Source organism: Falco biarmicus, chromosome Z (genome assembly GCF_023638135.1).
Source record: "Falco biarmicus isolate bFalBia1 chromosome Z, bFalBia1.pri, whole genome shotgun sequence".
In the NCBI taxonomy this organism is placed as follows: domain Eukaryota; kingdom Metazoa; phylum Chordata; class Aves; order Falconiformes; family Falconidae; genus Falco; species Falco biarmicus.
In genome coordinates, this window is record NC_079311.1 from 54,315,169 (window position 1) to 54,824,162 (window position 508,994).

The window sequence follows — 508,994 nt, forward strand, 5'->3', positions numbered from 1 at the left end:
GATACAGAGAAATGTGAGACTCAAGTGATTTATTGCAATGGAATTCAAAATATAAATTGCATAAAACCCAAGGAAATTTTCTATACTATGATAATCACCACATCCCAAGGAATGCCTGGGGTTCCTAGCTTTTGTTATATTCCAGTGTCTATGGAAACAACATTTGAAATTATCTGTAGAAATTGGTATTACACTGACAAACAAGGAAACTCGGGACCTCAAGGCTTTGTTTGATGTGTGAGATCTTTATACCGTGTCCATAAACAGTGGAGATAACAGTGCCCAAACGTATCTCAAAAGCACTGTGAGCATCTCAAAGCACTGTGCTAAATAAAGTCATCTACTTCAGTGAACCCTAACACTGACAGGATGAGAGAACACAAGACAAATTTTGTCTCCTGAGGATACCTGAAAGAAATTATAGAGTGTGAAAATACTTGCTCAGGAGGTAGAGTTGAGTTACCATTTTATCAAGCACACTCTTGCACAGGTTAATAAGAGTTCCTGACACAGACTTAGCTAAAAAATAGAATCATAGAATCATTTAGGTTGGAAAAGACCTTTCAGACCATCAAGTCCAACTGTTAACCCAGGACTGCCAAGTCCACCACTAAACTGTGTCCTTAAGTGCCACATCTACACCTTTTTTTAACATTTCCAGGGATGGTGACTCAATCACCATCCTGGGAAGCCTGTTCCAATGCTTGACCACCCTTTCAGTGAGAAAATATCCAATCTAAATCTCCCCTGGTGTAGCTAGAGGCTGTATCATTTTGTCTTGTTGCTTCTTATCTGGCAGAAGAGACCTACCCCATCTGCCTACAACCTCCTTTCAAGTAGCTGTAGAAAGCAATAAATTCCCCCTGAGCCTCTTTTACTCCAGACTAAACGACGCCAATTCCATCAGCTGCTCCTCATAAGACTTGTGCTCGAGATCCTTCACCAGCTTCATTGCCCTTCTCCGGACACACTCCAGCACCTCAACGTCCTTCCTGAAGTGAGGGGCCCAAACCTGAACACCATGTTCAAGGATGTTGTTGGCCTTCTTCTCTACCTGGGCACACTGCTGGATCATGTTTATCAAGCTGTCAACCAGCACCACCAGGTCCTTTATGGACATACAATCTATGTGCTATATGAACATAGAAATGTGGCTTTACTCATTTTCTGCCATATTCTGAAACAAAAGTAAGACTTCAACTAGTGTAGACAAATTATAATTTAATTTCATCCCTGTGACTGAAAATCAATTTTTAATTTCCATTTTTCAATGACGTATAGAATTTACGCATGTAAATAGTGCTAATGAACATTGCTAAACAGCCTTTCAATGCCTGGTTCCCCTGTTCATCAGGGACACATATATTCTGTTTGAGGAAAGTAAAATATAGTTCATTTCTGTATTATCATTATTAGATAGCAGTATGGGGTATATATTTTGAACCTGGACTAATAATTTCTGTTATGGCTTACATTCATTGTTTTCCAAAAGGTAAATTCAATCTGTTGATTTTAGAAACTTATGCACACCACCTGAGTAGAGAAGGATGCATACAAATTCAAAATACTCAGTATAGCACAGTGAAATCCTTCTCCTATTTCTAAATAGTCCAGTCAGAGGTCACCACTATGTTACAGACAAGGTTCCTGCAGAAGACTCCTGTGGCATTCAGAACAGGGTGTAGATAAACTACAAGGGTCCCCAAGAGATGGTCTTATGGTTTATTATTTTTAAATGAAAAAAACCATAATTTTAGTAAAATTGCATAATATTTTTTAATCAGAAGGCCGTGTAACACAAATTAAAGTCCCATCCCCTGAATGAGGAATCAAATCTGCAGAAATAAATGTTCCATTGCTCTGATGATGTACTATTTAGCAACTTTGAAACAGCTAGCAGAAATAAGCTTTGGTGAGATGAACCTGTGAGATACCAAGGACATGTACGTTTCGTTAGTTTCAGGTCTTAGAATCAAGAACTTGCAAAACAAATATAAATTTCTTATTAACAAAATAGATTTCCTGATTACTTGAGAGAAAATTCTTCATCTTAGTATTTTCAGATTCTGGTGATTCTTTTGGATGAATGCTAGGTTTCTGTTTGAGGATGTTCCTGGAGACATCAAAGTTTGAAGAAAAAGATTAATGTGGAGTTTATGCTGTGTGCTGTTGAATTCCTTTGCATTCCTGTAGGAGTTTATTGTGGTGTTACAGAAAGTAATTGTTTGGAAATTATTCAGATGGAATATCGGTAAATCTTCTGCACTTTGCTAGACAAATATTCTTTGAAGGTTACTTCTTGGCAGTGTAATGTTAAAAGCTAGAAAAATCTACCAATATAAGGCAGGGCCAGGAAAAGATATTGAGATACCGAGGAAAAGATACTGAGATACCAAGGAAAAGTTAATATTTATTACTTAGCCATGTAAATGTGCATGGTGTTTAAAAAGTTTAAATTCATGCTCTCTGGGCTGGGAACTCCATACAACATTGAGTTTCCTATTGCTTAACATGATGTTAGGCATTGTTTAGTCTATAGATTTGACCACATAGGTCAGGTAATACTAATATAAATGACAGCATGGCTGGACTAGACTCTTCTTGTCTTCTTATGCAACATTCTTAAATGTGGGAGAAATTAGTTTAACACATCAGGGAATTCAAAAAGTAAGTTTTCCAGTGCACAGTGGACTTTATGCACAGGTTGTTCAGAACCATACCAGTTCCTTGCAGTGTTAACCACAAATGAGCCTTATTTACAATCTAAAGGTTATAATTCAACTCCAATGTCAATGAGACCTTTATTTCTTTCACCAAAATATTGTGATTCCCTTGACATTTGAGTCAAGTATTTTCTCAGAGAAGCAGCAACTGTAAATACAGCATATCTCCTAACTTATGTATTCTGGCTGACTAATGTTTTTCCTCTCCTTTTACCATACAAACACGCAGCAAAGGTTGTACTGCCTTTTCAGTTAAGAGAGAGGCTTGCCATGGTTCTGCTATATTGACTTGCAGTAGGGATATTTTATAGGATAGAATCATTCAAGTTGGAACAGACCTTTAAGATCAAATCTAATGATTAACCCAGGACTACCAAGTCTACCACTGAACCGTGTCCCTAAGCACCACATCTGAATGTCTTTTAAACACCTCTAGGGTTGGTGATTCCACCACCTCCCTGCTCGATCACACTTTCAGTGAAGTTTTTCCTAATTTCCAGTATAAACCTGCCGTGGTGCAACTTCAGGCCATTTCTTCTCATCCTATCACTTATTACCTTGGAGAAGAGACCTGCCTCCACCTGACTACAGCCTCCTTTCAGGTAACTGTAGAAAGCCATAAAGTGCCCCACCCCCACCCCCCACCCTGAATTTTGTCTCCAGGCTAAACAACCCCAGTTCCCTCAGCTGCTCCTCAGAAGACTTGTGCTCCAGACCCTTCCCCAGCCCCTTGCCCTTCCCTGGACACGCTGCAGCCCCTCTACGTCCCTCCTGCAGTGAGGGGCCCAAACCTGAACACAGGGTTCGAGGTGCAGCCTCACCAGTGCCCAGTGCAGGGGGACAGTCCCTTCCCTTGCCCTGCTGGCCACACTGCTCCTGACACAAGCCAGGGTGCTGCTGGCCTCCTTGGCCACCTGGGCACACTGCTGGCTCATGCCCAGCCGGCTGCCGACCAGCACCCCCAGGCCCTTTCCCACCAGGCACTTTCCAGCTGCTCTGCCCCAGCCTGTAGCGCTGTGTGGGGCTGGTGTGACCCAGGTGCAGGACCCGGCACTGGGCCTGTTGAACCTCATCCAGCTGGCCTCAGCTCATCAATACAGCCCATCTAGATCTCTCTGAGCAGCCTTCCTAACATCAAACAGATCAACACTGCCACCCAACTTGGTGTCATCTGCAAACTTACTGAGGGCACACTCAATCCTTTTGTCCAGATCGTCAATAAAGATATTAAACAGGGCTGGCCCCAGCACTGAGCCCTCGGGAACACCACTTGTGACCAGTCACCAGCTGGATGTAACTCCTTTCACCACCACTCTTTGGGCTCAGCCATCCAGCCAGCTTTTTACCCAGCACAGAGTACACTAAGGCATGAGCATCCAGTTTCCCCAGGAGGATGCTGTGGGAGATGGTGTCAAAGGCTTTGCTAAGGTCCAGGTAGACAACATCCACAGCCTTTCCCACATCCACTAGGCAAGTCATCTTGTCATAAAAGGAGACCAGGTTCATCAAACAGGACCTGCTTTCCATAGACCTATACTGGCTGGACCCAGTGCCTTGGTTGCCCTGCATGTGCTGTGTGATCTCGCTCAGGATGACCTGCTCCATAACTTTCCCTGGCACTGTGGTCAGGCTGGTTTTTGTTGTTGCCATTCTTGATTCCTATTGTGAAGAACTGTGATAGTTTTTGTTTCATTTCTTTTCATTTTGGCACAGAACTGAAATACACAAACCAGTTACTTTTATTAGCTTAAAACTGATCACTAATAGTTAAATTGAATACACTGTCATTCTTCATATGTAGTGCAGAAAAAATACTGTTAGACAATATACCGATCCATATAGAGGCTGAAAGAGAATTCTACCATATCTGTTTCCCTCAAGTGTAACTAGTTTAGCAGCAAAGACTTTTTTGACATATCAAAACAGAGCATGATTTCTCAAAATTATTCCAGATCTTGGTCTTCCAAACCCAGGAAAGGTATCACCTGACAATAAATTCAATGTACATGTAGTCCAAGAACCTCAAAGTTATTATTAAAAGTAAATAGATTTGTTATTTATTAACTAAGGACAACAGAGAAAAGAATCTAGACCTAAGAAATCTGACATGATTTCTTTCTATCACAACTATACATTTCGAATAATTTTTGGGTTTTTATTTCCCAACTTGATATATATTTTGTTCTTATGAAAAAACAGACTAACTAAGTGAAGATTGTATTTGAAAACATAATGTAGTATTTTAGGTGTTCATATTTATTCATGGAACTGACATTTTTTGAAGAGTTGTGATACTTAGCTTTCCAAATACATAAAACTTTTGCAATAGCCATGAGGAATCACAAGTATTGGAACTCAGAACCGTTTCTAGACCATGACTGTTTTGTCCAACCTTAGTGCAGTCCAGTGTAATTTTGATGCAGAAAAGAAAACATTATTTCAGGAATTTTATTTAAAGAGTTACAGCTGTTTGAGGATACTTAGGAGCTTAGAATGTCAAAACAAATCCTATGAGAGCTGAATTAGTCAGCAGAGGACAGGTTAAGAAGTCCAAGGTACATGATGAATACACAATTTGGTATGGTTCTGAAATTTCTTACATGGATTTTACACCTGGACACGTGCTGTCTACTTGTACATGTAGAATGTATTTTTAGGCAGTGAACACTTGATTTATCTTCCATGAGGTTTTAATATCCAAGTTATCTTACTCTGCTCCAGCTGTGAATACATCACATGCCACTTTTTTGATACATTTTTAGTAGTCACCTTGATGACAAGCATCTACTATATTCTTGTAAAATGAATGTTTTATAATGACCTAATCAATAGAAAATCACTGCACAGATTAAGATATTGTTGAATTAATCTTTTAATGTATGCTTTTTGAAGTTTTATGTAGCTTTTATACATACATTCGTACTTTGAAGAATGAAGCAGGAAGAAAGGGACACAATATTATTGTCAGTCAATATTCCATTGAAAAGAATCTGTATTGAAGCTTTTCTAACTGCAGAATCACTACCTTATTTTATACTATACAAATTTCACAAGGTAGCCCTGTGAAATCCAAGATAAGCATATGCACATATATGCTGCTTCTGTGACATATGAACTACAGCTGGAAGAATTTATTGAGTAAAAAACTGAGATAATGAGGAAATATGCATGAATTTTACCATACTGTGTTTGGTGAACTGGGTGACACTCACTAAAGCCATTAAAGATTATGTTGAGAATGTGTAAAGACTGAAAAGTCTGAAGTCTGAAGACAAAAAAAATATGGTTCCTATCTTTCAATAAAAGGGTAAACAGAAATTATGAAACTACAGATTAATCATTCCAAGTTCAGAACACAGAAAAATATGGGGGGATATTAAGAAAAAAATTATAAATGCTTGAAAGATAACAACAGATTATCAGTGGCATATACAGATTCACCAGAACCATGGGCTTTCCAAAACTGCTGAAGTTTCTTAAAGTGTAGCAGGCCCGTTGGTAAGAAATGTCTTGACTTCAGTAAGATTTTTGTAGCTGTATCTTCCTTGGCATTTTTTTATACACCTTCAGAACGCTTGGCCTGTATATATATATTGTCATATGTTTGATAATGTGCCTGGAAAATCACAAAAATGTCAAAATTAAAAGATACACTGTATGGGTTACCTGTCCTGGCTGTGGAGCTATTCAGTATTTTATGAATGGCATGAGTGGTGTAATAGTAAAGAAATGCTTATTTAATTCTGTGTTGGGTTGAGCCTGGGTGGACATCAGGTGCCGACCGAGCCACTCTATCACTCCCCTCCTCATCTGGACAGGGAGAGAAAAATGCAATGACAGGCTTGTGGGTCAGGATAAGGACAGATCATTCACCAGTTATCATCATGGGCAAAACAGACTCAACTTGGTGAAATTAGTTTAATTTATTGCAAATCAAATCAGAGTAGGATAATGAGAAATAAACCCAAATTTTAAAACACCTTCCCCCCACCCCTCCTGTCTTCATAGGCTCAGCTTCAGTCTTGAGTTTCTCCACTTCCTTCCCAACAAGCAGTTGGGCAAGGAATAGAATTGTGGTCAGTTCATCACACCTTGTCTCTCTGGTCACACTTTTCTTCTGCTCTAGTGTGGGGTCCTACCCATGGGAGAAAGTCCTCCATGAACTTCTCCAATATGAGTCCTTCCCATGGACTTCAAAAACTTCTCCAGTGTGGGTCTTTTCCATGTAGTACAGTCCCTGCAGGGTCACAAGTCCTACCAGCAAACCTGCTCCAGTGTGGTCTTCTCCTTCCACAGGGTTGCAGGTCCTGCCAAGAGCCTGCTCCAGTGTGGGCTGCCCAGAGAGTCACAGCCTCCTTTGGGTGCATCCACCTGCTCCAGCATGCGGTCCTCCATGGGCTGCAGGTGTACAGCCTGCCTCACCATGGTCTTTATAGTACCTGATGCACCCCATCTTTATTCACCGACCTTGGTGTCTGAAGAGTTTGTTGTGACATATTCTCATGCCCTGCTTCCAGCTGTTGTTGTAGAGCAGTTTTTTCCCTTTCTTGAATATGTTATCCCAGAGACACTACCACTGTCACTGATGGTCTCAGCCTTGGCCAGCAGCAGATTCATCTTGGAGTTGTCTGGCACTGGCTCTGTTGGTCACAGGGCAAGCTTCTAGCAGCTTCTTACAGAAACCACCCCTGTTGCCCTCTCACCACCAAACCTTGCCACAGAAAACCAATACAAATTCACAGATAACAGTACAGATATGCTGGAGAACAGAATTTAAACATAAAGCAATCCTGAACAATTTGAGAGCTAATCTGGAAAACCAGAATCAAATTCATGAAGCTATTCATAATGAATTCATTCAGAGTAACTTAATGAATTGCATAGTCTTAATGATTCATTAAGTTAACTACCTGGCACAGACTTAGGCAGGATCTGCAATAAGTAATTAGATAGTATGGAGAAAATGATTTAAAAACAACAGTGGATCAGAAGTTGCATACTGGTAAGCCAGGCCAAAGTGCTTCAGCAAAAGCATATATTATCCTGGGATGCTTTTGCAAGAACATATGTTGTTATGTAAAGAATTGCCTTCAGTGTACTCAGACAAGCCTCTGCTGGCACTCTGTTTGAATGGTGTTAAGATCTACATGACAACTGCAGAATAAAGCAGATAGACATAGAAGAGCTATAGAAAGCATGCAAAAAAATAATACATTAAGTAAGTTTGTGTAGCTCTAAATAAAGCATGGAAGGTTCCTATATTTGCAAGAACAGTGAATTATTAGAATAAGTTGTCCTGGGAGGTTGTCAAGTCTCTGGCTCCAGCAATCTTTAAAAACAGGCTCGACAAATGTCTGTTAGGAATGACATCGATCTAGGTTTATTCAGCAAGATTAAGTAGGTGAAACACATGATCTCCTCAAGATCCTCTCCCATACTTGATTCTTTGACACAACAATACCTTCTGCATGTCTTCTGAGAGCAAGATCGAAGCTTTGTTGGCATAACTATCAGAAGGCAAAATCTGAAGAGTCATGCAGCCAGAGTTAAATGCTAATAATGCAATTCCTCTGTCGCTATCTGTGCTGCTTTTAAAATATTGTATTGTGCTAGAATAAAAGAAAGAAAAATTCAATCAGTGGCAAATAAATAGTCCTAGCTGTGGGTGTGGATATTTAATGCTTCTTGTCGAAGTTTGGTTCCCTGTTCAGATCAGCTGTGGGTAACTTGGGTAATTTCACTGAGATCTTCACAGAAGTAACACATAACTAAAATTAAATGCTCAAGTGTCACTTAAAACGAACATCTTAAAATTTGAAGAATCAAAATTTATTCAGAGGCAACTTGTGAACAGAATTTTTAAGACTGGAAGTTTTGAGACTGAATTTTGTCTACAGATGAGAAGTTCTTTTTCCCAAACTCCATTTGCAAGCACAGAGCTCATCACAAAACATACTCTTTTGATTATAATAATGAGAAATAGCTGTGAGCCAGATCTTGAAATCTCTTCTGCAGTCAATACAGCATCTGATTGAGTATAATTGGTAAAGGTTTCAAGATAATTGCAAGGTATGAAGGAGAAGCAGAATCAACTACCATATGTATTTTCAGAAAGAACAGAATATAAACTTGGATATCACAGAAGTTCAAAGAGGGTTTAAAATTATACTTCTGCTAGAATGCTCATTGGATATTCTGGGAATGTGAGCCAAGCACCAATCAGAAATTCATTACAACCAGCACCTTGTTCAGATTATCAGATCAAACTGAAGTTATATTGAAATTCAATGTGCTTAACAGTTGCACTAACACAAGTCTAAGAGGCTGTTATTAAAAAATAGTCTATTTCATTTCAGGGTGTTATAAAAACATTGTCAGCAATCACCTGAGTTTTTAAGTTTATGACTGATCAACCTTTTTAAAGTAGATCAAAGATTAATAACAAAGCTCATCAGAAGGCTAGATTCAGCCATGAAAACTGTAGCTAGATAATGGTAACAATTAGCAATTACATAGGGCATCATGTTTATCAGCTGTGATAAGGCAGAATGTTTTATGAACACCGTTAGTACTCAGATATTTTGCTTGGGAAACTGGAGAAATCACTGGACATGCTTAAAGCCATGTAAAAATAAACATTCACCAAACAGGTAATATAATCTGCAATCTCAGTCCCACCCTGGAACTCTCATGTTCCCACAAAACATGCAGCATAGATATACGTGGAATGCATATGCTCATAGTTCAGTATGCACTACCCTATGAATGTACCTTTCTTGTTTAAATTAAACAGCTCAATGGTTTGGAAAGCATTTCAGTAGACTTAGTGTTGTACATTAGTCAGTGAGGTTTCACACCTAACAAGAAAGAACGTGCACTATCTCATTTTTTTCAAGGACGGCACTATTGCCACTTCTGTTAGCACAGAAGAAAAAAAACCCCACCAACATATTTCCTTTTGGGAACTTTATAAAGGAGCAAATAAACAGAAATTGTCCCTCTGAATAAGATGGGAATAAACTTTCTCATCATTTACAGCACATTAATAAACTGCAATGAATTATAATTAACAAATTAAGTATTGTCTTCTAATTTCTTTCTAATGGACAGGTTAGAAGCCAAGCAACAGAAACAACTGATCAACCTGTTTGGCCAGTGAGCACTGGAAGGTTTTACCTTAATAAAGTCTGCACATATACACAGGCATGCTTGCACACCCTCCCACATAGGCATCAAATGCATGGCCAGGTTCTATTTCCTGAGATAAGCACTCAGAAATCAGAGTTAGATATACCTGTTTAAGGTCAGTTGGCTCACAAGATTGAAAACACTGGAGTACACAGTTTACACTGAATGGATTTGGTTTCAGTTTTCACATTTGTCTACAGATACTTTGTGGAATCCCAGGAACTGCTCTACTGAAAGCTAAAAAAAAAATTACATTTCAGATCATTCTTTTCAGCTCTATGTTATTTTTGAAAATAAGCGAGAAAATCCATCTCTTTCCTATCCCTGAAAAATGTTTATTTTGAATCTGTTTCTCAGTTTTGGTGCAAAGGAGAGATGACATTGGATCTAGTGTCACGAGATACCGTTTTTTATGTCCCAGTGCATGTTATGTGGATCCTAGCTGCTTCTCTGGAAGGACGCAAATCCCTTCTAGGCCGTGTGATACATCTGCTTATGCAGACATCTGCACAGTCTACTTTTAAAAGTTTAAAACTATTCTGGTGTTAATTCTCAGAGAGGACAAGAATAGCTAACATGCTGAAAAGATTCCCTTTATAGTTACAGTTTCTGTTCACTTGCCCATCCAAAAGTGATGGTGACTTCCCTAGATATTCTGGGAAGAACAAAGAATCAGAGGAGCTCATTATTTTTCCAATAACCTCTTTTGAACTCTCCAGCTTCCCAGCAAGAGCTGAGTCACCATCTTGCTACACACTATACAAGTCAGTCATACCAAATCTACTCTCCTAACAATCTGACTTTTTTAATGGTATGTTGTTCCTAAACATGAACAGACACTCACAAGGGTTTGATTAATTGAGAAAAGGCTATTAACATATATGTGATGTATCAAAACACCCTTCTTAAGCACAAAAAATACGCTATGAGCTTTGAAAGAGCAGTATAGTATCTTCAAACACACATTATTCATATCTTACATTATTGATAAACACATACATAACTGCAATTCCATAGCGATTTATAATTAAATTAACATCTGCTGCAAAAATTTGGAAGAGTTGAATCATTATTGACCAGCTTCAGTTTTTAATACTTCTTTAAAATCATAACTCAAGATAGCTTCTTGTTTATAAAAGAGTAATAGACAATAGGCCTGATATATTTGAAGACTAAAAGCTAGAGAAAGTGTTTGTTCAGATAAAGATATGGTGATCAATGGGTTAAAAAACTGTTTCCCTCAGGTTTTCCTCATTATACTGAAGTACTTAAGTAAATATATATAAATTTAGAGGTAAGAAAGATCAATGTGCAAACACACAAAAGTGTTTGTCAGATTGCTCAAAGGGAATAAAAGGGTTTAAAAACTTTGATTTTGAGTGCCGTTATCTGTCCTTCTATTCTAATTTCTGCCCTCAGTGCTTTCTTCCCTTGCTTCTCAGTCCTCTCTTCCTCCATGCTCCTCCCCCAAACTGAGGCACCAAGATGAGTTTCCACAAATAGTCAGATAGCCTCCTTCCTGTCGAAAGAGAGATTAAAAAGAATAAGTGTCTACACTTGTGCATGCTTGTTGTTCTGGGAACACGAGTATTGCCAATATATATAGGAATGAATGGAAAGACTGAGTGAATAACATTATAGGAAATACTAGTCTTCTCTTGTTGCACACATTTAAAAACGGATGACTTTTCCATTATTTCATAGCTGTATCTGAACAGCTTCTTGTCACCCCATGTCTTTAATGTTTGTCCAGTTTTTTTTTTCTATTTTCAGCAAAAAATAAGAGAAGCAGAAGCCACATGTTTGTTACTGGCAAACACTTCTGTCACTTACACCTTAAGTGTAAGAAACAGCCAGGCCAGATGGCATGGTTTTTAAAGGTGCTGAGCTTGGAAGTAGTTTCCATTGACTTCAAAGAGACCTCCAGATATTTAGTTCACTTCACACATTTAGGTCAAGAGCCACGCTCAACAGCTTGAGTATGGAGATTTGCATATTCACAGTATAATCAATGAGACCTTGCAGCAATCACACAAGTCCCTCTCCTCCGGATGGCCAACAGTTGTAAGACCATCAGAGTACATGGATTTTCACACTGTAAGACAATAAACTCAGTGTTTATGTAACAGCCTAAGAGCAGGGAAATACATAACAGGGAAAAAATGTGCAGTTATATATCATTATGCTAACTGTACAGCAATCTGGAGAATACAATTCCATTTCAGTATATCATCCAGTGAGCACTTAGTTTCATCATAGCCTATGAATTTTATTTTCCACCCCAAATTATATGAATTTTGGCAGAAAAAGAGGCATTAACTTCCACCTCAAACTGTCAGAATTTGTTTTTTTAAAAAATCAAATCATTTCCTTCTACAATAAGTCACAAGGGACAAATCTGGAAACACACAAGGCCAAGTCTGAGTTAACTTACACCCTTTTCAACCCCATTAATTTCAGTGGTATTGGCCAGGGTAGTGAGTTAACTTGGAATTTGGGTCATGGAAAGAACTCTGTTTCCAACATGCTTTTCCTTTTTATTTTTAATATGTATTTTACAGCAGTTTTGGACAATATTTCTTTATCTAAGAAATATTTGAAAGGTACAATTTAATTAAGGACATAAAACAGAAATTACCCAATTCATTTTATTTAGATCCTCGGATTCAAAATAATATACATATCTCTAAACATGAGCCAACATTCTCTTTCAAAAATGCCTTTATTAAGTTGCACTACATTAACAAGAGGCGGGCACAAGCAGGAATACTCTCAGACTCAGAAACAGGCTCAGATATGACTTGTTGAGGCACTCTCAAATACAAACAAATTTTTCTCTCTGTGGCAAGCACATGGAGTGAATCCAGCTCCCAACTGAAACCAGGAAGCATGGTGGAAAGCACATACCCAAATTTTCACAAACACCCCTTGACTAAGATGCATAAGCTAACTGTGCCTGTCTCTCTGTGCTGTTCACATGTGCAGTTTCCATAGAATTCCCCAGGAACCACACGTGCCATTTAAACACCATGACATCTGTCTTGTCCTTTAGTTTCTTTGCTGTACCCTGGAGCTGAGGAAGCAACAGCAACAGCCTGAGACAGCGTTGTTCCCCGCAGAACGAGACTTATAACAAAGTATATTATGAATTGTTTTTCACTGCTACTTATAGTAGTATTATTATATAGAACAACAACAAAATTTGTTTCAGTAGGGAGATTTTATGATTATCTCTCAGATTTCAGTAGTGTTTGAAGAACCTCTTTCTGTTTTCACTAATGTATTAATTTCTCTACAAAGTAACCCTTCATCAAACTGAGCTGAAATCCCAACACTCACCTGGTCTTTCAATTTCTCCTCTCCAAAAGTTAATTGAGCTACAGACATAAATTGGTAAAATAATCCTATAGAAACTGAAGAGAATAAGGTCTAAGAAGATTTGTGCAGCTGTTTGCTTTTTTATTTATTAGCAACCTAAGAGATCTTTAAACCTACAACTAACTGTTCTTAACAGTTGCAAAAAGGGACTTTTCAATCCATTGTGGCAGTTACAGTTTAGTTTCTTCTCCTGCTTCCTTGGAGTTGGGCCTACTGTAACTGAGTAAACAGAGTCCCTTCCCCTTTCCCTGAGGGTTTCTCTGAGTTCACAACCCTACTGCGTTCTCTACTGAGCACACTCTTTGGTTTAATCTTTTTACTGTCTCCAGTGGTTTGATGGTTGTGTTGAGAATTTCATTAATGATATATCCCCTAAAAAATACCTACACAAATGACTTTATAATATCATTGAAATTAGCTGAGAGCTAGTAGCATTAGTAGATCAAATGTGGGAATAACTGAAAATATATTTGAGACCTAGGCTTTAGGACTGTTTAAGTCATCTTAGTTACTCAGTACAGAGGTTCTTAAACATTCACTTCTTCCATGTAATTTAATTAGGCACATGTAGTACTTCTTACAGAAGTTTTTCACAGATGCCAGATCTTTGCTCATGATTGCATATACCTCAACAAGTGTGTGAAGAAAGGTACTGTACATTGTACATTTCAAATTATTAGGAGAAACATGCTGTTTCAAACTTCTAATTTGCATCTGCTTCCTGTAGAAATATTTAATGTCACCCAGATGACACGATTTTGAGGAACAGGTATTCAATTCTGTTTCTGAAAATTAACGAGGTATGAAAAGATATGTAAAAACTGCAAATCTTTGTCAATGCTTAAAAATATGACAAGGAGTCTTTTTTTTTTTTTTTAGTTTAGGAGTTACTGGGTTCATAGCTACTCATCAGAGAAGATCTCTTCCTAATTATTTACTTCTTTTCATGTCATCAAAGTGTCTGAATATTTTTCAGAGTTCATAGAACTTAACGTCTAGACTTTTCTACAGTGCTAGATTTAACCAGCCTAAAAAATAGTTTGTTCTATTAGAAAATCTTGAGGCATTTTTTTTTTTTCTCTTTTAGATGTCTTACATGAAGAAAGACCAAAGGAAAAAATGTTATGTGGATGCTGGGCTGAGTAACACAATTTTACCTGAGAAGAATGAGTATGCTGAACAGTCAGAAAATTGTGTAAAAAGTTGTTTGAATATGCTTTTAATTTTAACAGTGGATTAGTAACAAATCTTGCTGGGAAAAGAGATTGTTGTTACTACCCTTAGGCTTGTATAGGAGACTAAGGGAAAACTTCCCTGAAAAGTAGCTTGAGCAAGAGGTCCCATGCTGCATTTTCTTCATATATGAGACACATCATCATTTTAAAGTGTAACGTCAGTAAAAGAAAATTGGATCTATGTCATAAGGTACATCTACACATTTTCAAATTTTCAAAACAAACATGTACTCAAAATAATCAGAATAGAAGTTCCATACCAGTTCCCTGGTAACCTTATTGCTGCTCAGTACTGTGGAAAGACAATCCATTACCTCTCAGATTAGACAACCTGGCTGCAGCACCACGGGATTTCTCAGTGATCTTCAATTTGTACTCCATCAGGAGTCATCTGTCAGCAAGTCCTTTATGACAATGAATTAGAGTAACACCTTTGTGCCAATAAAAGACATACTGGGTTTGAGATGCAAAGACTTGTCTGGGGTGAGAAAAGTAATTCAGACAAACCCATGTGTAGGGAAAAACAGTCTGGTGTAACAAGCCCACACAAGGTCCCACAGTGCATTTAAAACCTCACTTGAATAAAATTTCAATGTGCATTCATCGTGCAGTTGGGGTAGGAACGTATCTGTTATGGTCAAAAGCAAAGTGCAGAGAAGTCAAAGGCCCACTGTCATGGTTTAACCCCGGCTGGCAACCAAGCAGCACGCAGCTGCTTGCTCACTCCCCCCATCACCCCCAGAGGGATAGGGAGGAGAATCGGAAAGGAATGTAAAACTTGAGGGTTAAGACAAGAGCAATTTAATAGGTAAAGCAAAAACCGCGCACGCAAGCAAAGCAAAGCAAGGAATTCATTCACCACTTCCCACGGGCAGGCGGGTGCTCAGCCATCCCCAGGAAAGCCGGGCTCCATCACACGTAACGGTTACTCAGGAAGACAAACGCCATAATGCCAAATGCCACACACACACACACCACACCCACCCACCCTGCTTCTTCTTCCCCCAGTTTATATACTCAGCATGACGTCCCATGGTATGGAATGTCCATTTGGATAGTTTAGGTCAGCTGTCCTGGCTGTGTCCCCTCCCAGTCTCTTGTGCCCCTCCAACCCTTTCGCTGGCAGGGCCCGAGAAACTGAAAAGTCAACTTTTCATAGTAGTATAAACTATGCATTTAAACATAGTATAAACATCACCCAGCAACAACCAAAACCATTCATGCGTTATCAACATTGTTCTCACATCAGAGCCAAACTCCAGCACTGTACTAGCTACTAAGAAGAAAGTTAACTTCATCCGAGCTGAAACCAGGACATCCACACAAAGCAAATGAAAATAAACCAAAAGAAACAAGACTTCTTTCCCTTTCCAGTCTTCCTCCCTTGACATTTCTGAACAGCCATGACAGTTTGGGGAACATGGCTTTGAAGGACATTATTTTAAGCTCAGTAAAAATGTAAAAACAGTTTCATAAAACCAATTAATGATGCAGTAAATGGGCTAAAGAAAACAGCAATATACATAGGACACTGCATATTTGTGCACTAGCATAATATAAAAGTCTATTGTATAATCTATAGTATTTAATATACTACACAGTATAAAATGTATGCAAGAGATGATTATGTGAATGAAGAATGAATAAAGGTAAAAATGAAGAGGTAGATTTAAAAAAAAAAGTATGGATTATTCTAAAGCAACATTAAGAGTCGAATTATTTATTGGGATAAAATTTTACATAACATATCTAAGTTCCATAAGAAAGTTTCGAGAAGACTTTGAGTATCTACAGGTGAGAAACTCTATAAATATATCAAAAAAAAAAAAAAAAAGGGGGAAACAAACACATCCGGGATGCCATATCCATCTCTCATTATCTTCCTTAATAGTGTAAGATATCTCAAGGTACATAAGGTAATTACACATGACCTGCAAGAGGTGTCCAAAAAGACTGTAGAATCTCCTCAGAGATATTTGACAATACATCCTGAGTGACCTGGACATGTTTTAAGTCATATTTGACTTGAACACAGATCTTGATCAGCTAAAGGGTTGGGTTGAAACAGTTGTAGTACATGGGGTAACATCTGGCTAGCCACTAGGGACTAGTGTGATCCCCAGGGCTCAATTTTATGGTCAGTCATCTTCAATGTTTTCATCAATGACCTGGACACAGCAGCTGAGTGCAGAATAAGTAAGGTTGTTGATGATAATAAATTAGGAAGAGCCATTGATTGCCTTGAGGGCAGTGACATCTTACAGAGAGATCTTGAAAGATTAGGGCACTGGGCAATCATCAACTGTATGGCTTTTAACAAAGATAAATGCTGGATTCTGCACCTGCAGTGGGGTAATCCTTGATGTCATATAGACTGAGAGATGCGAGGTCAGAGTACAGCCCTACAGAAAGGGATCTGGAGGTTTTGGTTGATGACAAGCTCAATATGAGTCAACAGTAGGCCCTGGCAGCTACAAAGCCCAGCCATACCCTGGTGTGAATTAAGTACAGTTAGCTAACTGGTCAAGAGAAGTGATTGTCCCATTATACTCAGCAGTGGTAAGGCCCCACCTCGAGTGCTGTGTAGTCTTGGACTCCACAATATGAGAAAGATATAGAAATAGGAGAATGTGTCCAAAGGAGGGCAAAAAAGATGGTGACAGGACTAGAGGACATGACTTATGAGGAGCAGCTGAGGATACTATGTTTGTACAGCTTAGAGAAGAGGAGGCTGAGGAGTTACTTCATTGGTGACTCAACTTCCGCATGAGGATAAGCAGAGAGGGAGGTGCTGATCTCCTCTCTGCTGTCAGGTGATAGGGCATGATGAAATAGCTTGAAGTGTTGCCAAGGAAAGTTCAGATCAGATATTAGCAAAAAGTTCATTGAACAAGTGGTCAGGCACTGGAAGAAGCTCACCAGGGACGTGGTCATGGCCCCAAGCCTGTCAGTGTTCAAGAAACATTTGGGCAATTCTTTTAGATATATGGTTTACCTTTTAGGTTGCCCTGTGCAGAGTCAGGAATTGGACTTGATGATTCTCATGGGTCCCTTCCAACTCAGGGCCTTCTGTGATTCTACGGTTCTATGATTTTGTTCTTTTTTCAAGCTGCTATTTCACAGTGTTTGCCTGTGGAATATTTTGATTCATCTCAGCCTCCCACCTTCACTGCTTTCTGATGTGATAAATCCTATTTACTCTAACCAAGACTAAATTAACTTGAGGACATGTGGCTCAGGTTCTTCTTGTTCAATCTCCAGAGGTTATCAAATAATATTCCCTCGCTTGCATAACACTAAATACAAACCTGAGACCTATCTGAAAAGTGCTGGTATTAAATAATAGCTCTACATTTTGCAAAGGGAAGATGAAGTGTTGGTTCCCAGAAAGGCATTTCACCCCATCACTGTTACACACAAACAGAAAACAGCTTCCATCATTAAATCTCCACCTCCTCACTTGGCTGCAGGGAGCAGGCTTACTCTGAAGGCCAGGTGCAAATCCTGGCTCCCACAGGCTCTGTCTGACCTTCAGACACACATGTTGTTTAAACAAGGCGCTGTCATGAAGCCAAATCTGCAGCCAGACCACACCAGCTCCATCCTTCCTCCCCACAGAGTGGCTTTCCAGAGGCAGAGCTGAGCTTCTCCTGCATGCCATTGTTGGGTTCAAGTCGGGAGCCCACCACTGGAGTCAGATAAGGAAATGCAGAGCTTGGCTTTGGGCAGCTCAGCCTCTCCTCTTTCCTAAAGCCTCCTCAGTCATGCAAGTACCTGGAGGGAGTTTGGCTCAGTGAGTCTCTGGTTCCCAGGGACAGATTGGGTGTCTGTTCAAACAGAAAAGATAAAAACAACCTGATGTTCACTCTTGACTGCTGGACTGTGCACCTGTTCTGACTGACGGATACATAAAACAAGCATTTCAGGGTGCGCTCCAGGAAGTATTCTGCAGCCCTGCCATCAGGGTTTACACAGGGATGTAAAAGCCATGCCAGGGCTCATGACTTGGGTTGTATCACAAGTTTAACACCCCTCCAATTCTGCTCTCTTTCATCCCTTTCTACAATGTCACTGGTCCAACAGCAGGAGTAGAAGTGTCACTTGCTTAGCACAATCTATAAGCTTTATCAGGAAAGTGAGTTTTGTAAGGTAAAATTTTCTCAATTTGAGGTTCACACAGAATTCAGGTATCTTGTTTCTTGTGCATCTTGTTATTGATGCTGAAAACATCTGAAAAGCTTCTGCCTGCTCATGCAGATGTGATGCTGGTCATACCCCTATGACTATATGTACTTATGTATATGTAAATGCTTCATTAATAACTAGGATGTCAATATATGGGGCTCAAGCAGTATTCCTGCCTTTTATAGGACACATATATGTTAGGGCTTGCACTACTAACAGCTCCTTGGAAAAATACTTTTCAAGAAATACTGCACAATGAGACAGCTGCTGTATTTCATAGAATGCTGAAGAGATCACCATGCTACACTACACATAGTACATAGTCCTTTACACTTGTAAAAGTTTGTGGGATTTTCAAGAAGAAAGGAACTACAAAAATAAAACTCAGAACTTTAAGCATGGTACGATCCCTTCAGAAAAAGCTATAACAATTCAAATTGATTTTATCCTTTAGCTGGATCTTACCTTCCTTCATCTGAATCACTGTAACATATATTCTGAATGCTCATAGTCTGCTCCCATGTAAAATAGCCCAGGTTAACCTGAACCAGGCTGTCACAAAGAAAAATATCCCTTTGTTTAGGCTGGAGGTTCAGAATATGAAGACGGAATTTTCCAGTCATTTGTACAAAACCATATATAATTACTGAGGAAAAATGTTTTTCATCCTTGCGGGTAAATTTATGTCACCTTAAGTATACACTAGGGCCCCATTAGTAAAAAAAATAAAAATATGGAGAATTGAAAGGAGGGTTTGAAATTGCTTTCAATAAAATAAAGCCTACTGAAGAGTCACCATCAGCTAATACATTATAATCATGTTACTACGTGCCTAAGATAACGGTATTTAGATAATTTCCATTCTTCATGTTATTTTAGTTAGATTTTAAATCATTCTACATCACTCTTTCAGCCAAATTCTATGTCAACATCCACATTAATGTGTATTGTATATGCACCTTATATTTTTACAGTTACTAGCAGGATCCAGCTACATTGTCAGCTCCGTAAGAAAATATTTAGACATTCAGTTCATATTCTTTCATTGCACTATATGAGTTAACTGGAGGAGTGTAAATATAGTTAAAATATAACTGAGTGTACATAAGTTGAATGGTTTTACAGTGTGAGTTAAAAGAAAATCTTTGTTAGGGGTAAGCCTTAACAACCTCACGGAAATTATATCTTGTATTTTGTGAAACATATAATACTTAGCAAAATGCTATAATCAGAAACTTAAATATCACAATAGGAAAGAATGATGTAAACATTTGATATGTGGTGACTATGATCACCTTCTGTCTTGCATCAGAAAGATGTGTACTTAATAGTTTTAACATAAATACTAGCATATTACAATTTTTTTTATTAAAGCCTTCCTTAAAGGGTTAGATATCTAAACCCACTTACAATTACCTCTAAAGGTTTTAAGCTAGGATATCAATCCAAAGTTCAACATGAATCAGGCAGTGTTGAAACGCAGTGGATATTAATCTAACATAGAAGATCAGGAAACCTGAAAATATTATTTGGGTTCAAAAAATGTTCAGATTTTTAAATTTTATGCTTCTAAACTAATAAAGCTTTTCTTCTTCCCCAAGACTGTTATGCATGTGTTTCTAAGAACACGTTTTGCTTGTCTTAGGATGGTGATGTCAGGACTCAGGCCAGGGCCTTATTAGTGAACCCATCATTTCTCTGCTGCCCAAATCCCCTTAGCAATTAACTCTGTCTTTCATAAGACATCCTGGAGAACCTCCTGAGGCTGTTTTCCCTCCTCTCTTTCCCACAGATAAGCCTGTTCTGCAAAGGCATCTGAAATTTTGACTGAAGAAATGCCAGATGAAAACAAGGGCAAAAGTGCTGTGCAGAGCACGTCCAGTGCATGTGATGCTCCTGGATGTGCTGCACCAGCCTGTATAAACACGCAGTGCATGGGCACGTGCATCCTCCACAGTATAGCACATTTGACACATCCTGGATGCACTGGGCTCACTGAGACTGTGCAAAGGAAGACTGTCCCTCCCATGCCACCCATCCAGCATGCCCTGAAGACAACGTGGTTATCCTGCACACACAGTGAACTCCATAACATTGACCTTGTAAGTTACAGGGAAAGCAATTACACAGGTCATCTTTGTATGTCTATTGGTCATTTGACCAGGCTTCCTAAAGTTACAGCAGCCAGTTTGAGCTATTGCTTTCGCTAGCTGAAATCCAAACATTCTGGAAAATTTCCTCTTTTTTGACAAAAAAAAAACCATTTCCATTGCCTCCTAAACCCCAGATGATTACTACATGCTTAGTGCATGTAGGGCGTTCTTACTGTTAGAACAACGTCTCATCAATCTCTGTAAGCAGCTTTTAATCTATTTCTACTTTCTCTGCTCTTACTCTAATGAAAATAAATGTTGTATAACATTTGCCTTTTGTCTTGCTCTCCACCTTTGCTAAAGTAAAACCCAAGCTCTTAATTTTTTTCAAACTCAGAATGAACTTCCACTCCTGTAATATCTGAATGTGCCTAAATCAAGCACAGGCAGTCTAACACGCAATGCACATGCACATGCACGTGTGCAGACACACACAGCTTTTATCTTGAGGTAGAGGCTGCTTGATGAAATGAATTACAGATCATGACTCTCTTAGTGAGTACCAGTCAAAGAACATTTGGCACTGATGCACACAGGGCTTAATGATGTAGGTATTTTCCAGGAATAATGTCTGGAAGCTTGCTCATGACAAGTTCTTTCTATGCTTATAATAGAATTCGATTCCTCAGGACTGCACATCTGAGTTTTCTCATTAGTTGAAGTTTCATTCTTCAAGTGGTTCTTTCTTAAACCTCAGTGCTGTTTCAGGTACCACTGTTGCCAAAACAGCTGTGGTTATTACACAGGACTGCAATAGAACTTCACATTTTTTATTGCCAACTGGAAGAAATTTTGTGGTATCTTTACATGTAACATTAAAATGATATTTTCTTCCTAACAGCATCCTAGGGTGCATAAGCCGTGCATAATAAAGTCACAACAAATGTCAAAAAATCCCAAGCCATTGCAGGGCCCTGGTTAGAATTCTGTGATCAGTTTTAGGCCCTCTGCTTTGAAAAAAAAAAAAAAAAAAAAAAAAGATGTGAAACTACATATGAATAGATAGATAAATTTATACCCATACATTTACACACACATACACATATACATTTTATATGTGTGTATGTATATATAACTTTCACCCATGATGAAAGTCTAAAGAACAAGGTGAAGAAAGAACAGAAAAGGGCTACTATTTTTATTATCCGAGTACTAAAAATCAAGACTAACTCTAGGGAGACCGATTTTTCTTACAGTAAATATAATGCAGCACTGGAAGACACTGCAACTGGTGATTGTAGATGTCTTCTAGATTCACTGATTGAAAATCTTGAAGGAATGAAAAACATCTCACTGAACTCCCTTGAGCTGGAGAATGGACTAGAACCTTATCTTTTAAATTATTTTATGAAAAAACTGTTAAAGACAACTGTTCCACCAAGAAGATGGAAGTCTCTGAAGTTATTTTTAACTATTTCAATTATTCTTTTTACATCTTTTATTTTCTTACAAATTTTAATTTTTAATTTATTTTTTATTTAATTTATTATTAACTACAATAGATTGTAAGAAATTATTAGCCAAAGAAAGCAATGTGGTCTCATCCTCTGGAGTCCATCAAATGTGGAAGAGCAAATTATATGAATATATTAGCTGTTATTCTTTTCTTTTCAGGCATATCTCTGCAATCCAAAAAAAAAATAATGCCATTAACTCCAAGCTTCAGCAGAATGCTTTTGCTTTGCCACTAGTACAATCACACAAAGTATGTTACTCTTAGTGCAACCTATTTTTTTCTGCATCAGTGAAATCAGGAAGCCCTTGCTTAGCGTATGAAAGAAAAAAGAGACTATCTGTATACATGGAGTGAATTTGTCATTTCCAGAAAAGTGTGCTATACTACCAAAGATCCAAGCAAAGTCCTAGAAGCTGAAGGTGTTGTTTTGTTTTCATTTCTCCTGAGAATTTGTGATTTCATGTTCATTGAAATGTTCCAGGATCATGTATCTCCTTCTTTCAAATAAACTTAAAAAATATATGCACACTTCACCACTATTCATAATCAGGTCTCCAAAGGTTTTTGTGTCTTTTTGTTTTACTTATGAGCATTGAAAATCTGTAACTACAGAGTTTAATTCTCTGCAGCAGTAGGAGAAAGCCATCTGGCTAGGTTTCTACCTAGTAGAATGTACATATTTACTAGTTTGCTACCTTGGGGATTGTGCTGAATAAAAGGATGACATCAAAACTACTGAAGATAAACACCTATTCCACCTACAAGGCATTCATATTAATATTTTCTGGTTCTGTTGGTATTTAGCTAATTTGTTTTCCTGCATCCCTTTCTGATTTCATGACAGCAGTTTTGAATTACTTCTGAAAAATTGATGGATTTTTTAGAGAAATAGTATTTCACAGCTGGTTTTGCTTCCAATCATATTGAATAAGTCTGAAGTTACTATCCCCTCAAAGTATTGGAAGGTGTTCTTTATTAATTTGGCTTATAAAACAGATGACCTTACCTATAACTAACCCTTTTGGAGTTAGTCTTACATAAGTTTCCATAATGTCTTACAGAGATTATTTTTTCTTTCTCAAAAACTTTTTCTGATTTTTTTTTTCTTTATTTGAGGGACAAATCTTTAACCAGCATCTATCAAATTAAAATATGGTGTATCTTTCACATCAGCACTTCTTTTGGTTCACACAAACAAAACATTTTATTGAAATCTGCAGTATGTCTAGTGATCCCTTGCTACTCAGATAAGCATCCCCCATCCTTTTGGATATGACAAGGGAATGCAACATACATTCTGAGGCTTTGAAGAATATCCTGTTGATGATCACTGTGGATTATCACACCTGAGAATAGTAATGTGGTACTAGGGGTATGGCTTAGGAGGGTGCACAGAAGAGTGCATGAACAGACAGAGTTTCTTTACAGTATAATTCACAGTGCCACTTAGACAATATGTTGATTTGTTGCTGCTGTGTTGGCCTTCACTACACCAACTTTTCCTGCCAAATACACAACTTGTGTTGAGAAGGTTCTAGCATTGCTTCATCTTGATGCTCTTTTACTGAAGATTTGCAGTTAGAAGTTCAACACAAACAGTTTTAATTAAGGGTGCCTTTAGAATGTTCCTGAAGAGCATTTTGGGCAACCATGCTTCCCCCTTCTGCACTCCAGTTCTTCCTACCAGAGCAGCTGGGTGCTTTTTATCAGCTCCTTGATGTACTCTAAACCTTTGCCACTGATGGGAATGTCTTGTCATATTATTAAGAGCAGTATGTAAAACTTCTCCTCTGACAGAGGCTGGAAAGTTATTATGTATATTGCACTGAAAGGGGATGATCAGGAAATCTGGTTGGGATTACAAAGTTAATTGTTTTTTCTAGCACTTCCCTCACTGAAGGTGATCAGCAGAATCAGCCATCAATCAGGAAAACACCAACAGATGTTCCTGTCTTGCATACAGCGACTAATTTCTGGGTCACCAATATGAAGATAAGTTCCTGTGTTGATGAGCAGTGATGCAAGCCTGTTCCTTTCCTTCTCATACTCACTACAGCTTTTCACTGAAAAAATGCTACAGCAGCAGCATGCACTGGACATGACAGCAACATATTTCCCTTTGCTTCCATAAGATTAGTACATAAACTCATGGAAGTTGAACCTATGCATGCCACACTGCAATGAATGTGCATTCAAAAATGATGTTTGCCAGTAAACCTGCCACCTCCCAAACCCAGTCCATCAGCCCTGTCTAGTCCAGTGATATTCACCGACCCAGAAAAAATCTTAATCATACAGCATGTAAAAGCAGCAATCCTATCTAGTTTGACTGACATTTGAGTACACAGCAATAAACCTGCCTTTGTTCCTCAAGTTCTGACTTCTGACCCTTGCATCATCTCTGTTCCTTCTGCCTAGACCTGTTAGCCAGCATAGTGCACTGAATTTTATTCAAAGCAACCCTGCCATCAATCTAAACTCAATGATACTAGGCAGCACCTGAGTTTATCCAGGAGACCAGTCATGAATACAGCTCTAACCCTAACTCAGTAAGAGAAGCTGGATAAGGCAATAAATACAGTTCACTGACTACTGCTAGACTAAACTCATACCTTAACCTCAGCCTCAACAAGAGCTCTAATGGTATATGAAAGGTCCTGATTATAACAACATAAACTGGTCAAGTTCAACTCTAAGGAGTCCATGTGTCCTTTCTTGATTGGCAGTATTGCTAGCTCATTGTCTTCTGCTAACCTGAATCCTAAGCTTCTTAACAGCTTTAGCATTGGTTGACTGGGTATCTCAGACCTGCTCCATGTAAAAAAAAAAAAAAAAACAAAAAAAAAAAAAACCAAAAAAACAAACACCAGAATCATTGCCATGGCTGTATCCAATACACATTTTTTGTCTCTGCCTACGTGAGACTAATCTTCCCTACGTGCCACCAGACTTGATTGAGCTCTATAGCCTTCATTAGATCTAGTAATAAACCTACTTACTCATAAGATCTGGACCAAACATAATCTTATTCCCAGCACTAGGCTTAAAGCTACTGAAGAACACTCTCCATATCTTTAAGTTAAACTTAGGCATCCAGTTTCTCTCTAGACAGTCCCTTACTGTCACCTTTATGAAAGAAGCTTACCTCTTTCTTCTCCTCTGTTCTTAGGTTTGTGTGATTCAGCTACCAACAGGAAAAGGAATGGTAAAAGGAGGCATATCTGGAGTGAAAAACAAAAGCTCTCTGTTCATTCTTTGCCAATGTAAACCTCTATGTCTTATACCTCTGAACAGACAGTGTTACCAGCACATGATCAGAAATATCCACAGGGAAATAAACCATCATGATTTATCAAGTTTCTATGGCAGCAAGTTCCAAAATTACAGTAATTCAATGTGATAGTTTTATCCAAACCCTAACGCAGACTCTATTCTTATCCTGAATACACTTCTGGGCTGTACAACAGCTAAACTTGAAAATGAATCATTGCCATTCTAAGCCCACTTTGGGATTTGATTATTAGTGGGACTCTTAGAATCCATTATCTTCAAACTCATGAAATCTTAGCAATAGATTAGTCAAAGTGCAGCAAAACCCAACAGAAGCCCAACTTATGGTCTCATTTAGAGCCTTAATAACTAACATTCTTAATACAATTGGTACAAGGTCAACAGCACTCTCACTATTGTTCCATGTGGTCTGTTTTACTGACCCCTAAACACAAAGCCAGCTCTAACCCTGTGACCACAACTACTGTCGACTGGCAGATATAACCTACAACATAGATTTGAAAGAAAACTTGTGCCCTTCTGGAGAGACAGCTGGAGGCTAAGAAGCAGGACATAAAGTATTGCAGGTGAAGATAGACACCTTTGTTTAGACAACTTAATTGACACAGTGACAAACACATCTACTATGGTAAAGGTGAAGCATGACTACACAATGCATAGTTGTAACAGGCAATAACAGTCTCTGTTTCAACCATGAAAATACTGCCAACTGTTGTGTTATGCTTCCATTTGGGCTCTGGTTTAAACTGTTATTTTTACAGAAAATTTAGACAGTCTACTAAACTCCAGTCTTAACCTCAATATTAAATCAAGTCTATTGGTATTATATGGAACATCACCCCTAATTTTCCCACTGAGAAACCAAATGGTTCCTCTTCTAAATTTATTTTGTGGCATGCATTTTAATTGTGCTGATATTATCACACTGTAGAATATACATCCCCAAAATCTAGCCCTAGGCAAAGGCTTGACTAGGTCAATATACACAGAGCAGCTACAGTCTTAAATTTTTCACTGAGAAACCTAATGATCAACAACACACTGTCAGTCCAGAGTTTCTCATTTACCACTCCTTAACCTAGGCTCACAGAAAGTTGAGTCATACGAAATACATGCCAAGATAGAAATTTAATCACTACCATCTTAAACCTAATTTGAAATCTACTTTCAAATCTTGCATTTATGTCTCTCAGGGTTTTCTCACTTACTAAATTTTCAGATTGTTCTCACTGACACCTTTTGAAAAACCTAGAATCACTGGGTCATACCGGCTGTAGTAGACCATGGCTTTATGTGGCCTCCCACCACTAGCAGGGTTAACAGTGCATTGAGGTCAGGTTGTTCAGAGCTTTGTCTGGGCAGGTCTGGAAACCTCCAGGGACAGAGATTTCAGTCTCTCTGGGCTGCCCATTCCACTGCTTGATTACAGTCATCATGAGTGGTTTTTTCCTTACCTTGTCCTCTCAACTTTTGCCCACTGTCTCTTCCCCACATCATATTCCAAACGTAGTATAACCCAAGTACTGACCAAATGGGAATAATAGCTTTTCTTGATGCGCTGAGTAAGTTCATCTTGAGGTAGGCCAGGGTGCTGTTTGCCTTTGTCACTGACAGGGTTCACTGCAGGCTAAGTGACTTAGTTGACTTCTTTATTAGGATGTGTAGATGTGGCTATTAAGGACATGGTTTAGTGGTGGACCTGGCAATGTTAGATTTATGGTTGGACTTGATGATCTTAAAGGTCTTTTCCAACTGAAATGAAAATTATTCTATGAAAATGATTGTACGACCTGCAGGACCTTCTCTGCAGAGCTTCTGCCAGGGCAGACAGTGTTTACTGTCACAGACATGAAGAAGGACTCTGCATTTGTCCATGCTGAATATCATTACACTCCTGTCAGTCTAGTCCTCCCACCTATGCAGCTCTGTTCTTGAGAGTATTAACTGTACTCCCATCCCTCTGTTGTTCAAACCTTGGTGAAGGTGTATTTCACCTTGCCATCAGGCATTGATAAAGGTGCTGATAAGAAGAGGTTCCAGGATAAACACCTGAAAAGCTCTGTTTTTAACCAGCCTGCATGCAGACTATGACTCACTAACCACTACACTTCAGTTCTGATCATTCAGCTAGTTTTTCACCTAGATAGCAGGCCAGCTGCATAAGTTGTAATATGTCATTTTGATTACAGGTATTGTACAGGAGACTGGGTGAAAACACATGCTAAAGTCAAGGTACAAATCCTACAATGTAGAAAAAGGCTCCTCTCTCATCCACTTACAGGACTTATTCCTGGTAAATTCATGCTGGCTATTTCCAGTCACTCATTTTTTTTTATGCATCCAGAAATGGTTTCCAAGAGTACTTGTATAATTTTCCCAGGCACAAGAGTGAGACTGTCCAGCCTGTAGTTTTCTGGATTGTCCCTCTTGAAAATTTTGAAGATGGTTGCTACTTTTCCTTTTCTCCCATCATAATGGATTTTGTCAGCTTTTCAAAGACGGTCAAGAGCAGCCTCACAACAACATCAGGCAGTTCTTTAAGTATCCTTAGAATAAACCCATTGGGTATGGTAGCTCCTTGATTTCTTGAACCTTGTTCCTAGATGCAAAACCTTCAGAGAGACCTTGTTGGTGAAGTATGAGACAAAGAAGACATTCTGTGCCTTTCCTGTCAGTAAATCATTTGCTCTAGTCAACAGCAAGAGCACATTATTCCTTGCTTGTTCTTTTACTGTTTGTTCAGGGGTAGAATATCTTCATGCTGCATTTCATGTCCATTGACCATTTCAGCTGTAGCTGAGGTTTTGCTTTCCTAAGAATATCTCTGCATGGCCAGGCAATGTTTTCATAAAATATACAAATAAATAGATAAATAAATGTGTGTGTGTGTGTCTGTATATGTATATCTATGTGTTTGTATATATATATATATATATATATATATATATATATATATGAAAGACTATAAATTATTGCCTTTCCTCAATCCCACCTTCTGTATACATCTTTTTGCTTTCCGTTTTAGTCATAATTTCCCTGTTTAGCCACACTAGTCTCCTCATATGTGCAGGTATTGCCCTGAATGTTGGGACAGGCCTATCTTGAACTTGGAGGATGCTGCTCAAAAGAACTGAGCTCTTTTGCCCTTCAGAGCTGTACTCCAGTTTCCTGAAGAGCTAATTTTTTTCTCCTGAGTACAAGAATGTTGGCTTTTCTACTTGCCTTCCTCACTTTTTTCAGGATCTGGAAATCCATTGTTTCATGTTCACTACAGCCAAAGCTGCCACTGATCATAATTTCCACTACCTATTCTCTCATTCATGAGTCACATATCCAGGCCAGTTTCAGGCCAAACTGTCCTGTATAGAACCTGAGTTAAGAGGTACACGCCATACATAATTGCTTTCCCTAAAAATTGTTTTGGGCACTGTCCACCATAGTGGTGATCTACTTTGAACTTTTAATCAGTTTCTCACTGAAAAACCAAATTATTTATTCTGAAGTTTTCTTTCAGCATATTCACAAGTGTGCTAAACTTCTCATTCATATCACAATTGCAAGTTCTCCCTTACCTCCATTATCTTGTGTGCAATAATCCACATCTTGCCTAGCCTTCACCCTTGGTTCATACTTTACCCTTGGGTTCAGCACACAGGGTTCCTCAGATTGTCATTTCTCATTTTATTCCTGAGAAACCTAATGACAACTTTCCACACTTCTTCTGGGATACACTTACAATGCCACTCCTAATCTTGTCCTGATTTTTTCTAGGGGCAGACTTCTGTGGGCAAGTTTTTGTTGCTCCAGGAATTCCATTCTTTCTTACTGCATTGACAGTCTAAATTCTACTCTTCGTTGCAGACTTTCAGCGTCTCACTATATCTGGGCTTCCTTCAGGCACAGAAATACCCTATACCATTTTCCCTTTTTTGTCACTGAGTACTATAACAAGTAAAATCCTGTTTTCTCAAGGTAATCTTTTCAAAAACGTTCTTATTCTCAAGCCTTAATTTTCTTGTTTAATCAGCTTAAATCCTGACTAAACCCTAACTAAATTTCTGCAAGACTCTTTTTAAAGACGCATTTAAATACTTGTTTTCAGCAAGAAATCTAAAAATTATTTTCCGGCGCTTTCTGCTTGTTTTGCTTCACTACTGAGCATTCACTGTCAGTCCAAGGAATTTTATCACTTTGTTACTGAGGTGCCCAATGCCAAATGTCTCAACATATTTTTTGCTATATCTTTTTCTATGACCAGCTAAACTTTTAGTTTATTCAACCTTAAACTGAGTTTAGTGGCACTGCTAGATTTTCACTGAAATATTAAGCCCCTCCACTATTCTGAACTTGTTATTAGCCTTGTCTGAAATTTGTTGTGTTTTTTGTAGATCCTAAGTTTATAAAGTCCTAATCTTAATTCTTGGTTTACAGTGAACTCAGTAACACCCTATAGAATTCTATTCATCATTTTATCTTGGAAAACCTCAGTAATCATGGTCCTAAATGTAGCCTGGGATTGTCTAACAGTATGCTCTCACTGTGTTTCCATAGCTTCAGTTTATCTAAATCATAATCCTTACCATATTGCTAGACAAAATGGTAATCAAATGGCATTCTTAATGTGCAAAACAGAGAACTGAACTGCCACAGAACTTGTGGGGTTCACTTCTTGGAAGTTGATTTTTAGTGTAAAAAGCTTCTAAACACTAAAGGTAAACCATAACCCTTGGTTTCGATGAGCGTCAGTAACACCATCTGGAACATTATTCATCTTTTTCTGACAGAGAATTTCCTTCTGTAATCTGCTTTCCCACAGTACTGTTGCTGTTAGTTCACAGCTTCCACTTTATTAAGCCATAATTCCAGCCGTAGGCTTCCACTAGCTTCAGTGATGTTCTCCAAAGGTCACTGCCAATTTTCACTACTGAGAAAGCCAACAGATAACATTCTAAGTTTCCTCAAGATCTTTTTTAAGATTACTTTGGGATCAGCTTTCAAACAAACATTCTTATTATTTTTATGTAGTTTACTAAGCTCTAGCTTCATGACGTCTGATGGAAAGATGTTCCTTGGTTTGTTCCTAGGGAAGTTCAGTTTGCTGTCTTAAAATAACTTCATATCTCAGTTCTAAGGGCACTTTTAAATCATAACAGATAGGATGGTTACTCAGTCCATGTATCCTAGAACCCAGATTTTAAGTGAGATTAATGAAATCTGATTAATTTCCTTATTTTCTCACTGAGAAACTGTCATGGTTTAACCCCAGCTGGTAATTAAGTACCACACAGCCTCTCACTCTCTCCCCCCTCACCCACAGGGATGGGGAGGAGAATCAGAAAGGAATGTAAAACTCAAGGGTTGAGATAAGACACTTTAATGCTTGAAAATAATAATAATAATGTAAGAAAGAGCAATAATAATAATAACAATAACATTTATAATGAAAAAGAGGGAGAAGGTGAAGGAATAAAAACCAAAGGGAAGGGAGGAAAGAAAACCAGTGACGCACAATACAACTGCTCACCACCTGCTGACCGATGCCCAGCCAGTCCTGGAGCAGCAACTGGCAGGCCTCAGCCAACTCCCCCCAGTTTATATACTCAGCATGACTTCCCATGGTATGGAATATCCCTTTGCCTAGTTTGGATCAGCTGTCCTGGCTGTGTCCCCTCCCAATTCCCTGTGCCCCTCCAGCCCTCTCGCTGGCAGGGCCTAAGAAACTGAAAGGTCCTTGATTTAGTATAAACATCACCCAGCAACAACCAAAACCATCCATGTGTTGCCTACATTGTTCTCACACCAAATCCAAAACACAGCACTGCACAAGCTACTAAGAAGAAAACTAACTCTATCCCGGTTGAAACCGGGACAGAAATCTAATCAGCACTACCTTACAATAACTTTTATTTTATTTTACTTTATATTTATTCATTTATTTACTTACTCCTACACTTTTAGTCTATCAGCTAGGTACTGAACCAAAACTAGGGATCCCTGCACATTCTGGAGAGGGAACCTCCCCAGACACACACACACACACACAAAACTTCTTGATCAATCACTTTTATGACTAAACTCCCATGCCATGCTAAAATTTCTAGTTCATTGATTCCCATGACTGCAAGATCTAAATGCTCTTAAACTATCCATAGTCTCAAGAGAGTAGCCAATACTGGATACATTAAAGATTTAAACAATTATTTGATCAATCTGTTGCCTTGAATTTCAGCACTGAATATGATGCAGAATCCACTGCTACTTAAGTTCTAAATTAACACAAGTGACCTATTAAAAAAACAGAATAGTGATTCTTTTACTGGGAATTCCATGTGGTTTTTTGCTATACACACAGCAAATCCAGAGCTCTATGTGAACAATTCAGGATTGCCTAGAGATGACAGAATTAAAGAAAAAAATTTAAAAAAACAAACAAACAAACAAAAAAAAACAAAAACAGAGACACACATAGGTTTCAAAAATAGAAATAAAATGTTTCTGAAAATAAAAATCATACTTTAGTATTCTGCAACTCCTTCCAGCTTATTCTTTGTTCAGATGAGCTGTGACACTACTAAACCAAACCTTCACTAACACAGAGATCACTGTATCTGACTTCGATGTCCTTGAAAGCAAGTTAGAAGTACATGATAAACCATTTCAGCATTGGAGATATAGTTTACTTATATTTTACTTACATTTTATTTCTTCTTGAGCCTTTCAATACAAAGGTGAGAAATCATTTCCTAGGAGATCTGGGTTTATGATCCCATATCTTTATCTTGAGCTACCTCTATCTTACTCTTTTCAGTGCCTCATTCTATGGATTAAAACCATTCTGATGAGTGACTGATGAAGGTGATCTAACAGTCAGAATTAAGACTCAAAAGAAAATATTCAGCATACTTCATCAATGAATTCTACAATTTAGGAATGTAAGACCATGATGTAGTTATTTTGAACCATTCTCAGACTCTGTATAATTCATCATATATGAGCATGCCTACAGCAAAGAAGAATGATTTAAAACATTCTTGTTTTCAATGAATTGTTTATTACAATCTGCTCTTCCCATCTCCAATTGTCCTTCAGTTTGTGTGCACCCATATTCCTGTGCCACTGTGATGTCATTGTGAGATGATTTAATTACCTGTATGCATGCAAAAGGTGTAACTGAGACATTGTTACATGACTGCAAAGAGTCTGAAGTCCTCAGATGCAAGATTACATTTAATCTTCATATCTTTCGATACTGGTAAATTATACTGAGAAAAAGAAAATTTGCAGCTTTCAAGAGTTACAATTATTATACAACACACACTGATGGAAAAGATCTAAGATCTCAATGAGAAAAACCTGGTTAATATTTAAGGAAGTGCAATATAGTACATAGGCGACATTTGAGATGGGATAGGAATAGTTAGTCTTGTCCCATAAAAAATTACCATTGACATTCAAAAGACAGAGGAAAATTTCATTTTTGTCAAAATACATCTTTTCAAATAAACCATAAGTTTTTTAAAAGAAAAGGAAAAATTTTAGAGGAAAATAAATATTGCATGAAAAAAATAATTTTGTGTATTATCAAATTTCCAATTCCTATACGATCTGTTGTGGCATGGAAGTTGTTGTCCTTTTGTTTATATTTACTTATTTGCCTTACTATAACTTTTTGGAATGAATAAGTCCTCAGACAATGCCTTTTGTACTTTGAGGCACCTGAATAGAGAAGGAGGAAACTGAACTCCATGGCTGGTGCAAGAATGAATGACAGATGGGAATAAGGAGTTTTCCAGACTACAGAAAGAGTTTGCTTTGGAAAGTAAGGGCAGTCAAAAACCTCATCATGCTGCATTCTAAATGCATAGTAACCATGCACTCATACTTCTATTCAGCAGAAGGTTAAAAGGGTGGAGAGGGTTTGCCAGTTGCTAGTCATACTGTTCATTGCATTTCTTAGAGTAGCTCTATGATGAGCCAGCCATCTGAGAAGTAACACTCAACAAATCCAAATACTCTGTTTTATGAAGAAAAGGCTACACTGTATTCTTAAAATGAATCAGGAGAAGTTTTCCTTAATTTTGTTGTTGTTGTTTTCTCACTTTGCACAATGGAAAGAACTTGTATCTTCGCCAGACACAAAATATGGAAAATTCCTTAGAAGACTAATATTACAAACCTGGAACAAGTCCAAGGCCTGTTATGGTTTGCACTACACTTTGAAGTAATGCAATTCAGAAATTAAGTTGTGATTTCTGAAGCCTATTTTACCAGCCTGTGCTAAGATAACTCATTCAGCTTTCTTATATACAGAGCCTTTGTTCAACAAAGATTCAGTTGAAAACAGAAGAGAAATAATCTCTGAAAGTTAACTACTTTTATATTATGTATTTGCAGTTCTACCAAACTGTTAAAAATACACCTTTATTATTCTTTTCTGTGCTGCTGAGGCGAAATCCTGTGATGACATACAGAATCCCTCCTTTCTGCTTCTGCCATTCAGCAAAGTCCCTCTTGTCTCTACATGATCTAATGCCATGAACAAGGAAGCTTCATTGAATTCTTCTGTTGGAGACATGCTTACAGTCTTTTCCTAGCAAACAACTCACAGATGACTGGAAATTGATTTATCATCCATTTGTGTTCTTTTTCATGTGTTTTGTGCTTTTCTAGTTTGAAAAGTTTTTTCCTACTTCCCCTTTGGCTTCATCAGGTCCCTTTAAAATTAGTTACAGAAAAGAACAAAAGAATGCAACTAAGCATAACTACGCTAAATCATCCCACCAGCAGAGCATTCAGAGATGAATTGGTCTCAATTTGTGCCTTGCACATTTCTGTCCTGCCTCAGTGCTCTCTTCCTTTCTTCTCTTTCCAAGTAGAAGTAGAAAAAAATGCATCAGAGAATACTATCACTAGTGATTGTAGTAATTGTTACTACCAATGCATGCCATTTTCATTAAGGGTTCAGCTTTGGCAGAACATGGCTCTACTAACCACACATTCCAAAATAATAGAACTCACATGTAATTAAAATGCATATTTATTGTTAGTCCTGTTATTGCCATTAATTATTGTAAATAAAGCAATAAAGGGAAGTTCTCAACCAGTAGGAGGAAAAAAACAAATAAGAGACTATTCAAAACACTCAGATACTTTGCAGTAACTTCAAGAATATAAGTTTAACCTTAGAAGACTAGAAATGCTTGATTAAACTGATAGAATCACCAGAGAGAAACTCTGAGATCTCCTAGGGAATGAATGAGAAAAACAGGAAGAAGCAAATATGCTGTCTTTCTTTAAAAGGTGACAGAATTTAGATAATTAATTTAATTGGAATACCTGGAAACATTCAAGAATAAATAAGCTATTAGCAGGCAAATGGAACAAACAACATTGAGATATGTTACAGCAGAAGTAGATTTAGTTAAAAAAAAAAAAAAAAAAAAAAAAAGGTACTTTTCTTACACAAGATTCTGAGATAGCTGGGAGTGTTTAGCCTGGGGAAGAAAAGGCTCAGGAGTATCTTAGCGATGTATATCAAAATTTGATGAGGGTGGAGCCAGATTCTTCTCTGTGGTGCCCACTGTCAAGATAAGAGGCAATGGATGCAAGCTGAAACACATGAAATTCTGCTTGAATACGAAAAGACACTTTTACTGTGGAGGCAGTTGAACACTGGCACAGGCTGCCCAGGGAAGTTGTGAGCCTCTGTCCTTGAACACATTCAAACTCACTTGGACATGCCCCTGCACCACCTGCTGTGGCCAACTGCTTTGAGCAAGGGTGGGAGTAGGTGATTTACACAGGCATTGGCCAGCCTTAGCCACATTGTGGTCCTCTGACCGGATAGAAGTACAGTTTTTATGAATTTTGTAAAGGTTTCTGAAGTTATTTCTTGTGACATTCTCATAAACAAATAAAAGCAACAGGAACATGATGAAAATCTTGTAACATGAGAACAGATTCAATACTTTTGCATTCATTGAAAAGTCATTAATGTGTCACTGAAACAATGGATAGGTTTATTTAATGGGATTTTGTGGAGACTTAATTTATGCCTGCACCTACTTCATATCTCAGCAATTAATTGAATATAAGACAAGAGGATGTTCTTGTTACATATGAAAACACACTGTAATATAAATATGGAAATATATTTACATGTAGTAAGTTCTATGTATATATACTTATATTCCATATTCAAAAGAAAAATAAGCAAGGCTGAAAGATTAGCATTTCAATTCCAAAAGATGTTGACAGCTTGGAGAAACAACATAAAAATAAGATTTAATTCATTAGAAGAAGTTTGTGTCGGTCCTTCAGAAAGGAGCACACTGGCTGGGAAGGAATTTTCAGAAAAGAAACTGATATGTTATATATGTCTGTAAGATGAACTCCAGTCAGCAAAGACCTGCTGTCAGGTAATCTAAACATTAAGTTGGAATGCATAAATCGGAGTACAGAATGTAAAATAAATGAATTAATGCATCCACTCTGCTCCGAATTGGTAGCATTTAACCTAAAGCATTACAGCCATTAATTTTGAAGGAAAAAAACAATAGCTTCTCCCTTTAATTTCCATGACACCTTGATTAACAGCATTGTCATGATTATTCACTTTCCTTTGTAATGCAAATACGGAAAGTATGAACTCACCAGTATGGATTTAGTGTTCAAGCAATTCCTTCCTAAAACCTACTGTGATGAAACTGTAAGCCTTTTAATATTGCCTCTAATGTCCATGTTCTAAGCCTCTATAAGAATAATGAATTCTGTAATATAAAATGTATGTCTTTGCCCTTAGAATGATGCTACATGGATGGGACTTCAGAGACTTTATATTCAATAGTCGTTTATTACTAACACCTTTTGCATGCAACCATGATAAATTTTGCAGGAAGAAAAGGCAAAAAGTACTTTCTGGAATGTATTAAAAAAACCCTTTTAATTTAAAAAAGTAAATGTATTTTTAAAGGAATATTTCTAGTTCACAGAAAGGTGTTTTTGACTCATATTTTACACCACAGAAAGCATTTTTCAGATGCTATTAACAGTGGAAATATGAGGAAAAATCAAACCAATTTTATCTTTTTGCATATTCTCCCATTCTAAGCTAAGAAATAAACAACTCTGATGACACGTTGATGCATACACTCTAGAAGGATTTCCCAAGACTACAGCAGAGAGGAAATAATGACAAATACATGATACTGTTGCATATGGTAACAGGGAGTGGCTTCAGTGATATAAGAATTCTTTTTCTACTTTTGTGTTTCTGTGTGTTATATTTGCCACTTGTCCATTCTTTGATTTCCTGCTTAAAACAATGATGAAAAAACTTTGAAGTTTTAACTCTCCATCAAAAAAAAAAAAAAAAAGAAAAAGAAAATCTAATAATCTACTCCAAAATGGAAAAGCAGTTTCTTCCATGTAATTTATCCAAAATTTTAACATTGACTACCAAAGTATTTCACTTTTTCATTATCCTGCTCCTTATTTCCACCAGCATCCAACACTAGATAATTCTGAAACTGGTACAGGTGACCCTGAGAAAGAGTAACTCATTGCTGAGTGGAAAATAGCAGGGTAGCATTAAACTAAACAGTACAGTCATTAGAACCTCTGGATACCAAAACTTCTTCTCTCCCCAGACATTCCACATATTGTTGCCCAACGATGGACCAAATCCAATCCTGATAAGATAGTTCTATGCTGACAAAGCAATATCTTTAGGTTTCCAATAATGAAACTCTTACTGAGGACTTAGGTGACAATTCAAACATAAATGGAGCTTCCCTCAGTGATTTGGACTTGCCTATAGCTCCTTGCCTTTCCAATCATACATTTTCTAATTCTAATTTTCAAATTTCCTCAAGTAGTCTCTTAATTAATGTAAAAAGCAAAATGTACTTGTGACAGGTATATAAGTCCTACAGATATAAATGCCCAACAGCAGAATTTTGAATCCTCAAAGTTCAGGGTCTCACCATCACCTTAACCCACACTCCCCCATATTGTCTACAAGGGGGGTTTGCTCTCTCTAGTGCAGTCTAGTGAAGCTGAAAGTTTCACACACAATAACTTGACTGCAACCACTCTTTCTAAAATAGTAGGCTTCCCAGGTGTGGGACAGTTACTTTAATAAGACTTCAAGCAAAGACTGTGAATATATGAAAAATTCTGATAGTTTAAAAGATTACCTACCACTCCTCCAAGGACAGTAACTAGGGATACTAAGACAGAAAACTCTAACCAGAGCTGATGCATTGACACAAGTGTTTCCAATGCACATATTTGTCTAGACTAAAATTAGGGAAACGCTTACCATGAACTATGCTTGCTGATCTCTATGGTGCACCCTGAATTCCAACAGTCAAAGAAAGAAATCAAAGAGGGGTTTAGGTACTTTTGAAATCTCAAAAAAATAATAATCTTGCTCTACATTTTGATATATTCTTACTTTATATTGTCATATATTAATTGAATTGTGAGGATGCAGAATTCTTGTAAAGAATAATCTAAATATAAAGTATAGTACTATGATTTAGTCTCACAGGTAAGTAAAGAAAGGAACGTGTTCACCTCTCTTTCTTCTCTGAAGACTTACTTGTGGGAACTCAAAATTCACTGATGCACTGTCAATAGAAATTAGAAATTTCTAATAAAGTGGTCTCTGTGAGCACACACCAGCTGCTGGAGGTCTGTAATATAGTCAGTATCAGCAAGGATGTGGAATAAAACAGCTGTGCTTTTCAGTTGTTTTACTCAGCTATTACTGGTAACATCTATAACAGACAAAACAAGCACAGGCACCATCTGAGTTTCTGCAACAAAACTGTTTGCTTGATTCTCTCTTCCCTCCCTCTGAAAGTGCTCTGTGTGTCTCATGGAAAGATGGGGTAGGACACGTTTTCTTCTGTTTCTTCTATTATACACTTAGCTTCCTTCCCCTGTTCCACAGAAACAGAGAAAATATCAATCTTTTTTTTCCTGATAGCAAGGGAGAATGGACCGTTTTGTACTATTCAATCAGTATGTGTGCCTTTCTAAGTCACACAGGGAGCTGTTTTGGATCCCAGAGGCACAGTTCCATCTCAAAGTTAAAATGAGTTACTGAAAAAAGAAAGAAGAATATTGTGATAACTTTACTATAAAAATCCTATCTACAGCTAAACAAACTAGAAACAAATGTTCCATAAACAATAACAGGGAATTTATACTTGAGAAAAAATTCTGGAGAGCCTCTTTGTAAGGACACTAATCATTCCTAGTGATAAAAAGAACCATCTGAGGTAAAGCACTGGAAATGCTCTCCGTGCAATGGTCTTGAATGCTAATGAGCATTGCTTTACGTAGGGGACAGTGCTGAACTTCAGAAATGAAGCAAATGATTCCTCTCCATTGCTGCTGACAAATATTTCAGCCATAAGACCTGATTAAGTACTAATTGCTGCCCGGCAGTGAATGCTTTCTGTGGCATCTTGAAATGAAAATGAGGATGTGTAACCAACCAAGAAATTCACTAGCTTGGCAATGACCTGTTCAAAGAATCTGATGGGCCTTTAGTGATACTTTTAACTGTTTTCATGCTGCAGAATGTTTTAAATTCCCATCATCTGAATGAAAAGATTCTGTAACAGAAGAAACATTCCCTGTCTTTGTTTAGAATTTCCATAGAGTACATGTCATTCTAATTTAGCTTATTGTTTTGAAAGATATTTTGACGTGTAGCATATTATGAATCAATATGACTTGAATAAAAAATATTAATAAACCATTTTTAATATGTATTTATTAAAAATTGCATCAAACAAGAGGACCAAAATAACGTTTAAACTCAAAATATAAGGTCTTCAATGAGTGGGTCAAATTACCTACTATAGATAATTCATCTGGCAAGTGCAATTCACTTCTTTTTTCATAAATCATTCATGAATCCACCCCAATTATATATACAAAAGTTGGGAAAGATTCATGACTGGTTATAAATAGATATTAACCATCCATGGACATATCCTGAACAGATTATGCAAACAAGTTTTGGCTGCTGAGTCATTCACATAATGGTGCCTCCATCTGTTCCAGGAATTTCATTTGGTTACATGGAACATGGGGCTATTGTTTCTGCCTTCCCATATGAGGACAGGAAAATGATACAAGCCAATAAAAGAACACAGAGAACAGCAAATATTTTTGTACATTGCAAAATAATCTGCTTCCACCAAATTTAATATAAGAAACTGTAGTTCTCTGAGTACTTCAGTGTGCATTTCTAAATATAACAGAGCAAAAATGCCTGTATTTAAACATTATGGAAGCATGAGAATGCTTATGCAGAGACTTTTAAAAAATTGAATCCATTCTACACCACAAATAGGCCCATAATCTGTCCAAAACAACAAATTACAATGCACTTAATTTTCATTACATTCTTTTCATCCTTGGTAACAGCTCCAAATTTCCCTGCCTGCTCATCCCTTTCCTTATTGCTGTGAGGAACACTATTTCATGACACTCTGTTAAGTGCCCATGGGTTATAATCCCACCTTTCAGATCTGGAAAAAAATGTACATAGCAAAATATACATGGCTAAAGCAGAGATATCTTTCTGTCTTTAATTTCTCAGGAGAGCATGTAGAAGAGCAGATTTCTGATTTCTCTAAAGCTGATTCTTTTCTGGTTTCTAATATTAATCAGTTTCAATTTTCAGTTCCTATTTTAAATGTTTCTGAAGCTCCAAGGTCTTCCCAGGAAAGTCCTGTGTACGTTGAACTGTGGTGTGACAAAATTTTCCTCCAACCCTGACCTTGGCTTCCTACCTAAAACTTGGACTTCCATTGAGAAAGAAATCAGTTCTGTTTCCTGGAAAGTTAAGAGAGAAAGAAAACCTCCACCACTTCTGTTCAAAATCACTCTGAAAAGGAGATGATGATCATGAAAATTTCCCTGCTGAAGAAAACTCTGACAATTATTTGCCTATCAATGCCAACATTGCAGGTGACCACTTTTATCTAACCTAAACTAGAGAGACTAAACAGAGTGATTACTTTGGTTTTAAAGGGAGTAAGCAGCTACAGAAGACCTAGTCACAAAGGTTTGCCATGGATAACCATTCTGAGTATAAATTCTCAAAATCTAATGGTTTAATTGACACGTAATGTTAAATGCAAGTGTGTATGAAACTAAATAGACAGCCACATATTATTGTAAAATCTTCTTTGTATGTTTTCCAGCCTTGGCCATATAGAGTTGTGACTGACTTGATCTTGGGTGGGCTACAATCCCACCTGCAGAAGGAGGCTGGAGGAGATGACTTGCCAAAGTTCCTCTGTTGTGTTAACCCCTATGTGCTATTACTAACCTCCAGCAATTTCTAACCATCCCTTCAGCTGAGAGACAATAATTCATTGTACAAATTAAAATAGACCCATGTGAAGTGTTGCTAAGAGTGTTTTAAGGAAACGTGTTCCACTTTGCTCTGAAATGGACTAGAAATGCTCGTGTCATCAGATATCAGTCCCCATAGCTGAAGTTCCAACAATTTCAAACATCTGAAGGGTATTAATGAATAGCCATAGGGTAATGACATCTTAAATTGCTACATCTATTTCAAAAATTAATGTATGACTGTGCCCTAAGGTTCTCAATTTCAAAAAGCATAGATTATGAGAAATTAAGAGTACTGGTTAATAAAGACAGCTGTACTGACAAAAGTACAAAAACAATCTAAAATTTATACCCCAGCCAAGGGGAAAAACTTCTGTGGAGGGTTTTCAGACCTAATTAGCTAAATAATCATTTCAAAAAGGATATTAAATGCAAGTAGAATGACCGTAAAGATTGACATAAAGGATTGTACAACAAAGAAGCACTACATTTTAGTCATCAGAAAACACAGACAATAGTGAAAAGTCAAGCTGACGCAGTCTAAGAAGGAGATTAAAACAGAAAAGGATTGTTTACAAAGAAGGCATAGAACCTTCAGGTAAGACGAGGTTAAAATTAACAGTAATTTAGACAAGCTTCAAAAGCTACACTAAAAGTTTGCCTTAGTTTCAGCTAGGATAAGTGCCTGAATGTGGTATGAAAGACAGGAGAACAAAAAAAAAAAAAAAAAAAAAAGAAAAATAACTGGTAAATTATAGAGTGGAAAACCATTTTAGGTAAAATACAGTGCTGCCACATGACCTGAACATGAACAAGGCATTTAAGAATCAGTTCTCTACTAAAGCATAGTGGTAACTACTTAGATACCCTTACTTGTAGGGATATCAGGGATTCAATAACCAACTTCAAGAAGCACAATTTCCCATAATTATTATTATTTATTTTTTTTTTAACTTAAGGATTTTATGGTGTTTGCACAGCTTCTTGTGTTTCTTGTGTATTTGTTAATATTTGTGTAGATAAAACTGTAACTATCCACCCAAAATACAGACTGATCTTCATTTTTAGTTGCGGGTATTTTTTTAATTTTCTTTGCAGAGGATTTAGCTGTGGGAGGAAAAAAAAAGAGGGGGGGAAGTGAAGGGATGAGAGGGGAAGGGAAAAGGGAAGGGGAGGGGCAACTGTATGCAAACACATATTCCCAGAAGATGTGTTAAAGGAACATCTTCACTGAACAATATGAACCTTGACAAACATGTCATACTATTCATAGTTTTATGGGAAAAATGCTTAAACCCAGAAATAATGAATGTCATGTTGAAGGTGTTCCTGTTAACAATCGTTATCCTAACATGTGGATTATGGGAAAAATGCAATATTGTAATTTCTGAAAAATACAACTGCATTACGAAAAGGAATGGTCAAATGAATACTAAAGAATTAGTATCCTGTTACATCCATCAACTCATACACACACATATAGATGTGTATACACATAGCCTGGCAAGTTCTTTTGGGGGATTTTAGTACCATAAATTATCAGGTTTTGTACAATAATGGAGTTTTCTTTCCTTTTAGCATATGCAATCACTTTGACCAATGTAGCTGACATAAATAATGATATACCTTAGTTAGAAAGCAGTTGCACAGAGAGCCCTATACAAGCAAAACCAAGTTCTAATAGAATTCTAATTCAGTATTAATTCTAATTCAATACTAGTTCTAATTCAGTACTGTGTCTAAAATGCCTCACTATATATTTGTGTATAATGTATTTTGACCTAATTAAGAGACAAGACCTGGACAAAAAGGTCTAAATAGGGGTAGTTTCAAATGGAAGTTTAATGGAAAGACTATAAATAAATAAAAAATCCAAACATATTAGCAGAAGCAAGTAGAAAGGGTGTATTTCAGTATAAAATAAAATTAACGCTGGAACTGTGGAAGTTTGTGGATCAGTGAGACAATGAACATTTTCTCCAGCCCTCTCTTCCTACACTGCCATTTTAGAGAAGTTTTATAAATTGATATCTTTTGACTGGAAGTGTTGTATGATTCACATTTAAGAGTCAAACCAGGTTGTCGTGGTTTAACTGCACATACTGTTGATTATTTCTTCAAATAGTGAGTGACTTGGAGGTAGCCAATTAATCATTACACCAATGTCTTCTTAAAAGCAATAGATCAAGTAACTGAGTTTACCTTCCACATCTGTTCTAATCAATATGAAGTTTAAGCAGCAGCAGCACATGCCCATATGTTCTTTGTGCACTAAATCTGAGAAGTATTTTTGCACTTAACACTGTTGACAGGTTCTAGAAGAGTATTTAATTTGTAAATGTTAATACCACTTTGCAAATGTACTGAAGAAATGGAAATAAAAATAGACTGTTATGTCTAAACCAGATTAAAACATTAATGAATATCTGTAACTGATATCATGAACACAAAGCTGATGGGAACAGATAGCTGAAAGGGCTGGAAATGAGTTCATAGCCCTCACTGTGACTACTGGCACTTCAAATCCAACACTAAAAAACAAAATACATTACCATCTGAATATTCTTCAGTAGGCAATATGAAAAGAGCCAGTGGACCTCAGTCTGGTTTTGAATAGCTGTATCACCACTGCAAAAATCTGCAAGGATGAACAACCCTGAAAACTATATAATGCTGTAGTCATAAGAGGAAATGTTTCCATATCAGTGACTGAGACGTGTCTGAATTGGGCATACTCTAGGCCTGGCTGTCCAATTAGTATTTTTTTACTGTGAGTAAATTTATTTTCATGCAAACGGTTCCTGTACCTGCTTATCAAAAGGAGTTTGTTTGCACTCTTGGAGATGACACAGTGGTTTTGCATAATAAAAATGGTATCATAGGTCTCTCAAGCAGAGGTAATACAATTTTTATTTCAGAAATTATGCTAATATTGAGAATAAAGCACTAATTGATATCACCATGCTGTGTTGCATTTCCAACATCTTTAACCAGTTGCTTTCCCTGAAGCCACGCCTCAAGCAAATGAGTCCCACATGACCACAAAGGGTAGTAGGGGTCTTCTATCACAACGCACATAGGAAGATCTTGCTGGAAAATATATGTTACAAAAGGGAAAAGCAGCTCCAAACCCCCGTCCAAACACAAAAGAAAATTAGAAATAAACAGATGAGACAAAACCAGGGAGAACTGAAAAGTCTCTTTCTTCTGTCCTTTACAACTTCATAATGATTGTTGTGTGGGAGCGCATTTGTAATCAGAAGGTTTTGTTAGACTGGAGGATGAGCTAGGGGCACAAGGTTACAGTTTCTAGAGACCAATTGCTAAATTTCTGACTCCGGTCATATAAATAGAGCTATGTTTGTTGACCTCCATGCTAATGGCTATTTGTGCACATCAGAAAACACATCTAGCTGACAGAAATGACAGTCACCGGTCAAGGGAAAATTAGTAACTATACAGGCCAAATCCAAATGGCACAGAAAAGATGAAAGCTTGCACATTAGTAACTCACATTATATCCCTTTCTGTGATGTTAAAACTCATTCAGAGTTATTTGTAAGGAAATTGCATAGAAGCATATAGGTATGGAAGAATTCTTAATATTTCAGAATGAAGTTATATAGAACTGAAGTTTTATGAAGATATACTGAATATTTTGAACACCAAACACTTAGCACATATAAGAAGCCCCACAAGAGTTACATTCTAACTTTTTAAAGGGATAAATATATGTGTCTATGTGTACATGGATGTAAACATGTGAATATCCATGACTGAGAAAGCCTACAGGAATGATATCCCACTGTATACACATGGTTAGGCAAAGACAGCAGGAACATAGGCTTAGCAAAAGGTATGTACTCTAAGGTGTCTGGGACATCCACATTGGTCTGTAAGACAGGGCTTGTCATCTGTGGCAGAACCAAATCATTCTGAAGAGCCAGTTGTAATCAGCAGCACACCCTGATGTATCTGAAATGTCCACAGAGGCCTACATTTAGCCAACTGGATCATGTCCTTTGAGGCAATGACACTTGATGTGGATTTTATGAATATTATAAGCTAAAGTTCTGCCAACAGCCTTTCAGCATGGTTTTGGAAAAATCTCTACCTATGAAAAAACATTGATAAAAGACTGTACCTCACGTGATATTTATAATAGTTGATGTCTTCATCTGCATGAGGTTTTTCAGACTTTCTAAGTAAGGACAATTCCAAAAGCCTAAGAATAAGTCTGTCTGTCTGCAACACTGGAGCTTACAACATAAATAAATGTTTAAACATAATAAAGTACTTTGTAATAATGGTTTCAAAGTAGTTTAATCCTATTCTAAAAGTTAGAATAACTAACCATCTAATTATAGTGGAAACATTCCCATGGAAATGAAGATTTGAATGGTCTGCAAAATAATTATTAAAGTATTTGTGACTAAAGGACAAAATTCATTTTTTAAGACTTTTTTATTTTAAAAGCATTTTGATAAATGTTTGATATTCACAAAGATATTCATGAATGCAGCATAAATCCTCTCTAGAATGTTAGCTTCATTACCACCACTGTTACAGTATCTTTCTGAAGACTGAAAATTCATATTAGAGTATGTTAGAGCTGCAGGCAAGTGAGTAGCCCTTTGATTAGGACCTGACATGAGATTGCACTAACTGAGCAGGGCACCAAAAATTACAGGATGTGACATAAGAAAATGCTGAACATAACAGGTAGCAGTGTAAGAAGCTGATAAAAATTACAGACAGTGGCATGAAAGATGGCAGGATCTCACAGGTGGTTAATAAGAAGTTAACCTGCCAAATTCCAAAAGCATCTGGAGGAAAGCCCTGGGGACTTTCTAGTGGGTACCATCTTGAAAAAACAATGGCACCAGTGTAACTCGTAATAACATATAAAGCTAAGATTGCCTGCATAATGGTATAAACACCAAATCTGGATAAAGATGTATCTGAACTGTGACCAGCTGGGAAGAGTAATTAGGGATTGTTTAACTGGAAGAAGAGTGACGTGGGAAAAGAAGGTACAAGGTAGGTCCAATGAGGTAAAAAAAGAAAAAAAAAGGGGGGGAGAATAAGCTATGCAAATCATGACAGTGGTGCTGCCTGGATTTACCTGTCAGGGTGCCCTGAGCTTTGCCACTGAATCTAGAGTAAGACAATAAACCAAACACACTTCTCTACCCTGAGAATCAATCCACTTCCATGTTCAGGAGAACCAGAGTAGTGATAGTCAGGGTCATTTTCCTGGCCAGCAGAGGAGCACCCAGACAGATAGATCAACAATCCTGGTGGTATTGCCATGTTGATACTCACCTGAGCTCTCACAGCATCATCAGCTCTTCTCCACCACCCATAACAGAGCAACTATTTGCTAGCCCTATATAAAAGACTTCAGTTCTCTAATAGGAAAACCCAAGCAAATGATGTTAGAGGCAAGTTATATAGGTATACTTCATGTGGAGGAAACAGTGAGAAGCCAATGTCACACGTTCACAAAATGAACCTAAAAAATTTATTGCTTACTCAGTGACTTCCTAAAACAAAACAGATTGACTCCTGCAAACTGCGTTATTCCACATGTGACTAATTTTGTTATCATTATTATTTGTAGTGAATATTTAACTCCAGCTGATTAGCATGTAAGCATTACTGTAGGATTCGGGATAGGCAGAACAAACTATCTAGTTGCATGAAAACTTGAACCAGGGTCTACTGGAGCAGAGTTTTACTGCAATTCTTACACAAATATAGGTATTTTACTCCAGACTTACATGCCTGTAAAATGAAAGCTATCTGAAACACAGTGGCCTAATTTTTAAAAGCATAATCTTGCACTTTTCTGCTTCAGCATTACGAAAATAAAAACAATACAGAGGAGCAGTAAACCTTGTATACTACTAAGGAAGTCTGTCCATACTGGAAAAGGATAAAGCTAATGTTCCTCCCCACAAAAAGGCCACAGTGTTCTTTTGAACTGTCAGCATTCATGGAGGGCTGACATCCCCTGCAATTACAAGAAGCTTTGCTAAAATTGTGTTCCATGCTGATTGTAATCTAATTGTCTCTATCTGGAAAAGAAAGGGGATATGTAACTCCAGTGATAATACTGGGATAGAGGAATAGGAAAGGGGAAAAAGTGGTAAATAAATTAGACTGGCATTGAAAATTCACTGTTATTTAGAGGTGAGACAAAGTAATGAGCCCTTGGGGTAAAGAAAGAGACTAGTATTTCATGCCTGCATTCAAATATCTGAGGGAGGTTTCCATTTTCCACCACTCCACCTCCCTCTTTTCCACTTGAAGACCACACTAATGCTTCTTGAGACAGTTGATCTTTTATTTTCTTTCTTTCTTGTTTGTTTTTGTGGGGGTTTTGGCTTTTTTTTTTTTTTTTGGGGGGGGGGGGTGTCTACCGAAACACCACCCTTCACCTTAGAAATCTGCAGGCAGCATTATTGGAAAATGTGGGTCATATCTAACCTTAAGGTATCCCCTGCACAGATCTCAAGGGACAAACTGTAGCAACAGTAACATCAACAAACAAGAGCTACATTTACAGCTTCCAAAGAGAGAAGCAGTGACAGACTCAATAGAGGAAGGATTGCCATGGCTGGAGCTATCTGTGCTTGGTAGAATGCAAAAAAAAAAAAAAAAAAAAAAAAAACCACCAGAAAAAAAGACAAATGTAAAAAAGCCCTACCAGCTGTCCAGAAAGATGATAATCTCCTAGTACAATATTGTGACAAAAGCAGTTGGAAAGTATGGAGAACTGTTTGACTCCACACCTATAATAATAGTATTACTTAGCATTTATATAGTACTTTTCAGCTGCACAGCTAAAGCTCTTTACAAAAGATAGGGATCATTATCCTAATTTTGCATTTGGGAAATAAGAATGTAGAGAGTTTACGCCAGAATTTTAAGAGTTGGCTCATTTGGGGGTTCTGGAAAAAAAACCAAGGGATCTGTTTTTACACAGGCTCCAAGCATCTGCACCTTCAATTAGAATTGCTGGTAGCTGCAGGCACTCATCAACAAGAAAATTGTGTTGCCAATGCAAAGACTTCAGACCCCTATATCCCAAATTAGTGGTTGATTTTGTGAAAGGTAGACTGGCTGGTGTGGCAAAGGTTACTTGTAAAGCTGAATAACAGGAGCAGAATCCAGGTCTCTAGGCTCCCATCCTATATAGTACTATAGATTGGACGACAGTGTCTTCATCAAATAAGCTCACTAAGACTGAAAAAAAAAATTACACAAAAGTCTTCACAAAAATAGCAAATGCAATGGAAACTTATGGAAAGTTTTTTGCTTACTTAATAGTATCAAGAAAAAGGGATCAAGTGTGAAGTGTAAAGGAGACAGAAGGCTTAATTTAGGATTTATAATGAATTTATAATTAAAATAGCATTTATAAATCATAACAGGAAAGATGATAAACTGTAAGAACATAGCAATAGCATGGTCAGAATATCCAGGCAGAATGATTTAGTATAGCTCCCAAGGGCACAACATCTGCACTAGCAGGGCAATACTAGCAAGACCTGAAATGCAGCCTAGCCCAGGTAAAGGAGAAAACCAGTGTGACTATTTTGGCTTCAATGTTCAAGCCAGTTTGATAGGAGTTGGGTGGGATTTGGATTAACATCACACATTGTGGCATATAGGTATTGCTTAATGTTTACAACAATTGTATCACTATCATCAGACAAAGAGAGAAAGAAAAGGCAGCATTTGCTGAAAATTAATGAATATGAGCTCACTAATCCCCTCTCAGATTAGAGACTTCCAAGTATCTAAGGGCTCTGGAAATAAACATGCAATTATTATTTAGAAGGCTGGGTCCCAACAAAATTTCCAACCCCGTCCCTATAGCAATAACTACTAATGCCCTTGCTACAGTTTGCATCTGTTCCAGTGTGCAGCTCACTACAGAAAAAGTTTCCTCTCGAGAACAATCTCATAAGGCAGAAGCAGCTGCTCCTGTTCCTCCTGCTCTCCCTCTTCAATTCTTTGGAGTCATGTCACTAAATTTCAAATGATAAGTTTGCTTTATTACTTTAGCTTTCAGTGGAGTTTAGGGACAAGCTGGTAGCAAGACTCAGACTTCATACTGTAATACATAAGAGGACGCCCCAGAGCCAAGGCCCAGCCCTGATTCCAAACTTAGAGTTGTTTAAATCATAAAATTAATTTGCCTATTTAAAATTTAAAATAAAGACAAGATGTTTTGATTTTTTTCAGTAATCTACATTGTCAAAAATGAAGGGATGTTATTTGTATGCTTATTTGCTGGTGAAAAGCCAAGCTGCAGATAGTTTGGCCTGATGCCAGTCTGAGTGGCTTCATTTCTTCTTTTCCCCAAGCTCAGTAGACAAGATAGCTACTATGCACCAGTGGCTGGGCCAGAAATGTGAAGAACTGGGAGTGTAAGAGAGAAAGGCAAGAAGGGACAGACAGCAAAACAGCCGTCTTGCCAGTTGCTACACCAGCCCTGATTTTGAAAAATGTTGTTAATTCCCTATAGCACCAATCATTGCCATCATTTTTTAAATCTTATGACTTCTGGTTTTTACACCTAGAAACAATTTGCATTTATGCCTGCTACCATTTTTTCCAGCTACTTATCAGCAAGAAATGTGCAGACAATAAATCTATGTGTCCACAAATAGCAAACACACAACAGATTATTCCTGTAACACACCATCAATTCTCAGCTTTACAAATCAATAACTGGACTGAAAAACACAGCATCTATGGCAAAAAAATAACACCACAGCTATAAAGTCCAAATCTGCTTTTCTAGTAGGATATGTTAAAGGTCCCTTCCCCAGATCTTCAGGGTAAACATACCTAGCTGTGGTCTCATGTGAGCTTCTGCAGAGGCTGAAGGGCTTCAAAACCAAAAAGCAAGGATGTATTTGAATAAAAACAAGAAATTTAACTTTATGATAAAGATTACAGGAGAGAGAAAAGGAGTCCTTTCCAGCTCAGTCACTCCAAATTCTTGCAAGTCTTGCATTATGCGTCGGCTGGTCCTACATTTCCTGCACCCCGACTAGCCACTCCTTGCTGCATTTGATAGTTTCTCTGGCTCTGTGTTTGAGTTGCAGGCTTTTAGCCCCTCTGAGACTTCTCATTTCCTTTTGCCTGTTGCATCCAGTGGTCTCCTAAATCTTTTGTTCCTGAAGAGGTTAATTAATTTTTCTTGAGAAGACCCCCTCTTTTCCTTCCATGATCAAGTGTTATTAAAGGAACATAACACAGAAAACTAAAAAAACCCAACAAACAATCAATGCAGGCACCCCCTATCAAAAAAAGGCAAAGCACAAAGGAGAGATATAAGACTTAACAGTTTTAGGTACAGCCTTTGCCCTTTGGCCACGAGTTTTTGTAGGGTGTGCCTACGATTATTGACTGCTGTATGGCACAAGGAGTGAAGGACTCTGTCTTTCAGACATTGAAAGACAGATACCTTGCTGCTGTCTGCAGTGTTTCCAGGACTAAAAGTTTACATAGCCTCTTCACCAGCAATTGTTTGGACCGCTATCCATTTCTCTGTGCATATCATGCAGGTATATGGGCTAACTGCTGGGAAACTTTGCAACAACATTGCAAGAAGGGTCATGAGGTGCCGTGGGCAGTTGTCTGTTTAGTCTTAGTTCCACCAGATAAATAATTTTGATTGTACCAGCAGTGCATAGTTGTATACCATAGTAAAACAGAAAGCAAGTTTTCACCTGAAAAGAACTCCAGCGCTCAAGTTCACTACACACAGCCATCACCCAACAGATGTGGCCATAAAATCACACGTCATAAAAAATTAAGAGAGAGCAAAGTCTCTTTGTCATAACCTTGCCAGTTTCTGGACTACTGGGATACCACACATCAGGAACAAAGATGGTGTGTACTGGGTTTGTGTGGCAAATTTTTCATAGCGGGGAGGCTACAAAGGTGGATTTTTTGAGAATTTGCTAGAAGCTTCCCCCGTGACCAACAGAGCCAATGCCAGCCAGCTCCAAGATGGACCCACGACTGGCCAAGGCTGAGCCCATCAGCAATAGCAGTAGCACCTCTGTGATAGCATATTTAAGAAGGGGAAAAAACTGCTGTGTAACAGCAACCAGAATCAAGGAGTGAGAACATGTGAGAGCAACAGCTCTGCAGACACCAAGGTCTGTGAAGGAGGGCCAGGAGGCACTCCAGGCACCAGAGCAGATACCCCCCTGCAGCCCATGGAGAAGATCATAGTGAAGCAGGTTTTCCCCCTGCAGCCCATGGAGGTCCACAGTGGAGCAGATCTCCACAAGCAGCCCATGGAGGACCCCACATTGGAGCAAGTGGATGCACCCAAAGGAAGCTGTGACCCTCTGAGCACACTGCAGCAGGCTCTTGGCAGGACCTATGACCCTGTGGAAGGAGAAGCCCACACTGGTGCGGGTTTGCTGGTAGGACTTGTGACCCTTTGGGGGACCCACACTGGAGCAGTCTTCCTGAAGGGCTGAAGGACCCACACTGGAGAACTTTTTGAAGAACCGCAACCCATGGGAAGGATTCATATTGGAGAAATTCATGGAGGACTTTCTCCCACGGGTGGGACCCCACACTGAAGCAGGGGGGGAGTGTGAGGAGGAAGGAGCAGCAGAAACAAGGCACGATGAACTGATCACAGCCCCCATTCCCCATCCCCCTGTGCCCCTCTGCGGGAAGAGGTAGAGAATTTGGGAGTGAAGTTGAGCCTGCAAATAAGGGAGGGGTGGGGGAAGGCATTTTAAGATTTGGTTTTATTTATTTTTATCCTTCTCTTATATCTTTGGTAATAAATTAAAAGTCTGGTTTGCCTATGATGGTAAATGCTGAGTGATCCCTCCCTGTCCTTATCTCCACCTTTGAGGCTTTTGTCATGTTTCTTCCCCCTGCCCAGCTGAAGAGGGGAGTGATAGAGCAGCTTTGGTGGGTACCTGGCACCCAGGACAGGTCAACCCACCACAGGATAACAAAAGAGATCATAGTCATATTCTTACGTAGTAATGAACACAATCTGATAGGAAGTCAACAAACAAAGGCGTGTTTTGCGAGTATTAATAGGCCTTTTTACTGTGACAATCCAACTAGATCAGATCCATATTCCATCTGTCCATAATTAAGGTTTGCTCATGTATTTGGGTATAGGTTGCCCATTCCCTTCCTTTGGAGGAGAAAAAGATCCAAGGTACATAAAATACTCCACAGAGCTCTTATGATGCAGCTTCTCAGCAAAATTTCATCCTCAGCACTTTTAGATGTGAGTCTGATTTCCCTGTATAAAACAAAAAATCATTTGTTTGCTCTCTGGAAGGTGATCATGCAAGGCACATTTATCAAACTGTTCCAGATTTTGTTCCAGCAAATCTCAGAGAAGATTTTGAAGAACAAATGGTTCAGCACACTACAGAGAGCAACAGCTGCTCCATGGTGTAGCCTTGCAAGGAAACGGAGAGATTCCAGCCAGCCACGGATGGAAGTTCAGGGTGGGCAAAACAAGGCATCTCAAACAATAATTAAGACACCTATCCCTTAAGCAGAATTAGGATCTTTAATGACTACAAGTTGTTAAGATACTAGCTCTGGACATAAACTAGTACACAAAAGACAACATTTTCAAAAACAGATGTCTCACAAAGCCCTGCTGAGTTAGGTGCAATGTAACAGAGACAGAAGTGGCACAGTTACATTGCAGAGACCAGTCAACCTTCGGAAGCTTTAATACCGCAGCAGCTCTTAACTGTGACCTGACACACTATATATGTGTAATGATGTGTTTGTTACTACATACCGCAAATCACTTACTTGTTCCTTATGTTTCCTAAGAATTACTTATATTTTACCAAGTAACTGCCACCAATATTAATTTTAATTACAGAACCAACATATTTTCAGGGAATAATGTCATCCGTAAGTACAAAACTAAATATATTGCTGAGTACAGGAAACAAAACTGTATTTAATTACCAGCAATTGCTCTAAGTAATTGTCAGGTGCTAACCACTACTACTACAAATCTCATGTAAAATGGCAAAATTCATGTGTTGCTGCTATTAATTTAATTTACCTAAGTTACACTTCTGCACTTGACTTAGAGAAGAGAATCAAATAAACATAATCATCCCCTTACACAGTGGAAGATGGGTGAGTACAATACCTCCAGGCTGCAAAACCAGAATAAATAACACTGCAGCTGAGAATGATAATTCATATAAAGGTTGAATATGTGCAGTTGAAATCAATATAGATCCTTGATCAGTTTCACTGACCATTGAACAGGAAACTCATCCTACAAAAAACATCATAAGCTACTACTTATGATAATAGTAAAAACTGTTACTAGTTCAACAGCAAAAATAACAGCAGCAGCCTTTGATTGCTTTAATTTTGTTGCATCATTTCAGCTAGGACACCAAAAGACTCTTAAGTCTATACAAACTTCTGCCTGATGTTTCTGCTGGGGTTTGAAAAAGTAGTCCTTAAGCTCTATGGGCAAGGTTTCCACCTTCTGTCTTACTAGAAATACTAAATAAACATTTGCCAATCTGTGCCACTGATGTGAGAGATAGGACAGGAGTAATAACCAGGAGGTTTCACTCAATTTCAGAAGTTCAATTATGTATGTGTTCAAAATCCTAGCAGTCAATTACCCCATCAGGTAACACATTACACTGTTATGGGAAGGCCTGTATTTGCATGTCCTTCCAGTCAAACATGCTTATCCATTACATAATGGACAGGAGAAACTGGGTGGAAATGAAAAGATAAAGGGAAGGTTGCTCACCTTATTGTAAATATTATGACACAAAGGCTATCATCTCGAATTTAGGAGAGTGTGAAAGACAGGAACCAGATGGAAAGAGATGATGAAATGTAAGGCACTCCTACCTTTACGTCATTGATTCAAAGGCAGGCATTCATTACCAGTGACTTGTGAAGGTAAAAGCAATGACTCATCTTTATTTATACCATCTCAAGAATGCCTATAAAATTATCTCACATTCTGGATGTCATGACGTAACCCTCTTGGGATTTTCAGACCTCAAAGGGTTCTGGGAACCGTAGGGACCAGACTATTTTCTTCTACAGGTAGCACTTCCAAGGCATCATTGTAGACACCGATCCTATGATATTCATGCACATACATTATATTACATGGTCTTTCCTACAAATGTGCAGTCATTGTCCTTATTTACATGATCTTTTAGACATTCACAAAAGCATTTTTCTAGTTTTCTAGTCTGAGGGAGGTTAATGCATAAACAGACACACAGCATCCATCTAGGTGTTATTGCAAATTCTTTTCCATAGAGTCAAGACAGTTTACAGAACAGAGCCTGAACTTTGAACTTCAGCAGCCCAGTAGTCTTATCTGCACATGTTTTGATCTTGATGACAGAATTTACTATGCATATTCAATATCCAGTTCCTCTAAATACCCAACTAGATCAAAGCAAAACCACTTTTCTTATGTGTAATTACAGAAATATCTGCCTGTTTGGGGCAATTTCCAAACCAAACTGTTGTTTACCAGAATGAACAGCACAGGTGTTTTTTGAAGGAAAAAAACTTTCATAAATTTATATGTCAAATAAATTTCTAGCCTTACCTTGACTGAAATGGAATAATTATTTAAGCTCAAGCAAACAAATAATAGTAATCACCAAGAAGAAGTTAAATAATTGGGAAAAAAATCTGTACAGGCACAACATTTAGGAAAAAGCATAAAAATGAAAGGTTAAAATGGAAACATTGTATGACTTCATTGTGTAATTAACAGCATTTGATGTGGTGGTATAAAGTATTTATTTAAGCCAATCATTGGGCACTCTTTATATATGCTTTGCAGACATGTTTTAGTAGAAGCAGACACAAAACACTTTGTCTCTTTTCTTCTGAGGTGCTGTAAAGTTCAAAAACTGCAGTCATCTTTTCAGACCCTCCTATATCCCTTGCTCTCCTCTTGCAGAGGAGCAAGAGGGGAAAGTACTAGCCTGTTTCCTAAACCAGGCAATCACACTGTACCTTTCTGCTAGCTCCCTCTTCCCCACGAATGTTCAATTCAGAGGCAAATTTCAAGTAAAATTTCCAGAAGCAGAGCTCTCAAAGACATTAAATCCCTGTGAATTTCATGAAAACTGGATAATACAAAAAGAAATACACATATATTTCTGTCATCTAGGGAAAGAGTGCAGCCTGGTTTTTAACCTTTTTCAACATCAAGCAATCTGCTCAGGAGAGCACCACAATGAGTGGTACCTGGTCTCCAATGTGTTTGTATATAGTGGTGGACTGACACTGTGGTCAACATAACTGACAGTTACATTACAACAGGAGCTCAGCTTTGATTAGCCACAGGAGAATCCACAACAGAGAGCACTGCTGAGTATTCCCTGAATGTGGCAAATTCTTCAGTGAGTTTATGCCATTTATCATACACCAGAGAGTATGTGTTCAAGATGTGCTCATGCTGGCAGCACTTATTGTTTTGGAATCTCTAGCATCTAATAAAGTGGCAATGCGGACTGAAGCTCATTTTCCACATTCATAACCTCTCTCATTCTGACACTCTTTCCCTCCTTTCTTCCAGGTGGAGTATCAGATGTTTAATAAAGTATGAGCTCATCTTGCAATCATAGTATACTTGAGTTAAATTTGTCCTTCAGCTAGGAAAGAAATCCACAAGAAACTTTTCCGGTTATGGTTGCTTCCTTAGGGAAGATGTTTTCAGAGACCTGAACATCAAAAATACCAAACCATTAGATATGAAATAATTTATAACACTTGAATTTTTATAATGATTGAAATGTTACACTAAGAAATCAGAAATACCTTTGTATAAAAGCCCAGTGATTTCTAGGCAGATATACACAACACATAATCCCCTGAGTCCTGTGAAGCCGTGAATGGCAGCCATTTCAAGTTCTTTACAGCACCTGATTTTCTCACAGACACCAGGTAAGGAGCTAAAGAGATCTTCTGACATGATATAGCAAGATTTCTGCCGATGGGTATTTTTTTTGTTGTTGTTAATATTTTAGACAGGGGTATCAGTTTTGCTCATTCTGATTTCTGACCTAAAAATCATTGGTCCTATCATATTTCTTGTTAGCAATATGACGAGTGGCAGAACGAATCCATCTTCCTCTGTCATGGTCCTCTGCACCAAGGCTGTGTAGGATTTTTTTTTTTTTTTTTTTAAATTAAATTAACACCCCAGCATTTCTGAGGAATTGTACTTTTCATTCTTAAAATATAGTCTGCAAAAAATTCCACAGTTTACAGGGCATTGTTTATTAACTCTATTAATCACCTTGTAAATTGAAGCCCTTAGACAAGATGGCCTGAATTTCTTTTCACCTCTGCATTTATTTTTATCAGCATAACACCACAGACAACAATGGAATCACCCAGTTAAAATGAGGGGAGAATCAGGTCCATATGTTCCTGTATTGGTTTGATAGAACACATTATTAATCCACTAATAATCTGATTAACAGTTTGAGAATCCTAGGAGTTTTACTATGAATTCAGCTATGTTGACTATAGTCATACTGCTTAAGAAATGTAACTCATTTTTTTCAGTTATGTTTTATGGAATTAATAACTTCCTATCCAAGTATGATGAACATTTATTCTGTTGCCAAGCTAACTCTAACTTCTGATAGATGAAGCAGTTCAAGCAAAACATTCTGAAACTCTGCCAAAATCCTGAATTACAGAGAATTCAGCTTTATGCTTAGAATAATTCTGTTGACTTTTCTGTGGCTTGCTTTTTTCCCCGTTTGTTTTCAACAGCAACTAATAGCAAAAATTATAAAACAAAACAGGTAAGACTATTCTTTGAATATGTTTGACCTAATTTAGAGCTAGAACGCACTTAAAGCCTTCCAAAAATCCTGAAAATTCCCCAGAAGTCTGCTTTGATACGGAAAAGCTAGATATAGATAAAGCTAAAACAAATTTCTGCTTAATTTCAACTCCCACTTGAAAAGCACATAACCTTGCAAAAAAGGAGCAAAAGAGATTTCAGCAATTAGGTGAAGTACTTTAAATATCCTGAAGCAATGTGCAAACTTACATATCTATTACAAGTCACATCTGTCCATCATGAAAGGAAAATACTTGCCAAATATGTCTTCTGTTGTCACTTTTGCAACACAGAGAAATAAATTCACAGGGTAGTGACCTATACTTAGCTCTTCTTTTTTTTCTTTCTGGAAGACTGAAATCAAGAGAATAGTGAAGATTCACTATGTGAAGTTAGTGGCTGTGGAACAAGTAGTTTGGAATTGGGATTTTAAAAAGAATAACAATAATAATAACATTAAAAGAAAATAGCTGAAATTGCAAACAGTTTTCTTAGGCAGCATGTTTCCCACAGGCATTGGTATAACACTCCAGCACAATACTATGTAGTAACTTGTAGTTCTGCTGCCTCCAAGCCGAGGGACTCGGTATTTTGGCACAAGCCACAGAAGTTCACAACTGAAGTCAAAACATTCACAGGCTCAGTCCCTAAAATAAAATTTAGCAGTTCTTCCATCTGTGTGTATCAGTACAAGACACTGCTTAATAATTCTGTACAATTCCTAGCCATGCAATAGCACAAGGGTAGGTTTCACAGAGCATATCTCCTGCAATATCATAAAAATTAAACAGATTTTAAATCAAAAAGCTTTGTCTTCAATTTTGTGTTGGTAATCCAGTATAGAAAGTAAATCCAAGACTCCCTGTCTTTCCTGTGAAATGCTTGGGATAAACAACACATTTCTGAGTAAAAAGTTTTTGTCTCGCAGAAGAAACTTAAGGGATATATCCTTCAACAAAGTATGTTGTTTTAAGCTACAGTACTGGACAGTCAACTCCTGTACTGGGCGTGATAGCATCAAAGGCAGGCAGGAAAAGCAGTAAATTCCTACAGTGTATGTAATCACAGGGTATTATATCAGCCCACCTTTCCTGCCAAATAATGGCAGTCACCTCACATAAGCAAGGGCCAAAGGAGATCCTTTCAAGTCTCCTTGATCTGAAGAGGTCTCAGCTATGATTTTTAAACAGCTCAAACCTAAGAAATTTTTCAAAGAAACCCAGGACACATCTATGTAGCACAGTGAACCAAGGTGAGCTCTTTCCCTCACCCATGCTTTGACCCACTATGTAATAGGACTTAAGCGGCAGCAGATAAAAGTGTCTTAGAGCCCTCTGGACTGCAACAAAGCCCTTCTGCATGGTGGCTCCTGTTATATATTCACCCATAAGATCACTGGGACCAGACCAGGCAAAGAAAGTGTAGGGTCTCCAGTACAAACTTGGTCACCTTTTTGGTCAGGGCAAGTACCAGCCTGATCACCTGGCATGCCCAAAGAATAGCCACACTGCTACATCACGACTACAGAGCCATCTGGGTCAAACAGCTCTCTGTACAGTAATCCCAATGTAAGATATATATCCTGCTCTGAACTAGACTCTTCAGAAGCCTATCTCCTTCCATGCCCAAAACCAAAGGAAACAAGCCTTCAGAGCTTGGTGTCATGTTACAGAAAAATCAGCACACTTCTTGCTAGCCAAAACCACATTTGTAGACGACATCCTTTTCCTTCACCCTTGCTAAAAGAGACCTCTAACCGTGATACCCACAGTTCATACCCAGCAGTATACAAGCACTTTAGTTTCTGGAGACCTTCACTATTTTCCTTTTTCCTGTTTCCTGCTTTTTGCAGATGGTATTCTATGCTGACTGTGTCTGAAGTTTACACAGCCAGACCTATCGAACAATTACATATATGCAAAAGCCTAAGATTAGAAAGGACAGGTTTAGGAGTGTTTACATGTGAATGATCCAAAACTCTCTCTCTACAAAATGAGAACATATACACAATCTAATTCACATAAACTGGACAAATTTCCACCATTACATCTTATATACAGAAAATGACCAGGCTTTCAGCTAATGAGAGCATTCAAATTGAAACATGCTGAAGTCTCCTGATCCATTTTTAATAGGGTGCATCTGCAGAAATGCCGCTCAGTGAAAGTTTTTGTTTCCATTGATGCAAGAAAGATAAAGGAATTCCTTAGACCTGGATGGTGCAGAACTTTCTCGGAAGAATGTGGCTGAATTATTATATGCTGTGATTTTGAAATCAGTAAGTAAATAAGGAATGATTAATCATGCTGGGAAATCACTTGTGTACACTTAATTTCAGGCAAGGTTGCAATGTAAGATAAAACTAAGGACATGTGAAACCATGTATCAGAACTGCTGGCATGGCTTTATGGAACCCATATGAACTTACACTAGCAAGTTTCTTGCTATTATTTGAATATGGATTATAAACAACAAGAAAAAGAAATAGAAGTCATGAATAGATCTCCTAATGTGTTTCCACAGGGTTAATGACTCTTTCCAGTAACAAGAACATCTGCAAGGCTATGCTGCAAAAGAGAAAAATGGGAAATTATGTGCAAAATAGATTTTAATCATTAAAATTCAACAATTTTCATACAATTTTAAAAAACAGCTTGACATACTACATATGGGCTTTTCCCACTCCTGTTTGACAAGCAATTAAAATACACAGATTTTCTAGTGGAAGAGCAACACAAGATTTTTATTTGACCAGTCTACTCTGCCTGACACTACAATCAAATCTTAACTGGAAAAAATAGTAATGCCCATATTTTGCTAAGCTGACATTTACTGAGCTCATTTCTGCTGAAAACTTTTGATATGGTTAAAACTCATTTCATTTTGTAACATACTGTGTGATGGAAATCTTTCAGTTTTAGTTTCTGCTAATAACAAATCTCAGTGCATTTTCTTTTACTGTCCTAGCCTTCCTTTCTTCCTCAAATACTCTGATCCTTGGACTGTATTTTCCAGCAAATGCCTTATATGAGCAGAAATTAAATCAAGCTTTCAAATCTTATGTGGCTTTAGAAATCTCTATGGATTTTTCTTGGTTCCAAAATGATAAAAAGGAATTCATTCTATTCTGAAATAAAAAGGTTTCAGGAAGATTTTGAAAGGAACAACCACAATAACTGACGTAAAAGTTTTATTCAGTTTCAGAGAATAGAATATCAGCTATGGCTCTTGTTTGTTATAGCCTCCAGATAGCTTTTACATGTTATTATTAAGTTACCTTCTACCCATATTGTAGCAATTGTAGCAGCCCTGTAATTTACCATCTTGCCGTGTTTAGCATTTTAAGAAATCGCAAGCTATCATTACAACCAATAGTCTTGAAAGTGCCCTGTATTCGACTGGGCTGTAGCAAGCCCCTGACCAAGATCAGGAATGAATTTAACATCTACTTTTACCCATCTTTATTCCCCATATATGCTCTGGGTTCAAAGGTGGAGGAATACCACAGTGGAAAAAACAGTTCTGCAGGATTTTAACACATCCCTAGATCTCCTAGCCTATGACAATACCGCTCTAAGTAACTGCCTACAGAAAGATGGACAGAAGTAAATTTTACAGTGACTGATAAAGACAAGGCTGGTGTATTTTGCAAAAGCTTTTCATTTTTAATGAGCTATTCCCTTTCTGTAGTCATTTTATTTAATAGCTTAGCCTTCTAACTCTCTCTTCTCTCTGGTAGTGAATTACTTTCCAGAAATAATAGGGAATTTTAAGCATCATCATGTTGCTGGTATTGTCACTTGAAATGTGGGTCACCATCACCTCATCACCCCATCCTGGTTTGCTCATTAGTGGCACTCTGTATGGAAAACCTCTAAAGATCATTACCACTGTAGTCTAAAGCCAATGTGCCAGCATAATGAAAAACAATTCAGCAGTTCCCTATGCTCTGTTAGTTGTGTTTGTCATAAATGAGTTGTGGAGATTTGAAGTGAATGATCCATATCATATTGAACTGTCCTTTTTATCGCTGACAATTGAAGGTGACTGAAAAGCTGGGTCAGTGTCATACGGTATCTAATTGGAAACCTTTCCTCATTAACATTCAATGTTGACTTGTATTAGTTGATGAAATTAGAACCACAGTGGAATGGATTTTATTACGCAGAATGAGCTGGTTGAGCTCTCTTCCATTTCACTGTTTTTTTAACCCCACCCCTGGCTGCTGAGAAAGGAATCCAGAAGCAAGGGAGTTGTGAGTGATGCAGGATTAAGAGGAAATTGAGTAAAAATGTCAGTGCTGCTCAGGAAATTGAAACCATGTGCATATTTATGCCACATTTACTTCAACAGATCTTTTGTGAAAATACTTCCTTATAGATCATCTGGGTTATTTTGTGGGTTTGAATCAGGAGATAGGAGAAGTAGAAGTAGGAGAGAAATGTTTCCCAGGTAAAAGGGAAATGGCAAATTTGGGGGTGGGTGGGGTGGGGAGATGTGGAGAAAGTGCTTGTTTTCTGAAAAGCAAAAATAAGGAAATATTTTTTCATGGTTTAAATAGTTTTGCAATAAAAGAAATGTAGCTATCTCTTTAAAAGTATCCCAAATCCTGAATAACCCATTTCCTTGTTTATCAGCTGCTGTACAAAAGCTGTTAATTGAAGGATACCAAGACAAATCCATAACACTAAAAATGTTAAACACAACTGCAAAAGCCTAGAGAAAAAATGCAGAAGTCATGCTATAAAGACAGATAACATAACATACTACATTTTTTCACAGACATTTCATGACCTTAAAAAAGCAGTAATATCTACAAATTCATTTTAGGAACAAATTGTTGTAGCTAAATTGATCATAGGACAGGCTGATATAGAACCATGATGCCTAGACTGTTAGTTGGCTGTAAATTCTGTCATTACAGAACAGCATGGCAAGGGATGCTTAGAACACAGTTTCTTGATACCACAAACACTCTGTTAAATAATCTTGTCCTCAACCTCACAGGTCAGCTTAACTATAGTCTTTTTTCTTTTTTTTTCCCAGCAGCAATTCATTAAAATTGGATACATAAGGGATATCCTGCTCTCACCTCCTTATAGCAAATCCTTAAAGTCTGTAAGCCGCTGCTAATTATGGACAGAACATCAGAACACACTGAAAATGAGATTTTTAAGATCAGATCTAAAAAGAGCAATGACTTTCTTTCCCAGCCACTTGTATGAATCTGTCAGAGGTTTTTCACTTCCATAAAACCCATGATTCATGACTTTTTGCCCCAGAAATCTTTAAAAAAATCAAAAACATGAGTGGACCCAAAATTTCACTTACTTCAGTGGCTCAAAGGCACGCCAAAACAACCATGCAAATAGCTTCCAGTCTGTGATCTCAGAAATTCTGCTTCCGAAGAAACAGTTCCACAAACTGCTTTCAACTCTCAAAAATTTCTAAGTCTCGTTCAGACAGGAGTCTGAGCTGTTCCATCAGTGTATCCACTTTTTGCATTCACTCAGAGATTGACCCACCCTCACTAGCTCTTGTAGCTATGCTAATTTTTAATCATATGCATGATATTGTAATCATAATTACTGTATTATAAGAAGATACAGAAAACTGGCAGTGTAAATTGATGTATAGAGAAATAAGTCAATAATAGAGCAATAACAAACTTTCTTTTAATGACACCTCAGTAACAGACTATCTTGGTATGCTGTTGAAATGTTTGTTTATCTTGGTCACACTTTCCTTATGTTTATTTTAAAAAAACATAGTGAATAAGTTTTTGGTACATCTTTTAGTACCAAATGTTTACATTTTATAAATGTATGGTCTGAGTTTATAGAATGAAACAAAACTTTTATCAGTGTTATTGGAAAAAAAGTAATAAGCATTTTTCATGTGTCAACTAAGAAGAAAACCAAGAAACTTGCCCAGAATTATGAGACACCCACAATATAAACAAATGAAACAAAACAACAACAACAACAACAACAAAACAACCAAAACAAAAAACAACCAAGAAACCAAACCCTCATGTATTGGAAAGACAGTCTCATAGGTTATGCCTAGCTACCAGTGGACAGAATGGGTTCCACAGATCTTCAATCAGATGCATTTTGCTATACATAATATGATCACTTTCAACTCCTTTTTCTTACCCCTGCATCATGAAAGTAGACTTAATATGACTGGCTACTTTGCTTCTAATTCTGGTGCTGCTGGACTTGAATAGTTTGTTAGATGCATATTCTGATGTCCTAAAATTTTCCTCTGATGTTATAAGAAAGCTTTGTCCCAGCTTATAGGGGACTTCTTTGGATCAACATAAAAAGACAGAATAGATAATCACACAACTTTAATCTATCCCCCCACAACCAACATCTGGAGTTTGATGAGTGTCTTGCAATATCAAGATAGTGCTTGGAAATTGACCTTGTTACAAAGAAATTTTTGTTAATTTCTCAACTTCCACAACCTATTTAAAACAGCTATGGTGGCATTTAAATTCTGATAGAAATCGAGGGGGGTGGAGGGGTGTGCAGGGACGACAAAAAAAATAAAACCAAATGTAACATGAATGTGTGATGGAAAGATCTGAGATTTCCACAAGTAGGTGAAAACAAACTGGCACAAACATAGAAAAAAGAATTCTATGCTTACAAAGTAAGGTGACATCCAAAGCAGAAATACTGGTTTTCCTAAAAACACTGATGTTTAACTAAGTTATTTAAAAGCATTGCTTTGGAAAATGCAGGTATAGACACATCTGTTTTCATTCTTTCGGCCTTCCAAACAATTCTAGCCTTCATTTGGCTATGACTGTATCTGATGTTTACACACATGGGGTGAACATGCTTGTCTTGCTGAAAGCCATGGATAATCTCTACCTGTTTTACCTCCACTGTATTTATGAACATCAGACATGAATACATCAGACAGAAATCTAATGACATCTAAACATGGGCAGTTAGTGGTTAAATTCATATGGCTTTCTTCCCAAACTGTGTTTCAATGACCTTCCTTTTGAGGTTTCAAGCGCTGTTTAAGAAGAGCTACAGACATTTTGTTGGCACCAGACTTGAAATTCATAATGGGCACATTATTTGGCCACATTATAAAATAGCATCATCCATCTAACAAATGAAAAAAATTTAATGGGTGCACTCTTAATTATAATAATTTGGAAGAGAAAGACATCAGCTGAAACTGAAGTGAGAAGGTCGTTCAATGAGATTTGTGACTTTGGAGTCCCTTTTTAAGTTAGTCTAGGTAATTGGACTCAGATCTTAAAGGTCTTTTCCAACCTAAATGACTCAATTATTCTAATTCCTATATACAGTTCCTGTTTTGCTGGGAATTTATGGCAGGTTTTCTTTTTTCTGGTATGTAGGCAAAAGCAAGGACATGACTACCTGACGTTTTGGTTGTGATTAGGTTTTGTTGGCACAACGGTTTCTAATTTTTTACACTTAGAAGGAAACCACCTGTCAGTCACTGAAAATCAGGGAAAAGAAAACAAAACAGATCAAAACCCTAGCAGTAGTTATTTGCACTCACCAAAATGGAAGACAGAATGGACGTGGAGAAAGAACAGAAACTGAAACAACTCCTTCCAATCTCAAAATACCTGTGAGTCAGAAAAATACTTCACATGCAGCTCTACTAAGCTCTTATATTCACAACTCTCTCTATCACACAGATTCCAGTAAAGTTCACAATAAAATGTGTATTGAACCAACACTGTGCTGTTTTCAGTACAAGGTAAAACAAGGTAAACCATTCATGAGCTTTTATTCTTCTCTCCACAGATGTACTTTCTTCCTTTTCTCAGAAACAAGTCTGGTGCCTTCTTTCTGAGAACTGGTTCTTGCCCAGGGACCACCGCACCCAACTGCTGTGCTCTCCCTCCTCTCTGCAAGAGCCCCTAAGTGGCAAGGCAGGAAACAGCAAAAGTGCATATAACAGATATAGCACATCTGTACCACACATGCATGTGTCACGGATAAAAGACATAACTGCCAGGGTGGTGGGACACTAACCACCTTTTTGATTCCTTAAGTTCTTGCACCTCAGGTGTATTCAATAGGCCAGACTTCAGGAAAATGGAAGTAAATGCATCTGTTACCAAGAACATCTTTATATCAAAGCTATTGCCTCTCCCTTTTAATACATAACTTTGATTAAAGTCTTAAGCACAAATCCCATTTTAGCCAGGGAGACTGACCAGCTGTTTGCTGTATGAGAAAGTAGGCAAATGAATATTCTGTCTCAGCAAAGACAGCCTTGTAAGAAAAATAGTCCATTATTAAGAGTATATATGGGTAACCGTAAAACCAAGCTGCCTGCAGGGAAAAGCAGCCCTTTGACACCCAGGAACACCAACAGTGAACGGTGGACAATGGTTGTGAGATCAAAATGTGGTGATAGCATGTTTGTGACTGGGAAACCTTTTGTTCAGTGCAATTAAGTCACAATTTAAACACTAGAGAAAGCGCCCTGAGTTATAACTTCAACAGTAACATTGCTAACAGTATTGGTAACATGCCAACAACAATAACTTACCATTTTTAACTTACCATTTTATCTGGTTCTTTACATAACCCAGTTACCTGGAGCCATCTTACTGAGTAGCCTGACCCACTCTGATGTGATTACAGGGTCTGATGGTTAATACCCAAAAAATATTATAATAATAATGTACCTGTGTTGGAAATTAATAAAAGAAATTCTGCCATTTCTTCTTCTTCTCCTTTTTTTTAACTGAAATATTTATTGGACAAACTTATGCCACTGCGATGATATTGCAACAGAGTGTGACTTTCTGGTATGTTACTCAGAAATACTTGTTATGGCCTCATCTGATTGGCCTAATTAAGAACTCTACCTGTATGGCCCTCTGTGGCACATAAAGATGCAGTTGCTATAAATCAAAGAAATGGTGACATTACAGAAAGCGAGCCATGTATAGCATTTTTCCTGACCTCTTGTAAGACAGTCAAGTCTAGAGTTTAATGAAATGAAATCTCTTTTGAGGGAATCCCAGTGAGACTGCCTCTGCAGCACTGTTCTGGGGAAATTATTTCAGCTGGCCTCTGAGAAGATTTACACCCAGGTCTCCAGTGTCATAAGCTAAGGCAGGCTGCATTCAGTACCTGGAGACCTTCTTATCCTAAAGCCAGGAGCTGTCTCCGAAATTGCTTGAAGTAAAAATGTTTTAGAGACAGAGAAAAGATATAAACAAATCAAATTAGAGTCCAAGATCACTATGACTTTCCTATCAATAAAAATGATAGCCTACCTAGGAATTTTCTGACCATAACAGGGAAAGATACTAAAGTTCTTATTCACTCCAAAAAGACCAAAGGATGCAGTAAGTTATTTTCTTCTTGTTAATGCAAACGATTACTGTTCCTATTATAACAGTTCTTATACTAGACAAAACCTTTTGTCAGAAAACTCTCTTTTGTGTAGTAAACTGAGGTAGCAATTGAAATTTAATTTTCTGACATAGATTTCCTTATGAATTTGGTCATTTTTCTTCAAACTACTCATTCAATTGATAAGAAGAAATTTCAGTAAATAATCTGGTTTTTAGTTAACATCATTCAGTACAAAAATTTACTCAAAATTTACTCTGTTTACAAAAATCTTCTACATTATTCAAGCAACTGAACTATTAAAATTGGTGTTTAAAGGATTTCAGTATAAATAAAGCAATACCATTTCACAAAGAAAAAACAACAGGTTCTTCTGTCAGATCTTAGCAAACGGTAATATTATGGCTAAATTAAATGTTTTGATGTATATACCAATCTGCTTAATGTTAAAGAATCACAACATCACGCATCCGTGTAAACATTTATTTGGTTAGCTGATCTTTAAAATCACACATTTTAACTGTTTGATTGAAGCTGAAAAAAGTATTAACAATTAGGGTATTCAAACTTCTGAATACAGTGATTTAAAAGGAAACTACCAAACCTCCTGATCTCTATTAGATAGAATCACCTATTCTTCTGCAATACTGTAAATGGTCTGAATTCCTCACCAGAGAATACAGGCAGAAAGGTCAACAATTATGCAAAATAAATAATGGGTTTAGAACAATCACCATATCCAGCTGCTGCACAGTAGGCAGACACTCTAAGTCTGCCTGCCAGGTGCAGGTCTGTTTTCCCTGAGGGGATGACCAGGACCTTTCAGAAAACGATGCAGTAAACAATATTGTTAGATACCCGGGGAAAATACCCACAGATATGTTTGAAAACCTAAGGGCCTTAGATGCAGGTAACACAAAAGATCGTTATTTATTTTGGCACATCAATTTTGTTAGCACACAACATATTTATAAAATACATTTGTATGAATACTACAAGACTTATAACCTCAAAATAGCTGAACATTCTCAGTCTTTCTTTTTGTTGGATGAATCACTTGCATTCTGCCCCCGTTTACCTCCACTATTCAAACGCTCTGGTTTCTTGTCACTGTTTGCAAAAAACAAGTTGTATAGTTACAAGTACATGTATTGAGAGAATTAAACTCAAACTATCCTCACATAAGAAATTCTATTGCACTCTTTGGAGGGACCAGTATTTTGTGACTTACGTATTCAATTTCTTTGCATTTTGAATTATCACTTTCACCGAGACATTTTCATACTGCATCTGCTGCTATTAAAATTTGCCAGAAAGCTTGATTAAATACCTTTGAATAACAATATATCCAAAAGGATAGTGGTTCAATTAGGAATTCATGCAAGCAGAAGGTTATTGGTTAAACTCTGTCTCCTATAGCGTCCGTACAGCCAGAGTGAGCCCTAGAGTCTGGACCTACTCTCCCTCCTAACAAAAAACTCTCTGAATAATCTTTCCGTCCCACACTTCATTTTACCTTTCTGTACTCAGGAAAATGAGGAACCATGGGCAGAGCCTAACATATGTTATATGGAGTTCTGCCAGCACTTCTCTTTTCTAATTTGAAATATCCTTCCTGGTGTTTAAATCTTTGGTCAGTCTTAGCAGTCCTCAGTGATCCTTAAGAATCAGCTATAGTGCATTAGGAAATGACTCCTTAAGTACAGTTAAAAGCAATGTAGAAACTCACCAGCTACATTACTTCTATTTACTTATTGATATCAAGAACCTCAAGACAGGAATTACAAAAGGATAAAGCATCCCAAGGCCCTTCTTGAACAAGGATTACAACTTAAACTGTCTATACAGTTCAAGATGCACAGAAATTCAATACCAGGTTTGAAAGGGGAGGTCTTCTCTTTCTGCAGCTGCCAGCCATTATTGGAAATGGGAGGTGAAGCTAGAGCAGAGAGGAAAATGATTAAGAAATATTTTCCTGGTGTTTCATGGCCTCTCCTCTCACTGGCTGCAGGGTGAGCAGTGAATGAAAGACGTGCAGAAAGCCAGACCCATGTATCTGGAATGTCTGAAAATTCAACTTTCCTTGGCATTATGAGACTCAGTTCTTACAGGGCAAAAAGAGGAAGCCTTATCAAAGATGAAATACTGGAGGATCCAGATACATAAAAGCCATAAATAATCACCATATTATCATCCTAAAAATTAAATTAAAAGAAAAATATGAGTGAGAGGGGAAGCAGCACAAGCTTCGGCATTGGTCTGGGGTCTGTGTTGAATCACCATCTAGATGCAAAAAGAAGTAAAAATTACTTCTGTGCAGAAAGTTATATAAACTTCTGAATACAACATTTAGTCACTGAGAAGTCAGTGCTCTTACTTGGTTTGGTTGCAAGCAAAGGCAAGTTTCTGGTGTTTGACCCTGCAGTGTAAGAACTGGTAATACACCAGCATGATAATAGACCATCAGTCAGTCTGTCCTAGCAGCCTAGGACAGTGAGAGCCAGTATGACAGGGAACCACTGGGGCAGATTAAGAGGTGTTGAAGCAGTGTAACAAGGACCTTGCATGGCTTCTTTTGTTGTTAAATACCTCTGTACTAAATCTGTAGCTGTTGTTTGCAGACCAAACTCACTGTCACAGTCACTGAAAGTAGTGGTCTGTAGGATTTCCATGAACCAGGAGGGACAGGCACAACGTTTTCCTGAGCTGAAAGACTAATCAAGGGTAACCCTGGCTTCTCCCCCTTAAAAATCAAAGAACAATAAAAGAATCTGTAGAAATATAATGGAAAAAAAGAAAGCTCTCAGATGATATTTTGGCTGTGTGACTTTCCCCTGGCTTCAGGATGATGAGAACAAGCTTAAATGCAGCCAGGTCTATTTTTCCCCTAGCCAGAAAATAAAGGTCTCGGAGCTAAAATGTCACAAAGCTTCTTATTTTCAATTTTCAGGTTGTAGTCAAAAGCTGAGGCTGACATTTTATCTTGAACTCTCATAGTTGCAAGAAAACCAAGAAAAAGCACAAATGTGTGAGGAATTAAGGACAAAGTATGCCTCAGACTTGCCTCCACAGTTCCTGGATTTTGGTTGCTCATCACCGTTACTGGGACTTGTGCCATTCAAGCCTTTGGAGTATGCATTGCCCATCCTGGCTACAGCCAGTCTCTTCTGCAATGCTGTCCAAGTAAGGAGCACTGTGGGTTCCTGGCCTTTGACCACAAGCACAGATGCCTCTAGCTGCTGTGTCAGCTTCTTCTACTGTGAAAATTAAATTTTCTTCCTATCAGAAAGCACTAACATTTCCCTCCAAGTGTCCCCAAGTTATATACTGGGTGTTCATTAAATTAAATTAAGTGCACCTTAGACACTGTGATTATAATAACTTTCCCCATCAGTTTTAGAATAGTGTACATGCTGAAGATCCTGATTAGACACTGATTCATCTCCCTGAAATAAACAAATAGATGTTAAGAGTTCTTAAACATCTGGTCTGACATTCTCCCTTAGAAAACAATACTGGGACCAATCTTGTCATAAAAAATTACAGTTTTGATCAGTATTTGCTTTTTTATCCTCAGTAGGTTGAATCTTGCTCTACTTTTTTACAGTTCTGTCATTTTCTGATAGTGGGAATGAAGGGAAGAGTTAACTTGTGAATTCAAGTCTCCAGAGCAAGCACAGTGGTAAGTGCCACACTCTTGCTGATAATCCAGGAAGTAAGCGCAAGCAATTTGGAAAGGGTCAAAGGCATTATTCCTTATTGTTAACAGCCTTCACTCTGAAACTGCAGTGAGATGTGACAACTATTCCTATTGCTGATTTACAAATATTTGGGGTAAGGATTTTAAACAAGCCACAAGATTGTAATACTATGGATGTATTATTACTTTAAAATTTATGACGATTATTTGCACTTATGTCACATTTTTTATTTATGATACTGTAATAGACACACAAAAAAAAGTTAGTATGCTTGTAACTGGTTAGGGTCTTTGTGTAGTAGCTCTGACTTTTTTGTACAAGACATCTTTCTGTCCTTTAGACACCATTTAGACCCAGTTGCTGTTATAGGTTGAATAGAAAATCAGGCCCTGAAGTTCGTAAAAGTTTTCTATAAAATAATTTCCAATACCACTTTCCACTTTTTGAAAAGTTTCTTACTTAAAATGCTAGGATTTTTGCTTAGATAGCATGAGAAAGAGGGAAGAAATAGAAGAGAGAAGCTATTAAAGTTCTGATAAATGAAGACATAAGTGGACATAAGAGGATAAACAGGCAGATACAGTGTGCCAGGATATTTGCTCATCATTAAGCAAAGACTTTTCACAAGGATGATTAACTAGCTGTTACCCATATTGCCTGTTCCCAACTGTTTTCCTCCATTTGCTCCCTGCCTCGGTGGAACACACCACATGTGATTTTTCCATTGCTCTTCCTCTTTCTTTCTTTTTCCCAAGGCAGGTTTCCACATCAGGATAGCATCTAAATCTGACTACATAACCTTAGAGCAATACTTAGCACAGAAATGAATGTAGTAAACGTGATGCATGCCACAAGGCAGTCTTCCATCATTTGTTTGCTGTTGTGTTTTGCTATGGAAAAAAAGGGGAGATAAAAAGAAGAAATGGGAAAGTGTTGTCAAGGTCAGCAACATTTCTCTGATGCAGGATTTCCCCAGGTGAAAATATTTTAATTTACAAATTTACAGAGATAAAAAAGGTCCTGCTGTGAAAACCACAATATTCACTGTAGCATGTGGTGCTGATGAGCTCTACCAGATGATAAAGCAAATTGAAATCTCACATTTCTGAGACCTTTTGTTAGTGGGGGGAGAAAATCATGTGAAGAGTTATAATGTAGTTAATGGTATTGCAAGGCTGATCTCACTAATTTTACAATTCTGTTACATGCATAGGTTATCATACTAATTAACTTCATCTGGAATATTAGTCATCTTAATAGAGGGCTTTCATGTTTCCTTTTACTTTAGTTCTAAAGCTTGCAGTTTGATGGTTTCAGACTGCAATAAAACTCAAATCTCACAAAACAGATCAAAACTGGATAATTGGATTTTAAACACACCGCTCTGCTGTAGGCGTGCCACCAAAGGGAAAATAAGTGAACTATTCAGTAATTCTCAAATCAAAGTGAGGTACATCCCAAGAGTCAGAAGAAGATCTAGCATGTGCCAGATACTCCTTTCCATTTTTTTTTCTCAGATTCATTCTGCAAAGTGCTCTAATAGTCTTTATCTCTAAACACATAACCAGAGTTAAACTACAGAATTAAGTTTTACTATGTCATAGCACCAGAAATGTGTGGTTCTGGCAGCAGAAGACAAGCACTAGACTCATTTCTTCTTTTTGGTATCAAGCCATACATGTAGCAACTACTCAACAATGAAAACATGTAACATGTCCACATGTGAAAAACAGAAAATCCACCAAACACACAAGCTACCAACTAAAAAAAAAGACCCCTTTCATATTTTCTAATGACTTTGCTTCTTTTCAGCAGCAAGCAGTTCAAAGAAATCTCACCACTTTAAGAAAATACTGCAAAGGCCATTCTAAAATTCAGAGAGGTTTTATGGTTTACACTTAAATAAAAAATTATGAAACAGAATCTTATGATATGCTTGAGTCCAGTTAGAAGAAAGCTGTCTTGAATATTTACTGTGACCCATTTGTGGATCATCTGGTTCCAAATTAGCTGTGAAAGCAACAAATGACTGTTCCAGAGAGGAGTTATTCTTCTTTTCTAAACACCCTGTCACCACTTGGGAACTCCCTCTTTCTTGAGGTTTCATTTGCTCTTAGCCCAAGGCTTAAAAATTCAAGAACAGAAAGGCAACATTAAATGACAAACACATAAGTGATATTGTTACAGTTATGTAGACTTTACTGACAGGAAGAACAGTTAAATAAAAAAATAGTCCTTACACAGGTAGACAAGTTACATGGTAGTTTTTTATAAAGTCTTTCATTTGATAGAGGTTTATCTTTTGTTTTGATGGCTCCATGTTTCATGGTCTCCAAAGAGTTCAGAAATGCCTTGAGCTGAGCTGAGCTGAGCTGAGCCGAGCTACATTCTTTATTGAAAAAAAACCCACATGAAAATAATTTTGATTTCTTGGGTAAGCAAAAAATACAACAGAAACAGTGATCACAGCCAACAATTTCCAGTTCTGCAGAAGTTTGGAGGGGATCTGGAAAAGTTTCCTCTATTTCCATTTCTTTACTAATGCCATCATTAGATGTCTTTGAGGGCAAAGGACCCCTGAGGTGCTGTAACCTGAGTTATTTTTGTTAAGGCAGATACTTTCTCCTAGTTATTTTTCCAGGACAGGAAATGGTCATTTTTCAAATCTGATTTTTTTTATATATATTTTTCAGAAAAGATGTGACTTTAGGATCAATTTGACTCTTCCAAAAGTGGAGTAATTTATAGAGGCAAGAAGGCAATGCTTTTATGAAAATATACACTTACTGCTTTAAAAATGTTTAAGGAAGTCTCATATAGAAACCTTCTGCAGGTTTATGGCATTTTTTGTAGTCAGTGTCTATCTTTTTTACAGCTATACCAATAGGAAGATAAATATTTTCTCAGCTAGAGAGAACACTGAACGAAACAAAACCTCTCTGGTGAATCCCTGTGATCACTCTTTCAGAACTGAAAGGGGCAAATGCCAAATGAGGGCTAAAAAATATTTTCAGCTATATCACTGTAAAAGAAAGGATGAGACAAGGGAAAAATCATGGGCATTTGTTTTGAACTTCAGAGTATTAAAATCTCTGGAATGGACAGAGAACAGCCAGCCATCTGAAAACAAAATTTCCCAGTTGGACCTACGGTATTCTTCATTGTATGATTTTATACACAGGGAAAAGAATCAAAAATAGTGTTTGGTTTGGCTTGATTTGTCAATGGAGGCTCATAACTGAGCATGCTTGTGCTACTTTTGGAGCCCTCATGCATTCAGTAAGACACTCACTGTTTCAGTTCACTCATAGTAATCATTACATTAAAGGAAAGGCCTGCTGCTGTGTTTCGTATTAAACAGATATGGCTGTTCTCATCAGCAGAAGGTCTCCATAAAAAAACATGCCTGAAGGACACAAAGATATTTAGCTATGCTACTACAAGAGGGTGATTTGAGCTTCTTCCAAAATTGGGAGACCATAAACTTAGTAGTCTCTTCAGAGTAAGGTATTTGGTCATATTTATACCACATGATGAGGTATTATTCCTAAAAACAATGATCCAGAAAGGTGGTTGCTGGAAATTAATAGTTTATTCTGAACATACTGTTTGCCATGTAAAGGACTGGTATTTGTCAGCCGGACTGTGCAAATAAAACTGTGGGCTTTATTCTCTGGAATTGGTATGGAAGCGAGTCAATGAAAACAGGAATAAGGGAGTTAGAAGTAAGAACATGTCAGTGGCAGTTCGCTGTTTAAATGACCTCTGAGTTTTCAGCTATCTATCAACCCCTACTTCAGGAGATTTTGCACAGTTTCCTGTGAACAGAGTGGATAAAAATGTATAGCCCTGGCTTTTGGAAAGCTTTTTGGAAAGAAATATCCTAGGTATTTCTCAGCTCCGTCCAGAGCTGAGAATGCAAAGTTCAGACTTTAAAAAAAAAGAGCTTTGATAAGTTAATAAATCTTTCCCTGTTAAGGTTTGTGAAGGTGAGAATGTGGGAGGCTAAGGATTCAAATATTTTTATGCAGAGTGGGAAAATAGGAATTATTTATAAAAGCTGGACAGTTAATCTTCTTTCTCAACCCTGTGGAAGAAGATTCTGTTTGGGTGATGGGTAAGATATGCTCTGTATAGTCACACTAGTTAAATGTGATCAAGCATGGAAAGATGTCTATCTTTGCAAATGAAAGGAACTGAAAAGTTAGTTTGCTTTTTGTTCAAAAGGCCTAACCTCAAAAGGTACTGAATGTCCTTTACTCTCAAGGGGCTGGCTTAGCACATTGCCATAACAGCCACTAATTGCTTTGTTAGATTATTTAATTAACCCTGAAAAAACTCTCTTAGGGGATACAGCAAGGGACATTTAACCAATCTCCCTCTGCATGAAAACCTTGACTGGTGAAAACTGAGAAGGGAGAAAAAGTGGCCCCACATGAAATTAGACTGATGACATTTTACTGAGTGAGACATACTCAGCATAGTGTTTAACTAGCACCAAATATCATTTCACCCACCTATTTTTAGATTAATTTTAAAAACTTGGGTGTAAAACTTGTTTTCCTTGGGGTCTACTTTGGAAAGTGATATTGCTTTCCTGTCTCTTATTACTCCATCTATTTCTTACACAAGTTGCTGCCAGCAACAGGGATAACAGCTGAAGGAAAGATGACGCTACATTGGTAGCAGGATACAGGTCTGTTTGTTTCAAGTGACTTCTCAGGACAGCAGTAACTAGTGTCAGAAAAGACAGAAATCCATTCAACAATCACTGAAAATATGGTACAAAATAAAGTGGTATGACAATCAAAATTATTCCAGTTCCGATACATAGCAAAGCAAAACAAAGCCCCATTAAAATCTATCATGCATAAGGTATTTTCAGGCTGTGACAAACAACTGCTTTAACTGGAAATAGCAGCAAACACAGCATATACTTAAGTACAGTTCACTACTGAGTCTTAATACAAATTCCCCCCCAAAAAAACTGGTTTAGAATCAAGACTTGGAGAAAAGGGGAAAAAAAAATCCAGGCTAAGAAATGTGGTAGTGTAATTTACCTCATCTGAGCAGCTTCATATTTTGTTGAGGAAAAAGAAAGTGTTCTAAGGTTTTCAGTCTAACCTTTGGTGGTTTTGGCAGGGACTTTGGAAACTGTTTCTTAATTTAAGAATGAATAAAACAAATATGATATCATACTACCCATGAAAGCTACTGCAGGATATTTTATTGAACATGGCTGGTCCAGCTGGGGTGAACAGTTACCAAACACTGATGTCTATGCAAGCCCTGTGTAATCTGAAAGTTTGCACAGCTGCATCTTCTTGGTAGCTCATGACATATCTGCTAAATTGTAATATCCAGCATATGGGCCTTATTTGAACATTTTGATTAAGTTATTAAGTATACCCACAAATGACCAAGGCGACCATACTGTGTACATTTTGAAAACTGAAGTCTTAACACATTTTTACTGCTTCCTTCTCTGGGTTCTCTTTTCCTGCGTATTTTACCACAGAAGCCAAAAATGATGGTGTCCCACAGACACAGCATATACTCACTGTCTTGTGATTTTGAAAAGGATGTTTTCATAACTATTTTTTTAATACTTTTCTAGCACTGTGAATAACATCCTCAACATCTGTTAGCCTGAAAACACTAGGAAATTTAGGGATAAACCTCACATAATTGAAAAAAAAAATCTGCCTTCATTTCATTTCAGAGCTATCAAAAAAAAAACTCGCAAGAAGAAGCATTTTCACAGGTGAATCAACCCAGCCAGTGGCATAGCAAGAAAGCAAATATTTTGGGCAGTACTGAAATGCTAGTTCAAGAGCCCTGACTTTACTGTTGTTTTCTGTTTAAATGGAAAAGATGACAGCCTGAGTACCTCAGTTAACCTCAGTTCTTATGACAGCTCTCATAAAAATCTGATGTTATTTAAAATATAACCACTTCTTTAGGGTTTCAGTGGTCAAAATCACTGTCTTAACTGTCTTCCAAAAATCTGTTGGAAAACAACTTCGCTAACTAGATGGAATCCAACCGAGTGATCTTACCATTGATGAATTGCAAAACATGTTTATCCTTGAATGAAAATCCTCTTACTATTGAACTCCAATGATGCTGCTGCCAACAAGCATGGAAGCGGTTGAACTGTACCTATGCCAATCAGTAGATGGCCAGGCGTTGTGATGAATGGCATTCCCTTGTACATAAAGAAAAGGCAGAAAAATCTAAAAATGGTATTGCAGTTCTTCTGATGTCCAGCCATGGCTACAGTATCAAGTAGGCCACCATAAGAAATGTTTGTGAGGAAATTCGATATGCCAGTTCAGCATCAACCCTGTCTGTATTTTACCAAGGAGCACAAATTAAAGCAGCCTAAAGGTTGCCTTGAATTCTGCTGGCAGACAACCTATGGACACAAAGGCCTTTACGGCCTTCTTATGTTCCCTTTCCCAGCATACATTTGTGCTTTCCAGCCAAACCCTAGTATACAACTTATTAAATGTGGAAATTATGGTGGGTAATGGAAATATTTTTTTTTTGCATTTTGGAATGAGATTTGACAACCTATTCTCCCATTCAAAGATTTTTGGCACACTGCAGTTTACAAGAAAAGTTTGTATTATACAGTAAAACACTGTTGCGGTAATTGACTGTAATGTAAATATAATTTCCTAATGTACTCAATGTTTCTGCCAGCCTTATTTTTCTAGCTGGTCTTGTGCTTTATTGGCCATTAGAATAGAATATGGAAAGTGTCCTTTATTACTTCATGCAGAAAGATATTTCAAATTTTGCAGTATAAATCCTGTGCTATCCCAGTGCTACTTCTCTGCTGCAGCTCAGTCATATGAATAAGAAATGAGCTTATGCTGGTGTTAGGGTTTAACTAGCAATGAATTTCACTTTATTGCAATATTTATGAAAGCTTTTAAAAATGTGGTTAAGCAGAAACTGTCCATGTGGCTTCAGTCAATATTTCTTGAGGAGGAGGACTTGAAAAAGCTGTGGAATCTGATGCTATTTCCTGATACCTCACCTTCCACTGCCTTTCTTTTCTTCAGTTATTTCACTGAGTCCTACCTTAGTGTCACAATGACCATGGAAAGTTGGTTTTCTTAGCTGATCTTTTCAGCAAAGATGCCTCCATGTTGCCTATAAAATAAGCAAGAAGCTTAGAAACTGGGAACAAGAAGACCCAGCCACAATTTCCAGGCCATGGCAAGTATAGCAATTAGTGGTACAATAGGTGTGAGATTTGTTATTTGACCTTACCCAGTTGCAGCTAGAGCTTTTAAGAACCAGTTTGTAAACACTTTCTTTGCTGAGGAATATTTCTTGGGATCAACAGAAAACTGTGGATCTTGAGCAGCTTACCAAACCACCCCCACTTCTTCTTGCAGGGGGAAATTGAGTGTGAGAAGAGGATACAAAACATCAGCATGACAGGAAAATATGCTGTGGTTGATTAATGACCTACAAATGCAGTAGAAGCTGCTGGTTTGGGGCATCTTCTAAGGTGTCTTGCACTGGCTGAGATCTCCTAGAGAAGCCAGTGAGATTCAAACTTGTCTTCCAGGGCAAGATACTCCAAGGTTTAAAGTATTTTTGGATATTAAAAGTTCTGATAATCTAATATCTGAAGAAAAATGAAAATTTAGGCATAGTCTGGATTAAGTAACAGTTTTGTTTTTCCCCAATAGCTCTCCTTATTATAGCCCGCTTAGAAAGCCCTGAAAAACAGGATCTATTTTCCTGATCTCTGTCTGCCAAGGGATTTATTCTCATCACAGGATTTTCCATCCTGCTTACTCTTATCTGCTCTCTCTGTGCCCAGTACATATTGTACTTCTGCCTGCATCTGAAAAGGACTAGAAAGCACCAACCTAGTCTTCCCAGGAGCTGCGCGATTAGGAAACTCCCCAGTGAACTGTGAGCTTTGAATGAGAATCCCTTTGTTCTGAGAAGTATATACAGGATCTCAGTATTTAGCCTATAGAGGGAATAGTTTGCCATCTAGTTTATATGCAGGTATGAAATCCTTCCCTAGTTTTTTTATGAAAATGCAGTGGCTATTCTATTTTGTGCTTATCTTGGCAATTGTACTTTATGAAAGGTGCAACCTGAAGATGCCTATCACAGCAGGACTCCCAGAGGAGTTCATCTTAAGAGACTCCAAACACACAAAATCCCAAGCAGACTTTGTTATGACATGTTAATCTAACCTCTGAGCTTCTGTCGTAAGAAAAGTTGAGGTGCTATACAGTACCTAAGAGCCTCCCAGCCTGCAAGACAGATCACAGGGCAAAGCAGTTGTATCAGCAGGATGTTGTGCACCACTAAATGCACTTTAAATACACTAATGCAGTCCTTTGTTCAAGGAACAAGGTAGTTCCTTGAAACTACCATTTCAAGGAGTGATATCTCTTCATCACACTGTATGCAATGACAAGTCAATCAGTCTCAGCTCAGCTGTCTCTGCACCACATGTTTCACAGTGTCAGATATACCACAACTCTATAGAAGAATTGCTATATTTTTAATTTAGCCACTTCTAAATAGTTCAACAAACTTAAGTTAGCTCTTGATCTTTTTTCACTAGAAGACAACAAAAAACCTAGAAATGTGGTTTTTCAGCTAACATACACTTTCATTGTCCCAAGAATAAATCACAGAAAAATTTAGATTGGAATGGACCTCCAAAGGTCATCTAGACCAACTTCCTGCTAACAACAGGTCTAATGAGAACAGATTGCTCAGAAGTGTGATCAGCCCAGACTGCTGACCATCACTAGAGACAGACTGTATACCACAGAAGCATTTAAATGGGAAAAAAGTTAAACAAAATTTAGAATTTGTTTCATTTTTGCTTACTTATATTTGCAATGCTAGTAAATGTTAAAGGCATGTCATTGCAAGTCATACATAGGTGTAGATATAACTTTGAACTCATGCTATGCACCCAGTCTTTGGAGTGCCTTAGAAAATCTTATACATTTCCAAAAGGAAACATATAAAGTGGTATAACCATGAACTGGTAAGTGCAGAATACAAGACAGGAAAGAATAGTAAGAAAGGATCCACAACAACCAGCAACTCTCTTCTTAGAGAAGACAGACGTTCAAAATGACAGTCATCAAAACAGCTGTAAAACATGAAAACAGCAAGCACAACAACTAAGGATTTCAGTCATGTCAGAAAGGTGAGGTGTCAGGACTAACAATTTTGCAGGAACAACTTGTCCTCCGAGTTGTCTTTTCTAAGCTCAGTCTTCTCCATAAGCATATTGACAAGGCAACTGACACCTCCGTATCAGAGGATTTCACTGCAGGGAGTCAGTAAAGTCGAAGAAATCTTCTCCAATATTATGTAAAAGATACCTGAGCATGCACAACAAGTAATTTTCTGGACTATAAAACAACATGAAACAAATAACAGGACAGCAGCTACCACCAGCTGATTCCTGGCAGCAGACACTGAAACTAAAATGTTGCATACATGCTTTTCTCCCCTGAATCCTCTGGGATGCATTGCAGAAAGATGGAAAAAAAATTGCCTATTTCAATGTTCCCAAAAGAGTGATGATCATATGTATTTTAAAAGCTGCTTTATTCCAATACACTAAAATACATTCCAGTTTTTCCTGCTTTAAGAACACAAATAAAATGCCAGTTACACTGAAAAATAAAACCATCCAAGTGTTCGGCTTGCTTCCACGGTACACATTCATTTTCCAGTGGTTATCAATGGGGTTTGGATTGAGCTCGTTCTCATTCTAAATGCTTCTAAATGGGAGAAATACCCTAGCTGCAAAGTTGAGGAAATCCTTGTAGTATGTATTTAATTTTATATGCATTCTAAAATGTTTGGAAAACAAACGAAACCAGAAATCTCAACTGGAAGTGCAATAAAATGGGACCAAAGGAGATACAGGTACATACTGAGCAGTCAAACTATCCAGAATGCCAGTGGTGGTGCGAGTATTACAGATAACAGTAAAGAATGAAATAATTACATTGCTGAAAAGATAGTTGTTATCTCGTATCATGAGGATATTATAAAGAGAGCTTCTCTCTCTCCTTCTTTCCCAAAGGAACATGCACAGAAAACAGAACTCGTCAGGTTAAGGACCAAATAAAAGCAAGTGCCTCCCTGGTCATTTATAACATCTCCACCTTGTGGTAATCACACTCTTTCTAATCCAGTGGGCAATTACTATTATATCAGAACACCACATACTTCAAAAGAGATCATTTTTCAAGTGATTTTAGTTTAATTCTACTAACAATTCCTAACCATATCCGTGGATCTAGCCCTTTAGTAATGTACTCCTTTCCAAACATGGCTGCAACTTAACTGCAATTGATATTCTCTAGTTTCCTTGCTGTGTTTTTGCTTTAATGAATTATACAATTAGCTCATTTTAAAAAAAAGCAATAGCTAGGGCAAGGCAGGTAGAATAAAATAGTTTCTTATTTAAACACTGCTATCCAAAAATCTGTACCTGCAGGCATTTGCTGTAACATTACAGTACACTGGAGCCTAATTGAAGAGCACCTGTTGATGCCAAGGGCCTCTTAAAACTATTTATTTCTGTATTCCTGACTAAAATATAGTCATAAGCACAAGGAGATTCTAGCTTTTATTTAACTAGCCCATAAAAAGACGCATATCCTGGAAGACAAAAGCACCAATGGATCTCAAGCTGTAACAGCATAAAAGCTTCTGAATGAATACATATTTGTGCACAGACCAGAAGTGAAACTAAGTGTGTGACATATATAGCTAGAAGAAAAAAAAACAAAAAAACAAACCACCACATGTTGATAAAACACCACATGTTGATGCAGAAGGCTCGGACACAACTTATACAACCAATGTGATCAAGTTAGTGCCACTTTATTAAGGGATACACAGCAATTTATACTCTACAGGTGCTATTAATAGATCCACACCAATTTATACCCTCAGCTAAAAACACACATGCTACGCAGGCTTGTTATGTAAAAGGTGACAGGTTAAAACTACTCATTCACACGCTTCCACCTCCCCTATGACTGGTCCCAGTGTGGTGCCCACACACTGCTCCCCCCTTGCGCAGGCATCCTGTTTTTTCTCATCTTTCTGTCCAACTCTCTTATTTCTCTATGAATACAGAGTTTCTTTGTCTCCCTTGGCCTTGCATATGTCCTTCATAACACCTGCAGCTTGTTAGAGCTGGGCCTACTCGACCTGCTGTTACAACAAAGTTACTTGGTCTGGATTGCTCATAATATGTCCGTTGTCTTCCAGCCACTCCACACCCACACACAAAAAAAGAGTTGAAATATGATTTTATAAACGGTATTTCAAAAAATACCATTTTCATGTGCAAGAAAGTTAAGTATTCAACAGGTGTTGGACAAATAATAGGGTGGTAACTTACAGAAGTAGGTTCTACAATACAATAGGCTTAAGGTCTGCAAAACATAATTCTGTAGGATACAGTAGCTTTTTTTTCTGTCTATTGAAAGTAAGAATATCATATTTAAATGCTGAAACAACAAAGATGACTTCTTGATGAAAAACTACCATGGTGAGACAATAAAAACGATATTCTTTAACCTCTTCTCTTATAGAATGGTGGAGGAAGTTAAGTAGTTGTGAAGCTACATTTAAAACAGCTCCCAAAGCTGCACCTAGTCCTCTTGAGTGCTGGATTAGCTCTTCCCACAGGTCAAGGATTGTCTTTTATATTTTTATTTTCTTCATTTTGGTGCCAATCATGAGAACCTTACTGAAAAAGATTACTTATGAAGTGAAACAGATTTCAACAAAACAGCACATTTAATAAATAGTAGGAATGTTTTTTTAAAAAATTCTCCATTTATTTTTTTTTCTATGAGTCAAGGAGAATGAGAATCCTCTTTCCTGCTGGCTAAGTCCCTGATTTTTCACTAGGCAGAAGTATGCTTGTGCTCTAATGAAGAAAAGAGGCTGCCAGAAAAAGGTTTTGTGGCTTTCCAAATCAGACCTACACTGAGAGATGGTAAGTTCAGAAAGGACAACTTCAGAGCTGCAGAGGATCAGGTTTCCAGATCTTTGTTAAACTTCTCCCTCACTGAATGACTCACATTCATGTCCTAGATATGTCATTTATGCTACTGACATTCAGGAATGCTGAAAAGGTAATTACCTTCCTCATATGTGTATCCTCAGAGCATATCCACAAACAAGAGTAGTCTGTGTTGCCTAATTAAAGCATGAGTTGTACTCTTTAATAGTTAGAAAAGCAATCCCAAGCAAATCAAGGAGCTTCTCCTTCAGACACTTGTAGAAGAACAGAGCTGTCCATCGCATGAATGTGGATTAATTACTGGTTTTCATACAGCCTGTTTTATGGTGGACCTTTCCTTTTTTCTTTTTGAATTCAGAAAATTCCTGCATTTCCTCTAATTTTTCCATACATGGATGAACTACTTTTGTCCCAAATCACAAAAGATTTCTTAAGAGTAATTTCTAAATAGCAAGGTTTCACAGCATATTCTCACTACTCCTTAAGTAGAACATACTGCATTTCCAGCTGTCAATTCTAAATACTTTTTCAGAAGGAGGAACTGATGAGATCCCAGTTCTATCTTTGCTCCCAGAAAGCTGGAGATGGCTCTCAATAGTCATCTTCAGTCCTATTTGCTTTTACCAGAAGAGATTTGCTACACAGCTAAAGAAGCTGAGAACACAAGCACACACAGAGGAGAAACAAAAAACATCTCAAGAGCCCTAACACAGAAAACGAAGCTTTCACTTCTGTACATTTCTGCCTTAGCATTTAGTAGTTGATATTGTGTTTTAGGACACCCAAAATATCTACCAAGGCTTAAATGTTCACCAGGGATGCAGAAATGTCTTTTCATCAGCAATAAAATTTCTTGTTTGGGCAGTTTTTCTTATGTCATGTAATCCAGTTATTTTTATGTTGTTTTCATTATTAGGGTTAGCAAGCAAATGATCCTATTAGTTTTTTAGACAATTATTTAATTTTCTGTTTTCTGCTAGTTCTGTTTTTCTGTTAAAAAAAAAAAAAATCAACCTAACATCATGTAGCCATTTAGTCTGCACAATAAAGAATGCCTGAAAAACTGAATGATCTAATTGGCTGGAGTGTAAAACAGCAGAATTCACCACTCAGAGCTTAGCCTGTTCATTTAATTAAGATTATGCAAATTATTTGACAAAAAGTAACACTTTATAATAAAATTACATTCTACTATTCAGACATTCTACTGTTTGAATTGTACTAGAGGATGTTCACTTAGGACAAGCAGCTTTGATCATAAATATGCACTTATTCACGCCCTGCCATGTCTTATTGATTAAACAGGATATTTTCCCTCTTGTAGGAATGAAGTTGCAGTTCAAAGGTTTAAGAAAAACATCCACTATAAGAAATCGGCAAAGCAAGTGTATAGTGCACTAACACCTCCTGAGAACTGTATAGTGCTCCCTCTTCCCAAGCTTCTGTGGGGGTTATTGCTGAGAAAAGGGTGTGGGCAGTATGTGCTGCGGTTGAAATTTAATAAATATTTTTTTTAATAAAAAAAAGTCTGCTAGAAGACAAACATGCATTATGTCAAATGCCATGAAATCAGCAGGCAGGTCTCCATCTGTTTATGTATTTAAACACACTGTGATGTATTTCATCCACAATGTACAGTATGCAAGTGAGAACTTCATCTTGTATCTCCAAATAGGATTACTAACTCTTGCACTATATTATAAAGAAAAGCAATACCAAAATGTAGTAAAAATTACGGAATCCCAGAGAACTGATATATGAAGTAGAAACTGACAGGGTTTGTATATAAATTTCAGAAAGATGTCTGTGGGTTTTTTGCAAAAGTAAAGAATACAAATTTTTTCTCTGTTTAGATAGGAGGATTAAGTTTGGAGCACTCCCAACCGCAAACACACCCCCTATCCCCGCCCTCCACCCCCACACCCCTGCCCTTTTTCTTTTCCCCCTCTTTTTCCTAAAAGCTCTGTGTGATTTGACAGTTCTCTGAAGCTCTCAGTAATAATTCCTCCTATGGCACGTTCCAAAATGGAAACCACATGTCTCCTGAGCCTCAGATAGAATGCACTGAATAGTAAAATAAAACAAGGCTTTGCACTCACACAGCAGTCTCTGAGGGTCTCTAAGCATTTCAAAAATAAATTAATTCTCACAGCACCTTAGCAAGGTGAGTAAGAACAGGAGATGGTAATGGGATTATTATCCCCATTTTGCTAATATACAGATATATATATATATATACCAAGATAGGGAAGTTGAATAACCTGCCAAATTTGTGGTACATACTCAAGAGCAAGTAGATCCCCTGACTCCTCGTTCTAAATATTAATGTAGAGTATTGCCAATGGTTAGCCAAAGTTTGCCAATCTCCAAGCCTTATGAAATCTCTCTAGAGATACCATATAACAACCAGAAAGCTAGGGCATGATCCAAAATGCATTGATGTTAACAGGAATTTTTCTACTAGAGTAAACACACTGAAGTCTGAAGATTTTCCTGAGCTTTAGTCAACCCTAATGCTGCAAAACTGGAACAGGTTTTGCCTCTTCCTGCCATATTGCCAGAAAGTAATCTAATAATTGTCTCTCTTGCACGGTTTTGGAATTACTTTTCTAACAGAGGTTAGAGCAAAATACCAGCGTTCTCAAGAGCTTTCATGTCCTCACGCCTAGCATGGCCAGCTCCTCTCTGGGTGTTGTGGGTACGCAGTTGCTACTCTGGGAGGTTGCAGGCCATGAGAGCTGCACTTTTTTTTCCCTCTGTACTGTCTTTGAATACAAAGAAGAGCATTATTCATATTGTTAGTCACAGATGTATTCATATGTTTTATGCTGGCTTCTTACTTTACAAAATGGTCACTAAGTAACACCTTTCAAGAGCCAAGAGTGTCACAGACAAAGAGAAAACAGCAGCTGATTTCAGAATCGGATCAGCCCTGCTCTACACCATTCAGTTTTTAATATCTACCTCTTTTTTGATGGTGTTCTTTTTGTATTCTCTCTCTCTCTGCATAACAATGTTACATGAGTCCAGCTCAGAGGTAAGAGTGCCACCTATTGAATCCCTGGCAATATTTGTCATAGTCTACAAAGGAAACAAAAGCTTATATAACATTTCTTATGTTGCATCCATATATATGAAAAAGACAAGCAATGTCTTCCCAACTGAACCCAAGATTTTTATGTGTTCAGAGAAAAAAATACATGATAAAGACTGTAAGAAATGGTGTCTCCCTAACAAATACATCATCTTTTTTTTTTCCTTAGAAAAGAACGAAAAGGAAAAAATTAAGATACAGAAGAAGGTCAAGTATTTATGATAAAAAACAGCACCTCTAATAAAAGAGCAGTTTGCTTAAAACAGTTCAGTTATAGTTCAGGGTAAGTTTTGTCTCCTGACTTGACCCAGAGAGAATTTTTTCCCCTCATCATGTTGGCAAGTTGTTATACTAATTAAATACTTTACTAAGCCAGGGTGTGCTAGATGTCACCTTGGAAACACTTCAAACAGTATTGAGTAATATAAAAGCTGAATATAAGGCAGTCACATCACAGGGTTATATTACAGAATGAACTAGCTTTTCTTTTTTGGCAGCAAAATTGCAAAGACAGTGCATATTTTTAAAAATTGCTGGAATCTCTAGAAAGTGAGGAAAAACAAAAAGACTTACAAGAACACTGATGATTTTTCCACTTTATTACACTTGCATATGAATCGCATTTTCCTGGCATACCCAGCAATGATGACATGTGAGAAACATGCATATTTTTAGAAGAGTTGCATTAGTGTCAACTTGGGTGTATACACTGAGTTTAATCAAGAGAAATCCTGCCCATATTACATGCTTCAGTTAATGAGCACTAGTTAGACAAACCAACCATTTCCTGAAATGTGCAGAAAAATAATCAGACGAGAAAATTATCAGAAAGTCCATCAGTACATAAACACTTATCTCCCCAGACCAGGGAATAAATCTGGGTGCTTCTTTTTAACTTTCACTGAAGCAGTCCTTTGTTTCCTTTCCTCTTCCAAGCCATGGTGCAGTATTATTTACTGTTGCTCCAAAGAAGAGTTTGTGAACTGTATCTATGTTGGTGACCCGAGAGAGAGCTTGCATGATTAGGAAATGCAACATGAGGAGAGAAAAAAAACCAAATAAATGCATTCAATTTAGCTGCGAACAGCAGCCTGAACTAACCAGATCCTGATCACTTTTCAGGATCAGTCTCTCTCTAAGAGCAGTGATGTGTGAGAAATGACAGAGGGTGGATTCTGGTAGCAGTATTCTAGTGCCAGTGTGAGCATTGCTTCCATGAAACAAATGCAGGGGGGAAAGAAATGCTCTGAGGAAGCCCAGAAGGAGAGGTGGGAGTAAATGTGCATGTAATTGTTACCCCCAAATGACCGCAGTGATGATTTGATAACCCCACAGTAAGCAGGCAAACATAAACAGCTGTCACAAACACAATCTGAAATACTGTGAAAGAGGGGTGGGTTCTCCTTCAGCATGCAAAATACGTGAGCACAGGGCTGACAGCTACATTTCCTCAATCCAGGGATATATTTTTCTCAGTGTTACTTAAGCTAGTCTGCTAGCATTCCTAGGAGAGCTGCGAATCTGACCAGCAAGCTGTGCAGACAAAAATCCCAAAAGCCCAATCAATAAAACTTGTCTACATATGCTTACTTTATTCCCTACCCTTCAGAATCCAGATTACCCCAAACTCCCTAGCAGTACAAGGAGATATCCCTTTCTTGTGCTGTTTTAAATCCAATGCAGTAATTCCTTCGGTGGATTGATAAGCGAATAAGAAATTTCAATTTCCATAGTCTTATTTACTTCTCAGAAAGGTCTGATACTCCTATACATAGGCTAGAAAATCTGACTTTATAGGAAATGCTGAGATCACTCTGAGGAATCTTTATCTACCAGAGGCATGGTGACTCCTTATAACTCCCACCAGAACGATGTACCTAAAGGCTTGAACCCACAGTGCCTCCATGATGGCCAGATTCTGCCCTTCTACACATTTCTTGTTTCTCTTATCTATCAGTGATGTACCTCTGGATAGTAGATGTACTTGTCACTTTGTACACAACAGAGATGCTTGCTAGCCATCCTTACTTCATGAAATTTATAAACTGGACACTGAAGGTAGCAGAATGCATTGAAGAAAGGTAGGGAATATTTGTTGCACAGGGGCATAAACCACCTGTAATTCTGCTTAATACCTCACTTTCCTCTGACCGAGTTTTGAGCTTGGGTTTTAGCAACAATCACAGCAAGGTAAAAATCACTCCAAGTAAGGATGCAAGAAAAAATAAAATAAAAGAAGAAAGGAAACATGTCAGAAAAAACAAGCTGTTTTATTTTAAAGGGAAGTTCTTTTGAGGTCTTAAGGCCTGAGCCTCTTTAGGACTGCTACACAGTCTGGATGACTGCCAATATATCAGGTTGCAATAGGCCATTAGAAGGGGCTGAATATGGATAATCTTCCCTAAGGGCTGAGCAGAGTCATACTGCCTTGATTACTTTTTTTAATTTAGATTAAAAATCCCTGTAACGGTTGCAGACTAATTGGAAAAAGACTTTAAAGGAGGTTTAGGAAATTAGGTAAGAATAGTTTTTATTGTTGTAGTGCACAGCAATTGCTGAAAACCTCTTCCTCCTAGAGGATGGAGAGTCAATCACAAGAAGCTCTTATCAGAACAGAAAACCAAACCTTGTCTCTTATGGGATTTCATCTTTTGAAAGCTTGTTTTACTGTGACCATTTTATTTCAAGTCAACATCATAAAGCAAAACAACATGTTGGAAAGGCTGGTCTCTCAGCATGCTGCACACTTGCACAGTGTTGTTCAAAGCACAAGTTAGCTCTGCATGTAGGTGACTAGCCACTGTAATCATAGGCCCAATGTTATGATTTACTGAACTTCAACAAAAATGTTAGTACCAGTATTTCATATAAAACAGAGAATGTTTCTGATTTAATTTGAGCATTCTTCCCAGCATTCCTGTCTCTTTATGACTTCTGATTAGTAATCCATGAACCATAGAAATTGCAATGCTGATTTGAGCTCTGGAGCTCAAAGGTCAGGTGTAGTATCTAAAGATCCCAACCATCATCTCATTTCTAGGAAGAAACATAAACATATCTGTCCTGTGCAACAGTAGAAAAATGTTAATTACAAAAAACAGAGTACGAAACTGAAAAGAAATAAGAGGAAATCTCATAATCAAAAATGGTGAAAGACCCAAGTGTAATCAAAATTCATACGTATGAACAATAGATCAAACACTGATACAGAAAGAAAGCTAGCAGAGGTTCCCACCCACTCCTTTCCATGTAAATTTACACATGAGTTTTATGATAGTGATGCCTTTACAATCACTCAGTCTCAAGGAGTCACAGGATTTAGGCTCCAACCTATACTGCTTTCATTCACAACCTCAATGAAAGGTTTGCAGAGGTAGTCACAGCATCTGTGTGATTCATTCAGATATACAATCATATAATTTAATTTTCAAGGAAATACTGTTTGGGGAAACAGATTGATATATTGTCATTTGTATATTGTTGTATTCTTGAGGCAGGTTTTCAAGTTCACAGCTCCCACAGCTGGAGTTGCATTTTGAAAAGTGCTGAGAGATCATTAGCTATATTGTTATTTCTTTGATCAGATTTTTATATAAATGTATACATATGTATTCTGATTACCATTTGCTTTAAGAATCTGGACACAGCTCTGTATGTTCAGTCAGTGAACATGGAATATCACTTCTATCTGTTGCCTAAAGGTTCTCCAGAACTTCCCCTCAACCCAATATGCTCATCCTGTCTTTATTTTTATTGTGTTGTGCAGAAAAACAAAAGCTAACACACTTGTATTCCAAAAGAACATCTAAAGCACCTGGAGCCATATTCTAAGAAGAGAGACTGAGAAAAAACACAGTGCTCCATGTATATATTAAGATTGATTTTGAAATAATATAAAGGATATAAAGGGATTTACTGAGCAAATCAAACAAAGAAGGCAAATTCTTCAGACTTACTAGACTTTTAAAGCAACTTGGTCCGTGACCCAAGATAGCTATTTACAATTCTTGGCCCTTGCTGGAGGTGAATGTGTCTCAGCAAATGCTGCTCAGTGTGTCCCCTATAGCTAAGCATCTGGCTCCACTGTAGATTTGTCTACTAACAAATGAGCAAATCTTCACAAATCTGGAACACATATTCAGACTCCAGCTAGCTTTAAAATTAAGCAACCCTCTCATAATGTATACTGTACATACTCAGGAGGATGCTGTGTTTCATGAGAAATATTGACCATGTCTTTTGACTAAATTCAGCAATGTAATCTCTTTGTATGTTTTAGGTCACTTTTATATCACAGTCCTTTATATCTTGTATCAACAAATATTATTTAACCTATTTTAATAGTAAAATTAAAACAAATTTCTAGATTTTGAGCTTTTCTGCTGTTAGTTAACTCCTTCACAACAAAACAATTTTAAATTGTCATCATTACTGAATATTTAGAATGATAGACAGAAAGATCATTCTATTCTATTTAAATACTGAGCCTGAATACTGACTAGAGATGTTTTCTAAATAAATTTTCCTTTTCTGTTTCTGTCTTACTGTTCATTCATAACATAAGGAAAAGAGTAAAACTGGGGCAAAGTATCAACACATTTTTAGTCTGAAATGCCATAGTAATGATATAACGGGAGAGGTTACTGAAAGGAGTTTTAAACCTACACATTCAAGACAGTCTCACTTAAGTAAAATTAAAATGCTGCATTTCAGGACTTCAGCAAGCCATAAACGTAATTCTTACTTTTACTCTGCTTTGGAAGCAAAAAGCACTATCAAAAAAGACATAAATGAGTATGTATTGATACTAGACACTAGACATTTCTCACCTTTCTGTAGCAGATTTCAATTTTGATGCCTAACTCACAGCCAATTGATTTTAGATATGAAAAGAAAGGTGGATAGAAGCTTAAAAAATGAACAAAAGAGATTACAATATTCCAGAAGCATAAATGTTACAAAAATACAATTGATAGGGATCTATGAATCATAGAGCTTTGTAGTCCAAAATCACTCTCAATGCCTAGCCTCCCTGAGAAGTAAGGAAGGATTAATACATGAAAAATTTTCCTCAAAATCCAGTCACAGCATTCTTCCATGTTGCTCTTCTATAAATACCTCTCCTATAAATACCTTTTCTAAGGGACCAAAAGCCACAGTCTACAAAAAGAAAGGGCAGGAGGCTTCTACCAGTAACAGCTTTTAAGCTGTTAAAACAGCTGTTTTAAGCCTTTGTACTTCTCTGTACAGGTATGAGTTATTGCAAGCAGAAGAATCCAGAAATTCCAGCAGATTATGCCTCTCCATTTCTTTGGTCACAGTGCTGATTAGGAGGAATGGTGTCCCAGGGCAGCCCCACTTCTAAGAGTTTTTGACAGTGTCTGCAAAGCAGCCTCCAGAGTTGGTTAACTTTACTGCCCCATGATCTGACTATTTTAGGCACATTTCTGTCTCCTTCTGTAACCTGTTAACACACCCTACACCCCATGCGCCCCAGTCTCTTCAGTGGTAAAATAGCTTTCAATATTTTTCTTCTTCCTAGTTCCTGCATGAAGAACGAGTATGGTTACCTGAGTTACAGAAACACAAAGTCAGACATAAAATTAGAATTTGTTAGGTTATCGAGGAGAAGAACTATCTTGCATATAAACAGGTTTCTGCACAGAAGTCAAGAACTGCAGAATGACGTGTATCCAGCTAGCTACGTATATAAAACCAGAAACCAGAAGAAAACATATAACTAGCCATGCAGGACCAAATCACAAGGTCACGGTCATAAGTGCATAGGATAGTTCAGATGGCTTGAACCTGCCAGTTCAGCTCGCTGCCTGCCAGGGCCCAGTGCCAGCTCCCCTGAGCTTCTCCCCAGCCCTATTGTCCTAGCCTGCACCCCTGCAGGACTCTGCCTTCCTGGGGCAGAGCTTGGCTTTTGTCCATGCTGAACTTTGTGGTGTGCCTACCAGCTATTTCTCCCCTTGCTCAAGCTCCCTCCAAATGGCAAGGTACTCCTTGAGTGAACCCCTTGGTGCCATCTGCAACCTTGATGCATGTATCCTCCATCCCCTCCTCTGGATCACTGGTAGAGGTGTCAAACAGAACAGCTCCCAGGACAGACCCTGTGGGACCCCAGTTGTTACTCACCTCCACAAAGGGTATGGTCTGATAACCATGACTGATGAGCCCTACCATCCATCTAGGGTTTTTGTGGTTTGACAGGCCCACACAGCACATCACTAGCTGTCCATATGGTGCCAGTTTAGAGGTAGCGCTTGAAGAAAATTAGATTAGGGCAAAAAACCCACAATACTTCCACTAGCATGGTTTCTTAGCTTTCAGCATCTAGAAACGAGGCAGCTTCCATATTTGAAAATAAGAGTGCTTGGTGGAGTTTTATTTTCTGAACATTTTCAGTTACTTTCTGGACACATCTCTCCTGACAATAAATCCTATAGTGCCATTATGTATTATGTGGGGAAGAAGAAAACCTCATTTGTTGTAAACATACTACCAAATAATGTCATTTTCTCCATCTTCATTCTATTGCTGGAAAGTGTGACTAATCAGTCCCTGTTCACTTTCTCCTCATCATTCTTGGATTTATCTAGTACCTCCAGCCATTTTTCCTCCGAGACTAAAGAAGTCTGTTAAATCTATCCTCATGTGGAAACGAATGGAACATCATTGTCATCTTTCTCCCTTTCTAGTCTTATTGTGTCCTTTTTGAGATGCTGTAATGAGAGCTGTGCTTAGTATTAATGATACAAGCACATCTTGGACCTGGGGCATAACAATGTTTTCTGGTTTGCTCTAGTTTTCTTTCATAGTAATTCCTAACAGCTGATTTTCCTTTAGAAGTGTCTCTGGGTATTAAGCTGATGTTTTCATAGAAATAGCCACAATGCCTTTACAATCTTCCTTCTGAATAGTAACAGTCCATTTAGAGCCCATCACTGGATATATATGTACACAATATGTACATACAGATAGTGTTTTTTTTCCCAGATGCATTACTTTCACAGCACTGAATTTATCCTTCACTTCACTGTGAAGTCACTCAGTATTGTGACATCCTCCTGCAGCACTTTGCAGTCAGCTTTTATTTAACTGATCTGAATAATTTTATATTATCAGCAAACATTTTTACCTCTCTATATATCTATCCTCTTTCCCGGGATCTTGGTGAATATGTGTATGAATACACATCTCAAAACAGACACCCAATGAACTCCGCTAGTGAACATTGTAACACCTGACAGTTAGTTCTTTTTGGGTTTTTTTATGATAGCTAGTAATAGCTGTGCTTCCTCTTTTGCCCCATGTCAGTCTAGGATCTCTGTGAGTCTTTGATAAGAGATCATCAAAAGCACTTTGAAAGCCAAAGCATAAAACAGGCACAGGGTCTTTTTCACCTCTATAATCACTGGCACCTGTAAGGAATTCTAATAAACTTTCAGGGCATGACCTCATTCTGCAGAAGCTGAACTGAATGCTTCCCACTATGTCGTACTTATTCACATATATTACTATCGCTGTATTACAGCTTCTGCCAGTTTGTCCAGTACAGAAGTCAAACTTCTGTCAATAATCACCTGCTGCACCCAGACCTGCTATGAGTCCTTTCCTAAGAAGGAGTTTCATATCTGCCAGATTTGCCCCTTCTGGTCTCAGGGTCATTTTAAACAGTCTGTTGTATGCCACAGTTCATAAGTCATAAGCAATTTTGTACCGATTGCCTTTACAACTCTTGGCCAAATATAATCCGATCATGATAATTTGCTGTTTATCAATTGCCTTTATTGAAACTCTTCCTCTGTAGCATGTCATGGTGATTCTGAACCTTTCCTTCACCATGCTTGAAACTTCTCCCAGCTTAGTGTCACTATACACTTTAGACAAATACTGTCTAGCCCATCATCTACTCTTCAGTTGAAAGGTTGGTGAAATGAACAGGCCTGCAACTACAACAGTTCCCTGATGTACCTCACTTTAAAAGGTTTTCTGTATTGATGAGCAGCCATCGATAACCACTCCCACCACCATTATTGTAAGCGGGTATGTATATTCACTCGCTTCAGAAGCATAGCCAGTCATCTTCTCTGGTTTTTAATCTTTAAGGATTTGACAAGGCCTGCTTGGATGGGGCTTCAAGCAATCTGGTCTAGTGGAAGGTATCCCTACCCATGGCAGAGGAGCTGTAACTAGGTAATCTTCAAGGTGCCTTCCTTGTGATCCTTCCATATGATTCTATGATTCTATGACAACAGTAATAAAACATGTCCAAAAGGATATAGTGTATTTTAGCCTGGCTCCTTGCAGGCTCTTGTTACTGAAGGGGAAAGAGCTGGAGGAGCAGAGCACTGCATGTTTGACTGCACTCCGTGACATTTGCTGCATATACACATTTAAGAGAATATCCAGCATAGATTCAGTGCTCTAAATATCTGCCTGTCCTTGTTAGCTCTTCTTTCAGCCTATGTGGTATTCCTGATGCTCAGTAAACGACTGCCTTCAAATGCCTGCCTTGACAACTGAGTTCTATAAACGAACTGCCAGCAAAACTAAAGTTGAATCAAGGGACTGCTTGAATAATTTATGTGAGTGTTACTTTTACAACTTCAACACATTTACAACTAAAACCAATACACATGAACTACTGTGTAACAGTCTATTCATGGCAAATTGGGCCAGAGAGAGCCTACACATTCCTGAGATGAAAAAACCACAAAGCATGAAAGGGCAGCAACTGAATTCCACTGAAGCTGATTATATCTTTTGCACTGATATATAGCTTCCACCAAAAAATTAAACATGTACAAATGGTCTATCAGAACAACAGCAGCACAGATTTGTCCAGGTACAAGCCTGCTTCCATGCAGATATTTTTTTTTTTTTCCGGAATATGAAGTCTACATTCAGAATTACTCAAGTTAAGAATATGTGTTGAGAGATCTGACCTTTTTTTAAGTGGGAATACCAAATATTATGATTACACTGGCGTCAGCAGGTTCCACTTAAACCATTCTCACCTACAAGGAGTTAGGCATACTTTTAGGTTACGTATGTAATTTTCTAGTGTGCACATTCCTTTTATGGCATCCTACTACTTCTAAATAAAATGAACACAATTAAAGTAAATTACTATTGTTTAATTGATCTAATTTTATATATAAAAGGTGAGAATCTGATCTTTTGATTCAATTTACACAGATCCAGCCACATCATAATTAAAATAAAAGTATTTATGCATTCTGTATGCTCTCATGCAATTTTGCTTATGTAACAGACTTTTTAAAAGACAGACTTGCGAACCAGAAGGAAGGGGAGGGGACAGGAGGAGCTAGGTAGAATTGATGAATTGTTTGGGACTAGGCAGAAGGAACCAGGAAAAAGGAACCACAAAGGGAAAGCTGTGGTTTTGGAAAAAAAAAAAAAAAAAAAAAAAAAAAAAAAAAAAAAAAAAGCATTCTGTAGGAAAAGAGCAAAGATATATGCACAAACATAACTTAGTCTATTCTCTGTGTCATCTCAACTGTTTCTCTGAATTTGCTTGCAGAGGAAAGTGTATCCTGGGTATTGGTATGCAATCAAGCAGGACATAATATACCACTTACCTTGCACTTCCCTTATTGTAGCAGCAGCATAAATATGTGAGTGGGGGTTGTCTTTTTACCCATAATTTAAGGTGGTAGGGGTTGGTTAATGTGATAGCTACTTGTGTGATTAAGTGTGGTTACATCTGAACCACAACGTGCAACTATATAATCGAAAGAAAATACTGGTTTTACCATGTAACCCCCCTTACAAGACCACTGAAGACTTGTATCACTTTAAACCTCCTTTCCTTTTCTAGATGAAATGTTGCCATTAGTAACAGGCATACCACCCCTTACTGATTATTTTAATTGCATCAGTAATATTATAGTCAAGAGTATAGTTTGGGTCCTTTACTGTAAACTTTACAGTAACAAAGTCTTATAAGTTTATGAAAGACCAGCCATACCTGCTGAGCAGTCAATGTTAAATCACCATAGCTCCAACAGTAAGAGGAGTTAAGCAATATGCAGCCAAACTGTTCACTGCATTTCCACGTGACCTGAGTGACCTACAGCTTAGGAGCACATCTCAAGTTAGGTATGATGACATGCAGACCCCGAAAGCTACAATATCCACAGGTTCTAGCGTCTGACCAGTCACAGGGCCAACCATCACCAACTGTGGGGTATTTTCATCGCATGTCCTCACTGCACTCAGTCAATGTGGTTTTCAAAGGGGCTTCAACACAGTGCCTAAAACAGAAGCTTTTTACTCTGAGAGCTTGGTCAACATTTTTTTCTGTTCTTGTCCTTGCAACCTTTAAGCAGCACAGGCATCAAAAAATATCCCAAATTAAAGAGGCTAGGGCAACATAGAAGGGATTTGGGAAAGAGAGGCTTTATTAGTGATTTGTTCAGAATCTAGAATGGAGCATAACACAGTTCACAGATATTTTCTCAAGATTTAAGTATTTTTGAAGATAAACAGTGTGTGTAATAGTGCCACCTGCTGACTGAATCATAATAAACACTTAAATTAATGAAATAACTTTAATAACTCAATTAACTATTCATAAATAGGGTCCCAGCATCCCTGGAGTGAGTGTCTTAAAGCTAAACAATATGCAGTCTATTGCCAATGTTTTCAAAGCTTAATTCTACATTTGATAAATGTCAGGATCCAAGCTCTTTCTTAAATCTTGAAATACATGTAATATTCAATAACTTCATGAAGCTGAGGGTACTTAGTATGATCAAGATTTGTCACCTAAGTTAGTAGCAAGATTTTAACTTGTCAGAGTTAGTTTATGGTTGACATGTAAATGTGAAGTATAACTGCTAACATTTGCTCCAGAGTAGACATAGAGTAACACGTTTTCAGACCATAAGGATTGATTTGGACGTGTCCACACTTTAAGTGACAAACCATCTTGTCCACAGTAGGAACAACCATGATTTGCTTCAGTAAAAAAAACGTAGCTTCTTCCAACTCACTGTCCTACTTTAAGTATTGTATTTTCAGTTAAGGAGCTTGGAAGCAACCATCCACCAAAGTCTTACTAATAATTGTTCCTGATTAACACAAGAACATCAATAAAAAAGAGAATTGAACACTTTTTTTTAATTAAAATAATCAAGTCAAGGAAAACAGCCTACGTGACAGATAGCTTGTATAAAAATAATTGACTCATTAATCTTCACCATATGAACATGTTCACATTAGCAGGGTCAGCTGCTAGAAAGGATGCAACCATAGTTATATATTCACAGAGGTATGAAGTTGAAGGTAGCCTAACTGAAGGCACAAAAACTTTCCTTAGGAACTGAATGGAGGCTTTAGAGAAGGTAGCTATCCAGTCCCAAAAGCAGAGAAAGTTTCAGTGGGACTTTCAAATCATAGCATATGGATTATAAATTATTTAGGCAGGGGAATGTCCTTTGCCCATACTAAACAGAGCAGCCAGCACAAAGATGTTTGAATCACTGACTGAGGTCTCTAACAGTATCTACAGAAATACATACTCCAGTGCAAAGGTATCTGTTATAACATTTTCTTGGTTATTAGGCAACTAGACCTTTTGAGCTAAATAGCTTGAGCTGAATTGGGCTAGTGCAAGACAGTTCACATTTGCAGTAGTTGTTGATGCCAGCACACAAGAACACATCGATATACAGGAAGAGTTTTCAGCAACGTGGGTATAGCTGCTGAATGAAATTTTTTGCTCTGTTTTTCACCCTGCACACATTTTACAGGGTAAACCTTTGTAGCCATGTAACCCCATAATTACAGTGTCACCACTGCCCACAACAGGCCACAGGATTTGCCTTAAGCTGACAAGTCAGGGCTCAGTACCTAACAAGTTTTGTCTGAATTTCACTTGGCCTCCCTGGAGATTTGTTTTAGTTTAGCAGTAGCACCAATTGTCTAATGACCAGATAATCATTGTTTTATGCTTTGTTCACATTTGAAAGTAAACTGTGTTTAAAATAGTTATTACAATGCAGAGATGTGCATTCAATAGCTAAAAGCAGTGAAAACAAGTAGTTAGTCTATGTGGAAGTAGTAACTGTGAATTAGAAGGAGAGGTGGCATGGTAAAGCAGAGCAATCACATGTCAGCAGGAGCCTTCAAAGCCTAAGCACAGAGACCCTGGGCTACTGGCTAACTGGCATTACTGGTCGCTGAAGAAGTGCAGCCCTGTGTGTTGGGTGAAACCATTCTTAGTAGTAATAAAGAGAACAAAGAAAAAGCATCCAAACAAGAGCAAAACACACCTTATATAGTGTAACATGGAGTTGCAGACTAGTGAAGGAAGAGCAAGGTGCAAAGCGTGTTGCCAAGCACACTAAAATGGCCACTAAGATATCCTACGTGGAAAAGAAAGAAAACATTAACATCAGCCTCTTCTTTCCCCCCTGCAAATGTCTCAGGATACTGTTGATGGTCTGTACCCCATGGTCCTTGGAGGGAAGCTATCATCGACCTTAGGGCCCAAAGAGGTAGTGCAAGGCTGACCATATCAACAGAGGAAAAGGTAGACTTTATAAGTATGTGTCTATACCTTTTTAAATATAGAAGATTTGATCTTTAAGCATTGGTATCGTGTTAATATCATTGCAACTGGGCTAGTAAAATTCTTCAGTTAAACTGTTAAGATTTTAATTAGACTAACAATAGATTGTTGGCTTTGCATGTTAGGTGTGTGCCTTTTTCCTGTAAAAGTATCTTGAGTGTAACAAGATGGCAGGAGTTAAAACAATCTGTTTTGTAATGTGAGTACAACAGATTGGAGGTACTTTATATTAGTTATGTTATTCAGCAGATAGACTGGCAGAAAAGGATAGTGCGCCTGTCACAAGATGTTACACAGAGCATGTACCATTTCAAAGCACCTTAATTCTTTCACTCCTGGTATTTCAGAAGAGAGCACAGAAGCTGCAGCTAAGCATTTCCAAGTTTCTGCTGACTGGACCATATGTGGGGCATATTTTACTTGACCATGAGATTTCTATACATGAAAGTCAGCTGTTGTGATTGCATTGTCTATAATAATATACTGTAATAAAATGGGATGCAAATAAGTGCTTGGAGCCCAGCCAGCTGCTGTAAATCTCAACTGAGCTGTGGGGACAGCTCCTTGAAACTATCCAAGCTAAAACAATTGATGGCAGTTGAAGATCTGGGTCATCATTTACAGAACAAGGAACTATCTCCACTTTGATTATTTTGAGAATAATTGTTGAGATAAGCTTATTACTTCTCATCTTCTCAAACATCTGCCTTTTCAGTGTCGGTGATTGCCATCTCTTAATTCTCTTCATTTATTTTTTTTTACTTCAGAGAGCATGTTAGCTAATTAAAACCTACATTATTTTCTTAATATACTGCAGAGTTTCTCTTGGAATCAGTATGGGCTATCAGGTAGCGTGCCTTTCATCAGATACTGAAAGTCAAAAGGTGAACCTCAACTATCCAACCACATATCCTCTAAAGCAACGTAAATAGTTACTCTTGTCTTTACAGAAGTACAAATAAAATTGGATTGTAGCTTATGTCTTAATCAATGCAAGATATCAGGTATCTTCATGCTTCCTTGCTGAAAAATTAATATACACATTACAGTGGTGACTAGTGTTTCTATATGACTTAACCATTTCAATATAATAATAAATACAGTTCTTGTTTCTTATTTAGATTAAGTCTTCATAAAAATCCTTTAAATGTGGGCTTTTCAGATAGGGTCTTTTTAAATGCTGATTGGCATAGACTCCATGCCCCAGGCCCAATGCAAAAATCGCAAATATCCAGGCTTTGGGCAGCACAGAATTTAGTCACGCCAATTGACAATGCTGGATTTCAAAAGAATTAACTTGGATCTTTTATTTTTTTTTCTTCCCTCTTTTTCTCATGCCCTCCCCCAAATTAAAAGAATAAATTTAGTTCATAATTTTTAACTATCTATAATCATTAGACAGATTAATTAATCACCTGTAACTTTTTATATGGAAATAAATAAAACTACCTTTTGAGAAATAGTTTGAAGGAAAAGTTAGCCAACAAAGCTTTTTTGTGAGGACAATGGGACAGCCATGGTTCAAACACAACCACCAAACATCACAAAAAAAACCCAAACAAACAAACAAACCAAAGATATTCACTTTTAGCTTATATTCAGAAGGAAGGAAAAAGGTTTCCAACAGAGCTTAGACCAAAAACCAGCACGTTTACCAGTGAATGAGAGATCTATGGGTTGAAAACATCTTATCTGATCCAGAAAGAGGTTTTTAAGGGCTCATTCATTGTGTTGGGCAGTATCTTAATAGTGCAGACTTCAACAACAATAATTCTGTAAGAAAGAAAAACTGTAAATATGGGAGAGACATTTTTGGTATTTGTCTTTTAAGGAAAAGATTAGCAAAGCAAAACAAGCAAATAAACAAAAAAAAAAAAAGGCCAAAAAAATGCATTCTAATTTGAATTACTAATAGTCTTGTTTATCCAGAATTAAGTATTTTTGTAACACTTCAATCACATACACATTTTCCTTCGATTTTTTCACGTTTTAATAAAATTCAATTTTTTTGGTGTGCTGCAGTCATCTTCAGTTTGTTTTTTTTCAAATTCACTGACATCTAAATACAACCAGCGTCCTTTTAAAAAGAAAACAGAGAGCTAGCTAACAGAGAAGGAACTGCAAGGTTGACAAGTGCATTAACCAAATCTGTGAGAAGCTCCTAGAAGATGGAAGTTTTACCTTGAAAACTAAATAGAAAGTTAAAAACAGGTATTCAATATATTGTTTTCTGTGTAGATACAATTGTATTACTAATAAGTGTAAGGTGAATCAAAGTCTGCTGAGGAAGATCTAAAAAGAAGATGGAGGTTTTTGTCTGTCATGGCAACAATGTCTAGGCATCTATTTAAACTTGTCTTTGAGAAGTCCCACTAGGATTTCATTCCCATTCACCAACAGTCCCAAATTTAGAGTTGTAGTAATCAGCTCTAGTAATTTCTTCCAGACTTTTTATTAAAATAAACATTGCTGAGGCTATTTTTCTCCAAAGCTGTTTTTCATTCTTAAGCAAATCAGATTTGCACTCAGCAGAGACTCCAAAACTACTTTGACTTGCCAAGACACAAGCCTAGTGATCCTCATCTGCTCTCCCCTGCCCAGAGCTTACGCTGGGGTGCCTTGCTTCATAGAAATTCTTGAACTGATATGTCATTTCCTTTTATTTTTGCATTCTCTGAGTTCTAGATGCACCAGGTTTTGGCTGCAGCATAGACTTAAAAGAAAAAAACAACAAACAAACACCTGGATCTTCAGTTAATATTTCTCATTTTTGATTACTAAAAGGGATGAGTAAATTAGAATTATTTTCCTTGAACTCCCTATGATATCTGATTCAATCAAACCCCTTCCAGATGTAAGGTATTTTTACAACAAACCCAAAAAACATCATTGTAAACATAATTCATACTACTATATAAATAAATTAACTTTTTTTTTTTAATTCAGGCCAGCCTTTTACTCTTCCTTCCAAATCTGTGTAAAACTGATTCTCACTAAATTCAGAAGAAATAGTAATGAAAACCAAATATATTTGTGCTGAAGTTCTTTTACATTTTGTTTCTGTTACAGTTTTCATGCTGTATCTTTCTCCTAATGCTCAAAAAACCTATATTACGCTCCAGAATAGATGTATCTGGAATCTAAAAAGAAGTAAAAAGAAAGGAAGGAGGGAATGCTCACTATTTGATAAAAGAACTTTTTTTCCTTCTGACTTTTCATGCCACTGTAATATTATGCTATTAAAAAAGGAGCACAAAAATCCAATTCTGTCATTTTTTTATAACCTTGTGGGGTCATCACCACAATAAGAGAGTGTTAACAGGACTTCACAACCAAAGAGCCTTGGTACTCACCACGTGTTTGATTTGTGCATGCATGTAGATAAAACTGATGGTGAGGAAGCTGCATTGGCAAGGGAAAAATTAGAAAGCAAGTCCCCTAGCAATTTCTAAGAATTAAAAAGACATTCATTTCCATATAGTTATGTCTCAGAAGCATTTTCCCTCTATTTTCTAGCTGTTTCATGGAAGTACTATATCTTCTTTCAAGCCTGTGAGATGCTTCATAAACTCATTCAGAAATAAAACATGAGAGGTACTTCATGAAACCGGTAGAAAAGCAGGTCAGAACTGATGAAAGAATGCACTTTTCACAACTAATAGTGAACCTCCAGAACTTGTAGCCAAAAAAAAAGGAGGCAGGGGCAGGTTTAACAGCAGGTTCAGACAGACAGCAAACTCACTGATGGACAACAGGTTTAAGAATAAAGGGAATAAGTAAGCATGTGTCCCACAGCACTTCTGCTGTAGCCATTGAATGTGCTCGGGTAGTACAAGTGACTACTCTATCAGGACTGTGATTTCAGTGAAAACCTTTGTCAAACCTTTCCAGCTTCTCTTCCTCTTACTCCAAACAAAACAAAACAAAACAAAACAAAACAAAACAAAACAAAACAAAACAAAACAAAACAAAACAAAACAAAACAAAACAAAACAAAACAAAACAAAACAAAACAAAACAAAACAAAAACCCCAACAAAATAAAATAAAATAAAAAAGAGACCAGAATTTAGAATGGATGGATAATTCAGGCAACAGCAGACCTGTTGGTCTGACCTCAATGAGGCCAAATATTTAGTCTTTTGAAAAGGATTTCTAGCCATGACAGTAATGAAACAACTCCCCAAAATAGTGGGGAAAGGCTACTTAGCTACTTTGAATGCTTGTTGACCATTTAATAAAGAGGGTCATGCAGCAGGTTTGCCTACAGTGCCAGAAAGCTGGACCTCAGTACCCAGAAAGACAGGGAAAATGGCACTTTTGACTCTTTCCATTGAAAAAGTTACATATTCTAATAAAATATCACAAAATCAAACTACCTGATTTGCCTGTCCTCTTCTCTTTTTTTCTATCCTGGGGACTCTCCTGCTCTTCTAGAATAGAAAATAGACATCTGTATTTGGCAACGTTTATGCAACACATTCAGCATTGAGTAAGTGCTTATTCCCACTGAAGTCAAAATAAACTCTCAGATGGGCATACATATTTTTAGGCTCAAAGCCACAGGGATTGGTTTTCCTTGTATGCAGCTATGTAAATTTCCCTTTCCATTTGTGACGTCTCAGATTACTATTTAAATAAATGCATTAGTAAAAGAAAACTAACAGTTTAGTCTGAAAGTCAACACTTCTACACTGTTCTGAGATTACTTGAGACCTCTGACTTTCAGCAGATTTCAGCAAAGGGGAATGCAAGAACTGATCCTTGCTGTCAACGTATCTGGTAAAGAAGGACTCCTCCCATAAATGCTTGCCCTAACAGAATCACTCTTAATAACACAGTAGGTTACTTCAGAAGCAGAGTAACAGATATTTGCGCTATTATAGGCTGAGTCTGGGCTGATTTGAAAGCATTATTAACCCATGGAAAAAGCAAAGCAAAAAAGAGAATTTACTTACTGCAGATTGTTTACAACTGAAGCCTATGTAACCTTATTAATTGGGTAAACAAAATGCATATTCCCCCACACACACACCTTGGCAAAGTAAAAAAACACAGGCATTTAACAACACATTCTTTAATGTGAATCCCTTTGTACCTATGGAGTTAGATGTGGTGACACCTCCATGTAAAAAAACAAAACAAAAACAAAAAAAAAAAGTTGCATTAACAAGCGCAGACAGCTGCCAAATAGTTCGTTTCTAACTCAAATAAAGTCATTTCAACAGAGCTGTGGCTATGGCTGAGCTCTGATAGCAGGGGGGAAATTCAGCTGCAAAGTGCCAGGCTATATCTATGTCACAAAGACTGAAGCTGTGGCAGGCAAACTCAAACTGGTTCTTAAGCAGAGAGCTTAGGTACTGCCTGCAGCACAGCCATGGCAACGTGGATGCCTGTAGATGCTGCAGAACCCACCTCAGAAGCTGATGAAATGGCATTTACAAGCCAAACACATCAAAAGGCACAGTGCATTTTGTTAAGGGTGGTAAGCTCCAAGGAATAATAATCAGTAAGATCACTGTCCCCAAAACTGAAGGCAGAGTAGTAGCCTTTACTGTTGCTTTTTCTGCTTAGTGCTGAGGGGAGTGTCAACACTGAGCATCACCATGCCCGACAAGAAGGTCTGCACATCTCCTGATCTCCTTCTTAGGGGCCAGACCAAAAGTATCCAGCAAAATGCAACATCTTAACTTTGTCATTAGAAGTATACAGCTCCTGGCCACCAATAACTGGTGGTACTGTATAATACCTTAAATGAAAACCCCTAATTCAATTTTTCAAACCTAGTGCTGGCTTTTTGGAGATGGATGAAGCCTTAAAAATCACTTTTATCATCCCTTAAAGTATTGAATTCAATGAATAGTTTTTGCTACCAGTTTTTTATAGTATAAGGAAGAAATTGTACCTAGGAGGTTTGTAACTGGTTTTAATTCCAACAAGTGCTTAGCTATAGGCATATGAAGAAGCACTAGCAGAGAAAGCTCTTGACATTGTCTGAGAGTGGCTCCTTAAATTCCTAGAAAAGCTGGAAGTTAAACAGCATTGCTTATAATACCTCACATGCACTTAATTCTATGGGTTAGGATGTGCATGATTAAGCCAAAGAAATTGTTATCTTCACTTACATTTGTCATTATAACCTGAAAGGTAAAAAGCAGTCTTCTTTTACATTACATTGGAATGTTTAAATTCAATCTAACTTTAAGGTTAAAGAAAATGGGGGTGGGGAGAGCAATGGCTATTACTTAGCAGCCAGTCATTTGGGAGGATTTCTTAACTGGTCTCTGAAGAGTACTCTCAAAGTGGGAATTAGTTGTTTCACACATTCAGTTGGCAATGAATGCACTAGGCATTGATACCAATGGTAAATAACAACTAATAGTGCATCTCCATTAACATCTTTGCTCAAATCAGGAATGCTTTTGTGAAGTGTCACCAGGTTGTTCCCACTCACCACGATTCATTTGACGTCTCAGAACATCCTCCAAGGACATGAACTAGATTTCTTCTGGATAAAACCAGACTAGAAGATCTCATCTGACATTAATGTGATGATTCATTGTCAAGGAAACTTCATTCCCATTTAATTTTTATCCATACCTTAATTTAAAAAAAAATTGTTTCATGTATTTTGTTTAATAAGACATCAAGCATTTGAAATATATAGTCTGGAAGATTTTTCATCAAATATCAGAGTTCCAAACCTGCAAAAAAAGCGGAGGACATAGGAAATCTGTATCAAATTCATTGAAAAAAAACAGAAAGCTCTCTCACATAATGTATACCAAGGCTAGGTCACTGTTTGTCAGTTTTTGTAGAAAATCTGATATACTTATTACAGTTTTCAAAATGTAATTTCAATTTTCTAAAGCATTTGAAGGTCTTGGCTTCATCACATCAATCTGAAACTGACCAGTGCTTCATAACATGTCCACATTCCTTCCTGTTACTGCCTGATCACAGATACCTGGACATTAATGGGGTCAAGTAATTTTTCTTGCGGTGACCATGTGCCTTGACCTTATTCTAGCTTGGATAAAAACAAGGTCTTTCACAGTCCTAGTCTGCTAGTGTAGGTCTGAGGTTTACGGACAGCTTCCCCTTCTCAAGGCTTCTCTCCCCTGTGTTCATTCGTCCATGGCTGCAGCTCTTTTGTCTCCACCTTGAAATAGTGCAAGGAATGCTTGAAGCCAGTTGGCAGAAGTGTGAGCCCAAAACCGTCTCTTCCTTAAATAGTTAAATTGGGCTTTGATTATTGGAGTACAAGACTTCTTAACTAAAGGGCTGAAGGCTGCAGGACTTCATAGTTTACAGCTCAAAACCCCAGGGTCATCCAAGCAGCAAATCTCCTCAGAGTGGGCTTGGCTCAAGTTAGTTTAATCATAAAGTACGTTACAAAGCAGAGGTGGTCCCAGCTGTCAGCCACTTCCACTGATACTAGAAATCAAGAAAGGACTTTGCCAGAGTTAAGACAGAGTCCTACCTGCAGCCCAATTTCTCCATTTTTTGTATCTTTCTATCCTTGCCCTTTGCTAGCACTTGCAGTGCTGCAAAACACACTTCTGTGCCCAAAACCTATGAGTTCACAGTCCTCAGAAGCCCTTGTCCCACACCAGTCTCTGGTGGCCTTGCGTGCAACCATTTCAGAAGGAGCCACAGCCATGAGCCTGCTTCTGACGGGCGAAGGAGCTGTGCAGCCACCTGGGCCTCCAGTGAGGCTCGAGGTGCAGCTTCAGCAGCAGAGCATGTGAAGGGAGCAGCTGCTTATTCAGTAGCAGCTGCGGAAGCAATAGATACGGAAAGAGCCAGTCAAGCTGCAAAAGAAGCTTCTGTTGTTTCAGCAGAAATCTGTAAGCTGATCTTTTCCTGTTTAGTCAGATACATGAGTAGTGATATGGAAAAATAATGTAGAGGGCATGGGAAAGAAATCACTTGAAAGTCTCAGGATGTATTCCATCTTCTATACGTCTGTGTAATCTAAAAGCTCTGATCTTTTTAAAGCTTATTCCTAAATAAGGAGTACAGATTGTGTTTCCCTTTCTGAACTGAGTAAACTTAATGCTTTACAGTAAGAGTTACACACATCATCCAGAAAGATAAGGCAATTTTAATCATGGCATCTTCAGACTTATTATTCCTCTTCCTAAACCCAAAGACACCCTCGTAAATCCAGAAACGTAAGTAGACTGGAAGGTTTACTGTCTATTTCTGTAGAACAATTGAAGTACTGTTATCCTTCAGTTCCTTGAGACTACATAGATTTGTTTCTAAAAAAACACCAACAAACAACAACAAAAATGGCAGGTTTGGGTTACAAGAAAATTCATCATTCTAAAATATGTTGTAACTTTTTTTCCAGTTTCAGCCCACTTCTTTTAGGAAACAATGTCAAAGCCAGATGACATTAACAGGACATGGATTTTATAAATTTATTTTTCTTTTTTTAGTTAAAAACATAGAACTTTTTCTTCAAGGTCAGTCTTATTAACTAACTTCTGTCCATTGAGACAGATTAATGCATATCCCTTGGTTTAGGGATATTTATCGATTACACTTCAAATCACTAATTTACCCAAACATGCAGTCAAATCAAAATCCACAAAAAATTTCTCCTAATTCCCTCAGTAGCCTAATTATTTTTTCTGTACTTCTTGTTGAGACAATATATTTTCAAAGCCAAAAGATATTTATGTATCAGTCATATTACAATTTGTTCAAGTTAACAAAACATCACAACCTCACATGTCAGTAATTCCAGAGAAAATGAAATCTGTTGGATTCCCAGTGGCAATTCAGAGTATAAGGATCTCATCCAAATTTATCACTGTGACTGGGGAAAAAGCAGATGACCAAGCACAATCAAGATATACCAAGGGTGACATTTTTATATGTTGAAGGGCAATTTAATTTTACTTTCCTTTTTATGAATTGCAAGCATAGATGTATTTGCACAAAAATATGTGGACATTTTAAAGCAATTAATTAATCAGGCAATTTATGTGAAAACAATGTATTGTTGGACATTATCTAGGTATCCAAAATGTGCATGCAATTTCTCTGCCTTCTAATTTGGGGACATCATTTATTTTGATTGTGCAATTAGGAAAGTAGATTAATTAATTTCTGTCTTACTACAAGAAGCAAGGCAAATTCAGCAGCCAAGATGTCAAACCTATCAAGAAAAAGGAAAAGCAGCTCATAATACTGAAAAAAAAAGCTCCAGGCAAACAAAGCTCGTACATACCAAAACAGAGAAAATATGAATCCTGAATTTAGGGAGTAAAAGCCAGGCTAAAATGCATCAATTAAAGTCTCACTGTGGGAGAAAATACAGTTAATGCCAAATCTTAGAAATATGAATGTAAAAATAGTGGGAAAGATCACCTAGCTCAATGCAACATAATGGTCGCACTGGGTCAGACGTGTTTTATGTGATTCTCATTAGAGCCTATTGGAAATTTACACCTAGATGCATTTTCATTAAAATAAGTATTTCACAGAAGCTGGAACATTTTAAAGAGGCATATTGATTTCAATGCAGTTTTCAGCTAAAGAAAAAAAGATTAAAAGGACAACAAAATAGCAGCCACAACTTTTTCAAAAGTCAAAAGATGAACCTTCCAGCACAGCACTCTATAGGAAAAAAAAAAAAAAAAAAAAAAAGTATTGGTTTAGCCCCAGTTCATAAATTAAAACTAACTGGAAGCACTGGAAATTCACTGCAAACAGAATAGTCATCCTTCAACCTGTTCTGATCTCCACCTTGATTCTTTTCCATGCCATGAAAACCATTTGCATTTCAGCTCAGCTGATGAGGCACACAACTACAGCCAACAGCGTTGCTGACAATCTCTCCGTTGTTTTCTTGAAACCCCCTTTTATGGACCTGCTGCAGGATTGTGTCGGTCTCATGACCCATAGGAAAAGATATAATTGCATGAACTCACATTGCACAGTCAGTTTTGGAAGTGCATATCACATTGTCCAAAATATGTAGATGAAGAGTGAGTAAACACAAACTACATGTCCTTGCATCCTAAAACATACGGGTCCTTCAAACAGAAAAGAGTTAGGCAAATGCTTTGACAAGGCTATTCATTTTCCCAAGTTTATGAATATATTTCAGTCCACAGTATACAAACTGTGAACTGTGACAGGTCACAGTTACTCACAACAGTCATAGCTTGTAAAGTCTCAGAGGGGACAATATGGTGTTCTGAAACTCTTGAAGATCTTTAAGAAAATATTCTCTGTAACAATACGGTGTGAGTAGATGATCTCTATATAGACATGTCCTGGAAAAGCTGCACAGAAAACTTCCCGCCTTCCTTTCCAACACCCAGTGCCCTTTTGCCAAAGTGGTTTTCATTCATGCATCCCTGTTAACTCTTCTTTTAGTGCCTCCTGTGTGGTGATCCCTCATAGCCTCTGGAGGCTGTATAACATCCTCTCTTAAACACAAGGATCACTATTTGTACATAAGTGTGTCTGCAGCAGTCCTTACAGCTAGCAAATGTTGTCTCTGAGCCTCAAGTCCAATAGTGCATATTGTTTAAGTTATAACATTGTAACATTATTAACCACTTTTATTAATGACACCATTTGTATCTTGAAAATGTGTTGGCATATAAAAAGCACATCTAAGCCATTTTTACACTGTTTTTAAAAAGGATGGTCTTTTGAGGTGCTTGTTTATTCATGACAAAGACTAAATGCATTGCAGTATATTTTCATTAAAACCCTCATTCAAGTAATCTAAAGAAAAGTTTCCATCTTATTACAGTCTGATAAAAGTACCTAAGACTATAGCTGTAAATAATGGACTTGTTTGGGTTCTTTTTAATAGATGTGGAACATATGACCTTGGGCTAGAAGTCTTCTAGTCCAGTCTCCTGTTCCAAAAACAAACAGTTCATGCAGTGGAAGAAGAGAAGGCTCAGCACTAGCAGCTCTCTGGGTCATACTTTCTTAGACCACAGAGGATGGGAGCATAAACTAGTGCATTAGATTTCTAAACAGACTTTTCCTTGTGAACCTCCTTTCTGTGTGTTCAGTCAGAGTTAAACAAGCTGTGGTAGCCACTGTGTTTCGTGATTTTATCATGTTTGGTAGACAATGTGTTCCATTGCTTTTCTTGGGTCTGTACAACCTGAAAGTTCATGAAAAAAATGTTTCTTTAAAACATTTTGGATGAGTTTGAGAGTGGTGTTTTGTATGTTTTCAAATTGGTAAATTCAGAGATATACATATTTTCAAAGTGCTTACCATGAACATCTGTGCATTTACGTTTAAATCAAGAGTTCTTACAGTTCAATATGGTGACTTTAGCGCATGTAATGGCATAATATTATAAAAGGTAAGATGAAGCAATGAAATGTTTTGTCATAGTAAAGGGTGCTTTCGCTAGATCTGTTATGCTAGAACATGTATTTTAAGTGGCTGGTTTTGACATTAAATGACCTAGCATGGAAAAAAACTCACAAGAAGAATAGAATTTTGCTAATTTGTATTTCATTATGTTTAAATAGAAAAGTATGTATCAGTCTAAAAAAAATTAAAATTTTGCCTATTCATGACTAGACAAACAGTTTGTCTTCTGAAGCACAAAGCAGGAGATAAACAGGTAAATAAAGGTTTTACAGTCATTGGAAGTACCAGGAGCAGACATAGATATATACTGCCGTGGACTGTCTGTACAGGCTTAGGGTATTTAGGAGTACACAGGGAAACCAAGATGGCTCAGAATTCCTCTGCATGCCCCGTCTTTGCTGATCAAATATGAGGCAGCCTGAGTTCAGAAGTGGTATCTCTGCATGAACTTTATACTCTAATCAGACCAATTCATCCTGTTTTGAGCAGGTCTTACTAGCTGCCAAGCAGAGAATTTCTCTAATATAATAATATATATGACTTCCACATCAGAGATGTCTGAGGTGCATCTACTTCAGATCACAGGGAAATGGGTAATGCACCTGCCTGCACCCACCCACACAAGCATAGATTTCTGTAAAGTGATCTGTACACATTTTTCAAATTGGAAGACAGTCCTGTTTTGAATCTGCTTTAGTACAATCACATCTCTTATTGTTATGAGAAATATCACTGGCCTTCAAGTAATCCTGTCAGTGTGGCCATCACTTCAGAAAGTACTAAGAAGACATTAAATTACATGGTCCTCAGCACTGGCACTATTTCTTTTCTGTATGTTTAAAAGAGCTTTTTCTCAGAGCTCACCCTGTATGCTGGCTAATGACTAAAATCCACATTGCTTGGAAAATCTGATCTTTACAGGAAGATTCAACACTTACATTTCATATGAAAACCTAGACATCTGACAATGGACAGACTTTACAAGAGTTGCTTTGTTGTCAGTCTTTGGCTGGATCTTGGCAGGGGTTTAATAGCATACAGAAACCCCATAAATAAAGATACACCCAATATCCACATAAAATTAAAGGTGTAAACTGACAGGCAGAACAGAGTGATTCGAACTGGCATATGCATAAGGTGGTGGCTTTGACATCGCAACACTGAATATTGTCAAGGGATCTTTAATGACTTATTTTAAGAAGGTTTGGGTTTTGTTGCAAGTGTGTCACAATACAGCACTCTCCCATTCCCTGCTCCATGACAATGTTTGAGTTCAGTATTGGCTGAAAGAGTAATTTGCCAATTACCAAATCAAACTCTAAACTACTTCAGCAGTAAGTGAACCGATGTTAGCCCTTTAGGACCATGATGTGAGTTAATTGTCTAATTTGAAATATCTAGGGTAGAGGTGACTCAGAGTCATGCTCTTCTTCCAGAAGTATCTGGTCCTGTGAACTGCATCTAGGCCTGACCCAGTGGGAACTATCAACACAGTTGCTCAGTTCTCTTCTATACTCTTCATCTATCAGTGCAATGAAGATGTGGCTCTGCAAAATAAGCACAGGACAAATAATGCAAAGAAAAAATCAGTCTTCCTTATACTCCTTTCAAATCTTGCACAGTCATCCAGGTGTTCAGAATATAGATCTTATTTTTTAAGGTAAATAAATTGACAGTATTTCAAGTTAATTGCAGCTCCACCCATTTAATCTTATCACTGCTAATGGACCTCAGCTGAAGACCTGGCTAACTACTGATGCCATTCTTGTACATCCTGCTGCCATTATGCCCAACAACAGGAAGCACAACACTCTTCCTTACCATGTGAAACATGTAGGTGTTCCTTACAGACCTATAATACTTGGTGGGACAAGCATCACTTGGCCCAATAAACTTGTAGCTCCCCCAACAGCATGCTGACAAGACTTAGCATTCAGAGTTCACAAAAGCTGGCAAAATACAAACCACTGAAGTTAAAGGAGGATTATTTTTTTAATTTTTTTTTTTTACTATTTTATTTTTTGAGAAAAAAACATTACTGTTTGAACTTCAAAACTGAAATCAAATGCGTGGCCTAGATTAAAACATCAGAGTTGATATTCCAGCTCATACACACAAGTGAGGTAAAAAGATACTGTGGAAGGGCTCACCTGAAAGATACTTACATATTTAGGCAGCCTGTCAACAAAGGAAGCAAATTTCAGTGCAGAGAAAAACTGGCCATGTCTTTCTGCTGAAGTGAAAAAGGAGGAGGAGTGGAGGTGAATAAATATAAGAAGCAGAAAATTTAGCATAGCACAACCATGAAAATTAATGCTGGAAGCAAAAAGAGGGACAAAAAGGATCTGAAGAAATACTGATAAGGCTCAAGAGGAAGAGTTATAATGATGTACATGAAGGAAGAGAAAATGAGGGGAAGAACTATACTATAGAGAATGCTAAGCTGGTAAATCCTACAACTTTTGTATGCCACAGGATCCAGGAAGAGATCATTTAGGATTTCCCCCAACCCTAGCAAAACAATGTCAATCATTGTCATAGCAATGACAATCATTATATTTCACCTAAGAAAAGAGTGATATTAAAAGACACACATGGACAAAACAGTACTCTGTAGGAAACGACATGGGTTTTCAACATGAAAGGAAGTCTTTGTACAAGCTTTTGTACATAAAAAGGGATAATTTCACAAGGGAAAAAAATATTACATGCAAAAATGGTAGATTAAATTGTTCATTTGCTATAAATCTGAAGTTGGTGTGGAAGAAGAATTAATTATGGGTTTGTTCCCCCACAGTATGTTATCTAAGACCTGAATAATGAGACAATTATTTAGAGTTAACATAAAGGAAGACTGCAGAGTGACAAGGAAATGAGGCAACGTGGTTTCTGCCGCTCTAGGAAATGGCAGGGTCTCATTTCTATACCAGCATGGGACCAGTTTGGCTGGCTAGGGTAATGTAGTGCCAGCCATCCCAAGTGAACAAGAAAGATTTCTTACCAAGTCCTCACATTTCCCAAAGTACAGAGATTTCCCTGGCGACCCAAACTATCTACCATCTGTACCTATGCTGAGAAGTTTTACTACCAAAAAAATCATGTATTTGGCATCAAGTGTTGTTGCAAAGCACGTAATATTTTCTTCTACAAATATTTTCTTCACTTCTTCTAAAAATAATCAACTCCTAATGAAATTTATTTACTATTAAGTATAATATTTCTGTGTTTAATTATGTTTAGAAAGACTATTTCCCTGATTCTGAATGAATGGATACCAGTATGCTCAAAGTCAAAACTATTCTGCAGTTGTAGAGATGGATGGTGAAAGTTATAAATCATAGGCAACTGATTGATGACACTGCTTGCTATAGAGAGCGGATAGAAGTAAGCCCTATCTAGAGTCCTTACAATTCAGAGGTAAAAAATCTCAAAAGTCCATTGCTACTGTAATGCAGAAGTGCTATTATCTCAACACAGACTTGACCACTTAGACAACACACTATCTTGTTCAATTGTAAGGAAGAGACCAAGCTCAGTGAGACCTTTTGCAGGTCAGTATTGGAGAACAACTACAAGACAGCAAAAAGGTACTTTATGCCTTCTATACACTTTTACAGAAAAAACTTAACATGAATGCAGGTGGGCCAGAGATAGATGAGAGTGGATGCTGGCCTCAGAAAATGCAGCTTCCTAATCTTACATATTTGTGCAATTTTCTTTTATACGTTTTATTAGACAGGAATAAAATCCAGTTTCCTCATGGTTTCAAATTCATTCAATTCATTAAATCCTGCTGCACTGTATGTATAAAAATAAAAAAAAAACCACCACACTATTTATTTTTTTTTAACATGGAGTAATGGAAATATTAATAGCATCCTGAAAAATACTTAAATTGCTTTTCTACAAGAAAGAGCATAGTTGAACTGATGTAATTTTAATGTATTTATTTATAATATAGTACTGTCAGAATTCAGGCATGGGAATTATGGTTCATTATTGATTATGGATCATTATGAATCAATAACTATTAATGGTACATTTCTGTGTTTAAAGTGGATAGTGCTAGGCACATATATTCAGCTTATAAGTGATGCAGCCCACATACAGTTTTCTATTCAGCCTTTCTTGACTACTTTTCAACACTGCTATTCAGTTTCTTGCATACATTGTCATGCGCATACATGGAAATAGGCTCAGCTGCTTAGAAGGCCCCTAAATATGAACATTTTCAAGCTACCTCAAAATAATAGCATTTTAAACATTACAAAGACAACTGAAAAAGATATATTTATGTTGTTCTTTATTATATATGTTTCCTTTGTGCTTTATGATATGGTATCTCAGCATACTAATGAAAGGCAGTCATGACAGGCTACAGCAATTTAGAACAGAAAAGTGACTTGCAAAAATACTGCAATCCTTAAAAGAAGATTAATTGTTCAATGGTTCCATTATGCTCTTATTTTATAGGTGGGAATCTGAAGCAGAGACAGAAAAAAATAACTTGCCCAAAACTGAACAAGAAGTGTGCGGCAGAACAAAGGACTGAACCCACTGATCATTTCTTCTTCTGCCTCATTGTGTGCTTGTCTTCCTCTACATTGATGTATCCACTAGAAGTAAAAAGCCTGGAAATCATCTGGAAAGGTCTTTGCTACACGGACTAGACTTTTCTCTCCTTCCTCAGTCTAGGATCTTGTATACGCTACTTATTGGATCAGGTCTTTGCTGAAGAAAGTCAAAGATCGGCTTCTTTCTAACAGGAACTTCTTTGAAACCCGGCAATACTTTGATTTTCTTTCACTGTCTCTCTTAATAAGTTATGATGCTTTGGGGTTACGTTCATGAAAACCTATAAAGACTTTCAAGATGAACAAGGCCAAAGTAATATAACTAGTATTTGGGGTTTGGTTGGTGGGTTGGTTGTTGGGTTATTTTGGGGGGGGAGGTGTCATATTTTTGTTTGTACATAAAGTCTCCAATACCTTCTTGGTGTTAGATTCTAAGCAAATGAGTAAGCCCAGATTTTCTTGGTTAATTTCTTGAGAATTCATGACTCATCACTTCCCTAGTAACGTTCACCAGAGATTTCAAGAGAGCAGAACTGGGTTACCTTGGCAGATAGCTAAACAGTGAAACAGGAGAGACAGATCTTAACAGGACTAAGCTGAAGATTAAAGGATATAGTCACACAAAAATGCATTGTTTATTCCTTTTAAACTTAATTGCAGTAGGCAGCCATGATGTAAACTGCAGTAACTGCAACCTGCATACTCAGACATGACATTGTCAAGTAACTAACTGTTACAGTGGCAGGATATTTGTTTCTCCACACTTATCAACAACAACAACAAAAAAAATAAACCACACTGACCTATTCTTATATACCCCAGTTCATCACAGCTACATACAGAAACTTTGCCTTCCCTTCTCCACACTGCCATCCACAATTAAAACAATTTTAAGGAAATCAGCTGAGAAGAAAACTATAAAAGTTTGTCTTTTTCCTTTGCTTTACCTGAAGGACAACCCTTTCCTGAGTGAGAAGAGGAGCTTTTGAGCTGAGTGGACCAATTGCATTTTGAGTACAAATTCTGTCATGAAATACAGACGATGAAAACACTTTAAAAGAAGTCTCCTGGTTTCAGAGTCCTGATAAGAAGTCTTGCCATATGTTTTCTAGGGACATATGAATATTCAGTTTTGACTTCCAAGCTGCTTCATGATGGGAAGAAAGGCAGTGGTGGGGGAACAGCCGAGAAGATCCCTACAGCATTTCATTTTTCCCTTTTTTTTTTTTTTTTAATTACACAATTCATAAGGAATACAGAAATTCAGCCTAGATTAAGATAAAAACTGTATTTGCAAACCTTTTTTTAATTAGCCGGCTGTGCACAGAAGTGAACTAGTTTACTGCATTTAGCCTCATACCACACTGCAAATGTGTTGGTCTTTGCCAACAGGTTTATGTTGTTACAGTGACAGGCGTGGGTAGTGCCATTATACTGAATCTCTGAGGCTAAAGTTTTTTACTTTATTTAGTAAGTGAAGAATAGTATGTTGTGCTTTTATTTGTGATGCTTTGCTCTACTGCAAATTCTTTGCAGGGAAGATCTTTTGCACTAGGGGAGTTTGTTGTCTTCCATCGTTTCTTTGGCCAGTCATTTTGAGCACAGCAACATCCTTGAAGGCAGACACAAATGTTGAGATGATGGCTTTGGAAAGAGCATAATGACTGTTCACTGGTTTCAGCCACTGCTATACCTGAGCAGGTGAGCACACTGCTGAACAAACAAGGTACCTGAAGAAAATAATCTGCTCTGACAGTATTATTCCTTTTCCACTCAACATTTATTTAAATCTATTTATGCTTCTGAAAGACAAGAGAATTTGTCAACTTGGCTTGTTAGATATGAGGTTTAATTTCATTCTATAAATAACATCCTTTTCACCATTAATTCAGTTTTGTTGATCCTAAAAAATATTTGGAACCCCTTCTAAGGTAGAAAACAAGAGAGAATGGTGAGGAAGCCACTGTTTTTTGGTGTATGGCTGGCTCACGGCAGTAACTAGCTTAAACCTCTGCCTGGCAGCATTGCTGTCTTTGATGTCCTCCATAAAATATGTCTAGAAGATGGTTTCCAATTTCCTTTTATTTGAGTCTGTATATCAAAGGCCACACCTGAGTGATTTTTATAATTAAGATCTCTGAAACTCTGATTCATGTTGATCTTTCAGCCTCAGACCTTTCATGCTCCATAATTTCTTCCCTAATATATGGCTCATAGAATTGAACATGTAGGTTCCAGCTATGCTCCCCCTAACGCTCAGCACTGACCAATTTATAATCCCAACTCCTCTGAGTCTCTTTTTACTCCTGCCAAAGATTGTTCAAATAGCTTTGGTATATTATTTATGATTAATCCCATTTCCCAAGGTGATTTTTTTTTCTCTCTCTACAATTCATGCATTTGTTAGGGTCTTTATTTTAAAGCCTACTGGTATAACTTTTTGTTTTCAGTAAAGTTGATGACCCGAATCAGTTCAGATTATCCTTTTTACTGTTTTTCCTATCTTTTTGTAACCAGTCTGATTTTATGCTTAGTATAGAGTACTTCTTTTTCTTCTTCACTTAACTACTCATAAGATTAATTTCCATACTATATATGTTGCATAGGTGTATATCAGCAACGACACTAGTCAGACTCACGCTGCAGAATTTGAAAAAATATATTTTTGTCAAATAAAAGCTTGGTGAAGCTAAAATAAAACATAACTGATACAGGCTTGCTTTAAAGGGAGAAACTGTTTACAAAAGGTGACACTGATAATTGGCCAACAAGGGATCAGTGGCCAAACATCACGTGAAAATCGATATTCAAAAGGTATGAGATTTTAAAGAAAAATTGAAGGCAGATAAATAGCAATTACGTTAGAGGACATTACCTCCACAGAGCTCCCAAAGAAAGCAAGAGAAGAAGGACATGTTGTTTGTTTCAGCAATATCATGAACTGAAACAGCAGAGAATTCCCCTTGATATGTCTTTTACAGTATAGGAAATTAACGTAAAACCAAACAAAAATATACTCATCCAGGCCACTGCTACATATTTCACACTCAGGTAGTAATGGTTTAAAATATGGCTTTAAAAAATTGTGAAACTCATGTAGCTCTTGATCTTAGAAATGGCAAATTGGCCTTGGAAAGGATCACACAAAGTCAAACAAAGGTTGAGGCTGAAGTGGACCTCTGGAGATCATCTGGTCCAAACCCTTCTGCTCAAACAGGGCTGTCTAGAGCCAGTTGCCCAGGACTGTGTCCGGAGCACTTTTGAAGATCTCCAAAGATGGAGACTCCACAGTCTCTCTAGGAAACCTGTGCCAGAGCTCAGTCACTCTCGCAGTGAAAAAGTGCTTCTTGACCAGGAGGAATCTCCTGTGCCTCAGTCTGTGCCCATTACCTGTTGTCCTGGCACTGGGCACCACTGGAAAGAGCCTGGCTCTTCCCTCTTTGCACTCTTCCTTCAGGTATTTATAGACATTAATAAGATCCAGCCTAAGCCTTCTCTCTAGGCTTATCGCTCCCAACTCTCTCAGCCTTTCCTATCAGAGATGTTGCAGTCTCTTAATCACCTGTGCCCTTCACCAGGCTATCTCTAGTATGTCCATGTCTCTCTTGTGCTGGTGAGTCCAGAACTGGGCACAGCTCTCCAGGTATGACCTGGAGTAGTCAGAACAATTCAGAAACAGACTTTTCTGAGTACTTATGCCAGGTATGCTTGACTTTAGACACTCCTAAGACTCATTTCTCTTGGGATCATTACGTTTCTAATATCTCTTAAAGCTTTGCTGGTGCTTATTTAAATTATCTTGACAGCAAACTACAGAGTTCGCTGTTTCTCTGAATAGATCAAAAGACCATATACTATGCAATCTTTATCTCAAAATTATTCAGAGGAGAAAATATCATCTCAATTAAAATCATTAACATGATCTCTTTCACTTTATCACAGCTGTGAGATAAAGACCGGTTGAGATACAGATTTTGGATACAAAGTTAGGGAAAAAAAAGGCAGTTCAAGAATGTTTTGTAAAGAAGTCAATACGAAATCAGTCTTCAAAGAACATGAAGCCTCGGAAGAAGTGAGCAGCTATGTTTCAAAATTTATTCAAGATATTCTTTCCTTTTTTTTTTTTTTTTTTCCCAAAGAGATTAAATTATGTTAATAAGTTAAAATGCAGTTTTATACCAAAAGTACTCAGACCATGTAGTCTGAAATTGTTTAATTACAGGTAATACAAGTACAATTGAGTTTAATTACATTAAGGTCAAAGGCTTTGATTATGCCAAAACACTTCAGACTGCTTCAGTTTTTAGCTGTGTGCCTTAGAATGAAAAGAAGCCAATGTGCCACTTATGTTTGAGGTGTCTGTAAAGGTAGGAACAACAAATATGCCCACATTTCCCAGCTGGTATAGTTCACATCATAGCAGAAGACCATGAACCATAGGTTTGTTACTCTGACTGCAGAAAATCTCACATCAGCATTTAGCGATCCATATGATCTTCAGTGCATGTGTCAGACCCACTCACCAGGTACTTAGCGAATTGTTTCTGGCACATGACAGCACAACAGAGTGAGAACAGTGTGAGAGATCACCCAGGAAATGTGCTGCTTTGCCTCTCTAAAGGGCATTGGTGAGAACACTGTTTCAATACTACACTGTTAAACTCAGTTCACAACTGCAAGAACAATGCAGAAACATTTGGGAGATAACTGTAAGAGAAGCTGAGTAACCACAAATAAGCCTTGGAAGGAAACCCATTCTTTGCACTGTAAACTGTAATTTTACCAGTGAGCATTTACATGAAAGAGTAAGTGGGTATGTAACAACTTCACTAAAACGTCATGAAAACACAACAGTCAGGCACAAAAATGTACAAAACTGTAGTCCCCCTTGACAGTGACTATAGTTAGATTGAGCCATTCTGAAGCAGATCAAAGTTCCTTCTAGTCTGCAATCCTGACTCTGACAACATTGTTAGGAAATGCTTCAAGAAAGACTGGAATAACAGGGGAAGAATACGGTATGCTTCCCCAGAGTACTTTTCCAAGTACCAATGGCTCTGTGCATGACCAGCATTTTTCATGTAAAAAGGATGAATAGGCACTGTTTTATAACTCCATAATGATACATCCATGATATATCCATGATATGTCATGATATATCCATGATATGTCCACTGGGGTATGGAGAATGCTGATGTATAAGCTTAGAGAGAAATTATTGGTTGGAGGAAGTATGAGATTTTGGCAACGTTTATTTAAAAAAAAAAATAAAAGTATTTCTAATTCTGATCTTAGAACACCAGAGGGAATAAATAATGTAGGGGTTTATATGCATAAAATCATTTTTAAGATTTAGGTAGAAGTTGCTGCTTGTTTTTCCCCGCAGAGCACAGCTAGGAATACCACTACACATCATTTTGTAAAGCATGTGAGCATTCAGGTTAACACTTCTTCTGCAGTCCATTTAGAAAATAACACCTGCTTTTTATAAAATGGATTTTTTTTTTTTTTAAATTTGTAAACCAGTCCTGTATACACCCCACTGTGTCAAACCTCAACATATATCAACATATCCTATGATGCAGACCCAATAGTCTATAATAACCTAAGGTAACCTTCTTACTATGGTGCAGCATACATTTGGAGAGAGAAAAGGAGACATGGGTTTGACGTGAACAATATGTCATATGTTTGTTTAAGAAAGTATGGGCTTGTATGTTACACAAAAATGGAGTTACTAGATGATCTGCAATATGTCTCTTGTGCTGTGACACCTTCAGACATGTCAATTCCAATTTATTTAATGCTCATAAATTAGGAGAAGGGTATTACAAAATTTGGAAAGCTTTTACATAAACATTGAATCCAAGTCCACAAACTTCATGGTGTTCATAGATCAGAATTACCTGCTAGCGTACCCAAAGTGTCTGTCAGAAAAACTTACTAGTTTGAGTTTTATTGTACATACAGAAATATAATTTTCTTGAAAAGTTTTTTAAAAGGTGCACAATAGATATAGCAGGGGCACACACAAAACATGCAGAAACACAAACCACCTTATTTTTCCTCAGAGATGTTAGCTCTTATGTTTCCAGTCATTAGACTAATGCTTGTTCTCAGCAGGGGCATAACATTCATCAAGCTCGTGCCCTCCATGTTATCAAAGGGAGAAAATTTCTGAAGGAACAAAACACCTTTTGCTTGGTTTTGGCATGTCCTTCACTGGTACCAACACCGCTGACTTCAGAGAGCTTTTGTTTATATTGGTGTACTCCAGAGGGGAAATTTGCCTTCCAGTTTTATGTTTCATTCCCAAATACGAGACACTGTGGACAAAATCTTAAACAGACAGTTTAAATTTATGTTCCTAAATATAGCACATTAACTTTCAGAGAGCAACCATGCTTCCTGCTGAAGTCAATCAACTTGATTCCATCTCTGACCTGCACAGATTATGTGCCAATGTAACGAGTGGCATTACTCTTGAGCATCTTCAGTGAATAGAAAAGGAAGTCATGTCCATTTGTTTTCAATACTAATTCACTTTTTCTAAAAAAATCTTTTTTTTAGGCACCTCAGCATAGATTTTGGTTCTTAATTCCAGAAAATGAGGAAGATAGATTTCTCTAATTTCCAGGTATTCTTAATGAGTTATTTGTACACAGCAGGACAGGTAATCCTAGGTGCACAGCACAACCTTCTAAGTTTGTGAACAAGGTTTATATATAGCTGTTTCAAAAAGTGCAGGGCTTTAGTTGCATTTTACCAAACCAAAAGGAGACAATGAACAGATCAAACTTTGTAGTTTTATCATTCACTCAACGAGAGAAGGAAGCAAGGAGAGTGGCAGTAAAAACTTGATCTCAATATTGAAGTGGCCTCAGCCACTTAATCTATACCTCTGCCTGAGAGAAAACATCATTTACTGTGTTCTGCAGTTCACACTGAAACTAAATCCTCCTGTAAGGCTTTTCCACATTGAGGAATCTCTTGGCTGCAGAGTTATTTTAAGTTTTATTCACATGATAAATGAATGAGCCCCAATGGAAATACTTTTCTTACATGGCCACTGATATATATAGTATTTTCAAAGGGAAGGGAAGCAAAATTGCAAAATGAAACACAGGGACGTCAGATTCCTTTTTGAAGAACTGTCTCTAATGTACATATATAGAACTGTAAAATTAATTACAGGGTTTATGTTATCTCATATGCTGCTCAAAAAAACTAAAACAAAAACCCAAATGTAAAAAGTAACTGTTATTGATGCATCTGTTGATGCATGCTGGAGTTACTTCCACGAAGCCTTTCAGGCAACTGACTTACTCCCACATCAAATTGAGTACAGGTTCCCTTGCTGATGTTTCAAAAGTACCACCCTAAACTCCTTTAAACACTGTAGATTTTTATATAAATTTCTGCACCTTTCAACAGACACTGATAACAAAGTCTCACTGCATTTTTAACAAGATGCGGGTCTTCAGAATAGGAGGTTTTTAATTTGAATAAGTAACTTTGGAGGTAACAGGTGAAAATCATCACAAATTAATTAAAATGTCTTCCTTTGTTTGGAGTGATTAATAATACATAAGGAAAACCACATTTTACATAATTCATCAATCTGACGCAAGCTGGCACTCTCTAGTTCCACAAAGTGGAAACCCAGCTAGTCTGTGACACTTGAAAAACAGCTCTGAATTGATGCACTGCATCCTTCTGCCACAGGACTTAAAGCCGTATGGATCCAGTTTGTCACATACTAATGAAGTTTCTAGGACTGAGGCAGTAAGAAATAAAAAGAAAAAAAAGCAAAAAAAAAAAAGCTGGATTTAAAACAGGAGGATTTTTCCTTTTTAAGTGCTAAACTGACAAAGCCTAAAAGTAACATACTAGTAATTAAAGATGGAGAAGGACTCGGGTGAGATAATGTAGCCTATGCTCATATGCCTAAAGGATTATTTCCTAAAGACCCTGAAATTCCTAAGTATGTTGTTCACAAGGCAATCTAGAGCCAAGCTTATGTAACAGAAGGCTCGATCTGAAGCAGGAGGGTGGCAACACTGGGTTTGAATCAAAGTGGCAGCAGATCCTTCCCCTTTCCACACATGCATGGTCATAGCAGGCAGCCTTTTCCAGTAAGAGACAGGCAGTGAAATACTTCCTTAGCAGCATTCCTCTTCCCTGCATGAACAGACTTTGCTGGAGAGTCCAAAAGGAACAAGGAAATCTGTACTGAGCTCCCTTCAGTTCTTAGCCTTGATCAAGCTGTGTACTTTTACTTTCTTTAACCTTCTTTCATTACCCTCTTAAACCACTGCCTGATCATGTGGCATTTGTAAATATTTTTTTCCCAAAAAATCTTTCTGAGCACTCCGGTTCTTTCAATTGTTTCCTCTGTGTGAATTAAATTTCTTTGTCTCCCAAGTTCATGTTTTTCCATCTTTTTTCACATTGCAACAGACTATGAGGAAAAGAAGTAACTCCTAAAAATCCATCTCCTCTGCTCAGTGTGTAATGATTGTCCTTCACTTCTGTCAGTGCACAGTACTGCAACACAATCAAAGGCATTTGCAGAAGGCAGAGCTCTGGTACCTGAGGCTGCCTCTGAGCTGTCTGCAGCGACACAAGCACTGCATGCCAGCACCAGCCTGCTCAGCTGCCTGCAGTGGTTTTAGGAGTATACCTTCCTAATTAGCTTTAAATTTCTGCATCATGTATCTCATCTCTAGCACAGATACCAAACACTTTTTTTTAGTTTTCAGTGAAACCTGAATCATGCAGGCCAAACCTAAACCTCTGGCAACATTTCAGCTGATCAGCATTATTTTTGAACTAAATATTTTAAAAGAAGCATAAAAGTAATTGTCAAATACTTAAATCGTGATCAAATTCTTTTTTTACAGTGTATATGGAAAATATATTATATTGATCTCATTTAAATAACTATCTTTAAGCTCACAAATATTTTCTGGTGAGAGGTGTTCTTTATAAAATGCTTGTTACTGAGTGTAATTCAGCTGTCCTCTCTGTTGTGATAAACTTAGTGCTAGTACTACTGCTTATCTTGGAATGTAAATAATTTGATCAATGTTTTTGGAGTAAAGTGCATAACATTTATCTTACTTCCAGTTTTCCAACCAGCCATGTTTTGAGTAAAGACATGCATAAAGTCGGTAATTAATTTTCTTAACATCTTGAACATTTAGAATTCTTGTGTGGTTTTTCCTTTAAGGCAGAGACTTACTTAACATTAATATTATTTATATTTAGGTATTACATCAAAAATCAACAGCAGTTTCTATTTGAGTGTGGTCTAAAGCCCCATCTTTTAAAAAGGAGGCTCCTTGCATGAGCACCTCTTCTTCTTCCTTTATTTAATGATGATCGTTCCACGTAACTGTAGCTGGTTCATTTATTTATGCTCATATATATATATATATATATTCATTCTCTGTGTGGACTTCTGTATGTAATTAGAGTTTAACCAGACCCCTCTTTCTTGCAAAAGACAAATGTTCAGCACCTCATCTGAGTCATCTGTTTAAACTTTCTGTTAATCAGTTGGGGTTTTATTGTGTGGTACAACTTCCCTGAATTTTTTTGTTTGTAAAATTCTTCTTTCATGCACCCTCTCCTAGTCAACAGTTTTTTTCTGGGATGCTAGTCATAACAGAAGTGCTGCTAGGTTACAGAAACCCGTAAAACTGCTAAAACACATGCACTATTCTGCTTCAGGTGCAACCATGAACCAGTGGCCAAGATTTAACTACACATAACCCAAACTCTAAAGAGTTGCTACAACAAAATGCAACGTTATGTCAGGACAGCCAAGAGCTACACTGTTATTAGGGAGAACCCTTGTGCAAACTACATGGAGAGATCCTGGTAATTGTCAGATCTGTTGATGAATGCTCCTTTTTTCCTTTGGTACCTTTGCTTAAAACAGAGAAATAACTTCAAATTCCTGTAGTTATTTTCATCTCACCATATCATTCTTAGAATCATAGAAAGACTTGGATTGGAAGGTACCTTAAAGAACATCTAGATCCAACCCACCTGCAATGGGCAGGGACATCTTCCAGTAGACATATTTCACTAGACCTGATTTCCTTCCACAGAAAATGTAAAAGAATGATTTTGTAAACTCTGGAGCACCTTGCATAAGTTCTTTGTTTCCCAAAGGCCTATTGTTCTGTGTAAAGATTAAAAGCACATAGACCACAGCTATTAATTAACAAATAGATTCATTTTTCAATATTCATCCATATCTTCAGTCCTTAGGTCTAGCAAATTCTTATGCATCCACCTGAAACTGTACTGAAAACAGAAAATAATTTCCAAGTAGACAAGAAAACACAATGGGATAATTTTTCTTCTCTTTTTAAGATAACAGTGTTTGTTCTCAGAGTGTTTAAATTCTAACACATTTTACACATAGTGCCTTCAGCCTCACTATTAAATATCGACTTCTGAAAGCATGTTGTCCATCTTTATTTAAGACTTTTTGCAATAAATAATCAGTATTTGTCTTAAGGATATCCTACGGCAATATCAGAAAAACAAGTTTCCTGTCTCAAACAACCAGAGAATGAAACAAGCTCCCCTGCCCCTTAAATAGATACCCATTACTAGTTTTCCTAGTGCAAAACGAAAATGCTTTATTGAACTCTATTAATGGTAGACAGGAGGTTCATGCATAGACTTGAAGCATTTTTTTTTCTTTCTAAAACAGTTAAAGCATCTCCAATTTATTGCTATCACCTCTCTTCCAGGAGACACTCAAGCCATGCATTATACCTAGTAGCCTAAAAGTCCTCTGAGCAACAAGAGACTCTTAAGAAAACAGGTCAGAAATCAGGGTACATTTTTTTAACAATTTAACTCTTTAATTTTCGTGGATATAGCCCCATACTGGTAATGATTTGTCTTTTTCTGTAAATCCAAGACGGTGAAGTTGAAGAACCTACCAGGGTAAAGGTGTAACCTGATATATAGAAATCTTTAGCAAATTCAGTTGAGATTTACCAAAGTTGAGCACTTTTTCCCTTCTCTGTGATTTTAGTTCCAACAGACAGCATCAGAATACAGAATATGAAGCTTCTCACACTTCTCAGATTGGAGTGGCAGAAACTGCTTCTAACCCTTCATCATCCTCAAATTGACTACTGTCTGACACTGTCAGTGCTGAGCACTGCATGTGCCTGCAAACACTGGAGAATGAAAAAATATTTCATTCTAATCCAAAAGAACAGTAACCAGAACTGCATAGACATTGCTTGTATCTTCTCACAGAGGTGCAAAGAAGGTGAAATTATCTAAAAATCTATACTTGATTGAAAAAGGGGAGATGTCTGGAGAATGTTTTGATGTGCTATACATTTCTGAGCTAATTTTTTATGTGACAAGGCCAGTATAGATATTTTATACTATTGTGCAGTAAAGCTGCATATTTGTTAAACAGGCAGCATCTGCAAATTTGAAGTAAAAAAGATGGGTCCAAGCCAGGACTCTGGATCCAAACAGATGGCAGGTAACAAAGGCTAGTTCAGACAAGAGTGCTGATGGCAAGAAACAAAGACTTTACTGACAGGATGATACATAAAAAAATTTCCAAGCTTATGCTGAGGTTGTATTACAAACTAAGAGATTGTGCCTATCAGCCTCCACTTAAGCTGCCAAATCCTGCCCAAAGGAACTATCCATTGCAGTACATTATTTTATCAACCCTGAGTGCTCACAATTTGCAAAAGAACAAAGCACCAAAACCTCTCTGAAAATGCCACATATCTGGAAAGCCCTTTAAAGCATAGATTCCCCTATCTGATCTACCAGACAATAACCACCTACATTCCCAGTGTTGAATACATTCATCTTTTAAGAAGTTCCTAGAAAACCTAAGCGATGTTGATGCAGGACTTCTTGGATTTAGACTGTGCTCTGACTAACAAAACGCTGCAAATAATTGGTGCTTTTCTGAAAAAGTCAAAATATCCATCAGAAAAGGGACTTTTATGTCCTTCTTCTAGATGCCCTGCTGTCACAAGAGAGTTCAGGAGTGAGGTAGCTGCAAGAACAGAATCACACAAACCTGAGACATAGATTTTATTTTCTAAATAATCTGGGCAACGACAGGTAATCAGTGCTTGTACCTTTACATTAGAAATGACAAGAGGGGGTGAATTAACAGTTGTGTTGTGAAATTGCTCACTGAATAAAAAGAGAAAGCTGACACTTACTGACATTTATTATATGTGCGTCATAGTTTAACCCCAGCTGGCAACTAAATACTATGCAGCTGCTCATTTACTGCTCACCCCCTTGGTAGGATGGGTTGGAGGTTTGGGAAAAAGGTAAAAGCCATGAGCTGAGATAACATTTTAATAGTTCAAGTAAAGAAAAACATACTAATTGTAATGAAAAGACAGATAACAAAAAGAGAGAAAGAAATGAAACTCAAGAAAAACCAAGTGATGCACAATACAATATATCACCACATGCTGACCAATGCCCAGCCAGCTTCTGAGCAGTGACTGGCATCCCACCTGGCCAGCTCCCACCAGTTCATATACTGGCATGACATTCTATGGTACGGAATATCCCTTTGGCTATCTCAGGTCAGCTGTCCTGGCTCAGCTTCCTCCCAGCTCCTTGTGCACCTGCTCACTGGCAAAGCTGTGGAAACTGAAAAGTCCCTGACTTAGGGTAAGCACTTAATAAAGACTAAAACATCAGTGTGTTATCAACATTATTCTCATACAAAATCCAAAACACCCCACTGTACCAGCTGCTAGGAAGAAAATAACTCTATTCCAGCCAAAACCAGGACAAAGTGTTTGTTGCTAGTTTTCAAGGCATTATGTGTTTCAGACATGACAAAACATTAGACTAGAGACTTGTCTAGTAATGCTGTAATTTGCATTGTTCAACAAGATGACTGGAGAAGGAGAAACAATAATGATAATAAATACAGAAAAGACAATGAGAAAGCCCTATCTAGTCCCTCTGAAAAATTCATGTCTAGGCAACAACATATGATGGCTGACATTAGTCCTTTAAATAACCAGCCAATAAATAGTCATTGCTGACTGCACAATTGGTTTCTAAATTATAAAAAAGTTTCTACAGCACTACAGAGTGAGGCTAGTCACAGAATGATTTTCATAGACATCTGCATTTCAGAGTCTTGGGGACGTACCATTCTCTTAATCTCTCATTGCTTGGCAGTCTTTCTGTAGACTTTGGAAAAAGTAGCAAGGGAATTCATGGCGTGTTTCAGACTCAGGAAAAAGATGTAGACTGTAAGGTTCATGGCACTCTGTCACCTCTGAGCCCTGCTTCAGATTTACCCAAGGCTAGTGATGATCCATGAAGTCAGCTGAAATGAGCTAATGGGCTGCTTCTCCAGTAGTTGCTTGCAGATATTACACTACAAATGCTACCCGAACCTCTACTCTCCAGGAAATTGAAGTTCAAAGCAAAAAGGGATTACACTAAGTCTGAGTGAAGAATCCAAATGCCTACAGTCCTTTAAAGGCAGAAAATAATGCCTTTTTTTTTTTTTTTTTTTTCCAGTTTGGGGTTTTGGAGACAAAAGAAATCTTAGTGAACAAATGGCCTCATCAGAACCAAATACACTGCAGCACATGACCATGCTCTGCACTGGAGTCGCTAGGTGATTTCCACTAGGCAGTGAAAAAACTGCCAAACCAATCACGTACAAACAGGAAAAAAAAAAACCAAAACCAAAACAAACAAAAAAACCAACAAAAAAACCCACCACACAAAACACACAAGCAAACAAAAGTCACGACTTTCTTTTCAGCAAATACTAGATTTTGAAAAAGTGACATGACCAATGTTCTCCAAAAGGAGTCATCCTCACTGAAAAATTCATTTATGTTCAATTCTAACATCAACTTTACTGATGCTTTATTGTTTTACCTTTGAATAAGATACACTTAGACAAAACTTGAAGAGTTAATAGTAGCAAAAATTATAAATAAAGTGAAGACCAACTATGTTCTAAATCCATCCCTGGTGTCACTGCAAAGAGATAAATGTTTGACTGACTCTTTTTACTAAAACTGTTTTCTGCTGAAAAAGATATACATTTGATCATTTTCAGGATATGCGTATAGTTTGCTTTGGCAGTTGTTTCACTTATTTATTGAGATATATGGAGATTTTCCACTAACAACATTTGTAGTACAAGAAAGTGGCATGGGGAACCAAAACTAGTAAAGACAAAACTTGTGTCACATATAAATTCTCAGAATCACATTCCATAGGAAAGGCAGAAATCTGCAGGCAGTGCACATAAACATAACATTAAGCTGTCATACTACCATGCCTGAGACTAAGCAGATCCAAAAAGAAGTCTTAGCTACACATTTTTTTCTCTACTAAAATGGCATTTAAAACGTGTGTGAAAAAGATCTCAGGAACATTAAAACACTGTCACATGGGCAAAAGTACTAGGCATGTAATAAACACAATGTGCTTTGCAGTATCACCTATGACACTAGCAAACATGGTCATGGCTTTATACCATGGCGCAAAGGTATATACTAACAGATAAAACTGTCAGGGGGGAAAATGAGTGAATATGTGTCTAATCAGAATTAGTATCTTGATGTGAGATTCCACTTATTCATACTTAATGGACGTTTGAAGTTTAAAAATAAAACACTTTTTACTAGTACCATCAATGAGCTATTGAAGATGGTAATGTAAAGGATGGGTTCAGGGATCAGCAAGTTTAGAGCCTGGACCTCTGAGGCCAGAGGTGCTGGGTTAACAATGCATTTTTCAAGCACTGCTTGCATTTCATTAATCCCATGTGTTTTAACAGTAGGGCACTCTGGAGCAAAGTAAGGGATTTCCCAAGTGTTCTTTGGTGGGGACAGAGAAGGAAATAACAATTTTCTTTTAAAGTGAAAGCCCAAAAGGAGCTTGCTAAGCCTGTTTCCCTTTAGATATATGTTTCTTTCTCTGGAAAAAGACTGCACACACTCAGAAATGTATCTCTCCACACTGTGGCAAACAAGCTAATCTGACATTAGTTATTCATATAAGCATGCCAAATAGTATCACTGAATAACATTAGAATATAGTCTTTAATCACATGGGAAGAGTAGTGTATCCATTAAGAGAGAAGAAACTCATAGACTTCAAAGAATTATGAACATCTGACCTCCTTTCTACTATAGAAACCATAAATGTCATCCAGGAATTCCTGCATCAGCCTCATCATTTCTGCTTCAGTTGCAACATTTGCTTTATAAAGACATCTGAGTCTTGATTTAGAGATGTCTTGAACAGTATCAGAATGCCTGGTAATAAGGACTGAATAGTCAGTGAATTCTCACTAGTGGCTGAGGAAAACCCAAAATAAATGTCCATGGTCTCAACAGTACATCTCCTACAGTCAAAAGAGGAAAAGCTACACAGCAGAATGGCACCTGTTCTCTGGCTGCTTTTAAAGAACACTATATACAAAAAAAGGCCTTTGAAATGCAATATACAAGGTCTTTTTTGATAAAGAATAGATAGCTTTCCTAATCATGGCATTTTAAATTTCTGCCTCTCCTTAAAACAAACACAACAGGAAGTCCCCCACAGTTAGCAGTAACTTGAACTTTTTGGCCTTCTATTGTGTCTTGGATTTTATTAAACCATTTATCAAAAAATTAATAGTTATTCCAGCATAGCCTCCATATTATTTTAAATATCTCAGCTATTCTGCTTGCTAAGACTTAGCAATGGAAGAAATAACACAATGCATTTGATAAAGAATGCCCATACTTTAAACAGGCCTCAGGATACTTTCCATTGAAAGTCAATACACAGTAAACGAAAAGATAATTATAATAAGGGAGAGAAGATATCCACATCAACTATTCTTTTTTATAACCTTTAATCAGTGAAATTCCTTCAAAATATGATGTAGTTCAGGTGCTAGTTAACAACTCCAAAAAGTCAGAACTGTAAGAGACCTCAAGATGTCATATACAGATGGCTGCTCCAGTATACATTAAATTTTCCTCTTTGCTTTGGATGTGAGCTATAGGAAAAGAGGGTCATGGAAAGAACAGTTAAACCAGTCTTTCAGCTTCTATAAGGCTGATTGAAACCAGGGAAGATAAAATAACTTTTAAGAAGAATTGCCTTGTAAAAATCCATAATACTACTGAAGTACCATGGGAGTTACAATACAACAGCTGAAGTGGCTCTTCCATTTCAAGATCCTGCTTTCAAATACTTGTAATTTTGATAGGAGGAGGTAAAAATATGGCTGAAAATTCTGTATGTATATTCAATTTGTATGCAACTTTTTAAGGCTTCTCTTTGTTTTCTGGTCTAAGAACATCTAGTACAAATTAGTCTGTAGTTTAAAATGCCATACATGCAGTTCAAAATGCCATAAACACACTAAAACATATTATATTACAAAAATGTGAGACAACTATTCAAATAATAACAGGTGGAAATAATATCCAGTTTTATTTATCCATTCATAAACCATAATCCCACCAAATGTGCTTACTCAGAAGACAGGAGAGAAGAATTTTTGTGTCTGAAACCAGAAAAAAATCAAAATTTCCCTGAAGCTGCTTGCAAACTGTGACCAGAGTCAAAGCTTTTGTAACAAAGTGAGGAAAACTTTTCATAACTCCAGCTTTAGTTTCATGATTCCCCAGCAGTCTAAATCCTACTGGTCTGAAGAAGTGACCATATGACAGAGGAAAAAGCAGAATGTTTTTCTTCAGGTTTTTAGAAAGATGCAGTGGTTTTATTTGGTTTACATGGCAAGGTTTTAGTAGCAGGGGGGCTACAGAGGTGGCTTCAGTGTGAAGATGCCAGAAGCTTCCCACATGTCAGACAGCTAGTTCCAGCCACCTCCAAAATGGACCTGCTGCTGGCCAAGGCCAAGCCATCAACAACAGTGATAGCACCTCTGTGGTAACACCTTTAAGAAGGGGAAAAAACTGCTGTGCAACAGCAGCCAGAATCAAGGAGTGAGAACATGTAGAACAACAGACCTACAGACACTAAGAAGGAGGGGCAGGAGGTGCTCCAGGTACCAGAGCAGAGATTCGCCTGCAGCCCCTCGTAAAGACCGTGGTGAAGCAGGCAGTCCCCCTGCAGCCATGGAGGTCCACAGTGGAGTAGATCTCCACCTGCAGCCCATGGCGGACCCCCTGCCAGGGCAGATGGATGCCCAAAGGAGACTGTGAACCAATGGAGATCCTGTGCTGATGCAAGCTCCTGGAAGGGCCTCTGGTCCTGTGGAGAGGATCCCACGCTGGAACAGGTTTGCTCACAGGACCTGTGACTCCGGGGGGGACCCGCAGTTTGTTCCTGATGGGTTCCACCTCATGAAAAGGACCTGCACTGGAGAAGTTTGTGAAGAACTGCAGCCCAGGGGAAGGACCCACACTGGAGAAGTTTGTGGAAGACTGTCTCCCATAGGTAGGATCAGGCGCTGGAGCAGTGGAAGAGTATGAGAAGAAAAGAGCGGCAGAGACAGCATGTGACAAGCTGACCACAATGCCCATTCCCCATCTCCCTGTGCCACTCAGGGGGAAGAGGAAGTGAATTTGAAAGTCAAGTTGAGCCTGTGAAGAAGGAAGGGGTGCAGGGAAGAGGGAAGGTGTTTGAAGATTTATGTTAATTTCTTATTTTCCTACTCTGACTTCTCAATGGCAATGAATTAAACTAATTTTCTCAAGTCAAGTCTGTTTTGCCTGTGACGATAATTTCTCAGTGATCCCTCAGTACCGATCTTCACTCACAAGCCTTTTGTTAAGTTTTTTCCTCTTGTCTAGTTGAGAATAGGTGTTACAGAACAGCTTGGTGGGCACCTGGCATCCAGCCAAGATCAACCCACCACAGCACACTGTAGCACTTTTAAAGGATAAGAACCTGTACAGCTGCTGTTCAGCAGTCAAGGGCTATAGCAGTGTGTTCAAGTGATCAATTCTGGGTTGGGCACCAACCTGCCTAAGTGAGACATAGGCTAGTGATGTAAGATGGAAAGTGTCTGTAGCTCCTGATGCATCTCTGTGGCACTGCTGAAGCTCCATAGCCCCATCACTGCTAACGGTAAAGTAAATCTGGGAGCCTGGGAGTTTAAGTCACGAAGTTTCTTTTCATATCCACCTTGAAAATTAGTTTGTAACAACTAATAGTGTGTAGTAGAGAACTAGCTATGAGTAATTATGCTATAAATTCCTATTTTTCATTATTTACTTTACACAATGTTCTTTAGAGGGGATTTAAATATCTACATGAATACTTTGCTCTGTATTTCCCAGCCAAACATCAAAAAGCCTCAAAGCACTCTTGTCCTGGTTTCAGCTGGGTAGAGTTAACTTTATTCTCAGCAGCTAGTACAGTGTGTTTTGGCTCTGATGTGAGAGCAATGTTGACAGCACACTGATGTTCTTAGTTGTCGCTGGGTGATGTTTATAGTAAATCAAGGACTTTTTGGTTCCTTGGGCCCTGCCAGTGAGAGGGCTGGGGGGCACAGGAAATTGGGAGGGGACACGGCCAGGACAGGTGACCTGAACTAGCCAAAGAGGTATTCCATACCATAGAACATCATGCTGAGTGTATATATACACCAGGGGAAGAAGGAAGCGGGGGGACCTCTGGCATTATGGCATTTGTCTTCCTGAGTAACCATTACGTGTGATGGAGCCCGGCTTTCCTGGGGATGGCTGAGCACCCGCCTGCCCGTGGGAAGTGGTGAATGAATTCCTTGCTTTGCTTTGCTGGCATGCAGGGCTTTTGCTTTACCTATTAAATTGCTCTTATCTTAACCCTCAAGTTTTACATTCCTTTCCAATTCTCCTCCCCATCCCTCTGGGGGGGTGTGGGGGAGTGAGCAAGCAGCTGCGTGCTGCTTGGTTGCCGGCCGGGGTTAAACCATGACAACCCTAAGTAACAGTCCACAACTGGGGGGGGGGGGGGGGGGGGGGGAGGGGGAGAATAGCAGTACAGACATTTCACCTGATTTATGTACACATGGTAAAAGTGAAGTAGATTCATTTAGGTTTAAGAGAAGATAAGCACAAGTCTTCACACTCCATACTTGTGCTAGCAGAATTCTCTTTTCTACCTACACAGGGTAAAACTATTTGGATTTTCGCTTCTCTTCCTTCATACCTCATCTAGTCTATTTTAATTAATGTTTTAAGTGACCCAAGCCCTGCAGTGAAGGATGCAAACAGAAATTCACAGAGGGAAAGAGCATGCAAGAGACATGCTGTATTTATAATGTGCATTCACAAATATCACCAAGTAGGTCACCCACCTTTTCCACGGCAATCTAAAAATACACACATGCTTACAAACCTGAGCAAATAAGGACACAGCTAATGTTATTGTTCCTTCCGTTACCCAAGCACTTGTCAGCACAGCAGTCCACAAACTCTAACCATGCCAAAAGCAGTCTCAAATTTCTCTAGTATCTCTCTCTAGCAATAAAACAGAGCTTTACGTGGTTAAACCCACATAAAAAAAAAAAAAAAAAAGAAAGAAATAAAATCATCCCAGATGACTAAATCAGTTTCTGGTGGGTAGCTTAGTAACTGAACTCTATCCCCTGAAGGCCTACTCACACCATTTGTTTCCATTTTCTTGACATCCTGTCAGTGTAACATAACTGGATGTGCTGCTCTGCTTGTTATTTTCCGGGATGAAAATTACTGTCTTTGCTGAGGAATCTTAAGACATAATGAATAATAAGTAGAGGAATAGACCCAGTCATTTGATGTCTCAGGAAAGAGCACTTACCCATAAGCCCACTTACAAACCATGGAAGTCAGTGAAGATTTCAGGAGCTGGGCTGCCCACGTGGGAGGAACTATGACATATTCTCTTTATGCTCCCTAAGCACTGAGATTCATTTGATGAAATTTTAGCACCTTTTTGAGGCTGGTCTTTTCAGAAAGGGTGCTTTGTTTCATACCCAGAATAGCTGCTCAACTGTTAAATGCTTTGCTACTTTTACACTTTCATTCTCTACGCATTGCTAAGGAGGTGGCAGTCATTGTGGCAAAATTACTGACTGCAGGAGAAAGCAGTAATACCTGGGATACTGGTAGTGTAACACTTAAAACATTGTCACCCAGACCTTTCAATTCAGCACAGTGAGCTAGAATTTTTGGCTTAGGAAACAAGTGAACACGGGTTCAATGATCTCACCCTAGCCTCCAGCGGACATTAATCCACATCACAAAACCATCAGGCAATTTTTCAGAGTAGTTATACACTCTTCAAAGGATAATCTGAAACTAGTGAGTTCTGAGAGTGGTGCTGGACAGGAATGGCTGTTTCTTTTCAAATAGAGTTTGCACTGTGTCTGATGTCAGCATCATTTGCTCCAGGAATTGTTACGAGATACTAATTTCCATTCACATCCCTGCCTGTGAAAGTGATGAGAATTTTAAAGGGGAATATTGTGAAACTTATTTACATACTCATCAAACTAGAACTGCTTGTAACAAGGGCAGGAATGCAGCCTGTACCAGCATAATATTAGAGCAACAGATTCCCAGAGACATCATGTGTCTGAGAATCCTGCTGGTAACAAGTTTCTTCTCTGCTTCCTCCTTGTTCTCAGGGGATAGCAAGTTACTGCTGGCCTATGAGTGCTCAATGCCACACTTATACCTTCAACAGTAGAGTTCTACTGCAAGGATCAATAGAAAAGTGGCTGTATATAGAGCATTTCATCATCCATTTTCCAGCCCCTACTCTGGTAAGGGAATAACTGAGTGAAGATCCCAGCTTCCTCCAAAGCAACAAGACCAAATAACTTCTCAAAAAATGAAAGGTGGCTGTCACATCACATTATGCCCTTGACAAGACTGAACAGCTCAAACAAGAGCCTAGGATTTAACCTTTTCCTTCTATGTAGTTCTCACTGATGAGAAAATGGATCGGAAAAAAATCACCCTCTTTACCTGTTCATTTCTAAAAGTATCACTTCTTTTTTTAAAAAAAAATAAAGAAGTACTAATGGGGGAAAATGAAATAAAACAAAGCCAAACACAAACCTGATGGATACTTTATGCACTACTACTTGGCAATTTTATTCCCAAAACCAAATTATTTGTCTCTCAGGAATAATACAGAAAAACCTTTAAACAGGAATGAATACCTATATAATCAGACTTTTGATTAGAATTCTGTTCTTTTACTAGTTTATAATCTATAATTGTACCACGAATTTGGTTTTAGAAAGGCATTTAACCTGAAGAATGTATATACTTAGCTACAGTTATTTTTAAAAGGAACAGTACTATTTCTCTAAGCTCCAAATCCCCATTTTGCATAGCAACCTTTAAAAACACATTTAATAGTTTACTTGTAAGTTTTAGGAGAAAAACCCAAAATTCTTCATTAAATTTTTGTATTTCTTTATCATGCTACAATATCCAACTGATATGACCTACTATCTAGTAATGCCTGCTAGAACATCATAAGGAGTGTAAAATACACACTGATATAGCAGTTATGCTAGTGAACATCCATTGAGACCAACAGGTTAGATTCACAGTCACATCATTAGTCCTACAATTTGTGCATCAGTTTGGATCTGGCTTTTGTTCCAGGCATTCATATCTGCATTGCACCATATCATGGTTTGTGACACAGGACACCCAGACATTAATTTTTCTATTTGCCCCATCAGAGCCAAAGCTCTTCTGTATGTTCTCTGTACTTCACATGTTGGCTTTTGTGAATGTAATGTTGTTTAAATAATGCTGTGTTTACAGTCTTATGGAAAGTTAAACAAGTCCTTTTTTATATGTCATTGTAACTTTGCACTTGTTCACTATCATCCTTTTTTTCTTTTTTTCAAAACATGTCAGGAACTCCTGCCTTCAAATACCACTAACTATACTCACCCTACTAGGTTCATAAGATACACAGTAAAATTATTCACTGCAATGTCTAATCTGAGACTGTCATCATCCTGACAAGCTATCTGTCAGATTTTCCACTACTAGCTTCTTACGCTTATGTTGCTGTCTCAGCACAGGAGACATTAATCTATCTGTCCATCTCTAGATCCCACCACTTCCATGATACCCATAATCTCTTCTACCACAATTAAACAGAGGTTTGCTTTAACAGATGGTTTTTACTTTCTCCATACATGTTTCATTACTATAATCACATTTCATTACCACATATCATCATCACGTATTTCCTTACTGTCTATCATCACAAGATGATACTGTACCAGCACAAGTCTACAGAGCTGGATGGGACCACCCCAGGGTACTGAGGGAGCTGGTGGGGGAGCTCACCAAGCCACTCTCCATCATTTATCAACAGTCCTGACAAACTGGAGAGGTCCCAGTTGACTGGATGTTAGCCAATGTAACACCCATCTATAACAAAGGCAGGAAGGAGTATCCAGGGAACTACAGGGCTGTCAGCCTGACCTTGGTGCTGGAGAAGATTACAGAGCAGATCATTCTGAATGCCATCAAGTGGCATGTGCAGGACAACCAGGGGACCTGACTCAGCCAGCATGGGTTTATAAAAGACAGGTCCTCAAATCTGATCTTCTTCTATGGCAAGTGACCCAGCTACTGGATGAGTGAAAGGCTGTGGATGTTGTCTACCTGGACCTTAGTGAAGTCTTTGACACCATCTCCCACAGCATTCTCCTGAGGAAACTGGCTGCACGTGGCTTGGTGTACTCTATGCTGGGTAAGAAGCTGGCGATACGGCAGACCCCAAGGAGTGGTAGTAAGTAGAGTTACATCCAGCTAGTGGCTGGTCACAAGTGGTGTTCCCCAGGGGTCAGTATTGGGGCCAGTCCTGTTTAACGTCTTTATCCGGATGAGGGGATTGAGTGCACCCTCAGTAGGCTGGTAGAGGACACCAAGTTGGGGGATCAGTGTTGATCTCCTTGAGGGTAGGAACGCTGATCAGAGGGATCTGGACAGGTTGGACTGGTGGGATGGGGCCAATTGCATGAGGTTCAACAAGGGGAAGGGGAGAAGTGTTGGGACCTGCACCTGGGTCACAGCAACCTCATGCAATGCTACAGGCTTGGAAAGATGGCTGGAAAGCTGCCTGTTGGGAAAGGGCCTGGGGGTGCTGGTCGGCAGCCGGCTGGACATGAGCCAGCAGTGTGCCCAGGTGGCCAAGGAGGCCAGCAGCACCCTGGCTTGTGTCAGAAGCAGTGTGGCCAGCAGGACAAGGGAAGGGACTCAGCACTGGTGAGGCTGCACCTCAAATACTATGTTCAGGTTTGTGCCCCTCACCTCAGGAGGGACGTAGAGGGGCTGAAGAGTGTACAGAGAAGGGGAACAATTTTGGTGAAGGGTTGGCTGAGGGAACTGGGGTTGCTTACTCTGGAGAAGAGAAGACTTGGGGGGGATCTTACCAATCTCTACAACTACCTCAAAGGAGGTTGTAGGCAGGTGGGGGTCCGTCTCTTTTCCCAAATAACAAGCAACAGAACAAGAGGAAATGGCCTCAAGTTATGCCAGGGGACATTTAGGTTGGATATTAGGAAAACTTTCTTCACTGAGAGTGTTGTCAAGTATTGCAACAGGCTGGCCAGGGAGGTGGCGGAATCACCATCCCTGGAGGTATTTAAAAAACACAGCAATGTGGTGCTTAGAGGCATGGTATAGTGGTGGACTTGGCAGTCTTGGGTTAACAGTTGGACTTGATGATCTCAAAGGTCTTTTCCAACCTAAATGATTCTATGATTTTATTTCAACCATATGGTGAATTCATCCCACCTGAGGAACAACCTTCTCTTCATTTATGTGCTTCAATGCTTCCACCTATCCAGGAGCATTTTCTGGACCTCTTTGATCACAAATACAAAATAACTGTTGGTCAGTCTGAGTTTTATGCTAAGAACTTATTATGCAATTGTTCTAAGAGTACTCCACCCTTTCGTCCTGGAGAACATATACAGTTCAGGAACTGCTCAGGGTTGTTACAGCCTGAAAGGAGCCAAGCTGTACCCAGTTCCAACAACACAGTTGTGATTGGATAGCTTTTAACATCAAGGAGTTATGAAGTATTATGTGTGCCTGTACAAATAAGGACATCCATAGACCTTTTTAAGCCCAACTGTGTAAAGTCCTAGTAACCTGATACTAAGCCTGTCTTTAGCAATGACCTGTCAGAGACACAGCAAGGGCCCCTGAAAGCATGGGCTAGCAGAGGTCTGGAAGGGCCAGGAACGGAATGGCACAAGGAGCCCCAGGGTCAGTCATACACATGTCCAGTTGCTGACACTGTGTAACAACATAATGAAGCTGCACATAAATGATAGCCCAGGTGGAGCTGCCTTAGAAGCGTATAGATTACAACAAAAACAATCAGTTGTGCTGGTGCCACCCCTCAGAAGTAAATACACAGAGCTAATCACCCTAACACCCTGTACTGCACTGCCACTTTTGTAAGTATTGTCTTTTCATTGTTCAGGTGAAATTATATTTTAGTGTTTGGTTTCATGTGTTGCTGATTCTGCTTAGTAGGTCTGGTACCTATCCTTTTGCACCAGCCTCCATCAGGCCATCTGAGCTTAAGGAAGCACTGTATTTCCAGAAGCAGTGCATGTACACCATTGCAAACACTTGCTACCACCAACAATTACAACCAATGAAGCCTAACACATGTACAAGTTGTTGTTTGATGGGAGGGAGGATGCTGGCAGTTTTCATGGTAGGCACCATGAGGTCTGGTGGGAAGACCCTAATACCCCACCATTCCTGAGAAGGGTGGGGAGCATGGGGGCAGCTCTCAGAAAGACACCTGGATGTCAGTCTTGAAACCATGGAAAGGATGACTGCCACAGGCAAACCAATGTATGGGAAGTACTGCCAAGCAGACAAAGCATCAGTACATAAACATCACTGCAAAAGAAACATTTGAATCAAAACTGGTACAGCTGGGCTAGAATAAAGACAGGTGAAGGTGTCCATGTAACTAGTTACTGGGTGGCATCTTCCATGGTTGTGGTCTATAAAGGTCCTAGGATCATAAATTTTAGACTTTCATGACTTCATCCAAAAAGCTTCCATATTGGTGAACAATACAAAAAAAAAAAAAAAAAAAAAAAAAAGTAGCAGAAAACTGAGAAGGCTGCCAACCTCCTGAAGAGAATGAAAAGTAGCAAGATGACCCCAAACTGAATTAGATTGCTTTAGGAATTAACACACTCAGCAATTTACATACTCAAGTTTTGTTAAAAATAAGAATGTGGCTAGTAGAAAAGAGTGGAAGCTCAGAGATACTGTCCATTAAACTTCAGTAAGAACCTCCTGAGAAATACAATCAGACATTTCAGTTCAAAAGTGCCTTTATTTCAATTATTTAGCCATGGCCAGACAAAGGCAAATCAGCAAGTCAGGTCCTTTAAAGCTTTATGTAAGGCAAACCTTGTGCTTTGCCTAGTGCTTGAGTGAAGCTGTTAAGTGTTAATGCATATAATCTATCTAGCCAGCTAACTAGTTTAATCCATCACACAGTGTGTGAAAACATAAAAGCAACCCAGCTGTGACAAGTTAATAGTAGGGTTAGGCAGTAAATGGTAACAACACACTTTGATTAATGATCCTGGATTGTCCAGCTCTAGCATAGATGGCTTTTGTCTAGGTTTATTTAGTGGCCAATCAATGCAAAATAGATCTGGTAATTTAAAACATTATACCAGATCAGAAGTGTTGCCCCGTACTGATAAAAGCTGGAGAAAATACTACATTTTCATAGGGAGTAAAAGTAACAATTTATATAACTAGACCTGCTTCAGAGGAAGACAAAGGATTAAAATACACCAAAGTCAGGGCTCATTCCAGTAATACCTGCAGTAGAAGGCATGCTATAATTTGAATAAAATAAGAACCATGCCAAACTATTACTCAAAGAGTGAAAACCTTCTCTGACCTCTAAAACATGTGAGGCACTTCACTTTCCTTGTATTTTAGTTTCCATTTCCATAACCATCCATGAGCAGTTTCCAAACAGGGTCAGAAAAATACCCTGATTAAATGTAAGAAAACATGCTCTCTTGGCATTTCTCAAAACTGTGGCAGTTTGGATACTCCATTGAAGTATCACACAGGCACACATACTTCAGGATACATCAGTGCACTAACAGTCAGGATTCCTCCTCCTTTAGTGTATACAGCCTTTCCTGTTAAAAACACCATTGAATGAATACTCAAGACACAGACCCTCTGACCTCTGATCTGGGAAACTTGGGACAGAGCCTCCCAAACTGAGGAATTCAGGCATCTATTACTTCCTAATGGAATGTTGCAAGCATCAAGCTGTAGAGCTTAATTACTTCCTTTTGACATCTTTCCTCCCAAATCACTCTGCAAAATACCTTTAGTAGGGTACAGATTATTCCTTAAGTATTCCTTCCATTAGTAACTGTTTGGAGATCGAACTTTCAACAATGAAAAGGGTAATGAAAGAAGATAATAAACTACCTGTAAGACCTTTTACATTTGCTGAGGAATGTGAATGACCCAAGAAAAAGTCTTCTGTCTACCAGGTAGGTTGGACTGAAAACTAGATCCAGCCTGAAGAAACTGAAAAGATATCTCTTTCTGCACAGCAAAAAACTGCATGGATTCTATCTCTGTATGACAACATAGTGCATGACTTGGGCAAAACTCCTAAGCTGGAAGATCAGATTAACAGTGAAGTCTATCTTTCTTGCTTGTGTATAGTGCCCAATAGAACAGCTTTCAGTCTGAGGTGTTTGGTAATGGTAACCTTTCTGACCTGCATAGCTGGTCAGTGTGGGATTTCTTGAGTGGGTTGCAGTGGAAACTGAAAATGATGAATGCATCTTGCCACTGAGGAGCAATCCAAGTTATCTTCAAAGAACACAACATCCCATTTCCCTGAACACAGAAGGAATCAAGCAAATGGAGCTGGTTACTTCAATCAAAATTCAAATGTCCTGCCAGCCACCACACAGCACACTGAGCATTCCCTTTCCTGTAACGCCATGTGTGGATACTCTGGTTGTTTCTGTCTTGCTGCTCATTCTCTCACCCTGCTTTGCCACTTTCTCCATTTTCTGTCATATAGACCTTTATCCAAACATAATTAAGTCGCATTTTACTCTCCGCTGCTTAAGTTCTGAACACCATTCCTTCTTATCCTTGGTGTGAATTGTGGTGAAGTGTACAATGACCTCATAAAAGGAACCTAACATTTCATAAGCAATCTGATATCTAACACTGACTGGTGCATGAAACAGCTCGAAACAAGTCTGTAACAAAAGAAAATGTATCAATGAATGCATCACTTTTCGCTTCTGACATCAGAGAGTCTAATAGAAACATTACATTGGTCCTACTTCAGTGGCCTGTAACAGGAGTTGTAGGTATATAGACTTGAAATCAGAATTTGTTTCTTGGCTATAGATTTATGGGGTGTTGTTGTTGGTTTTGATGATGGCTTTAAGGTGAACTAATAGCAAAAGTCTGTGTTTAAAGAGTGAAAAATCGAGCTTGGAATATCTGGCAAACTTTTAGCAGAATAGTACCGCAGCTTAATTGTCAATATAGCTACTAGAAACATGGAAAGGCTGTAATGTAAGTAGCACAGCACTCCTGAAGAGAGCTAAATTGGCCTTCCTGTTTATACCTATCCGTGAGAAACTGCCTGCTGTGGTACTGTATCAGTAGCAGCTAATAGCATGATATTTCCATCTATCCCTTTTGAATGGGAAGCATACCTGTTATCTCACCTAACACAAGTAAACATCTAACTACATCTACAAATTAACAAGGGACTTGCTGAGTTAGGAACTGATAGAAAGTTGGAGACACGTTTTCAAAAAGGCTGTGTTATATAAGGATATGACCAATGCAGCATTGGACCTACAGAGAAGGGAAGGGATACTTCATCAGTGGCTATTTCTGATAGCTGATCGTTCAAGACTCCTGCTACCTGACAGTGTATTCTGGGCCAGTTTCAAAGCTGTACACTGAGACACACGTCTGTGATGTCTAAAGGGTAACACTAGCCTACAGGTGCCGCTAACCCTTCAAGAACCTTTTAGAGATAAAAAAGTTCAGTGGGTCAAACTAACCTAGCTAGCTGTCGGCAAACAAACACTCAGAAAGTCCTTTGAGGTGGTCAGATTACAAGCAGTGATTTGGAGCAGGATCTGTGCCAAGTAACTGTAGGTGTTACTGGCAACCTCCAGTTACATGCTGACACAAAATCACAAAATACTGCAACCCTGATGTGATAAACCAGCTTGCAGGCCCATACCTCCCAGCAGAACATTGTTGAATAATCCCACAAACAAAAACACCTAAATGGATGTGACTCAGATTGGCTGTTTATCTGTTTTTTAAAGGTTGGATTTCTATTTCAACAGTTACGTGGAGTGGCCAGTCCTCATGGGACAGGCATGGTTTCCATGACATTCAACAAGGAATTCAAAGTAGCCACAAGGGCTGGGAAGAGGAGGTGCTAGAAAGAATTCTCCATATTTTTGGCAAGATATTTTAGCCTGGGCATGATGCAGGGAACAAGTAACACAACAGTTATGGTAAGGGAAGTCTTGTATATATCTAGCTACCACAGTCCTTTTCAGGCTTTATCTACTAAATAAGAGTCCCCTCCCAGTGAAAGCTCCACAGTAAGGATGGGGCCAGCATCTAAGATATTGATTCAGGTTTTGAGGAGAAGTTGCCACACAGAGTGCCATAAAATGCAATTATAAACCTTAAAGAAGTTCATTCAAAGGGACACATGTCCAAGGGAATTTCAATGATGCTGAAAGCAATGAATGGATTTTGAAAAACATAGGTGTATATTTAGAACAGGAGTGCATTCTAGAAAATATTTGCTTTGATTAGTCCTTTACTTATAAAATTACTCTTTAAATGTGGTGATTAAAAATGTAGAGGAGAAGACTGCTCTCTTTATAGACAAAGCACTAGACAAAAAAACTTGTAGTTTCTATTTTTTCTTTGAGTGAGTGGGATTTGTAGAAAATATGCTAGGAAGTGTGCAGCAGTTGCAAACATCAGCTCTAAAATGTTAAGAAAAAGCCTCGCCTAAAAGAAAGGAAAATTTCATCAAAAAAAACAAAACAAAACAAAACAGGAAAAGGCTATGAGTGAGAGAAAAGAAAAACTTTACGAAAAATAAGGCTTGTTTGGGTTTTGTTTGTTTGTTTGTTTGTTTGTTTTTTCTTTTGTCCTTTCCTGGCACTAAACAGGGGTCTAATGCAGTGGTTTGTCAGAGTAAGGGAAGCTTTGCTGCAGTGAGGATATAACTGCTTAGTGCATAATACCTGTGATGTTATTTTCCTGTTACCAGCATCATTCCTAGTAACCAGAAATGAGCTTTATTAAATATATTGGGTTTATGACAAAGAATACTCTTAACTACAAGCTCTTGTGAAATTCACAAATCTGAAAACAGACATTAGGCATACAATCAGAGAACACTTCTGTGAGTGATTTTTTTATTTTTTCACAGAGAAAGAGAAAGAGTCTAAGCGCTGAGGTGAGGAAAATTGGCATGAAAAGTCTAGAAGCAAGCAAAAAGAACATCTTTACATTTGATCAAGCAATGCAGAAGGGGAAAGGAAAGGGCAAGAAGGGAAAAATAAAGAAACTATACTTAGCTGAGAGAAAGGACTATCACTGTGTTGAGATGTATGATTTTGCATACAAAATTTGCCAAGAAACAACAGATCTCAGGCTGCTATAAATTAAAAGCCTGCTATAAGGGAGGGGGAGAGCATTGGAGACAGAGGAATCAGCAGCTATCAGCTTACTAAAATGGAATGTTTGTATTATGCCTGAGGAATAAGAATTCCATATTACAGTATCTTTCAGTGACTAGGATTGACTGAAGCTTTCAGTCAGTATATTTATTATTTGTGGGCTAGTGGGCAAAGGAGCACAGCCTTTCCCTGCTTTCCAGTTAGAAAACAGCTGATATCCTACTTGTGTCAATGATACCTTACATCTAACATCATAATCTTTCATTCATTTTGTCCTGAATGATCCTTAGTTATAATCCTTAGAACGATCCTTGGTCAGGGATACAGAAGTGAGCTAAATCAGAGATTGGAGACAAGCCTGAGATCAAAACAATGGTCTAACATGTTCTCATTCTTCTTACTGATGACAAGATATATTACAAGTCTAAAATGCTGATCTTGTCCACTTGCCAGAAAGGAAGTAGATATATTGTTCAGAGGAAAGGGGTGAACAGGCAGGTTCAAACTGGTGCCCTGTTTAGGTTCATCTAATACAAAAAATGTATACAGAGCCAAACAGTTCAGTCTAAATAACATTTTATCCAGGAATAGCTTAAATAAACAGAGAGAATTTTCTAAATTCAAAATGAACAAACATGTTAATCTTAGGGCTGTTCAGTACCCCTAAATTACTATAGGCTGCCGTTACGCACTATAATAGCTTGCTGAGCATTTGTTAACTCCAGCAGAGTATGCGTGCAGTTATTTCTAATGAACTTCCCAGCCCCTTAGGAAAAAATAAAAGTCCTTTTGAATCGGTTCTACCTGTTGGCTGCATTAAATTTGGAAACAAAAGCCATACATTTTCAAATCTCCCCATACAACAGGGCTCAGAGCGAGATTGGCATGTTTATTTTCAGAAAATCTCCCAAAGCATTTTAGGCATGGCCAAACTAATACATCTCTCCTTGACAGCTGCAAAACTTTTATTTCCTTAGCTAGAGTGTAACAGATTGCTTGCAGTTTAAGTCTCAATGTTTGGGTTGCACTGCAAAATCTGGCTGCCTGCTGGGGTTGTAAAGAGGTCCCATGCAGAGAGGGGAATTCTGGGAACATCTGTCTACATAAACTTTATGCAACCAAGGAGTGAAGGGAAGGAACAGCCAGTTGTGGGAAGGTGAGAGAAAATAATTTTACCTCACATATCAACAGACTTTCTACCAACACATGAAGCTTTAAAAACTCTGTTCTTGAAATTCTTGATGATTTAGCTGGCAGAGCAATTGAAACAGAAAGATAGGGCCCCATCCTAAAGTAGACACTGCTTTTTGAAGTTTCAGAACATCTCTTATTCATGTGTGTTTTCAGGTTTCCTTTTTTGGCTTTCCTTTATATTGCAGTGTAATTGGGAAAATATAGCTTCACACTAGAGGATTTTCATTTTCATGGCAGATTTACATAAGATTGCCTTTATCTGGGAGATTCTTGATCACCAGTCAAAGCAACAGCTGGTGCACTCTGCTTCAGCTGTATTTGGACATTGGGGAATGTATGTTATCAAAATGTTTTAAGTGAACCCATCAAAGCTGACATAAACTGGAAACTACGACATCAGCCAAGCAGACTGCAGGTTTATTGCATGGTTTCACATCACTCTGCAGAAAGTAAATTGTGCACAGAAAGTGAAACACAGACATTATTCTAATGTTAAACTTATTTCACTTTCAACTTTCTCAAAAAATTGTAACTCAATTTATGTCCCAGATTTTTGTGCTGTTTCTAGAGTTTCAAATGTTTACTGCTAAACGGCCCGTGAATATTTTTCCAAGAACAGCTTTTGAAAAATTCTGAGGGCTTAAACCACTTGTTGGCTCAGTATTTCTTCCACACTCATGAACTAAGGTAAACAAAACACACTTTGAGAGTGCAAGGATTCTGCAAGTGTTAAATGGCACTTTTTACAGAATTTGCCTAAGAATATATCTATCTGCGGATAACAATGAAACCCACATAAAAACCTTTATGTGGTATTAGTTCAAGAACCATTATTGACACAGAGATGTAATCAAATTGTAGCAGTGATCTTTGGTACTTAAAACAAGTTTTTTCCTCATAACGTCTAAATTACACGCGTAGAGTATGCTAGATGCATGGAGTATATCAGCAGTTTTAATAATTTCCAATTGCTTTAGCCAATGTTGAGTTCAATTGTGTTTTTTTTATAATACCCAGATTGACACTATTATTTTCATGACACATTTTTATGTTCCAGAAGAATAAACAATACAAATCACCTAATGGCTTACAATGTATAGGATGTGCACGCACTAAGTATTCTTTTCACAGCGGATTTTCAAAATGCTTTACAACTCCCATTTTGGCACAAAATTAGGCCATAAATTGACTGAATGCAGCTCCCTTAGATTGAGCTAGAGTACTGCAGCCTGAATTTCTGGTTGCCAATGAGGAAGGCAAAAAAAATTTTAAGTGTAAACAGCTCAGGTGTGCAGGAATAGATTATAAGCACCAGGTAGAAAGCAATGAATTCACAGGAATTTGATGTTGCAATAACGAGGATGTTGCTGGGCACCTGCCAACTTATTCCCAAAGAAAGGACGTAGCTAAGCACTTCAGTAACTCAGTGCTCTCAAGCGTATATATTTTCATGAATGTCCATGGTTTGCCTCAGGTACATCCCTCTTTGTCCTCTGTTCTTGGAGCTAGAACAGAAACTTGCAAAGGGGCTTGAAACATACCAATATTGAGCACTAAACAGCAACCTTAAGCTTAATGTGCTCACTTGTGGTTCATACATAGCTTGGTGTAGGTAAAAGAATCCCAGTCTCAGGAAATAAACAGAGAAAGCTGAATTTACTGCTGAGAGTCTTGCGACTTTTTCAAGTACTCTAGAATAGTAATAATTTAGAACTTGTAAACAGAGGTCCCACGTGATGTTTGCTCTAACTTCACTGCATCCTCTGCTACAGCACTCAGCAGGCATGAAAAAAAAATGTACTGAAAGTCATGTGAATACAGTAGAAGTTTGAAATCACACCCTACCTGACAGTATATTCACCCTTGGTAAGCCAAATGAAATAACCTACTGAAATCCTTGGTATGTATGGAGAAGCTCTGTTCCAAAATAAGGTTTCCAGTGTGCACCCATATAATGTTACCGCTGCCTTTCAAGACACACCTAAGGAGAAATTTTCTTTCCTTTTTTCCCCCCCAATTAACATTAAAATCTGTTCTCTCTATTCAGGTATCTTTGATAAGCACATACTGTTAGTACTAAAAGTAAAAGGATTTTCATGTTTTTTACACCCAAATATCTTAGCAACATTTTGCTTATTTTTCAGCTTACTCCAGGCTTTTGTGCACTGCTTTGGAGCAAAAACTCCAAGTTCCTTAGCTGATGCATGGGTGGGCATCAGTTTGCCCATGGGAGGTTGTGAATGATTGCCTTTGCATGACTAGTTTTGTTGTGTTTTCTTTCTCTCTTCTTCCAAATCTCCTGAGCTAATTATACAATTTTTGTCTCAACCCACAAATTTTCATGTTTGTACTCTTCCTCTCCTCTTCCCCCACCCTACTGGTGTTGGGAGGGTGGGGGGAGCGAAGAAGTGGCTGTGTGGTGCTTAGCTGTCTACCATGGCTAACCTAGAACCCTAAGATAATGCACTAAGAATCTTTAAAACACATAATCTATGTCAATAATTAAATAGACTTTTTCAGGGATGTTGGCATCGGTTATGTTTTGCTGAGTCCACTATATATGAATGTAAAATATTCACTTCTAGTGTTACATATCAACTGCCTGTTCCCTTGAAAATAACAGAGACAACAAGCATGTTGTTGAATTTCTTCAAACAGGGTGGCCAGTCACTGGAACAGGCTACCCAGGGAAGTGGTCACAGCACCAAGTCTGTCAGAGTTCAAGCAATGTCAGGACAATGTTCTTAGACATATGGTTTAGTTTTAGGTAGTCCTGTGAGGAACAGGGAGTTGGATGCACTGGCACTTATGAGTCCATTCCAATATAAGGTATTCTATAGTTCTGCAAACTAGCAAATTATTATGTATGAGCATCAGAGCAATATTTATTGAGGGGACTACTAACAGCACATCTCATGGCTCTTCATACTTTGAACAACCCTATTTGTCTGTCCTCTCTGAGCACATGTATGGAACCATGAGAAGAAGCAGAGAAACAATTCAATAGGCAGCATGCAGTATTAACCTGCGCTCACACTGAAGTGTGGCAAGCTTTCCTGTTTCAGCCTACATTTTCCCTTCATTTAGCCAACACAAGTTAGCAAGGGCTCTGCACCAAAGAGCTGATCAGCTCTGCAACATGCATGCTGACTTCACCATTCCCTTGCTTGCACAGAACTGAAGTATGTGTTTCTTAGGCAGTGTTCATGACAAAAGAGTCCGCAGTTTGTCCCTTCACCTCACACAAGGACCAACACCCCTGTCTGATTTACAGCATTACCTGGAGCTGCTGAAACTGAGTAAATTGAAAGATAAAAAGACAGGTAGTCCTTCACATTTACTTCACTGCTACTTATTTTCTTACCCTGGGTGATTGACTTGTAGAATGAAACCACAAAATGTTTCCATGTCCTACAGGTAGCCTTTTAGACCCAACAAAGGTCTTGCTCAAGCCACTGAGCTACCTTGCCCAGTACTATCTCTGCTTTTGACATGCACTCACCTTCTTCACCAAAGCTAACTTGACAGACAGGCTGAAAGCCAAGCCCAGAGGCTGACCCAGGCAAGACCAAACATCTGAGACCTTTTGTCAGGTGGCTTCTGCTTTGGCACTTCAGGGCAAATTTGTTCAAAATCTTTTAGCATAAAAAAAAATTAAAATATTAAAGACACTTTAAAAATGCCTGAAAAACCGAGCTTTGAAATGTGAATCAGTCTTCACTTCTAAAATCATCATGGAAGTACAAAAGGCAGAATTCATGAGGGGAAGGACTTCAGCGCGCAGAAAATCAGGTGTAACATGAAATGTCAAGGGTGAAACAAAGGATATTATTAATTAGGCTTCTCACAGTTAAATTAGGCTTCTCTCTGACACCATTGGGCTGTGCTATTAATGATATTGCTGTTTCTCAAGTCAGACCTAAACTTTTCAGTTTTGGAAAAAGAAAGTCATAATTAAAATCTATGCTCTCTATTAAAATGTTTGTGCTAAATGCAGCCACTGGTACCTAGAAAGGGAAAAAAAAGATACCTTCTTCCACTCCCCTTCTTCCACTTGTACATCATTTGACTCAGTAGCCAATGTGCTAAGATCAACCTTCCCTAAAATTTTATGCCACAATTTAAGAACTGTTTTACCTTCACACCTGTCAAGCCTACGTCTGCCCAGCAGGAAATCAGTTTTGAAGGTACAAAATGCACTGGAGCTAGAGACCAGAGTTGCAGCAAGAACCTCTACACAAAGGAGTAGTGAGCAGCCAACAATTAGCTGATACTATGTTGTCTATGTGAGGCACTTATGTAATACAAATGGAGAAAGGGACATACTGTGAGTGCAAATTAATTGTCCAAAGACACAAAAACAAAAGTTTTGGGTTAGGGTTCAGAAACTTCCTGTTGAGTCCTATGCTGAATTTACTATCCTATCCTGCCATCACTATATACCTCTTAAATTCCAGAATAACTTATTTCCATACTATAAACCACAAAATTTCATGATAATAAGACCATTATGATTGTAAAACGTTAAAAGAACCAAAGTCAAGTAATTTGACTGCATTTGTTACTATACCTGCTTGTCTCAGTAGCATTTTTTTTTCAACTGTAGAGGTCAAAGTAATCTGCAATCCAAGCAACAACAACAGCAGATTCAACTTCCAACTGGTCCTGCTGCATACAGCCAGTTTTGTTCCCTCAGTACTATATTTACAGGGCAGATTATGTTTTCACAATCCAGACTTTTCAGAAGGAAATTAACACTGTAAGAGTAGGTTCATGATGTAAGACTCATAATCTTATACCCATGATGAGCGTCTAGGGTGCTTAAACGATCATCACAATTATGCTGTATGGCTGTTTAAAGGTGCACTGGAGAAGCAGTTTGGGTCTTTAGAGAACTCAGATGAAATGGAATGAATCTGTAATCCACACTGGAACTGTAAAGTGACAGTGACTTAAAAGGAGAAAAATATGGAGATGGCTCCAGATTTTTTTTCTTATTTCTTTCTTGAATAATTGTGTGGCAGTGTTTCTATACCCTAATCTGTTTACAGAAATATTGAGTATGCATTATACATCAAAATAAATAATTCCCCCATATCTTTGTACTCCAAAATTTGCAGTTAATTAAACTAATTTGTCAGTTTTTGTAAGTTGGAAAGTCGTCCTGTCATTCTCTCCAATCACTACTTATTTAAATTTCATCCTTGGCCAGTTTCATGATAATGTTTATCTGCTCCAGAGGATTGGAAATGAGAGTAATACATTGCCATACCATTTAATTTCTTTCTTAAAGCTGGAAAAAGCAAAGCATCAACTGGCCAGTTAGATAACACAATTTCCCATGTAGGTTATTTGCTTATGATAGCTGGGGGCTAATTTAATTCCTGAGCTGCTTATTTAATGGTTCTGAAAGGGAATCCCTACAGTTAAGAATGAACTGTGCATAAAGTTTGTATGAAAATTGTATGAAGATTTTTTTCATATCAGAGCAGATTACATATTACTGCAGCACACATTTAACATATTTCATTATCTGAAAAGAATAATAATTCTCTACTATTTGTATACATTGCCTTTATAGTATTTGTCTTGCAGAATGTAGAGAGAAAAAAGGGATGTTTGATATTTAATGCATATTTTTAAAACTTACAGGGTTTTTTTCAGGTGGCTAACTTTAGCCTTACTTCTAATTTCTTTTTTAACTGCCTCTGAAAAGTCTAGCAAGGAATGAATACAGGTGTCCTGGTTTCAACTGGGGTAGAGTTGATTTTCTTCTTGGTAGCTGGTGCAGTGCTGTGTTCTGGCTTTGGTGTGAGAGCAATGTTGACAGCACACTGATGTTCTTAGCTGTCGCTGGGTGATGTTTATACTAAGTCTTCAGTTTCTCACACCCTGCCAGTAAGAGGGCTGGAGGGGCACAGGAAACTGGAAGGGGACACAGCCAGGACAGGTGACCTGAACTAGCCAAAGAGGTATTCCATACCATAGAACATCATGCTGAGTATATATACACACCAGGGGAAGAAGGAAGCGGGGGGACCTCTGGCATTATGGCATTTGTCTTCCTGAGTAACCATTACACGTGATGGAGCCCGGCTTTCCTGGGGATGGCTGAGCACCCGCCTGCCTGTGGGAAGTGGTGAATGAATTCCTTGCTTTGCTTTGCTTGCGTGTGTGGCTTTTCCTTTATTATTAAACTGTTCTTATCTCGACTCTTATGTTTTACATTTCTTTCCCATTCTCCTCCCCATTCCTGTGGGTGAGGGTGAGTGAGCTAGCAGCTGTGTGCTGCTTGGCTGCCGGCTATGGTTAAACCATGACAACAGGTTAACCTAAGTCGCATAAAGGAATTTTCACATTTACTTTCATGCTCAACATGCTTTATAAACATTTAGTTAAATCCAACACCACTTTTGTTAGAGGGAGAGTGTGTGCTTCTGGTTTTGGCACCCTAGGGAAAATAAGACTTATATATGAAAAAGCCTATAACAAAGTTCTAAACTCTCTCCAGATCAGCGAAAATCTGAAGGAGAATTTGTCTGTAGGCAAAGGAAGGATGTTTGCATGTACCCTGCTTCTGCCTTTGAGAGCCCACTATTCACCCAGAACACTGTACCAGGATTTTTTCAGTGCTGCTTCTTTTGCTACAGTGTTCTCTACTGTGCATCAAAGATATCTTAAATCCAGATGGAAACCATTAAGATGTCCCTCCTGTCTCTTGAGTGTAAGCTTACCACCTTTGCCACCAACAGCAGATATGTGCCAAGCATTTCCATCGTTCCCTTTTTCTTATCATGATTTTTTACTTATATTGGATCTGTTGGGCAAAACAAAGAAAAAAGACTAAGCTCAAGGGAAGGGAGTATCAAGAAGTGTTCCACAGCTTGTAGTGCACACACAACAGGAACTCTTCTTTTCATGATAGGGCAGGAAACAGGAAAGACAGCAGAATATGAAGGATTTCACATACCTAGCAGCAGCAGCAGCTGCTGATCAACAACAGTAATACCACAGCTGGACTGGGAAAGCTGGACTTCCTAGTCTTTGATAGCAGAGGTATGGTTTAATCCCCTTTTGCAGTGTCTTTAGGTCATTACTGTCCCTTTGTCTATAAGAACCTTTACTCTGACTCTGTGTCTTCCTCACTCTCCTCTTTTTCCCCTGAGAAGTTAGGCTGAGATGTTGAAGAACACAAAATAACCAACATAATTTCAGTTCAAGAAGATCTGAGCTACTTCCTCGCTGGGTATTCACCTGAAGATTTCAGTCTTGACTTTGTTTTCACCCAGCAGTTGTATGGTAATAAGCAACAGCTGGTACCACTTTAATAAGAGGCACTGTGCCTTATTGTCACAGGAAGCACTTTTCTTTAGACCTAAACCAAATCTACAACAATGTTATTCTTTTTAAGATTCATGTGGGCACCTTGTAACCAGCTTTCTGGAAATTGTCTAGCTACTATCCTAGTATATAATGTTTCATATTTGTATTTTTTATGTGTCTTCCACTCTTCCACATTGTTTGACTAGGTGCCATCTTTCTATTTGAATGCTGGTGGGCATTCATTAGTGACATCATGTAGTAGAAAACTCACAAATTGTCCATATAGTATTGTGATCCAAACCAAGTAATTAATTTATATTCTCTGAAATCATTAGCAGGGACTGAGTCTGGCTGGGGCGAAGTTGATTTTCTTTGTAGGACTTTTTATGCTGCTGTGTTTTGGGTTTGTGACTAAAATGGTGTTGATAACACACCAGTATTTGCTGCTGAACAGTGCCTGCACAGCATTCCGCTTTTCTCTTTTTTCCACTCTGCCCCCTCCAGTGAGTAGGCTGTGAGTGGGCAAAAAGGTGGGAGCTGAAACAGCCAGGAGAGTTCACCCAAACTGATCAAAGGGACACTTCGTACCATGTGACATCATGGTCAGCAATAAAAGCTGGGGGGAAGGAGCAGGAACTGCAGACATTCATGGTTGTGGCATTGGTTTTCCCCAGTAACCGTTACAGCATGCTAAGACCCTGCTTTCCAGGAAGAAGCTAAACATCTGCCTACCAATGGGGAAAAAAAAAAATAATCTTATCTTGCTTTACTTGCATACTCAGCTTTGCTTCAACTACTAAACCGACTTTCTTTCAAACCACAAGCCTTCTTGCTTTTGCTTTTTCTATTATCTCCCCAATGGCACCAGGGTGGAGGGAGTGAGCAAAAGCTGTGGTGCTTAGCTACTGCACAGGGTCAAGCTGTTGCAAGACTCAAGAGCTTCCAGATGGCTGTAACAAGGGTCATATTACCTGCTGAACTGTGTCCTGTATTATCGTTTTGCCAGTGAGATGTGCAGTATTTTACAACAACATATTAACTTTTGTCAGACACCTTTTCATGGTATTTCTTTGTCACTGACCTCATAGCAACAGTTGACAGTTCAGAAATCAACAGAAAGAAGATAGTGCTTACTTTACTACTAACATTACACAGCAGTTTGTGGTGTAAACACATGACCTTATCACTCTGGGAGACTAGGTAACTATCAAATAGTAACGGTTAATTTAAGTGGTTTCCTTGTGAAAAACAAAAGCTTCTTATCTTCATCCTTTCAACCTCAAAACCCCTGTACTTGTAACAACAGACAACTGGCAGGGTCAGTCAGATGTTAGTATCTGGATTGTCTGAGGGTGAGAATTTGACTGGCTGTTATGAAGAATAACTAAAAGAATTTGAGGATATCACCAATCATGAAATATGGGTTAGCAGATAGTTTTAGATCATCCTGAAGACTCTGATACCATGAATGTTGGACAGCTGTGAGAGATCTTTTCTTTTATATAGATATGCATATATTATGTCTCTATATTACACTGAGCTTTTCCAGTGCATTCACCCTGACCTAAAGAATATTAATTTGCACAGCTTCCCAGCCATGTGTTTAAAAGATTGAATCCCATTGTACCAAGGAGTCATCTAAATAATAGCACAGGATTTGTTTCTACTTAGGGTAAATAGAATAGGGACTTTAAAAGAGTAAATTTGAATTAGCCGTTAAACAACAGTACAATACTTTTTTTTTTCTTCTTAGCATATCACAAGCTCAAAAGCTCTCTATTTTTTTACTGTTATACAAAAAACTTATGCATCTGTAATTTGAGTAAACTATCATCTAATTAAACAATTTAGATTGAATATGCTAATGTAAAGGATCATTTAAAAAGAATAATTACAAAGGGACTTCAGGAGGATAATTACAAATGGAGGATGTTGGATCCAAATAAAATTCTTATATCCTTTAATTACTGAAAACCCATCTAAACAAAGGATTGAGAAGATCTTATTTAAGCATAGTGCACAATGAATGTCTCTTCAGACCCTTGAAAAGTATTAATTTGATCATGTATTTATTTGTTAGATATTACCTAAAAACTTTCAAAGCCTATGAGCTTTTTTTTTTTTTTTTGGGGGGGGGGGGGGGGGGGGGGGAGTCTGGGAGAAAGAATGTAAGATCCAGCAACGTTCTTTTTTTATAGGTATGTTGGTAGAGTGTCAATAGTGTTTCTCATCCCAACAGCAGGGCAGCTCATACCTTTATCAGCATCACATTCCTGAAGTTCTCAGAAAGGGAGTTCCAGTTACCCAAAGTGATTTAACACAGCAGTATTAAGATTCAAGCTGCTTCAAGAGGAAGAAACAAACCCAAAACCATTTACTTCAGCAAACAGATTCACACACACATGTACAGACTGCTGTTCTGTGCACACATCTAACAGTAGCCTCTGTTCCTCTAATATCCCCATTTTATACAATTAGTAGGTTTGAGTAGCACTCACATATTTTGCCTCAAATGCCTACTTTCTCATGCAGTGTGCTGTTTGCCAAGCCAATACATGCAAAGATTATTGCTAGTTTTTCCTTTATACTTCAATATCTAGATTTTGGGAGGTTCCAAAGGTTAGTTGCACAATTCAAGATATTATCACAATCCCACTCACCAGTTAATTTCTTCAATGTCAACAGCAGATTTTAAGAATATTGTCATTCAGCCTTTGGTCAAAAGACAATGATTTGCAAGCTCATATAGTTTAATCACACTAGTATGGAGAGCCATTTATTAGGAGAAATTGCAGTATCAATATTACATGTGTTGCATCCCTATGGTAGTTTCAGATCACATTTACATAAATAGCTCCAGAAAAATTTATTTAAAATGCCAAAAAAAGTACCAAACACAGGGAGAAGAAGCAGTTCATAACCAGACTATCTCCTTGATTCGTATGTGGTATCTTTAACATGACACAAATGTCTAAAAATATTCTAGAAGCATTCAGCTCCATCTTAAAAGGCTGAGAAAGCAGTTGCTTCATTCCTCCAAAGAGATTTTGAAGCAATATGGGGAAAATAGTATTTGTTGTACTATATTTTCAAAGGAATAAATAGAAAATATAATTTACCTCTAAGTTTCTGTTATATCTTTTCATTAGATAGAAAGTATTCATTAGATGGAAAATAAATAAAAAAACAAACCCAAAACATAAAAACAAAACCATAAAACTTTTCCGTTTTATTTTTAAATCCATTTTGGATCACCCTGAAGTACAACTGAACTAAAGGTACATTTCTGACCAATTTCAGCATAAAAGAAACACATAAAGCCAAGAAAGAAAACTTGAAAAATGTCTGTTCATCACATGATCACAATATTCAACCAAATACACAGAGATTACAAAGCACCCAAGTTGAGGCCAACAAGAGCTGGAGGAGTCCAGTCATGGATAATCTTAGATTGCAAAAGAAACTAAAAAACATCTTGAAAATTTAAGAATTTGAATAATGGAACCTGTTCTGTACCCTGGTATGATTTCAGGATATTAAGAACTAAGCTTTTCTTGATACACAGAAACTAAATGAAGATAACTGTATATGTAAATAGGAGAATTTTGCATAAGTGTGCAAGATCTATTGTATTCCAAGGGAAAATATCTTGATTGAGAACAGTTTTGTTTATATTTCCTTTTAATATTTCATTGCATACATGTTATTTCAAACTAATATGTTTCAAGTTTAAGGTGGAGAGTTGGTTGTAGATTCTTGGGTCTCTGAAATAAAACTGCTGAAAGCTAATAGGATTTGTGTAGCCATATGGGAAACGATCAAAGAAATAACAGCTCTAAGTTGACTGCTAAGTAAGATATTCAACCTGTGAACTTCAGGTTGGGATAAGCAGTTTGTCTTGCTGTTGAAATAATTCATTAAAGACACACTGAACAGATCACTGCTTTAGAGAGATTTAAGAGACCATACAATACACAAATGCAATAAACATCTGAATTTCCTGGGTTTAGACGAGGAAGTGAAGTCTATTTTGCACTGTATATTATACTTGTGAAAAATCAAGAGGTGCAAACTTACATAAGCTTCAGTATATGTGTACACAGCCACAAACACACATGCAGCTCTGAAAAAGAGGCACAAAATTAGGGAAAACTTTAGAAATCTCAAACCTACCTGTAACATAATGTGCTGGTTTCAGCTGGGATGGACTTAATTATCTTCTTAGAAGCTAGTGTAGTGTGGCGCTGTGTTTTGGCTTTGACATGAGAATTTCCAGTTCCTCACACCTTGCTAGCAAAAAGACTGGAGGGGCACAAGGAATGGGGGTGGGGGGGTGGGGGGGGGGGGGGAACGGAGACGGACAGACGGACGACAGCCAGGACAGCTGACCCAAACTAGCCAAAGAGGTTTGGCATGGGATGCCATGCCTGGTGTATATATACCTGGGGTGTTGGCTGGGGAGGGCAGGTCATTGCTCAGGGACTGGCTGGGCATCGGCCGGCGGGCGCTGAGCAGTTGCACTGTGCACCACGTGTTCCTTTCTTCCTTTCCCTCTGGATTTTATTCTTTCCCTCCTCCTTTTCATTATAACTGTTATTGTCATCATTGTTATTATTGTTCTTTCATTTTTATTCTTTTTCAATTATTAATTTGTTCTTATATCAATCCTCAAATTTTACATTCCTTTCCAACTCTCCTCCCCATCCCTCAGGGTGAGGAGGGAGTGAGCGAGCAGCTCACTGGTGCTTAATGACCAGCTGAGGTTAAACCATGACAGCTAACTACAGGGAAAAAAAAGGTAGAAAAGATGGGAGATTGCTTTTATGGTCATTTCTCAGCTATCATGATTTGTAGGAACTGAGATAAAAAAAAATGAGAACCTACCACTCACGATTGAGGAGAAGGCCTGTAACCTTCATCTTTAGGAAATAAGCAATCTTACTCAGCTACCTTAAAATTCTCCAGTTCTATTTTACCTTATTTACCTCAACTTAGTATCTGTTAGATACAATATTTTCCCACACAGAGATTCTTTTTTCCCCTTAACAAATGCAGGATTATTGAAAATTGAGCCAATCTTTAAGGCAATTGTGTTATGAAAAGATCCTATGTGAGCTGGTGAACAAAGGCTCAGGATGATTCAAATGTGCCTTCATTTGATGGCACCATACTGTTTTCACCTGCCCAATTATCCAGCACTCAAGGGGAAGGCACTGCAGCTCCCTAATTGGTAGAATTTATGGTAACTTTTTTCTCTTTGAGGACAGTTGCCCTCTGAGACATTGACTGAAACAGACTCAAGAAGCAGCAGTAGCACAACCCAATATAGCCATGTCTCGTTCTAATTTTGCAAACCATAGGTACAATATGTGTTCTTAATAGAATAGACAAATCTAGGAGTTTCAATAACTTACTAAAAAAATATTTTCACTAGGCAGTTGGTAATTTCAGCTACCAGCCTATTCTCTATTCCAAGCACACAGCTGCTTCATGAATCTAGTTTGCCCCAACAGACACAGCTGAACCTACAAAGTTTTCTCAGCACCTTGTGAATGAAGATTTTTCTGCTGTAGTTTTCATGGCAAACTTCACAGAAACTGTCTTTGAAATTAAGAAGCATGAATGTCCATTCTAGCAAACTTAGGAAATATTCAGTGTTAAAATCTTAATTAAATTGCAAGCTCTTTGAACTCTTTGAACCCAATGCCTTCTGCAAAAGTTCATCCTGATCGTTGGCACATAGACCAACTATAACATTAAGGTGTTGAAGAACACTTGAGACATGAATCAAAAGACTACAGCCGGATAAAGAACCGACAGTAGAAGTTCAGTTGACTGAAATAGACAAGTTTTTTGGAACTTAGTTTAAGCAGATTGTTGAACAGGCTTTTTTCAGTCTGGCCTGAAGAAATTAGAATCTGAGGCGACTTTTTGTGGTCTAGCTGAAGTTCATTAAAATAGAGGTTACCTACTTTGTTCTGCAAAGCAGGTCCTGATTTTTCATGATCTTCTTAACATGCAGTGGCTCCTCAAAAAAATTAAGGCATCTAATTCCTTTTGAAGCAAAGCAACCAGATAGCTTTGAAAGTCTATACTCCATCTACACTACTTGTATGGCTAATGATTACTTAATTCGCCACAATTCGGTACGTACTTTTAACTAGTCCTCACCTGAAACAATATAGGCATTTAACCTGAATTCCAAGGAGATAAAAGTATCCTTAGGTGAGGATGCAAACACAGACACACAATCCTCCCCTTCTAGAAGTCCAACTGTGATAAAATTACACTGACTCCAACATAATCACCCCAGCACGAACAGCATACTGCCTACCAGCATCCCTCTGTATATCACTTTCTGGACAGGGACACCTCTTTTACATTCCATGAACACATTCCCTTCCACGTTCACAACCTTATCCAAAACAGATAAAACATAAACTAAGTGACTTGGAGTGTATTCTGATGTCTTGGAAAATAATATTTTACTATAATGAAAGATCAAATTTTGATCTTGGATTAGACAGACTGATTTGGAGAAAAGTAATGTGGGATAGTCATAGTCAAGTTTGCTTTTCAAGAAATGTGACATATTAAAGTTATTAAATTCTTTGATGAGTAACAAATTTTAAAATATTTCCCAAAATCCATGGGGATGTTAAAATCATTAATTTACCCTGACAATATTTGCTGCACAACTTTTGATGCTATAGCTATACTTTGGTGTCTGTACATTTACAGTGGGAAATTAGTTATTTCATGACCTCTGGATTTGCTGAAATTTTGATGCAAGAACACCAAAGATATCTAAGAAAGCATAATAAAGCTGTGCATTTATGGTATGCCAAAATTACGGGCATTTTGTATTTAAGAGTGTTATATTATTGGTATATGAAGTCAAATTGCCATGTGTTCCACTAAGAGTGTGGTTACATTAATTATTTTTACATAGTTATAATACATTAATATAATTACATTATACCTAAATACAAATCGTTGCACCAGAATAAAGAATTTCACAGTTCTGCTTTTGAATGTGTACAGAATTTATTGAACTGAGGAGCTTGAGGTGGCAGGGTACAGCCACAGGACTTTGAGAAAATGTGGCTACCACATGCCCAAATGCACTTGAACTAGCTTCCAGACCAACAGCACATATGTCACAAGTGAAAGGTCTTCAGGATGAGTTTTGCAAAACAGCCTGTGAGTATTGCTATCACCATGCAGCTTTACCACATGCATTAGATAAGATACACCTATAGATGCTATGATCTTGTTCTGCAAATTTATCTAGAAACTAGGCTTTACTTGATTCCCAGATATGCCCAGCTACTTATACCCACTGCCATTCCAATACCCTCAGCTTTTCACCCTAGGTGCATAGGTAAATTGTATAAAGATTGGCAAGCTGGGGCTAAAGTGTCAGTTAATAGAGATTTTACATAAAATATAAAATGGGTATGATTGGTTTTCCATGTGTATGTGCTGAACACCCTATTTGCCCTCTGCTCAGGGAAATACCAACATGCCTTGGACCATTTTTACAGACCGTGTTTACAAAAAGAAAAATTTGAATCTAAACTTCTTCGTCCCTTTTCAAAGGTCCAGCTCTCTCCAAACCACATCCAAATTTTCCTTCTTGACGCTATCCCTTAGTCATGCCCTGTCTTTAACTGCACCTCCCTAGATCTCAAGTTAAGCTCAGCTTTTGATAAAACTACAGAGTTTCATTTCCTCGGGTTCATTTCCATTTTGCTGAGCCTGCTACAGAGATAATGAAACAAATTGCCAACTCTGGCCAAACTGGCCTTTCTAAAAAATAAGTCCTCCCAGTTCTGCTCTCACTGACAGCAAGCACAAATAAGCACCTTCCCTAGGTGGGGCTTTTTCTCCTGTTTCATGCAATCATTTTTTTTTTAATCAGGGTTTCCAGATGCAGTGGGAGCAGGGCTCTTACAGTTTCTCTGAATACAGTCTTGCCAGCATTCAGTATCACACACACATCTCAACTCTGTACAGTCTGCCCCCAGAAACTGTCTTCTGGGCAACAAAGGCCATCAACACTAACAGTAAGGTATAAGTCACATAATCTATGAAACCAGGCCCCAAAATCTTGTTACTCTTTAAACCAAGAGTGGGGGAAGGAGTCAAAGTAAACTCAGTAATGTGTGCTGAGTTAGATCTGAGAAGCCCCCTGCTATTGAGGGCTGGATCTGAGTGCTGATGGGGGAGGCTCCTAACTGAGCAGGCACTATAATAGAGCCTGTATCTCCTGTTCCATTTCAGGGATCCACAGTCTGCTCCGACTCGGATCAGCTGTTGTTTTGCATTTTCTTTAGGCCACCTGCTGTCTATACTAATTTCGTAGCTAGCAAAGCACTCAGAGGATAGGTGGGGGACAAATACTGTACTTTAGTTGGAGTATGAAAAGATCATAGACTAATACAATTATTAAAGTTAGACTGTGTGTACATGACTTTTCTAGGTATTAAGTACAATAAATGGAGAGTTTACAAACCATCAATTTTAATGCACTACAAACAACTAGTAAATATGATCCTCCAGGGAAGATTCCCTCAGTGTCCTTTCCTTCCAAATATTCCGTAAGCTTAGCAGCAAAATTGAGCATCTCTCACCTCATGCTATTCTTCTACTTTCTTAGTAATGCGTGGATGGTTGGTAATGACACTGGAGGAAATCTTGCTCCCAGATTAGCACTGCAGGAGTGCCTATCTGCAATGCAGATCCCTGCTGCTTTCAGTACATGATATCCACAAATGTCAGTAATCTTAGAACAGGGCTGGGGGAGGTGGGGAGGGTGTGCGCGCGTGTGTGTGTGTGAGTGTGTGTGAAGAAAAAACAAGGAAGGGGGGGAGCTTTGCTGATTAGGTGCCACATTTTTATTCATGGATCTCACTTGTTTTAAAAATCTTAACCATCTAATCAGATTATGTGAACATATACATTTTTTGCATCACATGTCGTATTGTGAGAGGGAAAAGTACATTGCACAGAAATACTGTAGCTTGGTTGATGAGTAGTAATTCATTAAAGCATGGTAACTCCTACACTTCTAGGCATTTGCTCATGCCAAGAGCATCTAAAGGCTTAATTCTGCACCTAGTTCTTCTACAAACACTGCCATTTAACTTTAGGCAGGTTACTTCATCTTCTTGGCTTGCTTTATCATTATCCCAGTCCCCAGGGCTTTACCTATCATATCTGTTTAGATTGCAAATATATCAGGGCAGAGGTGGGGTTAAGACTGCAGGCTGTTTTTTAAAGACAGCACAATGAGCCTAGGTATATTTGGAGCTTTTATTACATAAAATATAATTTCATTTTTCTCTTTCTCTAAGACAAGGTACAGAAAGATTAAAATAAAATGAATCTAAGGTAATCCTAGCAGTAAAATTGACTCCTGACTTTCAGTTTTATGTGCTGTCCTTTCATTAATAAGTGCTGAAACCTTTGGTTCGACCTGTGTTTTCCATCTCTAGAGGGATGTAAGTATGCTTGAGGGTAGAGTTGTTCACAGCTAAAGGATAATTGTCCAGAGGGTTATTTATGATTGTTTTCTTAAACTACTGTTGTCTAGAGTTTAATACTGTTTCATGCTAAACAAGGAAATAAAAGTAATAAATCCGTACTGATTTACACACTTCTTCTTTGTCCAGCATTGTTCTGTCCATTCAACAAGCCAAGCCAGGAATGGTACCGAGGTATTTATACTTCCTACCGGCCATGCAGATCACCTACATTACCAGAGGAACTTTGCAACACCGGGAAAAGCTCTCTCTTTTGCTGTTTTCTTCCATGAAGCAAAACAAAATTGGATGTGCATTCACAGTAGAGCTTTTGCCTCTTCTTTCGTTAAAGCTCTGCTCTGCAAAAAATGTAATCTCACTAGATAGCCTGAACTGACTAATTTCAGTACCTCAGGCTTTCCCAGGCTTCCACCTCCACACTCTTTCTTCCAAATGCACCCAAAGACCTCCACTAGCTAGTCATCTGAGGAACAGGTCACCTGGGTAATAATAGCATGTAAGACAAGGCTGTGTTGACACTTGACAGTAACACTACCCAATTATTTTTGTATAATTTGATTTTATATTCATTCTGATTTTCAGCATTTGTGGAAATGGCATGACACCCATCAGAATTGTAGATATATGTGAAATCAATTATAAAGAAATAATTTTACACAAAAATCAGAACATTAATATTCTTGACCTAGATTAATATGCATGCAAACAAGGCAGTAAAATATTCCCCAAGACAATGTATATATTATTCAGTTTGCTATTTTATTAAATTCCATGAAATCAGGTTGTTAGGTTGCGATAAATTATGGATGGGATATATAATGCTACAACATCTGTAACCCAAGCAGGCCACGCAGCAGCAAGACAAGTGGTTGTGGTAGTGGCTAGGCTTCAAAGTACACCACAAGGACATTCACAGGGCAAGGTCTCTTACTGCCAAAGGGAAAGGATGAGGGGAAAAACAGAAGTTTGCCATCTGAAACGTGCAGAGTGACAGAGGTACATTGACCAAGAAGAGGCTAGCAAGAAAACAGAAAACAGGAGGGTAATGGGAACAGGGAAATGAAAGAGTTGGAGATTCACAACAGGCAGATGATCACAGAGCATGCGACCCCTTCAGAAACAAGTTTTCCCTTAGTGCAATTGCTGTTTTGAATAAACAGGCTGGGGGAAGAGAACCACTCAAAAAGACTTGTAGCTTTTTTTTTTTTTTTTTTTTTTTTTTGTGTAGGCTGTTGCCAAATCCATCTGAAGAGAGCACATGGTACATACAGTTTAATCGCTTTCTATTTCTTTCTTAAAATAAAAATGACTTGGGGAAGAAAGTTTGTTCATTGTAGATGCTTCTATCTCCTTCCACCAGGGTCTTCACAGCCCAAGCCAGATTTCTGTGTTGTGAGGCACCATATGAGTCAGGCTCCACCTTATCAGAGACATGCTGTGTTTCATCCATGCCAGATGGAGAATGGCATCCCAGAACAAAATACTGTGCTGATGCTGAAAGGACAAAGGTAGATGACACTAGCTCTGCCATAGGGGCCATAGCTTTCCTCAATTACTTCTAAGCTGATTCCACCTTTTTGCTTTTGACTGTGCTTTGCAGCTGGGGTTTGAACATCTTCCCTGCTTCTTTAGTGGTAGTTTTATATCTATTCTTTTTCAGATATATCCTTGAAAGCACTGCCTTAGCAAATGATGCCAGCACTGCTCCAGGTAGGTGCATGCAAAGTGGATGTGAGTGTGCCCGCTCTCAGGCAGTACCCTACACCATGATGGTTCTGGCTGCAGGAGAATGACTCAGATCTTGCTGCAGCCGAACAGTTGTGCAAGGTGATGACATACAGCAGCCTGGCACAGAAGCAGCTGAGGCACATTGACAAATGGATCAGTTAGTCCTAGCAGGATGCAAAGCACTGTGGGATACCAACTGGAAGTTTGTCCGTTTAATGTGAGATAGAGAAGTTTCCAAGGGAATGCTAGGCCCCATTAACTTAATATGCTGTTAAGTTCACACCCTTTGCACTAAAATATAGGAAACACATTATCTGGCCAGTTAATTCACCTGAAGAGGTGCAGCAAGTAGAAGCAGGTATTTTCAACACGAATAAATTAAGTTTGGTGTGGATTAACCCCTGATCCCCACCGAGACATTTATTTACATGTACCTGTTGTCCAAAACCGATGAGCTCATTTTGAAATAGATGAAAAAGTGTATTACTAGTCCCTTTTTTTCTGACTACCACGTTTTCAAATTGTGTTAAACATAATAATTAGATTGCAAATTGGCATCGGCGGAAAAATGTAGTGAGGCTGACTTTTTATGATGTTTTTCCAAGATTTTTTTTTCCCTTTCTTCTTTACAATCAGTTTCCAAGATAATTGTGCCTCCCTTCACTGAAAATGATGACTGTACTTACGTATTGCCCTGTAGAAAGTGAAACTGCATGCCTCAGTGAATTCTATCATCATTTCACCCCCTAATGAGAGAGAATGTTTGCAGGCAGATGAAATTAAATTGTAAGCTCTATTGACTTCAACAACAGGTGCCATTTGTGCAAACCCGAAGGGAACCATTGAATTGTCAAAAAGATTTAACTCTTCCTGACACAGTGGCATCAGATAACATTTTCTTGGTACATGCACCTCACATAGTTCCCACACCCACAATATATGACCTCATCTATAACATCAGTGGTAAAATGGCTAGAAAGAGCTGAATTAACTGCAAATGAAACAGCACACTTTCTGATTGCTGGGCAGGTCTGCATAAAGTAAAATGAGGAAGGAAGAGAGAAATTTTGCTGGAGAAGAGAATTAATCTGGAAAGTAGTAAGGATTTCAGAAATTACCCATTTTTTTTTTAATAAAAAAACCCTCCATAGTTAAAAAGAACTCAAAACTGTACTTGGAAAATTTTAGTGGGAAGAATTTCATTTATAAATGTTCCACACTTCCCCCATAGCTCCAGGCTGTGAAAAGTTGCCAATTACTTGGTCTGCATTGCAATTAAATCAAGATAATCACTGATAGAATATGCAAAAGAAATCAACACAGAAGCAGGCCTTCTTTTTTGAACAAGTATGGCATAGTTGCAATCTTACAGATTAGCTCAATGGATGTTTTAAAACATTGGCATTCTTAGTTGCAAACAGAACGAATGCCCAGATCCCAGTGTTGAACAAAATAAGAGCTGGTGTTCCCTGAGTTACTTCCTCAGTGCTGTTTCTTTTCCTGACACAAGAATTCTGTTCTTGTCAGATAGAGTCAATCACTGCTATCTAGCAAGAGAATCCTCTCTGTTTCTGGATATAATTTGGTATTTCAATGATGCGAAGAACAATTAAATACTTAAGCATTACATAACTTCAAAAGTCTCTTTTGAGATGAAAAATATGCAAATGATAATGTCTAATATGGTTATGGTAAAATTCTTTAACTTTGACTTGAAAGCAAAGAGATTTCAAGACAGCATAATATATTTGATCCAATGAAATAATCAAACCAACTTTGTATCACTTTGGTGGCAATTTATCTTCTCTGCCTGAAGCAGAAAGATATTCCTGCTGCAATAATGGATTTATGTAGTTTCTCCCATATCTGTTTCTTTCAGTTTAAGTATTCAGAAATGTGAAGTCCTTTAGTGGGTAATAGCTCCAGGCATCTAACAGATAGGAGACTTCCAGGAGATGAAGGTTAGAACATTCCCTTGTTGAATATGGTTACAGGGCTACAAGTCAGCACTCTTGCTCAGCTAACAGGCCGTCACATTCACTCCCTTATTATACCAGTGGAGAAAGGGGGAAAAAGGCTCAGGAAACTAATGGTCTGCAATTGTAGAAGCATCACAGAATGCAGGTTGAAATAGCCAGCCAGCAGGATACAAGCATTAACAACCACATTCCCAGGTCTGCAGCAGCAGCAGCAAAATCTGTGTGCGCGCTGCAGCTGTATCTGCGTGAGTTCCCCACTGGGGTCCTCACCACCATGCACATTACAAGCACTGCCTGCTGCCTTCTGGGCACAGTCGCCATCACCTAAAGACAGGGAACAGCAAGTAAGTCCTGCAAGCACCTGGTGAGATAATGCCTGTTTTATTCTGGTAAGAACTAAAATGTGCTGATAACATCTCTGACATTTAATGATGTTGCTTTCATTTTGAACACATCATTGAGCAGATATTGAATCCATTCATTTTGGTAATAGACTCAGAGCTGTGGAGCTTCTGATTACGTAAATAAATAAATAAATAAATACAAAACCCAGGCACTTTCCTGTGCAGGGTGGAGGGTGGGAACAGTCATAACCCCCCATATTATACACGTTAGCATTTCATGAGTCCTACTTTTCTGTGTGCGTCTGCATACATCTCTTTGAAAAACTAATTTCTTTTTCCTATTCTTGTCTGCAGCTTTTCCAATTTTGAGATCAAGCTGTATATTATTCTTTGTCAGACTTGCTATTCCAAAATAAATGCTAAAACTTAAATATATTAGCTATGTTTTCCAATTTGGCTGGAGAAGGTTTGATTTAGATATTTTTCAGACAAATAGTAACATTTCTCTTATCATACCAATTACATTTTGTAATTATATCTCTCCAGCTTGTAACAAAAAGGGGAGATTAAAATTAAATAAATTTATTTGTAAAAACTGCATGGAAATTTTCAGGGTTTGCTGTGGCTGTTCTATAACTGATAAAGCCCTGCCATGACCATTGCCACATTTCCCCAGATTTGATTCTTTGCACTTTTATGCAAAGTAACTCAACAGTATTTGAACAAAACTAGTATGACACATTCAAAGCTGAGTATCATTGTGAGGCTAACAAGCCAAAATGTATAGCAAAATCCAGGTCTGGATTTTCCTACTATGCTAGGTGGATACTTTTGTCCAGTGTACCTCCACCTACTTTTATTAAGTGACACCACATTTACACCACAACAATTGACATGAAAATCTGCTCTTGTACTAAGATTTAGACAAGTCTGCAAAAACAGTAGTTTGCTTTGTTACTGGAAATTACTATTTAGATGTGAGAATAATTATAGATGCCTAACTCATTATATGTTTAGTGAACTAACAAAAACATAAAGCTTCTTTAAAATAACTGAGTTCCTCTTCATCCATAATTGCACAAAGAATTCAAAAAAGATCAATCTCATACACTTTTGAAGCATGCCCAGAGAGTTACTGTCTCTGGGTCATGTAGAATCACATGTAAACTGTGCACCCATGTTACCTAATGAACACATATTATACCACTTACAGGAACCATCCTAAACTCTGCTTACAATTTTAGCCGTTCCAAATATCCACCAACATTTTCTCAGTCCTATCCTGCTAATCAGCTTCAGAGTCCAAAATTAGTTTGGTGTTTTGCACTTAGTTTCATTGCCCCAGAGAGCTCAGATTTAGCAAAGAAACAGGAAGAAGAGGCACTGGAATAAACAGTTCTTCATATCTGCTCAACAGTCTTTAGAAATATGCAAACTGCACAGGGGGGTTGACATTTTAGTTTATTCTTTTTAAATTGAACATAACAGGAACTCCATGTGTCTTCCTATAGAAATATGGCTCTGTATGAAATAAAATGAGATTGTTCCCATTACTTCTGTGGCTTTGACCACTTGCAATATGTTCTGGTATTTATCTGTGTAGCTACTGGTTTCCTTCATTTTTCCTGTCAACATCCAACTCCTTTCCTGTATTATTACATTTCCCTTTGCTGAACTCTCTGCCCCTGTGGAGAAAACTACATGGTCTCTCATAAAAAAAGCTATAATGAAATCACAAAAAGGGTATTGCCTTACTGGGATTTTGCCAAAGTCTGCCTTTGCCTTTCCTTTTTTTGAGTAAGCAATAAGATGCAGAAAGTGCACAGTGGATGGTCCAACAGTTTTTTCCTTGGTCATAGGGTAAAACTGTTTCAGCAGGAAGGTAATAAGCTGTTAACGAAGATGTTCCAAGCAAAGTGTGCTCATAAAATGCATAAAAGGAGTCTATTGAGTGATACAGATGAAAAGGTGGGATAGAGGTCAACCATGTAATGGCACCAAGTTGGTTATTCTGTGTCCCATAAGTTGGTTATGAGTCCATTTAGGTTCAAATATCAAGAGGAAGGGCCACATGGCTGTGAATTGCTATTGCAAATCCACAAACAGAAGACACTCTGCAGGCAGTGCCCTGCCTCCATTCTCAGATTTGAACAATTTAAGCTGTCAGGCACTAGGAATAAAGTCCTACACCTTTTTAAGACAGAGAAGTTGGAGAATATTCCTAAGCTGTTGTACATGCAGGCATCCTGGCTATTCCCTGATGCTAATTCTACCAGTAGATGCCACAAGTGAATATTTCTAAAGCCTTCCTTTTCTCCCTGTTCTTCTCAAGAAACTTCAGCATACAACAATGCAAGAAATAACCCAACCAGAAGTCATTTGCTACACACCAATGTGGATGTTTATATATGCCAATCTCTCCATTAAGTCCCACAGGAACTTTCCTGGCAATTTGAGAATTACATACCCACATACTTCAAGAAGCTCCATGGCTATGCAGCACCAATTGCACTTTTGAGTTCAGACAACTGAAGAGGCAGGTAGCTGCTTAAATCCTTTATGATCTTTCTTGCTTAGTCTCTCCACTTTTCAGTTTCATAATCTCACAATGGAAAAATGTGTTCCTACATCAATTTTCTGAGACAATAGATAGGTTAGAGATTAAGAACTGCTCAGGTGACCCATCAGTACATGAATACAATTGACATGTCAGAAACAATAGTAAATTTCTTTTGATCAAGCCATTTAAATCTTCATTCACACAGGACCAAATATTCACAGAGCTAATGAACTGCCTGGTATTGAACAATAAAAATGAAGTTCTTATTTCATTTCTCTATAGTTGAATGCAGTTTTCTGTCTCCTGTCACTTGGTATCAATGAGCAGGTTTCCAGCACAGCTGAAACACTAGATTCGAAAGATGTACAGACATTGGTATCATCAAACATATTAGCAGCTATAAAAGCCAAGCCAAGCTTTTGCCAACAGCTGCAGCTAGTTTCCCTAGTTCAGTACAAACACAGCAAGTAAACAACAGCTCAGATTAAATCTTGGATGTGGCAGGAGGCAAATGACAGTGTAAGATCTCCTAATGCAAACTACCATACTTATGGTATGGAATTTTGAGTTCCAGTAATTTTTTTTGGTGCTTGTACGGTGAGTAGTCTGTGAACCAATAATTTTAGAGCCACCTTGCTAGAACAGATGGATATAACAACAAGTGGATATTAAATAGATAAATTTATCTTTTTAATCAAGCAAAATTTGGGAAACAGCCCAGCACAAGTCTTCTCAAACTAGGTTTGTTCTAAGAGGATACAAATTGAATTTTTCACTTTGTTACTACCTATGTCCGTATCAGACAGTTCTCATTAGCCATTTCTGGCATGACAATAGCCTTGCCTTTAAGAAAGCATGCAATATGAATCAAGTAATATAATAGTCTTGAGTGCTTTGCCTTGAGCAATTCATCCTGAAAAAAAAAATATTTTCAGGGGAAGGGGAAGGGAAAGCTGATCATTACAACAATAAGATATTATTTTTAAAACAGTATTTATTATAAAAAGAAAATAAAATTACAGTAACATTAAATTACCAATTTCAAAAGTCTTTCATTGGCTTAGATTCCCTTTTGCTTTGCCAGAGACAGAACTGGACTTTTTGTTAGATTTTTACATATTTAGCCCTGGTACATCATATTAAAAAAAATAATATCTGCATTACATAAATAAAATAAGGGTTACATTATGTTAAGATTGAATGCTTCATGCCTCCTGATTGGTATGATTGTAGAGAATGTATTAATGATGTGTGAAACGTGTACTGAGGGGCATTACAACTTGCTCCAAACATTTTCCCAATTGTTTTGATATGTGATGGATAATTTTAAAATATTTGTCTAGATAGTTACAGTACAACGTTTATGAGCTATAGTTTTATAAGTGCTTTTTAATACACATGGATTACAAAAAGATGCCTTCCGTTGTGTGTTTACTTTCCCAAGGGAAAATTATTCTTTACTGAGAAAGGTAATCTACAGGTTTGCAACACTGCATTTTGGTCTCTGTTCCACAGATGCAAAGCAGCCTTTCGGTATCTGTCAAAAACCATCTTTGTAGAAACAAGCAAATACATAATTGACTGTTTGCTGGTTTCAGACACATACTGGGGAACACATTTTTAACTGATTACCTCTTTTAGGTAAAGCCACATAAATAAGTAGACTGATTATGTATTTGAAATTGTTAACTCCCAATGCAAAATCAGCATTTAAAGGTGTATCCTCCAGCTCTGGTGTGCCAGCATACCAATGCAGGCAGAGAACTAATTCAGTTCCCATGACAGTATCGTGTTGCTGCCATTATATCACCAAAACTGGAAGGTTTACGTGCAGAAGAAATCCAAAGCACAAGAAATTCAAAGCTCTGTATTAATAATGCGCACAAAAAATGTCCTCAGTCCATCTACAGAGCGGCTGCCATGCATCTCCCTTCTGATAAGTTTCTCTAAACGGTTTCTCAGCTATAAGAAACTTTCTGCATCCTGTCAAGAAGACTTCACAAATATGAAAATGCCTGCAGCCCAAAGTGATGTCCAGATCCTCAAGCTTTAACATCAGCGTGGCTTTAAAGGAATGGTAAAAAGGTTTCATACAGTAAACTGAAAGCATACCTCCTGCCTCATATACCATGAAAAGAACTGGTAATACATTATGGTTACTTATAGACCAATTAGAGAGACAAATTTTATTGAGAAGACATGTTTGAGTATTCAGAAAGATGCACTAACATGTGGACTTCTATTCAGCAAAAAGTACAGCCAGAAACTATGAAAGGTTATAGCACGAAACTGCTCTGCTGTAACCCGGTGCCATTGTTCATATTATTAATATCCTTCTACATGCCACCAGTGTGGTTCCTCCTTTTTTTCCTGGTGTATTTTTCAAGCAGGTGTTAACACCACACTGAAAAGTAGAGGCAAGATCCATCTATGAAGAAAAACTTAGTACTAAAAATTCAATTAAAGATGTTTATCCACACACACACATGTGCCTAGCTGATCAACCAACAGCCTGAAACCCTAGATCTAAAAGAGATTGAGTTCTCACTATTCATGGGGTTTTTCTTTACTTCCAAATCTTCTTTGGTTAAAAAAAACACACACTGTCTAAAAAATTCTAACCCAAGGCTAACAGAGGCAGATTTCCCTTAGCATCAGTTGTACCACACAGTTCAAGGCAGCTGAGTGACTTTAGAAAGGCTGTCTTTCAAAGCACACAAGCAGCCTTTCACAAGGGATTTACTCTGAACCAATGGGAGCAGCCTCCCTCCCCAGAGGAAGGGGCAACATTGAATTTAATAAGCCCAGATGCTGAGAGATCTTTTTGTTTTCTTCTGGTTTTGAACTGTAAATTCAGATTGTAAATCATAATTCTGTGAGTACATTTTTCTTTCAAAATGAATGCCATGGCATCTCTTTTCTAGGGAGGAATATCACTGTCAGTAGCTCACTGCTTATCAGGGGACACCTTCCATGCCATACCCAGCTGTGCGACCTGGTATCTTTTACTGGATCTGTGCATTTCTAGGCAGAAATACAAGTGCAGTAGTGCCTATAGTTTTTGGAGATGGCTGCTTTTTGCAAAATCCTGTGTTTCCCTGAATATAAATTCTCTCTAGCTGCTCTTATCCTCTATTTTTATTCTTTTTCCTCAGTATACAAATGTCATTAAAGATACAAGTCTTTTTAAAAATTATATAAAAAATTCAGACTGCCCAGTAATAATAATTCCATTGGTGCTCTATATCTGTTAATCTAATTTTGCTAAAAGAAAATGCCCTTGGTTTAAAGACTCCAGGAAATTCTCTTCAATAATAAAAGCTTAAAATTTGACAGACGCTGATTTTTCTTTTGGAGTACTTTTCAAACTTTGCAAGGCTTGCACTTTTGAGTCAGTCTCCTTTTCAAAATGCCTCACAAAGTAAAATTAAATGCAACTATTACTTAAGGAAAAACTCATCTCATTTTGTAAGTCAGTAAGACTCAGAAAGCCAAGAACAGTGCCTTGTAAACACTTCCTATTTATGTCTTTATCTGCCTCCAATCTTTTTTTTAAACTTATTTTTCCACTCTCCTATTTTTTCTAACTCTCCTATCATCTTTTAAAAAATTTCCTGACCAGCAAAATTTTTCATATATCTAAACTACAAGTCACTGTACAGTTTTTCCCAGCACCTGAAGCAAGCAACTTGGAAGAGTTTGTGAGTTGTAGGCATAGAAACGCATTTCATATAAATTTTGACTTGGGACTGGTGAATGATATCTCTAATTGAATTTTCTTTCCATGTCACCCCCTTTTATACCGAATACCATGACTAGCAACCAAAAATCTAGTAAAATTAGTATGGGCAACATGTGAACATCATGTTTCCATTTTTCCACCCATTCTGCTTGCAGGATTCCTGTTCTGAATCACAGATAAATCTCAAAAGTAAAAGGGTGGCTGACTTCTCAAAGGAAGCACAGGTTATGTTATAATGCAGTGGTAATAGCACATTTCATGACACCTGGCTTACAAGCTTACAAAAGGGAGAAGACCTTTCTAATGGACTGTAGAAATGAAATGTATTGTCTTAGTACACCATCTGTAGTTCAGTACAGTCCCTTAGGGTGTATGGAAAAGAGTGAAATATCTTGTAAATGTGATTAATTTCAGGCAATTCAGGTAGCTTTCTCAGTCAAATTCAGTCTGACACAGAAAGATAAAAGCTGGGGGTGGGGGGGGTGGGGTGCGCAGTTCTCACTCATTACATGAAAGGGCTAGCACAGTAACAATGAACTTCATGTCTAAACTGAACCATTTGCTCAGCATGCTACCCTTCAATATTCCTAGGTGTCTTCTTTAAAGAACTGACACACTATTCATGGATTTTCTCTGACATGGGGTGAATAAGCTAGACTTTCTTTAAATAAACTATGGGATCTTCTAGTTCCTTTCTTAGAGGACTTAACCTACCTAACTCATTATACACAGACAGATACACACCTTCCCATTACATTAAACTGGATCATCACTGTGACACTACATGTTTAATGATGTAGTTTTATCAAAGCCACAAAACATTCAGCATTCAGACTTTTGGGAATATCTCCTAACTTCATGTCCATGTACGAAGAAGATAACACCAGACCTTTTTGCCTGTGTCTGTGGTGACAAGCTGGCAGCATAATGAAAATAAATACTTCTGATTTCATGAAAACTCCTATATGATAGATCCTCTTCTGCAAGCCAGTGAATCTTTTTCCTGACATGAATGGCAGGCAGAGGTAGATAGGTTAACAAATGCATAGATATATTGCTAAATGGCAGAGTTAAATCTTTCAAGAAGTAATTTTACTTACCCTAGATGCTATAGGAAGCATGCTATTTCTCCAAAGAGTTGCAATTGATCTCTCCTAGGAAAAAAAGTAAAATCCTGTTTAATTCCAGAACAAAGTATACTTTGTAGTTATGTTTAATTATAACGGGAGAGATCCAGAGCCCATGGAAATCAATGGAACTATTTCAACGCACTTTTGATCAGGTCCATAAATAGAATTGCTTTGTGAGTCACTGTATCACAGCAATTCAATACAAACTGCTTCAGAGGCTTTACTGAACCTCCACGACGAGTGTTAGAATTTCACAGAAAATAAAGGAAAAAATCCCATGTGTGATTTGCATTCTTGCAGTGTCCAATTCAGAATGCAAAAAAATGAAAAAATATTCTTGGTATTGTTGCAGGGATTAATTACCTTGGCACTCCTCTTAAGTAACACTGCTTCCCCACTATCAGGAGCCATTGGAAAGAATGCTACATTTTTTAAAGAGCCATGCTGTTTGCCAGACTGAGAGCTCAGATGAAACCACATCAGTCCTATGACGAGAGACTAGTTTAAACCTTCAGTGCTTACAGATGCTTTGCAATTTAGATGAATGACAAGTGGCAATTATTTACTCAGGGTTCCAGGACCTGCCTTCTGGGTGCTGAACCAAATGGCAGTTTACCCTGGCAGCTATGGTGGATCCCAGGTGTAAAGTCCCTCTTCTGCTTCTCATGTCTCACTGTCTTTTCCTGTTTGCATCACAGAGCAAAGCCTTCTAGCAATAAATCAACCTCAATGACAGAGTGAACTTAGAAATAAGCAGAACTATAGCTAGAATGAGGCATCTTCTCCTTGGCAATACTTCATAATCTCCCTGAAGACTAAGTATGGATGACAGAGAGAGGACAGACATCTAGGTGTCAAGACACTAGGAGCTACTTGCTCTATCAACTTTGACAAAGCATGTAATTTTTCTACCTGTATTCCAACAAAAGCCTTACAGGTCTCTGCCTACAGAACAGATCTCCTTAAGGGAAATTCAGGTCTGTAATATTTTTTCCTCATTTGCATTCATATTCTATTTATGCATACCTATTCCAGGAAAAAGATGCTCAAAAATCAACAAAAACAGTCATTTTCCCCATTTTTTAAATATTTACCCCACCTGCACCTGGGTATTCTGTTGTGTATTCCCTTCATGCCAGGTTCTTTAGTTCTGTGCAATGCCCCTGACCACCAGAAAGCAGCTAGGATGGGAGTCTTTTCTTCATTTTGGCTGCATTGGCTGCTTAGGTTTGATAGCATCTGGATGGCTGCTGTCATATTAGCTGTTTGTGCAACGGATACTGGTCTCCATGTTGTAGCATGTCAGTGAGCACTGACACAGGACAAGGAAATGCGTGTTCTCCATTTTATACATTGCTACCCAGACAGGTTCAGGAATCCCAGATGATTTGCTCTATCTTATTCATTCACATTTCATATACAGATGATCAGGAAAAAGTGACTGGCCTCTCTGCCCAAAGCCGACACATGGCAGTCCTTTGTTAGGGCTAGGGTAAGAAACAGCATGGAAAGAAAAAAGTAGTCATACAAAATCAGGTACACCACAAATGGAAAAAAAATCTCAGTGCGCCCGCTAAGTACTAGAAAGGTGTCAGAATTATTCATTAAATCAGCTGAAAGAAGGACAACTTATTATTACTGCATGCTCACTTCTTCAACCCTTCATAAAATAACTGGTTTCAAAGTATAAACAGCAATGTACCAAACATACTACTGTTATATCTTCTTAGAGGGTTAGGTGCTGCAGTCAAAGGCAGGCATGTAAAGATATATCAAGGTTAAAAGGAAATCCATGCCACTATATAGAACGGAATATTTTTCTTTGTTTGTGGGTTTACTTTATTAACGCTGTCTGTGCGTGTTTTTCATACTCTTCTATTGAGGAGTTTACAAAATATTAAAGAGCAAATTAAGCTCTCTTTTTTGTTTCTCTGCCATACTAGTAAGGAAATCTAGTGAGGTAAAATTCAGATAATCTGCAAAGCACATATGTATCTTTCGAGACTTTAAACATAGGCCTATAGTGATATGTCAAAAACATGGCCAACAACATATGAAACCTGTGGGCTTATCTGTGTTTGGTTAGCCATACCTTCCAATCTTCTGCAAAATGTTGTCATGGGGCAGGGGTGGGGGTGGAGGGAATGACGGCACAACACACTGCCTTGCTGTGATACTCCATATACAAAGATCAATCAGATCTTTTGGTTTCAGACAAATTTATTTTATAGGGAAAACAACAACAACAGGTGCAGCAACAATAAAACGAAATAGCAACGAGAGCAAGGTTTCTCTTGAGAGTGCTCTCCATGGCTAGCAAGTCGCATCCTTGTAAAAAGACTTAGTTACTTCCATCTAAAATAAACAAGCCAGGACATCGAAAGGTTATCTGTAAACCATGAAATTCAGCTGTGGAAGACAAAATACTTTCAAGCTAATGGCCTGCCTTTCAGATGTGAACAGAAGACACAGCCATTACTTAACCGCAAAATTTCTTTATTACTCCTCCCAAGCATGTTCATTGATCCTGTATATGTAACAAAACAAACAGCATTATTTCATTCGCCTTATCCTGTTCTGATAGTGTATATTTAGGAACTCCCAACAGGGTGTCTCCACTGCTTGATATATCCAGCCTTCAGATATCCAACTTTCTTAAGATTTAAACTGGAAAACTTCCTGGCTGCTAGCATAGAGGCCCATGTCTAGTGCATCTCCCCAGTAAGTCAGTAAGAAGGGTTAATGAAGTGCTCTCACTGCACATGTAAGAATAAAGCAAAGCCCTCTGGTTGCCAGCAAATCAAATATCAAACCAGTCTGAGGCAGGACACACTGCTCTTGATAGAAAAAGGATCTGATAAATAAGGAAAAAGATACAGAGGGCATATAATGTGCCAAAGTAGAAATAGAGAGTGAAAGAATAGGATTCTTACAGCAGAATTCAAAGGTATCTTCTCCTTTATGTTTTCCTGTAGATAGCTCTCCCACGTATTTCTCAGCTTTGCAGGCTAGGGCGTGGCAGGAGACAGCTGTTTCTTCCTGACTTGTTTGTAATGATTAAACAGTAAGAAGGTAACATTTGAAAACTTAGGAAATCATATGGCATCAAATGTATATTCATACTTCAAACACCCATCTTGATTAAATACAGCTGAGTTCATGCCACTAAATAGGGAAGAGAGGATTTGTCACATTGCTACAATTAGGCTGGAAAACCTAAATCATGTTACAATGAGGGTGCTGAAACAGTGAAACAGGTTGCCCAGAGGGGCTGTAAATGCCCCATCTCTGGAAACATTCAAGATCAGGTTGGATGGGGCTTTGAGCAACCTGATGTACTTGAAGATGTCCCTGCTCATTGAGGGTGGGCAAGTAGGGAGTTGGTGGAATAGATGACCTTTAAAGGTCCTTTCCAACCCAAACTATTCTATGATTCTATGTGAAAACTAAATCACAAAGATCATCAGGGCTGCTCTCTTTTTTATTTGTTCCATAAACAGTGTTGTGAAGATTCACTTTTCAAAGTAGCAAAGGAGTTATATTGTCACTGCTTTTATTTATAGTGTGAAGAGGTATTCAGCACTGTACAATTAGTAACACTACGTTTCTCCAGCCTTTCTCCAGCAACAGGCTAGTTTTTTCAGCCTTTCATTTCATTAACTTTGCAATTGGTCCTGCAGTAAGACTGCTTCAGTAAGCAGCATTAAAGAGCAGCTCTAGTGCCCACTCTCTGGGGTCACTGACTGCCTTTCATATGGGGGAAGTGGGAAAGAGGCAGAAGCAGCTGAGAAACTAAGGTTGCAGAAAGATCAAGTCAGCCACAATTACCATTGTAGTCATTTGCTAAACCATTCATTTGAGATTCTAATTACACTAGGACAACTAATTTTGTTTGTTAGAGCTCAATTAAATTAATCTGAAATTCAAGATAGTAGCTTTGTTGTAGTATAGCCATATTAAAGATGAAATATAATCTCTCCTGATTGTTTTCCTCCGACAGAATAAAGTTTTCTTCACATGAAGTTAAGATACAGACATCTTTAGCAGGACAATGAAATTTTATCAACAAAAGATTGGATATTTTTAATTAGTCTCATCATAAACAGGCTTCATTTGAAGACAAAATGAGAGTCTTTGTGTTTTCAAAAAAAAATATTTCCTGGGAAATGTCTCCTTAATTTTACTGTAGTGAATATTTCTCTTGAGTGACCACAGAAAACTTAAAGAGTACCTACCCTATAATCAAAGCTTACATTTCACTAACCTTACCTTATTCAGTTTAAGGTCTTCAAAGAGCTCATGCTTTTTACATGACAAAATCGGGGCAGAAATCAGCACACCTTCTCCCTCAACACAGGTCTTGCTATCCCTGAGCTATTTTAGACAGATATTGGTCTAAGCTGTTCTTCAGCAATGGAGATTTCACCATGCCCATTGCAGCTACTTGTTAACAGAGCTGCCCCTCAACTGGGAAGAAAAACAGGAGACTAAAACTGCGCATTTCTGCAGGGTTATAAATTACAACATTGTCCTGATAATCTGTGTGATTTCACCTAAAATCATCTGCATCCCCATTAGTGTCTCAGTTTAGGACTTTGTCGGGCATTTGTAAATCTTCATGTTATTAGCATGTGGACTGTCAGCAAAGCCAAGCCACAGCTATTAACATCCAGCCAGGCTGCCTTGGGCAGGAGTCTCTCTTTGAAAGTGGTATTCCAGTCACACTATTCATGATTAATTGCACGGGTTTTCTGTTCACTCAGGGAACAAGTACTTTTTCACGCTAAGTTTGGAAGAAAAATTTAGACTTTTCTCCTTCAGTGATTGTAGCTCCCTCTCTTTGTAGTACCTTTTTATCCTGTGTCAAGACCAATGTGTTGTTGTGTAATAAGAAAAGTTTCACTTGACGTCCAAATGTTAATAAACAAAAGAAACCATTTTAAAAAAATAACAATAATTGGGAAATCAGGGTTTGGTAGTTTCCTACCAAACACAGAAACTTAGTTGTCCCTGAAAGGCTGTTTAAGCTAAAAGTCTACTTAAAAATTAGGGGCTTTAAGACTTCTTTTTTTTTATGATGATGAACAGCTTTCACATGAGGCTGTGTTCCTTGTACTTAATTGAAGAATACATCCAATCTTATTAAATCCGATGAGATTAAGGGGGTATCTTGTTCATGTCATCAAGCAACCAACAATCAAATCACAAGAACAGGGAGCAGAGTGACAGCAGGACACTGGAGGGAAGCCACCTTCCAATTCATCACTGGTACCAGCCACCATGTCTTAACCTTTAAACCCTTTGCCAAGGGAGCAGGTTTAACTTTCCCTTCTAAGACTTTCAAAGGGATATTTTTGTATTTTAATTAAAGGTATTGTCAATATTTTATCTGAAGCAACAAATCATTTAAATTATGTGTTTCTACATTGTCTGGAAAAAAGAAAACAGGAATGGGCTTTCATTCAAAATTATTGATTTAGGTATACACAGATCTACCTGTCGCAAGACAACTTTTTGAATGCTTTTTTTTTTAAGTAGGTGGTTTAAATACATTCTTTGGGACTGTAGGGCTTAATTGAGATTACTCTCATTTTCAAATTTTTTTAGACTAAACTTATGTGACTAAAGAAATGATGATTGCATCTGCCAGCTAATGTAAAAGGAGAGAACCATTAAGGATCTGTCTTGTCTTTTCTTTTCTAGAATATACATTTTCAGTCATTTAAGAAAAAATTAATTTGCATTTATGCACTTGAAATGCTCCATGCTACCCCATAAAAAAATGATTAGAAGAGATAGGCCTAAGAAGTATATGTATTCCTTAATTTTACTTTGCTTCAAAAGCAGATAATCAGGATTAATTTTGCTGTAGAGCAGAGAGGGTTTTATGAGTCCATAAATTCTAGGTAAAATCAAGTGAACAATCATTCTGAATACTTTTATTCTTTTCTCTGATCTATGCTTCATTTTATTTCTTTAGGAATGTATGCTTGACTACAGCCTGTGCTGTTCTATAAGCTGACATCCTGAGCACCACGTTTCCTATTTAAACTTTTAGAGCTTGAGAACAAATGGAAACACCCTATTTTGTGGGAGTCTATCATATTTTATTTCCAAATATTTTTTTTTTAATTTCTGCAACATCTAGCCTCTTTCCTATTAAAAACAAACAAAACCAACCAACCAAACAAACAAAAAAAACCCAAACAAAAAAACCCCAACAAATAAAACAAAAGAAGCAAACAAAAAAAACCCACCAGGAAACAAACACAAACAGTAGTACTCAGACAGCTGCCCTACCTTTTTAGAGCAGACGAAAAAGTATGTGGGTTCCTGTCAGAGGATGTGTGTTACATTACAGAATACATCTGATTAAAATTTCAACTACATCAGATGATGAGTCACACATCAAACATCTGAGTAATTTACTGCATTTCACATGTAAAGACCAAGCAAAAATTAGAAATTTCAATTAAATTACTGCTCTGTTTCTGGAAAAGTGACCATTTGTCGCTAAACATAATTCCTTATCTTTAAGGACTGCTAACAACATAATCACTATCAAATGGAATACCATCACAGCTTTTCATTAGCTCTCTGGGGAAGCTGCTAAAAGACTTCTAGTTCAAAAGACTGCACTACTGATGAGTTACTGAAGTCTAAGGTTGATCTGAAAATACATGCTTAGAAGTACGTTTCACATTCCAAGGCTGCTGCTCCAAATGTCCAGCTACAGAATTTGGGTTTTTTTCTGTCACTCTTTTCATACCATAATTATGTTTTAGAATGGGGTCCTTATATGGATATTTGGCAATAAATTTGAAAAGATTCAGTTCATGAAGTATGATGATATAAAGTAACAAAGAAACACTTGCTTTTTCTGAATGTATTTTCATATCAAGCTGGAAAACTCCAGGCTGAAAAATTACTTTTTCATTATACGTGCTATTTACAAAATCTTTTAGAAACAAGTTTTTGACATAAAAATCGCCAAGCAATTAGTTCTAATGCAGTTATGGATCTACATTTTTGCTATATACTACCACAGAAAAGCAAAAAGTAAAGCAAGAAGGATATTCATGTAGTCTACTAATTTAGCAAGGATTCCTGAGATATTTCCACTCTGGCTTGAACTTTAATCCCAGAATTGCACCCTAACCAGTTCTAGAAGATGCAGAGCTAATAATACAGCATTAAATGCACACTTAAAATCTTAACTCACTCTGCAACAAGACAGGCAAAAATCAAGCTGGTGATAGAAACTAAGCATTAGACTGTCACTGACACTACAGGAGTGTATACAGAACGGTACAGAAGATAAGAATAATTTCCGTCACCCATACTACCTGGCCCTTTACATGTTAAAAACTGCTGGGGAAAGAAACACTAGACAGAAAAGAAGAGTCCCTAGTAAGGAAATTGTATTGGCTAAGGGCTATATGCAAAGCATAAAACACAAAATCCAGATAAAAAGAAATGTAGCAAAATGCAAAGCAGTGTTTCTGCCATAGGGAATACCACATAATTCACTGGAGAAAATGGATTACATGGCCTCACAACATTAAGGGGATGCCAGAGACTGTTCTTGTAGCAGAACTAAGCTATAATTGCTGTATTGTTATCATTTTCATTGGGCCAAAACTTGCAGCTTTCACTTGGCCGGTTTTCACACTAGTGCTACACAACATTTAGCAAGGGATTTGGGCCCTCATCCTGCATTTGAAAAATCTGAGGTTGCTCTACATGGACATTAGGAAAGTCTTGTCCTTCCTCATTTAAAGTACTTTCAGACATGTCAAACAATTTTTTTGCAACAGTATTTGCTATGGAGTCAGACCTGCTCTTTCATTGTATCACTCTTAAGGTAGTGGAGGTGTGCATGTCTGAGACCTGAACTGCCATTTCATCCTTAACTGCTAAGGTTCAAGACTGGCATAGGCAAGGAAGGGCAGAAGACAAGCCAGAGAAGTCATGCAACCAGTGGATACACCTGTGTCGTATCCCAGCACACCCAGTAAGGTGTACCATCCTGTTTTTTTACTCCTTCCCCAGCAATCATAGCCATGTAGGACTGACTCTCCACTGGCCCAGAGGTAACATCTCCTTTTCAACTGGAAACGTTTTGACTGTCACACAGAGCAGTTGCTTTTTATCACTGAGAAATCAGTTGTGCTTACATACCAGTGTTATTTTTGTACAGGGCCTCCCTCAGTGGCTACTGTGTCCTTTCTTTTAAAACACATTATGAAATTAATAATTTTGATGGCAAGTGATTACCCTCCTGGGGTTTCTCAATTGGTTTCCTGTGTCTCTTTAAAAAAATTGACATTAATTTTCTCACTAGTATCCCAGCAGTTAATTTGATGGATGCTTCACAATGAGAGGTATACAATAGCGTTTCTGTCGATTTTTCAGTAAATATCTATTGTTACATAACTTTGAGGGAGTGCCACAGAACAAGCACTGCAACTTGAGAGCAGTGCACACTCATCACAGGTTTATGGGTGGGCATTGGGGTCTATGTGTGCCCCTACAGCACTGGTCGATATCCCCAGCTTGTGGGACCCCAGTCACATAGCAGGTGAGTTTTCCTGAGACATAGGATCTTCTTTGATTATTCCAAAATCTTAGGGTGCTATAGCACAACACTGCCACTGTGCCTCAAGCATGCACCTTCTTTTGGGTACAAAGACCTCAGAGAGTTCAGCAGTTGCTTTAAATCAACCTTTTTACCTAGTGTTTCAACAGATTGTGGAAGAACTTCTGCATGCACGCTCATGTCTTGGTCCTGCTTGTTCTTTTAAGCACATGGTGATGCTTACACCACTGCCTGAGTGGTACCCTACAGCTCGAAGTTCTTTCTGCAAAGATTTACCCCCTGTTACAGCAACTGTCTCATGTAGCCGCTGCTTGACTTTCCCTTGGCAGAAAGCGGCTACTGACTAGTTTTATTCATGTAGCTTTGTGTTATATGACAACATATCATCTATCAGACCTTCCATTGTTAAAATATACTTACTGAACCAGCTTGCATGGTGTCACGCTCACTAACTTTTCTAAGCAAAGTCAAAAAAATCTGCCCAAAATCACACAGGAAGGTGGTGTCAGAGTTGTGAGTTCTTGCCACAATGTGCTGTGCCACATTGTGTTTCAGCTGTGGATGACAAGGGTGAAAGTGAGATTAATTAATTTTTTTTTTTCCTGCTTTTAGCTTACAGTGGTACTCACCACTGTTTCCTGTAGGTACATGTTTGTTCAGTAGTCTCCAGATATGCAGTACAGCCAATATCCATTTCATTAGCGAGGATACCACTGCTCCCCATCTACAGACCTTACAGGCACTGCACATAAAAAGTGAAGCAGAACATACTTAGCCTGCCTCAAGCCAAGTCTTACACAGACAAGTAAATAAAAATCCACAGAGGGAGCATGGAGACACAAGACTGGCAAGGTATCTTCCAGATAATAGTAGGGCATGCTAGGAACAGATCTCATCAGCTATTTGCCACTATTCCTAGCCAGTCCACCCTGAACTCCAAAAATTTCACAAATTCATAGGGGAAGCACTCTGGGGAAAAGCAACGATGTTTCCCTGGGCTCCTGAAATCCAAGACTGACTGATTAGATCCCTTGTTCATGTCTCACCTGTGAGAGGTCCTGTCCAGTCCTGTGTAAATACCGACATTCATTTTTAGCTTTATTTCAGGTATTGTATTATTTTTCAGAAGTCAAATCCTCTTTCATTTATACACATTTTCTCTGTTACAAAGATACCCTATCAAACAGTTCTAAACACTAGACAAATCGTAGGAAGGAGTCATTACATGTTTCTGTGGGGTACCAACAGACAGAGCAGGAAGGGAGGGGAGGCACTGCATTTCCATAGGACATGGAACCATGGCCCTTTGCTTGTAGAACCTGGGATGGTTATTCCATGAAAATAAACCTATGCATCTCACACTACTGCTAGAGCTTTGTACATAGCTTAGGTCCCCATAATAACTTCCATAAAATGCTAACTTGTCTTATTTACCCCCCTGCCATTCCCAAGTTAGCTTCATTGGTCTTCTCTTTATTGAATCAAAGACATTTTGTGCATAAATGATATCTCAGAAATGCTTAATCATGTACAATTCCATGTCTTCTTATTTCAATAAATCAGTGAATTCAAGTATGTTGCTATCTGATGCATGCTGGTCATTTATTCATTTCTGATGGATACTCTTTTCTATTCAGGAATATACCGTTTAATTAAAAGTGAAATATATTAGTCTTCTAGTTTTTGCAGCTGCAAATATTGCCCTGAAATTAAGATCAAGGATTGAACATCCATGATCGGGGGGAACTTATCATTCATTTCAGTGAAACTGGGACCTCACTCCAGCTGTTATTAACAAGGATGATTCAGTCATGAAGGATGCTTTCAGCAGAGAATTTTAAATCTGGGCCATGTGAATAACCAGCTGCTTTACCAAACTGCTGAGCAAGAGACTGGCTTTCAGTCATGGAATCAGCTGGATATACATACTAAACTAACACCCATTAGGCAAGGTCCTTTACATATGCCAAAGTTGTATACAGAACTAAAGATGTTGAACTGCTTCCCTCACCAGAGACATCTCTCCATTGCATCTTAGCTCCACACAATTGTCAAAGGAAGACAGGAAGTTATCCATTTTCCTGCTTGTGTACTTGGAGTCAGAAGAAAAATTTTAGCTCATTTTCCTCTGTCTTTGTGGGAGACTGAAGTGGGAGCTACAAAAATGGATAGGTAGAGAACAGAAGGGCTCCAGCCCTTCCATTGAGAGGACTTAACACCTGAAACAATGAAAAAAGGGTATTCAGCACAGAAATCTATCTTATTGCTATTTCAATAGGTCAATAGGAAAAGGAAAAATAATGTCTTTTTCATAGCTCCTTCCTCTTTCCAGCTAAAAGAAAAAAACAACAACATTGCTTTCACCCACCTAATAGGACTCCAAGAAAAACAACAGGGTCATGCAACCCATCTTTGCTTGCCACATGAGGACTGGACTGAAGTAACAGCTTTGTTTGTTAATCATGTCCCCTGCACATGCTTACAGAGAAAGGAAGAGACTTGGATTGCAGTGGGCTACTTTTAGACATGGAAACTTCAAAGATAATTTTGTTTCATTATATTGTTTCTTGAGCCTTTTCTCCTCAATAATATAGCATGACATTGCCATCAACTGTTAATACTGTGTCAAAAAATGCCCTTTGGGAAAGCAGTGCCTCATCTCTATTTTTCCTTGCTTTAACTCCTGTCATCCGAAAGAGTCATTATGGTGATTCTTTCCCACAGGTCCTCTAGTGACTAGACCTGTAAGGAACATATAAGGAAGCTTTAAACACCATGTGTCTTCTGGGAAAATTCTGGCATTGGCTGTCTATCTCATTTCACAGACTTAACACTAGCATAATAATTCAAATGCATTAAAAAAAATAATGTTTTTTTTCTAGTGACCAATCGGGGGCAGGGGGAGGCGGGGGAAGCAATTAAAAACTCATCCCTAGTAACTGACTTTCAATCTGTACAGCAGGACCAGATCCTTGGGAGAACACAGGTGACTGCTCCCCAAGTTCATGCAGTAAATGGTATCAGGAATGGCTGTTCTTAAATGCAACTAGCCAGTAACTTGTTGGCACATTTTGCAGGCATTTGCTCACATGAGAAGAAATTTGAGGCTCAGGCATCCTGAGTTCTGCAAAAGACTGTGAACAAATGTCATTTTCAGAATCTGGTACCCCTATTTCTTCCCCTTCCAGCTCTACAAATTCTCCTTATGAGCCTTGAACTCTTCACACCTTTCTACTGAAGTCAGATGCTTTTTTCTCCCATTTTTCTATACTACTGCAGCAACATCAGCAGAGCATTGAGAACAAAGGAGAGCCTCTCTGTGCTCCATTGAAATAACTAGAATCAACAAGAAAAGGCCCTCTCAGTTTGCAAGCCTGGCAAGGTAAGTGCTGAGCTGACTCATGGCAATACATGCACAGTCCCCTCCATCACCACAGAAGGGGACTGGGTGGGCCAAGCACTGTGAGTGGCACAGGCTCTTCTGAGACGTCATCTCAGAGCTCTGTCCACAGACCGGTCAGTTTATGATAGCTCAGTCAAATGACTGCACATTTGTAGAAACACTAACAAACCTCTTTCTAATACCTAACGGGAACCTCCTGTTCCCGATCCACCAGCAAGTCCCTGTTCCACTGTATAAAGGAACCACAGAGGTTCTCAAATAAATGGCTGGGAAACTTCAGGACAGAAAGAATGAAGAGTTTTTTTCATTAATACTCCTCTCCCAAATCCTTCCAAATGACCAAACTGCTGAAAGTAGAGTTCCCTGATGTTTTTCAGGCACAAACTGACACATACAAATTTAAACTGAAAGAGATATAAATTGCCAAAGCTTTTAGTAACTCAAAACAGGCTCTTGCAGAAGAAAATTTTGGCAGCTACCAGCTCTGCCTACGAATCTAGGTATAGAAGAATTATATTCAAGTGTTGAGAATAACATTTCGGCAGCATGGCTGGAGGACAATTCAGTCTGATAGTAACAGTAAAGGCATAACCAAGTAAACAATATATACAACAGCTCAGATGAACTCCAGTAAAACCTTTATGATCTACCACACAATCACTCATTTTCTTTTTTCTAGATGTGTCAGAGAAAAATGCTATCTAAGGCATTTGGAATTCAAGACTAGAGGCCTCAGAGATGACTTCTGAGGTTCAAAGGTGTGTGATAAATTTATCAGATGGTTCTTCAATTTTTTAAAAAAATTGATATGCCTTTCATGCATATGTGTAGGAAAGATTCCTCTTGCCCACGATACATAAACCATCTCTCCTGCCAGTGTGTAATTGGACACTGGCAAGAAACAATTCACTTGGGTAAAAAGAAGAAAGAAATAACGCTACAACATTTAGACACTCAAGAAAAAGCAGTTTTTCATAACAGCAAGTGAAATTATCATTTTGCCTTCATCTATTATCAAAGTTAACAGTTGTGATTGTGACAACAGAGAGGGCTAAATCAAGCAGAACAGATAGTGAATACAACTATGTGTTATTTAGCCAGATGATCATTCAAGCAGTATTTAGCTTATCAGTATTTTTTCTTATTATGCCTTCTACACAGGACAACACCTCACAAAATCAGAAAGGGTGGAACTGCATAAATAGAGTCAGCTTTTATCCTGCTATATTTTGTTTATAAGTATCAGGGTACCGTATTACCTTCTCTGATATCCTGATGTTTACATACAAAATATAGCAGGATAGTATTTATATCAGCTTATTCATCAATGACTTGGAGGAAGGGACAGAGTGCACCCTCAGCAAGTTTGCTGATGATACAAAACTGGGAAGAGCAGCTGATACCCCAGAAAGCTGCACCACCATTCAGCCAGACCTGGACAGGCTGGAGAGCTGGGCAGAGAGGAACTTAAATGCAACAAAGGCAAGTGTAGGAACAACCCCACGCACCAGCACAGGCTGGGGCTGACCTGCTGGAAGGCAGCGCTGCGAGGAAGGGCCTGGGAGTGCTGGTGGACAGCCAGTTGCCCATGAGCCAGCAGTGTGCCCTGGTGGCCAAGGCAGCCAGTGGGATCCTGGGGTGTGTTAGGAGCGTGGCCAGCAGGTCAAGGGAGATGATCCTCCCCCTCTGTTCTGTCTTGGTGAGGCTGCATCTGGAGCATGGTGTCCAGTTCTGGGCTCTCCAGTTCAAGAGAGACAGAGAACTACTGGAGAGGGTCCAGTGGAGGGCTGCAAAGATGATACGGGGCCTGGAGCATCTCCCTTATGAGGAAAGGCTGAGAGAGCTGGGCCTGTTTAGCCTGGAGAAGACTGAGGGGAGTCTTATCAACATCTACATAACTTAAGGGTGCGTGTCAAGAGGATTGGGCCAGACTCTTTGCGGTAATGCCAAGCAACAGCACAAGACATAACAGGCACAAACTGCAATACAAGAAGTTCCTTCTGAACATGATGAAGAACTACTCTACCCTGAGGGTGCCAGAGCACTGGGACAGGCTGCCCAGAGATGTTGTGGAGTCTCCTTCTCTGGAAACATTCAAAAACCACCTGGATGAAATTTCTTACAACCTGCTCTATGTGAACCTGCTTTAGCAGGGGGTTGGACTAGGTGATCTCCAGAGTTCCCTTCAACCCCATCCATTCTGTGATTCTGTGTTACAAAAAATTGCTGTTCATTTACATCACAGCTGGAAAGTATAAACAAGCTTCAACGCAAAAATATTTTGTAGGAATTCATCTATTACTCTTTTTAACTGAAAACTTTTAACCACTGTAGCACAACACTATATTGTAGAGCTCCTATTAAGCATCAACAAAATTACTTTGCTGCAGTAATACAAAAGCAAATATGTTTCAAAAGAAGTAATCTAATTTTTATCTAATTCTAGTAATTTGATTTTATCACACCTTAGCTGTAGCTGTGGAAATCACAGTTGCAGTGCTAAAGCATTCTACTTCACAAGCCAGCATAAATTCGGGTACCTCAGACACTTCCTTGATGTTTTTCAGATGAGCAAGAATATCATGAAAAAAAACAATTCAGTGTATCCTTGTCAAACCACTATTTTGTGTATGAACACTCACAAGCACACTCATACCCGTCAGGACTCTTAAATATCCAAAACAATTACTTCGCCATTGTATGTGTAAGATAATAGAAACAGCATGGTTCCTTCCTGTCTTGAGGTGTGCAGCGCTCTCTTGCTAAGGATGTTCAATTTTTATATTTCTTTTATCCTAGAAAAACCACCACTGATTCAGTTAGCCCATTTAGGTAACACTTCTGTCTTCCTACTTACTTTGCTTTTCCTCACACAGACAGTCTAAGTGAAATGGTCATGAATACCACCATGTTTTTTCATCAGAAAAGACATATCTGGCCCTTACACCAGGACAAAAATAACACATAAAAGGTTTATGGAAGCAAGAATGTGGCTATTGAGAACTGGTTACACAGACAGCAACCAACCCTTTTTTGGTGCTCACCCACCCAATTCAGACAGTGGCAAGCTCCTGCTTCCCCAGCCCATGGCACACCCACCACTGCATGTGAATCTGCTCTCTCACATGCCTGAAAGGTCCATATCAATACCTGACAAGGAACTGAAAAATGTGGCTTTTCAGGAGTTCTAAAGAAACAGGAAAGCTCTTTCTATGCCAGTTGTCTAGCCAATCCAGTTTGCAAGGGCCATGAGGTCTTGAGACAGGAGGCACGAAACTGCGATCCTGACAATGACTACGCTTTTCTTTTACACAAGCAGGTATTTTATAGCACCTTACAAAAGTTAGAAATCATTACAAAGCTTTCTGGAACTTCCACAGTAAAGATTTTTTTTTTTTTTTTTGATGAAATGTAGAAGGGGAAGCAAGCCAACTAATGTTTTTTGCATAAATGTTGTAAAAAAATTTTGCAGCACTTTAATCAGCAAATTTCAAGGAACTTGAAAAGAAAGATGCTGGATTCATTTTATAGAGAAGACACAGTTTATTCACAGTGTCATAACTGATCCAAGAACATACATTCAATCTCTAGCCTCTGTAATACCACATAGCATCATCTCTTTAATTACAAAATATATGTATATGTATTTAGCTAATTAATAACGTCATAGCTGTTTTAAACCTTCATGGTGGATCACAAAAGCACCCTTATGCTACATCATTCTGAAACGAAGCATCAATAAATAGGTTATCAACTGCATTCAACTCTAGAAGGCAACAGGAACCTTGCATTTTGCAAATACATCATTAGTTTTTATTTTTCCTTTACAATAGCAGAAAGAGCGCTGATATTCTGAAATATGCTAGGCAGTACCCAGTACAACCCACTACCTCTAGAGAAAGTATTGTCAATTAGAAATACATTCCAATTGTCACAGCTAAGCAGTTTCTTAGACTAAAGGGATTCTGAGTGATTTCATGGTACAAGAAAAGATAGTTAATGCAAAACAGAAAAATTGCCAATTGAGGTGACACATAGTAAATGAAAAGATTTCACAGTCCGTTCAAAAAAAAATAAGAATAATCATGCCAGGGCTACAGTGAAACAAAGATCTGTGTGTTTCAGTATATAAAGGACAGGGCTTCTCACAAAAAATTATCTGGGTCCATATACTCAGGGTTTTTTGCAAGCAGAACCCTGGAAACAGCAGTGCTCAGATTTAGATTGGATTTTGAGAGGGTTCTTTTTCCTGTGGCAGACAGTCAGAAATCCTGCTGATGGTCCAATTTAGAAGAAACTGATGATGTCATTTTGATAAAGCGCCCGCCTAGTTTCACATACCCAAGCGTTCAGACAAATTCAGGCTTTCTTCTTTCTGTGAAACATCCAAAAAGGTCAGGATCCCAAAGACTGAAGGGAAATAGACAAGAAATGAAAGTATGGTCTTTATCAGGTTCGCATTTTAACACCAAGCCATCTGAGTGTCTGTATGTATATTCTGTTGTGTTCAGGAAACTACATGCATATTGCATAAAGTGAGGTTTCTTGATTTCTATAGGTATAAAATAATGGGATTGAAAATCACATCAACAGAGAAAATGCTGCTAGTAAAAGGACAGTACTTGTTTGTTTGTTTGTTCGTTTGTTTGTTTTAAAACATTGTTACATTGATAGAATATTATTTTAACAGGAAGACCATAATATATTCATTCAAAACTAGGCTATTAAGCATATATATTTAAACTCTATTTTTTTTTTACACATAATGAAAGGAAATTGTATTTTACAAATAGGTACTTTTAATAGATCTTTTGAAAACCTTGTTTATAAATAACTGCCAAAATCTGTCCCTCTAAATATACAAAATACCTTTGCTGCACAGAAGGTATCGCTCTTAAAAGCCAAAAATACCTAAGTCAACAGCTGAGTCCACATCAAACCCTATTGAAAGCAGCAGTGACATAAAAATGTAAAAGCACTGCACAAATTTAAGTACAGCTTTTGTTTAATACTGTACATATTTGCATCTCTTTTAAAAATGTTTTATAAAAACTGCTATTATTGAACTTAACAATTATTAAACTTAACATCCTTTCCTGTCTGCAGAAAAAAAATGAGTCACTGAGATTATCTCTGTTCACTAAGATTCCCCTTCTGAATGTGAATCTTCTCTCATAATACAAAGGGCATTTTACCACTTAATGCAAGCAAGACTGAAAGTTTTGTTCAGCATATCACTGTGTAATCCCTCTTACCCTCATTTGTTTCCCCCTTAGTTTCATATTTCAAAACATTACAAAATCTTTAGTACATTAACTGGAGAAATCAGAAGTCAAGTACTTCAGTTTATGAGGTCGGTGTATGGATTAGTTCATTGTAAAAGTGAGTGTTCAATTAAACCAAAACCAATTGCAAATAATCCTGCATGCTTTTTTATCAACATCCCCCTCCATCTCTTGCTTCCTTTATAGCCCTTCCTGGTATTTCTTCTGGAATGAGCTTTTTAAGAAGGTGCGGTATCCTGGATCATCCACATATTCATTCTTAAAGCGGGAACTCAATACTCTCTGCCTCTTCTTCTCTCCCAAGATAGTATCTGCTCCACAAAATGTGTCTTCAAATCTCATGACAGAGGCTGTAGACTAAAACAGACGTTAATTATACATACAGCTTCATACAGGCCATCATATTCTGGCATATTTTAGGCAAGTTATATGGAAACACAGATCTATTTCACTAGATAGTATCAAGTTACCTACATTACTGATTATGCAATTAAAACTGTTTTCAGGAAAGTGTCTAAATATTAAATATATATATTGCATGCACATTTAAAATATAATTCTTAGTATTCCATATTTTGCATGTACTACTCATTTAATTCTCTAGGTCCATAGTATTCTTTAGAAACACATGACTAACACCAGTTGCTAGTTTTTATTTTATCCAGAGGTCACACTCTGATTCCAGGTGAAAAACAGCAACATGGAATTGATGCAATTGTTGGGCAGGTTTGATCCTAGCAGTACCAAATATTACCCACTACTCTGTGTTATTCAGAAAAGTTTTAAATGCAAGGTACTACAACATGGATCTCTGAAAAGAAACCTGCACACTGCCTCATTTGTGAAGAATCAGAGTCACAAGTTCAGTTGTTTGTCAGCAAACTTAAAACAGTTGTGAATCAACTGAAATAAAGCAGCAGGACAGCAAACAGCAAACCATTTCAAAAAAAGCAGTGGCAGAAATTTTTGGATGAACTTCCACTACTGGAGTCACGGTAAAATTCCCAGGATTAAGAAAAGCATCAGTTAGAAGGAATTGGTGTCATTTATTTCAAGAGATGGAAACACTGCCATAAGCTGTCTTTAACTGCACAGTCTTCAGCTTGAGGTTCACATGGAGATGTTGGACATAACTTGAGAACTAAGGTACACATTTATAGAATTTGAGGCAATAGTAGAAAATAATGGAAAGGTCTGAGCGCAGGCTGTGGTTTTATTTTATATAGTCAACCACATTTGATGTCTTTAACCTATACTTAACTACCCTATGAAGTTAATATGTGTCAAATAAGAAAAAAATAATTATTGACCTACAAAAATTCAAGTTTTAGAAGTAGTATTAACCCAACTATCTTTGCATTGTTAAACTTAGGGAAATGCAACACTTTACATTCTACAGTTTACATTACATCCTTACATACAATTACAGTTTACATTCTACGGAAGATGCAGTTAATTATAAATGCTTTTTACACATAGTCTTTAAAATAAGAATTGGTAATGGAATGTTTTTAAGAAAAAATCTCATTGAATATAACCAGATGGTTTATTTAATGTTTTCCAAGACAATTATCTTAACCCTAGATGGTCAGGATGCCAAAAAATGAGTGCACTTATCCCAAATACATTGACAAAAAAGCATCTTAGCCAAGAATATCTGATTATATTAATACCTTCCATTAAAAAGAGCTGCCCTAATCCTATTCTATTCCTTCAGTAAAACAGAGCACCCTGCTGGTTAACACCCGCTTGGCAGGCTAACAGCCCCACATTTCTCTGTCTCTCTTTCCCAGCTTTACCACCTCTTTCATACATGACGTCAATCCTGTCCTTTGGCACACTGCTAGCTTCTGAAAAATACAGTATCCATGTTGGGGTTGGCTGCTGAGAACTGGATGAAAGCAAATGATGATAATAACAATGATGGCAGCTTCATGTGGCAAAAAGCATAGAAAAGGAGAAGTTGGACTGAAACCTTCTTCAACTACCTCACCGTGTAATGCTGTCAGTCTACCAAACTCATATAAGCTGAGGTACCTGAAGAATCTTTACACATCATTCCCCTACAACTTGCACCCATCTTTGAAGAATCAGCTAATTAATGTCACATAATGGACGTGTGAACAGGTATTGTGTATGAGCCCACCTCCCTGCAGTAATGAAAAACATACTGTATACTGTGCTCCCTTTCAAAGCTTCACTGAAAGATTCTTCAAGAGGAAATTTTTTATTCACAACAGTGAAATATTCCTTGTTCTCAATTATGACAAGATATTTGCATTTTCACACTTTGGTTTTACATGTTAGGAAAGCTAACATTTGTCTCGCAATGCAGTTTTAAACGAACAGCTCTAAAATGGAACATGGACATGAGAACAACATAGTGCTCTTCTAAGAAGACTTAGTAATGGAATGAATTGCACAATATTTAGCATTAATGACAAACACAGGTAACAGCAATCATCTTGTCTCCTCCCACAATTGCATGGTAGAACTTTCCCTTTTCAAGATTTAAGTGTTACATTCTTTATGAACCTCAACACTTTTCCACATGGCATACACATAAATGACTAGCTGGTTGGTGGGTATTTGAAACTGCAGGAAACAAAAAATACAGCAAAGATTTGGTTTTAAACCAAAGACCATTGAAATGCTGATAAGTCCTGCCAGTGACATTAATGAGTTCTGATTAGGCACTTTGTTTCTTAGAAAAAGTTAATTGCATTTTTATTAAATTTAATGCTTTAAAAATCACAAAGCTCTGAGCTTGGAAAGTTTTGTAAAAAGTATACACATGTTATAAGTATACTAAAATAACAGAATGTCTGTCAATTTAAATATTTACTAAGTTAACAATTCATGATTTGACAGATGATCAACCAAGCTGTCGCATCTAGGAGAGAAGAATTATGTTTGACAACAGCATTTGCCTGTACTGGAAGAACAACTAACCATTTTCACTAGCAAATAGATGCTTGCACTAATTTTTATGCTGATTTAGCCAGTTTCCAGGCTTCACAAAACATTTATCTGATTTTAACTGAAAATACAGAATAAAGCCAAGGATACTATTATTGGCACTTTGAGCATATCTATATTATAAAGTTATCATCAGAAAATACTTACATATCGTGCTTTTACTCTCTTAGGAAGCTCTTCATCTAGTGTATAGATCTCTTCTCTCTTCATTACTATTTCAGAACCATCTTCAAACTCAACCTAATTGAAAAAATAGGTATTTAAAAATAAAAGTGTAATTTAACTCTTGCAGGATGTTTCTGGGAATGTCTCCAGACAAAAATATATGTACAAACACAGATGATTTATACACAAATATTTTGCTGTTCATTTAAGGAAATGAAAGTAGGATAAAACACAAAAAAATTATATTTCTTCAGAAATGCAACACATAAGAAGTTGAAAATAATATTTAACCAAAAAGACTTCAAAATCTACACTGACACATATAAAATAAAGTAAAATGTATTAGATTAGGAATGCTGAGCAGTAACAACACTGACAACATCATTTTGTAGGAATGACAAATTAAAATGTCTTTTATTTGCCTCTCATTTTTTTACTTGCTTCTAATAAATAAAGAATTAATTTTAACATCCTGTGATTCAAGGTTGAGGAAGACCCTGTCAAAAGAAAGAAAGTATGAGTGACAACTAAGGAAATACCAGTTAACAGAATTTTATTGAATCTGATGGAATTTCTTTAAAATGCTCTGTTCAGAAGATGAAAAGCTTTATCATGCTTAGGTTTAGATTTAATCCAACATGAACCCCGTTAGCAGAAAATGAGAAAGGAAATGTAACTAGGTGTAGGGAATGTTAAAATGCTGAGACTTGGAAGCATTTAAGCTTTTTCAGTAGGTGCTGATTTATTATTTTTAATACTCCATTTAACAATTCCGAATTTCAGCTATTATCTATGACTGCAGTTTTAGTTCCCAAAGAAACTGCACTTTAAAGTTTGGGATAAAGTTAAAAGAAGTCCCATTCTACATTCTTAGGTGAATTAATGAGACTATATGAATGACAACAAACCTAGGCTGGAAGAATCAGCCCAAATAAAAACATAGGAAAACACTAATTTACCAGAAGTATTTTTATAGATAAAACTGAAAAATCATATATTTGAACTTGTAAATAGATAGGGTTTTGTAGGTTCAAATGAAAACCTTGTCACGATGGAGTATGTCAGATTCATTGTGCACAGCTGAAAAATCCAATACACTGTATCCAGTCTCAAAAGCCAGGGTACAGATCTATGAACATCTTCAAAAACAATTTTTTTACAGCATTTAACAAGGATGCATAAATCTGGAACACACTTAAAATCCACAGAGCACAGATAAATAACGAAGTCACAAAAGTCATCCTTGCTCCTCTCTGTTCCTGTAACTAACCCTATAAACTTAGTCCGTTAGTCAAATGTCAGAGAAACTTAAAGATCAGTTTGACTTAAGATTATTTAATAAAATGATGGCAATTTTAGGTATTTTTCACCAAGATGCAGGAGCAGCCTCTCTGCTATTCCTGCTTCTTACTGCACAATACATTTGATACTATACTTTTGCATAATACAGTTGGTAATGTTTTTTGCATCACTGGTGAAAGAACTGGGCAGGAAATGTACTCTGCCAGCTCCACACGATCAGAAAACGAACTCCTGAATGGGCAATGTTTTTACTGGTAGTGTGCAGGAGGAAGCAACTGCTTCATCTGGTAGACTCTGGTAGGCTTGCAGTACAAAATAATTGAATGTTTACTATGAAGAGTAACTGCAAGTTCTTCCGCTGTAATTCAGCATACTGTACTGGAAATAAATTTGCCTACCATTAAAGAAAAACACAGCAAGAGCTCCTCTAAGACTTTCAGTACTATCATGATTCATGCAAAATATAAATCCACCATCTCTAATGCTCCAATTTAATTCAGACTGCAGATACTATATTTCAAATAATCAATTTTATCCAACAAGGTATTTTATTTGGACTTCTGCTGCTGTGTCTGCGTAGTATGTTGTTCCCTCCGTAAGATTTTCTTTTATCAGGACATCATAAATTAAAGGGTCAGCTGGAATTGTTAGAAAGTAATTAAGAGAGAATGAATAATTTCAGAATCTTAAGTGCAACTCAAAATAGTGAATGCCAATATCAAAAATGATCAAAAAATCAAAAGCAGATCACATTAACAATTCCACTTGAATACCTGCTTCATTTGGCATGTATTACTTTGCTCTGGGATTGTGTAGGATGCTTGGATGACAAAATGGATGATACAGATTCTGGTGCATTGTGTCACATATAGATCCTGCATGCACAAGTACTGTCACGTTTGGTACAGATGTCTCATGAACATGAGGACAACTCACAGATCTATCCAAGTAGAACAGATTTCCCTTATTAGATCAAAACACTAGTTCCAGAGAGTCCTTTGCAGTCTATCATTTTGTCATACTATCTAAGAGATCATACAAAAGACTTGGTAAGAGAATCTCAAAGGTGCAAAAGAGATCTCACAATCCAGACGAAGAATGGAGTATGTGTATTTATGGGTCCTAGGAGCTTTCAGACAGGCTGTGTAGAAAGACCAGAGGAAGAACTACTAATGTGTCTTGAAGTTAACCTTGCACCTTCCATGTCATAGACTGTAACCTGTGGCCATGTTGTGGCAGCCTCCTGTCCCTCCCTACAGATTGAAATACTTGTCTCCAAAGTCCTATGTAGTGCAATCTGGACTCCCTCTAATCTTTAATCTTTGGTATTTCACCATGATAGGGGTTGTTACAAGGGAGTTTACAGTAATCTCCTATGACTGCTATGCTCCAAGGAACGCAAAACCTCACTGAACCTGGGCTTGCTAATCCATTTTCCTTAAACTAAACTGGTTTCATCACGTTGTTCAAGAGGTCTAAAATAAGACCAAGAAGTTTGTTTTGACTATGTCAGACCCCTTCAGACATGAAAGATAACAACATTCATCTAATCTTCCTCACAGTATTCCTCAGAAGACCAGCAGTTCAGAAGATGAAATGATTTGAAGATTAATGTTACTATAGAACAATAATCTTTATATTTTATAAAGAACTTTTCACCTTCACAACATAATACAGCTGCTAAATATAAGGGAAGAGGTAAGATTTAGAGACTAGCTCAAGGGATCAGGCATTTGAGGACTTTAGCTCGATTTCAAGTCATTGGCAAAGTGAGAAGGTCAATGCAGCAAGTCATTTAGCCTCCCTGTGCCTTAATTTATCTACAGATATAATAGTAAATTTGCCATTTTTGTAGAGTAATGTGAAGCCCTCAGATGAAGAGAGTTACACAAGTGAAAATGATTATATATATATATAAATGAAATGTACCTAGATTCTCATTCTTTCAGAAGTGCTATTGTTATTGTGATTGTTTTATTGCAGTTTCTACCATTCAAACTGCTGACTGATTTTTCTCAAAGGCAAGCACATAAAAAAACAACTATTGTGTCTCTGAAATCAGAAGTCAGCCTTTTAGCCTTGCCTTCAGTCTTCAGTTCCCTTTTGACTTTGCTAAGGATAAAATGCTCCTTAGATTATGTTTTAATTAATTCAAAAGTGCCTCAGACAAATCAAAGTGGAGCTGTTTATGCTTTTCTTTTTACTATCCTCCCTTCCATCCTTTTATGAAACGCCTAAGGCTCATTGTAGTCATACACCAATACTTAACTTTGTATCATTAATTGTATAATTACCTGACAACAAATAAAAGTAAATAACCTGGAGAAAATAACAAATGTTATCTTTCAATCTTAATGTTCCACCAGTTCACCTGAGTTCTTATTAAATAAGCCATTTTCTTGATTTCATAGGAACAGGTGAAACTTCAACTCCCAAAGAGTGACAGCACTTGTTAATGGTTTAGTCAGATTTATTTATTAGTTTAAATCCATTAGCAGCTAAAATAAAAGTCTGAACTCCAGCCTTTTGCAGCTTCGAAGGTGAGGCTGGCCACTCCAATGCTACAGCCAAATAAGCAATTTGCAATAAAGACATATGAAAAATAGGCACACAGTAATAAATACAGATACTCACCTGATACATGTGAGCTGTGTTTGTTCCCAGATACTTTGCACTGTACAGTTTTCCATCAGGCCATTTGACTTGGACGACCTCTCCTTCTGCAGGTGGGCCCAGCCTTAGGCAATCTCTGCTCTATTTACAAAGAAAGATGGATTCCCATATCAGTGAGTAAGCCACTACACTGAAATTACCAGTAAGCTGCTTTTTACAGCTTGATAATTGGAGGAGATTTATTACCATGTGTGCTTCAAGTTTTATAATCCTGCTAATGGGCTAACAGAAGATACTGTTAGCCTTTATGAAAATGAAATACTGACCAAAGAAAGACTTTCTTTACAGCTTGATGCTGCATTGGCATGACAACATATGCATAAATCAGATAGCTACCAGCAAATGTGACACATTTCCCCTAAAATTAATTTCCATCACACATTGAAAATAAAGATCACTAATGGTTTACATATTCAAGTAACTCATGTTTTGTTAACCACAGCACATCTTTGCTGCATGCTGACTTTGCTGACTGAAACATACCCCAGTGGATCTCAAACTATAAATGGTGAGAATGCCAGTAAGTTCTTTGCTCAGCTTATGGAGAAACACTTAAAGAATCCAAATGCTTACAAAAAAGAATTAGGTAGATATTATTTATTTTTTCCAGAAGATATGAAGTGTTTTGTTTCCTGTATTTTGGCCAAATCTTGTGCCTGACTTGTTGAGTATGTCAGAGCAGCACAGTTTGCGCTAATTGCAACACACTCTTGTTATGATTTCTTTTGTCCCATACACTCAGTATGACCTAAATGACTCATTTGCAGAGCACACTGGCCACACGCCTGTAACAGCTGTCCACATATGGAAAGACACAAAGGACTAGAAGAGGATTGTGTCAGGTCTGCACTCACCAGTTCCTAGGAAGCTCTCTCTGCCGAACACACACACACTAACAAAGGCATCTATACTTTGTACCAACTGCATCACAAGACTCATCACGTAAATTAGCAGTAATTTAGTGGAAAAATTAGAAAATTAGAAAAAATTCTTCTAGGTGTGAGAGGACTTACCCAGTGACCATGTTACCGGAGCTCACAGCTAAGAAAGAGGCCTAGACTGACAAAACAGAAAGAGGCCTAGACAGAGAAAAAACAAAGCCAAGGACCTGGTGACAAGGTCCTGCAAGACCTGGTATGATCTTAGGTTGCTGCACTACCATTACCATTTTCAAAGTCTCAAATTTACACAGAATAATTTACAAAAATACTGTAATTTTGAGTTCAACATTTCACTTCCAACAGGGGGCAACAATCAAACAATCATCATGACAAAGAACTCAAAAAGTGGGAGCAAAAATGCACCACACTGATCCTTACTGGGACATCATCTTGTTATAATATCATGCTAGCCAAATCCAGGCTTTACAAACTGTTTTTAATCATGTGTATCTTAATCCATGAATTTGATTCAACACATGAAAAAAGATGTGAAAAGCTGGATTTTCACAGAAAAACACCTTCCTGCATGACAACACTGTCTGTCATCCCTCAAGTACTGGGCCAAGGGGACAGCTCTAAAATATGCTCTGCATGTTTGCCTGGCAAAGGTTGCTGTGAAAGACACAGAAAGACGCAACTTTTCAACTTCGCCATGTATTTGAGGTAGTAGGTGGCATTACTGTATTACCCTTCCCAGTGTTTCCAGAAGAGGCAAGGGGAAAGGTGAAAGGGGAGAGGGGAAATGGGAAATAGATGGCTGCTGCCGATTTTCCAGCAGTGGAATATTTATGACTTCTCAGGGGACAGGGAATGCTAAATACTATCATAATTCTGATTATAAATTAAATGAGACTATATTTTTAATGCTCTTTCCTCAGTGATGACTGTCAAGATGGTTATTGTCATCGTCATACTTCTTCCTCTATCTATTTACTGCTAAAGTGCAAAAAGGAGTCTTGGCTAAGTGTCTTAAACAAAACTTTTAAAATGCATCATGGAAGATAGCAAATCTCCTGAAAACAAACAATCTAGCAACAATGTAAAGCCAAACATTAATTTTCCAAGAACAAAAGCCCAGCATGAATTGCTCCCTTTGCACCTTGCAGAAGCAAAAAATCTCACAGCTTCTCTATGATAGCTAATTGAATTGCTCATATGGAAAATTAGAGTTCTCTTGCAAATAACTAGACAAATAACAATCCCATTCTTCACGTATCACCACAGTGTCTTAGTCTACAGAACAATGTTTGGGAAACCTGTACTAAAAAGTTTTTGCTAGTTTCCATCAGAGCTCCTACCTTTTATTCTCATGTCACATAACCATTTTAGAGATTCCTTTTTTTACTGCAAAAATAATTATCACTATTTTTTTCTGGGGAATGATTAGACCCATTTCTTAGACTAACAAAATTGCAAAAATGCATCCTCACTTCTATGGCATATAATGAAAAGTCAGAGATCAAGACATGGCAATCCCTCAACATTCCCATACAACAGCTGTAAATAACATACACTGTGGCCTCAATCTACATTCAGCTTGTAAACCATGTACATTTCCCATACAATCACACAGTATATTTTCTTCTTCACAAAAATGGACAAAATCGTGCCTATCTGCACTAAAAAGCCTGTTCACACAAGTGTCCAGTTTCATATTCGAGTTGTTTCACAGCTCAGAGCCACAGCTCCAAGCACCATCAGTTACAGAAGTTTGCTCAAGGACATTATCAGTTAGGTTTCAGTATCTCCAAGGATAAACATTTCACCACCTCCCTGGGTAATTAATCCAGCATTCAAAAACCCTCACGGTGAAAAAGTCTTTTCTAAAGTGAAGAAAATTACCATGTTAAAGAATTTCCTTTATTTCAGTTGGCACCTGTTGTCTTTCATCCTTGTCACTCTGCACCACTGAGAACTGCATGGCTCTATCTTCTTTACTTTCTCCACCAGTTATTAGTACACTTGGATTAGATCTCCCTGAGTCTACTATTTTCTAGGTTGAACAGTCCAAGCTCTGTCAGCCTCCCTTCCTATGACAGTCCCTCCATCACTTTCATATCCCTTCACTGTATTTGCTCCTTACATATGTCCACGTCCTTCTTGTACAGGTGAGCCCATAACCAGACACAGCACTCCAGATATGGTTTCACCAGTGCTAGCTTTACAGACATTCAAAAAGGTTTTTTATGAGCAAAACCCCGTAAAAATAATATTAAAACTTTTTTTGTTTTTTGTTTATTACAGGTGCTGTTTTCTGGTTTTAACAATATACATTTTGGGGTTGCATTGAATATGCATTGAACTAAAATAGTAAGCAATCCATTCACAATAGATGTTGGGAAAATATGTTGAAATTCTGGGTTTGTCCTATGCTGTCACTAAGGAATTCTTGTGTACAGTACTACAGGTAAAGTAGACTTTTTTTGCTATTTTTCTTTTATAATATTCCTTTGGGTTTACCACAGAGGTTGAGCATTACTTTGGTTCATTAAGGCTGGACAACGCATTTGCAAGTAACAAATTCAGTTACAGTGGCAGGGTTGAGACAGACTAGGAATAAATGTGAAGCCACACTAAGAATAAAAGGGAAGTCTGCACCTGAAGCATGCATTTGAATCCAGGAACTCTGAAATGTTGCAAGATGCCCATAATCTGAATACAGTCACTGACACCTGAAGAAAATACCTTAATTTTTTATTTTTTTTTTAAATATACATTCAAATGCTTTCCTAAACTAAGCTTAAAAATTATAGATATTCTGGTCTAAGATGAACTTACAAACTTTTGAGACTATTCTCCGAAACTGTCAGAAACAGATGTTCCTTGGATTCCTACAATTTTATTTTGACAATGTTTCACCTGGTAATTATGGTATTAAACTCAGCTATTTCAAATTCAACAATTATTTTCAAAATGATAATAATATAAGAGCATTTGACTTCTAGGCTTGATCCAAAGGAGCCACAATGTAAAACAAATAATGCTAATGAATTCAGAGGAAACTGAAAACTCTGCAGTACAATTCTTGAAGTCAACAGAGCAAAATTGGCTCATACCTTGAGGCACTCGCTAAAAGGATACTGTAGTCCTTTCATGTCAAGATGGTAGTGGGAAAGGATGAAATTATTCTGTGACTACAAATATCAGCCAATGTTAATTTACAGGGCCTCTAGTCTGACAGAAAGCTAGATAGGGAGGAAATCTTAGAAAGGAAAATATTGGCATGGCCAAGGTAGAATATGTGAGTATTTAATGAAAAAGTTTTACGTTTCAGGGATTTTTACCCAGTGAGGAAGGCAGCAGTTGAACAAAAAAGACCTAGAGACTGAAATACATTATTTAATAACACTTTGAAAAAAGTATTTTCAAGTTCAATACATGAAAAGCAAAAAGCTCTCAAAAACATTTCTGAATACTCTGAACACACAAAACCGCCACCACTTCACTCCTTTTGAATCTAGCAGCAGGGAAAATTTTTCATTAGCTTGTACAATGTTCTGCCTTTCAACAGTCAGCTTATAGCTCAATGTTTCACCTTTCAGGAGCTTAAATGGAATAATATCTTTCCAAATCTGATTCAGTCTTTGGTGAATGTGTAATATGATTGCTGAAGAAGCGATCAATTAACTCCTTTAACTTACTGTAATGGTCATAAAGATTAATATTGTCTTTAATATCATAGCAATAACACTGGTCATTGTATCTCAATAATTTGTCTGAAATAAGGAATATGTGGCTCCTACAGCATCTTTTAGAGGTGCTATAAACCCAATAGTAGTCAAATATTTAAAACAGTTGCTAGAAAACAATCATATTTGAATACAAAAATGTCAATACTTGTCTATTCAAATCAGCAACTTCATCAGATCACCTGGCTCTTGTTAACTGTTTTGATGATGTGATCCTACCCTGACTCAAGAGAGGATAGAGGAGTTGAGATGATGATGAAGGTCCCTGATACAATCCCACACTTGCTAACTTAGACCAATATGTTCTGCTTTAAAAGTTGCTTTTGCCTCCCACTCATACATTTGCATGAGCATTCGGTGGAACTCCTCATATTAGGATGAAGAAAATCAACCTTCATTTTGATCAGATCAGAATATTTCCTGTGGGAGATTACTAAACTCAGCTCCCACAGCTGTGCTTGTACAGTGGTCTTAATAGGGAAGAGGAGGCAAATTGTGAGGTAAAAACCATTTGGCATCCTTAAGTAACAATCTGAAGAACCTCCTCTAAAGCTGATGAATAACACTGGAGACCCATTTTCCCTGAGCGTAGCCTTAAAACATTCATATATACCTCTTATGTACCTCTATATAACAATACAAAAGAAGATTGAGATTTATTTTTCCAGGTATAAGAAAATAAGGCCAAACACTTGGAAAGATATTGAAGGAAATCGATGTATAGTATACAGTTTTAAGTAGGAATATTGTCTGCAAGTGGTTCGCTCTTGAAGTTTACTCTTACTCAGCACTAACCCATCCATAAGCATAAATTTTCCCCTTATATCTGCACTGTTTTACAAACCTGAGGTTTGTAAACACAAAACACAAAGCACAAAATGACTCATTGTTTATTCAAATTCTCATTAAACACCACTAGTGGTATAATTGACATAAAACAGTACAGGGCTAAAGTGCTTAAGTGTGGCTCTTGTAACAGATTTTGCGAGGCAGCACACACTTCTAATCCTATTTTTGCTGTTTGGCTCTGTAACAAAGTGACAGAATAAAATTATTTTACTAGTAGTACAGGAATAGTATAATATACACAGAACCTGAACAGCATTATTCTTCCTGGGATTGTTATGAATTTAAATACAGTTTAAATGTTAGCTCAGAACTAGTATTTCTAACAATTAGGTTATCTGAACATATTTTTCATCCTTTGCACTCATTATTTCTGTACCATACAACATCAAAACCCTCCAGGAAGATATACTTCAACAATCAACAGCAGTCTTGCAGGAGGACTGTGTAAGAATCCATTTCATTGTGCTGCTGCAGATTTCTGTATCAGGGGGTTCTTGTGAATCCCACTACGTTGTTGTCATGCAACTTGGCAAGAAGGAATGGCAAAAGGCAGAGGTAAGCAGCACCCTTGCTTTCAGCCCTGCAATGTGTCTGGCGATACAGATACCTCCCATGTTGTTCCATCCCTGATGCACAGGGGCCATGGCACAATATTATAATCCTCCTCCTAGCAGACTGAAAGCTGATAATCTAGCCCTGAGGTTTCAAAGATCAAAGAGAAGCAGATACCAAAAAGATGAATTAGAGCTGAAAAACTGTAATTGCAATAATCTTGGCCTTCCTGTTCTGCCTATCTACGTATTTTTTGCTATTAATCATCTTGTGTTTGTAAATTTATACATATTGTTAATCTGTAAAATAGAAACTGTCCATTTTCTGTCACCTTCTGCATTCTTTAAATCCATACAAACAGCTCTAACCTTAAGTATTCATCTGCCTGACCACAATTTGCATGGAGAAAGCCATGTCATAGAATCATTTGGGCCTTTATCCTAGAAATTCCATGGTTTCTGAAAAATAACTTAGAATTCATGCATGGTTTCCAAAACAATAGAACCAAATTCTACCCTCTTATTTTGGAGAAACCAGATTTTCTGTGATAAGATTCCAAGTGGGTTTCTAGTCCCCAGATTCAGAACATGAAAAAGTAGAAAAAATCCGGGCCTGATTATCAGGCTTTTGCACAGAAATAGTCCCCTCGCTGACTCTAGTTGAACTGCAGCAGCCATTTCTAAATTTTCCCTTTAAATTAGGACCTGAGTTAAATTTACTACCCTGCTTGATTGCTGCTAGGGTACCAACCATGAGACAGTGCTATCTGTACTGACAGAAACCAGTGCAGAACCAAATGCAGGTTGGCCAGGCAGCCAGGAAGCCAGCTCTGACTGTGCAGACCCAGCAGCGGAGCAGGAATAGCAGGAATGAAGGGTACCTCTGAGGAGCCCTGGGCATGGAGCTTCAGCATCCCCCAAGCCATCTTGCAAAGGTGTTGAATGCAAGTCGTCTTCCCTGCCTGGTTACTTCAGCTAACATTAACTTTCAACGTGAATGCTAGTGACTACGCTTCCACGGTCATACCCACGAGTGACTGCTTTATAAGGAGCACAACTAATGTGATTTACAACACCTCCAATTCAGAAAAGCTTGTCATACCAACAAATAGCGCACCACAGCTGCAAACAGTCAATATATCCACCGACACCATTAAAGTGGAAGCAGAGAAACAAATTGTGGAAACTTTCTGAAACAACTGTTGATCTCAACAGACTGTCAAACTGTGCTTTCCTTTTGGGAACTGACAGTATACAACAGTTAATGCAAATTTTTAGAAACACAGAATTAGGTTTCATATGTTCCAAGACAATCTGAATGAAAAGGAGAGCGGTAGCTAATTTGCCACAGTCAGAATTTTATCCAAACAGGAACAGCAATTTACACAGTGCATTAGCATTTGAAAGAGCAGGCCTTATTCCCAGGAGTGCCATTCTGGTTTTGAATTGGTATAAATTCAGTGGAATCACCAATAGAATAGTTACTGTAGTTCAATAAATTTAGCCTTGGATCACAGAATCCATTGTATAAAAATTCTTTTAATGTATGTATAATTTGTTGTCCTTGAAATGTTACTGAATCTTCTCTTACAAAGAGAATATACACTTTCACCAAAGGGAAACTGGAAGACAAATTAGATCTTGTATCCCTGAATACATCTAAAAATGTTTTACTTCCAGCTTAGAAAGATACTATTTCAATCATCACATTGCCTTTCAGCAAAGTATTAATAACATAAATACATATGTAATGCTAAGCAACAAACGCAGAATTGCCCAGAATGCAATGTGGCTTAGGATGTCCAGGGTGGTATTGGGCACCACAATAAGGTGCGGCACAGCCTTCATTTGGGGTAGAACATAGTCTTATGGGACAAACCTCAGCATCAGCAGTAGGAAGGTGAAGTTGGCAAGGACACCAGGCTGCCCAACTTGCTGTGCCTGACTGAAGTACAAGGCTCCCACAGTGCAGCAGAGGATCCTTGCTTATGCTTACATTAAACTCAGATGAGACCCTGAATCCTACAGTACTACCTTGTATCCTGCCCACCTATATATTGGTGAGGTCCTAAAGGCTTAAAGTTCCCAGTAAATTAGTTGCAGTCAGACGAGTACCAAGCACAGCTCATGTTCTGCTTCTGCCCCTGCCTCAGGACGTAACACGCACCAGAGAAGATGATTCCACCACCCCCACCCCAACACACATGGCAAGTCTGGAAACAATCTACTTCTGAAAAACACAACAAATAAGGTAAATTACCAGATCTGAAAATCCTACACTTCCCATGTTACCTCAGAAAAAAGGTGGGAGGGGAAATAATGCTCCTTCCCCGCTCCTAGCTGTCCCATCTTATCTCAATGGTTCCTATGCAGTTCCAGGGATTTCACTATGCTCCACATGCTCATCACGACAGTACTCATTGTCATCCCAGACATGGACACCCACTCACTAAACAAACACAAGAAGCACTGAAATATATTTCTGTCCCTCACCTGCTTCACTGCAAAGTCAGCCATCTTAACGTAACCCACAAAGTAATGGATTATCTTCCACTTTGTTTCTCCTGCTGAGCTGTGGGGCCATTACATTCAGGTCATCTAAAATCATTGTTGATAAGGATCCATAAAGCATTCCATTATAAAGTGGAAAGGACATTATACACTGGAAACCATGTAAAGATAATACTTATATTTGAAGCTTTAATTTGCCTTTAATCTATCGTATATTCATCTTTTTATGCTTATCTATTAAGTTGCCTGTCTTTCTATTGTAACAGGAAACAAAGAAAAAGAAGGGGCCACAGAAAAATCACTTTGCTTCTCCATAATGGAATAAAGTGAAAGTAACTGACTTAAAACAATATGGTTATAGTACTGTAAAACAAGTTTCAGATCAGAATCAGACTATTGCATCTTTTGATGTTTTGCAGCTTCAGGAGTTAATTGATGGAATAAAAGCCTCCACACTGAAGCCTTAGAACTTAGTCTTTGCTTTTGAAAAAGTTTAATTCTAACTTAATAAACAGTTTTAAAAACAAGAATTCATTCATTGTGTTACTATTCAGAAGAGGCAAGCAATGATTTGCATGTGCAAAGCATAGCACTCTGTGTATTAGTGTTTGCAAATCCAGTGCAAAAATCCACAGTTACAAGAATGTGTTGAAATAAATCTCTCAGCTCACACAAAATTGAAGCAAATTCTTCAAAACTTATATACATATTTAATTTATTGGAGTATTTTACAGAACAAGAATGCAAAATCCTTCACAATTTTTACAGATCTATCTAACCAGGAAAAGAAAGCCAAGTTTTCTCCTCAGAGGCACATCATGCAGCTCTCAGACTTGCATTCCAGAATGTATCAGAACTGTCTGTCAGTGGTCACACCACACAAATTGCTGAGTAGCAAGTTCAACTACACAGCAGGTAATTTTATAATGCTGCAAAAATAATTGTGCCAGCCCAACATGAGTAGTGCATTATTCAGCACAGAGACTCAATGTTATTCCTGTAAAGAAATTAAAAAAAAAAATGTTGTTAAACCTATTGTAATTCATCAGGTTGGGGGTTTTTTCCCACATCACACAACTAGTTCTGAGGACTTTTTGACTAAGTTTATACCAAATACAATCTGTCCTTTTTTACCTTCAGAAATGCATTGCTTGCTTTTCTATTTCACATTCTCAGAAATCGCTAGTGATAGTGATACTGGAGTGCACCCAAAGTATCTACAGATTGCTCAGAAAGAGTGCAAATTCAACAGTTCTAATTTCCTTAGCCATTCTTTATAGATTTAAATGCCAGTATAATAAAACTGAACAATAAACTATAATTGTCTGTCAGAAGTCTAATGGATCTTTTACAGATACTAGGAGCACTACTATTTAAAGTTTTGATTTGAACAGGTAGACAAGCAGAAAACAGTTGTCAGAAGAGATAAAGAAAGGCATACAGAAGAGATACCACGGGAAAAGATGCTGGAAACTAGCCAGGAGTTTAGTCATTTATAGTGCCAGACAAGGCCAATGGATAAAAAGTTACATATGTCTGGTTTGTAGGATATGTTTTCAAAAAAACACAGCATCCTTTGGAAATTACCAGGGCTAGGATCAAAACTTCTATTTTTTTATATCCAGGTGGACATTAATGGACTGTCCAGAATTACATGCTAGCCCAGTGTTTCTGAATATGCATTGTTCAAGCAGTATGTTTTTTCAAAAGCAGTAGCAACAGTATTAACGTACATAGAAACTGAGAAGCTTATTGAGCATCTACATAGATGTATGTAGACACATATATATTGCATCAGTGAAAGTCAGTAGACACAGAGAAAGTCATTAGGGGGTTCTTGTAAAGAAGTAAGACTTTGTTCTTGTAGCTACACCCTGACTACCAACACTCACAGCCCCCAAAAGTGAGCTACCTTTTCTAGCTTGCGCATGCAAGAAGTCCCACCTACATAATGGCACATTATGGTTTTAAACTAATGTTCCCTTTAACCAGCCTGTGGAGGAAATAATTTCTGAAGAACCATCCAGCTAAATCCCATTTGTTCTGCCTCTCAAAGGAGGATGAAACAAATCCGTTCTCTCTCATTAGTCTAATAATACTGTCCTTGCGACAATCTGCATTCAGCCTGAGCCCTTTGCCTGTACTTTACCCCAATCAGTTCACCTCATCTTGAGCAACTTCTAAGACTATAAATGCCTATGCAGCTTCAACCCCCTGCCAGATATCTAGGTCATGAAGGATCATTCAGAATCTCAGCGAGTCCACAATCATCAAGAAAGATAGGATAATTGGCAAGTCTATGCAAACAGTATGTGTATGCATTACAGTGTGCATCATGAGGTGTCAAAGCTTTCATTTCACAATTTTGTAGGGGTGTAAAGTGAGCATCTGTGGGCTAGGACAGAGGTAGAGGATTGTAAAGAAGGTCCCTGGCTGAGCAAAGTATTTTATTTCTTTTTTAATAGCTTCTCAAGTTACATGCTATCCTACTGCCAGATTTTTCTTCAAATACTGGCAAATAAAATGTGCTCCATTTTATTACAAAGAAAGCAGAGAATAATGATTTTGGATGTCGTGAAATTTAGGTGCACACTGTAAGAAATTGTAGCCTTCATGATAATTTCAGTGAAGTACTTTGGCTGTCAGAGTTCTCAATAGCCCTGTTTCTCCCTCCCCTGCCAGTGGTGGATTTAAAGTATTGATAGACACAGAAAGTTAGAGCTTAATCTCCTCCATTCTTTTCACACTGAAGGCTCTCTTGGGTCCACTGCTGAAAGAAGGTACTTGCGTTAAGTATCAGCATAATTCTGTTAAGGATTCCAGGTATTACTGTTGGTATGCTTGGTGGGGGGGTTTTCATGCTTGAATATTTTTTCAGATAAGGTGGCATACGTTTCAAAAAACAGCAGCAGACAATAGAAAATTAAGAAAATGGACCAACATGACACATGCAAAGATCATTTTTTGTTTCTGCTTTTGAAGCTCAGTCTGAATGTCTTAAGCTGAACTAATGCACACATTTTCAAGAGTGTGCTTTTGGGATTTTATCAGGACTTCAGAAAATGACCGTAACGTGGTTCTGCAAAACAAACTTGGGAACTCCAGAATACAGTATCCAAGTGTCCTTCTAAATACCTCTCACTTCCTCAACTCTTAAGATGCTCCTGCTTGTAAGGAACATTTACAGAAGCATTCCATTAGCTACAATGCCACTTAGGATGATACTCAATTTATAGATCTTCATAAGTAAAACATTTTGCATTGTGGGCATGACAACCCACAGATCAGCTTTACCTTCTCAGTCAAGAACCCTTACATTTACACACTTAATAGTAAACTAAATGTGGGTATGTCATGGGAGCACGAGTACACTCATTTTTGTTCACCTAGTTTGCTTGATAACCACAAGGTGAAACCAGGACAGCAAGGAATTCTGTGTAAACTAGTCACTGAAGGACCAGGGCACTTACTGGGGCAAGTGACCTGGAAGGATGTCTACCACTTCAGAAGGGGTATGCTCAGCTCTCTTGTAACCAGATCTCCCCACAGACTCAGAGCACACTTGACTGTGCAATTACTTCCTTTTTTCTTCCTTTCTTCCTTGCAATCAAAATAATGTGGTGGGACCTTTCTACCTACTACCAAGAATACTGCAAGGTATCCCTGTTTAGCTGGGATTTTAAGGTAGTGTGGGAAAAACCTCATCCTTAACTCTAATTTCACATTACATATATACGTATATTTATTTGTATTATATTTGCTGTTAAGGCATTATTGATAGCCACAATACGTAAAGAAACAAATAAAACTTCTAGCTAAATACCCAGAATATTCATTTCTAGCAAATTGTCAAGATATGTCAGTGGAGGTATGTCCATCAGGTACTAATGGGGAGGGGGCAGGAGGGAGGACTATGGGACACCCTCCCTAAATGTGCAGGCCAAAAAAAATGAGACATTTCCTTATGCATATTCTGTAAACTGGCATGTGGCCGGTTGGGCAGGACAGTACTCCTCTTGGTGCTGAGCTAGGGGCTGTCTGACAAGTTACAGAGCATTAAACCTTCAAGAAGTGGCAACGGGCACACATACACGCTGGTTGTTGGTAGCGGTTGCTCAGCATATACACTCCCCACTTGTCTGCATGCATCATTAAACTAACTGCTAGAGCTGTCATCTCACCTCCTTCAAGATATCACGTATTATCGCCCTCATTGCTGTCTTGCCATGACTCGCAGAGGAAGTTGTCCTACTGTTTCTTCCAGCAAAAAATTGTACCCATATACTACTTTGCACCCTCTTACACCTGCTGGGTTGAGGGAAAGCTGACTGGTTAACACATCATCTAATTGATTTAATTTGATTTAAATTGATTCCAATTTGTCGTAATTGAGAAGTGATTATTCTAAGAAATTCTGACAAGGTAGAAATCAGGAATAGTACTGATGTAATAACTTGAAATAAAAAAAATCTATATAGTGATGTCTATATCTAACACCTATACTTAAAAAACAAACAAACAAAACAAAACAACAACAAAAAAACCACCCAAACCTGATATATTTAGCAAATGCTAACACAAACCAAGCAAAACAAGTATGAGAAGAGAACAATATACACCCTGATTTGGTAGTGTACCATGCAAAGAAAGTTTCATGAAAGAAACTTTCATGCAAAGAAACATGCAAAGAGAGTTTCATGAATCTTTGAGACTGAAATTTCCCTGCTCCCTATTTTCCTCCTGAAAAATAAATCACTATGTCTGAACATTGGAATTGTGGTCTATTCCGAGCTGAGCTGAAATGATGCAGTAGATTCAGCACATACTGGAAAAGCAGAAAGCTCCTGCTATCTTTGTAAGCTAGTCGAAAAGTGAAAACAGATTAGAAAAATAAGTTCTTCAATAGGCAGCAACATTGCTTTCATACCAGATTTGATGAATTAAGTCCTCCCAGCGGCACTAACACCTGATACGCACATTGCATGGATTAGCAAGTTTTAGTCCAAGCAGAAGAAAAAACATTATTTTTTCCCTTCCAGTAACTGCTGCAGGTATATTATCTAATGAAAACACAACAAGATTTCTCTAAGGAATGTGAAATTTGTTTGGTGTTTTCATCAAACAATTATGTGTTGTTCATCCACTATCTGAGAAGCACTGAGGCATATCCAGACCTGATTACATTTATTCTTAGCTCCGGATCAGACTACCCCACTAGGGCAGCAAGCAGTTTCTCATCTCTGCCTTACCAGATCCTTGATGCAGGCATACACAAAAGAGGTGCTTTTAGTAACAATACAGCCACATTTATGTAGTATCTTGATCATCCTCAATCAGAATGTCTTTGATCATTAATGAAGCCTTTCAGAGTGTTTTGAATTAAAGGATAATTTCAAAGACATGTAAGAGGGATTCACTGACTGTCTTCTATTCAGACCAGTGGGAGGTAAACAGCTCAATCCCCTTACACTGCTGTGAAATGTACCTTTTCAAATACCGTATTTTCAAAAGGCATCAGACTTTTCAATAACTAAGAAGCTTCTAAGAACCACAGTAATATTTCCACTGATGTATCTTCAGCTAATGCTACTTCCAGGAAAACATTAGGTCTGCAGAAAACAGAAGACTCAAAGACTTTAGCAGTAGAAGAATATGGAGGAGTACTCCTAGAGCACTTCACAGCCCTTACAGCTGCAAAGCATGTATTCTTTTGCACGACTGCATTTGCCAGACTCTCCCCCTCAACATACAGAATAGGAAGCAGGGCTAAGTGAAAAGTGGTATTGCAACAAACAGCACTTTTGCATATCAATATTCACTGAAAGCTCTAACTTTCAGAGATTATTAGCAGGCGGTACGCCAAAAATACCAGTTCAGCACAAAACAGACTCAGAGGAGCATGAAGGTAAACAAGGGTTAGAGTCATATCGTAAGAAAGATGTCAAGAGGCACCTGATGAACACCACAAATGTTAACATCCAATGTATTCATTGCAGATTTGGAAGGAAACAGAATCCTTCCCCAACTGTCTGCAAATTTTGTTCATGTGCACCAAGTACGCAATGTTGTTCTTAACAGTTCTGAGAAACATGTTAGTTTATGGAAATGCATATGGAAATTACAATCTCAATTGCTTTTTGGAAATGCAATAAACTACACATTCTTCTCTCTGATGATTTTTAGCATTAATAATGTAATCTAACAAACTAAATATCAAAAGGTGTAACAAGTTGTTAGAACAGATCCTTGAAAGTTGTCCTTCCCATTACAGCAGGATTTTTCTATTCTACAAGGAACTTTAACAAGTCATCTCTCAGAGACAGAGAGGGATATATGGAATTCCCCCTCATATCCTTTATTAAATACATATATTATTTAATTTTTTAAAAAATCTAAGATTACTTTTGATTTAGTTGTTCAAATGGCAAAGACTAATTAGAACAACCAAGGTTTGGAAGCTCATTAATAAACATTCTCAGCAGCAAAAGTAACAGACATGAACTGAATATTAAGACATTATCTCCTCAAGGTCAAAAGAAGTAGTTCAAAAGGTTCCAACCCTCTAATTAAAAACAAACAAACAAACCAAGCAAACCCACAAAAGGAAATAAATAACACCACCACCACCAAGAAACAACCAAAAAAACCCCCAAAACCCCAACCAAACCAGAACAGGTATGTGAGAAAGTACTTACTACAATGTCTTCAGGAAAAGTATCCAGACTGAAAGAGCCATCATCAAACATGACTTCATAGAAAAGTTGGGATGTCACTCCTATGACTCTGCAACTATAGTATCGTGTATTCTTATGTTTCGTGATGACTGTCTGCCCAACTGTAATGGTCTTCTCACATGCTTTAGCTCTCTTGAAAGAAGAATTTAAAATAAGTCATTTTAAAATAGCAACTTACTCATCAGAAATTTATCAGTGTCAAAAAGGGTTGATAACAGCTCATCACCCAATGTAAAAACTTCAAATACAAAATAATTTCTTCCCATCATGATCACACAGAATTGTTTTACACATAATTTTTTTCCATTTTATGAGAAAACAAATGGCATCTGAAGAATAACAAATCACAGCACTCAAATATATTTTTGCAAGTGATGCCTTCTAACTAGTCTGCATTAGATCAATAACATACAATTAGCAGTATTTGTAAATTTTATTTGTAGAATAATTTGCAGAATTTGCTTGAAGAGGCAAAATGTGATGAACCCACACTATGGTCTTCCATTATTTTAAATTATCAGAGTTTTAAGTACTGGATTTCAGTAAGGTTCTACATATTTTGCTGAATGGGATGCAACAACTAAACGCATATCCAGCTCTGTAAGAGCTGTCTACAGCAGTGTACCTGAGTAACTTCCTAACCCATACTGTGCAGAACTTTTGCTTTAAAACTTCAGACATTGACCACCCTTCATCAGTTATTTATGCAGCAAATCAGTAACAATTTTTTTTTCATTTCTCAGTTTTAATGCCCCAGACCTAGTTATGTCACTCAAAAAAGTAGCAGGGTTGTTAAACTATGCAAAAATTCTACATCAAAAACTGCTTGATGGATTCTATGAATAAATAAAAAAAAATAATGGAAGCTTGTAAATGAGCAAATGCTCAGAAGCTCACATGATGCAGACAGCTGTTACATCTCAGCTCCCAACTATTGTATCCCCATGAACCTTTCACTTAAAAAGCAAGCTTCTTCTCCCAGGAAAAATAACATCAAGAGCTTCTCATCCTAATAACACAGGGCACTTGCATCTTATGATCCTGGCTGTCTATTCATTACCTCACAAAGGTCTATTTGCTTATGAAAGATGAGCTACTGTGAATGGCTATATGTGAACAGTTGAACTTTTCTTATCATGGAAGATGCTACTACAAGGAGCAACTACACTGGTATATTCTAAGCATAAAATATTTTTTATTAGAACTGTTTATATAAACAGCATGAGAATACTTTATTACATATGCTAAAGTAGTTACTCAATTTCCTAGCCCTAGCACTGTTTTTCAAACCTTCAAAGGCTGTGAATCCTTCAATCAATGTAATAATCTTAAAAAGTGTCTGTGAAAATCTGGGAATTGCTACAGCTATAGAATTTTTAGCACTAATATCAAAGGGAGAACCAAGGACAGCACCAGTTCTTTTCATTAGATTCCAAGCATTAACAGTAATGTCAGTGCTTTTGGGGAAGAGAAAAACTCACCCTAAACTTGAACACTCTGGTTTTGAGGAGACTGTAATCATTATTGTGCCTTTTTCTTGGACCAATTTCTGGGATTTAGAACTTTTAAAACTCTGCTCCTGCAGACTAAGGACAAATATTCTGTACCATTTTGGAGACAGTGCACTAAACCTCTGCGTGTCAGAGCTCTGCCTGACATACGCATTTGGAGGATTTAGTTGAGGTCACCTCAGATAGTAAACCCCAATGATGTTTCTAGAGCATTTTCAGGTTTACCCAGAAATAATGTTCTGAGCATACTCACAAATTATTGAACCCTTTACACGTATAACAAAATTGTTTCTTCCCCATTTTACCTGCCTATAGTTAAACTAAGTTGCAAAATTAACTACTTACATAAGAATTTACTGATATTATCACAGGAGCAATTACATGTCAGTTAGCACTTTTTATCCAGTCTGGAAATGTATGTAAGCTTAACTTTTAATTTACCTTTCAATTCTAGACTTTAGTCTATACAGTTGGGCGGGGCAGGGTCAGAAGTAAGCTGGAGAGTATGAATTGATTACTTATATGATATATTTTACAAAGGCTGGTATTACAGAAGCCCAAGGAAAAAAAGCTCTATTAAAAAGTTCAAATGTTTTTAAAGCCTGAAGATGAGACTCTTCAGAGAAGACAAAAGGAAAATTATAATATTTTAAGTGACAACAGAGGTTCATTTAATAATAAAAATTTCAGGGAAGAAATGCCATTGCTCATTAGAACAAATAATAAAACCCAGATATGCATCCTAACACAAGGAGAAGATTATTTTTTAATATGTTATCTTGGTAGGATTCTAGATTTATTTCTCAGAAAGAATATTGACAAGCACAGTCTGTGATTGATTGCATGTCCCAGAAAACATTTCCTGTCAGAAAATCTTAAGAATTTATTGATGTTAAGAATGTCATTTTTGACTAGAAAGGACAGTTGTTATGTAAGGGAGTCTATCAGATTAAAGAAACTGCTGTGGTAGTTACCAGATTATTGAGAAAGCTGTGGTTTAAAAAGCATGATTTTCTTTAAAAGTACCTAAGCCAAGGATGAACTAAGATAGTGGCAGAAATACAGAAAACCACCAGATACAAAGGAAAAAAGTTAACTTCCCCTTCTGTGTGCAAACTTCAAAAAGATAAGAAGGAAAATTACTTTCTCCTTCATTTTCAGTACAGCAGGACATAAAAATCTTGTTAAATAAAATATATAAGCTATATATATACATGAAAATATAACAATTATCATGAAATAGGAATCTGATGTATATCTAAATACCTAGAAACTTTCTCTGACTACAATGTTTAATGGGGGATCCTCAAAATTTGGAAATATATTTGATACAGGAAGATAACTCTCATAATTTTAAGCTTACTCCTCAGAACACCAATTTAGGCATGATGTCAAATCATGACATCAACAAAAATGTGTTGATTCATGATTTTTGAATATGTCTTTCCTAAGGCATGCCTTAGTCTTTATGAAATGTTACAGGGCTGGCAGCAGTTAGCAGACAATGGCAAACAATGACATTGCATTACTCAGGTATTCAACATAAAAAGGGTCTACAGCTTCCATCTGACAGCATCCCTCCATTCCCTGTGTGCTACAGAGGTAAGAACTGGCTGATAATAGCAGAAGATAATTTGAAATAGCTCAAAAAAGCAGCAACAGTAGGTTTTTGCAACTCCTGTCTAATGGTTTTTTGCAGCTTCTGTCTTTGCTCCTTCTAAAGACAGCTTTTCAAAATGCACAGCTACCTAAATGGCCTCTTCTGATCACACTTCCCAAATGAAACACCACCTGTGAGTATATGTTTGCCTCCAGCTGGCTTTCTCTGACCCTCAGTGCTGTCTTTGCTAAACTTCTATGGATCCTTTGCGTTTGTTTTTTTTTTCCTGTTAGCATACAGAAGTTGCATACAACTTCTTTGCCTCATTTCCTTGTGTATGAAAGTTCTTTTAATCAAAACAAATCCATCTGCAGCACCTATTCTCAACTGTACTTCAAAGTGGTTTTGCAGTTTGATGAAAAATGTGTGAGTGATATGTTTCATGCCCAGAGAGAAGAACAGTAAAAGGAAAAATGAAAAAACATGGCCTACTGTCTGTAAGTGGTAAATCACAGAGCCTTCCTTGCATATTGACACTCTAATTTACATAACAAAATAATACAGGCTGCAACAGGAATAATCAAAAAACGTTCTGTATAAAACAACTCTTCTACTACCAAATTTTTATGCTATTCCTAAAGCTGTACGTTCAGCAAGTACAATAGGCATGCTTACTTTTGAGTCCACGGACCTCCAAAGATCATATTTTTGATAAGTCATATTGACCTTTAAAAACTCCAGTTCTTGGTATATTTCCTTCATTTGGTAGTACTATGTGGATGCAAGGATTATGATTTCCCTTTCGATTGTCTTTTTGATGATTGTTCATCAAAACACCGAACAGCGTTTTCCATGGTTGACATTAAAATAATACTCTAGGAAAAAATCCCAAAGACAATGCAGAATCTGATCCCCAGTGAAAATTACTTATGATAGTATATTGGTGAATAATTTGGACACAATTTGCTTGAGATCACAGGCATAAATAATTTGGTTGCATACTCCACCTCATCATTACAATAAGCCCTTGCTGGAGGTGAAAAGATACACTAATACCGGTAAAATTAAAGTTATCTGAATGTAGGAAGGGTTTTTGTTGCATAACCTCATTGACTTACATATTACAACACCACTACAGAAACATATCACAGTTTTTCCTAGATCCCAGAAGCCACCTTTTGGTTGTTAAGTTTTGGATTGTTTGGTATTTTTTTAAAACCTGAAGAAAGTAGCAATCACAGGTATTCACTGACCATTTAGGCACAATATCTAGGGTCTATATTACTGAAAAAACCCAGACATTTTTAGGTTTGTTTCCTTGAAAGGAGGAGAAATAATAGTGTCCTTCCTTTAAATACAGTGTTTTCAACTGCTAAATACCAGAAGAGTTGGTTTTTTTCTTGCTGACATGGAAATGTATTTGATTCCTGTAAAAATTTGCAGAGTATAATTTTTCAGTCTGCATGATTCCCCTGTTCTACTTTTTCTACATTGCTATGCCTAATGGTGAAGAGCAATGTAATTTCTGCACAAAGGAATAGCTAATAGCTAAGAAAGCCGTAACAGGAAAACCAATGGTGAAAAAAACTTCCAAAGGCTTGAACATAAGATTAGATAAATTATCCAGAAGACAGGGCACAAAACCAAGCATATACAAACATATGGCAATCTCCTTTGTCTCAGGAGTAGGTTAAGAATTTCACAGAAGAAGATTCTTTAACAAAATAACCAATCTTTCCAAGTTTTGGCCTGATGAAAAATATAAAAGTATAATTTTTCTTTCTCTCCTGCAAATCTGATTTTGATTTGAGCCACAAGAAAAACATTAACACAGAATTTTTCAAAAGGTTGGTGCTGAGTTTCAAGAAAGGATGTGATGGTCTAATTCCAAGGCACTTTGAACATCTTTCACACAAACTTTTAAGTAGTACAAACAAAATCCCATTTCTCTATAGTTGGTTGGTTTTGGGGGTTTGTTGTGGGTTTTTTGGTTTTTTTTACTCTACCTAATATAGGTCAAGAAAATCACTAAAAAAAAATGGATTTTATGGGATTCCATGTCGGTCCATTACTGTTGTGTTTTATTCTGATGAAGTTTTCACTTCCCACCATTCAAAATAATAGTTATTTAATAACTTCTTTTCTGTTCCAGAGAAAGTGTACACTAAGAAAGTTAACTGCTAAAGTCTGCACTGTTTTGTATGAGCTTGAAAGTATAAATTCTGCTTAAACAACCTACCTGGTTTTCATTAATATTTTGTAGCTATTTCTATTAATAACATGAACAGCCAGAAAAAAAGACTGTTAAGGCAGATATACCACTATATTAAGTGTTGGATAAATATAGAGAAATAATCCAAAACTTAAGCACATTTACTATTTAGTATCACAAAAGAGAATAATATGAAGAAAATCACACACATTGTTTAAGGGGGATTCCATTGCATAAGGGGATTCCAGCGTCAGAAACAGGTATTTTAGAGGAAGGTGGAAAAGTAAGGGGCTGAGGAAGTGGTCGCAATATACATACAAAGTGGGAATAGAAGAAAGTATTATGCAGAAACTTCTGTTTGATCGGGGAATGATTTCACAACTAGTGATGCAAATCCCACTACCTACAGTACAAAGATTTGTCCCAAACAAATACTAGAAAATATTTGGGAAGAACAGCCCTTTTTTGCTGACCATTATTTTAACCCACTAATTTTCAACAAATGAGAATGTTTTCCAAGAAAGCCAAGAAAAATATCTTAAGCTGCCTATACAGATAGAGGTTTAAGTTTGTTTCTCAAACCAAACTCATTTTCCTGAAAAATGTTTGAAGAAACTAAACCCATTTGGTTTAGTGTACTAGTTTCACATGTCAATCCATTTTGGAAAAGAAAAATCTTTACAAGGCTTAACAGTTCTGTGGAAGTTCTAAACAGTGACACACAATTTGCTTCCCTTTTTAAGAATTACCAGCAGACTGAACACTCAGGACTGATTCCTGTAGTTGGCAGGCACTACATTTTACTACAATCAAAAGAAATTCTTACTTTTTAGTAGTATTGTCATTGAGACCAAGGATTCACTGACAACCTCTTGAAAGAAAGACTTATGTTACACAGACCTTACCTAGGTTTATTTCTTTCACTTCTAACGTATAAAGGAGATAAAAAGTTTGAAAACTTAAGATGCTCAACTTGACTAACTTACCAAACTATGTAAGACTATGTTAAATCCTTCTAGGTTGCTAGGAAACAAAATACAGTTTCAAAAGCTCAAGATAAATGGCAAGAGTTCTTTCTTAACTGAGATAGTAACAACTAATTTGGAAAAAAAAAAGACATTAAACTAATTCTTAATATGCCTCATGTAAAATTAAAGGTTTCTCCTCAGCACTGGCTAGAAATAAAAGGGAACAGTAGTAACATGAATTTCCATGACATACCATGCTATTTTGCCAGATGATAGAACAATTATAATTGGATATTTGCAAGACACTGCTTGGCTGCAGAACAAACAACTTACATATATAACATATCCTTTATCTCACAGTTATCTGTGAGTATTTGCAAGATTCTGTGATCTGGGTATTTGTAACACACTCCAGTTTAACAAAACAGAGAACTGAAGGATTTGTTCTGACTGTCAAACCAATACATTCAACAATGATTCTAATGCAAAAATATGTTAGGTATATCAAGTATCATTTCTCTCAGGTAACAGCACAAGGAAAAACCTTCAAGATGTAATACTTTGCTATGTATAGGAATATGATAGACAGAGATCATAATATGGATCCTTTCTTCCATTTTCTCTGGATATATACTTTAATTCTGCAGTTCTAATTCTTAACAAATAAGGAAACATATTCCTTACCACATTTTGTTTGGTCTTGTGCCTGAAACACGTGATGTAGACAACATATGGCCAGTCATCAGGTTCCATCAGCACTCCTGCAGCATGGGCACAGGTAACGTGGAAGGAGGCTGGGCAGCGTCCATACGAACACTGAATGCAGGCACCAGAGATTTTCTTAATTTTCTGTCTACAGAACATACATTTCTGTAAAGCAAAACAAACAAGAGTGTTTGCCATACTATCTTAACTTTATTGATTTCTGCAAGTATCTTGAATACTGAAAAGTTACTTGTGCTTCATTGATTACATTTTTTACCTTGCAATATGCGCGGCTAAAGAACCAGCATTTTTTAATTACAAGATAACTTAGTAATACAGTAATTAATAGATAGCATTTTTGCCTTTTTGACGTTAATGTGAAGACTATCTGTTCTGGTGCTATAGTAAGAAAACTGATATATAGATAGCTATATTTTCCATACACTCCTCTGAAAATTAACCTGCTTCTCTTAAAACAGATAAATAAAAAATCCTATACAGAATTCTGCAAAAAGTAACAGTAGGACTCAAAAATAAAGAGAATAGGCCCATAGAAATGTAGGGTTAGACAGGACTTCCACATATCATTTAACCCAGGCCCCTACTTTGAAGCTGGACTAAATGCATGCTTAAAACAGTCTTTGGGAGATGGCTAATCTAAATCATTCATGAAGTAGTTTCTACAACATTCTCAGATAACATAAACCGTGGTTTAAGCCCAGCTGGCAATGAAGCCCCACACAGCCACGTGCTCACTCCCCCCACTGTGGGATGAGGGAGCGGATCAGAAGAGTAAAAGTATGAAAACTCTTGGGTAGAGACAAAGACAGTTTAATAGGTAAAGCAAAAACCGCACACGCAAGCAAAGCAAAGCAAGGAATTCATTCACCACTTCCCACGGGCAGGCGGGTGCTCAGCCATCCCCAGGAAAGCCGGGCTCCATCACGTGTAACGGTTACTCAGGAAGACAAACGCCATAATGCCAAATGTCCCCACCTTCCTTCTTCTTCCCCCAGTTTATATACTCAGCATGACGTCCCATGGTATGGAATATCCCTTTGGCTTGTTCAGGTCAGCTGTCCTGGCTGTGTCCCCTCCCAGTCTCTTGTGCCCCTCCAGCCCTCTGGCTGGCAGGGCCTGAGAAACTGGAAGGTCCTTGACTTGGTATAAACACCACCCAGCAACAACCAATACCATCCATGTGCTGTCAACATTGTTCTCACACCAAATCCAAAGCACAGCACTGCACCAGCGACTGGGAAGAAAATTAACTCTATCCCAGCTGAAACCAGGACAATGTGTTACAGCGGATAAATCTCCTCAAAGTTAGAAATGTTTTCTTTATCTCAAGCCTTCGCATAATTCCACAGCTCAAGGCTGCTCCTAAGCCCCTTTTCATTCTTTTTAGTCTGACTTTCATTGGTTAAGTATTTAACATAATGGTGATTGAGTAGGCAGTATTTCCCCACTTCATATATTAAAACATCATGTGAACAGCCTTACCAGTGTCAAGACATACTACTTTTTCTCCTTTTGTCAAAATGGAGACCACATGAAAATATTGTCACTATTTTGTAAGTGACATAAGTCAGTGGCCCATATGAAAAAAATGATGGGACATGAGCTAGGTTAACTAATTCTGGGAAATAAGCTCCACCGTATTAAAAAAGACAAAGTACAAGATGACTGCTATCCTGCCACCAAACGACATTAACAAACATGGTAGATAGAATAATTACTTTAATAACTTCTATGGACAATTGTTTTAGATCACGTATGGGGACTATCTTCTGATAACTCTCATCACATCTAACAAAAATGCCAATATTATTGATGATCATAAAATCAATTCAGCTGTTCTAAAATAGAGAGAATTTCTTTAATGACACAAAACAGTGAATTCAATAATCTGAAAACATACTGCTGCAATAATGATTACTTCCATTGTTCTAAATTTGCAAGTCACTGATTTTGTTAAACACACTCTTGTCTGCCTATGTTGGGAACACAAGTAAGAATAATTTTGATTTATTTTTCTGTACGGTTAATAATTTGAAGTATTTCAAACTAACTTACATCAAATACTTCTTCCCAAGTCACCCGAAAATTTTGTTCTTTTTTTTATTATTTTCCCTATTCTGAAGAAAATCTGCAGAAATTTTACTGTGTAACTCAGCACTTACATCATTTCAGTGGCTTACTGGCACACAGTTTGTTATTGAAATAATGCCTTTTGCAAGTGCTAGCCCTGTCAAGCTCATTGGTCATGCAGGGTTCTAGTCCATGCATCATTCTGTACGTGAAAATCTCTTCAAGTTCTGCCTTCATATCCACCCTCTCTGAAAGCCAACAGTCTGCATGGCTTTGCACAAGCAGAAACAAGAGCAGTATCCGGAACTTAGTTAAAAATTCTACCTATCATTCATTAAAAGGACCAGAACTCAGCTCAGTCTGCTGTAGCAGCATCAGGTCTGAAAGACTAGTAAGAGGTAAAGATGATTTTGTCATCAAAACAAATGTTCCAGAGACATCACTGACGTGTTGATATCTCATTGTCATTTGTATTCATGTGCATGAAGCCATTTTCAGATAGATCAAGTACCCGTGTCTTGAGGGGACTTAAGGACTTATATATTATTTTCATATATTTTTTCATATATTCAGAACCAAGTAAAATGGGAATTCCAGAAAGAAAATACAATTGAAATCTATTCTGTGTAATGTCTAAACACAGAATTCATGCAAATACAAAGCTCCTTTTGAATGATTTTTAACACAGATATACACAGAAATTCACCAGTCCACTTAATGAGAGGAAGTACAAAATACATATGAACATTAAGAAAAACCAGACAAAAAAACTGCCACATGTTCTGTCTAAAACACTCAAAAAATGTAATTCAAACAAAATTTAGAGAATGAGGAAAAGGGATGAAAGAGTAAATTGCAGATAAACTAACAGTAAACTGAAGGAAGTATGTTACAGTAGGAAATGCTGATCCCCTTAAATTATTTGCAGCACTTGTGCAAGGCAGCAAATATGCAAACATTACAATGTGGCTGTAAGATGCTTCAGCATCTTACTAAGGTATCATGAAAACTTGGGAGATGTTGAAATCTGAAACATTACATTACATGACTAATGCTTTAGAAGAAGATGAACTTCCATCTATACATATGTGAAATTGTTCTGTTTTAATATTTTAAGTCTTATCACCTTTCAGAAGTAGAAAAGTTCAGGAAAATAAAAACAATATGAGGACAGTGAGGGATGCTGGAAGAGATGCTGAAAGTGCAGTCAGGAAAACTGAAAATGTAACACACAAAATGGGATGGCCAAACCCACAGAAATTAGAGCAAAACTTCATGCATCCCTGTAAAACAGATCAAATTCTCTGTTCTCTTCATGCACAGGTTAACTTAATAAGAAAGTGTTAGACGAACTGACATATTGTAAGAAAAGTTATTTCTCACAGTACTCTTCAGAGGTGCAACATGAAAGTACTGAAATATTTTTTTTTTTAAAAAAAAAAAGCTGTCAAATTACTATTGCTGTATTCTTATTTTCATCATGCTGGTGCAAAATTACTGTAACACTGATGAAAAGTGAAATTACTTTTGTTTTACTCTTACATAAAAGGAACACTGCTTGGTTATATGTAATTATGTTCTTCAAGTTGCTTAAAGAAAGTGAAAATACTTCCTGTGTTTTAACAATGACATGAATCCATCTCACTGTCAAATACAAGGAAGATAGTTGTTACATCAGTGTGGTGGGTTGACCTTGGCTGAACACCAGGTGCCTATCAAGGTGCTCTATCACTCCCCTCCTCAGCAAGACAGGGAGGGGTGAAAATAAGATGAAAAAACTCATGAGTCAAGATAAAGGAGCTTTAATAAAGCAAAGGTTGCATGTAGAAACACAGGAAAACAAAAGATGTTATTCTCTACTTCCGATCAGCAGGCAATGTCTAGACGCTTCCCAGGAAGCAGGGCTGTAGTACGCATAGCGCTTGCTCCAGAAGACAAACGCTGTAAATAATGAATGCCCACCATTCCCCACCCCCTGCCTTCCTCCTCCTTTCCCTTAGCTTTTATATCTGAGCAAACATCATACGGTATGGAATACCCCTTGGGTCAGTTTGGCTATGTCCCTTCCCAAGATCTTGCCCACCCCCAGCCTAGTGGTGATGGAGGGGGATGTTAGAGAGACAGATGCTGTGTGAGCGCTGCTCAGCAACAGCCGAAACACTGGTGTGTTATCACCAACTTGCCAGCTACCAATACAAAGCACAGCAGTATGAGGTCTATAATGGGAAAATTAACTCCATCTCAGCCAGGCCCAATACAATCAGTAAACTTCAAATACAGATTAATCTTTTGTGCTACACTCTTACAATCTTTAGGTATCAAAGAAGATTAAGATCGTGGGTATGAACAGGGGGAAAAGTTACTGTACATGCAGGGGAAAAAAATAATTCTATTTCTCCCCATGCTAATGGAATACCAGAAAAATGCTGAAAATCAGTCTTCTTTCAGAAAGCAAAAAAAGAGTCAAGGTTGACAAATAATGAAATATGTTTCCTATTATTTGTAAGATGCTGTGTCCTTTGTAGAAGTATGACAATGAAAGGGATGATGCAGATATACCTCAACTTTACAGCGAGTCTCAAACTTAGCCATGAATTTTAAAATGTACACAGATCCACAAACAAAAGTCAGGTGTAGAAGCAAATTCGGAGCTTGCATAACTGTATTAGGCAGCAGGGCCCTATGCAGTCATATGAGAAAAAGCTCTTTCATCTTTGAAACTATAAGTCAAAGTTAATCTATGATATTTGATTAATAAAATCAGAATACACAGAATAAAAGCAGAGCAAAGTATACGAATCTTCTTTGCACAGACTTTTGGAACCTTAGCTGAGCTACATACCAAGCCCTATATAAGCTGTAAGCAGTAAATTGAACTATGCTGTGTCTGACCCATACTGGCAATTCTTTCCCTCCTTAGCTTCTAACTAATAATATATTTCTCATACTTTCACTTGGAGCTTTACAGCATATGAATTTAAATTACTTTTTTCACCTTTTCTTTCCCATGTCAATACTACTTTTTGTAGTGATACATGAAAACAAAAGGATTATATGAATGTAAAAAATAATAAAAAAAAATAAATCACTGAAAGTGACCAAAGGAAGAAGGCATCAAAATCACAAGAGAAAAGAGGGAATTACCCGTTGTGAAGGCTCAGGTTTCACTCTCCCTTCCCCACTTGCCTGAAGTCCGAGTTTTTAAAGTTTGTGAAAGGAAGGATTTGTGTAGAATGGAATAAATCCTGAACCATTCTTGCAGAGGACAGAATCTAAACACCTCTCTGTCTGGAACACCCTCATATTTAGGTATAAAAGCTTTCTACTTGTGAAATAAACTGGCTTGACATACTATGAACACATTTACTGAGATACAGCCATGTTAATTCAATGCCCAACTGCCAGTTCTTCAGTAGTCTGAAACTACAACTGTTCTGACCAGCTAAAGCAAATTCAACATCCTAGATTGCTAGGAAGAACGTCATTCTGACTTAATGCTTGCTAGATATTAGTGCGAGGCAGACACAATGGGGGAAGCAGATGAGGATCAATCTTAATCTAATCAGAGATTCAGATGCAAAATGAATTGGAGAATAAATAAAATTGTTTATATAACTGGAGATTAAGAATATAGGACAGAACAATGTACTGCAATTTTCTAGATGATGAAATGACCTCTTTTTGCCCCCAAAATGAGAAATATGCTGCTGCAAATGGATTTCATAATCATGGAATAGCTCTTTAATATTAATAGGTTGCAAACATATAAACAGAATGGATTTTAAAGAACAAGTCTGAGGAAACTGGATGCCAGGATTTTGAAGAAGAAAGCTCACTGATAGCTTTCATAATAATTATTATGCAACCTTATACAAAGAATTTAATATTGCTTCCCTCAAAAAGAGTAATATTTACAAAATGAAATTCCAGTCCCTAACAGGATCATGAAGTAAACACAGTAACACTGCTTTCTGATGCAATGATTTATTAAAATAAGCGCAAGTTGAGGTTGTGGCAGAAAGCTGGGGTTTGATTTTAGGAAACAATTTGATTGATTCCTCCCAAAAGTATTGTTATGCCTTGGTAAGAAGAATGAGTTATGTGAAGAAGCACACTATAATACAGCATTATGTTCTACAAAAAGAAGCTATTTCAAGAGAGCTTCTAAAAGTAATTAAATCTCAACTATTACTAAAAATCAACCCATAAGTGCTCTTCTCCTACTGCTGCAGATGGTTATTAACTACTAGTCAGTAACTGAACTGTATATTCTCATTCTCTTTTATATATTTGGCTTTTTTGGCCTTATAGGTATCATTGGAAATAAACACTAAGGCAAAGACACCATTGTAAAGTTTCGGAAATTAATGAAAAATCATGGGTGATGTGTTTTTTTCCTGCGATATCTGATTTAGCACCTCTGCATTTCATAATGGATCTGCTTTACCTCAGAATTTGTATTACCAGACAAGCAATATTGCTGTTGTGTATGATCACATTCTAGATATGCAATGTTGGTCCTACTGAAAGCAATAGTAAAATACCGATAGATTTTAACAGAGCAAATATTTTACAGAGAATATTAACAGAAGGACCTTCACCAGCTTATCAACTGTTATAAACTTGAGACCTACAGTACAAGATGCACAGTGAAACTAATACTTTCTTTCTCCAGTCCAAAGCCATAACATGGACTAGAAGTGAGAGATTACATTCTAGTCATACTTCAGGAGTTGGTAGCAAGGTATTGGCACAAAGATTTGTTAATGATGCACCACATAATCAGAATATGCATACTATGAAGACATTTGACACATTATCTGCAGATCATTGAGCACATGTTGTCTGCACGACCATCTTTCAGAATGCAAAGTCAGCACTTAATTTTGGCAGAGAACATAGTGTGTTTCTATGGAAACAAGCTAATTTCTTTTTTTCAGTTTATGTTTCCTTTTATTCCTGATTAACCTAAACCAAACTGAATATTTCAGATATGAAACTGATAGATCTTAGAATCAGAACATGTGAAGAAAAAGTTTTTTAGATCATCTATTCCACTTCTCTGTTTAGCATGTTTAGCGTGTTTAGACAATTATATAAAATTAACTAAGAATGTTGATAGATAAAGTATCCTTCTGGTATTTCAAACATTACAACTAGTACCTTAAGGGGGAAAAAAACCCACTGCTTGTAAAAAATTATTTGTAATTTCCTACTAGTCCATAAATCTGCCTATAACATGGGCCTATGGCAAATTAAACACGGTATTATCTAGATGTAGGTGAAATTCTGTTGGTCATATATTCCAGCAGAGAAGTAAACCTAACACTTATGCATCAGTAGCAATTACAAACAGCAATCTTATTCTCTAGTAAGTCTGAAGTAATATAGTTTGGAGTCTGCTTTCAATGAGTGAATGTCATGGTTTGATCCCAGCCAGCAACTAAGTATCACGCAGCCACTTGTTTGCTTCCCCACCACCACCCTGGCAGTGGGGTGGGGAGGAGAATCAGGAAAAAGATAAACCCCATGGGCTGAGATGAGAACAATTTAATAATTGCAAAAGAATCAAATACAATAATAATAACAACAATTGTAATGAAAAGGAGAGAGAAGGAGAGAGAGGAATAAAACCCAAAAGGAAAAAACACAAGTGATGCACAATACAATAGCTCAAAACCTGCTGACTGATGCCCAGCCAGTCCCCAAGCAGCGACATGCAGGTCCCAGCCAACTCCCTTCAATTTATACACTCAGGATGACATTCTATAGTATGGGATATCCCTTCGGCTAGTTTTGGTCATCTGTCTTGGCTCTGTCCCCTCCCAGCTTCTTGTGCACCTGCTCACTGGTAGAACATGGGAAAATGGAGAAGTCCTTGATTTAGAATAAGCACTACTTAGCAACAACTAAAGTATCAGTGTGTTATAAACATTATTTTCATAATAAATTCAAAACACAGCATTTTACCAGCTACTAAGAAGAAAATGAACTCTACCCCAGATGAAACCAGGACAGTGAACTTGAAAGTCATGTTGTTTCATTTTGAATTAAATATGAAATGGCACCAAATATACATATTGGTTTAATATACAATTTTAAGAGTTGATAAAATACTATCAGGATTTGCCAAAATTCTGTATAAATACAGTATACATCTACTATTTCAGTGAAATTACTAAGGTACCAATAGCATTTTAATTCATAGGGAAGGAAAGACAAATGTACAGTGTAGAGTTAAAAATAACAATTTAGCTCTTCTGAAGCACAGATTGTGTGATTGCAATGGAAAAAATCCTCACACTATAGGTTAAGAGAGTAAGAAAAAGAATAAAAAAATGAAAACACTTGGTGACATTCTTATTTTAGCAAGTGCCTGAAAAGGTTTATGTTCCTGTGATACACTATGTAATCTCCTTAACTGGTAAAACATGAGTGTTGCAAGGCAAAAAGGAAGAAATAAAAGACCTTGTTAGAGCTCCAACTGTTGCCTACACAGTGGTACCCACCACCACAATACCTGCAACTATGCCATATCTAGGGGAGTAAACTGCTTTGTATTTATTTTCAGTATTCTTGAAGTGCTCAATATTTGTTGTTAGATTTTAACATCAACCACTGCAGTTAAGTCCCTACTCTTTTTTCAGGCTACAGCAGTACCATTAGTGTTCTGTGCTGTCAGATATACCCAGGAAGTATGTGAGAGGTCTGTAAACCTACCCTACAAATCTACTGACAAAAATACCATTTACACATATCTCTACTATCTCCTCAAAGTCTTATTATGAATAAATACTAAAAGAAAAATATTCAATCACCAACTTCTGCTTCAAAAAGAACCCCTACATACATAATGAATATGCTGCTAACATATAGTCATTGAACACAAGAATACCTCCACTTCCTTCTAGATTCATAGACACCAGGTGACACTCAGAATTCAGTCATCCTAACTCTTCTCTTGCCCACTTCATATCTACCTTCTTTCTGCAATATTAATATGTGACTGTGAGCCTTCACTGTATAAGCAGACTCTCATGACTTTTTATGTATTCATATATACTTTATATATGAATTTAGTATAAATAAACTTTAGTTTTTATGTATTCATATATACTTTTTCAGGTGCCTTTTTTATTATAGGGCAAAACAGATCTTTTTGCCAGACAATGCCTCTTCCTCTGTAGTCTGAAATGTTGCATGTCTTCTTTTGGGTTTTTTTTTCCCCAGTAATTTTCACCTTTTAGCTTCTACATTGTACCATATAAACAGTTAAACACACAACCTTAAAAACTGTAATTTTATAGAAGCATTGTGCCTGTATTCAGTGCATCTTTCAGGCATCCTGAAACAAACAAGAAGAAATGGTTGATGCTAATATTGGAAGGGCAAAATCCCAGGAAGATAAATATGGAGGCTGAAAAGAATCTCCTTTTCTTTGTTCTCCAGGAAGAAAGCATTTTTCTTAAAACTTTGCTTTGGATTTGCATAGACCAGTTTGAATAGATTTGCCATTTATGCAAAGGCTAAAATACCTGATAAGCTGTGAAAGGCCATTTAGGCTGAAAAGGTGATGAGGCATCAATTCACTGCCTCGCTGCTGCAGGCTCCGCTAGACACAGTTGTTAGAGGGGTCCCAGCATTATATTGTAACTACACTCTTTCCAGCCAATTCCTATAGGCATTGCTGGAAATTAAAAGCAATGGTCATCTTCAGATTCTTTTCAGCACTCCAGTCATCCAGTCACAATCACATATTTATTAACCCAAGTACATAGTGCAAAGACAAAACAACTGTGTAAAATGTGAGCTAAACTATTTCCGTAAAGTCAAAGAATAACAGAGGTTGGAGGTGTCCACCAGAGGTCACGTGGTCCAACACCTTACTAAAGCAGACCTAAATCATGTTGCACAAAGCCCGTCCAGATGAATTTTTAACATGTCCAAGGACAAAGGTCCCTCAGCTTTGCTGGGCACCTGTTCAAGTGTTCAACCACCAGCTTTCATTCATTTTCTTTCTTTACACAAAACTAGAATTACCATGTTTGTTCCCTCTCAAGCTATAACCATGGACCTCCAGAAAGCATCCATTTCCATCTTCCCTTTATCCTCTGTTTACCTAGATATAAATAGCATTAAGATCTCTGCAAAAAGATGTCTCTTTCCCAGGCTGAGCAGACTCAGTTTCTCCAGTCTCTCTGCATACATCCTGTGCTCTAGCCCTGACCATCTCAGTGGGCTTTCATTGGACTATCCTCTATGTCAATAATGGGGAGACCAGATGTAGTCTTACAAACACCAAATAAAAGGGAAGGATGGATCAATTCCCTGGGCCCGCTGGCTGAAGTTTTACAAATCAAGCCTAGGATGCAGATGGCCCCCTGCTGCAAGGGCATACTGCTGATTCATGTTTAACTTCTTCACCATGATCCCCACATCGTTTTCTGCAAAGCCAATCAAGATAAATTCTAGTGGCAGACTTTGTAGCATTCAGATTTCAAAAGAGGCAGATCTCCAACTAAAACAGAGCATGACTATATGAAGCAGTTAGAGAAGACATCTAGAATTTGCTAACTCAGAACCAAGTCCTTAACAATCAAGTAAAGAACTTTAAAAGACTGCATGGTCATTTCACACCCCACTCCTTCACGAGTTATCATTTAATGCAAAGCACTGCTCTGAAAAGTAATATCATTATTTATACTTAGTGCGGAGATACTGTTTCTGTATAGTTTATTTTATAATAATTGCTTTATAATACTTCACATGAATACATACAAAGAGAATTTAAAATTTTAATAAGGGAGCAGTTAAAATGAGAACATTGAGAAGCAGCACTGAAAGGATTATATTCTTAGTAATATCCTGCAAGCAATTTACTGAAATGAAGAAAGGCAAAGACAGTCTTTATCAAAATAAAGCTATCACCATCTAATAAACTCTCTATACTTCTGAGAATGGCTAGTCGGTAAGGTGATACCAATAAACTAAACAGGTATTTACACACACACAAATAAAACAAAATTACTAAAGAGATGATCATATAGCACGTAAGACATGCACGTTCAAATGTTTAGAAACAATCGTGTCAAGCTCAAACAGAAACCTCTGACGACAATACAAGCATGCATATAAAAATTTCATCTGCCTGCTAGCATGACAGCAATGTGCTGCTTTGTGTCTTAAAAGACGAGAAAATGGGAATGGACTTCTGTATACGTCCTCTGCGCAAGAAGGTGTCATGGCCAATTATGTAGGTGAATGCACTTTGCCTCTGGGAAGGAAAATACTGTGCTTGGGAAGTACACTGAATGAGGACACAGCTGCTTGTCAAGTTCTTCTCTGTTGAAGGGAAGATACGGACAGAATGTGCTATTAGGAAAGAAGGATAAGTAAAACCATTTAGCATGGTTATGCCACTGGCCAGGAACTACCCGGCACCCCTAGAGGAAACTGAGCTAATGCTCGTCATGGTTTTTGCAGGTGCTAACAACAGTATATAAGCAATCGAATAAGTCAAAACTGGAAATAAAGGGCTATTCCAGGGTGGAGGGGTATGGTGTATTTTTTGCTTGTTTTGGGGTTGCCTCTTTGGCTGGCTTTTGTAAATTTTTTTTAACATGAGGAAGGGGTCAAAGCACATAGAATTTAAACATGCTCTGTGTGGATAACTGGCTAGCTGAAAAAGGTCTCATAGACATAGTCCAGCTGGCTGGACAAAAATGCACATCGCTCTCAGCTTATCTGAAGTAAAGCAAAAGTTACACAATAACAAGAAGATCGTGGTGGGAAAAGAATGTTGCAGGCGGGAACAGATAACTACAGAAGAGAAACTAGGGGCGGGCTTGGTATTTAGGCAACTAACCAATAATGAGCTTAACTTTTGTAATATGTATGAGCTAATTGTAACAAGGCATAAAAGGTGACTGTAAGGGACAATAAACGAAGTCTGCTGATCACTCATATTGAGTGACTGTGTCTTCCCTCTGTCGCAACAGCTCTGCATCACAGATGTTTTTAGGTTTGGTTTTCTTTTTCTTTTTTTTTTCAGTTCTGCAAAGCTTGGAGGACTGCACAGCTTACAAAGACAAGATTATTTCTGAAGCTTTCAGCCAAAAGCCAAAATCTGTTTTTCAGCACAGTTGAGGTTAATATTCTACCTAACCAGAAAATAGTGTCATTTGAACAGGCAAAAGTGATAAGGCGGTACAGAAAAGTTATGACATTTTAAAAACATATTAAAATGTATTGAGTATAAGAAGTTTAAAAAAATTCCACAATCTAAAATGAAACAGTTTGTAGTATCTCAGTACCAGTAAGTTATTTCTAAACGTTTCCCTCATTTCTAAGTTCTATAGTAACTTCACTAAGTAAATATTTAGAACAGTCTGATCCCACTGCAGAAGAGGGTAAGCAGTCGCTTGGAGTAATTAGCCATTATAAAAAACTGCCAAACCATTGCTCCCTCTAAATTGAAACATATCAGCTATTAATGCACTTACTGGTTAAAATGGTTGTTGGCAAAAATGAAGAAGTAAAAATTGAAATTATAGCATGTATAAGATGAGTTGGGTTTTTTCTCCATGTTTTCTTTTTCCTTGTTTTCCCTCAGAAGATATTAAAAAAAAAAAAAAAAAAAAAAAACAACCCACAATATGGTGGCTTTATCATGGGCAGGTAGGCAAATGACCTTTTGCTTAAAAAAACCTTATAAAGTATCATCTTTCTTGCATAAACCCAAAAGTATGTGGATGTCAGCACAGTTGCAAAGTGTTCCAGTTTACCATGGAAACAACATTCTTATTTCAAAATAATACAACTGTTCACTGCGGACTATTGGCATGAAAGCTCCCAATCCAAGCTCAATGACAGCTTGTGGAGTGGACAGATGAAGCATGGAAAATATTTTAAATTAGTTCATTTATCTTGCTCAGACATGGGAAGAGACTGAGAATTTTTCATGTTTATAGAAAAAAGCAGAGGGAGAGAGAGAAAGGAGGAGGGGGAGGGGGAAGGAGAAAAGGCAGGGTTAAAGGTGGGTAAAAAATGGGAGGAAAAAGAAAATTGGGATAAAATTAGGAAAAGGGGGCAATGGGGAAGAGGGGAAAAAAGAGGAAAGGGAGGGAAAAGGGAAGAAAGTTTGGGAAAAGGGAAAGAGCACCTTTTTATATGAATTATTACATTAAGCTGAATTTCACACACAACACTTTTTTTTTCGGGGGGGGGGGGGGGTTCATTAGAAAACATACACCCCAACACTAGCTAAACTAGCAGTTGTTTTTAACTGGTTTTGATTTTATCTTCATAGTTTTCAGAAAATAAACACTGGTTGTTATGAATGCATTAAAGACATGCAGATTTAAACTGCTTTGTTCCTAGGGACTCAGATTACAGGTTTTTTCCAAACATGAGGCATAATTCCCATCACATGCCATATACATCCAGGATGAAGAATACAATAGATCAAATATTTAGTTATGCAGTGTCTTATTGCTATAGATGTTATCAGAGCCCAAGACATAGCGAGGGAGATGGCTCAAAGGACACAGTAATGTACTGCAAGTCAGACAATAATTTTATTCCTGAGATTCCAGTGGCTCCTAAGAATGTGATTCTGACAAACTTAAACAGAGATACATTTCCTCCTCCTGCTTTGAACTTAGATCACTCTGTGGTTATGCCTATAAAGGCAGCTAAGTACTGTACGAAACTCATGAGGACAAAACACACAACATGTATGCGTCAAACTTCCATGAGAAGCTCACTTGGAAATCCTGCCACAAATCATGGAGTGTATGGAAATTTACACAACACAGAATTCTTTTCTATCTGAATAATGAGCAAACATCACAAAGGTCTGTAGTTACTGGTTGTTTCTACAGTATCAATTTAATTCTAGAGAGAGAGAGGCTTTGAATATGATCCTATGATCCAAAATATTTATTTATTTTTTTTTACTTCACTCATTTTACTTCTTTACTTATTTTTTTACTTATGGTTAACAACCATTTTTAATGCTTTGAGGAAGTTTGCCCAGACAAACAGATAGTAGATCACACTAAGTTCTCAGAGATATTTATCACTAAGTCAGAAAAAGGCTAAGAACATAAACAGTTTACTTATTGGAATGCAAGATACTATTCTAAAAGCAAACGGGAAAGTGAAACAATGCAGTTCAAAGAGAATAAAACGTTTGTCTTAGCTATTTCAAGTACCACCTATAGATACATTTGCTTATGTTCTGTACAGCTATTTCCTGTATGCAGCTCAGATTTTGCTTCATATTGAAATATATATGTTGAATTTTGATAATTTTATCTTATTCCATGTGTCTTTCTCTCTACCCCGCTTTTCAGGCACAGTGATTAGGCTTGAAAGAGGTGAGACTTTTCCTCACATCTTTATCCTTGACATTTTTCATTTTCTAATTTCCCGCTCCGGGAAACGCTTCACATCCTTGATGGACATGTAATTGATTTGTTTAGTGTTAGCTTTTAGCAAGGACTGCTATTGAAGGGCAAGCTGTACTCTCTTCCACTGATGCCCAGTCCAATAAAAATATATTACAAAGAGAAAATATTTAAAAGTCTGTTTTACCTGTCTAGTGTGTGGACTGACCCATGTATTTGGACTAAGTGGACCCATTTAGCATGCAAACTATTTTGTTCAATTTTAAAACATTATTTTCAGCATCTCAGCAATCTGGCCACATGCTTTTCTTTCCTGAAAAGTGCCATCTCTCACTGTAAAAATAACTTCATTAAATTATGAAGCCTTGGCCTATGGGCCCATCAGCCCAGTTGTCCATGGTATAATTTTGAGAGCTTCTTTTCTTCTGCTTTTGTATCACAAACCTTTTCTTTAATGTGGGACTCATTCACAGGGAAATAAACCACTAACTCCAGATTTAATTTTAAAGGTAGTTTTTTAAAAGTTCCCCACCAAATGCTCTATCAGCAACAATATGTAGAAATGTACAAAAGCCCAATACTCAAAAAGTCACAAAACAGGAAGAACACCTAGCATCTAGTTTGACTTTTGATACCAATTTGCAAAACTTAATTTTGGCTAGCTAGACTTCTGGAAGATAATTCTCTCCACACAGTGCATCCAGCTCCCGTGTTAATGGACCAGTAAAAGATGCTTCATTGTGTCTTAATGGTATAATACATTATAGAAGTCAGGTGAAGGAAGGAACTATACCTCTCAATCTAAATACTTGTCATATGAAAGGCCACAGCTGATACTTCCATGAAGAAATATAACAACAATTTGCTAATACAGCACTGCCAAGTAATTGGTGAATTTTTGAAAACTTGTCTATCAGATTTTTTAAAACTTGTCCAGAATTCAGTTAAACCATTTGTTAAAACTGTAATCTGACCTGAACTACTGAAACTGATTTGAACATGTTATTCATAAGTCTAAGCATCTTGAAAATTACTGGAGACAAGTATAATATTTCAAAGCATAATTTAGTTGCTTTATCTCCTTATCTCCTAAATACCCTTTTAATGACCCAGTAGATCTATGTATGATCTCTAAAAATTTCTATATGCTTATGCAGGAACTGAGATAGCACACAGAAGATTCTCCCACCTAATACATCATCCATTTGCTATACACAACATAGTGTCTCAGCACCAGAGAAAGGATGACATGGATATTTGGATCTCTGAATTTTCACAGCACAGCTGTGATACAGTGACAAGGAGGCACTCACAATATCCGAGCTCTCTGGGTAACTGAATCATTGATATACTTACTTGCACTGGTCTTTGCTATATTATGACTAATAAACTCCTGTAATTTCTGTCCAGTGGGGGCCCACATGGCACAGACCTTCCTACACAGCATATTTGGCTCAGCACCCTTAGGACAGCATCCTGTTCCTTTCTGAGAGAGGTCACCATAGCCTGAGGTCACACAGGAGGCAACGCTGAGCATCTGTGTCCCACAGAAAAGACAAAAAGTCACTGGAAGCAAAAGCAAAAAGAGCCTCTCCGATTCCTGGGAATTCCTGTACATCAGTGAAGTCCGTAGCTGATATAACTGTTGCTTTCCCACACCACACTGATGGGGCAGACATAAATCTACATGAGGACAATTCACCTTTCATTTATAAACTCATTACAAGGAGCAGCTTCAATGGTGAGGAGGCCACACCAGTAAATCACACTTTTTACAGAACTACTTCTAGCAGAACAAAATACAGAAGCTGAAAAAGGGAAAGGACACAGAATCTTTGTTATATTCAGGATTCAAATTATATGTTGTACTGCTTTCACTGCTTTACTAAGAAATAATATTTTTTTTTTTATTTCACTCATCTTACTTCATTACTTTTCTCATTTTTTTACTTGTAGTTAACAACCAGTTTTAAAGTTTTAAGGAAGTTTGCCCAGACAAACAGATAGCAGAAGATCACACTAAGTTCTCAGAGATATTTATCAGTAAGTCAGAGAAAAACTGGGAACATACACAATTAAAAAGGAAGAGGAAAACTATTTTCTCCTAAAGTGAGATTTTTTTACAAATCTTATTCTGTTCATCTTCATTTATTCTTTAAAACAGTAATCTTATGTTCCTTGATGCAAATGCCCAGTAGAACTAGAAACTCTTGTCAAGACCCTCTATAGCTTTTTTCCCAGGAGATTCTGGATATAAAGCACTGTGTGATCTAAACCTGAAAATGAATGACAACTAAGTGGTGAAAAGTTTAGCTACCAGCAATCAGGTAAAAATCTGGTTTGAACAAAGTCACTGAAAAATTTTGTGGAGTCCTAGAAATTGCATTCTGGGATCACAGTGATGTGCTGCACAAACCCAGTTCAGACTTCTTGGAAACCTCTACTACCACAGCTGTCACTACATTTCCACTGCCAGAAATTACTCTCAAAGAACTATCATGAACTACCCTATGAGACTTTGTGAGAGTAATCAGTATCAGTTTGATTAGCTTTGTTTTATTGCACTGAAAATGAAGAAAAGAAATGGGTGCATTCTCACCAGCTACTTTATATATATTTACTACAGTGCACTTTGCACGCTGAACTGATGGAGTGTACAAAGTGGTTTGCAAATCTGAATTCCAGAGACTTGTTAGCCTTTTTTTATCTTGCTTAACAAACTCCTGAAATAACACATTTAAGGTCACAATGCTCGCTGTGATCATTTCCAGAGATGCTCCTTGGCTAATTTTTATCTGTAATCTACTGTTTTCATTATTTAGGTTACCCCAACCTGATTCTGTTTCACTGTATCTATGAGCACAGATCTAACATATTTTAACCTTGAGAGGATCTCTGCTTTCATTGAAGATTCCTCTCTTTACCGTTACTTTTCCATCAACTACCAACAGCAATATGAGAAGAACTAGTGGTTGTCTTCTTTTGACTTAATGACCTCTGTAATTTGTCAAAGACACAAAAACCTCACACGTATACATTGAAGAAAAAGTGAAGACTTAACTAAAGCATCTCTAGGAACTTTTTAATTCAAAACGTGTGGGTTTTTGTTTTTTGGGGTTTTTTTATTGTTACAGGATTATATTTTTAAATAAGGAACATGGTCCTCTCATTTGTCGATACAAAGTATTATAAATATGACTACATATGTGCAGTGATCTTTTATCTAACATTTATATAAAAGTTAAGTGTTTGAGCAAATTTTTTGTCCTTAGCTGCATTTTTCATAACTGGCTTTCTATTTTTTCCTTCACATATACTCCCTAAAAAGACCCAAAAGACAGTAGGATGCATAGCAGAATGCAAAACAAAAGTATAATTTATGGAAGCTCTGTACTCAATGACTACCATCAAGACTACTAAAGTAGATTTAAATATCCAATCAAGTTTTCTCATTTAAACTGGTATAGCATATGGCAACAAAAAGCAAGCCACAAAAGCCTGTTTGTTAAAAAGAAGCAGTCTGTAGATAGAAAATATTGGTGGAGCTGGGGAGGGTGGGCATGTATTCTCTTTGTTTAGGCAAAGTTCAGTATAATTTAATAGTCTGTTTCTCATTGTTTAGGTAATTTCTATGCATGGTCAAGTTAGTTCATAAGTCTAATAGTCTTCCCATGCTGTGTGATTTTTCAGTATTTACTACCAGCAGAGCAAAGACAGGGACTCAAAAGGCATAATAAAGAGGTTATTATGGTTCCTACTAGTAAAAAGAAGACAGCATGTGTTTCAGGGCTCTCACTAAAGCCACTTATATTTAAATACTTTAGAAATGTGAAATTTAGAATATATATGGTTCATTGTGCATTGGCTGGGCATTATTTCTGTACATTGCTGTATGGTAGAGACAAAACAAATGATAGTGCTTTTCCATGATTAGGCATAATTTCTCCACATTAATTTGTAAATTAACCATATTATTTGGTTAGAATGGCCAAACATCATCCTTGAGCAATACTGACACTGAAAAAAAGAGACATCCAATGACATTCCTGGGCCCTGTTACTTCAACATTTAAGAAAGAAAGATCTGAATTGCACACCACTAAGTTTTCACTCAGTATGAAGAAACTGTTCATACTTCATTTAGCACTCAGGAACATTTACTGCAGTGGGATCAGAGTGGTCACCTTGCAGAGGATCTGTTCAAGCGAAGACGTATGTTTTAACAAATACTTTTGGAAGATACAGTAGGCAGAAGAGAGGTCCCTAAATGCAGCTTGGAGAGTTCTTAGTTGCTTACTGGCTTCATCTCAGGAAAAGTACATGGCACAGGTATCCTACCTGGATGGTACAAGAAGCAACAAAGCAGCAGCTGCCTTGTAGCGTCTGGCAAGTGTTAGAGCAGGCATGTGAACTGTGATCCTGAAACATGACTTCATGCATCTGCATTGCCTTCTGACTTCTCCAATATGAGTTTTTCTAGGAATTAACCCAACACATCTGAAACCTGACCCAGGCCACTTGAGTTTGGCACAATGCAAAGATCTTCATAGGGCAGACTGCCAACCACAATATATATTATTTCACTGCTAAGATCTCATAAGGTTTCTTTTGCTCATACTGACACTGCCTTAGCAATAATAATTTATTACTAGTTTTTAAGTCAAATTATTCAGACCAACATGTAATCAGCACATGCAATCTGAAATACTTGATTTTGCCACAGAGTTTGCTTTAAATCACATAGCAGGATAAAAGAATTAAATAAAAAAAAAATCCACACAGAAAACCACCACAAGCTTGTTTGAAGTGTGGAACTTCAAGCAAGAGCAGCTATATTTATTACCTTCAAGTGATTGTCAATATGCAAAAAAAAAATAAAAATTGATATTTTTTTATCAGTTATATGACAATGAGTACGGTAAAGAATAACCTTACCTGTGTTTGAAGCTACGACAATTCAAAAGATATTGAAAGACAAGATCAAAATTATCTGATAAAAATGGATAACCACTTTGTTTACAGATGCTCATTACAGAGCCCAGAGGTCTTCAGGAAGACTTCTAAGGTAAAAAATTTAGTTTTCGGGTCCCTACAGGGCTGTGCATTGCAACAAAAAACCCCTACATTTTAACCAGTAACTCAAGAGAATGTAAAGAGCCACCTACTCATGTCACAAAAAGTTTAATTAGAGAATCTGAAAATGCTCACTTATCTACTTTCTACCTATCTGTTTTCATCTGTAATACTTCCATAGTCTCTGCAAGTCTAATGCAGGACCCCAGGTGTCCATCTTTAACAGAGTGAGCCAGTGCATCTACTCAAATGCATAATGCTGTTTTCTGCCACAGTGAGTTTCTAGCAAACAGCTTTTCATGAAAACAGAATGCATTGAACAGAATATTGAAATAAAAGGAACATGCTGCTTTTGCTTTAACAAGACTGAGAATATTTTAAGTAACTATTGTGTTTCTTGTATGTCTGTCTTAATTTTTTGTCTTCATTAATGAATAAAAATGTCATAGCCTTTTTTTTTCATACTAGAAAAATATTTTCAACCCTGGACCAATGAAATGTTCTTTAAATCTCCACTGAAAATCAAAAAAGATAATTAAAATGTTCCTATATTTGGTAACTCATTTTTTCCAGATATAAATTCTGTAAATTTTTTGTTCCATGGAGAGCAACTGACTAATTTCACTGATTGACAGACATAGCTCACTCAAACACTCAAACAGAATGCAGTTATCATAGAAATCAATCGATATAACTGTTTTTTAAAAGGATGGTATAGCTATTTCGGGAGCGGGGGGGGGGGGGTGGGGGTGGGCAGGGAAGCACATGGCAACACACCCTAGACCCTGTTTTCCCAATGATTTAGCACATGGGCCTGCATAACGGATGTCACAAGTCCTCTTATAGTTCATGTTCATGCAGGTCCTCCCAAAACAAAGGAGGAAGGGAGGCATTGTGCATCCCGTTTTGTTCCAGATGACGAGCAGCTGCAGAGCACACCTGAACACCGAGTTTGAAAGGATGCACCTGTTCTCAGGTTTAGACACAATCTGTGACAATTCAAGGCTCATTTTTTATTTACAGAAGCTTAAACACAAATTTTCCCAATAGTCAGAATTTTTTTGTAATACAAAACGAAATCTAAAAATTAGCTTTTGATGTCATCAACATTTTAGAGAGGCAGATGTGCAGATATTCAAATAAGAAGCTTTTAATGTTCATTAACAGCTAAGTAAATAGGTAAGATTTGCAGTGTTTTATCTTGGGACAACCTACTCATTGACAAGATTTTCTGTGGCATGTGGTAACATGCTTTAGAAAAAAAAAAAGTCTGCTTTAGGTTCAGCCATGCTCTTTTTTGCATGTCCAAGAACAGGAAAAAAGTTCCTAACATCCAATTAAGTGAATATAATTGTCCCAAAAGATGTTTAGTGCTTTGTGAAATCTTTCCATTCATTAGAAAGAAATGAAGCATATGTTGGGTTTTACTACACCTACACAATCATGTTGTTAAGTCCTCTTACTGTTAGTTGAGCTGTAGCTATCTGGGACATACCTAACAGGGATGCTTCACGTATTTCTACTTTTGTTCTAGAACAATTGCTGTCTCTACAATGTGCTTAGGAGTACATCAAGACTACTATTTATGGAATACGAATTTGTACTGTTCCTTAGCCCAGAAATCAAGAGAATTCCTCCATATTCCTCTTAGGAGGATATACAACAATGAAAGAACACACCATTTATTTGCAAAGAACATTACATGCTTTTATTTATAGCTAAAGCAATTAACACCTAAAGCAATTATGAGCAGTAATCTAGAAAACCTTCAGTTGTGCTTTGCAAATATAAATAACTTTAGCATTCAGTGGCAATCAACAAGTCCACCCACATACATAATAGCTATGCATTCATACAAGTACCAACAATGAGATGTGTCAATTCAGGGGTCAGTATTTGGAAGAGAAAGAGGCTTTTTTCTTTTCAGGACTGCTCAGATAGATTATCAATAAGGGGAAAATATTAAATTACTCCTACCTGTTGATCTAGTGTAGCATTTAGCTTGGCCAGGTAAAAACAGGGAAGGTGGTATGGCTTATGTAGGGAATCATCCCAATCCCCTTCAGAGCATGGGTTTCTAAATTGCTTTCAAGGGCTCTATACGCTTCAACTCTGCCAGGGCTGGGGCATTTCCTCCCACCAAGAAGCATACCAGCAGGTAGGCACAGAGTAGAGCAAGGTAAGTTAACACTTGGGTTCACTACCTGAGAGGGAAGGGGAAAGGGCAAGAAACTGCATCTCACTAAAAGAACTGAGATGACCCAGCAAAGGACAGGATGGGCTTCTCAAGAAGAGCAACAGTGCTGCAGCCAGCATGCCACCAAAGAGACACGGGTGAAAGCACTCTAGCTGCTGCTATGAAGGGAGCTTCAAGTGTTTGTGTCACAGGAAGGCCAGCTCTGTTTTACAACATTTCCTGCAGATTAGACCTGTGAATACTGGATGCATCCCTGCTGTAACATCCGCCAAAACTTATTTCCCTAGCTTTCTTATGAAGGTGGGGCTCAGTCCTCTGCTTCTGCTATTATCAGACAATAGCACAGGGAAAGATTTGATTTTAAGAATGCAGCTAGACACTGTTACAGAAAAGTCCACAAAACACTTGGGGCAGAAATGTCTAAGAATGAGGCAGCTGGGTCCTACTTACAGTCATAAATAGATGGCAACACACAAGTCTTAATTTATACACTGCTTTGATTGGGCTATTGGATTGAACTCAGACAAAATTAACATGCGTTCTTCTGTTATAGAGGCAGCTGCTTCAACTTCAGTTTCAGGCTTAGAGCTAAGATATTCTTATTCTAGTCATCCCTGGGAGACTAGAGGTCTTCTTTCTTACCCTACGACATGCTATTCCAGCAAAACTTCCTTCGTGCTTCTACACTGACTCCTCCCCTTCTCTTTTTGTTTCTCATAAGATGAAAGAGAAGACATACCTACTGTAAACTATAATTTGCAAGAGGCATTGAGTATTAGACATAAAATAAGGTGATAGTGACATAAAAGATCTCTGATATAATGCACATTACTCCCCTATTTGAATGTGCTCCAGTTTGCGAAGCAGTGTTATTCAAAATTGGCTCATCAGTGATTTGAAGTCTACAATACTGACTTGCAATGTGAATGTGAGGAATGCAGACTTTTGCATCATCATGTCCCTCCAAAATTTATTTTTCAAGTTTGGGTGGACAGATATCAACAAAGCTATTCCCAAGAATTTGTGCAATAGGCTAAACCAGAAGATTTTTCTGTTTTATCTTTATCGTTACAATGTGTATGAAATACAGAGATACAGTTCTTAAATAAATCAAATAGTATTTTCTCACAGTCCTACCTTTAAAAACAGTGTCTTAATTCCATTATAAAATCATGCTAATGTAGCACCTTATAGGACACAAAAAGTATGTGGCTTAAAAGATCTCAGATTTATTAAATAAGGTAGTTTCTATTAGTAGTAATTTTGATTTCATGTCCAAGTCCCTAATTAACATAGTGTAACAGAGTTAAAAGAGAGCTATATTTTCAATAACACTGTGATAATGAACAAAACTAAAATTTATCCATCAATATTTATAATCCCTTTATAAAGGATAGCTGTATTTGATGGCTTGAAAAAACCAATCTACCTTTTTATTTTTTTACCACAAGTATGAAATTCAAAAGCTTCTTAAAATAAAAGAAGCATTTCACTATGGACAGTTTTGAAAAAAAAAAAATCAGTAGCAATTGTTAGGAACAACAGCACAATAAAAATTCATTAGGTGTGTGAATGGAATAGCACATATATAAAGGGGTTCATGATCTCTGGAGTGCAAAATGTTATTGTTTCAAAGACCAGGGCTCCTGCATTTGTCTAAGTATATAAAGATTTAGATTTTATCTGCATAAAGAAATAGGGACCAGGCAACTCTGAAAGACAAGAGACAAGAAGATATGAGACTGTGCAAGTAGAATAAGTGCAAGATAGGGTGAATGGAAGACATCAACAGATAAACAAACAGAACAGAAGAAAAAAAGAAAAAAAAAACACCAAGAAAATGAAAAGGTGCCGTGGGTAAAATACACAACATATCATTATCGGTGCTAGTGAAAATAATGAAAAAGAAATACCAACATAGAATAACTGAAATTCAATATTGAGAGCAATAATCTTTAAAATGCTATAAAAGCAAAGACAAATTTAGAAGTTATGATTACGCTATATATTCAGGAACTGACTAGCAACTTGTACACTCCATGGTCCAGCTGTGAGTGTATGCATCATGGGATGCAGGTCATTGTAACTTGGTTCTGCAAGACCTTTCTGGCTCTATAGAATGAAGATTCCTGCCTCCCTTGTGTCATTTTGGCTGGAGTTGTTGTTGTTGTTGTAACACCAAAAGCATAAGAAATTCACAGAAATCTAAATGAGTCCTAAATTGTCCTTTTTGACCCCTGCCCTGGACAGGGCAGCTAAGCCTTTCACAGAGAACATCTAGACTCTATACTTCAATATCTGGAATTCCTACTGATGGGCTAATCCTGGTGCTCATTCAGGTTTTTAAAATCTATAGAGGAAATATGATTCTGACAAAGGTCTTTTAGCTGCGTGCTTACTTCACATCCACCTAGTTTTTTGGTATTTTGAGTTTTCAGGGTGTGCATGTCTGGTACACTCATCATGAAGAGACCTGCAAGCTAAGAATCTGATCTCTCTTGAGATCAAAATTTAAAAGGCTTACTCCTAGCTGAAGGAAAACCAAATTATTAGTAACAAAAATATTCCTTCAAAATAACTTTTTCAGGATAGTTTTTGTAATGCTTACAGGGAGGAGTGTTACAAGATAATTCTGTACAGCATTTTGAATATGAATGCTCTGTGAGTAGTGTCAGTATTTTTTATAACACCAATATTGATATCTGTTCTGTGTTTGACCTGTATGTTCTTTGTTTCTTATTTGGTACTGTTCTTTTCCTGATTGTTTTCCTTTTATTCTGTTGGTTTACTTTACAAATATGAACAACTAAGTAAAAACGGTAACTGTACAAATAAGGAAATTCCACGGACTGCACTGTAATAATGAAGTGTGAAACACCGTTCTGTCACCATTATTAAAACGCTGGTCCATTGCACAAAATGAATGTTATTTGAAAATAAGAATGATTGTCAAATCTTATTTCTTAATAAGTCAAAATATATTAAAAAGATGGAATGGAGAACATTTTGCAAATCTATCACCTAAGTTTCAAGAAAGTCAGAAGCTAGCAGCCCCAGCTATACAGAATTCAATTAAGCCTTTTGTCCTCATCTGCTAATTGAGGCTGCTTGACATAATTCTTTTGGGGAACTACAAACTCTAAAGTAGAAAAATTATCTACAGTGATAATACTTTTCCCTCATAATTCAGTAAGATAGGTTGCACAGATCGTTGAAGCTGAAAAATTCTTCTGCATTATCTCTACTGACTGCATATTCGATTTCATGGCAAAAACAAGTGTGTTGAGGGGTGCTCAAATTCAGGATTTCACACAATGGAAGGAAGCAGCACAAATGTGCCAAGAACATAGAACATCTTAGCATTATCATGCAGGTGATCAAAAAACAGAGGTGTGCTTTAGAATCATGCTGCAACAATTCTTGTAAAGCCAAGACAGCTATCCCCACACATCACATTCTATTTCCTGGTTGGCTGTGAGGGACTGCCAGGTTTCCATTTGTGAGAATTACAGGTGTATCCAGGATTTATTTATATCATTAAGGATAGTTTATTTTTCTAGACAAAAGGCATGCAATTATTAAGAACCACTGTCTTAATTCCTGATAAAGGCAATGCAGCTATTATTCCATCAAATTATTAAGTATTGTCAGGGTTTTTAAGATTTCTGCAAGACATCTCAAACACACAGGACTAAATAGTTCTCTGGTGAGAGTAACAGTCCATTCCATGATTGTCCTTTATATATCAGAAGAAATATTTTGTCAGAGCAATAGGCTGAATGTGAATGCTGCTTGGCATCACAGTTTACTTCACTGCATATTTCAGTTTCAGATTAAAACTTGAAGCCCATTTTTTTTGTTAGCACTGTTTTGAATAGGTTCTGTCTTGAGGGAGTCAGATGATTATAGTGGAGTAGTAAGAAGCAACATGAGTTGAACTGCAGAGCAATGTAGTCAGTGCTGAGGAACGGATGTCGATACATCTTTTGTGAGGTTCCTTCAGACAAGCTTGTCTGATCTCTGTATTTTTTGTTTTGTTACTAAATGTTTTATGTTATACATAGAAGGTTCTTCCCTTTTTTTTTCTTTTTTTTTTTTTTATGGGGGAATTTTAAGGATCGTAAGAACCTTACTAACCTAGTAAAACTTTACTCTGCAAAACTGAAATATCTGCAAACAGCAATCTTCATGTATTAGAATAATAATCATAATTTATGTACAGATTGATATATATGAACTAATGAATTGTAATAAAGCTTTATCTCTAGCTTTGTACTCAGACTGAAGATGCAAAATAGCATAATACACTGTCTCTCAAGAGAGTGAAAGAAATGTGAGAAAAAAGAAAGTGACAGGAAGCGTGCAGCCAGACCAGGAATCTGGATCTTCCAATTTCAAAACATGTATCTAAATAATCAAATTACTGCTGAATTTTTGTTTTGAAAACTCCCTTCTCACAAATGTGTGGGGTAGTGTACTGCTGCCTTAATTCATGTTGACTACAGGAGGTACATTGTTGCAGTGTGGTGGGTTGATGCTGGCTGGCTGCCAGATGCCCACCCAGCCACTCTCTCATCCCACCTCCTTAAAAGGATAGGGGCCAAAATAAGATGAAAAAGCTTGTGGGTGAAATTAAAGACAGGGGAATCACTCGCCAATTACTGTCATGGGCAAAACAGATTCCATTTGCAGAAAATTAATTTCATTTATTGCCAATTAAAAATAGAGTAGGATGGTGAGAAACAAAAACGAAACTAAACCCACCTCCCCCACCCCCCTCCTCTTCCCAGGCTAAACTTCACTTCTTCATTCCTGACTCCATTGCCTCCTCTCGCTCATCAGGCAGGGAGATGGGGAATTGAGGTGTTGCAGTCAATTCCATACCAGTTCCTCTCTGCCACTCCTTCCTCCTCACACTTTTCCATGGGATACAAAGCAGTTCTTTAATAACTGCTCCAGTGAGGGCTGTCTTCTCAGTGGCTTCAGGAAAAGTCCTCCTCTTTTCCTTTCTCTTGAAAAAGAGACAGCCCCAGCTTGGGTCCCACATGGGTTGGCCACAGTTCCTGCCAAACAACGTGCACCGGTGTGGGCTCCCCTCCACAGGCAGCAGCTCATGCAGGACCTGCTCCTGCGTGGGCTCTCCGCCAGCTGCAGCTTCCTTAAGGCATATCCACCTGCTCCAGCATGGGACCCTCCACAGGCTGCAGTGTGGATATCTGCTCTGACATGGTTCTCCATGGACTGCAGGAGGACAAACAGCTTCACCACGGTCTTTTCCATGGGCTGCAAGGGAAGCTCTGCTCTGGTGTCTGGAGCAGCTCCTCTCTCTCCTTCTCCGACCTTGGTATCTGTAGTGTCGTTTCTTACACATGCCCACCCACACACCCCACCCCACCCCACAGCTACTGTGCATTGTTTTTTCTCCTTTCCCAAATCTGTTTTCCCAGAGGAACCACCAGCATACCTGTCCTGTGGGTGAGCCCAGTGGAGCTGGCTGGAGCCAGCTTTCTCCTGCACAGGGCAGCCCTTGGCCTCCTCTCACTGAGTTCCCCTGCAGTTCCCCCCATCATCAGAATCTTCCTACACCATATACATGTAGCCATGATGGTCTAAGGATAGACAGGCATTTGAGGGTCTTTATAAAATCCTTTCTTCTCTAATAGAGCAACATGTCTACCAAATTTTTAATAGTGTACATTAAATATAATATTGTATTAATACTAATTAGATGAACTACAAAAATGAGTTACATCCCTTCCAGTTTTTACTGATAATTTGTATTCATTTTCTTATCATTGCTAAAAAAACACCTCATACTGAAATAAACAAAATGCAGTATATACAAGTCATTTGTGGTACAATTTCCAGTTCCACCCGTGGGTTTTTTAATCATTGGCTTGAAATATTTCATTTATAACATGAACCCAGCTAAACTTCTCTCTTAGAAGACTATTAAATCTCACTCAGCCGTAAATATTACACCTTAAATTTGCTGAATTGCAAGTACAGATTATACCTCCTATAAGGCTACTCTTGCTGTAAAGAAGCAATGTGCTGTATTCAGTCCCAAATGAGCATGAATTAACAGCATTTCCTAGAGAATAAGCATTTCCATAGATTCTTCCGAAAAGCTACACAAAGGAGGATTTGAAAAGAATTTATACTTGCTTTTACTGAGTATGAGGTCTCCCCAGAAAAGATTTTACAAAAAGCAGGGTAAAACTCTTTTGCCCCACCATATCTAACAAACTACCATTGCATCTTTTGAGATGAGATAGAACTGCAAAATGTGCTATGAGTTGATTTAAGAAAAAATAATAATGGCAGACTCATATTTCAGAATACTTAGAGGTGTTAGCATTAAATATGGGTCAAAAATCATTAAACATATCAACAAGTGACACTCATTAAAATAAATCACACAAAAGGGCACTTGTATGCTAACACTTTGTGACAGTACTACTGCTTTCATAAATAAAGAATGAAAATTAAACTTTCATAGTAAAATATTTCACTAGGCTAGATTGCAAAGTTTGACACAGTCAATTCATCACTGCAGAAACCAGACAAAGCTTAGTCTGCTGTAGCCAGGAAGCTCATTATTTCATTAACATTGCACTGTATCTAGGACTTCAACATTCCTTTTATTAAAAATAATCACCAAGAACTTGAATGGTATTTGTCAACCTCCTACACTACAATTTGGTCTCCCATTTAAAGACTGAAAAGCAAAAAGTCATTGTAAATAAAACTGCATTGGACTTATTCTGTACAGAAAGCAGATGGATAGATTCAAGGAGTAGTTTACAGCTTGTTCAGTAATTCAGAGCAGTACAAATGGTCTAGTAAAACCTAAAAAACATTTTCAATGTTTTTTTTACAATCAAAACTAAAACTACAGGAAAAGTCAGTTTTAATTAGTGTTCTAAATTAAAAATGGGATGGAAAGCAGTTTCCCAGGTTTTTGAGCCCAGTCCTTCATTCTCAGAAGTAATCAGTACAACAGATTTCACAAACTGTACAAGCGCCAGCACACCACTGGGCCTGTCAGCACACTTTAATCCCACTGGAAGACTGGTCAAGAACTTCATTAAATAGATGGGTAGAAATCTCCTGCCCTTTAAAGCCTAAATTTGCTTATAGTCTGTTTAAACTGTCACAGTTTTATAACAGCATTGCTCTTTACCATCAACAGTTTGACATTTTTATACAGCTAAATTTTCTTTTATTATTTTGTAAACTTTTCTCTGTATTGGGAAACTACACTGTCTATGGAAACATTACGTTGTATTTAAAAAGTTAAAAAATACTTAAAAAATAATTTCAACATTACTAAGATATTTTGATCTTGCTGATAGGAAACTAGCTCAAATTAACTAATTTATTCTTCAGGGTTTCAACTTGTGTCAATTTCAGACAAGAATATTTTTGGAGATCTTGATAAAATTTAGGAGTCAAAAAAAGTTGCTTTCCATGTTCTTTTAGTGACAACACCCCTGAAATACTTGTTATGGTTTTGGGTGAGATAGTTTTCTTCTTAGTAGCTGGTGCAGTACTGTGTTTTGGATTTGGTGTGAGAATAATGTTGAAAACACACTTGTTGCTAAGTTTGTACTTGTACTAAGTCAAGGACTTTTCAGTTTCTCAAACCCTGCCAGCAGGACTTCTGGAGGGGCACAGGACACTGGAAGGGGACACAGGCAGGACAGATGACCCAAACTAGCCAAAGGGATAGTCCACACCAAAGGACATCATCTGAGTATATAAGCTAGGGGAAGAAGAAAAAAGAAGGGTACGTTCAGAGTGATGGTATTTTGTCTTCCCAAGTAACTGTTACGTGTGATGGAGCCCTGGTGTCCTGGAGTTGGCTGAACACCTGCCTGCCCATGGGATGCCCATGCTTGCATCTGTGGCTTTCACTTTACCTGTTTAACTGTCTTTATCTCAACACACAAGTTTTCCCACTTTTATTCTTGTGGTTCTCTCCCTTATGCCAACAGGGAGGAGTGAGTGAGCAGGTGTGTGGTGCGTAGTTGCCTGATGGGATTAAAACACAACAAATACTACATAAAATCCCACTAAAAAAACCTGAATCATGGAAGACCAAAAGAGGAGGGAAAATGGAAGCATGGATTTTTTGATTAGACTGCACTCAATCCAGTCTATATTCCCTTGCAGATATGAATCTGAAGTTTCCTCTTGGCAGGGTGAAGGCTTCCGCAGAGATCAAGTTAAATGGCACAGAGAGACTGAACAGTCTATGAAAGCAACACTCAGAGAACCAGCACAACACTCAGATTCTCATGGACTTTATGCCATTAGAAATTGGCCACAAAGGAGCTGCTGTATCAAGTAATTTTGCTTCACCTAAGCTCTAAGCCTGTATTGATACTGGAGATTCCCCCAGCCCAGGTCCAGGACCTTTTACTTGGCCTTGTTGAACTTCATGAGGTTCATATGGACCAACTTCTCAAGCTTGTCTAGGTCCCCTCTGAATGGCATCCTATCCCCCAGGCATGTCAATTGCACCACTCAGCTTGATCTCATCTGCAAATTACCTGAGGGTGCACTCAATCTCATCACCTGTGTCACTGATGAAGATATTGAACAGTACTGGCCCCAGTATGGACGCCTGAGGGACACCGCTTGCCACTGATCTCCATCCAGACATTGAATCATTGACCACTACTCTCTGGATGCAACCATCCAGCCAACTGATCATCCACTGAACAGTCCATCCATCAAACCCATGTCTCTCCAAATCAGAGAGAAGGATGTTGGGGGGGACTGTGTTAAAGACCTTACATAAGTCCAGAAAGATGACATCAGTAGCTCTTCCCTTGTCCACTGATGTAGTCCACCATAGAAGTCCACAAGGTTGGTAAGGCAAGACTTGCCCTTGTTGAAGCCATGCTGGCTGTCATTAATCACCTCCCGCTCCTCCATGTGCCTTAACTAGCTCCTAGAAGGATCTGTTTCATGGTCTTCCTAGGCACAGGGATGAGGCTAAGAGATCAGTAGTTCCCAGGGTCCTCTTTTCTACCCTTACTAAAAATGGCTGCAATGTTTCCCTTTTTCCAATCACCAGGGACAAACTTCACCTGATTGCCATGACTCTTCCAATATCATGGAGAGTGACTTGGTAACTGCATCAGCCAATTCCTTCAGGACCCTGGGATGCATCTCATCGGGTCCCATAACCGTGTATGTTCAGGTTCCTTAGGTGGTCTTGAACCTGATCTTCTCTTACAGTGGGAGGAACTTTGCTCTCCCGGTCCCTGCCACGAGGTCCATCCACTCAAGAGGTGTGGGAAGAGATGTTGCCAGTGAAGACTCGTTATCCCAAATCTAGGCTCTTCACCCTGTGTGCAAGAGCCAATCCACACAGAGTGGAGATATTTTATTGCATGTCTGTGCAGAGATGGGTGCTAGGTGGTAAATCCACAAAGCTAGTGCACCTTCTAACACACACTAAAACATTTTACACATTTGAACAGCTAGTTTACAACTAAGTTTTATCACACTTGAGTCTCACTGGTTCTCACCAGCCTCATTCCCATTGAAAGGCACAGGGTTCTTTCTTTTCACAGGGCACATTCCAGGGGGTGGCAGTTTGTTAGCAGGGGGCTCTTTTTGTCGGGGGTGGATCTTTTAGCATGCTCACTGGGGTACTCCACACGCAGTTCAAGTAATTTCCTGTTTGGTCTCACGAAACATTTGATTCTCCTTGAGCTTCTTACTTCTTAGCTTCACCTATTTCTGGTGTCTATTCCTTCTCTCATATCTTCTTAACTATTTGCAAGGATTAATTAACATCCTCTGGTTTTCAGTTTTTCTTGGCTTTCATTATAGATATTTTTTTTCTCTTTTCTAAAGTAAATAATCCTTGTACCAGACTGAGGCAAAAAAATGTTGAGGACCTCTCCTCCTTTGCTGTTACCAGTTTGCCAGTCATGTTTTTCAAGGTGGGTACACTTTCTTTGACCTTCCTTTTATGGGTGACACACCTATAGATGCCTTTCTTACTATTCTTTGGTCCCTTGACAAGTTCAGCTCCAGCCATTCCTTGGCCTTCCTGACCCCATTCTTACCGAACTGGGCTAATGCGTCTATACTCTTCTCAGGAACACCTGTTCCTGCTTCCAGTGCCTGTGCATTTGCTTCTTGATCTTTGGTTTGACCACCAAGTCTTGACTCAGCCATGCTGGTCTCTTGCCTTCCTTTCCTGATTTCTTACACCTGGGGAACAAGAGCTCTCATGCTCTATGCAAAGCATCCTTAAACATCTGCCAGCTCCGTTCTGCTACTTTGGCCCCAAGGGCAGTTTCCCAGGGGGTCTTACTGACTAGCTGCTTGAACAGCTGGAAGTTTGGTTTCCTAAAATTCAGGGTCCTGACTTTACTCTTCACCTGTCTGTTTCCCTGAGGACTGCAAACTCCACGAGTGCATGATCACTGCAGCCCAGGCTGCCATCAGTCTTGACATGTCTAATTAGCTCAGCTGCATTGGTAACCAACAGGTCCAATAATGGATCCCCTCTGGCAGGGCTTTTATTACCTGGCCTAAAAAGTTATCCTCAATGCACTCCTACAGCTCTCCATGTCACCCTTCCAGCATATGTCAGGGTGGTTGAAGTCCCCCAGCAGCATGAGAGCTGTTGAGAGCGCTGCCTCCTGTAGCTGGAGTAAGAAGGCTTCATCAATAGGCTCCCCTTGATTGGGCAGCCTGTAGTAACATCGACCACAACATTCCCTCTGTGGGCTGAACCTTACTCATAGGCTTTCAGCCTGCTTGTGATTATTCTTCAAAGACAGCACTTCACAATCCATACATTTCTTGACATAGAAGGTATAGTTGCCTATACCTTCTCAACAGCCTGTAACTATTGAGAGCTGCACTCCAGTCATGGGATTCATCCCACCAAGTTTCAGCAATGGCAACTAGGTCATAGCTTTCTAGCAGCACAGTGGCTTCTAACTCCTGTTTGGTGCCCACGCAGCGTGCATTGGTGTAGAGGCATTTCAGCTGGGCTGCCAGCTCTGACACTTTTTTAGAGGAATAAACCTTAGTTCCTTTGAGGTATTTCACCAGTGTTCCCCTGTTGCCTCCTATTACCTCAGGAGCCCCTGGCTCATGTCCATAGGACTTTGAGTGTGCTGCAGTGTACCCAGCACATTTCAGAGCAACAGGCCCTCTCTAGCACCCTGCCCATCAAACCTTGGTGTGTCATCCCATGGCTTATCACATGTGAGCCCGATATTACCCCCATCCCCCTTCAAGTCTAGTTTAAAGTTCTGCCAATCAGCCCCAGCAGCTCATAAGCAAAGACACTCTTCAAACTTTGAGAAAGGTAAATCCCATCCAATGTCAGCAGGCCTTGCACCATGCAGACCATCCCACTACTGAAAAACCCAAAATTCTTTCAGTGACAGTAGCCACAGAGGCATGTATTAACAGACTGGGTCCATCTGTTTCCTGCAATGTCACGGCCCACAACTGGAAGGACAGAAAAAATTACCTGTGTTCAAGATTCCTTTACCAACTGTCCCAAAGCCCTGAAGTGTCTTTTGATTATCCTTGGACTACCTGTTGCAGCTTCATCACCATCCACATGAAAAAGCAGTAACAGGTAATAGTTCAAAGGCCATACCAGGCTAGGAAGTTCCCTGGTGATGCCCTTAACCCAAGCACCAGGGAGTCAGCAGACTTCCCTAAAAGGAGGGCCTGAGCCTGCCTCTGTTACCTCAGAAGAGAGCCACCTATAACTAAAACCTGTCTTGTCTTCCTCATGGAAGTGGTCTTGATACAGCGGTTATGGTCTTCTGACCTTGGCAACACCTCTGGTATAGATGGACCATCATGAACAACATCAGCTGACGGACCTTCCACATCCAGAGTCTCATACCTGTTACACAGAGGCACCTGGGAAAGCGAGGTGGACAAGGAGGGCATTTGCAGGCCACCCTGAGCACAGACTTGCCTCCAATTCATGCCTTTCCTTTAAGCTACTGCCTTCTGCCTGGTGCGGGGAGGGTACAGGATCCCCTTGGTCTTGTGGTTTTTTCTGATGCTTGCTCCTGTTTGTCTCAGGGAGGGAAGAGCACGGTTCCAGCAGACTATCTCTTTCTCAGACTCCCTGGTGCTCCTTAACCTTTCTGCTTCCTCCCACCACTCTGTCACCAGGCTGAGCAGACCATTGACTTGGCCGCACCTCACACAGCTGTTCTCACTGCTGCCATCTGCTCCCAGTGAAAGGTTCTCGCACACCCTGCAGCCTGAGACCTGGACAGCTCCACGTGTTCATGGGAGCTCTCTCTGGGTAGCCATATCGGTTCCGGTGAGCGTCTAGAACATAGCTTTCTGCCAGGTGGATACCATAGATAAGCTCCTTCTAGGAGGCGGATGACCACCAGCTGAACTCACCTTTTAAGCTGGCAGAGTGACGATGCGACTCCTCCATGCCCTCCTGCACAACCTGCAGTGCCATGCCCCCAGTTGCTTGCACTCCCTAGGCTGCTTTTATAAATATGGAGGTGGCTGCAGTTCCTCTGGCAATGCCCAGGCCTCGTCAGCATCTCTCACAAGAGCTGCCAGCTCCTGGTGGGTGTCTCTGCTGCCCTGGCCTGGAGTTGCCCTGCTTCAGGAAACCCTGCCATGCACTGAGATCTGCCGCTCTGCAGCAGAACGGGCTGGCTCTGGAGCAGCTTGCCTCTGCAACTGACTTACCAAGTACCGTAATAAGACTTTTTATCAAAACCCATAAACTGTTACTTTGCTTATATAAAGTCTTTCCCTTCTCCAGTTTGCTGCTCAAGATTTGCAATTTAGCAGCTATGTGAAAAGTTTGAAGCTTTCTGTTTGGACAAGGAACAACTTCATTGCCAATTAAGAAACACAGAATTTGGATAATTCATCAAAAGCTCCAAGTGCTGCACTCCAAACCTTCCCTAACAAGTTGTAAACTGCTGTGGAGAATTATACATTCACATTCCTAATTATTACAGGATAAGGACCAACCAAGGAATTGCAATATATAGAAAATCACGTGCTTCGTAACCTTTCCACAAAATAAATAAATACTATTCTTTACACCCGTTAAACAGCACCAGCACATATAATAAAAACTGAATTTGAAAAGATTGTTTACTGCTACTCTCATTTGAAAAATATTAACATAGAACATTTTTTGTTCACACTGTTGAGTTTTGTCTTGATACACTTTCATTTATGTATTTTATTATTTAATGCCCACATTCTTAAAATCTCACTATATTAGACTGTCTTGTTCACAAGGGTGAATTATTTCCTCGTGGGTAAATAGCTGGACCCATAAAACTGTATTTGTTTTACTTAGCAATGTCATCTTTTTCCATTTTTAAAGGATTTTAGGATTATTCAATGCAGTAATCTAACTGCCCAATCAAATCCTAAGTACATCAGGGAAATTTAAAATCTGTAACTGATGGTATACTTAAGAAATCTAAATTATATTAAGCTTCTATGAAACAGAAAAGAGCAACACAAAAATAATAAAAAAAAATTCTAGGATAACGTTTCCCAGTGACATCTGCGATTTTGATATTTTCTAAATTAAATACATCAACCTTCCAATGACACAAAAAAAACCCCAACAAAACAAAACACCAAAAACCAAAAAACCTTAAACCAAAGCAGAATTAAAACTTTCTAAATTTTTGAAGTTTTTAAAAGCCTGAAAAATAAATGAAATTGTTTTAAAGCAAACTATATATTTTGGTTTGCTTTAGTGTTTTGTGCAAATTTAAAAAGTAATTCCACGTTTCAATGAAGGACTACAATTTTTCATCCTGTAAAGCATTTATACAGCTCTAAAGAAAATACCGGCCTCTAATAAACATTCCTATTCTCAGGAAAAACATTAATCAAAAAACACTAGATGAGCTGTTGGTAAGTTCTCAAACACCTCCAAAAGCACACCATGATCATTCCTCCTTCTTTAAAGGTTCTGCTTCCTATGGACTAACTACACAACTTTACAGTCTTCCCACCCAAAGTACTTCACTGACTAGGGGTCAGCAGAGGAAAGTGTCAGTTCGGCTCAGCTGCACAAATGTAAACATGGTGGAAACTTCCACAACAAATTTGACAGTACAGAAAGCATCATCTTTCAGAGGACCAGTTTAAGACTGGAACAAATTAACTCAAGAACTAAGGGTTACCTACTACCCTAACCACTTTCCACTACCAGGGCACAGCATGTACTATCAGCATTTCTTCCCCAGACTGACTTGGTATAAACAAGCTGGAATGCCTGCACTTAATGGAAAATAATTTAAAAAAAAAAAGAAAAAACAAACATCAAAACACCTACAAATAACTGCTAAAACTACATACTCAAGAATATTCACCTTTTGGAGAAAAACTAAGGTAGTACAAATACTGTGGATATCATTCATATTGTTTCATAACTACTTGAAAAGCTCTCAGATGCTGTGATAAGAGACCTGACAAGAGACTTACACCAAAATAAAAATATAATACAAGCACCCAGTTTAGTATAATATTAAATCATGTTACTGATTTGAAAGGAAAGGATCTTTGAAATGTCTTTGAACTATATGGAACATGATAGTTATCATATTTACACAAAATTTAATTCCAGTCCATTAAAATCTTAAAGCAATGGCTACATCCTATACAATATAGATACTGCATTATGCAACACTATAATGACAAAATGCAGAGCAAAAGTGGGTGATTTCTTTCATCGATTTTCTGTCGACAGCCATCAACATGTAGACAAGTCTGAGTAATAAAATCTTCAGGAACCAATAATTGGGTTTCATATACCTAGCTTATGTTAAACAGGTGATCACACACACTAGGTAAAGCAAGATGTTATTGAGAGGAAATAAAAAAATGGGTCTTTAGCTGTGTCCAGTATACTGTGCTCCCTAAGTTTGAATTTTGAACAGCTGAACAAGTACAGCAAGCCAAGAAGATCACCTATGACATCCCTGTTTTACTAATTCTACTACTATTCTCACAGCAACAGAGGAAAATCCAGTTTACTACATTATTACCTATGAACATGTAAGTACATCTAGTTCAATTATTAAAACAAAGTAATAATTAAAGCTTTAAAATGTTGTGGTGCTGATTTAAGAATTCAAACTTTTGGTATAGCCATTTTATGCACAGATTCTGCTGCACTGCAGAAAAAAACTTAGAAACTAATATACTCAAAAATTATGTAGCTGGCCACCCAAATGAACTACATGGACTGTAATCATCCTCTCAGTAGCTTTCAGTTATGCATTTTCTTCCTTTAACTTAGATATAATGTTTACTTGCACTTTAAAGTTTTTTCTCTTTTCTTTCATACAATAATGATCAAGGTAAAAAATATTTAGCCATTAGCTGCTTTGCTTACAAAGTGCTCTACAGTTCATGATTCCACATTGAGAGGTGGCTCATTCCCTCCTTTCTGATCTTCACTTAAAAAAATAAAAAAGGCGTGGGGTGGGGATATAAGAAAATGAGTTTGCAATATCAACCCTCCTTCCATACAGTTGAGATACTGAAAGTTTACCAAGTCTCATCCATAGTCCCATTGACTGCTCACTAACCATTTCATCACACCTGACAAACATTTTGATCTGAATTTTGACCTTTTAAAGTAATCTGTTAGCAAGGGATAAATATCTACTGTATCTCCCTCATTTCTATGTTGCTTACCTGCTCTTGTAATCTCTACACTTTCATTTTGTTCCACTCATTTTAAAAATCATTATGAAACTAATAAGGCTGAGTCCATCTGTTTGGCAACACTTGAACAAATGTTTGTAATTTACTAGGAGCTCTCTAGGACAGCACAAAACTCTGAATATCATCAGAAAGTATTCCCTGACACCTGCTTGCGTGCTAGTCACAATTACTCAACTGTATAAACAAGGAAAGAGTCTTAAGTAATAGCTGCAAATACCACCCAGAGAATAATCTTTTGCAATGTTTACTGCTGCTTTAAGGTAACACAGCCAGGACCCTTTCAAACTTCCTACATTCTCTGGAGTTGTCACTGGAAAAAAAAAAAAAAAAAAAAAAAAAAAAGAAAGGACAGCCCCCAAAAATAAACCACAATAACTAGGAGGGGGAAAAAAAAGGTGGTAAGGTTCTGTCATTCAATTACAGTAAAAAAATACAGTAATATAGTAGCAAAAAACCTGCTGGCTGCCTTATCTCTTCTGTTGTCATGAACTTTGAAAACAGTTGTGTAAATAAAAGAAGCATCCACTTACAAATAGCTATACATGTTCTCTCTACTGAAAGAAAGAAAACATCTGCAATGGTATATTCAAGAGATTTTACATATACATATATATACACACACACACGTGTGTTTTAATAAAACCTACAATACTGCTGAAGAGTAGGAATCCAAAAGATATATAACATATATGGAATAAATTCTCTGCTGCATACTTACATTAAAAATTATTAAAAGATCTGAGCTCTTAAATAGCTTTTTGTGCTTTTTCCAGTCAACAGCAAATCTGTGAAACTGACAGCCAGTAACCACAGCCCTTCTGCCTTTTACAAATGGAGAATCTCACTTCTCTGAGATGAAGAAAAACAGCTACAAATTCTGAGGTCAGAAGTTTGAAGTTCATTTGTATAAATAAGTTTATGATAATAGGTTATGTCATAATGAAATGACTTAAAACAGAATGGAAGGTTAGGATACGTCAAATCATTAACCTGATGGGGAGGGGGGGAAGGGGTGGTGTAATAAAAATCTTGAAATTAAATGGTAGAAGCATGGAAATTAGGCAATAGTTACCATAAACTCTCTGGAGAAAAAAAAATTATATTCCCACTGCAGAAAAACAAGAAGTTTCTGACATTAAAAAAATGACCATGATTCATTCATTCAGTTTTTGTGCAAAAAGAACAAATGAGTAAAATCTTTCTAGCTTCATATATTCTACTAGGTCTCCAAAAGAAATAGAAAGAATAATGTAAATACATAAAAAATTGTTACTTCCACCTCTCAGTGAGTTGCAAAAATGCTTGTATCAAAGGAATTTGATTTTCTTATGCTTCCCTTACTCTAAAAGCCAGTATTTACTGTATATGTAAAGGAATACATGTCTGCATGTACATGTATCTGCATGCAAAAGCATTGCCACTATGTGTGAGTTTACATGCGGGAAAATGAACTCTCAAAGTAAAACTAAGGGATAGCAGATCTTTTCTGTGACATATTCACTAAACTTTTAGCTCCTACAAGCATGTTTCCCATTAACTTAGCAAGGCACATCCAGTAGAGAGCTGCAAATTTTCAGTTTCTATTTAAAAGCTATCCAACCTCTACTTACGGTAATGAGATAATTTCTACCATGACTAGTTGAAGTAGATGGGATTATTGCAAACAGAAAATTCCTAAGGGCAGAAGAGACTTGTATGATAGTTATCTCAAACGCAACCTTCACAGTGACCGTAGTATTTTTCAGATAGGTGGGGTGTCTTGAAATTATGATGCTGAACTAGAAAATGCATATTATGGGCAGCTCTGACTAGGGTAAGTCTACACTGCAAGTTGTGTTATAGCAGCAGAACTGATTTGCCAGTAAACAGATTTCACTTATAAAAAGACCTCTCACAAGGATAGAAATACACTTCCATGATGGTCTAAAAGCAAAAGGCAGTGGACATCTGCAACATAATTCAAGCCTTGTTACTCAAGGGAGATCTGGAATTTCTCCAAAGTCATTTAAGTACTGCCTAGTTGCAAGACTCTAGTTCCTCTGTCATTAAGGAATTGATATTTAATATTGCAGAAGAAAACCAACAAGCTATGGACCAGATGGTTAGCTGAGTATCATACAGAATCAGGAAATACAAGTAGAGTCTTCTATTTGTTCCACTCCCTCCAGCTGTCATTTCTATGGCTAACATTTCTATAGCCTTAACATCAAAGGATAAGGTAGATAGCTAAAAAAGATTAAATGAATGACAAACACAAGACACCACGCAAAAGGCTGGAAGTTCCTGCGTACTAACTATTCCCCAGAAAGTCTTCAAAACAAAGATTCTGTTTGCAATGACTTCTTTATTTAAAGCCCTGTTGAGTTACACTTGCACAAGAACACATCTACTATTACTCTAATGTTCAAAAAGCAGAGGAATATATAATTTCTCAAATCCAGTTTTGGATATTTTGCTCAGCCTCTACTTATGTTCATGTATCTTTATCTCTGCCCAGTTTCACAAAGGTAAATTGTATGCAATACGAAGTTAGCACATTCGTTACTCGTTTTATGACTTTACACCAATTTATGTGTGATTTTGTTATGGCACCTTTGGACACCTGACCTTCTCTACTGAAAAAACAGATAATAACACTGGCTGTCCACCAAGAGAACTTCCTGTCATATAGTGTCACTCTGTAACATACAGGCTACTAGAGAAACTGGAACATGATGTAGGCTGCAGTGCCATCATTATGATGTTGACATCGTTTTATGACTTATGTTTGTCAGACTTGGACAGTGCAGTCTCTCAGCTTGCCAAGTGCCCTGCTGTGATAAGGTGCAAGGAATAAGTAAGCTGCTTAAGTTCAGAGCTGACAAGACAGATGTAATGCTTGCTGGTAATGAAAACAACATATAGCCATTGCTGAAGACCACACAGTTAAACATTCTGGATGTGCTCAGCAAATGATCTCACACCACTATGTATATAGCAGAAAATAGGCCACTCCTCTAGAGACAAAATGTTGTTCTCTGTCATTTGGGATAATTTAAGACACTCATCTATAGTTCAAGCTGTCACTATCTAAGAGACCATACCTTCTTCTGACAATAACAGGATGCAAAACAAAATCACAGGATGAAATAAATTACTGTTAACAGAGCTACACAGTAAACAAAGGGAGGACAAATCATTAGACTCTAAAAGCATGTGCCATTTTTTCTCTAATAAAACTTAACAGATGCTTCATACTTTTTCTTGGAAACTGCATATACAGAAAGCTCACAGAGCTACTTAACTCATGGGAAAAGGTAATACATGGTAGCAGTTTAGCAATCATTCTCTGCTCTTTAAAATTAACATTAACTTGAGTTACTTCAAATCCCCAGAATTTTCTGCTCAATTCAACTTACTACTTTCTCCAGCAGCTCCTTACAAATATTATTTCAAATAGCAATCAGCTTCCTAAAGGAGAAATAATATCTGTTCATATAGACAGGTACTCAAGCTTCTAACCTGAACTGGACCTTTTTCACTTCAGGGAACAGCTCTGACAATAATGTTCCAAGAACCACCATAGCAATACCTTGTGGCAGAGAACGAGAGAATGACAGTAAAAAAGTGGCTTAAAGTACTAAACATCCAAATTTAACCTCTGAAAGCTAAACATTCTCACTGAACAGAGTTTCCAAGTATTCTCAATTATGTCCAAATAACTAATTTAGAAATTACTTATCATTCTAGCCTTAAAACACACCAAATCCATAAAACAGCAGGTAGCACAAGTAACAAGCAGAAGGAGCTGGAAGCAGCTCTGCAGCTGGAAAGCTATGATCTAATCACTGTCACTGAAACTTGGTGGGACAAATCACATGGCTGAAGCGCTGCAAACAAGGGCTACAAAATGATCAGAAAGGACAGGCAAGGAAGGAGATGTTGCCCTCTATGTAAAAGAGTGGACTGACTGCACAGAGCTATCTCTGAAGAACAGTAATGAACAGGTTGAGACCTTATAAGTAAAAATCAGGGGCCAAGCCAACAAAAGGAACTTCATGGTTGGTGCTTATTACTGGCCACCCGATCACGAGGACGCTGATGATGAAGACTTCTTACTTCAGCTGCAGGAAGCCCCACACTCACAGCCTCTGATCCAGCTTGGGGACTTCAGTCACCCTGACAGCTGCTGTAAAAGCAGCACAGCAAGCTCTAAGCAGTCCAGAAAACTCTTGGAGAGCATCGAAGATAATTTCTTAATCCAGGTGACAGACAGCCCCGCATAGGAGAAGTGTTACTGGACCTGTTGCTTACCAACACAGATGAACTAATTACAGAAGTCAAGACCAGTGGCAGCCTGGGCTGCACTGACCATTCCCTGGTAAAATTCACAACCTCGAGGGATACGGGCCAGGTGAAGAGTCAAGACCTTGAATTTTAGGAGAGTGAACTTTCAGTTGTTTAGGGAATTACAGGATGGGACCCCCCGGGACACTGCCCCCAGGGATAAAGGAACAGAACAGAGCTGGCAGCTCCGTAAGGACATTTGTCTTACAGCCCAAGGGCTCTCAATTCCCATGTGTGAGCAATCAGGCAAGGAGTGCAGGAGACCAGCATGACTGAGTAAGGACCTCCTGGTCAAGTTAAAGCATCAGAAGGAAACGCACAGGCACTGGAACCAGGGACACGTACCCTGGAAAGAATATAGGGGCACTGTCTGGATGTGTAGGGATAGGATTGGGAAAGCCAAGGCACAGCTGGAGCTGAATTTGGCATGGGATGCAAAGAATAATAAGAATGGTCAGAAGGTTGGTCAGAAAAGGAAGATTAAAGAAAAATGCACCCACCCCCCCCTTCTTTTCTCTGCTCCCACAAACGAGACAGAAGTACTAGCGACAACCGATACGGAGAAGGCTGAGGGACTCAACAGATTTTCTGCCTCAGTTTCCAATGGTAATCATCCCACATCTCTCAAGTCCTTGAACTTCAAGGCAGGGACCGAGGGAATGAAGTCTCTCCCACTGTAAGAGAAAACCAGGTTCAAGCTCTCCTGAGGAACCTGAATATACATAAGGCCATGAGACCCAATGAGATGCATCCCAGGGTCCTGAGGGAATAGACTGAAGGTACCAAGCCACTCTCCACAGTATCTGAAAAGTCATGGCAGACAGGGAACGTCCCCAGTGACTGGAGGAAAGGGAATATTGCACCCTTCTTTAAGAAGGAGGAAGAGGAAGACCCTGGGAATTACTGACCAGTCAGACTCACCTCAGTGCCCAGTATGTCATAGAACACAGACTCCCAGAAGACATGTCAAAATATATGGAACACAGAGAGGTGACTGGAGACAGACAGCACGGCTTCACCAAGGGCAAATTATGCCTCATTAATCAAGTAGTCTTCACTATCAGTGGACAAGGGAAGAACTACAGATGTCATCTACCTAGACTTCTGTAAGGCCTTTGATATGGTCCCCCACAATCTTCTTGCTGCTAAATTGGAGAGACATGGGTTCAATGGATGGACTATCAGATGGATAAAGAATTGGCTGGATGCCACATCCAAAGAATTACAGTAAATGGCTCGATGTCCAAGTGGAAACAAGTAATGAGTGGTGTCCCTCAAGGGTCCATACTGGGACCAGTACTATTTCATAATCTTCCACGACAGAGATAGTGGAACTGAGTGGACCCTCAAAAAGTTTGTAGAGGACACCAGGCTGAGTGGTGCAGCTGATACGCTAGAGGGATGGGATGCCATGTAGATAGACTCTGACAGCCTTAAGAAGTGAGCCCATGTAAGCCTCACAAAGTTCAACAAGGTCCTGCACTTGGGTTGGAGCAGTCTCAAGTATCAATACACACCGGGGGATGAACAGATTGAAAGCAGCCCTGCGTAGAAGGACTTCAGGATACTGGTGGATGAAAAATGGGGCATGAGACAGCAACGAGCCCAGAAAACAATCATATCCTGGGCTGCAGGGATGAGGGAGGGAATTTTCTCCCTCTGCTTCACTCTTATAAGAGTAGCCCCAGCTGCAGTACTGCTTCCAGCTCTGGGGTCCCCAGCACAAGGCAGACATGGACATGCTACAGCAGGTCCAAGACAAAAATTATCAGATGGATGGAACACCTTTCCTGTGAAGAAAGGCTGAGAGAGTTGGGGTTGTTCAGCCTGGAGAAGAAGAGGCTTCGGAGAGACCTTATTGTGGCCTTTCAATATTTAAAGGGGGCTTATAAGACAGACAGGGAAAGACTTTTTACCAGGCCCTGTATTGACAGGACAATGGGCAACAGTTTTAAACTGAGGGAGGGTAAGTTTAGAATGGATAAAAAGAAGACATTTTTTACAATGAGTGTGGTGAGGAACTGGAATAGGCTGCCCAGAGAAGCTGTGAGTGCCTCATCACTGGAAGTGTTCAAGGTCAGGCCGGATGGGGCTTTGAGCAACCTCATCTATTGAAAGATGTCCCTGCCCATGGCAGGGGGTTTGGACTAGATGATCTTTAACGGTCCCTTCCAACCCAAAGCATTCTACGATTCTGTGAGTCTAGATGACATAAAACTGTGGGGACTTTAAAGCAACAGAAGTATAATGAAGGGATATATAAGCACCCACTGATGTTGAGGAATATTGGTTTTTTATAGAATCATAGAATCATTTACGTTGAGAAAGACCTTTAAGATCATGGAGTCCAACCACTAACCTAACACTGCCAAGTTCACCACTAAACCATGTCTCCAAGTGCCACATCTACACGTCTTTTAAATACACCCAGGGATGGTGACTCAACCACTTCCCTGGGAAGCCTGTTCCTGTGCTTGACAATCCTTTCAGTGAAGGAATAATCAACCTAAACCCCGCCTGGTATAACCTGAGGCCATTTCCTTTTGTCCTATTGCTTGTTACTTGGGAGAAGAGGCCTACCCCCAACTGCCTACAACCTCCTTTCAGATATTTGTAGGGATTAATAAAGTCTCCCCACCGTCTCCTTTTCTTCAGGTTAAATCACCCCACTTCCCTCAGCTGCTCCTCATAAAGGTGGCCTCACCAGTGCCCAGTGCAGGGGGACAGTCCCTTCCCTTGCCCTGCTGGCCACACTGCTCCTGACACAAGCCAGGGTGCTGCTGGCCTCCTTGGCCACCTGGGCACACTGCTGGCTCATGCCCAGCCGGCTGCCGACCAGCACCCCCAGGCCCTTTTCCACTGAGCAGCTTTAAATTTTAAAATTCTTACTTATGTAATGTGTAAATAGTCAACAGGATACAAAAATTTATTCAAAACTCCCTAAGACTTATGGATACTAAAAAGGTGCATTTCTAGAAGATTGAAAATACACCCTAATGGTGTATTAACTTATAAATCAAACTGGTAATAATTGCAGTGATGGTCCAGTTCAAAATAGCTTATCCTGGACACAGAAATGATACAAGATTATGGAAGACTTCTTTCTCTTTTAAAATTGCATTTAAAAATACCTTGGTTTGCTGTGTATTCAATCAGTACGAAAACAATGCAAGCAACAAGGAAACCAAAAACAATAAACGGCCTTTATAGCTTGTGCATGTAGTGATCAGAGATAAGCTTTCCTGGATTACACTGTCTCCAAATTATCTTCTTACAGATACAATCCTGGTATCAGTTTTCTTTCTCCCCATTTCCTAAAACATCATTTAGATTCTGCAACCACTGGACACATTTAATCCTTGCTACTTATTATACTTACATCAGCAGACACATTTCTGCCTCTTTCCTAGCTGTTTTAATTCTCACAATTTTTCTTTCCCCTTATATGTGACATATCATTTTACATACAGAAATGTCTTTCTAGAGAAAAATTTTATATGCAATTAAGCCAAAAAAATCAGGTTCAAAAACCCCCACAGTCTAAATGTTAATTCATAAATAAATCCCGATGTCCACCAGTACCCATTGTTCATCTCTCCCATATATATATAAAAAACATATAGTTTTTATATATATATATATATAAAAGAACATAAAGTTCTTATATATAAAGGAGATATATATATATATGAACATAAAGTAACTCTTAACAACTTACTGGATCATTGTATTTTCAAAATCTTACACAGATATTAGGTAGTATTTTTCTCAGCAACACAGTGACACCAGTATTAATAACCAAAAAGGTAAAATAAGGCATACAGTGAATTATCAAATACTACAGGGTGTGCAAAGTTCAGATGAATAACCACAGAAGGAGATCCCAATAGGATCTGCTATATTATTGGCCAAATTAGAAGATCTTTCAAATGAATACCAATGAAAAATTAAGCTTTGAGATGAAATACAATCACAAGCCCTTTTTCTCTTTTGGATAAGAAGTATTACTGTCCCCAGATGTTCAAATCATATTTGAAAGTTGACTCTGATCTTTAGGCATGGAAGCACTTTTGAAAACTTTATCATGAGATTTAAATAAACATAGGCCAAAATAAAAGTACATAGCTTCAGCAGTATATATGTTTTTTTTACATTTAGAATGCTATAAATTTTTTACTGATGGGAAGTAAAACCACTTAGATAACTTGTAATCCTTGTGTTATTCAGTTGCTGCTTTGCTGTCATCAAATCATTAGAACCATGAGAGCTATTCCATGCTTAACAATGTAGAATACTATCTATGAAATTATTCTTCACTCTCAACCTTATTATTCAATTAAAAACTCAATATTTAATTTAGGTCTTTAATGATATTCACCTCTGGACATCTACCTGTTTAACTTATAAGTTACCTTTCTTACGCAGTCATTGCATTACTGTGCATTAGTTTGTGGGCACAAAAAAGCCACTCATACATGATCTCACTTACGCACTAATACATATTGTATAGACAGAGATGAATGGCAAAACATAGACCTGGCTCTGTCAGACCTACACATCTTATTGTGAACTATAAATTATTAAGATCTTTACAAATTTCAAAGGACTTTTATAGAAAAAAAAAAAACAAACCACATCATTTTCTTGTGCATAGTTCTCTGTGCAAGTAAAAAGATACTCAGAGAACTAACTAACATTTTAAACACTCTGCTTTCATTCTTACAGACATGTCCATATCTTCAGACATTATTTACAGTCATGCATATCTAACATTTTGGTATCTTTCATAAGACTTGATAGTGGTACCACTGCAAGATACAAATATAACTGTTTGCAATAGGATCTGTTCATCGTAGCAAATTAGTGTAACAGTAAGTACTATACAGCCAGCAATGTACATTCTTCTAACATACTTATTAAAAATCTTATGAATGCTGTAACTAAAGCATCAACACTAAATCGTATTTTGTACATGATTTTAATGAGTTACTACAATTTTAATGAATTTTATATTGCACTAATCGACTATTGCATCATTTTTAGTTTTAACTTTTAAAATCAAAAAGTGTGCTGTTTAAAGCTATTTCATTAACAGTTTCATAACTGCTAATGAAATTAACATAACTAGTAATTTGGAAATACTTTAAAATCTGTCTCAAGATTTCTGTCTACTTTGCTCCCATTGCCTGTGAATGTGTGCAATGAGTTAGTTAATGTGTGAATTTATCTACAGTGTAATGACTCTCCTCAGCTGTTCTTCCACCAATAATTTTGGAAGTGTTGGAAAGTAATCAATACATCTTTGTATTAACAGAAATGCATAGCAATACTGGTATACATCACTACAAGTGTTTCTTTACTCTTTCACAAACTGCTGCAATAGTTCTACTACCCCACTTAGTTTAACAAATTAATTTCATTACAAATTAGAACACAGAAGATAAGCAATATCCTCAAATGTCTTTAATCCTTTTTTAGGTTTCATATATCATTAAAATAGAATGACAGGGAGGAGAATATTTGCTCATTCTTTTAAAAGCTCATACACATTTTTGCCTTGATTCCATTCTTTAGTGGCATACCACAAAGAAACATCTGTATTTTCAGAATTGATGTACCTTTCAATACTATAATCTTTGGCTTTCAAGCTCACTATTATTTGCCTTCAGGTGCAAATTTTAAACTGTATAGGCTTCTAAAAAGAACTTTATGGCTTCAGCCAGATACTGAAAGGCTTGTAGATCAGTCATCATCACAGTGTAAATTTCTTTTCAAAATAATGTTCCTCACTCAGAGTACACTTGTGCTTATACTCGGTTCACTTGTCAAATACAAATTTGAGGTCATCAAAACCTTCAGGGCAACTTCAGCTATTCCAAAACTCATTTTCTACCTCTATTTTGTTGGAGAAATAGGATTTCAAATGTAAAAAATAATAGGAAACTCTACAGATGAAGAAACAATGGCATCTTGTGTGCATGCTTCAGTACAGCATTGCAGTGACTGCCTGTAAGGACAGTCACTCCAGTACCCAAGCATTTTAAAACATTTAAAATACCAAAAGCAGATAACATACTTTGCTTTTGAGTTGATATGTATTCTACTCAAAACATTAGTTTAGAATTGACATCTTAAATATACAGGTTTAGGAACAGCTGCTAATGATTCTATTTAAATGTTTATTTTGTTAAAGATGAAATGTTTAAACACTCATTTACAATGTCTACTGTTCATTATAAATTACATGTCTAACAAGGGTAAATGATACTAGGCTCAATATTCCTGCTGTCTTGGATTCCTTGTCCATAGAGTAGTAAGGGCTTTTATTTTATTCTATTTTTAAGTCCTATGCTTTAGTAAAATAGAATAATAGACAAGCAAATTCTTTCTTTTAAAGGCTGAGTTTATGTGTGAGAGGAGTCTGTTTTTTTCATCTCCAGAGACTTTTTCATGCAGCTATAGTTCATACATATAATTAAAGCTGAGTAATTAACACTGTTTTGAAAGCAGAGACTATCTAGGTACTTGGGGAAAAGATTTTCCCTTCCCAAAGTAAAATCGAGTTTTATAGTTGACTTTGACAGACACAGGAATCCACGTTTTCTATGACCCAAAGCCTCATATGAATAAATAGCCAGGGAAAACAGATTTCCAAAAGCAGGAGTTTACATCCAAGCTTCTCTTGGAGACTTAAGGACATATGGAACAAAACAAAAATAAAATAAATAAAATACATAAAGCTAAGCTCAGTTAGAAACCTAAGCTTTATCTGCTTTGAGTAAACTTAGATGCTGTTAAGCTGTATTGGGATGGAAGCTCACACTACACTCATTCATGGCTTTAGCTCTCCTTCAAACCACAGGCTTGTTCTAAATCGCCACCAGCTGAAACTCTAGATATAGTTTTAGACTAACTGCATGTGGTCCCCCTCCATATCATCACTTCTCACCAACTTTGCCTCCTCTTTATCTGCTCCTAATGTTTTCACTGTGATTAAATCCTACCTAAGCTGGCATTTGTGCATTTCCCATCTTTTCATGTTTGCTCATATGTCTGTTAGAATTAGAGACCACTGGAACAGAGACCATCTGAACTAAGTGTCTGCAAAACAGCTAGCACACTGTAGCTTATGTAAAATATTATTTTAAAACATGATATGGTAAGGCATATCCCCCTCAGCCACTTAATTTTAGAACCTGTGCATAAATATCTGAATTCAACGTTTGTTTCCTAGCTTGATAATCACAAATTGTCATTCCACATGGCTACTGGAACTCAAAGTGTCTGATGGATGTGACCATCCCAGCTGAATCTAAAATAAAGGAAAAAAGCCTGACTCTCTGACAAAATAAACCAGGACAATCTCATTCTCCCAGTCACATAAGTTTCAAAAAAAAAGAAAAGGTATAGTCACAGAGAGGTAAAGTGGAGAAACTACAGGTTATAGAGTCTTTGTGGGATGCACTCTACACTGAGGTTGCCTGGGAGGCCTTTTACTTTCACATTAAAGTCAGCTGGAGTCCCCAAAAATATAAGTGATGATACAACCTGTTTTATTTCAACACAGAATGTATCACATTCTTTTCTTTCGCATTCCCCTATGAAAGACAAAGCACCAAAATCTTCTATTACTATTGATTTAGACTGTTTTCATCCCCTAACATTAAAGAACAACTTTCAAGAGAATTAATTTTTAATGAACATTTCACTGTCACTAAAATTTTCAGCAATAATGGAACATGGCACATAAAAGAACTTGGCACATAAAAAAACTAGGGAAATATGAAAACATTTTGGCATTCTATAAAAACTCACTAACTTGCAGACATGAAATAGTTTCATAAAACAATTTTAAATCTGTGAGCTACCGTAAGCATAATACAAATATTGATTTTTACTCTGGAACAGATGAGTATATACTGAATGTTTAATAACGGAAATATTAACAGGAAACACAATGATTCCAACCCAAAATGTCTACTGAATGAAAACTATTTAACAGCGATCAGTATACATACTAGCCAAGCAATAATAACCAGCCTACAAATATGCTCATGTTTGCACAGACTTTATTTGTCAAAAATAAAACATTGACTTTGTATTTCCTTTGATACTCATTTGTAGATGCTACACTAAAAATGTCAGGTCAGCCTCTACATATCTCTGAAAACAGTAGATGTTCTGCTTATATGGGTTTCCTACCATTTCAGAGAGAGAGGGGTGAAGGGAGGGGCTGGGGGGTGTGGTGGAGAAAAGGAGGAGAGGGCAGAAGCTGGAGGATGGGGATAGAAAGAGAAATGTTTTAAACAACTAGAACTATTTGCTTCTACATTGTAAGACATTGTAAGATCTAGTTCTGGTATGGTTGCACACTAGAATGTGAACTATTCTGTTGTATTTGTTTTCCATTGCTTTCTGCTCAATTAAAAAAAAAAATCATCAGAACACCTCCCAAGTATTGTAAAGGAGAAATGGCATAGTAGGATATCCCAGATTTATTAGCTATCCTGCGCTTTAACATAAAAAGCATTATAAAGACAGGCTCAAAAATCTATTTTTTTTAAAAAATTATTGCTTGTGAAGGCTTAATACCAAAAATGTACAAAACTTGCCTTTGCTTATACAATGAATACTCTCTGGCTTAGAATGATGGAGACTGGTGAACAAAGACATGCTTAACCTAACAAACAGGATAGCTGTGAAGCAAGAATTGGCTGATGAAAAGCAGTATTGGCGATCCTCACAATTTCAAAGGGGAAGACTGGCCTGAATCAATTCCTCACAGACTCACTGAGCTACTGTCAAAGTGTGAATCACTCAGCAGGCTTTTACAGAAGTTAACAGCAAGACAGATGGTATCAGCTGTCTACTCCAAATAACACAGTATACAATAATGGAGAGGAATGAAAGGTAAGAATGGCAGTGGGGCCAAGTGGGGGGAAGAAGGGACCAGAATTCCTAGAGAAAGAAACAGAGTTAATTTGAATATAATTCCTGGGGTTCCCTTGATACAAAAGAACACAATGTCAGTGGGTATAAGAGCATAAGTGTTATTCAGTAGCATCAACAATCGGGAAACAAAGACTAACATAAGGATCACATTTGCTTTGAGAATGATGTGGCATATATACACAGTGTTATTGACAGCAATCTCTTTGGAGAAGTAGGAACCCCATGTTTCAGAAAACTAGAGAAATAATATACCAAAAAGAATCTTATACACAAGGCTACAAACTATCCATACAATTCCATCTCATATCTATTTTTATTAAATATTTTTTTAAAGAATACAGAATATTACAATGTTATTCAGGAGACTTAGTTTAGCTAGCATGTTCACTGTTAAACAGAAACTGTAAAACCATCAGGTACAGCAACTTATTTGAAACAAAAGCCCAAATTTAAAAGCAGACAGACTGCTGGTGGTTGTAGAGCAGATTTTTCACTGCCCCTTTACCCAAGGAGCAGCATTTCATTGGTCTATTGACATTAAATCATTATTGAGCCTTTTGAAATGGTCCAACTGCCTACTTCTCTTAAATCAGTACAAGCCTAGCTATTTCATTACAAATTCAATGTCAGAAACTTAGTCTTGGAAAAGTAAGGTTTAATGAGCCAAACCAGGATTATAGTGCTTCCTAGCCTCACAGTAAGGCTGTCCACTACCTGCAGCAATAGTGCATTTATGGCTGTTATAAAGTACCAGGCCTCTCATTTTTTACTGTATTCAGCTGAGCTCCTTCATCACAACATTCAATTCCACTCAAACGTATAAACTCTTTTACTTTAAAAACAGCATTAAGGAAAGCAAGTACTGTATTTCTAAACATTCACGGACTCACAGGGGACCAAAAGGATATATACAGCTTAATACAATCTGTAGTGTTTAAATGTCATTTCGCATTGAAGAAGGCTTCAAGAACTGAAAAAGCACTAAGGACTATAAGCAGTCTTCTATCAATTGAGGGAAAGAACAGAAGAAAAAGCTCTCAGTTCCAAAAAACTGATAAGCATAGTAAACACAGTTGCTTCATATTCAGCATAAATGACCTAGGAATTGTAAATCATGTAACTTCACAAATTTTGGCTCCATAACTTCATAATCAACAATTTAAAATTAATCTAAGTTTCTTTAAAAGACTCCCATTACTCTTACACAGCTGAAGTCACGGACAGTCCAGATAATTAATTTCAACATCTGGTAAATTAAACATTTCTGTGTTTTCAACCCCTGAATTAACAATTTCCAATCACACACATGTCTGTGACTGTTTAAGATCCTCAAAAAGTAAGAATGAAAATATTAAGTTATTTCTCAGTGCTTCTACTGGTTTTATTTTCGGATTAGGAAGAAATCTTTTTATGAAAAGTTATATACACCCTTCAGAAATGTGGTTTTCATTATTTTTAAAAAGACATGTGAAAACAAAATAAAATTTTGAACAAAAATTTAGAACAGAACACCATTTGAAGGACAGGCTATCAATTTAAACCACTCAAAGTTGCACCTCCACATTTAGAAATACAGCTACAAAACACACAAAAATGTAATGAATTAAATAAAATAAAAATGTAATGAAAAGTTCAAAACGAGCAAGTACAAGGTCAGGTAGACCAAGAACCACTCTGGCAATAGTGTAGGGCACATCTGGGAAATTTATGGTATCTTTTCCCTAAGATTTTGAATGGGCTAGTAATCACTTTCTATCAGATGACACCACAGTGATGCACATGCTGACAAATTAATTCTCACATAACACAGCAGTGACAATACTCTTATTTCGCATTTATGCATATCTTCTGCTTGTGTACCTCAACCTTCACTGTTATTCTAGACATAACGCAGGGTGCAACTGTTTAGTAGCTGCACTTTTATTTATGTTTTGCAACAGCTTCTGAAATTCCTCAGAAAGAGGCTTTTTTCCATCCAATATAATGTCTTTTGTGCCCATTTTTCAACACTCAGATGGTAAAGATTTCATGTAAAAAGCCCAGATCATACATCCTTTAACCTTCATAAATAGCTCCTTGAGGCAGAAATACATCATAGAAAGACCCCACAAACATGTACACTGTGATATTCCCAGTCTGTCTGGGTTTCAACACTTTCATCACCAACACAATTCCAAAACTGAAACTTTCACAGCTGACACTGCTCAAGTTTGCTATTCTTCTTTTGGGAGAGGACAGGTTCAAACTTCTTTTAATAAAATAACAAAAGCTAGTAACAGTGTTAATGAATTGCCATTATATGTCAAAAAGCCCAACTGGATAAACCCCTGGTTATTTATCTCTTGCATTAAACATGATTTACTGCTCTGTACCTGGCAATAACCATCACAATCCAGATTTTTAATATATGTAAAATATTGGAACACCATAATAGCAAAGAATATGTAACACATACATGAATATACGACTCACCAATTTTAATCTTTGCAAAGGTATTCTGGTAGTGTCTATCGGAGTTCGTTCTGCGACATTACCAAATTTGACTTCTGGGATGGCAATTGCACATATTACATGTGCCCACCTGTGAAAAGCGACAAGTCAAGAATACTACCAAAAAAACTCAGAGAAATACAAGTGTTTAAAGTATTTTGTTACTTGCTTTCTGTATGTTTTGGGTGTTTTTTTTAAATGCAAACACCTGTAGATATTTCCTTATTAGGATTTCCTAAGCTCATTTGAAACATACTTAACAAACCTTACAACACTACCACTTTGTATAAATATAATTTCATACTGGGGTTTATTACAACAATTTTTAAAATATCTTTCATGTTCAGTTTATTAAGGACAAAGATTTTGTAGTCGTGCTATCCAGGTATATATGTAAAGACCACGCTATTTGATACATGTGCAGTTTATTACCTACAGCATTTTGTATTAATATTACTCAGAGCTGAGTAACTATTTCTAGGCCACACACTAGATCACAGCCATGCTTTTATCAAAGTGTAAAACAAGACCTGTTTACAGACACAAAGGCACAGAAGCAGCAACTGATCAGGCTGTGACTGTAATGCCCAACATGAACTGGATCCCCTTTAGCAGTGAAAGCACCTGTCAAGCAACTAAGACCAGTACTTCACCTAAGAATTTGGTGCAACGTCAGGAAGCTTGTCAGACGATGCCGTGTGTTTCCTATACTCACGAGAAAGCACTGCTATATCCTCCAAATGCTGGTTCAATACACAAATCTCAAAATAAGAAAGGCCAAATGAAACTTCAAAAAGTTTGAAATTAATACTGAAAGTGCATATTATATGAAGTAAAAGAGAAGGTAATGACATTTTTATTAACCCAAGAGTAGCCTTATGAGACTTCTTCCAAAATCTTTTTCAGGGTAGACTACTAGTATATCTGAAAAAAGGGAAACACTTCCATTCTTTAATTCATATTTGCCTTATTCTTACATGTCTTTCACTGCACATCTTGTCTCATTACCCCATTTGCTCTTTTTTGTAAGCCCTGAATGCTTGCCTCACTCCACTTTCTGTCAATCTCCAGAGACACACTTATATGAGCATCTTAGCAGATTAACATGAATGCAGGCTGGAGCTGAAAGAGATAGAGGGTGATGCAGCAGAACAGAAATAATTTCTCTTTCCTGCATTAGAGTGGTGCTATTTCAATAACTCATCTTTGACAAAAATATCTGGAAAGATATAATATGACACACAGGGACTAAACAAACTGCTGTCATGTGACATTAAAGTTGTATTGGCTGAAGTGTGAAATAAGAGCTGTAAGTAAAGATGACATATCAATTAGCAAGTTATAGAGTTCAGCCCAAATAAAAGCAGATAAAGCTTGTAGATCTATCATTTTATTATGGTGACAGTTTTGTTTATGTTCTAACTTACAGAAAAAAGTCCTGCTTTGGGACTTCTTTTTAACTTTTAATAAGAATCTTTTTCTTTTCATTGCTGCCTGCTCACCTGCAAAACTACATTGTCTTATCATCTAAGCTTTATGGGGCAGAAATGCTATAAATAAAATGCCTCTTCAATAAATCTTCACCCAAACCTTTATACTCTGGCATCTCTCAACCTAACAGACTCAAAGGAATTGCTGTATTCTGCTGAAAAGAAGGAATCTCAGCTCTCCTATATGGCAAATTGTTATCCTCACCACCGCCACCACATTTGATTCATTAGCTTTTAAATCTAATGCTCATCCTATATCTCTAATCGGTATATGAGAGGGAAAGGAGGGAAGGAAATGCACATGTTGGATTTTACACTTGTTGGAGAAAAAAAGACACATTTGGAACATACTCTTCCAAAAACTCACAAGTTCAAAAAGGCAGCTAATGGTGAAAAGCAGATGAAAGACTCAACAATGTGCAGCAACTGTAAGGTGTTACGGAAACAGGAAAACAAGAGTTGAATAATTTCTACAGAACACTCATTTCATAAATCTGTAACAGTAACCTACAAAGGGATATAATGCAAAACCAAATACTTTAAGTATAGTTATGCAGAGAAAGTCGCTTTTTGTAAACTTCTGTGGATTTTTTTCCTATTAATAAAACTTACAAAACATTTAAAACATTTAATTGACCTACAAAACAGATGTATGTATTATCAAAGATGCAACATGCACTCTATCAGCAGCAAATACCAAAAGGGCATAATAAATTCTATTGATGTGACACTTTTGTTTGGTTCATTTTGGGATTTTTTGTTGTGTTAGTGACAAAAGCAAGTATCAAATTTAGGGGAGTTTGAAAAAACAGAACTAAAAAGCAGCTAGAGTTCTTATGTGTTGGTCAAAACCTCCATTAAAATGGTTACAATATTAATGCTTTCTGAAGGTAAGATCTGGCCTGCGAGTTTCACATAAAACCTCCCGATGACAATTTCCAAGGGCCATGTAACCAAATGCAAATCACTGATAAATAAATTCTTGCCTGTTAAGTGGAAAGAATGTGGCAACTAGATCATCTCTTATCACTGAGGGTTAAAGGGTTAAACCAAAGGGTTAAAGAAAGAGATCTACTTGATATTGCAAAGTTACTAAAATAATTAATTCTGAGAATAGTCAAAACACACAAAGACTCTTCCACTTTGGGACTTGAAAAAATATTAAGCTGCAACATTTTGCATTTTATCTGGTAGCGTTATTTGCTATAGTGTTCTGCCATCCAAGTAGAAGGCAAAATACGGATGCTATTAATAACATAATGTAACAATACTATTTTTGACAGTGTATGATAGAAGTGTATTTATGGAAACACACTTCAAAACCTAAACTTATTTCAGTATGATTCAAATTAATTAAAAATACTGTTTCTGAAGTTCAAAGGTACTGTATTAAACTCCGTAATGGAAATTTCTAGAATCAAAGAAGAAAATACACTTCACTGTTTGATAAGACAAACAATGAAAAATGACAAATAAGCAAACAATGACAAATGAGCTCTCATTTACTTCGTTTACACAAAGGCCAGCAGAACAATATTTGGAACAAGTAACTGTGTGCAAATACTAAAACAAATGTACATTTTAGCATGTAACTATTTCACAAAATGCCAGTGGCACATTTCAGTAGTAGTAATCTTAATTCTGCAACAATTCAGCTTAAAGGGACACTCTCAAGTAATTAGGTTTACAAATGCTTTGTACATCCATGGGCATGGATAGGGGAAAAGTTTAAAACAAGCACATACAATCCCGAAGTATATGTTACTTACTTCTTGTCAGTAGTTTGCTTTAATGCACCACCTCTCAAATTGCAGAGACAACACTCCTAAAAATAAGAATAGTGTAGAAAAAAGTAAGTTTTCCTGACTGATTACAAATCAGTATTATCCCACTGATCGTTCCCTTTGCTTTTTGGGTGGATCCTTCCCCTTTATTTTATTTTTTCCCTTGTCCCCCTCACAGGAACAGATGAAAAGTTTCCAATGTTAGGAGTTTTTTCTTGCTGTCTCCATCTTTCTCTACAAAAAATCAAATGTACCAAATGAAGTCAGGATATACTGTGCCTGTATATCTATCCTCAGAAAGAAAGCTTGTCTCCTGAAACTCTGAAATTTAAAGTTGCCCTTGCAGGAGAAAAAACAAACAAACAAACCCCACCTCAAACTTTCAAAAAAAAAAAAACACCCCACCAAAAAGCACCAAAGAATTGTTATGTAATACTTCAGTCTGATCTCATATTAAAAGTTCCAATAATGAAGATTATCAATGTCTGCCAGAAATCTTAACTGAATGCTTTATTACATTTCCTATGAGAATAACCTTTCCTAACTAAAAAAAATACCTCCTTGTGACAAATGGATTTTCTTTGCAATTCAAGCAAATTTTTTGCTTCACCTACCAAAACCACGGAGAACAGGCAACCTATCCTCTGACATATTATCCTTTTAATATATTTAGTATTATTGTAGAGTTGTGAATAAGAGAATTGAGATTCATTACTTTACCACAAGAGCCTTGGGACGGGACCTAACATGTTCCAGATCACAGTTGCCTTTGTAATAATAAACACTGACTATGAAATCAAGAAATCCATAAAGGCTCAGAATACCAATTCCTTCAGGTATTCAAAGGGGACCAAGCAGGAACAGGTAGTTTCATCACATAAAGAAGAAAAATGGAACATAAGGAGGCTGCTATTGCAGCACTGAGTGGGAGCTTCAGCTTGTATTGTTTACATTTTTTGGTAGCCCCTTCAACAGAGGGAACAGCTCAGATGGGGAAGGACATCACTGTATAGGATTTTTCCATTTGGCTGTTTGGAGAATAAGTAAAACTGTTTCTTCCAAACCCAACATTTGTATTCAATTAGCTGCATCTTTGTGAAGTTCTCTTGCCACATGTTAGGAAACCTGCTCTTGTATCAAGCCCAACACAAGACAGAAGCTCACTGGGGGTGTAGGGGCTGTGGAGAGAACAAGTGAAAGGGAGAACACGGGAAGGAGGAAGGGACGGAGGGGACAGGGATAAAGGGAGGGATGGATGGAAAGAGGAAAAGACACAGGAACAGGAGGTTATTTATTCTCTTTCTCTTCTAGGTGCCCACTCTCTTGACATAAAGTGAAACGGCAGGAACCAGAATAACCCTAATGCTATTTACTCTTCCACTTGTCTGTCAGAGAGAGATCAAGTCAACAAACTTCATGCCATTCTAGACTCACATACCAAATTCATTCTAAGGTACAACCTCCTATTTTAGTTTCAAATCATTACTCTTTGATGACACTATACATAATCAGCCCTCCCTTTCTTATGCATAATTATCTTCCGAATATTTGTTGATTCTTTATCTTAAACTTCTTGGTATACTTTTTGCCAAGCTATATGTACTAAATTCCCTTAACTACTCTTCAAGGTGATTCAAATCATCTTCATGTTCTCCTTCTGTCTGTCGTCCTTCTTTGGATGTCATTAGGGTAACAAGGTGCTGCCATCTACACAGATGTACTCTCAAGCCTTGTGAAAAACCATGACTAACTTTCTTATCCTCATTATATTTTAGTGTGAAAAAAAAATATTATTCAATTAGAAAATTTACAGAACTACACAGTGTGAAGTAAAGACTTTCCTAAACTAGACGCTAAGGAATCATATTATTAAAGCTGTATACACATTAATTCACCATGCTGAAATTACTCTGAAATAATACCATAAAAATTCCACTAAACAGTTAATGGGCACAGTGCACTGTTTCCAGTAAAGTACTATTACAGCTATGGGAAAATTGCTTCTAATTGGCATTCAGGGCTGACAGGCAGCACTTTTATGTGAAAATTACAGCATGAAACAGTCTGCAGATCTTTACAGCTACACGGGAATCCTGAGGACTACCTCAGCACAACCACAGAGTAATCCTACAGCACTGCATCCTCTTCAATGTGATTCATGTTAGAATTTTGCTTACAAATCAACAGAGGAAAGACCTATTTCTTCAGCTCTTCCTTTGACTGATTTTGACACCCTGAGTGAATAGGTCATCTTTTCTGCTATCAAGTGTTGTTTATAAACAAAGCCTGGCTGCCACCATAGTGAGATACTGACCAACAGAATGGGTCCAACCTGTTAGTTTTATATATGACAGTTGGAGGTGCAAGAAAAAAAAAACCACAGTAAAAACAGATGGGCACAAATCTCCATGACCACATGAGAGTAACAAAATAAATGAGCTATGCAGCATAGAAAATAATACTTAAAATGGAACAGCAATTCAGGAAGAGACAAATACCACAATCTCCTACAAAAGGAGCCATGCAGGACTTCTTGACGATCTGATCCCCAACTCATTTGCAGTTCTGCAGGAGCGTGAAGTTTACAACGTAGAGGTAGAATAATATCTGCAGACTGGGGAAGAGAGCATGAGTCTGACTCAATAGAAATCTCTGCAGGGGAAAAGCTTCATTCTCCATATGCAAATGTAAAAGTTCAGTGGATCTCCACCTGTGCAAACCTTAGGAATATATTTTATTTGAATTGAAGCACTTTCTTCATATTTGCCATAAAAATCCTTTAACTGACTGACTCTCTGTTTTGCAAAATAACAGTGGTTTTTCTCCTATTTTATGAGCTTTGATGTTCTTATGCCAGCTTACTTCGAAACTCATTACTTGAATAATGATGAACTTTTCCTGCTTCTAATAGGTATTTTTTACTTTTAAGAAAGACCCTAATCTTATCATCTGTTGTGGAACTTATTAATGCAACTACAGAGTCTCCAAGGCCCTAAAGATAAATTAAGCTACAACAGCACAGGGAGGGACTTTATATAAGATGACGTTGCTAACAAGTTCTTTCTGAAGGTATACTGTCTCTTAAGTGCTGTAAAAACAATGACTTGTGAATTTGGCACTGCAAGAGACATAAGTCATAATCCTTACCTACTAACTGCAGAGCTTTCATACTAGCTTAACAAAAATAAAAATAAAAAGAGGGGGGACAAAAAAGGAGGGGGCCGGGGAGGCAGCCCAGAGAAAAGAGAAAGGTGTTGTAAATATCCTCATTACCAGCTAGAAACAGATGAAAGATTTTCTTTAGTCAGGACCTATAGGAACCAAATTAAAAATCCCTTCTCAAAAACCTCCTGTACAAACCTTTGTTAAGTAGATAGTGGTGACAGGTAGTAATTGTTCAGCGTCTGCTGGGTACAAGCTATAACAACTCAGGCCCATAAGAGCTAGAAAATTTCACCAGTGTTCACAGCAAACCTAGGTGGGAAGGACCACAGACTTAAAGCCCATTAAAGCCATTTTTTTAAATCATGCTTGCATTGCAATACGTTGTCCTATATCCATGCAACACGGCTATTACTTTACCTGCACTTTGAACACACTGCAAGCAATGGGGAAAAAAACAACAAAAAAAACCCAAATACAAACACACACAGGGGACCTGATATTTAGAAAGAGTCATATTCCTAATACAGGTGTACCTGCCAAGGATGGTAGTGAAATCGCATGTACATAAGCAATTATTACCCATGTTCTTACAGAGAGAGGGAGTGTCTGTGCACCCATGCGTGTCTGCTGTCAGCCTGTGTGTAAAAATCAGGATAGGAATGGACTTCATTATAGACCATCACGTTAGAACATATCCAATCTCTGATTCACTATTACTTTGCAAATCCTTCAAACAAGTAATTTTGTCTTTTGTATTTGCATTAAATAGTAATTTCTTAAGCATATTATTTTACACTTATCTAAATTAAATCTTAGACCATTTTAAATTGCTCATCGCTTAAAAAAATCTCCATAACATTCTGGAATTACAAAAGAAAACTCTTCCAGTATCTGTATAAAGTAAGATGTCTCCGTATAATTCACAAGTTGTAGAAGATTAATGCTTATTTCTTCTTTTAGCTTTTTAGTGGAGATGATGCAATTTTTTCATACCAATACAGATCAGATCCACAGTTACTGGACTAAACACTTCCTCTGGCTTACAATGAAACTGAGTTCTGCAACCAGCATTCCTAAACTGGTTTATTTTTTATTTCTCTGTTTCAGTCACTGCTAGAAACCACAGCTAAAGCCTGAAGTCAATGTGAATCAACCATGCTTCCCTTGGTACATACATCCAAAATATGGATCACCTTTTTTGGAATAGTATACTATTACTCAGGCATAGCTGTATATTAATTATTGTTGCATGGATAAATACCACACAAAACTCAAGTCTGTTCACACTTATTTATATTTTTAAATGAATGCATTTGGTTGTGTCTGAGTACTTTTTACACTTAGCCAAAATTCAAAGTCATATGGACAGGAATGCTTATAAAAAGCAGTTTTCACACTTCTATATTTGCATACTTACTTCATCAGCAATAGCATCCTGTATGAGACAGGAAGCTGTCTGACACAGCAAGGCAACAGAGTTCAGCCAAGCCATAGCAGAGGGATATACAGTAAATCATATAATGGTTATTCTTATGGACAACTGTAAAGATGCCACACATGATTCCCTTTCTTGTTAAACTGCTGTTTCTCCTGTCCTCCAAGACCCTGTAAAGTACAATGGCATCTCCAAAGAATCATACTGATCCAGTTAAATGAAATGTATAACTTATGTCAGTAGATGAAAACAGGGTAAAGTAAAACATGTTATTCCTAATGAATTTTGTCTAACACATTTTCAACAACTTCCTTGTAAAATGTAGTCTCCATAATAAACTTAATCTCTTCCACCTCATTGACATCCCTGCCATCAGGAGATTTTTTTATAACAGCTAACCTGAAGATTCCCTGCTGTAGCTTAAGCCTTTTTCTTTTTAATTCATGTATCATAAACATGAAAAACAGGTTGTTCCTTTCCTTTTGGTCCTTTTCCATCTACAGCCCCTTAGTCAGTTAACTACAACATTTTGATCTACTGTCTTCAGCTGCAGCCATGCTTTCCCCTCTGAAATGCAATGACAGCAAATCCTCAGTGCTGTCAGACAAAGCATGTTTAGTTGATGCATCTTGCATCCCATATCCAGGGAAATGTGTTCATACACCTTTGGACTCTTGTTAAGCTCATAAACTATAACCCTCAGGACCTCTTCTACAGCAGTGGCTGATATCATTGCTCCCCATTCCTTTGTCTGTATTCTAGTTTCAGTATCTTGCATTTTTCCTTATTTAATTACATCCTGTTTTCCAGAATATCTCAGTATTATAATGATCTTGTTCATTTCTGATCAATCTTCCTTCACAAGCCACATAAAATAAAATAAATTTAAAAAGCTTGTCTGCAGCTAACATCAGCTGCAACAGCTTCCGTAGAAGGGATAACTAAGTAGGCTGCAGTTGGCCAGGCCAGGAAAAAAAGACAGTATCGAGTTGGAGAGATGCCAGTAAAATCATCAAGGGACTTGGAAAAGGGTTTGACTAAGTACTCCAATGCAATAGCTAGGGGGTTGCTATCAAATGAAAATAGAAAGCAGTAGGTTCAAAACAAACAAAAATGTTCTTCACAAAGTATTTGACTGTTTGCCAGATGTGGATGCTAAGATTTTACACCAATTGAAAAACAAGCTGCATAAGTTCATGAAAGAAAAATCCAACAAGGTTACCCTTTTACTTAGTAAATACAAAGATGCTGCTTTTGGCTAATCATTTCAAGTAAGTATACATTTTGGCTAGTGGTCTGAAGCATTGCAAGTGTTGATCATAGAATGCTTTGGTTTGGAAGGGACCTTAAAGATCACCCCATTCCAACCCCCCTGCCATGGGCAGGGACACCTTCCACTAGCCCAGGTTGCTCAAAGCCCCGTCCAGCCTGGCCTTGAGCCCTTCCAGGGATGGGGCAGCCACAGCTTCTCTGGGCAACCTGTTCCACTGCCTCACCACACGCATAGCAAAGAATTTCTTCCTGATATGTAATCTAAATCTACCTTCTCTCAGTTTAAAGTCCTTATCCCTTGATAATGTCTTCAGCACTAAGTAGGACACTATCCCGTTAGCAATATATTTCCACTTGTTGTTTTCATGAACTATTCTCCCTGTGTGTCTACTGACTCTGACTAGTGTCCAAAAGCACTCAAAAAAAATCTAAGAAGAGTGGTTAGGACAGAGTGTTTTTCCAAATATTTCTAATAAAAGGTCAGAACCATTGCCTTCAGTTTTAAGAGTCGACTGCTACAAAGCTGTGTCACAATAATGCTGATTTACTATTCTCATTTAAAAGTAGCTAATTAAAAGAGCCATCTAATCTCGAACTCTGCCACAGCTAAGTCGAATAGATACAAATTGTATGGTTAAGGCTGATAAACATCTTTTGTTTTCTTCATGCCACTGTGGTGGGTTTTTTAGAGAGGAACCTTTGAACTGAAAATAGATACCCTTGCTCTTCCACTTTCTCTCTCAATTGCCTTTTAATGCCCAAGGTCACACTTCCTAATGGTATTAACACAGATGTGAATTTGGATATGGCATTGCTGCCTTTTGGCTATCTCATTTCCCCAGCTTATTTATATTTGTGTCTATAATTAGCCCTCTGTAAAGAGAAAATTGTTGGTGTTTCTCTTAACACATTTGAAAATGTCATTTTCAGCAATGGTCCACTAATGAATATTTTAATCTTTCCACACCAGGGGAATAATTTTCACTCTGAAAACAGCTTTTAAGATTATTTAATTTCAATTCAGAAACCATTACTGTATCCACTTCAAGCTATTACCTTCAAATTAGCTTTTCAGAGACAAAATTCCATTTTTTAGAAACAAAATATTCCTAAAAAAAAAAAAAAAAACACAACAACAAACTAACAAAAAAATAACCAAAACAAATTACAGACAAATTGAGGGTTGTCCAGTAAGAGGATTCACTTACCCTGCTCTGGGAGTGCCATTTCTTAAAAGAGTTGCTAAATACTACCATTATAACTCACAATCTTCATTTGTATATAAACACTGTCAAACTTCCACCACCATCTGCCTCAACAATGCCACAATTTTTTATTAATAATAGGAACTTTGAGAAAAGCGTTTCAACGTGGGTTTTTTTAGAAAATGTAATAAAAAATCTTACTCTGTCCAAAATAATAAACCAATGTCCATACTTCTAGCATTTTGTAGATGTTTAAAGTACACACAGACTCCTCTACCAGTGTAACTCCATGAAAGAAAAATCCACCACGGGTTAGTATTTAATATGTAGACACATCTTTGGCTGCAAGTTCTTGAAAATTTTGTTATACGTGAACATTTTACTCTTTCAGATGTATTCAAATCTGTTCAAGGCATCCACCTTTGGGAATTTGAAGTTTACAAATCATGAGTTACTGAATTTTCACATTTTAGTACCTAATCCTGCAAACATTCAGTCTGTCCTGCCCTTGATTCAAGGATGGCAAAAAATTTCCTTGCAATTGCAGCTCCCGGGTCATGCCAGGCTGAGGCAACGGTATACAGTGCCAGCAGTCTTTGCTGTGCTGTCCATGACACAGCATTAGCGAGAACAATGATCTGTAAGAATGCAAACAGCAGGAGAGAGCTGGCTGGGATAAGACGACATGGAAAGGACAGGGAAAAGGTGGAACGGGAAATGGGAGTAGGGAGAGAATTCTGCAGTCAGAGAAGGAATGGGAACTGGCAGGGCTTAGGCTGAAATAAGAATGAAAACACTCATCACAGGTAACTGGAGCAAAACTCCCGCACCTGGCAGGGGGCCCTATGTGTCCTTTGTTGCTAGGACGTGCACATCTGAAGTAAAAAACACATACAAAGTATGAAACAGAGGCTATTACATCACTGAATATGAAGTACTTTCTGCAATAGTAGTTTTTGGTCGCTCAGTTTTAGAAGATGTTTACAGTAGAAAGAGCTACTCCTCCCAAGCATCCAAACAAGAAAGATTACAGACAACTTCCCCTTTGAAGACAAGTCAAAAGAATAAAATTAGCTCTTTCAAAAAATAAATATGTAAGCATTGAAATTAGGTAAAAAATACAAGATCGACCATTCTTAGGGAAAAATATAAGGAGACTATGAAGATCACTGCCAGAGGATAACACTGAGGCTAACCACTTAGGAAACACAGAAACGAAAATGGAATGATGCTATGTCTACTGATAAAAAATATGTAGGATTATTCCCATTATTATAAAACAATGTTTGGAAGTGACAGTAAATACTAGATTTAAACCTGAACACCTTTAGATGAAAATTTGTATCTTGAGGAAAGCAGCCTAGCACCAGCTGTGCAGGGCAGGATATCCTGCTACTGGCTACTTCCAGGGTTTTTTTCCCAATGATTTGGCAGCTCCCAGAGATCAGATACGGTCTTTGAGGACAAATTTAAATTTGACAAGGATGGTGGAAGTTCTCTGGTCCAATTCTTGCTCCAAGTAGGGCCAGATTCAAAGCTGCATCTGATGGAAATCCTGCCTTACCCTGCAGGGAATGGACAACCCCTTCCTTGGTAAAATGAGAATACCCACATGCCTGAAGGTGCCCAAAGTTATCAGGTCTTTTCACACAGGTATCAGTGGCAAAGGCTGACTTGGTGAACTGCAATAAAGGGAATCCAAGGTCAAAATGGACTTTGGGTCTAAGCCTTATGGTATTTAGGTTAAAAAGATATTTTCCAGGTTTTACAGTCTTCAATGTGGTTTCTGTGACTGCATCAGGGAAAACCAGTATTTAAAAAATCTGTTACAATACTTTGTGTTAAAGACTGGTTCTTACAAGCAACACATATCCTGTTACTAGACTAATACCAAAACCAGAAAGAAATATGTTCCCCACTTCCGAGTCCACAGAAGGTTACCATCAGCATTTATAAGTAATTCTCCCAGTAAATAATCTTTTTGCAGAGGTTTGGTAAAATCCAGGTTAAATAAATAAATAAATAAAAATCAGGCCTCAGTTTTCTGAAAAGAGAAAAATGCAGAAAAGTTGAAGTTTTAATGTTTCCTGCTATAGACACATTTTCAAGGCAAATAATTCCTTTTTCTTAACAACATCTAAATGCTTTTGAAGCTTGGTAGGAAAATCAGTCTGGAAATTGAAACACCGTATACCAGCTCACATGTAGTGAGCTAATTTTGGCAGTTAACAGGCTCTGAAAACAATACTTTATAATGGAAATACTGTATCACTGAGAAGGGCATCACTATAAAAAGATTGTTCAAAATCATTATTGTTGGTAGGGTGAAATAGGGCAATTTCTGAGCTGGAATGCAGAAAGCTCTTATATGCCACTTTTCTGATGCCTTGGGGAAAAAATAATAATAATTAAAAAATCCTTCAACTGATGTAATGGTCTACTCTAACCACAAAATATAAACAAACCAAAAGTCTGAATATCAATAGTAAAATATAAAGCATGAAAAACTTCATCTACAGAAAACTTCCTCTGTCAAGCTGTTTAACACTTGCTATTTGAACATAGCATCTGTTCTCAAAATCAGTGACCAGATTAGGTGCTGAACTACTTCTGTAGTGCTATGAAGGGTTACAATAATGTGTGAAAAGTCATGCACCTTCCTTAGTAGCCTTATTAACAGCCAGCTTGCTATGAAGTAAGGCATTGAAGTGCATTTAACTGTTTCCTTACTTGGTCTTCTTTCTAACTCTTTCCTGTCCCAAATCCTTTTGTCTTCTCCATAATAAACGTTCTTACATTTATGTACTATAGCTACTAGGTGACCACATCCTTGCACATTGTACAGTACATTGCATTCTCTATAATGCCAGTCATTATTCTTCCTGACTTCACTAGCTTTCTATAGCTAAAACACTTAAGATTAATGAGGCATTTTTTTCTCAGTCAAGGCATTTCGTATGAATACACTTACACTTGCAGGAGCTATGCAGATGACTTATTTGATATTATTTGCTTTTTTAAATTGTTTGGGGGGATTGATTTATGGCTAATTTTTTTGTCCATTTTGTCCACAGACAAATTTAATACCACTCTTTTGTCAATAATCGTTATCAAACACAACCTACTGCCTAGCAGAACATGAAGGTATGTTGTTATCATGGATCCAAGCGCATCCTGGAATGTCCGGGAATTTGACAAAAAATATTGTAAAGCATACGACTTCAGCCAACTAGAGATACTGCAACTGCAAGAAAACAGTATGCTTCTGAATCTCAAAAGCAGTTTCCTCTGATAATATAAAATGAAATCTCCATCAAAGAAACGTCTGGCTCCATAAATCCAGTCCATGTAGCCATTTTTCTGTTTCCCTATTTTAATGCTGCTCTTATTTGGGATTCACACATAACACAGTTTCATTTAGCTATTAATACACCTCCCATTTCTATAGGACTCTCATACTTCAGTGCTTTGCAAAATCATACTGATACACATATAAAAACCTAGTAGAGACCAAATTTTCTATGAAATTAACATAACTGCCGGGAGTTTAAGAAAGTGATATTTAACAGAACTAAAAACAATATTTAATTGTGTAGGCAGACAAATGAGAAGGTACTTTCGCTCCTAAGAAATGAATTCTGAACTTTGAACCAAGGTTTGTACCACTATTTCATAGCTTTTATTTCATTCTCCACTGCATAGAACTTTTCCTTCTCCTTGTTTTCCAGCCAACCTTCCCTTTAGGATTTAAAGCCTTACACAGAAGGGAATCCTCAGACAGATCTTCCTCAGCTAAATCTCCTCCTTCTAGGAATCAAAGTGAAGAGGAAGGAAAATTTCAGACATCAGTAAGTTGGAGTTTCAGGGAATAGGTATTTTCTAATAATTAAATCTATTTTGTACACTTTTCTGATGCAGGAATCGAATTTTTGAAGGCATGTGGATATATAATTCCCACAGTAAGTTGAATCTCAGTTTCACACCTTCTGCAACAGCTGCAGTTTTTAGGAATGCTTGTCCTGAACAAGAAATCACATTAATATGACTTTTTTCATTTCTTTCATGTAGAAACTTGAAGTCTGAACCACGTTAGTTGGAATGTAAAATACATTCGCCCTATATACCCTACAGTAAAAAAAAAAGTCATGCAGATAAGTAATTTTCTTTAATTACATCTCCCTCTCCAGAAAGACTTATGGTACTACACAGTAATTTAAAATACAATTAAAATAGCATATGTATAACAGATATAGAAAAGAATTATACAAATAAAAAACCAGATTCATAAAAGAAACATATGCATATAACTTAAATGTAGCATAAAACTTTCTCCTGCAGGTTGGCATGACTAAAGGAAAGTAGTACTTTTGTTGTCTTTTTTAATAAATCTACAAAAGATTGGTTAAAAGAGAACCATATTTATGTTAAGAATAATGCTAAGATTAGATAAAAGTATTGTACTATTTTGAAGTGAAAGCTGTTAGGATTATCTAAGGTTATTGTCTAAACTCTGAATAGATAAAAACATGATCCTAAAATAACAAATAGGACCGAAATAAGTATCAAAAATTCTTATTTATGCTGATGTTAGCAATGAGGTTCCATAGAAGCAAAAACACACTAATACATTTAAGTTGTATATCCAACTGACAATTTTTTTCTCCAAAGAGAACTACAGTCACATTGTTTTGCAATGAATAATACTGTTCAAACACAGAAAAGAGAACCACAGAAAAAAAGGCAACTCAGTGTCTATTTTACCCTTCTACCTCAAGGCATGATTCAAGTCTTCTTCAACTATTCCTGACCTTGTCTAACATGTTTTCAAAAATCATGGAGCATATTCTGCAAAACCTCTGTATATCCCAGTCCAGCAGTGCACTATTTTTAGAAATAAAAATTTGCAAATTTTCCTGGTATTTAAATTAACTTCTGCTGATGCAGTTTAAAGCTGCTACAAGTCATCTTTTGTGCTTAAAATGAGAGAATGGCAATTGAGTGTGTTCCTTTTTGCCATACACACACAATTTTACCTGAATGAATGCCTTCCTTTCTGTCTTCCCCTGGCTAGACTAAGAAGGTTAATTCTTTTCAGTCCTCCTTTATGGAATGACTGATGTCTTATCAGGAATGATTAAAAGAATATTGTGGGTTTTTTGCAATTTCAATTGCACCTCTTGTTTTCTTCCATCCCGTTCAGGCTCATGTTTTTTTGAACCACATACGTTCTGTTAGACAAAGTTCTTCAGCTGGGCTCTCACCAAAGCTCAAGAGAGGAGAAAGATTGTTCCCTGTGTTTTTCAGGCTTTATTTCCAGTATAAGATTTAAACATCCTGGTATGATGTTTCTGGTTCTATGAAACCAATGATTTATGCGAAGTTTATGACCAGAGTGGTCACAACTGTAGCTAGCAGCAGAAGCTGCAGCTTAGGTAGGGACTCCCCTCTCATGTATGCATAACTGATAACTCCTCTCTAAGTATTGTACCTGTCTCTGTTGAACTCTGTATGATTTATTTTACACCATTTCTTCAATATAGTAATATTATTGTTCCACGAAATAGCAGGATCCAATCCAAAACAGTAATTGGATCCAGTCCAAAACACTAATCCTAACCCAAACCAGCAAACCTCTGCCTACAAAATGCCCAAGGCCCCTGGTACTTACAGAAAATGTATCAAGAACGCCTCTCATTAATCCTTTTGCATCACTGAAATATTGAAATAACTGAATAAAATAATATTTTGATTAATACCAGAAACATGCTTGACAGTTATGAAAAAAACTTTTATATATTCTGTAAGTTTAACACCTTGGTAGCTTCACATGAAGTATACTCCCCCACCTCCTGTGCAATCATCTTAAATGATTTAAAGCAGGCCAGTCTAGATTTCCACGTATGTTCCACAGGATATGAAAGTTAATCAGCACATGACACACAGAATTTTATCACTCCCTTCATGATTTTAAGAGTCTGATGAGAATGATGGCTGGTGGCTGGTGATACTGAAGTTTGAAACAAATCCATATTCCTATATATTTGCCAACTATTGATTAACATCATGTGCCTCTGTTGCTTGAATATCAGAATTTAAAACACTGCCAAAATCATCTGAAAGTTAGGATGCATGAAATCTTTTGCTTATTCCTTATTCTTATGAGATGTCACAGAAAAAAATCTGTTGGTTTGTTCTTAAACACATATCTCTTTGTACTCTGTTATTGTCTAGGTATGCAAAAATTGATAGATTTGTTATTTGTTTAGTGTTTCTCTTGAAATCCAAGATAGGTGGACTGCCACATAATTCTTTGGGTCACTCATTTCCTGTCTTTTTAGAATGCAACTTTAAATTTTCCAGGCTACTGGCACCTTACCTGAGCTCTGCTACCTCTGAGATAATCACTAATAGGTCTGACATTGCTTCAGTATCTTAAAGAGTTTTGTAAGACCCTACCATTAAAAAAGTGAATTGGGTATCATGCACATATGAATAAACAGAGAATTCACATATGAGAATAACAGAGCATTATTCACACCCTTGAAACTGCTGGATTTTTGCTACTTAACTTGGGTAGCAGATGGCTACCATCTTACCACTCCTACATGTTTCAGCTGACAATGAATAGTTCACATTGACATGTGAACGAGACATTTAATAACAAAGAGACTATGGAGGACAAGTTTTAAGTAAATTTAATACTAGTGAAGTCTATTCAACCTTCAAAATTTCATTAAAACTTCTGAACTGAATGACAGCTTATGACAATAAGTATGTGAGTTTTATTCTAGAAACACATCTGAATTAAGAGTTCTTTCGGGGCATAATTTCATTGCACTCAGGTCACCAAATCAGAGCTATAGAAAGATGAATTTATTAGCACTAACAATTTAACTTTACAGTAATCAACACACATACAGTTAAATATATAATAGGCAGAGTTTACATTACATAAATTGTCCAAGTGGGCAACACCTACTGTTTAGCCCTTACACACTGAAAATAGTGCTCTATTTCACTCTTATCACCATCTTGTTACATGAAATTCCAGAAATGCACTGTCATCTCTCCAGTTCCTAGAGCATACTTTTGCAAAAAAAAAAATACTAAAACCACTTCACATAAAATTTCCATTGATCTATTTTCTGTATGTTTTTGATATCTCTTCCACTGCTTCATGTCATCTCCTCAAATCATTTGGCCAAGAACAAACTTTTCCCTAGAATTCAGACCTTCCTTATTTTCAGAAACTTATATGGAGCATAAATAAAATAAACCCAAACCTATTCAGTAAAACGTGCACAATCCTTCTCAAGTTAACACTGTCCTTGGATGCAAATTTTTCCCCTAACAGTTTGTCAAGGAAAAATCCCAGTCAAGTCAAGCTTTAATCTTCCCTCCAACATTTCGATTTTTCTATTGTATTACCCAGTTCCCCCTTTATTGCCCCATAATAAACATACATAAGTCAGCAGTCAGTGGAAGGTGTCCCTGCCCATGGCTGGCAGGTTGAAACTAGATGTCATCTTTAAGACCCCTTCCAACCTAACCCTTCTATGATTCTGATTATCTCACTATCTTTGTTCTTATCTTTCACTTACTGCTGTGGTACCTGAAGGTTATCTTCACTTCAAGAACATTTGTAAAATAACCTTAAAATTCCAGAATAATTTTAGAATCCTTTCTACAACACAGAATTAACAAATTATAAGACTGAATTCTGGTTTACTACTTTTCAGTGACTTTTGATTTTTAAAAATGCACTACAGTCAAAAGACAAAGACTCTCTCCAAATTTCCCCTCAAATGCATTACTGTTATATTGCAGGTAATATTAAATTTCAAGGCAATGTTCTCAATTTTTCAAGGTTTTTAACAAAAGACGTGATTCACTCCTACTCCTGTCACAATTCTCCTTGGAATTCCTGTATCTGCACGTCACATCTCCTGCACTTGTATCTCCCCTGAAATGAAATTTAAAATCTTTTTGATAGAGCACCAGGGCTTTCCAACTCTGATTGTTTAACTGATTATTAGATTCTGAGTTAATGCCTACCTGTCACTTGCTAGAACAGACTTACGCTCTTCCCCTTGACCTTCCCATGACTCTAGAACAGTAGTCATGAAAGTAGTTCAGGAGATCCTGAAACTCACAATTGTCCGATTATCTGTACAACAAGGTTCTCTGGTTACCGATGACAGATGAAAACTGGATTCTACCTAGTAAGAGTGCCTTTGTGACTAATATGAGAACACATAACAGAGATAGAAACTGATTCAATAAATATTTTAATGGCTATTCACTGAGAGAACACAGGATTAAATATAGATGGACCGTATTTTTGTAACCAGCAGTCTAAAGTCACTTTTTTCCTTCTGTTTTCCCCAGCTTAGGTAATGTGTGAATTAAAAATACCAGCTTCTCTTTTGTTTCCTTAACTCTTAGCGTTAACAGAAGAACCTTAAAACGTTGATGGTGTACAGAAGGAAAATCAAAGTGTTTATATTTAATACTACTTACAGCTTGCTAATGTCATGACTGTGAATTTTTTACAGGTGACTTCTGCAATTGCAAGAAGTGATGTTTGTCAAAGTGACACTGTATTTTCCAGTAGTTTGATTCTCATTTCTTTTCCAACGTAGCTAAAATGTTTATGATGTTATTTAAGGATTTACATTTTTAAGGCACTTGAAATATCTGCTTTAATTCAACAACTGAATGAAGAAAAGATATGTTGCCATCAAAACTGATAATCACATTTCCTCAAGCTGATTTAAGGAAAACAACTATTATATGACGTAGCAGGGCAACTGCTATTGATCGGCAAAAAGTAAAATCTAAAACTGATTTTATTTTTTTTTAAGTGAGTACATGTTTAAGGATTCTATGAACAATTAATTTATTGTCTATTTATTCCTTGCTGTATGAAACTATTTTATACTTTTTTAAAAATTAAAATAACAGGCATTTAGGAGCTTCACAAGTGAAACTTTTTTCTGCTTATACAGCACAGTAAACCTTAAATGCTGTAAAAGGACAATTTAATTCTTGACTATAACATATTGTTCTATTTCCCTTTCTCTATTCTCCAGTTGACCATATGCACATACCAGAAGTCTAAAATATTTACAGGAAATCTCATTTTTCTTTCTATATGCATTTAATTTTTTAGTTATTTCCTTGAACTATGTTTTACAGACAACTATATTCTGTTAGTCAATCCTTTTCATGAGTATATCGACCTACTCCAAGTTTGTCTATCAAAATGCTATTATATTTTACAATGAAATCTAATCATGTTTTACAAACACTAGCAAATGTGCGTTCAGAAAAAAATACACAGGCTATATTCCACATGCAATCACACATGTGCTTTTTTTCACTTAACCTCTACGTGTTAAATAACTATGAAACATATGAAACTTACGGCTGTCCAGGCTTCTTTTCTGCATCGAGAACACAACCATCCATTATGGATGTCATGAGAAGGAACACCGTAGCAACCTAGAATAAGAGAGGTGGATTAATTAATATAGTCTGTCTTTCTATCTATGATGTCATACAATTCAACTGTGTATAAACACTAGTGAAACACATCTCCTGTGACCAAGGAGACTTTTCCAGTCTAAGCTTACTGACAATTCCATAGTCTACGAAATATATAAATGAGACATACAGATACTCTTCCCAAAACTCAAAAAACCCACCAAAACCAAAAACCAAATCAAAACAAAAATAAAACAAAAAACAAAAAACCCAACCAAATACCCAAAAAAATCCAATCCCCAGATTATTTCTTATTTGCTGTCTTTACAATAGCATATCAACCAGTTCACCCTGCAGGAAAAATGTACAATTTGAATGCATGTACTGACATTTATTCTCTGCAATTATACCACATTTCCATGTAAGCATTTCACATGGACTTTCTAGAACTAACTACTCAAGCCCTACTGTGTGTGAAGATACTGCATAAAATCCATGCATTCATCAGTTACTCTTGAAATAAAAAGAAGAATGCAAGGTTAAGGAAATTATTGCATAAAGTCAGTACCAATATTCACAAGTCCTCAAATCCAGCAGGATTTCACCCTCACTACTTAGCAAGGACATACTAATATCACCCAGTGGTTTAAAATATGAGAAGTAAAAGAGGAATTTAATAGGTCAGAACTGAAACAAGAATCAGAAGTTTGCGATTATTGAAAGTTTACAGAAAAAAATATTCTTCACTATTTTCACAGCAATCATTAATAGGTAACAGAAAATGTAACAGCTTTTTTAAGAAAGTAGCCAGTGATTGAATCATAACATATGGAAATGTTCTTCAAGTACTTGTAAAGACATAGGAGAAGCCTAGTTAACTTATTTATCAATAAAACAAAATTTGAAATTACATTTCTGCTAACTGAACAATTAGTTTATTTACTTGCATGAACCCGTACACAACACTTTGCACAGGAAATCAGAAGACTTGTTCCATCTTCTTCAATAAAGGCATTTGATGGATAGTTTTCAGTGTTTTCTTCACTATAAATGAAACACAACTCTGGAATAAGAGGTTTAGTCTTTTCATTTTCAGCCATCAGTGTTTCTGCTGAGTTTGATTCCCTGAAAGCAGGATTTTCTTCATCATGATTGTCTGGCTGAAAAAAACAAACAAAATTTATATTTAAGGAAAATAAAGGAGAGTCTTTCTTTTGACAGTGATGAAATGACTTCTCCCCTCCCTGCTTTTGCACTAATAATGTAACAGTTTTACGAGAAAATTAACTGCTTCTAGGTATTTATCACAGTCATTCTATAGTTCCTTGCTTGTTCAAATAACTAAAATCTACAATAGCACTCAGCCTGCAAACTAGTGTTATTGCAGCAGTGTTCAATGATGCTGTACCTCTGTCTCCCTTTGAGCCCTTTAACTGGGTGCAGTTCAGTAACTTTTTTCCCTAGTTCCCATGATGAGGAAATCCCAGTTTAGCCTTCTGAATTAGTACCACGGTGCTGCAGCAGCATTTCAAGCTGAGATTTGACACAGGAATTCCACAAGCCAGTATCAAACAGTGCTCCGCATTAGATTGTATTGTGGGAATATTATTCCTGAGAAGGCCTAAGTACTGTGAAAACACTTATTTCTTCAGAACTGCAGGAAGGAGACATAGAAAAGGCTTCAATAAAAAACACTTAAAGGCTGGCATATGTCCCAGTTTCAGCTAGGACGGAGTTAATTTTCTTCCCAGTCTCTGGTGCAGTGCTGTGTGATTTGGGGTGACAACAATGTTGACAGCACACGGATGGTTTTGGTTGTTGCTGGGTAATGTTCTTATCAAGTCAAAGACCTTCCAGTTCCTCAGGCCCTGCCAGCCAGAGGGGCACAAGGAACTGGGAGGGGACACAGCCAGGGCAGCTGACCTGAACCAGCCAAATGGACATTCCATACCATGGGACGTCATGCTGAGTATATAAACTGGGGGAAGAAGGGGGGGCGGGGCAGGGGGGTGCAGCAGACACCTGGAATTATGGCGTTTGTCTTCCCCAGTAACCATTACACGTGACGGAGCCCGGCTTTCCTGGGGATGGCTGAGCACCCGCCGGCCCATGGGAAGTGGTGAATGAATTCCTTGCTTTGCTTTGCTTGTGTGTGTGGCTTTTACTTTACCTACTAAACTGTCTTTATCTCAGCCCATGAGTTTTCTCACTTTTACTCATGATTCTCTCCCCCATCCCACTGTGGGGGCAAGTGAGCAAGTGGCTGCGTGGGGCTTGGTTGCTGGCCAGGGTTAAACCATGACAGCTACAAGGAAACAGTTAAGACACAAACCTATATGGATTCATCACTTCCAGAAGTGCAACTTCAAGGGCAAGCACACATAGACTAATGCCAATCCTACACAAACCCTAGTAAAAGGTATAGACTGTCTGCAAGCAGGAATAAACGTAGGTGAACAGTTATAATTTTAACAACAGTGAATTTATTTACTTCTCATATAAATCAAATGCATAAACTTATCTTACTTCTAATTTACAGAAATGGAGTAGCTGGGCAGCTATTTCACACTTTGCCCAGAGATGAAGCTGTTAGGATTTTGCTTACCTTGTAGTATGGCATGAGAAGAGTGCAAATGGCACAGTGTGGTTCCTTCTTTGCACAAGCTGCATTGTATGTTTTTTCAGCATTGAAATTGGGTACTCTTGTGTGCCAAAGGTAGACCAGAGGCCTGGCCCACATCTCTGTCTCTTGAACTTCCTCTTCAATTAAGGTAGTCTCAGGCAGTTCTTAAAGAAACAAACAATTGGTTACATTGTAGTCCTAAAGACAAACAACGATTTTGTCACCTGTGTTATTGATGAAGATAAAACAATGCTAAAAGTCTGCATGTGAATACAAAGGCAAAGTCTGAAAGAATTAAGCACCAGGATAAGCACAAAAAAATTGTTTCAACACCTGTGTCTTGAGGTGACTGTTCCACATAGAGCATAGGAAAGTACGCCACTACCTCTACTGTTTACAATTTGTATTCATATTCACAATATTACATCTCGCTCTCCCACTCCCTAATTCCTCTAACCTCTACCCCCTATCCCTCCATGCACTCTGCCCTGAATTCCTTACGGATGGAATATATTGTACCCTGCCAAGCAGCACCAGACAAATCACTCTGTGCACTCAAAACAGCACCTCTCAACTCCTTATGGAAACTGACACTCATTTTCCGAAGGGAAAAAGAGACAAATGTTATAGCCAGGGAGTAATGGGGAACAGCCATATCTGAGGTAGCTGGACACACATGCTGCATCCCACTACAGGAAAATTATTTGGATAATATCAGTTATCTGTTCTGGATGTTGTAAAAGTTTATTTTACTTACTAGCAGTGTTTCTGTGACTTTGTGAATTTAAAAGCCTCTAAAGAAACTAGGAAATAAAATCAGACTGAAACTCAAACAGAAATAGCTTATTCAATAGGAGTAATCTAAACATGTAGTCTTTTGCTATTGAGGAAGATGTGGAAAAGCTAAAACTGTGAAAAGGAGACTGTGTGTAAAACCCTTGCCCCAGTAAAATCAATAGCATAGTTATTAATGATCCAGCTGTTAACATCCGAATTTCAGCCTAGTCACATGTTTGAGCTGGTTGGAAACCTCAGGATATCTTCACAAGAAATCTAGTGACTTTGTCACCTGCAAAATATACAGCTTATGAAGAGGTAAATGACTTTTCATTCTAGAAAGGAACGTTAAACAGGAGTTGTTAAATATATTTTTCTGAACTGGGTCCTTATACACTACTCTGATTAATGATGAGGTCTGTTCACTCAAGTGGACAGTGGCTATTAAGTCTTTTGTGATCAATGAGAAGGCGTGTAGGTGTCAATTAAGAGAATGTTAATGTGGGAAGGAAAATGTGGAAAATTATTGAATAAAAATTTCAGGTAACAAAAAAGGGTCTATAGCATACAGTCCTTTTCTTAAGATGTATTTAAGAAAAATTGTTTATTTCAGATGAAAATTTGAACGACAGAGAACTGTTTAATGAAGTACATTAAGCTGAATCATCACATTCCTTTAGCTCATGACTGCCTTCATCCACTTTATGAAAAAGCCAAGGCTTTACGGGTCTCCTTGTATGATAAATTGTCACGCATAGCTACAAAAGCACTATAAAGCTGAAAGTATTTTTATCAGTGTTGAATAAAATATGGATTTTAATATTTGTCTACAAGCAAGCCAAATGTACCAGAAGTAAATTAAGGTATCCCGCACACAAATTTTATTTCATTTTTTATTGTTTCTCAACAGACCAAACATCAAATCAATGAACTTTTGCCAATAATCAAGGTAGAAGGACAAATAGAAAACACCTCCAAAAAAGCTGTCATCAAGTCAGTATTCATCAGCTGAGGTTTATGGTGAATAACGTAGCTGCAAAAGAATAGCAGTGAAAAAATAGCTGAACACAAGAAAGAGAAGAAAATACGAAATGCCAGCATCACTTTTATAGCTTTCTGAATTACTTATTTTTTAAGTTAAAGAACCAAGCTTTTTGTTAAAAACATTGTCTAATCATATTTTTTCTATTGCTTGCTGTTTTCCAGAACTGTAAAATAAATAGCTCTGAAATTTATGCTCTAGTTCCATTTCTATTTAATTTTCCCTTACAGAATGGTCTCACCAGTGGCTTCATCTTTGCTAACTTATTTTCCAAATTCTTCCTTTGACATAATTTTCTTTCAAGAGGTTATACTGTTGCTATTTTAAATATTTTCATTATAGTGTAACCTCACAAAGAATTCAGGGCTTGATTGTGCCTTATGAAGAAAACTAAGAGGAACACAAAAATTGTGAAGGTTTGCAATTTATGTGTTCCATACCTATTAACCACTTTGAAACTGACATCCTTCAGTTGCACTACTCCTTATCACTGCTGAATAATTCTCTCATAAGGGTTGAAGTCTTCGCCCTGAACCTCAATCTATTATGCTCCTCTTTAGTCAAAAACCTATCTTTGGATTTCCAGTCCTGGAATTAATTCTACAATAATAGCTCTAATCATCTCACATATTGCCCTGGTTTCCCACTGCCTCCAGCACACTGCTGAAGTCATGACCCTATCAGTTCTGCTTTTGTTGAGAAAAATATTTATATCTTAATTACTTACAAATTCCACAATTTTAGTTCCCTCTTGTGTGATCTTTACAAATCCTTTCCAGACCAAGGGACTGAAAAGAACACAAGAGCCAGGAATAAAGCTGGCAGCACTCTTACAACACTTTTCGCTTTCAAGAGCTTTGTATTTATTTTCAAACCTCATTCCAAATGAAGTCAGGGACAGTGTCATATGCAGAGGTACTGGACTGCATCCCCCACAGCCTCCAAAAAAATAGCATTATTTTAACAAATTTATTTTCTCCTTTACATTACATTTAGAGCAACTACTTCCAATTACTAACTGACTAGAAGCAAACCCTCCTCATTTGCCTCTGATCTCTAACATCTCTAATTCTGTGAGATGCTTCTTCTCAATGCTCTTTACTGCAGTCTCTTAGTCTCTTTGCATGAACTATGGCACCCAGGCTACTTGGTGCGATCCTCCCGCAACCCCTCACTCTTCTGCACCCTAACAAGCCCAGAAGCACAGCCAGGAAAGGAAAAATATCTCTCCTCCATTTGAAGGGAGACTAGCTAACCTAGTACTTCTTAAAGGGACTACACTACACTAACAGTATACAAAATTAAGAATAGACAGAATGGATGTGCTTAAGGGATGTAAAGTTTGCCTGATCCTATGTTATTACTACTACACAGATTGTGAATTTCAGTTGTCTTCAAGAATTTCCTAGGCAACCTCAAGCTTAAGTTATCATCTCTCAAGGGCTTTGGAAATATTACTTCCTCTCCTTAAAATCAACATTCACCCACACATGCACACTGGAATCATAAAATTTCAAAAGAAATTTATATTAACAAAAAAAGTTACAAAGTACATGACTCCCATTACAGAGTACGACAACAACGCTGCCTTCAACCGCTTTCCCACTAGGTAGAACATGCAACCTTCTACGTAAATATATACACCAGCAGAACTTGGACAGTGTCACTTTGTGTGATTCTGTCAAGGTGCAGCAATACCATTGACAGGAAGAATTTCCAGGTGTCCTGGTTTCATCTAAGGTAGAGTTAATTTTCTTCTTTGTAGTTAGTACAGTGCTGTGTTTTGGCTCTGATGTGAGAACAATGTTGACACCACACTGATGGTTTTAGTTGTTGCTGGGTGATGTTTCTACTAAATGCAGGACTATTCAGTTCCTTGGGCCCTGCCAGCCAGAGGGCTGGAGGGGCACGGGAAACTGGGAGGGGACACAGCCAGGACAGGTGACCCAAGCTAGCCAAAGAGGTATTCCATACCATGGGACGTCATGCTGAGGATATAAACTGGGGGAAGAAGAAGGAAGGGGAGACATCTGGCATTATGGCATTTGTCTTCCCAAGTAAGCGTTATGCATGATGGAGCCCGGCTTTCCTGGGGATGGCTGAGCACCCGCCTGCCCGTGGGAAGTGGTGAATTAATTCCTTGCTTTGCTTTGTTTGCGTGCGCGGTTTTTGCTTTACCTATTAAATTGCTCTTATTGTAACCCTCAAGTTTTACATTCCTTTCTGATTCTCTTCCCCACCCCTCTGGGGGGGAGGGTGGGGAGTGAGCAAGCAGCTGCGTGGTGCATGGTTGCCGGCCGGGGTTAAACCATGATACCAGGACAGCTTCTTAGGTACTACAGGTGAAGTTACCTTCCTGGTTTCCATGAAGTCAGAGAAGTTATGTACCATGAATAAAACCTGAGAATCTGATTATCCAAAAACAGGCAAGAAAACAAAAACCAGCTCTCTCAAGTGTTTGGGACAAAGCATAGAGTATATAATTACTTGATGTAACAAACACTGCCATCTTGGCACAATTTATAGAGTTTCCTCACTTGTCCAATTGATAATTCCAAAGCACTACTTCTATCCCCCCAAAAATCGGAAAACTTGGGGATTTTGATATTTTTTGTTGTTATTTATCCAATACCTCTCACTTCCTCTTACTATCTTTAATGTCTCCTTTTATTATTTACTACATAACCAAGCGCAATCAGTGACTTTAGGCTAAAATAAATTTACTTTCCTGACTCATATTGGTATGTGTAGTTGCAGGGTAGGCATTTGCAGGGTAGGCTCACTCACATAGCTCAGTGCTTTTTGACCAGGTGTTAGAAGCCTATGAGTGCCCAGCATCTTCAGATGCTTGTGTGCAATGGTATAAAGGACACAAGGCAACTGCAGTCTACAGCTGCCTCCATTCAAAATCCACTTTAAGTGAGGATTCTCAAAGAACGGAGAAAAATTTGTGGCATCCACATTAGCTGAAAAATCTCAGAAGCTCCACTGTCATAAGTAGGCATACTTTCTACTTCAGCTATGTACCAGTGATATTTCCCAGCACTCGAGAACTGCAAAAACCACGGTGGCAGCACCAGTTCTCACAGCAAAAGAGCTTCAAACATTGCACTCCAAAAATCACATCTACTTTACAAGACCAGTACATAATGTTTCATGAAGCACTACGAACATGGTGTTTTGCGGCGAATGAAGAGACGGGATGCAGCTTGATGCAAGCAAGATGTTAATTTATTGTACAGAAGTACGAGTTTTTATACACTTTCAGAAACTGTGCATTTTAAACAGATTGGTTCTTGAAGCTAAGCATTGCAGGCTAGGCAATCCCTGATTGGTGGTTAACTGCCATCAATTAACCGCAAGGTGTTACCTTTCCTTGGTGCCATCCATGGCGCCATCCGTCCCCCACTCCCCTGTGCTCTGCAAACACGCCTCATCATGTTAATTGTTGTCTAGACAAGCTCGAGCACATTCCCCTCAGCTAACTGATTGCCACGCAAGGTCCTAGTTTCCAGCCCGCTCCTGCAGTGTTTAACTAACGATCTTACATATTGACATTCTTCTGGAAAAGGCTGAGAATGTTGTCTCAGGTAGAGCAAGTTTTGATGAACAGTCACTTAGGCAACACTGCCAGTCAACAGTGCTCTGTGATATGTGCTATTATTCAGTCAAATCTTCTTTGCAATAAACTGGCCTCGCTCTAAGAATGGCTACCTGTGGCCCAGGATAGACAACCTGAAAGATTCGTGTCAAGCAGTGCTGTGATATGAAACACAATATACGTCTACGGAAAGCATTTTCTTTTTACAACACCTGAAATGGAGCTATGGAATCTATCTTGACTTCTATGTCTGCTGTAAACTGGATCAAATCACTGACACTTCTTCACAGGTCATTGCCAGTACGTGCATGAACAGACTCTGTAGAGATGCGTGGCAGAATTCCCTGGTGAGAACTATGATGTGCCATTTGCTTTTTTCCAGCTTTTCATCATGAAACTTACATTCCAAATTAAGAATTAATCAAGACAAAAATGAATAATGCATTCTTGATACTCTTTGGTAAGTAAACCTCAAATCAACTTAACTATAGTACAGGATACATTTTGCTTTCAGAGGGAATAAAAGAAAATAAAGGAGTTGAACCTTATACCAACGACAAGGAAATTCAACATACGTTTGCAGCTCAGTTGACAGCACTGTTCAAGAGATTGCAAACTCTCATGCATAACACATAGGCACACTGACATATACTCAAAGAACCATCTTTAAAGTCTTGAGCTGATCTATTCCTGTTGTTTAATCTCCACCTGAATCATGAAATTCTACTTCATATGTAGTAATTTTTTCCCATAGGAACAAATATTGTATCAAAAATTGAGGCCATCACTTCAGCTACAAAAATAACATCTCTTTAGCAGAACACCTTCTCACACAGCACTATGTTCAAGTGTAAATGTTATGCTTAACCTGAATTGTAAGTGCTTTTATAGAAATTCAGAATTGCCTAACAATACAACAAAACTACAATTATCTGATTCACTTTCTTAAGTCAAGCTCACTCTTTTCCTGAGATCATTTGTCTCCAGAAAACTTCAGTAGCTAGTTTTAAGTACCATGCTCAGAGGCTGACTATACAAAGATGTATGTGCTCACTCCCTACTTCAAAGTGAAACTATGAGAAGAACCATCCAGAACACTTTTGCAGGATGTATTAAAATTCCCTATGTATAAAAAAAAACCGTAGAGGGTTTCTGTATTTAACTGCAAAAATGAAAATCCTCTGGTTATTGCAAGAAGCCTTTACTATCTGGAATGTAACATGTCTGAGGAATTATATGAAATAAAAATTAAATAACCTGCACTAAAATAAACCATTTTTACATTAAAAAGGACATTCCATACATCTTGCATCACATAAAAATTCAATTAAACTATTATTTTCTTAAAAGATTTTTAAAATATGACACTGTGTAAGAAAGAAAAATAAAGACTTGTACTTACACAATTGGAAACATCTCATAGCCAAGGCAGGTAAATCACAGCTGGGAAACAATATTAAATATCATACAGCTTCCACAACCTATCACCCTTCTAAAGTTCAAAACATGACTGTAAGTGTACACTATAAAATAAACTCTAATTTTGAAGCTGCTCCTACCTTTGCAGCTGTAAATTAGACTTAACATTCCCCTTGTATAGTGAGTAAGACCCACAGGGACTTTGGTTCATTAACAAGGATGAGTTACTCAAAGGAAACAAATATAAAATTACCATTCAGAGTTTCAAGAATTCCCTGACACCACAGAAAGAAACAAAACCCCTGAGATTATCTTATCTTTAAACAACTTCAAAGGAACTCCATGCTTTATTAATGTCTTCTAGGACAGAAGACGGGATCTGGGGCATCCCATATGTAGAAGAGGACCTTTTATAAAGCAGACACTCCTTCATTCTGCCTGACAGTAGTAGTCTCCAGAAAAACTTCTTGATGATGGACATACATTTTGTATGTATATCAGGGTACTGTTACACTTTAATGTTCCATGCATCATGTGATCAATTAATAAACCCCTGAAACTGAAGAGGGCTCAGGGGACATGCACAGGGGCTCTGTGCTTTTGAATCTCTACGAAGAATCTAGGGAATGACTGCCCAAGGCTGTTGCAAAGAAGCCAAATTTATTTCAACATGAACCAGAAGAGAGGGTGGCCTTTGTTTTAGATACACGACTGTTATCAGCTGGGTGGATCAGCTGGATATGTAAATGTTTTTCCCAGAGTCAATAACAAGATTGCAAACGTCTTCCTGAGCCAATCAGACCAGAATATGGGAAACGTGGATACAGCTCCATCCAATATAGAGTATAAAAAGTCAATATTGAACAAAATGACCTGTGAAGAGAGAAACAGGTTTGAGCTGACTTCAACCCACATGTTCCTTCCCAGAAAATGGTGACACCCAGCATCATAAGAGTCAGCATATACAGACCAGCAATGGGAACCACATTTATATTGTGATCCAACTGTGTATCACTATTGCTATATTGTGTTGTATTGTAATTTCAGTACATTGCTATATCACTCTGCTAACGCAAAATCCTGTGTAACACAAAATATCTTCCAGGAAATTTGGTATTAAATATTAAATAGTCCTCACGTGGGGCATCTAAAAGAAATCTGACAGAGCGTATCAGACTCTGATACAAGGAACACAGAATTCAGTTCCTTTTACTTGTAAATACCATTTAAGTACCAGTAGTAAAGACAGACAGGTTCTGCTAGAGTATTAGCTGTTACACTTTAAAGCAGCCAGAAATTTCCCGGATAAGATGTAAACCTTCAAAGCTGGAGCATATGTAAAAATCAAAGTTCAAAGACCCTTTACTGGATACTTTTCAACAATATATCCTACTTGGATTCAAATACCCTATCAATGTATCATTAAATATATCACTGATTCTGGTATGCTTTGATAATAACTAGGTGGAGTGGCCTCCACACAGAGCATGACATTTCTGTCCCTTATAGCCTCCCAAGGAGAGCTTTTCATGCAAGTCTGTTAGTATTTTTAAAAACGTGCATGCTCTTAGATGAATGAAGGCTGTCTCTTGTAACCTCTTTTATGTTTCTGGCTGTAATTCACATATTCATTGTGAAATCTAAAATGTATCGATACCTGCCCACCCCCCCCACGCCCCCCACCCCACCCACCCCGTATTAATGGATTAATAGGATTATGCAATGCAGCATATTCTTATGAATTTAAAAACATCTCCTTACTGTTACCCCTAATAGTGGTCACAGATCTTGATTCTCCATGAACCACCAGGGCATTTTTGCTTCACTGCAAGTATAATGCTTTGTTGTAGTATTACTTTACCAGATACAATTCATAATGAGGTTAAATATTTTGTTTTCTAAGGGGATAGAGCAGTGCATTTTTTTCACAAAAGGCAAGCAGAAACACTTGATGAGACAATTAATGACTTTAAATAAATGTGTAACAGTTGTTATGCATCATATAATAATTCAGCCATAGTGGTACTGATACTACAAGCAATGCCAAACTCCTCTGTCATATTTGTATCTGAAAAAAATATTTATATAGAATTAATTAATCTCTGTAACATAATTCTGGATATACCAGTTCTCATTAATAGAATTATTTATATGCATCTGTATTCCTTTAAATACTGCAAGTGAAACAATTCATTAAAAGAAACTGGGCAGACAAAAATAGATTTATAGCCCAGAATCTGTTTTGGTACAAAGGAAACTCCTTCTATAACAAAGTACTTATAAACAGCTACTGTGCTGCTTTCCAAGTGGGTAAGGGAATGAAATAAATGTTTTCACAAATGTTACTGGTTTAATAGTTTGTGGCAAACTTGCTCCAGCACTCAATACTATTACTTTGAACATTTTTTGCTTACTAAGTTAAACTCAAATTCTCAGACAGTAAACATTTGGGCCATTTGCAGAATGAGCTGTTGCCAGTATTTGCTGGTTTAACCCAGCAGATGTGAAAAGCCATAGACACTAATACAGTACAATTTGCTTTTGCCAATCTCAACAATGATTTTGCTGCTTGGGGTTATGTTCCACTGATGTTTCCTGGCTTTGTACAGCAGCATTCTCTGCTATGAAGAGCACAGCAGCATCTGTTATTTTTCAGGTAGTTGAGCATAATCTCAGCCCTGGGAGGCATTATCTATAGTTTCAAATGTCCTGGAGGAAATAATAATAAAACAAAACAAAAAAAAAGTAGTCGTCAGTCAGGGAAAAAGACTTGGAACTTCAAAACTTTACTGTTCCTGCAGTACATCAGCAAACTCAGTTTCAGAAATTGTTTCTTTCACTAACAAAAGCCATAGATTTCATGGCAAAATATGAAAATGTAAACTTTTTTATTTCTTGTATTGTACAAGAAATGTAATTTCATTCATGGTACTGTAGAGTAACACTACTGTAAACTATGTATATATTTTTGGTTAGAGTCTAATTGCTGAATTATCAATTAGTACTTCAGTTCTCACAAAAATGATATATAGATATAGCCATACTTAATCAGAGCTGTAGAGACTGAATTTAAGAGCCTCTGGATTAAATGAAGTCTAGCTCATAAAATAGACTAATGGAGTACTTTATTTAAAAAAATAAAATATCATAAAAAGTGTAACACATTAGTTGTAGCAGATCTCAAAATATTTTGAAAGGTCAGAAAAATTGAGAGTTCAAAAATTTCTAAAAAGACAATTTCACAGAACTGAAAGATGCACTTAGATACTGGGACTCCTATTTCTCTTGAGTGTATCATTAGAGTCCTGGAATAAAATTTGTTTGTTTTGTGATTGAACTGTGTATTGCAATTGCTACACTCTGCTAAATGTAATTTGTACTTACAGTGTGATTTAAGTGCATTGCTGTATTACTCTGCTAAATCAAAAATCCCACGTAGTTTCAAATAATTTCAAATAAGAAAATTCTGTGTTCACTATACCCTCTACACATGGACTATCTAAAAGACTCTGGTCAAAGTGTATTATACTCTGACATTAACTGGCATAGTCGGCCGGATACTCCTGAGGGTGAGCAGTATCCATTAAAGCAGTAATCACTTTGGCAAAAACATGCTTTCTGATATGGCATTAGTCACAAATAAGAACCTAGTAGAGAAAACCTGCACTGTGATTAAGAACAGGTAGTGAGTGATAAGGCTGGCTGCAGACAGGATCACTACAATTTAAAAGAGGAGACAGAATTATTACAAATACTAGCAAAGGCTGGGAAAATCTCCCCAGTAACTCTGAAAAGGAGGGATGAGAAAACTATAACCAGCATTTTTCAGGGACAGCAAAACAAAGCACTCATCCCACTGACATTTAGGACAAATTTGAAAAAATTGAAAGGTTCTAACAAGTTGAAGTAAGGAGAGAAAAGCAGGGCTTCACAGGTTGCTGGATATCTACGTTTGAGTAATAGTACAGAAATTAGAAAAGGAGAAATGAACACACAGCACACTAGAAAAAGGAACAGTTATAAAGGATAACATAATGCATAAGCAACGCACACACTGAATAGAAGTTCTTAGACTCAAAGCTGCAACCTCAATTCCTATGTGATGCCCCCACATGTATGGATCATTTACTATGGTCTACTGAAATAGACCTCATTCAAGTAATAGCCACCACATATACCAAGGACAACGAATGATCAAGAGATACCTGGCTTGATACTGATCCTTTTCAGGATCCTTTTCACTCACGAGAAGACAATATTACAGAAGTATGTGCTCCCATGGCAAAACCCAGTAATGAGGGGGAAAAAAAGAAAAAAAAAAAGCAATGGAACTGAACTAGTTGCAACCCACATATTCCTTGCCAGACATGAAACATCCAGCATTGTTACAGTAAGCATATTGCTAGACACCAGTAATAGAATTCACATTTGTATTATGACTGAATTACATATTGCAACTGCTACTTCTCTCAAACGTAGTGTCCTTGTATTGTGATTTCAGTGCACACTGTATCAGTCTGCTAAATCAAAATCTCATGTAGCTTCAACTGACTTCAAGTAAGTAAATTTTCTGCTATGCCCTGAATTTTCCATATGTGGAACATCTAAAAGGACCCTGTTAAACTGTACCGGACCCTGACTTTTTCCTTTTACCAAATCAAAAGTAACTAAAATGTATTTGATTTACATTACTATGCTGCTATAGTAAATATACAGTAAAGGTATAGTAAAAAACTATAAGTAAAAGAAGTTTTTTTATAAAACAAAAAGAAAACCATAGCAAAACTTAACTTGAGAAAGTCTGTGGACTTATGGTGTTGACAATCTGCATACACTTACATAATCTATAAAACCAGTTTTACAGGACTACAGCACTGACAGTTTCTAAAACTACCGTTTTTGTTTGCTTACTAGTTCTTGCAGCAAAACCATTCTCCAATTCGAACAGTAGACCATAACAGCACCCGAAAAATACAAGGGGTAAAAATCTTTCATCCACTGCATTCCCTAAACAGCTGCACAATTTTTTTGTGAATATGGAATGGAGAATTGAGGCCTAACAGTTAAGGCTCAAAGATGTCTACTAATTCTGGCTACCTAAGCTGAAGCACAAGCAAAAAATTCTTACTGACACTAAAAACTAGGGACTATGTAGTGACTCCAGAAATACAGATACTTACGTCCAAAACCCATGCTCAGAGGTGACCCACTAGTCAAGCAACAGTATTTAAAATGTAGACATGAAGCCACAGAAAGGGACATGTTTGTGTATCTGTAAACTGCCAACACAAAATACTTATAGCATACTTGTGTTATAATTTCCATCTTTACGTATGTGTACATCACAGCAATTCCAGTAATTTCACCTGTCTATATTAAGTTTAAATAGCCATTGTATTTATAACTTGGTTCAAAGAGGCTTCTCATGAAAATCAAAACAGAAACAGAAGAAAACCTGCTGAAATTTACCTCAGAGCCTATCAGCAAAAACTGTAGCTATCAGTGCAAAGCCATTACAAGAACGGACTACAAGCTAAACACGGGCAGATATTTGCTCCCTTGAAAGATTTAATTCACAGCGCTGTAAAAGACATTACCACCTGCTTTCTCCATTCCATTCCTGCACATACAATTTTTAATGAATGAAATTTTTACTTCGCATTCCAATACAATTTGCTTGAGGTCACTGCACTTACCAGTAGAAGATCTGACCAAAAACTGAACGTAGACTGTAATTTTTAGGAACTGCTATTGCCATCCACACACATGCTTACTAATGTGATAATGGAACACCATAGTTTGTCATCTAGTTTCAAGAGCTTACTAAATCTCATTCAAGCTGACCAACCCCAAATGTAAATGTTATCAATTTGTTAAAAAGTTAAGACTGATTGACTTTATTTGTTTGATTATTTGATTTTATAGAGTTATTTTATAGAATAGAAATATAGAAGGATAAAAATATATTTTGAAGAAACTTATGATTAGTTAGTAAAAGCTGTTATGAGACCCTCTGTACATCTTGCACTAAGGCCAGAAGAACGGGCAGGAATCATTGTTGAAACTTAAGTAATAATTTAGGGATTGAAAGGTTTCTTTGTATCTGACCAGTCTTCTGTATATAGAAAGTGTATTGAGATGTCAGAATATGAGATTAATGGACATTGGGAAGAGTCGACTGGAACAGCTTGTAGTTGCCTGCCAAGAAACCGTGAACTTTAGTAAAACGTAATTCCGGCAGGGGGAGATCGCGACCACCGACTCATATACCACCTACCCAAATCGTACCCCAGACCCATTTCTGGACCTTTCTAAGCTCTATTGCGCAGAATCGGATATGGGAGGAGAATATGTTAATGATTTATGGGAAATATTATGATTATGCATGAATATTTAATGAATATGCATGAATAAGTTTTATATATGATATCTGATTTTGAAGCTTGGTGTGCGTTGATCGTGAGAGGACTCACTCACGCACCCGGCCGTCAATAAAGAAGTGTCTGCTTATCTACATCACATTGGTGTCGATAAGTTCTTCATTCCGAGATTTCGGTAACAGTTTTGATGACCCAGATGGGACCTCGCTGAAGGAGACCGGAGGAGTCGGGGACCTGATCGGTTCCAGCCGGCACCGAGGATTTCTCGGGGATACCCATCAATCCCCGATCTGTAAGGCTCTTCGGGACGTTCCCTGGATATTTGGTAAGACACTTCGTTTTTTTAATTGTAGTAAGTGGGTGGGAGTCCCACTAAAGTAAGTAAGTAAGTGCACTAGAGAAAGTGGGGGGGAGTCCCACTATAATAAGTGTATGGTAAGGAGTGGGTTGGAGACCCACCAGTGAGTTTGAGTCTCACTGAGTAAGTCTGCCTGTCCGACGCGGTGAAAGCTGCGCAGGGTTGGACTAAAAGGATCCTTGTGGAAGTGGAAGCCTAGGCGTCTGCCCGTAAGACATAAGCGAAAGCTATATCAGGGTTGGACAAAAGTGGAAACAAGAGAAACTATATGCTATAGTGTTCTCTAAGGTAGTGCCTCTAACAAGAAGTTAGAAGAAGTTTTTGTTTATGTTGTTTTGTGTTTGTGTATTAAGAAGAAAATTAAGAGGTATAATATTGTGTTATATGTTTGTTTAAAGTAACTGTGGGAAAGTGTGAGTGTGGCTGTAAAGGTGAGACGTGCAATTGAGCACGAAAGCGAGTGTGGAGTGTGGATCTGCGGATCAGAGTGACAGAGTTGAATAATTGATTATTGTACGGTGAGAGATTATATCATGGCATCTAAGTTAACTCGGTTGTTTAAAAGTAAAAGCATGGGTAATCTTGTGTTAAATGATAAAATCCCAAAAAATTTTCCATTGGGATGTTTGTTGGCACACTGGGGGGATTTATATGAGGATTTGCCAAAGAGCCAGATGATTGAGTATTGCAATAATTGGTGGCTGCTATATATATTGGAAAATCAGGAAAAGTGGCCCACGAATGGGACACTGAATTATAACACTATTTTGCAGTTAATGTTGTACTGTAAAAGGGAAGGGAAATGGAGTGAAATGCTGTATGTGGATTTGTTCTTTTATTTGAGACAAAGAAAAGACTGGCAGGAGGAATGTAAGCTAACTATTAGAGATAATTTGGTAATGGCTATAACTTTTGATAATAAGAAAGTGGAAAAAAAAAATGTTGTTCAAATTGTGAGATTGGGAGTGGATACAGGAGCGACATTTTTTTATTAAATACCTGTAAAGGAAAAATTGGAACAAAAACAGGCCATTCCTGCAACTCCTGGATTTGAAATTTGGAAATAAGATAATTATACATGAATTTTTGTATGTACCAGAATGTCTGGTACCCTTGTTAGGAAGAGATTTGTTATCCAAATTAAATGCACAAATTGTTTTTGACGAAGGAGAACTTTTTTTGAAAATACCCGAGTCAAAAACGGGAGAAATCTTGATGATACAAGAAAGAGTAAAACAAGAAATTCCAGCGGAGGTGGATTTGGCAGTGAACCCTGTTGTATGGGAAACAAATATTCCGGGTAAATCAAAACTAGCAGAACCTGTTAAAATAGATTTAAAAGAAGGTGCAGGAACAGTGAGAATTAAACAGTATCCAATCAAATCAGAAATGAGACAGGAATTAAAGAAATTGATTGATAAATTTTTGGAGTATAAAATTTTAGAGGAATGTGAATCTGAGTATAATACTCCTATTTTTCCAGTCAGAAAACCATCGAGTGAATACAGGCTGGTACAAGATTTGAGAGCAGTAAATCAAATAGTTAAGGACATTTATCCTGTAGTAGCAAACCCTTATACACTGTTAACAGCATTAAGGGACACTTATCAATGGTTTACAGTGCTTGATATAAAAGATGCTTTCTTTTGTATACCTTTGGGAAAGGAAAGCAGAAAACTGTTTGCTTTTGAATGGGAAAATCCTCAAACTGGGCGAAAGATGCAGTTGACATGGACTAGATTACCCCAAGGATTTAAAAACAGTCCAACTATTTTTGGAAATCAATTAGCTAAGGAACTTGAAATCTGGAAACAGGATAAATCAAGACCTGGGCATTTACTCCTATAATATGTGGATGACATATTGATTGCTACAGAAGAAAGTCACCTGTATACAGGTGACTATTGACCTCTTGAATTTCCTGGGACTAAATGGATACAAAGTGTCCAGGAAGAAAGCCCAGATAGCCTGCCAGACTGCGATATATCTGGGATTTGAGATTTCAAAAGGACAACGACAATTAGGAAAAGATCGCAAAGAAGCTATTTGTGGTATACCTGAGCCAAGAAATATTCATGAACTCTGAGCATTTTTGGGAATGACTGGGTGGTGTCGCCTTTGGATCATGAACTATGGGCTAATAGCTAAACCGCTGTATGAGGCCCAAAAGAATTCTCCCTTTGTATGGGGCCCACAACAACAAAAGGCTTTTGTAGAGTTGAAACGTGCCTTAATGTCTGCACCTGCTTTGGGACTGCTGGATCTAACCAAAGATTTCCAGTTGTTTGTTCATGAAAGGCAACACCTGGCACTGGGAGTGTTAACCCAGAGGATAGGAAGCTGGAAACGACCAGTTGGATACTTCTCTAAACAACTGGACACAGTGAGTAAAGGGTGGCCAAACTGCCTTCGAGCAGTGGCCGCAACAGTGATGCTCATACAAGAAGCTCGGAAATTGACTTTGGGAAGAACAGTAACAGTCTATGTTCCACACATGGTGATAACTGTCTTAGAACAGAAGGGGGGACATTGGCTGTCACCCAGCCGAATGATGAAGTACCAGGTGGTATTGACTGAACAGGATGATGTGATTCTAAAAACAACTAACCTGGTCAATCCTGCAGTATTTTTAAGTTCTATACAGGAAGAAGGACAACTGGAACATGATTGTTTGGCTACCATCGAGTATGTTTATTCCAGTCGTGAGGATCTGAAGGATGTATCATTGGAGCGACCAGACTGGGAATTGTATACTGATGGAAGCAGCTTCATGGAACAAGGAGTCAGATACGCTGGATATGCGGTAACAACAGACACTACAGTTATAGAAGCAGGAGCATTGGCTAGTACCACATCAGCACAAAAGGCGGAACTTATTGCTTTAATCCGGGCCTTAGAGCTAAGCAAAGACAAGAAAGTAAATATCTGGACTGATTCAAAATATGCCTTTGGGGTAGTGCATGTCCATGGAGCTTTGTGGAAAGAGAGGGGGTTATTGTCCTCTCAAGGATCAAACATTAAACATCAAACAGAAATTTTACGATTATTGCAAGCAGTTCAAAAGCCGGATCAAGTAGCAATCATGCACTGTAAAGCACATCAGATTGGAAATATAAAAATAATAGTTGGAAATAATTTAGCTGATAAAACAGCAAAAAAGGTAGCAAAGAAACAAGCATCGCAAATGGCAATAATTCCTTCTAAAACAGTAACCCTTCCTAGGGAAAAACCAAGATATTCAGAAGAAGATGACAAATTAGGTCAGTTATTAAATGCTAAGAAAAACTTAGCTGGATGGTGGATAACTCCTAATGGACAGGTAGTAATTCCACCTCTTTTAATGAGAGAGATAATTCAAACAAGGCATCAAGAATGTCACTGGGGAGCAGAAGCTTTAGTAACATCTTTATGAAAACAAGTAGTATCAGTTAAGATGTTGGGAATAGCTAAAATAGTAACTGCAAAGTGTGAAGTATGTTTGAAAAATAATCCAATGATTAAGAAAAAGGTTCAAATGGGTAGACTGAAATCTGGTGTAGAACCTGGAGATTATTGGCAAGTAGATTTTTCAGAATTACCCAGACAAAATGGGTACCGGTACATCCTGGTAGGGGTTGATACTTTTACAGGATGGCCAGAAGCCCTTCCCTGTCACACTACACAAGCAAAAGAAGTGATGAAGTGGTTATTACAAGAAATAATTCTGAGATTTGGAGTCCCTATTGGAATGTCCTCTGACAGAGGTCCACACTTTGTTGCTGAACTAGTCCAAAGTGTTAGCAAAGTATTGGGTATTAATTGGGATTTACATGCATCTTGGAGACCACAATCTAGTGGGAAAGTGGAAAGGATGAATCAAACTTTGAAATGACAAATAAGTAAAATTTGTCAAGAAACCAGTCTAAAGTGGCCTTAGGCGCTTCCATTGGCATTATTATGAATCAGGGTACAGCCAAAGAGTGGAACCTCAGTCAGTCCTTACGAATTATTATATGGAAAAACATATGAGTCTCCAGAACCAAATCTAAACATACATGTAAAAGGAAAACAAGATGTGTATAACTATTTGCTTTTTCTAAGGAAAACTTTGGCTGCAATTTGGAGTGCAGTAATTTGGAATAGACCTTTATTCCAGGAAAATTCAGTGCATGATTTCCAACCAGGAGACTATGTCTATGTGAATACCTGGACCTCCGAACCTTTGCAGGAGCACTGGAGAGGACCTTCCAGATACTGTTAACCACTTTTACAGCTATCAAAATTGCAGAATTGGATGCTTGGATACATTATACTCGAGTGAAGAAAGCATCGTGAAGAAAGCACCTACTCTGTGGAAGATTGTCAATCGTGACCCAGAGACTTTAAAATTGACTTTGAAACATGTCTAATTTTTATATGGATTTTATTTTGGTCTGTAGTGTTGGTGGGATCATGGGCCGGCTTGGTGGACAGGAACAAAAGACAAGTAGAAACAGAACAAGTGATTAACATTCCCAAACAAATGGCTGAGGAAAATTTGATGGTAGGATTGATTAAAGAATTTGCCAATTTACAAAATGTTACACAAATCACTGCTTGTTTATCAATACCGAGGGCAGTAGGTGAATCTATTCCATGGGGAATCTTAACCATGAATTTGACCAAATTAGAATATGGAAATGAGACTGTGGATTGTAAACAAGAACCTAGAGAAACTTGGGAATTGCAAAAGGTTAAAATTGGAGAAGAATCACCAGTATATTCAACCATGTGGGAATGTAAAGGACTATTTGTAGCTAAACCGGGATTAGAAGATTTAGGGAACAAGGGATGGTGTTATTATCCTAAAATGGCTACAACAAACACCAGTGTATGGATAACCGAGACAAAATGTGAGAAAAAGAATCGAACCCTACAGGAAAAGGAAATAGTTTGGGATTCAGTTTGGTCTATGACCTTATATTCCCGTTTTCAGTATATGGCAAAAACTCCTTGGTGTTTTACATGGGAGGGAAAAGTGTTTTCAGTATTACCCTGGGCCAACGACAGATCAACTTCATTAGGAGAAAAAGAGAATAAAATAGTGCCATGGTGGAAATGTGAAAAAGTGTATGATTGTAACAATGTAGACTTAATAATTCAAAGAATCCCTCCTTTGGCTGCTGCTTTAAAATATAGTTGTTTTTGTTGAGGTTTAAAGAATACTCTCAATTTAACCAGCACTTTTACAGTTAGAAGAGGAACTTTGTTTAGTTGCAGAAAAGCTACTATTCGAAGTCCTGGACATTTAATTTGGGCATTGAGTGATGGAACCTGGACAACTCATCTACCATTAGATGGTAAAGTGAAACAAATTACTTTAGGCATGCCAACATTGTGTCAGATTTGGAAGAAATCACCATTTAGAGGATCCCTAGAAAATTTAGAACTGAAATGAATAAAGAGATATGAGACAAATGATGATAATTGGAATGAACCATCTACAGGAGTGAAAATTGGCTGGGCACTTGAATCACTTTTAAATCCTATAGCATCATACAGGAACAGAGCATGGCTTTATAAGTTAACTGGTCAAGTGGAAAAATTAGCAAACGTTACTAAAAAGGGGTTTAAGGAATTGAATATACAATTACAGGCGACCTCCAGAATGACTTTACAAAACAGAATGGCACTAGGTATGCTCCTACTTAAAGAACACGGAGTATGTGGGTATCTCAAGGATAAATTGGACCACTGTTGTATCCACATTCCAAATGTTACTCAGGATGTGGAACATGATCTAGATCTATTGGGAAAAACTGAAAAAGAAACTGGAACAATTCAAAAGGATATGTCAGAAGATTGGCTTGGAAAAATTTTTAACAAATTAGGATGGAACTTGAGCTCTTGGATACAATCCATAATCAAAACTTTGTTTTTGTTATTGATTGTCTTTTTGATGATCATGTTAGTATATGCATGTTTGAAGAAGCAGTTTACCAATAGGATTGCAGTCAATCGTATGATTATGAGAGAAGTACCTACTAGTCCACCAAGATATAGCCCACCACCAAAATATGTTGAAACAAATGACATGTAAATAATGTGAAAGTATTGAAATAATGATTTTCAACACTTTCAAAGGGGGGAAATGTTATCGATTTGTTAAAAAGTTAAGACTGATTGACTTTATTTGTTTGATTATTTGATTTTATAGAGTTATTTTATAGAATAGAAATATAGAAGGATAAAAATATATTTTGAAGAAACATGATTAGTTAGTAAAAGCTGTTATGAGACCCTCTGTACATCTTGCACTAAGGCCAGAAGAACGGGCAGGAGTCATTGTTGAAACTTAAGTAATAATTTAGGGATTGAAAGGTTTCTTTGTATCTGACCAGTCTTCTGTATATAGAAAGTGTATTGAGATGTCAGAATATGAGATTAATGGACATTGGGAAGAGTCGACTGGAACAGCTTGTAGTTGCCTGCCAAGAAACCGTGAACTTTAGTAAAACGTAATTCCGGCAGGGGGAGATCGCGACCACCGACTCATATACCACCTACCCAAATCGTACCCCAGACCCATTTCTGGACCTTTCTAAGCTCTATTGCGCAGAATCGGATATGGGAGGAGAATATGTTAATGATTTATGGGAAATATTATGATTATGCATGAATATTTAATGAATATGTATGAATAAGTTTTATATATGATATCTGATTTTGAAGCTTGGTGTGCGTTGATCGTGAGAGGAGTCACTCACGCACCCGGCCATCAATAAAGAAGTGTCTGCTTATCTACATCACATTGGTGTCGATAAGTTCTTCATTCCGAGATTTTGGTAACATAAATACATATTTCATTTTACATTTATTTCACATAATTGAGAAATACTTCAACCTGAGGGTCTGATCATGTGTATCTTTACCCCAGTATTTAGTACATATATTGTCAACAATGTAAAACCACAGTATCATAAAGGATTCAATTAAATACATACACTTCTCTACATAAAGGATAAAAACAATATTCTAGTGACTTCTTCCTCTTTATTTAAAATAAGTACTGGATTCTGGAATCCAGAACTGTATCGTGAAGCCCTGGAAACTTAAAGGCTGACCCCTGAGAACCAACACTGGCGTGGTTCCTACCTTTGTCAATTTCCCACCAGAGTTAATAAACACGTATCATATTATCAACAAAAAGTATTAGCATAGTAGGATTTTTCTGCCTCATTTTCTTTCTGCCTTCTAAGAATTTCAAAGCTAGCACACAATCTTATTATTATTATTCTCTAAAACACTCTAGAAAACTTATCCAACCTACTTCTCAATACGTGCATCTGTACAAAAGTGGAAAAATACAGAAAACTTTCTCCCAGTCTTCAGGCATCTCTTGCCTATTAATAAAAAACAGTCACTGAGATATGACAGAATTACTTCTTCCTTATTCTAGAAATTACAATGTATCTTTATTGACCATTCTTCTGAGTACTACACAGTGAAATAAATATCCAAGTATGATCCTGTTAGAGTGTCTTAGAAATATTACAGAGAATATTCACACACATACTATCAACTTACGCTACACCAGAGACAAAAACCAGTACTAAGTGGAGAAAACACACTTAATGGCTATTTTATCTCTCTCAGGCAGCACAAATATAACCTATGTCAATATACCATTCCAGCCCAAGTGCCTCTGGGCAATACACGAGTGAAATTTTGAGGAACGAGGTTACTTCAATGGTTACGGTTAAGATTGCACTGAAGTTTTCCACCAAACCAAGGCCTCAGGTAGTTACTTATCTTCATAAATTAAGTACAGCTGATGCAAAACAGAAAGACTATATCACAGGTCCAAATTCAAAAGACAAATCAATGCCTGAATTGGAATTATAAATTAATAGCTTGAGGCTACAGTTCCTTCACAGATCACCAAAATTTCCCATAAACACTCCATATAGTAGACAACAATTGCATTAAAACTCCCTCAGGGATCAGTTTCTTAAGTGTAATTATTCTGTACATTTTAAAAAAATACATATAATACGCACTTCTCAGCCAAGAAAAAGCATTTAGTAAAACCCTATTGGCACTAAAAGCACGTCACTTCCAATACCGATGGTTTACAAAGGAGGTTCAGATTTTGACAAAGGCAATGACAACTTTACGGGCTAGATTTTTTTTATTATTAAAAAAAAACAACTTACTACTATAATATCTTGGAAATAGGATAATTTCTTAGGTAATCCTCTGTACCAATATCTCAGGGAACTAATGCTTGTTAAATGCAAGTCATACCTTTTCTGTGTTTCTCTTTGGACAATAATTATAGAAAGAGAAGCTCAACTCCAGAAGATAACCTTATAGAAGAGACATTTGTCTCCTTGGCAAACGTCATGTTCAGTTTGCCTACTGACTCCATAGCTATCCTTGAGAAGGCTGTTGAGAGGCCACACTAATGCAGTAGGAAATCCATTTTCATTTTGACACACTTGATAATGAGAAATTATACATGCCTCTGTATCTAAGACTGCAATTCTATCCACTCCTTTAAGAGGTAAAATATTATATTTTAACGTTAAGAAAGCTGCACAATTAGAGTTGTAAGGTTCACCTAGAGGACAATGAGTCTTAATGATCGCTACATATACCGCTGTCCAGCAAATGAGGCATAAACGTTAGAGGAACTGGTTTGTATTCCCATCTTGAATCAAAATAATGGCTACTCTTAGATCCTGGCATTTGTAGGTGTTCACTCTAAGGCAGATAAATGCTGCTTGTGAAAGGTGTCGAGGGACAAGAGCTGCCAGTGGCAATAAGCAGAGTTGTCAGTTCTTGTCATTTCTGGAGATCAGCTGCTAGCCCCACAAGGTACTGGACATTCAGGAAAAGCTTAGATTTGACCTTTCAACAGCTTCCTTTCCTAAAGACCTACTGGAGATCCTACCACAGTTTTGTAAAGTTTTTTTGAGTCTTCAGGATACCACATGCTACTTATGTACCAGAACTTTTTATTAATTATGGTAATCAAATCTTGAAAATTGAATGTAAACAGATCAGCAATGTAGTTACCAGAGGAAGGAGATAAAACACATTTTTCTAGCGTAGCAATACCATTGCAAGTGTTATATAGTGATGGTCTTTTCTGATGCTAGGTGATGAAGTATGAAAAATGCAAATTCTGTACTCTAATTAACTCATAACCACACAAGAGCAAAACATTTTAAAGAAACAAAACTCCACTCAAAGATCAGATCAATACAGTATGGGAGTGAAAGCAATACTGCAAATTACAATACTCACATGGCAAAAATAAACATGCCTCTATCAATTGGTTAACACATCATTCTCTACATCCTAACACCAGAAAAAGAGAGTTCATGTTTCTTTCTGAAATAAGTAAGAATCTTCAAGCAGCATCTGGCATTTTAAGCTCTGAAGCAAAAGAATCATAATTGCATCTACAGATGTAATTTTCCCCTATTTCAGCATGTTAAACCTATTTATAACATTACTGAACATGCCATACATGTTATGACTACCAGTATCAGATCAAGCACATCTCACAGGAAGATGAAAATGAACATAAAAACCAAAGGAGCTTTATTTTATATCATAGCAGGAGGAAAACCACAGCTGTATAACTAGCAATTTCCACTAATCAAACTCTCGTCCAAGCCACTCTATCCATTGACAATAGTTTCCTCTCTTTGTTTCCTTACCTTACAAAGTAACCAAAAGCAAAATAACTTTGAACTTCTGAATAATACTTAAAACACTAAAAACCATTTACAAAAAACCTATACTGAATTCAATCTATACACTATTATTGTATCATTTAAAGCAATGGGAAATTTTAGTCAACTTGAATCTAAAAACAGTTTCTAATGTTGCATGCCCAAATACTGCTGCAAAGAAGTCTCTGGGACAAATCAATGTGCATCCAGAGTCAGTGTGCTTGCTCCTTCTGCTGAATTTGCTTTTTTATTGCTTAAGTGAGCAGAAATATAACTACATTAAATACAGAAGAATAATATTACCACAAGCTAATATACCACATTGAGCATAAGACCAAGGTTCATTACATAAAAATTATTAGTATTTTGAGTGTGACATACAGCTTGGGCTGTATTGCTGCACTTCTCTAAACCGGCAGCCTGAACTATAATTTCTGGGATTGATTCCCCAGTCCCCAGTACTCCTCATTGCTCAGTCCTCTAGGCAGTAATTCAACAAAAACAACCATAATAAGGGAGACTCAGATGTCAGACATACATAGGGAAATGCTTCAGGGAGAATGAAAAAAAAAAAAAATAACACCAACAGACCACAAAGAAACAATTAACCCAATCATTTTTCTGTAGAACAAACATTCAGATCACAAAGACACACACATAAAGAAACATATGCAGTGACAAAAACACAAAACTCGATGTCTAAGTGATCTTGTGCAAAAAATGAATTTCTGCAGAATGACTTCGTATTAATAGCAAATCCAGAACGTCTCTGCTAAGATTCACGCATGCTGTTGAATATGATAGTATTCTGTTTGCAAACTATGACTCTGAAATGGCTGACAGTGTCAAAGAATGCTGTCTTCATATTATTAACAGCCTCTGATCACCTCTATTCACAGAAACTTCCTAACCGAACCCTAGCATCTGAAGGGCTTCAAATATATTAATTTGAATATAAATTATCTGTATTAGAAATGGCTACAGACTGTGCAACTTGTGGAAACTGACGTAATCTGCAGATGAACTATAAAGCCCCAATTTCTTAATTTTTTGTAACAGCAGTAGCACATATTATCTTCTTCCTCAATTTTGTTTACATTTATGATTTTACTGGACTCAAATGAAAATAAAAACTAATGTATCAATACACAAATCCTTCTTGTAAAGGAACAGATTAACTCAAAAAGCACAGTACCAAGAGACTAGTATCATAGTCATCGCTGGCACCATTTTCGTTCAAAAAGCACAGAGAACAAGAACTGAGTAAATATGCATGTTGAATGACATTTCTGGTAACTCCAGAATATGGGTGAAGCACTTTCTTAAAGAGGAATACAGTCATTAGTACATTGATGCTGATTTTATTCCCTGATACCTGACAACATTCTTGAACGTGATCTGAAAAATCACCTCTGACTGGCATTCATCTAGCCACAGATCTTTAACTCACATGCCAGCAAGTGTCAGGAAAGCTAATGAGGCTTCAGTTAGCCAGTCTCCCTCAGCAGTTCTTCAATCTTTTTAGATGTAAACATTCTGCTCACACAAAATATATTGTTTCTCTTCTGGTGTTGTCACAAAAACATGCTGATAAATTAGATCACAATGAGTAACAGACACATGAAAATAATATCAAATTCCAGTTCAAGCTAGGAAATACCAATAACTGCCATATCCAATAAAACTCTTAATTATTTCCTTCAATCAATAAGCAGACAGGTACATAACAGCTACTTGACATGATTCTAAGACAAAGTTTTCTTTCCAAAATTTAAAAAAATATGTATTTCCAAAAATACACCCTTATCTACTACAAGGACAATCATCATGTAGAGAGGAAAGACTGGAAAGTATATGACTTCTTGTTGCAATGTTGCTACTCTCACATTTAAAAGTTCACATTTCACATTCACAAGAAAAGACACCGAGAAGCTGACAAGATACTGGATAGGACAGCAAATGAAGAGCAGAATCCTTGAGATTAGCAAACCAGTGTCATCACATCATCATCTAGACAGATCATATCATACACAATCCATGCTTAAATAGGAATTTTACACCATGTTTTAACTATAACGTTGAAAAAGTATCAGCAGGCAAAAGGAATATAATTTAAAAAGAGCAATTTCACTGCAACCTACCACATATTTAAATCTTTAATTCCTTTACTAGATTGATCTTAATATTAATACCATCCATTTTTGTGTAAATTACCATAACATTTTCTGAAATATGCTCTGTCTAGCCCTCAAGGTATCCAAACATATCCATGTAGGATACAGATCATGGGCCTAAGCTGTCTAATTTTCAGAGAGATGCTTAACAGCTAATTGAAGTATCATGCCTGGCAAAACTGCAGCTTAGATTAAAAAAAAAGAAAGAGAGAGTATGGCTTTCCCAAACTATTGAGGCAGAAGACAGAAATCATTTACTTTAGGCTTGGACCAAGGAGGGAGATGCACTGACGAGGGACCAGTTAAGATTACAGCACCCAGCTCAATGCCTAAATTGGTGCTAACTGAAAGCATAATACTCCTTAGTTATAAGCAGAAGAATCATTTAACAGTCATGTCGTCTCTCTCTGAAGCCAAGAAAGTTTATCTGTAGCTACAAGAAACAGATACTGTGACTAGAGGTAATAACTTGGGGGGGCTGGGGATCACAAAGTCCAACAGGACTTGTATCACTTAAAGTAGAAAAGAAGAGCTCCAAGAAAATTGCAAATACAAAGTGCAGGCAAACACTGAAGCACACAGCAATGCTGGAATTAGACCTGTAGCCACAGATATAGTATCAGCTCCATTCTGCACTATGCAGACTACCAAAGTGTCTACAAGAGTGTGAGGACCAATCTCCAGTTCTGTAACTGAAAAGATTCTGGAAAACAGTACCTGAAAAAACTATGCATTACAGAACTAAAATGCTAAGGCAATATGAAAAAGGAATGTATTTGTTTTCCTTCTTTGATGGATAGAACTGTTGTTCGATAAGCTTCACAAGCCACATTTGGTAGAATAAAGTTGCTTTATTTATTTATTTGGCTGGCTGTATATGTGATTGCTGGTTAAAGCAGACTTACTTTTTCTATTTACTTCAGAGAAGCAAGTCCCTACCTTGGGTAAGTTTCTTAATTTTTCTAGCCTGTCTGCACAAGACAGTGGCTTTCTAAACTTAAAGCACCCATGTCAGCTCACAAAAAGAGCATCTGAGAAGTTCTAAGTATTGTTTTAACGGTTTTGATCACTGTGGTATCCGTTTACAGAGGACTACATTCCATGGCTGCAGAATATATTAACTTATTTTGTACATAACTCTGTTCTATACATCATTGTCACTTACCATCATTATTTAAGGCCAAGTTTGTTTTTCTTGATTTCTGCTTCACTCTATGGCTTGAAGTGCCTGAAGGTACCATACATTATACAATAACATGCATATCTGCAATTTATAGTGAAGATCTGGACAAACATACTCAAAACAATTGCCTAACATTATGCTTCTTATTTACGCAATTAAGTGAAACAATGGAATTTTGTGGTCACTACTCAGCACTAAAATAAAATTTTACAAAGCTACTTAGAGCAACTAAATGCCAAATCAGAAGCTCAGTGTTACACATTCCCAGGAAGGCCATTTAACTGCTCCCAGTTGCTTTGTGCCACTTAAAAGTAAGAAGAAAACTGCTCTAAGGAAATTTCTCAAGATTTGTTCAGATGGAGAGATAAAGAGGAGACTGCTAGTTTCTAGTACACACCAGTTCTTTGCATTATGTCTCAAAACAGAAGTATGTGTTTCCACCTCTTTTTATGTTTGTGAAAATATGGTACTTACTTTTAACATCTTGCGCACTAGAAAGTAGTTGCAAACTACTTGATGTTTGATCAAAGTTGATGTAAGACAAGTACATGTCATATGCATCAGTATCAGTTTTTAAGTGACTATTTTAAATTAAAACAGAAAAATAGAATTACCAAAACTGCAGGGAGAGATAATCATTCTTTCCATATGAAACTAAGCAAAAGTCCGGAAATCAAGACATATGTACAGACTCTTAAGAAAGCTTTTGATGATACCCAGAAGCCTGTAGCCTTTTTCTTGACAAGAACTATAGTCTCTTGAGACATAACTCCCAAATAAATGTATAACATTTACCAAAAAACAAACAAGTAAAAAGTAGCTTTAAGGCAGCATAGGGGGCTATGGCCTATACCTAAGATTTGTATTCAAAGGATTCTTATGCCACTTTTATCTGTTTACACAATTCAAAACTTGATCTTAAATGCAATTGCTGTGAGATCTAATAACGAACATTTGATTGGTGAATGTACTTGTTTTAAATGATGTCTTATTGTTCAGAGCTTTTTGCAAAGATAGATCCAATGTTTTTAGAAGAATGATACGTGACTTGTCTGTGCATTCAGAGGCCTCACTGTTTACATTTCCCATACAGAAAGAAATTATTTCATCTTGGTTGTTTTTTGCAAATGCCTTTATATATGGTCTCATAAATACAGAGAAAGATCATCAGAAAAATGTGTCAAATAGTACACTCACCTTCATCGCTAGCTGCTTGCTGTTTAACCAAAGTCATTGGAGACCTAGCTGGGGGTTTATTTAGTGGATGACGCCAACTCTTAGACATTTGCTTTCTTTCAACTTCTGCTAACTGAAAAGGAAAAAAACCACAACTAACTATGTAATTCTGCGAAGTAAATTCTAATGAACAAAAACATTCTTCTGTAAACAAGCATGAACATGAATTCTGTAAATACTGTTAGGTTACCTGAAGCGCCTTTAGTGTACCAATTGCACGTTTGTCTCTAATTCAGAATATAGACTTTAAAAAGAGCATTCCTTGTCAAACACAAATGGCTTGAGGTATAAGTTACTGCAGCCCTTCCCAAATTAAAATAAGTCCTGGTTTGCTGAAGCAGTGTTTGAAAGGAAGACAGTCCAAAAAATTCTGCAAACCCAGAAGTATAATACAGCCACTAACCATGGCTGGGAACTGATTTCATTTTTAAAAGACTGCAAAATTCCTGAGGAAGTGAAAAAAAAATATCTGGAGTTGAGATTAAGAGTCCTGATATGCGATTAACATGTTGATCTGGGATATGAGGAAATTCCTCCCTCAAGCACCCTTACGTACATTTAGCTTAAACTTATCCAAGCTTCAACTAAAGCCAATTCTACAGAGTCCATAAGTGCAGCTTTCACAACTCCAGATTTGACTGCCATGGGGGACCCATGAAGTAAACCAGCTGATGATGGTATCTGGAGGTTCAAGAGCAGAGGAAGGGCAAGCACACTGGGAGATGGGTGAGAAGGATGGTCTCACACGATTCCTATGGACCACAGCACTCTGCTCCTCAATGCCCTCAGTCTAACCTAGCATGTTACACACATGCCCCTTGACTGATTTGAGAGTGGAAAATTACTACTATAAAATGGAAGTAAATTACAAAACAACATCGTATTTACTGTGATAAACAGAGGGACGAAGATGTGGTTGAAGCAGAGGACAGGTTTATGATCTAGAAAAAGTTACTAAGTAAAAATGGAAAGATCAGACTTTTTAATTGCATCTGTACAAAACACTTCTTCGCTTAACAGAAAGAAAGATTATGCAATTATACTGGAGGATATCTGAAACTTCATATATAAATGGCTGAAAGGCACAGAAAGAGATAAATATAATCTTTAATACATGATGATTAAAACAAGGAGATGTTTATAGTGTTCCTTATTACTGCAGTGGAAGGGCTGGAGCCAAGATTATTAAAACCCACAACACTGCAAAAAAAATCATTAGTGCACAGTTCATGTGTGTGAAAGGGTCAGCATGATTTTACTTTGGCCTCTAAAATATATTTCCCACTAAACCTGGCAATATGGCAGTGGATTTAATGCTCTCTCTCTGTCAAACTGGGATTGACCTCAATTCAGACAGCTACTGTGACGATCATCACAGCTTAATTATTCATGATGCTTCCTAAAGTCAAAGCTGCCCACCCTTCATAGCAGAGAAGCAAGAGTTAAAAAAAGAATGTAAGTTTGCAGGTGCCCCAATGATAAAACATTACTAAATCTACTACTTAAAAATTAAAATCTGTATTACTTTTATTAAAAGCATCTTTTTCTTCAAGTGTTTCCTTTACACGTTTTTGGCCATTTCCAAAATTTAAGAACAGCGAGTTTCACACCCTGAAATCATACTGTCTGTATTATTGTGCTATACCCATGAAGATTCAATGGCTATACCCATTGAAGATTCACTTTCTCTAACTTCAATACCATGGATACAGTTTCAACAGAAGCAAGCAAGTCCATAAGATTTCATAAACCATGTCAGATAATATAATAGAATGATAGCAAACTTTGTTTCCGTCTAACCTGATGTAGAGATGCTCCTCAGCTTTCCTTCATCCACTTCATTTCCTCATCAAACCAAAAAATGAATTACCATGTGCTTCCACATCAATATGTTCTGTCCTTGGACAGTAAGTATCTCAGAATCAACCCATTCTGCTGACATTTTATCAGCATAACGTTAACTCCCCTTAAGACTCAGTCAAGACTGCCATTTTTTTGAAAGAAATACATCATTCCAAATGCAGCACTCATCTCTAATAATTTCAATTTCATGTCAATAGCAATAATTAAAGCTGATAGCCTTGCTCATACTGGCAGGCAGTGAACATGGGAACAGCTTGAGAATAGCTGCTGACAGTTTGGATTCACAGATATAAAGTGAATTTACTACATATCTAAAATCATAGGAAAAATATGTCAATGAGTAAGCTCCAGAAAAATTCTGCTTCTGGTTCCAAATTCCCACTCTTGCCTGAACACTTCAAAGCATGTTCAAATTAGCATCTGATTAAAATAATGCATATTCTTAAATGCTTTAATATGGATATCAGGTCTCATTAGAAGAATGCTCATTCACATTCCATTAAATCAGGAATATATTACTATAATGATGTAATTTGCTTCACATACACTGGATGTTTCCTTGCCATCAACTTCATCCTTTTTTACAGCAGGCACTTCTCCATGTTCCAAGCTACTTCCACAGCTTTCTAGGCCACTGACATCATCCTCTATCAAGACATTTTCCTCTTTATCTGAGTTTTCTGCTTCAGAAGCTTGTCCCTCTGACTTATGGTATGGTATAGATGAAACAGGCGGATCTGGAGATTTCAAACTCTCTTCTTTTCTATAGGTATCAGAAGTGGGCACGCACACCACAGAATCTTCAAATATAGACAGAGGATGACTGGAATCTGTCCTGTCCTCATCTTCCAGTTTTGTTTTCTCCAGTACAGGAAAAGAGCCCGAAAACGAGTCTGAATGGATGTTTCCTACAGAGCAAGTATATGATTTGTTAATAGATCTCACTTTATATTACTGTTTTTCATTTCAGAACAACCTGAGTTACTCAAATTCAGAGCATGGTTTCTCGCTTAGAAATCATACGAAAAAGCATGTAGTAGAAGGACACACACAAACATACGTTTGATCAAAGAATATATTAAATGTAAATGTAAGTTTGGAGTGTGAAATCTAGTTTTAATCATTTAATCAGTGTTTTGTATTTGAATTACAACAGGTCTTTGTTTCATCCAAAATAATATTCAGGTAGTTTGTTTACTGTGACATCCCACAAGCACTGTAACTAGTTGGAATAAAAACCACAAAAGTTTGGTGCATTGAACTTTATACCTATTATGCCTGTTTTAAAAATAAACAAAGAGTAATTGTTTATAATTATGAAAATATATTTCAGATAGATATCAAGAATATTTTGAAAAAAACTGGTCTAAAAATGAAAAGCAATTGGCATAATTCTAAATTTCAACAATTAGCATAATTTTATATTTCAGTGATGCTGAAGGGTGAAAATGCATGGATTCTACTTTATTAAAATTTTTCATCTGCTGATGTTTGCATGGGATAGACAGAACAACGGGTTAGAGAAGTCACCAAAAAAAAAAGTTCTGAAGAACTCTATGGCACACACAACAGTGGATCAGCAGAATATACAAGGCATTAAAGAAAACAGTCTCTGTGAGGTCCCTTCCTATTCTTTCTTTACAATGGTTATTTGAACTTCTTTTTCTGAAAAATTCCCTTTCAGTTCAAATGAATATAAAATTCACTAACACAAAGCCAATACCAAAACATAATCACTGGACACAAAGAAAACTCCCTCAACCAAGCATAATGGACATACTAGCCAGAGATAACACAAGACAAACGGTTGTCGCCGATGTTGTGTACTGGAGCTTCCACCATCATATCTAAAAAGGTCCAGGCACCACCCTTTAATAGCACAAAGGAAAGAGGATAGCTCTCCACTCTTCTCTACTTTTCCTTTTCTTGTCAATAAACACAAGATGGCTGCTAACTAACTCCTAGTTTCTCAGTGGTCATGAACACTCCAAACTTATTAAAAGTTGGAAGAAGCTGTAAAAGAATAGCATCTTGTAACAAAAAAAAAAAGTCATTAGAACATACTAGGAAAGGCTTTGATAGAGCACCAACTGATTTGTATGCAGGAAGTTCTAAGCTTCCGTACCAGAATACTCACTTTGTTATCTTTATGTGGAACAATTCTAGCATTTGCCACCTCCAAATAACCACAAACATAACCATTAATATCCACAATCACAGTTAGCTAGGAAATTGTCAGAATCAATATGAAACCAATTGGGACTGCTCACAGGCTTCAAAGCTAAAATTGCAGTTTGCCTTTCTGAACAGGAATATGAAACTACACCTGAACTACAATGAAATGTGAACCAGAAGAACTAAAGTCCAGAATAGACCAAGTACACTAGTATAAAATATCGGGGGGGGGGGGCGTGCGGGGAACATCTTTCTCTTGGCAAGGCCTTTGTTACCTGCACTGTCAGACAGCCCGACAGCTCAATTGGAAGTGACAAGAAATCCGGAGTCTCAAAATACAGCATTTTTATGCACAAGTATAGATCACTTGTAAAATGCCACATTTTTCACGTAAATACATGTAGCATCCAAAAGCATATATATTCCATACTGTTTGCATAAGTATTAAGAGATTCTGTATCATTTCTGCATCAAAAAAAAAAATTGCTGTAAAACACATCAATCTATTGAAGAAATACAATTTACAAAACCTCATCCTTTTTTTCCCCTTTAAAAATCACTACATTAAAACAGTTTAGGTGATATTACTCTTGGCTCAGAATATTAATTTGGGCATTTTCTCATTCTTACTGAATATCAATCTTATCAATGAATATCAATCTCTCTGCATAACTTTATACGTAAGCATTTTAGTACGCTACTTAGGCTAATACTATGTTTTAACATCAACTGATTTGTGGTATTAGAGTATCAACAGCCAACAACTTACATGTGAAACATAACCAGTCCTTATCTCACCTGCAACCTTGACATTATCCAATAAATGTTGATCCAGCTGCATTCTGCTGCTGTTTTCTTCTTCCCCAGAAGGCAATCCTGTGTTTACCAGTCTCACTTTTTTCCCAGGTTCTTCACTGACCTTGGAACCATCAGTAGTTGCTTCAGTCACTATGATTTCTGCACCAGCTACCACAGCAGATACTCTCTTGTCCTCTGGAGTTTTAAGCTTTTTAGATCGAGATCTGGTATGCTGGAAGCTGCCATAAGAGATATTGCTGTCAGAGAAGAATGTCTGTCTTGGATAAGATAAAACGTCTACCAATATATATGTCCCTTTCACCTGCTTAAAGTGGTAAAAAAATGACAATTTTTCATCTTTTTGTGTTGAGATAGTGTTTACAATTTATTAAGTGATAGATTAACAATTGATTGGATTTAACCTTCTAATCTTTTATCACCGTTCTACAGAAAAGTTATTAAACTGTAAAATAACCTTAAGTAACTATTACTTAACCATCATCCAAGCCAGCTCTTTAATGAATCATTCTTTTGAACCTGAAAGAGAGTAACTGTTACAAAAGTCATGAAGACAAAACATTCTCAGTTGCACTAAGATCAGGCGGGATTTCCAAAACCCCAATGCAACTAAAACACTAGTCTGAATACCCTTGTAAAATCAGGTCTGTTTGATTATCTTGTAAGTTTTATGTGCATTTTACACAAATAAAAAGCATCTGAAAGAAGGAAAAATTCTGATCACCAAATATTTGGAATGGCTACAAAATCAAGCAATACATTTCATAATGCTGAGTTAAAAACAAAGCTGAAATCAAAGCTTCACCATAAGTTTTTTCACCCTCAGAAGTAGAAGGGAAAGGCCAAAGCAGGAGAAATGGCATCATCTGTCATAAACCAGTTTTTTATTTATGTGCTTGGGATAAAAGTAACTAGAGATTAGTCCAGTTTCAAATTCAACTATGTGACATGCAAGGAGATTTTTATGTGCTTCATCACACAAGTTTCAAAGCTCATAACACACTAGGGATAAAAGCCCCACTATGGCAGGTGAACCAGGAGTTTTAAAAAGGTTTTGCATCTTAGGCTACAGACATCTCCAGAAAACATTTTGCCTCCACTTACATTTTACACTATGTCCCCCAATCTTTCAACACCCTTTCCATAAAATAGTAATTTCCAGAAAATTTGCCAGACTACGAGACATCCATCAGTTCACACTGTAATATAACAGCAAGTATTATTACTGTTTACGTAGAGTCATTAGGTGTTCTATCATAGCGAAGTATTTCAGCCGTAAATGTCAGTTTTAAGCTTTCCCTGTTACCATATTCATGAAGATTTCCATATATGGTATTTCTATGTTCACTCTGCTGAAACCTGTATTATTCCCATGATCAAAATTATGACAATTTCAATTGACACGTTACACTAGAAACAAAGTGAATAAACATTTTGTCCTTTTTTTGACGCACACATTGTTACAATGCCTGAACCAAAGCCAACTCAAGAATTAAACAGCATTGGAACTCTGTTTATGAGCTTAGCTAAGTGCATGAAATCAGCCCACATGTTCCTACGATAAAACTTTCAACACAGTAATTGCAATGTCTTTGCTTTTAGTTAAAACTGGCTACCCGTACGGGTACTACCAAATGAATCACTGCTGGTCCAAATGTGAACTTGCAGTTACACTGGACAATGCATACAGCAAAACACTACAAGGCAAAACGGCATTCAAACAGCTAAACACCAGAATTTCTCTCTCTCTCTGTGCCTCCGTTAATGTTATACATATACTACCAAACCGGCAGCCCAGCTGCTTCCCTAGTTGTCTTCAAGAACTGTTCTACCCCAAGAATGTTCTTACCCAGAACAAACCCAGTGTGGTACTTCTCAGCTATAACTTTCCACTACAGCGACAGTTGGTCCTTTTCTTTACAGGTTGACTTTCCTATTGTTTTCCTCAAGAAATACATTAACTTATATAGAAAATGAGGAAATTCAGTTTAAGAGCAAGTTAAGAAAGTAACTATATTGTAAAATAATTTGAAGAAGGAAGAAGGTCTTAAAAAATTCAATATTATCTGTAACCCTGCAAACTGCACTCTGCAGGAAATAGATACGAATAAAATTGCCCACCGTAGGCTAGAAAATAAGTAGATCATTATTGGATAATGAAGAAGAAAATCCATAAAGATCCTGTTAAGTAAGACAGGAAAGCATCAGTGTTATGTTTGTGCAATGCAAACAAGAAACATGATGCGCACAAGTAAATAGATCCAGCTATGAAACTGCTTTAATATGTCAAAGCTGCGATAGCTTCAGTGACAAGCTGAGAAACTTATTTCTCCTGGTTTTCTTGGTGGTGTCAGCACCAACAACTGAGATTTAGACCTTCCTTAGCATACTAAGTTATGATCTGTGATTGACCTGTGGTAGACACAGAGAGTATGCACACAACTGCAGTACTGCAAGAGTGTGCCAAATAGGCAGTGACAGCTCCTTGGAGTTAGATAGTAGTAAGGGCTAAGGCTATTGCTAGAGATTTCACACAGCTGTTGGGATTCTGCCACAGCTTTATGACAACTTTCCATTTTAACCTTTGCCTCAACTCTTAAGAGACTTCTCTCCTGTATTCTGGTTTCAGATGACACTAGAAACAACAGTAACCACTCACAACTTGAAAATTTCCATGGAATAATCTCTACTAAAGAAAGATTCTAAATACCACACTGGAATGCATTTTGATGCTCTCCATACTCATTAACTTCAGCTATCCACATAACTCTAAGTTAAATTAATTTTTCATGGTCATTCTGAAAAAAAAAAAAAAGACTTGATTGTCCCCAAGTTCGTTTTAACACAGAAAAAAAGAAAAAAAAAAACTTCATCTGAAGTAAATGAATTAAAATAACACATCAGAGAAAATGGCAAAAGAAACAAAAACAAAACTGGCATCAGTGAAGACAATTAAATGAAAAATAACAAAACAGAAATACCACTGGGGAAACTTCTTTGCTTTCCTTCTTCTCTGTAGCCAGGTCTTTAATTCAGGTGTTGATTCAGGAGTTGGTTTTGTATGATCAATGGTGTACAAATCCTTCCCCTGTTTCCACAGCTGGTATCTGTCTGGTTGAAACTTCCTCACAAAGATGTCCATAGATATCGTCACCATGTCTTTCATACAAGTGCACTTCAAGAGAAGACAGGAATTTATAAATGGTAAGTAATAGAACATGCCACAGTTTACAGTAAAGAAAGTCCAAAAAAAAAATCCCACATGTGAAAACCAGCTCTACTTTGATCAAAAATTTCCATTCTCCCCTCACTTCTTCAGGGGGTAAGGATCTTTCAAGAGAAGACACTATCTGAACAAATGTGACACACTAGGATTCCACAAAAGTATTCACGGACACTCCATTGTTTGATTAACTCCTACAGGTTAAGACCAAGAAGAAACTATTGCATTTATTTTAGCTTTGTTAGCCGGTTTTTATAGTGCAATACCATGTTGAATCCAGAGACTGCACAAACCTTCTGTGGCATCACAAGTTTCTTTTCAAAATAACTCACGCAGTACCTGTCTGACCCAAAAGTCTTTGCAGGTGTATAGTCCTAGCTTCTAACTCTTCAAAACAAAATGCATATGAGTACCGTATCAAGTTATAGTTTTGCCAAGGTTTTTCTACAAAGAGGAAGACACAAGCAGGAGAGGGTAATATTACGTTTAAGGTCTAGAAAGGTGGGTTACAAATGTATAATCTGACCTGCGCAATGCAGACCCTGAAATCTCATGAGGAACTTCCCTCATCAGCTTTAGTCCTTGATTTTAGTCCCCCCCAAGAATGTTTGCATTGGTTTTCTTTACAAATTATGCGTATGAGTGAAATATTTTAGATTTATTTGAATAAACTCTTAATTATGGTCATTGAAAATGCAGAGGAGTGTTCACTTGGCATACTTTAGATGCTGAGACAATTTTCAGACTAAAGTTACTGTCCCTAATGCTCAAAAATACCTAGTATTAGGAGATTGCAATAAGTAAATCAATATGCCTAGAGCACATAAACTATTGTGGTGGGTTAACTTTGGCTGACTGCAAGGTGCCCACCAATCTGCTCTCTTTCTCCCTCCTCAGCAGGACAGGAGGAGAAATAAGATGAAAAAGCTCACAGGCTGAGACAAGCACAGGGTGATCACTGACCAATTACCATCACAGATTTAACCTGAGGAAATTAATTTATTGCCAATTAATAACAGATTAGGATAGTGCAAAATAAGAACAAAATTAAAGCCAGCTTCCCTCAACCCCCTTTTTCCCAGGCTCAATTCCACTCCTGACTCTGGTGTCTGCAGGGATGTTTCTCTCACGTTCTCCTCACTCCTCTCTCTCACAGCTGCTGCACTGTGCTTTTTACCCTTTCTGAAATATGTTATCCCAGAGGGGCCACCAGAGTCACTGATGGGTTCAGCTTTGGGCAGCAGCAGGTTCATTCCGAAGTCAGCTGGACCCGGCTCTGTCTGACATGTGGGCCAGCTCCTGATCCCTTCTCATGGAAGCCACTGCTGCAGCCCCCCGACACTACCCACACCTTGCCACGTAAACCTGACTGGCTAAAACATACAGTCTCAAAAGGAAAAAACTTTTAAAGAACTTGGTGTTACAGCCAAATGACTCTGTTAAATGGTAAAACTGAGAGTGTTGTCTTTCAGGTGAACAGATATATAAAAAAAGAAAAGGTAAATTCATAGCCTGGCCTTCTGGTTTGCTACAGCTAGTTTCATCACCCCTTTTAAACAAGGAGGGTGTTTAATCATAGAAAAATTGAACACAAGAGACTGAATGCTTTTCTAATAACTAGTTTTCTGTGTGCTAGATAGCATTCTTTATCTGCTATTTCTACCCATCATTTCTAGTCCACTCCTCTTCCTCTTGAAAAACGTAAGATACATAATGGAAAGAAGGCATCCAAGACATATTAAAAATGCTTGGTTTCCTTTCAGTGTCAACATCAATATGCTGTGTATTCACAACATTGCCCCCTAATGCAAGACAGGAGAGAAAAAAAATCAACATAGAAACTGTAATTTTATGCAGCTGTCTTTAATGATAGTTCTTACCCAAAATATGATCTGAATTTTCCTTTTTCAAAAAACATGTATATACATACATATACACATATTCTGTAAAAGACTTAACCTTATCTGAAGCAGTATGTCTCATTCAGAGAGTCCTTGATCAGTCACAATGAACAGCAACAGAAAAGCAACTAAGATACTTTTGTATACTGGAAAGGTGCATAGATGGTCCACTGTAATATTAACTTTTCTTAATTAGATTCGTAACAAAAGCAACCAGTGCTGGTTTTTCTCTTCATTTAAACACAAAATCTTTTCATAGTCAAGCCATGTTGCTACACTGATTAGAAAGGGCTGTTAAACCAAAAATTTAGAGGTTTACTGGTTTTGCTATTAGACAGCAAGGCTTCCAGTGGTTTGGAAGAAAATAATTGTTTGTCAGCATTGAAGTAACAAAGAATAAAATACATCAAGAAATAAAATGCATTCTATGATGGAATGATAATAATATATGAAAAGACTCAAAATAAATTAAGTTTAAATGAGGCACAGAATTTCTGCCTGTCAGTAATCTTTGATCAGTTTCCACCACATTTTAACAGAACTACTGTAAATTACTTTAAAAATACAGACCGGGATTAGAAATATCAGAATGTTTTACAAGTTTCAAAGCGTTTAAAAACATACACTTCTGACTGAAATGTAACGGAGAAACATCGGGCTCAACAATATTACTGCTTGCCAAACAATAAGAGGAAGACAGGCTTCTAGGCACTGAAGGCTGGAAATATTTGGAAGTATCATATCAGGCAACAACAGCAGGTACGTTTTGAAAACAATTTCCACTCATATTCCCTAAAATGAGCCAAGAAAAAAAAATATCTTTTGCTTTGATAAGTAATCTTGAGGATTTTTTGTTCTTAGTGGTGGTGGTGATGGTTTTTAACATTTTTTTTCTTCATTTCCCATTTGACTGACTTGTAGCTGACAGTTATATAGCTTCCTGCTTGCAAGACAAAAAAATGACTGAAATATTCTCTCTAAAGCAAAACTAAATGTCATTCTGTTGAAGAAGTCTCTAGGGACAGACAGAAAAGGGACATGCTACTGTCTACTAAAATACAGTGATACTTTCATGCATCGCAATAATTTTGGAAACATCTTTTGATACTTTTAAAAGTAAATGAAAAATCGAAGTTTTTGGATCACCATGTAAAATACAATTGATGCTGCCATAGATAAATATTGCAGTCTTTGAACTAGAAGAAATTATTTTCTGTATGCAGTAGAATTAGTCTGATACATATTCTTCAATCAAAGATTAGTATTAGAAATCAGAATATTTCAGGGAACAGAACTCTATCACAAATCTTTGATACTACTAATATCATCAATACCAGCATTACTATTATTATTATTATTTATTCTAACAATGATACAGCCTGGAGGTAAGCAATTAAAATAACATTTATTAAAAGCTGCAAGCTTTATAGCAATGAATTGGAAGAAAAATGTTTCAGCAACTTTAATTGGTATAACTAAATGAGAGATACATTTGTAATATGAGAAAATTACCTAGGAGAGACATACTCTGCTGAAAGAATTTTTTTCAAACACTTGCTATTTCTGAATGGAAAAAAAGAATAACTATTTTGAGCTAAAAAATAATAATTAAAAAATTTTAATTGTTCCCGTTTTGCAATCCAGGAAAATTTAGCAGAATACAAGAAGCTTCTCAACCTATGCATTTTAAGAGTTAGACACATACTTAAGCACATTTTGAAATATGAACATTTTTCTTCTAAGTAGAATCACAGACTCATAGAATCATTTAGGTTGGAAAAAAACTTTCAGACCAAGTCCAACCATTAACCCAGGACTATCCAGTCCACCACTAAACCATGTCCCTAAGCACCTCATCTATGAACTTTTTAAACGCTTCCAAGGATGGTACTTCCACCACCTCCCTGGGCAGCCTGTTCCAATGCTTGACCACCCTTTCAGTGAATGAAGTTTTCCTAATATCCAATGAAGCCTTCCCCTGGCGCAACCTGAGGGTGTTTCCTTTTGTCCTGTTGCTTCTTATCTGGGAGAACAGACCAACCCCCTCCCGTCTACAGTCTCCTGTCAGGCAGCTGTAGAGAGCAACAAGGTTTCCCACCACCACCACCCACCCCCACGCCCCCCCCAGCCTCCTCCTCTCCAGGTTAAACAACTCCCGTTCCCTCAGCTGTTCCTCAGAAGACTTGTGCTCCAGACCCTTCACCAGCTTCATTGCCCTTCCCTGGACACACTCTCACTGAGGTAACTGTAGAATTCATGTTCTGAACATGGAGCATATTGACCCATTAACATCTATGCTAGTACCTAAGAACACTTCTTGAAACACGTACCATTAAGAATCAAGTACATGCCTTAAGGGTCTTTCTAATACTGCATCATTAATATTTACACTCTTTCATCACACAGAATCACTGGATTTTTAAAAATAAGAAAAATATTCACTCTGTAGAGAGTATCATATTTTGCTGTAACAGAAAGTAAATTGATGATTTCTCTTATTATTTGACTAGTAGAAGGGGACTAATATTTCTTAGTACCACAGTTCTAAGCACCAAGATGTATATCCAGAGTCAAGCCTTTGTGATTCATATCTTTCCCTTTTAATGAACTATACCTAATGATGTATCTTCCAAGATGTGAAATCATGTCCTTATCCACAAAAATACCTTCTCAACCTAAACGTCAGTTGTTATACTACAGTATTACAATATTGAACACATTAAGCTTAAGACAGCTGGAAGATTTTGGACATTTTGTACATTGCACATTGGATTTTGTTAATGAAAACGTGATTTTCACTTTATCTGAAATCTACTTTGGTTAAAATTCTTCCAAAGTCTTCATTTGAGGAGTAGTATTCCATTAGGTTAAATTGTTGTCCTTCCTCTACGTAATCATTACAGGGAAAAAAGAGGCACCTAATTCACATTACACCTGTACAGCAGGTAAACCCTTTTACTACACATCTGTGGAACAGCATGTTGTGAAACCTAACAGTCAAGAGAAACCATGATAAGTTCTCTTCTTTGTAAAGAGAAAACGGATTTTTACAAAACACATAATAAACCATGAGGCGAATATTGGGCTGGTAACCTTCTTTATATGCTACACAAGCCCCAATCCACAAAGCTTTCTCTAAAAATGATCTAATCAATTTTTCACTGATACACCTTCCTAAGTGCTTATAATGATTAAAGCTTTCTTCACGGTACAGTGGCAATGATGTATTTATTGGAGACATTTTAAATAATTTAGATTCTTCTTACCAGCTTAACTTCAACTCCACTGAATAGACTATTTCACCCACTATATTTACTCTTCTTGTAATACTTTGAACAAAGCATGTTCAAACAACATAAAGAAATGCATTTTCATTAACAACAATTTAAAGTTACTGCAACTGGAACAGTTTCCTGTGGACTACCTGAAGAAGTGCTTGATAGTGTTAGGAGAACAGGATTTAATTAATCCTGGTGATCATCACTGTTCTTTGCTATGTAATCAGGCAGTGACATGTTTTCATACTGACCTTTTGGCAACTTGTAGGCAGTGTTGCAGAAACCTTTGATATCAGTTAGCCACCTCTGCAAGCTTCAGTAGATCAAGCCTTCCTTTGATAAGTCATAAAGAGTACACTCACTTTTCCCTGATACATCCAGTCACACACAACAAAAATACAAATTCAATACTCTTTATACATATCCCACAATGTTTTGGGCAAATAATAGAACAAAGTGTTTCTAATAAATTCATTACTTGTATTCATTTATGCATAAGTAAATAGTCTGCAATATTTAAATAGTGCATTACGAAATACCTGGTTTTTTTCTGGATTCCTATTTTCAGTTTGTTTTACACTTCCACATAATCCCACCTACACATTACTGCACAAAAAAAGACTCATTATTACACAGAACTGATTCCATCAGCATCAGATGCTATTGCAAAAATGCAGCCATTTTCCTCCAATTCCTTTGAAACCTGGGCAACAGAAACACTATGACAGGACACAGCTGAAAGAACCCCAACTTTCTTTCACTCCTCAGCTCTTCTTTATCTTATCTGCCTGTTAACTCCTTTTTGATTAAAGTCTTTCTTTGCTTATATGACCCAGAAACCAGCATGAGTTAGGCGTGTAGATGAGAAACCCAATGAAATTTAAAATGGAAGCTATGCATCAGTCTATGATCCAAGGAACTTGCTGGAGAGAGGTAAAGATGAGGACAGAAAGGTATTCCTACACACAGCAAGAGGCGAGGAGATTTACATACATTTGGTAATTTCACAGTCGTCCAACTCTAAATCCAAGCTGTCATCCAGAGTAACTGATTAATGTACAGCTCAGCATTCTAACTCACCAAGTTTCAACACCTATCCATGCAGTAATTTTAAGCATGGGGGGAAAGGGAGGACTGTTGCAATACATACTGCCAGATACAATGCAGTGCAAACTATAGTTGCTAACAAAGATCAACCCTTTTGAGTGCAAATAAAACAGTTGAAAGGGTATCTCCATAAGACAATTGTTTAAGGTTACTGCTGGTTTGGGGGTTGTTTGGGGTAGGGTGGGACTTTGTTTAGGGGTTTTTTGTAACGTACCTTCAAAATAAATCCTTGGGTTTCCACTATCCTACACTTGTGTGTCCTACTACTCTAAATCCTTTACTCATACCTTTCCTGGCACTATTCTTGCCCCTTGGAAGATTTAAAATCATTATCTATTAACTTTTTTCCTCCTCCTTCTGATTTTACTCTGTATTTCTAGCCAAAATTCTTCTCATATTTCATTCACATTCACTTCTCCATCCACCCTTGATGCCTATACACAGAAACACTTTGCCTGGAGACTTTACCTCTCTGCTGTGTGTCAATCCTTCTCTTAGCTCTGCATTGTTTCCTTTCTTAGTGCCTTTGGACTACATTTCCTCAGATCCAGAAAATGAAGTCTTCTGTCCCTTAACTTAAATAGTCCTGTAACTCCTGTATTTTAAAATGGAAGAATTTAGACCCTGTGAAGTTATAATTTATTGCGAAGAAATTAATCTCCGTCTGCAGCAGACCAGAATTAACCCATTCTAAAATATCCCCTGAAGTAAGAAAACAAACACTCTGTGCAATAATATGTGTGTGTTTATATATATCATTAGAAACCATAACTTGTTGTGCAATACCTAATATGGACCCATTACCATGTCATTCCTCCTCTTGATTACACAAATTCCAAGTCATTATCACAGATTTACTTACAGAAAGTTTACTACTATCAAGCATAGAAAAGGAATTTACAAATCACTCAAGTACAGCACTTCTGAATAATTACATATATCCTTAGCTCATGAAGTACAGCAAAGGGATAGTTGTAACATATCGTAGGTATGTCGTTATAATAGGAAACGTTCCTTCTCTACTCCTAAAAAAGAAATCGATAGGTTATCAATTTGAAAATTGTATTCCTACATACCAGCTGGGGAAACCCTCAAATTAGAACTCAACATATGGTAGATTCAAGGGGGTTCTGGGAAAGAAGACACACATACACACCTGGTATGAGAAGACAGGCTGAGGAATAAGAGCTTTTTCTGTTGATTTGAAGTGTTGTTTATTGGCCAAAACAAACTGTTTCCTCCATTGCATTATTTAAGACCATTTTCTGGCACAATTAATATATCTATCTGTGTATCACTACTACTGCTGCTAGTTATTCCAGCAACCCCAATTATTGTCAGGGCTTTCAGAAGTCTTTTTTAAATTCAGGTTCAGGTTTAACAATAACTGAAGATTCATGGTAATATAACCATATGAGTATAGACACATCTTTTCCACCACCATTTGAATTTTTCAGAGCTCCAAACCTAGCTACCACTATTAAAAATTATGGTTGCATTTACACGTGATAATGCTCACAGACAGATTGTGTTGAAAACTAAATACTGTTAAGAGTCATCTAAAGCCTTAGAACTGCTGAGCGCTCCTCAGTGTCAATTCTGAAGCACAGCACAGCAAAGGGAGTAGTGACTTGCCCTTATACTAATCAAAGGATAAATTACTTTTTAAAGTTCAGAAAATATTTTTTTCTAAAACTTTGAAGATTTCTAAAATGTATGACATATTTTTCTCAGGTTTTACCTTTTAGCATCTAGAACATTGTATTAAGGGATGTTAAAACCAGCAAATTAATGTTATCAATGGTAAATCACAGTACATAATGACTTCTGCCTGAGGGAAGAATGCAATGAAATTCTAATCAGAGGGAAAAGCTCTGGCCAAGTCTCATGTGAAGCATGTAAAGCACCATCATATTCATTAAATTTCCTTAAGGCATATGACAAACTCTTGCAAAAACCTTGTCTCAGTTTTTCAAAACTTAGATGCCCAGAATTCATCACTCATGTGATGTACATCTTGTACTTTCTATAAATGCTGAGTGAAACAGCAGACTGAATCAACCACTGTTTACTTCATATATCAATAACCTCACTGCTCCAATTGTTAGGAGTTATTCTTTACTGAAAATTCACAAAGGATAAGTACTACAAAAGTTAACACCTAACAGATTTATTCTAGATCATCAATCTACGTAATTATTTTTTGACCAAAATGATTCTTAAATCAAGTTATGTCTCCCAAAAACACTCCATCTGTACTCTTGCCCAGCAAAGCAGAACAATACTTAGAAAATCTATATACCTTCCAACAAATAATGAAAAAACCCTGTAGTTCTATACATCTTCATACCATGAATTTCAAAATGCTTTGCAAATATTAATGTTTCTTCCTGGTAACAGAGAAGAAGAAATCAGACCACAGAAAGGCTTGTTTGTCAAGGTCACAAGGAAAGCCACAGTCAGAATTGAGTCTAGAATATATTTGATTTTCAGTTCCCTGCTCCAGATGTTAGACCTCATTTCTAACCTGAACAGAGTAAAATTATTATCCCAGTTCTCAAAATAATCTCTTCTTTTTTCCCCCCAAGGCTTTCCTACTCTTCCAATTCTATTACAGAGAGAGAAAGAAAAAAAAGGGCAGAAAAATATTAGTGCAAAAAATGATTATATGATCCTACCACATATTTTAAAAGGTAATAAAACCCCAGAATTTCAAATAATCCACAGCTATCTATTAACGTAACTTACCCTTCAATAAAAGATGGAAAGAAAAGAAACTAGCTATGCAATGTTCTAACACTAATTAAATCCAAACTCAGTAAGCAATGGAGCACTGTGATATTAAAAATAAATAAATAAAACAATAAAATACCAAAACTCCAACCCTTGAAAGAAGAGGAATGCAAAGAAAAACCAAAACACTTCTGAAGTTAGAACAAACTTCAAAAGGATGATTTTCTGTCATTGTTAAGTAAACCATGGGGCTGAGAACAAGGCAGTGTTGATGCTCTCTTAACACCTTGAGAAAAGGGGCTTTGTGACACAGATTGTCTAGGTTTGGCAAGGTAGGAGAGGATGAGAAAGCAGCAGACAATGTCAGTAAGAAAAAAACTGCAGAATCCTCTATGACTTTTTCCTCTAATTAATAAAAGCTGTATGGAAAACCCATCAAAAGTTGTCCTGTTCAGACACTGACACGTTCGTGCTATAAGCCATCTTGCAGACCTATGAAGCAAGCCCCTCAAATGTTCCTACCAGGGTACTGAAGTGCCAAGTTGAGTGTGAAAACAGTAATACTAGAAGAATGAAATCTACTCACAACTCAACTCTTACAGTTAGTATCTTGGAACACTAGGCTCAACTATTAAAATTACTCAAACATATAACTTGCAAAAATATGAATCAAAAGAGCGGAACCAGAGCATTACATATTTTGCCTGCCGCAAAGAGGAAAGAGTAGCTGAACCAAAGGAAAATTCATTGCATGAAGTACGCATTCAAAATAGGGTGAAACTACCCCTAGACATTTTTTGAAGAAATAGAATGTGCTTCTGTTGACTAAAGCTCTCATACAAAAAAACTGACTCACTGATGCAAAGCAAAGTCCCTTCTAGCAAGCACTGGGTTATCAACAAATACATCATTGTCACTGAAGATCCTAGAGAAACATCTGCCAATAGTCATGGAAAATTGAACCCATTCCTAGAAAATATGAGTTTCCAGCTAACAAATATGATAGACAAACAGAAAGGCCCAGTGTAAACAGAGACAGAATTCAATTTAAACTCCTAATGAAAAAAAATGACAGACCATTCAAAGCAATGGAATTTCCTTCCACTCAAGTGGAGAAAGAAATGAAGGAACAATGATGTTGACAACACTTTTATGGCTTATGGTTTCTAAAAGAATGATAATCAAATGAAGGACTTGACAGAAGATGATGACCAACATTCCTCTTACCTCAGCTAATTTACCATGCCCTGGAGTTGGGAAAATAAACATTTCTTCAGTATTCACTGAAGCAGTGATCACAGTTCCTATGCTGACAACTATGGATATAAGGCAGAAACTTTCCTGAAAAAATATCTAACAATTCCGTTCTAGTGGTGGTCAAGCTTCTCAGAGAACAGTAAAAAAAAAAAAAAATACACTAACTCCACAGATATATCAGATACATACATGTAATTTGTGTCTATGTTCATCAACCCATAAAAGAGAATGAGAGTTAAAGCAAACTGAACACCACCAAGTGTTACAATAGGTAAGAATGAATATGAACCCAGTATACAGAGCTGAGTGTGGAGCAGGCAGACTCATTATCAGATAAGAAATTGAAAACCACTTACTAAGGTACTAGAATTACTTGCCATGTCTTTGGTTCAATACATTTTATTAAACCAGTCTGTAACAGGACTGTTCTCAATCCATTAGCTCTTTGTCTTATGAATCTAGTGCAGCTAATATCTCCAAGTATCAGTATTACTTGGAATAGAAGCACTGACTTGCCATTAGCCTGTTCAGAAGTAGGCTAGATGGTCAAATTATTGATCCAAGAAATATCTGGCCCCATCAACAACTTCAATAAACAATAAAAATGCACATATTAGAAAAAAACTATTTTTCTAATTTTATCAAGAGATTCACTTTGTGATGCATTAGCTAGGATGCTGTTTTGCTGCTCAGGAAATACAGAATGAAAAAAGTTTGGTATTGCAAAGCATTATTACTATATAGTACTGGACAGTCAAAGAACTTCAGAACCAAGACCTGTACAGCTATGTAAAAGAGCAGGCAGCCACATACATCCACAGTCTTTCCCCCACACTCATACATCCATACAAGATGTTCCAGGCAACCCTCTGAAGCTATGAAAGTAGTATGGCCAGAGATCTGTGTGGCTGCAAAGCATATCATATCATAAAGTCATCACAGAATGGGTTGGTCGGAAGGGAACTTAAAAGACCATCCAGTTCCAACCCCTCTGCCATGACCAGGGACACCTTCCACTAGCCCAGGTTCCTCAAAACCCCATCCAGCCTGGCAATGAGCACTTCCAGGGATGGGGCATCATTACTTTCTTGGCTTTGTGACTGCACTATTACCTATTTATACCAGCCTATACACTACCACAACTCCTTGGCATTAGGAGGTTGTGAAGAAGCACATTCAAAACAGTTTTGTCTTCATCAGTAAGTAGCTATGGATGATTCTTGACAAGCCGTATGTTTAAACCAAAACCTCTTTACTATGCCTTAGTATTTTTAAATCTGCATACAATTAAATGGGAGCTAACGGGTAAACTTTTTAAAACACTTTTCTAATACAGATAGAGCAAAAGGCTGCATAAGTGAAGACAGAAGGCTCACAAACTTACCTAGCGAGGGTTATGAAGCAGTAAGAGGAACTTATGAAAAATGTTACCAAATGTTGATCATTTGTAGCAAATAGATTGAAAAGGCATCGCACTGTTAAGGCAACTTTGCTCTTATCAAACAGTATGCTTAGTATAGTTTTTTTTCCTTTTCTTTTTAAACAGAACACAATAAAGAATGTGTGTCATTTTATCATTATACATTTTGGGTGGCTGTAGAAGATAAAAGGATCATTTAAGATCTATATGTCTTCTTTCAGTAGTTACTTTAAGTAATCAGAATTGCCATCAGCCAATTGTCCCTTATGTTTTGACAAAAGATCAGGATTCTGCTTGCAAGAGAGTGACAATATGATGTGATGCCTATTGAATTTTTCTGCCAAATGAATAGAAGATATTTTCCCACAACACTGCATGGAGATAATTTCTATAGTCACAAAGTCTAATAAAACTAATTAAGCTTCTACAGGCAAAACAAAATTATGGCTAGCTTCCTGTGGATTGGGCCCAAAATTTAGGATAAGGAGTTCATAAAGAGAAGCTGTTTGATGTTTTCAAGATAATCAGGTAATCAGATTTATGTCTCCATAATCAGCTCATGTAGGAAATTAAATATGAGTACTTATACCTAAGGATTTTGGGTGTGCATAGAAACCTAAATGCTACATTTCTGATGCTGTCATATCCTTAGGTGTATTTGGTTTAATCAGACACAAGACTTTAGACATGGACTTCACATTACTGTGGTTCTTACTTAGAAAGCATAAAACGTATTTATTTTACTGATTTTTAGTCCATTCCAAAACATATGTTTATTCCACCTGAAATAAATTAAACTGTTGTTGAAATGTAAAGGCTTTAACTTCATAGAAATATCTTCTTTGCATTTCATGCAAAAGAATATTGTGTTACATTACTTCCCCTCTAAAGGGCCTTTACAGGAGGTTTATATTTGGCAGGGAGAAAACTGATAAAACCAAACAAATAGTCCTGTATGATATCTCAGTTGCTTTTTAATCTGTGAAAAGTCTATTAATCAGACAGAACATGTCCAAAGAGTGAAGGAGATTTCTGCATCAACTCTGCATTACCTTCCAACAGTTCCATACATTTCTATGAAACATTCTATCCCCACTTGCAGCTAGCCTGAAATCTATCATAAAATAAGCTGGTATCAGTTGCATAGGCTGGCAGGCAGTGAAGACCAGTCTAAGATAATTCGACCTCATTCCAGCCAACTGTATTTCTAGTTTTAAAAAACTCACATCTGTATGTTTTATACAGCAACACCAAAAAAAAGGCTATATATAGATGTGTAAAAGGAAATCACTATATGCAGTTCTTTTATTTATGCATTGAAAAATGCCTTCCTATTCTGATCTATTAACTGTCAAGAAGAAAACCTACATAAATACGTTCTACCTTCATGAATATGTTCTTCAGGGGGAAAACAAACAAACCAACCACACCAACCAAAACAGCAGTAGCTTTCCATTAAGAAATCCAAAAGCCATTTTTCCTGGCTGTTTGACACAGTAAATTAAAGTGGGGGAACTAGGTTTAAAAGAAGAGAAAAAAAGATCCATATGAAATATTTTGACTATTCTAATTCTACATTAAATACATTTTATATAGATTCAGTATTGCAAAAGTGGAATATTGTCAGCAACTCAAGCCCTACTCTGCCCTTAAACACTAACACTAAAAAAGTAAGCTGTCTATGTAACCAGACAGTTAAACCATTTTTATCAAAACTCCCTAATGTAGTACCCAGTTAAAGCAGAAGAATCAGAATCTGTTACATATTTCCATCAATTTTAATAATCTTTTCCTTGCTTGCTGCATATCTAAAAAGCTACCAATTTTTCAAGAAAACAATAGCTTACATTCTGTAATAGTTCTAATTAAGAATCCCAACTCTACAAACAGAATTAAGGTCAATTTCAATGTAATGTCCAAATTTCTGGGCATTTCCATTCCATTTTGAAGAATGGATGATGGAGGTGAATTCCTCAGTTGGAAAGCCTAAAATAGAAGACCTACCATCTTGATGTTCAGTCACCTGCATTCAAAAATAAGGTGATGCTTCCTTGAGGAACCTCATGAGCTTAGTTAATGCAACTCTATGTTCTGATTTGCAGGAGATTTCTCTTTAAGTTCAGGTGTGGCATTCTAACATGAATACACCTCATATTGCCCTCAAAGAACTATTACTCTCATCTCATTCATGCAAAAGCTGTGATTATGTCCTTCTATTAACACATTTTTTCCCAAAAGTAAAAACTGATGTTCAATTACATATCTTGATGACAGAACCAACGAGAGAGGAAATTAAACTATGCAGTAAATAGAACGGAATATGTGAACATCTTCAGTGAAGGATGGAAATGACCACACAATTATTTTTTTTTCTCCTAACATTTTTTCCTTATTCCCTGTTAAACATACGTAAGTACTTTTAATTCCAAATTCTAGAAAATAGCATTTAAAAGTTTTGTGTTCAGCATGGGTCTCTGAATACTTAATAAGGTTATTTTTTATTTATATTGCATGTGATAAGAACAAATTAGATCATTAAATTTTAACATTCCATGGAGGAATGATAATGGCTTTCTGATGATGTCAGAATAGTTAGTATAAAACTTTTGCATTTACTTTTCCAGTGCGATCAGCATCTTATTTTATTGTGCAGATGTCACTCTACCAAATTATTATCAGATTGTTCCATCTTTAAGTAGATAATTCTATGCCATATGTTTGTGTAGGAATTAAGATTCTTGCACTGGAACATACCATATTGTGCTCTCTCACTAAAATACAGTTAAAGAATTAATGCTTAATAGACACATGCAGTGAACACTAAACCTGCCACTGGGAATGATGTGACAAAAAGGGGAACATTACTTGATGTTCTTTTCAACTGTAACCAACTATTTGGAAAAGAACTAGTAATCTAAACTCAAGACTTGTACAATCATGAAATCACAACAGGGAAGATGGAGGGATCGTGAATTATATTCTTTTGTAAATTGCCTGTAAGCTTATCTATCTTCTGAGAAAATGCCAAGTTTCTTCAGCTTCTTTTGACTTCAATGGAAGCTGACGATGCAGCATGCCTTGCAAAATCAGAAGCTTTGTGAATATAGCTAGCTTAAAGTGCAAGTAAAACAGGGTTCAAGACAGTCACAAACAGAAGAAAATTTAATTTAAAAGAAATTATAAAGACAGCAACCTGGATCAGGAACATTGGTGTTTTATCCAAATTCATCACAAGTATAGATGAAGTGTTTGTTACAGGAAAAAAAAGTAGCAAGATGACCATTCTAAAAGGAGATGCACATCTTAAAATCATTTTTCTGTGAAACATTTACTCATTAAATACCACATCTTCTACCCTGTATACACTAAAAAGACAAAATGACCACTTCCAACTTCTTCACGACTGCATACAAACAAATACAGAAGGAACTGCAATGGATTTATTGCATGCTATGTCTTCATTTTCAAGGATAACATTCTTCTTCAATTCTTATGTCAACTGCAGCAAGCAGAACTGCTAAAAAGCTCTACCAAAAGTTTACATTCTTCATATAGTATCAAGTGGAATGAAATATATCACCTAACAAAAGCTCTGCAATTGCCACAGAAATTTCCACAATAACCTCTTTTGCTAGGTACCTACCAAATGAGGTCTGAGTCGTGAGGGTTTTTTTTGTTCTATGTTTATTTCTTTCAGGCTGATTACAAGGGAAATTGGAAAAATAAAGAAAAAAGATAACAAGCAGTATACTGTCAGTACTAAAAGTCATCTACTTAAAGACACACTAGTTACTTTTCCTTTTTTTAAGGACAGCCTTTAAGCAGGTTGAGATTTCATTACTGCTCCAATTCTGGGGACCATAACAGGCAATACTCCAGTTTAAAGGAAGTAAAACCAAGTGGTTCTAATGACAAAATGAAAACAGATTCAAGATGGCTATTCCTATTCCACAAGAAGCAAAAGGGTGGGGTTTTTTCCCCTTGTTGGCCTCCTGCTCTGGAACTCAGCATTCATCTCTGAAAAAAATAAGCCTAATTCATTCCTGCCATATACTTTTGCAGTTCTATTTAATGTCCATAGAATTACAGCTAAGCCACATGTCTTTTCCCCTACATGAGCTACAAGGTTGCCTACTCTAATACTAAAAAATTATCAGGTGGTGATAATAGAAAAGGTATTTTGTTATGTCCTTCTAAACTGTTTTTACAGGACCCCAGTCTGGAACTCCACTTCTACCTGGCATAAAAAAAATTCACTGTGATATTAGCCTAAATATATTCATAGGTTGCCTGTGTGATTTCTTCATATTGTACTGGGGTGAACATTTTCATACTTCAAAGGATAATGTTTCTAAACCCACCAGGTCTGCAACAGAACCAGAGGATTTGGTTACCTACAACTCACGTACAGTTTGGTGTTCTGGACCCATCTAACAGACAGAAGAATTACGCCTACAAGGGAGAAAACCAGAAAGCTAAAATGCAGTTATACATAAAATTGTAGCTTGCTTCTCAATCCCACTTCTGTGCCTGTGCTACACATTCAGCTCTGCTCTAGTCAACAAACTAAGGGGGTTTTAATTTGTTTTCAAATAAGAATCCTCCCTTTTGAACAACTTTTTGAATTAACTTTTCTTGAATGTTAGTGATCGGAATTGCATCGTCTTTCAGACGGGTTTTACCATGGTCTTCTACAATGACTGTGACATTTTCGTATCACCAGCACAAAAACAAAAAAAAGTTGTTTCTGATACTATCTACAATTGCATTTCTTTTATTCAATAACATCCCGTACGGTTGTCACAGTTATCAGCTAGAGCAGACCCAAAGTCCACATCATTTCTAAGTGACGAGGTCCCAGCTGCCATCCCTGTTACTCACACCTTAGAGGACCACCTTTTAAAACTACTAAAGAAGCAGATGAAACTGAAGCATTTGACATTGTGGTGGCTAGCATATGTCCACCAGAAGCAGTGCCAAGGCACTCTCCCATTTGTGCAACAATATCACTTAGGACTAAGAGACATTTTTCTTCACATTTGAGAAGATACACACACTAGGGGTATGACAGGATGGCAGAATTGCAAGAGAGCAATAGAGTAAAAATCCTTCCCACCTCACCACCCACCCCTGCTATGGTTTCAGCATTTTAAAACAGAGGTGATTAATTTCTTCATCAAACACAAAATAATAATATTTATTAAATAACCACAATGACAAACAGCAAAAATTACCCATTGAGGCAGTCCCACTACTACCACTCCACAACATCTTAGGCTCAGATTTAATTCCTAGCTTGAATACTTGTGCTTAAGGTTTCCTACCCTTCCACGTGACTTTTGTCTGCAGTCCTGTTACTCAAAAATTTTATTTGCTCAAGTAGTATTTCTAGGTTTCTGGGAAACAGAAGATTCTCTAAACTTGGAAAAGTGGCAATTATTTTACATTTGAATAAATTGGGAAACAGCAAGTAGATTTCTAATAACTACAGCCAAAGGAATCTGTCTCAGATTTTTCTGCCTCACCCAACAGGCCTCTTTCTCTGATGCGTCTTGAATGTTCATGATTCTCACAGCCTGCCAGCCAACCAAGGAGACAAGGCTTAAATCTGTAACTGGGCTCAACCTACATGCTACAGACTTGTTGTCTGCAAGACTTAGTTTCAGAATCTGTGACCAGTAATTAATACAGGTTTTCACAGCTCTTTCATCCAAAGAAGGTTTTAATCTTAAAGAAACAAGTAACTCAATGAAAAACAATGTTTAAACAATGAAACATCATATCTGTTTTCCACAAGCTTAGCTCAGTTGCCTCAGATGACACATGCAGTCTCAATCTCTACATCTGTTTTTCAGTGAATAATTCTCAAACATTTCCCTAGGACAACTAGGAGATTTAGTTATTAACATTAACAATAGCATCATGGTAGCTTCTTTAACAGACTTGCTATTGCATCACAACATTGCGTATGCAGCACATTTCCAACACAGTCACACAGCAATGCCTTCCTTGCTGCAGGACCAGGTCTAGTACACTGGTACCAAGCTGCTCTGCTTGTTTTACAGGCCTCAGTTCAAACACAGACTAAAGCCATTCCTACTTCCAAACCATATGCCATATTCAAAACACTTTATTCTCTCCCCATATAAAAAGCACAGCAAAGTGCTGGTGCACAACATGTGCAGCACTGCCATTAACCAGGCGATACATGTTATGAAAGATACCAGTTACAGGCAGCAGGTAGACTAATCTTTACCTTGTTTCCAGGTGCAGAATGTTTTTTAGATTTTACAAAATGCTCTTCAACACCAACAGTTAATTTCTGTGTTTTTAATATAAAATAGCAACGCTGACACAGATCAATTAATTGCCTCCATAGACTTTTGATGGCAATTTTGAAATCAACTAAAGATTTGGAGAAAAAAACCACAAACAGGTAGTAAAGGTGATGTGTATTTAAATGCATTACATTCTCAACAATGTCAAGAATGCTTTCTACCTGTCAACAATGGTATCTTCCAGTTTATAGCGATTAACTTTTTATTGATTAAAAATATAACAATCCACTCTAATATGCTAGAACCGATATACTTCTTTCAAAACTTATATTTTTAATCAATAAAAAGTTAGCTAACAATCCACTCTAATATGCTAGAACCGATATACTTCTTTCAAAACTTAGCTACAGCATCACACCACTTAAATCCAGGCCCCTATATATAGAAGAAAATGACAGCATTGGAGTAACTTGCACTAGGACATTCAAAATCACTGAGAGACACAATAGACTGGAAAAGTATCTATGTTGTTACGGAACAATTTTACACTATGTAATTTGTACTGAAACAGAACATAAAATAAAAATTACAATTCACTATTTTTAAAAGTCATAGATAATTTGGCCTTTTTTTACAGTAGCTCAGAAACAATTGCAAAAGAAAACGCTACTACCCCACAGCCACATTCTCATTGCAGAGATTTTTATTTTCTTTGGCTTTCATGCTCCAGTTTTTCAACTATTAGAAGACTGAGAAAACAGTTGTGTGTAACCATGACTTTGTCACAATTGGCAACAGACTCTTCTGTTAATCACCACTATCCCAAATGGTACCCAGCTTGACAGGAAGTATGGCTAGGAACCAATTTAAACTCCAGCAATGAAAACGGTCTTAAAGGGAAGACAAATACATGGAAGACTGATTAAAAAGCATAGACCAAGGACATTCATACTTCCTTCCACCCTTGAATGCTCAGATTTAAAGTCACTTAGAAATTCCCAGGTAATATTTTGCTTCAGGAAATCATGAGTGCTTATCGGGCCATCACCCAAAGGAACCTAAACATACACAAATGACATACTAGCTTCCCCTTTAGTTTGACTGAGGAACATGTCATCTTGCTCATGCAGTGAAAGTGAATGATGCTGCTCAGAGAATACGATTATTTTTTTTTAATCATTCCTAACAGTATTTGTAACTGCCATCTGTAATAAGGTAAAATAAACTGATACTATTGAATACATAACAAAAGTTAAACTCCTACTCAAACATGGAAAAATGCCATTTTCCTTAATATCAGTTAGTATACAACAGTGACATCTTGTACATACACTATGAAATACTGGCAATAAGAACAGAGGTAAGGTTATTAACATGCAATATTTGTCTGATCTGCTACATATTACAAATCTTATATTCCACACGTCTAGTTTTATAGCGGCATGGCAACACTCCTAATGGACACTGTTAGAGTTTGATAATTAACATCCAGTTTGGGAAAATAAAGCACGGTACATGGCATGTTTTACAGCCCCAGCTTTAAGCCACCTGCCAAAAAAAATAAATAAATAAAAATAAACAACTGGAAAACCACCCCATCAAAAAAAAAAAAAAAACCCACACAACGAAACCAAAAAACTCCCAAACAAACAAAAAAACTCAAACACCAAACAGAACAAACCAGCACCATTCACTTCATTTGGGAAGACTGATTTTCTTTTTAGTTGGGTGTCTTGAACCTTTATTCAAGTAACACATGGTAGAGAAAACAGAGGTCTCATTACTGTTTCAAATACATAAAATCAAGCTCTGTGTTCGAGATCATCACTGAACAGTCACTTTCTTTGTAATTATCAAAAAGTATCAATTAACAGACTGCAATGATTGGTGAAAAATATTATGTAAGAAAACAACTCACAAAACAGGTGCCCCTACAGCCATAACTTACTAGCCAAATAAATATCCTGGTGCACCAGGCAACCAGAATTCCACTGCCAGTAACAAAATATGAGACACGCTCTGCTTTGGTCTTCAAGTCTTTATTAGAATATATAACCTTCACTTTTTACATAACAGCCCTGTTATCATAGTTTCTTTCATGAGGAGCAAGGAAAGAAAGAAGCATAGCACAGACTTCAGACTTCAGCAGAGCAGATTTCAGCTTACTGAAGGAACTGGTTGATGGGATCCCAAAGAAGGCAGCTCCAAAGGATAAAAGAGTTCAGGAAAGCTTGCATATTTTAAAGGAAAACACTCTCCCAGCCCATGAAAAATTTGCCCTGATACTCAGGAAAACCAGCATGTTTAAATGTAGCCAGAGCTGGTTTGGCTAACAGTAACTGAAGACTAAGCTCCAAAGCAACAAGGCAGCACATGGAAGTTGGAGGCAGGGCAAGCCTGTAAAAGAATTTTAGGCATGTAGGGATGGTGTTAGGAGAGCCAAAGCTCATCTAGAGTTGACACTTGCAAGGGATATCAAATGGCAACAAGAGCAGCTTCTACCACTGCTCTAGTAGTAAAAGGCTGACCAAGTAAAGTGTGTGCTCACTGCTGAATGAAGACAGTGATGTACTGGCAGAAGGAACTAAGTAAGAGGTGCTTTCTTTGTTGCAGTCTTCACAAAGCCCCTCCACCTTCCATGCTCAGTAGTACAGTAGAAGAAGATGGCCTACCAACATGGATGAGAGCTGTCAACCATTCCTGCCAAAACTCAACCCATCCAGCTCCATGCAGCTGATGGGCTGTATCAAAAAAACTGGCTATTATCATAGTAAGACTGCTTTCTGTCATCTTTGAAGTGCTGTGGAGATGACAGGGGAAAGTACTGGTGACTGGACAACAGTAAACATTGCACACATCTTCAAAAGCAGGCCAAAAGGTGGTCCAGAAACTGCAGATCAATTGGCCTTCTTAGGTGTCAGAGACAAGTCATGAAACGAGTCATCTTGGAGAACACTTATAGGCACCAAGAGTGAATCATGACTGAATAACTTGATTGCCTTCTCTGACAAAATGACCAGATTTGTGGTCGTCAGTGGATGTCACTCACCTCAACTTTAGCAACACTTTCAACACTATCTCCCACAATATTTCTCATATTCAATTTTAGGCCTTACAGTCTGGATGGATGGACAATTAGATAGGTAAAATACTCACCAGATGGACAGTTTATTGCTGTGGTTTGTGGCTCATAGTCTACGTAGAGACCAGAACCAAGCAGAGTAACAGTAGCAAGGGTCTGTCCTGGGACCTAATATTTCTATCAGTGAGCTGGATAAGGTGATGGATTATGGTGTCAAGTTTTCAGATGACACCAAGCTGGGGGACCAGTTAATATGTAAAGGCAGGGCTGATGTTCAGAAAGATCTGGACAGGTAGAAGGAATGGGCTGACAGAAGCCTACTGAAATTTAGCTTGTCCTCACCAATGTGTAACCCTGCTCTGGAAAGGCAAAGCACCCTGACATCAACAAGGGTCAGCAGCACCTTGAGTTCTACTGACAGCAGGGTAGCCAGCAGGTTACAGGCAGTGGCCATTAACCAGCTCAGCACTCATCAGACCGCACCTACTGGGATCAATTCCCTCCCTTTCTGTAAAATGTAGATAAAAAGAAGTGAGTTCAGCAGAGGTTCATCAAGGCAGTCAGAGAAAAGAACATGACAAGGCTGAAAAAGATGAATTTACTTAGCCTGAAGAATGGGTGAGGTGGTCTCAGTGGGGAAGCAACAGCAGCTCCCCAGTGCCTGAGAGGTTACCAAGAGAGCAGAGCCAGAGTCGTGGATCACAGGAAGGTGGGAGAGTGGGCATTAACTCAAACACAAGAGGTGCAAACTGTAGCTAAGGAGAAATCTTTTTCCCCATGAGGACAGCCTGGCAGTGGAGCCAGGACCCTGAATATGATCCTATGAAACATAAAAATAGTTGACAACTGCATCTACAAATCCTCGCATGCCAGGCTTATATAGCAGGATCTGAAAACAATAAGCACACACTGAAAAGGATTAAAGGCCAGTAAGTTTTTCCCATCAGTGATTATGGACGGTGAATTTAAGCTCTCTCGTTATGATATGCATGTAATTTTGAAAATGCCACTGGTTAGCAACAGAGGACAAATGGAAGAGATTGGTTGTATTCAGAGGTAAAGTCCAAGAATTATGGTTTAACAAGTCCATAAACTTAGAGTTGCACATTCTTCTGGGAGAGAGAAGTAGGAAAAACTTTTCCCATAACACTGATAAAGTGTCAGGTCACCAAAAACAACAACAACAACAGACCGTTCAGCAGGCCTAGTTAAAACACCTGACCTCTGAGCAACACAACTGAGGATTTCTCCCGAACCAAGTTAAAACCTATCAGTGCTGAACTGAATAAGGCAATTTCAGCTGCTTAAATGTAGTGGTTAACATGCATTCAAGTGAAGTTACAGTAAACTAGAGTGCAAAGACATATGATCATTTGTCCTACATAGAATACTGTCATTATCACATCTTCATTTTGGACATGCAATATTAGTGTAATTATAACTTGCTCACATTTTTAATGACCATTTAGTCTGACTTCATATTCAAATTAAATCTTTAGTCATACACTATAAGCAGGCTGTCTTTTGATAAAGTGCTTTTCCCTGATATGTTTAAGCTTTCTTATTCCTCGTTAGACTTCACGATTACTCAGAGCAATGCAGCCCCTTGCTACTTAAAAGCTAACATATTTTTTTAAGAAAAAACAGACTGACTGAAGAAAAGAGCTATCAATAATACCATCCGCATTCAGATACAAAATTCCATGAAGGGGTGAATAATTCAATAATTCATCATGTGCAACTTCTGATAGGGTTATATCCCTGCTCTCACGGACATCTGAATTAATTGTGGCAGCTGGTGACTGGCTGTATGGCATGCTGTAAGTCTGACCTACTGTGAGGCCTCAGCAATGAGGCAGCAGCATGCTGGCAGAGATGGCACAGCAGATGCCCTTTTAGCGTTCACTGTCCAGACAGAAGCTACGCAAATACACCAGTCTGTAAATGGGAAGAAACAATTTAGGGTAAGGCAATGCAACCATGGATGAGGGAAAGACAGTGGTAACACAACGGAATTTAGCAAAAAGACACAGTACAAAACTGCTGCATACCTCTCTGTACCTCTCTGCTCTATGCTGGAGTAAAGATGCCCAAGATAGCCCAGCTACTAGTAAGAGCTTGCACAAACCTCCAGGCAACTTGCAGTTCTCTCCAATAGCCAAATAGCCTAAGTAATTACATTTGTGCATAGGACTTCTGTCAGCATGACTGAACTGAAGCAGTACCATTTTCACCACAGCTACAGACGCGTATCAAGAATGATGGGGATGTTTTGAATGCAATCTACAGTCCTGTGAGGATGACACAACACCCAAAGAACCACTTGTTGCAATCAGTTGAATCAGAAGTACAAATGAGAGCAAAAGACAGAAACCATGTGTGTCAAAACCAGACCTTTCCTCCAACTATAATCTTCATACACAGCACTCATTTTTAGTTTCTGCTTCACGAAGTTTGTTGAATGGGTTTCTGGAGAATAAACAACTCTTATAAACCAGACTTCTCACACCTAACAATTCACTGTATCTCTAAAAAGCATGGAGTTTGAATCTGGGCATCTCATGTACAGCCAGAGATGTTTTACATGGAAAGCACAGGCACCCTTAAACAATATTTGGCAACCAAATACACTGAAAAATTAGATTTAACATTTTTTCCTGGGCACAGTGACCTCAGTAATAGCAATTTTATGCACAGCATTCATGAGTCTTTTTCAGTGCACAGTGATTTTGAAAGCCAAACCAAACAGACTTGGAGAACAGGGTAATAATTAGAAAGCATGTTGAGGGGTGGGGGGTCAGGGGGGAATATACATATATGTAATATATACATTACTATTCCTTCCCTCACTACTGAATCTGAAGACAGCTCACCTGGAAATAATTCACAAAAGGTGTTGCCTAAGATTTCAATTAATACCAAAACATCTACTATCTGCATAAAAAATATTTTTTTATATAACATAAACCAGAAAATTTTGTGTGATTATCCAGGAAAAAGAAGGTACAATGGCAGCTTATGTTAACATACCTGTACTAGCCTTCATGCACGAGCACAGGTTAGAAATAAAAAAGGGGGGCACAGAGGGGGGATGTTGGGAAACACCAGTAGTTAGAAACCAGGACAGCTATCCACGGTTACCAGAAAACAAGTACTCTCATTTCTCAGGCATGTTAAAATTACAGAAACACACAAAATAATTACACATGTGCTAGCACAGGCTACGATTAACTTTCATTTTGCAGTTTACTGTGTGCTACAAGCCAATGTTTGTCAAATTTAATGCACTCCACACCTCAAACCTTGCTACAGAACAAGTCAATCCATAAAACAACACTCTTTTTCCCACAGAATGTGCTGTACTTTAATAACCAGCTATAGTATCCAGAGAATTGCAGTTATACTGCATTTGTCCCTATGGACAGAAAGGCATATCTTGAATTCCCAGCATAATAAGACCCAAAGCCAAAAGCAGCACAGCTGTAATATAACATTTTTCAATGTAAATGTGACTGAGGCATTTAAGAGAAGACAGATTCCAAAATGAAATATAGCAGAGAGATTAGCAAAGCCACTACGACTCAAATAACAGTGAATTCTCCAAGGGTTCAAGCTTATCTGAGTCTCAGCAGCAGCATAATACAGCAAAAGCCCAAATCACAGATGCAGGGATTCTGAAGCACTACAGCAACTAGATATATACCACTAAATAAATCATCATCATGAAAATGTGATTTAACAACAATTCCTAAATGATGAAACTTTGTTTTAAGATTAAAAGCAGAATAGAAGCAGAAACTGAACACTGTCTGAATAGTATAAATTACTGCAGCGGGTGGCCATGGCAAGGTGTTGGTAGGGGGAGAGCTGCAGGGGCAGCCTCCATGGGGAGAGGAGACAGAGGCTGCCATGTCCAGTCACAGCCTGTTCAGCCAGCTCTAGCAGACCCATGGCAAGGCACAGCAGCCAAGATGATGGTGCCTCTGTCAAAACATACTTCAAAAAGGGCAAAACCACAAAACAGTCAGAGGAGGGAATGAAAAAGAGAGTAAGAAACAGGAGAGGGAACACCAAGGTCACAGAAGGAAGGGAGAAGGGGCTCCGTGGGCAGAGCAGGTATTTCCCTGCAGCCTGTGGAGAGCCCATGCCAGAGCAGTTGGAAGTCTCATGAAGGAACGGAGCAGGGGAAAGGGAGCGAAGGAAGGACTGGCAGAGAGTCGATACCTGCATAGTGAACATACACCCCTATCCTCCCTGTGCCCCTGCAGGAAGCAGAGGGTAGAAGAGTCAGGATTGAAACGTTAAGCCTCAGAAAGGGGGCAAGAAAGGTGTTGGTTTAATATTTGTCTGTTTCTCACTACTGAAATCTATTCTACTTGGCCAAATTCCTTTTCGACAAGTTGGGTCTGTTCTGCACACAACAGTGGTCAGTAAGTGATCTGTTTCAGGAGGGTGAGTGAGCAGCTGGGTGGGCGTTTGTCCCTTAGTCAAGGCTAATCCATGACAATGGGGTTGGTTGAGAACAGAGAAATAAACTGTACAAGGGCAAAAGCACTGTATTTTTTCCCCTCAAACCTAATAGTATTGTAAGGAAGTTATGTTAGTTCTGGAAAAAAATATTTGTAAGCATGGCAGACACAGTGTTAAAATTCTTAGTAAGACCCACAATCTTACAATTCCCAAGAAACTGGAATTTTTTTCCAAGATTGTAGTTGGCAGTTTACTAATTTATCCTGCAAGAAGCAAAATGGGGTTTTGGGGGTTTTGTTTGCTTACATGATATATATTATTATATGATACTACACTTAATGAAGACAAAACATGCCATGTGGAAATCTGTGTTTCATTGGTAAAAGCGGTACCCAGCTAACTCAAGGCAAAAGGATTTTTCCTGAATAAATTTCTGCTTAATCCATAAATCAAATGTTCTGTGATACAGTCAAATTAATACTGCTAGGAAATTTGGTCATTTGCACCATCTGTGTTTTTAACACTGTTAGTGTTCCATTATGAAATGTTTTGGTCCTTTATTTTACTGTTATCTGTGTTTGGTTAATCAGATTCTTTCCTTTAAATTTGCAAAATATCTACATCTTAAATGGACTTTGTTTTTTTATGCTTGAGAGTCAATCTGAGTGAGTTGTAACTGTAGTTTTCCACAACTACAGTCACTTACATATCCTGGAAAGCTATAGCATTAAGGTTTGCTTCTTGTTTCCATAAACTCTCTAGTTTTCTGATGATCATTCAATTTGTGACCAAGAGGTGGCTTTTTATCAGGCAAAACACAGGGCTTTTACAGCTTCTCAGTCTAAAGAACGCTTAAAAAAAACTCTACCATCTTCTTTTTCTTAAACATAATAGAAAACTGTTCAACAGAACTCAGCTCACACCTTTTTTGACAGTCGCTGCCTCACTTGACTCTTCAAATATCTCCTTATGCATTTAAGCACTGTTGACAAGAACATCGTTGAAAGCTATGAAACAAGTTGTATCCAATCCTCCATGGCAACTATGACACAGGTCACAGAAGGATTATCACTGGGCTCCCAACAGCTTTGAAGAAAACCCATGCTACTTTTACACCAACATTTTATTAAAGAATTTTCCTATTCTTATTACCACCAGCCTGTACCCACAAGAAGATGCAGTGATGTAAGCAATGACAAAGGAAAATTTCCATTGTACGAGCTTTGCTTGCAGCAGATTTAGAAAGCAAAAAGACAAAGTCGCCAAGAGCTTTCAGCATCTTGCATATGCTGCAGCTCTCACTGCTCCTGCCAGCTGTACAGCTGAACCAGTGATAATGCCGGCTGGAAATTTTACAGTAAACACACTAGCACAGAGAAGACTCCAAAGGGAAAATATGAAATGAGCTTTTGGCAAAATAATAAGATAAATACAAAGAGAAAGCCTAGTAGGCTGGATGTACCGTAAAGAGCAGTAATAGTTTTGTAGTCACATCTATGAGGAAACTCCTGAATGCATTAGTTACCATGCTCCTAAGCAACTATATGCCAGGCAGCTTTCACACATGTGTTTTCAAAGCATTACAAATATGGAGTAAGTGCCAAAGTCATTATCCTCTCTCCCCTAAAAAGCCTGAGCTAAAGAATATCAGGCACATGCAGTTACCATTCATGCTAATCAGCACTGCTGTAGAATGGAACAGCAAAGAAACAGATCCGCTTGGTATTGAGAAAAATAATTTTTCCTTAAGTAATTAGCCCAATAAAATGTATTCACCAAGTATGCCTTTTAGCATATACCAGCCATACTTTGCAAAAAGGCTCCTGAACAATATTGAGAAATTATACAATTTTACACCTTGCAATTCATAAACCAAACATTTCACTCATTTTAGTCCGGATGAGCAAGTATCATCAGTCCAAACAGATTTTTGTACATTTGGCCATGACAAACAGAAACAGATGGGAATCCGCTTTCTATCTGCTACGTAAAAAAAGAACATATGTAGGTTTCTTAAAACACAATAAAGAAAGTTTTTAATCAATGTTGACATTTGCTGTGCACCAGTCTCTCTTTCAAGAATCAGGGTTAGAAACTGTGCTATAACACATTATTTTCACAGACCCATTTGGTCTCTCTACAACAATGAAAGCCAAGCTGGATTCTCAGCAAGTGCTTAACAGTCTTAAAGACCATAAAAGTCTGAGTATGGAAGAAAGAACTTGAATACACAGCCAATCACATTTTGTAAAGCACACACAGAAGTACTGTTAGAAACTGGAACATAACACTGAGCAACACCTGAAAAAAGGCTTTAACAAGTACATCAGGGGTAACATACACAGCAGAGAAACACAGAAATGTTTATATTAGTGTTTGAGGTGTGGAAAAAGGTGTTAATATACAGACAGTAGAATGAAATTTGTTACTTTCTGAAAAGTGTCACAAAAGATACTCAGATATATATCTGTGACAATCCTGCCAAAAATGTTGATTGATGACAAACAAGTTAATATTCCTCAAGTCTTTCACAGTATCAAAACAAAGTAGTTTGAGGCATACGTACTCCATGGCATTTCACAAAAGAATCATGTAAGTCAGGGAATAACAGTCTTTACACTAAATGTAAAATCCTGTGTTGAGTGTAGTCAGCGTAAACTACATTTGCAGCCAGTGGCAAACTTGTCAATATAGTCAATGGAGTTTATCATACAATTCATGTCTTGCTTAAACTCATGCCTAAGGTCTCTTGCTAAAGAAACTGCAGTCTGAACATACTTAATTCTCCCTGCAGACAACACTACACAAATCTGCAGTGACTAGTAGCTCAGCTGTACACACCAAGGATAGCTAAAGTCAGTCCAGCATATTACAGCATTAACCAGTCAAAACAGTAAATCGTAAAACAACAACAAAACAAAAAAAAACAGAGGGAGAACATTAAAAAAAAAAAAAATTAATCAGGAAACTAACTTGAAAACACAGATTTAACAGAAAAAGAACAAGAAATCTGAGGATTTCTCACCAGCAGAATCTTAGATGTGGTTTTGTAATACTGAGGGCAGACACCTCACATAGAATTGAAGTTTTACAAACTTTGCCAACAACTTAGTCTATAATATAGTTCTCCAAAACCATAACTTCCAACAAACACCATACAGAAATTTTTTAACTTACATACATCTTCTTGCAGCACTCTACTACAGCACTCCCTCACCGAAAGACCACTAGTGGTACGTACAATTAAAAACATTTACCTGCTGTCCATATCATAAATTTCTCATGTAGAAACTTCAATGAAAGTAAATGCATATATATGCACACAGATTTTCCAAATTCCACAAACTTTCCTGGTTCCATAGCTCTTAATCCCTTGGAAAGAGATTTTTAAAGGAAAAATAAATTCAGCGCTATTTACTCTCTACCAGGTCACACCCATAGAGAATGTGTTCGGCTGTTACTTGCATCTGCTTGAGTAAAGGTGTCACACAGAAGTGGCTCACACACAGGTGTAGTAAGTATATTGCAGTTGGGAAACTTCAGATTCTGTTTATTCTGCATTGAGAAATATTTGTCAGTGCTGTGCTAGTTATTACACAAGCTCTCTAAAAATCCTAATACTAGATATTTCATAATTAGATAGCCTTCCATCAAGAAAGTGTTCTTCTAAAAGGTAAATAATCTTTCATGCAACTGAAGCATATATGCCTTTTCTTGTATCATTTTGCCTGGACACAGAGAAGCAAGGAATAACATCCTTCTTAAAAGAACCTCTTGAAAGGCTTGCGGTATCATGCCTCTGTCCTCTCTTTTTCAGACTAATCAAAGTTAATTGTCTAATTCTTATTGCCTACTACTATGCTCTCTTTTTCATATTCATACTTACTGATGTGTTCTAGACAAATTGGAAAGTTCTCCGAAGTGAGGCTTCGTCACCTTCAGATGAAACAGCAAACTCCCATATTTTCCATAACAACACTGTTGTTAATGCAAAATACTACACATTCAGCAGAAAGGTAAAAATTTTCATTACTCAAACAGTATCAACAGCATGGATAACCTGAGAAGAATTTGTGCTAAGCCCTAAATTCTCCTTTATAACTGAACAGCATTTTCTGAGACAAAGGAATGGAAATTGGTTTTGTTCAGGAAAATTATGGCATCTCAAAATTATCTTTGCAGCCAATGCCGAAGTCTCACCACTGTCTTCACTATTATGCTCTTAACAGTTGAAACTATTGTAGCAATTCCAGTAAGGAGCCTCCTACAGACACTGTCTTTTATCTAATTTCCAAAAGCAGCAGCTCATGCCAATAGCACACAAGCTCCTGCAGTACCAGAAGCTGCCAAAGGACCTCCAACTCATCTGCTGTCAGGAAAGAAAAATCAATTCTTAAAGTAATACATAAACCCCACCGTCTTCCCTTATGACCCTGCTGTGGGAAGGATATCACCTAATTCCAGAGCAGAAACGAAAGAGGAGAGCAGAAAAGCTGAGTGAATTATATTTTTGGGAACAATGACCCAGCTACAACTACAAAACCAACATCTTCAGATACCATGTAATGGCATTAGACCTACAGATCAGTTTCACCTGTAAAGCAACAAGGCAAAGAGCCACACTACTGATAAATGTAGAGGGATACCTGGCTTATCCTAATTTTAAATATTTCTCTTGCAACCAAAAGAATATTCTTCTAGCAGTTACTTTCTGTAAATGCATATTTAGCCATATTTTGCTTATAATTAAGCCTACTTTATCTCCTAACCACAGCAATCGATCTCCATCATAATTTGCTTACAACTCCCATAAATTCCTGTGTTCTTAGAATAAAGCTGGCGCAAAATCATTTCATTCTGTCCACTAAGATGCAGAAGGCATATTCTTTGCATAATACGACATTAATGAGTTACATTGAAAAAATAATCAGATAATCATGAAATTTTATGCAGGTAAATACAAAAAAAGTGCTAGTGCACTAGCCCAGATGCTATTCTGTGCTTGAAAGATTCAGAGGAAATCAGGAGATTAAGTGGCTTCCAATTATCACAATTTCCTGTGCATTCCCCTTTCTTTTGTCTGTAGCTGGAGGCCAGCTGTAGCATAATAAAAAAAAATATCTGTACCCTTCAGGCTGGTTTTCTTCCTGTTAGAACACAGCTTCATAGAGCTGTTCAGCAATAGAAACCTCCAAAATGGAGAGTCTCTGCTCCCTTGCCACACCTGTCCTCCCAAGGGTGAAACACAAGATCATCAGCCTACTGCAGAGGCTCCACATCACCCACGGATTCTTTTACATGAAAAGTCTTCAACTGGTGAAGTCTTCCAGGCTTCCTTCCTACATGGGGAAATGTGATTAAACACAGGAGCCCCAGAATATGATCCATTATCTTAACTTTAATAATGGATTTATCTTAACAATGAGGGTATAGTATAACATAATCAGATTTTACCAATTTTTCCACCTAAAAAAAGAGATAATTTGAGGGAAAAAAAGATTTTAAAAACATTTTTCAAAACTAAAGGAAACAAAGAAGCTTGGGAACAGTTACTATGATGGTATAGTTTTATTTACAGACATGCTCAGAGAAACAAAATTCAAAACTGGTTAGACAGAACTTAAGCATATGGATTTTCTGCAGCTTTCCTTGTTACATCATTCCAAACACTTAAAAAGCTCCATTGTCTGTCACCAATATATATCACATCCTTTAAAGCTAAATCAATCTTCAGGATTGACTCCAGCAGTCTAGCAGCTTAAGGATGTCACTAACATTGAAATATCAGCTATGCCTGGTGCTATACTCAAGCCTATGGGATCTCGCACAAATTTACATCCTGTAATGTTCACTCAGAACTTGTAGGTATGAATCACATTATTACTGAAAACTATTTGCATTTAACAGATTTTATTTTTAAATTGCTACCATTTTAACTACTGTTTTCAAGTATGTGAACAAGTCCAAGATATTAATGTAAACACCTTCCAAGATGGAGTTCAGCTTCAATAACTAGTTTAAATTATTTTCAAAGTAGTTTAGGTTTAGTAGCTTATAAAGCAGCTTGTGTAAGCTTAAAGAAAACCATTTGATTTTCAGATCACACTGCTGGAACATCCAACAGTGATGTATAAGACAGGGAAAGAACATTAAAACGCAATTAGAGTTTCATCCTGCTAAATTCTCAGCAACTCCAGAAGGTGCTGAATGCCTTCATGCCCCTTTTGGAGTTTCTCGGTGCTCTGGCACATCTGAGTTTGGACTGTGTTCACAGACACATAAATCACCGAAGACCGCTTCCCCAAGACCCATGCATTTTTACAAGTCCCGTGCGAACACTGACAAAAGCATGTTCTGAAAGGACAACATAAAGACAGAAAAATCTTAGTATTTCTTAAGATTAGCTGGTGAACAGAAACAGAGTAATTTTTTTAGCTTATTTTGGGGAGGGGAGAGGCAAGGATTTTACTTAAAATAAGCCTGTCATTAGAAATGACAATGCCAGGAAACTAACACATAACCACTGTCAGGATTCAATTCACAAGATCTTCTTTGACTGTCTTCCCTCAAATATTTGAATGCATCCCTATAAAATAAAAGTTACATAAATAAATGCAGTAGAAAAAAAAATAAAAACAACAACAAAAAAAATATCCTTCCCATTTATATACCAGAAAGTAAAAAAACCCAAAAAGATCTCTACTTGATGCATTGTGTGTGAAGAGTAACATTTCTGTCATTAATTATTGCTGCATGGCACTGAACTCCTATTTGAATAATAAAGGTGAAATTACTTTTGCTTTACCTATTTTCTTCAACAAATCTTACTTGTAGTAATTGAAAGTGCATTGTTTAAGAGTACTTGAAGACATTTAAAAGAAGGTTACAGCTGTATTTTAGAATGATAACATTAAAATAAGGCAATAACAAACCAAATTCACAGTCAAGAGAAAATACATCAATTCATTATCCACAAACAACACTACAACTATAACTAGCCCTAGTACTACCCTTTTAAACTGCACTACAACATTCAAAAATGGTTAAATAAATAGAACATTGTTTGGCAGTATGTAGTAAAAGACCTGAGTTTAAGAAAGTATCTTACACTGTTAATCAGAAAAGCTAAAAAAAAACCAAGAACCCTAGATCAGGCTTTTTATTTTGTAGTGCTGGCCTTATCACTGTTACTATGTTTTATAGTGCTAAACTAAAAAAATGTAAAGACACGCCTCAAAAAAATAGACAGTGTAGTCTTTTAAGATTAAAGTTAATCTGTATGAGTCTAATTTCTACACAGGAAAAATGCTTTATCAATATATATCAATATAAATGGAAGTTCCAAACAAAGTCACACCATTGTATCTCAGGTTAATGTGATAAAATCTATAAGAAAAGACAAAAATATGAAGTTAATGAAAACCTTTAAGATCCGATGGTCTGAATAAAAAAAAAAAAAAAAGAGAGAGAGAATAAACTTTCCTCCCTCATATATTATGCCAGTATCTTGAAAGAAAAATTCCACTAAAATGCTTACTTTAAAGAAACTGCCACAAGAGAAAAATTTTCTAAAGTTTTAACATAGTAAGTATTCTGTAGATCCTGGAGGTCATCTCAAAGCATGTGGAGGAAAAGAAGGTGTCATGGTTTAACCCCAGCCAGCAACCAAGCCACACACAGGCACTAGATCACTCCCTCTCACCCAGAGGGATGGGAGGAGAATCGGAAAGGAATGTAAAACTTGAGGGTTAAGACAAGAGCAATTTAATAGGTAAAGCAAAAGCCACACACACAAGCAAAGAAAAACAAGGAATTCATTCACCACTTCCCACGGGCAGGCGGGTGCTCAGCCATTCCCAGGAAAGCCGGGCTCCATCACGTGTAACGGTTACTTGGGAAGACAAACGCCATAATGCCAGAGGTCCCCCCCTTCCCTCTTCCCCCAGTTTATACACTCAGCATGGCATCATGTGGTATGGAATACATCTTTGGCTGGTTCAGGGCACCTGTCCTGGCTGTGTCCCCTCCCAATTCCCTGTGCCCCTCCAGCCCTCTTGCTGGCAGGGCCCACGGAACTGAAAAGTCCTTGACTTGGTATAACCATTACCCAGCACATCCATGTGCTGTCAACATTGTTCTCACACCAAATCCAAAACACAGCACTGCACCAGCGACTGGGAAGAAAATTAACTCCATCCCAGCTGAAACCAGGACAGTATCAGGAGCAGTCAACATGGATTCATCAAGCGGAAATATTCCAACCCCACCAATTCTGTGATTCTGTACCATGAGTCATTCCTTCCCCTTTTAGAAGAAGAAACCAAGTATGAATTCTGGAACTGAGAAGAATTTTCCATGGAGCTGTGACACCCAGGAAAGACACTGCAGTTGCCTGAAATGATAGAAAGGCCTTCTACTACCTCCAAATCCAAGACAGCAGCATGGGGAGGGCTGACAGTGTAAGCACCTCCATGTGCATGGATATTAGTTCTCTTCCCCATGGCCACAGTAGGAAATGCCTTCCCAATGTATGTCTCTACATTATTAGACTCTCTTGCATGTTTCTAACAGCTTAGACTCATGAAATACATATCATCCTCCTTGTGACAAGACAGACGTTTTTGAAGTCAAAGTACAGATGCATGTTTTAACTATGTATTCCAGCCTTTCACATGCCATGTAGAAATTAAAAATTTCTAATAGCAAAAAGGAGAACAAGGGGACTGCTCTCAGCACTCTTGTCTTGGGGAGGAGACAGCACTGTCAGGCACAAATTGTGGACATGCCTCAATAAAGCAGGACAGCCAATGTCTCAATAAATAGATGTAATCCTGCTGAAATTTCAAACCCTTTCTTTCCAGGCCTGTTCTGTTTTGAAACAATCTCTGTATTCAAACAGCCTAAATCCTTAAAAGGAAAAAGAACAACACCTGCAGACCTGTGAACAAAAACATACAACATGAAGTTCAAGGTCTACTATGCAAATAAGGCATAGTAGTTCCTAATCCTCCTCTTTTTGTGATTCTGCTGTCGAAAATAGAAACATTTGACTCCTCATTTCTTCAGGAAGTGCAGAACTGTAGAAAGTGCAAACTATAAGAAGGTCACCTTGTTATGAGCAAGGATTAAAACAGCAAAATAACGGAGCCATAACTCAGATTAAAAAATACAGTCTCTATAAAGTGTTTTTTATAATGTACATAGAAAGTAAAAAGAGCTTGTTCTTTTCTTAGCTGCAGGAAATACATTTGTAAACTTTTAAAAACTCACTATTTAGAAACAGATATTTAAAGGCTGCCTGAACTAAGCATCTGACCTCAAAATGATTTTCAGGAGTAAACCCCAGCTGAGCTACTGTGTTTACAATCATGATTATGATTGTCTCATTTTCTAAAAGCAAACATAGCCACAGAGTATAAATTTCTCTCCAGAAGGTATAAGTCCCAACACAGACTGAAAAAAATCCTCTCTTATCCAGCCAGTTCTCATATCTTATAATGAGCCCTATCACAGAGTGGAGTAATTAAGAGTTTATTTTATATAGGAGAGCAGCACTGGGGTTTACTCATGGCACAGGTGTAAGGCATCCATAATGAAACACTGCAAGAGAAAAGCTAAGGGAAAAAAAAAAAAGATTACTTACTGCCTTTATCTCAGACTACAGCAGGCTTTGTTTGCTAATACCATTAACTTACTGGGCCAATTTTAAATCTTGGAATCTATTTACCCTGTATAAAAAGATTTCTATTTATGCACAGAAATTGTATTGACTGTGAATATGATACACTTTTATCGACCACATTCACGTAATGCTATGAATCTTCTTGATGCAGACATGTAACTTAATACATATATAAATACAAATCTCTAGTGATGAAACACAAAGCAGAAAAGTGTCAGAAAATAGAAGAATTTTTATAGCATGCTTCAGAATTACCCAGTGTACAGAAATTCTTAAAGTTTAGAGCTTGTTATCAGGGACAGCTCACATGGTAAAATGATTTTTATATACCACTGATTCCTACGATGGAGACATCACTAACAAAAAAATATCCAACAAAAAGTACAGTGTGTATAAGAACATAAAAAGTTGCAGTTTAAGCATATGCAAGAAAATCACACAACTGGAGCAATTTAGAATATTCTAGTGCAAAACCGATGCCACTTTGCAACACTAGCATGCAAGCCATACTACATTTCCCTGAAACCCACTACTAAAAAACATTACAACTTTTAATTTCAGCCTATCAACCATTATTTCTGTACACTTCAAAATCTGCTTTACTGAATGCTCTCCCTAACTGCTCATAGGCATGAAAAGGTTTCAGCTTTTGTCTCAATTCGGGGGTGGGGTGGGTGTTAATGTTAGAAAAGCATCTTGTCAGATAAGGCCTAAGAATCATCATTATCACTTGCATTAAGTACCTGATTTACTAACCAAAGATGCTCCAAGAACAGGTTTTGTACTCACTCATCTTTCTTGTGATTCTTTTTTGGCACATTATTTATACCATTAATATAATGAATATCCTTCTAAGCATTTGCAGCAGGTGGAAAACAATGCTCAGAAAATACTGGTTTTTAAGATGTATACTCATAAGAAAAAGGAAAATATCAAAAGCTCTTAACATTTCACTATAAATATTAGAAATTCACTTCTACAGCACAGTAGTTTTGCAACACCATACAACCTGTACAGTGAAAGTTTCATGGCATTATCAACTTCTGCTTACTATACCTTCTTGATGAGCATATTGTATCATACATTTGTATGTGCTCTTAAATGCCTTGGTTTAAAATTCCTACAAGACTCTGAAATTACAATACTAAACTAATCATTTACTACTATTTGCCTACCTGGCTTTTTAATACATTAACTTACTAATTATTTTTAGCAATGTTTAAATATGTGATACTTTATCACAGGACAAAGGACTTATATATTTGTATCTCTAAACTCCACAATTTTAATTAATGCATCTTTGGCTAGCTCATCACCATCTTTTCATTCTCAGGCACAATGCCCTGTCTTCACATAACACAGTTGTGTGATAACTCCTACTGGAAATATCAAATATATCCACAAGACAAGACATTTTTAATAAAGTCAGGAATTTAACAAAATCCAGCTGTTTTTATAACATTATAATTTAATATTTGCATCTTAATTTTAGAAGCAGTTATTCAATTCACATCCTTATTTTTGACCAGAAAGTATTTTTAATGGTTTAACCTAACAAGTCTATTTTTTCTACTGAAGTTTTCTACTACTGAAGCTGCAATGTGACTCCATCAATGACAGATTCAATTGATCAGTGGACCTGCTTAAAGAAAATGGACTTGACATGTATAAAATATTATATGGACCATTGCCTAAATATCACATAAACAAAGAATGGTGGGGGTTGGAAGGGACCTCTGGAGATCATCTACTCCAACCCCCTGCTAAAGCAGGTTCACCTGAAGCAGGTTGCACAGGGTTGTGTCCAGTCATGTTTTGAATGTCTTCAGAGAAGGAGATTCCACAGCCTCTCTGAGCAGCCTGTTCAGTGCTCTGGCACCCTCAAAGTAATAAGGTTCTTCCTCATGTTCAAATGGAACTTCTTGTGCTGCAGTTTGTGCCTGTTATCCTTTGTGCCGTTGCTTGGCATTACTGCAAAGAATCTGGCCCCATCCTCTTGACACACCCTTAAATTATGTAGATGTTGATAAGACTCCCTCTCAGTCTTCTCCATGCTAAACAGGCCCAGCTCTCTCAGCCTTTCCTCATAAGGGAGATGCTTGAGTCCCCTCATCTTTGCAGCCCTCCACTGGACCCTCTCCAGCAGCTCCCTGTCTCTCTTGAGCTGGGGAGCCCAGAACTGGACACCACACTCCAGATGTGGCCTCACCAAGGCAGAGCAGAGGGAGAGGATGACCTCCCTCAACCTGCTGGCCACACTCCTAACACACCCCAGGATCCCGCTGGCTGCCTTGGCCACCAGGGCACACTGCTGGCTCATGGGCAACTTGCTGTCCACCAGCACTCCCAGGCCCTTCCCCGCAGCGCTGCCTTCCAGCAGGTCAGCCCCAGCCTGTGCTGGTGCGTGGGGTTGTTCCTCTCCAGGTGCAGGACCCTACAGATACGAGATATATATACACCGATAACTATACTATCTTGCCATACAATTTGAAGTAGATTTTTAACTCATGTAGAAAACCACATCTTTCTGGTACCTCCAATATTGAGATTTACCCTCTGATACTAAATTTAAGTAAATATTAAACCTTTTTTTAAAATCATAGCTGTAAATAAGTTTTTTTGTAAGCCAAATACAGTAGTCATCATCCAAAATTAAACCCTGTCTCTAATGGTATCCTAAAGATACCTGTGTAGATATTACTACAACCTCCCACATTTGCAGTGACGAACAAACATGATGTCAGCATATGGACACCACAGGCATGTCCTGGATGTTTAATGTAATTCAGATAGAAACTTAGTAGAGGCAGAGACAGTGAGTAGCTCCGACTTCATTAAAACATTGCTGTTTGTAGAGTTGTGTAATGAGAGAAAGCAAGAAATAAACAAATACTTCAGACATAAACAAAATGCAATTATAAACATGAATAAGTGCAACCAAATATAAGCCCTTCCCCCTCAAGTGCCATACTCAATTTGTAATAGGATCAATGTCTGTTGTTCATAACTTGAAAAAACAAAGGAAATCACTCATTCATATTTTATAAATACATTAATAGGTAGCTTTATTAAAAGACAACCCTTCTTGAAAAAAAATCTTTGAAGTTTCCTTGACTTGTGTTTTAGGATATTTGCCTTATCCTATAAGCCCTAAATATGTCTCACTTCCTAGGTCTCAATATATATTTATGCAATTGTCACTTCCTTATTTAACATTCAAACTTCTATTCTGGACAGCATTGAGCTAAGCAGAGGTGATACTGCACTGTTACAATGCAGTACGAATAACAGCCTGAGTGTTTAAAGGCACCAGACGGACGGACAGATGAGGCTTTAAAAGAGTGGTGTATGTGCAGCAAGTCACAGTAAATGGAGTGGCTGTAAACCCAAGGAAGGACCCTGACGAAAGCAGACACAGGCAGGGGTGGGGTGGGGTGCTGACTGCACCCAGGCCACAGCATAGTCAAGGCGACAGCACAGGGGCCGCAAAGGCACCGCTGAGCTTAACCCGGCCTGAGCACAGTCTGCAGAAATCACAGAGAATCATCACCCATCAGGGAGAAAACAAAATGTGTGTCGACAACTTGAAAGTCAGTGCTCCATTGTCTGTCATACCTCAACAATGAGTCCTAGCTGGACTGCTGGGACACCTCAGGAAAGATGTCAGCTTGAGAGAATGAGTCTAGTACCATGAGTGAATGAAATCTACAAAGAAATACATGTGAACAAAATTTTTGTTTAAAATTGTTAAAAATCACCTTCCCCTCCTACAGTCTTGAACTGAGCTTTTCTATCATGAGAAAGAGTATGAAATGCAATTATTTAACATCTACTTCTGTTGTCAGTACTGGAAGTGATCATCTGAGCACTACACAGATACGGAACAGGCCATTTGACATATCCAGTTCATTTCTGGGCTTTCAGTTTTGCTGGATTCCATTTTGAATAACATGTCAACAAAGTCTAGTTTGATTCACTTCTGAGCTCAAGTGATATTTTAACTTAGGCTTGCCAAAGAGAATTGCAAAGGTGAAGAAAAGCACCAATTTTGTTCCAGGCTTGAAGCACCACTAAACTTGCTTTGTAGACAAAACAAAAATCAGCTAAAGGACTTGAGTTTCAAATTTAGTCTTTCACTCTTCAAACAACTAGAGGGAAGAAATACCCCCGAAAGTATAATCAGTCACAGCAAGTTGTGCACTGGGGACGCACACAGACTGTTTGCAACCAGCTCCTGCGAGGTACACAGCTCTCAACATCACCGTAACAGGCTCCAAAGGGAGCAGTGTCTTAACTGTTCGAAAAGGTCTAGCACAGTCCTAATAGAAAGGATTTTTAAAGGAGCCAGGGGGGTGGGGGGGGAGGGGAGGAGGGGAGGGAATCTTCTAGAAGTTTAGAACACACCAGGATTGTGGAAACTTCCACAGAGGAAAACAAAATGGCTGACCGCGGTCTAATGTAACCAGACCTCTTTGAAACTACTGCAAAAAGTTCAGGTAAAATGGTAGCTACATCATACTGGTGGCATCCAATATAACGATCCTGATAAGGATTTGTATCATTTTTAAAAGATTCGGGAGGAGAATTAATCTGCAAAAAGTCTGAATTTTCACTACTTCTACTGATTATTTTTCTTTATATTCCTCACCTTTCCAATGTAACTTTTCTACTGCTCCAAGGTTTCTGTACCAACAAAGCATAGATGGTCTACCATGTGTTGCATAGAACTACTCCTCAAGATTTACACTAAATGAAGTGGCTGCACAGTTTCAGACACTGCCAGAAACAATGGCACGGCCAAGGAGGGTGAAGCTACGTGGACGGAACACAGAGTTGGAGGGGACAGGAGAGCACAGCACGCAGCTGCTTGAGTTACAAAAGCCAGAAGGAGTGGGAGCCAGCTGGAAAAGAGATTTGGATAAGGGCAGACAGAAGGTGGAAAGGTACGCACTGGAAGAACAGAGATGGAAATAAGAAGAAAAGACCTCTGAAAAGCAGGAATCAGGAGTAAGAATGGAGAAAGATGCAGGTGAGGAAAGAGACGTGGGGGAGGGAGGGAGGCGGGATGGATGACAGCACACACACAGAGGAGGCCAGTGACAGACTGGTCTGTAACCATGGGAATATTGTCTCCTCCAGACCTCAGAAAAGAACATCAAAATCTACATTGCTCTTTTGCCCGAAAAAAAAACTTAATCCAAAGGGCAGAGTTTATGCCTCATTCTTTCTGCTGTTGATTAACTGAGTGAACCTTGTAACAGCTACCAATCACTGTGAGCTTTAACATAAAAGATACATACTGACCATGTAAAATTCCAAGTCCTGTTGCAAATCACACATGAGAAAATTTCCAATTCTAATTTTTTTTAAAATACATTTGCATCTTAAATTAAAGGATCTATTAAGAGATTAAACACTGCAAAATCAAAATTCTCACATGGAAAACACTAGAATCAAAACTGCATGGATGTGTTTAACCCATTCCATCATGTCTGTACATTATTGTATGTTTTTTAATGAAATAACCACACCTATTTCTAAACAGGTATTTTTCACTAAATGCTCCAGACAGATACAACCTTGGACAGAATAGGAATTTTGTAATTTCTACTGCTGCATGTCCTTGCAGACACTTGAAGATGTAAAAAGAATGCAGCAAAGAACACACTAAGGTATGGTAAATCTCATGTTTTAAGAAAAGAGCACACCTACCAGAAGAAATTGATTCCTTCCTTTACTCAGTCATAGAGTTCCTGTGTGATGGCATGCTAACCACAAAATCCAATTTTTCATGAGCAGTAGCTAATAAACCATTTCAAAAGGAAGCTGCAAAAGTGATGAGCTACTATGTCTGCAGTTTAAGTCAGCTAAACTGTGGTTCAAAGCGCTACAAGAGAATACTGACATTTGAAATGCAAGTCATTGGCATCTCATATTGGGCACTTTAAATCAACAAAATATTTCACCCTTTATAGCTTTTGAGCTTAAAGTTCCCCAGCTGTAAAATGCAGATAATAAAATGAACTAAGTCACACGATTATTGTGATGTTAAATTAATTTTTATGAAGTTTATAGATGCAATGATGAAAGTATTACAAAAACATCTAGAAGGAATTTTCTTTCTTTTTGATGCCTGGTTTGAATAATGAATGGTATGACTACACATTAAATGCCCTGATAAAGGAATACTGAATAAGTGAATCTTGTTAATGGAATAAGGCCCTATGGGAAAAATACACATCTGTTCATAAAATTAGTTTACATACTAACATAACAAGGGTGAATTAGTTAAACTGACCCCTTAGTTTTGACAGACTAATTTTTCAATACTTGATTTTGTAACCTCGTTCTTGTTTCTTGGTCAGTTTAAGAATAATCTAATGATCCACTAAGATATCAACTGTTCAATTTCAGTCTTCTCTAGACAACGAAAAGTACAAAACAACTTGATGCTCTGCACACAAGTCAAAATACATGAACTGTCTGAAAATCTCTCAGGTTGACATTTTACAAGTACCTGTATGTGAAACACTGCATAAAGGTGCATCTGATTTGTTTTTATCACTATGATAGGTTCTTCATGAAAAGGCCTACTTGCAGAAACAACTGGAATAAGAATACAAATAAACTCGAAGAATAGCACGGGGTCCTCAAACTACGAGGCCCCCTAGGATACGGCCCCCCAGGGTCCTCAATCCAGCCCCCAGTATTTACAGACCCCCCCCGCCGGAGGTTGGGGGGGAAACCAAGCAGCCGCAGATGGCTGCCTGCCACTGCATCCGCGCGCCGCCCCCCTGGTTAAAAAGTTTGAGGACCCCTGGTATAGCACCTCAATGAAAGTGTAAGACTAACATCTTACAACTGCTGAACTGTGCTACATTTGCCAAAAGAAGTATTCTAGGACTAGCGCTAGAAATTTTACTGTAGAGAAATAGTTTCAAATACTGTCAACTTTGTAGTCCAAATACCACAAAATGCCCTCCCCCTGCCCCTATTTTTTAACATTCAACCTTAAAAACTAACTTTCCAGGGTTTACATATCTCATCTAGGTCACTGAATTAAAAAATTTTGTACTTAAATAGTCTAAACTGCTCCCCAGAAATTCTACTGTCCCCTGCAGAGAGCTCAGCATATTTATTCAGACACTTCCACTACAAGCATGACACTAGGAAATCTTAACTAATTAATGCCTTTTCAGTCTTGATTTAATTTTAAAGGACAGATTTGATATCTTTGCTTCAAATTAATTTTTTCCTCATGTTTAAGCATTTTTAGCAACTGGAATGGGTTAAAATACAGGAACACAGTGATTTAAATCTGAATGTACAATCTGAAGTGTAAGTTTTCCTGAAGATTGATTTTAAAAAGTACTTATACACCTAAATATGCAGACAGGTATGTACTGGAGTTTCTAGAAGCATACAGGAGCCTAATTCACAAAAGCTCTCCACTGTCACAGGACAGAAGAAGATATCACCACCCCATCAATAAATATCTTTTCCTGTAATACAAGAGACTGCATTTTCTTTGCCCAGCAAAAGCCAGTAGCTATTTGAAAGATGACTGTGGATTACCATATCAGAGCTTTATAAGAAGTAAACACTGGCTTCCCTAAGGCACCTAAGAAAGACACACTGATAACGTTAAAAATACCACCAAGAAATTTCTAACAATCACAAGCAGGATGATTTTTCCCATCCTACATGCCCTCCAGCATCTTTTTCTTTAGCACTCTGATGATAACAATAAAACTTCTTTAAAAATGCATAGTGAACTGACTCCTATTATATTTTTATGCAAATTACTTCTATAAAAACTAATGTGACTCCTATGTTCAATACTATTAGAAAGTTACTGCAACAGAAACCAAATATTGTAAACCATTACAAACATCAAAAGAGCCCTGATTTTAATCTTCCTTTTCATTTATGCAATGTAATATATTTAACACTATTAAAGAGAATGTATTCTGGCTAGCAGTCTGCTTTTTCCAATTGCTGTATCTCTAAAACAAACTGATAAAAGATTGAACGCATAAGTAGTCAGATACTACTACTTCTTCATACTTGAAAGTTGTTAGACATGAAGCTGAAAGATCAACAGCACTTTTACTTACAAACAAAAGTAACAAGAATTGCCCAGATCTTTCCTAGAATCTTGGAAGACAAACACAGGATACGGATTTCAGTATAACAGTGTTAAAATTGAAGTATGAAACTTTTTAATACTAAATGTTTTCTGAAGTATTAGTGAACACTTCACATACATTTTTCACGATTATAATACCAATGAAATGATACACAAATAATCCAAGAAATCTACTATTCCAAATGAACCCACAATAGACCGCATCTAATCCTTTCAGCCAAATATGGTTGAAATTTTAATTTCTTTTCACCATTAATATTTTTATTCACATTTAGTAGACATTACTCTTGGTCTGACAAAGTTAAATGTCACCCTTACCAGGAAAAAAAAAAAAGAAAAAAGAAAAAAGAAAAAAAAAAAGCACATTCACTAAAGACACACTTTACATTCTTTTTATTATCACTATTTAGATACCTCCCATTGGTTGCATCTGTTAAGTACTTTCTGTTAAATGTAACATACGGGCATATTGCAACCCAGTGATGGCTAGGAAATGTAATGTAGGAAAGATATATTTATTTTCCACTTCTCTTGTCTCCTCAGTATCAATTGTAATTTTGTGTTCTGGTACTTTTCACATCTCCTTTCCTGGGTGCTGTAACATTAATTCCTCAAAACAGCATTTTCATCACCAGCAGCATGACTACACCTTGTAAACAGTCTCATCATTGTGAGTCTTCTCCAAAAACCACCTCATTCCATAAACTTCTATCAACCAATCAGCAAACATGCCCTCTTTTTTCTACCAGTACAGAGTTCTCTGTGGAAATGACAGCTCTCAAAACTGCTCTGGACAAATACAGACAAGAACATGCATGCCCTAAGTTCTACTAGTTTTTTTGATGATTCAGTGGAGACCGCTTTCCACAAAAACTTTTTATACCACTAAGCTTCACAGAACAAATCCAACATAGAATCTCAGTACATGCGTGATACTCAGGATTAAAACAATGAGCCCTCAACAGGTCACGTACAGTTCATTTGGTATTTTTAGCTGTTACACATGGCTTCTATTACTCAAGACTAATTTATTTAATGTCAGTAACTGAAAGGCAGTAAGTATTTTCTCACTGTTTTTTAATTACATTAAAGAAATCTTTCTAGTCCTCACTGGATGTTTATCCAAGTTTAAGAAAATTATTTTTCTCTTTAAGAAATACAAACAAAACAATTCAGAATAATTATTTGGATCCGAAATAAACATTAAGCTTTAGTAGCTATGATAATAGCTGATTTAGCAAATATTAAATAGAATCCATATCTTACTTCTCAGTGACAAATAATGATTTTTGAAAGGGTCTCCCTCACAAGCTAAAAGCAGACTCTTGACTGACAGACAAAAAAAAAGAATGAACCAGGCAAGTAAAGAAAAGAACACAGTGCCAGAGTAAATGCTTTCTAATGTTCACTGAGACATAAGGTGTTTCCTTACAATCAAAGAGCAGTCATGGAGAAAGCAAAAGAGGAAGACTGTCAACATGACTGTGTAGTGAAGTTCAACAAGCTCACAGTCTATGCCATGCAAAAAGCAAAGTGGACAGAGAAAAGTATGAAAAATTATAGCCAAAGCTAGTATCACTGCACTATTTAAACAGACCGTGCAAATTTTATTAAGCATTTATGAAAATTGAAGTTACCCATGCACATAAACACCTATACCACAAAAAGATAAGAGAATAAAATAAAAATCCCAACCTCCTCTCACAAGTTGTCCTTTTAAAGAACGGGTTCTTCCCAGAAAACTCTCCCTCTTGTAATTCTCCCTGTATTCCTTTTATTTGCCACTTTTTCCTTGTTGTCTCTTCTCCCTCTAAGGTTTCCTAATTCTTATTCTTTTTGTTTGGGTTTTGGTTTCGTTGGGGGGTTGGGGGGGGGGGGGGGGAGGGTCTTTATTCCTTCCTACTGCTGTTGCAAGTTGCAAGGCATGTTGCAAAGAACAGAAGGCACATAACACCCCAGCAAGTTCATGCAACAAATAGGGCTCTGGGTACAGAGCTTACATACATACATACGAGTATCATCTTTCTGCTGTGTGCGACCTCTCAACCACAAAACAAGTTTACACACAGGCTGTCAAATTGGGTGGACACTTAAGATGACAAACTATGTATTCATACAGCTCTCAACTTGGCTGATAACAACATATCCTACAGTGACAAAAATAGACACACCCAAATTCTGTACTAAGTATCTGTCTGTCACCTATTGCTGAGTATGGTCACTCAGCACTACGATACAAGTGATGAGCTCCTTTCTCCATGCTGATCTTTACCAGGCTACAGTCCCAGACAAGGACACCTTTTCATCTCTACCAAAACCACAATGAAGCTGTCACAGGTTCACATTCTAGAAGAAAACAGTAGAAGGAATCTTATTTCCAACATCACACAAACAACGTAAGGCCCACCAGAACTTAAAGCAAAGATGAAATGATGTGTGGAAATCAGGCCACATAAAACAACTGTCCATAAAGGCTGGTAGAACTGCCCAAGGGACACAAATAAAAGAAGTAAGCTTAAATTAATTAATTAAATAAATTGCTACACCGATGAAATGCAGAATACTGCTTTTATTCAGTGTACCTGCTCTTCTTTACAGGTGTCAGAAGTTTATGAATACACTTGGTATGAGCTGTGCCACAGGCATCATTTGCCTTCTTCAGAAAAGAGCGCAAGTGCACTCAGTTGGTACAGAGGCAAAGTAGCTTGAACCAACCACCTTTTTTCTCCCCTCTTTGAGTGCTTGTACTGAAAAAAATACATTTGACATGTTTAGAGATCACGTATTTTCTAACTGAAACAACACAGCTTCCATAAGTCAAACAGTAAAAAAAAATCCCATCATGTGCTTTCTTCATTTACAGTATGTAAAAGCTAAAAATTACATGTATACAAGCTAATTCTCATCTATATTGCAAAGCATTATATTGTGGTTTACAGAGTCTTTGGGAGATGAGTAAGATTTGGCAGAAAATTTTAGTTTCATTAATGATGTAAAATCACAAAAAACCCACGCTCTGTCTCAAAATTATTCCTAAGTAAGATACCTAACCATGGTTAGTCTATTTCAGAGAATTTCTAAATTAAACACATAATAGTTTAAGACACAAAACATACACATTGAACTCTAGCATGATTTCCTTACATTGTAAAGACTTCCCACATAAGCTTTACGTAAACAGTAAGAATTAAAAACAAAACCAGTATGCTGGCACACAGCACCAAGCCAAATCTGTATATACACTCTGTACACGTATGCATACGTTGTTTTATATTAAAATTTATAAAATATGTACCCAAAACATCTGGATGTTTTCATTGTCAGAATTATCACATACCACCACCACCACAAAAAAAAGTGAAGAGAAAAACAGTAAATATGAGAAGCCAGAAGCGAGACAAACTATAGCAGTGAACAGCAGCCAATTTTATTGTTTCACTTTGGAAAAGCTCAAGAACCTGTTTATTTAGATACCATCTACTTTTCCAATGAAGTACTCTGCTATTAGCTATCAGTGGACATCTCCATTTCACATGAGTGTGAATGAATTTTTTTCCAAAACAATCAAAAATAAACATATTTACAATATTCATTTTTAATCTGATTACAATGAAGCATAGTTCATTTTTAGTTTGAAATTAGGTATTTTGTAATATGTACTTATTACATATTTATAATTTAGAGATTTTTCCGCACCTGTTACTATTCCAATTACCAGCTGGCATAGCTTAGCAGCTAACAATTTCCAAAACAATTAAATATGCTGACTAGAATACCAATTTCCAAAACTATTCCCACTTAGAATTTTATTATACTAATTACAATTATCAAAGTAAAATTAACAGTCTCCTATTATTTTGTTTATATTACAGTTTTGAAATTATTGTATGTTTATTTTAGAAGATGTGACACGCATTATACAAGGTTTAAAAATTTTTAAATGTCATTTTCATTTACTATTTTTAGTTTTCAGAAAAGCTACTCCATTATAAATCTCAAACTAATTTTTATTCTTATATCATACTCCTAGAATCAGTACTTCAGAAATGTTCCTCTTTTTATCTTTAGATTCATTATTTCAATTCAGTTCACACACTTGAAAAATGAAGTGCATTTTATGCATAGAATTACTATATTTTTGCTGCACAGATATATTTCCAATGCTAATCCTGTTAGTTATTTTAAGCTCAGAAATATGGGATTTAGATTGCTAAAAGAAAAATAATCAAAAGCATTATTTTCCTTTTCTAAGACACATAGTCTTATCTGTTTTATAGCAATATGCAGTTGTTAAATGAAGGATAACACAATGCCTTTCGTAACAAGAAAAGTTGCTCATACAAATCATTACTTCACATTAAATTTTAAGATAAAGAGCAAATCACCACCACTCTTCTGCATCTTAGGATATGCACTGTAGGAATAAACATATTCCCAGAAAAAATTCTGGAAAGCGATCAACATTTTGGAGTGTGGGGAAAAAAGTTTACAACTGCTTGGCATACAGTTTCCCTCAAAATATGGTATATGTGCAAGGTCTTATGTTCTCAAAAGTATGTCCATTTGTTTTTAAAATATCTTACCTCCAGCAAGACTGCAATCCAATGATACAGATTGTTTCTACCTAGTGAACTATTTCAGCCATCGAAAACTACTTTATCTTGAATTAAAGAAACAATCAAAGGTATAGAACAGAAATCTGAAGCTAAGCTTGACCGGTACATAACAAGGTTCCTAATTAAAAGAAGAAATACAGGATACTAGGATATGTCCTTTTGATTAATCTTAAACATAGCAATGGGTTAAAGGGCATTGCAGTGATTTTATTTTTTTTTTAACAGCCATATTTGTATTGCCTTGCAGTAAGAACAGTGTTTTAATATAACACTGAATAAGTTATCAAGACTTACAACAAAGTAGTGTGGTTTCAAAAATGTGAAACTTTGTTCAGATTTTTTTCCAAAACGTTTTTTGTTTGCTTCTAACAGATTCACTGGCAGGCCTCACCTCTCCTATGTATTATCATAACAAAGTAAAAGACCATCCATTTTCTGCCAAGTACCTGCTTGCTCTGTAAGCACAATGATTTGATTCAAAAATGCCAAGGAACCCAGCAGTGCTAAGATTACTTCCATTAAGACAGCAAAACTAAGGAAAAAAAGAAAAGACATCTGACTATAGCCTCAGAGAATATGCACCAAATAGCATTTCTTTAACATGCTCTAATAGATTCAGGCAGAGAAGAGAATTTGATTTGGAAATTAATTATCAGCTGTCACAAAACATGGACATCATTAAAATGAGAAAATATGACAAACAGGATACAACCTAATCCTTTTTAAGCTTAAGTCTGAAATAACACCATATTAATAGCCAGCAAATTATGTCAAGATAAAAGATCAAACGGAACATATTTTAAATAATGCCATACAATTAGAAACATAAAAAACCTAAGTTCATATGCAGTTCTATTGGCCATTTCCATCATTATACTTTCACTAACAGACAAAAAAGTTTGAAACATATTAAACAATTGTATTTTAAGAGAATACAGAATAAAATTCCATATATAAAACTCATTAAAAAAAAATAATACAACAGAAGTCCAACTCTGAAAACTGATAAGCTAGTAACATTGTATAGCAGGCAGAAACCCCAGTGGAAACACAAAAGTGAAATCTCACTACAAAAAAAGTATTGCCTCTTTATGACTTGGGGAATACCACATGCCAAATCCATTTAAACTGACTTTGCACAGGACTCCATCCTTGTCCTCATGTGAGGCATAATATTTCATTTAATTTTTAGGAGGCATTCTGGATTAATACATCCATATTCATATCACAGCACCTTGGTGCTGCAGACTGACATGAAACTGGGTAATGGACTGCTGTATTCCTCTCATTAATCACCATAATGCCCATTTCTGGAAATCTCTGAAACACAGATACATAGCTCTGGGTCAGCCTTCCATTCTTACCAAGTACATGTCAAAAAACCCATATATCAAATTAGTACCTACATACCAGACCTGAAACCAGCAATAAGGACAGTAGAATGCAATAGGTATCCAACAGCACACCATGCAGAAAATAAAACCTTTTGGCAGAGGATCTCCGAGGCCAAGGTGCTGTAAGAGAACAGATACTTAAGACCCAAGCAACTCCTCTCTGCAGAAAGTAAGGAAAGGCGCTTTCCTCACCCAGTTTGTACAGGCACCGTTCCCCAAACTTTCCCTCACACCTCAGCACTGTACAGAGAATTCTACTGTTTCAGCTTCCTTTAAGGACAGATTTTATGCAGAATGATTAGTGAAATCATCTACAAATGAGTCATGCATGTAGTATGTCTCAGCTTACATATTCTTTCAGTGAAGGACTAAAGGAGTACTTATGCGCAAAAGAAGGCACTACTTCATGTAATTGCAAAGAAATGCAAAGGAAGCACAAGAGGAAGCAAGACTGTCAATCATGTGAGAAGGAAATGTTTGTTTTCTTTAAGATTAATTTCTCCCCCAGCTTCTTTTAAGGGAAGAAGGGGAGTATCATTTGGGATGGCAACCAAACGGAGGTATTCAAGCACCTCACTGCATCTAGGAAAACATGTATCTCAAATTGTACGTTCTATACCTGAGCAGGTAAAGGCAAAATAACTGGAATTTTTATCTTCTCATTTCAGTGTCCAAAAACATAGTTGATGAAGTGTTAGGTTCAAATTGCAACAAGTTGGTAAGAGGTAGGTGTCCAGGTGTTAAGGTGTCACCTAAATAAGCCATATTCCTAATGTACAGTCTTTTGTCTTGCACAATACAGACAACAAAAAATGGATTCAAGAGTTCTGAGATCAGACAACTGATGCAGGTGATGTTAATTTAAATATTAAAAATGCTCTCGTTACTCCTTTCAAAAGAAACGGTTCTCAAGAACACCAGCAAAAATTAGGGGATGGAGAGAGAAAAAAAAAAGGGGGGGGGGGGGGGGAAACATGTGTGTGTGTGTGTGTCTCAAAAAAAAAATCAAATAAAAAGAAACCGAATCCATGCTATTTTATTTACTACCTGCCACTTTTAAAAACAAATATACTAAATGTTGGGAATTAATGCTTTTATCATAATAATCTCTGCCATCTCATCATCACACAGAATAGGAGCAGTGATACTTACTACACACCTGCAGTATTACCTCAAGTCCCAGAAACTACTACATTGCATTTATTTCTAATTGCACTCACCAGGGGGAAAAAAATAATCAAACACATCACAAAAACCAAGCAAACAAACAAAACCCACAAGAAAACACACTTGTAGCTGTAAGTTTCCTTTCTCTTGCACTAAAATTGCATAAATCCAAGTTTAATTGTATAACTAGTTAAATGGAGTTTGAGAGGTGAACTAAAAAATCCCCCAATTTTCCTAATTAAAATGTGACTAGTTTAAATAGAACTACATAAAATAAAATGTTATGGAAGCACCAGATCTGACAAGAAGCTTGTCCCTTCATTGGTTTGAAAGTAGATTCTAACAGTCAATCAGAGTAAGATGCTCCAGATACATTTGTTCATGAATCAGATCCTCCAAGACTCTAAAATGTCTGGTGCAGAAAGGGATGGAACTCGGGCAGTATCTGTTGAAAGCTTACTTAGTATATTACTACCCATAAACATCTTCACTAAATTCATTAGTCACTAATCACCACGTTAAATAAGCACTCTGGAAATGTGCCTAATAAAATTAGCTATGTCTCAACTTGTCCTACAGCCTTCAAAGTAAAGCTCTTTCGTCATTCGTTCAATATCACATCTATAATAATTATATAGCAGCAGTGACGTACATACTTGGTCATTAAGAGCACTTTAATAACAAGGATGTTTCAAACTTCAAAATTATTTAGGAAGAAAACCATTCCCCTTTGCCCTAGAACATGTCACAAAATCAAATGTCTGAGGCTGTGGTAGTATGATAATTTATCTAGTTAGTACATTTTAAGAAGTTTCCATCTCTCTACCAAGATGCAGTAAATGTTGATACATGTGCCTGGATATAGCAGTGAAAACAAGAATGGTTTAGCTCTGCAAGTCATCCAGTTTATTATGCCAGCTTCTTCTTTTTCCTCACTTAACCCTGTTTTAATAGATAATAAAGATCACCAACTGGAGTGAGATGTCTATAAAACTCTCTCAGTATTCACTTCAACTAATGGCTTTTTTCAAAAAAGAAAAACACTTTTTAGCATAAAAAAAATGAAAAGTCTAAGATGCTAGAAAGGTGATTTTTAAACTGTTTACCTAATGTACACATTGTTAGTTATATTTATAAATACATATATAATTATAAATATATATTTATATATTATATATAAACATAAATAATTATAATTATTTATAGTTATAATGCCATGTTCATCTTGATCACCTAACAATGCCGTATTTAATTAAACTTTTGTGTGCATTGTGAAATGTAACCATATAATCAGCATTATATTTCTACATGAAAATTCTGATTTTTTTCTAAATAAAATTTTAAAAGCCATAACAATTATTACTTGCATTTATGTTTCCCAGGCTAAGACTTCAGTATCTGTTGAAGTTGATTTGAAATTGCTCCCATTTTGCAAGAGAGTAATAGTGCCAAAGACTGAATGATTTAATCAAATCCTGTAATTAGGGGCAGATCTGGAGCTAGAACACAATATATGAGCCAAAATATCTGTGTAAAAAAAAAAATGCAAAAGCTACATTATACCAAGTACATAATTTTTCATTATCTGTTCCGCCATTTTTATGTGCATGCAGCACTTAAAGGAATTCTACTGTTATCTGCATTTTAAATATTACAGTTTAAACGGTGGCAAATTAATTTTTAAAAAAATTTTGGTAATAGAGGAAGACCAGCATTATCCAATGCATTTGAAACAAAAGTAAAGATGGATGCAACTGCCTAAGGTCATTCAGCAAGCCAAGGGCAGAGCTAGAGCTAGAACTCAAAATCATTTAATCCTAGCCTCACGTTTTAACACTGGTAAATGCTGCCTGTCCCAGGCTGTTAGTGGGAATTGTATTTACGCTCTGACAGTAAAGTAGACTCTTTGAATGTGTGATGCCCAAAGGAGCTGAAAAACAAGAAGCCATATGTCTGAAGTCTTTCTGAATATGCCTCAAGAGCATCAGAAACAGGAAAGCATATTTAAAAAAAAAAAATTGCCACACATGAATATCCATTTTAGGATTCCTGATACGTTCTGAAAGAAAAACTAAATGAAAATTTAAATGTCAACATAAAAATCAAAGACCTATCATAACAGATTAACATTAACATGGTGTACAGTAAAAGGTTATGGTACACATGCTTCCAAAGGATTGAAAAGGCTCATGTTAACACTGCAGCTGTAAAAGAAAACTCTCCTTGTCACAGCATACAGAATGAATGAGTTGTAATAGAGACCCAAATCTACTTTTTCTTAATTATCACAGCACAGCTTCTCAGTACACTTAACTTACAATACACATACTCATGTCTGTAAAGTTCTATGAGCTCTTCACAACTGATTTAATCCCACATTAAAACCAAAACCGATGTAAAAAGAAATGACAGAAAGACTCAAATTTTGCATGAGTCTGTCCCCGCCCCCCCCCCCCAAAAAAAAAAAAAAAGTGGTAAAAAACCCAACCAAAACACTGAAAGGGTGCATCAGCTAATCCAGTAAAAAAAGTAATAGCATGTTTTGCCACAAAGTCGGGACATTACCTCTCTGCTTGTGAACTTAGAGAACACCTCCCATAGGGTACAACAACTGAGAAGTTTATACAACCATCTGAAAGTGCATAATGAATATTAATACCACAGCTCATCTCTCTTTCATCATGAGTTCACGTATTTTCTCAGTATTTACAAGTAGGTGCTCCTTTAGTTAAAACTAGAAAAAGATCAACAAATTAAATCCTTTCAAGGAAATGTATGAAGTTACATTGCCCTCTGCTGATGAACAGCTAAAATTGGACATAAAATCAGAGCTGGTGCTCCAATAAACACTTTGAATAACATATAGCACTGAAATTCAAATATTAGTTTTGCTACGAAATAATTCCAACAGATCCCAAATGTAATTCTGTTTTTCAAAGGACTGTCAGCAATCACAGCAATATAAAAGAGATCTAAAGAAGATAAAACATGCACTTCTAGGTTTTTTCTGCTCCAAGAGTTGAAAATGAACTTTGCTAATTTCATTTTATTCTAAGATAAATTTACCTGGATGATCTCCCTTTGAATTACTTACCATATGAAAATGTTTCCTCAACCAAGCTGCATATTATGAACACCATCTTTTCCTTGACAAGAATAAGAAATTGTATCTTGTTTAACAGTAAGTAAAATAGTCTACTCCACATTGATTTTCAAAGGCAATTTTTAAAAGGAATTATATGGGAGGAAACATTAGGAAAGAACCTTGTAGCCAACCTATACAGACTGTTTGATGATTGAAATATACTTAGATTACAAATCAAACTGTGTGCTCTTATATGGCCTCCAGATCTCATCTTGGTTAAACACTGGATTTACATTTATAAATATTTTCATCATTAGGTGGAAGAAATTACTGCTGCCTTTTTGATATTTTTTTTCCAAACACTACAACTTACTGCTAGTGATGCTAATGTGTTATTAACACCTGCTGAAGCCAGACAGAACTGTGTGAGGGACCTAATTCTGCACCTTGTATTGGAAGAGTTACAAAAACTGTTGCTCATTTTAGCTTTAGCCTTGTGTAACCTAGTATCTTCGATACAACCAATTCAAATAAACCGCAGCAAGGCAGATACAGCTGATCCTACTTTGAAAGGCTCTGGTAGATCAAATTATAGCCTAAATTCCCTTCCAGCCTTTAACTGCTTGGTCCTGCATATGCTAAAGCACAAATGCTTTACCTTAACTGCAGTTTTATGATGTGTTAATTAGATCACGCTAGGTAATTTAATCTCATATCACATATTTAAGCTTTAATCTATACAGGCCTCTGATTTCTTTACATTCTTCTTAAAAATATGATTAGCAGCACACATAGTATAATAATATCACCTTGGACACAATGCAGTATGTTGTCCCAGCACATAAATAATGATCTTGCATTTTTTCAATAGGATGTTTTCATAATGCCTTTTTGAGTTTTTTAACCCACAAAGGAGTTCAGGCTTGAGATAAAATGGGCAAATAAAAGGAAACAGTACCAACGATGTACTAACTAAAGTACTATAGTACTAACTAAATGGAAGTTATGCTCATCTTAACATCAAGTTTTTTTCAGTCCTGTTTTAAAAGCCACTTTTACTAAAACTCTACAAGTTTAAGAAAACAGAAAAGAGAACACTTTTTGAATTCTGATTTTCCATAGTTTTGTCTTGCCCACACACAGATAGTACACAGTGTCTTAATACAACAACATATATTTTATTTACAATACGCATACATACTGCAAGGTAATAACAAGAACTGTTTGAAAGGGAAAGAAATAGGACCCTTGACAAAATACTAGTATTTCTCTGACTTTTATAATTAGCAGATGGTTAATCAACATATATTGGTGAATTCATTAAACAGAAATATTCAGCTGCCAAAAAAGAAACATGTCAAAGCTGTAAACAGGAATAGGAGTAAACCAGCAACTAGTGTAAGAGAAGAAGGGTACTGCCACACAAAGTGGAACACCTCTTTATTTCATTGCTATACTGCTGACCATTATTTCTTTTTTCAAAACAAATAAAAAAACCCAAAAGTTAACATCTATCCTAAAGTACAATCATTTCAAGTCTGGTCCTAAAATCACGCTTTTTCATACAGCATTCTTACTCACACTGCACTGGATCACAGAATCACACAGGTTAGAACGGACCTCAGAATATCATCAGGTTTGAGCTCTCATGGGAAAGGCAGCCCACATTTATCTCATTCCAGGGCTTTATTTCCCACCCAGTAACAACCCAAATTCCAAACATTGGTTAATCCGAAAAACATTCCTTTGTACTGAGACTTCATGGATTAGGTCATCATGCTACACTGTGGGTTTGTGTTTTTTTTAAAAAAAAAAAGTTCCTCAATATATCCTAAATACAAATAAAGGCCTATTAAGATCCTAAACTCCATAGCTAAAGCTTCACAGCACACTTCAGCCTTTTTAGGGTATGATCTCAGTTTCTACAATATATATGATTCATTATAAATCCAACCTAGGTTTTTTTACCTTGACCAAGAACTTCTGTCCATTATGGCCAACACAACTAACAAAGATGATCCTGTACTTCCCTCCATCAGGCTTACTCATTGACTGTTGTCCTAAATGATAACTACGCCTTTGGAATTTCAGCTTGCAAATGGCTTCTAAAACCACAATTCTAAGAATGTCTTACACTATTACCACACTTTGTATTAAAAACAAACTATTTATAGAACCACCAAGAACAGTATTTGCCTCACCAGAATAATGGCATCACTGTTTCCCATAACCTACATTCCTCCTTATCCATTTCTCTGTAATCTTCATTTACCTCCCAAACTCATTGCTTAGATTCTAAATTTTTCAGGACACATATCAATGGACTTTTCTGTGGGGACAGGAAAAAAAAAAGAAGTAAAATCCTGTTGAGGATCTTGAGCATCATCAGAAGTACAAAGCACTTAGTTATCAGCGCGATAAGCAGCTACCCCAATATGTACGCACAGCAGCAATCTCCAGCTCACCCATACTCATTCACTGTTCAACTATGAACTATGTTGACACTCAACTACAGTGACAAGACCAGAAATGACAAGCAGATATTATCAAACTAAAGGAAAAAATAAAAAAAGAGGAAAAAAAACCAAAACAACAACAAACAAAAAAACTCAGACACATAAAAGTGCTTCTTACCAAGTTTCTATGAAATAAATCTTTTTCACTTTATCGCAACAATTGAAATATACCCCAGAAACATGTACTTTTGCCAGTGGAGTTTCCAGCTTACCTATAGTTTTACTGCTTATTCAGTTCCTCATCATTTCTGTCTTGGGAAAGATAAACAGCTCAATAACCAAGCCAAACTAGGACTTCAACATAGGTATCATCATCATCATCATCAGGACACGTGTACTAAGAATGTTTTCCATATATACGTAGTAAGATGGAGGTCAAAGCAAAAGACTGCAGCCATCTTCATTCACGTGTTTCACCAGAAAAAAAACATTTGACCATGTAGAGGCTGCTTGTGGCCATCTGACAACAGACCCGCTGCCATCCTCTCCTATAAAGGGTTTCAGGTTCATAAAGGATGCGAAGATGGAACTTCCGAAAATATGGAAGTTTTCTATCTTCCTCATCATGCAGGGTCCTCCAGCCTCACCAAGTCAGTGTTCCCCTAACATTCTTCTGGGGGAAGACACTGATGATATGATGTAAACCATGTCAAGCTGCACTAAAGCAGCACTACATATTGCCTAATTCCAAGAAACTGGAGAAATTTCCTAAAATTATACAGCATTTTCTAGTTTCCAAAGCAAAACCAGTGTCAACCACCACACATAAATCCCAGTCTATGTACATCCTTAAATGGGACTTTAGAAGGTCTTAAGATATTCACATGAAAACAAAACAATCGTCCCCAAGGTAGAAAAACAAATGTTTATAAGCGTAGCTTCTGGTCATTCTGAAGTGACAGATGTGAATAATTGAGAGTTTTATGGATCTCATGAAAAGCAGGCCTGATGTTCTGAATCAGAAATGCTCAGTGTAAGGACCTAAAAGGTCAGGATGGACTTGGGGAAAAAACAACTGAAGGGAAAGACCATCACTGCCGATTTAGGAAAAGAAGCCTTAAAAACACAGGTTATTCTCTTAAGCTGAAATGCTGATCACAGAATTGACATGATTACAGAAGGAGTCCTAGCCCAAAGGAGGTGCAAAGCAAATAGTAACAGAAACAATCTTTACTTTAAAGCCCTTCTGAGGAAGTACACGATGGCCAAAAATTGCATGATAAACTAATAATCCTCAAAGATCAAATGAAGCCAATGGCTCACTGAACTTCTATCTTTGAACTTGCATTAAGGCTGTGGGTCAGGTTGTGCTAATTTCATCCTTGTCTTAAAAGAATTACCATCTCATTTCATTATTGCAAACTGCCCCCTTTGAAAATTGCTTCTTGTATGGTAACCTGAAGGAAACACACAATATTATGAAATTTTAAACTGGGTATTTCCTGAACTTGGAACTAGAATTCTTCTGCACCTGTCTTCCCAGAAAACAAAATTAAGAATTAAGAATGGCCAGAAAGTAATTTCTTTTCTGGTATCTGGACCCATTCAGAGTGCTAAAAACCAAAGCCTGTCAGAAAAATACTTGAGGAGATTGAACATTCAGAAAATAAACTCTGCACAAAAACTTAAGACCTGAAGGATGGAAGACAGGAGGTTTACCAATGCTCACCTACACAGGAGATAAAGTATTCTCAGAATTAGAAAAAGAATGCAGATTATGTTTAGAACTTGCCTTAAAGAGAGTCTCAGATTGCTGCTTAGTATTATCACTCATTAAAAAGTTGTCTGTACATTTTTTATATTGCAGTGAAGTAGTGCTGCCGAGTAGTTATTTAATTGATTAAACAATACTGAAAGTCAATTTCACAATTACAGTAAAGGACAAATATAAAGTAAAACAGTTTCTTTTCTGGGCTATGAGGAAAGGAAAAAAAGTCAAAGATGCTAAATGCAAATAATGAAGAGCAAATAACAGATGAAGAGTATTTTTTCACATGGAACAACAGGTCAGATTTTGAGCAACAGGTCCGATTATGAAAAAGTTTGCCCCACAAAAATCAGTCAATTAAAAGTCAGTCATTTGTAAGAGTGACAGGGTGACAGACTAACTACAACCAAAAATTCAACCAGGATGCCAAGTATTGGTAAAAGTACCCATCTATGTGCCTTTATTGTATAAGCAATCCCAAAGTGATCACCCCCGAAAACAAACAAAAAAAAAAAAACCAAAAAAAACCCCCACCACAAACACCAACAAACTTTTATACTGAAAGGCAAATATAATTTTAAATAAAGAGATCTACTAAATCATGTAATGGTTTTACAGTAATAGAGGAATCACTCAAAAGTCAGTCTATTTCCATAGGCACAACACAGTTCCAGTAGGCTGGAGCTTGTTCATCATCATACTGACTGACTGCCATGGTATAACCCCAGCTGGCAAAGTACCACCACACAGCTGCTTGCTCACTCCCCTGCCCTACCCCAGAAGGATGGGTAGGAGAATCAGGAAAAGGGTAAAACTCATGGGTTGAGACAAGAACAATTTATTAATTGAAATAAAATCAAATTTAATAATAACAGCAACAACAATTGTAATGAAGAGGAGAAACAAAGACAGAGGAGTAAAACACAAAGAGAAAAAAATCCAAGTGATGCACAATACAATTGCTGACCGATGCCCAGCCAGTCCCTGAGCAGCGATTGACAGCCCCAGCCAATCCCACCTAGTTTATACACTGAGCGTGACTTCCTATGGTACGGAATATCCCTTTAGCTAGTTCAGGTCAGCTGTCCTGGCCATGCTCCCTCCCAACTTCTTGTGCACCTGCTCACTGCAGAGCAGAGGAAACTGAAAAGACCTTGACTGAGAGTAAGTACTGCTTAGAACAACTGAAACATCAGTGTGTTCCAAAACACAGTGCTGTACCAGCTAGTAACAAGAAAATTAACTCTACCCCAGCCTAAACCAGAATTCATCAGCTCCTGCACCACCCTCTGGTATTCACCAAACTACACAGGGTCCATAAAAAATTCTAAAGTACCAAGTGGCTTCTTGGTTCAGGAAAAACTGAACTGCCAAACCATCCATAAAACTGCATTTTATAAAGGCATATTCCTTCTAAGAGTAAATAAAATAACACTAGAACAATTTTTATTCACACCTGTTGGAACTATAAATGTAGTATTCATGTCCAGCAAACAGATTATATTCAGGTTTTGCCTACAGTAAACCATAATGTATCAGTAGTTTCTAAGAGCCAGCAACAAAACCCTGAGCAGTTCTACTGTAACAAAAAGACAACTTACTTCAGGGGGGGAAAGAAGAAAAAAAAACACAAGGAAAAAAGAAAGAGGGAAAAAAGGCCAAAAGTCTTCTCTAAAAACCCATTTTTTCCTTCATTTCACTGAATTTAAAATTTCAATAAATTCTGTAAGCTTTACACACTAGGGAAGCCCTCAAGAAACACCACCTCTGCATGCCATCTGACTTTATATTCTTTCTTCTGAAAAGCTGTTTATCAGAGTCTTTCAGACTCTGCACAGAACAGAGTTTATCACTAGTAATTTTTATAGACATGACCAAACAAAGATGGAAATGACATGGAAAGATTTGCATTTATCTCTCTGGTCACTACCATTATCAAAGGACTAGGATAGCAAATTTGACATAAATCCCCTTTGCCTAACTCAGAGCCTTCCCTTTTTGGGGAAGCAGAGTCCATTGGCCAGACCTGTGCACACTTGCTTTATTCAGCTATGATATCTATGACCTAGCATCCATGCAAGAAGTCACCAACTAATCTTCTCAAGGATAATATTTAAACACTGCAAAAATTAAAAAGCATTTTAAAAAAAATCTTATTTGGCTAACTGTCAGTATTCTCACTTATGACTAGTTTTGACAAAACTACATCAATTCTAACTTGTTTTCAAAAGTCCTATAGTATCAATAAACTTCTTGTACCTTATTTCTGAAGACAGACAATACCAATGCAGTCAAATCTGACCATCTGATTACTCCTTTAGTTTTTCTACCATATGTTCATATATTTTCAAGCATCCAGGAATTTGCATTATGAATTGTTTTAACTTGAACATTTGCAGATCATTCATGCAAAAGGTCCAAATTCATTACTGTTCAATAAAAATGGCCTTATTAAGACTTGCAAATTGTCTATAATGCATTTACATAATAACTTTTTTATTATATTATTATTATATTATATATAAAATAATATAACATATTATTAAAAAATAACAGCTGTTTGTACTTCATTTCTTGATGCACTATCTTGGTTAGGAGGACACTCAAGAAAGAGAAAAACAAATATAGCGTTAGTTCACACTAATGACAGGGAGACCCACTGTGCATTATCTCAGGGAAGCAAGAGATTAATAAACCTGGCAAGTAAGAACACTGCTTCATAATGCTTTTAGACAATACTGTTGTTAATTACTTTGAAAATGCTTAATCATACAGAAGCCTGAAAGGCGAGAGTAAGTACATAACCACAGGCTAGGCAAACACAAAATGTGTGCCCAACACACAAAGGCACTTAATAAACCATTTGGAAAGGAAGATGCTTTTGCTGTCAACTATCTTTCCACGCTATGCATACAGCCAGAAATCATCGTAACTGCAGAAAGAACTGATGGAACAATTCAAGAGTTAATTGCTGCTATGATTTTATCATGAAGAACAGTAAAACCTATCAGTCATCCAATTGCAAACAAATTCAGAGGAGATACAATGACCAGAAATATGAAAGCCTAGAAAGTACATCCACCTCAGGACACAAACTGCTACAGATTCCTGTCTAGTCTGTCAACATTCCATATAATTTTGGTTCTAGCTACAACACTAAGGTGTGATTAGCTCAGAGTGTTTAAGGTGCTGCTCTGGTAGAGAATCATAGAACCGTTTAGGTTGGAAAAGACCTTTAAGATCATTAAAGTCCAGCCATTAACCCAGGACTGCCAAGTCCACCAAGCACCAGCTGTACATGTCTTTTCAATACCCCCAGGGATGGTGACCCAATCCACCTACCGGGGCAGCCTGTTCCAATGCTTGACAACCCTTTTGGTGAAGAAATTTTTCCTAATACCCAGTCTAAACCTCCCCTGGTGCAACCTGAGGCTATTTCCTCTTCTCTTATCACTTGTTACTTGGGACAATAGACCAACATTCACCTTGCTACAACCTCCTTTCAGGTATCTGTAGGGAGTGATAAGCTCTCCACTTACGATAAAACGTATGACAGAACTAACATAGTACCACTATGTTACCAGTATATTAAGTAATTCTTTCCAAGAAAAAGAGTTTTACTTAGTGAGTGAACAATAGTTCAATCTTTCTGACTGAATTTAGTTCAAAACCTGGTGTTTGAGGCTATCACTTGAAAGGTTTCTGTCTTTCACATATACTTGCAAATACCTCTGTGAACGCAACTAGTTCAGTGTCTTCAGCTTTCCAGTCCTGTGTTCAGGTACAGGCATTTGCCAGGCAATTAGCTCTACAGCCCTGCTTTCCACTCAGCTTCTCTGCCCTTCAACATTTTTAGGAATCTTCTGCATGACTCCTTATTCACATGAACATAAATGCAAAATATGCAAAAATAAACTGCATGTTTATCACTGCACACATAAATAAATGCAAGTATACCACCTGTCTTGGCTCAAAAAAATATTAAACTCTCTTTCAAAACTGCTAATGATCTAAACAAAAGGGGGGGGGGGGGAATCCAGTAATATAGCAATAAGCCTTAACACAGTATTAATGGTCTCAATTAATACAGCAAGTCTTTCATTCTAGATGTTTTTAACATATGCAGTACTATAAGCTGGCCACTTTCTCACCAGAAAGTTAGTAAGAAGTCATCCACGTTTGAGACTGTGTTCCAATGATGCACAGACACCAGCTAATAGGGAGAAAACACAGAGAAAGTTACAGGATGCCGAAGGAAATAACAGGATTATGCTGCACTTCAGTAATCATCCCAGCAGCTTCCGAAGGTAGTGCTGGCAGCCTCTGAGGAAGCACAAAGGAAGCACCTATACCATTATAGGACAATATGAACATGGATTTGCTCAGGAAAAAAAAAAAGTATGAATAAAGTTGGATTGTTATACATAGCAATATTTCTTACAAGAAACAATACCTTCACAAAGAAAAAAAAAATATGGCCTGATTTTAGTTTAATAAATGTATGTAAGTGTTAATTTAATTAACATGCATTTTCTTCACAGTAATTTTATGAATAGCTCTGGAAGGTAAAACAAGATTAGTGAATCTTAATTAAAAATAAAAATCCAAATGAACTGCAGCAGCATAATCAATACAAATTACATTATTTAAATTAAGCAAAATTTAATTAAAGGCATTCACATGAAATTTATTCTCTTTGGATTCAAAGCTTTTCCAATTCAAACTGTTTTGTAACAACTTTATAAGCAGCACAGCAGTCAATAAAATTTCACATTATTCTAAATTAGCCATTATGTGCTAGACACATAATTTTTATGAAACAAAATACTGATTCTGTCACATGTTGGAGTTTAGCAACAAAGCCAGAGGAAGAAAAATCTACTTCATTCTCCAGACTGGTTCTGTACAAATGCACTAAATGATCACTGCCCATTTGATTATGGTGGCCCATGTTACACAAAGGAGCTGAATGGTTCTATTGAAGTTATCACCTCTCCCCCCTTGCAAGATAAGCTGGTGAGTACACGGCAGAAGAGCTGTCTCACAGAAAACACGAATCTGCCAACAAAAGTGTACGTAGCATTTCTCATAAAAGTTGCAGAGCCAAAAGGACGCAGGAGACACATTGTAGTCATTAACAACACTAAAATTCTGTCTGAAATTAAATAAATGGCTTGCTTTTTGGAGATGCTGAATTATGCTAGCTGTCAACAGGACCTGAATGTGCTCAGCACCTTCCAAAATCAGAAATACAAATCTTTAGTTAGCTGTAGAAGCTTGTCAAAATACATCTACGCCAAAGCAGCTTAAAAAAATAAAATAAAATAAATCATTCTTGTATTAAGATGTTAGCATTTAATTTACCTGGGTCATAAATGCTGCAAGAACAGATTTTCTGGTATTTATTACCATATTCTACCCCACACAAATACGGGAAATTCAAGAGCATTAGATTTTTTGAAAGTTTTCTTCATCTGAAAAAAACCCTCTGAATAAATTCTAATTGTATCCCAGCTAAAGCAAAGACCATATAATTTTGAGTATCAGATTCAGTAATCACAACGCTTATAACATTGAGAGGCAGCTTCTCTTACGAAGTCTGACAGACTAGGTCTGCAAGGTCAAGCAACTAATAAGTTTATCAACACCACAAAAGGAAGAAGGGGAAAGGGCTTCTGAAGCACTGCAGGGATGTTTCAGCCACAGTCACGAGACGACCATGGATGATTTTACTCTTTTCCAGGCAGAATACCCTATAACAAGGAAGAAAAAGTGAAGATTTAAGAAGAGACGTCCAGAATGTCATTCTAAAATGGTAAGCAAAGATAATATAATACACATAATTCTCCACTACAACAAATAGAAAAGGCTCCCCAGATTCTAACATGTACCAGTATTAAAAAAAAAAAAAAAAAATTAAAAAAAAACGCCAAACACCTCTATAATGTGTAAAATGTGTGCCTTGGGTGTTTCTTGCATGTTTCTAAGCTTAAGAAACAAATATTGAGATGATTTGCTAAAAGTTTGCAATCTGTTTCTCTCCTGCAACACCTGGTATAGTGCTGTATTTCAGAAGCCAAAGATCTATAGCACATAGCAGTAAAGATTAGACAACTTTTCTAAGATTCTTCCTTTCAATGATTTGGCCATCAGAAACTGATAAATATAATTAATGAACTTCCACCTTTTTATTTTATTTGAGGGAAAGGGCAGAAATATGGCAAAGCAAACCATACACCTGTTCTACTGGTAACATTGCAATTATTGTAAGTAAAGATATGCTACTGAAATCTCTTAAATTGCAGATTGTACATGACCTCTTTGTTCAGATTTACTGATTAATGCTGACTCTTTCTGAACACTTTGTAAGCAGAGAGGGGGGGGAAAATCCAAATATGCAATAATTTCCTAAAAAGACACCAATGCCCTAAATTCTTTTACAAGATACCCTAAATTGTTTGGGATGGTTTTGGTTTTGGTTTTTTTCTTTTACAAATTGTTCGGGATTTAGAGATTACGAACAGAAAAACTATGAAACTGTCCTGTTTTGAAAACATTATTGCCATTCAATCCAGTTATATATGAGGAGTTGTTGATTACTATTCTACAAATGTGCATGAAACATTTTTACACGTGGCACTTCATTTTTTAAACAAATGATAGAGAACTGCTTGATAACAATTATGAATAAACCAATGATTCTGGAAAGAAAACTATTTTGAAAAGAACGAACTTAATTAGAATGCTTTTGAAGCAGTTTATAAACTTTAAGTAGTGATAAGTAAACCACACATAATTATTAACAGCTGTTGCAAAGAGCATTATGGGAAGAAAAGCCCTGTAAGCATACTACCTCTTGTGCTGAGTGCCTAGTCCCTAGCTGCAAACATCAAACCTGCAGGACTGTATATGATTCAGTCGGAAAACCAACAGGCTTGTCCAGAATTTTTCGTTACCTGCTTTGCCCAAAGCAAGAGAACAACTTCTACAATGTCAAGGAACATTTTCTACAAGTAACAGAACTCTCCCCCAGTTTCCTAAAACTGTAGATTACTGTAGAAATTGCACTTTCAGTTTGGGAAGGCAGCATGTGAAGGAAAAAGAGGAACAGCTCTAGAGCAACAAAACCCTTAAACATACATAAAAAAAGATTAAATAGACTGGACTTGACAATTACAGTTCTTGTGCACCAGCTCTCTTGAACGCAAACAGGGGTAGGGTACATAGGTAAACGCAGAACAACTTCTGTAAAGTCAATAAATCAGAGACTACCAAACAAGTAAAACAGGATTTGATCTGTTTCCAGTCAGAAATGCACACAAACTGCACACATTCTCTGAGCCCATACACATTTTAAAGTTGCATTGTCAGGAGCACCTTTTTTCTAAAAACCATTAAGAACTGCCAAGCAATTCATTGAGTGGAGCAGCTACTTCAACCTCATCAGGAAGCACAAGTGCAGAATAATGCAACTTCATCCAAGAACTGACTTCTCCAGGATACAGCACTGATTTATTTTTGCAGCCCGCACTACAAAAGGGTCAGATCCTGAAGTCAAACTTGGAAACACTTTGATCAGTAGGGCTAGCTGCACACAGATTAATAGTTTAACAAGGATTAGAGTGTAGATCTGTGGGGACCAAATAGTTATGAATAGCAATATAAGCATACAAAGATCGATTATTAAGGCACCAACAATTTTATTTAACTATGCAGAATACAGACCTTTACTAACAACACAGTGACACCTGACTGACAAATTAGTTCCTCCTTTCTTACCAAGCTCAATGAAAACTTCATTTTAAATGTGCTTGCTCCAGCTTTAGAAAAAAACCTCAAGAATTTTCCTCTCCAGCTCTGGACAAAAATGAACACAGGCAGATTTTAAAGGCACAGCCACCCCAAATTATCATTGTACTTCTGCACTGCAAAAATGTCCAATATCTTGTTATTATTCTTGTGGCATATGAAGGCACAAGCTCCAGTTGTGATGCAACCAGAGACACTTCCTTGTACAGATAACGTCGTATTTGTATCTCTGAGTCTGGATACAAATTCCAGCTGTATGTACCACTAGGCTCAGGGCAGAAACCATTCATGCAGTTACATAGCTATATATCACTACAAGCATGCAAACCACTTTTGACTACTAGATAACCATGTTTATCTTTCTTACTTTCCTTCACAATACCCAGTTGTTCTCTCATCTGTCAGATCAGAAGTTCTCCACCCTCCTCTCATACATCTCTGTTCAGACATTCTCCCTCCTCCTCTCTCTTATCTCCCATCACTAATGGTCAGACATTCTCCATCCTCCTCTCATACATCTCTCTTCAGACATTCTCCATCCTCCTCTCCCACAATACTGAAGTCCAGTCTAAAACTTAAACATCTTGTTCTTTTACCTTATCTTTTCCAACAAAATACTTCTGGGTTTGTGCCAAAAAAATGTGCCACTTTTAACGCCCTAATTCTTTCTGTTCAGAGTATTAAACAACACTTGAGACCACTCCTTGTAAGAGATTAAATTCATCATGCCAGCAGATACTTCTTTGATATTAACCCATTTGCACACAGGTCAAAAATATTTATCCCCTATACCCAAGAGCAAGCAAACAGCAAAAAAGCACTGGAATGGCAAGCACAGAAATTCTGTTTGTATCTCGCTCAGTCCCTTAAAGCTCTCATGTTCAGTTTTTTCCTTCACTGTTTCTTCTCTCTCCATTTCACAGATCCTCATGCCTCTTTTCCACAAACACTCTGGCTCTGTTTTCAGCAGAGGAATTTCCAAAACTGAGTTGAAGATAGTTGCTGTTTTATAGACTTAGTCATACCAAATAGTTTAATATTGTCTTATTAGTAGTAGCAACTCGTCTTAAGTGGAGGATATATTTCCTCTCACAAAACCTGCAATTTAGACAAAACCACAATTTAACTGAGATAGAATAAAAATCTAAAAATGAAGTCCTGTGTCATTTTTCAGTAAATTACTTGAACATGCCGCTTTCAGTTTAACCAGGGCTGCACCAAAGTTAACTCAGACTGTAAATGCCTGTGTTACAAGAACTGAAAAGAAAATGTTCTCTTACTCCCTGCAAATTCTAGCACATTATGGTTTTAGTCCTCTTACTATTCTCTTTGCAGCTATATTCCATGCAGGGTGTCCCACTTCAAAACGTACATTTTTTTACTGTTCATTACTCTTTATTGTCATCCTGATGTCACAACTGCTTAATGTGTAATCCATCATTTATTTTTAGAATCACCCCAGATTTTTCCCAAGTCTGACATTTGTCATAATGCTGTTACTATTTCTTTAACAGTTTTTCATGACAAAAGCATTTTAATAATTCCACCGCCTCCAAGTAACTTGCTTTATAATCACAGATACAATAGGTAGTTCTGTGATGTACAGACTTGAAGTCAGCTATCTGTGTTTGTTTCACTGTCTTCCTGAGGATTTTCTAGTAACGGTTAGACTTTGCCTCGCTGCAGTAAAAAACATTGTCTTTCCTCTACCCAGCATCACATTTGTCTAAAATACAGTAACCCCGAGAGCCCCCCCTTAATTCTTTTGTCTATTTTAACCAACTGAAAACTCTCTTCCTCTTACACCCAGCAAGCTCTAGCACATTATTTTTTTATCCTTTTCTTATCACCCCATTGCAACTATACTCACACCTTAGAGACGAAGTGAGAACAGATGTGAGACTCGCTTAATTAAACAGGCTAAGGCAGCACTCTTTACAGCTTCTAAATACATCGAATTCCATCAGCAAAACTTCAACACATCATGAAGCCACATCTAATCAGATATCTCACCTACACAAAGAAGACATATAACTACAAAAGCTTTTCCTGTTTTCTTTTCTAAAGTTTCCACTTTCAGGGATCATATATAAAATTCAGATTTTCTTTAATGAGAATTATCTGTGAAGGCTTTCGCCATGATGTGTTATGTCTAGACTCCCTTAGGTCCCACTACCCACTCTGACAACTATCCAATAACGTTCGCAAAACATTAACAGCATCACCTAGGACATAATTTCTTATTAAAACGTAATTTTAATTCCAGCATTAAAATTCCTTTAAAACTGGTTAGTTCAAATATTTCATTAATACATACATCTACAGTACACAGAAACCAGCAAATCATCTGATCTACAATAAAGTATTAGAATTACTTTTAACTTCAAACATATTTGCCATGGAATTAGCTCACAGTCAATTTCAAAGACATTCAGTAGACATACTAAATGCCATCCTATCTAGGTTTTTTCTAAAATCTTGTGTCTGTCATCATCTACACAAAAAAGGAAGAAGAACGTAGAGAAGAGAATTTTTTTGGGGGGGTGGTGTTCTTGATAGTATCTTTCCCTTTTTTGACTAAATTTTTACAGTCTCTCTCTCTTGATTCATTGGAAGCAGCAATAGTAAAAAAGGTATTGAAAAGAAACAAAGCAAAATTGCAGTACTCGAACTACATTTCTCCTCTATGTATATCACATATTTCTCCCCACCACACCCAGAACGAGGCATGAAAATACTCAAGACTTCTCTGTCTTTCTTACACACTGTGTTATCAACATAGTTTGAAAAGGCCACCAAAACACAGCATTTACTCTCCTCTGTTAAAGTACGCAGAAGTAACTGAAATAATTTAGTTGGAATGGGTTGGAAGATCCAGACATAAGCACAATGACACCAAGACAGACAGAATAAAGTTTTATTTTTCATTCAGACGTTTTTTGGATACTTCAAACTGGACTGCCCCCTAAAGCAGGCACTGTCCTAGCTCCCTAGAGCAATCCATCTTTTTATATATAGCTACATAGATATATATTTGCAACAGAAACTTCCAGTTAAAAATTCTTCCCCGGAATCCCAAGCACATGGGATGTCACATGGTAAAAGCAAGATCATGTGTTTTGGTTGTTAAGATGTAAAAGTTTGTAACTGATCTGATGAGGGTGATGAGTATATGAGACCCTGTTACATACAGAGAACAAACAGAGAATGTTAACTGAAGTTATTTGGTTATATTGGTTATAAATTCACAAAAGAATGAAGTAACGTATTTCATACTAAGAATGCGTGGAAGGCCTTATAATAAGCCATAAAGTGCACTTTATCTAAAGCATTAATACACCTTTTTCTTTGGTTCTAATACTGTAACTGAGTGAAGAGGTGGCCCTTGGAGAAAGAGGACACCTTCAAGCTGATTGATTCCACGTTTTCTCCTGACAGCTTCCAAGTGGTTAGTTGATGCTTCAAGCAGAAAGACAAACCTTAAAAACTGAATACAACCAACACTAGCCACCAAGGTCTTCATTCAACTTCTTTTGCTTCAAAACATTTCAGAAAATTATTTCAAAATACACTTCAACAACCTCCTTTTTGTAAAGGATAGTAATTTTTTTTATTGTGGGTTTTATCTAAAATCAAACCAGTACAAGTTATATATATCATTTAAGATCCTTTCAAGAATTTTAAACCTTAAGATTTCTTAACTAGTAGCATATAACAAGTCCTACACACTCAAGCAGCAAGCACAGTGGTGACACTAAACCTGCAGCTGAGGCATCTTCCCATGTTCAGCTCAAATTTCACATCTCTGCTAGGCTGCATAAGCTCAGTTATACTACAAGTAACACCTACAGTTTATTTACCCTAGTGGAGTTACCATTGGATGTGGGTATATAATTTATTCTTATTCATTCATACAAACGTCCTCTACTGCTCAGACTAAGTCAGGGATTTTCAATTGTGTATTTATAGTTACAGTGTCTTTGAAATAAAGTAAGCAAGCCACGAGTGTTTCAAATCTACAATACTGCTATTCAACTTTTCTTCTTTAGTTTTACATCATAACCCACAGACTCTCAGAAAAAGAGAAAAAGTTGCAAGTTTGTGCTTATCTCCACAGTATGTTTGCCCTAAGCCAAACCTAGTGAGCCTGGCAGCAACTGCAGGAGCGATTCACCTCCAGTAGAGGCGAACCCTGTAGAAGGTCCCAGAAGATAAACAGGTTAATCAAGTGAAAACCATCTTCATACAAAGCTTTGTCTCTATATACAGAAGAGAGGAAAAAGACAAAAACAGAAGGAAATTTTTTAAAAAAAGGCGGGTGGGGGGGAAGGGGCAGGGGAGGTGTGTTGGTTTGAGCGTTTGAGCTCCAGACAATGTCAGAGAGCAACAGAAACTGCATGGAAGAACACCAGCAGAATGATTTCTAGTATTCTGAGACTATACTTCCTTCTGGTGGAAGCAATTTACTATAAAATCCATGGAACAGAAGCAAATCTCACTCTTACAGCACTAGCCCACCCGGAGGGCATCACTTATCAGCAATACCTAGGCACCAGAATTAACTGCTACAGCTGGTACGTCACAAAGACATGACCTCTCTGAGTCAACTCCTGAGTCAAAATGGTGGCATCTTCATCATAAGTTGGGCGAGGGCTTGGTTTATGAGGAGAAAGGTTGGGGGGGATCGGGATGGGGTTGTTTTAGGAAACGGAACCCTAACACTTAAGTCATCCTTTTGCCTATCAGGCTAGGTCGCCTCCCAGTATCAAAATACAAAATTATTCTAGTCAGGCTAGAGCACTGACTGTCTCTTAGAGTAGGAGAACACAGTTAATTTTTAGGACTTATGCAAAAGGCGTAAGTAAGAGAATACAATGACAGATGGCTCGCTTCAATTGCCTGGGCATACACTGACACCTGAACCACTTTCTGTTATCTGTAACATCTGCTCAAACTCTAAATACAAACACTGGGTTCACAGAGACTGGTATTCTTCCGGCTTGACAGAGCAAGGCAAAATATCTTAAGCAGTCTCAAATGGTGTTGGACCCCTGTGTTTCAACAGACTGATCCAAGCCCAGAGAGTCTATCTTGTGAACCTCAAATTTATGAAAATAATTTTGTACTTCAAGTTCCTCTTTCTTGAAAAAACTGGAATGAAAATAAGCTCTCTTTACAGACCAGGGCATTAACATATGGATAGAAAGGTACCTACTGACAATAGTTTTTCCTCAGTAATGAAGGATAATCATAATCTGCATTCTGATGAAAAATAAGGAAAGGCAAACTGTACTGATTTAATCAAAATTTCATATAAATTATATCCTGAAAAGGTACATATATTGTAAATTAATGACTTTTTTTCTATGAAAAAAATTACCTCATTCAGTAAAAGCTGCTATAAAACAAGAACTTCTAAACATCCACCAAGTATGCCAACTTGGTTCGTTTATTACTTTGATCATATAAAAAACTACAATATCACTTAGAAAAAAAAAATCAAAAGGGAAATTAGGTTCCATCATTTCTACTCACTCAAAGTTGCCAGAAGGTACTCCAACATTTAAAGCCTTATTTTAAGGAATATTGTCCTTACTTAGTCAAAACTACATTTAAAAAACCAAAACAAAAAAAAACCAACTGAGTACTGTTGATTTTATTTTTATTTAATAATTGCATGACAGCCTTGTGCCAGAAACATGCATGCATAACTTTAGTCACACATACTGTAGCATCACAAAAAAAAAAAAAAAAAGTTTGTCTAGGAAAAGATTCATGAGAATCAACACTGAGCTTCAGATTCACAGAATACGCTACTCTCAGATAACAACAGTACTTGCACATAGTGTAGCACAGACTGTGAAAACACAAAAACACAATGAAGTTTCACATTACAAACTTACAACCATTTGCTCTACCAAAATGGGAAGGTACAAACAACAACAGAACATAACTCTCTTTTGCATTTATAAGTAAAAATATTGTGATTATTACTATTCCTTTCTACTCCTAAAACCATTAAAATTCTAAATTCAAGATGTCACGGCACTAGACATCTAGAAGTGCGCAAGTTACTGCCCACTGAGAGACTGACAATCTCCCCATTACAGTAATAGATTTTACAGCAGGAAATGTTAATGTCTGCTGTTCTCAAGACATGATGAGTTTGTGATGTAAGAACCAGACAGAGGCAGCAGACAATGACAATAAGATGGGCAAAAACGAAAGACAAGTAACAGGTCAATATAAAAGAAATAAACATTAAAAAAATAAAGGAGAATACTCCATGACACCTATAAAGCTGAGAGTGGCGCTACAATTACGAAGTGAAATGTCAAACTGCTGAATGCACAGGATTTGTTCTGAAGTGGTTCACTAACATCAGGACCATAAATGGAAAGCATAACTGATTCCTGAATCCTTGTAAGATTTTATTAGCAGCCAAGTCAGTAATATAAGGTGGCTAGTTATGATTTCCAGCAAGTAAAAACACTGATTTGTACATCTTGAATGATGCTGTTATCATTGCAGACTGGTATCAAATGTATCCACATGCCATGTTTTAAAAGAAAAAGTTTCCTTGACAGCAGTACCTCATTAAAACTAGTAAAATAAATGAGAATCACTCATAAGCTTATGCACATAGCTATTTTTGACATTCAGTTTTAAAACACTGCTGTTGGAGTAGCATTGTACTTTTTAAGCCTAGGCCTTTAAATCATCCACCCATAGTTAAAAATAATAGTAATAACAATAATAATGATACAATTTAGTAGAATTTTTATTTTTTGTTTTAAACACATGACTAATATTTTGTTGTACAAAAGCAACCTGAAAAATCCTCATAGAAAAAATTACTACCTCAATAAATTATGAGAGGTGGAAAAGTGCTTTTGTGTGGTAAGATTATTTTCTTCTCTGATAAAATCATTTAGAGTCATACATATTATGTCTCAATATGTATTTCACAGTGAATATATTGTTTGGATAGCATAAATTTGACATGGCTATACTCAAGACAATGACTCTCTTTTACCCAAACAAATCAGGATTTTAATAACTTTTCCTCCCTTTAAAACAGTCATAACTGCTTGCGGCTGCTGCAGCACAAAAACAAGTATCTTCACAAAGGTCTCAAAACAGTCAAGCTGAAAATCTAAGCCAAAGTTTCATTTAACAGCCTGTCAGTTTTTTGATGTGAAGCTAATGAATGCAGTGGCAAACAAATCCATCAAACCTAACATCAAAACAACTGCACTTCATCCCACCAAAGGGAAAAAATACAACCTACAGGCCAGCACTTTGATCTAACCTATCCACAGAAAACACTTTGTTAAGCAGCTGCCACTGAAGAACACATGAGTGATTACTGACTTAATTTTATGAAAGAGAGCAATAATACTTAAGTAGCCCGAGTTTCAAGCAGAAAAGGTTGGTAGGCTTCTCTCCTCAGATTCTACAGATCAGTCAAACAACAAAAAGCTCTCCTGCACCAGCATCTGAAAACAAATCACATCTTAAAAGGAGCTGCAATACAAGAGAATCATTACAATGACTATTAAAATCACTTAGTGTGACTCTATCCCTGATAGAAGGCAGCAAAGTTTACATGCATTTATACTGAAAGTCACCAAGTGGTGCCACAAAACACACAGCGAGCAAGGGGAGCAGTATTTGGAAATGCCAGTGCCTTCTCTGAAAGGTTTTGAAGGTACGGGTATTGATTTGGGCAAGCAGAGATGGAGAGTTGTGAGAGACTCTTGACATAAGAATTTGGAAGAGCAACAGACAGGGCAGTGTGGGGATTTCAACAGTGACAAGAGGAAAATGGAAGGACAGAAACTAAAATACTCACCACTGCATAAAGAAAAATTCAAAAGCCCTGACTGAACCCTATGGACATCACCAATCTCCTGGACAGCCTCCATCTTAACCCAATTCTCTGTTCTGTGAACTATCTTCTCCTATCATGCTTAGGTGGGACCATGCACTCCAGAAGCTCTACACGAGGTCAAAGAATGTGCTTTCTAGGGGGATTCCTGTAATTAGGAACTGATTTGCCAGCATCTAAGTTGTGCAAATATTTACAAAACTGGAGCAAGGAAAAAACAGAATTCTATGAAAGAAAATAAAAAATTGCCTGTACACAAAAAACACAGGATCTCATTGCAAATTTAAATCTGGACCTGGTTCTCAGTATCAAATTAGGGTGCATAAAGTTCATTGAACCCATATGCTGGAGCTAAAACTTAGGTAAAAATCATGACTGAGTTTTGGCACCTATAAGCAAGAGTTCTTGCACTGTAACCCTTGCATGAGGGCAACATTGGCACTCATTAGAAATAACAACAGATAAAAAGGTAAGTTCAATAAACATAGATGATCCATATATTTGGGGGTGGGGGCAGAGGGTGTCCCACCCTGCAGCTAATGAACATTACGAATAGCAGATATTTCTAAGACTAAAGTGTCTTTTATCCAGCTGCTTCAGAAAAATTTTATTAGACACAAAAGAATTATTTGTAAATATTTCTATTCACCAGTTCTAATAACTGAACCTCACCCCTTGTTCAGTACACAAGTTATCTATTCAGCACAAATCAAAGTAGATACCTACAAAACATACAAGCTAATCACCACTAGCTCATCTGCTTTACCGACAGTACCAAAATGCGCTGGAGTAAAGAAACTCAAAATGCACTTCACAAAACTTCACGTTTCCAGCCTACTCAAATAAACGTAGCTCCATTAGGAAAATGGCAAAATACACACAAGCCTGAAGAAATATCCTACTGGCCCTTATTTTGCACCATTTATTTTTTTTTCAAAAATAAATAGCATTCAAAAAAATGAAAGTTATAGGATGATGATGTTGATTAAGAATATCTAAAGCTTAAGAGTGCATCATCCTCACAGAACACAGCAAGCAACTAAAGTACTTGTGAGCTAACCACTACCTACCCTTGGATTCTTTAAGTCCCACCATTACCATACATGAGCAATTCACCAACATCCCTCTGCACTACACCCATTTGCCAAGCATCTTCAGGAGAGCGTTATTGCTTTGTTCCTTTCACCAGTAGCTCCCATTTCTCTTCCTGTGTGTTATTGCCAGTGAAAAAAGACAGTAAAAACTACACTATTTCTCTCCTGGAGCTGGGGGACTTTTAGTGTATCTGTTATTTCTCGATTTCTACTGTTTTCTTTTTTATTCTTTTTTTTTTTATTTATTTAATCTGTTTTTTACTTCTGCTTAGCTCCGTCCAAAAGTGAGAACACAGCTCAAAGCAGCAGCCAAGTTGCAGCAAAGAGCATGCTGGAGGTGCCACCTGGTATTACTTTTCGTATGCCACCTCCTGAGTGAAAGTCTTGTACAAACTCTAGAAAACAAGCTGGAAGGTACATCCCTGCTCCCAGGATTCAACTACTACAGGTAGTTAAGGTACACATATTGAAACCAAGATCACAAATTTAGCATTTTTAAAGACAGAAAATAATATTCGGAATTTGTATCCATAGTCTGTGTTCAACCAAAGTTTCCAGTACAGAGGGTCTAAATGATCTCTGATTTAACATTTGCAATTTCACAGATTCTTTAACACCACCTCATTTCATGCAAGGAAGCAGTATCATCATGCAGCCTAAATATTTACTACAACTTTAATGGAAAACTTTGCTTGATTTTTTTTTTCTTAAATTAATGAAGAGTGAATATTGACTGTACTTCAGGATTTTTTCCTTTTTTTCAGACAGATATCCAGCTGTAAGCAATTAGAAACCATTCTGTAAAGATAAAACTGTTCCTATAGGAAGACTGCAACCAGTCATCACTATACAATATTCTCTAAGGAGAATACAGCAACGAACTGACCTAGATATTGCTGCATTTTGCTGACACAGACAATTTCTGCAGTATAATACAGGGGACTAGGGGATCCAAAAATATTTTTTCAATTAAAATTTTTGTACATACCACATAAAGACACAAGGTAAGTCAAACACAACATCAGTACTCTGAAAAATGACAAATGGGAATGCAAGGTTGTGTGATGGGGGTTTTTCTTTTAAATGATATTACGAGACCTGAAAATACAACTTATTAAAATATCAGTATTCCTTGGGCACATAGACTTCTTAACTTTTTTAATTAATACTTCCAGGAAGTTTTCTGAGGTTGTGATTAGCTTTATCATAGCTATCCTCACATTTTTCTAGAGAAACACCATCACCAAGAAACAGAATGCCCAGTTGGCAAGAGCTCCACGACTTGCGTGTGCTTTCAAAGTGTCATGTAATTAAAATTTAAGAACAGATAACCAGTTATAATACTTCCTCTGTTTGACTTGTTTACCCTACTTGTACTGCATAAACAAATATAAGTGTTAGGAAGAATCATTTCACCACATTTCTACTAGTTCTCTTCTTACACATTTCCTTTAAAAATATATATAAAAAAATCCTACTATTAGCACCTCCTAGCATGTTATTTTTCATTTTAAAAGAGAATAAAAATAAATTTTAAATCTCATTCTTTTGGTAGTAAGAAATAAAAAATAAGCAAGTAACATTAAGCACTGACCATTTGCCAAAGAAACTGAAGTTCACATTTGACAACGGTATCTAAGATTTCTCTATAGACGGAGACTAGTTATTATTGCTTCAGCTGCCATTTTGACCTTTTCAGACATTTAAATTCAACTGCAGACACCACAGAACTACTTTAATTTCTTATACTATATATAATACTGCTTTTATGTGCAATAAGCACAGAGCACAAAATTCAGTGTCCTAAATTGAAAGCTTTATGTATATGCTAGAGAATTTTGACTAAATAAAACTGTATTTAGAGTGTATATGCCAAGATTACATAGCTAGAAATTCAGAATTTCAGAAGCACTTTTGGAGTGGTGTAAAGGAATAAAATGTCATTAGCTTTAAAAAATTATCTTCAAACTCCACTGAATTTAAACCTGACATTAAGTTGCACCAGAGGAGATTTAGACTAGATATTGGGGAAAATTTCTTCACCGAATGGGTTATCAAGCTCTGGAACAAGCTGCCCTGGGAAGCAGCTGAGTCACCCTGGAGGTATTTAAGAGATGTGTAGATGTGGTGCTTAGGGACATGTTTTAGTGATGGACTTGGCAGTGCTAGGTTAATGGTTGGACTCGATCATCTTAAAGGTGTTTTCCAACCTAAATGACTCTATGATTCTATGATTAAGTTTACAGTATCATACAATAACTGAGAGGCAGGCTGGAGGCATAAAACATTTAATAGTTTGTACGGGGGCAGCTGCATACCAGATAGTATACCATTTTTTAAAACATAAGAAATAAAAAGCCTGTATACTGAAATGGATGTAGCTGCAGGTATCACTACCTCAAATTTGCTACATCCAAAGATAAAGTTTGGCATTCTTAAAGTTCAGCTGAATCAATTTTAGAGCAGCAGCACATTTATATCTTTCAAAATCCAGGACAGTTTTACCTGCTACAATTAACTCCTATGTGTCCATGCCCATATTCCTCTCAACTCTGTTTCACTGTATGATCTGCAGACATTCCAAACTAACAAATATATAGATTTATTTTTGTTTATTAACTCTACAGTCAACACCTTACCTGTTGGCTATTACAAACAACTTTCTTATTAAAGAACAGCTTGAACACATTAGATTCATATTGATGTTTTCAATACTTTCACTAGTTAGTGTATGCACACAGAGCACATGGAAAAAAAGTATTTATAAACTTTTTCCCTTTGAAACATATTCATTCTCATTAACAATAACAAATTATTAACAATAATAACAATCCATACTAGCTAGAATCATAAATTTCCACTATTTGAGAACTTTCTCACGATGGTCTTCCAAGTGTTTAATGAGAGTTCACTGTCATTACATAATTGTTAAACTTGCACATCTGATACTGCCCTTTAATCCATATCATCTTATTAGCTAACATATCAAGCAAATCACTATTGATTTTTTTTTTTTTTTAGTCAAGAATAACCCAATGCAAAACATGCCTCTGACTTAAACATTTCTGGAAGCATACTAACCAAAGCTTACACAAGGCACACTTCTGATAAAAATCACACAATATTGAAAAACAGTAATAAACTTCTGTTTAAGTTGCACACTTTCTCGATTTTGTGTACTTATTCACATGCCGTACATGAAAAGAAGCAAAAAATTTATGCCATGTAACAAAATTTCAGTCTAGCGTAAAACACACCTCATTTTAAAACATGAAAATATCTACTCTGAGTTCACAGTTCCTTTATTATCTTATACTATAGGACATGTGATGACATTAAAGATGAGAAAAGTTAATCTTGTTTCATTAGACTTTGTTTCAATTTATTATTTATGTTTCTTTCCAGGTATCAAAATTACTCATTTAAATAAAGTGCTTTCATAAACTGTAGAGCTTAGAGGAGGTTTAAGAGCAGAAGTCAGCTCTCTTCATATATACTAACCTCAGTATATGTATCTTCAACTGAAAAACATTCATAAATAGAATTGGTTTTGAAGAACAATATATACATTAAGCTGCAAACTCACTATTTAGAGGAATACACATTACTGAAAGTATAATAACCACTATAAAAATAACAACTATAAATAACATCTCAATGGCAGTATAAGGTACTACCTGATCCAATAGTTCTCCCTTTTTCATGGGTTTCCACAGATTCTCACAAAGGAAATAACACAGGGAAGACTTCCTTACACATCAGTTTTCTGCAATATGACTTACCAGCTTTGCTGCTTTTCCATAATCAATCCATCTGACGGTAGCAAAGTTTGTTGACTCTGCACAGTTAAAACCATGGTTGAATCCTGCATGGTATCCATATGGGAAAGTGATCACAAATTCTCCTGCCTCTTGTGTAACCTACAGCATAAAACCAACAGAAAAAACCCTAAGCAAACCACATTATAAAAGCAGTTCTTCTCCTGAAGCAATGAAAACTGTATTTGCCTTTGAAACTACCATGAAAGATTTTTTCCCCCTTACACACATTTGTAATTTAATGCCAGCAGAAACAAGATACCTGAGATAATATTGTTTACTATAATCTATTTACTGTTTACCATACATCACTACATGTATTACTTTACAAATTCAGAAAGTACTTTAAAAAAAGCTAATCTTGGATCAGAGGTTCACTGGTAATAAAACATGGAAGTACAGCGAACTAGAGAAGTCAGTGCACAGAATATATCAGTCTTCTTGCTGAGAAGAAGCAGAGACAGGTAGGGCCAAAATACCCACAATTATCATCCCTACATACCAGCAAAAATTAATTCTTGACTAAACTATTCTGCCTACCACCTGAAAGTGTTTCTCTAGAATGGCACCAGAACTTTCCTTGGAAAGACTTCTTCTCTCTTGTTCTTCTTCTCTCCCTTCTCTCCCATACTTACACGTTTCAAAAACCATGACTTGAAGACCTGTGACTGAGGGCCTCATTTGCCTTTTAAGTTACTTACTATTGATGATCAAGCAAAAAGTAGGGGAAACTGAGTTCATGAGCCTTAGCAGTTAAAGAAAATTATGTTGTTCATCCCAAAAGAACACACTGGCTATGTTTGGATTCCTTCAGGCAGTACCTTTAAATCATTTTGGACAGGAAAGGAGGAAGAAGAATTAATGACAACTGCCCTGCACCAATTCTTCAGGCTTACACCTGTGGCTGTGCGTTTCCCCACCACTTACCCTGCCTCTGCTTAAGCAATGACCACCAGTGTCAGCCATGATGGCTGCATCTGGCTGAAACTGGACTTTGGGGACTCGGATGGCAACACAGTAGCCAAGGGCCACCTTGCACAGTGACACAGACATCCCGCTGCTACGCAAATATAAGTCAGTCACCTTACTCTATACACACACGGCAGCCCAGGGCGCCGGGAGCCCTCCTGCATGGCAGCCGGCTGGACACAGGCAATTCCCCTTGAGTAGGGATGCACCTCCCAAGGGTCCTCCTCAAGGTGGAGAGATTCCTTATCGCATCAGATACTCGGTAAGTGAATTGGGAGCAAATGCACCAAAAGTTTGTAAGCTCACCTAAGTGATATAAAGGACTGACTGCACATATGTAATCCTGTACGCATGAACTGTTGACCAAGTCTAGGACTAACTCTGGGTGCAACCTCACCTTGACTCCTGTCTGAGGGGTTTAGCACGCAAGGGGGTCCTCTCTGAACCTCATGACTCAATGGGAGGGTCTCCCAAACAGCTTTGTCTGAACCCGTCCTCTGTGCAGTACCTTGTACCTTGCTGTCAAATCTAGTTAAACCACTGTCTCATTTACCACTGAACTGTGTTAATTCACCGTTTCACATCAATAAGAGTATATATATAGCTGCTTCTCCCATGTGAGTGAAGCACATCACTGTCTTTCCATGACTAATTGGCATAGTTGGCAGGATGGCAAGTAGTATCACTCACTGATTATTTACAGGGGCATGGAGTGAATCTCAGAAGTCTCACCTTCTCAGATGAATGGGCTCATGACAACTGCCATAATTGGGAAGCCCTTGAAGAGCACCTAAAAGTAATTAGGGGCTGCACAAAGGATGAAAGGATGGAAAAGAGAAAGGAGTTATCTGCAAGGTACTAGGTGATACTGCTCAAAATGCCTGCAAGCAACCCCCTACATGGACAGAATTAATACATGGCACTGCTAACTGTAGGGGTGAAATGGGCTTGGATGATGCACCAGCCAAAAACCAGAACCTGAAACCCGGAGGTGGAGATCATAAGGTAAGACCCATGAAACAGTGAACAGAAATTAGATCAAAAGGAAATATTTTGAAAATCCCAGACAGAATCTCAAGAACAGAGAAATGAGTTATGGAGGAATGCATTAGCCCTAGGCATTCCCAGAGCCACACTGAAGATCAGCCTGATGGTTTTATCTTCAGTCTGATCAAAGCATTCCAGGTAACAGTGAAAGGAAGGAGTTTATTTCAACTCCTACAGCATCAGTCCTAAAAATGGATATTACCAACCCCTTCCTCCCCATTAGGGAGGAACTGCAGGTCTTGTAGCAAAACCGGTAATGTCTGGAAGGCAGCTGGGGTTGCCTGTCCAGAAAGCAGAGGCTTATCAGTGGATAAGTGATGATGACCCACACATTTTTACTCCAGTTGGTTCTCAATGACAATTAGTGACGTTTTTAATAGACAGGCAGAGCACAAATTTCAATGCTAACAAAACAAGATGCCAAGTCTGGGCAATTAATCCATCTGGATGGGAAAGAGTTGAGGTTACTGGTGTGAATGGAGTGAGCGTTGTGTGTCAAATTGCCAAGGTCAATCTATGGCTCCTGAGTGAGCAGCACATGGTGGCTACTTGCTTTGCAGTTAAAAAACACCACAAAAATATTTTAGCTTTTCGTGTTTTAAGCCGATTAACCTGGCACCTGCCGCATGGCAGCGTGTGGTCCTTTGGCTCAAACATCAATTGCAACCCTGGCAGAAATCAGGAGGCTACAGTGTGTGTGCTGCATGCAGCCCCTGCACTCCCTGATACAAAAATTACTGCCATACCACAATACCTAATTTCTGATGACGCATTCAGAAATGAAGTGGCATTTCTGAAGTCATAGCCTGTTTGGAGAAACAACAAATTATCTTTAGAACCACCCCTCCATATATTTAACCTGTCCAGCCAGTTTGAAAGCCAGACAGGAGGTGGCGTGTAACAGTTCATTATCAACCCCTGAATAATAATACATTTAGGTTATTGTTATTTATGGTTTCCTTGAAGGAGGAGAATAAAAAGTTTGCTTTCACTTGGGAGGGAATACACTATACCTTTAACAGACAGCCACAGGGGTATAAACATTCACCCGCAATCACTCATGCCACACTTGCTGAACTTCTACAGACAGTGTCACTCCACTAGGATGTGAAACTGTACATATAGATACATGATATTCTTACTGGAGGAACTTCCCCTGAGAAAGTGGGAGAAGCAGCAGCAGCCGTATGCAAGCACTAAATAAAGCAGAAATTGATATTCCACGTGGAAAATGGTAGGGAACAAGTATTAAAATTTTTAGGTACTTTGTGGATAGCAGGCAATGCAGTGATTTCTCCAGATACCTTAAGAAAAAAATCAAAGACCTTCAAAGGCCCCAGTCAATGAAGGAGTTAAAACAACTGATGGGAACTTCACAATACTGGAGGAAGCATGTACCTGTTTTCTATCATTTCCCATCCATTATACTCACAGAAAGGTAAATCCTTGAGTGGAAATCAGAACATAAAGAGGCTGTCAAAACTCTTAATTGAAGAATTAAAAGCCCATCAGTCATTGGAACCAGTACACATCTGTGACCCTACTGTAGCCAAATGGGGTTTTGCTGAACAAACTACTTACTGTAACCTGTTCCAAACAGGCCCTGATGGACCAATATGACCTTTTTTGTTTAGCTTAACTGGATTTAAAGAAACAGAACAGCAATACTCTGAATGGGAAAAGGGACTTTTATAAGACTTTAGTCCAAGCACTTAAACAAGTTAAAAAAATACATCAGGGGCAGCTGTGCAAACTAGGCAATCATTTAATTTACCAGAATCAATCCCAAATTCCCAGAAGGAGTTGCACAAAAGCCCACCATGAGAAAATGGTATGCCTACCTAACAGGAGTTGCACAAAATATGCAATATAATTGAAGGACACATTAAGGTTTTGAAATTGCAGATGCCCATAAACGTAGACCCTTTAATGTTACAACAGCCTTTTAAACCTTCATCCATTCTGGATGCACTTCCCCTCACTGAGGGTACAGCAACAGAAAATATTTGGTTTATGGATACTTCAGCAAAGAAGAGTAAATGGTAAATGGCAATATAAGGCTGTTGCATTAGACATTACCACTGGCAAACAAGTGGTAGAAGGTGGTGAAGGCAGTTCACAAGTAGGAGAAATAAGAGCAGCTGTTTTGGCAGCACAGAATGGAGACAGTCAGGACAGCCTGTAATAGTCAATCTACCACCCATCAGCACTGTGCCTATGGCCTTAACTAAACCTCATGGCCCACCTGCCTGGGAAGCTACCAATACCAGTGGTGCAAAACAAAGAATTAGTGCATAATGGATTTTTCCCTATTTTTAATGAGGTATCCTGTTCAGACTCCCCAACAAGACTGTTTTTGCTTACAGAACCCTGCAGGATGGCAAATAGAAAAGCTGTGTTCGTGTTACCATTCCAAACCCTAACAACACTGCTTCTCCTAACTCATGGTCAAAGAACCCTGGAGTGGCCACGGTCTCAATATCATGATAAATACACTGGGAGTACGAAAATAGAATCTGGTAAGGTAGACAGACCTTTCCACCATTGTCATGCATGCAACTGAAATCTACTTAGAAAACAAATGGAGCTGGGATAAAGATGAAGCTGATGATAAAGCTCCCTGACTTTGGGGAACAGCAGGGAAAGAAATTAAAACAGGATGCTGGATGATCAATGGGCCTACCCCTGAGAAGACATCTCAGATTTCTGTGTACAACATTACATCAAACCCAACAGCAAAAGAAAAAAACCTTTGTGCCTCTGAAAGATTGGACTGGTGGTACAATTTTACCTTAGTACAACCAGGTTTTGTAGTCTGCTTCTGGGCTCATTATAGCATGGGACTATCATTAAAATTTAAAATAGACATTACTGAGCCTAGTACAACAACATCCACCCTGATCATAAAGGATAAGAAAACTATCCCCACAAATTTCTGAAATTGGACCATATATGATCAAAAATACAGGCCAACAACAAGTGTTATTTAATCCATCATGGTCTCTTAAAGAAGTAGAACTATTGATGCAAATTAGTATCTCCACAAACCAATCTGTTCAGTGTTCCTAAGTATGTCCTATGCAGGATGGTTAGCATAATTACACGGGCAAACCCTCACCTCTCTAAGACAAACAAGGAGAGCTATGACTCCTATCACAGGGACAAGATTAGGTGTCTTAAATACCATAGATGCCAAAGTATTAGTAAATAAACTGCGCACAACAAGTGATTTAAACAAATTAGAAGACCCGCTACAGTCTTTATTTGTTATCACTGGGAACTAACCAATGGTTCCTATCTAACGCATTGCCTCAGTGGGAAAGAATGAAAGGGACCACCAACTGATTGTGGATGCACTTGATGCAGCCCAAAACAATGTTTCTCCAGCTGATAGTGGTATCCAGGCTCAACTGTGGATGCAATCAGTGGTAGCAACAATTATAAAAGAAGGTGAAGCGGCACCTTACCCACAGAAATTCAAAAGGTAATTTGGGATAATGCAATTAAATTTGAAAAGAATTCCAATCATGATGGTATTTAGTAAATTTTATTTATGAACACAATAAGAATAAGGCCACAGTTTTTATATAAATAACACATGATGCTTTGGTATACACCATATATCCAATCATTATGCTGGGATTAAATCACAATGGAACTTTATCCATTAGAACACAGCATATGAGCCCAATGAAACAGAAAAAAATGGCAAACTACTTATGTTAACACATGTGTTGTATGGGAACAAGGATTTATTTGTGAGAGTAACACCAACAAAGCCCAAGATATTTCTGTTGACACTGAACAAAATGTTTTTCATTCTGAAAAACGATGAAGCCCCTGAAACTGTACTTGTATATACTGGAAAAGGAGGTTTTAGTATGAGAACCCTTTGTGACTGTATATTCGTAGATAACATTACTGTATCTACAAGTAATCACTCAAGTATTTGTGTTTGTAACTACACTAAAATTATGGGATGCAATTTTAATTATCCAGCTCCTGTTACATCTTATCAATTGTTACAATCTAATTATACATTGAGTCAAGATTTATGGCCTTCCCCCATCAGAATGCATCGTACATTGATGAAGAAACTATTACAACACAATGAGCTATGTCAATGGCTAGAACGCATCCAAAACAAGGAACACAAAACTAATTACTGTGTGTGATGATACAGAAGAGATACAACATGTCTTGGAAAGGATGAAGAAGGATGGAGAACACCATTGGAGGGAAAGCCTTCTTGAATGGTCACTATTCCATAGGAGTTTTTAACTTCATGCTTCATCCAGCTGTGATTTTACTAATGCTTACATTGTACATAAAGGTTTAGTACATGATAAAAGAGAAAAACTTCCAACCACCCAAAACATACAAATTAATGCATAAAAAATAGCAGTGCTTCATTATCTACTTATGGTAGATCTATAAGCACACAAACTATCAATATACTATTTATGGCACATAGGCAAGACGTGACACTACCACCCCTCTGTGAGGGTAAGATGAATTGCCCATAGTCACAGGGAGGAGTGTGGCAGTTTGTTTTCCCCTGCCTCTGCTTAAGCAATGACCACCAGTGTCAGCCATGATGGCTGCATCTGGCTGAAACTGGACTTTGGGGACTCGGATGGCAACACAGTAGCCAAGGGCCACCTTGCACAGTGACACAGACATCCCGCTGCTACGCAAATATAAGTCAGTCACCTTACTCTATACACACACGGCAGCCCAGGGCGCCGGGAGCCCTCCTGCGTGGCAGCCGGCTGGACACCGGCAGTTCCCCTTGAGTAGGGATGCACCTCCCAAGGGTCCTCCTCAAGGTGGAGAGATTCCTTATCGCATCAGATACTCGGTAAGTGAATTGGGAGCAAATGCACCAAAAGTTTGTAAGCTCACCTAAGTGATATAAAGGACTGACTGCACATATGTAATCCTGTACGCATGAACTGTTGACCGAGTCTGGGACTAACTCTGGGTGCAACCTCACCTTGACTCCTGTCTGAGGGGTTTAGCACGCAAGGGGGTCCTCTCTGAACCTCATGACTCAATGGGAGGGTCTCCCAAACAGCTTTGTCTGAACCCGTTCTCTGTGCAGTAAATACTCGTGTACCTTGCCATCAAATCTAGTTAAACCACTTTTTTTTGTGTTTAACTGTTGGAGACCGTTAAACCACTGTCTCATTTACCACTGAACTGCATTAACTCACTGTTTCATATCAATGCAGAATATATATTGCTTGCCTCTCCCTCACTCACTCTTTTCCTGACAACAGCTAACACCAAGAGGATTCTTAAGCTGGAAATGGCATTACAAATATCTCAGTGTAAAGCCATTGCAACACCACTTTAGGCATTACGTTAAAACAAATTTTATTTTGCCCCATCATTCCCCTCTTTCTCTTTAAGCACAATTTAAGAGAGCAGGACTTTGGTACTGTTAACACAAATTCTGAATACGTAAAGGACAAGGGGCCTGGAAGGAGATTCTCAAAGAGAAAAAGCTTGACTACATTTCAGGTCTGGCATTGCTTTAGACAGTAAGCAAGGGTAGTTACAGAGGACTGCTCTGTTCTTTACAAATACAGTGAAAAGCAACTAAAAGAAAACCATGCTGAGGTCACTGACTCAAGAAATTGTAAGAAGGAAAAAACCCGACCAACCCAATCAACCAAAAAACACACACACACACACACACACCCCTAAAAAATACTGCCACAGTAATTGTGTTTTGTATAGACAAAAAGAAACCAAATTCCTAGTAGTTATAAAAGCGATACCAAAATACAAAAGGTTTCTAGAGTAAATTACCAGGAAAAAAAAGTTGTAAGGTAAACAAATCACCAGTTAGAATACTCTCATGAGAGAAATCTCGTCTTACTATACTTGGATGGACCGCTGCTCTGCTCTGGGCAAGAAGAAAAGGAGAGACAGCACTTCCCATCAGTCACTAAAATTCTCTCCACTCAAGAGACAGCTTTAATCTCTTCAAGTAAGACCACCAAAGACTGTATCACAGACAGGCTAGTCAGAGACTAGAAATAGCACACTGTCTTCCAACTACCTGATACAGAGTTACTCAAACTAGAAGATTCAGAAGTAAAGAGCTAAAAGAGATTCCCCATACTCCGTTTGATACGCCTTTCTACAGGAAACATCAGATGGCAGGCCCATTAAAAAGCAAATAGATTCATTTAAATGAAGCAAATAATCTGAGCAATGACTGATGAATGTTCAACAAGCTGCATTTGCTGATTACAGGAAAGTGAGGAGACTTCTTAGAGATTAAGTAGGTTGTTTTCATTGCGTGACGATGCTTTACATAAGCAATACAGTAAGAAAAACTGGAAGGATAAATATGACTTTTTTAGGAAAATACATTTATGATTTGAAATCACAAAAAATGAGAGTTGAATTTTAAACAATCACCAAAATTTAAAACTCACAACTCCAAATATTTTTTCTTATTAACATGTCATGTCTTAAGTCTCAGCTTTTTACTGGCATAGTTATCTTACATTCAATTTCCATTTTTAGAATCCCCCCTTTCTTCTCCTCCAAAATTCTCATCTTACAGCTTTAGGAATTCTTTGTGTGCTTTTTTTTTTTTTCTCTATGCAAAAATAAACACACAGGGATAGCACTTCAAGACGTGTATTTCTGATTGTATTATGAGATGAAGGAAAGAGGAAAACAAGAAAAATATATTTAGCTAACAAAGCTAAAGAATGAAATTGGATCTTATATTTTTTGCATTTGCACTTTGCAAGGTTTATTTTTTGTGGGTTCATCTCTGGTATATACATGCAAATGCACATACAGGTGCATGCATATATTATAACTGCTACTGTAGCACTCCAACAATCACTGTAGGAATGTTTAAGAAAGATTATTCTCAGTGCTAACAATTCCAAAATTTATCTCAATACACCCTCCCATTGCTGACAGTTAAGCAGGTGTTCTATTTCAACAAGCAGCAGTTCAGCTGCCACCTGGTAGGCGTAGGCTGACTTATCAGCATTCAGCACATTTCCACTTCTATCACTTTGAGCCATGAGAGATCACAGCCTGGTTCTCTCTATTCACTTTCTCACTGAATCCCATTAATTACAATTACACTTGGGTACAGCCTGCTTCCTCCCAAGACTAGGTGACAGAACCAAAACTTAAATATTTAACTATTCCTAGCATTTATTTTTTTTTTAAGAATACAGGAATAATCAAGACACTGAAATAAGAACATCAACTCCCTTAACCACATCAGATGTGTGGTACTGAAAAAAATATGCTGGCATTCTGTGATATGCTACTTTTAAACACCTACCACTGAAAATTATACTGTTCAGAGTAATGTTCTGTAAATCCAGAACTATAAATCTAGTTATAAAACCTTCCAGTTTGGAAGGTTTCATCTGACACTTCATGATAAAGCACAAAGCTATGAAGGGAATCAGTATCTACCTATATATTACAAAAACCGAACCCAGCAACTACATTTCCATACGGTAATATATCATTCAGAAAACAAACCACTTCTTATAGGAGTAATTTATTTGAAAAAGCTTGCCTTCCAAAGCAGGCAGTATCATTCTAAATGCCTGCATTTCTTCAATTTTATACATAGGTTGATTTAAGCATGAAAACTGAAGTGATATTCCAAAAAGCACACAACAAATCAGTGGCTTCATCCAACACCCGTGATGCAGTGTTGGTAACATGTGGATGTTTTACTTCTCACTGAGCTGTGCTCTAACAGTATCAGGGCCTCTTCTGCTTCTCACATCACCCTGCCAGCGAGGAGGCTGGGGGTGCACAAGAAGCTGGGAGGGGACAGAGCAGGGACACAGCGAGGACAGCTGACCCTGGTTGGCCAAAGGGGTATCTGAGATTGTATGATGTCGTGCTCAGCAATAAAAGCTAGGCGAAGAAGGAGGATGGAGGGGGACACCTGGAGTGATGGCGTTTGTCTTCCCAAGTAGTCATTATACATGATGGAGCCCGGCTTTCCTGGGGATGGCTGAACACCTGTCTGCCCATGGGAAGTGGTGAATGAATTCCTTGGCTTGCTTTGCTTGCGTGTGTGGCTTTTGCTTTACCTGTTAAACCGCCTTTATCTCAACCCACAAGTTTTCTCACTTTTACCCTTCCAATTCTCTCCTCCATCTCACTTGGCAGGCAGAGTGAGCAAGCGGCTGTGTGGGGCTTGGCTGCCAGCTGAGGTTATAGTATGACAATACTATACATGAAACATTCACTTAAATCTTGTTTCTATGGGCTATGTTTCATACTGTTATAAAAAAATCAGCTAAAACAGACAGCAAGCACTGCACTATCCTGTATTCTAGGTCAGGGAACACAATAAGCTAAGTTTGTATACATAGGTCCACATGATATCAGTAAATAAACACTGCATAGGCTAAACCAGAAACCACTATTAATAAACAAGGGGTGTGGCGAGGACAGTTTACAGGACTACACTGCAGCAGGAATAGAATGAGAAAAAGTACATATTGCCTGTTTTTTCTGAACACCTTAGAACAGTCTGCACAGTGGGAAACCAAGAATCATAACCCCTTAATGCTCAAAGGGCTTTTACGACTCAGTATATCATAAAAAGATGTTCAGACGGGGACCTTCTGAATCAAGCTCTACTCTTCTGAGTAGGCTTACAAAGCTCTTGAGTTTATAACTTGAGAATTTGCAAAATGTTCAGGATTTACAGTAAATATATTTAAGTAAAAAACAATGCAGTAGAAACATTTTTATTAGCTGGCACCTACGGGAAGTTCAAAGTGGAGAACAGTAAGGTAGAATATATTGTAGAAAAAAAGGAGAAACTGAATACTTCTGAATACTGAAAACAGCTATGTATGAAATTCATCCACAAAGAAGAAACCCAGTTATTCTTCCCACTTTCAGTTTATGTACTTTTCTTATCAAATGTTCTTATCAAATTTCTAGTCTGCCACTACCTAGCAACACAAAATATCACTCACTCTTTTTCTAACATTACAGCTTTTAGAATGTATTTTAAGGTAAATAACAGGGGTTTTGGTTATACTCCACCTGAAACTTTTCAGATCATAACACTGATAAAGTTAAATTTAATTGTAACAGAAAAACAATATATAGACACAAAGAAATGAAACCATTATCTTAAAATAGCAGGTATACAAATTAATACAGCTAGTTAAGAAGTGTTTCGGTCAACAGAGAAACACATGCAAACATGCATGGAAATAAAACAAAAACAAAAAATACTGGTAATGTCTTAAAAAACATAGAAACTTTGAGGATAAAGATTAGGATGGATACAAGTGTTCTCTGCTAGAAAGTCCCAAGCTAAATCATGTAAAACTCCAAATACCACAAGCATTTGTTTTCATCTTTTGAATGAGTCAGTGCCTAAAAAAAATAAAAATAATAATTTTGCCTCACCCTTACTATAAACAAACCTTATAGTAATACAATCTAATTCAATACATGAATGTAAACTTTTAAAATAAATACTACAGTACCTTGTCGAAAGGAATTCCATACTTTTTCAATACTGATGGAGAAATCAGAGTCATCTTGTGACGAAGAAAAGCATCACATCCTTGAGAGCTGCTTGGGAAGAACCCTAATAAGGCAAGATAAGAAAAATGGGGCATCTTTTAATTAAAAGAAGTAGGAAATTTTTGTCATATCTTACAATACTTAACACTGTTTAAACCTGGTTTAGAAACTTTTATCATGTCATTGCCAGATTCTGAGAGACAGATACAAAATTCAATGCACCTCCTAAGTTTTTCAACCGATTTTCATGGGGAGGGGTTGCAGGGGTTTAGGCGTTTTTTTGTTTATTAATTTGGACATTTAAATTTAGGCGTTCTTTTCTTTTCCTTTACAGAAATATTTTGTTGTTGGGTTGGGGTTTTTTACTGCATTCTGCAGCCCCTGAACAAATGAAAATCAACAGTAGTATATAAATTTAGAACTCCATGACTAGGTTTACCTAGCACTCCTAGACCATCTGTACAGTGAACAAGCACAACTTTCGATCTAGGAAAGTCTAGAAAGCATGGCTACTTTCACAGAGCTATCTGGTATAACTAAAAACAGGCGGCCCTTTTTTGCTCCTTTATATTTTGTCTTGATTTCTGTGAACAAAGAATACTTTATATGTTTCAGCTTTCATGACTATTTATGTATGACTCCAGAAACCCTGCTTAGTTCATTAATTATACAATCCAGCTGATGAGAGCATGGAAATAAGTGAATGAGGGGAAAAGTGAAAAATTAAAGACAAGTTTTCAGTGTTAACTCAACTCTGGTATCTGACCCTCTAACCAGGATGTGAACCACCCCTTCAGCTACAGTTCAAATGAGCTACCCAATTTTTCCTTCTCTAAAATGAAGACATCAGGTTCTTGTCCCTTCAGCCTAACTATGTTACAGTAAAACCACTATGTTACAAGGAAAACTGGAGAAGGTAAGAAGAAAGAGGGGGAAAGTTTCCAGAACATTGCTAGTTTATCCCTTCCTGACCTCCCTCCAGACACCCTTCCAGAAAAATAGGTAATATTCTCAAAAACTCAAAACACAACTCCTACAAACAATAAAACAAAAGAAAGGCACAAGAGTTAATGAAAGATAGAAGGTCCTGAAAATGTCAGACTGAAAAATGGAAGGAATATAGTGAAAGCCATCTAGCCATCTACTGCTTTCTCTGAATACTTGCTCTGAATCCCTCTTCCACCTAAGTACAGGTGTATTACATGCTCCAGGATGAACATGTGCTGGAGCCAAGGAATACCTGACTGCGTTACAATGGAATATCACTGAAGTCTTATAAAGTCACAGCACTAACATCAACAGAACTAGGTTGACAAAGGGGAACAATTTACTCACTAACGAGCAAAGATAAGAAAGTCTTTATTATCTTTATTATTATAAAAATAAGAATTATTTATCTTTTCAGTATATTTAGCTTCTGTACCAGACCATTAGAAAGAATCATCATGAGACGTACTATAAGTAACTGCAATCCTTATATTTAGCAGTCCTGGATAATATATAATTTTACTGTATCAAGGACATAACATTAAAAAGTAATCCCTTTCTGTGAATTTCAACTTTATTGACTTCACTTTCTTCTGAAGAGTATATTTTTTCAAATGTTTCCAAGACTTCTGAACATAACAGTTTACTGTACTGTATATCATTTATTCTCAAGTGATTTCTGAGACTTCACAAATATTGGCAGGCTACCGCTAAAAAAGAAAATAAAAAAAACCCGACACAAGAGTAATTAAAAAGGTAATTGTTTTAAAAATTTCTTATTTTTTCAGAAATTAAACTGGGGCATAAAGGAGTTCGCTACCTCAAACAGTTCCATAGGAAAAATACTGAGCAAACAAGAAGTGCTGGCTCTTTGTCTTAAGACTTTAAGAGTAAGTTCTCACTGCTCGTTGTACAGTTTTATAACAGCCCTCTCTCAAAACATACAGGTGGGAAAGATGAAGATTTTCAACTGCTGCAGTACAAATTAGCCTGACTACTTTAAAAAAAGATAATGACATTTCAGAGAACGTTTTTTTACACAATTTTTTCATTTCTACCATAAACTTAGGAAAAATTCTTATGATAAGACAATCCAAATATAAAGCTATTTAAAAATTGTAATTTTTTTCTGGTTATAAAGAAAACATACATAATACTATTCTGTTACATTGGAGGACTACCTGAGAAACATGGACAGAAATGAAAGTAAAGCAAACTGTATTAAAAAAAAAAATAAAATAAAATTACCAATTCTCTTACATAGCAACTTGATACTGGAGAATATACAGTGCCAGCTCTTCATGATTAAAAGGTCTCCTTAATGATGGTGTTAATACTGACTCAGAAAAAATACTTTTGATTCATTTATGCATAAAATGGTATTTTATGCCTGAAGAACACAAAAGATCTTTGAGAGAGATCAAGATTGATAGATTACTTATGATTATCCAAGGTGTAAAAGTTTGTCCACAATAAATGTATTAACCAGGAACACCACTAAATGATTCTTCAAACTGAATTATAACTGTTTTGCTGGAAAAGCCTGCTAGTTGCACAAAAGCAGTAAGAAGAGATCACCCAAGAAAAATACAGCAAAATAAATAACAAAAATGGCTAGACAAACGATAGAAAAACATTGCTTAGAGGACAAAAAATTAGCAACAGGACATTTATCTAGTCAAAAGGGCTTTCTGTCATCTCTTCACTGTGTTTGCACAAGTTGTGTCACTCACATAAATATCAGTTTGTCATTCACAAAAACAGTTCCATTCTTGGAGAAACTCACTCACTACTTGATTGTTAAAATAAATTTTTAAAAATCACTTTTAATCAATTAACTATCTAAATATTTTTAATGAGTTGAGAAAAAATGATGAAATCTCAACAATTTGTCATAATATATAGTCTCCTCTGTAATGTCAGATTTAATTTCTTCTCACTGATGAATCTATTTATGTCCATTATCGACCCTACAATTCCAGAACAATTTTAAGGTGATCACATTGTAAATGTTATATTCTTTGTACTTTTTTTACTAGAACACAGTCCTGGGAGAACAATTTTTTCTAATTTCTCAGACATAAGGCTAAGCAGCACTAAAACAGCAAAGGTGTAACGTACATTTGTGCTGATCAATGTACTAGGAACCCTGCTAAGATGCCCTGAGATCAAATTTTATTCAAATGTACCATTCTTTCTTTTTTTCCCCTCACCAACAGGCACAGAATTCTTCACTCTTTTGGAATTTCAAATAATGTTATGTTTCAAATTATAGTGCTTGGTAGGTACAGCTTTATCATTACATGCTTAATTGTCTTTTAGTCAGTGAAGCCAAAACAAACTAGCCCACAACTAGTGGGCTCCAACAAATAAATTTCAATTTGTCAGAACTAATGCCTATAACATAATGATAAAAATCATAACTTGGAATCTGCAGCTTATGAGCTTCAAGAAATCTGTCTTGAGCAGCACAATCATAGAAATACACTGGAACATACCACAAAAAAAAGTGATTGAAAGTGATACTTGAGACCGAGGAAATAACGGGTATGAGAAGTAGCAAAAACCTTAATTTCTAAAAACGGAGACTCTGACTGAGGTTTTATCCCTGAGAAAACAAATGTTTTACCAAATTCTGCTACTGAAATATGCTTAATTAGCTCAATACACGATGATCCAAAACTTAAGCTATACGCTAAAGCTCCAAGAGATAAGGAATAGTTGTGACAACTCCAGCCAGAAGGCAAGCTTATTGCTGAATTCTAAGAAAGTTGCAAACAACACAGAACAGCAGAACACAAGCTGCTCAAAATCTGTTAAGGGAAATTTACAGGAGAACATTTGTTGTGGTTACAGATCCCTCACAGTGAAATCAAAGTGCAGCCTACACAATCTGTACCACTATAAAATATCTTTTAACTCTGTCAAAGTCTACACTTACACACACTCAAATTTTCCAGTCTCATTCACCACCATTTTCTCGAAAGCACTCCCCTTCAATAAACAAGGGAAGAAAGGAAAGCAGTATTTCCTCATTACAAGACTGTTTATCAGAAGGTCTTTTGTTCTGCCCAGGCTGAAGTTAAGGTCACACAAGCTTTTCTTTCAGGAAAGAAGATCCCTGAGGAAGAACCAGTTAGCATATGTAAAAAATACCTAATAGCACACTGAATAGGGGACATTGCATTAGAAACACCACAAGACCCTTACAAATATATTAAATGTAGGCGTATTGAAGAGATTCCTGCGACACACGAGAACCATTCTCAAATACCAAGCTGATGTTAAAATTAACAAACTCCAGGATCATCAACTAATCCTGGATATTTAGTGAAATCCCACATACAAAAGAAAAAACTGAAATCTGTCTAGACTGTTAACTACCATTCAAGCTCCGTACTACATTCATGCTTTTATGACACACACAAACTCTTAATCCATTAACACTAATCCATTAACTCTAAATCAGTTCTACAAAAGCAGGTAATTTGTGGGAACTTGCATGCAACCCCTGTTTCTCAGATGATCTCTCGAGATGCGGCAGACATCTTCTACACCTAAATAGTTACATATAGCCATCTATACCCTACTTAACTGCTTGGAAATGATACACAGACACAAAATGACAATTCAAAACAATTATTTCATAGGAGCTGATGAGCAAGATTCAAAATCAGTGTAAAACAGAATTAGGTTGCCCATTGATTTATGTCCATGAGAAAAAGACTGTCTACTTAAATTCTTCAATCCATGATTTAAAGAAACACTAACATTCTCAACACCTAGAGCAGAATTAAGAGTAGTCTACAAAGTACGTACGTGATTCAGCACTTGGTGGCCAAATGTTTGGGTGTAAGCACATGAACTACAGGTAGAGTATATCTGTCCACCAAACTGTAAGTCCCACCCCGGCTTTTTAAAAACCTTATCCAGTTAACACAAGCAACAACAGCAAAGAATACGTTGAAAACATGGGCTTGAGACTGTGTTAACAACCAAAACATGCTCTCAGAAGAATCTACATACATATTCTGACAGATAATAAAGCCCAAAATAAGAAAATCTTACACAAGGTAAGCAACATTATCTGTACTAAAAAAATAAAAATTCTTGAGTTACAGTCTTATCACTGGGCTGGTAAAGACATACCCTTTGTCAATGCTATTCCACCTCAGCAGACAATGACATTTCCATACAATTCCTGGGTTTTATGATCCATACCTTAGGTACAGGTCAAAGCCTTCTCATCTTTGGGAGAAGCTGTGAGCAGTGGGCACTAAGCAGATTCCTCGCTGTGTCTGAGGAAGACAGGGTTTCCACACAAAGGACACTGCTGCACTGAGAGTCTTTAAAGTGTACACGAAACAGTTCAGGGATAAAGAACATCATAAAATAAGCTCAACTCTACAAATCACTGAGGGACAGTGAGCACTGATATCTGGAAGGCTCTTTTTCTTTTTCACTCTGAGTATCATTCTTACATATCTCACACAGTTCATACCACATGACTGTATCACACCACAACTATCATTCACGCAAACTGAAGTGAATTGGGTTCCATTCCCTGGTTAATTACTGTACTCAAAAGATGTGGAACACTTGTCTATGGTACTAAGAATGTGTCCATAGTGTTTTCAATTCAACTGTTCTGCCACAATCATACACGGACAAATTAAAATAAACTACAGAAGAGTAATCCTACAATTCTGTTGACTTAATAGCCCGTCACCCTATTATTACCTTGTATGATCAAGGATATCACAATTTGGCCAATAATAGACCATTATTTAAGCACACTACATAAAATCATATTCCTAGGGAACTTTCATATCAAATTCTGATCAGTTAATGAATGAGGCTAGACTTCCTATCCTTTTCTACACTTGCATACTCCAGTCTTCACCTGAAATTTTACAGTAAAGGGGCTGTATGTTGAGTTTATTAATATTAATTGAAAATATAAATATAAAATATGAAAAAAATAAATTTTGTAAGTTTAATATAAACTTACAACATAAGAAAGAGAACACCCTAAACTGCAAATATCTTTAATGTAATTTAACTTTAATGTAATTTAAAAAAATAAAATAAATTAATGCAATTAAGCTCTAAGTTATGGCAATTTTTTACATATGTAGATCTTCATTTAATGGACTTAAAACATGCAAAATATTAATCAGAATTCAATGATCTGTATTCTTGGAACACAGGCAGAGATGAAAGGAGGACTGACTTGTCTAGTCCTTTCATTTTCAGATTTTACTTTGGTAGGAATAAATACAAACTTTATATAATTTATTTAAATTCATTTTCAGCAATTTGAACTAATTTGATTTAAAATTCTGTATTGCACATAAAATAAATTAGCAGGCTGAGTTTGTGTGACAACAATCCTCACAAAGAAGCAGTGGCAATTTGTGTACTATACGAAGCACAGACTACAAAAGCAGCTGTGAAATATGTTGTTATACACAGATAAATACGTTACAGCCTTAAGTTTAGTATCTCCAAGATGCAACTTTCCTAACTTAACCCATGTAACTATCAAGACAAAGTTCAATTCTTTAGCCACCCAAGTTTTCACATTCAAGGCCCTTGGAAGTTATGACAGTTCTGTATCTAGTTTCATTTCAACAACTATTTACACTTGTTTTCATACATAACAGGTAATGATTTGGGCATTAAATGAATTAATTGATACTATACACCATACAAAGTTTTTATAACACCTCTCCACATTCACAATATAGTAGACTTTAGTTTCTTCTTTAACATAACTGAACACCACAGATGTCATCTCCCCTCTAAAACAGTTTCTGTGATTAAATCATCTATTCAAAGATCTTGAAAATCCTTCAAACTGTAATTTCTGATTTGCCATTCTGCTTCTATTCTTTTTATTTTCTAACCCATTTTGTGAAACAAAGAATCCTTAAGAATACCGTGGTACTACAGATTAACATAACAAGTATAGAAACTGCAGCTAACAGCTTACTTGAGATTTTTATTACATTTACATCTATATAAAATTGAAAAAAACCTACATAAATAAGAAAGCAGCTGAAGGGCAAATTCAAATTGTTGTCTTTATTAGATGCAAGTCTAATGTCTTTCAGATAAAGTATCTGTAGGTGCCACAGTCAATCAAGACTTCAATGGAAAGCGAAAATGAAAGCATTCATGCACAAAAGGTGTGTGGAAATTGCAATGTGCAGACAAAATAATGGAAAATATTCTAGCCTTCCTTTAATTTTATGTATCAACTTCTGCCTTGACTTAGACAACCTGTCAGATTTAATACATTATTTTATTATTTTAATTATTTAGGAGTATTTGATTACTTCAGTAGGCACCTGGTCATCAGAGCTAACCTTCTTGAATAAACTACTTATTTTTTTTCTTCAGATGTTGTACTTATGCAAAAATGATTAAAAATATTTTCAATGCACATGTAATTAAGCATGAAGGTCTCATTTACACTATATTTTATTATTGCTTACTATTAAGTGACTTGCAGCTATGCACCTTGCTTTACATTTTCATTTTTTTAAGATACCTGACTACAAAACTCTGACTGTATATTAGCAGGCAGCAGTTGCAAAGTAGAAGATCACAGAGGTCTTAACCTCCACAGCACAGAAATAATCAAAAGAATTAGTTTCCAAAAACAAACAAAGAAACAAAGAAACGCACCAAAACCGAATGTGTAAGTCCAATTGAGCATAAACCCCATAATCTTTATTCTTAAGAGCTACTGCATCATCTTCTACATTCCATTCTAAGCTATTAGCTGGACCAAAACTATCATGGAAACACCATACTCACAGAAAAACACCACAGAAGACATAGTCAAATACTAAAAACTTAGAAAATGCCAGAGAGGGTTGTCTGTGAAACTAACTCTACTATCTTACATTGCTGTTACAATAAAAATATTATGAGTATTTAGTTTTTCTACAAAAATCCAGTTTCATTCATTGAATATAATGGAATAAACAACTATCTGAAATTTTATCTTCACTGTTTAGTATCTGATTCTATGTTTTATTTGCTATTTACCATTCAACACATTGTTCTGAAACAAAAATGATTGTTTTAATCATACATAATTTGTCAAGGAAAGTAGTTTTCCATTCACCACACACTTTTTTTTTAATTGGACTAACATACAATTAGTAGCAGTAGTAGACAAGTTGCTTCCATGCAGATGTGCACAGATCAAGGCTGAGTGACATGCCTACGCAATTTCTTTAAGTATAGCGATCAGTAAGGATCAAGGAGAAGCCAGATGCCTTTCTGTACTACCTTCTTCCAGCAGTTCTCGACCTAAGAACCATTACACTGGCTGAGATTGAAGTAGTAAATCCCGTTTAGCCTGTTGTCCAATTCTGACTCTGGCATTTGGACACTAAGACACTGTTCCCCCAGTCTTGGCTTCTGACCAAGTGCTTTTGTGGAGCTTTCCACTTCTCCCCATGCATTACATCCCATACCTCTTACTGTATTAGGCCAACATTATCAGCAATAAGAGGTCTAGAGCACTTCAGGCCACAGTTTTCTAACATACTTTCTTAAACTATATAAGTTCACATTAAGTGACTTCAAAAGTTCTCAGGTAGCAAAGCATGCATCTTCAAAAGTTACCTACTTCCTGATTTTGTACAGGTTACTCCAATTACCTGGGGAAATTAGGGTATCTCCATGAAAATTGTGAAGGTTGTTTTAGCTCACAGCGAACAATTCCATGCCTCAATGCCACACCGCATTGCCACTTAATTTTTAGGAGTGAGCAAGTGTTGCTGAAACTGCCCATTCTCTTCCCTCCATCTCAAAAAAAGTTTTGACACACAGTCATTACAGAATGTTTAAACCCGAACAGCTTTAAAACACTGCACAGCTACAATCCATCAATATGAAATCTATAATAAATGCCAGAGCAACCATACCACATCAAATGAAAACTCTATCTACCCAAAGATCTCATTCCCAGTGAATGTCAAAAGTGGATGTACTGAGAAATATCTAAATACAGCATGAAATCTTTGCTTCCTCTGAGTGACGTAGTACCAACAAGTTGCTGCTCCAAGAATTCCAAAGGCAGATGCAGTTCCTACACTCCTCTAACAGATTTCTTTGCTAGTGTTGTCCACTTTCCCCCCTTAATCCATGCAAAATTTTAGAATCCACCATGGACAGTGAGGAGTTCATGCTGTCAAAGGAGTCAGCTCCTCCTGTTTGTATTTTGAACCTGGTAAGACTTTTCAAGTCTCCAGCTGTAATGGAAGACCCAGTGAACACTCTTTAGTCACTTTTTCCATGCTAAGTCATGACAGGTCTTTACCACAGACCCCCTCCCTTCATTTGATACTTTCAGATTGAAAAGTTAGAGCTTACTAACAATTATTAAAATAAAAAGGCAAAATTTTCACCAGTCCTAGTGTCCCTCTCTGAAACTTTTCTGATTTTCTATTCCTCTGACTCCTTGCTCATTTCCTGTAGATCCTAAAAAATAGCATTGAATGATTCTACCATATGTCAGTGTTACTTGCCCAGTCTACAACATGTATCAATTTGTTTGCCAGTAAAAAACAAAAGCTTCAAGGTAAGCATATGAAGAGTTCTATACTTCATGAGTTGGAGACAGAATCTGGAAAGCAAAAAAAATGAGTGACAGCTTCACCAACTGAAACAATGGGAAACTTAGGAATAATAAATGTAATTATCCCGGCTGAAATCCATCTTTCTGAGACATGTTTTTAGGTCTGCAAGTTCACAGGTCTTGACTTTCACATATCAGTGATACATACCATCTTACTATTCTCAACAGCAGTTTAAAAATAGGTCAGAAAAAGTCATGCACCTATATGCACAGAAAATGTGTATGAAAAGAAAATGCACAAAAATCTTCAGAATATGGTCCTGATACACTGTAGTGGATTTGCATGGCACGGTTTTGGTAATGGGGGGTGCTACAGGGTTGGCTTCTGTGAGAAGCTGCTAGAAGCATCCCCCACATCCAACAGAGCCAATGCCAGCCAGGTCCGAGATGGACCCACCGCTGGGCAAGGCAGAGCCCATCAGAAACAGTGGCAGTGCCTCTGTGCAAAAAAAAACTGCAACAGGAGAGAGGAGTGAGAACATGGGAGAGCAACAGCTCTGCAGACACCAAGGTCAGTGAAGAAGGAGGGAAAGGAGGTGCTGCAGGCACCCGAGCAGAGATTCCCCAGCATGGTGAGGCAGGCTGTGCCCCTGCAGCCCATGGAGGTCCATGGTGGAGCAGGTCTCCACCTGCAGCCCATGGAGGACCCCACGCCAGACCAGGTGGAGGCCTGAAAAAGGCTGTGACCTCGTGGGCAGCCCACACTGAAGCTGGTTTGCTGGAAGGCCTTGTGACCCCATGGGGGACCCGTGCTGGAGCAGTCTGTGACTGAAGGACAGCACCCTGTGGGAGGGACCCGAGCTGGAGCAGTGTGTGGAAAACGGCAGCCCATAGGAGGACTCACACTGGAGAAGCACATGGAAGCGCATGGTCCCATGGGAGGGACCCCACGCTGGAGCCGGGGAGGGTATGATGAAGAAAGAGCAGTAGAAACAACGTATGATGAACTGCCCACAGCCCCCATTACCCACCCCCTGTGCTGCTGCAGGGCAAGAGATAGAGCAATCGGGAATCAAGCTCAGGAAAAAGTGAGAGGTGCAGGGAAGGTGGTTTTTCTGATTTGAACAGTAACAAATTAAACTAATTTTCCCCAGGTCGTGTCTGTTTTGCCCATGACAGGAACTGCTAAGTGATCTCCCTGTCCTTCTCTCGATCCACAAGCCTTTTTTTATATTTCCTCTCCCTGTCTGGTTGAGGAGCAGAGTCATGGAGCATCATTAGTGGGCACCTGGCATTCAGCCAGGGTCAAACCACCACATACACAATATCTAATTACCAGCTTTCAATAGGTATAAAGCATGGGCTGCCACACCAAGAAACATGTCTATTCTAGTTTTCAGAAGTTGCACTCTTAATTTATAAACAAAAACAGAAATACAGTGTTACTGAAAATAAAGAAAATTACTATGTGAGAAGAATTTTCCTATAGACTAGTGATTTTTGTCCCTTAGATCTAAACCTTACACCAACATCTGCTCCTTTTCAATAGATGTTCCTCACAGTTCTGGGGGCAAAAGCCAGTACATGCTTTGGCTAAACTGGATTTATATACCTGCTTACTGGCCAGCAGGCTGCTACAAAATAAGACGTAGTCTTGGTACATCTTGTCTGCTTCCCCTCTTCCCAGAGGTACTAACCAGGTTCACATCCTCTACCCAGCCATCAACTTTCATGAAAATTCTGGAGACTCAGCTGTCTTCAATATTTTTATCTTTGCATCAAATTTGGCTAAGAAGATTCAAGAGTTATCAAGATGCTATGACAAGAAGAAGCATGGGCACAGAGGAGACAAAGATACTAGCAATGAAAAGCTAATAAACAAGAAAATACTAAGCCTTGCTTTCCTAACATAAATATGTCAGTACAAAATAAACTTCTAAAAGAAAAAAAAATATTTTGTTTCTTAAGAATTCCTCAGAGTACTAGAAAGTGTTCCTTGTTTGCAATCATACCACTGATTGATAAAAGTCACATAACACCAAGTAATAAAACACAGTAAGGTGAGTCCAAGGACAATGTTTTCCACTCTGCTGGAGGTTTGTCCTTCAAACATCTTCATATGGATATATTGAAGATATTACCTTGAGCTAGTCTTTCAAGGCGTTTCCCATGCTCTGGAGGAACAGCATACCTAAAATTCATATAAAGAAAAGGATGAAATGCTTAAAGACATAACTACTACAAAAGCCATGATTCATGTATGATAAATGTCTAAAAATACAGAAGCCAAAAATATTAAAGCCTGAAAAATTACACAATAAAAATATACCAATTTATCAGGAAAAAATACAGAGGGTTTTTTTGAGAAAAATATTTTAGCTTATTTCTAGTTTAAACATTATAATATGTAGTTCAAGAATGATATATTCAGTTTAAAACCATGCATATTGACAGTATTTTGTATGATCACACCAGTCCAGTTAAAAAAAAAACACATTTACTTTCATTTTGCAAATGAAACAAAAACAGATAAAATAAGTCTAATTTATATAGGTTTAATTTGTTTGACTTCTACTATGCTTCACAAGACACAAGAGTTCAACAGAAAAATATGAGCATTAAACACCTCTATTTTTTCCTATAACCAATGCTGTGGAATAAAGGGGTTACTTGTCTTTGTAAAATCATTACAGTTAGCATTAAACGTTATTTAATGAATCCACTTTCTTTAAAGAACTGTACATATCTTGGAATCACTCTGTTCTTAAAATACATTATTTTTTAAAGATTCCATATGCTATCTGCAATGAGTCAGTAACAGTCCAAAAGAACTGGAATTAACCTCATGTTATTTTTAATGTTTCTTTCTGCTTTTATGAACACTGTTATTCACATGTTCATAGATATACTGTATGTATTAATTAGGCTTCATTATTGACTGTAACAGCTTCAATATAACAGGCTTTTGTTTCCGTCTAAAGTTGCAACAGCATTAGATTCACTCTTCTCCATAAAAAAATACAGCTCACAAAAGGAGAAAATGCATATTCAGTGGTACAACATAGTCCAAATCCATGTTTTCAAACTAAGTCAACATACTGCCTTTTTCTTTTACTACACTGTAAGCACAAGTTTCATTAACGTGCCCTGACAATTTACTCAGAATAACAAGAGAAGGACCCCAGGCCCCCCATTTTGCACAAGAAATAAACAGCCCCCTACCTCAAGGTCTCATTTGCACACACACAATTTTACTCTATTACAACTGAAACTCCTACCTAGAGGCAAGACCCTCCCAGCACAAAAGTCAATGCTCTAAGCTGACCTGTAGCAAAATACGCCTACTGACAACACGCTACAAATGATATTAAACAAAGACCTTCAGCTTAACTCTGCTCAACGTCTACAGTCTTAATCAGAATTTCACAGTCTTACAAAACTGAAATTTCACTCCACTTGTACTTCAAAAGTGTTTGTGCCTCTTCTCCACTGTGTATTACACATACATCAGTGTATACAAAGTAATCTAAACTATAGGTTTGCATCTTTCACAGACCAGTGGAGACAAATGCTATGTACAGCATTCTATACTGTGCCGCATGTCATTAAATACACAACTCCATAAAGTAAAACATGAACAGACAGCATTTATATCTAATGAAACCTTCAAAACTAGAGACCTTGCTTTACACCTGTCTCTAACTGGACTGCTATTCTTCATAAAGAGTTACTCTTCCAACAGCACGTGTTACTACAGTTTTTTGATAAGCTGCAGCCACATCCTTCCATTTGTACATGTAAATATGTAAGTACTTATCACTATTATAAAAATGCAAAACAGGACAATGAGATCTCTCTTGGAAAGTTAAAATGGGACTCAGTTTAGCTGGGCTATAGCTGTTTATTTAGCTATAATAAAATTCCCAAGCAATAATTCATTCAACGCAAGCTAGTGCTTTTCATCATTGTCTTCATCTGGGGTCTGTGGTAACTTCTACTCCTCAATTTCTTTCCACTGTTGCCACTGCTCTTTCCTCACAGCTAAGAAAAGGACAAAGGAAAGGAGACCATCTTTAGACTATCAGACATGAGAAGCCCCAAAGTTGATCTCCAGGCCCTTCAGGGTTCAATCCTACCACAATGTCTTAGAAAACTGAGCTTTTTTTAACACATACGCACTTGCCTTGGCTATCAGTCAAATAACAGTGACACGAGTCTTAGTTGTGTAAGATCCCTGCAGTACTGGTACAGAACACAAAACATAAACTCCCAAACTCAGGTCACTAGGAGAAAAAAGCATTCACTCTTAGTCTCAATAGTTAGCTCATATGAGAACTTCAGCAGTGTTAAAAGCTTTTGGAAAAATATTTTTCATCATCTTGTGTCCAGCTTCCTTTTGGCTACATTATCAAACAGCCACTAACGTTTGTTTTACTTCCCACACTTTAAGGTCAGCCTTCTTAAAAAGAAAAATGTAATGGTCATTAAATGCTAAATCACTAAAAGGCAAAGAGAATGTTTCTCAGATAACAAGCAAAGAAATGGACAAAAAAAGAAGAGATAAAACGGGAAATGTTGATGCTAACTACATTTTAATTTTGTTAGTTCAGGAAGACATAGTAATTATGAAAAGAGAGACAAAAGCTGAAAAGTCAGTGTTCATTGCTAGTCATACTACAAAGACAGAAAAATTTATAGTACATATACTTCTCAAGTATTGTTCAAAAATATCTTCTGAAATACATAATTAATTGCCCTGATAGTGGCAACAAGATAACTACAAATAAGTAATAAACATTAAATCTAAGCCATTAACTTTGTTTATGAAGACAATATATATGTTTTCAAGATTAATCCTACCACAGAATTTCTTAGTGTACTTCAAATAAGATAATAACTCCTCTGCCTCTTTTTTTTTTTTAATTATAAATAGAATCTCAGTCTTGGACAATAACATTCACCATTTCTTCGTGAACTAGTGACAATGCAGGTTCCTGGTTCTACCTATAATCTTCAAAACCCCAGCAGAGGCAATAACAGACAGTAGTCTGTCTAACAGCAATTATCACTCAGTCCTGTCTTTAGCTCAGAAAACATGGTTGGTGACAATTAGGACAGCTGACTTCATGAAATGAAAAAACAATGTTCTGGGAACTTAGCTGAAAATATCAATTCACAAACTGCTTATTTTTAGTAAATATTTTCATTACTATTTGATTTGATTTTATACTGAGACGCAAAACCTAAATACCCTTTGAGTTACTTTTACCTTTACAGTTTCTGTTCTATGAGAATGAATTTATTTTTTCAACAACTGCTAGTTCATTACAGTAAAATACAAGTTTCACCTTGCATGGCAAAGAAAGAGAATCCAGTAACAGGAAAAAATAAAATATGGATTTTATTCAAGTTTAATTAGGAATGTTCGGATGTTGCACAGAGATGCAGCCATATAATAACATGGTTTAAAAAATGCTTCCTCTCCTTTCATTTTCCTTTAAGCCCAAACTGGAATCTTTAGTACAACTCTACTTGAAGTTATTAACAAAAAGCATGTGGACCACAGATGAAAGTGCTTAACTCAAAAGAAAACACAGAACAAAATTACAGGGTTCAGAAGGAGAAATAACTAATAAACATTTCAGAAGACATAAGGCAAAGTAATATTGTACCTCCACAGAAGTATCAACTATTTCTAATTTCCTTTTGAGAGATTGTTGCAGAAACATTAGACAAAACAAAATAATTCTACTGTATAAAAAGTGCTTATGGATCACTGGACTAAAAACACTTCTATGAACTGTCAACAAGTATTTTGAAATCATGCCAGGGCATGATTTCTTGTACATTTCTAACCCTTTCCCTGGTTACAGTATGATATAACCATTTGATTCTTTTGATAATGACTGTAGGCCATGAAAAACAAACCACTTAAAGCTCCTGCATATTCAAAAAGCAAACTAAGAAGGTTTAATTTCTATACAGATATCAAAATGAGACTGGAGGAGAGGAGGAAAAAGTTCCAAAATGAATTTTGATCAGAAATACCGTTATATTAATGTAATGCCAGGGTAGAATACAGGACAGCAGCCAAGTTGAAAAGCTAGGCTTTATTTTTATTTTCTTATTCAATCATCTTTGCCTCTTTCCCATATCTGCATACTGCAACTGTTAAAAAGTCAAGCTTTCCAGTCTTAATTTGGAAAAGCTCATTTTAGCTCAGCTACTGGTAAAAACATTGTATATAACTTGGGATTACATGTTTGTAATAGTGCTCCTGGGCCTGTCTGTGACATTATCATGCATAAAAATTTCAAAATCCCCCTCTTTTTAGATCTGCCTACTGGCTAGATTTGACAGTTCTCCAACACACTTGCTCTAACACTATTACGAAGCATCTAGTTTCATCCATCTACAGTATGCAGAACCTCAGGGCTTAATTCAGGCTTCTGAAATACTTCCTAGAATGAGCAGCCCAGAAGTTAAGCATGGTATCATAGCTCATTACTTTAAGGCTCTTTGCTAAGCCAAGTTTTCATAAAACAGATTTCCTATTTATCTATAGTTGCTTGTCAATTTATAATAATGAACATATTATTTAAGCAATTCTAGCACTGCTTCACGATCAGAAGCAATTCACCACATAGATTGATTAGCTGTAACTTCTACAAGGTCAGGAATAAAATAAATAAATAAATAAAATTGAGATATGAGAATTTTTACAGTAGAAGCTACCAAAGCTTCTTACAAAGATCGGACTGAAACAAAACACTTTCAGCCCACAGCTACTAAGTCCTTCAAGAATAATGCAACAAGTATCTGTACGTTTTTAATCATAAAACCCCTGTAAGAGCAAGGAAGAAATGATCAACTGTATTTTTGCTCCATTCTGAAATGTCCTCCTGGGCCTTCTCAAGAAAAATGTCCAAGTAGTGAGAAAATATATCACAAACCAATCAGAATTTCTGTAATAACTCCACAGAAGTAGCAAATCATCTGAACTATAATGTCAGTAAAATTAAATAAATGCAATTGTATGCAATTAAAATGTTTTCACATTATTAAGAATGTTGATTAGTATTAATTACTGAAAATCATTGCTATTTATATTAATAAGTATATTATAAATATTAATACATTAATTGAATCCATACTTTCATAATTTAGCATTGAAGCTTCTCTTTTTGTAACCTTAAGTTAAAAAACTACTATCTTGTTTTTAAAATACTGATATAAGAATATTTACTTTAGAAAAATTAACTGCAGCATAACATTAAGTATTACAGTTGTGTTTTATGAAACAAAATTTTACATAGAACTTTTGAAAGCATCCTTCATAATCTACTATTGCAGCTAAAAATAAATACAGTGATCCTATTTTTCATCTGCATCTGAATTAGGTCTTCCATTTCTCTTTATTCCACTGTACAGACTTGGTGTGTACTTACGATTCTCTCTATTTCACCTTTAATTAACCACAGAAACATGACTGTAGTTTGGCCATGACTAATATCCACTTAGCATTAAGTACTGTTTAAATAAACTTCAATAAATAAATAAATCAGACTTCAGCCAAGATTCTTAATAATGCATTTTTCAGCAGCACTGCTTCAGAATTTCAAATTTTTTCAGCAAGACCTACACAAACTATCAAAACTAAGTGTTCTTCAACCATCAGCATCCACCATAAATCTAGAAAAAGCTGCTATCACCAAGCTTTTTCCAACATGAAAATCAAGACATATTCAAGTTGGAAATTAAATCAAACTACTCACTCAGGGAAACTGCATTAGAAAGAGGAAAAAGGACAATTTGTCTTCATTGGCTGCAAAGAATGCCAAAAATCCTAAGTACCTGCAACGTGCTCTGTGAATTGAATAGCTGTAATTGTATGACAGCCAAGGACATCCCACCAGAATGAGTCACATGCTTTTAGTTTAGTCTGTGTGTTTCCACAGAAGGTGAATTTTGCTTTCATAGCAAGAAAAGCAGTGGAGCTAAATGATAATAATAGATACATGAATATAAAGATCTCAGAATTCTTTTTCTTTTTCCAAGGACCTCATATCATCGCTCCCAAGATGGAAAATGCAAGCTGTAATAGCATCACAGAATGATGACTATGTGGTGACAAGTCCCTAGTTTCCAAGAATAGAAAATAAAACCTGTATTTTTCCTTATTAAGAAAAAAACACTAAGGTTAACTAGTAAAATAGATTTCCTGTAAGTCAGTACAAAATTCTATGGGTCAGCACAAAATTATATGAACTGTCAGTCATATTCTGATTTTCACAGCTGACCTGCCTTGCATTCCTCTAATGTTCAGGACAAACACCCCACCCCACCCCCCCCCCCCGAAAAAAAAAAAAAAGCAAAATCAACCCAAACAACAACAACAAAAAAAAAAGCAAAGGGGGGGGCAGGCGGCGGGGTGAAGTTCAACAGATGGGGTCTCTTGACCTCGAAAGCATTTCAGGTTATTAATACATGTAATAACCTTCAAAATTTTAATAAAATGAAAATAAATGTCCATCTATGAATGAACATAAAAACACAGTCATTGAGCTTGCACAGTAAAATGTATTAAAGACAAAAAAACTATACAATTATAACACAATTTTACTGGAACAATCAATACGAATATAAAAATTTAGTCAGATTTCTTAAATCTGGTCTTTCTGTCTATGTCTCAGGAAGTAATTATGCAAATCTGCACCACATGAATAACATTTTTCTAGTCATCATTGCAAAGAAGTTGCATTTTTTACTACAGAAACTTTACTACAGTAGCTCTGCTTAGCTCTCCTGAAACTACAAAGCTGAAATATGAAGTAGTCTGTTCCTTCCATCACTAAAAGCATCAAAACCCACAGATCAGCAGACAAGGTAGTTCAGGAGATTGTTCATTAGCTTTTGAAAACTTCCTTCTCTAACCTATACACTTCAGTTAGAAAATAAATGGCCACATATATTGTAGACTTACAGCTTATGCAAAATAAACAGTATTTAGGTATTCCAGTACCTAAATGGCTGATAGCAAATATAACAGTGCAAAACCCAGTGAAAAAATAACAACCCAAAAACCTCTGGTCAAAGAGAAGAATGTAGCTTCTTCTTGACCTTCAAAGTGAGAGCTGAAAGTTATTTATCAGGCTGATCTTGTTGCTGCACTTGAATGGAGGAAGGTAAGGTCCTCTTTTTCTCTAATTCTATATTTTCAAGAGCTTTATATTTCTCAGAATACAGATTAAGAAAACTGTACCTCATAGCTAAAAACATGTAAGTAGACACAAACTAGAAAGAACTAGGAGCACAAATGGTTGCAAATGAATTGCAACTTTACCCAAAGGTTTGGGAGTCTTAAAAAATTAATTCAGTATTGGTTTTCAAGTCAACCTATATATTAGAAAAGTAACTTGGAGCACCATCTTCTTTAACATTCAATATCACAGAACGATAGAAAAGTTTAGGCTGGAAGGGACCTGAACGTCATCTAGCCCAGCCTCCTGGTCAACATATGGCTAACTTCAAAGACAGAACAGTTTGTGCAGGCAACATACAGTTAAACTTTGAAAATTTCCAAAGATTAAGACTCAGCAGCCTCCCTAATTAACCTGTTACAACATCACTGTGAATTACTTTTTCCTTCTATCGAACTGAAATGCTCCTTTTTGCAAGTTGTGATTATTGCTACCTTTCCTTTGTTATGTCAGTGCATCACTGAGAAGAGTTTGGCTCCATTTTCTCTACAATCTCCCTTACCACAGATTACAACCCCAGAACATACAACTTTTACAGAAAAATTCCTAAGGCATCTACAAACAAGTACAAGTCAGCTCACAAGACATTTGTTTGTGCAAACACTTAATGATTTGCCCCTAAGGACTGCAGAAAACCTCTCCCCTTACTTGGTCTATAGGCTTCTTAATATTTCACATAAGAGTCCTCTTAGGATAATCCATACCGTAAGAACAGAAAAGTGAATTTCCAGATTAAAAACAAAAAGCTCTGACAATCCAGAAAAGTTTAGCAGTTCTCATGATAGTATTCCACATGGCTGGAAAAAACCCACAGATAACATTTTCAAAGATGCTAGACATTTGGGCTATAAAGAAATGAATTATTTAAATAAGCATGAAGCTTCTTCAAGGAAAACCTTTACAGATACTTCACTGACCAACCCCATTAAGGGCATCAGCAGAAGGGAAAAAAATATATCTATATAGGTATATATCAGAAGCACTGTTACAATACATGCATTCACATTATCCACAGTTAGTAATGAGGGAGCCAAGAGAAAAATACTCAAGTTCCAATATCTATCAATACTCTAAACAAGGAACATAAGTGTATAGTTTTGGTTTCTTGAGTGGGCTTTTTTGAGAATATAAAGAATTAAATTCATTCTATCCCATAGCCTATCTTGCAGAATAGAAGTCCATCTTGACTGGCAGTTACCATCATCAATAAATGAATGTAAAGTGTAACAGAAAATTTCAAATATATTTAAACATTAAAGTAGTATTCTCTTTTCTGCCTTTCTGGTGACTTCACAGACCCTACGCTTCATTTTACAAACCGCATCTTTCAAATCAAAGAAGTAGGTTGGATTGTTGTGTCACTTGTATTGCTTTTTGTGCAACTGGGTAATTGGTTACTCAGTACTGCAGAAATTTCTAAGTGTAGGCAGTACATAAATCTGAATCCACTTAATTTTAACACATGCATAGTATCATGACAACTACAGATGGAAGAAAAACTGGTGATCCTTGTCAGGTGCTCAGTTAAGTGGTATGTTTTACGAGTGGGGCAACTTTTACAACAGTATTATTCAAAGTACGAACATAAAAACACATCAAAGAAGAAGAATCATTGCTTTATGATACAAAACCTACCCACCCAAGCAAGATGGTCATCAGACAAGCAGCCTCTTGTATTCACCCAAATATTCTCATCTCGCTGACAAGAAACAGAATGCGAAATATTGTGTTCCATTTTTCCGTAGCCAGGTACATGTACAGGTAATGGATAACACCATCAGCTGCAAGCTAATTCTGTGTGATGCTAAATACTTAACCTAACTACTTCTCCCAAAGCCTATGTTATATATTGACAGAGGAACAACAGCTGAGTATTTTTCCTGCTAATTACTATTTTAAAAATTCCAAAGCTACAAACTCATAAAATGTTGTTACAAGTAAACTTACAGATTTTTCTCAATGAACTTAATTCACTGCCTTCACAGCTGGTAACATTTGTAACCTCCACACTATATTAAAATAATGCTGTCTATCTAGTTCCAGACAAAGGGCTCAGAATCTCATGCCATTTTCTATAAGGAACACTAATTTTCTCTGCTGTCTAGGTCATTAATATTTATTATATATAAACATGATAAATACAGTTTAAAAATATGAACAAGTTGAAATCTCATAAACTTAATTTAGGAAGTTAATACATTTGCTGTTTTGACATGGGAAATTTCAAAGTCTGTTACCACTTAAAAAATTTCCCAACTTAACCTAAAAACTTCAAGGAAGAAAATCCTCTTCCACGGGGGGGGGGGGGGGGGCGGAGGAGACATCTCTCCTTTTCTTCTGAAGTTCATAAAGTTCTCCCACTCTATGGAGACCATTCAAACTACCAAATGATTGCTTCGTTTCAAGCACAATGATAATCCTTTCAGACTACTGACAAACCAATGTACTGCTTGATTATAGGTACCTTTTTACAATCAGAATCCCTATTTTCATTAGTCATTGATGTGACCCCTAATATTCTTATTTCTGTCTTCTCTGATAATTAGCAGAAGGAAGTCTTGCTAATCCTTTTCTAATTTGAGCATAAATGTGCTCCTCTCATGGAAGTTTTATAATTACTCCCATTTTTCAAACTAAAAGTTTGCACTTCACTGTAATTTTCTACATCTCTTATTTTTCTTAGACATAGAACATAACTAGGAAACATGTCAGAACAGTTCTGTCAGTGGTATGCATAACTTGTGCAAAGGTAGCAAGACTCTTCCATTCATGCTGAACTCCATATCACTTGGCCAGATTTTGACCAGTCTTCGTAAACTGCTGATCACACTGAAACTCCTATTAATGTAACCTGGAGAGCCTGTCAGGACCCAGACAAGTCTCTCAACCCATTTACTTTATTGCAATATTTGTTCTTAATTTGCACAATGTCAGCATCAGTCTCTTTTCCCTTCTGTACCTTTATTGTCTGCAATTTTGCCTAACACCAGGATCAGAACACCACGCATTTTTATCCCACCATACACATAACCCCATTTTCTCTGCTACCAGGATTCAAAATTTGAAAACCTTCACATGAATGAGAACATGAATCCTGTTTTAAAGATTTCCACAATCCCTACCATGTAAGTACCTATTTTCCCTCATTTTTCCACTTCATAAAGGAAGATGAACAGCTATTGGTACTCATTCTATGTTGCCAAATCCATAAAAACAGTTTCTAACCATGCCAATCAACAGCTACCACTGAAGTTGCTCATGGCAAAAATTTTAGGCAATCTAGAGATCAAATTTCTCACTATCCTATATCCACTGAACTCATGAAAAGAATTCCTGAACCTAAATCACCTGCTTTATTTTTTAATTTCACCACAGATCCATTTTACCCTACACTGCTTCGAACCCAAATAAACTGCTGGGTCCAATCTCTCTCCTAATCCATCTAATTTTGCCTAAGCATTCTCTCTTTTAATAATCTGGTCTTTTTTTCTTGACATTATCACAAAGACAGAACAATCTTCTCTTTCTGTAATATATTCCTCTTCATTTTATGACTGACCAACCCTGAAAGGTATTTTGTTATTTATGAAACACATTACTAAACAGGAGAGGCTTTTTTACCATAATGTATGGTTACTTGTCATTACCAGTCTTCAGAAGAAGACTGGAAGCAAAGACCAGATGGAATCTCACAGAAAACATCACAAATTGATAGGTAAATTATGTTTGTATTACACTGCAAGTTTACACTGTGCCCCTCTCAACAGAAAGTAAAAAACGATTCTTTGTGCAGAAAAGAATTCAGACCTCCACCATCAGATATAAAAGGTGACCAAAATAAGCACAATTTTTTAAAAAAATTACTTTCTGAAGTAAAATATTACGTATGTTCTCCACATATCTTTACTCTTGTTCTCTAAATTCTTTTTAAAAAGCATAAATGAGCTAAATTATTATTGTGTTTGAAATAGTCACATTGCCACAAAAATAATTACTTTGGGCCTGCTTAGTAAACACTTCCACATATTCATTATTAATATTTTTCAAGATGATTTACATCATTTTAGCACTTGCAAGATTTCCTATCAACACCACTGTTATATACAAGTTGGATAAACTCCACAAAGACTAAGTACCGCTTGCAAATACTTAGTAAACCCAGAATCATTTTCCAAATCTAAACATCGGGGGGGGGGGGGATATTTATGAATTTAAAATGTAAATTGAAGCATTATCAGTATTTTACCCATAGATCTATTGACAAAAACCTCTCTTATGCTAAGCATTAATTCTGAAGAGCAGTTTGATACTTCAATATGCCAAAATTCCTGAAATTACTACACAAAACAAAAAAAGTTATCTTTAGTCAGGGCCTACACCCCTGAATATACAATGAAGTGTATCAAGAATAAACTGAATTTATTAAGTAAATCACCAATCACACCCATGGGCCTTCTTGGTAGCAAGACTTTTTTTCTAAGAAACTGTGATGTAAAATGAGGTACCATCTTCCAAATGTTTTTCCCCTCAGAAAAAATGCAAAGAAAAAGTTGCAAGTAATTTTAATAGACTCTGTTCCTCTTTCCAGCAAATCTTTCATTGCCATATTCCCCTCTCTTCTCCCCTCATAGTGCTCTGTTCCAGAGTTTCTAAGTTTTCTTAATTCCTTTTTCTCCTTCAAATTATATCCTCTCTTTAGCAATTTCTTTCAAGCAACTTAACTACGAAGCAAACATATGTATAATACTAATATATACACACAGAAACACAGAAACAGCCATAGTTCTGATTTTGCAACTCATTGCCAGACACACTTCTTCCCTGCGTTTCGTATGAGGCAGTCAATGGTGGAATCAGTATATATAACTATAAATTTCTTTGCGTACCTCTTGGAAGTCAAACTGCACAGGTTGTAAGAAAAAATGAAAGTTAATCTATGCCTAAATACGGGCAAAAGCTTCAGATTCCATAAAGACTGCCACTGCAGTCAGATTTAGCTGCTGCCTACACATTCCCATCACAGCTCTCAGCTGGAAGTGGTTGTCTTCTCACAATTCAGAGAAAACGTGCTGTCTAACATGCTTATTAATAAAGTAGTTTTCAGCTTTCCACAAGACCAGTGTGGCTGTCTTGAAGAACAACATATATACCCAGTAAAATTAAAAAGCATGTATTACTAATGTACGTGCCAGGGTATTTGGTTTCACCTAAGGAAGCACTTGTCAACTCAGATCAAATTTTTTAAGAGCAGACAAGATCTTTACTGTCTGTATCATAAGATTCAACTCATCCACCACTTTTTTGAAGAAAATATTATGTGAGTATCACACTAACATAAGGTACATTTTACTGATACAGGAATAGCATTAGCATAAATTATTGCAGCATTTCCCCAGTAAAAGCACATGTGTAACAACAGATTAATCTTTAACTGTCTTTCCTTCAGCTTTTTTTTAGCATGACATTTCTTAAAAACATGGGTCAATGAGATCCAGAAAATGAAGTCATATCCACTGTTATTTCTTAAAAAGCGTTTAATTATTTTGTGCATTTGAAAGTGTAATTAAGTATCTGTAAAATAGAAGAGCATGTATTGTATTATCAACTCATACATCCTTCAAAAAATTTAAAAAAGTTTGCTTAGCCTCTATCAGTTGTGCCTTAGGACTCCAAGGTTTAAGGGAATGTCTCTACCACTTAAAATTTTACAATATGCAGTGTGGTTTTCTTTAAATAGCACTTCTAAAATTCCTAAGAACCCAAAATAATTTTTATGTAATCATTGTTTTGGTTAAGTTTGTCTTATCATCTTAGAATATTTTGGAATTACCTACCTTTACATCCATCTTTAACAAAGATATTGTTTTTACTGCTGAGAAGACATTGATAGTATGTCTAATTCTATCAAAGCAGCAATTTAAATATATAGATATAATTCATCAATTCAAAATATAGTCTTTGTTACTATAATAAGTGGTGTTCATGTTCTCTGTCTAAATGCAAGAGATCCACTATAGAAGAAAAGAAGGTAAATTAAAAGCAATGCCCTAAAAACCAGAAGCTGAGCAAATTACCACCTTCTTAGTTTAAATACATGATGTTGCACAGGTCTTTGTATGAGTATAAAAATAACCAATAAAGTTTTATGGAACTACCCCCTACAAAATTTTTCATTTAAGTTTGGGTTACTAGAAACAGCCAAAACAGGACTAAGCATCACATATCTTTTATCCATCTTTGTAATGATTTTATGTTCTCTTCACAGGTATTTCAAAAAACCTAAGATTTTATGATCAAAAGGAAAACATTTTTTCTCATGTGCTTTAACATACACATATGCAACAATCTATACATACAACATTAAATCTACTTGTCTCTCTAATGAAGGTTGTTCAATCAAAAATCTAAGAATATAGATAAAGGCTAGCAGAAGCTTCATATTTAGGAAGTACCTTTAACACCGATTCTTACCTCCTACTAGGCCTACTGACTTATCAGTAGAAAATATGTCTGACTTTAAAAAGCAATTAAATGTACATATAATACAAAACATGTTAGACAGTCCCAAAGGACAACTGAACCAAAGAAACAGATTCCAAAGAGGCCTTACAGAAGTTCCCTCAAATAGTCTTGGGGTTCTCAACTCACTAAACTTCTCATATTGAATCACTGCAAACTTTTTCTGTTGAACTCAAACAAGCCTTAGATACTTAATAATATTTTCCTTTAAAACAAAGTAATTCATTACTGCAGTGTTCTTTACATCACAAATCCCACATATTCCATAGCATTCTCAGCTTCAAAAAAAACCAAAAACAACAGAACTGCTATCTGAGCCTTCCAGTAAAGCTTATCTGCAAAGCAACTGTACCCCACCTGTTTGGTTTAGTCAGCTGAAAAACAAATAAATGAAATCATCTTTCATAAAAATTTATACTTGCCATGACTTTGGCTCCCCAAAATGGACATAATTAATACTGTAGAGATCCATGTCTTCAGTGTGCCATGCAAACGTTGTTTTCCACATGCCAAAATATAGATATGGCGTATTTACACCCTCAATAGAAATTCCACAGTCTTCTTCTACAACATCCAATATTGTATTAAGATGGGCAATATTCCATTCCTCAATACCCTGAAAAAGATACATAATAAATGTGTTAATAAATTTATAAAGTAATGCATTTTTATATAATAATCTCTGTCAAAAGATACACACCTAATCTAACCCTTCAAAAGACTGTACATTAATACAAATTTGTAAGACCTGTAGGAGACTGTTGAAGTTACCTAAAGAAAAATTCTCTTGACCTTAGTAAGTCTGAGATCCGGTTCGAAGTCTGAGACGTTCAAAGTAGAGAACATACGTTCGTATCTGCTTAACACTTAATACATCAAATCTATCATGGATTGAAACACCATACACAACAGAAATCATAGCTACAGACAAAGCCTTTGATGAACTGATAGCTGGAAGCCACCAAGTTTCACTGGCCCCATCTATGCTTTTTATTTACTTACATTACTTACATTACTTACAAAGTAATAATAGCATAAAAAATTATTAAAAAATTTAAGTTACATCCATAAATTTACCATTTCTCAGAAAAGTATAAACACTAAAACCAATACAGTACTTCAGCAGCATTTGTAACCATAATGATGTACTGCAGAAGAAATATAAATCTATTGATTCCATGGGATTTCAGCCATTTCCTTATATTATTGCCTATAAAATTTGTATATTAAAAGCCATTCGGAAAGCCATTCATGTAGTTTTTGTTGTATTTCAGATTCACCCACGAAATACAATTCTAATTTCAGGTAATACAGCATGTAAAAAGTCAATAGAACCAAGAACAAAGCTACAAAACTGAAGAGAAACAGATTAGACTTCATTATAACAGCAATTATTAGCACCTCCAGGGAAGACATTAGCTGGTAGTCAAGCAGTCAGAAAAACAAAAAATATAATCAGAACTATTAAAAGCTCAATTCAGGCAACTGTCTTTATAGGGAACACAGCCCCTCAACATGCCCTTAACCATGACCCGTTCCACATCCTCCATCAATAAACTCTGCACAGTTCTGGTAATCTTACTTAAATTTAGGGAATAAATTGATGGCAGACTGCAGTCCTGATGCAGTCAATTTAATGCCAAGAAACATGTTGACATTGAACAGTTGGGCAGGTGGTGAAGAAAGAATACAGGTTAAAGCAAGAAGTACTGAATGTTTAATAATCTCAGGTTTCATTTCCTTGGGTTTTAAGACTTTATGTCGAACATGTTATGTATGCAGCCACTAGAATTGATATACAAGATGGTAACTTCTGTATGAAGTTCAACCTTCTCATTGAACAAGCGTTTAACTGCCTGCTATCACTAGTTCACTTAAGTGAGAAAAGCTATCTGTAAGTTATCTGGGACTTTTATAAAGGAGTAAAGGAGGCTTCATTGCATTTTTGTTCTTTTTTTAAATGGAAGCTTTGGCTTTGATGCATTTGTGTTACATATAAGGCACCTGAAATATAAAATTAAAATATAACATAATGATGCTGATCATTAATCGGAGAATAAAAACTTAAACACCAATAAGGACTCACAATATAAGATGCTAGTAAAATTTGCACCTTTCAATCTAAAAATCATATTCATCAGCGAGGTAGCAGAGTTATAAAATACAAAATTTGTTTGAAGAAACATTTTTAACTATTCCTCAAGTTAACTTACAGATTCTATTTTTTTTTAAATCACACAAAATTTATCTTTGTTCACAAATTATGCAGTCAATTTGGAGAAACAAATAAATACAGCGAAGTAAGAGCAATGGCTCAACAATGTAGGCACAGACACACATACAGGGTTAGAAGACAATAATAAACACACCAGATAAAAATTAACTGTTAATGTAGGCAGTATACCCTTTCTGACACTGGCCAAATGCAGACAAGAAACAGTGTAAGCAAAGAAGTTAGTTCCCCAGAATACCTCTCCAGCCTGCAGCAATTTGTAGATTGGAAGTTTCTCCAGAGGTGTTATCCTTCTATTTGTAAAATGCCCATGTGGGGCTGTTAAATTTATTTATCCAGTCACCTTCTTTAATCAAGTGAAATTTTAGCAACCATAACATCCTGTAATCTTATTCGTGTCGTACTAAGAATTACTTAAGAGAATAAATCATCCTTTCTTTTCTTTTTTTTAACACCACATCTCGTCTTTTCACATGCTGTTAAGTCAAGTCATAACTAGTCACCAAGCAATCTACTACTGGTTTGTCCCTAAAACAAAAGCAAATCTTCCCACGGAACACAATCCTAGGAGAGAAAGCTTGCTTCAAAATATCAAATGTACCAAATAAACAATCCACAACCTCTACACTCAAGACATAAGACCTACTGCCACTTCCTGAAGACTATTTTGGACAAGTAGCCTTAGCTCAGAAGGAAATGTTCACTGATATAGGCTGGAAGGGTAAAATCACACCAATTCATTTTAACTCTTCCTACATTTCTTGAACTTTAAACAAAGGTAATAAATCAGCTTTATATTTATGCCTAGCTTGTTACAAGTAATTATTACAAATTATTATTAAAACTGTTACTTTTCCTCACAGACATCTTTTCTAATACTCCGTAACATTCTTAAATGCTTACATGAATTTTTAAGTAAAATATAGATTCTAAATTTTCCAATAGTTATATACTTGTTTCTTAACTTTACAACAGCAATGCCCACTAAAAAGATCACAGGAGCTATAAAAGAGGAGTTTAATGGGCTAATAGATTACAACGCTTCTCAAAATTGAAGTATATTTTAGCAGGCTATGCAGTATTTAACAACCACTACTAGAAGACCAGTACACGTATTACATGACTATGAGGTGTAGCTGGTAGTTTTTTACAAATACAAAAATACATTTAGACACTATAATGTTAGGAAAATACCAAATATTTATTCTGCTCAGGATATCACAATAATATCAGAATATAGTAATAATCTCAAGGGATCATGTAAAGAAAGTATTTCTGATTTATCCACATTTTTGATGGCAATTTTTTTTAAGAACACCTGTCATCTCTGACAGTTACCACACAATCCAACATTAGGAAAAAAAATGGAAAACAACTTATTTTTCTTTCTTTACTATACCAAAGAAACACAGGCTTGAAATATCTTACCATCTATGGTCACTGTTAAGCACAATAGACTTACCTTTTATTTCTTCAGAGAAATACTGTAAGGTACATAGCAGTTTACACAGAAGACCACTATTCCAATCTGTCACTAATTTTGTAGATGATCCAAGCTTACAGTAAATTACTACCACGAGATCTTACGACTTTTAACAGCCTTTAAACCAGATTTTAATACAATGTGGAGATAAAATGGGACACCTCACAAGCAGCTCTCAAATACCTCAGTGCTTGCAAAGTTTAGAAGGAGCTGATCCATTCTTTTCTCAAGACACAAAGAAAAATGTACCTTTCAATATATTGGTAAAAAGTGAAGCTTAACATTTTAAGCAGTGACCTCTTTGCTGATAAGAATAAAATTGGCTCCAAATGAAATTATTTTTTATTCATTTCCTTTTTTAAAGTTCTTACAACAGTGAGGATACTATCCTTTGCACTTTAACAGAGTAGCCAACAGTGTGATGTATTCTATTTTTATGAACATGATTTCTGTATGCAAATGTTAACGCACACACCTATTTTCAGTGTTTAATTTTTTCTGTGATTATCTCATGGATTCATTTGAATATTAACCTGGCAAACAAGACATCTGTTCTACAATTAGGATTAAAAAGCCCCTCTGACTTACTCAACAACTCAACTCAATAAACAACTCAAGTAACAACTCAAACAATAAAGAGTAAAAAAATCTAATTAAGGGACACAGTGAAAAGGAATAGGAGAAACATACAGAAAAATTCATGCTTGGTCACCCCACTCCTCTCTGCACACACCCGTTCACTCACACAAACGAATATAATAAAAAAGCTGCCAGGTTTTTATTGCATCATCAAAGTGCATAAAATACAGACAGAAAAACACTATAAACAGAATCTCTGCACCATAAACAAATAGATTAGGAAATAAAAACAGTCTCCCTCATTGATCCGGGGGGGGGGGGGGGAGGGGTGTTCAGACACAACCACTCCTTTGCAGTACCCTTTTGAAGGGTGGGAAAAACACAGAAGCAAGTAGAGACTCTGAAAATGCATGCTAGAACTGAAAATTAAGTGAAGGAACGCTTACATTGATCTCAACTATAAGGAGGTCATACAGAAAGGACATCTCTCACATCATCGTAGAACCACTGAGGTTGGAAAAGACCCTTAAGAGCATCTAGTCCAACAGTAAACCTAACACTGCCAAGTCCACCACTAAACCATGTTCTCAGATGCCACATCTACATGTCTTTTAAGTATCTCCAGTGGTGGTGATTCCACCACCTCCCTGAGCAGCCTGTTCCAATGCGTGAGAACCCTTTCAGTGAAAAAAAATCTTCCTAACATCCAGTTTAAACCTCCCCTGACACAACTTGAGGCCATTTCCTCTTGTCCTCTCCCTTGTTACCTGGGAGAAGAGACTGACACCAACACTTCCTTTCAGGTAGCAGTAGACAGTGACAAGGTCATTCCTCAGCCTCCTTTTCTCCAGGCTAAACAGCCCCGGTTCTCTCAGCCACTCCTCATTAAGCCTTGTGCTCCAGACCCTTCCCCAGCCCCGCTGCCCTTCCCTGGACATGCTGCCGCCCCTCTACGTCCCTCCTGCAGTGAGGGGCCCAAACCTGAACACAGGGTTCGAGGTGCGGCCTCACCAGTGCCCAGTGCAGGGGGACAGTCCCTTCCCTTGCCCTGCTGGCCACACTGCTCCTGACACAAGCCAGGGTGCTGCTGGCCTCCTTGGCCACCTGGGCACACTGCTGGCTCATGCCCAGCCGGCTGCCGACCAGCACCCCCAGGCCCTTTCCCACCAGGCCCTTTCCAGCCGCTCTGCCCCAGCCTGTAGCGCTGTGTGGGGCTGGTGTGACCCAGGTGCAGGACCCGGCACGGAGCCTTCTTGAACCTCATGCAGCTGGCCTCGGCCCATCGGTCCGGCATGTCCAGACCCCTCTGCAGAGCCTTCCTACCATCAAGCAGATCAACACTTCCACCCAACTTGGTGTCATCTGCAAACTTACTGAGGGTGCACTTGATCCCCTCATCCAGATCGTTGATAAAGATATTAAACAGGACTGGCCCAGCACTGAGTCCTGGGGAACACCACTTGTGACCAGCCACCAGCTGGATGTGACTCCATTCACCACCACTCTTCGGGCTCAGCCATCCAGCCAGTTTTTAACCCAGTGCAGAGTGCACCCGTCCAAGCCATGAGCAGCCAGCTTCTCCAGGGGAATGTTGTGGGAAATGGTGTCAAAGTCTTTAATAAATTTTAGGTAGACAACACCCACAGCCTCTCACTCATTCACTAAGCAGGTCACACAACCATGTGCTAAAACACACAGAACTTTCTACATTTTTAAAGGTTATCATTCCACATCCCCTCACTAAGGTTCCCAGTAAAGTCTTGTACATCTTTGTGGTGGGCTGACCTTGGCTGGATGCCAGGTGCCCATCAAAGCTGCTCTATCACTCCCCTCCTCAGCTGGACAGCTGAGAGGAAATGTAATAAAAGCTGGTCAAGATATGTAATAAGTAAATGTAATAACATATGGGTCAAGATCACTCACCAATTACCATTTAGGGCAAAACAGACTCGACCTGGGAAAACTGAATGTATTATCATTCAAATCAGAGTAGGATAATGAGAAATAAAAAAACAAATCTTGAAACACTTTCCCCTCCACCTCTCCCTTCTTCCCAGGCTTAACTTTACTCCCAAGTTCTCTACCACCTCCCCTGCAGCAGCACAGAGGGACAGGGAATGGGGGTTGTGGTCAGTCCATCCCATGTTGCCTCTGTCACTCATTCCACCTGAGGGGGAGGGCTCCTGACACTCACCCCCTGCAGCAGGGTGGGGTCTCTCCTACAGGAGAGAGTTCTCCATGAACTTCAACAGGAGTCCTTCCCACAGTTCTTCATTAACTGCTCCAGCAGTGGGTCCCTTCCACGGAGTACTGTCCTTCAGGAACAGACCGCTCCAGTGTGAGTCCCCCATGGAGTCACAAGTCCCACCAGCAAACCTGCTCCAGCATGGGCTCCTCTCTCCATGGGGTCACAGGTCCTGCCAGGAGCCTGCTCCAATGCAGGCTTCCCACGATGTCACAGCCTTCTTCAGGTGCATCCATTTCCTCTGGCGTGGGGTCCTCCATGGGCTGCAGGTGGAGATCTGCCACACCGTGGTCATCCATGAGCTGTAGAGGCACAGCCTGCCTCACCATGGTCTTCAAGAGCTGCAGGGGAATCTCTGCTCGGGCACCTGGAGCACCTCCTGGCCCCCCTTCTTTGCTCACCTTGGCGTCTGCAGAGCTGTTGCTCTCAGATATCCGCACGCCTCTCCAGTTGCTGCTTCTGCTGTGCAGCAGGGCTTTTTTCCCCATCTTAAACATGTTATCACAGAGGCACTACCACGTTCACTGATGGGCTCGGCTCTGGCCAGCAGCGAGTCCATCCTGAAGCCAGCTGGCATGGGCTCTGTCAGACACAGGGGAAGCTCCTAGCAGCTTCTCACAGAAGCCACCTCTGTAGCTCTCCTGCTACCATAACCTTGCCAAACCCCGTGCAATACTGTAAAGGATGGCATACAAGAACTATACTTACAGTAGTCTGCAACAGACAATCTGTAGGACTATCTCAGCAAGGATGGAGAAACTTAACAGTCTCTCTGGGCCACCTGTGTCAGGGTTCAGTCACCCTCACAGTGAAAAAGTGTTTCCTCATGTTCAAGAGGAACCTCCTGCATTTCAGTTTGTGCCCATTACCTCTGGTCCTGTCTCTGAGCACCGCTGATAAAAGCCTGGCTCCATCCTCTTTGCAACCTCCCTGCAAGTTTGCATACATTGATAAGGTCCCCCTGAGCCTTCTCTTCCTTAGGCTGAACAGTTCCAGCTCTCTCAGCCTTCCCTCATATGAGAGATGTTCCAGTCCTTTCAATATCTTACTGGCCCTTCTCTGGGCTCTCTCCAGTAGCTCTGTAACTGGGGAGAGATGAGGAACTCAGAACCATGCACAGCACTCCAGGTCTGGACTCAACAGTGCTGATTACAAGGGAAATGCACCTCCTCTGACCTGCTGGCAGCATTCCTTCTAATGCAGCCCAGGACACCAACAGCCACCTTTGCTGTATTGGCATACTGCTGGCTCGTGTTCAACTTGCCATCTCCCAGGGTCCCCAAGGGCCTTTCCTGGAAAAAGTCTTTCCAGCCTTCAGACCCGGCACATACCCCATATACCTGGGGATTTTCCTCCCCAGGTGCAGGACTTTGCAACTCCCCTTGCTGAGCTTCATGAAGTTCCTGTCAGCCCATTTCTCCAGCATATCAAGGTCCCTCTGGATGGCAGCATGACCTGCTGGCATATCAGCCGATCCTCCCAGTTTTGCACTGTCTGCAAATTCTGCCCCACCCACATCATTAATAAGGAAGTTAAACAAGACTGGACCCAGTATTGATCCCTGAAGTACACTTACAGAAGTCCTTCCTGTTGCCTTCATCACCTCTCAGATTCATTTCCAGGTAGGCTTTGACATTCCCAATTGTATTTACACATACGTGGACAGTGTCTCTATATTCCTCCTAGGTTACACGTCCCTGCCTCTACCTCCTGCGTATTTCCAGTTTATGCTTGAGTTCTGTCAGAAGCTCCTTGCTCATCCATGCAGATCCCTGGCATTTTTGCCTCACTTCCTGCTCACTAGGATGGACCACTCTTGAACTTCCAGGAGGCAAGTACTAACCAGCTTTCCTGGGCCCTTCTTCCCTCCAGGGCCTTATGCCACAGGACTCTTCCAAGCAGATAAGAGACCAAAGTCTGCTCTCTTGAAATCCAGGGTTGTGGTCCTGCTTTCTCTCTTGACACCGCCTCTTCAGATTGTGAACCCCACTATCTCATGGTCACTGCAGCCAAGACTGCCTTGAACCTTCACATCCACAAATCCTTGTTTTTAAGTACGAGGTCCAGCAGACAAATTTGGTCAGAAAATGTCGCTGATGCTCTCCAGACAATCTTGGGATTGCTTATGCCTGCTGCTTTCCTGCAGCTTTAGGTTAAGCTACAACTCAGATGCCATCCCTAACTCACTTCATGGTCAAATCCAAACTCTACATATAACGTGAAGGTGCTGCTTTAAAATTAAGTTAGCTGCACTGTCAAAAGGATACAGCACGAAACTTGAGCATATCTGTTGCTAGAGTTAATATTACATGATATACCTACAATTTAGCAAAAATAACTGCCTACAAACTCCACTGAATCACTCACTCTTGTACTATTAATCAAATATGCTCCTCACTGCTTAGACATGGGAGAATGCAGGCATTAAGAATTGTCTTATCAGGAGAAATAAAACTAAGAGAAGGAAAAGGGAAGTGACATCTTCAAGTCATGAGCTGAAAAAAGTGGAGAGACAGGCAAGACAGTATTTACATGTACTTCTTCTAAACCTTGGCTTTACTGAATAGCAGATGCCACTGACAGCACTGAAGTTAGATGTGTTTTATGACTCATTAAAAACATCAAATCAGTCACTTTTCTTTGCAACTTCTTTTGAAACCGGGAAGATTTTTTTCCCCTCTAGTTGCTAGATCAGTCCACGTAGGGGTTTCATATGTCTTCCCCATCTGTCCATACAAATACAATTTCAAATTAATTAAAAAAAAAAACAAAAAACCAAAAAAACCCACAAACCAAACAAGCCCACCAGGAAATGGAAAAAGTTACTTTGAGTTCTTTGTATCTCATACAACAAGGAAACAATTTTTGCCCTCAGTGATAGCTGGTTTGATTTAAACAACAGCTGGGAGTGGCAATGGAAGTGGAAGGCCTAAGGGTAGTTCACCAGAACTGTAACTGCAGTTGCAGAGAAACAGTAAACGAATCACACTCTTTAATTTATACACAGGTACAATTGCCAGACAAGTTAATAAAGTTATGGTATCAGAAACAAAAACTGTCTTCTTTCCCCTTCCTGACAAGAACAGTAACTTTTAGCAACTGTTTCACGGGCTAGTCATTCACAGTCTAAACTGGCTCACACTGGCATTACATTGATGGTAACTCACAAGGAAAAGACAGCTCTCTTGAAATAATACAATAAAAAATAAATAATCACTTCTCAATTAAACTTCCTAAGCAATCATAACTCTTAGGTTATGGTTCATAATAATTCATGGATCAGTCTAACAGCTGCAGCTAGTGAGACTAGTGCTTTATTATTGACATTATAAGCTCTTTCAGGAATATTAATTTTCACTCAAGTCCAGATGACCTTATAGCAAAAGACAGAACCTTGAATATTTCTTTAATAACATTTATAATCTTAACATAAATAATGATCCTTACAATCTGTTCCTTAGTGCAGTGCTTTTTGTTGAGTCATCTACATTGTCACTGTCCTGCAAAGCACTGTAATTAAAGTAACAGCAGTTAAAATGCCTAGAACACAAAATAATATTTCAAGCCAACATTCAAATATCTTACATTTATTTTCTATAAAGGCCTATACAGTCTACAGAGCACTTGTTCTCATTGGTTTTTTCCTTATTCATAAAGATTTAATCTGTGTTCAAAACTGTCAAATAACCATTAAATACACTATAAATACACAACAGAGATTCTGGAATAATTCAAATATCACAAAGGTAAACTTTGAATCACTGGTAGTATTTGTCAAATTTCAAAGCACGCATTTATAGCTTTAGCTTTGGTCCTGGATTTCTGTTTGTTTGTTTGCTGTTCCATGTAATACAAGCTTTGTAACTTTGCCCCATCTTCAAAACCCCTCAGAATTTGTCATCCTCTGACCTAAGAAAAGCAAAAAATACTACAAGTTCTATGATCTTGCTGGCACAATGCCAGCAAAGTGCTGAATACCCCAGATAACAATATTGTTTCTTAAATAATCTAAATAGTAAAAATTAAGGCTTCAGATCAGTTTTACACTGAGACAACTGTAACATCACCATGTGGAAAAGAAAATGTAATCAGTAAACTTTTAAACTAAGGAATAAGGACTTGCAGCACAGCAGCATTTCTAATTGTGATGGCCCAAGTATATGTACACATCACACTCACTAAGTTCCTGTTTTTCTGCCTGGAATTCTGCCAGGTATTTACCCTTCTGTATTAAATACAACACCTATAACACAGGTTGCTACAAAGTGCATTTTGTAAAAAGTAAGCATTCGGTTTTGTTTATCGCAAATAGGCTGTAATGACAAATTAATCCCACCATCCCCTTTGTTTTATGATGCCCAAAACGTCAGCTACTTGTACTCCTCTCCTTTCCCCAAACAGCGACAAACCTGAAACAAACTGAATGAAGACATAAGAACAACCTCTAATTCTAAACAGAATCAAAAAGATCCTTTCTTAGCACTTCAAGCACAAGACATGAAAAAACAGTTGTGCAAGTACACCATCTGCTGGCAAAAAATTAACTTCGGCAAAAATACTGTAAAAGAAAAGGTTTTAATCTGGCATCCCTAACTTTCTCACCAACAGTTTGGTACCAGGGGTTTTTCCTTCTTTTCTTCTAAAAGCCACTTGGTGCGGGTTTTCAAGTGACATGGTTGTCATATTAACTACTCAGTCTGTTCACACTCTTTCCTGTATCTATTCCTTTCTACAACGTGTTTCCCTTTGTTATTTATTTTAAAGTAATACCCACTTAATCATAGCCATTAAGGTTTTTTTATTCTACCTATCACTGTTTTCTTCTCCGCTCCCTGCAACTTTCAGTGCTTCCTTTGTCTCTTCTTCCTATGCACCTAACATCTGAGTTAGGATTTCTGAATGCTGCTCTTCTCACTTCACCCTTCACTTTATTGACCTCCCTTCCTCAGTTTCCCAATCTAATGACAGTGCAATTCCATGAAAAGGAAATTTCTGACCTTCACTTTGACCACTCAGCACTTCAGAACTGGGTATTACTGCAGTCCCTTTTCTTTGGAAATGTTGCTCAAGAAACAGTAACCTTAAGATACTAAAGACCAAAGAAAACAATTAAAACAAAGCATACATTTGTAACAGGCTACGCCAGAAGGCATTATCTGCTAACATTAAAGAGAAAAAAGTATCAGGGAAGAAAAAGGGTGAGCCTCTATTTCTTGAAAGAAACTGCTTTCCTGTGCCCCATTTTGGTCTCTACAAACAACAGCCATCTAGAATGTCTCTTCACCAAAACACCCCAAATCAGAACCTTCAGTTATTTTCTAAATCATTTTTATACAGCTATTTGGACACACAATAGAATTCAGACTTGCTGCTTTTTCTAAACAATAGACCATTGGACATTTATAGCTATCTTTCAAAGATCACATAACCTAGTGCAAAAATGGAATTGCCTTAAACCATCTTGGCTAACCATATTTATCTTTGGACAGAGCCTTCAAGTAATTTGTCTTCTGTGAAGAAATATGAAACATTTTAGCAGAGCTTCAGACCATCTGCCACAGGGCAATTCTACTTGTTTGTTTGTTTGCTTGAAAGATTGGAGAAAGCAGTTACACAGAACATGAAGTAACTCAAGAACTCCACACATGAAAAATTCTTCTGGACTAAAGTTTGTCCTCTGTTTTTTAAATCCTCAATATTCTTTTTTAAATGCTAACATTTCTTCTGTTAGTCTCATTACTTAAATAATCCTTTCAAAATCTAGTTCCCATAGCTACTTACATAGCCTAATTTATATCAGTGGATATTCTGTAATTCTTTGGATAGCGACATCTGTGTTAAGAGTCCCTTTTTATCTGTGGAGATCTCTGCAAGTAATCAGCAAAATTCATTTCCTTAGAATGCTTCCATTTAGTCTATTTTAATTCACAGGTACACAGTTATTGTAAGCATATATCCAGGAAACTGCAGGCATTCCAAACACATATAAAGTACAGCTATGAATTTTCTTCAGTGAAAGATAAGAGACAAAGTATTTCATCTTTTAATTTTGAAGGAAAAGTTATTTAAAATATCATTAAATTTACACAAAGGTACACAGATAACACATACTGAAATGTTAATAAACAAATAAATAAGAAGAAATCTCAATGTTCTGGACAGTTCGAAGTGAAGAAAGGGAAGAGTCTTATGATCATGAAGAGTAGCAATATCCTACTGTCTAAGAACAGAACTGTCTGACTCTTGCAGATGTAGTTAACTTCAACCTTGCTTGGAGTCTTTAAAGTGAGTAAAACAAAAATTTAAAAAGAAAGACAGATTCTTAGTCACAAAGCAAGCATGTATCCTCTAAGTACAGTACCCTTTAATAGAGGGCTGGAAGAGATAAACTTCATTAAAAGCTATGCATACTTCATCATAAATGCTCCCACTGATATCTGCTCCATAAATTGGTGCCACAAAAGTCAAGTTCTTCCAGTATTTACGCTCCAGATCTTCATAATCTATGTATCTTGGGGTGCAGTATCTGCAGAGGAAGAGGCAGGCAAAGGTTCAGCGTAGTCTTTCAACAACCACCTTCACAATGGACTATGGTTCTGATCCTGCAAACTGAATTCTAAGGGATCACTTCATTTCAAATTCACTGAAATAGAGGAATTATGAGTTCCCCTGAATTCTTAGTTTCATGATTCACCATTGCATATAAACTCCTACCTGACAGCAACAGTAGCTGGCATCATACACCCACCGACATATTTTCTTCAGTCTCCAGTGGCTAAACAGCACATCTACTGACTGTCCTTAGGCCGAGGCCCTCCCTTTTGTTTCTCTTCCATAAAAAGACACACATCAAAGAGCCACTTAATTGACAAGTATTTGTTACTCTCTTGCCTCACTGCCAGCTCTGCAAAGACGCAGAGGTGGGTCCTGCACAACCCTGTCTCAGAATAACTCAAATGTACTAATCCTGCCAAGCCACAGCTCTGCCAGGCAAAAACAGTTATTTTCTTCTCTTTTTCCTTCCCCAGAAAAACCTTTTGAGAAAAAGTGTAACGTTTCAAACAGTTGATACCAAAAATTCAACCACACAGTGAACAAAAAAATGAAGAGAATTCTTTTACTCCTTTAGTGCAGCACAGAGAACCATGTATACTTATGTATATACTTTACAAAGGTTACTCAAGCCTCACGTAAAATCCTGTGGGAACACAACACAAGCACACTACCATAGAAAACAACCATCAATAGCTTTTGCCTCAGGATCCTTTGCCAGGCCTCTGTTCTCCCACACTCGGGTCTTCAGAAAAGAAAACCTGCTCCCCCATTACTGCAATTCTGAGAAGTAAAGTTTCACATTAGCCCTGCCAACTTACTGCACCTGAATTACTGGAAAGAAAATCCAAACATACAAGAATTAAGCAGACCAGGTACATTTACATCATGTAATAACACCAAACAGAGACAAGCAAGTTAGCAAAATGCATCTTAACGAAAGCATTCTTGTCTCAGCAATGGAGTTGTTTCAATTATTTCTCATTATATGGCTCTAGAAATCAGATTGCATTTCTGCTTGGCACTGAGTGATATCGATATATAAACTCGGTTTCAATAACACCAGTATCTTCATTATGAGATGCTGGTATAGCCATATTTCCCAGAGGTCAAGGTGGAGAAGCACCCTGGTTCAGTGGTGAATTGTCAATGCCTAAATGAATAGAAGAGGCAGTGCATCAGACCGAGCACACACAATCCTTTTAAAGGCAAATATGATTTAATTTAGATGTTCGTGGCCCTTCTCTCTTTCCCATAGGAAATGGGTAACATCACAATATTCAAGAAAACTGTCTTTAACAGAGAAGTCTTCTTCATGAATGAACAGAATTATTTTTACAGAAGAATAGGGGCTCTCAGCTACGTAATAGTTTAAGAAATAGATACTGCATTAAGAGTGTCACAGGACATGACACATATGACACATTTTCTCAAGAGCAGTGATGAACATTTAGAAGGACCTACAGCTAGTAATAGATAAGAAGCCCTCCTAATTGTTCTAAACTTTACCTATGAAACGAAGTTGTAAACAGATTTCAGTAAAAACATGAAAACTGAAATCAGAAACACTTCCAAAATATCTTCAATGATAAAGAATATAATAAATTTAACTAACACCATGATACATATTAAGATTGTCAAAAGTATTTTCACATTATCAAACTATTTTAAGAAATTAGTGTTTCTCATTTTATCCTGGGTTAAACAAATGTAAACTTTAAACATATATGAACAGGTACCATAGAAAATGCATCAGATACCTTACAAGTTTTATGTTTTATTTTCCCCTCCAACAGTTACTGAACAAGCAATTTTAAGAACTACAAAACAGGTTCCCATTCCAACTTCCCAGAGGAAGAGAATTGTAAGTGTGATAACCTCAATTTTTCATAAGTAATATATGGGCATAAAAATACCAATCCTTTTTAATTGAAAAAGGGAGATCAGTTTTGCACTTTTACAGAGGCATGGACATCATGGCACATTTGCTGAGGAGCCTCTTTAAAACCTTTTCATGTCCTAGTTTTTCCTGATCTTGATAAAACCTTCTCTTCTTACCTCTTAATTTCTTAAATTAACTTAGGAGACAAACTTTCCTTCAAACTAGGGCAATGTTACCTTCCTTTGTTATATTCAAATACCTTTTTTCTCTAGGATCCTTTCCAGAAACTATTTCCAGTCAGTTTTGAGGAAATACTTAAGTAGAATTTATTCTTTTTATGGAGCCAAAAGGAATGGGGAAGAATTCCTTCTACCAACTCCATCTTCTTGGAATGACCACTGATTTGAAACTTTTTTGAATAGTGCCTAGCCCTTTATAGACATTCTTCCCACTCCCTTAATATTCATCTTGCCATAACCAGAACATAAGAAATTTCCTAGATGAGTTCTCTTAGATTAATGCAAAAACTTCTAGGCAAGTTAAAAAATACGTTGGATTTTTAAATGATGATAGGCCAATTCCAATATCTAGGCCAAAAAACCTAAACATTGAACATTAACAGGTGTACTCAAAACAAAACTCAGATTTAAGTCTGTATCATCTTCATTACTTTCTACGTAACTATTTGTTAGAAAAGGAAGAAAAAAAGCTAGACAGAAAGCATCATGCCTCAGCTTTTTCAGATGCTTTCTTGCTGCCATGGTACTAGATGCTTTCAATAACAGAAATACAAAAAAGATTCATACTGTGGTACCATTCCACAACTAAGGAGACAATAAAACCTCCCAGAAAACACTCTACTGTCAGTGACAAATATCACCAGCTGCCTAGCACAATTCAAAGAAACCACAACATGGAAACAAATAAATATTTGTCTTTCTAAGCAAGATCCCCCATATACATACTTGTCACTGTTGGCCAGCTGCTTGAACTCCTTCACTGTCATTGGCTTTTTCTGAATGTTGTACTGTGTGAAAAGTCCTGCCTGGCCAGTGACAATTTGCTGAATTGGAGCCGGAATCACCAATTCTTCAATATCATTATAATGTTTTCTTGGTTTCCACTCCTTCGGTGGGATAACCTTTAAATTCAGAAATAAAAAACAAGACATCAACAGTTGCAATACTAATTCAAAACAATTTTGGAAAAAAAACAAGTCAAATATGCCTACATAATCAAATGAATGCTTGCTTACCAGCTGTTTCACAAAAACTATGCGACCATGTAAGTGCTCCTAGATAATGCAGAAACCAATTCAACATGGGCATACAATTACTTCAATTAACAAATCTACAGAAATTCAATCATGTGCAACTGTGTAAACATACACATGTATAACAGAACAAATACTTTATAAGCAGAAAGCCTTAAAATTCACAAACACTTCACATGCCATGATATAAACCTGTTATCCTCAATTTAAAAAAAAAAAGATTCATATAAAATATTGACAGTCCCCTGTCCAAATGTTATTTAATGTATCCAGTATGAATAATTTTATTTCTTACTGAAAAACAGAAAAATACAGCTAGAGAGCCTTAGATTTTAGAGTCTGTTCAACTTACACCCCATAAAATTGCAGGGTACAACTGTACTACAGTAAGAGTTTGCACTAATTTAGGTCTACTACTTTTTATATTAATGTGATTTAAATTTTGTAATTAAAGATTAAACCTAGATATATATAGATTAAGTGTTAACTTTACAATTGATTATTTCAAATATCACAGAACTGCCCAAAGTCTAAGAAAATTCCCTGGAAGATTTTAAAGTGTTACCAATAACGACATTATGAATTTCAAAGAAGCCTGTAGTCATACCAGTGTTCTGTAACAGTCTGTGTAATTTTTAATATTCCTTGCACGTATTATTTTATCTGAAAACAGAAAACCTTCCAGATTTGAAATTGCAACAGTCATAAAACAGCAACAGACATTTTTAATATATATATTTTGCTTTGATTTTGAACTTTTACTTGCCCAAAGGCTCATTTATATGTTCTTTGATCCATTCATCATATTCATTCTTTTCCATGGTGCTCAAATCAAATTTTCACAAGCATCCGCTTGGAAACTTTTGAAGTAACATACAACAAAATAGGATGGTTTTCATAAACATGCATCTACCATATATGAATTATGTTATTTGAATAATTAATTCACATCTTTGAGGTAACTTTTACACTAGGCTAGCTAGGCTATTCCTCTACAAAACAAGCATTTCAGTATTCCACATAATATTATCTGTAAGTGGTTTTCCTATTACATCACTCCAAGAAAGCAAAAAATTCTAAAAAATAATATATAGATCCTGAGATCATTTGCTACTTTTGGAGAACAATCACAAATGGGCAAATTGTAATGCTAATGTACTCAAATTGTCCTTCCCTCAAGGAAAAACGCCAATGATGACCATTCCTACTAGCAAACACATACCAAAACAGAAACATCAAGCTGAAGAAAAGTTATTAGATAGTAACATACTTCCATACCTAATATTTTTATTTTAAACATAAACAGGCACTTTTATCCAGTTTTTACACAGATGCAATTCCCTCTTTTCCTTTTATCTTTCTCAGCTTTCTGACTTCACTTTCACAGAGACCACTTAGCAAGTTTCAGTGTTTAACTTTTAAAGAAAAAAAAATAATAGAATCATCTTGTGATTCGTCCTTACTTCTTTCACACAAATCTTAAATTATATGCACATCAGCAAAATACAAAATGTTGGTTTGGAAGCAGAGAAGTCATGCATTCAGAATATATGCATAGAAATCAAATATGTGCACAGAGATTTCCATTTTCATGATTATTAATCATGAACTTGTACGTTTGGCTCAAATATATGAATACTGAAAAGCAAAACTTGCATTATCTTATTTAATTCAAGGTCAGTGTGTTTTAAGCAGTAAAAATAAATTTTGTGAATACAGGTGCAAAATATCCTCTTCCAACTAACTGGAGCATGTTTATTACAGCTGAAATTAAAGTACTGGTTAGAGAAGTGAATTCTGTGGGGACTGATACACTAAGCATCATTTTAAAAGAAAATAAAGAGTTCCTGTCCCAAAGAATCTGCATTTTCTAACAAAGATCAGGGCAAAGACTGGAGACATTAAAATACCATGTCCGAAGCAACATACAGCTAGTCAGTATCAGAGTTGGAAATAATGACTAGGTCCAAGTTTTTACCACTGACCCGTCTCACTGCAACCTCTTCACATTCCCTTTGGTAAAAATAATCTCTTCTAAGTCAGACAAGTTAGGTTTATTCCATAGAAGAAACCTAGATCAAATTCATCAGCCAAGCTGTCCAATGCTCAAACATAAACAAGCAAAAACCTAAGGCAAAGCTTTCTCATTTCAAATTTATTATTTTCTTTCATATACTGTTGATTTCCTGTTGTACATTTGATTCTGAATGGCACTGGCTACTATTTCTATGAAGCTACTTCTGCCCCAACTCTTGCAAAAATATCCGTTCCTCATTCCCTTATCTTCTCTCAGCATGACTCACCCTGTTGATTGTTATCTATTGACATTCCTTGTTCTCCCAGGGTTTGTGGCCTACAAGCTCCAGCACATTCCTTTCAGCTAACTGATTGCCACTTTATGGTCCTGATTTGCAGGCCCCCTCCTGCATCTCCCCCTTCTTGTTTTTGAGCAATCCAACACGCGTTCTCGTTGTAAGCATTGAAACAAACAAGGAACACATAATACTAAAACCAACAATACTGTCAATACCATCAATGCTCCTTTGATTGTATTTTGTAACCAGACCCCTAACCCAAGGCTTGAAAGCCAGTCCGTTAACCCGTTCTCAATCTTTATGGTCTGTTCATTTTTTCTTAACTCAGAGAGCTGCTTATGAATAGAGTCAGAGTGATCAGTCAAAATCATAAAACTTTCCTTAGTGCTGTTCACTACAGGCTACTCTCTACTGTCCATGCTGTTTCCTTGTCTTCTAGAGGTGAGATCACATTCCTTTGTTTCTGTCCCATCCTAGTTTTTCTTCTCATACTCCCTCAAAGTTATTTAACTCTTTGCTGCAGGATAGCAGCTGCACGTCATCAAAACAAGGCCAAAGGTGCACATTATCAATGTCAAAATAACCCACTCTCTCTGTTTGGTACAATTTTACAATTTCCCCTTTTTGTTTTTGAACAGCTAGTACCAGGTTTGCCATGTTCTGCAGGGCCCTTGCAAATATGACAGCAACCAAGGTAATAGCAAACAAACAATACTGCCAATTGAGTGAATGGATGCCAAAAAGGCTGAATTTTTCTCAGATTTTGATAACATGTTGCTGCAATGGGGCACCTAAAATCCACGCAGCACACACCATCAAAATCCTCACAGCCATGTCCCTGAACCAACAACAAAAAGCAGCGGCAATTTTGACTCACATTCTTAACTGCCTACCAAACAAGGTGATTTAACTCTTTAATGCTTTCCCTGCTGTTACTCCGGATAAGAGAAGAACCGCTGCAATACGTTCCCATCATAGCCTCCTACATTAGCATCTACAGAAAGACAATTATCAACATTCAAAGTGTAAACAATATCATCTTCTTTTGGATTAACATTATACATAGGTGGAAGGGCACACCAAACAAGAACTGGTTCAGTCAAAAAGTTCGAAACATAGCATGCCTTCTCTGAACATACCTCGGGGTCATTCCCTTCATTCCCTCTCTTTTTTATGCAAAGAGAAACACTTTTACTGCAACAGAGAAGCCCCTATTTACATCTCTGAGCCCCGACACAAACCGCAGCTGTATGCGCCACCAGGCTCAGGGCAAAAATCATTCATGTAGTTACACAGCTATATATCTCTACAAGCATGCAGACACCTATTAAACACTAGATAACCACGTTTATCTTTTCTATTCTCCTTCACAATACCTAGCTGTTCTCCCATTATGAATCCTCCCTTCCCGCACTGCTCTGCTTAACTCTTTAACAGCCTCGTATTGCACAGGCTGCCGCTCTCGAGGTTGATCTGTCGGACAAAATACTGAACATGCCATAGCGACTCCCAAACCCCCTCACTTAAGTGCTTCCCACTTGCATTCCTGCCACCAAATCCCTCAGACCCTTTCACCCTCCCCAAAAATACAATCAATGCATCGGGAGAGACGAGGGGGTGGGGAAAGGTCTAGCTCCTTTTCCAGGTCTACAGGACCTGGATCGAAAGGTTTATCAGTGTCAATGGAATCATTGTCCGAGTTGTCCTGTTCCTGTGCTTGCTCCTGTGCCGTGAGGGTCGCTGCAATCAGTGACAGAAGCTCTGGGGGCAGAGGAGGTGTGGACAGAATCGCCATCGCTGACGGTGTGTTGAGAAGAGTCGCGCTGTCGGTGGAATTTACAGCCTCCTCTAGTTCAGTGCTTACACTGTTGGAATTTACAGCTGGTTTAGCACCGTTAGTAGAATTAGTACACACTTGGCAAAGAGTAGTCAGAATTTACCACCAAGGTGCTAAATGCATTCCTGACACGGAGCTCCCCTCCGCGGCAGCATCATACAATTGGCTGCTGTATGTACACACTTTCATTCTTTCAAAGTCTCTAAAGTTTCTTGGCTGCTCACCTGTCTCGGTGAGACTGTCTCCTGCAGTAGCTCATCATTTTTAAAAGGTTTTCTTATGCTTTCTTGTATCATAGACATTATTCCAGGTATTCTGTAAACCCAGGTCAGCAGATATCCCACATGCATATAAACACAGTTACATAAAAATATATTTTGTGCTCCTGGAACTACCACATTTTAACAATCTGTACATGGAGAAGAGCTTCCCAAATGGTTTTTAAATGTGATAGATGGAATGGGAATTAAATTGTAGTTGTATGGCCAAAAAATGGAGACACAAATTTTCAATCATATGAGATATCAACTTCAAAAATATCAAATTATACTTTGCAAAAGATCACAAACCCTGACTAGACGGCCAAATTCTGCCCTGATTGGATATGGTCAGTTTCAGTACCTTCAACAGAAACAGTATGAAACACCCAGCGCTATAAAAAGTAGTGAAAAACCTCTGTAAATCAAATCTTGGAATTATTTTTAAGATGCTGCTAATTTCCAGTTTATCTTAATTGCATGTATGTGTAGAATTTGAGATAACAGTAATTTGTAGCCAAATTTTTACATCCCTACTACCTGATAATAGATGTAATAATCATCTCATTGATAAACTATGTAAATGAGAGAGCCAGAAAAAAAAAATCATTTCCTTTTCTGAAAAAAATAGTCCAGATGAAACTACAAAATAGCTACAGTTTGATAATGGCAACAACACTGAAAGATTCATCCTTAAGGAAGTAGCTTATTATATCATCAGAAAAGAAAGTGGTTTCAATTTGTACTTAATTACATTAAAAAAATAAAAAGATGCTTGAAAAATTAGGAATTAATATAGGTTACACAGTGTTAACTAGGAATATGCATCTAAAATTTACTACCCACTTCTCATACTAATCCTGAAAGCTGTCATACTGACGTACGGAATTAGACTCTGTAACTCGAAAGTTATAAAGTAGGTATGTTTATTGCGCGCAGATGCACAGGGGATCGCTCCTCCACAAGCGTGCATGCCCGAAGTGAGGAACCATCTCACATTTATACAATAAAACAAATGAACATTCAATTAACGCCTATACATATTCGTTACCTAAACCCGCTTCGTATGTTAATTAGCTTATCAGTCCTTTGCCTGGAATGTGGTGGTCTTGCAGGTTTGTATTGCAGGTCTTGCAGGTGATTCATGTACTTGTGACCATCTGATCTTCTCCAGCAAGGAGACTTAGCACTCACTCCCTCTAGATAGCACTGGAATATCTCTCATCCTTTTCTCATTCTTTTTTAAAATAGCCCCTTTGCTAGAGGAAGAAGGGCAGGCGTCTCCTCAAAACTGTAGGCGTCTCCTCAAGGCTGTGTGCCTATGTGACCAGACACCACACACATGACTAGTCACCATACCCACATTCCTTGAGCAGACACATACAATCACAATCGATGTCCATTGTCCCCATTTCACACTATTTCTCCATATCAATACCTCTGATGTACTTTGACCATCAATTAAATTACAAGAATGGACTCTCCAATCATTTCTATCTGAATTACGGGTTTCTAATCTACATCTTACAGCATCACACCATGGTGAAGATCACAGCCTAACCTCTGCTCTTCTGTTGCAATGATCATCATATCACAGATTGATTTTTGACTAATTACTCTTAAAGTAAATTAATTACATCATATGTCTTCATCCATTCCACAGCCAACATCCGAACTGTAATTATTAAAATACTGAAATACCTGGAAGATGTCACTGTTGCATTTAGTATTTTTTAGAAGTCAGTTTCACATACTCGTTCATGTACTTAACGGAAAGAGATAACTACTACCTTCGCCCATTACAATGTTCCTTTAAGGTGTTGCAACTTCAAAACAAAGTTTACAGGAAATAAAGTTTATATATAAAGTGCCACTCCTTTTAAAATTACAGCATTAGTATATTTTATTGATACTATGTCACCTTTGCCTTTCAGTAACAAGTGAATATTCTGATCATACAGATTTCATATACGCTAAAACTAATCTCATGCTTGGTTACTAGGGGAAAGGGAGAGAGGAGGGACAAGGCATGAGGAGTAACACAAGGAGTAAGGATATGAAGAGAACAGTAATATTACAGAAATCGTAAATTATACAATAAAGGCAAAACTGTTCCATGGTCTTTTCTTTCAATTTCTTTCATTACGTTACTATGTCCATTGCTCTCCTCAGGACATCTTCAATGGCTCTGGCCTTTTCTCCTACACTCACTGGAAGTTTACACATGGAAGTTTAATTGCTGAATGGCAGGAAAGGATCCAGAACCAGAATCAAGGTAAGGAACAAAAACAGAATGATGATTGAAGCCATATTCATGTCCCCCCAAAATTTGAGGAACACTTCCAATAAGACGAATTCATTATCTTTTTACATTTCCTACCAGATGAAACATTGCAACCAGGCATGTCAATACATGGAAAAGCCTCTATTTCCAGATATCCTGAAGTTCACATACACAAATGACTACTGCATTGGGCTCAAACCACAATGTATTTTAGTCTCACAGTTAAGTAAACCAGCAGCCTCAGAGGAGCACTTAGCACAATGTATCAGGAAAACACTGACCAGTGTTCCCACCTGCTTCAATCCCCAACAGAAAAGAAGCAGAGAAAAAAAAAAAAAAAAGACTGAGAGTAATTGAAACTCTTATTATTATGAATGTCTTAGAAATAAGAACAGAAGTTTGCATAGGCTTTTTAAGGATTACCCTATCATAGTTGATGATACACCTCCTGAGAATTGTCAAAGAAGGAAAATTAGATATAAGGTACTTTTCCTTGGGTTTTTTCCAAATTAAAAAGCTTCTGGTTTTGAAAACTACCAAATGAAAAGATTAGTCGCAGTCTGCAACAGATATAGCCATTATAAAGAGCATATCACAAATATTCTTCATTTTAAACAAAACCAGTTCATTTCTTGGGTTTGGTTTGTTTGTTGTTTTTTTTCCCCAAACATATTACACACTAATCCTGTCTCATATAATACTTTTGCTCATATAGGCACACAAAGTATGCAGTACAATCTATAAAATCATAGAATCATTTAGGCTGGAAAAGATCTTTGAGATCATGAAGTCCAACCATTAACCCAGGACTGCCAAGTCCATCACTGAACTATGTCCCTAAGCACCGCACCTACAGGTTTTTAAAACATCTCCAGGGATGGCGATTCAACCACCTCCCTGGGCAGCCTGTTCCAGTGCTTGACCACCCTTTCAGTGAAGAAATTTTTCCTAATATCCAATATAAACCTCCTCTGGCACAACTTGAGGCTGTTTCCTCTTGTTCTCTCCCTTGCCTACCTGGGAGAAGAGGCTTACCACTACCTGCCTACAACCTCCTTTCAGGCAACTGAGGGCAGTAAGATCCTCCCTGAGTCTCCTCTTCTTCAGACTAAACAACCCCAGTTCCCTCAGATGCTCTTCAGGAGACCTTTGCTCCAGACCCTTCACCAGCTTCATTGCCCTTCTCTGGACATGCTGCAGCCCCTCTATGTCCCTCCTGCAGTGTGTGAGAACAAAACTGAACAGTGTTTGAGGTGCAGCCTCACCAGTGCCGAGTGCAGGGGGACAGTCCCTTCCCTTGCCCTGCTGGCCACACTGCTTCTGACACAAGCCAGGGTGCTGCTGGCCTCCTTGGCCACCTGGGCACACTGCTGGCTCATGTCCAGCCGGCTGTCAAGCAGCACCCCAAGGGCCTTTTCTGCCAGGCAGCTTTCCAGCTGCTCCGCCCCAGCCTGTAGCGCTGTGTGGGGTTGTTGTGACTCAAGTGCAGGTCCCGGCACTTCTGGGACTTCCCTGGTTACCCAGGACTGTTGATGACTGGCGGAGAGTGGCTTAGTCAGCTCCTCTGCCAGCTCCCTCAGTACCCTGGGGTGGGTCCCATCCAGCCCCATAGACTGTGTGTGCCCAAGTGGAGCAGCAGGTCACTGTTTCCTCCTGTGCCTTTAAGATCTCCTTCTTGAAGAATGTCCAGCCTTCCTGGACCCCCTGGCCCTTCAGGACCGTCTCCCAAGGGATTCTGTCAATCAGTCTCCTAAACCAGCAAAAGTCCGCCCTCTAGAAGTCTATGGCAGCAGTCCTGCTGACCCCCGTCCTTATTTCTCAAAGGATCAAAAACTATCACCTCATGATCGCTATGCCCAAGACATCCTCTGACCACCACATCACCCACCACTCCTTCCCTGTTTGTAAACAGCAGGCCCAGCGTGGCACCTCCCACGGTTGTGTCACTGACCAGCTCTGTCAGGAAGTTACCTTCCACACACTCCAGTGTAGGAAAATCACCTGGGGGGTGGGGGTGGGATTAAATAAAATTGTGTCCTAATAGAAGAGTAGTATTACCGAAAGCTTTTTTAGGGTAAAGTACAGCTATCACCTTCAGGATGGTTGCCATGCACAGAATCTACATCACCACAGTTCCCTAAGCAATACACCCTGCCATCTCAGCACACGCTCATAGGAGCGATGGAGGATGGAGCAGATGGGAGACACTACGGCTGTGCTCAGTTGTGCTCTCTGCAGGAATGGGAACTTGATGGCACCACACGGCTGATACGCTGCATACCAGTTGTCACGCGAAGAATCCGTAAGATGTCTGCAGCTGAGCCAACCATTGTGGTGAAATTACTTTCCACAGATGAAATAATCTCATCGTAATACTAACGTACACCTCCATCTCAAAGTACTACTGCAACTCACTGGGCACATGATAACAGTAACAACAATACGTATTGACTACAGTCACTCAAGCTCCACTTAAATGTCATGGAAATGGACTAGTCCTGGACTGAAATAAGTCCAGACCAGGGGAAATTGCTCTCTGAATTCCCGCATTACCCTGCTCTCATTCAGTATTCACAGAGGGAGGTCAATCCGACTCACTCTAAAGTTGTTATGAATGAAGGGACTTCAAACCAAGGTAGTCAGCCTTGGGGAGCATAAGTAACACAGAACAGATAGTGAAATGCACACCATCATCTAAGTTACGCAGAAAGAAGCCTTTGAGTGAGGAAAGTTCTGGCTGTGAGAGGAAACAGGATTGCTATCCACTGACATTAACAGAAGTTGAGAATAAGACAGATAATTGTGGTAGTGGGAGATCACGACCTCCAACTCAAACAGTCTCCCTGAAAGAGGGCAAAACCCTGACTGAGGAGCACACATAGTAGTAGAGAACTTAACTTCAGTAGTGCTATCTGAGGATGCATACTAATTTGCATCAGAAGAAAGAAACTTGTAACTAATCCTGTGTATGATAAATGAATATGCAATATACTATGACATATAAAAAGTGGACAGATGAGGGGAGAAGCAGGGGAAGACTCCATTGCCAGTGGAATCACTTGACAGGCTGAACTTGTCTTCTCCCCACATAGGCACACCTATTGGGTAAGAGCTTTGTCTTATGCATGTTTAATAACTAACTCATGCTAGCTGTTATTAGTGATTATAGTTTGGTTGTATGTAGTTCAGTTGTATATCATTTCATGCTTGATTTTGCAGACACTATCACTGGCAATCACAAGCCTTAATTTGTCATGATTTCACATTAAAGAGTGTTATTTTGTAAATTGTTAGTATTAATCCTCTGTGGGCACTACCAGTTGCCAGCAGCAGGTAACATATTCAAAGCGGGAAGACCTGCTGAGGCATCCACCTTATGCTTTTGGCATGTTTCCCTGAACAAGTCAGTCAAATTGCCCTCCAATCCAGCGGGACTGTTCAGTGAAGGATCCCTGTAATGGTACGCTGACAGAGTGGTCAGGCACAAGGGTCTCAGCTTTCCTGGGGTGCTGACAGACAGATCAAACACCCAGGGCTAAGGAAATCTCCCCCTCTCCGCCGCCACGCCACCCCACTTCCATGTGACACTCCAGGAACCTCCTGGACTGTTTCCTCTCCACTGTGTTGTATTGCCAGCAAGCATCCAGTAAGCTGATACATAAGAACAAGGGTCTTGCAATCACGAGACTTCTCTCAACTGCTTGTAGAATATTTCACCTGCCACTTCATCCTGGTTGGGTGGGCTATAATAGACTCCCACCAGGATATCCACCTTGTTGGCCTTCTGCGGCAAATGAAGAGATGGGACATGTTGATTTATTGTAAACAACCACGGGTTTATGTATGTTTTCAGAAGCTGGCTTTAAACAGATTGGTTCTTTAAGCTAAGCATTGCAGACTAGGCAATCCCTGATCGGTGGTTAACTATAAACAAAGGACACTTTAAGTAAGTGTTTACAGTCATCAATTAACAGCAAGGTGTTACTTCTCCTTGCCATCATTCCTCATTCCCGGCAAGACTCATCCTTTTGATTGTTATCTATGCATGCTCCTTGTCCTCCCAGGGTTTGTGGCCTACAAGCTAGAGCACAGTCCTTTCAGCTAACTGATAGTTACTTATGGTCCTGATTTCCAGGCCCCCTCCTGCAGCCTTCCCCTGATCCTTAACCACAAACATTAGATCTTGTTACCACCATCCAGCTCTAGGCAGGAACGCTCCCCCACATACAGAGCTACTCCACTGCCTCTCCTTCCTTGCCTATCCTTTCTGAAGAGTTTGTAGCCATTCACTGCAGCACTCCAGTCATGCCAGCAATCCCACCATGTTTCCATGATGGCAATTATGTCATAGTCTTCCTGCTGCACTATGGCTTCCAGCTTCTCCTGTTTGTTGCCCATTCTTTGGGCAGCGGCACAGATGCACTTCAGCTGTGCTATCAATCTCACCTGCAAGCCTGGCATCCCACCCTCAGGTTCATCTCTAACAACCTCAGTTTTATTCTCTTCCCCATTCAAGTCTAGGTCAAAGCTCTCTCAATGAGCCCTGCTAACTCCTGGCCTAGGATCCTTTTCCCCCTTTGAGACAGGTGTACCTCATCTGTTGTCAGCAGGTCTGGTGCTGTGTAAACTGACCCATAAACAAAAAAAACCACCAAAATTCAGCCAGTGACATGAGGCCTGGAGCCAAGTATTGATCTGGGTGAACTTCCAACTACACACACCACCATTCCCTGCAACTCGCAGGATACAAGAAAACACTACTTAAGCTCCTGTCACACTACTTAACCAGTCACAACAAGACCCTGAGGTCTCTCTCAATTGCCCTCAGACATGTTGTCTGGACTCCATCACTGCCCACCTGGAAATCCAGTAATAGATAATAATCAAGAGGATCATACCAGACAAGAGACTTTTCTAGTAACATCCCTTACCCAGGCCCCAGGGAGGCAGCAGACTTCCCTATGGATTGGGTCCAGTCAGCGTACTGGGCGCTCTGTTCCCCTCAGAGTGGAGTCACCAAGGACAACCACCCTTTTTTTTTCTTAGCAGAGGCAGTCGTGATGTGTGGGGTCGAGTGACTCTCACTAGGCAACTCCTCCAACCTGGACAGGCCTTTGTCCACATTATCATTTTCTTGGCCCTCAGGTTGCAGAGCCTCATACCTATTATATAAGGCACCTGAGAGGGTGAAGTAGGCTGGGAGGTGATTCACCTGCTGCCCCAAGCAGGGACCTCTTTCCATTCCTCCCCACCTCTTAGGACCCCTCCATCTGCCTGATGGCAAGCCGGTTGGGAATCCTCCACTTCCTGCGGTGTGTCCATCTGGTGCATTTATCTCAGCAATGGTAGAGAGTGGCTCCACCGGCTATCTTCCTCTCGTACTCTCTGATACTCTTAACCATTCCACTTCCTCTCCCAGCTCTGCCACCAGGCTGAGCAGATGGTCCACCTAGTCACACCTCACACAGTTGTTATCTCTGCTGCCCTCCAGCAGCAGTGACTGGCTCAGGCACCTGCTGCAGACCATGACCTGGACAGCTGCATGGTTATGTGGGAGCTCCATCTGGGTCACCACATGCCTTCTGGCACTAACTCCAGGCCAACTGGAAACCACAGCTAGGATTCTTCTGGGAGGGCAATGACCTCACCTCTTTGAGTCATTAGGGTGATGCATCCTCCCTGGCAACAACTGCCCCATGTCACTTGCACCCCCTGGGGGCTGCTATTGTATATGTGTGGGTTTTGGCACGTTCACTCCCAGCCCTGCCCACGCTGAGTCGGAGCTGCCACCTGTCAGGTCTCAATGCTTCCCACTGGGGGGGTGGGGAGTGCTGGTGCTCCCATCCACTCTGTGCTTGCTTCACAGAAAGCTCCCCATGGTCCCTTGACATGATCCTCCACTTCACAGTACGTCTGCTGGAGTAGCATGCCTCCTCAGACACTTCACTGAAATGGTGGTTATGCACACCTGTCTTTGTTCTCTAAGCAACATACCAAAGAAAGCAAGCACATTACATATGAATAAACAAACTGATACAGATCTGTCTCATCTCAGTGGCTGGTATAAGGCACATTCTAATTCTTTTGCTAGATGCCCAGGAAACAGGATTAGAAACTATAACAGTTAAAATAATGCTATATCTATAAAAAACATGAAAATAAGATTTTTCTTCTTTTTTGTGGAACCCATGCACGTAATCCACAGAATGATACATAGCCAGAATCTCCAGCCAGAATCTCCTGCTCAAATACATACGTGTTAATGATATAAACCTGTCAAGCAACAGATCTCACGGTGATGAATTTGCTGTTAAGTTTACTGTTCAAGATGAGAGGACTGCAGTAGTTAATCCCCACATAAACAAACAGGTTCCATAACACAGCTGCACATGTGAAAAATTCAGCTCAGGCTTTCCTCTGTTGTCTATTTATCAGATTTCTATTCCCGTTCCCAGAGAACAGTTTGAAAATATGACCTACATGTACTCTACCCTCAGAAATCAGAATGCAAATACACTACAAGGTTTTAAAAATGTGAGGGGTTCAGTTTTGTTTTGTTTTACAGGAAGCAGGAAGGAGGGAATAGGCAGGGGAAAACCAAGAACAGCAGGTTTTGTCCCTCTTCTCTCAATTTTTAAATGTCTTGACTTTGCAACATTAGCTTAAAAATCCAGTGATGAAGCCTACTATTCCCATGGATAATTTAAAATAACTAAGCTAGGATTTCTTGACCTGTACTGTGTCCTGCTGGTTTGAAAAGTGGCAGAACAGATATGGCATAAATACTTCCATGATATAACACTATATCAGACGGTCTCTGACAATCACTCTCCATTAGGGGAGGAACATCTCCTGTAAGATACTGAATATACCATTGTTCAAAGGGCAATACAACGATAGTTAATGTACTTCTAATTCTCATTAAAAAGAAGGATAACATGATCACCACTACAAAGAAAACTATTTCCATTCAAACAGTACCTCTCTATCTTCATATACACACATTGACTGTAGTGTTATTATTTGCTCCAGTATATACCAGCCTAAAAGACCGAGTTCAACATCTGGCAGACCAGGACTTCCCAGTTTATACTATAAATACCCTATTTTGTTTTGATTTGCCAAAAACTAGTTTAAATCTGCCTTAAGAAGCCATACTCTGTTGCTTTTGTAAAAATGGAAACAACTGACAGCTAGAGAGAAAACAGTATACACCACCTTCATTAGTTTGCATAAAAGAGGTACCACAAAGCTCTTTCTTAAAAGAGTAGTAGATCAATACCTATTAATTGAAAAGCATTTGGAAAAAAATTGTGAAACACTAAAAAGGTCAGTTTTGCAATTGTCAAAATACAAATACTGGGAAAACAGGTATCAGCAACAATTTTCCTTCTACATTACAGACATTTACCTTTGCAACTCCAGCCCTATGAGCACCTTGTGATTCCATGTATGCCAAGTATTTGTTGAACTCCCTGAATTCATCCATCGAAGGCCTAAAAGTCATGATTTTGCAGCTTGGGTTTGGAGGACTATCTGAGATGACAGCAGCCATTGTGGTTCACATTCAATCCAGCTTAAAAAAAAAAAAAAAAAAAGAGACAGAAAGAAGTAAAAATAATGTACACTGATAAGAATAATCTGTAAAAGAAATTCTGACATTCAACATACACGTTTCATACAGGAAAAAAGCTTCTGAAGTCTTCTGCCTATGCTAGTACGAAAGGCACAAAACAAATGTTTACTTTTTCTCCTTACTCCTTTAAGAATACCCAGCATGAACACTGACATTTACACAGTCTAGTACAAAACCTCTGTTTTTTATGGCACATTTTCTCAAGTTAACCTTTAACATCTTGTTAACACCTTGCTGTGCTGACCCATCTCCAGGTTGTTGTATTTCACTCTCTACAGATTTATACTCCACAGGCACAACCTAGAGTAACAAAGCTACACATTTAATAAAATATCACTATTCCCATTTAGTATATGGAGGAAACCAATTACTCACTTTGCACTCACACTGCAAACACAAAGAAAGAGCACCTGGATTCCTAACTCTTAAATCAGCAGTTTAACAGCAGGACTGTATTAGCTCTCATTCTCTGAAACTACTTCAACAGAAACAAAGCATGCAAGTGATACACATAAACACAATCAGTGTCTCCTCTTATTTCTATTTCTACATTGAGGATGGCTAAAAAGTCATATTTTCTGTTTCATACCATGACATCGTACTCATGAAAGGACTGATCTTTAGGCAACTGACAGATATATTTTAGCTTCAGCAAGTGCTGCAATTTCCAACTATACATCACCATGTGCCACCTATTGTTCATAAAATTCTTCCTTAATCTTATCAAAATGCTCATCCCAGAATACAGATAACTCAACTGTGGCTAGCTTTTTAGCGATTTTGCTTTCCTGAGCATATAATTTAACTCATTCCTCATTTTCTCCATTTGCAAAATGCATGCAACTATGTTCTTTATGCCACACACTGCCACCATAAGTTTTGCTTTTATGTCAGTGTATTAGCCACAAATTTCATTAGCTTCATGTCCCTTCTAGCTTGGTATGAATCACTGCACAAGAAAGTTCTATATATGAGATACTTTTATGTCTTTCCATGTTTCACTCTCCTACTGGTATTCCAACATCTAACACGCTTTTTGTGTCCTCAGTTTTCCTCTCATTTTGCCTCCTCTTTACACCCAGCACACCAATCCCCATTCTTAGCACTTAATTCTTTTTTCCACACTCCCACGTTCAGTAACATCCTGTTCCCCTCCCCACACTATCTTCCATCCTTGTTTGAGCTGTAACTATAACTAGATTTCTGCAATTCTCCCATTCTGAAAACCAGTACTACTTACATTGGGGGTATTTTTGCATTTAAATGATCAAGTCCATACAGGCCAAGACACCTCAACATGTACAAGCAGGATAACTTCCCCCAGTAGCAAAAAGCTGGCTTGTACATAATACACCCTTCATTTTTTCCCATCTATTGAAGTTCCACATACAATCTTGCTACTATAACCAGTGCCAGGAAAATGAAACTTGGATTTATAACGATAGATGAAGCTACGCTTTCGTTCACTGGAAAGTGCAATAGACAGTATTTATATTTGTAATGCTTCACTGACTGTAACGTGATGCCAGAAATACATTGAACAAGACATTTGATTTCTCTGTATAAAATCAGCTTTTAGGCTTTCACCTTTAGATCTATTAAGTATCTACATGAGTGAAATACATATATACATACACACACACCCCACCTCTACAAAACAAACTGCAATTTTTTCACTAGGGAAAAAATGTTAATAGTCCTTCATTCATCATCATTTTGCACCTTTCAATCGCTTCCACTGATTATATTCAAGACACCCAGCAGTCAACAGTTAATTCACCATAGCACCCTTAGATTAAACTCATAACCCTACAGATTAACACCCTTCCCTCAACTCTTCCAGTATTCTCAAATATAGTCAGTGCAGTTTTGGAGGGCTTTGCATGGAAGAACAAAAAAAATACTTCATTCTTTGTTGGTGTTTGGTTTTTTTGTTGTGGTTTGTTGTTGTGTTTTTAAAGCAAATTACTTCAGCATCCACTTATGAATTTCTCTTTTACATCACTAATATTCTTTCCTTCATGGATATTTCAGAAGGAACATTTCAGAAGTGCATTTTATCCACTTACCTGCCTATCAAGTCCAGCACTCCCAAAGTCGAGCATTCCTAAAGCATTAATTGGGGCGAGCGGGGGGTGGGTGGGGGTGGGTGGGGTGAGAAAGGAGGCACATTGCAACAACTGGTAATTGGAATTATGTTCAGTTAACCAATAACTGGACTGCTGTTTCATTACTTCAATATCTTTCAGACACTGTCCTAGTTTTAGCTGGGATAAAGTCAGTTTTCTTTTCAGTAGCTGTTACAGTGCTGTGTTCTGGATTTAGTATAAGAATAACATTGATAACACACTGGTGAGTTTAATGGTTGCTTAGTGTTGCTTCTATTAAATCAAGGACTTTTCAGTTTCTCAGGCTCTGCCGGCGAGAGGGATGGAGAGGCACAAGAAACTGGGAAGGGACACAGCCAGGGCAGGTGACCCAAACTAGCCAAAGGGATATTCCATACCACAGAACATCACGCTTGGTATACAAACTTGGGGGATTTGGCTGGGGCTGCCGACCGCTGCTCAGGGACTGGCTGGGTATCGGTCAGTGGGTGGTGACCAGCTGTATTGTGCATCACTACTTGGTTTGTTGTTTGGGGTTTTTTTTCATCGTGTATTTTATTCCTCTCTCTTTCTCCTTTTCATTACAACTGTTGTTGTTACTATAATATTTCACTTTATTTCAATTATTAAATTGTTCTTATCTCAACCCACAAGTTTTACCTTTTTCCAGATTCTCCTTCCCATCCCACCATGGAGGGGGGCAGTGAGCGAACAGCTGTGTGGTTCTTAGTTGCCAACTGGGGTTAAACCACTACAGACACAAAAATTTACCTAAGTCAAATCAGAGCTATTATTTCTGCTTAATTCAATGTGGTATCTGTAGACAATACAAAACTGGGAGGATCAGCCGATACACCAGAGGGTTGTGTGGACATGCAGAGGGACCTCGACAGGCTGGAGAAATGGGCTGACAGGAACCTCATGAAGCTCAGCAAGGGGAAGTGCAAAGTCCTGCGCCTGAGGAAGAACCCCAGGCATATGGGGTACATGCTGGGGGCCGGCAGGCTGGAAAGCAGCTTTGCAGAGAAGGCCTTTGGGGGTCCTGGGGGACACCAAGTTGAACATGAGCCAGCAATCCAGCAAAGGTGGCTAACAATGTCCTGAACTGCATTAAGAGGAATGCTGCTAGCAGGTCAAGATCCTCCCCTTTTATTCAGCACTATTGAGGCCACACCTGGGGTGCTGTGCCCAGTTCAAGACAGATACTAAACTACTAGAAGAGAGTCCAGCAAAAGACCACTACAATTATGAAGGGGCTGGACCATCTCTTTCATGAAGGAAAGCTGAGGCATTTGGGGTGGTTAAGCCTAGAGAAGGGAAGGTTCTTATCTGTGTGTATAAACACCTAACGGGATGGAGAAAGAAGAGGGAGACAGGCTTTTTTAACTGATGCCCAGTGACAAGAGAAATGGCAATGGACACAAACTAAAACACAGGAAATTAATTCCATCTGAACACCAGGAAACACTTCCTCACTGGGAGGGTGGTCAAACACTGGAAGAGGTAGCTCAGAGAAGCTGTGAAGTCTCTGTCCCTGGAGACAGCCAAGGCCTACCAGAAAAGCTCATATACTCACATCAAGACAAAATCTCGTTAACGCTACCAGTACTTACATAATCCAAGATGCAAACACATTTTACTGGTCAGTTATGGTGACAAGGGAAGTGCTTTTTAGCCAACTCCTGTAATATTTCTGCATAGCTTGTACAAACATAACACACGATACTTCAATGTGTACATTCGACTACTCAGCTGCTAGAACAAGGTGATAGAAGACTGCAATAAACTTCAGGGGCTGTCGAAGCAAAAGGGGGAACCAGACAAAGAGGAAAAAAGAAAAGAGTAACTTTCTGCATGCTTTGACATTACTAACTAAACCTGGATATGGGAAGAGTTAATTACCTAATCTACAGAAGAGAAATGTACCATATTACATGTACCATAACACACACTTTATTCTGCATGATTCTCTTGTAAGTGCAGAATCTACACGATTGTTTCCTCCATATCCTAAGAAAAGGATCTCTACACCCCACTGCTGTCAACTGAATCTTAAGCATCCAAATTAGTACCAGGCAGCTACAATTTCCAGCCTTCCCTGTCAACACCAAACTGCTTTTTGTAATGCCTATACCTTACCATAGTGTTAGTTTCCACCAATAAATATGTTTAACATTGTGACAGTTAGCTGTTCAACACCATTCTTCCATGCAGAATCCTTCATACCCTCGCAAGAACAAAGATTATTCCCACAATTGAGAAACATCTTCCAAGTTTCATTTATTGACACCTAATATAGAAATCTAAACTAGCAATTGTGTTTAATTTAATTTAATTGTGTTAAATTTAATGTTTAATTAAAATACAGGCAAGGCACTGATCTACACAACTAGAAAATACTCCATTAAGACAGAATGAAGCACACCAGAAAAACAGCATGTGTTAATTTCCAGTTGGTTAAAATGCACAAAAACTTACATGAAACCAGCTTTCAGTATTACAGTATTCTCCCTCCACCATAATACTAAACTGTCAGATCTCCTCCAAAGGCTATCCACTTATTTTTGCTTCTAATGTAAAACGAACCAGTTCCAATCCTCACCAGCAGGAAATCAAAACTTTCTGGTTTTAAACTACAGAAGATTTGACACAATTGTTCTTCCAAAGATGCTTTGTGGGAGGCATCTTGACTTGCCAAACGGTGTCCCCTTTGGCCTCAGTACTGAAAGCACTGCTGAACAAGAAAGGAGAAAAACCACTGCCTGCTAAGTCTGCTCTGCTAATACACAAAATGATTAGCTAATATGGAAAATTGCTAAATAACTATGGGCCATTTTTGTCTTGCCTGCATCATAACCTAAGTGTGTTGATAAGCTGATCTACTAAAATATGATCTCTATGTTCAATATACAAAATATCAATGTCCACAGCCTTTACTCAAGAACCCAAATTCAACAAATTACATAAAGCAAGCTCCAGTAAGTGAGAAAAAGAAGGAAGACAAGAAGAAAAAAGAACAAAGCTTTGAGGCTTATCACTTCTCACAGATAAAGTAGTTAACACACACATTTTTCCCTTCTCTGCAGATTTTCACCCACACTAACTATGGGACAACAAACATTTGAGGAAGAACTTATCTTGAGGAAAATTTTTCACATAACTGACACAAAAACAATTTTTTCCAGAGAAAGGCATGCACGAAAAGCCACAGCATTGAGGCTGATCTGAAAGAAATGCAAATCAATCCATGTGAAAGCAGTTATCAGATACAGAAGTTTTCAATTAAAAAAAAATTACAAAGCATTCATTATAAAGTACTAGCCACCACCTTTTAGAAATCATTCAGGAAAAACACTTTATTGAAAAAACTTGAGGAAAACTACATTTTTTTCCACCAACCTCCTATTTGCAGAGTTTGTTTTGCAAAAAAAGTGCAAGAGCTGAAAAGGAAACAAGTAGAAAACCAGGTCTTAAGCTGTAATAGTCTAAGCAGCAACTTTATTTACAACATAAGTAAAATCTCCATAAGCTCATCAAAGAATTTATTTTTATGACATATATGGGTAGATTCACTTCTGCATTTTCCTGCATAAGTTTTAAAAACTTTTTAGCATAATCTGTAAGTAGGTATCATCCAACTCCTTATATTGTTTGGTATAGCAAATTCAAAGATGAAAGATACTGCAATAGTGCACAGTCCATGACTAGCTACAGGAATGACTTTCAGGTAATTGGAAACATAAAAGCATCGTTTGCATGTCCAACTATTACTGAGCATGCAAACAGCAATCTCAGTGTAATTTGGTTTTGCATACTTGTGTTTGAATTGTTCCTTTAATAACAGTTAAGTGTGCATGGAAATTATGTCTGCCTAGTTTAAGTACCTGGCTTAGAAAAAGATACTGTTTATTAGGCATTCCAAATCTGTTCTTTAGGTTATCTGACTGCATTAAATGTTAAAATAAATTTACAGGCCACAGAGTTTTGTATTTGTGATAAGAAGCATTTGTAAGCCAAATCCCATGGTCAGGCACATATTGATCAGACATCCAGCAGTCATCAAGAAGAATCAATTAAGCTTAAAAATGTTAGGAGTATTAAAGCATTTAATCAACTATAAAAACTTAAGAAACCATAAGTCTGGATAGGTAACCATATTCTGAGGCTCCTAAAACCATCTCAGTTTGACTATAAAGCTCGATGTGGTTTAACAAACTTCAAGTTCACGTTTCTGTGTTTGATACTACCTTTGCAGCAATTATTTCCAAAAACATAAAACTGATGTATTTTGAACCCATAAATATTGAACTGAAAAATGACCTGAATTTATTCCATAGGCATTCCTCTCCCACACCAGCTTCACAGCATGCAAAAACATCTTGAAATAATTGATCTGGGACAAAGGGCAAGAAGGAAAACAAAAAAGCCAAACACCTCATTCTTATTTTCAAACTCTAGTGCAATGAGGTTTTGCTTTCTTCTTAATGAAAACACAGGCATAAAATCTGTGGTCCTATGTGGAAGCAGCATGTGACAACTTTCAGCAACAGCAAGTCAGACCTACCAAGTTTCCACAGTGGCTAGCAGCAAATACCTAGAAAAACATAAGTGTAGGGGTAGCTTGTAATTATACTTCTCTAGAATCCCATCTCAGTCTTCAGCATAGGGCTCCTTAGATGGATCAAGGAATCCTCAGAGGCCACATCAGTTTATTATTTTTTTTTAAACACTGAGTAAAGGTTTTTCCTATCATATACATTGGCCCTAAGTCTGCTCCAACAGCTATTTAATTGTGCCCACCTATATGGATAAGACCATACCATTTCCCAGGTCAGTCTCTAGAAAGGAAATTGCTCTTACATGCATCTGTATCTGCACTTTGACTAAAGAAAACCATCAGCTGCCAGCAATCAGTAACATCAGCACCACTCCAAAGTGAAGATGAATAAGGTAAGTATGACTGGCAGTGGTTCAGTTTACCCTCATTTCAGGAACTAAAAAGGAAATCACGGTTGTGTTTTCCATTGTCTTCTGTTTGGAAGGTACTTCTGTGAAGCAATACCATCAGCTAGCTATCACAGCTCAAGGAAAAATAAGGGTAAGTGGGCCCAAGACCCATTTTATACCGCAGTCGTTTTCACATTCTGTTTCCTTAAGAATGTGAACAAAAAACTACAGAGTGACAACAAATAGCCTGCATTAGGCTGCTACAAGTTTCTTTCCTGTGGGCAACGTTTCAGCCTAAAAACTGCTGGTTTAGTAGTCACAAGGTAACTTCCCTCACTGCTGTCGCTAACATCTCAGAAGAAAAAGTGCAAAGGATCGCAAATCTGCAGTTTAATAATATCAAAAATAAACACTGTTTATGCTCTGAGGCAGAATAAATCTTTTAAAAACACAGAGACACGCAGTGTTTTTCCTAACACAGTTAACCTAGCAGAAAAAAAAATGTTTTGTACACAATTCTCCTTTCAGACTGGCAATTAAAGTCAACCGCAAAAGAGAGATGGCTCGTAATATAAGACATGCCATGATCCCGAACCTGGCTCCAAAAGCGTGAAGCAGCGGCACCTGAGCATCGTGCTCAGAGAACTGCTTTAAAAGTCTCTTTATAACACTTTACAATTAACTTCCAGGAACGCCTCAAAGACGTGCAGAAACGAACTAACGGTGCCAACGCGGCTGTACTTTGCAAGGAAAAGATGTTGTCTGAGAAATCCACAGGATTTCACCAAAGTCCAGAAAGGCACGGAGAGAGTACTTCACTCTGCCCGTCCACTTCGGACACCCGGGGAAACGGCTGATCCCTCGCGGAGCTTACACCGCCCGCCCTGACCCAGAATCGCTGCCCGCAAACGGGAACACGAGACGTATCTTCCCGACACCTGCCGGCTTCGTTTCCTCAGCTCGGTCCCCGCCGCCATCCACTCACTCGCAGCGCGGAGTCCCCACACCGTTTCCCTCCCGGCCGCGGCGGGTCCCGGCCCCTCACGCACCCCACCGCGGGGGGCTGCCGGGCGGCACGGCGGCCGCTCCGCCCCGCACCTGGCCCCTACGGCCTGCTCCGGCGCGCCAGCCCGGCCACCCGCGACCCCGCCGGCTGGACCCGCCGCGGCCCCGCACTCCCACCAGCTCGACCCCGCTTCTCCCGGCCCTGCCGCCACCGTCCCGCCCGCCCCCGGCCCACGCACAACCCGCACCTCCCTCCGCGCTGGCGGCCGCCCCACGCCCCCTCCCCGCAGACGCGCCGCCCGGCCCCGGCGCGAAGCTCGCTCCGCACCTGTCCGGGAGAGGGCTAAGCGGGCAGCTGCAGCCAGAGGAAGGCGAGTGGGAAGGGGAGCGGCGGCATCGCAGGCCGGGGCTAATCCCCGCCGTCTCCTCGGTCCTCTCGGGGCTTCGCTTCCCAGTGCCTGCGGGACACCCCGCCGCCGGCGCCGATGACAGCTGCTGACTGCGCATGCGCGCAGCCCTCACACGTAGGGGGGAAGCGCGCAGGCCCTGGCGGGCGGGGGGGCAGAGCACGTGACGGAGGAGCGGCGCTGCGTCACGTGCCGAGGGCAGGCGGTGCCGCGGGCGCTTCCGGGCGGGGGGGGCGTGTTCCCCACTTCGCGAGGCGTGGCGGACGCGTGAGGGGTGGGGAGTCGCGCGGTGGTCACGTGGGAGCGCTCGTGCGCTGAGGGGATTCCCGTGGCGGGTCGGCGGGGCGCGGGCTGCGCGGCGGGGCCAGGCGGGTAGGCGGGGCCAGGCGGGTAGGCGGGGCTCAGCCCGGGCGCGGGCGTGCGGGCGGGCCGCCCCTCTGGCGGGAGGGCGCGCGGGGCGGGGAGGGGCGGCGGGGCAGCGGGCCCCGGAGGGCGGGGCGGGGCGGGGCGGGGTGGGGAGGAGCGCGGGGGGCGCCTCGTCCGCGTCGCTCCTGCCTCCCGTCTCAGCCGCCCCCGAGCGACGTTCGCGCACGATTGCTTGCCCCGGCCGCGGCCCCTGCCGCGAAACACGTGAGGAAAACAAGCCCAGGGTTTACGAACAGAGCCGGTCTGTTAACCTCAGCGGTACGGCAGGCGCGACCTTTCCGGTGAATAATGAACTATGTACAATTTATTTAAGGAACAGAGTGCCCACGCTTTTGTTTGGCTATGAGTTGATAAACATTCGGAGACCCTCATTACTGACTTTAAGGATGCACTAAATTCTTGAACTGGTGACGTAAAGAATGTACTAATTACCGAGGCTTCGGATTTCTGTTATCTTTACAAAGACACCTGGTCCTAATGATATGAAGAAATTGTATGGAATAGGGACAATAATTTAAGTGTAAATATATTTACTCAAAGAATGTTGGTATAGTAATTAGATCATGTAACCATATAGTTTGAAAGAAATAATTAATGAAATAACTAATGAAAGAAGGGGTCTGTTTCTCTAACATTCTCTAACAAGGGGCCTGTTTATAAGTTACCTAGAGGGAGTGACTAAAAGAAACAAGAATAAGACACAGATGGTCGACAAGGACATAAATTAGCTTTGACGGGTAAGAGTACTGCAAACTTGCAAGACCATCACATTCCAGGCAAAGGGTGAAAAGTACACCATGAGGAAGACCTACGGCCTTCCTCCCAAAGACCACTGCCCACGTCCCGGAGACCCTTGCCCACAATTCTTGGAAGAATTTGCACAAGCCCGAAGGACTGATAAGCTAATTAACATACAAAGCGAGAGTAGGCGGGTTTAGGTGGTGAATATGTATAGGCGTTAATTGAATAATCATTGTTTTGTTGTATGAATATGAGATAGTTCGTCACTTCGGGTGTGCATGACTTTGGTGGAGCGATCCCCCCATGCACCCAGCGCTGCCAAATAAAGATAATCTCCGCTCATTCGAATATTGGTGACTGATTCTTTAAATAACTGGTCCGCAGGAATGGTGGATCTGTCAGAGCAAGCCGCTAGGTCGGCCGACACCGTCATGACCCATCAGGGTCAGGTACTGCTAATGACAGTGATTCTGTTTCCAAAACTTTGATTTTACTTTCAGAAACTAAGCCCCACAGCACTGTATGTCATGCATTCACTTTCTAAAATGCCACAGCACAGTGTAATTTTGACTCTTGAGGTTGTGTGTGATATGCTTTGATTTTTCTTATTAATCAGTAATCTCTGTTTATCTTTCAATTTAGCTTCTGGTTGCTGTGTTCAAGAAAGTAATGAAAAATGACCAAAAGGTAATTAAAGGCCAAGTCCTTTTCAGATACACTTCTTCAAGCATACCTGTTATGTTAAAACAAGCCTAACTTCACACTTGATTTTATCTTTTAAATGCCAAAGACTTTTTTCAGTACTAATGGAACCTGGAAATACAGGGGTTTGGGTTTTTTTCCAAAGGAATACATCTAATGCTGTAACTGTGCTGTGCTGAGAGACTTGCACGTTGTTTTGTCTTTTGGACACGGTACTATACATTAAATCGTAGTAGTACTGTATATATCTTCAGTCCCAAGAAAACTCATGCAACTGTCTTTAAACTGTATGGCGCTGCTATGTCCAGCAATGTCTAAAATAAGTCATCCTCATCTGCCTAAGGAAAGGACTTTTGTTTCACTGGATATAAGTAGGAGAAACAGAGGGAGTCGTTTGCCTTCATCCTCCTCAGGCCTTTGCGGGGATGCAGAAAATGTTTATTCAGTGCTTATGGGAAAACAGTGCAGTTGAATGCAGTTTCTCATTCAGTTTGTTCTCTGCTCATTGATTCAATTACACACAAAAGACTGATGACTTCGGATTGTTTTCGAACATGATCTCTAAAATTGATGCTGAGTACTTGCTGAAGAGAAAGTACAGGAGTGACTCTTGAAAGTAATAGAGTCAGCACCTCTCCCCATGTGGTCTTCTTTCAGGTTACAATATACAATATACAATAATATACAATACAACAATATACAATAATACTGTAAGGTCATTAAGTGCCTGGAGTATGTTAAAGTATTGCCAAGGCATACACCTCTCAGTGCCACTGGCTCAGCACTCCCAAGTGATGGACTGAAGGTGCAGGTGGGTAGTCCAAGAACAGTAACTCTGCATCATGTTGTGGCTATGGAAAACTATGCCTTGACATAATTTTTCAGAGCTAGTAGCTTAGCATGTGTGTGTTGCTAGATGGAAGTGAGGACACTGGCATCTTCAGAACAGTTAATGTAGCTACGCATGGTCAATAGATCAGTGTTTTAGCTTTATGAAACTGCTGTGCTTACAGTACTCACTGCTCACTTTCTTTAGTGGGTTCATCTCAAAGCACCTGTGAATTTGCTGACATGTTCTAGCTGGCATGAAGAGGTTTTTTTCATATGGAGGTTTAAGTAAGCTTTTCTGCACTTCGTTCCTCCCTTTCATGTTTTGGGCTATGCCATTAGGTTAGTGTTGGCTAGTAACAAAAACCCTGGTCACACGATCACAGCCACTAAGAAAAAAGGATGTAACCCCTAAGTTCTCTTGACTTTGTTTTAAGTTGCTGATGCAATAGCTAGGGAGCACAAGCTTCTGACCAAAAAATGGCCTTTCTGCTGTATGATAGTGTAAGTATCATCCCCCACTTCACAGAGGTCAGAAGCCACTCACGCTGGAGTCGTCTATGTGTGATTCCATTGCACCTCTGCATCCCTGTTTCAGTGTTGTACCACCCACGGTAAAAACTTTTGTACTTAATATAATCTGAGTGTTCTGTACTGCAGTTTATTTGTTTGTCTTGACCTACCACTGTGTGTTTCCATGGTGGCTCCGTCTTCTCTATGGCCTCTCACTAGATAATGGTGGACAGCAATAAGATCACCCTAAAGCTTTGTCCTCTTAAGGCTGAACAAACCCAGCTCCCTCAGTCGCTCTTTGTATGTCCTGTCTTCCAGCCCCTGAAAATCTTGTGGCCTTCCACTGGACTCGTTCGAGTGTGTCAGTGTCTTTCTTATACTGGGAAACCAAAAACTGGACACAGCATGGTATTTCACCCAGATTGGTGCAGAATATATAATTTTGGGTTTAAATGTAGGTTACTTCCGAATTGTGTGGTAGTAATACTAAGAAATCTCAGAATTTTGAGCAAGATGTTTGCTTAACATGACAGTAGCATAGCTATCTAAAGTAAGGTCACTTTGAAGGCAGAAAAAGTTTTGTAGCATTCCACTGCAATACTGCTTAAAACACATGAGATGGCAGCAAAAACCAGAAGGAAAGCACTGCTAGCCCAAGCTGGAGAGTGGGACAGATTTTGCCATATTCCTGATAATATTGTCTAGACTGTGCAGGTTGTTGCAGTTGAGTTGTAAACCAGGACATGAGCATGGGCTGTTCAAATCTGATCCTGACTAAAATTTTTTGTAGCCTGTATGTTTAATGAATAGTGTGCAATTTAGCAATGTTACATAATTATGTTGTGTAGAATACAGAGGAAACACAATAACATTTTATTCCAGTATTTATTTGTCAATTTTACGTCTTTGTCGTCATGTCTTCATAATAAAAATTTTGATAGCAACATGTAAGATTGTATTTCTTAGTGTTCTGGAAATTCATTCACTTGTAGAACTTTGTAGCTGTTAAAAATTTCAGTGACATGAAGATGAAGTTAGGCATATTTTAACTGGGAATGATGTACAGTAAAAATAATACCAGTACAGAAAGGGAGTTAGTTTACCCAGGCACATAGTCAGTAGGTAACCTCTGCATGTTGATGTCATTATATCCAGATCAATATTTTGAGTGCTGTGACTCAAGACAGAATTTACTGGTTTGAAATAAAAATTCCCGGAATCTCTCTGCACCTTTTACAAAGGCCATACTATGTAGGGAACTGAGACAGTGGGTCGTTTTGATAATGTGCAGCTGTGATCCTGCAGCAAAGAGGGAAATAACTTTGAGGGAGTGTGAGAAGAAACCCGCATGAGATAGAAACAAAGGAGGAATGTGATCTCACCTCTAGAAGATAAGGAAACAGTGTGAACAGCAGAGAGTAGCCTATAGTGAACAGCAGCTGGGCATATGGACAGTAGAGTTTGACCAATAGTAAAGCTTTTAGCAGTGCACGTACAGAGTATGGTCTTAAAAAAGCTGTAACTAACTAACAATAAACGTCTTTGTTTCACAATCCTTGCGAAGGCCGTGCCTCATACACCACAATGCTAGACAATCACTTCTGAGTTAAGGATTTGCATTAAGTATTTATGTTTATTATATTTATTATTTACATTTTATATTAAACATAGAGAAGACCTTGTTGCATTTAATATTGATCACTTTCATGAAAAATCTTACCTATTTAGACATTGTTCCTTCCAGCCAATAGCTTTGTTCCTCAGAAATTCTCAGGCTAAAACAGAGAGGCTATGCCATATTGTTTAAAGGATGGCTGTGGGCTCTGCAGGGCAATAGCGCTGAAACAGTGCAGTGCAAGTCTACTCAGGCATCAAGTCTCAGAAGCCCAAGTTCTGGTCTCCGGCCAGTTCAGCTCAGCTGCAGAGCAGTCAATCGTTACTAAGAGCAAACTTTGCATAATTTGGTGACACTAGATTTTACTTTGGTCGTGTTCTTGCTGTCAGTTTTATGAAAAATGTAATGCTAATTTCCACTAGTACTGTATGAATGGTCAAGAATCTTAATTGTACTGTAGTGCTAAAGGGTTGAAAAATTAACAACAATATAATCAGGTAACCTTGTCTTCACTCTGTGTCAGTGAAGTTGTGTTCCTTTCAGTACAGTTCATTGTCTGACCTATTTATAATAGTGTTCTAAATTAAAAATTTCACAATATCTGTCCATTTTCTCTGCAGCACCCATGTGAGTTCACTGAGGTTTGTGAGTTGTATATGCATAAAAGACAATCCCAGGATAAGGACGAGGTGAAAATGAGAATTAAGTAAGGGTAAAGAATGCAGATTTTTTTTCTTGCCCTCCGCTGTAAATAAATAAAAGAATTAATGTATGTAAGCTTACCCTAAAAACGATGCAAATACATCTTGTAATTAAATACCTCCCCCAGGGACTTTATACCTGCTATGAATTCGATTTGTTGATGCCAATATCTACTGAAATACAGGAAAGGAAAGTTCTTCAATTTATGAATTAGGCATAGAGTCAAGATACCCTGCTTAGTTTAAAAGTTATGAGTTAGGGGAACTGAAATCTTTTTATTGGGAAAGTGACAGAGATAGCTAGAGCACTAAACTCAGGACAGCCAGAAGAAAATAACTCTACTTCATTGCATTAAACAGCCCCCTAGAAGAGAAAGTTCAGCCCTGTTTTTATTTTGTCCTGTCGTTGGATTGCCAGCATGTTCTTTTGCTGTATGCAGAAACTTGTGTTTTATTTCAGGACACAATAGGTGGCAGTCTTTATCTTCTAATTCTTATCCACAAGCAGATATTTTCTCCTACACAGAGAATGACTAATCTGCTTAGACTGCACCAACAGAAAGACAGTAAGGTCTGGTTCTGTCAGTAACCTAACTGCTTGCATTTAAACCATAAATTTAACCTCTGTAAAGTGCCCACTGGATCCACCCAGACTCTGGCAAACATGAGCCTGCAAACATGTGACATTTAACCATCACTGTCCTTTTTTGCAGGGCTGATTTGAGGGCTGAACTGAGAAAAATGAACTGGGTTACTTCATAAAGCCCTGATCCAGAAATGCATTCTATTCTTTTTACCTGAGCAGGTGAATGAGAGAGGTTTTTTCACTGTTCCCTTCAAGAGTGTTTCTCCGTGCAAGAAATGTAATAGAGGAGCTGAGAGGAAACACCAGACACTTAAATGGACAAGTACTGACTGCAGGATACCATGAAAAAGCTCTAAAGTCTGTTCTAGTCTGTGTGGTTGATAAAAGTGATTTGAAACCCTGAAGATAAATCAGTTTGGATGAGCTACTGTATTTTTTTCCAAAAGCAGTGCAAACCCAAACAGTTTGGCAAAGTTCTCCAACCAAAAGAAGACGTCTATTGGCCTTGTGCAGGGAACAGTCATGAAACTTAGCTTTTTCAACTTGAGAAAGCCCCAAAATGTGATGGGCCTGAACTCTGCCACAAGTTGACTAATAAGAAAAGTCAACCTGAAGGGAAGTCTAGTGCTCCCATGATCCTAAATGAAAACCAAGGAAGTTTCTTAAAAAAAAAAAAAAAAAAAAAAAAGCATTGCCTCCATCACCTACATAGTTTATTCTAGCATCTTTTTTATGTAAAAACCCTTTATGTGATAATACAGGAAGTAGTTGAAATAATTTTACCTTCAGTTCACTGTACAGAACAAGTATAAAGGATAAAATTAACGAAGTGTATACAGCCCAAAGCATTGCCTCACAATTCAGATTTCTGTAATTTGCTCAGGGTTTAAAATTCTTGAGAAACTGGAAATTAAATGTGATTTGTATTAACCAGGAGTTGCCACAATTCTAACTATTCACTCGAATTCTAACTTGTGGTATCCTGTAGGGAGACAGAAAAGGTTAGCATTTGTAGAAGAAAGGAACACAAAGCTGGAAATCTCATTTTTGCTTTTGAGACCTTCTTTCATACATGAAATAATTTGGTTTCAATAGTAAAACTTTAACTTTAGCTTACATGTGCATAATCCTTTAGTAAATAAGAGAACGAACATGAAATGGCTAAATCTTACATTTGAAGTTTTAAAGATTGATCATTTTGCGAGTTAATGTAATGTAACTACCAAAATAAATTTTTACTTGCTTCTAATTTGATACTCCATGATTGTCTTTATTTTCAGTTTGCAAGTGAACACAATTCTTTACAAGGATTAATTTTTTTTTTATTTTAATGAAATCCAAAGTACTGATGCTGTTACAGCTCTGAGAAGCAACATGAATTCAGAACCCTTGAGTAAAGTTTCCGGTATGTGCAGAGTATCATTCTCATCTTGGTACATTTTGACTTCATTGAAAATGCACGAAGTGACTTTGTTAAATGGAAAAGACTAAAATGAGTCATGGAATAAATACTAGTTGCAGGCTGAAACATATGATTTACAAGTTGTGAAGGGAAACACAACCAGTAGGAGGGTATATTGTGAATACTTCTAAAAAATTGTATTAAGGCCTTTTAAAAAAAATAATTGTTTTTTTCTGCTGTCATAGCATTTTAAAAATTCAGCTTCTTATGTTGATTGCTTTGTATTAGTCTGTTTGTGTATACTCATTCCATATCTTATTTTCAATCACATTTCCTTCCCATGTGAACTCCCAATCCTGATAAAGGATTATGAACCCTCATGTCCCCATTTAGTACTTGAATAGGACAGGTTTCTGTAATGACAGTAACTTGGGCCGAGGGCCCAAGCTTGGGGGTTTTTATTGTTTTTCCATACTCTGTGCAATAGTAGAAATATATAATCTGCTGGATGATGACCTGACATGTATCAACACACAACAATTCCAAAGAGCAAGTTCTGGATTATTTTTTTCTGCCTTGTTTTTGAAGACATAACAGGACTTTCAAACATCTCTCCAGGGTAACGATGATATTTTAACAGAAAATAGGCCAAGGTTTTTAACTTTAATGATATTAGTAACAGCTCCAGTCCAGATGTCATTTAAGGAAAGATAAGAAAGTGTCAGAAGTTACACAAAAATGAGTGTCTTGCATCAGTTTAATTCTCTTGCACTTACACCTTTTCATCTAAATGTGCAAAATATAGCAGAGTACCAGTTTAGCTCTAAATTCCCATTTGCTGCTCAGTGAGATGTACTCAAAGCAGAACACAGCCCCTCGGTCATGGATATTTATAAATAAGAGTCCTGACAAAGGGTTGGATTGCTTCTGCAATTACCTTCTCAGACAAGACTTTGAGAAGAGGAAGTTGTAAGCACAATATCTGCCCATTTTCTGTGCAGCACTCATGTGACTTCACTGAGCTTTGAGAGTTTTATATGCATAAAAGACAATCCCAGGATGACAACAAGGTGAAGGTGAATATTCAAACAAGAATCAAGAATGCAGATATTTTTTTTTTTAGGTTTGGGACAAACCCATTTTATTTGGGCTTGCACAGCTGGCATGGCTTCTGACTTTTTTAACCAGATCAAAATCTTAGGATGTCATAGCAATACTTAATAGGACCAGAATCTCAACACAGAACTTCAGTTAAAATGAGTGAACCAGCTCACTATGGAGGGTTTTGAAAGCACGCACTGCTGCATTAGTGTTACTGTGCTCATACCTTTTATTTACTTTTTAAAAGAAGCAAATTCCTCATTTGATCTTGGAGCCTATTGCTACAAGCAATAATCTTTTGCAGCTGAGCCACAGCTAACATGCCTTTTACTCTTTTGTCTTTGTGTCTCTTTTATCGCTTCAGTGTGCTTGTCCCATGTGTTGCAAAGTACAGATGGTGAAATGCTTTGGGTCATGCGGTGTTGTCTGTTAATTCTTTTGTGAGCTGTGGCGCCAGCTAATCCCCATTTTTCAGTTTCTGATGTGTTCTGTCCAATCACTTTCTTCTGGTTTAATCATTATGCCTGAAATAAAGAGTGGCTTTTAACAGCTAAAAGTCAAAGGCATTGAGCCAAATTGTTCTTCTACAGACATCCATGCAATTAATTGGCTTCAGTGATACTAAAAAGAATAGCAGAAAGGAAAATTTACTCACCGTTTTACATAATGATAAAGTCCTTACAACTTACTACAGCATCTACAGAAGAGTGCAGGCTCCAAACAGATGCTCAAAGGTACTTGATGTGATATTTTAGTATAAAGAACAAAGGGAAGGAAACAGTGAGTGACAGAGAAGCAAGTAATGTTAGTAGGGGTGACAGGTGCAGGAAATGGTATATGGTGTTGCAGTAAACATTGTAAAGTACTCTTTTGGCCCCAGACTTAACAGTATGAAGAGTATTAACCTGGGGGAAGAAGATGAGTAGGGAATTGCGTGCCTAAGTTAATTGTAGAACTGGTGAACCTGATTAGAACAAAACAGTAAGATTACTAAAACACACAATTGAGTCCTGATGTTGGGCTGCGTCCAAATACTGTGCTTTCCAAAATGTAGCTTGATAATGAAACGTGACAGTCTATGCATTTCAAAGGTATAGCCAAACAGAAGTTAAGCCTTCTCACAGTGTAGTGTCATCTTTTGTGATCTGCTCCTAAATGTGGTGGGCAGTGAGTGGTGTTTGTGTCAAATACAGGATATCTCCACTAACATGGCTTAGGTCAGTCCAACAGCTTGCTCCTGCTGAGATGAGGATGCATTTCTTTCACACACGTGCACCCTCCCCACCACCCAACTTCTTATATCACTTACCTTATATCACTTACATCAGCTCTGCAGCGTACTAGACCCCCACCCTATTTAAGCAGACTCAGCTTATTAATCAAGTGATTAAAAAAAAAAGATAAATTCCTGATAAATTAGGATGCTGAATCTATTCATAGAAGGTGTCTTTCAGTGCACAGAGATGTCACAAAAGCACTAGGCACCTGGTGTGAACAGAAGAGAGTATGTGAGATCTTTCATTTTCACTAGTGACCAGTTCAAGCCATTGCTGGTTACGTGGTTCTCATTGCCCATTGGTTCTCATCTGCATCCTTTTGTTAGTACAACTTTTCATTTGCTTGCCTCTTCATCTCTTTCTATGAAGTTTAAAAATAAATTTTAAAATAGCACTTTTCTGAATAATTTCCTTCCATGTTAAAGGAGTTAACTGCATGAACAATATGTGAGATACTCTTAAGAAATCTGATTAATGAAGCGTCTCACACACTGCAACCACAACTGGATAAAAAGGGGGGTAAGTCCTGTAATACTTGTAGCCTGTGCTTCTCTGCTTTCCAGTTTAAAAGGCATTCTGGGAATTCCTACATTCTTTAGAAAAAGCACTGCTAATAGTATCCAGCTGTAGACAGAAATACCTTTTTTCTCTTCCTTTTTTGGTGTTCTTGCTGAGAGAGATGTCACATGAATGCACTTTGAATTCATACAGAAATTAAATGAGCTGCTGTGAGCTTCCCGTCTTCCCTAACGTCTTACAACCCCAGCTTTCTTTGCCTCCCTGTCACGTTGCTGTGGACATTCCTATGTAACAGCAGTTACCGTACCCTGCAACACTGCTACTTATCTGCAGTTGCATCCACACAATGAACCTGGTAAGCCAGGAAAAAAAAAAAAAAAAAAAGGAGGAGAAAAAAAAAAAAGGGAAGGCAAGCTTACAAACAGATGGGTTAATTTACAGCTGGGTTCACAAAAAAAGAAATTCAAGTGACTGGACCTAACTCTGGCAAAACAAAAACTCTTGCACAATAAAGTCCATTTTCTCAACTCCAGCCAAAACTATTGAAAGACACTTCAGGCATTTTAGGTTACTACTCTATATAAGTTTTTCATAAATGGAAATCCTAACACTGGCTGGAATTTCAATAGATAACATGTGTGGATCTAACACCTTGTGGCTGCTGTTCCTCCCTCTCTCACTTCAAGACACTCCCACCACTTACTAGATGACTTTGTTAGCCGATCAAACTTATTAACTAAGCAGAAAACTAATCCAGAAAAAGAAAGATGGTTTCCTGTAAGATTAGCGAGATGAAATAGTTCATCATCCAAGGAAGGAGGGGGAAATTCACAAATGAAACTGAAGAGATGGAGAAAAGAGAAGGAGAGATAGTTTCCTCTTTCTTGACAACTGTGAGAAACCGTAGTGCTAGAGATAAGACTATTCATGTCTTATGAACAAATAATTTACAGTTACCTTCAAAAAAATCTGTAATGCTGACTTATGTACCAATACAATATTATAGTATGTACCAATGCAATATGTACAGTAGGACACTAAAGCTAGCTTTCCCAAATAGCAAAGCAGTGGTGAAATCTAATACTACAAGTAGCATAAGAGGAAGGCAGTAATCATAACTAGTCTTGCTAGGTATTGGTTATTAGATGAGTTTTTTTTAAAAGCAGACATTATAGTTATTTCTTTAGAGACCCATGTGAATTGAAATTCACATCTATGGTTTTGAACAAAAGAAGGTGGCTTAATCAGTGCCATTATTTTGATCCACAAAATTAGAATACAAAAATGGGAGCTATTAAGTAGTTTATATGTAAAGATGTATAAACACAGGAGATGAAATGTAAATAAGGAGTGCATGATTGTGCTCATTCAGGTCTCAGACTCCTACCTGCGAGGAGGAAAGAAGATAAATGTGGTTAAGCAAAGGAAATAACAGAGCAAGATGAAAGCTGCTTTAAAAAACTTTGAAGAGAGCAAAAGGGAAATGGGGACAAGCAGAGCAGAACTGAGAAACCAAAAGAAGGAAAAGGAAAGGTATATAAGGCGGAAAAAAGAAAAAGATAATGAAGATTTGTAGAAGCTAGACTCTGAAATGCACTGATAATTTTCCCAGCTCAGGCATGGAAAGCCAGTCTTTGAAATCATCTGATTACTAGGATCCTTTCTGCTGCCGTGGGCTGTAGCTGCTGCTTGCAAGCCTGAACAGAGTTTGGAGGATGGAGCACCAATCTGCTACTTCTGCACAAAAGCACTGGTTACAGGAAAAGACTGACATTACAGCAAGTAACTTTCTTCCCTGTTTGGCTGAGTTCATGCCAGAAGGAAGAAGGATTTTAAGATCTTTTTTCAATATCCTTCCTGTTAACATGGATAGAAATGTACAAATATTAAATCTCTTTCTTGCCTAGTTGATTTCTGCATCTCTTCCCATCATCTGTTTATAACTCATGGCGATTTTTAATACTTCTGGCTTTTTAGTTTTTGTCATCTGAAGCTCAACAGACTTCAAAGTATAATTAAGTCCATTTCATAGGTACATATGTTTTACCAAAAGTTATGATCACTGGTAGAAGAAAATTCCACCCTTAAGAAAAAGTTGAAAATGTTCAATTTTGCAGTTAGACACTCTGATAGCAACCTCTCTTCAGTTGTGAGAAACTGGAAATGCTTTTGTCTTACTGGGCTCTAGCACCAAGTCTTGGCCTGTTTAAATGATCTAGAGGTCTAAAGATAGGTAGGACAACATAACCATGTCCATTACAGCAGAATGTAAAGGTATAAAAGCATGGGAAACAAGTTGCACTTGTCACGTGAGACCATCATGGGAAGGGAGATACTCAGCTTCTTATTTTTTATTTAGTGGGGAAGAAATGTTAGTAACTATCTACAAAGAGAAAAATATTCTATTCCATATAAAGTAAAAAACAGCAGTAGTGTGTACTGTACTGTTAGGGAATAAGTTATTAGGAAAAGCATATGAGATATGGAAGATAGAATGGTAATGATTTCATTTTCAGAGATTTTTGTGCAGTGGAGAAGTAAAAGAAAGACACTTTGCTAATAAATAGAAATATTTGTACCACTACTAAATACCAATTTTGTATCTATTTATCTAAAAATTCATGTCATTCAACAGTCCTGGTTAAAACAAAAGTACAAAAAATTGTGCCATATTTCAGAATAAAACTGACCAAGTTGAAAGATGATCAGTATGAAAATAGTGCTTTTCATTGTTATTTCTAAAAACAGCTATAGAACAAATGTTTCTCACACAGTTTATTGTTATTTTTTAAACTGGCAGGGTATCTGCCACAGCTCTGTGAACTATTTGTGTATATCTCTGAATCAATCATAAGTGACACTCAAATTTAACATTCTTTATTTTCACAATCCCAAGCACCTGCTGATAATATTTACTTACCAGGGAAGCTGGCAGATCCCCTCCCACCAAAATGGCCTTTCTACAGCCCTTTAGCTCCCTGACACCCTCTAAAACTGGCAAAGAGGAGTACGGAGATTTATCAGAAGGCAAAGATCATGAAGAGGGTTAGGGTTTATTCAACCCGTAACAAGTGTACAGGAAGTAGTTCACAACCAAACAGTATCTGTTCCTAACTTTGCTATCAAAACAAGTTCACCAAGTTCTGCAGGGCAGAGAAGCATATAGTGAAATATCATTGGATCATTGCGGGGGGGACAACACAGACATGGACATGGGGGGACAGGGATGAGGGGACACAAGGGGTATTTGATTTTACATTAACTTTTTACTTCTTGCTAAGCATTATGTGTAAAGTTCTCAAAAGTTCTCTGTTAAGTACAATCACATGACTGACAGTATGTTGGCCTGCATCAAGTCTTTCTTAAACGAAAAGCTTTTGAAGATTTCTATTCATGAGAGAGCTGGTAAAAGAATTACTAGTTTTACATTATTTGTTAGTAAATAATTTACTTTATTTTGTAGTGCAGCAAATAAATTTATGCAAATAGTAAAGGTACTCACAGGGACAGTCATGAAATTTTTATGTTCTTATCGAGGATGTATCTGCATTGACTTTTGAAAGAAACTAAAACTTCAGATGAGTAAAATTATTTTAGAAGGAAACAGAATCCTTAAAACTGTGATTCTCAGATTTTTTTAGTTAAACAGACTGTTGTAAAGTCTCCATTCTTCACTGGACAACAATCTATTTTATTTAACTTTTAATTGTTGTGTTAATAAATTTTACTATTCGTATTTCTTGCTTTGCTAATGTTATATTGCTTTAAAGTCTCTTAACTCCATGAAGTTATTTCAGGTCTTTTCATCCATTGCCTGTTTCATTTCTTCTATTATTTCCTGCTTAGTAATTGCTGAAATGTTCAGGCTAGTTTATAAACAAAAGTTCTTAGAGAAATATGACACATATTACTTGATACTGGTCAGAAATTTAAAATGGAAGGTAATAATTTTTCAAGCCCTTCTATATGCTTCTTAATAATGGGTGACCTGAGTTTAATTATTTGGTTATTTCATATATGACTAAAGGAATTAATACAATGAGATATGAGCAGGGAAACAGAAAGAATCTATTTTTTGCATTTCATTGCCACTATTGCATTTTATTACTTTAAGAGTTTCTGAGTACTAAGTCCCATTTAACAGTGCATATTGCTTACCTTGATTAAAAATTGCTTAGGCAAGAAGGTACGGACTGTGTTAGTCCATGTTCCTTGCCCAGTGTTTTCCCTACAAATGAGCTAAGACTTTTTCTTTGGAAATACATATTTCTGTCTTTTAATTATGTCCTAGAGTTGATGTTGGTCAACAGAGGGCAAATGTTCCATTGAAGCAGTAAGGAGGATCATGGGACTTTGTTTCTGGACACTCCTTATGATCATATAGCAGAGGTTACTATGGTGGCACACTGTTTAAACTGCAGTTGTCATTCAGATGAGGAAATGCAATTGTGCTCTTGCCCTCTGCAAAATTTTCAGAGGCCCTCTTTCTGATTTGTGTTAACTTTAATGAAGTAAAAAGTAAAGGTTTGATGATCCTATTATTTATTTCAGCTTTTTTAAAACATTGCCAAAGACAGAGTTGCATAATGACATTTTGCAATTGGTAAACGTCAGCACAGAGAAGATACATATTAAATATTTGCACTTAGACAGGCTAATATATTAGCACTGTTAGAAGATGGTAAACTATAACTTTCTCATCAGTACAGTAATAAATTAACAGACTGCTCTTAATTAACTCAGTGTCCACTGGAAAAGCAAGAAACACATCTCAGATTAATCCATGGGTAATAGGTACGGTGTTCTATAAGAGCAGGTATAATATGAAACTTCCTAATTTTCAGATGCGAGGACTATGGAAATTCCAACTCCCTCTTGCTTCTGTTAATCTATTAGTTAACATTTTGCCATGTCATTTTTCAAGAGAATGGCTGTAATAAGAAAATTATATGAGACAGCATGTCCTCTGCATGTCATCATTATGTTAAAATACAGCAAAGGAATTGTTAGTAGCACCTGGGATTTCTCAGCTTCCCCCATCATTGTATACTGCCACGCTATTTTAATTATAGATTATGACCTATCTGCTATATTTTACATCCAAATAAAATGAAATACTGAAAATCATATAAAATGAAGGTTTAGGATTTCCTTTGTGGGTTTAATCTAGTCTTTATACATACGCATTAGAATATATTTGTAGAATATTTGAAGTCACTGTTGTCTCCCTAGGACACATACCTTATTTAGCAAATAGGTAGCTATTTTATTTTGGTGTTTTTTTTTCCTTAGCACTATATTTACTATTATTCCTAACTCCCACTCAGTTCTTTTCTCTTGTTCTTTGCCACTGGCCAGTCCTGTCTTGATCTCTCACCAGTTGCTTATTCCATCACAGTCCTTCCACATAAACCATACTGACAGTGACCAGGATTCGGTAGATATCCCAAGCTGCATTTTTCAGCTTCTTGCTGCAGTCTACCTTTCCATTTGCTCCCCAAAGACTGAAGATTGCGCCTTCTCCACCTAAGTCAGGATTTTGCCTCACCATACTGCACTAAATAACAAATTTCTGGATTAGTTGATGCTCATTATCATGTAAGAGGGTCCTGTTAAGAGGTAAAGTATGTGTATGTCCAGTGCACTGAACCAATGTTATTGCATAGCTCTTCAGCCAGAGCTGCAGAATCATGGCTGTACAAATTATGTGCAATTCCTGAGGGATTCAGGGAGCATAACTGGTCAGATCATGCTTATTGTAGCAGGAATGCTTAGAGGAGGTATGGCCAAGTCCTGAGAAGCCTCTCAGTCTATGTGAACTGATCCTTTTGAAAGCTTGTATTTTAGCCATGTTTGGTAGGTTTACTTTCTATCTTTTTTAACAGGAGCAGCAAAAAGATCTCTAATACCACAACTAGGCCGTTGCAACATTTCAAGCTTTTTGTGAGTTATATGTTAACTAAGATATTATGTAACATAAAAGTACTTATTCAGTTTTGATTCCAGAGCCAGATTCTGCAGTGCTGGTTCAGTCTTGGTCTATGTTTAAGAGCTGACTGGCTGTGTTCATTAGAGGTTTGGAAAATATCAGATACTCTAATCCATTGCAAGTGTACTTCAAAAAGACACCTGAACCAGGCTTAGCAGCTGCTGGTTCCATTTCTTTCACTCCTATCCTGGTTGTGCAGTCCTGCTTCCTACCTTGTACTGACTGTGATATACATCTTCTGTGATCCTTTGGCAGGCCAGTTAAACTTATTCAGCCAAGAAAAGCATTCCACTTTTTACGCTGGGCTTGGTATAATGAAATATTAGATCGATTCAACCAGAAAATTAAACTTCATCTGTGTATATGTAGGTATAGTCAGACTACGATCAAACAAAATGTGTAACTGATTATAGACCTGATAGAAAGTATATTTTGATGGAATCGCTTATTTCACTTGCAGAACTGGTTTAAGCAATATCTTAAAATCATACATTATCACAGTTTTGGACTCAGCAGCCCTCTTTAAGCAGATGCAGACTCAGAAACTCCCCTAGAAACTTTGCAGTTTAGGGAACAGCAGGATTCCTTCTTCTCAAGTCTTTCTCTTTGAGCTGCGAAGGGGAAAGTGGTATGGCTCATTGGAGCTTCTGTTATTTATAAAGAGGAATTCATAAAGCTTTACCTGAAACAGAGCAGAGGAAACTGGCATTGTAAATGATTTGCTGTTGCTAAGGGATCTTGTTCAAATTCTGGACAAGTGAAAAACACTGAAAGATGAGGAGCTGTGACCTGATCTTGCAAAGGGGGGAGGATTTTTGTTCAGTGTTTTTCAAGCTAATATTTGGTTTCATTAACACCTGTTGAACTGAAAATCCAGACAGACATCTGGAATCTGAGATCTTTTTTTTGGAAGAAAAGTCAAGTTTTTTGCTGAAGCTGTCAACCTCTGAAGTTTGTATTGGTGTGCTATTTGAAGTACAAACAAAGGTTATCATTCCACTTCTAATGTAAAAATAGCAAAAAACCCCCCCCGCGTACATATGCCAAAGTGAGTCTTCTGAAAAACAACCTTCTAGACTTCCTGAATTTTCAAAATCTGCATACTCTGTTGCATAATATCTTTAACAGATGTTTATTTCCCAAAGAATATCTCAGTGCCTTGTGGTCATGATACACCTGTTAGGGTCAGCAGTATACAGTTCTCTCTGTGTCAAGAGAAACTTTTTTATTGCCTAATAAAACTAGATTGGGCAAGAGAAATTCCTGCAATGCAATGTCTATTACATAGGTATTCGTAATAGATAACAGTTACTGATACAAAGTATTTGCATAGGCAATGCTCTAATCGTATAGCCATATTTAGTATTTAAAAGCCAATGGACACAAATAACATGATAAGAGGTTTAACATATCCAGTATTAAGTAACTGGATTTCCATTCAAGGTCTATCAAGCTTACCTTTGAACTAAGTTAAAAAGAACAAGTGACAAAAAGAAAGACTAGAAAATCACCCACTCAGCAGCAAATAATTCTGACTGTAAGAAATCCAGTATACAGCCTCTTGGCCGTCTCCTTTGGAAGGTTTACAGAGGACAGTGGTAGGTGTTTGTAAGGATCAATGGTAGATTTTGACAAATACATCTGTTAGAAATGGCAGTGGTAGGAAGTGAAAAAAAACCAGCAAAACCAAACCCAAACCAACCACATATTCAATTGTAACCCTGCATTTTCAGGAAGAAGAGTTTGTCATGGAGCTGCAGCAGCAGCTGCTGTGCTTGGCCATGTGTCTCAGGGATGTCTGGCAGTTCAGTTGCAGCATGAGGGAGCAAGATGGCAGAGGGGGAAAAAAACAGTGATGTTTGGAATTGATCCCCTTTACCGCCTCTGTGGATATCCCCAACTCCAAACATAAAAGGAGGTGGAGTATGAAAAAGGTTTAACTTGTGCAAAGTGGCTAAGAGACATTTTTGGTCAGAGAACTTGAATCATTCAGGAGTTTTTAAAATCATCTAAAGGCTTGTGAGCAAAGCCAGCCTATGGGGCATCCCTGCCTACCCACAGAGTTGTTTCAGTTGTTACAGGAGAAAGGCAGGGCCCCAGGTGTGCCTGTAGGACCTGCTGGCCCTGACCAGCCTCATGCAGGGCACCCACACACTGCCCATGGAACCAGGGTCTCCACCTCAGCTCCAGGGTGCCCACGCACTGCCCATGGAACCAGTGTCTCCACCTCAGCTCCAGGGCGCCCATGCACTGCCCATGGAACCAGGGTCTCCACCTCAGCCCCAGGCACTCAGCTATCTTGCCAGAGTGCTGGTCTCCAGACTAGTCGGGCCCTACTGTCTGGATGGACATCAAACCTATGCAGTAGCTAGCTTGTTTCCTGGATGGGTCCCCTGGATGTCCACTGTCCACTGTCTCCAGCCCTGCCTGCTGAATGGACTTCAGATTCAAGCTGAAACCTTGTCTCTATCTATGGTCTCATTTCCTTTTGCTCCTCCCTGGGATGGACCTGATTCACCATTTGCCTGGGACTGTCAATGGATCCTCCTACCAGCAGCTGGCTCACCCTGCTATGACCACAGGCTCTGTGGGACCATGGTCTGTCAGGGACAGCCCTGCCTGCTCTGGAGTCACTCTTTATTCCCAGAGCACCTAGCCTGAGGAACAGCAGGCCCTTGCTGCTCCCTGACAGAGGCGACAGAGAAACCACACTGACACCTGGCACCTTAAAAACCTCCAGACACTTGCCTTCTTCAGCCATTTGCCCACACAAGAAGTTGGAAGGACTTTGCTCCAAGGTTAATATTCAAGGAATCTTAGATGTTTCTGTCTTCCACATATCTCTTCGGAAGTCTTGGGGATTTTTTTACTTCTCCTTTCCTTCCTTTCTTCACAGTCCTGTAACTTTCTTACCAGACCGCTCTGCATCATTCTCCCTTGTCAAAAAGATCATACTAGTAATTTATTTGACAATAAGAAGAAACCTGTATTTGAATACTAAAACATCAGTAGGAAGGGTAGTAGATTATATATCCACCTGCATCTGTATGTGTATATCCAAGAAATATATACAGAGCCTAAATAGTTTTGCTTGCTACATGTATTTTGAAGAAATGCATATGATTCCATGGAACTGGTTGTACCAATATTTAATTATTATTACTTTGAGATATTAAATATACTTTTTTTTTTTATATGGAGTTGCAGAATATTCTAGGTCTGCTCTATTGACTTAGCAAGTGTGTATTGTAGCACATTTGTTAAGGTTTATATTGCCAATACCACAATCAAAATGAAAGCTGCACCCCAAAGGTGCTGAAGGTAGGGATGTGTAAGCACAGTTCAGTGTCACTGAAGTTCCAGTTTATCAAATAAATGAAAACAAATAAGATTTAAAATTACGTGAAGTGTCAGCTCTAATCAAGGTACAGGGATAGTTTCAAGTTCAGAACAAATAAAAAGACCCTATCACTCAGGGACAGTCAGTTAAATAAGGGACTGTCAGTTAAAGAAGATATGCTTAAAATCTTGAATATATATTAATCTAACATTAAGATGTTTACATAGCAAACATCTCACTAAGGAAGCTTGACTATGGCTCCTAAAGAAGCAACATGATAGTGTGTTATCTGGTGTGATACCAGATGTTACCTAGCCTTTTGTGGAGGACGGCAGCCCTAAACCCAAACCGTTATGATCCATGAGAAATCCACCACATCAACTGTGTTATCTTATGTACTAGTGTGTATTTTATTTTATGAGCCAGCTGTGGTCAATCAAAAAATAGCAGTAGGTAAAGACTGCAAAAATGGCTCCTGGCCCTTTGGCAATAGTGACTGCATTAAGCTCCTGAGGGCTATTACGGATTCAGGAATATATAGTTGACTGGCTATCAACCCTCAACATGGCACTGCCTATCCCACTGCATATTCTGATGCTTGGAAGAACATGTCATGAAACTATTAAATTTAGGGATGTGATCACTGTTTCCTGGGTACATACTGCATGCAGTTCATGGAGAGCTTAATTTTTACTGGTGTAAAGGGATCAAAAACTCAAAACAGGTGGCATTTGCAGATGAACTGGTGAAAAGTAATTTTCTCCCCACTAACCTTACCTAAATAGTAAGTTTAGGAATAAAATAAAGTAATTCCTGGCTTAATATATTAGGTAAACATCTGTATTGTTCTTTACGTAATGACAGCCATAGTGCTTTTCAAATCTTATTTTAAGCAAAGAATCATGTTACGGATTAAATGTTTCATGAAGAGAAAAAGATTGTGATAAGTATGTCTCTGATTAAAAGGTAGCAATATTTACTGTACAACCCCAAAAGCAGCAACAACTGCATCTTTTATCATTTATTCTCTAAGGACCAAAATATTTTATTTCATAATAAGCGTATGTATAACATATGCATAAAAATATGCCTGCAATCTGTTCTATTTTACATATTTAAGGATCAGTGGTGGGAATATATATATATATATATAAAAAATGTATATATATAATGTATAGATATGTGTGTGTGTGCATATACACACACACACACATATACATAAACCCTCCAAACCATAATCAGGAGAAATTCAGTCCATATTGAATTAGATACAGCCAAATCAAAAGAGACACTCTGCACCTTTTGTGTCCCTGCATTGTAAGATTATTTCATGGTAAGAAAGGTGAAGTGTTAATGAGGGTGCCTCTCTCTGGATTGACACTTCAAATAAGCCTGGCCATTAAGAGACACTTTAGCAGGCACCCCTCACCTGATGTGCTAGAGACCTGAAGACACCAATGGCAGCTATTAATTTTCTTAGAAACGATGGTGGAATTGGCAATTTAAACAGCCAATCTTTCTTTCTGTTGAGGAACTTCTACAGAGAAAGTCTTGCATCAGGACAGTACTTTTCATGACTGTAAGGAATGGTAGATTGAGAAAGAAAGGATTATAAAGTGATTGCTTCTGAATAGTAAGCTATTATATTTATTCTAACAGTTTACATGGGTTCAGTTGGCAGCCGAACAAATTTGGGAAAAAAAGCACTTTGAGAACTCCTAAATGCGGAAATCCCAGGATGCTAACTGACTAGAAATACTGCAGAGTGCCATCAGTACATCTTTTTGTCCTAGTCTTGTATTCCGCCTCAGGTAGCTGTAATTAGCCAGTGTTCTTAAATAGGCTATTGTTAGAGATAGCTGTAGTCTGACCCAGTCTTAATGTAATACAGTGGTGCAGAAGCATATCAGCTGGAATAGACTTTCAGCTCTGGGTGACTGAAGTGAATCTTAAAAGAATACAGCACAATTTTCTTATTGTGACAGTTCATGACTTAAAAGGACTAAAGAATGGTAGTTCCGACACCACCCATAAACCTTGCAGTATTAGAATGGCAATGGAGTTTTTAACTAAAGCATGACTGGAGTCAAGGCAGATTGCAGAATTTTTGTCTTTCTATAACGCTAAAAAATGCCACTGTTAAGAAGAGTACATATACTATGGCACTTTAAGTTAAATAGGGCATTCCTCTTAAGAGTTTTGTGCTTTATCTAACAAAACCGACATCCCTAGCAGCTACATAGCAACTTGCATGATGTCAGCTTATTAAGCCAAGAAATACATATCGCTGAGCTTTGTGCAAATAGCTTTAACAGCAAGACACTGGTTTGCAATCCTGCCCTTTTCCAGGAAACCTCCTTCCTTCTGCTGACGTACATGCAGAAAACAGCTGGTTTTGTTGGCTATGTACTTTGAAGTGATAGATTTGTTTGAAGCTACAGGATTAGACAGGTTTTGTTGATTTGACATCAAAGCTTTGTTTTCTTGTTCAAGATTCATATTTTGCTTGTTAAGGCCACAGTAAGAATTTTCAGGAGTCAGCGAGAGAGGTGGGTAACTGATCAAGACCATAAGCTAGGCTTGTGTCCCTGCTACAGTGATTGCACAGAGCCCATGCTGAGACAAAATCCGTGCTGAGTGCCAAAGAAGAAAGCTTTAGCCATGGAGTGGCTTAACAAACCACTCGAGATGTGGTGCTCTCCAGATGAAGTGGGCATGCCTTGACACTATTGCCTTGTTCACTGGCACATCTCTCCCATCTTCCTCCTCCCAAGCATAGTTTTCAAATTGAACTAAAACTGGGTTTAGTTCTGGAAAAGCCAGAAAAGTGGATAGAAAATACATCATTTGGGGTGTTTGGGATGCTTCTGTCTTCCCTCTAGACCTCACTTCCCATAGCACTACAGCCAACAATAAAACTCCAGCTCCACGTTGAAGAAAAAAAATCTATCAAATTTACCACTTCAGGTGAGCTGACTGTAGTAGCCTATTTTGTGAGGAATGTTGTCCCAGTATTACCTGCTAGAGAAAAGGGATACATTTTTAAGGAATACTTATTTGGACAAATTCTGCAAATTGTTTTGAAAAGCTTTGGAAGTGCTTTAAAAAGAAATCGCTCTAGGTACAAATTCTTAGCAGGAATTAATTTGTAACTATCATGGTTTTAATGTATTTTTCGAGTATCTCTATTTACTTGTTACTTGACCTCAAGTTAAAAGTCATAGCAAAGCTTTAATTTCCTTCATGTTACTATCAAATTGATAAAGAAGCAAATTAAAACGGAGAAAAGCGAAATACAATTCTCCCTGAATAGCATTCTGTTAAATTTATATCACAGACCCTTGCCACAAACACCTTTTGTCGTTTTAAGTGAGCTTTCTCTCACCTAGCGGGTAGTTAGTTTGGGGCCCTCTCATTCTGAAACCAGGGACTTAAGTCAT

General features: G+C 37.7%; 1 protein-coding gene and 1 long non-coding RNA gene across 6 annotated transcripts; both read right to left on the minus strand.

Moving 5' to 3' along the window:
- Positions 1–188,529: 188,529 nt before the first annotated feature.
- On the minus strand, positions 188,530–485,992 carry KDM4C (lysine demethylase 4C). Of its 5 annotated transcripts, XM_056324192.1 has the most exons (22): positions 485,736–485,992; positions 477,123–477,287; positions 462,711–462,886; positions 459,723–459,837; positions 447,194–447,387; positions 433,134–433,183; positions 421,367–421,470; positions 409,791–409,928; positions 331,130–331,323; positions 328,131–328,369; positions 325,704–326,065; positions 323,256–323,367; positions 295,403–295,584; positions 293,741–293,957; positions 292,739–292,815; positions 276,220–276,275; positions 272,943–273,051; positions 219,655–219,840; positions 212,641–212,811; positions 197,366–197,485; positions 193,412–193,504; positions 188,530–190,642 (listed from the first exon to the last, which is right to left on the minus strand). In XM_056324192.1, exons 2-22 carry the CDS (start codon positions 477,264–477,266, stop codon positions 190,466–190,468), a joined length of 3,216 nt encoding a protein of 1,071 aa, XP_056180167.1. In that variant the 5' UTR covers positions 477,267–477,287; positions 485,736–485,992; the 3' UTR covers positions 188,530–190,465. The 5 variants fall into 5 exon arrangements, with proteins under 5 accessions (XP_056180167.1, XP_056180168.1, XP_056180169.1 ...); XM_056324193.1 differs by lacking the exon at positions 219,655–219,840; XM_056324194.1 differs by lacking the exons at positions 188,530–190,642; positions 193,412–193,504; positions 197,366–197,485; positions 212,641–212,811; positions 219,655–219,840 and having other exon boundaries at positions 293,757–293,957; positions 485,736–485,985.
- An 8,648-nt stretch (positions 485,993–494,640) lies between these two features.
- LOC130142704 (uncharacterized) lies at positions 494,641–499,500 on the minus strand. The gene is made up of 2 exons (XR_008819484.1): positions 499,146–499,500; positions 494,641–494,953 (listed from the first exon to the last, which is right to left on the minus strand). It is a non-coding gene; the product is annotated as an uncharacterized LOC130142704 (long non-coding RNA).
- Positions 499,501–508,994: the final 9,494 nt, after the last annotated feature.

What these genes read in the sequence shown, in the direction of transcription:
- KDM4C (XM_056324192.1), bottom strand. Translation starts at nt 477,266, where the DNA reads ATGGCTGCTGTCATCTCAGATAGTCCTCCAAACCCAAGCTGCAAAATC. An exon ending in ATAGGGCTGGAGTTGCAAAG is followed by an intron (nt 462,887 to 477,122) that starts GTAAATGTCTGT and finishes CTGAATTTAAAG; the next exon opens with GTTATCCCACCGAAGGAGTG. An exon ending in AAGCAAACTACTGACAAGAA is followed by an intron (nt 273,052 to 276,219) that starts GTAAGTAACATA and finishes CGCTTTTCACAG; the next exon opens with GTGGGCACATGTAATATGTG.